Source organism: Passer montanus, unplaced genomic scaffold (assembly GCF_014805655.1).
Source record: "Passer montanus isolate IOZ18808 unplaced genomic scaffold, ASM1480565v1 scaffold37, whole genome shotgun sequence".
In the NCBI taxonomy this organism is placed as follows: domain Eukaryota; kingdom Metazoa; phylum Chordata; class Aves; order Passeriformes; family Passeridae; genus Passer; species Passer montanus.
Window position 1 is genome coordinate 6,914,175 of NW_024368485.1, and position 576,716 is coordinate 7,490,890.

The 576,716-nt window shown below is 44.8% G+C and overlaps 6 protein-coding genes and 4 long non-coding RNA genes across 26 annotated transcripts; 4 read left to right on the top strand and 6 right to left on the bottom strand.

Moving 5' to 3' along the window:
* Positions 1–1,801: 1,801 nt before the first annotated feature.
* Positions 1,802–35,821, bottom strand: XPO1 (exportin 1). Of its 5 annotated transcripts, none has more exons than XM_039716922.1 (26): positions 35,698–35,821; positions 35,088–35,143; positions 31,428–31,559; positions 27,715–27,816; positions 23,846–23,918; positions 16,610–16,671; positions 16,488–16,532; positions 16,222–16,403; positions 15,705–15,753; positions 15,493–15,612; positions 15,260–15,388; positions 14,526–14,684; positions 12,644–12,841; positions 11,859–11,997; positions 10,396–10,577; positions 9,443–9,599; positions 9,176–9,339; positions 8,438–8,572; positions 7,387–7,570; positions 6,162–6,268; positions 5,612–5,806; positions 5,023–5,191; positions 4,133–4,267; positions 3,879–4,038; positions 3,704–3,800; positions 2,706–2,852 (listed from the first exon to the last, which is right to left on the bottom strand). In XM_039716922.1, exons 3-26 carry the CDS (start codon positions 31,551–31,553, stop codon positions 2,706–2,708), a joined length of 3,216 nt encoding a protein of 1,071 aa, XP_039572856.1. In that variant the 5' UTR covers positions 31,554–31,559; positions 35,088–35,143; positions 35,698–35,821. The 5 variants fall into 5 exon arrangements, with proteins under 5 accessions (XP_039572861.1, XP_039572856.1, XP_039572857.1 ...); XM_039716923.1 differs by having other exon boundaries at positions 35,683–35,816; XM_039716924.1 differs by lacking the exons at positions 35,088–35,143; positions 35,698–35,821 and adding an exon at positions 34,459–34,588.
* A 2,216-nt stretch (positions 35,822–38,037) lies between these two features.
* LOC120505992 lies at positions 38,038–50,050 on the top strand. Its single transcript, XR_005628394.1, has 5 exons — positions 38,038–38,135; positions 38,590–38,722; positions 40,320–40,495; positions 49,453–49,577; positions 49,938–50,050. It is a non-coding gene; the product is annotated as an uncharacterized LOC120505992 (long non-coding RNA).
* Positions 50,051–52,077: 2,027 nt separating this feature from the next.
* On the top strand, positions 52,078–93,259 carry LOC120505991. 4 transcript variants are annotated; one of them, XR_005628391.1, is made up of 13 exons: positions 52,078–52,199; positions 52,308–52,358; positions 53,612–53,680; positions 70,467–70,617; positions 71,319–71,440; positions 76,503–76,639; positions 80,253–80,371; positions 80,784–80,874; positions 89,495–89,555; positions 89,920–90,152; positions 90,578–90,695; positions 91,613–91,715; positions 93,129–93,259. It is a non-coding gene; the product is annotated as an uncharacterized LOC120505991 (long non-coding RNA). The 4 variants fall into 4 exon arrangements; XR_005628390.1 differs by having other exon boundaries at positions 80,253–80,874; XR_005628392.1 differs by lacking the exon at positions 80,253–80,371.
* Positions 63,967–68,318, top strand: LOC120505994. Its single transcript, XR_005628395.1, has 3 exons — positions 63,967–64,534; positions 65,403–65,517; positions 68,183–68,318. It is a non-coding gene; the product is annotated as an uncharacterized LOC120505994 (long non-coding RNA).
* FAM161A (FAM161 centrosomal protein A) lies at positions 92,331–101,186 on the bottom strand. The gene is made up of 6 exons (XM_039717028.1): positions 100,746–101,186; positions 99,490–99,737; positions 97,870–99,048; positions 95,185–95,284; positions 94,603–94,754; positions 92,331–94,020 (listed from the first exon to the last, which is right to left on the bottom strand). The coding sequence occupies exons 1-6, from the start codon at positions 100,863–100,865 to the stop codon at positions 93,432–93,434; spliced, it is 2,388 nt and encodes a 795-aa protein (XP_039572962.1). The 5' UTR covers positions 100,866–101,186; the 3' UTR covers positions 92,331–93,431.
* Positions 101,187–102,725: 1,539 nt separating this feature from the next.
* On the bottom strand, positions 102,726–108,727 carry CCT4 (chaperonin containing TCP1 subunit 4). The gene is made up of 14 exons (XM_039717120.1): positions 108,522–108,727; positions 108,058–108,110; positions 107,728–107,817; positions 107,068–107,176; positions 106,307–106,449; positions 105,918–106,039; positions 105,697–105,829; positions 105,221–105,360; positions 104,938–105,034; positions 104,530–104,640; positions 104,147–104,277; positions 103,819–104,053; positions 103,221–103,334; positions 102,726–102,938 (listed from the first exon to the last, which is right to left on the bottom strand). The coding sequence occupies exons 1-14, from the start codon at positions 108,637–108,639 to the stop codon at positions 102,921–102,923; spliced, it is 1,614 nt and encodes a 537-aa protein (XP_039573054.1). The 5' UTR covers positions 108,640–108,727; the 3' UTR covers positions 102,726–102,920.
* Positions 108,728–115,926: 7,199 nt separating this feature from the next.
* On the bottom strand, positions 115,927–125,245 carry LRRN4 (leucine rich repeat neuronal 4). Its single transcript, XM_039717129.1, has 5 exons — positions 124,986–125,245; positions 122,824–123,540; positions 121,436–121,640; positions 120,214–120,351; positions 115,927–119,113 (listed from the first exon to the last, which is right to left on the bottom strand). Exons 2-5 carry the CDS (start codon positions 123,500–123,502, stop codon positions 117,280–117,282), a joined length of 2,856 nt encoding a protein of 951 aa, XP_039573063.1. The 5' UTR covers positions 123,503–123,540; positions 124,986–125,245; the 3' UTR covers positions 115,927–117,279.
* Positions 125,246–130,342: 5,097 nt separating this feature from the next.
* On the bottom strand, positions 130,343–149,916 carry FERMT1 (FERM domain containing kindlin 1). 5 transcript variants are annotated; one of them, XM_039717162.1, is made up of 16 exons: positions 149,824–149,916; positions 146,695–146,842; positions 146,038–146,211; positions 144,325–144,558; positions 142,742–142,888; positions 141,979–142,192; positions 141,431–141,533; positions 140,147–140,254; positions 139,159–139,290; positions 138,971–139,020; positions 136,771–136,895; positions 135,622–135,728; positions 134,827–135,048; positions 134,037–134,161; positions 132,088–132,229; positions 130,343–130,983 (listed from the first exon to the last, which is right to left on the bottom strand). In XM_039717162.1, exons 2-16 carry the CDS (start codon positions 146,795–146,797, stop codon positions 130,810–130,812), a joined length of 2,160 nt encoding a protein of 719 aa, XP_039573096.1. In that variant the 5' UTR covers positions 146,798–146,842; positions 149,824–149,916; the 3' UTR covers positions 130,343–130,809. The 5 variants fall into 5 exon arrangements, with proteins under 5 accessions (XP_039573096.1, XP_039573099.1, XP_039573097.1 ...); XM_039717165.1 differs by having other exon boundaries at positions 130,810–130,983; positions 146,711–146,842; XM_039717163.1 differs by lacking the exon at positions 149,824–149,916 and adding an exon at positions 149,267–149,817 and having other exon boundaries at positions 130,810–130,983.
* A 735-nt stretch (positions 149,917–150,651) lies between these two features.
* BMP2 (bone morphogenetic protein 2) lies at positions 150,652–416,710 on the top strand. Of its 6 annotated transcripts, none has more exons than XM_039717154.1 (5): positions 150,652–151,339; positions 237,513–237,618; positions 331,333–331,758; positions 332,555–332,913; positions 335,103–336,307. In XM_039717154.1, the coding sequence occupies exons 4-5, from the start codon at positions 332,562–332,564 to the stop codon at positions 335,948–335,950; spliced, it is 1,200 nt and encodes a 399-aa protein (XP_039573088.1). In that variant the 5' UTR covers positions 150,652–151,339; positions 237,513–237,618; positions 331,333–331,758; positions 332,555–332,561; the 3' UTR covers positions 335,951–336,307. The 6 variants fall into 6 exon arrangements, with proteins under 6 accessions (XP_039573088.1, XP_039573087.1, XP_039573092.1 ...); XM_039717158.1 differs by lacking the exons at positions 150,652–151,339; positions 237,513–237,618 and adding exons at positions 395,366–395,495; positions 416,619–416,710 and having other exon boundaries at positions 331,293–331,758; positions 335,103–335,343; XM_039717153.1 differs by lacking the exons at positions 150,652–151,339; positions 237,513–237,618 and adding an exon at positions 330,614–331,160.
* On the bottom strand, positions 331,287–332,543 carry LOC120506050. Its single transcript, XR_005628416.1, has 2 exons — positions 332,381–332,543; positions 331,287–331,839 (listed from the first exon to the last, which is right to left on the bottom strand). It is a non-coding gene; the product is annotated as an uncharacterized LOC120506050 (long non-coding RNA).
* Positions 416,711–576,716: the final 160,006 nt, after the last annotated feature.

Genomic DNA, 576,716 nt, shown 5'->3' on the forward strand with positions numbered 1-576,716 from the left:
AATAGTTGTATTCATCAATGTACCTGGAGTACACAGAACTGGTTTGTTTTTCGGGTTCTTTTTTTAGTAAAATCTGTATAGAAATATGCACAAAACATTGGTTTACATATAATTACAAGTTATGGAGATGTTTATATGATGGTTCATGCTTTTTATCCATATATTTTGATTTACAGAGTGTGCATTAGAACTTTCTTAGATGTACATTGTCTTTTTTTTTTTCACATTCAGGATAACTGCACTAGAAATATGCACACACACAAGTCAAATCTTTAATGGTATCCAGAACTCTACAGAAGCTGCATTTTTATAGCAGCTGCAGAGATCAGGGAAAGGCACCAATTATCTTAAGAGAACAAGACAAGACCACAGTTAAATTTTTAGATCTAAAAGGGAAGCAAAACCTAAGATTAGAATGTTGTTACTAGAGAACTCTTAAGGTATCAAAATAACCAAACAACTCTTCTTTGAATCAACAGAAAAAATACATTTTGGACTGGTTTGCGAGTTTAGGTCACATTTAAATCTTCAGTGAACAAGCAGCCTTGAAGGGAAGGAAGAGCACAAACACACGTGTGTATTTCTGCTCTGAATGCAGAGTCAGAACAATTCAGAGCTCTGACTCCCGGGCTGTGCTCTGCCAGCACCTGCTGCTGGGTTCATTTCCATTTTAATGCCCTTCTCTCGCTTCTCTGCACAGCTTTTGCTGAGCTGCAGCTCTGCTGCCTGCTCACCAGCCATTGCATGTCCTTTCCAGACGTGTCCCTGACAGGACTCAACTGCTGCACTGCAAACTGCCCAGTCAAGGCACTATTGCCTTGAGGGTTCTGCTGATGGGAAGACATGACAAAGCTGGAAGTGGGAGCTTTAAGGAGAGTAAGAAGTGGGTTCTGTGACTCTGGCAGTACTTTGGGAGGCTGTAGGCAGTCCCAGCCATGGGGGTTTCAGGAGGTCTCCAGGCAGGGCCAGCTCAGTGCCACTGCCCAAGGCCCTTCCTGTGGGACGGGCTGAGCTGAGCACACAAAAGGAACAGGAGATGCTCCCAGACACAGGGGCAGAGCCCAGCCTGGAGACATCCCGGGCACAGCTACATCCTGCAGGAACACCACTAACTCATGCACAGGAACACACAGCACTAAGCTACCAACCACAGCACCCCGAGGGGCACACGACAGCCCCACGCCTGCCTGGCTCCTGTGACAGCTCTGACAACGGCCACACTTCATCCCAGTCACAGCCTGGAGACAGACTGGACACCCAATCCAGGGAGAAACCTGGGCAGAGCTCCACACTGACTGCTAGAGGACAGAGACAAGACACCACAGAGATGGGGAAGCCAAGACTGTACACAACCTTAGTGTTCATACTGCTTCATAGATCTGTGAAAATCATTTAACTACAAAACTTTAGGTAGAAAAATAACCGTAGATCTTGTCTACACATGTTATTAACACGGACTATTATTAACTGTTTAGTCAAGATACAGTGCAATACCTCTTTGAAATAAATTGCAAAGAGTCCAGAGAGAGAAAGAGCAAGAGTACCTCATTCCTGGCATTTTATAGTAACGTGGTATGGAATAGTTATCCACGGAGGTAAGTCAGAACAGCTACTGTACTTCCAAATGGAACCCAACTTAGTTCGTGGTAACTTCAAGCACAACCAAAGTCCTTGAGATGAGGCAAGCCAGAAGCAAGAGTTATCTAGACCTCAAGGAACTTTTCCTACGCCTTCAAATACAAATCTTAAATATGATCACAGCATTTTCATCCAATAAAAGAATAAGCCAAAGAAAGAAAAATAAATGTAAACCAAGTTTATTTTGCTCTTAAGTAGTGTTCTTTAAGCACTACAGCATGGTAAACAATGTAAATTAGTATAAGTCATCTCAAAAGCCAGTTTTTTTTTTTTTATTTTATGAGTTGTTAAAAAGATGCAGCCTATTCTAACAGGATAAATATTTTAACCATTTCACTTCGAGTTAATGAAGGCTCACAAATGAGCAACACTCCTCATTGAGGAAAACAAAAAGCTGTTGTCGACAAAGCGACAGCACACACACAAAAACAAAAGAACTGTGTAAAAATAACTAACTGTACTGTGTTCCCATACTCTTTAGAAGTTGCTTTACAATGGGATGATATGCACATGATCTTGCTGCAAACTTGCCATACAACTTGCAAATACACGTAGCCTATAGCCTTACCACTCAGTCCAGAAAGCTGCTAACTGATCAGAACAAACGCAGCACTAGGATCCTCTGCTTAACAATTAATTCAGTCTGCTTTACTCTTTACTTTTTCTCCTAGACTGCAGGACAGACTAGAAAGAAAATGACTCCGAATTAAAAATCGATACTCTTACAGGAAATTGTATTATTTTGCAATATAGTCTTTTACAAGTTACGCTTTGCCTATTTTCCCCTTAGCCACAAAATGGGCATGAAGTAATTACTTTGAAAATGCCTTAATTTTCAACTTCATGCAAATCTAAATAAAGATGACCAAACAAAAGCTTAAACAATGGAAGGATATTTCACAGAAAATTTCTTATACAAAAAACACATAAGAAAAAGGGCCACTAGGTGACATTTTAATTTACAAATTGGCATCATTTTGGTCAACAAATATCCAAGTGCTGTTTTCTTCTATCACAACAAAGTAGCTGTACAGAAAGAAAACTGCAAAACTTGTTTTATTTTTGTTTTAATCGCACATCTCCTCGGGAATCTCATGTGGATTAAGGATGCCAGGTACAGACATCTGAAGTTTATGCTTCTCCTCTTGAGCCTGCCGAAGGGCTGTTTCTCTCTCCTCCAAGAATAAGTCTGATGTGTCTTCACCTGCAAATTCCTGGGGTAATTCACATAAGAACATCAGTTTATTGTCAAGTGCTTCAGGCAGAGTAATAGCTTCCAAAATTACACAGGAAACATGTTCCCTTCCTGTCAAGAACATCAGTTTATTGTCAAGTGTAATAGCTTCAGGCAGAGTAATAGCTTCCAAAATTACACAGGAAACATGTTCCCTTCCTGTTCCCTGACAGGTGACTTGCGTGCTTTTCTGTCCCTAAGGTCACAACTAATATAAAGCAAAATTTAAAGATGTTCACCGTGTGTTACAGAATGGGATGCAGAGCCCAGCATCTGGAGTCTATCACCATTAAAGCAGAATCATTACAATTCTGAAATACCTGACAATTGCAGTCTCAAAACAAATTAACAAACTATTTCCTACAATCTTATCATTCTAACATCCTTAGAAAAAAAATAAAGGCATAGCATTAGTGTAGTGAATTTCAAAACTGGTCCCAATTCCAAGCAGAATGAAAAAAATCTGGTTTAAAACACCCCTATTTCCCATTAGATTAGTTCTGCAGTTGTTTCAACTTCAATTTGTTTTCAATTTCACACCTATTTCCCACCAGATTTAGTTTTGCAGTTGTCCTAAGACACAAGGATTGTGTGCACAATGTAGAACACAAGCAATGATGTTCAAACCCAATTTGTGAACTGAAATCCCAGTGAAATCATGAACACGACCCAGTCACAAGCCATTGGCCAGAGTTCTCACTGCATTTTAAAAAGATGCAAAATAACTTCTATTTCTCAAACAAGCACTGACTCCACACTGTCCAAAAGCTTTCCAACCCTATCCTGCTGAAAATTATTTTTAATTTCTTCAGAAAAGCATGCCCAACACACCTTGATTTGGACCAGGAAATCCCTTAGGTGCTCCTTGAAGGCAGGAATATCCTGGTTTAAACTGAAGAGTCCCGTTACGAACAGCTTGACCTGGGCACTGAGAGCAAACACATCAGTTAGAATTGCAAAAAGCAAAAACCCACTGAGCAACAGGAATGAATCATGGCAGACTTACTCTTGCAGGTGAGGAAATGCAGATTTGAGGAGATTAGCCACATACTCCTGAATAAACATTTGGTTGTTCACTGGATTTCCAGGGTTCAAAGGAGTACTTATCTTTCCCTCTTCTACCAAGTTGAACATGTAGGCCAGGATTGACGCATGCATTGTCAAACCTGCAAAGGCAGATCTCAGCACAGGATGGGTGCTTTTTTGTGGTGCTCAGGGGCTGCTGGGCAGCACCTGCCCCAGCCACAGCCCCGTGCTCACCTGCAGTGTGCGAGGTGTCTGTGACCACGGAGAAGATGTGCTGCAGGATGTCACAGAAATAGGTCTGGTAGAAGCTCTGGGCAGCCGTCTCCTCCTGCGCTACGTTCTGCAGCAGGGTGTAAAGGATCTGCAGTCCTGCAAACAGGCATTCAGAAAGTGACCAAGGGAACAGAATTCCAGCAGTGGCAGATGCTGGCCTTTCCAAAACAACAGGAATAGCCCAAGGAATCCTGATGGGCAGCAGGATGCACAGCATGGCACACGTGATGGCTTTGTGAGGCACTGCCCAGGCTGGCACCAGAGGGCTCTGCCTCCCAGACATGGCACACCCCTTCACATTCATTATCATCTCATCATAATATCATTATAATCTCATCATCTCATTATCATCTCATTATCATAAAGAGCCAATCACACCATTTGATGAGCAAAACCCTCTACCCAGACAAGTGTTGGCTATTTGAACAAGGAAAGATGTCTTAATGTTTCGATTTAAATGGAAACTTTAATTACTTAGGATGTTTTTCAGTTGAATTTCACCTTCTCCCCATCCCCAAATGGCCAAAAGAATCACTGGTTCCACAATTTTTTGTGGCATCATTTTAAGATGCTGCATCTGTTCAGCCATTTCAGAAGAGTGCCAATGCTCAGGTGGCAAAGAAAGCAAGAAGAAACTGTAACAGTGCTCTCTGCCAGCTACAGGAATGAATCAACAACCAAACATCTCAGCCCATCCATGGCTGACACCTTGGAGCTGAGACAGAGGAATTCTATCCCTGTGCAAATGCAGAAACATGTGAACAATATGTTAAGCTTGATTAAAGAAAAAGAAGAAAAAGAACAGCATTCTATCAGAAAACTTCTGATCTATATTAAACACTTCCATTTACCTGTATCTGCAACATTTCTCATTGTGTGTTTGAAAGCCCAAATAATAGAATCCAGGACAAGTTTGAACTGTGCAGGTGGAATGGCCAGGAAGGCTGGGAAGCAGTGAGAATTTACAGCCTGAAGTAGCAAGAAGAAGTTTGTTCTATGTTCAGGATATTCTTCAAAGTCCTAGAAGGGAAAGGGGAGAAAAGCCAAATCTCCTTAAGTTCCATCATAGCATCTTCCATTAAACAGAGCAAGGCACTATGTACTGTACACTTAGTGAGGAAATACTGGACTGATGGTTTCTTACACTTTAAATATTTATCAATTTTAGCAGTTTGTCCAACACTGACATTTGACTTCTGCCTGCTGCAGTGCAGCACTCCAAGGCCCGAGAAAAATGACTAATGGCTTAAATCAAGCGAAATATAAAGCAATTTAAGATATCTAACTAGACAGCTCAACCATAAAACAAGTACACTCATCTGAGCAGAAATTTTGTCAAGTGCCACAAACCACGACTGGAAAAAACCCCTAAATCCCAAGATCCCACACGATGCAGTGATTACAGGGAGATGTCTGCTCTCGTGTTTCAAACGTGAATACCTTGTTGATCATGTTTAACGTGCACTCAAAAACAGCATCGAAGATCTGAGGTATTTCAGCAGTGATGTGTCCCCCCAGCTTGTTGACAATGATGGCCATGGTACTGAGCACCTCGGGCTCGCGAGCGGCCGGCACGTTCCGCTGGTAGTCGATGAGAACTGCATCCAACAACGGAGGAACAAAGTTTTCAGCTACCTGGTTGGAAGAGTAAGCCAGGTTATAGCACAGCAGCTACCGGGCAGAGTCTCCAGCACAGTTAGCAGCCAAGTTAGTTGCTCCTTCAGTTACAGGTGATACTTTTCCTGGGGAAGCTGAAGTTCCCATCCTCTGTCTCCATCTTAAATCTCCTTGTTTCCCTTTAAGATTACTCTCAGCTAAAATTAACTGAAGTATCTCAAGCATTGCTCAGGCTTACCTCCTTTAATTCCACTTCCTCCTTTATATTTTACACACCTCCTGAAGCAATTTCCTGTGACCAACAACTGAACACAAACCAGAGCTCTTCCCAATTCTGCCTTAGGAGTTATTTGTACAAAATCCATCCACTTACCATCTGCGGATCATTGGACCTGCTCACCCAGCCAGAAATTAATTTTAAAGTTTCCCTTTTTACAGTCCTCATACTTCTAATCAAGGGCTGCTTTGTTACCATTTCACCTGGAAAATTTTAAAGCTTCAGTTAATTGTGTGAGGTGCCAAAAAACGCCAAAAAAACTCAAATCAAACAAGCAAACAAAAAAAACCAAAACAAACCCCCCAGAAATAAAAACAAACAACCTAGGAAAAAAAAACACCAAAAAAACCCAATACATCAAATAAAAACCCCACCAAATTGACTTGATATTAACAGCAAATACTTGACTGTTATATCTGAATGACAAGGACTATTAAAGACTTCCTTTGCTTTTAATCTTTGCCAGTTGTAAAAACATTCTTGGGAGTCAACTGCAATCAGAGCAGTTGCTGCTCTAGGAGCTCACCAGGCCCTCAGCCCCCAGCAACTGCTTCCCCAACTTCAGTGTGCCTGGCAATGATGAATTCTGGCCATTAGATCAGCTGAATGAAAAGTTATTGATTTCTGTGCCAGTTCTACTCGGAATTCCGAGAAGCCATTCAAGGTAAACCAGCTGTGCAGTTACCAAGCTGCATTTAACATCCCAGTTTCCAGGTACATCTTGTGCACTGGCCAGAAAACTGGGCACAGCACAGAATTCAGCAAGTGACTCATTTCATCCTGTAATGACTACAGAAGCACATTCTGCTGAGATGCCACAGGCCCTAAGTTAGCTGGTAAAAATAAGGGAGGTAATTGAGAATTCCTTCTGTGATTGCAAGCCTGGTTTACCACGACTTTCAGGCATCTTCACTCATTACATTCCTGCAAGACAGCCTTGTAGCTGCACACTCTCATCCCAAAAGCCTGCTGACATTTTCTGAAGCAATGAACGAGATCCTCTTTACAGACAGTCCTTGAACACTCAAAACCAGAGCAAGGTAAAGGAACAAAGGCTACACTGCATCTCAGTTCTGAGGGAGCATCCCTGGTGTTCTGCATTCTCCTAAACTTCATCACTTACAGATGTTTCTTCCTCCCTCTAAAGCTGGGAGTTCTTTATTTGAATACAACATCTGTTAACAAGCAAAGATTTAAGTGGGCACTTCCAGTCCTTCTCCACTCTCCCAAACAGTAAAATTAACCCAAGTGGGATGTACTCTGGAACCCAAGGGCAGACACTGCTAAACCCCATTTTCAGGAAGAACATTCCATTTCTTACCATTAGCCTGAATAGCTGCAGAAATATTTTCACTTAGGCACTTGTACACATTCAGCATATCTAAATAAATTCTTCCAAGCTGAATCACAAAGGGGTGGCCAACTGCTTTACATGCTCGTACATTGGTTTTCAGAATGCTACCAAGCTGCTTCACTGTTTCAGGATCCTTTAGAATGTCAACGTTCTGTGAAAAAAAAATAAAGAGTTCATCTTCATTAGTGAATACAACCACCCTTTGGCTTTCAATATAAAAGCCTAAATTTAAACAACTGATTTTATACACTGCCTTAAAGAACAGATCACTCCAATTTATGGACTTTTTACAGAGATCCTGCAGTTTATTTCATGGCGTTTGCCACTACCTCCAACAGAGTCAGGATAAAACTTCATTTCATTCTGCTTTTCTGCAGAATTATTTTGGTGCAGTGCATTACTCTAGTTAGAGAAAAATGGAAAACTAAGGAGATCAAGAAGTTGAAAACAGATAGAAGGGGTCCAATGGAAATGCAGTATGTTCTTGGGAGAAGTCAGGGTAGGAAGAGTAATTCAAGCTTGCTTAAGGTTCAGGCCCTTAATTAGATTAACTGCAAATGGATTGTCTCTTGTGAAGTGCAAGACTGTTGTTTTTTAATGTGTAGAGATAAAAGTATTTTCAGAAGACTGAAAGAAATAGAAGATAAAGTAAGAAAATATGTACTTTAAGAGACTAGTGAGAGCAGAAAGGAAAAACAGTGAACAGCATTTTTAGCATTTTAACTTTTCTTTTACCCAAAAGCCAAGTGAAAGTGAGGCATTAGAAAAAACTACTGAAATAATTCTGTACAGTGACAGATTGTACTTTAAATCAGATTTAAATAGGCATTTATTTTGTCATTTAAGTCTCCTCTCAAAACAACACCTTCATTGCCACACCAATCTCTGTCTCAGCCACCATATAATGAAGTCCAGCCCAACTCTGTGCCCTTAATGTGAAAAATACAACCAGGAGAGGGCAAACGTTTAGCAGGGCTTTTGACCTGAACACAGGAGACACTAAAATGGAAGAGCTCACCTTTGTTGCCTGCTGAATGATGCTGTCCCACACCTGGTTGGGCAGCAACATGTACTTTTCTATCAGATGCTCCTGCACACTCTGGTCTGTCTGTGCCCCGATCATGTATCCAACTGCTTCATAAAATGTGTGCACCTGAGGGGAACAGCCACACACAAGCACCAAGGTTAAAAAGCACCAAGGAAAAACTCAGTTCTACCAGACACGTTTGAACTGTGTGCACTGGCTCCCAACAATCCTGGGAGTATGTTTTTCCAGGTGTCAGATCCACTCTGCCTGAAGTTTCTTTCACTACATTGGTGCAGGTGCACACTGCTCTCATTTCATGAGCCATGCCCTTCCCAGACAGATTTCCCCTTCCTTTTTTGGAAAGCACTGGATTTTGCATTTGCCCTTTTTGGATTGCTCCTCTCTCTCTCCTTCCCAAATACAAGAGCTGCAAGAATATACTGTTATAGTAAGATATTGCTCTTTCCCAAAGCACAATCACCAAATTACACGCAGTGACTTCTTGAAGACATTCCAGAAATCAGAATTCCAACTAAATGCACTTTAATTCTCCTTCCAAACATTAAGACATCTCAGCAATGCATCTTGATCATGGTGTTCATACCCTGACACTATTCCTAATAAAAACTAAAGAATATAATTCAACCCTTACAAAACACCCCTACATTTCAACAGGAAGGAAATGTGCATTAATCTTCAGGAATTACCCACAACTCCAACGGAACCCACCTGTTGTGGCTGAAGGTCACAGATGATTGTGTTAATGTTGTTCAGGATTTCATCAATAAATGGCATGACCTCTCCCACCTGAACCTGGACAAAGTGTCGGCGGCATTTTTGTGCTATTTTTATGAAGGTATCACAAGCCATGTCCTGGACACCATCGTGGGTTTCTAAACGAAATTCAGGCAGTTATTGATTTGTATTTTTTCCTCTCCATGTACAGGCATTTCTTAAAATAATTAAAACAGCAAATTTTAAAAAGCAGATAATTACCATGCATAAATTCAAACAGCTTGTTGACTACTGTCTTCAAAAATTTCCAGTGAGCTCTCAAAAAGCGTGGGTATTGACCTACTATATACATTATATTTGATGCAATAATGGCTTTATTGTCCTTTCCTCGCTTTTGTTCGCAGAGTCCCAGGAGATCCTAAAACACAACAGACTCTTAAGTTTCCTCCTCAAGTTTGTCTAGTTCCATCAAAAGCATTACAAGCATAACATCCTATAAGCAGCTATATTAAAGGTGGTTGCCCACAATACAGCTCAAAATGCAAATGAAGAAATAAAAACCCAAACGAGTGCATTAAGATCGGGGCGATGCAACCATTTAAGTTTTATCCAAACCCTGATCACTGTGTTTGAAACTAAGGAAGTCCATTTTAAATTATAACTAAGGAATCCTGCAGGGGGAGTTCAACAAGCCTCACAGTACTCAATACTGGCTGAGTAGCTGACAGATAAAAATACAGACTCCACATCAAATAGAAATTAAACTACATCTTCTGTATGACTGAAAACGAAATATTCTGTAAGCATCTTTGTATGAGTTTTTAAAGTCTGTTACTCTCATAAAAACATTATCCACATTATCCAAGCTTTGAGTTTGATCAATGACTACACAGATACAGCAAAAGAGCAAGGTGTTAGGCTAGTTACAGTCATGGGCTACTTTGCACTCTGCTGTATTTCATAAGCAATCCCTTTCCATCTCTTGTGCATCCCCAAGGAACACGTTTCATCATAAATTAAATTTTATCTGATGAAAAGACCACTTGGATCAATGCATTGTTCATCACTAACTTATCCATCACCCCTAAACTCAGGATGGAAGACTTCCCACTCATTTGTTCTTCTCCACCAGGGAGCTTCCTAAGATCCCAGAGCAGTATTTCTGCAAGCTTGGTTTCCCCAGCACAACCTGCAGTCAGCTGTGCCCCACATACCTTAATCACTGTGACCAGGAACCTCTTCTCATCCTCCTCGTGCATGGCGCCGCTGATGGAGCCGATGGCCCAGCACAGCGTGTTCAGGTTCTTCCAGGACCACTCTGTTCCATTCACCTGATTGTGAAGCTTTTCAGTCATAATTCTTTCCGTGTCTGCATAGTCCAGATGTGTGAGATAAACTGAAAGACATCAACGTGGAACCCTCTAAAGCAGCAGCCTGGAGCTCAACTCCAGAAGCACTTACACAAAAACCCACTGAAGCTCTCAGGTGAAAGTGTCCTGTCTCCTTCCTGAAGCTATGACAGCACGAGGCAGAAATTCAAATTATTTTAAAAATGGACAATAAATTTCATTGAGAATTTAAGTTCTAAGCAAAACATCACATGCAGGTGATGTGAAAAGTCTAAATCAAGGCATGTCCCACGTGGTACCAAGGCAAATTTTTATCAAAAGGCATCTGTACTGATGGGCTGTAGGGAATATGGGATTGGCTGCCTATGGGGGACATTATACAGTGTGTAAGCCCACACATTTTCTTCAGCTCTGTTTTTACTGCTGGTTGCAATAAGCCATGATTAAAGTGGAGCTGTGCTCCTGAACAGGTCTAGGTGGAAGATTCAGGTATCACAACTCAGTCACTTGCATCAGCCCCTAATAGGATTAGTGCCTCCAATATAAAACTCTAAATCCCAGCAAGTCAAGAGCAATTTATGGCCAGGTTCAGAAATAGATTTTTACTGTACCACAGAATACAGCTTCCACCACATTCTCCTCCCATTTTTTTTTTTCCTTCTCCCAGTGAATCTTACAGGTAACACAACATAAGCAATACAAACCTGACCTGCATTTTCATAGAAATACTCTTGTATCTGGCAAAACAACTTAGGCTCAGGATATACATTATTGTTCCATGAAACAAAAATGGTTTTCACATTTCACACACAAATGTATTAAAACAATTTAACACTGGCTATAGCTACATCCCCAGCAGACAGGTGAGAATAAAAATACCCACTACACCCAGATTCACTTTGCATCTCACAAGCTTTCCAACACACACATTCCTAGTGCATCAACCTTATGCTCAACACTCAGTGTTCCCATCTGCATTTGAGAAAATAAATTTAATATTGAACAATGTCCTGAGTATCTGACAGCTCTACTCCCTTTGCTCCCTCAAGTTATGATGTGGACTCTCAATGTTGTTTCCTGCCTCAAAAAACTCATTATCACTGCAATACCTAAGGACAAAAATTAAGAAGTGTATTACTACTCCATCAGGTTATAAACACTACAAGCCTCAAGCAGGAAACTTCAGAGCAGCCAGTGCCTCCTCCCTTTCCAGCCTGTGTAGCACTCCTTGCTGATAACCATTTCACCCACACAATACCTCAGATGCTCAGATAACATGATGCAGCTGCACAAACCCACAGCACACCAACTGCAGCCAGTTCACTTACCCAACGTTTCTCTCATGTTTTTATACAAGTTTATGGAATCCGTGTCCTTCATGAATTCCCGGACTACCTCCCCTTGATCATTCTCCACAACCAGGACTTCCTCAGGCTTGGCCATGCGGCTGACCATGAGCAACCGAACCTGGGGGAAGTCAGAACTCCATCAAACTGCAGCCACCAACACCCTCCCAGCTGCACAAGGGTGTCCAGAGCACTCTGCCCAGGCAGCCTCAGCCACGCACAGGTTACATCCACCTAAACAGAAATGTCAGCTAACAAGGATCAGCTAACAAATGTCAGCTTCTTCTATTGAAGATAGATCCTGTTGACTTCTCTCCCGCCAATCAACAAGCAGAGTACTTTAAGAAACCCCAACCTATGTAGTATTTATGCTACAATAGTAAGTTCAAAATGCTTATGTCATATTAGCGGTCTTTTAAAGACCACTTTTCCCAAACACATGTTTTCTTCCAACTCTAACACCCCAGCCTTTTTGTTTACAGAAACTGCTTAATACAGATTTATGTTAAAAAAAAGCTGAAATCACATTAATTATCTTATTATATACTGATGTCATCATTGACTCTTTAACTAAAAGGCTGAAATATGACATTAATTATTATATCCTGGTGTCAAAGTATTTTCACATTGATTCTGTAGCTAGAGTTGAATCAACTATCGGTAACACTAAGGTGAATTTTCTTATGTCACGCCTTACACGAAGTGAAATCTCTAACTCACACACAGGATCTGAATCTGCAGGGAGCCTTCCCTTGAGCAGGGATTACCTTGGACAACACAGGCAAATACAGCTGTCTCCTTGGAGGAACATCGAAGTGTTGGCTCCCCGAAAGCAGCGGCGAAGCCGACGTGGAGAACGGGCTTTCCCTGTAGAGCTCAGCAGCTAAATGGTTCCAATATTCCAGACAGATCTTGAAGATTTCAGTTTCTTCAACTTCTGATACCAACAACATGTAATGAAGAGCCTGGAAAAGAGTGGTTTGAACACCCAATGAGTGAGTATATCTGCAGATCAAACCACATGGCTTCAAGTTCAGTTATCCAAATCCTGACAAAATGCCAAATGAATCTGAGAGTTTGGAACAAGAGGCATTAACATTGCAATGACATTACTTACAGGTCAGAGTTGGGACTGGCAGAACAACTCCTGTCACTTACTGTTATTTCCAAAGTCTGTGTTGTTTTTAAATCTGAAATAGCCTAAAGACATCTTAGAAATGCCATCACCAAACCAGCCTGTTTGTAAATTATCAAACCCACAGCCTCTGGAGCTTCTGCAAGGCATTTTCAGAACCTCAGAAAAGCCTCACCAGCTGGTGTCAGTGATTGCTATTCTCTGGACTATTGCTGCTACTTTGTTCTGGATCCTTTGACCCTGGAATACTGCTCCTTTGCTTTCAGAGAAGTCTTCATCTACCAGAACATTTTCAACTTCTTTCCTGACAGAACAGCCAGAGCAGGCTGAGCAGGGAAAGCCACTGATGCAATTCTGACAAGCTCAGATACCAACCAGAGAAATTTAAACTTCACAGACAAACCCTTTTTGCCTAAGCTTATTATGCAGTCCCTGGTGAAAGATATCAAAGCAATTGCCCATTAGTGAACAAACAATGAAATTATAAAATCTGAAGGTATTTTCATAGCTTAAACACTTCAACATTAAGCACTTTGAAAGGTAAAGACCTGATACAGCATCTCCACCTACAGTGTCAAGAGGGACTCAGGACAGCCATACATTAGTCTTTACACATCAATTTCTCTTGGTAATATCATTCAAAATAATGATGTAGATTACTCTGCTAGTCCACAGAGATCCAGTGAATCCATGGAATGATTTCAGCTGCTGCATCCAAAGTGCAGGAATTAACAGGTTAGAATGACACACAGCTTTTTAAAGTAAACCTGTACTTAGGTTCTATTACACCAGAGCTTACAGAAGTTTTATTTGCAACCATTTTAGGCAGGCATAAGAACTTTGTTAAACATTTCAAGCCTGAAAGTCTTCAGAATCCACTTTTGTAAATGTCTTTTTACACAGGTCTTCCCAGTACAGCCTCAGTGTAAGCAGAAACTTGAGCCTTGAGCTGTGGTAGGGCTCTGCCACTGGCACAAGTTTTTTATTGTACAGAAAGTCTCATCCCTGAAGACTACTTAAAGCTTTCCAGTTGGGAAATGGAAAAAAAAAAAAAAAAGGCAAACTAGGCAAGAAGCTGCATCAGGATGGAGGAACTGGCCTAGAGCATGTGCTGGATCCTAGAGAGCAGCTCTGGGTGCTCAGTGAAGACACAGACTGATGAAGTCATAGCAATGCAGCTTCTTCATGTGAGAGTTAAACAGAACATGTAAACCCATGGAACAACAATATATTCATTTACTTTGAAGCACTATTTGACACTTCCACGCAGGAGCAAGTAAGAACAGGGTGAGAGAGTTAAGTTTTCAGACATTGCACTGGTAAAGGATGACTGAAAACAGAATGTCATGGAAGCATACTAGGAAACAAACCTTTTGAGGGGGTTTGTATTTGTGAGCTTTTTTTTTCTCTTACCAACTTTAATTACTGTGATCTAGAAATTCCATTAATACCCATCCTTTGAGCAGGAGAACACACCTGCTACATTTCTAAAGCAGATAAACCAAGCTCCTTACCTCCATTAGTGTTTCCCTCAGATTTAACCTTTTTTCTATAAGTAGGCCATGCTCCTTGAGGAACGTGCAGAGGAACAAACTGAGATTCTGAATGAAGTTCTGCTCATCATCTTTTCCATTGGAGTATGCAAGTCGGATATTGGTATTTAAAGGAAGCATCTAACAAAAAGAAAGCATCAAGAATTTCTCTTTTTATACACAACAACAAATATGTTGCCCTTTGTTTTTTATAAAGAACCTTCAAGATGGACCAACATTGCCAAGAGAGGAAAAGACTGTTACAAAAACCCCCTTCACCCATCCACTTATGATATAAATACACTGAGGAAGGGACTCAGGTACCTGAATCTGAACTGCTCAGAGGGGAATCATCAAATGATATAAATTTGATGTATGGCTTTTAGTGAGAAATGCTTCTATCTGTGCCAAAAATTAAAAAGAATCTTGCAGAAGTTAGGTCAGTTTAGGTCTTGAGACACATAGTTCACATTTCCCCATGAGACAGTCCAAGGGCTCAAAATATCTCTCAAATTAATCAAATCAATAGAGCAGAAATACAGCTGCAATCAAGCTCACAAAAACACACTTGGCATCTTCTGATCAAGCCACAAATACCACCAAAGAACAATACTTTTCCCATCAAGAGCTCTATAATGAACATAAACCTGTCAACTTTCTACAGAAATGGATTTTGTGACACGAAATTCAACAGCAGATTTCTGATAAACATTTACCTGTTTTAACTGCATCATGGTCAGTGTAAAAAGTGTTACAAACTGTTCTTCATACTGGCTTACACTGACACCTGCAATCTCTGTGAGGCACTTCAAAGAGACATTTCGAAACATGGGAACATTTAAGAACTGTTGAGGGAAGGAAAAAAAATAAAGAGCATTACAGAAGTGTTGTACAGCTTTTCTGCAGCTTGTATTTAGATTTAAAAGCTATCATTTTTTTGCAGGAATACCTTGTATATTAGTGTGCTGATTAACTTGGTCTCAAATATATATCCCAGAGGAATCCAGTTCAGAAATCGTAGCAAAGTTTCCAAAGTTGCATGGACTAAGGGAGCGTTTTGGGAGTTCTCCTGTAAATGACAATGTAGAGTTTATGGCATTGTGACACTCTCAGGGACAAAGGAGAGAATTTTGAAAACATCATTAAAGACATGTGACTTACCATCACAAACTGACACAGTTGAAATATCTGAGAGAATTCATTGCACATGCTGTAAAATAAAATAATTGAAAACTAAGCATTTCTACAATTCATAAATCAAAATATCTGTGCCCACAGGACAGGTCCTTAAGACCTACACCCATGGAGGCATTCTAAAGCCACCTGGCTTATCCCCATTTTCATGGTCATAATACATATTTGAGGTAGCTTGAAGCCTGTGCCTGCAAATTCTAAGGAAAGAAGGAAATACAATCAATCAATGCTGAATGCTGTGTTAAAAACGTAAGAACCATCAGTCAACAGATGCTACCTGCAGCAAGGTACAAATCCCTGTGTGTACAAAATGAAACTGGGGATCCCCTAGGAGTAGTGCTTCAAAGAAAAATCAGTAACCCTCTTGGGCTCAGAAATGGAATTACACAGCTGTATGTGTTCACACAAAGGCTCCAAGTGAGAGCAACAAGCAGCAAGCACAAAGTCTACTCTGCTCATGAAGATTTTAAACAGATATACTTGCCTGTCTTTCAAATGCTTAGCTTTTACTTGAGTAATCTGGCCACTGGAGAAATCAAACACTTCCTCACTGAGCAGCTTCAGGATGACCATGTTGTTCTGGCAGAGGCTCTCACTGGTCCTGCTGGCCCCCACGATGTCGCTGATGAACGTGGGCCAGTGCTTCGGCCACTCCTGCTTCAGGATCTGCCAAGGCAGCAGCCCCCGTGAGACACACAGCAAAGGCACACACCCCACTACAGGCTTTAAAGTGTCATGAGTCTGGCTTACCTGAACAAGAATCATATTCAGTTTGCCAATATACACTTTCTCTTTCTGGAAAAGAGAAGAGAGGAGTCAGGTTTTGCATAACGCTCCCCTCCCTCATCCTCCCCTGAGGATTCCTCACTTACTTCTACACACGTTGGGTCAGATGAGGTCTTGATAATTAGGCCAACAACGTATTTTTTAATACCTGCAGAAGAGGAAGGGATTTATTTTCAGCTATGCCAGATCTCGCAGATGTAGCAACAAGTATTTCTGAATTCAGATTCTTCATGCTTTTAAACCAGAAACACCTCTAACAGGCCAGGTAAGCCTGAGTCAGTGAGCAACCTTCTTGTGTGCTACATGGGAAAAATGCACCTTTATCAACCCTGACAGGGGATGTTTTACATGTACAAGATGGCTTTACACCAAAACTATTTCAATGAAGCAAAAGACTAAGGATCAGGGTGTCCTTGCAGTAATTTGTACCAGATCAAAGTCACACTTCCTAAGTGTGACTCCAGTTTTAAAGCCAGGTTTGCTGAAGGGCACAGAAGGCTTTGACACATCACCTGCACTGCACACAGAAGTTCAGAGCTGCTCCAGTCTACTTAGGTGATCCATTTTAAAAACAGGAATTCCTATGCACAGCATTTTAAAGTCAGAGCTTAGCAAAGCTCCTCCTGTGAAATCTTACAAGAACAGAACTCAAACCTTCATTCACTAATACAGCACAATTTGAGTGTGAACCACTGGGCTTTTATAGCACATCTGGATGCTGTGAGTCCACAAACTCAGTAAATTCTGCTTTATTGCTTTTTCATTTTTAACTTTACATTGGCAATCAGACAATCAGGGACACACATTGTTCATTTTGTTCTGTTTCTTCTACTAATGTTTTTTAAATTATTTTAGAGTTTTCAGCTCCACCCTAAAACCCCAATGCCCCAAAGTTTTCTCTTGCCAGTTAACCCTCAGCTCACTCCTAATTCCCAAATCCATGAGCACCATGACTTTCCAAGTGACAATATCCACTCTGTACAAAACCACCCAAATCCCAGGAAAAGGCAGGCACAGAGGGCCTGGAGTCACAACCCAGGTGAACATTCCAGAGCTCAGCTCTGACACCATGCTTCAAAGCAGGCAAGTGTTTTCTTGTTGTAAGGAAGTTTCAGAATTGCTGGATGCTTTGCTATTCAAATTCATGAACCCAAAAGTCTTGTTTCAATAATTTCTTCAAGACAAGTCAGCTGACTCACACAGACAACATGCATATGTTGAAGACTTCAGAAGTTGTCACTTTCAGGAGAAGAATGTCTTCTTTTGAAGACATAATCCACATCCTCTGTTCTAAGTTTCAAAGCTTGTCTAAGACTTGACCAAATTTAGTAGGTTTTTTTTTTCATTTCAGTCTTAAGCAAGATTAGAAGGGACAATTTATTAACTGCATCCTCGTGAAATCTGGAAAAACTAGATCCAGACTTTGAGCCATTAGATACACACTAGACAGGAGCTGTTCTACTGGAAGTTCAAATTGCAAGTGGAACTATTCATCATCATCATCAGCTGGGATCAATCCCCACTGCTCCAGGAGAATGCTCATTACTAAAGTACCACTGTCAGGCACTGGGTAAAAGTTACCAAAAAGCATCACAGGCCTGATGTTTTAAACCTAAAACACACTCTCTGCTGAAGCATTACAGTAATTCACAAATGAGATATGAAACCCCCCCCAACAGAATGGAAATAGGTTTGCAGTGCCAGAACCTAAACTGTTATAACCATCTGCCAAACCACTAAGGGAAGCCTACTGTTGCAACTCTTTGCATTTCAAAAAGGAATTTTAAAGTTAATATTGCATTTGGAGTTCCAACTGCAAATCCATGGCATTTTCCATCTTGCTGCATCAATGGCATTGTGCTGCTCACTAACTCAAATATTGTGCTGCCATTCATGTGGCCTTGAGACCAGCAGAGGAGAACAGCTGCTCTGCTTCACAGGTTCTCTATTTAAAAAATTTAAATAAAAATAAAAATGGTGACCACAGCTCAAAAGACAGCCTAGAAAGTTTTCTCCCTTCACACATTCACGCTGCTGGCTCCTGAGATCATCCATCCAGTGAACAAAGTCATATTCTTAATCCCCTAAAAGCAGCAGCTATCCAATTCTCTAATGCTCCTTTTGGCACAGATGTCATTTTAGACTTTTTCAACTTCAAGTGCTATGGTTTCTGCTCCATATTTAATAGCTCATTTATTTATCATTCCATAGGAAAGATAATTTTGAGCAGAACAAATATATGTCAAATTTATATTCTGACAAAAATCAACCCTAAGGCTCCTTACCATTTTTCAGCAGAACATATCCAAGAAATTGTTCAGGGGCAGCAATCCATGGGATAAGCTAAAAGCACTGTGTTTGGGGAACCTCAAAGGAAGTGTTGTGCTAGAAAGGAAAGCACAGCACATGCACAAACCCCACAGCCCCTGCCTAGCAGGTCTCCTTCCATCACAGAAGCAGCTGAACAAGTCTTGAAGAGGCCAACACCACAACTGCCAAGCCAGTGCAGGAAAACAGACCTTCCAATAAAGCAAAACAAAAGCCACACCAACCACAACAGCCAGGACACACAAAATGTTCTGCAAAGATTATCTGACCTTGCAACTGCACTGACATCAGGACACCAAAGGGAGCAGACCCTGCTCCAGGCCTGGACCAGCCCCTCTGCTGGAATTTTCTAGAAAGCCAAGCCTGAGAAGTGCTTTTGTACAAAGCCCCATAAAAGGGATGCTAGAGCAAGGGCATGAACTCGAGGCCTTGTAGAACATTCCTGGATATCCATTAGATACTGTCATCCTTCTGTGAAAGCTGCTCCTCGACACAGAGGCAAACAGGCAGTAAAACTGAAACCCTTCCTGGAGGGAAAGTTGTTTTCCCAAGTGACCCAAGCCATGCAAGCTTCCAGTGGAACTGGGACAGCGAGGAGCGTCACGTTATCCAACGTGAGTAATTTCTGCAGCCTGAACTTGAGGAAATCTCCTCCAGTTTAACCTTTGGAAGTGCTCTAGGAAGCCATGACCTCTCCTGCACTCTCTGGACCCTGAGCAGAGCTCCTGTCACAGCCCAGTACAGCAGGTAAATAACCATGGACACAGCCAGCAAACACACACCTGCAACAAACCCTCTGTCCTCAAGGCACACAAGCACAGCCTTCTGTGCAATCACAGCACAGGCATTAACAACAGTAACAAAAATTATTCTAGCTGGTGCTGCAGATGCAAGCTCACTCTAATTTACTACGATTAATAAAGTCTCTGCTTGTATTAAAGAATAATAGGCACAAATGAATCAGGTGGGCAATGTAACTCAGCAAATTAACATTATTCTGCAATCAAAATTAGAATTTCAAATGCTATAGCTGAGCTGTCCCCTCTGGGGATGTTTGTATGCATACACACTTACACTGAATTGTTTAGTCCCAAAATGTAGTCTAAATACCATCTTATTTTTAGTGTTGAGAAACAATGCTCTCCCATACAGTCCCACAATCACCTTTACCCCTTAGTGGTGAACTGAATCAATCCACAATCTGTTTGCTTTTTAACAGAAAAGGCACAGAGTTTCTCTTCACACACACACAGAAGTGCCATGTAGCTCATCCCCTCTTCCTTACAGAGAACCACAGAAACATCTTCCTCATGAAGCAGGCCAGGAATGTCCATTAAAATATCTGATCACTGCACAGAAAAACCTCCTCTACTGCAGCTTCCACTGCACCAAAAGCTTTACACTCAACTCCAGGACCTTCCAGGAAAACACTGAACGGCACCTCTGAACACTTTTTCATTTCAGGACGAGAAAAGTTGCACAAGCAATTTGTGTTTCATAATGAAGAAGTGCTTTGTCCATTCCAGCTCCAAACACTCCAGACAAGCTCGCTCTGTCCAGGGGAACAGTATTTCATTTCACAGTGCAGGATTAATGAAACATATCACTGCACTGAAGAGCAAAAAGCCTTTCTTTTCCAGGCAGGTTTTCACACTGCCAGAGAAAATCCTTTTGAGACCACAGCACTTTAATCAAATGCCATCCTCTCTGAGTGTTATTAAACAATCAACTCTAAAGGATATCGGAGTTTAAAGCAATTTAGTAGCACACCTCAATAAACTGAGAACTCAACTTGAGAGTGATGGCACAACACCCTGGCCAGCAGCCAGGTTCAGCAGTGCCTGGGATGTTCTGGAATCCATCACCCACCCCAGGCAGGCTTCAATGAAAACCACATGACATCATTTGTGTACGTGGAAGAGCCATTCCAAGCACCCTCCCAGGACTAAATAAATCACCCAGACAAGGCTAACCACTGCTGGGGGCTATGACCAAACATGTCTCAAGGCTGAACACACAGGCCAGGCATCTGATTCAACTGAATTTTACCCCTTCTGTGCCTCATAAACTCCACTTTTGTCTACAGAGCCAACCAGTTCCCTCTGCTAACTCCAAAAGCAAACCAAAAATAAAGAAAAATCACATCACTATTTTAAAATTGTAAATTGATTGTTTTGCCTGATTCTTGTTTCAGAATTATGGAAAGAGAAAAATGAACTTTTCAAAAGTGCTCACAAAAAACACCACCTGAGGAACAGAAAACTATTTTATAAAACTTAAAAAGCCAGCAGGGCCAGAAAAGCTCAAACCCAAAAGCCATTTTAAAACAAAAGAAAAACTTCAGAACAGCTTCAAGTCTTAAGAAGACAGCTGAGGAAAACATTTTCCTCCTTGCATTTGAAATTCAAGGCTGGAAGTTAAAACCCCCCAGCACACAGAAACAGTAACAAACCTCTGGCTAACCTCACAGACCAGCAAGTCATTCTGATGTACAACTTGTTAAAAAAAAAACTGTAAAAAAAGTTCCAGTTCATTCTCTGTAATTAGCAACATTGCTTTATTTCCACCTACAAGTTTCAGGGAAGTCATTTCAAAAGCTTTTTTTATTCACTGACCATTTAATTCAGATCTGCTCTTGACTGTAACTCTTAAGCACTTCTGTTGCTACAAAGGGGGAACAGTGGCTCTCTCATAAATGCATTTAATTTCCTCTTCACCAACAGTGAGATTTGTCAGCTGTATTTACTACACAGACCCAGCAGACATGCAGAAGACATGTTTTATAAATTATGATATCAAGGTAAAACTGATTTGAAAGCTGCACGATTTGCTTTGTCACCAAGCATTCCATTGTGCACTGAGTTTCAGTTTCCTGCACACACATTCCACCAGTTCCACTTCAAACAGGAAAATCCTGTCAGCCAAAGAATGGCTGGAGTCAAGGAAACCTCAATTTAACCAGCAGTGCTATCTCCCAGGTAATCAAGCCACCTGAATGAGCTCTGGAGCAGCTCTTTTGTACCAGCCAGTATCATCAGCCAAATAAAAAAAAATTAAAAAACAACTACCACAGACCAGATCAAACTGGATTAGAGATGAAACAGCTTCTGCCTCCCACACCACTGAGGCCGAGCTGGATAAACTGCCATGGTACAGAAAATACATTTGGTTCCTCTTCTACCACACAAGTAAAAGCACTAACCTAGTTTCCCTAGAACAGGATAAAAGTCAATTTCACAATTTTAGTTTGCCTCTGTCAAAGGGAAAACGTTTTCAAAGCTGAACAAACAACAAACTTTTGTTGTTATAAAGGATTTTTTCATTTCCTCCAGAGTTTTCATAACTATGTAAGTCAGAAAAAGTAAGAATAGGATACCTCAATATGATTACACAACTACAGACAGTAACTTTATTTTGCCTTGTAACATATGGAGTTACTGCATCTTCTTAGGTGGCAGGAACCACTCCAACAGCACTGTCACTGTTAGAGATAAAATGACCCAAAGCACAGCCAGCAGCAACCTCATCCCATCACCACTGTTTCTCAGCTCTCCTATGCATTAAGAGCATGAATTTTAAGACTCTGAATTCCTGAATTACATCCTGTATTTGTCACCTGCTCAGTTCCAAACTATCACATTAGGTCCATCCCTGTGACATCTGTTCTACACCTCCCTCCAGCAGTGGGCAATCCTCCTAAGCTCCTTTTCCTCCTGCTCTGCTCCCACAGCCAAAAACTGCAGGAGAACAACTTCAAAGTGCTGAAACTAAGTGCTCATAGTCAGGGATGTAACAAAATATGACTGAGCTGAGATGCTGCAGTAATTAAAAGCACAAAGAACAGTTAACTTCAGCTAAGGTGCTCTTTTAGTTTCTCAAAAGGGCAGAGCTGTGTCTGAGCCTTAGCTGAAGCTGTTCCTAGAAACCTCCAACAGCAGAAAGAATGGAAACTTCACTTTCAGTTTTACTTTCAAAGACAGCTACCCTTTGCCAGCCTATGGTTGGAAGGGAAGGGGGAAAGTTGAGAAGAAGAATAAGCACAAAAGTGTAAAAGTCCCTCTCTGTGCAGTTTTCATCAACATTTCAAATTCTGTTTTAATTAATATCGTTTCAGAACCTAAGAACTGGCCGTAAAAATTTAAAACATGGTTAATAAAAGCTCTCAGCAGAACACAGAAATCTGGAACTTTTAATTAGCTCCAAGACCAGCTTTTAGTAAAAAGTATAGGAGAGTGACACCATTTAATGTCAAGAATTTGAAGTGGTTGCACTTAATGTTTTGAAGTCCAAGTTGTGATGACTTGACAGCACCAACCCTGCAGCCACGGGGGTACCTCCACCTACTGCAGCCAATGTCTGAAAGTCAGCAACACTGCAAGCTACAGGGAAAGGGAAAACCCAAAAACCAAACACAGAACTGATTTACAGCCTTCCAGCTTCCTTGCACTGATGGGAGACTGGGGCTCACCCTACACTGCACCAATGACAGCAATCTCCCTGCTTATACACTTCATGAAACCCCACTGCACAGCACCTCCCTGCCTACAGAATGAGACACCATCCACAGGTAAGACAGTGCATTTATTTAGTGTTTCCATTTTGAAATCATTGTAACTGCTGACAATTTCAAAATAATAACACAAACCTACACAAGGTAACAAGTGGGCCACAGAGTCTCCTTGGGGCCTGTATGCACAGCTTTGAGAGGGGGAAGAAATCAAAACCTCCCGTGCCAAGCACAGGGAATGAAAACCTCTACCTCAATGCCAGGGGCTCAGCTCAGATGTTTCAGAACTATCAGTGACACCTTTTCCACAAATTTAGAGAGTTTCAGCTGCTCACCAACCCACTGAGATCACTATCAGAGAAGTGAAAGATGTGGTTTCATCATTCAAGATACCATAACACATGACATAATGTTACTTAAGAGACTGACAGTCTAAATCTCAGTTAATACACAAAGTTCTGAGGAAAAGACAAAAATCCCCCCCTACCTTCACACTGGTTCCTTGGAAGAATCTTCCATCTTGTTTTTATCACATTTTCCAAGATTTGCAGTCCATAATACTGAAATTGGAGAAGAGCAAAATGTGAGTACATTACTGTAGGACTAACTAACTTGCAGGACTCTCATTCAATCAGACATTCACACTTAACATCTAAGACTTCAAGATTCTTAAACTAACAATTTTATTAAATATATGTCTATTCACCCATTTACTGAGGTTTCATGCATGGTATTTGCTTGTTTTATTCTTGGCTATACTAAGTCCTGCTGTTTGATCATGCTCACACCAGGAGGGGGGAAAAACAATAATGAAAAGCCCTCTGGCAGACAATTTTGGCTATCTGGAAAAGTAGCAGCCAGATATGAATTTGTATCACAAATGACTGCTCCTAAGTTTGAGTATTAACACAACCAGGCTCCTAAAATATTTAGCAGCTTGGATGGTGTCTCAAGCTTCCTACTGTTCCTCTAAGAGCTGAAAAAAAAAATCTTGTCTTAGCATCACATGTCCTGACACTGGCACTTTCTAGAGAAAGTATTTCCCAAACTTCACTGGTGTGTTACTTTAGGAACAGCAAGACAACCCACAGGTTTATTTAATTTTAATCCCCACCCCAATATGGCAGCTATTTCTAATATTTAAAGATGAACTTTTGTGCTCAGTCAAAGAACAATAAAAACGTGAATTAGCTCTTGGAAATCATTTTACCTTTCAGGAATTCCTTCCTATTTTCTTACCAGAAACCATTAATGTTGCAAATGGCCATTCCCTCTGCCCATTTGTCCCTACTGCCAACTCACAGTAACAGGGAAAGAAGTTTGTCATGGTACAACCAAAAAACTTTCATATGTAAAACCCCATTAGCATGAATAGACAGGAGAGAAAAGGGGATGAGGAGTTTTGCATTTACTTTATCTACAGTGGATTAGGAAGAAAAAAAAATAAAAAATAAAAATCAATGCCTGAAAGGTAAACTCAAGTTTTCACAGTTCCAAGTTTGGCTGAGAATAAGAGTTCCTCTTTAAAATGGTTAGTTGTTACACAAAGTAGGATCATTAGCATTTCCACCAAAGGGATCATCCAGACTTCAGTTTAATTAAAAATACACAATGTAGACTGTCCCAAGCTACATTGCACTGAAAGAGCAGTTTTGCTGTTCTCATCTTAACATAACCTCCATCTCTTTGCTTCCCTATGTGACCCCAGTCCCCAGGAGATTCCAGGTACACATCCTGCATCTGCAAAATATTCTGTCCCCTTGCAAAGCCTTGGGCACCAAGAGAAATTATGAATCACAGAAAGTTGGCAGGGTATTTTTATTGCTTCCATGGTCAACAGCAAAAGCTTATCAACTAGATTTAAACCTGTAGATTTATTTAAGTATGTGACATAAAAGGTAAATGAAATCAAGGGAATTTTCATGTAGGAAAACATGCAAAAATATTCTTAAATGCTTCATGGGAATTGATTTCAGCCACTGCTATAAATTTACAGACACCATCTGCAAGTGATCCAGGCTCATGTACAAAACATACTTACAAAAGCTCCTAACAATGGATGAGTATTTATATCAGACAGTGCTAACTTTCCTAAAGCACATCTAAACCCCAGTGAAATTTCTGTGTTCTACAGGCACGTACATTAATTTCTCAGGTATTAACTAATTAGAAATGTTCATCTTCTCCTAAACCTTTTTCCACAAGTGAACTTACTTAGCTTTTACACCAGAATTGCAAGTCTACTTTCATGTTAAATAAACACTAGATGACCAAATGAAACTTCAATGGAAAATCTAACTGACTAAGGACAGAGCTCATCATCAGTGGGTTTTTCCCTCACTGAGAACTTCCTGGAGTCAACGAAAAGGATAGACACCCCTAGCAATCTGCCACACCTATCACTCATTACCTGCTCAAACATCTCATTTGGGTTCATGGACCATAAGCTGTTCGTGCTGCAAAGGTTTCTACTCCTTCTTTTGTGCCTTCAGTTCTGCCCTCTGCAGTGTCTTGCTCACTTCTTCCTCAGCCCTAAAAATGCTCCTTTTCCCCCCCACTGCAGTAAAATCACTGTCCAACCCTCACCTGCACATCCTTCTTGCCACACCTCACTGGAAGGGCTCCAGCAGCCCCAACATCCTGCAAGGGCCCTCCAGGGGTCTTTCACTTTGTTTCATTTGATTTGATGGTTCTAATTACTCTTATTTCTCTGACAATGAGGAACACCACTCCCAAAATAGTCACTGATACCAATTACAAAGTCCTGCCTTGTAATCAACTACTGCAACAGCACATGTGAACACATCTCATCTCTGTGTAAGACAGAAGCTTTTCAGAAACTAATTTGCTCTTGGTTTGCTAACTGTCTACCACTAATTCACTGCCCAGTTATGAAGATGAGGGACAGGCAACAGCAAAAGACTTAAAAAAAAATATAGCATGAAATGATCCCTGTGGTAGAAATTTCTATGGCACCCTTATTACTTATTTTATGCACCGAATCCCTTTCCCTCCCACCTCCCAAGAAACAAAAAACAATTGATGAACAGAATTCAGTTAAAGGGAATCAAAAGGGTAGACCTTGTGGAGGCCTGCCGTCAAAGCCTAGCTGTGTCAGTTGCACAGGAAGACACCCCTTTTCTTCCTATTACAAGCAATCAACATAATGGAACATTATGATTAATATCAGGTAGTGTTAACAGCTTTAATTAAAGAAAAAATATGATTGCATAAAAGCCAAATGTCATAGTGCATAAATTTAGCACCAAATCATTTGCAATTTATGTAAATGGAAGAATTCTTTACCTGTTGCTTTCTTTCTGTTCCTCTAATCATCTCATTTTTCACAAGACAAATTTGAGTTTTTAAAAATACTGTTGATAAATCAACTTAAACATTAGTAATGTCTGTCAGTATAAAAAGCAAAGTTTACCAGGCAAGCAAACAGGCAAACACTGTTACTTAAAGGTGCTTAAAGGTATTACTTTGAGGAAGTTCTTTAAACTGCTTTCCCCTCAACTTCAGAGAGCAATGAAAAAATAGGAACTGCTTCATGAATACCACATGATTTCAGAAACCATCCAAACACATTTTTTTTCTGTTTGAACACAGTATGTATCCAGCAGAAAAACATGCATGTCAGTTATTTGAGATAATAATCATCAAGCTTAAGACAGTGAAAACACATTTTGCTCATCTTTTTGGCTCAAACTTCACAAGTCTTAGGTACAGCATTTCAAATTGCAGAAAAAGCCCTGAGCGCTGCCCATTTTAGCCTCTACCATGATGGATGGATTTCCAACAGCAGTAAAAAGCAAATGTGCTCTGCATAGTAGCAAAGAACTGATGTACTGCAAACTTTGGGGTGCTTAACCTTTATAGATTGCTCAAAACCTTGGCCTAATGAGGTTTGTTTTGTCTTTTAAGACACCTAGGGACAAATTTTCTCCTCAGTTACGTGCATGTGGCTTTCATTATGATCACACACAGCCAAGCACTTACCCAAGGAGAAAATGTGGCTCTAGGAGACTTTTCATGACTCAGATTTATATAGACACAACACCAATCTTGGGAACTGGCATAATGCTTGTATGTGCCTTGAAAAAAATTCTGTGTATCCAATTTAGCTTATTCTCAAAAACAAAAAAAAAAGGGGGGGAGGGATAAACTCTTGGCAATATAAAAGGAGGTTTGAATATTTTTTTCATTTACAGTTCTTGCTTAAAGCAATCTTTGCAACGAGACAAAAAATATGGTTTGAATTAAGAAAGTCTAGGGCTAAAAATGAGATACCTTCCTCAAAGTTTATGAATGGAAGAAAGAGAAAACCAAATAAATAAAAGTTAATTTGCTTACTTTGGTATTCATGTTCTGAGAGAACTCCAAAATAGTATCAACTCTTGTCCACGCATCAGGATGTTCTTTTAAGTGAGTCAACACTTCTTGTGCCATTCTTTGCTGAAAGAAAATTTGATTTGGAAAAAGTGTTTAGTATAAAATTATTTAAGAAGTTATTAACTGTCACTGAAGACATCAGTATGTAATACTCCAATTAGAGTTATGCAGAACTCAACCAGCACAAGTCCCTGAAGCCTCGTTCTGTGACAGCTGAAGTTCAGTAACACCAAGCTCCAAAAGGCCATTGATGCAGGACAGTCATTTCTCATTTCCACTCTTCCATCCTGAATGATTCACCCAGACCAGCAGCAAACATGCAAGTACATGATGGGGAAAACCTACTAGGGAATGAAGTTCTCTCCCCTTCCACAAAGCCTTCTAGACAAAATTTTGTTCTAGGGCACCCAAACTTTTTAGTTCCAGTGGAAACATTTATACAAAGTGCCAGGTTTCAGGAACACTGTTTTGTGCTGGAGAACTGTTGGGTTTATTTTGAAGAACCACAGAGCAGAGCATTAGAGGTCTCCAATCCCTACTTCTGAGGGATCCTTGGTGTACCTAGCAACCTACAAAACCATAATAAAAACCTGCTGGCAGGAGGAAGGGAGCTGGTCAGCTAATGGTTCACTCTTCCTTGGGACTGACATTATCAATTACTGTCCTAGATGCTGTGGTTTCCTGAAACCCTCATCTGAAGCAATTACACATTGAAATAGCTGAATTCATTTTAGCTATCCTTTCCAAAAGCCTGCATGTACTCAAGAATTTTTAGGGAGCCAAAGTCAGCCATTTCCAGAAGTGCCAGGTACTGACAAATCCTGCTGCAAGTTGTACCCCCTGCAAGCACCAGGCACTGCCTCACCAACAAGGTGGACATTTTACAACACAATTAACACAACTTAGTTCATTCTTCCACTGCACTGCAGAGCCTATTGGAAAGAGTTACAGAGCAGTTAAAGCTTTGATTTAGGAGTAACTTCAACAACTCACTACAGCCTTGCAGCTTTCTAGTCTCATCCAAGTGCATACTTGAGCTAATCAGCAACTGGTGTAAAAAAACTTGCATTTTCACCAACTTAGAAACCCAATCAAGACCCCAGATCTATGTATATATAAAATACAACAAACTGACAAATTTGGCATGTGACTTACAAAATAAAATGGGAGGTCTCAATAGAAAAGGGCAAGGAGGTCTGAACTATCTGTACAACACCCCTACTTGATATAATTGAGCACAGTGGAGCAACTGGACCAGCAAGTGCCTGCAGATCTGATATGGACAAGTACCACATAAAGATTCTGTTTAAGACCACAACCAGTACAGCACTATTGTTACAGTGTGACATCAGAGTTAAAAAAAAAACACAAACAGAAAATCCAGCACTTTTAATACACTTTAGTTTTAAAAGGGAAGGAATAGCTGTATGTCACTCTGCAAGTGCGTTTTTATATTGGCCTCCTGTTTGCTTCTAATACTGGTGACATATCCCGGGATCAAATTTCATCACCAACAAAACACAGTCCATATCCTTCTCCCAGTGCTGAGAGCTTGCTCTCATACCCACTAACCCCTTTTCTGGACATCAAACCCTGTCGTTTCATAAGCAGTATAAATTTAGTAATAATGGTTAACCAAGAACAAAGCTTTATCGTGTTGCTGGTACCAAAAAGGAATTTGCAAATAATCTTTCTGGACTATTTTGCAAATTATCTTCTGTGAAGATCTAACAAATCAACGGAATTAAGAAGCTAGGATGAGCCCAGGTAAACATCTATGAGTTGCATGAAATCTCCTTAGTCATGTGTTGCACTGGGGGACATTCTTTCTTTTCAGAGAACTATACCCAAAAAAGCTGAGAGAAAAAAATTCAAATCTCCAGGACAAAAAATAGCTTCTTTCTTGCCTAATACAGATCAGCAGGTAACAGTTTTGCAAGCAGAGATAAGAACTAAGCAGAAGGAGGAGGCAGGTGAATCTGAAAGCAAGTTCAGCACAGGCCATTCAGGTTGCATTCTAAACCTGTTTTACCCTGACATTACCCTGACCCATTCCAGGAAAACCACTGGTAATCTCTCAATTTTAATATTCAGTTTCCTCAACTCCTATTATTCCTTTCACCCTTTAGTAAAGGACTTGAGCTGTCAGACTCCACTGAGAACCATTTTTTCCTGCAATTTTTTTTAACTCATTGGAAGAGGGGAAAGCACAGACTCCCTGAAATGTCTCCAGTTTGGAAAGGTATTAAAATAGCTGATCAAAGTTTCACTGAGGTGACACATGTAGAGTACATGTATTTAAACAAGTTTATATCATAATTTACTTTTGCCAGTTAAATACCACCTCTTGAATTTTTGCATCTTATTGCACTGACTTTCTGAATACTGGAGAGTCTTGCCAGCTGTTTAAGTGAAGCAACTTCTCACAATGCCAGAACAATGGCAATTTGATCATTGTATTTAATGTTAATCCTTTCTTTTTCCCTACAAACCCTCCCAAATTTTCAACTTTTTTCAAATCAAACAACATTATAAGCATCACCTGTTTTGCAGGGCAGTAAAAGAGCACAAAGAAAGTGCTACAGATGTCCATACTTCTAAGGCAAAAGCTACAAGGAGTTTTCTGTCATTCTTAGGCACTTAAAAAAACACAAGTAACTATTTGAATTTAGGACACTCAAAATACAAATATTTCAAAAAACAACAAGGTATTTCAAAACCTATTGGAGTTCACAATAGTAATCTTTACAAAAGCTTTTTCTTTTCTTTCCCCCAAAGAGATACACAAAGCAAGTATATGCAAGTATATCATTGTTTATTCTAACAGCTGGAAAGAATAGAAAAGCATCAGCTACTTTGTCCCATTTAATTCACTTATTGTTGTGCAAGACTATCTTAGTAAGAGATGCCTGACACTGAAACTCCCAATTTGTTGAGCCTGAACAATTAAAATCTGCCAGGAGAGGAACTATGCCAACACCCTTTGTAGCAATACTTGCTCTGAACATTTAAGTCTCGTTTCCAAAGAAGTTCAAAAAACAGATTAAAAAAAAAAAGCAATACAAGATTCACTTTCAAGGCAAACACACAAATGCACACTCCTTCCATTTCAACTTAATATTTCACAATCTGCACTAAGTCCAAAGGAAAAATTGCAAGAAGAACCTGTGCAAACTGTAATGGAAAATAAAGCCCAGACACAAGAAAGGAACAAACTCTTCTATTAAATACGCATGACATGCTTCTTTATAAATACAAACACAATAATAGCATCACCAACATTTTTCTTTTGAATACAATTCTTCACTGAAGCAAATATTACATTTATGGTTTCACAATCCTGTCCATGATAACAAGTAACAGGTAGCTCAGGCCTCCCTGAAGAACTAAGTCAGAAAAGGTGAGCTGCACCAAGTGACCTTCCCAAACCATATTTCCTAATAATTCTCAACATCAGAAGGCAAGCTAGAAATGAACACACACCAAATCAACATTTCTCCAAGAGTCAGTTCAATGGGAATTCACATTTCATGTGACTGCCAGTAATATTCCAGTCACTAGCTCAGTAAATTCACTAATATTACTAATTGTTCCTGAAGTGAATTGATTTTGCTCAGCTGATTTGCTGGAAGGTTAAACATGGTCAATAAATGTATGTTCCAAGTCCACCTTACCTGTGCACCTTCTCCATGGTACAAGCAGTTCACCACATTGTCCAAGAGATTGATATCCAGTTTCTGGTTAAAATCCAGCAGCTGACGAGCTGCATGGTCTGCTAACATTGTCATAATTGCTGGCATAGATTACTGCAAAATAAATTTTAAAAACTTGATCAATTAGTAAGAAATTATTATCAGATGCAGCTGCAAAGCAAGTGATTCAACTTAGCTCATTTATCTCATTGAAACAAGATGCTTATGTTAGCAGTAGTAGATAACACTGCTTTGATTGTGGGGCACATACCAGGACAAACTTTTCTTTTTCCCCTGAACAATTCACCCATCACCACTCCAGCTTAACAGGTCTTCAACAGGTAGAACACACAATGAGAGTGTGAGCAGAGAATGGGCTGTGTTACCAGCACCCTGGGGCTTATTTCACAGCAGCTATCATGTCTGCTGGTCGAAAAGCCTCGTGTCACTACAACCAAAACCCAGACTGGCAATCTCAGCCAGTATCGAGTTCCCAAGGCCAACAAGCACATTCAGAAGATTCAGTTCCAAAAGCTTTTAAACACTTGGGTATGGAGGTGAAACGTGATCCACGCACACAGCAAGAAATTAGCCACAGGGCATTTTTCAAATAGTTGGGGGAAAAAAAGAAAACCACCTTACAAGTTAACCACATCCAAGTGAAAAAATTACCACTGAAAGTAAGTTGACTGAAGGCACTTTGAGATCATGTAGTAGAGGACTGTTAAATCAGCAGGTTACTCTGTGTGCCATGTGGGATCACTCCAAACTGAAATGGAATTCTACTGGAGGTTTCAGGTCCCCTAAAGCCAGGGACACAGGCATTAACTCTTTGTCCTAGATAGTGCAGCCTTGATATTATGCAAAGGGAGTCAGGTGGGGTGTGTGAGATTCTTTACCAGCCAGAGACTGGTGCAAGATAAAGACATTTGTGAAAAGCAGGAAAACAAGCCAGAAGCCACGGAATTTTTGATGGCAAGTTACACTCCACCTTTTTCACACCACCCTGCCTCCCCCACGCTGAAACACCTAATCAAGTTTATTGCTCTGTTCTCACAAAAAATGGCAACTCTTAACACATATTCCCACCCTGCCAAGTACAGCACCTCTGTGCCCCTCACCCTCCTTTCCAAACCCTGTAAAGCTACGGGTCTCCCACAAAACTGCTCACTTCACAGACGGCCAGAAGGCTGGGAAGTGCAAGATCCATCAAAAAGTTACAGCAGAGCCATCTGCATACTCAGAAAGATACAACCTGAAACTCTTCCAGGAACACACCCCATCAAGTCGGATGTGCTCTCACTAAATAGCTCCATGTGTAAGGAAGAATTTGTTTTATGCTTTATGTATTCAAGTCATGCTCAAAAGTAAGGAGCAAGACAAACCTGTGCCTCAACCCTAGTAATTACTAATTAAGTGAAAGTTTTACTGCAGCATCCAGACAAGGAAAATCTTTTGTTTGGCAATGTGCATTTGAAAGTAGTGTCAAGGAATTTCTGTTACTTCTATATATAAAAATAGCTTCAAACCCAAATATTCCAATTGCATTTTCAACTAGAAAAATTAGTTTAATCAGTATTACTACACTAATGCAACCATTTTAAGGGCTTCATCTCAACATCCAGTCAAATCTTTTTACAACATGTTCTTGTAAAACCAGGAGAAAATAAACATCAAGTAGGGAACCAAATAAATTAAAATTTACACTCCACGTCTATTCTTCCCTCCTTCAACTCCTAATGTTTTCAAAATTGTGATGTTAAGCGAGAAGCACAGCAGCAGAAAAGGCTGGCCTCATTCTTCATGTCACCCTTTTGGCTCGGGAGGACGCAGCAAATGTCACCTGGCACACGAGGGGCAGCGAGCAGCACCGCTGGAAGGAAGCTGCACCCACCAAGAGGCTCAGAGCAGTTAATGCTCCCGGGCACGCCCCTTTTTGTCCCCATCTGGCCTCCACGGCCGGGCCGGGAAAGCGGCTCCCAACTACAACAAACGTGGTGCACCAGCCGCTCCCCAGGCAGGGCCATTCCCTGCAGACCTGAGCCTCTTTCCGTGGCTCTCAGGAGGAGCAGCGTGACCGAGAGAAGTTATTCAACACATGGAAGCAGAAAGGAAATGTTTTGAATAGGGCCCTTCGCCACTCCCAGCATTATCTTGGAAATGACCTACCTACCTCGGCAGCCGAAACACAGAAATGGCGGCCCCGTGGCCAGCAGCACCTGCGAGCAGCTCCATCTCCCCCTCCTAACCCTGCACCCACACGAAGCTCATAATCTCTGATTTGCTGTACTCCTACACTTCTCCCTCCCCCACCATGCCTCAACTCGGGAGCGGATTTGAGCCTCGGCTCCAAGAACCACCACTGATCAGTCCCTCAATAAACGGAAACAAAAGAAAAAAAAAGTTAAAAAATAAATAAATAAAAACCAAACGAGAGAAAAAAATCTGAACCACAACACAGCAAGAATGTGACATCTACCGAAGGTCAAAAGAACTGCATTTCCAGCACTGTTTACACAGTTATCCCAACTCTCGATGACCCTGGACCTTTAACACAACAGTTAGCCTGTTGTGGCAGACCCGATTCATTTTGGCATGGAGTAACAGCAGGCACTTAGTAGTAAGAAACGCTGAGCATTTACCATGAATCCTACAGCACCTTTAACCCAGATATTTAAAGCTCAATGGGGACTAAAAAAATAGCAAACCCACCCTGGAAGAGAGTCACCGTGCCCCATTTGCAAGCACGCAATGCAAATGAAGTGCCTCCCTCTTCCAAGGAATTAGCTGCATCACTTGTAAATCCCACCCAGGAGGGGCGAGCGCCTCTGAAACGCAGCGCACCACAAACGCGTCGGCATCACACCGCACACGCCAGCAATGGCAACGAAACCGCCCCTTCCCTTCGCTCCCTCACACACGCACACGTGAAGGAGAAGGCCGAGACGGATCGAGCGGCATCCGCCCGACACCTCGGAGCGCTGCTTTTCGGCTGGAAATAACTCACACCCACCCGGCACGGCGGCCCTTCCGCGGCGGCTGCCGCAGCGCCCCGGCTCCCGGGCGGGCAGCGCCCCGGCTCCCGCTCCGGCTCGGCCCCGGCTCCCGGCGGGGAGCGGGCCCGGGCGGTGGGTCGGGCGGGCCGGGGCCCTGCGGAGCGCGGTGGCCCCGCAGCCCCTCCCTCCTCCTCCTCCTCCTCCTCCCCTGGGCTCCAGCCCTGCGCTCTATACAGGGCTCCCCACGTGATCCAGGCGGACGTTTCAATACTGCTGCACAGACACACACGCACACACACACAAAAAAAAATATTTCTGGAAACTTCCACTCCTAATAATTTGCAGATTATGTCGCCGGGTTTGCCCGTGCCCGATCCCAGCCTGCCCGGCCCCCTCCCAACGAGGAGCATCCCCCGCAGCATCCGCGGCTGCGCTCGGCCGGGCCAGGGATGCTCGCACCCCGAACCCCATCCGAGCGCACCCCCGCCCCTCAGGGCTTCTCCACGGGCTCCATCACATCCCTCCCAGCACAGGCCAGGCTCTGGGGCCCCCTGCACGGGGGCATCCCCCCGTTCTGCCCCCCAAAATACCCCCCCTCTGCCCCCTCCGCCTTGCCCATCGCGACCCCCCCACAACCCTGGCTTACCTAGGGGTTTCTCACAGCCTCTTCCTTCAGAAAGTAGGGGCGAGCGAGCCAAGTTTCTAACCACCACGCGCCACGAGGAAAAAAAAAAAAAAAAAAAAAGAAAATAAAAAAAGACCACCAAAAATAACCCCCTCCCAAAAAAAGAAGAAGGGAAGAAAAAAAAAAAAAAAAGACCACGGAAGGAGGGGGGAAAAAAATCAGCACGGAAGGAGGGAAAAAAACCAGCAGGGCAGGAGGTGGGGGGAAAGGCGAGCGCTCCCTCCTCGGCGGTGGGTCGGGGTTAGTGGCGCCACTCCTCCCCTCGCAGCGTGCCCGGCCTGGCTGCACCAGGCGCCCGCAGCGGCCCCCGGGGCTCCGCGCTCGGCTCCGCGCCTTCCCCTCAGCCCCGGGAAAGCGGCCGGCGCGGCGCTCCGGCCTCGCTGGTGCGGGGGGATCTAGCCGGCTGCGCCTCCCGCGCCGCCCAGGCCCGGCCCCGCCGGCTCTCGCTGCCCCTGCGGCTGCCGCCCTCCCCGCCCGGCGCTCAGTTCGCCCCCATTCCCGCCGCCCCCCCCGCGGCTCGCACTAAACTTCGCCCCCTCAGCTACGGGTCCCCTACGAGCAGGTCACACACGCGGCGGCGGCGACGGGGACTGAGCGCGGCGCGTCTCCCCCTCCTAATGCCACAGGCTCGGAACCGGCTCAAACCGGTTCAGACTGGGAGATTCCATCTCGGTTTAGTTTTCAGCCCATGGCGCCGCGGAGCGTTTGGAAACCTCGGGGGCCCCGCCCATCCGCCGCGCCCATTGGCCCCGCGATGTGCCGCCGCGAAGGCGGCCGCCGCGCCGATTGGTCTGGCGGGCTGTCAATCCGCTGCGCGCCTCGGATGGGCGGGGGGAGCGAGCGGCGGCGGGGGGGGGCGAGCAGAGGGGACCCGCCCCCTCTCCAGCAGCGCTTTGCGCGCTAAGGGGGGGGGCCGCCTCTCCCCGATAGGCCGAGCCGCGCTGTCACTCAGAGAGGCCCCGCCTCCCTGTCCGCAAAGCGCGGGCGCAGGGCTGGCCGCGCTCTCATTGGCCGGTGGCGGCGGCGGCGTGACGCGCGCGCCTGAGCGCGGCTTTCGGGGCTGCGGCGGGAGGGGGCGGGAAAGGCGCGGCCGTTGGGCGCCCCCGGGCGCGCGCCTGAGGCGCCATGGCGCGAGCGCCCCGTGAGGGGCCGGTCCCCGTGAGGGGAAGGGGTCTGGGGTCTCTGCCCCGTGAGGTGGAGGGGTCTGGGGTCTCTGCCCCGTGAGGGGAAGGGGTCTGAGGTCTCTGCCCCCTGAGGGGAAGGGACTCGGGCATGCTGGCCCGTGAGGGAAGGAGGTTCGTGCAGTTGGCCCCTGAGGGGAAGGGGTTCCAGCTCTGTCCTGTTCGCGCTGAGGCGCTGTTTCTGAGGGAGATGGGGCAGCCGCTGTGTGGAAATGGCGGGCAGTACCCCACGGGTCCCTCTCCGGGAGGGAGTGGGGCAGATCTCGGCTGCAGAACGGGCCCCGTCAGCAGCAGCAGCCCTCGGTGGGTGCTTGCCGTCCCTTACCGCAGCGGTGCTGTGCTCTCCAGCAGAGCCTGTGCAAACTGATTCAGGTGTGTGTCCCCTCCTTTACGATGTGTGTCCGGTTCCTGCAGCTGCCCTCCGAAGCGTGCTTCAGGCAAGGCTAGCTTTAGGTTTATCCAAGTCTGGGCTGTGTGAGGCATGGAAGGTAACCAGGGGTGAGCTTGGGGCTTTCCTGTGGCGGCACAAGCTCAGCACGCTGTGGTTGCTCCTCTCATCGCTGCCTGAAGGAGCAGAGAACGTGCTCGCCAACCTCCACGTGGAAAAGCTGCCACTGAATGTACCTACAGATGCATTCCTTCAGTCTTGCCTCCTCATTTGAAAAAGCCATAGCTGTAGAAACTTATGACTCACTTCTATGAGGAGGCTTCTATTAGGAAGTATTTAAATGCCCTTCTAGGAACAAACTTTCTTTTTCATCACTTCAATTCGAGCAGTTACTTTGTTTTTGGGATGGCATTACACTGGTCAGTGAAACTTGTTGTAGGAGTGATACTTCTGATTTGTGGAATGCCCTCTGGGTGATTTCCAGAGGAAACTTTCTCTGTAGCTTTGTTGATGTGGTGTTTACCTGTGCTATGGCTGGGAGTATGGCAGGGATTCTTAAGCACTTTTGCTTTAAAGCTTTAAAAGGAAAAATAGAGTTTTGAGGTATGTAGACTGCTGGGGAGCAGTGGCTAAATTACCACTGGTGTGAAGTTTGTATCTAGCAGGCAGGAGCTGTGCTGTTCTAATAAGTCATGAGAAGGACACTTTATGTTTTTGAAGCCTTTGTTGGCTTTCTAACTTTACAGATTGTGTGCTCAGCCACATGGCTGCTGGATGGGGCTCAAAACCTGTATTTTTTTTCCATAGGGTCTTTTTAATCCATACCTTCTGTGGAATGCAGCAGTTTAAAGTTAGGCATCTGTAGTCATCCCCAAAAGATTGCCAGTGCAATGAAAACCATAACACACTCGAATAAATAAATACAATTACACATACTTACTCTGTTCTGATTGCCTGACCAGCTCTAGAGGTGCTGTGGGGATTCCAGTTCCTCAGTCTTCATTTTGTGGGGTGTGTTATGTGATTTCTTTACTTTGTCTCTGGGGCAGCTGGGGAAATCTTGTATTCATGTACACGGTTGTGTTTTGGGCAGAATCCCCGTGGATGCAAGGTGGTGTGGTGCCAAATCAGACCCTGTGTGATGTAATACTGCACTTAATTCTTCCTCTGTTAAGTTTCTTGGGAAAACTTCTGCAGGATTTAAGGCTTGGAGAGCTGGAATGTGAATGGTCTCTTTTCCTTTTTATCGTGCCTAAAAGGAGCTGCATCCTGTTAACATCTGAGTGAGGGTGGTAACAGTGCTTTGTTTAATTCAGCTTGTTGGTGTTGCTCTGGGGGATTGGCCTCTGCAGAGTGACTGTAATTGAAGATAGCACTGGAGCTGCTGGGATTGAATTTGGAAGTGATTCCAGTAGAATGGCCGGGCACGGCGAGCTGCTGGTGGGTTAAAAGCAGGGCTGTAACTCTAGCACGTAGAATAAACAGTTCCTATGTGTGTTTTGATGTTCTAGCTAGCTCTGGTGTTCAAAACAAACTGATGTAAGAGACCAAAAAGTCAGATTCTTTTAACTCCTTCTGCTTGTGCAGCAGGGTCACTTCTGCTTTTTTTTTTTTTTAGTGTGTGCATGTATGTAAGAGAGAAGTCTAAATCCTTAAATCAGATTCTTAAATGAATATTAACTACTTTAGGAGGAGATGCAGCTTCACCATTTCATCAGGTGCTGGTAGTGCCCAGATTGCAATGTGGTTTTAATAAATTGCAGGAGTAACAAACACAGCAGGGGTTGGCTCTGCTGAAGTTTGTTTGCTAAATCCTGTGCTTGAGTAGGGGAGGGTTCCTGCCTCATCGCTGTTATGTCAAATAACACATTAATTTTTTTTTATTTTTTTTTAGAAATAGCCTTCCTATCTTCCTGCAAGCTGTGCCCTGGGAAAGCTGAACTCTTCCCACCTCCCTTCTGCAAGGAGCCAGGTGAAGGCTGCCTCAGGAACTCGGGCAGGCAGTAAAAAGCAGCTGTTTCAGCAGGGTGGGTGCCTCTGCTCACAGCTTTTCTCCCACACATGCTATCAGGAGCTGTTGTAAGCTTGTGCTTGCTGTTTTGTTGCCACTGTTCCCTGTTTGATGACTCCTTTATTAGATGTTCAGTCTGGTATTTCAGCCTTGCTGCAATCCATAGAAAAATTTGCTTGGGTTTCAGGTCAGCAGTGTGGCCTGGTAGTGACAAAAGCTAACTGCACACTAGGCTGGATCAAAAGGAGCACAACCAGGACATCCAGTGAAGTGATTCTTTCTCTCTGCTGGTCACTCAGCAGCTGCATCTGGCACACCATGCCTGGAGTTTGCTCCATCACTGCAAGAAAATGTGGAAAACCCGGTGCAGGTCCAACAGAGCCCATCTTCAAGGCAGAGAAGGGGCTGAGGGAGCTGGGCTTCTTCAGCCTGGAAAAAAAGGGTGAGGGGAGACCCAGTAGCACAAAGCAAAGCAGGGAGTGGGTGCCATGTGAGCAGAATTAAGTAACTGAGCTTTTGTGGTCTATTTGTTCTTCACAGGGGCCCCACAATTTGGGAGAGTTAATGAATTTTGAATTGTCTAGTCCCTGTTCAGGGGTGAAGGGATGGGCCACCAGGTCTGAGAGTGTCACAGAATAAAGGCTATGTGGGTAGGCAAGCAGTGCTTATTAACTTTCACCCTGGAGTTAGAGGGCTCTTCCTTTTACCTTTTATGCAGGTTTTTTTTACTCTCTAAAGCTTTTTTTTGTTTGTTTTTGGACACTCTTCCTGTGAATTTGCTTTAGCAGGTCATCTTCAGCTGTGGTCAATTTGGTTTGTCAGAAACAGAATGGTTTTCTTGGGTGGTGTGTCATCATTAGAGGTTGTGCATCTGGGAAAGCTGAGGGAGGAGGCATAAAAATAAGAGAAAAATATCATGCTGGTATCATAATTACTGGACTGGTGAAGTAGGACTTGTAAGTGGAAAGAGCAGGGAAGAGGATAAAATAGAGCTGGGGAAATAAGGCAAAGAGAAGGCAGGTGTTGGGTGAGGCTGCAGTGAAAGGAATGAGGCATTCAGAGGAAATTGCCAGCTGTAAATTTTCAGGGATGTCTGGGCAGCACACAACTGAAACAATCCGTGAATGTCGGGTGTCTTTGTAAACAGCTCCAGCCTCCTCATCCTTCAGGAAAGGCGCTTTCCCCATCCCTGCCTTTATGGGGGGCGTGTCCTGACTGCGGAGCTCTCACTTTACCGCGCTGTGCCCATTGCCAGAGCTTGCTTCCCAAAGCAGGGGAAGATCCCTTGTAGTTTCCACTTTCTCCTGCAGCTGTCCCACTTGGTTCTGGGATTATTGACGTGATAGGACCAGGAAATGTGTTTGGCTAATGAAAGGAATGCAGAGAATTTGTTCTGTCCTTCCACTCTTGCCTCGCGTCATTCTAGAAATGGCAGAACTAATCCTGCCTGAGCATCCCTCTTCTCACTGAACATCTGCTGCCATTTTTGTTTTGTTTTTATTTTTGGGAGAGCTTCTAATGTATTTTTTTTATTCTTTAATTACTTTTGTTTGACTCCACCTTTACCATGTCTTTGGCAAACAAATTTTGCATTTAATTTCATTTATTCTTAGGTGGAAGAAAGCAACTGTCTGCTTTGATGAATGTCCCAGATCAATGATTTCAGAGAAGCTGGATGTAAGAAGACTATTAACAGCATTTGCAGATGATCATAAGTCAGGTGTTACAAACACAAGTATGAAGAAATAATACAACATAACCTAAAAGTCTTGGAAACAGGAAATTGAATGTAAGTGAGTGGAGAGGAGAAATAAAAACTTGTGTGTCCTTGGGGGGAAAAAATAGGAAGTTCAGTCCAAGGGAAAACTTGGAAAATAGAGCTGAGGGAGAAAGTGGAGAGCAAATTAAACATTCCCTTGCTTGGTGACAGGGCAAAGGAAAGGACAGCACAATTTGGGAGTATCTGTGGGCATTGCTTGGGACAGCAGCAGGGTAGTGGCCTCAAGTCATTGCAGGAGCACTCATAGAATATTTTAACTGAACCTGGGTATCTCATTATCAATGTGTTTTAAACAGATGGGCACAATTTCAGAGAGGGCTGGTGATTAACACTTGAGAGAGTAAAGGTATGAAATGTGTAAAACATGAGCAAGGAAAAGCCAGATAGGGATTTATTCATCAATAAACTTCCTAAAGTTGTGAACTGTTAGTCAGTTGATGAATATTTTGAGATAATTAAAATAGCTCTCAGGTTTAGGCATTAAACTTTAAACTGTAAAATAACTTTTCACTGCATGTACAAATCCATGAAAAACAGATTCTAAGAAGGAACTGGAAAAAAAAACACTGGGAAAAACCATTCTATATTCTCCAGTATAGATGGGAATAAATTCTCCATCTGCAGACTTTTAAAAATGCCATCTTTTGGTGTCTCACTGATAACTGAAGTCTTCTGTTAGCCAAACCTTGCTTGCCATATTCATGTGAATTGTGCTGGTGCTGAAATGAGGTCAGAAGGCAAAGGTAAGAGATTTCCCCCTTCCTCTAGAAAAGTTTCAATAAGTGAGTTTAGAAAATTTTTACTGGAAAAAGTCTTTAATGTGGGACTCAATGTAAACAAGTGAGCACAGTGAGATATAAATACTCCTTTTGCATTATGGAGCTATAAAATAATACTCATAACTTAAGAGAAATCAGCTGCTCTTCAAGAGCTGTTTAACTGCAATAAGCTTGGCACAAATTCTGTCAGGCTCAGCTCTAGGAACAATTCTAGAGAGTGCAGCTGTGAAGCAGTTTCTGTGGTGCTGTGACTGTCAGGAAGATGGTGTGAAGTTTGCTGTGTGTCCCAGCAGAGCTGTTCTGCTGACTCAGGGACTGCCATAAAGCCATGGTAATAAAGTCTTGTAAGGAGGCAAACCCCAAGATGTCACCCTTTTGTTAAACCAGATCTGTTCATCTCTGAAACGTTCATTAGTGCTGGGGTTTTTTGCTTTTTTGTGTTTTTTTTTTTTAATACCTGCTTTTGATACAATTTCATAGCTTTATATTTTGGTCTAAGCCATTGCAACTTTTAAAGGGTTTGGGTTTTTATAGGAACATTAATAGGATTTGTGTTCCAAAATAGCAATCAAACAGTAACATTGAGGAATCTGAGGTAAAATATTCCATAGTGTCAGTGCTCCAAATGCCATTGGCAGAGACTATTGATTCTCCCCAATAAACTTTACACAGTGTTAAATCTAACAGTTGTCTCTGGGCAATTGTTTGTTGCTTAGGTCCACTTTGTATTTCAAATGGAACTGCTGATTTCATTGTGATAATGTCTTTATTTGGGACATTACTTGATCTTTCAGCTTTTGAAGCAATAATCTTCTCTCTCTAAGAAGTACCATAACTCCAGATGGCAACTGAGGAATAGCTCAACTAAAGATTTTTAGATTATTGTTTTGTCTTTAGTAAAGTCTTGATATTTACAAGATTGGTGGAGCCCTGTCCTCTCTATGGTTTAGTAGGCATGAGAACTTTCAGTCATTAATCCGACTTAAACTGAACAAAACCCACTTTATATCCACAGGTGACAGTAATGCCCCTCCTGGAGCAGCAGTGAGCCTCCTGTGGCTGGGATCGTGGCTCACAGGATGTGAGTGCCAGGGTATTAATGGCAGTGTGGTAGGTGTCACTTCCATGATAATCAGTGGCTTTGGGGGCTGCCAAATTCATAAACACATCAGGATAAAATGCAGGTTATAGCTCCAAGTGAGACTGTTTTATAACTGATTTCTCTCAGGCCAGTCTCAGCTTTATAACTGAGGGTAAATTCCAAGCTGTCCCTCAGCAGTTGCAGGTGTTTTTAATGCACTGCCTTTACCTTCCATGCTGTCACATGTACAGCTTGGCTATCCCTTCCCAGTGCTATAGTGAACAGCCTTGAGATTAAAAAGTATTACTCAAGTGATGAACATGGGGCTGTAATTCCAAAACAAGCTCCCTTAGCTTGCTCATTTTGGAAATCAGCAGCTTCTTTATGTTGGGCAAATAAAGAGGTAGAAGGATGGAAGGAGTAGAAACCAAATCACTATTTAGGTTTTTCTTGGAGAGGTGATACTAAGAAACAGTTTGGAGGAAAATGCAGTTTTCATTTTTGGGCAAATAACACTGTTGAAGAAAAAGCTGTCACATTCTTCTAAATCTTTTTGAAGATTTGTAGCTTTTTGAATGTACATAGTATGTACACAACCATCTCCCAGTTCCTTAGGATTCTTGGTTATTATTTTTTTCATATTTTCACAGTGAACTCCTTGATTTTAGGTATGAGGTTTTTTCTGTTTAAGCTTTACTTGTTTTTCACTCATTTCAGTCCATAAATTATTGTTCAGCCTTTGGCAAGCTGTATTTTTAAACTGCTGCTCTCTTCTGTCATACCTGTGACTAAACTTAGTCTTTGATCACATTCCTTTGTGGCTGGTCTTTTCCACCGTGAAGGAAAAATTAGAACTAAAAAAAACCCATATTTCTATCCTTAGAATCATTTTTCCCCTGTGAGCATCCTTTGGAGAATGAGATTTGAAGGGAGCATCCCTGCAAGCGCTGTGTTCAGGCAGCAATAAGCAACTTTGTAGGTGGGTTAGAGAAACTTGGCATCCCGGGCTGAAAAGGACAGGGCTGCCACAGAGCTGCCACACATCCCTGGTGTCACAGAGGTCACCCCACTTCTGAGGGGCACATCAGCAACACCTTCCCTGGCAAATGCCAGCTTCACTTCCCCTGCTAGGAAGGATTTGGTCCAAACACCTCCAAGTTACTGCCCAAAATGTGAAAGATGCTGGTGCAGGTGAGCAATTTGTCTGAGTGGAGGGCCAGGCTTTTGTCATTCCCTCTTTCCTTCCAGGACTGCAGCAAAGATGCTGCACGTGTTTTCTTCCTGGGGAATTAGACTTCAACCATTTGGGAAATGCAGGTCTTGAGAGCTGCCTGCACAGAGAAATGGGTAATTAGAAGCATGTGTTGTGCTGTGAGTGTTCCAGGGAGCTGTCTGGGCCAGGGTGGAGGGCTGGATTAGCACAGTGTGACAGTGCTGTGCAGATGCAAACCTGGGCTGCCTTTAACCATTCAAACCTCGTTACAGACTTAGTTGAAAACAGGGAGTATTTTTTTTATAGGGCCTCCAGTTTGGTGACTTTTTTCCCCTGGCAGGATCTTAGATGAAGATCTATATTTACATATAATTTTTTGACCAGCCTGTTGCCTAAGTTATTTTTGAAAACTGACTTTATAAAAAGTGAAACTAAATATTGGCATTTGACTCCAGCTGTAGGAAAGAAATGCTATAATTTAGTTAGGTGTCACCTAATATCAAATTAGCTTTAAACCCAAATCTAATATGTCCTAGTCTGTAGATGGGAAAGGACTTTGGGTTGATTACAAGATGCCTGCTAGATACAACCCACAAAGCTGAAAAAGGTTTCTAGGACAACGTACATGAAATAAAATGGCACTTTTCATCTGCCAAGCCCTTCATTCTTGCTCTGTTTAAAATTGGTATTGTGGGGAGGTAGCAAATTACTTTGTGATGTGTTTCAGCCAAACAATCTCGTGGTTATGGCTGAGTAGTGGAGAACTTTCATACTGCCTTTTTTTTTGGTGGAGTTCTCTGAGTTTGATGAAATACCCTACAAAATCTTTGGTTAAAAATAGAGATGCTACCTCCTCTTACAGAGGAGGGCTTTGTGCTTAATGCTTTCCCTCATGAAAATAATCAGCAGGTAATGCTAATATTTTTAATATTAGATTCTTATACAGAGGGGAGAAAGGCATTCTGCTTGTGATACTCTAAAGATCACTCAAGTATGATCAATAATCCATTAGCAGGAATCTCTGTTCCATTTAACACCACTAACAAGTTTTTCCATCCCTTCCAATTGGAAAGCAGGACAGAGAAGTAATCTGGAAGGTTGAACTGTGGAGGAAGTCAAAATAGCACCAAAAATAGTTTAATATGAAGGTGCTTAGCAGAAACCACATCTTAATCAGCCTTATTTGTAATACAACATGTCTTGTAAGGCTGCCTGTGTCTGCTGTGCAGCTCAGAGGCACAGTGAGGGCATTTCTTCAGGAGATAGTGGAGTATCATGGCCATGAATGCAACAAAACTGCTTTACAGAGATTTATTACACCTCACTCCTGAAAGCATGGAGTGCATCCAGCCTGGAGGAGCAAGTCATGACAAAGGATGATACAAGTGCTTCAGAGCATTTAGCTGTGAGTGACTGGCAGGATGGCCAGCCCTGATGATTTCAGATATTAACTTGGTGAATTGGTGACCATGAGTTTTATCTGGTGTTGGTTTGGGATTATCACTTTACTATCATCTGGAACAGCAATTTAAGGTCAAATCCTATTTTTCCATGCATCAAGAATTCCACTGTGTTCTTATCCATAGGAAGAAGTGTAGGAAAAGGAAATCTTCCTATGGATATTACTGTTTAGCACAATCTAAAATATATTTAATGGCTTTTGCTTTTTTTTTTCAGACTGAGAAATCAAGTTTGAAAGCAAACCAACAATAGAGGCATTCATGGTTTGTTTTTTAAAAGCCACACATTGTCCTATCTTATTCAAAGCAGAATTTTTCTATTAACCAAGTTCTCTGAATCTGTTTCCCAAAGTTATGTAATAAAAACAATTGTCAGATCTATTATGATAGTCTAGACAAGACACAAAAGGGAACTCTGGGGCAAGCATGGAGATTTTCTCATGGAAACAGATAACAGAAGACTAAAATCTATTCTTCATCTCTTTTAGATAAGTAGTCCAATCTAACCTTTCAGAATAGTTCAGTTGTTTCCTTAGCAGGGGGAAATGGCTGCAGTAGATTGTTCTAGAAGAAAATGTGCCATTGTCAGCCCTCCTCTGCTGGGTGGGTGATAAGGGCCTGTGTTGTCTCCCAAGTAGCCCAGGAGCAAGGCTCTTCCTCTCCTGTGTGGATCCTTGTGTATGTCAGAGAGATTAATGGCTTGTCAGAGGAGCACAACCCAAGCCATGGAGTTGAGCTGGAATGAAATGGTTCTGTTTTCTGAAATCCTCAATGGAACAGATTTTCCAAGTGGGAAACAAAGGCTTCTCCTCAGCTGTGCTGCCTGTAGTGGGGATCAGGGAGCAACACTGCAAGAGGGGCCTGGGTTTGTTTGCACCTTCCCACCCTGATCCTGCACCTCCCTCTGCCTCCTGGCCCCGGGTGGAATGAGGTGCAGGGCTGCCAGACCTGCAGAAGGATCTGTTCAGATCTCACTGCAGATCAGCAGTAATTTGTGAGCTGGAGCCCGAGATACAAACCGGGTCTCAAGGGGGAAGGGAGTTTGTTCATGTGTGCTGGTATTTGGGTCACAAGCCTGATGGAAGGGGACAACACAACCCACAGAGCTTGGGAATGGGAGCTGGGAAATGTTACAGCAGCAGGATCATCCCTTGTGGCTTCTGGTAATTAGGTAAAATTTGCTGATTAACGAGGCCATGGTTTCACATATGCTTAAAGCCAGCACTGAAATCTCACCTGACAAATGTGATTAGTTTTAACCTGGATATGCAGCACTGTGGCTGAGGAAAACGTTCTTTCCAGTAGGGATGAGTATGGAGCTAGGATTAAGTGGGAAGAGGGGTGCAGGACACATATTTCTGGAATTTGGGAATACAAAAATAAATTAAGGGGAAAATAAGGCAATGGAATGTATCCTCTTATTTTTGAAACTTTTTATCCTTTCAGTCTTTCACTCAGATCTTCTGCTGTGCCTTTTTATGTTAGGTGAGGACATGCCCAAGCCAAAGGCCACCTGATCTCAGGTAGTGATATGGTGTTTGCTCTCCTTCCTTCACACTGAGCCAATTGTATGAAACACAAGGCAGTATGAAGTCCCCTCAAAAATATACAGCTAAAAAGCCAAGTTACATTCAAATACACATAAATTAATTTCAGATGCACAGGGAGGTTTTAAACTAAAAATCTAATATTATGATGTCAAAGCCTTTGAATTCAAGGGATGTAATTTATTCTTTTCTACAATGCATGGTCTAGTGTATTTTACTTTGGGCAGCACTGTTTAGAAGTTCATTAGTATTTGCAAGTAATTAGCAGCCTGGCTTGATGGCAAAAAGATTCAACTAAAGGTACATATTGCTGGCGTATGGGATAGACACATAACCCATACAAATGGTGTGCATGGAGTGCTATTTTTTGAGTAATTACTACAGCTGTTACACTGACAAAGCCAGTAGGAAATGGCTTTTGGATATAGAATATAAAATGTATCTCAAGGGATGTGAGGGAGACATGATGGGTTGAAAATGTGATCTTAATACAGTAGAAACTATAAAGGAGACAGTTCTGCACTGGATTTAGCAATTTTCCCCAAATTTTTATCTCTTGTGACCTTGATCTTTTTGTCAGTTCCACCAATCTTGTGGGTGGAGTGCAAGTTGGTAGTTTGGAATATTTTTTTCCCTAATAGGAGGAAGGAACAGTGAGAGCAAGGGAAAAGAGCTCAATTGTTGCACTGCTGCCTCAGGTAGGGGTTGCAGAAACTTTTCCAGGAGCTGGGCAGGGCTGGTGGCACTCCCAAGCTCTGGGTGCAGCCCAGATCAGCAGAAATGACACAAATGTGTGGTGGTGGGGCAGGCTGGGGGTCAGGAACCCGGGGAGTCCCCTGGAGCTGGGCACAGCAGGACTGAGCCAGACCTCAGGGAAGAACCAAGGACTTCAGCCTGAGCTGAAGTGTGGCAGTGGCCAGGGTGTGGGATGGGGGTCTCGGGAGGCTCTTCAGGGCAGGGATGCACTCAGGATCCAAACAGACTCTGAGCTTCTCCAGGTAGCTTTTATTGGCAGGATTGTTTTTCCTATAGGGGGAAAAAAGCCTACTTTGCACTTGGATTAAACTTTAGCCACTTTAATTTTCACCCCAGCAGAGCTCCCTGTTTCAGAGAGATGAAGCAGTGCCAAGTGCTCTCACCAAGAACATCTGAACAGCATATTCTTGTAGAAAGTTTACCCTTCCTATTAATTGAGGTTAATTGTAGCTTTACAATTGCTACCCACAAGAGGAAAAGAAGAGTGTTTCTACATCTGAGCTATAATTTGGATTTTTTTTCTGTAACTGAGGGTACCATAAGTTTTGGGTCCTGGTAGTTGAAGGCACAGTGCACACTCAGAGCCAAAGACTGATGACATCCCCCCCAGAAAATTTACAGAGTCAGAAAATAATGTAGGAAAAAAGTCTCACAACATCCCCACAAAGTGAGAGCTGAGAAGTCTCTGGGTTCTGGTTTACTCATGCTTGCAGAAGAAATATTTTTGACCTGAAACTGTGAAGTCAAACACATTTGCTACCAGACCACTGCAACAACAGGTGAGATGGTGGCCTTGAAAGGCATCCAAAATCAGTGTGTTTCAGGAAGGAGCTGGCAAGGCTCCAGAGAAATAGGTTTTATTCTGCTTTTGGGGTGGTTGGTTTTTTCTCTACAGATTGTACCCTGCATTTATCAATTGAGTTATTTTGCATTTATTTTCATTGTTCTGAGACAATAAATTCTCAGTGGCAAGAGTTGCTAAAATACTGTAAGTATGGCATTTATTTCCCCTCCTTGACTGGGGAAAAGCTCTTTAGTTTGTAATCACTCTTTGAATGGTAGTCTGTGACCCAGGGAAGCTAATTTCAGCAGCAATAAAAGCTGTGTCTTTTGTGCCTCCAGAAAATAAAATTTTAAGGACCTTGGAAAATTTTTGGACCTTGACCAATCTGCAAATTCAATATGCCTATTTCTGTCTCCCAGTGTTGGGAGAAGGAACCTCTAAAGTCTTCTCAGAGACCTAGAATAGCTTTTATTTTTTAACTAACTCCCCTTTGCAGTGTAGTTCATATTTCTTTTGTTAATAAAGAGAATTTTACTGAAGTTTTTGGAGGATAGTAGTTACATGACTTGTACTGGAAGAAAACTTCCCAGTAAATCTTAATGTATGACATTTGTGTCCTGGAGGGGGCTGCTCAGCCAGGTTTGCAATTAAACAGCCAACAGGAGTATTTTACTGCTGAGCTGAGAGAAATCATCAGCTCCATCATCTTGCGTCTAAAACACTTGTGAATGTAATAATTATTTTTGTCAGCCAGTCCTTTGTGCTTTCCATCTCAGCAACACTCATTGTCAAACAGCAATTTCACTTGTTAATCTTCCTCCTGTCTCCTGCTGAGGTTGTCTTTTTGGCCTGTTTCAGATCCAGCATGTTCCTTCTTCTTTTGACAATGGGATTTGAGTTTTGTGCAAACCTTTTCCCAATTGCCTCCTTGTGGCGTTAGAAAAACAAAAAAAAAAAATCTGATTTGTTTTACCAATATGCCCTTGGATTATTACTGATGCAAAATTCCAGCTTGCACTTTGAAGTAAGGGGTTAGGGATGTTGATGTTTAATGATTTGCTTCTCTGTCAGCAGTGTTAGGATCTTGGTCTGTGAAATTCCAAGTCTGCCCTGTAAATCTGGGGTTATAATGCCAGTGCAGGCCTAGCAAAGCTGTTCCTGTACTGGAAGTGCTTTCAGGTTATCCATGCTCCAATCCCATTCTGTGTTTCTATGGACATCCTCATGAGATGCAAAGGTACTCTTGGTGCAGCCATCAGAGAAATGGGCACTGCTACCACTTCCCTTGCCTCCTGAAGATGCCCAGTTTGGCTGGTTCAGTTTTGCTCAGCTTTCTGTCCCCTCAGGAAATCACCACTGACAGGATGCCTGGTTAGAAGTGAAACCTCAGCCCTGTGTGACCCTCGTGCTGCTTTGGAGAGGAGCAGTGACAGTTTGCTGAGTCTGGAAACACATTTCTCTTATCTCCAGGGTAAGCACAGTGACTGTTGCCAGCTTCCACCATGAGGGACTATCAGTGCTGTTCCGTCTTGGTTACAGACATGACTAATCCCTCTTACTAATTTTTCTTTTTTTCCCCAGAACTGCTAATTAAGCTTTTTCTGTGATTCTTCTCTAATATGTTCAAGTCAAATGGAGGTGGGTGACTATAAACAACTCTACTAGCAGGTGTGCTCAGTGCAGCTCATTTCAGCAAAAATGTCTTACAGAAATTGTGAGAGAGGTGGAGAGGCAGCACAGAGCTTCAGGCAGGAGGGCATTCACATGTCCTGGGGACAGATGGATATTTGTCTTGGCTTCCTGTTCACTCTATCTCTGATTCCCTCCTCAGTGCTTTGTGAGGTGATCAGAACTGTGAAGACTTCTATTGCTGCCTTCCTCAGCAAACCAGCCCTTCAGAGCAGGAGCAATTCCATTCCATGAGTCTGTACCTTCTCCATGGTGAGTTTTAAGGTGATGTGCAGTGAGAAGGGCACAAGGAGCTCAAAATCTTTGTGTACAAAGGGTACAACTGATATTTGCCACCACCAGATTCTCTAGAGTCTCACTTCTCTAGCAGCAAACGTGGTCAACAATCTCAAGAGATGTTTTTCCCCTTTCACTCCCAGACAGAATCACAGAATGGGTTGGGTTGGAAAGGGCTTTAAAGCCCATCTTGTTCCAGCCCCTTGCCTTGGGCAGGGACATCTTCTCCTGGATACCCTTGTGGTTATATATATATATATATCCTGAGCTGCTCAGGAATTAAGGCACCTTCTCCTGGATACCCTTGTGGATACCTGAGCTGCTCAGGAATTAAGGCAGACAGCCCAGCTGTCCATAGCAGCAATAAAACTGGGGTATTTACCCTGCAAAATGATGCTGTCACAGCATTGCTTTGGGAACAAGACACTAATTTTCATTAAGTCATGCAGCTGTGCTAATGAGGGTTCTTTACAGTGGTGGGCATGTCTGTTATTTCTGGGTTTATCTGTAAAATTGTTGCCATCCAAACCTTCTCTTGTCAAATGCCCTTGACTGAATTCTCCCAAATTTAATCAGCTGGGCCTTACCCCTTAATCTGGGGTCAGCAGGCTTTGGTGTGGAGCAGCTCTCCCACTCCTGGCTGCACATTCCCTGCTGTCCCCTTGGCCCACATCTGAGCACGTGGCACAGCCTGGGCTGGGCAAGCAGAGAACAAACCTGCCAGACCCAAATCTGCCTTCCAGAACAACCTGTTGAGCTGATCTGCACAACCACTGGGTCCCATCAGGGGTGGGAGAAGCAAACACTGCCTGCTGCTCTGCCTGCCTGCAGTTGTGCTGGATTGGAGGGAAAATTAAGATGTTCTTACTATGAACATTTTGGTCCAGGAGCTCCTGGCTTAATGCAGAAAAACGTTGCTTGGATATTCCAGCCCATTAGACCTGGCTGCTTCTTTATTTTTCATAATTATTTGATACATTACTTTCTATTAAAATAATTAAACCATGGATCTTCACGTTATTTACAGTTTTTCTCATGTTATTAAGCTGTAATTTGACCAAGAGATATGAGCATAATTTACCATATGATTGCATAGCTTTTAATGTGTGCTTCTGCAGTGAATAGCAGCTATTAAGCTAAGTGGTTTGCCCTGTAAAATGACATGATGTCATAATATTTCTCTGAAAATACAAAATTAAGTATCATTAAATCCTATAATTAGGTAGCTATAGGTTATATTTGCAACTTGAAAAATGGAGTCAGGCAGCCTGATTCTTCTTGCTGTAGTATTCCAGGAATTTTGTCAAAACTGTACAGGAGCAAGTGTTGTCCTTTACAGAGCATGAGCTGCTTCCCCAGCCCTGTATTTCAGTGTAATTCCCTTTTTGTTCTCTTTCCAGGAACTGGGGTTTCCCAACATATTTGTAACAACAAAGCAGCTGTTCTGGGAGTGTGTATATTGTTTTTTTTAAATAATAAATGCGATTTTTGTGTCTACTTTACTTGTTCTTTAATTTCATAGATGATAGTGTATGATTGATCATAAACTATTCATTTTTTTTGCTTTGGACAGATATTTAGTCCTTTTTTTTCCTTGTCAAATTTTCATAAAGTTTTTGACAGGTTTGTTGTTTCTTTTAAATCTTCATTTAATTCTAAAAAAAATAGTTGCTTTTTTATAAATTTAACCTGATTTGTATTACTTCTATACTTCTAATTTTTCTTTTTTTCTGAGTCATAGGCTATTTTAGCGACTGCTGTAATTGATAATTGTAATGTTAATTGATGTCTAGTATTTCTCCTGGTTATCTATATTCACTTTTACCTCTGAAAGCATACAATACATCTAATATAATTTTTATTCAGTGCTATATATATATTCTAAGTGTTTTTAGAACACTATTATTTGACGATTACAGCTGTAATGTCAGAGGGATGTGTCCCAGCGCTGTCCTGAAGCTGCTCCAGGTGCCCTGGTGGCGGTGGCAGTGAAATAAATGCTTTGTGCCATCTACTGGTGCCGCTGGGAGCTGCGGCAGCTCCGGGCCGGGGAGGACTCGAGCCTGCAGTGCGGGGAAGGCAGTGCCTCGCGGGAGAGAACCAGAATGCTGTTTATTTTTTAATGTCTGTAAGTGCTAACTAGTGTTAAACACTCACGCATTAACCCCTTTCCCACTCCTGCCTTCCCTACATCTTTATCCCTATTTTTAGACTCTAAAAACATTTTGTTTTACAGGTAGGTCAAGTCGTGTTTTAACAGAGTGGAACATCCAGGCTGATGGTGAATGTGAGCACGGTTTGTCTAGACCTGTTACTATTTCTATAATAATTCCTAATTACAGTGTATGTCGTGATCACTTCTAATTAAATATAACTCCCCCAAACACATTCTCCCTATGGGTTTTCTCTGATGCTTGTTCCCTTGTTGAGCCTGGAGTTATAAAGCTGCTGGGATGGGAGACTCCAGCCTAACTCAGTGCAGGGTTAAATAAGGCCTTTTAGCTGAACCCTCTTTGTATCCTACAGCCTCATAATGGGCTATTGTATTTTCTGGGTTTCTGTAAGGCTCGGATGTCACACTCGATTCTCGCTTGTTTCAGTATCATCAGTGTTATGGCTGGTGTGTTTAATGCATTTGCTGTACATTCTGATCACAAATATTATTTGTTCTTTCTCTGCTGGTTTTTACTACTTTATCTCTCAAGGGCTTAAAGAGCAGATCCACAAATGCTCCAGTGTCCTTTTAGTTATGGTTGTTCTAGGCAAAGGGAGCAACTCCAAGAAATTATTACACAAAAAAAAAAAAAACCAACCAAAAAATCCAAAACCAAAACAACAAAACACCCCACCAAAGAACCCCAAACAAACAAAAAAAAAACCCACAAAAAACCAAGAAATAACAACAACAAAAACCCACAAAAAAGAAAACAAAACAAAAAATCCAAACCCTTTACAATTTAGACTACTATATGCTTTGGTATCACGTTTAAGGATCCAGACACTTCACTTTCTTCCACACTCAACAACTCATTCCCAGATGAAGGAGACACACCTGGCCTAGAAATGAGGATTCTCTGGGTCTGCTTCAAGTAAAACCCAGTTTATCCTGTCCAGGAGGGAGGTATTTTCCTTATTTACAAAGGGCTTTTAGATTTTTTTTTGGTTAAAAATACTGTATAAGCAGCTATTAAAATATTTTTGTGTTGGTTTTGATACATGTAGTTAGTGATCTAATTGTGTATACTTTAAAAACTTGTCTGGGTGGGATATTACAATTCTTGAATGTTGAGTTATCTAAATGCATATGTGTGTATAAAAACATGTTACCTGCCACAAGTACAGGTACAAAAATCAATACAGTAAATTAGTTTGATTTTAGGTTGTACTTCAAAGTGCAAATATCAATTTAAGCAAAACGAGTATTGCTTTCAGCAAAGCAGAATTTTATCCAAGTGTGAACAGGTGGATTAAATAATATAGGAAAAATGCTCAGCCTTTTAATATTTCAATTTAATATTTCAATTTTTTCTTCACTTGCAGGTAAATGCCCCAAAGAATCATCTTTGCTTTTTTTGTGACTGACTCTTATGCCTGGGAAAACGAGCTGCAGTAAGTGCACAGTTAACATGAATTTTCATGGAGAGGAAAAATAGTTAATTATTGCAACAGTACAGCTACTATGATCAGAGCAGTGACTCATGCAAGTCAAGCATATAATTGTCCATGTAATTTGTTTGAAGTCAGCTGGGTTCCAACATTCTTGTTCCTGTGTATAGCTGTTAATTTCTTTATTTTCCCTTCAAAATCTGCTGGAATTTGCTGCAAAATTGTTTTGTTTTTAATATATGTGTTGTTGTTAGAAAGATGTCAAGTTGTGTCTGACAGCCTGAGAGGGGCAAAACTGCTGCAGCTCCGTGTCCCCAGCTCCTATCAGGAGCAAGGCTGAAAATGTTTCCCATAAGACACTGGCACATCTCACATATTCATTTTTTAAACCAGAAGAAGCTCCTGGGTTTTGTGTTCCTCCTTATTCCCTTTTTAATGGCTGTTGTTACTCTCTTACACTCTGTCATCTGCAAAAGGCTGTGAATTTGGGTTAGATTCACTCCAGTGGGGAGTGTTGTAGACTGGAATTTAAATCTAACCTACTTTGTATTGGTGGCAGAAAAGAACACACTTTTACTCTGGGCAAGCTGGAAACTGCTGCTTAGGATTGAAGCAAACTTTTACCTTCTTTAATGTACTAGACTCACTTTGTTTGCAGCCTCTTGGAATCAGGAGAAAATGGCTGTGGATGATCTAATATTTGCAGGTTTATACAAACATATTTTAGTAGCTCCTACTGTATCCCAGTGAATTAAAAGCAATGTTTTTTTAACAAATTTATACAAATGGGGAGTACTTTTCACTAATAATTTTGTTTCTCCTAAATTCCAAATGTATTTTCTGTTCCTCTGCATTTCGGTCTTGCTGTCATGGGTAGAACTGGCAGAAGTCCCACAGCTTCCATATACCATGTGTGCCTATATCTGTGAGGTTTTTATACAAATCCCATGCTTTATGGGCTTGTGTCCATGCAGAGCACAGTTGTCTTGCTTTCGTTCCCAACACAGGTGAGTTAAAATTAAGACAAGGTGATAGTAAATATTTCCTTGTGACAGGAACTGGCAGGTTCTGTTGAATTCCAGCAGCAGGGCCCCAAGTTCCACCGTTGCCCTAAAATCACCTGCAGAAGGATTCGTGGCTCTTAGCAGGCTTTCATCCTGCTGAGACAAGAAAAGAAGTAACAGTCACCAATTGCTGACCTAAATTAGTCAGCACAAAGGGTTTTTTGTCCTAAATTAGTCAGCACAAAGGTTTTTTTTGTCTTCAGAGGACATTGTGATGGAGAGGAGCTGAGATGCTGCAGGAGGATATGAAGAGCCAATTGGGATGACTCTTAACACCTTCTGTCATTTAGTCACGAGGTTAAAAGATAAGGAAAACCTCCTTTGGGAGGAGAGATGATTGGATAATGCTGGTATAGAACAGAAATTGCTGTCAGTGGTGGAAATATGCCTTTAGAACAGAATCAATACTTCTGGGCATTATGGGAATGATTGAATTTAGTGATACAGAGTTCATCAATTACTGTGGATCATTAACAAGGAAAGTTGTTCTGGATGCAAGGGTTCCACCAGAGACAAAACTCTGGGTTTTGGCAGGTGTTGTTCATCCTAAAGGAACTCTGTTGGAGAGAAGGGATGGTAGAGCCTTGGATTGCAGGAGGTCTGGTGCTGTTCCCCCTGAGTGAAACATTCATGGTTGTAACTAAAATATAATGGAATTAATCTCTCAGGGTTATGTTTTTTGTCTGAGAACACAGTGAAGGGAGCCCACTGGTCATGGTAAAATGTTAAAGTTTAATCTTTTACTTTCCTACTGTCAATAAAACTAAACAAAAGCTGAATCTATAGGGCCTAACAAGCTTGGGACAGCCTCTTGGATCTTTGCATCAAACCCTCCTCTCTGTCTGTGTCTTCCCTGATATTCTGCACATTAGGAGCAATCTCCTCCAGCCCTTTACCATGAAACTTGCACTTTATTTTTTGCTGCTTTCTGTACTGACTGTACAGCCCTGCTTTTTTAGCACCAGTACAGGAGTGATGCAAGCTCCTCCTTTGACCTCATATGGCTTCTGTTCCTGCTTACCCAGCCAGGTCTTTCACATGCCTCCTGTGGCACTGCCACCCCTTTCCATGTTCCAGGACAGCAGGGAACAGACAGCTGGCCTTGAAAGCCCAGCAAACTCAGAGTCAGGCTTCTCTCTGCTCCTAGAGTTTATAACCTTCAAGGAGCTCAGCACAGGGTCCAGCCCTTTGTGCTTCTGAGGAAGGTTTGTTATGTTGGAAGGTGGCAGAAGGAAAGGTAAAGGATCACAAAGGAGAGAGCATTTTTTCAAGGCAGACACCCAATTCTCTTGTTTTGGACTTGAGAGCTGTGAAAAACACATTCATTCTCCTACAAAAATTTAAAAAGTTGAATAAAACACAATGGGAGACAAGGACCATAGAGCAAAGGAGCCAAACCCTCTGTGTGGTACAATCAGTGCCAGGCAGGGGCTGCTGTCCCTGGGGGTCTGGCAGGACAGGGAGCAGGAGCTGGATTTCTCACAGGTCAAAAGAGAAAGCTTGGTGGTAGGAAGAACAGGAAAGGGAGAAGGATGTGTATCCTTCCTCTTCGAGTTGTCTTTTAAAAAACATGTGAGGTTATTTAAAAAAGCTGTGTGGAGGTAAGACATTGCTATTCCTTTATATTTAGAGCCCAAATTTGCAAAATCAGCTTCAGATTCCACATGTGTCAGGTCAGAGATGTGATGAAAAGATGCCAGTTCTCAGTGTTCTCTGTGTTTATGACAAAATACCAGCCTAAGAGCCTGATTCTCTTTGCTTTAGAGTGAATGCAACACAAACTTCTCTACAAATCGGGTCAGGGTCTCTTTCACTTGCAGCAGGAGCCGTGTAGCAAACCACCTCACTCCTGCTTTCCTCTCCTACTCAAATTTTCACTTTGTCCCAGCGATTTCACTCCTGATTTTCCCCTGGCTGCTGGAATGTGCAGGGCCCAAAGCGAGGGGCAGCGCTGGGAAAGGTCAGGGCAGCCTGGGGCACAGCGAGGAGCCGGCTGGGCAGTGGAAAGTTACAGCCCTGAGCTGCTGCAGAAGCTGCCCTGCTCCTGGGGAAATGTGATACCTGCTCGGCAGAGCCTGTGCAAAAGGCTCAGCGCTCCTCTTCCACGTGCTCCTCTGCTTTGAGGGGAAGAGAGAGTTTAGGGTGATCTATCATGTGCATTTATTAGAGGAAATTTGCTTTAATCCCCCCAATCTAAATCTCATACTTGTAGTGCCAGGGACTGCAAATATTTGTGTTCTATCAGTATTTCTTCACTGAAAACTACCGTGATCTCAGGCATGATAATTCTGCATGAAAATGATAGCAAATATGACTCAGTATGAGCCAAGTGATGGACAAAAATAGGACAACTCTTACCAAATGCTGTTCTGTCTTTACTCCTTCCGTGTGTATTGTATCAGAGCACACTAACACAGCTGGCAATAGTATTTGCTAGTAGCTGTTTGTGTTTCCAGTGGAAATCAGTGGTAAATCCCAGTGTAAAACTGTCTTTCATCCACAAGAAAGAGCTGTTTGTCCAAATTTCATTTGCTTGGTGTAACGTGGAATTTGTCTTTCTGCTTTTGGTAGGAACTCATTCAATGCAGTTTAATTTAATTTTGCATCACATTCTAGTAACTGCTATAAAAAAGATCTGGGTGAGGGTTCATGACAACAGTCCAGCTATTTGGCACAGGTTTTCTGTAAACAAATCAGTGAATTGTTTAACCAGTGTGAAGTAAGAATTCCCCAATGCCTTGTGAATGAATGTGCTGCATTTACAAAGAGATTTCATTAACTACTGTGAACCTCCAAAAGAAAAGGAAGGCCAGGAAGAAAACCTCGTGAAATGCACGTTGCAATTGTAGCTGGAGCTGTGGGTCATGCAGCATGTTTGGGGTCTGGTTATTTGGAAAGGATGGTTTTTCCTTACTGTGAACTGACTGTTCTGCTTATATTTCAGTAATGCCTCAAGTCTGATAGGACAGGGAACTGATCAGAACTTGCTGGTCTTGGGAACACTGTGAGACCTAAGCCAGCAGTAATCTGGGCTGTCATGGACCTGAAAGTGGCTTGGCCATTCTATTTAGAGACACACCAAAATATAGACATATTTTATAGTGCTTGAGATACCAGCATGTCTCTAGAAACTTTTATCAAAAAAGATAAGAGTTAGAGCAATTCGAAGTTTATCAGACAAGGCACGTTGTCAGTTCAGGGTGACTTTAAATTACAGGACAACTTGTGTGGTTGTAAGTCCTTGGAAGTGCATCACTCACTGATGACTAAACTCTGGCACTGCACAATTCAGAATGAGGTGGTGTATCACTAGAGATGTGATTTACAATGCTGGTCAGAACAAGCTGATAGCAGCCACGGAAAAGGAGCTATATAGATAAGCTTTGGCAATGTACCCCACGAGTGTTTTGCAAACTGCTGAGCGTTTAGCACCTGCTTGCTACTGTTTTGCACATCCCTTCACTGTGAGAGGCCACGTGTTAACACTGACTCTAGTAAAGAATTACTCGACTCAGTAATCACAAGCTTATGCAATAACTGCAACATTTCGGATGTTGCTTTGAATTTTTTTGCCCAAATGTTGCTTTGATGCTTCTAATGTGCTGTTCACACAGGCTGTCAGGCAGGCCGGTTTAAATGGCTGCCCAGCTTTGTGGTAGTGGGAGGGAGAGAACCTCTAGACAGGAATCCAGCTCCAAAACTCTTATCCAGGGTCTCCACTACCCATTAAATCCTCAGCCTTAGGTTTTCCTCACCAACTGCTCCATGGATGGCCATGGTGATAAGGTCCATGGATGACCACCAAGTGACCATATGGAAAAAGGGCTGAGACCCAACTTCTAGCCCTGTTCCTGACCACTTGACTGACCATTGACAGCTTTTCCTGAGCTCTGTTCCCATGTCAGTGAAAGAAAGAAAGGCAATGTTCTGATCTGGATCTGTGTTCCCATTCAGTTAAATATCTCATCATGCTCTTTTCCATGAAGACTGAGGTAAAGATGGCATTTGTCACTTCATTGTGACATCTCAGTATGTTCAGAAAAGTGTCTTTTCTGAGAAATTTGCAGGACAAAAAAAGTTCAAGCACGAATTCTGCACTCGGGAAGCTTCCTTCTGTGTGGAATTCCTGTTCTCTAATAGGCCATCCAGTTACCTCACGTAGAAAGAGAACTTTTGCTCAGCAACCAGATGGCTAAAACACAAAGATTCTCCTTGTTCTTGACAGCCTTCCCTTTTGTGGGCTACGTAGCCAAATTTTCCTTCCATTTGAAAACCCAGTTCTCAGTTCTGCCTGCACCTGGCAGCAGCATCACAACTTTTGTGTGATATTAACTTAATAAAGGAAGATATGTCAGACTTGCAGCATACAGCACTTAGAGGTCACACTGAGATATTAATGTCATTAAGAAAGATAAGCAGGTGATGATCTTTCTTTGCTCTTCAGAATGTCTTGGGAAGGCTCTGAAAAGGCAAAAACCTTTCTTTTTTTTAAAGCTCAAACAGTTCTAGATGCCTTGAAGACAATAAATAAGCAGCAGGTAAGCGAGCATTGCTTTTCCTGCTCTAACAGACTCCCCCTGAGCTGCCAGGGATGTTTGTGACCTCTGGCATGACTCTTCCAGTGGGGCTGCAGAGCCAACACGAGCCCAGGCTGCTGTCAGGGTGCCTTGGACACTATCAGTGTCCATGGAGCTGTTCAGTGTGAGCTGGCAGGGTGGCAGTGCCTTGCAGGGCTTGTTGAGCATTCCTGGAGGCTGCAGATCAGCTCCAGCACTGACAGAGCCCACTGCAGTTCACAGCCCTGCTTTGGCTATGGCTTGTGCTTCAAGTCCATCCCTGGCCAGTGAGTGGCCACAGATGAAAGGAATGGCACACTGGTACAGATGGGTGCTCTGTGACCTGCTTGGGAGAGCAGAAGGGATCTAGCATCAGGCTCAGCTGGAGACTCTAAAAAATGGGCTGAATTTATCCCCGTAGGCAGCCAGTGGTCTGGGAAAAGAGATCTTGCTTAAGGCAACAGATTGTTTCAAAGTAAAAAACACCAAACCCAAGGTGTATGGATTTGGATGGAAGACTTTGTCTTTTAAACTGGACCCCAACACCAAGAAAACACAAATTTTTATTTGTACTGTTTTAGGAGTGGTAACTTTTTTTTTTCCATTTGACTCCAAAATGAGTATCTTAACTTCAGTGGGTTTAAACCAAACAATTGGAATATGTGTACTTGGAGCCAATTCTATAGTTCTAGGAAAGCCAAAGTTGGTTTGTACAGTTTGAGCTTCCTGTAGGAATAAAAAATATTAGTCCCCTGGTAGCATAGCAGTGTATGGCTGTATTGAAATTAGATTTATTGTCCCTTGAGCTTGCTGTGTCCCGTGGTGTTCTAAATACCCTCACATTAACAGTGGGCTGGCTGCAGGGCAGTGAAGGAAAAAGAGGAATGTTCTGCATTGATAAGCTGACACCACACCCCCATGGATGAGATAGTGATTAAAAGGATCCTGGTTAACTCTGCATGGCCCTGTGCTGGGCAGTGAAGGAGCAAAGCCTGGGGTCTCTCTCCTTCTTACCTGGTGCTGCCAGCTGAAACTTTTCTGTTTATTTTAGTATTGGATCCCCACATGACTGTGGAGTTTGATATTTAACTGTATCATGTGTCCCCTTCTAGCAAACTCTGAAATGACTGAATAAAATAGAGTCACAGAGGGCTAATGGGAATTTTGATTTTTGTTGTTTGGCTTTTTTTTGTTGTTGTTGTTAGAGAGCACCATAAAATCTTCTGCAAATTCTGAAGAAACAAAAAAAAAGTGCTGCAGGTGAGGCTTCACTGCCACCTCTCTTTTCAGCACAGGGCTGGTGTTCTGCAGCTCTGGGCCTTGAGTGACATCCTGGGAGGAAAAGCTCTCCTGGCTGGGGGGCTGCTCCCTGCATTTGAACTGAGAGCTGCCTGACCCACCCAGGTAACTTTTTATTGAGATTACTCTTGGTTCTGGCACTGTGAGCTTCCCTTTCCCCTGAGCTGGCTGTAACACAGGCACCAATGACTACTGTAACCTATTAACTTCATTTTGGGGTGAAAAGCTAAAGAAAGCCTCAGTCTGAGCTCATGTATGACATGTTCTTGAGCCTGAGATTAGTGATGGGTGCATTTTGAAAGCAGTGGATTGAGGGCCCAAATGATGAATTGCAGCATTTTTGGGCCCTGACTGAAAATATATCCCAGCAATTTCAAGGGAAAACAGCTCCCACACCAAGGAGTGCAACTGCAGGAGACCCACTAGTGTGTATGTAGTTGGATCCAAGTAAAATTGAATCCAAAGTGGCAGTGGCCCAGGATGAAACTTGATGCTAATTGTACATAAATAGCAGAGGGACTGTCATATGACAGGCTATAATCAATAAAACATTCCTGTTGGGACCAATCTGCATGTCAGGTGTCCTTTCTGGAATGGAGTGCTGGCACTGCTGTGTACCCTGATTTAAGAGTTGTTCAGGATTTACTCCTCACAAAGTTAATTTCTGTTTCTTTTCACTCAAAAGATCTGGACCAAGCAAATGCAACATTCTGTGGTGTAGCTGCTAGGTACTGTATCCATAGTTCTGAGAAAATGATGTGTGTAAAGTGCATTCTTGGGGTAAAATTGACCTTTTCCTCCTAATAAGAAATTTAGGCTCTTTTGTTTCACCTCATTAGTAAACAGAGCTCTGCCTTGGTAGATTGTATTCATGGGGTTTTTTTCTTTGCACAATGTCACATGTCTGGAATTGTTCTAAGACACAAGTGTGGTTAGTAGATAAGATTTTTTAATTGATTTTTTTTTTTCACAAGACAGTTTGGTGCTCTTTGTGATCACATCACAAATACCACATTGAAAATTTGTTTGCTGATTTTTTTGTGAATCCTAATTTCTAAAAATTTGCAGCTACAATTGCTTGTGGCTCTGATACTCTAATAATTTCTGAAACTTGATATGTAGGGAATTTTTTCCTTACTAAAATTATGCAGAATTGTATTAAAATGATAATGGGGGAAAAGTGATGGCTGCTAAGGAAACTGTAGAACCAGGGTTAAGAGGGAAGGTCTCTTAATGGCTAAAGAGTGTGATTTCATTCAAATGAAAAGGAGGAACTCACAATAGAAGTGTCAAGAAGATGGGCACCTGAACTGGAGCCATGAAATACTCTGATATTCTGATAGAGAACACTTTGTGCTTGTGTTTGGGTGAAAGTTCCACTGACTAAAGTCAGTGTGGTCAGATTGACTTTTAAATAAATACCATCTTCCTTTTTGCAGGATCTCATACAGAACTTTGTTACAGGAGTTTCCTACAACACAGTGAAAATCTTATTGTCTAAATGCTTGGAGGGCAGAGAATTGCATGAAAATTGGTACATTATGAAAGGAAGTTGCAGGAATTTTCCTCCAACTTGATACGTTTTGAATCTACTAAAAGGAATTAATTTTAGTCCTCTACACCAAAGAATGAAAAATGCCTGCTGATGAGATGAGCCCTGTTAAGAGCTGCCCCTCCATGTGACAATTCCTGCTGTGCCCCTCTTTGGAGGCTTTTGGCATCCTGCAGGTTTGGGGCTGGCTGCACCCAGGCAGCTCCAGCTGACAGCTCCCCTTGCAGCCACTCCTTCAGCTCTGAGGACACAGTGAGGCAGTGCAGGAGTTTTTGTGGTGCTCTCTCCAATATCCAGTGTTTTCCTCTCCTCCCTGTGCTTGTTTCCCCTGTTCCACGAGGGCTGGGTGAGGCTCTTTTGGAACAGAGCACTGGTGAAGGTCCCTGGGACTTGAGCCCCTCTCAGAAGGGTACAAATAAGGCTTGAAGGGTGCTCTGATTTGGGCCTGGCAGGAATTTATCTGGGGTTGGAGGGATCCTTGGGGATTATCCAGCTAAATATTTAGTTACTGAAGAAAACCTTCTGTTCTCATTTATACCACCATTTATCATTTTTGCTGCTGAGTCACTTATTTAAGACTAAATTTATGATACCTTTTATTAGACCCAGTTTCCATTTAGAATCCTGAAGTATCAAAAGCATAGAATGTATCCTACGTCCAAAAAAGCAAGAAAATATTTTATTTTATTTTAATATTGTAATATTATTAATTTTATAGTATTATTTGTTTTAATATTATATTATTTGATTTTGGTTTTTATTATTATTTTATTCCAGGCAATGCTGGAATCTCTTCCCTGGCCCTCTGAGGAACATCTCAAAGCACAGTGCCCCACCTCAGGCATCATTCACAACTTCCTTCTCATCCAACCAAAGAATCCCTGAGCTGTATTTCCTCATTTCCCCTCTCTTAATAGTCTATTTTCCTTCCCCACCTTCTCACGTTGCTGTCCTGGCATCCTCTTGCCTGTGATATTTATATAGTTCTTAGCTGGAAATGGATTTCTTCTGGACCTCGAGTGGTCTGGGAATTGCATTACACCCCAAGGTGACTTTCCCTGCAGTTACAGCTCTGCTCCCTGTGCTGGCAGGCACCAAAGTCCTGCCTCTACCCTGCTCTTGTCATGTGATGCCTTTTTCCTCTTAAACGAGGGATTTCCTTGAAACAATTGTTATTTTTAGCCTCACATCACCTGACAGTTTCTCATGTTGCATTTTGATTCAGCTCTTTCATCCAAAAAGGTGAAGAAACTGTCACTATTTTACCACAAAACTGTTGGTGTTTGCTGTTTAGGAGTCCTGAGCTCCTGGGATTGTCACAGACCTCTTGGGATGAAATTCTAATATAATTCTGAAAGAGGAATATAGATTAAATTAGTGAAATTTGCCTTTAAAAGTTTTCCCTTTCATGTGATAATCTGATTAGAACTGAGGCACTGTTCCATATTTTATTACCCACAGAAGAGAGGTTTGTGCCAGGTTCTTGCCTCATGTTTGATTCAGATGTTTGTGAACTGTTGGTAACTGGCAAAACATCTCAGTAGGGTTATTTGCATGGAGCTTTCTGAGCATTAATAATACTTCCCTAGAAGAAAGTAAACCTTTTTTTAAAGGCTCAGAGCCTTTATTTCCTTTGGATAAACATAGAACTTTTCACATCACTTCCAAAGTGCAGCAAGACCATTTCTCTTGTGATTTTTTTCTTTTTTTCTTTATGGATTGCCATGAATAACAATGGAGTTATGACTCTGCAGCTCAGTGTCAATCCACTGCATAAACTCACCTGTGCTTTTGGAGAGGGCAGGGTGGTGGCTGAATCATGACTTTCTTTTCTTTCTAGGAATGATTAGCTCATTTTATACATTTCAAATAATATTTCCAAGCTGGTTTAAAGACAGCATTGGTGTTTGTACCTTAGATAAATGACAGACATTTGACTGTGCAACCCAAGCATAATATTTGAAGAGAGGGGGATCAAAACTACATCAGCTTCAACTTGAAATGATTTCTGTCAGTACTCACTTCTTCACTGTGTTGCATTTTTTATTAACCTGTTTTGTCTCCTTAAATTTCTTTGGATAATAGAACACAGTGAAGAGCATTTCAGTGGAGTTACTGGAGGTGATGGGCCTGACTCACCATGACTGAAACTTGGAAAGAATTATGATCTCTCTAAAAGTTAGTCGCACCAGAACTGTCCAAATCTTATCTGGGCACCTAGGAGAGATGAGAGTCCCTCTGCTCAGGAGAATGGGATGCAATAGTGGTAGCACCCCATGGAGCATGAAGGAATTGCACAAGATGCAGACAGAGGTGTTGTGTGTGTTTCATTGCAGGCACTGGGAACTTCTCAAGGCAAGAACAGGCTGTTTGGAAAGTTGGTATGGTATGGATCCTACTGGGAATAATAATAATAATTAGAAAAAAAGGATTTCTTGGTTTTTAGCATGAGGCAAACTTCTTGTCAAAGGTGCTGACCAACTGAGTTGAAATATGTTTGTATTTGGTGTGGGATCTGAAAGTGTTGAACCTTCTAAAAGCTTTCATGCTGCTGAATTCACCCTGCAGGGAAAGTCACTGGAAGGCTGGGACCTGTTGCTCAACACAGAAAGAAGCAGAGCACAATAAAATTTTGAGCCTCTTCCCCTTAGGCCTCAAGGCTCCAAATCCTGTGGAAGGCTGGGCTTTGCTGAATGATGGGGGTGATGATGGTGCATTCCCTGCTCAGGAAGCAGCTGCTAGGGCTGGCACTGGGATGGGGCTGGGAAGTGGAGATGATTCCAGAGCCCTGAGGATCTTCTGGCTCCTTTCCTGCCTCACAAGGCCTTTGGAGAAGCTCCTTTTCTGCAGCAGTGAGGATGGCATGTGGGTGGAGCTGGGCTTTCAGGAATGCTCTGGAGCACATGGGATGCTGGGCATTGTTTTCTCTCATGGAAACAGTTATGATTTCTCTCTCCCTTCTCCTCCCTGTAGTGGGATGCTGGGCATTGTTTTCCCTCTTGCCTCCTTCTCTCATGGAAACAGTTATGATTTCTCTCTCCCTTCTCCTCCCTGTAGAACTGGAGCATGTGTTCCACTGGGCACTTTCAAAGCAGGTTAAGGGGTTGTCTGGTGCTTAAACATCAAAATAATGTCGTGACCTAGTGGGTAAAAGTGGGTTTGGGGCCAATGGTGTGATTCCAGGCAGTTCTTGTGGAATGGATCTGCCATCAGCCCCTTGGACCTTCCTCCTCTGGTAAATGATCTGTTTTCAGGTGATGCCACCCAGCTGTAAATGTTGCTGCTTGTTCACATTACCCTGCAATTCCTTCATTTTGGTTTTCTGCTTGAGTGGGACTGCAGCAGAGTTCTGACACAATCTCAGCCAGGGTAAGAAAAAAGTATTTTCAGATGTCACCAACCACCACATTGGTTCATGCATATCTTAGCTCCCAGTCCTCAAGTGCTGGTATTTTTGACACAATAAAGGGGGTTTATTTGCTGTTCATCTATACACAAGTTTGTGGAGAGAAAATGGGGCATTTTTGTGCACATCAACTGTAAGTCCTTTATTTTAGTTCTTGTCTGACAACAGAGAAAAGGATGCAAGAGAATAAAGGTCAGTAGAGGGGGAAAAATACTGATGGCTTGAGGTGGTCATTATACACAGATATGACTGTGTTATACCTGCTTAATGCTTTACTTTCTCTGTGATTCTGAGCCTGCAAACCTGATGGGAAATTTATTTTCACATTGACAACTGGAGCACATGTTGTTTAGACATTTTATATACTCATTTTACAGCATGAGCAGTAGGTTCCCTCCAGCTTGCTTTACTAGTACTGGTTTTTGCATGGCTGGAGTTTTCTTGTAACAGATAATCCCTTCTGGGATGAGTAATGGCACAGAATATTGGAGTGGTTTTCTTCCTGAGCAGTCAAGGACAAAGCAAAACAAAAGAAATGTGAGCAGTCACACCCAGTGTTGCATTTTTGTGATCATTATGTACAGGGCACTGCTCTTGAGAACACACTTGGAGTCAGTGTGGGATTTTCAGCCTCAGTACTTTCCATGTGGCCAGAACTGGATTGAAGGTTTTTAGGATTTGCCATTTGTGATATCTCTTAAACACCAGTTCAAGGGAGATACACAAGAAGTTCCACTGGTGTTCTGTGTGCACATCTTTGAAGGATCACTTGGACATTGCCTATCGAGGTGCTGAGCATCCTTTTTTTCTCCAAAAAAACCCCCAACAAACCAACTTTCATTATTGCTTTGCAATAAATAACTTTTCATATCGCTCCTTTAAAAAATCCCTTTTTCCTCCTGTTTAATTTTGTCAAAGGCCCAATTACAAGTGGTGTTCAGTGCTCACATTTTGAGATGTATTTAGGCACAGAAAGACCTTGGAGAGTTTTCAGGAGTGTTTAATATTTGGAATGTTTTCTCACATCCCAGTCTCTTCTGTGCTGCTCAGAAAACAACTCCTGTTGAGAGAAAAGAGCAGCTGAATTCCAGTGACTTTCTCCTGTTTAGCTGGAGAGAGTGAGGCTGTCAGGACTTGTTCTCAGTGTCAGCTCAGTAATTCAGTGTTTGTTTCCCTGCTCTCTGGGATCCTGAGGAGGAAGTACATAATATGGTGTAATTTGAGTACCACTCTCTAGTCCTGCTCCTTCTGACCAGAAAACTGCTTTAGATCACAGAGGAGCTCTCAAATGCATTTATGCTCCTGTGCAGGGCCACTCCCTGTGTTTATTTAACAGCACTTCGAGTTGCTGAGCACCAAAATAAATTATTTGCAGAAAACCCCTGACATTTGTCTGTGATAAATGTGAACCTGAAGATTTCCCCTGAGCTATGTCTAGCATGAACTTTATTCATGTTTATGCAATTGAAATTTTGGACAGATTTTTGAGGATGTAACGTTTCCCATTACATGAGAAAAACTTAAGGTTTTGATTTACAGTTTGTTTGCTGCTTCATCATTTCGGTATCCTACATTTACAAGTGTTTAGCAAGAAGTTAAACACTTTAAATCAAAGATTGTTCATAGAAGTTAATAAAATAGAGGCAGAACCTTTCTCTCACCCTGTCCGCGGGTGTGTCTGGCAATTTGCACATTTATCAGATTCATTTCCATCAAGATAATTAGTTGCAGAGGTTTGATGAATTGTAGTGTGACCAGAGATGGTAAATATTTGGTAAATATTACCAAATTTGTGAGGGTTTTCATTATTATTAGGCTAAAGCCACTAAGAGTTAATTTGAATGTTCCAGAACTTTGGCGATTTGATTTTTTTTTTCCCCAAACCATGTATCTGGCATTTACTTGTCCTTTTATACTGACAAAGTTTATAAACAATAATGCAGCTGTATAAAAATGAGTCACTATGGGTTTTTAGCCTCCAACTCTTTTAAATCGATGCTAGAATAAATTTGGCAGTAGATCACAGGTTTGTTCAGAAGATGAGGCTGACAATTACCTACAGAATGGTCTGTTTAGCACTATCCTTAATTTGTGGGTGTGATTTCTATGGTCAATAGATACCAATTCTCTGATTGTGTCAGCACAGCTGAAAGGTGCAGGCAGGAATGGTTGGTCAAAGGTAATAAAAGTTTCATGGCATTTTATTGGGGGGACTTCTGGAGAGTTGCTCTGCTTCTCCCAGAGTAACCACAGGAAAACACCAGAAGTTTTGAGAAATTCCAGAATTCAGGTTTGAATAAATAATTGCTCAACTATTAGCCCACAAATATTTTGCTACTTGTCAAACTTGCTAATTAGCAGTTTGCCACTCTACAAAGCAGTTTGCCACACTCTGAAATACTGGGAAGGGACTGAGCTTTAAGGCTTCATTGTGCTGGGGTGGCCAAGCCAAGCCTTTGTGCAGAGCTGCCACCTTCGGTGGGGTTAGGAGCTCACAGAGGTTTGAAACTTTAAGGTTGGACCAGCTGCTGTCAGGTTGGGTGATGCCTCACTGGGTGTTCTGGGTGTGAAAAGCGACTCTGAGCTTTCAGAAGTCTCTTGAATGTTTGTGCTGTTCAAACTTTTCAGAAAAAAAAGCCTCATTAAGGAGCTGGTACTCTGTGTTAGAGAGGAAGTTTTGCATCAAGAGTGGTGGCCAGGACAAACAGCAGCTGTGAGCAGTCCCTTTTAACCTCATTGCCCTGTCACTCCTCAGTGGGCATTACTAAAGGTGAGCTTTGACAATTGGAACACCACTTGTTTCTAAACTGAAGAATTCAATCTTACCCTAATGTGATTCCCCTGGCTTTTTTATGCCACACCACCCTCTGACCCTTGCTGGGGGAGGCTCCTTCTGGAAGAGCAGGCATCTGTGTAAGTTACAGAAATCTGATATAAGAAAATACCTCAAATATATTCTTTGATCTTTAAATAGAGAAATTTACCTAGGTGTCGTAACTGTAGTTGATCAGCAAAAGAATTTATTTTGCTGTGCCTTGGCAGAGTTGCTTCAGTGGCCTTGCACATCTTGCAGGCACTGCACTCACCTGTGCTTGCAGCAGTGGCAGTCACTGCAGCCTGTGAACACTGCATGGGGAATTCCCTCCAGTGCAGGCATTTGGAGAAGATCCCTCTCCCCTGCAAGCAGAGCAGATCCCATTGGTATCCTGGAGGGAAGGACTGCTCCAGAACAACTTGTCTCTGTTTCAGTGACAGCTTTGAGTTCAGCCAGAGACAAGCAGGGATTCAGCTCTTTACTAACATACAATTTATATGGTTTGGTTTGTTTTTTTTCCCCCCCACAGGGGTGATTTTCAGTGGTAGCACAGGTGGGTTGGGGTTCCCCTGAGTTCTTTAGGGACATTTATCAGTACAAACCCATCAACTGTTCTGCTGTGACATTGCCTGTATCTACAGCCATGTGGAATCCAAGAGCTTTGTTTGCAGCCTTGGATTCCAGATAATTCTGTGGTTTCCAGCAACTTCAGATAGCCTAGAAGGATATCTAGGATCATTTGGGTAAGAGGTAAAAAAAAAAATTACAAATCAGCCATAAACTGAAAATGGCACCTAGTTGTCATTTAGAAATGATTCTTGAATATTTGTGGTCATGGGCACTGAATTGTCTCAGTGAAATATGTTTTCATCTTCTGCTAATTTACTTATTCAGTTTTAAAGCAGTAAGAATCTAAACCCATGAGAAGTTACTATAACAACCCAGTAGCTACAGTGACATCTTGTTAAAATAACCATGTTAGCAGTGGTCCTAGTGGTGAAGGACTCCTTATCTTACTGGAATGACATTTTTGCAAAGAACCCTGCATTATTTGGAGCATGTTAACTCTGTTCCAGATGTTTTACCTCCCCCTGATAATCAGAAGTTGTGACATGAAAGAAATGCAGAAATAACTGCATCTCTGCCTCTTTTTTGTTGATCTCATGAAGGTGTCAGCCACACGTGACCATATTGCCTGTGAAAGCAAGGGAGCAGAAGTAAATGCCTCAATTAATCATTGCAGGAAAAAATCCAGACCTGTAAGCATTGTGCCCAAGTGAGGAAGTGAGGATTAAACCTCAGGAGCAGCCAATGCTTTAAACATTTCCATGAAAAGGTCATGTCCACGTGGCCTGGAGCCAATGTCACTTATCCTGGCTTTTGTATTCCCTGTCAGTCACAAAGGGGAACACACACATGCTGGAAGAAGGTAATTGTTGCAGATTAAAGCCTCATATGAAATGAAAGAGCCATCAAAATTCTTTATAGTTGCTTGGCATGAGTTCTGATAATGCAGAGTTCTCTTTTATTATGATTTCCAAATGCAGCCATCAGGCACAGACTAAACAAAAGTCCCCCAAGACAATGGGAGCAGCCTGTGAGTGGAGTGTGTGGAAGTGCTGTGCACAGCTGGGGCTGGCAGGTGAAACACAGGCACACAAGTGCTTGCTCAAATAGGAAAATTTAGATTTCTTTTACTTTCCTCCCCACCCTGTGTAACTCTATCTCGTATTTTAGCTGCAGATACGATTTTTCATTTTTGTTCTGCCATATTTTAGATCTATCTACTAGCCTTTATTTTACAGAGAAACATATTTTTCTCTTGTTGGGACAATAAAAAAGGCCAAATTTCCTGGTCCTGCATTGCTACTTATAAAGGAAACTGAAAAAATAGTAGTCATTAAACTTATTTCTTGTGAAACTCACATGCAACACCTATTTTTGGTACATTTTATGTGATGTTAAGACATTTATAAAAGACACATTGATTATTTTCTTCAGGGTTGTGCTTGAATAAGTTACACACCAAGGAGGAATATAGGACTTTTTCTTGCAGTCATTAGACATTGTGCAGCTTTATTGCTTGTTCCATTCGAGTTTTGCACAGGTGTTGACCCCTCTGTTCCTGGTTGAAGTCAGTGAGTGCTCTGAGTGCACACAAAAAATGCAACCCAGGGAGGCTTCCACCTGCCCAGTCCTCAAGGAAATGTCAGCAGCCACTGATGGCAAGAGGCTTCCTAATTCAGAGGTGATTGTTTTTGCTTTGATGCTTTTTAGTGCCTTTGTTGGTATATTCTGATCAGCATGATCCCAAAATAAAACTAATTCAGGCTGACAGATGCTGTCACACGTTCAGTGTGAATGGAGTTCACGGAGATTTTGCAGTTTTAAGTTACTTAATACTAAAAAAACAACTGCTAAAACACTACCAGCAACTTTTAAGTGATTAAAAGCTAAATGTTATGCTCAGTTTTGTAAATGCAAGATTTTAAAGCTCAGCAAAACTTTTAAATACCAATTAGAAAAATATCTTTTAAAGGATTTTTAAAGAAATTACAAAAATGTCAACTGAAGTCAATTTTTCTGCTTGAATTTCTGCCAGAATCATTCAAATTTTTGTCATTTCTTTTTTTTTTCTGAGCACTTTTTGATTTAGACAGCTGTGGAATTTCCTGTTTTGTTTTTGTTTTGCTACTGGAGCTAAAGCAGCCAACAGCCAAGGTCGTTGTAGAAAACCAGACTTTCAGTGGAATTGAACAAATGCATGCCCTCCCCACGTCTGCAGCTTCTGTTCTTCTGTTCCTTTTGTGGTGATTTAGTCTTTCCAGTCTGCATGTTCACTCATCTTCATTGTCTGCAGCTTCTGTTCTCTGACCAATTTCCTTTTGTGGTGATTTAGTCTTTCCAGTCTGCATGTTCACTCATCTTCATGTTTCTTCTTGTCCACAGCGAGCCCTGTTTCCCTTTGCAGGGCCTGTTCCAGTGGGGGATGTGTATTTTTAATTATCTGCTGTCCTTATGTGAAGAGATTTGTCCCTGCACTGTATGAATGTACTCCTGCTTGTTCCTTGGTGAGTACCCATGCACAGCAATCTTATCAAAGTTGTAATTTACTTTCTCCAAACATTTGCAGCTATCACTGCTACATCTGTAACAGAAATTCCTTGGTAAGAACACTTGAAACTAGTCCAGAGTTGCTTTAATTTTTGAATTGTGTCTGTGCACAGATCAGTTTCAGATTTTAAAGAGCTTTTTCTGTAGCTACTGAGATTCATTTTTCCTGACACTTTTCCATAGCCATTACCCTCATCAGTAGGATATAAGAACAACGATGATGATGATAACAATAGCAACTTATTTATTCATCCTTAAAATACAGTTCTTTCTGTTTTTAAGAGGTTATTCAAAAGATAAGAAGAGCATCCAGAGAAAATGTTTGTTAGTAATATAGTTTCAATAGACACCCATTGCACAAACTTCCTTTGTCTGGGGCTGCTTGGCCAGCAGGATCACTTATCCCAGTTTTAGGGGAGCTACAAAGCTTTTTGTGGGAATCAGACCTCTCCCTCTTACATAACACCAAGGTTTTGTAAGAATTGTAAAAAGCTGGTTAAAAACTGCACCAAAAAAAGTCCTCAGAGTTCTGGTTGTAACTGCTCAGAAGGTGTTGCACTGCATTCTTGGGCTTTATCAATTGCTTGTAAACATCCTTAAGCACTTGGTGCTGAGGAATCAAAGTCTTTTTCTCTTAGTGCTATTTTTAAACACAAAAAGACCTCTCTGCTAGGTGGCAAAAGGATTTTAAGCTTCTACTGGCTGTGTTAGAAGAAAGAACTTCCCTTAAGCCACTGGTTGCTGCCTGTATATTAATGCTTAGCAGGTTATTTCAATAGCATGCAAATTAAATTAATTTTCTATATTTGTTGCTGTTGAATTTACAGTGATAGATGTGAGTTTTTTGTAAGTTCTTGGGCTCATTTCTGTCCATAGCTGAGTAGAATTGCAGATTACACAAGCTTTTCTAGTTGCCAACAAAATGATGAATCAAGTTCACAGCACGAGTAGCCCATGAAGCAGAGCAGGAACTGCAGGAGAATGATCTTGACACCTGCAGGTTGGAGAGAATCTGGTTTTTAATAAAAAGGAGTACAACCCCTTTGAACTCCTGTGCCTGTAAATAAATCCCCCACCCCAGCAGGGGTGTCTGGGACAGTGAGGGCTGGGCAGCAGACCCCATATCTCAGCTGGGGTCAGCAGAGTCAAATAAGGGAATGGGAGACAGGGAGAAATGTCTGATACTCCAGGCATGCTGCCTGCCAACAGAAAGCAGAGCTGCCCTGAAAGAGGATTTAGCAATTTGCTCTGCTGGTTTGAGAGCCAGTGTTCTGCAGCACTGGAGGTTGGAGTGGTTCATGCCTTCATCGGGATGGTTTGGGTGGAAAGGGTTCCCCCTGTACCCACTGCAGACATGCAATGGGAGTTTTGCTGTAATGACTCTAATGAGCCCAAGATTTGATTGCACATCTTCTAATCCCACATTTCTGGGCTGATTCATGGCTCCATTTATTCCTCTTTGACCTTCTGGAGCCTGGAGGAGGCAGATTTGGCTTTTTGCCATATTTGTCAACATTAGTAAAATCAGCATCTCTAAAACTTCTTGAATTCTGGGTAGTTTAACAGAATATTTTAAGCACAAGGAATCTGAAAAACACTCATGTGCCTAAATCATTCTGTCTTTTAAAAATGTGTATTTTGAGAGAATTTTGGTGTAGAGTGTTTAGTTTGAAAGATGCCACTAAGAACTTCTTAGTGCTTGGTACAGTTTGAGGAAAAAAGATTGGGAAAACAGATTGCAAACCTGAAAACTGCGGGAAAAATTGTATAGTGAGGCTGTAGTTAATATTTGTTTGTAAATAGGCATTGTCTTATTTCCAAAATCTGCCTTAAAATTTTTGCCTTGCAACATTATTGTAGCTGATAATGAATGGAGCTGAGCTTGACTTAGGTTCGGTGCTTTATTGGGCTGGAATAGATGAGATGCCTGTTCCTAAAATGTTAGAGCAAGAAGCTGTCTGAGGTCTTTGAAAATAAAGCTGTAGGGAGAAATTAGAAGCAAAATATGTGTGAATAACTTATAATCACTGTCAATGCTTGGCAAAACAATTTTTTTTCTTTCTAGTGATCTTTAATAGCATTTATACTCTATTCCAAGGTACTGCTTTGTAATTTGAAAATGCCAACTTTGTTGTTTTATGGTAAAAACCTTTCACTCTTCAGTGAGAGATAATTTCCCCTCTCCCAGCTTTCTTTTTTCAACCGGGAGCCTTGTGCAGCTCCTTGCTGTCTGTGAGCCTTTTGTAACCAATTCCAAAGCACACTCAAATCTTGTCAGCAGCGGAGCTCTTTGGAAGGCACCCCAGGACAGACAAAAGATGCTCATGCAGGAGTGCATAAGGTCATTTAATCAGCGTGCTGCCTTCTGAAGGGATGGGTGACCCTCTGAGGGCTGGGCTGAGCTGTGACTGCTTCACAGCGAGATGAAATTTCACTTTACAACTCCTTATGGGTAGTGGATCTTTAACTTCCCTCCCTGCCCGGGGTGTCCTGTCCAAACCTCGGGTCTGCTCCCCACTGCTCCTGCCATTGAGCAGAAAAAGCCAAGGGATGTGTGGAAGTACCTGCAGAGCAGGGAAATCTGTAGGCTGACCTGGGCTGGGTTTGAAATAGGTTCAACACAATCAACCAACTACCACCTTAACATGCTGCATTCAATAGCACAGAAAAATTGCAGAGACTAGAAAATGAAAAACTCATCTCCAGATCATCAGCATCAGGCAAGAGAGGAAAAAAATCCAAATTAAACAGTAGCATGTTTCTCATCCAGAAAATTTTGTCTAGAAATACCACGAGCTGACTTTTTGAATCATCACACCAAGTACAGGGCTATGTCTGCATGTAAGGCTCTGTCTGGGCAAACTCCACATTTCAGTAAACTCCGTGTTAAATTGGGTGGTGTTTGTTCTGAGTTCTTTTCCACATATTGAACTTGTGCTGTCTTTAAATTACAGACTTTTACTGTATCTTTATTTATATAATATTTATAAATATTATATAAACAAATATATTTATTTATAGAATATTATATTTGTTTTTATAGTATTATATAAATAACAATAATATTATGCTTCATAGTATTTATTTTATTTATATTTATTACTATATTCTTTACTGTATCTTTAACTGGGAATTCTGTGACAGTAATAAATGGGTGAAAGTGGGAAGTTTGAGGACAACCTGCAACTAAAGAGGCACAGACACCTTCTGGCCCTCTTCAGGAAGCTCAGTTTTGTCTGGTACAATTTGGCTTTTTGAAACGTTTTTCTGGTACTTGTAGACTGAAAGGGATTTTGGTTACCATATCTGGAAAGCACTGGGATGAAAATTACCCTGGCAAGTCCTTCGAAGACCTTTGCAAGCAAAGTTTTCCTTTGTCATATCATCAGAAAATGCTGTGTAAGAGAATGTTTGCACCTGCTGTGTCTCCCGTAGCTGTCCTGAGCTCAGCACTGGATTTTGTGTTCCTATTTTTAAAAGCCGTCTTGCTAAATAGGTTCAGAGAATGTTCCCTCTGAAGGGAAGGGAACAGCAGAGCGCCGTCGGTGAACTTGGCACGCCTTGTATCAGCTGAGAGAGTGAAAGGAGGCAGATAAGAGAGCTGAATAAATCAGCAGGGCTCTGTGTGCACCATACTGACTTGCAGCTCCGAGGAAAAACTCTTTTTAAGTCTTTCATGTAGCGTGAATCACCTGAGGGAGGGCTGGAATCCTCTCTGAAGGAATTTATCTTACCTGCTGCTTAAGATGGAACAGATAAACTTAAGGAAAATGCCTGGCTTGGCTGGCAAGCGTTGGAGTGAGTGTCTGCAGAAAGAGATGGCAAAGCAGGGGGACTGCAGCCAGCCTTGTGCCTGCTGCCTGCCAGCCTCGCAGTCCCTTTATAGAAACCAGCAGCCCTCCCTGGAAAAAGAGCCAAGGAGTTGTTACAGCTTTCAGGAAGGCAGGGAAAACAACGGGAAGGGAAAGCCACCCAGAGCTCCTGTTTGGACAAACTGTGTGTGATCAGGCTGAGTGTGTTTGGGGGAAGAAGTGGGGAAAAGTAAAATTACAGCTGAGTGCTGCCACCCCCTCCCCAGTCTTTTTTTAATATGTGTTCAGCAGCGATTCACTGCAGGGCTTGTCTGTGCTTAAACTTGCCTGCTTTAATTAAACTGATCATTTAAATTGATGTTAATACCTGAGTGTGTGCAAGCATTCAGTATTTTGTATGAGTTCTGTGTGCCTCTGTAAACTACAAAGCAGATTTAACCTGTTTGATGAATATTCCCAAATGTATTTGGAGAGTCTAAATTACCAGCAACCAGTTTTTCCCAATCTTTCACTTTGTGTGTGTGTAAATGTTCTGTTTTGGGAAGTGTGTTGTGCTGACAGTTCATTTGGGATTATTCATGCTGCAGAGATTCATTCTGAAACTCTAAGTAATAGGAAGTCTTTCTGTGTCTTGATCTTTGAGCCTTGTCTTGATTTATGGTGACTTCTGGGAACTGGGCAAAGATACTGGACTGGACTTCCAGGGAAAGGCAATTGCTTGCTTACTTTTGTCTGACATTTTGTAGTCTGTGTGCATATGAAGGATCTAGAATCTGTCATTGATTTCTCCTCCAGCATGAGACTGGCAGAACTGCAGCTTGCTGCTTGGCAAAATGCTGATCATGGTGCCAGAGCACACAGCCATCCCATTTATATATGGATTGAAAAATGGAAGTGGGAGCTGCATTAAATGAAGTGGCTTTTAAGGGAGAAAAGCAATAATGAATCTAAATAAATGATACAGAACCTCTCTAAAAGGATCATAAAAATATAAGAAAGTAGTAGTGTGGGCTGTTTCAGTGGTGTGATTTAAGAGTGAGAATCCATACAAGATGAAATATTTAGAGAGATGGAAACTTGCAGTGGCAATGAATATTATCAGGTGAGAGCAAATGTGGGGAATGTGAAAAAGTTCTCACCACTTGTATTTGTAACAACATGGGGGAGTTTTATGCCTGTTTGTACTGACACACGTTCCTGTATCCAGTGTGAACTACCAGAAGTACATAAAAGTACTTTATCAAGTCCAGCTGCAGGGTGGCAGATGCACAGCAACAGAGAAGGAGAAAAGGAGCAGTGGTAGCAAGTTCTGGGTGGCATGAGTGGAATCATTCCAACGTGCAGGTGAGAAACATCTTCATCTCTATTAATTTCACTGGAGGCTGTTATTTGCTTTTGTTTGTTGTACATTTAATGAGCATTTCAGGAGGGAAATTGAGAGGAAGGCAGCTGGGAAAACTATTTTGTTTTTTAATATGAACTAACCTAAGTTGTAGTCTGGGTTAGTCTGCCACCACCATCCAAAATTATCATTTTTCTTATGACTGAAGAAAATCCTCAGTAGGGCTGTGCTCCACAGGAGGGGTCTCATCCAGTGAAAAAATCTCTGGAGAAGATCTCCACGTTTTACATCCACACGAGGTGACTCGACCATGCAGGACTGGGAGCAGACCTCAGCCTGGATCGTGGAATGCACAAAGCAGCTGTTTTGCCTATAAATAAACCAAGAGCCTCTTCTCCAGCGAGGCTTTTTTCCCAGATATGCCGTGGAAATGAGCTGCCACTTTAACTGTTGGTGTTTAGAGTTAAGGTATGTGGTAGTGGCAGCATTCACATTCTGAAGTGTGAAAGTCACGCTGGCATCAGGTTTCAGCCTTGTCGTGGTGGAACCGCTGTGCTGCAGGAGTTAAATCTGTCAGCCTTCCTCTCCCTAACCCCCGAGTGCCGAGGTTTGTGTCTTAGCTGGAAAGCAAAACTCCGCTGCACTTAGCCAAAAACATCTCCATGCACCAGTGATAACTTTGTTTTCATCTCTTTGTAAATGCCTACATATTTTTAATATTTTAACAGAGAATTTTACTGGGGGAATATCTACTTAATCTCCTGGGCTGCTTGGGTTTTTTAAATTTTTTTTTTTTTTTTTTAATCCTTGGATTTGTGGTTTGGTTTTGGTTTGTTTTGTGTGGCTTTTTTCCTCTCGTGTTTCATGTGGATCCAGGCAGAAGCAGCAGTGGGAATCGCACGGATCTTGCGGGCTGGCTCAGTGCCTGGGGACAGAGCCACTGGCTGTCACCAGGAGCTCAGGTTCTCGCACCAATTTCCAATTTACTGCCTGTGAATCAGCCCTTTGGTTACCCCAGAGCAGCAGCGCTCCCCGCTCTCCCATCACCTGTCCCGGGCAGGGAGCAGCCCACCCCTGCTGATCCTGCAGGTGCGAGACCAGCAGCGTTTTTCTGGGAATAAAGCTCCGCATGGACACAGCTCCGGCTCCGCTGGGCCGAGCAAGCCGGGGCGGGAGGAGAGGCAGGCAAGGCAAAGGATGGAGCTCGGTCCCTCTGGGGAGAGCAGCAGCTCCCGCTCCGGCTCCTGAGGGAAGGAGCAGCGCTGGGACGGGCAGCCCTGCAGCGCTCTCGGCCGGGCTCCCGCTGCCTTCCCTTCCCTCCCCGGGGCCGGCCGGGCTCCCCCTGCCCTGCCTTCCCTTCCCTTCCCGGGGCCGGCCGGGCTCCCCCTGCCTTCCCTTCCCTTCCCTCCCCGGGGCCGGCCGGGCTCCCCCTGCCTTCCCTTCCCTTCCCTCCCCGGGGCCGGCCGGGCTCCCCCTGCCCTGCCTTCCCTTCCCTTCCCGGGGCGGGGCGGGCTCCCCCTGCCCTGCCTTCCCTTCCCTTCCCTCCCCGGGGCCGGCCGGGCTCCCCCTGCCTTCCCTTCCCTTCCCTCCCCGGGGCCGGCCGGGCTCCCCCTGCCTTCCCTTCCCTCCCCGGGGCCGGCTCGGGGCCACGGCTGCAGCTCCTGGCAGAGCAGCTCCCAGCGCTCGGCTGGGAGGGACGGGAGAAGCTGGCATCCTTGTCCTGAGGGGCAGCTGGACACCAAGGGCAGCACAGCGCCTTTTAAAGGGGCTATCTGCCAGTTTTGGGCACAAGGCACAGATCTTCCTCAGAGGAGCTCTGTACCCCTTCACCCTCTTTCTCTCTCTCTTCACCCCTCTTCTCAACAGGATAGCCAATTAAAAAAAAAAAAGTTTTATTTAATAGGTCTTAGCTTCTTGTATTTTCTTTGTGGCTTCTGAGATTTTGCACTCACTTGGAGAAAAATTTGAGGGGTTGGCAGTAGGTGATCTTTGAGGTTCCTTCCACCCCAAAGCATTTTGTGGTTATATTTCTGTGATTTGTCTATCCAAACTGGTAATCCAGTTCTTCCTTCACTGCCTTAAGAAAACCAACAGAACAAAAAAAATCCACAGCTGTTGTTTTTCTCTATTAAAAACCCCCAAACAACAACCAAACAAAAATAAAAACAACCCCTCAAACTACACTAAAATACTTAACCATAGTGGCTGTCACACAGGCAGGTCTAGCCAGGTATTAGTTCTAAATTTTATTATATTAACCCAAAGGAGGTTCTTTAAGCTTTTCTTCTCTGTTTAGCCACACAGATCTCAGATCTGAGCTGAGCTTACATGCTGGCAGCCCTGTCTTCAGATGAGAAATTTGTTAATAGAATATTCGGTCTTTATTTCTCTGACAAAAGAACCCCCCTTCTCTGCCATAACCACTTGTGTCAGAGGTGTTAATGTTAATGACAGCACTTTTCTGATTACAGTTCTGCATTGGTTAAAAGGGTCTTTCAAATAAGTCTGATCTCCAACAAGGAGAGGATGCAATGGGCCAGATTTCTGCCAGCACATTTTGCTGGGGACAGGGCATTTCTTCCTTCTCTGTGTCCAGCCAGGCCCCTCTCCAGGCCAGGTTTGCTGGGCTGGCAGCTGTGCCTTTTCTTGTTGGGCAGGCAGGGGACATTGAATGTTCTCCCTGCTGGTCCCTGTGCCCAGGGAAACAGGCAGGGCCCAGCCTGGGGCTCAGGGCAGAAAGGATGCTCTGTTGGTAAGGTAATGGGGTCTGCAGCCTCCAGGGAAACCTGTAATGGGGTCTGCAGCCTCCAGGGAAACCTGTAATGGGGTCTGCAGCCTCCAGGGAAACCTGCCAAAGCCTTTCTCTAGTAGCTGTGGGGATTAGCCAAAAATCGATAATCAAGGCAGTCACCAGGGGAAGGGAAAATACATCTTCAAGGGAAGCCAAATTCTGTGAATGCTCCATGAGAGCAATCATGGCAGGATTTAGGGTAATTGTGAGGCAAACCAGATTGAGGAAAATTGTTTTAAAAGAGACCCCGAGCTGGCAATAGGGACCACATGTTCTTTCTTATCTCTGCAGAAGTGGCCATCTCTTTTAGCATAGTGACCCATGTGAGTGCCTGCCACAGACTTGATTTTTAGCATCTACAAACACACTTGCAGTGAAAATAATAAATTGCCCCAAATGAATATGTTCCATCAGTTTTTGTGGCTTTGGCCTTGTTTCACCTCTACCAGACTGTGAAGTGTGTTGTTGTAATCTGCAACGTGCAGGAACATTGGGATAGATTTCCTGAAGTCAGGGAACTCTCCTTTTATGGCAGGATGATTTTGGCTCATCTGTTGTTCCATGTTCTTCCTCCCAGGTGGGCTGGAGTGATGATGTCTTCTCTTTAAACACCAATTTGTCTGTGTTTGTCTATGTTTTAACACTTTGTCCTTGCAGAAAAGCAGAGATTGCTCTGAGCACTGAAATCTCCCTTTGGCTGCAGTGCTGTTGCAGTCAGGAATATCAGCTATGGAAGGGAGCTCCTTAATTATGCCTTTTAACACTGCCTTAATAATTGGATCTGGATAGGCCTTCAGAAACACTGACTTTTGTTTCATTTCCAGGGACAGATTTGTACTCAAGTTGCTTCATTGCAGTGTCCAGGAGCATCAGCCTTCAGGCTGCCATGTGTTTAGATTTCACCATGAAAATGATAAGAAATACATCTACCTCCTCATAACAGGTGACCTGTGAGGCATTTTTGTGGCTTTTAAAATGTTTGCTTCCACACAATAAGAGTGAGTTTATAGAAAGTTAGGCTCGGTGTTTTGGCAGACATCTACATGCTGTTAAAAACCCTGTCAATTCATCTCAGAAGTGGCAAGGAATTGTGGTTTATTGTATTTTGTCACGACTTTGTTCTGGCAACTGTATCAAATCCAAAAGAATTGGCAGCCAGCGGTGAAGAGCAGCTGCTGCCATCCAGCTCTGAGTCCTCCCAGGCCTGTGCCATTAGCCCTCCTCCTTCCCTTTGCCTTTCCTCCCTCTCTCCAGTGTTCATTTCAAAGGTTATTAAATGAAATCAATTTCAGCCTTCCTTTAGCCTAATGCTTTCCAATTTTTCTCTTCCCTGGCTCATGTGTCTCATCCTACAGGGATATTCTTGTCTCCATTTTAACCAGCTCCTTGTTTGTAGTGCTTTCCTGAAGTCCAGACTGATGAGAAAAGTGATTCTTCTAAATACAGGTAATAAAATAAATCTAATCAAAGGCGCATGCCTGGTTAGCTGAGAATTGGCCTTTTACAAATTAGTGTTACATTGTATTGAATTGAGACTCAATATTCATTTGCCTGGGACACTTACCTACTTACCTACATTGTTGTTCTGTTTTTTTAGGGTGCAAGCTTGAGAGATTTAGGAATTTTTATTCAAGGAAATTCCAAGCTTTCTACTTCTGCCTGTAGTAATTCTTTATGTTATACTATAAATATTAGGTGCATTAATTTCCTTCTTAATTGTGGAACTCTACCTCATGTATCCTTAATTTATTCAGATTCCTTAATTTCACATAGGCCTAAATTACACCTGGATATTGGCAGCCAGACAGAAAATTACTGATACAGTTTTAACACCTCAGTGTTTGACAGAGGATATTGCTGGCCCAAAGGATGTAATTTTTAATTATATTAAAAGAAAATTGAAAACGCTTGTTTGTTTACTCAAAGCCATAAGGAGACCTGAGGGTAAGGTGTGAATCTGGGCTCTGCCATTTCCCTAATTGCAGCAGTTTTAATAAAACATTAAAGCATTGATTAAGAGGTACTGTTTCTATTGAAAGGGACTGCTCTTAATTCCTTTTCTTTTTCCCTGGGGCAATTAGTCACACTGTAGTTCTTTTCTGAAGTAGAAGGTAAAAACACTGATAAGATCAGTTTGAAATCGAGGCTAGGTCATTATTTATGTATATGATAGTGTGCCTATAAGGCTTATTTTTAATAAGAATGTAGCTTTTTCTGCCTTAACCACTTAGATTTTCAACTCCTGGGAACTATTTTTGCCCTGTAACTCTGAGCACAACCTCGGGCTCAGTGGCCATGAGGTGCTTCTGCCCTGTGCTGTGATTAATCCTGGTGATTTTATCATATGCAAACCTCTTCCATGCAGCAAGGAGAACTTGGATTAAGGTTCCAGAAACCTTTCATGTGGCATCTTTTCTGGACAGAAGTGAGCAGGAGCCTGTCCTGCTCAGGGTGCTGTCAGGAGCAGTCCCGTGGAAGTACAGGATCATTTAGGATCTCTTAATTAAGGAAGAAGAACTTGGTGCTTGGGTAATGATCCTGACAAAAGACGCTCCTTTACTGAGGTGCTCCACTCCTTGGGCTGCCTAAGGCTTTTCTAGGAAGTGCTGTAGAAATAATAAGATCACTTCTACCTCTCCACATACTGCAGCATTTTCAGCTCCAGATGATTTTCCTTGTGTACTAATCCTGGCCTTTCTGGTGTGACCATTACTGCTGACATTGGGCTGTTTTCATGTTTTTCATCCCTTGGAAGGGATGTGAAAAGAGTGCAGGTGTCTCACTCTGTATTCCCTGAAATGATGTTGAGCAGCCTTTGTATCAAATCTTGCATCTCTGTTTTTTCAGCTCCCCTGGCACCTTCTTTTTATCACTTCTGAGTGCAAAGGTGGGTCAGTAAAGTGAGGTGCATCAAAAATCAAACTATGGAGACCTTCCTATTTCAAGGCAGTGCTTGGCAAGCATAATGTTTTGGGGATTTTTTTTCTGTGTTCCTGGCAATGTTTTTATGGCAAATGGTGAAAACTCATGGGTTTGTGATGGACAGGTGGCTTTTCCAGGTGACTTCACCCAATTCCCAACTGAAACTTATTCATGAAAGAAGTCTTAGTGACTTTACCAATAGAAAATCACCTCTGTGGAGAGCATAAATTATGGTTCCATGAGACATATTGGATTTTGTTGTTATTGTTCTGATGAAAACCTGTATTGATCTTCTGCTATTTCTGTTTTAACTGAAGAAAAGCTGTGCACTTTATGCTCAGAAATATCCAAGAGGAAAAAAAGGGATTACTTGGAAATTCAAATGAAAGGTAATAAAGCCAAAGCTTTTGCCATTACATTAATTGTAATTGAATTGTGGTTGGAAAATCTGCCTTTAGTTTTCCTAGAAACAGCAAGCAGGGGCACGTGCTGACATGCAGCTTGTGCTGCATCTGAAGAGTGAAATTCTGTTCATTTCAAACTGCTGTTCCTAACTTTAAATGGTGCAAAATGGGATTGAAAACAGCTCTGTAACACCAAAGTAAACTTGAGGCTGTTTGTTACTCGTGAGGAACAAGACTACATTAAAAATTCACCTTCATTCTTCTGATGCTTATTTTGATTTTGTTTTGCTTCTGGGGCCCATGTTCATCTGTTACAAAAATCCTAATGTTTCCTTCATCTTCTCCTCAAAAATTAAGAGTTATATTTCCTTTTCAGCTTTCATACCTGCTATCTGTTGATGTATAAAACAAAAAATCATTGTTTCTTCTGTTACTCTGTGAATGCTTCTCAGAGAAACAGGTTTACTGCATAAGTGAAGAGCTGGAAAATTGTGTGTTTAGAAGTTTAACTTTTGATAGTATTAGAGAGAGTAAGCTGGAAAAAAAATCCAAATTAGTTACCCACATCAAAAATCCCACTTTTTAATTATTTTTGAGATGAGGTGAAGGATTAAGAGAATATAGTATTGATAGTATGAATTATATCTGCTAGGTATCTTTTATTTTTTAATACTCTTAGAATTAAACATGGCAGCTTGCCAACATTTTCACTTCTTGATGGCATCAGTGGTAAAAAAAGGCTCATAGTTCATTATTTATTTGACCTGCTGAGAAAACTGATTACTTGGAATAATACCACTGAGTTTGTCTCGTGCTGTGAATCCCATCTTAATGAAATATCTGTTCAAGGAATAGGTGAAGTGAAATTTAGGTGTTCCTTCTTGGAATATTTGTGAGCTTTTACATCCTCAAGAAAATATTTTCTCCATCACACCAAGTCTTTCTGCACAGTTGGTGCCACCTTTGGACTTCTCAAAAAAGGGAATAACAAGTAAACAGCATAAAGCTGAAGCATTTTGATGCCCACTGTGTGTTCCTCTTCAGCACAGTGCTGTGCCTTTCCCTGCACCTCCTTCAGTGTGGCAGCCAGGAGAGGGGAGCTCAGTGCCACAGGCTCAGGTCTGCCCACCTTTCATGGGATTTACTTTGGAACAGCCCTTTAGTCCTTGGCACCAGCTTCCCCCTAGTGGTTGGGATGCACCTCTTGGTGGGCTTGATCCCAAAGAAATCCAGTTTGTGTTTTGCCATGGTACTCTGCATGTGCAAGGCCTGTGTGCCCAGCAGCCTCGGTGAGTATTGGCAATGTGGATGGATATTTTTGCTTGAGGATCTGTCCTGTCCTGCTGCCCCACAGAGGGTCAGAAAGGGAAGCCTGAATCCTGTTTTCCTGTTTAATGGATTCTGAGTAGTCACTGCATCCACCACCTTAAACTTTGTATACCAGCCCCCTGCTCATTATAGAGGAAAATCCTAACTCTTTTCCATGTCTCCTCTTTCCCCCATAGCTGTCAGAACCATTCTTGAGAAGGAATCAGCAGAAGAAAGGAACATTTAAAGTCCTAAAACACTCTAGATGCCTGGCAGTGAGACAATATCAATTATACATGTAGCTGTGTGTTTAGAAACTCAATAAAACTCTGCCATTTCTCAGTGATCCAGAAGAACAGCTTGTTCTGTAAAAGGCATTTTCTAACTATAGACAGGTATCAATTCCTTTATTGACTGGATTGATTCCTTCCTCTGCTAATGCATCTGCTGTCCTGATAAGGTGACTCTGACCTGGAACTTCCCTTCTTTGGTGGAAGGGGTGAAGAAAGGAGGTGTTTGTTCCCAGTGCTGTCAGTGTGCAGCCCCTGCTCATCAGTGCTTTGCAACATCAGTGTGAGAACAGCTGGCCATCCCCAGAGTGCCCTCTCTTCTCGTCACTTCAGCAGCACACCACTCTGTTCTGATTTCTTCCATCACCCAGATACATTAAGAGAAGGAAAGCAGTCACTCTTGGGTACTCCCTGGTGTTATTTTTGTCTCTGAGCACAAATGCCATTTGTTCAAAAGCTGATGAGATTTATGTCTTGATGGGGATCCCCGTGCTGAAATGAACTCCAGGCTCCCCTGCCTGGGAAGCATTTGCCAGAGCTGCTGATGTGATTGAGCAGCTGGGAGGAACTCCAGTGCAGGTGAATTCCAACCTCTGGAATTCCTTAAGGGAGTGGTTGGAGTGAGTGTGAAGTCAGTCTTGGGTTTAGTAAACTTAGTTTTAAGGTTTCTTTAATTTTAAAGGATTCCAGAGGTTTGAAGACGCTAGTAAATCATCCCAGCAGGAAGACCAAGCATCACAGTCTTCAGAGCATTCCCTTGGCCAGAATATTCCCCTACAGCTCTGGGGAAGAGGGAAGTTGGGAAGGAATCCTAAAGCAGAGACCAGAAGTGAAGAGCTACAGTCTCCAGCAGCCTCAGCTGAGAGGTACAGAGAGCCCTGAGCATGAAACTTTGCTGCAGAGCTGGAGAAAGATGGATCTGTTCTTTCTCCCACACAGCTGGGGAAGGCTGAGTGCTGTGGCTGCCAGCAGCCTGCTGCCTCAGAATGGAATCAGCACTTGGGCAGGGGAAACACAGAGGGGATTTCATTAACATTCATGGACTGGCTGAGCAAGAGCTCTGCATGCTGACAAGATAATGTACAGCTTTAATATAGCAAATTTCTACTGCTGGTGGGGACTGCCCAGCTGTAACATTTATTTTCACTGTTTGAGTCCTGAGGAAGATGTGGGTGAGATGCTGTTCCCTGTTTCCATCAAAGCACCCACTTCTCTGACAAGGACCACACTTCCCACCTCACTTTTTCAAATGGTTGCTCAGACTCCTGATGCTGAGCAGAAAACAACATTTAAGCTGTTTTTCAAAATGAACATTTATCAGGGGGTGTCCTTCCCCCTTCCCAGGGTAGAGTATTAATTAAATTGGAGGACTCAAGAGCCTGTCTGGAAGGGATTCTGGATGCAGAGGAGGTGCAAACCCAGAGGACCAACATGAAATGCAGGCAGCTGTTCTTCTAAAATGGAAGAGTTAAAAATCCAAACTCAAAAGGACAAAGAAAAGGAAAAAAGGAGAAATCTTGATTCTGGAAAATGAGAAGCTGCTTATCAGGAAATGTGGATGTGTGATGCCATGGTGGGGCAGTTTTCTCTCCAGTTCCTGTGCTTCCTCTGAGCTGGTTTGACTTTAGAAATATATAAAAGAAAGGTGACTTGTTGTTTGTGTCATGTACTGGAAAAGATGGAGTTGGAAGAGATGGCAGATTTTGCACCACTAATGTTGCAGGGGTAGAGGCATTCCCTTACTGTCTGTTGATATTGAAAACAGCCTGGAATGGCTTTTTAGCTTTTGTCTGGGAAAAATAACAGGAATATCAAAGTATAATATTAGTTAGGAAAGAAGCAAGCAGCCTCAACATGAATTTTGTGTTTGCTGTGGTGTGAAGAGAAGCACTGTATTGGTGGTGGCAGTGAAGATGCATTCTGGGGATGCAGGTAAGCTATCCATGTTCTCCAGGGATGGTAGTTTAGGGCTAAGGGGAATGGATAGATTAAAAAAAACCCCAATCTCTTAGAGATCAGATCCTGAGAACTGAGTCGTGATTCCTGCAAAGCCAATGGTGGGGATCTCCCTGGGAATAAAGGCTTGGAAATGTGCTGTTCAGTGCTTTCCTGGCACACATCCCTCCTTTATGAAGCTGGGATCCAGGCCTGGCCAGCAGCTGGTCACTGGGCCAAGTTTATCCAGAGAGCTGAGAAACTGCAACAAGCCACCCTCACTATCCTGACTGCAGAGTTTCCAGTGCTCTGGAGCACTGGGATGTGGTTGGAATTGTGCTCCAGGAAAAATTTACCCCTGGATCAGCTCTGTTAACCTCCAACAAATCACTCGAAACCTGCAGTGCTGGCCCAGGCATTCAGTGCAAACAAAGCACGAGCTGCTGTAGCACATTTGTGCCAGGGTTTCCTGATTCCAAGTGCAGTCAGATATGGCCTAAAATGAACCATTGTTGTAACAATGACAAGAGAGGCTGGGGTGAAAATCATGTTATTTCCTTTGGAAAGAAAGAGTTCTATTTTTAACTATTTCCCCCTTAATCTTACTATTTTGTTCTACCAGTGTTTATAGCAGAGAGTACAATACTTCTTGCTGTGATTGTTCTTTGTGTGGCTGGGATATAAGTAGATGTTCTGCAGCAAATTCTCTGTCTGGGATACAGAGTCCAAAGAGATTGTGCTGCAGGAAGTTCTAAAAAAAACCCCAAACCCTTACACAATCCCCCACTCACTCCCTCCAAAAAGCCATAACCCAAACAAATAAAAACCCTGAAAGACTGTCATAGTTCCAAAATAACCACAAAAAATGTGTGCTGGGCTTAAAACAGAAGTCTGGGGGAAATGATTGTCAGATCCCTGGGTGCATTTGAGAACTGATTTATGTACATGAAACAGAAAATAAGAAACACACACTTGGGCTGTGCTTGTGTGTTCTCACTGAGGCAAATGAGCAGCTCCTCTCATTCTTTGCTTCTTTATTAGCAGTCATCTGATCTTCCCTCCCCTTCTGCATCCACTAATCCTCACCAAAATGGCTGGAAAGAACTCCTCTTGTGCTTTGGGGTGTTTTCCTGAGATTATTTCTACTACTCAGGGGAGTTACTGGATGCTCAGAAGGAGTTTTTGGTTTGGACCTTACAAACCTTGGACCCTGTTCAACAGTAAGTAGCCAGGAGAGAGGAGAGGGACTGCTCCCTGTCACCTGAAACAAACTTTTAATTCATTTCAAACAGTTCTTTGAGAGCAGACATTGGTACAGGATAAAAAAAATCACAGGTACTTTATCAAGATGCCCTTCTGCCTCAGCCCTTTGCTGTCATTTATGTATCCACAGCCATCTATGCACAAATTACAGATAATTTATCAGGCTGTGATCTTTTCCATCATTTTGCAGGATGCTGCCTGAAGGAAAGAGCAGAGCTGGAGGCTTGTGTTGAGTGGGTGATGTATGAAAGGGGCTTGTGGCAGTGAGTTAGATGGAGCACAGCCCACAAAGGAAAGGGAAGCAGATTTTCAGCATCTCTGTGCCATTGTTTGGACAATGTGTTTTACTGAGGTTTTGATAAAACTGGTATTTAAAGGAAAATCCCCAATCTAACCCCATCATGGAAACTACCTGATGATTTGTGTAAGTGGACAAATTGGGAAGTGCAGCTTCTTTGGATAATTTTGTACTTTGATCTGAGAATCCTTCAGGCATCTCATCTAGACTAGGCTCTTTTATCCTAATATTTAGCCCTTCCAGAATTTCTTTTGCCTGAGGAGTTCAAAGCTTTTTACAAACTTTGTGTAGAGTTTTCTTTGTCAAGACACAGGACTGGAAAGCAGGCAGAGTGCTGGAAGGCCCTGCATGTTCCCCTCTTGGTTTCCCTGCCCCCTCAGCTCCCAGCAGCAGCAGGGAATGGGAATTCTTTTGGGATGTGGCAACTCTGACTCAAAAAGAGGAGTTCTATTCCACAGAACCATCTTCCAGGGTGAATTTTCTTTTCATTTGGTGTTAAATCAAGTGCAGTCACAGGTAAGCAGTGCAGAGTTCAGCTGGGTGTCCTCAGATGGGATTTTGGGATTTTCCACAATTTGGAATTGCTGGCTCTGGGTGAGGGTGGGAGGGCAGAGAGCTGAGCTGGGTGTGGTGCTGCCTGTGAGGTGTCTGACAGAGAATTGACTGTTGTATAAACCTGAACAGCTTTTTCCCAGTCACCCTTCACACAAAGTTGAATATTACCCAGGAGTTGTGTGGCTGGCTGGAAACTGAGGGCTTTTCTGGGCACCACTGAGCTGCCTTTCAGTGGGAAAGGGAGGAGAGGGAGCTGTGGGAACAGGAGGGGCTCCGTGCCAGTTCTCAGGGTCAGGAACAAGCTGGAGCAGGCAAACAGGTGCCCAGGCAGCTCCACCAGCAGAGCTCAACTCAGCCTTGCCAGGCCTGAATTAAATCAGCATTCACAGAGCACAGGAGAAGGGAGGTTTTCTCAGGGATAAACTGTGAGTCTGCTCAACAAGCAAGGGATGCAGGAGCTCTCAGTGCCCTGGGAAGTCTCACAGCTCTGCAGTATCACAGATTTTAGGAACCCATTGGTAGGTGTGTGTGAGGAGTGGATCTTTTGCATGGCACCATGAGCAGCCCCTGTGTGTCAGTCAGATGAACTGCAGCACTTTGGGCTGGAATTCTGCTGTGAAATGTCTGCAGTCCCATTTTTGGTTAGAAAACTCAGAGTTCAAAGATATCCTAATGCTTCCATGTTCTCTAGGGATGGCAGTTTGCAGGCCACAATTCTGGTCTGGGGCTAAGGGGAATTGATAGATTTAAAAAACCCAATCTCCAACAGGTCAGATCCTGAGCACTGTGAAGAGGACCCAAGATCCTGAGAACTGTGAAAAGAACCTCAAAGTGGTCCTCTCCAAGTGCTGCTGGCTCCCACTCAGCTGTTTGTGTGGCTGATCTGAGAGCTCATTGCTGGAGGAGCTGGGATGGTGCCCTTGGCAATTCCAGCACCTTGGGGCTAAAGGTGTTACAGGATGGAGCTCCCCAGGGCTTAATCACAATGACACACACCAAAAGCTGATTTTTGATTTTTTTAACTTTTATACTTACTGCAAGACATATACTTTGTGTGTCTTTCATACTTTGTGTGTCTTTCACCCATCTAGAAAAGTGTGGGATGGCATGGAAGGCACATTACAAAGTGCAGCAAGCTCACCTGAGAAGCAGGTACAGCTACAAGTGTGGAAAGCTGTCTGAAATAATCTGAATAACGTGGTTTGTGCTCATTATCCTGGCAAGCAGAATTTCCTGCCTGTGTTGGTAGCCTGCTTGCTACAGTTAATCAGCAACCTGCCTAATCTCACTAACCTTCTTTTTGTAACCTGCCTAACTATGGTGTAATCTGCTTATGGCACTGAGCCCTGACTATTAGTAGCAAGTTTGGAGCTGTGCAGGTGCAAATATTTTTATTTTCAGTCCTGTTGACAGCTGGCTTCCATGGTGTTTGTGCTCATGAAATTCAGCCTGGGGGTAATGATGAGAAAATAAAGGTATTTCTGACCTGCTAACTTCTGCCTCCTCTGTGCCACAGCCCCTGAGCTGTGGGGGATTGTCCCAGGGCTAATCCTGGGATGCAGCTCCTGGGACACGGATCATGGCTGGCCACAGCTGCTGGGGGACATCTGCTGGCCCTGTCACCTGCTGCCCTTCAGCCTGGGACACTCTTCATCCATCACACCCTGGCCTGGGACCCCTGGTTTCTGTCTCAGCTGACTGCTCTTGTTTTAGCAGACAGGAGAAACGGGAATTTGTCTGATACTGTTTGTAAGTCTTAGTTCATTCCTCAAATTCCTGCAATTCCTATTGAAGAAAGAAGCAATTTTGAGTTTTGCTGGAGTATGCAAGGGTTTTTGTTTGTTTGTTTTCCTAAAGCCAAGTAATTACCAAAAGAGATGTAAAACTGTAATTCCACTGAAGGCTGAGGAGGACAGACACCAAACTATTTTAAATTTTATCTCATTTTATCTAATTTCTCTGATTTCATTAGTTTAATGTTTGTAAGCCAGCAGCTGCAGTATCTTTAACAATATTCCTGGACAAATATATTCTGTTATAAACTCATGTTTGACTTCAGCTTGGGGCCAATGGGGCAGACACACTGTTAGAAATAATTTTTAATAATATATTTTGATCTTTGGAGTGCCTATTATCTGCCAAGCTCAGGCAAATGTTTTGCTTGCTGCCATTAGAAGCCTTGAGGATTCCACATGAGACCAGAATGAATTCCAAACCAGGGATGGCTTGAAACATTTCCTTCAAGAATTTGAATTCTTTTGTTATTCTCTTCATCTGGAGCTGCTGTAAAAGGTAATGATGTAATAATTTTTTTCTCAGAGGAAAAGGGAACATAACCTGCTTGGTGTTGTGATAACTCTGGATAGGAGAGGATGGTTTCTGGAGGAAGCAATATTATAAATACAAAAAGTGCTTCAAAAAGCACAATATCCCAAACTTCTGGCTTCTTATGTCAGAATATAAATATAATTATTATACAGAAACACTATTCTTGCACTTCAAAATGATTTCATACTACAGTTCACATGCAAAGTTACCCCCTTCTTCCCATGTGGTGTTTTAAATCCTTTTTTTCAGATACACCTTCCTCATTTTCTTTGCAAATTTTTGAACATGTTCCTACTTCTGTGCTGTGGCCATTAATTAAAATATTAAAGACAGAATATTCAATAATCTGTGAGAAACTTTCCTATTCCTCTCCCTCCTGCTAGGTGGCTTCCCTGAAAGCATAACTCATCAGCATTTCTCCTCTAATGAGCTTTGTGCCTTAAAATGCTTCTATTCCATCACCTTCAGATTTTGATTTTCATCATGTTGAAGTTGTTGGGGTTTTTTCTTTGAATAGTTTTGGGGTTTTTTTCCAGTGCTCTCATCTTATTAGTTATTTTGGATTCTCTACATTCAAATCATCCTCTTTGGGGGAAATAAAAAAGAAAAAAAGAGGTGAAATCATGACTTGGTTTTTAGGCCAGACTATTTTTCATCTCCTGACAGGTGTACAAGGCTCTTCTTTGTTTAAACTATTTTTTACGGCTGTACTTTGCTTCATGAGGTTTAATTCACCCTGACCTGTGTGTCTCCATTTCTCTTCTGTCATCTCTGGTTTTTCTTTGCTTTTTAATTCCTTATTGGAATGTTTATCCCTTTATGTTTCTAATGCAATTTCTGAACAGCTTTTGTGACTTAAATCTCATTATCCTCCCTGACAGAGTCTGAAAACTCTGCTGCTCCAAGTGATTTCCATAAGTGGCTCCTTTAATACCTCAAGGTTTGCTCACCCATTCATGAGGATCTTTCTTTGCCTGCAAAAAGGTTGGTTTCTTTCAGATGTTTTGCTGGCACTTTATATCCTAGAAATGCTTCCTGGAAATCTTGGGAAACCATAATCAGTTGGATCTCCTTAGTCCACACTATTCTGTTTTTCCTTTCCAGAAATGCTAACAAAAGCTGAGGCACAACCTCCAAAAGCTGTCCTAACTCTTCCTGGTGATATCTTATTTATCACACTTATTAATTCTGTTATTATTAAGGTTTATATTTAAAATATTTAAAAGCTCAGTGACAAACTCAATCTAAATTTTACACAGGTTCCCAACTCCTTCTAAAACCTTAAAAAAGCATTGGCTTTGCTACTTTCTCTACATTCAGAATTTTAGAGTATTTTTAATCCCTATCTTATTACAATAATTATATATTTGTTCCTTTAGAACACTTAGGTGAGTGCTGTCAAATCTTAGAAACAGATTTGACTTTTTTTCCTTTTGAAATCACTTCAAATAATCTGAAAAAAAAACCTCATAATTTAGAGCTGCTCTGCCTTCTTTCAGAAAAGGATTTGATTTCCATCATTTGTGATTGGTAATTGTAGAACTCCTCAGAGTTACAGAATTCTGAAAACCACAAGCAAACTTCCTTGTGAAGCAAGGATTAATAATTTCACAGATACTTTATTCAAGTTTTAAAAAAGCTTCAAATTCACATTAGTTATGTTCACACTTGGAAAATAAATAAAAGTAAGAATGCTTAAAAAACTTCCAAACACACAGAAACAGTGTAACAAAATAAGGAGGAGAAAATAATGACAGATTTTTTAGCAAGAAAGTCAGCAATAGTAGGGGAAGGTAGTACTGAGGTAAGAAAAAATCCAAATCCCAAATATTTTTTTGGAGAGTTTTTTGTGGAGTAGCTGAAGTCCTGAGCAGCCAGTGTGTAAGAAGAGGTATTAAAGCACTCCCTTGCATGGTTTCATACAGCTGGAGTTACCTGAGGTAAAAAGATGCCCTTTTCCAGGGACAAAATGGCAATTGCTGCTCCACAATCTGCCCTGGCTTTGCCAGCCCACGGGAAGAGCTGGACTGGAGCCTCAGCAGCTGCACAGCACCCTGTAATTCATTATTTATTATTAATGAACAGTGAGGCTGCAGCTCACTTTAGGAACAGAGGTGCACCAACGTCACAAGAGAGTGCAACAAAGAACAGTAATACAAAAGTAAATTGTTTTCTTGGGGAGAAATAGCAGCTTGAGCTTTCTTACTGGAAAACAAACAGAATTCCTGCACTGGCAGGTCTCCTAAACTGAGAGGTACAAATTCACAGAATTTTGCATGTGTAGCAAAGCACCAAGTTCTTCTCTGGTGTCTGATATAATTTTTAACAATATATCTTGATCTTTGGAGTGCCTATTATCTGCCAAGCTCAGGCAAATGTTTTACTTGCTGCCATTAGAGAAGCCTTGAGGATTCTACATGAGACCAGATGAATTCCAAACCAGGGATGCCTTTAAACATTTCCTTCAAGAATTTGAACATTTTCTTCAAGAGTTTTGTTATTCTCTTCATCTGGAGCTGCTGTAAAAGGTAATGATGTAATAATTTCTTCCTGAAAGGAAAAGAGAACATAATCTGCTTGGTGTTGTGATATCTCTGGACAGGAGGGGATGGTTTCTGGAGGAAGCAATATTGTAAAAACAAAAAATGCTTCAAAAAGCACAGCCAGCAGTGGAAGAGGTTCCTGAGCCCCAGCCCTTCCTCAGTGCCCTTCCTCTTCACTGGCCTTCTCCTCAGAATCATCACTCTCATACTCCTCATCCTCATACTGGAAAGCACCCTCAGCTTCAGGGTCAGACTGGGCTTCCTCTTCACGGGACCCATCTGACCTGGCTCTGCACTCATCCTCCTCTTCCTCCTCCTGGGAATGGCCACGGGATGGGCCTGCCTTGGCTTCCTCCTCCTCTTCCTCCTCCTGGGAATGGTCCAGAGCTGGGCCTGCCTTGGCTTCCTCCTCCTCTTCCTCCTCCTGGGAATGGCCATGGGATGGGCCTGCCTTGGCTTCCTCCTCCTCTTCCTCCTCCTGGGAATGGTCCAGAGATGAGCCTGCTTTTGCTTCCTCTCCCTCCTCCTCCTGGTCACTGTGCCAGCTGGATTGAGGCTCAAGGGCACCAGGGCTGGCTCTGGCCTCACCCCCACCCTCCAGGTCACTGCACTGCTCATCTGGGGTGGAGGTTTTGGCACCTTTTCCCTCCTCTTCCTCCTCCTCCTCCCAGGACTGCTCAGACTGGGGACTGCCACCAGCTGCTTCCTCAAACAAATCCATCTTTTTCATTTTAACCTTGGTGATTCTGAAAAGACAAATTGCATGTGGGGTTTTATTCTCTGGGAAGATGCTTTCCACTTTGTGACCCAGGACAAAGCCTGGTAGCCTTGGCTGGGTGGAACTGGGGAAGGAGAAGGGAAGGGGGGACACAAGAGTCTCTTTTTATGCTAGAAAGTAACTCAGCTGTACTACTTGTATATATTTTTTTAATTTCTGTTTCCAATTAAATCATAACACCCAACAGATACTAAAAACTATTTTTAATAAGGTTCACTTTAAAAATCTAAAATTTAAAGGTAGTGACTTACAGCAACCTGCCAGAATTTTGGATGAAAGGAACAAACAAGGAATGTTTTTATTTTTTCCTTTGAAGTGAATTACATAACATAACCAGTTTGGTTAAGAAGCTCTCCTCTGTTTTACAAAATAATATTTAATTCAGGAAAACCAATCAAAAATACATACTAATGCTAACATACCACATAGTCAAATAGTTCCCTGGAAAATACTGCAAATCATTAAAAAACCCCTTAAATCTACACAAGGAAAGATTTCTAATTATTAGATACATAGTGAGTAAAAAGAAAAAGCCTTCAGTCATCTGTACCTTGCTCTGCCAGCATTGGGGGTGACACCTCCAGCAGTGGGGAACTGCAGTGATTTGGCTGCTCCTCCTTTCTGTGAAACAAACTCTGGGCAGATCCCCAGTGCTCTCAGTCTGTTTGAATAATACTTTTCTGCAGCTATTCTGGCATTTTTCTGTAGAAAAATCACAATGGTTAAATGTTATCTAATGCATTAAATGCCTGGCTTTTGATACTTTTATTTATATCAATCCTCTGATTCATTAATTGCTGCTGACAACTGGACATGATTATTCACTGCAGGTAAGAATAGCAAACACTTGAAAATTTTATCCCAGATTTTACTCTTCTGTACCAGCAATGCTTGGTTGTGGTCAGAGTTATTAATGTTGGAACTGAACCAGACACATTTACAACAATTCTCTGCTCTCTGTGCAAGCACACCTCAAAAATCACTGATATTTACATGGAGATGGGGCAGCAGAGATTGAATGGAGAAACACTGCCCTGAAAAGTGCTTTTGAAGTATCTTCTAAAAATGTCAGACCACAAATTTCTTATTCAGTATCAGTCAAGATTAATTAGTAGTTCAGAAACAAGGCAACCTGAGTGACTCTTTCAAAAAGAAGTGGCATTTGTTTTACTCTTTCTTCCATTTCTTGCAATTCTTGCAAATATTCCTGCCTTCTCTGCTTCTCGTTGTTCCTAAGGGGAGCAGAGTACAAGAGACATCATTATTAATTTATAGTACAAGGGGTCATTTTCTACAGCAGTTAAATTGCTCATAACAAATTAAATGTTGTCATACTTCAGGATACATTAGAGGTACTGAACAATTCATCTCTGAAGGAGCCACCCTGGCTAAGCAGAGGCAGGTCCTGGCTACTGGACTGAAACAGAGGCTGAGTTTGGATTCTTGGGTTCTTTTGGTAAAAAAAAAAATTGGATATTTAGGTTTTTTACATGCTGATTTCATACACATCTTCCAGTTGTTCTAAGCAAAACTAAACAGAACACACCCCAGGAAATTAAGAGCATTAAATAAAAATCAGTACTTTTCAGGTCTGAAGGAGAGAATCTTGCTGCTTTAGCAGCTGATCACCCGAGAGAGGTGGCTAGTCTGGATCATGGAACACTTGTTGCCTGAGCTGGTTTGTCAAGGGCCCAGTCAATAGAGCAGGACAATGAAACTGTGAATTCATGACTGAAATGATCCCTGGGATCACAGGGAGCCCTGGATAATCCAGGTGCAATGGGCTGTGACCCTTGCTCAGAGGGGGACAGTGCCTCTGACCTGGCCACATCTGCCACTGCAGGTCAGGCACTTGAGGGCAAGGATGAGATCAAGGGGGGCCTTTTACACCTCTGCTTCCTCCAGCCCCTCTCCCTGACCACCTCTGAACTCCTCACCATGCTGGGAAGTGCACTTCCATTCCCTGCTCTGGATGTCTGTCTGTCTGCCCCTGACAGACAGAGTGACACATTCCAGCCGGGCTGAAATGAGCAATATCGGGTTCAACACCTGCACCAGAAAGTTGCAACAGCAGCATTTTACACCCAGCATTTTACTCTCCTGACATCTGATTGAGCTGAACCCTGTAGTGTGAGATTTGCTGTTGAACAAACCCAAATCACATCCACAATCACCTACCGTGCCTCTTAATTCTCTGTCCCAGAGTCAGCAGCTCCTGTGCTTGAGGACACATGGATTATCAAGCTCCTGTTATTAGCAGTATGCCAGGTTACTGGAAATTAGGATTTGTGCTTGCTGCCCCAGAATCCTGCCCAGGCATGAAGCAACAGGGGCAGAGCAATCAGTGCCTCTCACCATCCCCACATCATTGACACCTTAAATTGCCAATAGTGCAGCAGTACCCCGTGCCAGGCCAGACCACAAACCTCACTAAAGACTTGTTCACACAGGATTTATTTTTCTCAGGATTAGAAAAGCAGAAAGGGTTAAATTAGCCCCAGACACGAGGCCAAGCAGCAGCCATGGGGTTAGAGCTGTGTCAGAGCTGGAGCCATCTGGAGTGGCAGCTTACAGCACTCCAAGAAGGCTCTCGTGTTCTTCTCTGTGCATACACAAAGAGTCTTTGCACTGCATCTCTACTCCAGGGAACCTGGGATCCCATCCTCCTGAGCTCCAGCAGCTTCCTCACTCACTGCTGTTACACTGGGAAGTTAAAATAGTCCTGCTTTTATTTCCCTCTTCAGTGGGCACCTGCTGGGACAAAAGTGAATTGTGAAATGTTTGCTGCTGCACCAAAGTTGTACCAACACCAGTGCACATCCAGGTCTGCAATGATATTCTGTATCCACACTGTCCCCTCTCCTGACTTTTACAACCTTTTCCTCTTTAGTTGATACATCAATGGGGAAAACACAGGACTCTCCTGTTACTGAATCTATAATAATCTAATGTGGAATATATATTTCTATATGCTATATATTTCTATACTCTGAGTTCAATACAGGTTGGCAACAATTTCCCAGCTGAAATGCTAAATTTGGCCATTTTTCACCAGCTGCTTGCACCATGTTTAATTTACCACTGTAAGTATCTAAACTCAGACTATGCTATTTTTTACACACTGTATGTTTAACATACAGGGCAATCCCAAACCTCTCCTTGTCATTGCTGAAAGAGGTGTTTGGGATTCAGGGGAATGCTACAAAATACCTGAATGTTTTTAATCTGGGTTTAGACATCTGAGCTAGGCTCTGATGTGGGTCATTGGCCTCAGCCCGAGCCATCACCATTTTCTGGAATTTTTTTGTCCTTTGTTTCTGCTTGTTTCTGTTCCTTTTTTGTTGTTCTTCCAGCTTTCTTTTTTCCTCAAGGGAATTCCTGGTGGGGAAAATAAACTAAGGCTAATTAATTTTAAACCTAGAGCAAGACTTCAAAGGAATCTTTGGCAAAGATGATTCCAAAGAGAACAACAGGGTGAAAACAGGGTTGCTATGAGAGGACACAATGTGTGTGCCATTTCAAGGGATTCAGGATATCCTGGGAAACCAGAGTCATTTGTCTTCTTCTGACACAAATGCAATAGTGTTCCTTTAACAATAATAAATACTAATTAAATCCTATATTTAAATATTTTGAGATTTATATTATAAACCCTTATATTAACAAATTAAATCCTATATTCACTGCATGGAAGAATTAACTACAGATGTAGAAACACCAAAAATAACACCAAATAAAATACCAAATATATACTACTACTAATAAAAAAAATCTACTTTTCAAGCATACATAAAGTAGAGCATCACCAAGCAGTCACCTTAGGGCTTGCAGCCGTCGTCTGGTGGATTCTGTGGTTTTGGGAGCTTTGGGTTTTCCTTCTCCCAGGAGAGGTGGCTTTACCCCTGACTGCCCCATCTGAGGCTTCCTTCTCGGAGAGGCAAACGGCCACCGTGTTTCCTTCAATTTCTCCTCATCCTCTTGCATGTCCTTCAAGATCTTGTCCTTGTTTGAGGGAATGTATGAAGTACAAAGGTCAAAAGGCTCACACACTGTGAGGGGTCTCACTTTTTTTTGTTGCAGGAGGCGTTTCTGGAATTTCTCATGAAGGAGTTCAAAATCGGGAACGCTCGATTTGATCTTGAGTTTGTGCTCCATTTGCTTTGGTTCAGTGCTCTTGTGTTTCTTCTTTTTGTTGGTCCCTTTTGAGGCCAGTCTGCTGTTGGGTACAGATGAATTCTGTAGCAGCTCCTCAGCTCTCATCCTGATCCTGATTTCCCTGCAGAGCTCCTCCTCCTTTACCTTGTCATGGAAATCTGGACTATAAACACATCTGGGGACTGGTTTCGCCCTGAACACTTTGGTTTTATTTTCAGGTGGGGAAAGGTCTTTCAACTGCATTTTCCTGGCTTCATGCCTTTGCCTCTCCCGCTCAATGAATTTAAAGGGCTTTTGGGTGGCCAGGAGCTTGAGCTTGCTCCTGTCCCTCACAGACCTCCTGCGCTCCTCGTTCCGCTGCACGATGTCCTGGTAGAGCGGCAGGAACACGGTGGCGGGCACGGGGTTGGCTCGGAACTTTTTCTGACACTCTGCTTCCTCCTCCAGCTGCTTCTTCAGCAAGTGGTTTTCCAGCTCAATCTGTGACTTGGATTTGACGTTCTGCTCTTTCTTCTGAGCTTCTCTGATGGTCATCTGGAAGGGCTTGGGCACGGTGACTCTGGGGGACCACGCTTTCACTTTGGCTTTCCTGCAGGCTGGCGAGCTGGGCAGGCTGTGCTTGGCACGGGACATGTAGTCTTCCAGGCAGAAGCCATCCCACATTTTTTCAATCTGCTGTTTAGCAAACGAGGATGATCCAGCTTCGCTGCCATTCTCCTCAAACACTAATTCTTCATCAGACACGTCCGATACGCTGGAGCCCAAGGGATTGCTTAAGTCTGAGTCTGAAAAGGATTTGTGCAGGTTAAGAGGCTGATGGGAACTCTTGTCCCAAGTTGGCCTTGAAAATAAAGGAGGGGGAAAAAGAAACACTTGGTTTGAGCCAGTCCAACGTTGATGCAAAACTGGTGACTTCCACTCTAAGGAATTATCACTAGAAACAAAAATGAGTGGCTGAGGGGGGAGAGAAGGGAAAAGAGCAGCACACTCAAAGCAGACCTGGTTTTAGTGCTGATCACCAAGTCTGCACGCCCTGACTTGGGAAAGGCCCTGTGCTTTCCTGAATGTGCTGCCCAAGCCCTGCTGCACACCCACCTCTAAACCTCACAGACCCTCAGCAAGGGAAGGAGCGTTTCTATCACCAAAGCTGACTTTTCTCTGATTATCTGGTTAGGAGAGGTGGGGAGTGGAACACTTTCCAGCCCAGAAACACACCCTGCTGTTTTACAGCTGCCTGCAAAGCATCTGGGAATCTTCAGCTAAAAAATGTCCCCAGACTTACCTGGAGCACTTTGGAGAGGTGTCACTTCTCTTATCCAAGGCTTGTACTCCTTTTAAACACAGTTTGTTCTGATACATACTTTCCAGTTTTGCCATGGTCTCCATGTGGGCATTCTTCAGCTCTTCCAGCTTCAAGTAATACTCCTGATTTGAATTGTACATTTTGGAAAAGTCTATCCACCTGTCACAGTCTCTCTTCGGAGGGGAGGCCTGCTCTCTCTTGGTACTGGAATCCAAGTCGAAGCCATCCTAGAAAAGATGTTCATAATTTTTTTTCTGCTAGAAGGAAGGGGAACAAGGTTCTTAATATTGCTTTATCCTGATCAAGTCTAAGGAATGGTAAAGTAACACAAATAGAGATACCTGTATATAAATGTTAATGTAGAAGTACATAGAATAATCTTATTGCGTATTAATTTTTATCCTAAGGGTCCTATTTAAAGCCTGTAAAAATTCCTAAGTCTGCCTTGTAATCAATATGTTTATAACAGGAAATATGATCAAAAGGATTTACCAAAAGAAAAAAACCAACTATTTTGTAAAGTGTAATTTTTCCTTGATTACTACGCAGCTCTAAAATGCCTTTATTTACAAGCAAACAGAACCTTCTCTGTGTCCTCATTCCATAACCACTCTAAAAATAAGTCATTAGAGATGTGGTGCATAAATATTTATGCCATTTCCATAACTTACTGTGAAATGACAGGGATTCTGCACAGCTTATATTTCCAATACTTGCATTTCCAATACTGTTTATCAGTTTGCAGCTGTGTGCAGTTGATACTCTTTAAGCATTTTTAAAGTTTACACTAGTCAGAGACGTTATTAAAACAACACAAAAGCTTCATTTTGTTATAGGCAGTGTGCTTTAAAAAGTTATGGGCTAATTTCTTCATTAAAAAAAAAATTAGAGTACTAATTTTACACACAGGGCTATTTTAATAAGCTTTGACACTCCAACAAGAACAAGAACAACAAAATCCTGTCTACGGGTTGTCAGGTTTTCACTGCAAAAATCACTAAGCGTTGGAGAATTCCCTACTGCAGTGGGAATTTCGGGATCGAAGCAGCGAGTTGACAGCGCCCACAGCGAGCCTCCCGGAGCGCTGGGTACGGCCCCGGCCGGGCCGGCCGCTCCTCCACCTGCTCCGCTCCACAAGCGCATTAAGGGCTCGGCCGGGCCGCCTGCCCGCTGTCCCCCGCCCGTGTGTGCGTGTCCCCGGGAGCCCTCCGAGCAGGCTCGGGCAGCCGCGGTACCTGCGCGGCGGCGGGCGGCGGGCCCCGCTCGTAGAGCGCGGCGGGCGCCCGTGTGCGCGGGTCGAGCGGCGTGCGGAGGCAGGAGGCGGCCAGCCGGGCGGCCCGGTGCGGGTCCTCCATGCCGAGAGCAGCCGGGAGGCGGCTCGGCTCCGCTCCACTCCGCTCCGTTCCGCTCCGCCTCGCGGAGGCGGCCCCGGGGCGGAGCGCGCTGTTAACGCCCGGCCCGAGCGCTGCCGCCGCCGCCGCCACGGGCGGGGCCGGGCCGGGCTCCGCCCGCTCGCCGCCGCTGCCCGTGCGGATTGCCAGGCGGCTTCTGGCAGGGTTTTAGTGGGAGCCGCCAATTCTCGCTGGCGACCCCGCGTTTTTCGCGCCCTCAAGTTATTAAAGAAGGTTTTTCCATCTTGAAGTGTGTACTTCAGGTAAGCAGTATCAGGCTTAAAGCAGGCTAAGCAGGAGCATTCTGTCCTAGCAATATTCTATCCTAAACCAGGCTAAGCAGGAGCATTCTGTCCTAGCAATATTCTATCCTAAACCAGGATAAACAGGAATATTTTGTCCTAGCAATATTCTATCCTTAACCAGGCTAAGCAGGAGCATTCTCTCCTAGGAATCCTAAATCAGAAGCAGGAATATTCTCTCCTAAACCAGGAGAAGCAGGAGCATTCTCTCCTAGGAATATTCTATCCTAAACCAGGAGAAGCAGGAGCATTCTGTCCTAGCAATATTCTATCCTAAATCAGGAGAAGCAGGAATATTCTCTCCTAAACCAAGAGAATCCTAAACCAGGAGAAGCAGGAATATTCTGTCCTAGGAATATTCTCTCCTAAACCAAGAGAAGCAGGCACATTCTGTCCTAGGAATATTCTATCCTAAACCAGGAGAAGCAGGAATATTCTGTCCTAGGAATATTCTCTCCTAAACCAAGAGAAGCAGGCGCATTCTGTCCTAGGAATATTCTATCCTAAACCAGGAGAAGCAGGAGCATTCTCTTCTAGGACTATTCTATCCTAAACCAGGAACATTCTGCCCTAGGACTGTTCTATCCTCTATCAGGACAAGCAGGAACATTCTTCCTCTACAAAGAGGAATTAATGCTGGATGGACCTGTTTAATGTAGTGAAATTACAAATACTTTTTGTGATGGAATCACACACTTGCTGTAATTCTTGTCAAGAATTTTAATTGTGATAATGGGGGATGAAAGCTTTAAGCATAGTACCTAAACTAAGATCATTGTTGGATGTGTGCCTGTGAGGTAAGGCACTATTTGTAATTTTAAACAGACAATTAATAATTAATGCAGAGCATTAATACCTAAATTGATTGTTTAATTTATTAATTAGTAGTTGAATTATTCTAGTTGTTCTACTTGGCAAGTAACAACAGCAGATCAACAGCATGGTGGAAATTCACTCAAAAGCTCCAGCTCCAACCAATCATGAATGGAAATGAGAGAAGAAATGGAACAGTCTCCTTTAAAGAGGAGGAATCGGGTTGTTTCAGTATAGCAATGATGGAGATGAAAGGGTTAATTCAATATGTCAGGCTAAGAATTAGAAGTTGGAAAGCTAATTTGCATTATTATAGAACAGTGTACTTTTAACTTCCCAGCCAGCTTTGGGAAAGGCAATTATTCTGGAGGCAGGGGAGGGAACCATGTGAAGAACACCCTCTGCAGGGCTCTGGATCATGGGATGGCAGCAGAATCACTGCAGAGCCCAGGAGAGCAAGGAGGGGAGGTGCTCCCACTGCAAAGATCCTCCTCCAGGCAGCACTGAGGGCAGAACCACCACTGCCTTAGGGAAACCTTTGGGAGAGGCAGCTCGAAGCTAGCTAAGTGTTACCAGCACTGCAAGGATGTTTTTAGAATATATCACAAGAGATGATCTGTCACCTTAAACGTTTCAGCCCTAAAGAGGAGCAGAGAAAAGCAAATGTAACCAAATGTAACAAACTCCAACAAAATGACACAGCAAAGAGTCAGGTAGACTACTGTGTGTTTATTGACAGAACAGCATTTTCTTTCTGAAAACCAACTGTTACTTAAGTTAAACCTGATCAAAGTACATCAGTCTTGCAGTTTAAGCCAATTCACACAGGTGCTTTTGGTGAGGAGTCCACACTCCAGCTGCAGGGCAGGAGCTCGAGACCATGGTCCCCACTTCTCTGCTCAGCTTATCCTCGAGTGTTCACCTGCAGGGAGGACACACAGTCAGGCAGAAGAAAGAACAGGATACATCACAATTCCTCCTATGACAATGATCCTGGCCTTTTAGGAACTCTAATTCCTTGATTTATGGTGCAGTATTTGTAACTCATTAGCTGCAGTTATTAAAAGGCTGAATGGTCTTAACCAGCACACAAACTGAGAATACTCTACACAGTAACTGCATTTTGAAGCCCAGCAGGTGAATGACAATGTGCTGGTGCTTGTGGAGGAAGGATAACCCAAGCCATGATGCCAGCACCACTCACCACATCATCAATCTTGAGAATGCTGCGCACGGTTTCTGTGGCCAGGGTCAGTGCACTCAAAGACACCAGCAGAGGCTGCACCACCAGCTCCTCCAGGATGTTGGAAATGCCACCCTAGGGGAACAAGGAGCCTTCACTTTGTACAAGACACACTACAGTCACATTTAGCACTTTTTCTTTTAGCAGAATCCTGAGGGCAATCAACTCCTGGACTGTCACAGGGCTTTCACCTGCAACAGGGGCATTACAGCACACATCTTCTCTCCCCAAGCACCTGACACATCCAGTCAAAATGAGCCAACAACAAAAAAAGCTGTGGTGCTACTCCCAAATTATGACCACCTTCCACTGCAGATCCTACTGATGGATCATTCTAAATGGATCTTTTGTTATAGCTGAAAGGCTTTTGTGGAGACATGAGATGATTCCTGTGTGTATAAAGCATTTAGTATCTGCTATTATCAATGCTCAGGGTGAGCTCCTGAGAGGACAAGCTGTAATTTCCCTCGGCTAATTTCAGCTTGCCCTCTCCCTAGTCCAGCCCTTAGGAGGTTAAGCATTTCCCCTGTAACACCCAGCTATTCCAACCCATCCTTACCTTCCTGACGTTAATGCCGGCTGTTTTCTCTCCTTGGGCATGTCTGTTTCGGAGCTCTGTCACCGTGGAGATGGGGTTGAGCCCCGCGTTCTCAGCCAAGGTGGAGGGAATGACCTCGAGGGCGTCCCCGTAGGCACGGACGCAGTAGGAGTCCATCCCCTTCAGCGTCCGCGCGTACTCGTTCAGCCGCAGCGCCAGCTCGATCTCCGGGGCTCCGCCGCCAGCAATCAGAGCCCTGAGGCACAGGGATGCCCATCAAACCTCACCTCACACCAGAGCACACACAAGCAGCTTTGGCAGTTACTAATTAACCCGACTGAGACGTTACCTTTTCTTCACTAAGCACCTTATGACACACAGGGCATCGTGAATGGAGCGCTCGGCTTCCTCCAGCACCAGTTTGTTGGATCCGCGGACCACGATGCTCACGGTTTTCCCAGGGTTTGTGCAGCCTGTAATCTAAAACATAAAACCAGATACTGACACTGGGGGAGAAGTAAAAACTTGGGACTAAAAGACACTGCCATTGGCACTTTCAAATTCTGTAACAGCACTTATGTCTGGCCAAGCAACACCACTGCACCACCGAAGTCAGTGGCTCCTCAGGTGCTTAAATGTAATAAATTCCACAGTAAAAAACATCAAAGCCACCAGTTCTTAAAATAACTGACAGATGTTAAGTAGTTATTAAACATTTTGTCCCTCACTCACCTTTATTAGTTTCCCAGAACCGTTCAAGTTGACCTCCTCTGCCAGCTCAGCAGAGCCCAGCATGTCAGGGGTGAACTGGTCAATGTGAGCCACAGGCTTAGTTCCAATTGTCTGAAAAAATAATGGGAAAAAAAATTAATCCAGAGGCTGACTGCAGAGTCAGCAAGTACACTGCATGTTGTTCTTCTGCACATGACAGTAAAAAGCAGAAGGGACTGTAGCTTTTACATCTGTCCTGAATCCTTCTACAGAAGTGTGGCTGCTCAGCAGAGCAGAAATGATTTTTAGAGCAATGTCTGCTCTTCCATTATAGTCAAAACATGAAACTTGTGAAAATGTCACAATAAACTGGCCTAGTTTTGGGGTATACTTTAAAACACTGCTTCTCCTTTATATGACCCACCTTACCTTACATATAAACTCAATGTCCTCTCTTTCAATGTCTTTAACCACCATGATCTTAACTTTGTTCAGAAAATGGAGCGCCAGGTCACTGAGAGCATCCCTGAAAATGAGAGGGAAGGAGTCAGGTCCCAGGGCTCAAATTCTTCAGAGTACAAAGTAAGGATACCATCAAACTCAAAACACAGACAGTGCTGCTGCTTTCTAAAGGCACAGCCACATTACTCTGCCAGGTGTGTTTGGCTTCAGTTTTCCACACAATTCCAACGGTGCCTGGGCATTAAGGTACCTCAGGATGGACTTCTGAATGAGCAGCACATTGCAGCCAGCCTTCTTGATCTGCTTCACCAGGTTCAGGATGTAGGCTCTCTCCTCACGCAGCACTCTGTCCATTTGAGCATAATCAGAAACAACGATCTGGTTGTCCATCTGTTTTAAATTAAGAAAGAGAAAAGCAGGTATCAAGATGTACCAGGTTCTTTAATGGAACGTGCTGTAATGCTAAACAAATAAACATAACAGAAAAATAGTACTAGAGACAGTTCAGGTAACACTGAATTTAAGTTTAAGCAATTTTTAACGTAATTTAAACATAATTTATAAACAATTTTTTATACCAACTGTAATTTTTTAGGACGCGCCAGTCCTTCACTCTAGTTGTGGCACAGAGTTGACACCACAGCATCTTAAAAAAAATTTGTTATTCCATTTGCTTGTCCCAAGTCCTAGAGAATGAGGATTTGTTCTAGCCACAGTCTGACTTACGTCTGTCTTTGGAGCAGACAAGCAGAACTGAATGAGGCCAATTTTGGCTTTTTCCACTCTGGTTACACCAGTGTTTGCCACCTTCTGAGTCAGGACGAGTCCCTCGACCAGTTCACAGTCATCAATTGTGCCCCTGGAAACAAACACAACCCATGACTGCAGCACCCTGGGAAACTGAGGTCACAGAGACAAAATCTGTCTAATTACAAGTTGTTTCTTACCCCAACTTCTTAACAATTTTAATATCTCTGAGGTCCACACTATTGGCTGTAGTTGGGTCAATCACCTTCATCACTGCATCCACACTCATTGGAGAAAGTAAACTGGAATACTGACACACAACCTAAGGGATTCAACAGCACAGAAACCATGGTGAGAGGCTTCACACTGATGAACAGCAGTTTCACAACATTGTTTCAATATTTGATGCCAGAATTTTGAAGCAAAGATGTCTTAAGGAATCTCCTTCATGGCTGCTCCATGGCATGGACAGAGCAGCAATTCTGGGGCAAAACCCCACACTTAGGGATGTACAGAAAATGGAACTGCTCTGCCTTAGACCTGACATCTGCAGGGCCTGGCTGGGCTGGAGCTGCCAGTGCAGCTGTACCTTGGAGTTGAGGGAGGTGGTGGCACTGTTGAGCAGGGTCTCCCTGTCACTGAGCTCCACGGGCTGGGCCATGTTGGTCAGCACCTCGATCCCTTTATCCAGAGCCTTCTGGAATGACTCCGAAATGATGGTGGGGTGAATTCCTGTCAGAGCACAAAACATGCCTGTTGGACACTCCACCCTTTCAAACACAGGTCTTTCTGCTTTTCTTCACCAGCTCTTTCCATTTTAGAACTCAAGATGCTCAGAATAAACTGAAGGCATTTCAGCAGAATGCTCTTCAATGTGTATGACCTCCCTTATCATTTCCTGCTGCTAAACCTGAGGGAAAAGCTGCAACATTCCAAGTGCTTTGTCCTCACAGACAAGTCCCCTGCAATCCCTGACATCCCACAAACACTTTTTTCAATTTCCCTTGGCATTCCTAAAGCTGCTGCTGTTCAGCTGATGCCTGAGGCTGACACTGGTTAAATTTCAGATTGTCAAAACTGCTTTCTCACAGTCCTGCACAAAACTCCCCAATTTCCCTGGAGTGTGGGATACACCTTTTATCCTTCCAACTGATCACAGCTACTTTAAGCTTTGTCCCACAAAAATGGAAAAAAAAAGGGCACAATGACTGCAGCACCTGCAGTTCCTGCATGTGCTTTATCCTTCCTTTATCACAGCTACTTTAAGCTCCATCACAAAAAAATGGCAAAAAAAAAGGGCACAATGACTGCAGCACCTGCAGTTCCTGCATGTGAAATGAATTCATTTACCTTTCTGAAGGAGTCTGGAACAGGCATCCAAGAGAGCTCCAGCAATGACCACAACAGAGGTCGTGCCATCCCCAGCTTCAATGTCTTGTGCTTTTGACAGCTCTACCAACTAAGGGAGAGATTATGGCAAAAAATAAATATACAGAGAGCTGTTCACCCATACCCAGACCCTTCTTTGGCCAAAATACAGCCAGGGTACAGCAAGTCACTTCCAGAAGCAGAGCTTTTTCCCCCAAATTTAAAGCTGAACACACCCATTCAGCAGGTTTGCCTTTTCCTTCCCTGGAGGAGAGTCACAGCAAGCTCATCTCCATCTCCAACCACAACCAAATCCATGAACACTGAACACCTCAAAGGTCATACCTTCACTCATTCCCTTCTGTCCTCATGGTTTGGGACATGAGTTCTTCCTTCTCAAACGACACATGAAGGTTTGGGCTACACTTTCTTAACATTCTTTCTCAAAATTTCATTTTCCTTGTGTTCTAAAACATGTCCAGAGAGACTGTGCATAAGGCACATGGGTAACAAATAATGTTTTATTTGCACATGGCACAACCTAAATTAATGCTCCTGCAGCACAAGGCACAAAATCTCCTGCTCTGTCCCTATCCTGGGTAATGCTGCTCAAATCCTCAAAATGGAAAAGCAAGCACTCACCATTTTGGCTGCAGGGTGCAGGACCTGCATTTGTTTCAGGATGGTGGCACCATCGTTAGTGATTGTCACATCTCCCTTGGCATCCTGAATCTGGGAAGAAAGGGCAGGAACACAGCTCTGATCAGCAGCTGCCAGCCTCTCCTTTGAGATTCAAAACATTCTTAAACATCGTTTTCAAAACCGAGATGTCCATTCAGTTCCCACTTTCCCTTAAACACGTGGAACATGGGAAAGAATCGAGACAAAAGGAGGCGTCCTCTAAAGGAGATATTGACTTTACAGTGCCTCCAGTAAGCTTAATATGCTGAGAATTAAAAACATAAAGTTTACCATTTTATCCATTCCCTTTGGTCCAAGGCTCGTTCTAATTGCATCGGCAACAGCTGGGAAGAGAAGAAAACGATTCCAGGCTGATTTCAAGAACTGCAAACACCCCACCATCCAAACGCCTTTTCTAAAGAGAAAATTCCTGCCCCTTTTAAGTTCCCAGGCAGGCTAAAGGATCCCAGCGAGCGGAACGATGGGATCCTTTAACTATCCCAAAACACGGCACTCTCAGGCCTGATTTCCACATTTTTTTCTTTTTTTCGCCATTATTATCTGACCGCCTGACGCAGCCATTTTAGCTCTGGGCAATCACAAAGGAACAGAACGCAGCATCGGCTCCCAGGCAGGGCACCGCGGAACTCCCGCTCGCAGCCCGGGCACCCATCGCCCCCCGCCCCCACCGCGGCCCACGCGGGCCCGGCCCGGCTCCCCCGGCCCCGGGGCGCCTCCCCCCGCGGCCGCCGCACCTTTGCCGGCGGCGATGTTGCTGAAGCGGATCTGGGCGGGCTTGTCGCGGTCCTGGTAGGCGCCCTTGGCCCGGCCGCTGGCCGCGGCGGGGGCTCTGCCGGCCGCGCTCTCGGGCATGGCGGCGCCGGGCGGGACGGCGGCGGAGCGGGCCCGAGGCTTCCAGAACGGGGCCTTCCGCCGCGCGGCACGCCGGGCTGCCCAACGCGCGCCTGCGCGCCGCCCCACGGCCCAGAGAACCGCCCCCTTCCACCCGCCTGACGGCGAACGCCGCGGACGCCTATAGAGGAGTGGCGCGCCGGCTGGGGGGGCTTTGGGGAGGTTTTCCCGCCGGGCTTGTCTCGCGCTGCGCTCGCGGCCGCTAGGGGGCGCCAGGGCGTGGCCGGGTCCCGCCCTCAGCCCTGAGGGAGCCGGGAGCTGAGGGAGGGATGGAGCGGGATGGGAATGCCGCCCTCAGCCCTGAGGGAGCCGGGAGCTGAGAGAGGGATGGAGAGGGATGGGAATGCCGCCCTCAGCCCTGAGGGAGGGATGGAGCGGGATGGGAGTGCCGCCCTCAGCCCTGAGGGAGCCGGGAGCTGAGGGAGGGATGGAGCGGGATGGGGAATGCCGCCCTGAGGGGGAGGGATGGAGCGGGATGGGAACGCCGCCCTCAGCCCAGAAGGAGCCGGGAGCTGAGGGAGGGATGGATGGAGCGGGATGGGGCTCACAGCCCTGGGAATGCCGCCATCCTCCCTCAAGGAGCCGGGAACTGCGGGATGGAGCTCACAGCCCAAGGGATCCCGCTGTCACCCCTGCGGGAGCCCGGAGCCGAGGGAGGGGTGGTTTGACCCATCGCCCGGCAGCCCCAGCCTTTCCCTTTTATAAATCTCGGTGCAGCATCTTGCAGCTTTTCCCTCCCAAGCTCAGGACCTGCTGTGCCATGCCACCTGTCCTGGGCAGGATTTGAAGATCTGTTTTTTACAGAACCCGTTGCCAAAAAAGGGGTTTAAGCAGCAGTTTTGTCGCAGGTGAGCTTAGACAGGATTGACTTGCAGGAAAAGAACAGATACAAAGTATGTTTTTTGTAACAGCCTGAACTTCCCATGTATCTGAGAGGCTCAGCTTGTATCACCATGGTAGAGCAGTAGCCTTTATCCTCACTAAAAATAAGGTTAGATTTGAAAAATAGCTTATACCTATTAGGATGAGCTTAACCACTGTATTGCTATAAGAAGCTCCTGTTTTTTTTCTCTTTTTTATTTTATATTTCTGAATAGCTATTTATTTTCTCCACCCTTAACAGAATATAAATGCAATGTAGTTTAGATGCAAAGCACATACTCAAACCCACAAAGTGAATTCTTCCTGCATTGTGTTCACAGTAAAACACAGCAGCTCAAAAGAGAGCTCTGACTGAAAGGAAAATGCCCACATAATTCCTAAACCCTATAATTTTTATGGCATATCTCTGGCTGGGTGTGAAAAGCCAGGGTTAAAAGTGCTCCTGTGTAAAGGAAATGATCCAAGGAATGTTCCCCTGCACCAGCAAGGTGTAAGAAACAGGTGGAGAATGGGAACTCTTGAGCTTGTTTTCCATTGTCCAGCACCTGCACTTCTATCAGGAGCTCGTTGCAAGTGAAACACATCCTCATGGTGAGCAGCTTTCCGTGCCTGCCACAGCTTTGCAGGGTGAGACATCCAAACCCAGCATCTGGGCAGCTGTCAAAATGGAGAAATAGGGAAAACATGACTCTATCGTCTTTCAACCATTTTAGCAGTTGTTTTTTATTTTATTCCTTTGCTGGATTTATGCACCTTTGAAACAGATGACTGAGAAGAGGGTTTGGAAGTGGATGATCTTTGCCTTTTTTTATTCAATTTTCAGCAGGCAGAGAGGAAACCAGTTTTTTTATAAAGGTAGAGAAATGCACACCTAGGTCATATACAGGGAAAAGTAATAGTCTGGATATATCTGGATTTATATCACCTCTAAAATGATCCAAACACACCTGAAGTGACCAAAATCACTGTGAACTCTGACCCTGCTCTTCCATTACACCGAGCAAGGATGGCAGCAGTACCAAATCCTGGATATTTAGCACTAATGCAATGTTACAGCTGGATAATGGGATGTTACAGCTGGACACAGCTTAATAAAGAGCCAAGCTTTTAAAGGAGCTGTTGGGGAAGGTTTGGGTTGTGGTTGGTCACTTCCTTGTTACCTCAGGTTAGGGATCATCTAGGGTTTGTTGTGGTGTCCCAGGAAGTTCCTGGTTTCTCCTGGGTGTGTGTAGTCAGTGGCATGGCTACATCTTTGTGTGAATTTGGGTGGTGGCAGATGTCATTTCTCTGCTGCTCAGCTGGGCTTTGGGTTTGGTTTTGCCTCAGCAGGCCACAAAGGCCCTGAGAGGAAAACTGAGGGATTGTGTGCTGCCAGCAGCAGTTGCCACGTGCTGCTCCGTGGTGCCCTAGGCTGGGAGCAAGGAAGTTCCAGGATTTGGAAGGAACTTTGGAAGGTTGGAGCTGGTGCTGTCCCAGCCACCCAGTTACACACGGCTCTGTGCTTGGCAAAAGCAGCTCCTGCAGGGCTGGGACTCCCTGGAGCCAGTGTGCTCCATGCTGGGTGGAGCCTGGCCTTTGGGTGGGTGTGTAGCAAGCTGCCGAGCTAAGTTTAGACTGCTGTGGTCAGTGGGTGCCTCACTAACAATTTTGGTCTGGCAGGGTTCCTTCCCTGGGGCTGGGCTCAGGGCGGATGAAAGGGTTCATCAGCCCTCAGGGAGATCCTGGATTACACTGGGTTTAGGAGGAGTGGTCAGGCTGATTTAAGGGGGGGTGTTATCCACTTTTGTCATCCTCATCTGCCTCGTTCTGTGTCCAGTGTGAACTCCCTGGCCGTGGTTGGGTTTTATCCGAGGCCCTTGCAGGTGGCACCAGCTGGGGACTGACCAGCCTAAACTCTGTGGTTTAGGATTTGCCATGTCAGGGTGGAGGCTGAGCTTTCAGCCAGGGCACCCAAGGACCAAATGTGTCATCAGGTCACTTTAAAGCCAGCACTCCCTGAAGCCTTTTGGATTTGTCTTAAGAGCTGGGTTTAGACTTGGAGTTACCTGCACTTGACATTGTGCACCTTACCCTCTTATCATAACTTCTGACCTTTTCCAGCATCTCCAAGAAGCAATGGGAGAACACAAATCCGACAATAAACACCCCAACACAAGATCCTGAGGTTGTAATGGAGTTTTTTAGCTTAGTTCTTGGGGGAAAAAAAAAAAAAAAAATGTTTGTGTGCTTAGTACTCTGTTCTTCAAATAGAGCCTGGACCTAATTTTGACTATAGAAACTGCATTTTCTGGCTTGGTGTGAATAGGCAGCTTCACGAAGAAGAGAGACTTTTAGTTAGAGCTGCACTGAGGACAGAGCTCAGTGCTCTGGGATGTTTGTTGCTGAACAATGTCCCTGAAATGGAGGTTAATCTTCCAGGGGGTCTTTTTTGCTTCTCCCTGGAGATAACTCACTGAGAATCCTCGAGGCAGCAGTGATGACAGCAGGAGGAGTTATTGCCACAAGCAGGGTGACATCATTTCACCCCATGGCCTTAGATAAGTTAAGTACTATTCCTTAATCAGGCTCTGATAAGCTGAGTAGCTTATAAACATTGAAAAAATGCAATACTCAAGTCTTCCCAGCATGAAGTTTTTTGCACAAGTAAATTTTAGTTTTTCAGAGAAGAAGAAAGTCTTTACCTAGAGAATATTTTTTTCTTCTTCTATCTTAAGTTTGATGCCAGAAATTTTGGCTTGTGGTGCGTGAGGCTGAGCCCTGCAGGAGCTGCCAGTCCTGCCTGCATGGGATGGCTGCATGGCTACTTCCACCTCCTGGAGAAGACAATGCATGAGGATTCTGGATTTTATGGATTTTCTTGGATTCTTTAACTTGATTTCTTCTGGTTTTCTTTGTTTCCTTCCTGCTCTGGAATATGTATGGTGAAGAGATTTTGTCCTTTTCATCCTACTCCCTCCATTTCTTGTTAATATTTTCTGAGGGTTTTTTCTCCCTTATGTTCCTTTTAAAAAATCTAATTTGACACCCATAGATGAAAAGGCTGCTCACACAGTTTTTTCAGTGGGGGATATAGGAAAAATGAGGACACACACAGTGTGGGGCTGTGTCAGGAAATGCGTGCAGTGCCATACAAGTATGACCTTATTACATGTACTTGTAGGTAACCCAGCACAGGAGGGTGAGGGTTCTGCAGCAGCACAAAATACAGGGCTGCACTGTGCTTTGATCACTCCATCAATAGTGATTTTGTTCTGCTAAGACATCAGTGTAAACATTGCTATGTATTTTTCCTCTAAGTGCAATGATTGTGATCTGATCTCTACTTCTAAATCTACAACAGTTTTAAAAAAATTTACTGCACTTGTAGACTGATTTTCCAGTTTTTCCAGTAGTTCTCTCCTTGCTCTTACAAAAAAAAAAAAAAAAAAAAGGGCTACAAAAGGCATGAGAGGCAGGGACAGACAAACTGCTGAATAAGTTTGTGAGACTGGGACTGTTGCTGCTGTTAATTCTCAGCACTGCTTTCCCTTCCCACAGGAGTAGGTGAGGACACAAGTTTGTGGGACTGGGACTGTTGCTGCTGTTAATTCTCAGCACTGCTTTCCCTTCCCACAGGAGTAGGTGAGGACACACAGGAGCACACGGGTACTGTAAGTCAGTGACCCTTGGTGTGCAGCTCCTTGGTGAAAGAATGAGTATTCCCTTGTGGGAATACCTGGGGAGATGATTCCCCCCTCTCCCTCTAGATGCCAGCAGAGCACTGGCCCTGCTGCGAGGCACTGCCTCCTGGGTGTGTTTCAGAAGAACGGTGTTAATTTGAATGCTGCTTGATTACTTTTTAGAGAGGTTGGGATTAACGGATTGTCTGTTCAGAACAAACTCTGCATCCTTTGGAGAGCTGATGAAAAGGAAAAGCACCGGAGTTTAAACATGTTGTTTTATGAATCTGTTTCTGCAAATACAAAACATGTTCTCACCTGTGATGTATCTCTCTGTGTTTCACAGGTAAAGAACAAATCAGAGGCTTCTGGCAAGCAACATCCTTGTTTGTAACTCCACACAAACCTGTTGTTCCCCAGAGATCCCTGGGGAGGAGCATAGCTGTTCCTGGGCCATGCTTGCTGGTGGAGCATCGTGGCTGAACTTGTGCATCCTTCCAGGACCAGGCTGATGGAGCCTGGGATGTGGTGTGAGCTCCCTGCCTTGGGCTGTGTCACCTCCCAGCCGGCCCGTTTAATGCCTGTCACCCCTCTGGCCTGGGACAATTGAAAAGTGGGATCCCTTCTGGTCCTGATATGGATCAGGCTGAAGCACCTCGTCCTGCTGCTCTGGGCTTTCCCACATGCCTGCTTACAGGCTCTCAGGGACTGCTTCTCTAATGGCATTTGTCGCACCAAAAGCAAGGTGTCCCTCACAGCCAGCAAGAGTTCTGGCCCTTAAAGAGCCTTTTTTGCCTGTATGGAGTGCATCTTGCTTCTCTAATGGCATTTGTTGCACCAAAAGCAAGGTGTCCCTCCCTGCTCCCTCACAGCCAGCAAGAGTTCTGGCCCTTAAAGAGCCTTTTTTGCCTGTATGGAGTGCATCAGCTCCAGTTCCCAGAGTGTTTCTGCTGGGAAAGACTGTGAGACTCAGTGACTGATTTGCAAGTGCTGTTAGAGATGGAGCATCGTGCACTTCTGCTGTGACACAGGACACTTGGCTGTTGTGGACTTTCTTTGCTTGGACTTGGTTTTTGGAAAGAAGACTACACAAGTGAATGGAGAGAGATCTTGATAAGACTTTTCTGACAAAGAAAAGACACAGAAAAAGCTACACAAGCTGTTCAAAAACTATTTCGATGCTCTCTGCACTTGCCCCAAGTGATCTTCCTCTCAGAGAAACAGAACAAGTGGAACTGCGCAACAGTAAGTGAAGTTTCAGCTATATTTTTTATATATTGGCTTTTGATAGCTATTAAAAATTGTTTCAGAGATGTTTGGGTATTCCAGTCACGCTGCCAAAGGTTGATGTCTTGAAGCTGGCAGTACAAAGAGGATTTGTTGTTGGGTGCAATCAGGAAAAGGGGGAGGAACGAGCGGGCGGAGCAAAGCTGGGAGCTCCCTAACGCGGCTTTATCGGGAGTTTCCGAGCAGCCCCCGGGTTGTTTTGCTCCCCTCACTGCCTCAGTCCCGAGCTGCTCTCTGAGAGCTCCCTCCACTCTAACTAAGCAAAGAGCTCAGTTGGTCATCACTAAAACGAGTCCTGGTGAAAATACAAAGTGGTAGTAGCAAAAAAATAAAAATAAAAATCTGCATTTGAAGAACTGATACTTCTCACAGGTGTTGATAAATACAAATGCCATGTTTTTAACCCTGCTGTTACATCTCATACATTTCCCCTTCCACTTGTGGAAGGGTTGAGTTAGTGGGCAAGAGAGAGGCACTGCCCCTGGCTGAGCATCTGTGCTTCTGGATGGTTCATCAGCTCGGATGGAATGGGGCTGTTTAAACTGGAACCAGTGTGGATTGTGGGAGCAGGGCTTGTATATTTGTGTGGCTCCCAGAAAGGGCCCTTTAAAAGAATGGGAGGGTCTGATGTGTTCCCTTGGCTGTGAAATTCAGGAGGGGCTGGCTGGAGGAATCAATTGTGCTGAACTTCCTAGTTTATCAGTGATTATGAGCTGCAGTGTGCTACAGGGTGGTGAGATATGTCCTCCCAATACCTCACTTTAAATTATGTCCTCTTGCTTTGGACTGATTCATATTTAAGTTGAAGCAATCTTTATTTTTCAGTTGCAGTATCTTTTTTTCCTGCCCTTCTCTGGAGCTAATCTTTGAGACAATATAAATTGCTATTCACAAATCTCTTCTTTTGCTTTGTTTCTGGTAAAACCAAACATCCCTGCCGAGGTCTCCTAGAGCTATGCTATATAAACACAAGGGGATGGATGATCTCTGCCCCAGTTTGGGATAATGAGTCCTTTGGCTCACTGGCTGACTTCAAATGACAATCACATGTACCTGTTCACTAAATCCCTGAGAAAACACAGGAAAAGCCAGGCCAGAAATAAGTATAAAAACCTAGGTTCAAACAGAAAACTCTGAACTACCAGAATGTGAAAATAAGAGATTTTCAAAGTGAGAGGTCACACCATCCTGTCTTCTTCATTTGCATTTCACTTCTATTATGATTTTGAGTCATGGGGCTCAGCCAAACTCGGGACACACATGGCAGGAATCTGTCTGTCCAGTGATGGGGTCATTCCCAGTGCAGTCCTGGGGAGAGGACACATTCCCAGGAAAGGACTGCAAGTGGTGACAAGGAGCAAGCCTCCTTCTGCCACATACAAAATGAAAGCTCTTGGGACATCAGAGAACACAAACCTAACATGATAAAAACGTTTCTTTACTACATGTTGAAAGTTCATTTCAAAACAACAAATGGAGTTAATTTTTCAGGCTAAACATTGTGGATGGTAAAGACAACACCAAGATCCATGTCTTTAATAAAAAACCAGAACGTAGCTCTGTGGCTTTTATTTCAGTAATACTGAAAGCATTAAAAACCCCAAGAGAATGGAACAGAGACTCTTTCACACACTACAGCACCTTCCCCTCAGAGTTCAGGGGGTTTTATGCACTGAGTCTGTACAGCAGCAGAAACAGGCAGCTCCTGGAACTGAAGCCTATGGGGAAACATCACATTGGGACACCTCTTTGGATTCCAATGGCAAGCTCAAAGTTGGGATTGTCAGCATTTCTTACTATTATTGTACAGAAATTGGCACCCAAGAGTTCACTTGAAAGGTGTCTGCGGAACTGTCTGCTAGTGCAGGGGATTTGGGTTTTTCAGGCCTCAGCAGCACGTGCATTAAATTGCTTCATTACTTGGCTTTTTGCCTCTGTATGAGGTAAATCATCAGCTGCTAAATCTGTAGATGGGACGGAACATCCTCTCTGCTTAAAATCCACTGGGAATCAAATGTTAACGTGCTCCCCTCCCCGCTTCTGTGTGTCACTGCTGTACTGCAACCCCCCACTGCCTGTGAGCTTGTTTTGGGGAAGCACTTGGGAGGCTCACTTGTGGACAGCCTCATAAAAAGTCAGAACAAACAATTACCCCTGCCCTAAGGATCCTGCACAATCTGTGACTATAATTAAATTTCATGTTTCTTTTCCCTGAACTGAAGTTAGGTTGATCATCTGCATCCACTGCATTTACTTAGAGGAGTTAGATCTGCACAGCACCTTGTCACTGAGCCCACTCACTCCTTTCAGCTGTACTCTATGGATAATACCTTTAAAAAATGGAACCCCCAGCTTTGCTCTGTGAATAAAAGCAGAGTACATCTTGCTAAGCTTAATGCACCTTGGATTGCAGCTCCCATCTGACTGTGATCATGGGAGGTACTGGAGGCAGACAGCTGGCCAGGCAGCCTCTCACTGTGTGAAATTTATGCTACTCTATTTGTAGGTGATTACAAAAACAGCTTTTCAAGGTTAGTGTCCAGGCTTGCTGCTGCTTAGCACAGGAACAGGAGTCCAAAGACTTTTTCTGGTTGACTACCTTCATTATTAGTTTTTCTCTTTTTTTTTTTGTAGTTTTCTCTCCCTTAGAAACATCAGGGTTATGGAATCTGATGGTTCACAGTTTTGCTGAAGGACACTTTCAGAGTCTCACAAAAACACACCAAGGTGATGGAGATAGTGAACTTTGAATGCGTAGAACAATCACCCAGAGCTAATTAGTGGTTTGTAGTTTTAAGGGATAATCAAATGCTGGGTTCTTGTAGGAGACTAAGTGTGTGCCATACTGCTCACTCTGAGGCTTTTTACATGCCTTACACAGACATACAGACAAAATAATTGTGGTAATGAGAAAGAGTCCACTTGCTGCAGACAGACCAGCAAAAACATACTTGTAGCTGGGCTTTGTTGTAAAGCTGGTGCACGAATTACCTGGAATTTCCTGGCCTGTTGTCTGGCTTGACCCTGCTTTGTTGGAGGCAGTCACACAGATATGGTAAGTGGTGAATGGCAGCAGGTTGTACAGAGTGTACTGCCTGGCCGTGGGGTAGATGTTGTCCATGACAAAGTGCCTGTCCTCGTTGTCTTGGGCACGAAGCATCAGCTCATAGCTGTGAACAACTGAGTATGGGGCACACCAGCGTATCTGTGCAGAGCTGTCAGTGATTTCAATCACCTCTCTGAGCCTGGGTGGGTCTGGAATCTCATCTTCCCTCGATGTGCCAGGGCATGAACACTGGGATATGTTCTGGAGTTCCCTGCACGGCTTCTGCAGGTGCCTGCAGGGATTGTAGTCACAGGCGACCTGGGCCGTTTGCACCGGGGCTCCCTCCTTCGGGTGTTCTTCGTAGTCGTAGTCATCCGTGTAGTGTGGTGATGGTGTGCTGGGCACAGGCTCTGAGTGGGCACTGCTCCTTGTGGAGCCCAGCTGTGGGGGGCTCGTTCTGGGGGCACCTTCCCTGGCATGGGTGGCAACGGAGTGAGTGTGGTGGTTGGTGGTGTGGGGGACTCCTGTTCCTCTGGTGGAATAATCACTGGTGGTCTGGTTTAATGGCCCTTCCCGGGGCAATGTCGTGCTGGTTGTTCTGAGCCCTCTCTGTAGCTGTTCTGTTCCAGCTGGACTTGTGGAGCTGTGGTCTGGGGACTGAGCAAAGAGCTCTTGGAGAAAAACTGGGAAGGAGGTTACAGATGCCAAGGAAGGGGGACTGCTTGTGGATTCAGTAACTGCCTCTTCCTCATGGGAGGAACTGTTGGCATTTGTTAGGATGGGCTCCGTTGGGTTGGATGCTGCCGTGCTCCTTGCATCCCTCTGGATTAGGGAGCTGGTATAGGTGTCTTTGGTTAGCATTGGATGGGATGTTGCTGTGCTCCTTGCATCCCTGTGGATCAGGGAGCTGGTATAGGTTTCTTTAGTTGGCATTGAGTTGGATGTTGCCGTGCTCATCACATCCCTGTGGATTAGGGAGCTGGTATAGGTGTCTTTAGTTGGCATTGAGTTGGATGCTGCTGTGCTCATCACATCCCTGTGGATTAGGGAGTTGGTATAGGTTTCTTTAGTTGGCATTGAGTTGGATGTTGCCGTGCTCATCACATCCCTGTGGATTAGGGAGCTGGTATAGGTGTCTTTAGTTGGCATTGAGTTGGATGCTGCTGTGCTCATCACATCCCTGTGGATTAGGGAGTTGGTATAGGTTTCTTTAGTTGGCATTGAGTTGGATGTTGCCGTGCTCATCACATCCCTGTGGATTAGGGAGCTGGTATGGGTGCCTTTGGTTAGCGTTGGCTTGGATGATGCAGTGCTCCTTGCATCCCTCTGGATTAGGGAGCTGGTGTGAGTCACATCTGTGGTCAGCAGAGCTGAGTCTGTTGCTACAGCAGAGGCATCATCACTGGTGAAGTTGAAAGCACCACGATGGGGAAGGGCTGTGTTTGAGTCGGGCTGTGTAATGTTGCTCTCTGACTGGCATTTATCGTACAGCTCCAGCAGTGAAAAAGATGTCGAAGGTCTGCCTGGATCTTCCTGGGTTGTGCAAAAAGTCTCCCAAGCCCTGCAGAGGGAAAACAGAATCGTCAAGATCTAGAAGAACATTGCAGGTTTCTGTAGGCTGCCTGGATTGGAATTGGTGACCTGGTGTCAAAACATCTTTATGTTAGTGAGAATGTGAAACCTAGACCAAAGCTAGATTGCCTTAACAGTCCAGGCAGCTTTCCACAGCACTGACTGTGGAATTTAGCTTTTAGTTTGGGCTCTTTAGATTTGTAAGGTGCAGGGATATCTTATGCCCGAGGGGAAGTGTCCTTTGATACAACAAAGGCTGTGAACTTAAACAAAGGGCATCGGGATTCAGCTTGTCTTAGAGGGTCAGACTTGACTGCAGCAGTAACAGGGGAACACATGCAGCCAGCTGGAACAGGATTCCCCGGATTCTTAATCCATCTGCTTTAGGCAGCTGGAGGTGGGCTGACCCGGGACTTTTAAATGACTAAGATCGAATTCTTTATTTACTCAAGACACTGAAATTCTGGTAAAGAATGCAACTGCTAAACCAATCCCGATGAAAAACTGTGTAATTTCAACAATCTACTTCCCTGCTCTCTGCGAGATTTGATGACAAATCTTCTTGGTGGCCTTTGAAAAGAAAGAGAGACCATTTATATACAAATATTTCCTTTAACTGCAGCTTACTGTAATTAGTTTGTAAAACTGTAGGGGAGCATGAAAACAATAGGTGAGAAATGGTGCTATTTGCGAGGGGGTTTGTCCACTGCCGGTGGTGATGTAAGCTTTGCAAGTTGCAGGGTGAGGAGAAAATAATTTGTTAAAGATCTTTCAAAGTTTCCCAGTTGCTGTTCCTGGCGCTGGCACATCAAGACAGCTCATTTTCTATCTTCAGCTAATATGGAAATATATGAAATATGGTCCAAAACAGTAAGAAAGTATTCTCACCTTAAAGCAGAATCTACAGCTAATAACACTTTGTGCTTTGTCCCTGAAAGGGACATTATTTTGCACTTCTACCTCTTGTGGAAGGGAAGAACACACAAGGAATTTGAATAACTCAGTGAATGGTGGTGAATGTCTGGTCCCCAGACAAGTTGCACACTGAAGTGTCTGAAGAGCATGGTTTGATCTCTTGAGCTCACTTACTTTTGCAGAACGACTTTCTCGGGCTTGGACAGCAGCCAGGAGAGCTGGCAGCTGCACAGCAGAGGATTCCCGTACAAGCTGATGGTGATGCCATCCGATGAACTGGTGTTCCAAGGATTAAAGGAACTCAGGTTACAGCTACAAGAAGACAAATGCAATAATTAAAAAACTGAGCTACCTTCCAACGACTGGAGTGTGCTTAGTATCCCTTACCTGTAGTGTGTGTAGGGCACAAAGCAATATTCCCAGGTCCTGTGGCAGTAACCAGTTAGTAAACCCACCATCCTGCACTCTGCATGCTCAGAGGATGCTCTCTTCTTTCTAGGACTTGAATTCCTTAAAGTTTGGGCATGATTTGGAGCACTTTGAACTGGTATTTCTGCAAGTGTTGGAAAGTGCTGTGTATATTCAGTAGGGCAATCAAGGGGGATGGAATCCATAGGATTTTTGCTTTGTATGGGTTTATTTTCCTGAAACTGGTTTCTAGGTACAGCCAGTGCTCTAGTGTTTGTTTTCTGATATGCTTATATCTGGGTGGCTATTATAAAAATGTTTCAAAGTGCTCTCCAGATTTTTTCCTTTATGCTGACTCCTCTGTGTGCACTTCACCTGCTCTTATTTTGATAAATCAGTTTCACACTTTTGTCCCTCTTAGTATTTCAGGTATGTGATGTGCCAAGAGGTGCTACCCCTAGAATGAGGACTATAACATTGCTTTTAATAATGATGAACAAGGAACTATATTAAACTCTCACACTAAAAGTGGAAAGGACAGGATTTTTGTCTGCTTCAGAGATGCAGGTTTTGGGGAACTGTCAGCACTCATCCCTGCAGAGCAGGGAACCCTCAGAGACCTGCTTCTCCTCAGGTGGGATATTGCCCTTGGAAGCCTGGTCTTGATCACAAGCTGGGTTCAGTGGATCTGTGCTGATCTAAACAGCGCTGGGTGAATTCATCCATGGGACATGGAGATAAGGCAGAGGAGTGGGAACACAATGGATGCAACCTCAGGCAAACAATTAATTGTGCTATGAGTCCCTTGCTGCTTCTTTGGGCTGTATCAGCTCTATCAGACCAGGTCACAGATTTTACATAGCAAGGACAGCAAGACCACACCTCCTTCCTAAATCAGATAAGAAACTGTTCAATTCAGCTCCCAGGCACCACAGGCTGTGAGGCAAAGGTGGCATTATGTGAGGAAGGACAAAAAAACCCAACTCACTTCTCAAATGAGAGATGGCTCAGATGAGGAGCACTGTCAAACATCTCTGTCTGCACGAACCCCAGGGAATGGGAGTCCTGACAGTGCAGCTCTCGGAGAGCAGGCAGAGACTCGAAGAAGTTGCTGTGGAGGCTTCTTAACCGTGGCATGTTTGTCAGGTGAAGTGAACTGAGGTTGGCCAAATCTCTGGCCCACTCTGGTTGAACTGAAACAGAAAAATATTTACACCCATTACCTGAAAGAAATCCCGTGGATTTCTGCCTAGAAAAAGGGTTTGAATTCCTAGATATAAAGTATCTTCTTTATGTTATAGATATAAAGTATACCTTCTGCAGTTATTCTCTTTGGGAAGGGAACAGAACAAAAGTCAATACATCAGCATGTAAACACTCATGCAGCTGCATTTTTGTAATAGTCCTCGCAGGTCAGGCTGTCAGAGGGCAGGGGAAAAGAGGGGAAAAGAGGACAACAAAGCTGATAAGAGATATGGAGTAGATTTCTTGTTGGGTGAGATTAAATGAACAAGGATTTCTCTGCTCAGGAAAGTGGTCTACAAGGTCCTGACTGGCGCAAGAAAGGCAAATCACTTCTTTCTCCTAGCACGGGGAGAAAGAACCAAGAGGCATGAAACTGAAATAATAGGACTTGTACAAAAAGGGCCTTTCTGTCCCATGACTCAATAGGGTAACTCACTACCACAAGACGGATTAGGCAAATTTATGGAGGAAATTTGGTGGTGCAGCTGTTTAATCTGAGTTGAACTGAAGCCTCCAGCTTGAGGAGGCCCTGGCCTTGCCCCAGGCTGAGAGCAGCTGGGCAAGGCATCTCACATCTGTGTGTCCCAGCACCTCAGGTATAAACTGAGGCTGGCAGGGGAGGCCGGCAAGAGGGAAACAGCCTCTTGTGCATGGCTTGGGGCAGGGATTGTCTCCTCCCTCAGTATTCGGCGGCCGGGGATGGCACAAAAAGCCTCTCTCTGTGCTACTTCAGTGCAGCTCTAAAAGCTGAGTGTAGCTGTGGGGACAAAGAAAGATTTCAACAGTCTGTCTGGAAAGAGAAACTAATTTCCTCCTGTGCTTCCCAAAACTAATCCCCGGGCTGACAGGGAGATGACTGTCAGTAGCAGACAGTGGGATTAGGATGGAGGTGGGTGACTACACTGGGACTACACGTCCTGTCTCATGGTGTTTGGTCTCTGCCCTTCCTCTGGGAGGCTGCTTTTCGTGAGAGTGCCTTGCACGCCTGGACCAGCTGTTTGCAGCTTTCAGTGTGGGGTGTTCCCCCTGCACTCCAGGCTCAGCCAGCATGGCAGCCATCGTCCCAGCAAGGCATCTGTTCCCCCGGTCTGACCAAGCCCTGTCTTTACAGTGGGAAATCCAGAAACTTACTTTTCTCAAAAAAGGTCCCGCTCAGATCAAGCACATTGATGGAGCTTCCAGGCCTGTCCATGGCCTCGTTGGGATCTGTGCTGATGGCAAAAGCAGAGTCCCTAATTCCTCTGCTGTCATCCTGCCCGAGCAGTGTTGCAGAGAGGTTCAGGACATGCAGCTGAGGGTAGCAGGAAAAAGCCAGGGGCTGGATTTCAATCAGGGGATTTCCAGCCAAGGACAGCCACCTGAGGTTAGGCAGGGCAGAGCCGTGGCAGGATGGCACAGATGACAGCTTATTAAAGCTCAGGTCCAGTTTGAGGAGACTGCTGAGGGCTGCAGATCCCCACCTCACTGACCAGAGGTGGTTGTGCCTCAGCGAGAGCACACGCAGCTGTGGGAGGTTCGCTATCTCTGTGCCATTCACCTCTTCCAAGAGGTTATTGCTGAGATCCAGGGTCTGCAGGGCCTCCGGGAGGCAGACTGGGAAAGCTGTCAGGCTGCTGTTGGTCAGCTGCAGGGTGATCCAGGTCCTGTTCCTCTGATCCTCACAGGACATGCTGGTGAGATTAACATTCTCCCAAGAGTCCTCCTGAGCCAGCTGGAAAAAGGTGGTGACATCCCTGGATGCTGCTCTGCTCACCGGGCCATGTGCTGTGGTCCCCAGCAGCAGAGGGAGGATGAGCAAGGGTGACAACATCCTTCTCAGAGGTGCTCGTAGTTTGCAAGATCTGTTTCCTTTGTGTATCAGGGAGGGGAAAACAAAACAACATTTAGAGCTAAATTAAAATCCCTCCAGTCATCTAAAAACTATTTAAAAGATAAACAGTTTATAAGCCCTTTCCTATTATTTCCAGATAGTGATAAGTGATAATTAATAGCTCTTCTGTAATTAAGCCTAAGTAAACATGAATCCTTGGGGACAGAAGTATCATGCAGTCTTAGACTAAGTGTGCCTACAGTCGTTCATGCAGCAAGCATGAACAAAGTTGTGTCCCACACCAGGACCCTCAGGGCCAGCAGGTTGTCCTGCAGTGTCCAGTTTGGCCAGCCCAGTGGGAAGAGTTTTCCAAACAACCGGGTCCAGTGTACCTGTGGCAGGGGACTGTTTTCTGTGAGGTTGTGTAAAGCAAATTAAGAGATCCGAGGACAGAGGAGAGTTGCCAAACTTTACAGCTCAGGACCTCAAACTGGACGGAGTTGTGTTGGAATGGGCAGGGGAAAGTGCCTTTCCTAGGAAAGACTTTCCTTTCCTTAGCAGGAGCTGGAACAGAAAAACCAGGGACTTGTGTGGGCTCCTCCAGGGCAATTCTGTCCCATTCTGAGGACAGTCCCAGTGGGGACCCCACAGGGGGTTTTGGGCTCCTGAGCAACTGGCAGTGCCCCCAGCCTGTGTGCCAGGCACAGGGGCTGGGCCCTGCTTCACATGAGAGCCACAGACAGGCTCTGCACGGCCCAGCCGCTGGGAAAGGATGCACTGAAAATGCAGCTCCCGAACCACATTTCAGTGGAAGTGGTCAGAAAGAAACTGAGTATGCTCCTGGATCGGGGCCCCAAAGGCCTGAGAGCCAAGAAACATGTTATTTAGTGCTACAGCTCCGCCGTGCTCCCTCCTCCTCCCGCCCCTGCTCTGGTCTTTGTAAAAAAAAAGTCCTTAGTGACTTATGCGAAGTCCCCACAGGTAAGGTGTGTCAGAGGAAAGGATTAACCCCAGCCCCAAACTCGTGCTTTTCTTGTTGAGCTGTCTTTTGTGCTTCCCAGCAACAAAATTATGATTCCTCGCCCAGAAATATATTACAGTGTAGGGTGGTAAAGGAAGCCCCACATCTTATGGAATATCTCAGACTTATTCCAAAGTTTAATTGCTCCTTGCTCTTCCCTGAATGACGCCAGGTCTTGCCCAGACCGTTATCCTTTGCTGCCGCCCTAGGTTTGAAGTAGGGACCAGCAAAATAGTATACACCGGAGCACCAAAATAATGTGTTGTGTTTGCCTGAGTCCTGTTCGTCAGGCGGAACCGTGCAAGATCCGAGCAGCCCCAGGGCTTCCCGGTCACCGGACCCGCTGGATCTCCCGCTCCGCAGCACATTGGCAGGGAGAGGATGGGAAGAATTGGGCTGCTGTATTCCAATCTTAGATTTAATCTTAATCTTTGCCTCTAAACCGCATCCGCTTGCACGTACCTGTCCAAAAGTGCCGGTGCCTCGTGCCTGCGCTCGGAGCGGCTCCGGCTGCTCGGCCTTGGTTTTATACGCTCGGGGTGACTCAGCCGGCGTGTGCTGCCTCTCTCTGTTCCCAGCTTTCCCTGCTCCCGGCTCTGCCCACAAGCTCAGGCGAGGTTTGTTCCAGGCTCGCTCCCCCGCGTGCAGCTTTGAGAGGGGGCGGCTCCGGGCAGCTTTCCCCGCTCCTTGGCCCTAGCAGGAGGTGGGTGGGAGGGCTCTTATTTCCCAACACTCGGGCAGGGCTGCTCCTGTCTGTCTTTGTCTAAGCAGAGGGGGGTAAGGGGAAAAGATCAGTGTCAATAGTCCCGACTCTCACGTCTTCCACCAACGGGGGGAGGGAGAGGAATTGTTGTGCTCCTTTGTTGGCAGGTCAGGATGATGTAAAGCTGAGGCTCTGCCTGCTGACATGAGCTTTGGTCTCTCTTTAGGCGCCAATGAGGGGCTTCAAGTGTTTAAATTTCTAAGACTCTTGCTCTTGAGGAGTAAATCCTGCGAAAGTTCACGCAGGACAAATTACTTTTTTAAGGAGGCCCTTAGGATATGTCAGAAGTGAACTCTCACCTGCTCCTCTCGCAGAGAGGAATTCTCTCTGCCGGTGGAGAGGGCAGGGCGTAGGGCATCTCACTGCCCGTGCGACGGCCTTTGGGAGGCCTCTGCTGGCCCCGCTGTGCGTGGGCTGTGTTCTCCGTTTGCATCTGTGTACCACATGGCTTGGGACAGTTCCCTTCCTGCTACTTCTCTCATCATTGCTGGATAAGTTAAACTGACAACATAAACCATCTCCCACTGAGGGACCTGCCCCGAGCTGGGTTTTTCAGCATTCCCACAATTCAAACAGTAATTAGGTCGAGAGCAGAGAATAAAGTCAGGGAAACAGAAAGGGATGAGTTGATGGAGATTGTTCCAAAGTAAAAGAAAAAGAGTGGTTCTGTTGCTACTGTAGGACAACTAATTGTTAAAATTTCCAAGGAGAACAGTAGTCAGTGCTTTTCCTTTATCGGGGCAACAAAACAGATCCCTGACATGAAGGCAACACCGACCTGTAAACTTCGGTGCTAAAGTGCAGATAAAGGTCTTGCTTGCCCGAAAGCGTTGAGTCTGCAAGTACACATTAGGGAAACCTTATCTACTGACCGTGTGGGCCACTGTGTGCGTGGGGAGAGAGCCTTGAAAAACACCAGAACATCCACAGAACAGAGATAGGGGCTTCCAGTAGGACTCCCTGGAGCCACTGCCGTTCCCTTGGAGGCTGGCCGAGGCGCACACGTTGTTCCCCTGCGGAATGGCTCTAGGGCAAGACAGATGTTTTCCTAAATGAGGGGCTAATCCCGCACTGACCCGGGGCAGGCGGAGCGGGGCGGCCCGGCCCGGCACGTGCGCGCCCGCAGGTACCTGCAGGGCTCTGCTCTCGGTTCAAAGGGCAAACTGGGGCAGGTCCCAAAAATCTGAGGAATTCGGGATAAGGGGTGGAAACCCTGCCTTCCCTCAGCGCCGGCGCTCCTCTTTGGGAAGCTTTGCCTGGCTTTGTCCTGGGCTATTAAATACTCGTGTTTGCTGCCCTTAGCTCAGTATTTACAGACTGTGAATTTTCATTGCTTGTTTTAGGGTTGTTATCATATTGATTTTAATATCTTGCAAAAAATACTCCAGGAAACTCTGTGAGCCAAAAGCTGCCTTGGTTTTAATGAGTTCATCCTTACTGATTTAATTTTGGCGACTGAGTCGAGCAGACTGTCAGACTGGGAAAGTGGCTGCTCCTCTTTGGGAAGGTGGAAGGGAGGTGGAGGTTTTCTTTGCCCAGAGGCCCTTGATTTCTGAGTGATACAGGGAACCTGTTGCAAGAGGCAGAGCGCCCTCGGCAAATGAACTTTGGTTATTTTTATTTTCCATCTTTGTGTCTGCTTTTTTTGTTGGCCAGTTTTTGTGGCAGGTATTGTATTTTCCCATTGTATTACATGGTATTTCTTTGCTTAGCTGCAAATTCATCTGAAATATTTCTGCTATGGTGCTACATCTCACTGCCCAGGTACTGGTGGAGGTTTCCCAGAGCAGGCAGCAGCCTTCGTTCACAAGTTTCTTTGAAATATCTGCTAACAGCAGGAAGAGATTTCCCCTTTGTGATTCCCTTTGGCTTGTTCTCATGTCGCCTTTTATTCTTTTTTTCCGCTTTTCTGAGAGTTTCGGTGACAACCTGAGGGAGCAGTTAGCAAAGGCAGGCGTTCCTGTCAGCCTTTTCACACGCGCGCTGCAAAGAGCTGAAGCAGACGCCCCCTCCCCAGGGGCGATTCAGGGCTGCACAAAGCCCCTCTGCCCGCAGGAATTCTCGGGCTGAGCCCTGCATTCCTTAGTGACACCAAGATAAGCAGAGCGCGAGAAGGTGAGGATGGTACCAGGCTGTAAAGTTTAAGAGGTGAATGTTTTTTACTGGCCGTGATCCAAGTGATGGTTAAGAATGAAAATATCTTGAAAAAAAAAAATCTGAAGAAAGGCTTTTAAAGCCAACAAAACTGTTTCACAGGTCTGTCCATAGATCAAGCACAAGCAAGACGTTTTCCTACAGAGAAAGGGGAGAGAATGGAAGAACAAGATTATTTAGCCTGAGGTTTCAGAAAACGATGGGGTGTGTGTGTCTCCCAACCCAGGCTGAAGGCAGTGGTGAAATCCCTTCTGGAATTTGATGTAAGAGCAGCAGGATCCTCTGACATCGGCAATGCTTCACCCTGACCTGGCTTGGGTTTAATTAAGCACCGTGTAGAGAATAGGGTTGCAGCTGAGCTGAGGTGTAAATTTCCTAAAGGTTTGTTTTCATCTAATAACATTCCTGTCCAGGATTTAATCTCTGTATTGCAACACTCCAGGGCAGACGCCCCTGTCCTGCTTGCACTCATTCTGGGAAACCTCTCCCACATCTGGCACTGTGCAATTAATAACGTGGTTTCTGCAGCCCCCTGAGCCCGTGGTCTTAACCCTGTGTATAAATAGGTGTGATGAGCTCATGAGAGCCAAGGGTGATCAGCTTATTGCACAAATTGGGGAGGGTGTGGAACTCCACATTGTGCATTGAGGGAATGTCCGGAGCCTGGCGGGACGTGCTGGGTGACATGGGGTGGGATGAAAGATGACTCCAGGCTGTGGCTGCTGCAGGTGTCAGGCAGGGCAGGTTGGGCAGGCCTCCTCTCAGGTGCTGCCCACCATATCCAGCCTGGAATTGTGGAAGTGCAGGAATGCCCTGGGTCCTGCTTTCCCACTCCAGCCTCTCCAGGAAGGAGTCTTCCCACTGAAACCTCTCCTCTTTGTGGGAAGAGGAGCTGCAGTCACATTCAGCACTCAAAGCAGCTGCAGTTTCCTTTCCCACCTATTCCCCACCTATTGTGGAAAAGCCTTGGAAAGTGAGTGGGGCAAGGAAAAGATAGAGCTGAATGACCCAAGGAAATACGGAGAGAGGGCATCAGCAGGGCATCACTCTCTTAAACCTAAAATGGCAAAGGATAGGGCTTACAGCCAGCCGGGATGAGCTGGCAGAGCCCCTCCTTGCAAAGCAGCAGTGAAGGATTTCGTCGAAAGGCAGTGACACATTGGGTAAGATTGAAGGAGGGGCAGGAAAGAAAATGGAAATATTTGCTAGTTTCTCTGAAATCCCAGCAGACAGCTTGAACTGCAAGTGAACGTGCTTGTTTAGCTACGAAATGAGCAACACGCTGCTAATGAGAGCTATGCTCAGATTTCCCCTGTCTCTGCATTCCTGCGCTCAGGTCACGTAGGCAAGTGGCAGCCACAGGGCCTCCGTGCAGCACTCTGGGACAAGCTCTGCTCCGAGAGTGGAAGCATGGCTCTGCTTCCCAGGGAGCAGCCCACAGGAGTCTGGCAGTGCTGCTTGCCAAATGAGGGGCTGCATGGTCAGGATCCTCACTGCAAAGCCTAAGTGGACAGTGATCTGGAAGGCAGCTGTCTATGGAAGAGGTGCTGGCACTAATTATGAGCATTTAACTCTTCCATGGCACCCTTAGGCAGGCTTTAAATATGGCCGGTGTTTGGCCCTGGGGAGGAAAATACTTGGCTTGTGTCAAGCAGGTGACAAGTGGGTAAATTCTCTTCTGAAGGAAAACTGGCTGGTCCCTCAGCCCATGCAAGAAGTGCTGAGGAGGGAGAAGAACAGAGGGCTGGGAAGTACACTGTAATTTTTTTCTTTTTTCAAAATGTTAAGCCATGGTTTAAACTGCACAAACTCTGAGTGATTCCACTGACGTCCATTGACAGGGGCTGGGGAAAAGCAGAGCACATGGCATGAAAATCAGGGCTCTCAGTTTCCAGTGATGTTTATGGTGAGTGATTCCACTGATGTCCATTGACGGGCTGGGGAAAAGCAGAGCACATGGCATGAAAATCAGGGCTCTCAGTTTCCAGTGATGTTTATGAATTTATGCCGATTTTTGCAGCATCCCTTTATGATATGACAACACCTGCCCATTGTATTTCTTTAGATATGTGAAACAAGTTTTGGTTTGTCCAGCAGTTTCGTGAATTCTCCCGGTTTCACCCTGTCCTTGCTTTACAGGGTAGTATCAAATTTCATTCACTTCGGTGGATGTGTGCGGCTCCTTCCAGCAGGCAGAGCTGCTGGCTTCAGATCTGCTTCCTCAGAGACATCCACAGCTCCTCTGGGAAACCTGTGCCAAGGCCTTTCCACCCTCACATGGAAGAATTTCTCCCCAAATCTGATCCAGCCCTGCCCTCTGGCAGAGGGAAGCCATTTCCCCTTGTCCCATCACTGTGTGTCCTTGACAAAAGTCCCTCTCCAGCTCTCTTGCAGCCCTTCCAGGGGCTCTAAATCTCCCCAGAGCCTTCTCCTCTCCAGGCTGAGCACCCCCATCTCTGAGCCTGTCTCCAGAGCAGAGGGGCTCCAGCCCTCTGGGCACCACTCTCTGCATTTTGCAGCACACATGTGAAATCATTTCTACAGGCTTTTCAGATCCTCACATGAACGGCTTAGTTCAGTGAGATGTCAGTGAAACACAGTAACAGGGACAGAAATAGAAACACACTCAGAGACCTCTTCAGTAGTTTTAGATAGTTCCTAAAGCACATTTTTCAACCAGGTAAGTAACAATGTTCCTCAAAAGATGAACCTTTTGGATCCAGTTTTGCCAAGAGGAATGCTCTGTGTCTTCTCTGGCTTTCAGGGAACCACTTCAGTGGATGAAGGTGGACATGGGTTCCACATTTTTGAGCAACTGAGTAACCACTACAGGAGTTTCAATAGCTTAGTCTGCAGGACTTTGGAATGTTTTGTGTTCTCAGGGCAAGTGTTAGACAAACCATGGAGCTTTAAAATACATATTTATTCAGCTTTAGTTCTGATAAATGCTGGGCTCTTTAACAATGGCCAGTTTAACAATAGAAGTTGCCTGGCTGTAACAGAAGAAAATTCACTGTACCATATCCTCAAGTTACTTTTTCTGGATGCTTAAACATTGCTGCAATTAAAAATACTAGATAAAAAAGTTGTCCAGTGGCTAGACACTGTTTATTTAAAAATACTGAGCTGTACAAAAGGAAGTCAAAGATAATTAAATTTTCTCAAGTATTGATGATGGAGTTGCTGTACAGTATCCAGCAACTTCAGCTTCAGTATTTAACAAAAACTGTAAACAATTCCAGTCATAGTACAAGACAGACACATACACTAATTAGTAACCAGCAACTAACAAAACAGATATTTTTGTTTAATCTCTGGTAGTCCTAGCTCTAAAAAGAAGCAGGCAGTGGGAAGAGAGCTTACTTCATCTCATTCCTGACCTCCAGTTAATTTGTGGAACAGTTCTTCATCCAGCGTTTCATTGTGGTCCTTGGAACGCGTTGACAAGAAGATGTAGCCCCCAATATACTCATGGATGATTTTGCAGTCTGCACTCAGGCACGTGAAAGCAATGGACACATTCTGGTCAAACTCGATGGCAACCTAAGGACAACAGATGTGGCAAAATCAGACAGATAAGCTGAAAAAAGAGAAGTGTGGGAACACCGCTGGATCACAAATGCTGTGATAAAACATTACCTGCCTCTGCTAGCCAAGAGTTCTGGGTCTGCCGGATGCTCAGGGTGTTTGGCTGACTGGTTTTGGATTTGCTGCTACATCAGGGCCCTCTTGTGGTGAAATACTTTTGCTTGCTCAAGCAGGCAACAAAATCTTAAAGCTTTTTCCCAATGGCATATAAAGTGAACACTGGGAGGAGCGGGAATGGCACTCCTGACTCTTTGTCTAACGAATAATGTTTAATCTGTCCATTGTTATGTGCTGACCTTAAATCTGCCTTTGGGGTCCCGGTTTTGGTTTCCAGCTGCTGTTAGCTCTAAAATGCAGCTAACTCAGCTTAGTTGATCACTGTGGATTCTGCCTTTTTTGAGAGGGATTTAATGTAAACCTGACTCAGAATTACAGGCTCTGGTGCAGAGAGTACTGCAGGAGAGCAGTAGGGAGTGTATCTGATCTCTCCTGGTTCCTGCAAAACTCCATAGGCAGGAACAGTTTCCAGGCTGCTTCAATTTACATCAGGTCACACCAGTTCCACCCAGAAACCTACAATTTATACAGCTGGATTCAAGCTTTGAAGCCCCAAATAATGGACCACACATGGACACAGAGTTACAGGGCTTGCAGTCTCAGTTTGGGATTCCAAGGACAAACAGGGCTCCTGTATCCTCAGTCTGTAATAGAGACTGAACCACCACAATGTAGAGGAAGATACATGAGAGTTAAAATGATATTTTTACTGACAGAGCAGTAAACGCAACATGTTGGAATTCACCTTGGAGTCTCTATTTCATCCCATCAAAATCAAGAGCAACTTGTCAAGAACAAGCTTGGTAGGAACCTTTAAAACTGGTGACCTTTTAGTTTCTGATTTTTCACTACAGACTCCACTAAGAAAAACTGCAGACAGCTTATTTAATAACATGTCACAACACGTTCAAAATCTTCTCAGTGAGGTTTGAAAATATTTTCTGAAAGCATCCTTGAGTGTGTGAAATGCAAGGGCAGAAGGCAGAGCTGTTCCAGGTTTACCTGGCGGATTTCCCAGTTCACATTCCACTGCTTCATGTTGGAGAACCTCCACGTGGTGATGGGATCTCCTGTGGCCATGTCTATCCGTATCAGCCTGTTGTAGGACACCCCAAGCACATCATCCTTCTTGCTTCCTTTAAACCTGAAAAGAACCCAAAGCCTTTGAGCAATGATTTCTGGCTAGAGAAACATTTCAGCTGCTCTCCCCTGGAAGTGCAAAAAACGTGGGAAAAGTCATAACAGCCTGGGATTGAGGAGAGCTTGGACCCAGCTCTAAAACAGGATTTGTTATAAAGCAAAATTGTAGGCTGGTGAACCATGGTGTAAGATGGAAAATAAGGAAGGTAGATCTGGCTGAAATATTTTTATTTCATAGTTTCCTGCTAAAAAAATACTGTTCTTCACAAATGCATGAACTGGATTATATTTTTACTGGAAAAAATGCCAACAATAATTTTTGTTGCTTAATTTCTCTAATGTTGAAACATGTTCCTCTAGTTATATTAACCTAAATGATATAATCAAAACAACTGATATATACATGTTTTTGAGTATATCACATTACAAAATTACTGAGGCATTTTAACATTTCAACTTGCATCTGATTAGAGATGAAAAATAAATACAAAAGCATCAAAAACTCTGGGGGACAATATTTTTTGAGTTGGGAATAGGTAGGAACAGATTACTCTGGTAAAGAAACAACCTTCCTCTCTCTACCTTCATGCTGAAAGCTGGAAGAAACCTCATCTGCCTGCTGTGAGTATTTTCAGTATTTCTGATCCTGTTTGTGAACCTTCTCTCTTTAGATGCAGCCATACCTTAGGGACAAAATGTGACCTGGACACAATTTGTGCTTTGCTTAATGCCCCACTGAGATACTGCCCAGCAGTTTGCAGCAATTCACCACTACAAAATGCAGTTTAGGTGTTGGGTTTGTTTGTGCTTTTACCAGGATTAATGGTGACAGATGGGGCAAAAAAACCCCCTGTACCTGTGGCAGTAAATTCAACAGGGTCAGGGACCATTTTTGGGCACGGAATTCAGGGAGAATTCTGGCTCCAAACAAGCAGTGCTCTCTCAAGTGACTCCCAGGCCCAGTCTGGAACCTGGGACATCCAAGGACCAGCACAATCTCACAGTTCACATGAGGCTACTGGATTTTGGGAAGTCACAGTTCAATAATGCAGATCAGACTGTACCACAGATGATTCCTAGCCAGCCCTGGAAGGGTGTTAAACATAAATTAAGGAAGGTGCCTCTAAGTATGGTTGTGCCAGTAATTTTCAGCTTTTTGGTGTTTTGTCAGGAGAAAAGGCTGCAGGTCAGACCTCTGCTGTGTCCAAGGAAGCTGCTGTGAACACAATGGGACCTTTGTGCTCACTGCTCTTCCAGATTAGCCTTAAAAAGGGATAATTTGCTGTTTTCTTAATGAAGTACAAAATAAATTAGCATTAGCATTGCAATGAACAAGGGTCAGAGTGAGCACATCCTGCAAACCTGAGCACACCAATTAGACATGCATTTTATACATTTTGGAGAGTTTATGACAGTGAGAGTTTAATGCTAGTGAGAGGTTACTTCAGGCTGAACCCAAGAAGTCTGTACCAAGGCAGATGTAATGCAGAGTCTCACTGCAGGAATGGAGCTACTGGGTGCTACTCCTGTAGAAAAAAAACAGCAGGATGGAACTCACAAAAATTAAAAGAAGGCTGTGGGAGGAAAACCAGAAAATGCTCTTGGAACAGGGTGTCAGAGAACTGTCAAATCACTGAGCATGAACTCTTAGAGCAGCTTGATGTGAGTGAGAGTGCACTTACCTTACAATGTAGTAGGATAAACCAAACTCAGGGAGGGACTGCCAGGCTTGGATAAAACGCAGCTTGGGTCCTGCAAATCACTGAGCATGAACTCTTAGAGCAGCTTGATGTGAGTGAGAGTGCACTTACCTTACAATGTAGTAGGATAAACCAAACTCAGGGAGGGACTGCCAGGCTTGGATAAAACGCAGCTTGGCCTCCACCAGGGACATCTGGGATACATTTTGGTGGGCTTCCAGAATACGGGCAGTCAGCTGGGAAACACAGGAAGAAAGTTGTCAGCTGACTGGAGAACAAAAATCCTGCTGCTTTCACTAAATCAGAAATCATGAGGTGTGATGCTGTGTTCAAACAGTTTGCTGTCACTGTTTGTGCAGATGCAGCACAGAGGGCACCTGGGGACACATCCCAAGTGCAAAGGGCAGAATGCACAGCAAGGTCTCAGGTCTGGGTTGGTGAGGCACTGCCCTGGCTCCATCCACTGCTCTGGGGACCCTCCTCAGGATGGGCAGGCTGAGCTCTTGCACAGCAAAGCAGGACAAAGAAGTAGGTAGAGAGCAAGGAAAGGCTTGAAGGGCAAGAGGACACGAAGACCCTGTTGATTCAGATGGGAACAGTGGCTTGCAGTCCTTAAAATGCTTCCTTTGTTACTCTGGAGAGACTTTCAGGAACAGTGTTATCAGGAGCAGAACATCATGGATGACTTAAGCCAGGATATAGATGCAGGAGAGGTGCTTGGAGGTGCCAAAACACCTGTCCCTGTGTTCAGTTTGAAGAAAAGGCCTCTTGTCAAGGGACAAATGGCTCCCTATTGCAGGGAGTTGTACTGCATGGCTTCCAAATGCTGCTTTGATCCAGCCTCATCCCTGAGCAACCCCTGGAACTGCCCACGCCCAGCCAGCAGCCATACTCAGGATACCTGCTTGGACTTGAATTTTTTGGTATAGCGCGGTGAGACGAAGCACTCGGGTTTCATATCTACATTCTCTGGCTCAGAGGCAGCCTGGGAACACATGGTCCAGTTCTTCATCTGGAGGAAGGAAAGGATCTTCTGGACCTCGGGCTGGTAGGAGCTGTCGGCCATTGTTCTGCCCTTGGAGGCCAAAACACAAGCGGCCATCCACCGAGCGTACTGATCCTCCTGAAACACAGACAATTATTTCTTACTCTTCTTCCTTCCTGACTGGACTAGTTCCAGCTGCACCTGGGTTTTACATTTTCTAAGAAATCCAATACCCTGAAATAGATTCTCTTGGAAATTTTATTGCATGACTGGTTTTCACCTACTGAACATTTTTTACACAATTTGATCTGATACGTTTCAATAAACTGAAAACTAATGTAGATCCTTATCATGGTCTCCTCATCTGGGGGATGGGGAGAGTTCTAATTAAGAAAAAAGAAAACAAAATTCAAACTTCAATTCTCTGACAATATTGGAACAAAATACTGTAACTTTTTTTTTTTTTTTTTGATAGTTTGTTCTGTCTTTTTTCCTATTAGCTTTACTTGGCAACTGATGGTAAGCACAAGGTGACTTACTGTCCTTATTATGTATTTAACAATTATGTATTTGTTAGGCCACAACACCATTCTTAAACTTTCTAAAGATTTAGACAATAAACTCTCTGCAGCATCCTCATTTTTCTATACAAATTCTGGAGCAGGACAATCTGCCATAAGTTTTGAATTCAAATTCTCTCTTATTACTCACATTATCACATCTTAGATATACTTCATTCATGCCATCCGCAACAGGAATTAGTAATTTGATTCCAAACTTCTTTGCTGCAACATTTACATCTGGTACAACTTCACATCCTAGATCACAGGGAATCAGAAGGAAATTAATTTCTTTAATTACTACATCAGTAACTTTAATTGCTGTTTTAACGCTAAGGAACAGCACTTTGTGGCTGTTTTTCTTTGAGACTAAGGGCCAGGACTTTTGAAGCTTAGGCCCTAATGAAAGGTTTTGTTGCAGCTCACTGCCTGGTCTGGCTTGCCAGGGTGATGAATGCTCTGGGCTCAGGGAGCACGTGAGTCAGCGTGGAAGTGAAAGGATGGGAGTGCTCCCAAAACCTCAGCCTGATCTTAGGAAACACTCAGCACTCGAGATGGAGAGAGGAACTGGAGGGAGAAGCTACTTGGTGAGGTTCCAGCCACCCTGGCTCTTTTTCCAGGCATTCTCTGACCTACTGAGGATATGCAGACTGGGATGCAGAGCCATTTGCTCACAGGGGTCAATCTTGTATTTCAAAGGTTTCTTCTAGGATGGGTACTGGGCACCACTGGTTCCCTGATGCTGACCAGAGGTGTCCCTGCAGGAGCAGAGGTAGATGGAGGCTACACAGGGTGCACAGCCAGGGCTCCTCCTCCAGCAGCTGCCTGTAGCCATGGCAATCCCCCTGCACACACCAACAAGGCCCAGAGAAGGCCCTGGAGCTGTCCCTGCACAGCAGAATGCAGGGACAGCCTCTGGCATGCCCATGGCACCATCCCTAATCCTCTGCTGCCACTGTGTGTTTGCCAAGGACACAGGGGAACACTCCCTTTAATGTAGAGTGAAAGCATTTGGAAATAAAGCATCCCACAAGTCACATTCCCTACCTGACTCAGCTTGAAGAATTCAGCAGTACAGGGGATTCTACAAATAGGCTCTGATCATCCAGTTTGGGTTAAACTGTTGAATCCTTTCTGTTTAAGCCTCTTCTGCAGGTGCATTCTGCCCGCTTAGGAGTCTCAGGAAATGAAAAAGCTTCCAGACTAAATGCTGCTGTGCTTTCCTTCCTGACTCTAGCAGGGATTTGTTTTATTCAGTTCACAGATGCAAAAGCAAAATCAAAGAAAGGAGAATTCCTACCTTTTAGGTTTAGTTTCTCAATAGGTTCTCCCTGTGCAGATTCCTTGTTTTTAAAATAAGATATTGAAGTGTCTCTGAACACAAACCAATATGTCTTGATAGCTTTAAGTGCCAGCTTCTTGGGCCTGCCAGAAAAAAGAAATCTCATTTGTTTATTTCAACACAAACAAATTGCTGAGTCCCTCACAAATATTACAGAGCCTCTGAAATTGCATACCCATGGCTTTGGTTGGGGATGACACCTCTGTGTCAGGGAGGGGGTGGGAAATGCCTGGATCCAGTCCAGGTTATCCAGGTATGGACATGGTTTTTACCCCAGATTTCAGCTGAATCCCATCTATGATTTTTTCTCATTTATTTCTTCCATTACTGATCAAAGCCATTCCCTTCTAACAGACTAATTTGCCCCATGAATTCAGTAACACAAATGACCCCTGATAATTAACATGATTTTGCATCAGTTGTTCACAGTGCCTTATCTTGAATATCTGCACCCATAAAACCAACTCGTATTCATTGGAAGGAAGCAGAGATCAGCTTTTCTGCCTTAATCTGAATCATATCTAACACAACAAAATTCTATTTCTTCACTGAGTTTACAGAAGCTTTGTAGCCCTCCAGGAGAGAAAACCAGAGGTATTAGCATTTGAGTAGAGAAAATTTGAGTGGAGAAATACTTCACAGCTAGTGACAAAGGTCATCAATGAAGTGAAAAAGAAGAAAAAAAGAAAAAAAAATTCCAGTATTTCCCTTTAAATCTCAGAGGATGGTACAAAGATTATAGAACTAGCTGGAAAACAGTGATGTACTATATATGCTCTTCCTATACATATCTCCAGACCCTGTCTAAAAATCTTAGTTTAGAATCCTTTCTAGAAATGAAATTTTTATGTTTAAATTAAAAAACCTTGGATTTTCAAAACTACAAAATAATTTGGCTTTTAGTTTTCCAGTACAGCGACATTCTTCAAAAATAAGGGACTAGAAATTTTTTTAGACAGATAAAATTATTTTTCTGTCCCTGAAAAAGTTGCTGAAAACTTTTTAGAAAGCTTTTTCTTGTTATTTTTGAAAAAAATGTTGCAATTCTCCACAATACTGACCCCACGTGAAAGTAGCATTTACTGTGGTGCATACTGTGAATAAATAGGAATAAAAGTTCACCACAGGAACAGTAAACAGTGGGACATCACAGGTTTGCATTCAGCTTTACAATTAATCACATAATTATAGCCACAAAGTGTTGCTGTTTAAAGAAAAGTTTAATACCCTTCCTGGATTCTACAATGCCTTAGGCTTGCTAAGTGATTTATCATTTATATAGGAACTTTTTTGTGATGACAAATAACAGCTGAATGCTTATAAAAGCAAACTGTTCTACTGCTGGGGAAAAACAACTAACCCATTGTTAAAAGCCTTAATTCCCTTTAATCTTAAGCCACCTTCATAATAAGAATGTCAAATAAAATTCCAAATTGGAAATTAATAATTAACAATTGTTAGCAGTTACCAACAGTTAAAATTTTTCAGGTGCAGTTTTCAGTTCCCATACCATCTGTCAACGGATGAATCTGATAAATACTTGTACAACAGAACACTTTATCTTTCTAAAACACAAAGACTGTTTTGTGATAAAAGGCATTACAGACTAGAGGTCTCTACAGACATTTAAATCACCCATAAAAAAAGAGACTGCAACGGGATCACAGAAACCCATTTTGGTATTAGAAAAAACAGACTCCATGTTTGGTAAGAAAGGGGTAATTTGGATGTTCCTTTTGTTAAAAACTACATTTCCTGGGGTTACTTTCAGAAATTCTTCTCAGGGAGAACTGCAAGTTTCTTCTGGTTTCCTACTGGCAGAAAAAAAAGTAAATAGGATTGAAAAGAAAACTTAGGCTCTTTTGTTTAGAGATGATGACTGATGAGCACTAGGAAATACAGACAGCAGGGTCTTTAATAAGTACAAACACAGCTACCCAGCATCCCAGGAGTGGGAGAGATTTGCCAAGGAACATTGTCAGAAGCAGGAAGAGAAAGACTGGAAGAGAATATTATTAGGCTGGTTAGACCTATCTGGGGTATTTCTCAATTTATAACTGTCAGATGTACTGTGAGATTAGAATGAAAAACTCAAGAGATCTCTCGTAAGGTTAAGCTTTTGGTTTTGTATGTTTTATTGTTAATTTTAACAACTCACCTAACTAGTTTGAGATTATCAGCAAGTTTCGGGATGTCTGTGATGTCCTCCTAATAAGGAATAATTAGGAATAATTTTAGTACAATGAACTCTGTAATCAACTGTTAAAAAAATCAAGAACCAGGAAGGCTCATGAAAGTCAACAGATCGGCACAGCAAAGGGAATTCTGGGATCCCACAGGACATACCAAAATGTTACTTTTATTTCCACCTTCCAGTGTCACTTCCAGATTGGAAAGGGCGGCTTCTACTTCATCCACTTCCGATTCACAGGTGGAATCTTGTGTGTCTGATGATAATGATAACTTGCTTACATGGTACTAAAATAAAACATCAGCATCCAACAGTCAATACATCAATTAACAACACACAATCACAGTGTTTGAAAACACATCATTTGGTCTCCTGGGTCCTGGACAACTGTGTGAAGTTCTGCAGGAATCAGGGGGTTTTCCCAAGGAAACAGCCATGTCCATTGTGACTCCTGTGCAATAGCTGATGATGATCTCCTATTTTAATTATGAGTATTTGTATTCCTTTGCTGAATAATTGCCCCTGTTCTGGGAGGCTGTTACACTTGGATCCCTCACCTGCCATCCATACAAGGTGGATACTTGGAAGCAAGGTGCTGTGGTGCTCTGCAGTGACAGGCTGTGAATTCTTGTTAGCTCCATTTACAGTTAAAAGGAAGGAATTTATTATTAAAGCAAGTTTGTGCTTTATTACCTACGGTCAGAGACTAAGCCATGCTCAGTCATGTTACATTTCCAAGTACTCCACAGTGTCCCTATCCTCACATTGTGCTGTGGCTTTTTTCCTGTCTGTTGGGAAATGTTCACAGGGCTACACATGGTGTATTACAGGAATTTTCAGGAAGAAGAGGTGAAGGGATAGTAGCTGCTATGGGAAGCCACACTTTATACTAATACTGACAGCAACATTATATTCTGAGCGCAGATAATGTCAGTAAATGTTTCCATAGTTGTGTGAATAATGGTGTTAGTGCTGCTACTGAATTCAGTTGCTTTAGCTGACGGACACTGCTGATTGCTTCTCACCCCGAGAGCAGACCCCCAGCCCAAGCAGAGCTCCTGGCCTGGGCTCTGTCCTAGCCTTGTCCTAAGCTGTGCCTGCCTCTTGAGGGAACAGGTTTTGCAAGTGGGCTCAAGTACGTGCCTGCAGCGCGGCGAAGATGAGCATCTCCTCCTCGGTGCAGTCGATCTCCTCCAGCAGGATGGCCCAGCGGGCCTGCTCGTAGATCTGGTTGATGCGCACCGCGTCGTACTGGGGGAAAGCAACAGCGCCCACTGGGGACCTGAGCACAGCCCCCAGCCTGCTGCAGCTGGGCTCAGCCACAGCGCTTCCTCCTCCACCTCTGCCCCCTCATGCCTTGTGCCAGCTCGGGTGGTTGTGTGCACGGTCCCAGGGCTGGCTGAGCCTACACAAAACCAACCAGGAGCCCCTGGCGGAGGCAGAAGGTGAGACCCAACCTCCCCCTTTGAGGCAGGAAGCCTTGGACTGGTGTAACCAAGATGTGAAACCACACTGGGGAAAATCACATGGCATGGCTGACTCGAATGTGACCTGCAGAACTCTCTTGTTCCTCACTTCCTTTCTTCCACTCTTGGCTTTTTCACTTCTGGTTATGTCTGCCTTTGCACTGGCTTGAGATTTGCCAGATCTGCTTTAATTCAGTATCCGGTTTTTCAATAGTTAGTGTTTCTTATTATCGACTTGGTTAATAAGCAGAAGTGACTCACAGAAATGTTCAAGCCCCAGAGCTGCAGAAATGTAGGTGATGGGAGGGTAAACCTTGGAGTGTGACCTCCCCAGCAGAGGTGAGATATTAGGTTGCCTGAAGCTCTTTTGGGTCATTTCATCCCATGGCTCCAGGGCTGGCTGGGGCAGAGAAGGCAAATGTTTGGGCTGCTGAAGTTGAGACATGCACTTGGATTTTAGTGCAGGTGCTATTTCACCCAAAAACATGTCATGTAAACTGGAAAGTGCCCTGATTTCTTCTGAGGGCTTCAGCCCAGAAAAACTGTGAAATTCAATGAGCACAGTGCAGTATTAATGTAATTTTAAAGCCAAATTTCAAAAACAGGACTCCTTACATCATTTAGGATACTGCTAGTCTAGTCTTCCCCTTAATTTTTCCTGTTAAAAGAAATGCAGAAAGTAAAGCAGCCCCTCTGGAAATAGGGATACTGTTTCTGGTGCTCTTCAAATCCCATCTTTAAATTTAAGATCTCATTTCATGTGAGGAATGGTGATTCAGTGTCCAGAGGGTAAAAGTGCAGCTGTAGCTGAGGGAGAGAAGCTGAATTTGATCTCTCTGAAGGGCTTCTTACAAATCCTAGCTAAAATTCTACACAGAGCTGTATATATTCTATATTGCTGTACAGCTCCTTAACATGAAAGCAGGCAAACAACGAATAGCAATAAAAACAAGGATCTTACTTTTGGATTCAAATCAAAGAAAGTGTAATATTTAAAGCGTAGAAGAAGTTGATCTTCCTCCTGAACACCTTGTTCCATAAGTGATCGAGATGAATCCAGCCAGCTGTGGAAGAAAACAACCCATCTGTACAGGAGAAACCATCACACCTGCAGAGCTCCAGTGCAATTGTGAAACTAAAGTGGGAACACCTCTAATTCCTCTAAATCTAGGGGAAATTCAGGTAACTCAAGAAGGTGGAGCATTCATATAGACTTCCAACTTCCATTTTCTGTGTACATACAACAAGCAATGTTTATTTGTGCAGAACTCAGCCACCTATTTTTAATGCAAAATTACTGAACTTATCCACATGTCTCTTTCCACTGTCTACTTAAAGCCTTTGGAGATTCCCACGCAAACTGTCCTTTAGCTGTGCCCACTGTGCTTTAGCTGTGCCCACTGTGCTCAACTGAATTTGCCTTCATCTAACAAGAGACTTTAGCCCAGAGCCTGCACAAGGACATCATTGCTGATTTTAAACCCAAAGGATCTCAGAGAGGCACCTTACCCTGCATTGAGCTTGGCTTTGTCAGCCAAAGTCCGTGGCTGGTACATCTCTGCCAGCATCTCTGGGGAACACGTGGGATGACTGAGGGCCAGGATGCTGCAGCTCTGCTCAGCTGAGGAACCATCACTGAACCAAGTAATTGTGGAAGCAGCTGGTGACCCACTGACAGGATCATAAATGGGTGTCATGGTCTTACTGTATAAACCTGGATTGGCTGCAAGTTAAGAGCATCATGTTATTGCCATGAAAAATGGTCCCGTCCACTGCTTTCCATCATAAAAACCAAACCCTTTTCTCTCAAGACAGTCTCCTATCTCTGCTGTTTCCAGCTGGTCTTGTCCTTGCACAGGTGAGCAACCTCAGGGACAGAAATGCTCTTTGTTGCTCTGTGAGGTCTTAGTTGTGTTGGGCATGGGAAATGCATGTTTTCAAGCCTTTATTCCTCATTTTCCTTGCAGGCTGCCAAATTTAATGAATATTTTAAGTGTTGTCCCCCTTTTTCAAAGGGCAGCAGCAACATCTTATGTGCAGTGCCACAACCTGTTTTCTAGTGTGGCCTTTCTTATGTTCATGGAAATGAACACATTTCTAGAGACAAGAGGGAAATACTGACACATTGGATATTTTCTGAAGCCACTGATTTCAGGCCCACTGTGTCTCCAAGACCATCCTACATGAAACTGGCCTCCTTTGTGTAACAAAGAATTTCTTCCTCCTTTTGACTTCCAGGCAGAACAATAAAATCACATTGATATTTCATTACCTGGTAATCCAGAACTCACTGGAGAGTTGCACAGGTTTAAAATATCTTCTGTAGGTGGTTCTTTACTGTTCTTGTCTTTTTTCTTTTTCTTTTTGAGTGTGCCTTCTGATTGCTTCAACAAAGAGAGTTCTTCTGACCGCCTGATATCTACAAAGGCAGTTTGGGAAGTGAAGCAAGATGATTACACCCAAAAGAGCACCCATGGTTGGTAACAGCATTTCAGGAAGCTTCATGTTGCAATCTGGGCTTTATTTTTAGCAGGTTGAAAGTAGAAGCTGTGGAAAATCCACTAATTCTATAATAAGGCCAAAGGCTTTGGGCTGTAAGAATGAGTTTGGACAGGATTTAAATCTCCTTTTGTAGGAAGTGTAACTGCATTTTAGAATGCCAGGAAAAAAGCTCTTTCTCCCTAACAGCTCTGCAGTCACCTATAAGCATAATAACCTCTGTGAAATATCTAAATTATGAACAAGCAATTGTAATTGAGGCTCACACCTTTTATTATTCAGTGTCTTTCTCATACAGGATTCTGTCTTGGTTCTCACTGTTCTCTAATGCACTACTAATCCAGACAGGTATTTCCAGTCACAAACCTGGCACTTCATTTCTGAAAAACACTTTTAGCCTGGGGTAAGCAAAGACATTTTTGACAGTATTCACTCACTCAAAGTTACAGTGCTTCTGTACTGACTCAATGTGGAGGGAAAATGTAGGAATATTTAATTTGGCCAAATGCCAGTTGGACAATTATGGCATCATTATATCAGAGCTGTTAGGTATAATAAAGACACTGCACCTTTCACAATCTACTGCTAGGAGATGAAATCGAAAGTGGTTCAATAAGAGGCAGTAATTCCTTCTGAAGAGGAGTGTGTTAATGGACTAAGCTTTGAAGATCTAAATTAAGATGAGGAATTTAATCCCTATTTTACCCTAAACCAAAGGGATTTTGAAGATTGCTTATAGACTCAACTGGTTCCCATTGACTACAGGCACACAGCTGGCATGCTCCAAACGTTCTGCCTGGAAATGCTCTGTTATAGGGAAGAGTGGGGGACTCAGTGCTGTGAGACATTCATGGGCTGGGCTGGGGTTCTTAGGTGTGCCCTGACCTGAACAGATCTGGGCATACAGAAGTCTTGAACATTTAAAACATGCTACATCTGAAGTGAACACATAGAGGCAGAGTTGGATATTATTAGTGAAAATAGGTGATAAATCAGTTGACACCAGTAAAATTGCCTGTGGTGAGGGCTGGTGTAGGACATTGATAATCTCATGCTCTTAGTCAATGGCACAGAATAATCAGGACCAAGTCCTGCTCCAGGAGGACAAAGATTCCCAGAAAACTGCCAGCTTTGACTATCCAGTACTCCCGCAGCTCGTGGGACACATTCCTGACAGTGCTCAGTTATCACAGAGACTAAGGACCACTGACATGCACTGCATACTGAAACCACCAAAAACCTGTCTCAGATTTCTCTTTGAGCTAAACAGTTTTGTGAGCAAGGACTTCACATCAAAACAAAGTCACCCAATAAATGCTCCAGCTTAGTTGCCAGAGGAGATTTATCTTTACTTACTGAGCATTTTGCAGATGTCACTGACAGCCCTGAACACCATGGAAGAGAAGCTGACTTTCAGTCTCACAGTCTTCATGTTTGGCAAGCGAAGCCGCAGCATTTTGTGCTGGGTAGTAAAGATCAGCTTAGCATCTGCTTGCACCCCACATTTATCCAGTGTCCAGTGGGTTTTCAGAAGCCAGCAGTTTTTTTGTTCCCACCAAAAAGCATAGTCTGACCAATCTTGTGCTATTTCTAGGAAAATACAAAATGGTTACTAACAAACTGTGGAGCAAATGTACAAAACACTTGGTTTGGAAACAGGTCTCTGCAACACACAAATGTTTTAGATTAAAGCAGCAGCAACAGGTCCCAGCCTAGACCCTGTTAGCTGATTTCTTGTAGCAGTCACTGGGAACCAAGTTTGTTTTCCCTGAAGATCTGACCTAGGTGCTGACTGTGGCACTGCCTTAGTCTTGTGGACATCCACAAGGGAAGAACATCTCCTGAATCTGGTGCTACATATGGTGCAGTGCTGCTGGGATAAGGACTAACAACCAAGGGTTCCAGTTCAGAACTTGTCAGTGCAAGCTGAAAATCCTCCTACAAAATCTCCTGTCACCCAGACGGGCACAAGCTCTTCCACAGCCTCCTGGCAGCAGCACTGAGCAGCTTATCTCTGTGTTAAGAACCAGCTTCAAGTGCATGTAAGTCTTGGTTACTCACAGCTGAGTAGCAGCACATGCACAAGGAAAGAGATAAAAGTATTGCTGCTTTCAGTTCCATGGGAATTCCAAGATTAGATAACTTCCCAGGTGTCAATATGTAGTGGCAGGTAAAACTTCTGCATGATCTTGGCCAAGCTGTTTCAGTCTTTGCATCAATCCTTGATCCTCATCAGCTCCATGAGGCAGAGGCTATTCCTCAGCATGTCCATAACACAGCAGAGCCCTCTCCTATTTTGGAGTCCCCTGGTAAGAGCTGTGTCTCAAGAAAGCTGCTGACACAAGTCAGTTACATATTTGCTTTAAATATTAATCCAGAAAGCTTTTCACACCAGCTGAGTATTTTAAAAAAAACAGTGAAAAATTATCCTTCTGACTCAGTGGAAACTCTGGCTAATATCAGTTCCGGCTGAACCACGTGTCTAAGTGTGCAGAGAGGGTGACAGAAGTGATCTTAGATTCCCCATCTGTGCTCCCCTGCTGTTCCTGTACACAGGGGATTTTACTTTTCACTTTCTAACTTTGACTCGGCTAGTCTTGGCTTTTCCCAGCTCTTCCCAACTGTATTTATGCAATAGACAACATGGCTCAGACTTAGGCTAGAATGCCACAACAGCACAGAGACAGGAATTCTGAAGTGCCTTTCAACAACTGATCCTCTCTGACAGCCACGGGTGGATAACAGGCACCACCTACCTCTGCTGCCCCCCAAACCACACACCTGTACCATCCTTCTGGAAAGGCAGCTGAGTCGTTAGCCTGGTTTAATTATTTTCATCTACTGAAAGGCAACCCCAAAGTTTTGTTGGCACTATGGTAACACAGAGGGTGGAACACAGGAAGGGGTTCTGACCACAAAAACCCCTGGGTCTGAGAGCTCCACACTCTGTGTGACACAGAAGTGTGACACTGTGTGACACATTGCAAAACACACAGAAGCCTTTCTGCAGAGAGGGAAAGATGCACATATTATTTAGCAACACTGTAAATGAAACAGGTCTTTACTCACTGATTTTTTCTACTAATTTCAGCATCAGTCCTCCAACATGAAGGTCCCCTGTGACCTGTAGTGGAATTTCCTTTGCTACACCTTCATGTTGATGATCAACTGTCAGCAAGAGGTCCCAGGTGTGCGACCCATATTCAGTTGAGGAAACCATCTTGGGAAAGGTCTGTGTAAGCTCTGCAAAACCAAACCAACCAAACAAACAGGATGTTTCTCCTCCATTCTGAAACAAACACATTTCTCCACAGCCTCAACATCATTCCATGCTGCCAGGATTTCACAGCAGCCTTGGATGGATAACACTTCAGAAGTGTTATCTCGTTACCTCTGAACTAGACTCTGCTCCTGCAACTGATCTTGCAAGATAGGAATGTGGGATTTTTTGGTTTTGTTCTGTTTTGCCACACCCCCAACCCAGATGCCTCCATTTGAGTAGATAAAGCTCAGTTTTAGCTGGGTTTGCCCACCATCCAGTGCCAATCTACCAGCCTGGACACTGCAAAGCCTGCAGTTGTGGGATCTGCTTTGGCAATCTGTCCAGTGAACAAAGGCATTTTGTTGATTTGAACACTTAGGGCTCTAATTTTTACTGCAAATCAAAGGTTACACTTGCAGTTCTGCCAGCTTGCTCCCACAGGACCAAATCCAGAGTAGTTTTACCTATTTGGGTACATACAAGGGGAGACAACTTTAGTGGCTCTCTGCCAGCATTATCCAGACACAGATCTGCAGTTCCTGCTGACTTGCACAGGGATGTAGGCATGTGTCCTTCTCAGCAGGGTGAATCGTCTGAGTTCCCACCAGGCTCCTGCCAGGACAGGTGAACAGTAATCATGCCAAGCCAAACTAGAGGAGACGCTCCAAGTAGAAGCTTTGGTTATCATCAGCTGGCTTCTGCTGAAGAAAGAGCTTGTAGGCATAAGGTAACTGATGCTGCAGGCAGGATTTGTGATATTTAATCAGTGAGACAGCTCTCTGTCCTGACAAAGGCCTTTGCACTTGAGGCATAGGCACTAAAATGGATGAATTCAATTTATTGCAAACTTTCAACAGCACACGAGAACCCAGCTCACAGACTCTAGCTGAAGGGGCCCTACTCAGACTGCTTTTAACACAGAAAGTAACTAAGACAGAAGGGGTGCAACAATGTTACAGAGTGTTGTAGATCTTCTTAAAAACAAGAACTTAGTAATTTAAAACCTGATGCCAACCCCACTGATATAAAATTTGTCATCAAAGGGATAACAGAGATAAAGTGGTAATGACAAAGTCGAATAATAAGGAATGTGATTCCAAACATAAAGGCAATGAAAATGTATGTGTTAAAGATTAGATGGATTTCCCCTTAAACAAATGACATTATAAATGAATAATCTGACCAGCTCAAAGCCATCATTTTAGAGGGAAATCACCTTACCAGCGAGTTTCACTGAATCATGCCAAGCCAAACTAGAGGAGACGCTCCAAGTAGAAGCTTTGGTTATCATCAGCTGGCTTCTGCTGAAGAAAGAGCTTGTAGGCATAAGGTAACTGATGCTGCAGGCAGGATTTGTGATATTTAATCAGTGAGACAGCTCTCTGTCCTGACAAAGGCCTTTGCACTTGAGGCATAGGCACTAAAATGGATGAATTCAATTTATTGCAAACTTTCAACAGCACACGAGAACCCAGCTCACAGACTCTAGCTGAAGGGGCCCTACTCAGACTGCTTTTAACACAGAAAATAACTAACCCAGAAGAGATGTAACAATGTTACAGTGTTGTAGATCTTCTTAAAAACAAGAACTTAGTGATTTAAAACCTGATGTCAACCCCACTGATATAAAACTTGCCATCAAAGGGCTAACAGAGATGAAGTGGTAATGACAAAGTCGAATAATAAGGAATGTGATTCCAAACATACAGGCAATGAAAGTGTATATGTTAAAGATTAGATGGATTTCCCCTTAAACAAATGACATTATAAATGAATAATCTGACCAGCTCAAAGCCATCATTTTAGAAGGAAATCACCTTACCAGCGAGTTTCACTGAGATGGGGCTGGGAGTCCACCCTGAAGTTCCAAAATTACAGACACACACAGAGAGCCCGAAGTCAGAAAACTGCAGCTTCATAACTGTGTGACTCCAAGAGGCCAACTCACACTGTGGAGCAAGCCCTGCTGTTAACTGGGTTCTTGCATGTGCCAGCCTACACCTTTACACTAAACAGTTACTAAACCAACAAGAGTTGGTACTTGTCCAAGAAGTTTGCTTGGCTTGCCTTGGTAAATAAAGGCATTGTATTGGACACTGGGAACACTGCCTTTCCTGCCTCTGGGATAAAGGATTTTGAATTTGTGCTGCTGTGTGCACATGGATTTAAGAGCTTAGGTACGCACTAGACTGGGGGCACCCATGGAGGGGAAGGGCTGTGGCTCTCCTGAAGCATCCAAGACCCAGCTCCCGAGCTGGTCTCCCAGGCAGGTGTCATTGCAATGTATTCATAGCAAGACAAAAGTCCTGACTTTATGAGCTGGTCTCCCAGGCAGGTGAGGCACAAGTGCAGTACAAGGTGCACAGCACAGCTGTCATTGCAATGCATTCATAGCAAGACAAAAGTCCTGACTTTAGAAAAGTCAAAATGCCCCTAGCCGTGCTCCTAAGCATCAATAAACAACTTCAAAAGTAATCCATGGCCAAAGGATGACAATGATGGGATTTTATTTCAGGAGCACAGGGGTGCAGTCCAGCAGATGAACTCTACTTTTGCCTACCCTTGTTCCACTACAAACCTTGTTACACTATAAACCATTAGTTACAGAAAGGCAGCAGTCTCATCTGCCCTCTTGGGCCAGCAAAAACATTTAGGAACTCATCTGAATTTTTTTTGGACGTCTTTAAATTAGGTTTTTCTTCCCAATCTAATTGTGCACACAAATGCCTGTGCTGACACGGGTGAAAATGAGCAGCCCAAGGGGTGGGTGAAACCCCTTCTTTCACTGCTTGGACAGCCATGGCCTCAGTGCACTAGTCCTGGCACTCATCATTCCCTAAAGCCGCGCACCTCCCCACTTCCTCTTCAGACCAGGAGGTTTCAGTTTGAAGATAAGGCAACACAAACACTTGTAAATCTACTGGAGTACGCAGCACAAACAAAGCCTGGTCTGAAAACGGGGCAAGCAAAGCGACCAGGACAACGAACCCCTCAGTATTAAACCCCAGCCAAACCCAAACCGTCAGGGCTCCACACCTCACAGCCTTCAGGTCAAGCCTGGATCTGCTCGGGAACGCGCCCCAGCTCCTGGGCTCCACGTGGGAGCTGCAAGGCCTGGCACGGGTGGATCAAACAGGCCAGAAACGTGTCCTCAGGCTACTGCTGTCTCCACTCGGGATTTCTGCGGCGCATTGTGGCCAGCGCAGCTATGGAAAAGCAGCAGTGCCTCTACAGACCGAGCACTCCGCAGATTTTAGCCCTTACAGCCCTAAAGTTCAAACGCTGAGCGGGAATGGAGCAAGATGCGAATCGCGCTGGAGCCAGGCGCTAACGAGGCGGGGTTAAGGCCAGGAGGGGTCCCGTGGATCTCCCGGCGCAGCTCGCAGGGTGCCTGAGGGCCCCGGCCCGCAGCGGCAGCGCCGCTTGCACTTTGAGGAAGTGCCGGGCGGCCTCGGCCCCGCGGAAGGGGCTGTGAAAGCAACGAGCCCTGGCTGTGGGCACTCCCGGCCCGCCGCAGGTGCCGCGGCGCAGCGCGGAGCCGCCCGCCGGGGCCCCGTGCCGGGGTCGCTCCGGCAGCGCCCCGCGCTCCTCACCTGCCGTCCCCGCCGGCAGCGCTCCCCTCGCTCCCGCGCCCTTCGCCGCCACCTGGCCTCCGAGAGACGGCGAGGGGAGGAGCGGCATCCCCGGGGGGACGGCCCTTCCTCCCTTCCCTTCCCGCCCGCGGTGGGACAGGGCGGCTCGGAGCGCTGTCCGACCCGGCGGTGCTCGGGGTCAGCCGCTCGCACCACCTCATCCATGAGCCCAGGCCATGGAGCAGCTGCAGGGGCTGCTCTTACAGGTTTGAGGCTACCCGGAGAAAATCGGTTCAGAGGGTGCAATAGCAAAGAACAGAAAGGTGTGTTTGTGAGGTGGGGATGTGTTAGAAGACGAACAGCATAAAAGTGGGTTGAACTGATAGGAAAGGGGCAAAAGCTTCTCCATGGGCCAGATTTCCACAGAAAGTCTTTCTTGCCTTATACACGGTGGTACAGTGATAAGGTAAAGCACAGTGGAAAAACTGTATCAATGACAGAAAAGAGAAACAGAGAATAAAGGAAAAAAGTCTTTCAGATTAAACTCATATCTTGGAAAAAGACTGCAAAGATACAAAGAATGAATCTTTGACACATCATGGGAACCAAATACTCTCATGAAAACTATGCAGTTGTGAAGTCGTCAAACCACAGATAATATCACAGGATATTTGCTCCCCTAGGCTTGCTCCCTGAGCTGCTCTGCTCGTGCTCATCTCTTTAGATTGTCTATGCATGCACTTGTCATATCAGACATCCTTGGAGACAGGACCTTGAGAGCTCATGAAGACTTTCAGGGCCTTCTGTCACCTGAGGGCACACAGAGGCCTTTAATACCCCAGCCAGAGCCAGCTGGGACCAGTTTCAGGAATTCTACTTAAGCTCTGGCTGAGGAATATTTTATCCTTGAGGTCACGTGGAGTAACTCTGCTTTTGCTGCTCCTTAGCACTGGCTTGACTCAGTGGCTTTTTAGATCTTTGTAGGACAGTTTGGTGAGCTACCTGCTTATTATTATTTAAATAAAGGTACCTGTGAAAATGAGCAAATAACTTCATATGGACTATGGAGTAATATAAAATTCAGGTGTGAATTGGTTGGTGAACAACCAAGCCTGCTGCTCAGCCCAGAAACACGTTCTTGGGTTTTGTTCTCTAAACAAATAAAGCAAAATCACACACTCTTGATCAAATTGGAAAAAAAATGGTGCTTGGGAGATAATCAATAAAAGTGAAGATGATTGCCAGGCCAGTCAATAAACACTGACTTTTACCTCCAGGCTGGTGCCAATCCTGACCTCTTCCAAGTCTAAGCACGATTTCCCTTCCCGGTTGCCTGTGAACAACCAAGAGACTGTAGATTTGATGTCAGCCTAGCCCTACTGTGCCAGGAGGGCTGGGGCTCTTGTTCCATCTGAACTGCTCTGGGACTGCTGGAAAAATCTGTCACCTATCTGCCAGATCCCTTGGAGAGGAAAATGCACTTGCTGGATGAAGAAAACATGATCTGGAAAAAAGCCAGAAGACTAAAGAGGTTGGGGTAAGTTCTCTGTGAATCTAACATAAAGTGTTGCAAGGAAATAGGGGGTTTTTCAGTCATACTGATCATACCCTCAGCATCTGGGGCAGTGATGGTTTACATCTGAGGAGTTGCAAATTAGGGAATGTTTTGGAGGCAGCATTTTCGTTTTCAGTCATCTTTCAAGAGGCTGAGGAAACCAGATTTGGAGACCTGTAATAATCTCATCCTTTGAGAGGTGAGTGGGGAAAACTGTAACTGAGTAATAACTTTTCTCTTCCAGAGTTCCTGTGGAGAAGGACAGGAAATGAATCCTCCATTTGCAGCTTCTTAACAGTTTATATGCTAAAAGCCTCCTTTAGTCAGGAATGAGATTTACTGAATATAGGTAGTGTTAATTTATTCCCGGAGTTACTCAGCTAAGGCTGAATGTGATCTGTTTAGAGTTTGATTCCTTTTCCAAAGAGTCTACAAACACCTCTAGCTGAGAGTCTCTTGGTAGATAAATGTAAGGTTTTGGGAGCATGAGAAAGTAACATAACAAAGACAGAATAATAAATACTCAATTTTTGGTAAAATGTGTATTTCTCTTTCCAATATACTTTTAATAGCTTTTCTTAGGCCAGTGTGATAAATTATCACCAAATAACGATTTAATCATGTAAGACTGGCTCTATTGCTGTGTCAATGCTCTTGTTAGAAAATACAATGTCTGGAGAAAGTTTTCTCTTTTTTCATAGACCTCTTTATTTCTGTTATTATTTTTCCTTAACTAAAGGGAAAAAATGCTCAGTATTTAATTTTGGGTACTATTGGGCTCACCCCAGTTTGTGGATTCATCATTTTCCAAATTCCCATTCTTCTCCAACTTGCCTTACTCAGATTCTCTGCATTTTCCATGGAATAGCTGTAATGCTTCCTCCTCCTCCCAAAGCAGCATTTCCCACTGGGGGTTTGCCAGGCTGTGACAAAAGCAGATCCAGAGCAGAACCATGGGGGGATGGGGAACAGCAGCAACTTGGTGCAAGTGCTGCATTTCCCCCAAGTCTCTTTAGGCACTCATTAACTTCAGCTTTCCCAAGGAATTACCTGTGGGAGTGCCAAGAGTTTGAGGGCACTTGGTGAGTTCTCAGTGTAGGAAAAGTTCCATAAAGAAGTTTGTAAAATATTTAAATGCTCCTGCTAGTACCTGGCACTTGTAAATTTACTGAAGCCTTGAAGAATCTACTGTTGCTGAACTGAGTATCTGGGCTTAGATTGCAGGTGAGGACTAAAGCTGAGCAGACAATGTCAGTGTCATGTTCTCCTATAGCTGGTCACTGGAGATCTTTCTTTACATGCAGGCATCAAAACCAGAGAGGGGAGATGTAAAAGAGTGGTGCCCTCTCTCCCCATGAAAATCTTGTTATTTTGTGATGTGATTTCTGAAATCTGTGCTTGGCAGGCAGATGATTTTTGTTGTGCTAAATATAAGTATATTCCACTTGCTGTAGGCAAAGAAGTGAAGTGTGTATCTCTGTGTACCCCCATTACTGACAAATTAATCAATGCAAATCCTGGCATGAGCACCAGGCACTGCTGACATAGCTGGTGAGAAAAGCTGATCTGTACCACACAGGGTGTTTGTGTTGAAAATCTGCTCTCTGATAAATGTGGGAGGTGGCAATGCCTTATCTTTTGGTATCTCTTGGCTGTGCTGCTGGTTGGTGGCACCAACAGCCATGGTCTAAATATCTGAAGCTTTGGAAAAATTCAGTTCCTGTAAGAGAAAAATCGAAGCCATGTAAGTGGTACCTGGGTTAAGAGGAACAACAAAAACCCCTCAGTCTCTTGGGTTAGGAGTGTTGGAGCTGCTGTTGCAGAGCTGAACTGGGGTCTGAGGCTGATGCATTGGGGTGCCCCTTGGTACAGAGCAGACAGCACTGACCCATAATGAGTCGAGCTCACAAAGGGTGTCTGTCCCCCAGCCTCTGGGTGTTGGGCCTTCTGGGGGTTTTTACAGTCTGCTTTCTGTCTCTGGCTGACTCGAGCTTGAAAAGCACCACATAGTGAAACACTTCCCTGCCTGGTGCAGAGTGAGTCACTAACATTGCTACCAAAACCCCCTTCCTAGGGGGAACTGAGAAGGGTGAGAGGAAGGGATCAGAGCACACCCAGGAGGGAACTGCCCAAAAAGAACCCTGTCAGTGAGCATGTTCCCCAGACAGCTGACTGGTGACACAGACCTCTCTCATGCTGCTTTCAGCTGAAGCAATGAAGCTGTGCAAAGCTAGAGGTGAAAACAGAACTGTTTTTCATGACCAAGGATGAACTCATCCTACTATTCAGCCTTTTAACCTTCATTCCGTCTGGTGGTTGCAAAACAGAGTAAAAAAAAAAAGTGGTTTAGACTGTCTTTTAGGCTTTTAAAAAAGTGTGGCTTCGTTGTCAAACCTGTTATGTGGTGTAAGACTTTCAGAAATTCTTGGTGCTACCTTTTCTGTGCTCCTGTAAGTCAGGGCTACAGGGAGATGGTACCAAGTTAAGCTTGAAAATTTTCCTCTTAAATATGTATCTGTGTGGTTAATGAAAGGAAATACATTTTCCTTTTCTACCCTCGGAGCCCAAGCACCTGCTGTGGGGTTGTAAAATTTATGAGTTAAAAGTTGTTAATGCCTGACTGTGTACATAAAAGGTAAAGGCTACAAGAGACAGCATTACATCAAATAGTGGCCAGTGGGTTGAGTCTGCATTCCTGTTGTGGGGTGTTTCTTGTGGACTCTGTCATGTCTGATGGGAATGTCTTACAGTTGTATCTCAGCTGTGGGACCAAGTGAAGAAAGAGTCCCAAAGGCTAACACAGGATTTGGTACTATCCTCTCCAAAACAGGAATGAGAGAGGCTGGGTTCAAAATAATTGTCTGATTACGTGCTGTTATTGAAACTATTTTCTTTAGGATACCGGTTCTCAGTTGGAGTGACACTCTGAGATATTATCTGATGCTGGATTGAGGCTATTTGGATGGGAGCTTTTAAGATAAATAGACTCACCTTTGTTTGACCTCCTCAGTTAAAAATTGCTCATTTTAATAGTACCCTAAATCATTCTTCATCCTTTTCAGATGCTTTAAATATAACAGCTGTACTTACACGATCTAAACGAAACTGAAAGTTCTGTGTCTTTGCAGATGAACTAAAGATAGTCTTTTGCCCTGAGGAGCTGAAACTGAAATGGGGGCCAGGATGGAATGTAAAAGTGGCCTCACTCCATTCCCAGAAAAGCAGAATGGCTGGAGATTGCAGAGAGGCTCTGTTGTAGCTCAGCTGTTTCTGAGCCACAGGTGGCAGAGACAGAGCTGTACAGGTGTCCCCTGCTCCAGCCCCCAGCCAAGTGCTGCTCCCGCAGGGCACAGTGTGGGAATACAGCCCTGAGTGTGACCAGGACTCTGGGATCTGTGCTGGTTTCACTGAGCTGCTCCTGCCATCTCCTGACCTTTGGGCCACAGCCCTGGGGAGAGCGGAGCTGCTGCTGCCACAATTCTCCCTCTGCTACACCAGAGTGCCCTGGGGCTGGATTAAACGTGCTGGGGTGGGCTGGGTTTGAGGGAAGAGCTCTTCCCTGCTCCCTACAACTAACTCGGTGTGGAGGAGAAGGCAGCACTGTCTGAGTTGTGCAATGGATCAGCAAGCTTGGGATGCTGCTGTGAAAGGGGCTTGTGCAACTTTCCTGAATGAATAATGCCTGATGAAAGCAATGCAAATGCTGTGTTGCTAAACTTGGGTTTCCATCCAAATGTGCAAACATACTTTTTATTTTTTTTTAATGCTAGACCCAGCCTTTTAAATACAGAAGCTTTAAATAAGACTTCCCTGTGTCTATTCCTGCACCTAAATCAGCATTTTTCAGAGGCTGAGCAGCACCTGGAGTTCCCCTAAGGCATGTGACTTGTGAAAGCTGTAGTGTAATTAACACTCTGAAAAATCATGTTGCAGATTCATGTGCCTAAGGGTACGGTTTTTTCCCATTTTTTCTTTTGCTCTCCCCCACCCCTTCCAGTCTCTGGCTGGATTAAAACTCTTTCAGTTTTATTGTTACTCTTGTGTTAATTCCTGTCTCTTAGGGCTTCCTCTCCAAAAGCCAGGCTGGACTTTGAGAACAGTGAGGAAAACCTCACAATATGGATTCAGGTGTGTTCCAAACCCATCAACAAATATTTTATTGATTATTTAAAAACTAATCTAAGGAAGAGAAGAGTCTTGTCAGGGTGCAGATCCTTACAAATTGGTGATGTTTCCAATCCTTGAAGTACTGCTTTAAATATTTCTTCAAAAAGGAGCAGTCTCTGAAGATGCCTGACACAGCAGTTGTTATAACAGTGGTGTTATTTCACCTCTTCTTTTCTGGCCCTGACACAATGTTGTGTTTCTTGCCTGTGCTTGCTGAAGGACCAGTCATCATTTTACTTGCTGTGACAGAAGAAAACCCTGATTTCTTTGTTAGACCAAGCAAGAGTTGGATACTTGCATACTATCCTTTAACTGCTTTTCTTCAAAGCTGGGCTGTGTTTATTGTTGCTTTGCAGTTAGAGCTGAGCACTGATAAAAGAGAAACTCCCTAAAGGCAAACTTCTCCCTTGTCCTGACACACTATACACAAATCTCATGGGGTTCAGCTTTTTCCTCTGTACCTGTGGCTGAACCACATCCTGTCACTCACTCATGCAGGTCTGTCTGAGGACTAAGAAATCAAACATTGCAAGATGTGGTCACCTGAAATACCAAGGGAGCTCCGAGTGCCCCAGGTCAGGGGTGGAAATCATTGCCGTGGGGGGCTTTTCCAGAAGCCGAGCTGTGCCAGGCATCCAGAGGCACGGGCTGTGCTGCGGGTGGCACCAGACTGACCAGCAGAGCGCTGCCCTCACCTTCGCAGCTCTTACATCTCCTCGGCTGACGGGCACCTGGAGCTGCTGTTGCTGTGACATCTCCAGAGCAACGCAACAACAACAAATGATAATAACCAGGAAGGGCAGCGGGGGGGAACAGTTGAGCAAGAGCCGTGAGAAGCGCTGGTGTCCCGTGAGACAGTGGAGCTTTACCGATCCTGCCCGTGAGTGACCAGCAGGTGCCACTGCAGCCCCGGGAACAGCGGGCACCGCGGCACGGGGGACACCTGGTGGCCTTCTCGGTCCGCCAGCTGATGGGAGCTTGTGCTGTGCCTCTGATACTGCTGGGGTGTGAAGGGCACGCTTGGGGTACAGCCCCCTACAGACACATCTGCATCGTTAGCTCTGAGGGCAGGGGACACTCTTCCCATGTGCGAAGGGCACGCTTGGGGTACAGCCCCTTGCAGACACATCTGCATCGTTAGCTCTGAGGGCAGGGGACACTCTTCCCATGCAGGACTCTGAAATGGTTGTTCTTCCTGTCTGCCTTATGATAAACTGAGATCCATCCCGGTGTTTCTGCCCCTGCATGAAGGTGTGCAATTAATATTTCCTCTCAGGTTACTCTTTTGGGCCCAGCAAGCACTGGAGGTTTCTCTCACAACCAGTGTGCTTGGCATCATATTCAGGATTTCATCAACACTGGCTATTGCATGTTCACAAAATAGTGTGTGATCTGCTTTCTTTAGTATAAAGATGATATCTGGGAGAAAAAAATCTTCCATTGAAATATTACTTAATAAAAACCCGAGATAATGATATTTTTTATATACAAGTGTTTTTTTGTTGTTGTTGTTCATCAGGTGGTTTTTTTTTGTTTTTCCCAAGAAAAGCAAATAGCAGCAGCCATACAGTTTCTTCTGTAGTTCTACCTTTTAGATAGTTAAAAAAAAATTTAACCCCCTGACTGAAGTCTGTCCGGAGCATTATCTATTTAAAAGGTATTTCTTGTTACTCACATGACATCTATCCACATCAGAGAATTTGAAGTGCTGGGAGAAGATTCTGGGGTTAGAACTGGTGAAGCTGAGCTATACGGATATTTAGGAGAGTTTGAGGATGTGGTGGTGTCAGGTCTACCTTATTTGAGATTTAGTGTGGAATTTGTTAATGGCAAGAGCAGTTGGCTGGAGTATTAATCTCTCTTTGTGCTTTTACAAGCCTGCTGGTGCTATTCCTGCCAGTTTCCCTGACATGGAAGTCTCCCCCTTCCTGTCACGTCTCACCATCTCTATCAGGCAGGTGTGTGCAGGGTTTCTGTGGGAGGGAGCACCTGTAACCTCAAGGGGCACCCACCAGCGAGTTCTCCCTTCCTAAGAATTCCTCTTAACTCCTCTTGACGTGAGCCCTTGTTCCTAAGGGTAAAAGGATATATTCTGGATTGATGTCTTGAGAAGGCTGACCTAGAACAGAGGCTAGACATAGTTAAAGAATAAAGTAGGGATGTATTAAAAGGATCTCCTCCATGGATCAACCCTGGGCAGCACCAGAGCCCAGCCAGGGCTGCACCCAGGATAAACCCAAATGGTCCCAAAATGCACCCAGGATGAACCCAAATGGTCCCAAGGCATAGTTAAAGAATAAAGTAGGGATTAATTAAAAGGATCTCCTCCATGGATCAACCCTGGGCAGCACCAGAGCCCAGCCAGGGCTGCACCCAGGATGAACCCAAATGGTCCCAAAATGCACGAGCGCTGCCGGGGTCTCTCCCTGGGCTCAGCTCTGCTCCATGTGCACATTGCAGTTCAGTGTCCAGTTCCAGCTGCAGCCCCTGCAGTCCCATCCTGCTTGTTTTTCTCTCTGCAGCCCACGGGGTTTGTGCTCCTGGGCTGAGATTTGGATCATTTGTCCTTGGTGCCCAGCTGGAGCAGGAATTGTTTTGCCTCCCTGCTCTGTGCAGAGAGCTCACCAACCTTTAATATGAAGCTCAGACACACACAAAAGCAGCACAGAATCTGAAAAATATAAAAGCTAAACCTGAGGCATCAGGATCACTTTGGAAAAAGACGTCAACTTCTGGATATGAATGCTCCTGTTTAAGGTGTTCCTTTGTGCTTGGCCTGGTGTGACTCTTGCTGAACCTTCATGGATCAAACCATGAGTGCTGTTACCTCGGCTGACACTGCAAAGGTGGGATATTGTTTTGCCTAAAGAGTACTGCAGTTCAAGCAGTGCAGATCCCTCATGATTTGATACAGATAGCTGCTTATTCTTACAAATGACTTCTGTCTCGCTTCATTATTTTGTCACTTTGGCTTTTTATTTGAAATTTAAGCCCTTCAATGCAATCAAGTTCTATTGTCAGTCTTTACTGTGCAGCTGAAAGGAAGGGAGACATCCCTTGATGAAGTGGATGGTGACATTCAGGAGTGACTACATGAATAGAAGAAAGAAATAAAAATACAAAATGATCTGGAGAATTGGATCAAGAGTTGTGGTAGTCTTTCAAGGATTTGATTAAACTGGATTGGAGTCATGGTCTTCTTTTCTCCAAAAGAAAGCACATAAGTGCAGTTAATAAGGGAAGAGTAATGCAGTTTAAATGGAGCTTCTTTTTTCATAGATGGATCTTGAAAAATCCTTTGTCTCTGTATGTGGGTTCTTCTAAACTGATTACACTAATGTGGTTGTTTCTGTAATTTAATTATCTCTGTACTCAATGAGAACAAGTTAATTAAAAGTATCTTCTTTTGTTGGCCGAGATGTATTAGTTTTTCCTATGTGGAACTTCATGGCTTTTGTTTGCTCCTCGTGTCACAGGCTGGTTTTTTTCAGTGCAGCTGTGCTCTCTACTGCATAACTCAATATAGTTGGCTTTGTAGCCCCTCCTTTTTGTGGGCTGGACAAAATTACCTCCAGGGATTTGCAAATGTAGGTCAGTAGTGTAAAAACACAAGTCCCACTCCTATATTAAAGTTTGCTCCCGAGTGGGAAATCAGGTTAGCTTCAGCAGGTTGGATTGCAGGCACTTTGATGTTGGAAGGCTGAACGTGTGTGCAGGGAAATTGTTGGGCTTCCAAACCTGGTCCCGGTAGCCTGGGTTTGGAAATCGTGTTTTGTTTATAACCAGAAAAGTTTTTATTTTAGAAAGCTCTCGGGAGATGAGCTTAACCCTGGGCTAATGTCAGGACTGAGCAGGGCTGGGCATGGTTTGTGTTTGGGTTGGCGGCAGGCAGTGCTGCAGAGCTGAGTGACTCAGTAGCTGACACACTTCCTCCTGGGCATGAATGCCACAGCACGTTGGTAGGAGGTGCTGCATGCTCCATGAGTCATTAAACCCAAAGCACTGAATTTTTCCTGCTCATGAAACATCACTTGGTCAGAGCACGGCTTCTGCCTTCTGACTAACTGCTCCTCGTGTGCTCTTTGCTTTCCTGCTAGAGTGCTGCACATCCATGATGTTGGTTCAGAGTATCTGGTCCCCCTTAGTGTTGGGGAGATCCTTGCACTTCCACAGCTCTGAAGCCAGAAGGACAAATACAACCTCATCTAGTGCAGGTGTCCCTGCCCATGCAGGGAGCTGGAAATGGATCATGTTTAGAGTCCCTTCCAACCCAAACCATGCTGTGATTCTATGAGACAACCAGAAATATAAACTGGGCAATTGCTTTTGATTGTCAGCGCATGCAGGGCCAGGGATCTTGTGCAGTCTGGAAATTTTTTTAATCTCCTTCCTCAAATAAGTCCTTGGAGTGAAATCCACCAACCTGAAACACAAATACTTCATGTCCATTTCAGGAGGTGGGAGGAGCTTTCCCTTACCTGCAGCAGGATCCAGAGGAGCCTTGAGCTTCGCAGGTTCCCAAGGACCTCCTATACTGTGATAGCCACAGACGTGACTCCTTTACCAGGTAATGGTTCATCCATTACCTGGAGCGAGCTCCTCCTCGTGTCTCTGCCATCACAGGAGTGAAACATTTGCACTGTACCTGGCAGAGGAGCCACATGCCAAGGCCACTCTGACTTGATGATATTGGAGCAGCTCTGTGCTAGAAACTTTTTTATGGACAATGGCTCTAAACTTGACTAGAGGTGTAAATGGTAAGGTCACACCCTGGAGCAGAGAGCTCTCCTTTCTGACCCCTACAGAGCTTCAGGACTTCAGTGTTAGGAATTGCAGGTTCTGAACTGATGAAGATGAAAGAGGGAAAATGCAGAAAGGAAAAGTGGGCAGTTGTTCTCTCTGAGCCCTGGACAGCTTTTGAGATCTGCATCCACTGTAATTTTCCATCTTAAATGGGTTATTAGTGGCTTTTGGAGATGTCTTTTCTAGCAAGTTTCATGTGTTAATCATGAGGATTTGTAAACTAAAATTTTTAATCTTGTGCATTATACCCTGCCAGCTCTGACTTATGTTTGATCTGGAAATTTTTTGGAACTACCCAAGTATGAAGGAAATGTCTTTACTTTAGATGAGAGTAGAGGAGGTGCTGCATTTCTAGGTGAATATCCCACAATCTTTACAAATATCTTATTTGTAAAAATTGTATTTGGATAATATGTTTTTAAAGTTACTTTGACAAGAGCCACAGTTCTGTGTTTATTGGGATTTTGGCTCATTGGGTGGATAGTAGTTTAGTTTGGTATACAAGGGTCTCAGTTAGGTTTCCAGCACAGAGATAAATGGGAACTTCTATTTCAAATATATTTTTCCAAGGTTGATTTCAGAAGCAAATCTTAGAAGGAAGTGCCTACATAGAAAATGTAAATCATAAAGCTGTAATTATATTAACCCTCCCCTGGAATTTCTCTGGAAATTAAGGTAGCTGTCATCCCAGTATTTGGAATCTTCTGGTCTATTGTCATTCATAGCCTGTTTTGAGATGTTATTCAGTAGCCATCCAGTACATACCTGCTTTATCAGATTTTTTAAAGGCTCTGTTATATTTCTTGGAGGGGAGCAGTGAATAAGTCTTTGACAGCAACAGAAGTATTGTCTTAACCCACTCACTACCTCAATACCTGGAAAACTCAAAGTCTCCGATTCAGGGTTGCTTTTAAGTGGATACCTGCAATAATATTTACAGCTCACACGCTGATTCCATGCTGTGCTTGTTCTGCCCTCCCTTCAAGGACCTGATCCAAAACCAATTTTGAAATGAGCAGAAAGTCTTCTATTGATGTTGTGCTTGAGAGCAGATCCTGAAGAAACTGCAGAGGAAGCGATAACATGGTGGTGGGTCATGTGTCTTGTGTCTGCAGTGCTGGGGAGCTGATGTCATGTTTATTAGAAGGCAAGATCAGAGTTCACAGGCTCAGGAAATGTCTGCAGAGTTTAGGAATGGTTTGTAACTTCTATCCCAATGACAGGTTTATTTGGCACTTTTTGATAAGTGGCCTGTTTGAAATTTCCTCTCCAAGTAAGCAATTTGTAATTCCCACTTGAAAGGGCTACTGTGGGGGATGGTGATGGGGCCATATTTGAAAACCACTTATGGTTACTAACATCCTGGCATCTGTCATCCAGGAGTCCTGTGCCTTTATTGTTTTGATCTGTCCAAAATGACTTCTTTATATAGAAACTGGAAAGCTCTCTTTGTGTCCTGAGTGCCGATAAAAATATTTATGGTCCCTTCAAACATATAAATAGAATTGGAGACTAAGCTAAAGGATCATTAGAAATAGTTCCACTGTTTTCCCATCATGAAATTTGCTCACTTCTTTGGGTCACCTTGTCTCATTCAACCTTACAGTGCATTTTTCTCCATCCTTTGTCAAAATACCATCATTGTGACACTCAAATTCTGCCAGTTCTGAGCCATTGCACTGATTCCCAATCCTCATTTCCCAATCCCAGCCCCTGCTTCCATAAGCAGCAATGCAGATTTTTTGCAGGTGTTGCAGGTTTCTGCCACTGACGGCTTCTACTGACTCCCAAAGAAAGCTGGAAGGACTCTCCTTGTACTGGTGATGTAGCTGCAGTTCTTAAAGGATGTTAACTACTGGAAACACTTAAATAATTGGGATTGTTCAGCCTGGAGAAGAGGAGCTTCAGGGTGACCTAACAGTGGCCTTCCAATACCTGAAGGGAGCCAACAAGAAACATGGAGAGAGACCATTTACAAGGACATTTAGTGACAGGACAAGTGGGAATGGCTTCAAACAGAATAGGTTTAGGTTGGATATTATTATAAGGTTCTTGTCTGTGAGAGTGGTGAGGTTTGGATTGGTTGGATTCTCCATCCCTGGAAGTGTTCAAGGCCAGGCAGCAAACATAAACTTGGTTTTCAACTACTGATTTTTATTTTAAGAATTAGAACAGGTATTCAGGGAATGTCGCTGAAACAGAAGCTCTTCAGAATCAGGAGTTAAGGACATGGAGGAACCCGGCTCCACTGTGTTTAAAGAGGATTAGCAGGAGTTCTGTTGTTACTAGAGTTCCTGAGATGCCCAAGTTTCCTGGAACAGGAATACTCTGAAAATCTACTCTTTAGTACATGGGCAACACTTGGAAATAAATCCCAGACTACCATGTTATTTGTGTGCTCTTGAAATTGTCTCAGCTCCTTTTTTAGGGTAAGGTCTAGTTGGGAAAATGATGCCTTCCCTGTTCTGATGCCTTCAAAATCCAAATAGATGGAAAAGACCAGATTTGTATGGGGACACCCTGAGGAAAAGCAGTAAGGTTGGAAGGACAATCTGAATCCCTTTTCCAAGCTGCTGCACTGTTTGCTTGGGTTTGGAGTCACATAAGCCAGTCTTGACTAACATTCAAATTTATTTCTTGTTGCCAGAGGTTTTTGCATCAAATATCCCCTGACCTCTGTCCTTATTGGAGGCAAACAAGACAAGACCGTCCAAAAGCCATCTTGTCTCAGTCTTGATTTTGCTCTTTCTTGGCTTCCTGTGCAGACTGTTCAATGCCTGCTGGTGATGATGTCCCAGGAAGGTGCTGCAGCTCAGCGTTACAAGCTGAGGCTGGTTCCTGCCAGCAGAGGACATTGTTGTTCAATAAATTTCTCCAAGAGCCTCTTTTGGGATTTGCTGCAGCTCTTTACCCTGGTGTTTTAAAGGATTTTGATATACTTGGACAATTTATTACACTTGCAAAGCTTATTTTGGTTGAGGCCTGAAAGCTTTGGAGACTTTAGAATACAAATTGCAACTTTACTATCACCCAGGTCCTGGAAGGAGAGACCTTTTTGTCATGCCAGTTTTTAGCTAGGAATGCACTGCTCATGGAAGCACTGCTGACTGGCACCAGCACTGCAGACATTGTGTGTTTTGGATAAATGATCAGCAGGAGGAATTGAAATCTAGGAATACATCGTGGATCTGTTATTAGTGAAAGTTTTACCTGCACGTGAAGTATAAGAAAGCATCAGGCAGAATCTGAAGTTAAGGAGGCTGATGCTGCTGCAGAGGGTTTAGTGGGAAAAATTGGGTTTGTTCAGCCATTTCTTGATATCAGCTGCAGAGATGGGAGCTGGGGAATTGTTAATATCACCTTGTTAATATAAAGGTCCAACAAGAGAAATGGGAGCTCCCACAGAGCAGGGCAGCCTTAAGCCATGTGCAGAAGAGAGAAGGGGCTCCGAGGTGCTGCTGAACCTGGAAAGGAGTCCTTGCTTGTGTGCCATGGCTGTTCTCAGAGCTGGGAGCTTACATCTGCTCAGGTGTCTTCTCTAGTCCCAAAATTTAGAGGACTCTTGATGGGCCCAAATATCTTGTGTGCCAAAACCAACCAACCCAACCCTAAACATCCTCCCGTCTCCCACACTTCGATGGTAAAAATAGAGATTTAACAATTTTTTATTTCATCTGAAATTTCACCTAGTTTTGCAACATAATTTGCAGAATAAAAATAATGTGGAAGCCAATATTTGCTGCTTTATAAATGTTTCCAATCTTCACTGTAGCAGAAAATCCTTTCGTTCACTGTTAAGTTTTAAAATGAAGGCGGGAGGGAAGGTTTCAAACTGACTTTAGCTGAAATATTTTCTGGCTTCAGAAAGAACAGGGAGGATTCACCTCTTTGGTAGCAAGCCAGTGAACACCCTTTTTGTCCTGCTTCTCCTTCAGTGCTTCTGATGCCTGCCACCAGCCATGGCTCTGTTTCTGATGAGCACTTGAATGAAAATGCTCTGGTGCTACTGCCAGCTCCTCACTGTGGTGTGCTATCCCAGGCATGCAAACAGAGCAATGCTGTTTCCTTCCCTCCTGTGTTAGGGAAGACATTCTGCCTCAGCTCTGTTTAAAAGGCAGGACAGGGATGTGTTTGACAGGCCTTGCTCTATCAGCTTCAGTTGCACCATATTTATATTAGCTGAGGATGTGGCTTTGGGTTCTGATTGCAGTTGTTGGTTGAGTCAGGAAACCCAAGTTTCTCCACTGTGATGGCTTTTTTTTTTCGTTTGTTTACATGGAATCTGAGTGTTGGAGATGGGTCTTTAAACAGAAAAAATATGATGGTTAAAAAGAAAAAATGTGAATCTCCTTTCACAGGTGAAAAGAAAATCACAGGCTTCCAAGGAAAGATGTGGCAAGCTTCATCTTTGCAGCTTCCTTTTCTCACTTTCTACTGCAGAAGTCCAAGAGGGCTGCAAAACCTCAGGTTCCACAAAATGTGACTGTCTCTAATTATACGGTTAAAGGATTAATATTGCACACAGTAATAGGAAGGGTGAGGAGGAAGTACTACCTCCTTTTCAATAAAAATAGCAAACTCCAAATTTATAGTAGGAAACACAAAAGTCCCAAGAGTCTCAGCCTCCCCTGAAGTAATTTCTTCCACTTCTGGGTAGTGAGCTTCCTATTTATTCAGCAACACTGCACCATCTGTGGCACAGAGAAAGCCAGGCTCATACGTGTGGCCTCCTCCACTGCTTTTTTAGCTTTGATTTAACACTTGCACAGACCTGGTGGTGGCTAAGAGAGAAAAAGGCACTCAGGACTACTGGCACCAAAGATTTGGGAGCTGTCCTGCTGGCTTTGGGGAGGGAGCCACTGGCTTTGGGACCTCACTGGGCCAGGCAGCAGGGCTGCTCTGGCACCTCTGTCTTGGGCAGAGCCCTGGTTACAGTCAGTAGGTCTCAGCTGATAGGGATGGGATTTGAGAGTTTGAATTGATGTTATAGGTCAGTGATTGAGAAGAATTAAAACCCCCAAGGTTTATTTGCTTGATGAATTTTATCATGTCACAGAGACTGAGTCAGTGCATGGTGAAGAGGGGAGAATGCAAGAATGCAAGTTTTTGAAATCTCAGTGCCCTTGAGTTTTCCTGGCTGAGTTGTTTAATGAGTGGCCAGAGCCACAGAAGGGCTCTTGCTTCCAGCCCCAACTGGAAGTGGCAAGTTACAGATGAGACCTTTCTTTGAGATGGAATTGGTGTGTTCTCCCTGTTCACTGGGAAAGGATAGGAGACACATTGGTGCCTGGTTGTGCTTAAGGGACTGGCTTATACATGACTGATGGGCACTTAGGCCCTTGACTGAGCACATGCCAACCACATCAGCTTTGGAAGCATAAAATTAGCTGGAATGGGGATGGAAGAGGAGGCAGGAAAAGTATTTGTCCCTTCCATGTTCCTAAAGTTTTATCCCAGGGTTCTGACCCCTCATTTAAACATTCATTTTCTTAATAATTTTATGTAGCTTTGTCTTGCAGGTCTGCCCAGAGACTCACACATCTGGCCCCTCTGTCCTGCCCTCCATCTCCCTACAGTGTGTACATTTTAAGCATCTCAGCTTTCCTCTGAATTCCCCAGCTGCCCCTGCTCCCCACATCCACATCTGGCATTTGTTAGTGGCAATTTATGGCATCACAGCTCTGCAGCCATCCACAAATGCAGACCTGTGCTATGGCTTTGTCCTGTTGTGTGACTTGCCTTGTAGGATGCCTCCCTCAAGATCTGAGGTGGTGGATCCTGATGCAGAAAGAACAAAGTCTCCTTCTTGTCCTTAGCCTGATTTTTATTTGTGGAATGAGATAAACCAGCCAAATGGAAGTTTGAGAATAACATTCTCAATGCTTTTGAATTCTTTCTATAAATTAACTTTAATAAGAGAGAATTTTTGAAGTTGTGTCCTAAAAATAGCAAAAGGAAAAACTTTGGGTGGGCTTTAATTGAAGTGATTTGCCCTCAGAAGGGAAGGACAATTAGTAGCACCATCAGCTCAGTGAAGGCCATGGACCAGCACTGTTGAGAATTGAGCTGGGTTTTGTTTCCAGTTCATCCAATGCTTCTAAACCCAAGTTTAACTTTAATCCTGTTAGTGATGCTGTGTGATGGTCATGTAGAAGTTAAGAAGTTGTTCAGATGATGGCCCAGCCCTGCGTTAAGCACAGGTGACATTTCCTGCTCTTGTGTGACCACGGTGCATTGGAGCACTCAGTGCTGGGGTTAAGTGCTCATGCAGACAAGTAACTCTGCATGTTCTGCAGAGGTAAGACAGACCAAGGTGCCTTTGTGCAAATCCAAGCATCTTCAGATGAAGATCAGCCCCTTCATGTGACCTGCTTTGGGAAGTGACTCAGAGTAGCTTCATTTCTAGTATGGCTAAATTCCAGTCTTCTGGAGCAGCCTCTTCTGATTGTCTTTTCCTTTTAATTATGCCACCGGGTGAAGGTATTTGCTCTTGTCCTTCAGAACTGTTTGGGTATTAGTGCACATGTGGAGTTCAAACTGGACGTCTGTGTCTAACGTGGATGTGTGTGGATGGATGTGTCAGGTTTTAGAAAATTATTGGAAGCAGCTGTGGGTGGAAGAGAAACAAAGCCGTGGGTCTGTGAGCCAAACAATTAACATAGGAGTGGAGTACTGTAGTTACATCAGTCTTTCTTTAAAAAGCCAGGGTTTCTCCCCAATTCCCAAACGTCCATTATTAATTCTCTTGGCATGTAGCATAGCAAAATGAGTGCATTTATGAACTTGACTACTTCTTTTAACAAGTTCCAATAACTGCTTCCTAAACCTTGTGTTTTTATATCAATTACATACAGTAAGCATTGAAATCAACCAAAGAGAACTGCTGAGGCCAAGAAGGGTTATTTATGTTAAATGAGGATTGCCAACTGCCAAAAGTAAAATGTGGATATAATTTTATAACACCATTTTATAATTAAAGTCATAAGTGAGGTTTCCTGCTATTGTTTAAAAATGTGTCACGATAAATTTAAATCAAGGATGAAGGCACAGAAGGGGCTACTAAAGAACATATCAATACAACAAAGATGGTACAGCGAACATGTCTGTTGCAAAAGAAAAACATGTGCTAACAATTTCAGTGAAATAATTATATTTATTGCATATAGATTCTGTTTTAGGAACTATAACCACTTAGAAACTGTTTTCATTCATGTCAGATGGAGGTTAATTTGTTGTTACTGTATGTCTATAGATAGATTTTACTGTCAGAGAAATTTAATATGTTGGTTTAATGATAAGGCAGCCTTCTAGCTGGACCAGATTTTTTTAAAAGGCCAAGAAATCCAGAAAAAGTTAATAGTCTTGGCTAATATTTATGTGTCCATAGCACTTTTGAGTTAATGTTGCATCAATAAAGAAAATAAAACCCTGGCAAGTAAGTACCCACTAGTCAGAAAAATATTTAAGCACACACTGAACTTCAACAATTTTGGTGGAATGTTGATTTTAATAGAATGAAGCACATATCTAAGAACTTGTATAGGGATTCTTTCTTCAGTTGTAGCCTGAACTTGAAGGAGAAATAACTTCAAATTGTCAAAGTGAACAGGAATAACAACAGCCCTGTTTTTTTCATTTATACATTGTATGAGTATATAACTGCTCCTGTACTGTCAGAGATCTTCCAAAGATTTTAGGGCTGACCCCTTGCAGCCCCTTTTCCCAGCAAGAAGGGGTTTAATTCCCATGCATTGGTAAGAGTTAATCCTTAGAACATTCCTGGCTTTGGTAAGTCATGTTCATGGAATAGGTAAGTAATTTCCAATGGATCATTTCATCCCTCGCTTTGCTAATAGAACCCATGTGTTTCATATCAGCACCGAGGGGACATTCATCAGTGCACACCACTCCTGCCAGACATATTCTGTGCACAGTCCCTGCTTACAGCTCAAATGTCAATATGTGGAAAAAGATGAATAATAAAATGCAATAGATAGCATTTGTTACACATGCCATTTGTAAGTTCCTTGTAAAATAGATCCCAGGGAAGGAGCTGATGGTAATACAACGTTGAAGTTATGAAGCTCTCAGAGGAAAGAAATGCCAGAGTCCAGCAGTTCATCGTAATTCTGCTGCCTTCTGCACATGCATTATTGTCATACAGGCCTTACCTAGAGGACCACAGCTTATTTCTGCACTGACACAATGTGTTTTCCAAACTGGAAAAAATTTGGAAGCTGCACTATGCAGGAGCTATTGATGTCCTCAGGAATTCTACCTCATGCCTAGAAAATCTCAAGATGTGTTTTTAAATTGCTCATGACTGTGCTGCAATGCAGGCAACTCTATAACTGGAGCACAAGAAGTCACCATAGCCACTGGTCTAATAAAGGCTGAAAAATGTTCTTGTTGGTGACACTAATTCTGTCTTAATTCATCACTCACTTGAGGCAGAATTCTTTAAAGCCTTCCCTCATCGCTGGGGGAAGAAGTGGTGCTAGGAAGAGACTGTGAGACAAGGAGGAATGAAATGGGATGTCAGGGGCAAGAGGACATGCTGGGGGCTGGAAGGCATAACTGCAACCAAGAAAATAATTACCTGGAAGCACTCTGACAGGTCTAGAAATCTGTGACAAGTGATTTCACAGTCTATACAAGTCTCTACAGTCTCACAGTCTCTACAAATATTACTCAACTTTTAAACATCTTTTTGACTGCTCAGCTGAATTTCTTTTGTTTTTATAATGTAGTCCTTCACTCTTGTCCTGTCCTTGGGGGAGGAAGAGAACAAATGACTGACTTCTCTCTGACCCCCCGTTTACTATCCTGCAGCATGTCTCCTTTTCCCTCTCTCTACTTTCTAAATCTTCAGATTTTTTTTTGAGCCAGCTATCTTGTAAAGGTGAAATTTCTGTTTGTTCTGTTGCATGTATCTGCGTTTCTTGCTCTCTCTTTTGTATCATAGAGGTTATACTCAGGTCTACAGACTGAACTAAATGTTCCCAAACTCTTCCCTATCTCTTAAAAATCAGCTCTCTGCTCTCCTGGAGTTCCATCTGTGTTTCCAGTGAGCACTCTACAGATAGCCAGGAATGCCTCAGTGTCCTTCATTCTCTTTGTAAGTGCTCTGAAGTTATCATGTGTGGCTGATCTGGATATATTTAACTATTCCAAATATTTTTTACCATGTTTCCTTTCCATAGTCTGGACTGTGCACTTACTCTGCTGCTGTTAAGTTCAGCTTTAAGTATCTGATCTCAATTAACCTCCTTTAAAATCTGAAGCAGGAAAGGCCATGTTTAAGCCTTCTAGATGTTATCGATAGTCAGGAAAAGCATCACAGATGCCCTCTCCTATTAAGCAGTTTACTATCAATAGCCTGAGAAGGCAAACATGGAAATGTCTTGGAACATTTAGAGGAAAAGATTCTGCTACTGTGGTGTTGGGGGGGTTATGCTGCCAGAAAGCTCAAATATTTGTGGATTACTCCATGTGAGAGCAGATGACTGAGCTGAAATCACAGCCTCCTGCCTTTAACAGCAGCAGGAAGCATTTTGTTGTGCTACTTCCCTGGGTGCTCTCTAATGACAGAAAAATTACACTTTTCTGTCTGGTGAAATAAAGTCAGAATCCTTGGTAGCTGGACAGAAATCAGGCTGGACAGAGCTGCTTAACATGGTTTGCATTACACATGAGCTGCAGATGCTGCCTTGAGGAGAGTATGCACATGGAATATTTTGTCTAATTAACTCCAGTCTGTGTCACTGAGAGGTTTCTAATCTTTGTCCTCAAAGTTAACATGTTAAAAACTACAGGAGGCTTCTCCCTTTCATGTATCTTTTCTTAAATAGATAGAGAAGGATTTTGAGAAACAAGAAAATGCAAATGACAATGTTTGAACTGAAGTAAAGGAGTGTAAGGTCAGTCCAGTGCTGACTAGTGAAGAGGAACTGGAGTTTGGTAGTTCTGCTGCTTCTGTAACTGAGGGGATAAATGCAATTACTGTTTGGAGCTGCAGCAAATTTGTATTTGCATTCTGAATATCAGACCTTTAGGAGGCTTGCTGCTAAACAGGCCTCTGCAGCCTCTGCTGTGGAGAATCTACGTGTGAATCTTTCAGTGAAATTAGAAATAAAACCAATTGTTTTCATTGCTCAGAGAGAGCTGCCAAATGCTAGTGCATTTTCTGGATTTCAAATGAGCTGTGCTTATGCTTGGCACCCCTCTAGGATGGAGCTGGCACAGTGGACAAGCCTCCACCTTCATCCAAGTGCCTGCTTTGGCCAGTGGCCAATTGTGTGTTTGAACAGCACTGGTGAGAACCATTGGGAATTTTACCCTTCTTGGTAAGCTACATGAAGTATTCATGTTTCCCATCCTTGCTATAGCTAAGCACTGGGAAGTCTTTAAAGCTTCTATCTTTCCATGACTTCCATGAGGAAGTCTCAGTTGCTTGGAAAATGGGGAGATAGTTTCTCTGTGCCCTAACTTGTGCAGGGACACTGTGACAGAGCAAAAACCTGATCCTGGATTTCAGCAGCTCAAGTGTTTTCTGTAGCTTTTAATCTTTATTTAAGCAGCGAGCTTAGAAGCTGCCTCAGGAGCATTTCAGAGGATGCTTGGCAATGGCAACCTCTGTGTCCAGAAGTTTTATCCTGGACCCAAGTGCATTGTTGTCAGTACTGATGAAGCATTTTACAATGAAGCCCTGTTTAAAAAGAGAAAACCAAACTAGCCCCTGTTTGTTGGAGGAGATCAGTGTTGCTCTGGACAACCCTTCGGTGTCCCTTGGAGCTCTGGTCTGCAAGCTGGTGTAACTTCTGCTCCCCTGGGCCTGCTGGATATTCTGATCTGGTTGTCACAGCTTTCCTCAGCAGCTTGTACAATGCTCCCATGGGTCTTGTGCATCGTGAGGTTGGTGGTAAAATTGTGATGTGGAGCTAGAATTAAGGAAAGCATTCTGAAAAAGCCCTAAAAACTTGCCTGGTTTCATGGTTCATTAGAAACTTTAAACTCTTGCCACGCATGCTGAAAGATTTGCTTAAGTCAATGAAGTCTTTCGAGTGAAACTCATCAGGCAAAATTGGTGGTTCCTCTGAGAATCCAGAAGAGCATTACCAGTTTCAAGCAGCTTTTGCTCTGAGATTTCTTTGATTCACTTGGAGCTGACACAGTAGAGCTGTGGAGCAACATGAGAGAAAATACTTAAATGATCTACAAAGCAAAACCACAGAATTTTGTGGAGTTATCATTAGAGCTGTGTTGAAAACTAGATGGTTTTTTGAAAGGAGCAGGGAAATATGACACTAAGGTCTGCAAAGCTGCCTTACTTTGATTGCCACAGAAAGAAGCTCAAAGCCTGGAAACTTCACCAACTGCTAAGTCTCATCAGAGAACTCGGAGCAGCCATTATTCCTGCAGCTGCATGTGCAACCTCCCAGTCTTGAGCCAGATCCTATGTGAAGAAATGCACAACTGGAGCAGTCCTTGTCTTGGAAGGCTGAATGGGCACACAGGAGGTTTTCCAAGAGCTTTGTTACCCAAAATTTATTGAAAGTCTTTTGTACCTTTAATCTGCTTTGAAAATCTTAGCTGTGGAAAGCTGATAACATCTGATATCTAAAAATGAGAGTAGTTGAGAAAATGTGGGATTAAAATGGACTTTATCTACAAACAGACCTGAGGCATTTTCTTTGGATCCTCCCTTACAAGCTGTGCCTGCAGTACTCCTAGTGCTGCAATTTCAAATATTTCAGTGACCACCTTCTGAGGGTTTTCCATAGATTCTAATCCTGGTACTTCTGTATTACTTTCATTTTACTGTTTCAGTGTCCCTGTGTTCCTGTTGGGCAGGTTTACCTGACCAGGTGTCCTTACTGAATGACACTTGAAGATTCCCAAGTGCTGTTCTTTTCCTTGTTTCTTTTCCAGTTGAGAGCTTCCATCAAACCAGAGATGACTGCAGATACAGGAGAATAGGAATGTGAGGCAACTGAATTACAACACCTCTAATACTGGAGTGGCTTTTTCAAATGGGTGTACTACTGACTGCCTTTTTTTCCTTATCCAGAAGAAAATGACCTTTTCTGTGGAGAAACCCCATCTTTCAGCTTGCTGTATCCCAATAGATGCATGTGGAAGGTGTTTTACTCTGGAAATGATTCTTACTCACAAGAATGGTGGGACGTTGGTTCAACTGGTTTCCATTTCTCTCAGAATTGTCTGGTCTCACCCCTTTCCTTCAGTGCTTGAAACCAAGACAAGCTTGTGAAAACAGCTCCTGCTGTTTTCCATCTTTGTAGGGGAAATCAGACAAGGGGAACCACAACTCTTAGGATTCCATGTAGAATTTGGATCCCACAGGATTTAATTCTCATCTGGCCAGTTCCTCCCCTGAATTAATCCCCACCAGCCAGGGAAGTCAATGGAAGCACACCTGGGCTCCAGGTACCCTACTCCATGCTCAGAGTGCTCAGCTTCCAGCATCACCAGGCATGGCAGAAGCACAACCTCCACATATAAATCCCTTCCTGATATCACCAGAGCAAGGGGACCACAGCCTGAAATCCAAATTAAATGAACCTAATTTCCTCTGAGATGTTAACGTGCCGCACTGATTTCAAGTTAATCAAAACAGATGTTTTCAAAATGCATCAAACAGGATGTAGAAAATTTGGCTATTTAATGCAGATTCAAAGCAAATTCCTTATAACCACCACGGAAACCATGGCTGTTTGCTCAGGCCTGTGGAGCAAGGCTCTGTTTTTAAGCCACTTGCTGCCTCTGCACACTGTTGTCTCCATTCTGTGCACTCATTTAAAGCTTGGTTATACAGAGCCACTAAAGATAGTTGGCCAAACCTTGTTCTTGGGTAATTAATGGATCCTGCCAGTTCCTTAAATAGAGGCAGATCTTGTTCCTGCGTAGGAAGAAGACAGTTTGATGTGTATTTTGTCATCTCTTCTGGAAGATTTGCTCTGAAATTCAGGCATTTTGCACAAAAGAATGATACAAACAGAATTCAACTGAGGAGTTCATTTTCAGATTCTTTGTATCTGTATTTGCTCAGACCTGATTGTAACCCTTACAATTCAATACTAGCAAGAAGCAAAAAAGAGTTGTCTTATTCCTTTTGAGGTAAACCAAATATTTTTTGGTCCACAGCATCCATTTGTGTGGCTACCTGATATTAAAGGAGGTGACGTCCAGTTAATGCAGCAACATTTTTGTTGGGAATAAGTCAGTCTGAATCTCCCTCTTAAAATCTTTCCTACATGTACCAATGGATCAAGGAAATAAAAAAATTAAGTAGAAGAAAGAGTCTTGATACTTCAGTGTATATTACACCTGGTCTGCAGTTTTGAATTTGTCTTGATTTTTATTGCAACTTAATGATTCTGGCATGACCTAATGGAGTAGAATTTGATCTCTATCAGCATTTTTAAAAAGAACCAAAGGGGATTTCTAATTTTGAGAATGGAGAGTCCACAGCCTCTTTGGATAACCTATCCCAGAGTTTGACCACTCTCACAATAAAAAAAAAAACAAACCAACAAACAAACAACCAAAGAAACCCCACCAAAGCATTTTTCCTATGGTCAGATGAAGTTTCTTGTGTTTCAGTTTGTGCCTGTTCTCTCTTGTGCTGTCACTGGGCTCCAGTGAGGACACTCTGGCTCCTCCTAAAGGTATTTATTCCAGGTGATGGGATCTCCCTGAACCCTCTTTTCTAGGCTGAGCAGTCCCAGCTCTCCTTGTCTCTCCTCATGGGAAAGAGGCTCCAGACCCTTAATCATCCTTGTGGCACTCCACTGGACTCACAGCAGTAAATCTGTGGGGTTTTTGTGTACTGGGGAGCCCAGAACTGGGGGGAAGTGTTCCTGATGATTCTTTTTTGCTGATTTCCTTCCATTACACTGAATATATTTTGTACCAAGTCTTTTCTTGTACAGATCCCACACTCTTCACTTGCTGTTGTAAGCTGCATCACATTGAGACACCATCAAAAGCTCTGCACTGCTGAAGCAGGCTTTTCTTTTTTTTCTGATTAAAAAAAAAAGTTCATATAAGACAGGCCAAATTATAGGAGTTTTTGGAAGAACAGGCTAGGAAATGTGATAGGTTTTTTTATTGCTGTATTCTACCAAAAACGTTGCTCAAAGTAATGTGGCCGTATTCAATGTTTATTAAGATCTGTGGGGATTTTGTTATTTTGAGCTAAAATAAATGGAGATAAGTAGTTAGACATTGGATGAAATCCCTTTATTCTGTATAGAAGGACTTTGGCATTTGGTACAAGAGGGATTCAGGTCAGGTTTTTATAGAGATACAACTTATTCAAACATAACTGGCAAATTTTTTAAAACAGCTGTTAAAATCCTCTCTGGTGGCTTGAGCCCTTCTTTGGTGGCCGGTGTATTGTAAATGTCACAGGCTTTCCAGACCCCTCAGGACTAGGTAATTTGTGCTGTCTTATGCTCCAGATGATTGAGAACCCTAAAATTCATGTCGGTGAGACTGAGGAACTCGGTGTCTCTGAGCTTTCTCAAACGTCTGTAGTTTGACACCTTGTGCAAGACCCTGGGTAGAAAGGAGCTCAAGTCCTGCTGATGTCACTGCAGTGTCTCACCTGAATCCCTCTGAGGATGTGGACTGAAGTGTCCCAGGAGCTGGATGTAGGGGCTTTGTCCTGCTGTGCATGGCAAGTTATGTTCCTGAGCATTACACTCCACGTTGCCCTTCCTCCTTGGCTGGCTCTTCCTGCACGTGAATGATAGAAGAGTTTAGGTTGGAGGGATCTCTGGAGGTCGTCTGGTCCAACCTTTAACCTCATCTTTGTGGAGGAAGGAAAATCACTTGTTTAAACTTTCAGCCATAACCACTTGCAGTTGTTTAGCTCTCTGTGCCTCCAGGCACCCGTATTTAAATGTTTAATGTGCACACTTGCTGTATCAGTTCCTTAATGGCAAATTAAGGACTAAATGAATGGATTCCAAACCAAACACAAACCAGACCAGACACACATCCAAGCAAGCATCTACACTGCCTGTATAATCCAGACCACATTTATGAATAAATGGGTATGTTCTTTTTGGTGATTTTGATAATATGTTGTACTGAGTAGCAAATTCTAATTACTGCTCTTTGATACTCTGTAGCTGAGGGAGAAAAGCAACCTTCCCCTTGTATTTTTGCATGTTTTGTTTTCTGGTTTATAACTCATAATCCAAGAGCAGTATCTGTTTTTCTTTGTGGAATCATCTATGTTTTGTGAATTTGTGGTTAGGAAAATTGAGACGTACTCAGGGAACAGTCATATATTTGACTGGGCAGTTGAATAGAAGCACACAGGGAAGGACTGGATTTCTTCTTATTTTTTTAATAAATTTTGTGAGCCTAGTGAAGGTTTATGTAATACTGACTGATTAGCAGACTGAAGACTGGGAAATTGTACTCTGTCTTGTGTAGCAGGGAGACCTATAATTATGTTAAAAGGTTAAATTATGAAAAAAATTCAAATATTAAAAAAATTAATGAACCAAAATTTTATACAATGCATCTTTGCAATATATTTGGAGTATCTTTGAAACTTGCTGTTGCTGGTCTGTGGTGAATGAGGAGGCATTGGGTTCATATCAGCTTTGCTGCTTAAAAAGAATACTAAGGATGCTTGTAATTAAAACTTAGTGCTCTTTGAAGGGCATAAGTGGAATAAGTGGAACTCTGCCACCATACTTCGTGGCAAAGTTCTGAGGCAGAATTGGCTCTTGCATCTCTTTGTGACAGTGTTCTTGCACCTTCGGATGATGAATCTGCTGTGGGTCGTGTTCAGTTCTGGGTGAGCTGGGGGCTTTTCCAGGGTGGCACTTTTTGTCTCCGAGGTTTTTCCAAATCTGAGGTTACAGCCCGCAGAAAAGCAGTAGGTGGCACTACAGACTCTCTGTTCTTTAGGGAACTTTCCACAGTGACTCCTCCTCGCCAGCTCACCCTGAACAAGTGTCCGTGTTTCCAAAAATAACAGGGCTGTTTCCAAGTTTGCTTGAAATATATGCACGGCTGGTTAGCCATTCATAATCACGTCTTTGCAAACACTGCGGATATTCCACAGAAGAGTAGCACGTCAGAAAGGGGAGTTTTGCAGGAATTCCCAATATTGTGGAAAGGAGTCCCTGAAAGGTTCTTTCTGGCAGCAGGGGTGCTGGCTCTGCCTACGCCAGGGACCGAGCTGAAGTTGTCTTGTTCCCTTCCAACCCCTCAGAAACGAGGAGAGTGTAGGTGGGGAATGGCTGTTGTGAATGGAGGGATTTTGCTAATTCTGTGTGTGAAATCAGAATTGGGCCCTTGAGCTCATGTGCCATCACTGCCACCTTGACCTGCATTTCTGTTTTATTTTACCAGGAGTGCAAGGTTTGGTTATGCAACAAGTGCCTAAACCAGAGCAAGTGAATGAGTGAAACCACTTCCATGGGTTCTTCAGGATGAATGATGGAGAACACCAAGCAGTTTAGGCCAAGTTGGATGGTTCTTGGAGCAACCTGGCCTAGTGGGAAGTGTCCCTGCCCATGGCAGGGGGCTGGAATGAGATGATCTTTAAAATCCCTTCCACCCCAACTATTCTATAATTCTATGTCATTCCTTGTACTACACATGGGAGATTGCTGCAGGCCTGGCCTGAAGTGCCTCAGGTAGAAGCAATAAAAGGCTCCCAAGTTGATGAAGAGGTTTTAGCAACGTTTTGGAGTAATTATCCTTTTCCCAGAGAGTTGTGAGGGTAGCTGAGTACATCTCAGGTGCCCCAAGCACCTCCTGGGTGTCCCTGCTGCCCTCACTGGCTCAAAGCTGTGGGCAGGAGCTCGGTGTCAGCGTGTCTGGCTCCTGTGGGGCTGAAGCTCAGGAATGAGCCATGTCCTGCTCATGGCAGAGAACAAACTTGAACCAAAGTCACTGCACGTTCTTGCTCTGCCTGCACCAGTGCCTTTGCTCAGGTCCTGCAGACTGGAACACTTCCTGTGCTGAAAACTTACGTCCAAACATGTCGTGGTTTGGATTTCCTGCTGCTGAGATCTGTCTGCTGGAGCCTCCTACATGACAAGTTTATGCTAAATCTTCCTGTGACTTTGAACTTTGTCCCCTCTTCCTTGTTCCCTTCCCCACCAACCCGTCCCATCTGCCCCTCATATCTTGACTCTTGCTCCCCAATTCACAAGCCCCATATTCCATCTGTTATTTGGGGAAGTGTACAAGCACCTGCTTTTGGCAGGGGATTAAAAGCAGCTGGTAATAAAGGAATTAATGGGACATGTGAACATGCTTCAAGCTTCAGCACCTGAAGATACTTTCCAGTCATGCTTCCCATGTGTTGGTGATGGCTGTTTCCTTTCCATGGACAGGGAGCTGCCACAGCAGGGCTCTGAACTACCTGATACCTGAAGTGGGATAAATAACACAGGTGATCACTTTAGCTGCCCATACTGCTGCAAATGTGATTGCTATTTTTAATTTGATTTTTCTTCCAGCCTTTGTTCTTGAAGACATAGACTGTTTTCTTTGCTATCCAAGAACTCATGGTGTGAAGGAAGAACAATACAGATGGGAGAAGCACAGGAAAACTACAGCCCAAGACAGAGCAATGTTTATGATTTTTTTTTTTTTTCGTTTTCCCTGCAGAAAAAGCAAGTATTTGATTCTGTTTCTTTTTATTTAAACTCTGTCTTGAGCGATCAGCCTAAGAAAGCCTGAATCAATTAGGAAACAAAGAAATGTTGTCCAAAGGCTGTGTAATGAATTTCAGTTTGAAGAGACCCAGGACAAATGAATTGCTTTGAGCCCAGATCTACATGGGGCACAGCCCCTGCCTCCCAGGGGCCTCTCTTGGCTCCCTGCCCCTCTGGATCATCTGTGGGCAGCCCGGGGCTCCAGCTCTGCCTCATCCTTGGAGGAGCCTCCCCTCCTCTCCATGACTGCCAGGGAGCCCAGGGAGGGCAGCTTCAATAAGGTGCTAAACTGTGCTAGTTGAAATGTTTCTACCTCTTTCCTCTCTGCTGAGAACAGATACTTTAAATATTGTTCAGTTTTTTTTTTTTTAATAAATTGGAGACTTTAAGCTTATTTCCCCCTATTTTCTAAGCCTGTCCTGCAGACTAGAGGCTGCTTGTCCTGTTTCCTTCAGCACATCAGTCATGCTGGTGATGCTAATAAAAGAGGAGATAACCCGGATTGTCTCTGGCTCTCCAGCAGAACATGTCCCACTGTTGTGGGAATTCTTGCTGGTAGAGAGGTGAGATTTAGGTGCAAAATCAGCCAAATACTCACTAAGCAGGAGACAAAAGTCAGCTACCCCCAGTGGTGCTTTGGCAGGGGATTAAATTCCTGCAGCTGGATTCTGCACATGTGGGTTAAAGCAGCTCTCCAAAGGCCAGTGCATCCTGCAGTGTGTGTACCATCCCCTCCAGTGTGCTTTTCCTGCTAGGCTCTCGTGTAAATACAGCTGCTGTCACAGGTCAGTGCTGCCTGCCACATCTTTGTTACTGTAAAACTCCACTTGGCCAGCACCAGGGTAATGGTCTCTTTCACCCTCCTGTGTGCATGTTCCCTTTCTCTTCCCCTCTCAAAAAGAAAAAAAAAAAAAAAAAAGGGATTTGGGTGGTCTTAAGCCTATATTCATATAATTCTAAAGAGCAAGAGTCAGACTAACCAGGAGGCCCTGGGAATCTTTTTAATTGACAGCTGTGCTGTCACAAAGGCATTGCCTTCCTTGAACTTACAACTTCAGGCACTTTAAATAGAGATTTCAGGAACTTCTTGAAATTGTTCATTATTTCTTGACTTCTGTCATGAAAATGCTTATTTAGCAGGGGCAGTGGGTGCTCTAAAACCACTGCACAGCTGCCTTTTCCTGGTGGTTGCTGTGTCGAGGTAGTGGATGATCCAGGAGCATCTCTGATTCACTGAAATGAATTTGAGAAGTGTGGAAAAGAAGGCGCAGTGTGACAGTGTTGGGTCAGTGATGCTGGGGCAGGGCAGGCTCTGGACATAACGTGGTAATTAGTTTACTTTCTCAACTATCAGCTTGGCTGAGGTTGAACTCTGGGGTCAGTTAAGCCAGGGGGAAAAAAAAATCCTTTCTAATGCTCTGCTTTTAAAAATACACCAAAGCTTTTGCACCTCTCTGAAGACCAAATGAAACTGAAGGCTTTGGGGTTTTTTAGAAAGTTTATATAAAAACTTCTACATTCCATGTATGAGAACTTTGTTCAGTGCATGTATTGGAAAAAACCCCACATTGTAGGGGATTATCCCTAGGAAAAACATTGAAAGCCTAGGAAATTGGAGATAATGATGTCCTGAAAAAAACCCTCTTGACATGGTAATATGAGCAACTGCAGAATCTAAATAATCAGAACTCTCCATAGGAGGTGACCCTTGATTATGACTTCTGGAGCCATTGAGCACCTTTAGTTCTAAGCAAGCCAGTGAAGATTGTGGATGTGCAGCACCCTGGAACTGAGGCTCAGAAAGTCTTGTTTGCTCTCCTGGGGTCACTGCTTCTTTCCCAGGAGAGATTTTAGTACAGCAACTCAGCAGGGAAATCCTGGGGTTATGATGAGGGTCTCTCTTAACCTCTTTGGATTCATGTCTGTGTAGAGGTTAGGAGAGTTAAAGCTTGCCAGGCTGTGGGGAAGGGATTTCATCACACTCCAGGGCAGTTCCCAGTGGGATTTGGTAGTTTCTGACCCAGGACATGGATGGTTGGCACTGCAGAATTTCATAGGACATCACTTTCTGTGGACAGGCAGCGTGCCTGGATCTTGGACCAGGGTATAACTATCAGAGCTTGCATTCATAAACAACTTTTCACATTGCTCAGCTCTAAGAAATTTTAGAGAAATGACTGGGAGATGATGTTCAAAAGTCTCCCTCATCTGTGAGGGGCTCTTCTGCAAATCTGTGCCCACACTGAGCAGAGCTCAGCACGGCAGGTTTCACAATCCTGTCTTTATTTGCTGGGCAATGAGCACGGAATTTTCTTTTCATTACTGCATCATTCATGACCTGGCCTGGTGGCTCCAAGAATCACAGAACCTTATCCTGCACTCACGTTAGCACGAACGGCTTAAATCAACATTTCTGCTGGGGGAAATTGTTGTTTGGGAAGCAGGGAGCATCCAGTGTTTCTGTTGGGATGTTTTTCCTGCTGATCTCCCCAGGGATTCAGATACCTGCCTAAATACAGGTCCCTAACACTGGCAGTGCTGTTTTGTTGGGGTGGGCAGTGAGCTCAGGTCACTGCATCCTGGGGTGCAGCAGCAGCCTCATGTCGTGCTGGAGATTCCTGCAGCAGAGCTCCTGTCTGCAGACACACTGTACCTCGTTCACAAAAGGTGAGGCTTCATTCAAACCAGGGTTTAGGCTCGATTTTTAGTGGGAATGAGGTTCCTAAATATACAAGAAGCTGGGCCTTATTCTTGTCTCAAACATGGGAGGCTGTAAGAGAAACAACATGCATAGTGCAGTAATTTGTAAGAGTGTTTATTATTATTTTATGTTGTTCTTATACAAAGATGAACAGCATTTGCAAGTGTATTCTTGTGGAGATATCAGCATGCAGAAGGCATTCTATTTTGGGATACTGAGATGATAAAGATGCTTCGGATGTCTAGTGAGGTGTCAGTGTGTCACACTGGCAACTGCTGTTTGCAAGAGGAGGATAATAAAGATAACTGTCTTTTGGGTAAATCTGTCTTGGAATTTGCCTGATAAAGCTATATCACTGCACTCACATCAGGCAGTAACATTGATAGTGGTAAAATTTGATTTTCAAACACCAGCCTTTGTCTACCAGCAACACAGTAAGGAAAATGGATCATTTTGATCATTCTAAATGCAATTTGTTCAGTTCCTTTCAAGCATATAATCCTGATACAATGCAGGGATTTTTGTTTGGGCATTTTTCAATTCAAACAGAACAAAAGCACAGACCACTTGGAGGTTGAATTATCACTTGCAGCTGCACTGATAAAAGAGCAAACACTAAATGCCTCTGCAGTTCTGAATGCTTTAGAAGCACCCAAGTTTCTCTAAAGCAGCTGCTTTCCTCACTGTTATCAGGTTTCTCATTGAAAGCAGTGTCTGCTCCTTCCTGGGGCATTCCTGCATCTGTCTTATGCACGTAACACAGGCACAGCTCAGCAGTGGGAGAAGATCAGTTTTGCAGCCTGGTGTCTGTTCCCAGAGAGATGTCAGGTTATTATCATCAGGCTCCAGCCTCTGGCTGAAGTGCATTCAAATCAAATTGTGGGCTGTGATTTGGGGTGTTGTCTGGGGCTATGGGCTTTGTGTCTTCCTTCTGAATAGGAAATACAGAATATCTGCACATAATAATATCTCATCTTCTGCAAGAAGAGCAAATTGCATGTGGAAAATAAGGAAGTTCCTTGCTTTCAGTGATGCTTGGAATCTGTGTCATAGCTGCATTTCTGGGATCTACACAGAGTCTTGGCCTGACATTCATCAGGTTTTTTAGTATTTCCCTGTTGCCACTGCAGAGATGGGGATAATTCTCTAAAAAAGGCTGTGTGAACTCAACCTCCTGGACTCCCTGTAGCAAAGATCTTGATGTTCAGAGAGAGTCAGGAGAGAGAGGACTCCTCAGCAATGTGGGATGCTGTGTTTTCCCAGAAGAAGCAGTAGGATCTGTGCCTCTGTTCCTCTCCATTCATTTTCACCTCGCCGCTGACAGTCACTATCTGCAGCCTGGAGGTAAGCCAACACCAGTGCCACTTTGTGAGTCAAGTGTCAGGACATGGCATGGGCTGATAGGGCCTGAAATCTTCCTGGGCCCTTAGAGATAACAAAGCCAGGTGCTCTTGAGAGCTGAAGTTCAATTCCCATCACCTTCCCTCCGGGCTGCAATCTCCAAAGGCCAAGCGGTGAGGCAGCGCGTGTTGACAGCCCAGAGGAGGGGTTTGCTCTGGACACTGACTTTCTGAGGAGTGGGAGAAGGTTGGCTGTATTCACACACTTGCTGGATACTATTCTTACATGTGTAGCTGCTTTGAAGAGCCACTTTGGGGGTATTTGGGCACTGTAAGAGAGTTGTCAGTGAGACCCAGAGCCAGGCTCCCTCTGGGTGGAAATCAGAGCTGGCAGGAGGGGCTGCCCAGCCCTGGGCTGGGGCACATGCTGTGGCTTCAAACACAAGCACACCACCATGGAGGGCTTAATTAGCCCTCTCATTAGCTCAATTTAGGCCTCTCATTAACACATCCACTTGGCAAAACAGGGTTGGTTCCTCATGCCTTTGCATCAGTCATTGACAAAAAGTTAAGGTGGAATTGCCAATATTATTTTCACAGATAGGTAAAACAAATAGTCACTCCTCTGGTTTATTTGCTGAAAAATCAGACTCAGTTCAACAGAAACTGTTTGCAGTAAAACTTGGCAAACCATTTTGGCCAATTGGAAAAAAAAATGAGTGAAGTGAGAGATGTCACTTCAGTGCCTTTTGCATGGAAGGTTTAGGCTTTGTTTTGAAATGGAGTTCCAAGATCAGGTTCAATAAAACTTACTAAAAAAATTTCTAAAAGTAAAGAAGTGCCCTCAAATGGAAAAAACCCAAACCACTTGCCATTTGTGAATGTAATGAAACATTTCTTTCAGTCTGAAAAGCATTTCCCCCCATGTTTACCTTTTGACAAGCAAACAGAAACATTTTGGTTTTTGAGTGATCCTAAGTAATTAGAATGAGTAACCTGGAGAAATACTCCTTAGATCATCCCTGCTCCAGGCTCTGGGACATCATGGATATGTGCTGATGCTAACAGAGGAGGTTTGGAGGGGATTTCACTTTGTGCTGAAGAAGCAAATTTGTGTCATCCAAACCAGCTCGGTGCCACCAGCCTGGTGCTGTAAATCACCCTCAGGACTGCAGGCAGTGCTGGGACAGTGACTGAGGGGTGCCTTTTCTTCATGTCCCATTTGTTTGTATTTTGCATGAGGGAGGGAGTGTGTCCTCAGCATTTTTATCAGATATTGCCACAAAGTGGGATAAATGAGGGGAAATGGAAGAAAGGAACGTTTACAGCCCATCACCACAACAGAAATTTGCTGCAGTGAAATTGAGGCCCAAGAGACACATATAAAAATAACTCAGGATATGTTTAGTTAAAATAAGACTAAATCTCAGCATTTTGGCCAAGCCAAGTGGAAGAATCAGATACTAACTGGACATCTGCAGCCAGAAATATTTTGGAAGTGGACCTGTTAAATGATCAAATGCATGCTATGTGTGGAACCTTGTTTAAATCTAAATGTTAATACCACTCAGAAGATTTACAGAAACTGTTTGATTCTTAATACCTCTTCTAAAGATATATCTCTACAGCCCAAGTGTGTTTATTGCCCAATAATAAACAGTGTCGACAGGAAACTCATACAGAGTAAACACGATCCTTATGTTTTACTGCTCTGTTTTCATGGGAGGTCAATGCCCTGCTACAACTTTCTTCTCAAATTCTTAGCAGTTCAGTTTAGATGTTTCTTCAGGGATATGTGTCATCAAAGAGTAAAAAAAGCTTAATTTCATCTACATTTTTTCAGTCTGCAAAATATTTAACTGGTAAAAATGGCTGTAGAAACACCTTACATAAAGCCTTATTATTATTATTATTATTATTATTATTATTATTATTATTATTATTATTATCATCTCTAATTTGATTCCAGCGATAGCAGTAATTCTTGTACAAACTATTTTCTTCTCATATATTAAGCATTATGCTGACTAAAGTTAGGCAGAACTAGTTCAAGAGAGTTAGATAAATTTAAATGTTGGCAGTATATCTTGTTCACATCTCCCACTGAAAATGTTTCTGATGAAAGACAACTTTCTTACTAGATCATAAACATCACTTTTCTTGCTTTTTCATTAAAAATAGAGATGTTAATCTTTTGGACTTCAGATATTTTTGTTATACCTTTTTATCCTTTATTAGTCCTGGATGCAATAGAACAAGGGTGTTAAAAAGTTGCAAAGGATGAAAGAATGTCTAGGAAAATTAAAAAAAAAGACAACAAAAATACCCCAAACAAAGTAAGAAAAAGCTGAAAAAGTAACCTGGAAAAGATCCAATCAGCACCAGTGATAAGACATGAATTTGAACAATAAGGAACTAACAAAGAAGTAACATCCTTCCATGTTTTTAAAGATGCTAAATATTTTATATAAACTTATAATTTTTATAGGAAATGTTGTTTTGGGAGCATTTTAAACAAAAATGAATTCTATTATGGGATGAAAATTGCTTAAAAATTGCGAGCCTCTGTCTGGATTTCTGTACATCATGGATTTCCAGCATCTTTTAGTCAGGGCTTGGAAGATCATTGTTCAGCCAGGGAGCCTGGCCCTTTTGTATAAGTTTATTATTAGCCAAAACATTTTTCTTTCCAATTTTTAATTGCAGCATAATAAATTTTGTAGAGTCTGTGAATTCTGGTAATGACATAAGATCATTTCCACCCCATGTCCATCTGGAAATTTTTGAACCCTGATGAACAGCAATAAAAGTTGTAGAAATCTCCTTATAGGATCTGCGACTCAGGACCTTCATTTCTGTTTCATTTTCTTGTGTCTCTGAGCTTTCATGGATGATTCCAGGAACAGAAGATTCCTGACTGTTTTTTTTAGAAGATGAGATAGATGAATGTGTATCAAAATAATGATATTTATAGATTTCCATCTCCTCAGCTTTGCAGAATTTAAATTTCCGCAGATTGTCTTAGCTGGACACCAGCAGAGCCTGTTACAAGATTCTTGTAGAGAAGAAAAGCCTAAATCATGGAATAAGTGTGGTTTGGGTTGGAAGGGACTTCAAAGATCAGCCAGTTCCCCTGCCCTGCTGTGGACAGGGACACCAGGGACACCTGCTCAGAGCTCCATCCAACCTGCCTTGAACACTTCCAGGGATGAGGCATCAAAGAGAATCTCAGGAGCTTGGCTTAGAAAGATCCCAGTGTAAATTCCCATCAGGAGGAGGCTCTTGCCTTTTGACTGAGCTGTGTTTAAGTTGTAGCACCCTTGTGCCAGCCTGGGGACACAGGGTTTCACTGTGGCTGTGCTGTGACCCAGCTGGAGCACAACTTCCAGCTTGGTTTGATGGGAGAGAGCTCAGGTCCTGTGCCCTGAGCCTGATTGATGGCAACCAAAGCACAGCAAAGGAAAATGTCTGAGAGATTTCTTTCAGGAAGATACTTGCTGATCAGCATTCAAGTTTTAGCATACACCCACCCAAATTAGTTGGAAACAACAAAGAAACTTCCTTTCAGTCACCTCTGTAATTAATTAGGTTCCTTTCATACCTACCCAAATTAGTTGGAAACAATCACCTCTGTAATTAATTAGGTTCCTTTCAACTGCAGGCTGGTGAGCTTAGGGAAACATTGAGATTACAGAGCTTGAGAATTAATTTTTTTTCTGGTGTTCTCTGCTGAATTTTCTTTGAGTTTAGAGCTGATGGTCTCTCTTTCCACTACCAAAACTGTTAACTGATTGCTGAGGAACAAATTGTGGGGAGCTGAGCAAGATGAGAGGACCAGGAAACAACCAGACAGGAGATCTGGGCTTTCCTGTGCTGAACTTGTTCCTTTGCTGAAGCTGCCCCATGACCATGATTGCTGTATGGCTGAGACCATTGCTGCAAGCGCCAGCTGAGACTCTTTAGAGCTTAAACCAGCTCTGTGAACCCCAAACTCAGTGAGGGAGTGGAAAAGTGCTCCTCTCCTGAGTGACTGGGAGCTCGTGCAGCCTCTCATGTGAGTGTTCCAGGATTGTACTCAGGCTGTGCTTGTGATAGATATTTTTCCAGACATGAGCCAGTGGGTGTGAATTCTTACCTGGATTCACCCATTGAACTGCTGTAGTGCTGCTGTTAAAACTTTTTGGCTGCATGGGGTTTTAGAAACATTTTCTTTTGCCTGTTTCTGAAGGTGGGTTGTCTATGAATTTTTGTCCTTCTCTTTGTTTGCTCACTTGTCAATAAATGAAGCACTAAGCCATTACAGCTCCTAAATGTTAAAAGCCAGAGTAAATTTTATTCTAATCTGTATAAAGCTGTAACTTTCCCAAGTGGGGGAAGGTCACCAGCAGGCAGAAGGTGCACAGCTCTGGGGTCATGGGATGTGTTACATATTTGTATTGTAATCAGCAGCTCCTGTGTGAGCTGAGGGGGAGCGTAGTTCCTTTAGTCCCTCTGAGATAATGAAATAAGGATTTATGTTTAGAAAGACTTGTTTTTTGTGTACTCCCATGTACCTGTTAAACTCAGGAAACCAAAATGATCAGAGAAGACAAAGGTAAAACCCTCTTTCAGCAATGTCAACAGAGCTCCAGCACAGTTTTCCCAGCTGCCCTCTGAACCTGAGCTTGGAGGGCTGTGGCCAGAGAGCAGGGCCAGCTCTGCTGCTGCTTTGTGCAGTTTAACCAGGAGAAGCAGGGGGGAAGAGAAGACAGCTTGCCTGAAGTCACAGAGCCAGGCGTGGCCTGGTGCACACTGCAGTGTTCACTCCCCCATCTCATGGGCTCTCATGAGCACCAAGGCTGAGCTCAGCTCTCAGTTTTTCTCTCCTGCATTGAGAAGGTGGCTTTGGAGGTGCTTGTCAGAGCAGCATTGACCCCTGCTGGTCTCCTGTTGGGTTTTTTCCTAAAGAATGATCAATTATCCCTGTGGATCCATAGGAGTAGGTAGCTTGATCTACAAAACCTTGTACTGAGAGTCTTCCTGAGTCGCTGAATCCCAGTGAAAAAAACTCCTCAGAAGACCAGTTCTGTGTCCTTTGTCATTGTCTCCCTATGGAGCAAACACAAACACTTTGCTGCTCTTGTTTTTTTTTCCAATTAGTAGTTTCATTCCACAGCTCTGCATCTTTCAACCTCTTTCCTGTCCTGTGAGAGACTCTGGAGATGAAATCTCTCTGCCTGATCCTGTCTTTCTAGAGATCATTGGCAGGAGCATTTCCAGGACTCCTCTTGCTCCTTCTACCACCAGGGCAGTGCTTTTCAGGGTCCTCTGAGTGCTTTTTCATCCTGACATCCCTTGGGCATGAGCCAGGCATCTCCTGGCTTTCTGCTGCCAGGCAAGGAGTGTCAGCAGAGGTGGTCTTCCCTTTGAAGAAATACAGAGTTCCTTGTTGTGCATTATGGGTGTCATAGAAGGATATTAAGTGCTGGCCATGGAATTTACCTACCCCACCAGATTATTTCCAGCAGGGAGCACCAGCAATGTGTGGCATCACATGGAAGGTGAGCCCGTGCACTGGGCTTTAGGGGTTTGCAAAAGAAAAATAAAGCTGTTTAAGTTTACTGTGCAGTCAGTATCACCTTTACCTTGATTATTTTAGGTTTTACATAATTGTAAAATTTTTGAATAGCTTACACAATTATGAGCTGGTTACCTTTAATATATTTTCTGTTCTTTTGCATTAGAGTGGATAAACATCACTACCTCTCATGGGTACATATTTTTTTCCCCACATGAAATGCTAAAAGCATTTTTACAAAAAAGGGGCCTGGGAACACTTAGAGGCATTTATTATTCCAATCTGTTTTTAACCAAGTAATGCCCTTCTGAAAAAAACCCAACAAACTCCTCTTAACTTTTTGAAAGAACTTTATTTTTTACATTGTGTACTGAATTTATGCTGGGAAAAGTGGTGACAGCTTCTGGACATCCAAGCATGCAATTATCTGATTCCTTGAGCTATCTAAGGTGAGTGCAGTTTCCAACATCTTTTGAAATAAATGGTTTCTACTTAAGGGTGAGCTGGTTCAAATTTAATGTATTTTGCAAAGAATTTGTGTTCTGGCAACTTTGTGCTGGTGGTCAGTGAGTTTATCAATACAAAAGTTTTGTGACAGAGTTAAATGCATTGAAGGCGTGCTCACTGGCATTGTGGAGTATTTTCAGAAGAGGTGAAGCTGAAAACCCCCTCATCATTGTGTGCGGAGCACAGAGCCTTGTGCTGGAGCTCCGAGTGCTGAGGTCAGTCCCAGCCTTGTTAAAGTCAGTGCCAACTTACTGTTTTAATTCCCATTGCCTTCAACTGAGACAGAATTTCACCCTTTAGTTTTATAATTCCTTTAGGGTTTCTCTGGGGAGGGGAAGCAGGAAAACATGGCTTAATGCTAGTGAAAGGAGCCTGGGCTGGTGTGTAGGGCTGAGCACAGGGTGGAAGCTCAAAATGGGCTGTGAGGGTAGGGCACGGGGTCAAGTTACTTCTGATGGGCCCTCTGCTGAAGGTTATCACAGGGCATGGCTTGAGGAAGACAGGACAGCCAAGGGTGGCGGGGGCATATGCAGAACACGAGGTTTTTGGTGGAGGTGATAAGAAGAAAATAAGGGGTTATCAAACAGAAAGTGGCAGAGAACCCATAATGGTCTAAACAGGAACAGAAACTTGGAGTGGCTGTAACACTGCATAGAGCTGTGGTCTGTTGGAGAGTTATTTTAGAAGTGCCAGGAAAACATCCAGCAAGTACAGATGGAGCTATAGCACAGAGGTGGGGAAGACCAGCTGGTGGCTTGGTGCTGCTGGGAGGTGTGCAGGCCATGCTGTGCACCCACTCTGCCTGGCATTTACAAGTACCTGGGCTGAAATTCCCAAAATGCAGAATTATGTGCAAATCCTTTATGCCCTCTGTGACTTCCTTCCCCTTGCCAGGTAGTGCAATCTCAGTATGAAGCCTTTTTATTCTCTGAAATTCAAGACTGGTCTATGCAAACATATAAATGGGATTAATGAATGCAGCTCATTACCGGCTCTTGATTGAGACCACACATGATGGTAATCAATCACTCTGGAGTGCTAATGGCTTTGGGTGCCTGACCCCTAACCCAGGCTTTGATGGCCATCTTGTCGGGGACACTGAGCAGAGCGCTCTGGACAGCGTCCCCAGCTCGGTGAAGGCACGCGGTGGCTGGGGCAGGGCTGCAAGCTCCCAGCAACAAACCCCTGCCACACTCAGCTCCTCTGCCCTGGGGATGGAGCACCAGACGGGCTGTGCCAGGAGATTTGGATGAGGAGCTCCTGTGAAGAAAGAGATAAGAATTGTGTAAGGGAAGGGTGTCAGGGGAAAAGTCCAGCTGAATTTCCCTTGGCTGCGGGGTCTGGTGGAGGTGTTGGTGAATCCCTTCAGCTGGCACTTCCCTGGTGTCACCCTGAGGAAGGGTGGGCCACAAATCCCCTGGGGACTGGTGTGCATGTCCTGGGACACCTCGGTGGTGCAAGGTTTGGTGGGGGTGCTGAGAGGGGCCACAGCTCTGTCCAGGGTTGCTGAAGGGTCAGCCTGGCTGCTGGGCAGTGCCTGCTCACACTGTCTCCATCTTCAGTTGACTTCTAGGAGCATGGCTTGCATTTCTATGTTGTCCTGGCTCTGTGTGTCGTACTTAGTTACATCAAGACTGAGAAATACCTGTTCCCTCTAGGTCTGATAAATCCTTGTGGCTGATTTCAATTGGCTGTAATAAAAATCAAATTATTCCATCTGCTTTGTTGTCTCAGGCAATGATCTAAGATTATCTCAGTAAGATAATTTCGACAGCAGCTGATCTGAAGCAGAATAACACTGGACTCTGAGAAATAGGAAAAAGAACTTGGAGAAAGATTTGCCATGGAAATCCACGGAGAAAGATTTGCCATGGAAAGCTGCGGTGAACCCTCTCATTCAGGGAATGAGGTTGTAGCTGTACAGTGGCTACTCCAGGGGACTCTGGCCTTGGTTCTCAGCTGAGATTCTGTGTTTTCTGCTGAACTTGGTTCTCAGCTGAGATTCTGTGTTTCCTGCGGAACCCTAATCCTGACTTCTGTGCTGGTCAATTCTGCAGTAGCTGAGGGTGAGGCAGATTTCTCCTACTCCCTCCTCATGGCCCCTAAAATATAGAGCCTTTTGTTTTGACTGAAAATTAAAAATTCAAGTGGTTTATTTTTGAATAGTGACATAACTTAAAGCCAACTGGTCCTGGAATGGCTGAAACAAGTCAGGTTCCCAGAGCATTTGTATTCATGCTGAAAGTGTGGTTTGGAGGGTCCTCTGAATGCAGGTCTGCAGTCCATAGTGCAGATCCCAAATCCAACTGCCCTGTGATTGCCAGGGGCTGGATATGTTGGTTCCTTTGTTAAAATACTGCTAGGAATGGTTGTACCCAGCCCAGACTATGAACCACTGGTCTGGAAGAATTAGGAACTAGGTTTTGATAGCCTTGCTCGTGTTCACTAGTACAAAATAATTTTGGGGGATGGAGGTTGTGACTATAACAGAGAGAGGCAAGAGTGTGACTGATGGAAGAATTGCTCTGTCTGAATATTGGCAACTCTCCCTTTGGTCTCTCCTGTAATATTTTGCATTTTGGCTCAGTTTTAGCCCATGAAGAAATGTCCAAAAGGGGATGCCAAGGCTGTGTGTTCAAGGCAGTAAGGATTGTGTTATCCTGATTAGGGCAGAGCAGGAACTGATGTGTCTGCATATAATTATGGAACAGTACAGAGCGTGCAGTGCAGAAAGGGCTATTCCCAAAACAACTCCATTAGTTATATCTCATGGATTTGGTGCCTTTGATATTGCTTTGGCTATCTCTTACTGGGGGTTTCCTTCAGCAACAGGGCTGGATGTTCAGTTTTGACAAGCGGCCAGACGTTTTCAGTTCTCTCAGAGAGGTCACTGAGAGTTGGGCTGGCTATCTGACTGCAAATCTCATGGCTCTGGGTCTTCTCAGGAGATTTCTTATCCTCTGGGTTTTCCCTTGGCTGGTTGGAACTGTTAACAGCTGCCCTTGTTTCACTGCTTGTGGAGCTGCAGCAGAAGCAGAGGCGTGTGCACTGCAGAACTGTCATTGTGGAGCCTGATCCACAGGGGAGTTCAGTGAGGAAAGCACTGCAGTTTTATCATGTACCAGGCACTTTGCTAGGAGTGGCAAAAGGTGCTTCAATGTAAGAAATCTTCAATATCTGTTTGTGAAGCTTGATCTATTAATTAACACAGCAAAAGGTTGTACACAGTCTGCTGGTCAAAGAGAAAAGAGTTAAAATATGTGAGTCAAGCAAAGAAAATACCCCAAACTCAAACCTCAGACCTGCTTGAGAGTCTTGTCCTAAAATAAAATCAGCTGGCAAAAGACTTGAAATCAAATGAAGAGGAAATCCAGCAGCTTATGGTTATGATGTGGAAATATCATTTCCACTCTGCACTGGGGCTTTGTCAAGTAGGTATTGTGGATTAATCAGCCAGGAATGTAACACAGAGTATTTGAAGGGCAGAAAGTCAAGGCACGGGCTGCAAGTTGAGCTTTATGTGTGGATTTCTCTTTTTTAATTGCAAAGAGGACAAAAGAGGTAAAAAGCATTAAACCAGTAAAATTTTTAGCAATATCTTGTTTTACACTCAGAATGGGAAGGGAAGGTGGGAATTAGGGAAGGCTTCACTGCAAACACCTGTTCAAATAACAAAGATAAAGAAGATTTTTATTGTATTTTATGTTCTATTTTATATTTTTGATTCTATTTTATATTCTTCTGCCCCTTGGTTTTCTGTGGAGACTGCACTGTTTTATACTTCCAGAGTTCATTGAAAAGGGGATAATGGAACCAGGCAAGAATTTCTTTGTGACTGCCAAAACCTGAAGAATATTCCCAGCCTCTGGCTTGGGTGACAGATTTCAGTGGAAACAGGATTTTTCAGAAAAAAATTAGATTTAGTTATGATAATAGTTTTACAAATATATGATACTTTTGCAAAATTGTTCTTCTATTAAAAAAAAAATCATTCCAGTCAGGTAGATCTTGTAATCTAACAATTTAAGGGGGCTTGTGTTTCAAAATTGCCTCTTTAAAACACTGCAATATTGAAATAAATCTGAAATTCCTTCAGATTGAGTTAATGTTTCTTTGGACCCAAACTAAGTCATTACAAGGTTCTACTTTGGTGGAAGTTTTTGAAAGACACTTGGATAGATCCAAAGCAATGCAAAGTCAGCATCAGTCATTACATAGTTCAGCTTCTGATGCTGCTCCTGGTCTTTTTGACACAACAGAAATCCTGGATCTCACATAAGGTGATGGAAGTCCCTGAGATTATTCTGCCACAACATACAACATTTTGAATAAGTGGCACATCTTTCCTCTTGCCAACAGACAAAGCCAGAAAGCAGAAAGAAGACATTGGGGATGTCTTTGTTTTATTTCCCAGGATGAATGAGTCTTTCTCTGTCTCCATGGCTCTGCTGTATTTTCTGATCCTGACAAACATTTCCTATTCACAAAGCTCACTGCTCACAATGCCCAAAGTGTCACGATTGTGTTTGTCCCCTCCCTGTGTTTATGTTCTTAGCTGGGGACCAGCCAGCAGAGACTTAAATTTGTAGTTACAACCCTTATGGGAGAGCAAATTCATAACCCCTTTTGCCTCAGTCCAGTGGTGCCTGGAGGGTCTGCTGAGGTCTCCTGGAAGCAGGGATTCCACAGGGAGCAATCATGGATGCTTGCAATTTCTGCCTTACTTGTCTTGCCAGTAAATGTCATTAAGGCTTTTTTATGAAACAAGTTTAATTAATTCCCCTGAATTTAATGGCCACGTTGCAGTAGTCTGTCACCCATTTACAGCATTAGTTTCTGAATGTACACAGCCCTTTTAAAAGATGAGAGCTGGCTTTGCTACATCAAGTTGTCATTACATTTAACTAGGTCTTTAATTATAACCAGATGGATGAATTATTTTAATCGCTGCTATATATCTTAACAGTAGTTTGTACATTGACACAAAGTTGAGAACATCAAACAGAAATTAACTGCTAGAGCAGGAAAGCTGCCAACCTCTAAGGGAAGCAGTTGATCAGAACCTGTCATCTTAAAAGGCTCAAAGAATGCAAAACAAACAGTCAGGATTAGTATACTAAATATGGCTTATCAGCCCTGCTCTCTTCTCTGATAATCCATCTATATCATTTATTTTAATACTTTGCTGTGCATATCTCAGGTCTGTAATTAGACAGCTCCAGGTATTCTCTTCTTCCTGCCTTTGAAATCCTTTGCTTTGAGGCTCTTCAGAGAAAACGACACAATTATTACACAGCTATTTGATGCACAGAACAAAAGGATTTCCTCCTAGAACTGTCCCTTTGTGTGTAACAATCAACTGGAGCTCCTACTGGCACCTCCAGGGATTCCTGCCTTCCAGAGCAGCCTCAGGGAAACTGAGGAAAGAGCTTCCAGTTTGGGAGTGGGAAAGCTTTTCATGCTGTGTGTATAAGAAAAACTTTCTTGCAGTGACTCCTGCACTGAGGGCACAGTGTTAAAACCTGAGCTTCCTTACTGGGAATGCAGGAGAATATCCCTCATCCGGCTGGGAAAAGGCTTAGATATTTTTTCCTGTCATTACCCTCTATTTTCTGCCTCTCAGCTGATGCTGCTGTCTGCCAGTCGCTAAATCTGGGGTGTGGGACCAGAAATAAAGACTGGGAATGGTGTTTGCCTGGATTTGGTACTGGAGCAGACAGCAGGGATGTGCTGTGGTCCATGATCCTTGCACTGGTGCCAGTTCCTGGGACAGAGCTCTCTGATGCTGCACTTCTGCACCTCCCCTCTCACAGTGGGGAAGGAATTAGGAAGGGGCTTCAGGAGGTCTCAGTACTGTCACTTTGTGAATGAACCATCCAAAGGGAGTAGAATTTAACTGACACCAAGTGATTTTGTTAGAAACACCCAGGGTGATTTTGTCTGTTTGATGTCTGATTATAGAGCAATTACTTTCTAGTTATGGTGTTGATTTGAATGAGATTATTGTGCTCTTGATCAAATGCGAGTGCTGTGATAAAACCCACTGCATTTGTTTGTTTTCTTGCCAAGTAATGATGATGTATGAAGTAGGATTATATTGTCTTTTAAGAATGTTTTGTATTTATCAGTAATGGGCTAACTATGGCCTTTATTGTTTAAAATAGTGAGCAGGTAGCTGTGAAAAACAGTCAAGTTAAAATATTCCAATTTCATTTTCTCCTGACTTTGAATTATCTTACTCTGATAAATAAAACAATAATTTATACTTTATAATATATCAATATATCAATATCAAGCAATATTTTATCTGTAAAAAAGCCCTCAATGTGTGATATCCTTTTCATTCAGTTAGAATCTTTCTCTCCAGCCAGAGCCAGAACAACCCTTGCTGCAGGGTCCTCCCACAAATATTTTCCCCCTATAAACTTAGGAAGTTCAGAAAATGTTTGTACTCAGGAACTTCTTCACCTGCCTGACAACAGACTTGCTCTAAGACCCTGGATGAATCTGTGACAGTCAGTTCCATGGGGAATGCTGTAAATACCTTTGGGATCTGCTGGTCAGACTCAGTGCCTAACTTCCCTGAGTGGATAAGTTTGTGAGTGTAAGTTTTGCAGACAGAAGTCATAGTTCTATCTAAGATAGGCAAAATGCTCTTTTAACTTCGCCTCCTTGTTGTTTCCAAACTCTCCCAATGGCAGGGATGGCTGCAGAGGTGTTTGGAAGGTACTGAGGGTGATGCTCATTGTGCAGGTCGCTGTGACAAACGTGACAGAGCTGGCCTGGCCACAGCAGCAGCACATCCTGGGCATGCTGAGAGCAGGGCTGGAACACCCAGGCAGAATGACCAGCATGAACACAGCAAGTGTCATGTAGTTATCTAAAAATTCATCTCTCTAATGGATAGGTTAGAAAAGCCCAGAGCTGAGCATGCAGGAACTTGCATCTTTGACAAGAAGCTCTTGAAAGCTGAGAGCTGCTCGCCACCTGAACGCTTGTCTTTCCAAAGGTATTGCAAATGTTTTCTTTCACTCACTTCTCCTTTTTCTGTTTGGCAGTCAGTCCACATTTGGAAGCAGAGCAGGCTCAGAATTCATTGTTTGATACCCAAACACTGCAGTAAATGTCATCCAGCAAGTGGGTATCTGAAAAGGAAAGGAAATATTAATGAGCTTTTACCTTCTGCCTCCCAGAAACCAGCAGGAGAGATGAGCAGAAATTGGAATTTTCACTCAGAGTTGCATCTCAGTATTTACTTTGACATTTACTTTCACAGAATCAAAGACTAATGCCAGCTGGGAGCAGCTTCTGCATCCCACCAGGTCCACCCCTGTACTGAGGAGAACAACTTTCACCATTAGGCTTTTTTAGTTCCTAGTCAGAGTAGAGAGTCAAAGTTCATGTACCTTTAAATCTGATGGTTTATGTTTCTGAAAGGAAAGGGAATAAAAAGGTCAGACAAAAACCCCTTTGATCCAGGAATGATGAAATATTCTTGATCAAAGTAGAATATTGTTGACATTCTTAAATTGAGACACTTCATTAGAATCTGTTTGACAATAAAATGCATCTGCCTGCAGTCCCCTGGCCCCTTATCAGAGCTGCAGTGCCAGCTGCTGATGCTTCGTTTTCCCCTGTGTGCCATGCTTCCTGAGTTATGCTTCTGAAGGTGTTCCTTCCCCTCTCATGGCTTGCAATCATAGCTATGCTATTTTTCCAAAATTAAATGTGTGCTCTTGCTAGTGTCTAGTGCTACTTTGATCTTTCACAACTCTTCTGAATTTGCACAGGAGCTCCACAGCCTCCTTCCTGTGTGTGTTCTGGCAATTCTGGGGAATTGAGATTTGCCTAAAGACATCATTATTGTTTTAGATGGATGTTTCTGTTCAAAGCCAGAGATTTTCATAACCCATCCCTACCCCTTCTGTTAGATAATTGTGGTGGAGGGGAAGAGAGCTGAGGACTGAGCCCTTTATGGCCATGAGAAGGTGGATGTTTAAGTGCTCTTTACCCACATGCATCTCCAACAGCTGGGAGTGCCTGGCTTAGCTTCTGCCAGGGAGAAATGGGGAAATGCTTCAGGTGCAGGGATTTTCCTGGTCAGACTTTGAAGCTACTTTCATTAGTGATGGCATTGATGCACTGTTAGAAAAAAGCAGCTTGAAATTCCCTATTTTCACAGGCATTTACCCTTGTGACGAGTGTTTGTGGAATCACTCACAGGGCAAAAGGAAAGGCCTGTCCTTCGTGCTGTGCTTGTGGACAACTGCCAGTGTGTTATGGTAGCCCAAAGGGCAGGCTCTGTGCTCAGTCACCTCCAGGGCAGCCTGAGCATTTACACCTCCAGGCCTCAGTGTGCCTGTTGGATGATGGTGATGATGATGATGGCTTCCTTATGCCTCTGGTGCTGTTCCCCATTTAGCCATTCCTGGAACTGGCTGGATTTGCACACTCCCAAGATCCATTAAGGCAGTGGGACAAAGGAGCTCCTGCGAGCTGGGCCAAAAAAAGAAAGCAAAAGAAAACCTCCATTCATGGGATGAAGGATGATGAAAGGCAGAGAGGAAAGATGACACAAAGCTGACAGCTGTGGCACACGTCTCCTCTCTTAGCCAGGAAAGCTGACAAGTAGATTGCTCAGGACAGGCACTTACAGGTTACCCTGTCAGCTACTTGAATGCCTTGTCTTTTATCTGCCACCTTCCTAGGAAAGAACAGAGAGAGCCTGTGCCCATCTGATGAGCTGGTTCATACTGGCACATCATCAGCTTTAGCAACACATGAACACAATATAACCCAAAGCTCCACTTGGGTTACTGAAAGCTTTCCCCTCTCTTTCCTTGTGTCCGTGCCTGCGAGGAGACACGTACCTGCCCAAGCAGCTGAGTGCCCTTGAAAAGTACTATTCATAGAAGTAAAATTCTTCCCCCTGTCAGAATCTGTCTATTATTTTGTCTCACAAAGCCTCACTCCATCGGTCACTGCACAGCAGTGTGACTTGATTTGTGCACAGGAGCTCCTGCAATGCCCAGAGCTTGTTCTGTCTGATGTGGCTTCAGTCCTTTTGCCTTGTTTTTGTCTCCAATGAAGACAAGAACAATGAGGAATGTGACTTTTTTCCCTACAGTTTGCTGAGTTTCATGTAAAAGAAAGGATTTTTGTGTCTAGTCTCAGAATAAGGGAGAAAAATGTGAACCTTCCTTCTGCCTGTACCTGGTGCAGCAGTGTGGGGTCAGGGAAGCGAGTGACCTTCCCATAAAATGCATCCTGGTGAAAACCATCAATGCAGCTGAGCAGAACTTGCCCAAATGCCATGAATCCCAGCATTTCCTAACTTCAGTTGTTGATGTTGCCATCCCCATGTTGACTTAAGATGGGGTATATGCTGGGTGTAACTTAAACATCCTAACATCTAATTTCAAACTGTAATTGTTTTTTGTAACTCAGCCACACTAATATTTCCCCAGGAAGAGCATCACTTTCTTTGCACAATTTTGGTTTATTTCTGACCATGACCATGTGGAGTATTTGACCTGGCAGGCCATTCTCTATCCTTATTTAGAGAAGTGACTTGGTGCTACCTCTGAAAAATCCAGCCAGAGGCCAATGTAAAACTTGGAAATAATCAGCCTTAACAGCTGCAGCTCTTTCAGCCATACCCTAAGCAAGGATGTGCCAGGTCACATTACCTATTGTTACCTTTCCAATTAAAGACTTGCTCCACTTCCTATTAATGTCTGCAGTAAAGATCTCACTGCTTGTCTTGCAAGCAAGTAGAGTTTGAAGAGTCTGCTCAAGAAAGAGAACTTCAGTACAATTTATTTTGAGTACAGGCAAGATTTGGTGATGCATGAGCCCCGAGAGTTTTGCCTGAGTGCAATCGAGCAAGGCAGACAGTGACTGCCACTGTAAGTAGCATGTTAAAGTGCTGCCTAGAACCAAATCAGGATGTTTATCTGAATCACAGAACTAAGACAGGCCTCTGATGACTCTCAGGATTCTAAGAAGTTAACAAAAATTAATGCCAAGCAGAGAGTCTTTCAGGGAATGTAGTAAATTCCCTCACACATCATCCTCTCCTTTTCCTCTCCAGAACTGTGCAGTCTGTGTTTATAGAAGGCTAAACATGCTGTGTGGTACAAGAACTTAAAGATTAATTAGTAAACAATTATGATACACTTTGAAGAGGAGGAGGGTTGACTGTGATTATGCTAGAGATACATTTGTGGGCCATGGGCCATTCAGAGTACTGCCAGTAATTAAAGCTATGCTCAGTAACTCTTAATTAGCTTGGATAAATGTATATATCTGCGGTATCATCAAGCAAGTTTCTTGAGCATACAGGTTTTGTTGTTATAGATTAAGGTGATTGCATACAATGTGTTTTGTGGTTCATGAAATGAATTTAGCTGCCTACAATCCTCAGTCGCTATAAATCAGTGTCAGTGCAGGCCAGGGAGCTGTGCTGATTCACCCAAGGGAAAGCTGCCTTCACTGGGCTTCCCTGGATCTCCTGAGCTTTTGCTGTCAGTACTGGAGTGTGGTTGGCCCAAGACTGTGTCCCTTTCCCAGGAAGGAAAATACACTTATTTCCCCTGGGGTCCCAGTCCTGTGTGCTTTCCAGCTGCCACTCACACTGATGGCAAGTAACATTTCCTCATTCAAATGCTCCAAAGCCAAACAGATAGTCTGTGCCTCAGGAAATCCTGGTTCCAACTCTCTCCCTTTTATTGCCCTGCTTGAGCAGCTCATTCACAGCCCAAGAAAATGGATTTGTATTTGGAATGCTTAAATTGGTTGGGAGTGCTGATAAATAGTGACACCAAAGCTGTGCTCCTTGAAGGAAACAGCAGAGTAGAGCAGAGAAAGGGCAGTTCTATCAGAAACTCAAGGCTGCTGCTGGCAGGAGCACACCTTGGAGGAGCCTGGCTGTGCTGGCTGATCTCTGTGGAGTGGGTGCATCTGTTTAAGGAGAGAAAAGCAAGACCTGTTTGTTAAAGCATTTGGAGGGAAAATGTGAATCCCTGCCAAGGGGCAAGAATTTGGATGACCTTGGCCACAGGGAGAATATATTGTTCCCATTCAACAGGGAACAGGAACAAGGAGCTCTGCTCACTCCAATGTCAGGAAAAAAGAAAAAGTGTGTGTTCAGTACATTGGAGAAATATCCAGAAATAGTTCACCTTAGTGAAAATATTACTTCTGGAATAGTACCAAGGTCAGCAAGACCCTGACTTATCAATTCTGTTAATGTTCACATAAATTCAAGCTGTCAAACACTAACTTGTCCAGCTGAGATGTTATGAAATCCATGTCTCCTTTCTCTGTATTTCTTTCCTTTTTGCACACTTCCATCCTTCTTCCATTGCAATTTAGAGGTTCAGCCTATGGCAAGGCAGGATTGCAAGGCTTTAGGTTTTCTAGGCCTTAAATGAAGTAGAAAAGGGAGATTCTGCAACATCTTAAAATAATTCCAATTCCCACAGCATCCTTTCAGTGCAGCCATGTCTGTGAACAGGATATCAGTGTCTTACACAGATCTGTTGGATAAGCACTGCTGTAGTGACTGTCCTGGGCAGGGCTCAGCACACGGGTTGTGATTCTCTCTCTGAGTTTTGTTCTGAGAGGGGCTGAACACCTTGCCTCTGGATTAGCAAAGCAAGGTAACTCTGGTTTAAAATGTGGTCTGTGCTGTGGATAACCTTGCACACAAAAAAAAATCTTCACAGGCTCAAAGAAAGTGAATTTGGTCAGAACAGATGGGGAGAAACAGAGCCAGGACAACTTGGTGGCTTTTTCCAAAGTACTGGTTTGTACCTGTGTTAAGAACATCTCCAGTCCAGCAACATTTCACTCCTTGTGCCTGACAAATGCCTCTGATGCCACCAAGGTGAGTGGCCAATGTGTCCCCTGTGCCTGTTTAAGCACGGTGGCACTGGTGCAGGTCTTTGGAACTTGGCCCCTTGGTCTCAGTGCCAGCTCCACTGCAGAGGAGTCTTCAGCTCCCCCTTTGCAGAGACAGAACAGGGACTTCCCTGCAGGAGGGGATCTGCCATGGCTAAAAATCCCTATGAAAACATAAAGCACAAAGCAAACAGGTCTGTCCTTTTCTTAAAAGTTCAAGAACTTTTTTGTCATTTATGGAAGAGACAATAAACAACTCACACTTTCCTTTGTTTCCCTGTCTCTGTTTCTTGCTGCTTTGGAACAATAACTACATCTATCTCAAAGACTGATAAGGAATGAGAACCCGGGGGTACTGGTGACATTTCACAGGATGAAGTTAAGAGATAGCTGACCTAATGTGACAAGTGTCTTTTTTCAAGTCTTTGCTAATAGCAGTAACCACTTAGACTCCTTAGGTGTGTGTCAAATGCCAAGGGCAGTCAACTGAATCATGTCAAAAGGCTGCCTCTCGTGAGTGAATGGTCTCATATCAGCACAAAGCCCTGTAAATCCACCAGGTGGACTTTAATCATTTTGCTTTCAATGGATTTGGTTAGCAAGAAGTGTTTGAGAGGCTAATATTTCACCCTCTGTGGCTGGAGCATTTCAGTTCTGCTCAGTGATGCTGACTGTCCCTGTAGCTGTACAGCTTGGCTTGGTGTTCCCTTGTCTGGCCTTGAGAACTTGGGGGATCTCCTGTTGGATTTCACTGGACTTTAATAATTCTTTACCAACCCTGAATTTTGAAGCACTTTGTAGCTGAATTCTGTTTAGAAGAGTCTGTGAGAAGTAACCTCAAGGCAGACCAGCCAAGTCTGTGCCTGAGCATGATGCTCCAGTATTGTATGGTCATCCTTTTATTCTCTGTGCTCACATTCAATTAGACAACCCTAGATCAGACTTCCATTTTTCTTGGTGCTTTACAAGCATGTTACTAGGTGAATCCAAAGAGATTCTAGTCCATTTGTGTTAATAATAAGTACATATGACAGGTGTTATCTTAGAAAGAAATAAACCAACATAAAAAAATTGTAAAGTAATGTTTCAGTTTGCTGTGCAGGATTATGCTTAAAAATTAATACAGAAAACAATAGTGAAAAGCTGAAAATATCTTAAAAAATTTTACAATCTAAAGATTAATTTGTCTCAGCTAGTAATATAATTTATGGAAAAGAATTTCTTTACTGCTTTTTCCCCTCTCCTGTCCCAGTCTCAGTCTTTTACCTACTGCCCTCCAGTCCTTGCAACTTCCCTGGAAGAGGAATGATGCTGTGTAACTTTGATAATGTCTAAAGCAGGAAAACCCCGAGTTGTTTTTGGCTGCTCCCCAGTAGAAAGAGTCACCAGCTGTGGCAAGAAAAGGCAGAGTGAGCCCCTCTGCCTGAGCAGAGGTGCACCTCCTTTTATCCTGAGCCTTCCTCAAGAGTGGCACACACTCTGTGTCCGTGCTCCTCCCAGAGCTGGTGCTGCACCCCTGGCCCCAGGCAGCCCAGAGCTGGCAGCAGTGCTGGGAGCTCCTTGGTCAGCTTGCTGCAGCAGAAATTGCTGTTCCCAGCTTCTGGTCCTGCCTCTCTGCTGAGCTGCTGATCCCACTGCAGAGGGGACAGCAGCTCTTGTGAGCCGTGCCCAATCTGCCTCAATCCACACGACCCAGCTCAGGCTGGTTTTGTTAGTCTGGTTCATTTGGAGTGCAGTGGGTTAGGAATTGCTCCTGTGGGCTGTGCCCTTTGGGGACATGCTGGTGGACACTGAAGAGACAATGCCCATCCTCTGCTCTTCTCCAAGCCCACATCTCTTCACTCCCTCCCACAGCCTGGGGCCACAAACACTGGCAGCATCAGCTGCTCCATAGCCTCTGGAGCAGAAGGGAGCTTGAAGGGAGGGATTTGACAACTCATTTGGGTTTCTCTTGTTACAGTGAGTGGCACCCATACCTGAGGAGCACGTTGCAGGAAGGCCTGAAAGGCTCATTTGGAGCACTCACAGGTGGCACAGTGGGGCTGTGTCCCCAGCCAGAGGAAGCTGGAAGCTGGATGTGTCTGTGACAGGTGGCAGTGCAGGGAGGAGCAGGCCCAGAGGAGCCTGGAAATGGAGACAGTCTCATGCAATGTAAGGGGACGAGTCAAGAGTTTGTCCATGAGAACAGTTTCCTTATTATTTGCTGACCTTCATGCAAATATTTGGGATTTTGGGCGCTCATGAGCCAAACTGTTGTCAATGTAGGCTTTTTAAATTATCATCACTTTTCCTTCTTTCTTTTTTCTTTTTCTCAAAGATTCATCATTAGAAAAACTTAACTACATGAACAGGAAAAAGCCCCAATCCCTTCCTTTGACAAATTGGAAATCTCCAAAGGCTTATAAGCCAGTATGAAAGATTGACTTAATGGAGCAGTATATTTTTGATACAGCAAGGAGCCTCCCAATCCTCTGATTAGACCGATATAGATTTTCTAGAGATTAGAAAAATCTGAAATGCATTAAAAAAAAAATCCAGTGTGACAAAACAGTTTTGACAGCATAAATGAAACCTAAAGCAATGTAAAATGTAATTACTGCAGCTATCCCTGTGACCCGTCAGCATACACTGCCTGGCTCTGCCCTCAGGAGAGCTGGGATTATTTTCCACCTATTTATTTTTCTGCATGTTTGGCAAGGATATTTTTAGTTTAATCATTTGCTTTTCTTTGGTGCCCCATTTCTGGTTCCTCTGTGTTCTACCGTGGGTTTTTCTGAAAAGATTAAAAAAATAAATAAATAAAGGATTGGAAGGTTATGAGGAGGGTACAGGAAGCTCAAAGACAAACCGGAATCAATCCCTTACTGCCTTAGCACTGCTTTGTGGTGGGGCTGTGTGAGTGCTTTATTTAACTTGCAGAGGTCCAGGAGAAGTGCTGGGGTTTATTTACATTCCACTGGAATGGAGGGGCCCTGCTGGCATTAGGAATCACAGTGCTGGGCATCTGTGCACTGACAGCTCCTGCTTTGGAGAAACCAAGTGACCGTGAGACAGGAGAGGAGGAAAAAGGCTTGGAAGTCCCACAGACTCACAGAAACTCGAGGAGTGCTGGCCTGGCTTTACCCTGCAAACTGCTGCCCAGCACGAGGGTCCTGGATCAGCCACCACAGCTCCACCTGCCAGAGCTCTCTTCTGAAAAGCTTCCTCTTCACTCACTTGGTTTTTTGCTGAAGGTAACACGGTGGATCTGCTGAATATTTTACTTTGTGTGTCGCATCTATACCTGGTTTTGAACTGGCAACCTTGGGCAATCAGTTTTTGGTTCTTGAGCCCCTGTTTTCCTAGCCATTGCCACAGCAGGGAATAATGATTAAATCAGCCAGCAGACAGCTCCAGATGAGAAAAAAATAAAAAAAACAAAAAACCCCCCCAAAAAACAAACAAACAAACAACAAAAACAAAAACAAAAACAAAAACAAAAAAAACCAAAAAAACCCACAAAAAAAACACCAAAAAAACCCCAAAAAAACAAAAAAAACCCCCAAAAAACCCCCCCAAAACAAAAAAAACTCCCAAACACCTTTTAAAAAAACCCCACAGGGGCAGTCATTGGTGTTTTGGGGAGGGATGATGGTTGGCACTGTTATCTGGCTCTTGGGCAGCAGCTGTCTGAGGTATTTGTGAGGTTTCCATTCCCATGGCTGTGCTCACAGTGTGCTCGCCCCACGGTCCTGCTCGCAGGGCTGCTCCTCTCGCAGGGCTCCCTCTCAAGCCTTCAGAAAGCCTCCAGTTGCTCCTGGGATTTTCTCTGGAATCTGAAGCACAGTTTCCCCACATGTTCCTGACCTCTGCAAAGCTGGCAGCCCTGCAGTTTTCCTGGGCCTCGCTGCCATTTCCACCCCCACACCAGCAGAACTTTTCATTCAAGCTGCATGGTACTTTGGGAGTGGCACAGGCAAAATTTGGTGATTGTAATGTATGCTGTGATAATTTTAATGAGTTGCTTCTTCTGTCCTTTGCTCACTGGTGGAAATTAACTCCTGGTGGAAATTTTGCAGGAAAGGGCACTCTCTGTGTGGGTCCATGGCTTGGACAATGGGTTTCCTGTACAGATGGCAGTAGGTTTATGGTCATTTCTGTAAATATATTATTATAACAACCACATCAGGAATTTAATTGATAATCCAATGATAAGAGACTCCACAGTAACTGGCAACACAAGCTGTGTTTTACGTTTATGCCTTTTCATACAGTCAGATGGTTTTATTGCCCTGGAATTTAATGCATTTTAGATTTGCTAATCTCTCAAAAATCTATACATCAGTTTAGTCAAAGGATTAAGGTTTCTTTAGTAAATCAAAAATATACTGCTCAATTAAGTCAATCTTTCACATCAGCTTATAAGCCTTTGGAGATTTTTAACCTGTAAAAGGAGATTTTTCAAGTAGGATTTACACTTCTGCAACAATGTAGGAAAACAGGAAGAAATACCAAATAAATAGACATTACAATTAAGTAATGTCTGTGGAAACAGGCATTTTTTTTCATCAAAATATCTAATATTGGAAATGTTGATGTTCCAGGTGAGGCACAATGAATTCATAGGGACTCAAGAATTTTATCCCTAAACTTTTACTAAATAGATACAGGTCAGTGAGATCTGAGACCAAATTAACTCCAAACTTGTTATATCTCTGCAGAAATTTTCATTATCTATGATGTTATATCTGACACTCTATGAATCATCAGAAATGATGCCAAGAGGGGAGAAAAAACCCCTCACAACTTTTGAGACATGCAGAAATCTTCCGGCTTCAGGGCACAAACTCGGTCTCTGAGGAACAGGAACTGGGCAGAGATTTTCTGTCATTGGTATTGGTGGTGACCTGTAATTCCCCCAGTGGTCGTGTGAGGATCCACAGGAGCTCATGGTTGTCAGTATATTTATTTCCCCAAACCTCTCAGCTGTAGGACAAGTTTAATTTATTGATTTACAGGCAGAGAACTGAGGCACAGTGTCCCATACGTTTGTGGGCACGCACACACCCAAAGCTATTGGGCAGGAGTCACAGAGAACATGCTAAAGGGGAGACTCAACAGAGATTTTCCGAGCAGCACTGCACCTTTTCTGTGGCTATAGGCTGCTCCTGAATGCACAGGGGCTGAAGCCAGAGGGGACAATTGCACAGTCCCCCAGGGCAGTGGCTCCTGTGTTCCTTGGCCGAGGTGTGTGCCAGCACACACCTGCATTGCTTTGCTGTGGTTGTGCTGCAGAACAGATAATGCCTCTTAGAAACTCCTGCAAACTCCTGCAAGCTGCCTTTGAGCCAAGTGATTTATTTCACACAGGCCTGGGAAGGAGAACAAAGAGCTGAGCCCAGGTCCCTCATTGTCCTCTGTGCCAGCGCAGCGCCGAGCTCGCTGGGCATGAGGAGCAGCTAAGTTTCACTGCAGTGCCTTAGGAAAATTAATTTGCTGTGCAGCCCCTGTCTAAAAATTATTCTAGGAGTTGCAACAGCAAAGGCAGTTGTTAAGGCTGAGTTTTAATCCCCACTCTCTGCTAATAACTTTTTGCTAATAACTTTCTCAAATTCTTTTTGCTCAGAAATTTTCCGTGCTTGGTGTTACCCCTAAGGTGAAATTTTTGGAAACTCTGAGAGGATTTTGAGTTATGACAGTGTGAATAAAATACATTTTTCCTCCTGTTTTAATGAAACTTTTGCATTCTGAAAAGCCTCTGAAGCAAAAAGCTTTGGATTTGTTTTGTAGCCCTGAGTAAGGAAAGAAAGCAACATAATTGATGTCTGCAGAATATCCTGGGTCACAGAACTGCAAGGCTTGTGCTGACTGTGTGTGGTCACAGCAAATTTAAAGATGAAGGATGACATTCTCAGAAGTATCTAATGGTTTAGGCCCATTTCAAAAGCAACATTGACATTTAGGAGATTAAATGTCATAGAATCTCATAGGATCGAGACACCTGCCTTCCTCTTGAAAGTAAAAACCTGTTTCAGTAGAGCTGGGCAAGGAGTGTTTCTCTTTTCATGAAGCCTGGGATTATTTGATCCCCAGGTTGGACCAGGAACCTACCAACACATGGAGCTCCCATGATGTGCCACAGAGGAGCCCGTGGGGGAACACTGGGAATGTGTAATGAGGGATTTCCCCTCTCTGAAGGATGGGAAACCTCAGCTACAACTCCTGGGGGGTCTGTGTGCTTTGGGGGCTGTAGGGTTGAGGACACTCAGTTGGAAATGTTCTGTATCCTTACAAAAAACTCCAATCTACATCTCTCAGTCAAAGGTTTGACCACTAATCTTAAATGAGACAAGTGAATAAAACAAAACCAATTTTAAGCAGACCTGTATGTGGGAAAGTGTTGCAACCAATCTCTGGCTCTGTGTGTACTGATAAATGTGGTTTGGTTTTCATTTCAGTGCCATCTCAAGAGCTTCAGCTGAAGTATTTAAAACATATAAATGTGGCACTCAGGGCCTTGGTTTAGTGGTGAGCTTGGCAATGCTGGGTTTACAGTTGATCTTAAAGGTCTTTTCCCACCTAAAGGATTTTATGGTTCTTTAAACTCAACATAACTTGTCTATTAAAGCTCTAAGGTACCTCCAACAAGAGAAGCACAAAAGTGATGCCTCAGTGCCTCCTATGGCTTTTCCATTGCTGTTGGCCAGAGCTGGAAAGTCTTTTCCATGCTACAGGAATAGATTTGTGGCTCAGTAAATTTCCTTGCCTGCATCTTCTGTTTTCTTTCGCTATCATGTTGTCTCTTTGTGTAAGTGCCTTTCTAGTAAAGGTCTGCTGGGTGAAGTTCTTAGAGGAGCTGAATTTCCACCAAGGGATTTGGCTCTCAAATGCAAGATCCCTTGGTCTGTTAATGATGCCTGGGTGAAGGCTGCTGGAGTTAAAAATGTTCATTTACTGGTGCCTCCATCAGAGCTGCATTGGGTGTAGGTTCCTAAAGCACTGTGCCTTCACAATAAATGAAAGAAATCATTGAGATGTTGCAGCTCTTAGAAATCCCTCTCTGCTTTAAAGAACTGGAAAATCAGTGCTGGGATAATGTGAAAGCTGAGGAGTCCAAGTTCAGAGCAGGAGTGTCTGAAATACAAGGTTTGTGTCACTGACTGAGCCGTGTGCACATGCACAGGGTGAGACCAGAAGGCATTTCCAGTTCAGCTTGCCTTGTTAAATAGAATATGGAATTGTTTATTATTTAATCTATGCTTTGCAGTATACAGGATGTGTAATGGGGCTGAATTAATACTGTGAGTGCAAAGGTCATTTTTTGAATTATTTTATCACTTCTTGCTCTTTTTTTGCTGGATTTAGTGACAACTTTTACATTTTCATAATCTACAGAGGAATGGAATGGCTTGAATGTGTGCTGGAGTGCCCACCTTGGGACCAGCAGGAAGTGATTCTCCTCTTGAATCCCTCAAAACTCCCACATGAATTACCTGGACAAGCCTTTAACTGTATCCAAGTGTTTCTTTTCTCTCTTATTTGGACTGATTTTTTGAATGTTTTTTTAACCAATGCCATTATTGTTTCCTTCTCAGCAGATCTGTTCCTGTAAAATTTTAATACAGAGCACTATTCTTTCCTTGCATTTCCATCATACATTTCTGTATGTCCTGTTTGGGCTTGGAAATCCAAGAGTTTTAAATTTTCTTAGGACAATTTCCCCCAATAGCTTTGCAATGAATCTGGTCTGTATCACAAGTGCCATGTGCTAAGCAGCTAAACTGCATTATGAGTTGGGGGAATAATTATCAGCCTGGGATTATGGCATTATTAGCACCTTAATACTGATAACTCTCAGCAGTTCACAAGATCATCAAATGTTTTCTTTTTAATACTGTCACAGATTTTCCAGCCAGTGCTGGAGATAACTTGACAGCCCCATAGAGTTTGATGTATGTGTCTGGAGAGGGGGAAGAAAAAGAAAAGTTGAGACCCTGCAGTCAAACCAATGTCTTTAATGGCTTCCCTAGATTAAAATAATCCCTATGGGAAATCCACTATGACAACAGTTCTTATACAGATTTTCTGATTTTCCAGTCACTGCTTCTGTGCCACAACCATTCTTTGAAACTGTTTATGTTAGTGAAAGGCCACATTCTCAGAGCCTTTTTTCCCCCCTTTTTAAAGAATGTGTTTTAACTCCATTAAGAAGAGCTTGAAGTCCTCACTTTCTTCCTTGGGCATTAATGTGCCTATTAGTCCTGCATCTTCTGGATGTTTGACAGCGTGAAGAAATGTAGGGGTCAGTTCTGACTCTCGTATTGAAGGTCATCCCAGGGTTTGCACTTCAGTACAGTATTTATAACACGGTGAGTTCAGCCCCTGGGGGCATTGAAGAATTAGGCTGTGTGACAGAAGGCCAGGCAGTGACAGTGCTAAAGCATGTTGCTGGTGTTAATTGCAAATCCAAAGGAGAAAACAGATTTGCAGCCCCAGAGCCAGGCACACTTATTCCTATTTAGATGTAGCTGCAGTACAAATGTAGCCCTGAACAGGCTCTTTTCAAAAACATGACCTGAGGCCAGAGTCTTAACATGGGGAACTTTTTAGAGAACCCAAGCTCATTCAGCACTTTCTTGTTGGAGGAAAAAGTTGTAATTTTTGATAATAACAGGAATTAAAACTACTGAGGAAGTTTCTATCTGCTGGGCGGGAGACATGAGAGAGCACAAAGGACTGGAGTTTCTGTGGGTGTCCACTGAGAGCCAAGATCACCTGTTTGCACATTGTTGTACTTAACCTTTGTACCTCTGCTTCAGGTTCTGTGCTCAGCCAGAGAGCTGGGAACATAAAAGAGGTCAGATTATTATTACACTAAAATTCTGTGGGAACACATTGCTGTGGGCACAGGTCAGAGTCTGTCAAATTAAAAACAAAGCTTGGACTTTTCCTGCTCACCACCATTTGTATGGGGCTTTTGACTGCTAGGTAGATATTTAAAAAGCAGCTTCTCCTGATCCCAGTGCCATTTTTTGGTGGTAGGAATCAGGCTGATCCCTTTGTGTTCCAGCCCTGAGTGTCTGTGCAACGAGGAGCTCTGCAGCACTCTGCAGTATTTCTGGGAGCCCATTGTTATTGCAGCACCCTCCACTGGTTCCTCTGCCTCCTTTGCCTCTCTGAAAGATTAATCCTTGTGTGTATCATGTAAAAAGCAGCCACTTATTCCCAGTTTAGAGGGGTGCCCCAGGCACCATGCAAATATCAGTGTTATATTGGGATCAGCTAGAAAAATGCAATAAAACCTATTTTGCTAAAAGTAATAATGACTCAAGACCCAAATTTGTGATCAAAGACTGCATAGTGTGAGATATGCTAGATATTTAGTAAATATAAGTTAGTTCAGGAAGGAGCTAAGGAAGGGAGAGGTGGTGGTGAATGGTGCAGTGGACAATGGCAGAATAGAATCATAGAATGGTTTGGTTTGGAAGGAACCTCAAAGATCATCTTGTTCCAACCCTCTGCCATGAGCAGGGATACCTCCCACCATCCCAGCTTGCTCCAAGCCCCATCCAAGCTGGTCTTGAACACTTCCAAGGATGGGGAACCCACAACTTATCTGGACAACCTGAAATTTGAGTGTCTCTTAGTCCTGGGTCACTCCTGTAGCCAAATGCCTCTCTGGGTTAGCAATTTCTTCTGCTGTGGTGATGGTTAAGTGAAATCAAACCATCTTCAAGGGGTTAAGCTGCAGTTTGTTGTGAGGCTTTGGAAAGAGAAAGTCACAGTTAGCACAATCAGGGTCAGCCCTGGGTGTGGTGACCTTTCTGCTCTGACCACCACCCAGCTGAAAGTTCAACTGCATTGACACAATCTCAGGGGTGTTTACATGAGAGGCTATAAAAACAGTGTTGCTCCAGTGAATTTTCACACTTCCATTTGTTTTAAGAGTTAGAAAAAAATAAATCAACATTTCATAAATTCTTTTTCTCACAGACAAGTCTGCCTGAATGAAACAAGCAGTCCCACAACTTTATTTTAAGCTGCTTTTCCTGTTTCCCACACATTGCAGTCAGCAACTTTTGCCCAGGGCAGGATGACCATTGATTAATATGGAATACCCAAGTCCTGCCCGTAGTGGTTGGGATGCTCCAGCAAATAGGATGTTTGTTCCACTTGCAGGCCAAGGAAAAAGGAACTTCTGGAATGATCTGGATAAAAAATAACTGTTTCTTTTGGCAGTCTCGCTTGGACAGTCCTTGAGCTGTTGTGTAGTTGTTCTATTTACACCAGGAAAATCCAAGCAAACAGGCTGCCCTGGGCTATCAGGATGCCTTAAGTTTCCAACATATTTTTCCTGCATATCAAAAGTTTGGATCTTTGCCGTGAAGTCATTTTGCAGAGTCGTGAGTGGAAAGCACTCCAGTTGTGGTCAGTCTGTTTTCTAACCTCTCCAGCTCCTGCTTTTCCAGGAATGGTCAGCACAGCCTCCTATCAAATAAATACCTCTAAATCTGTCCTTTCTTGATTTAATTCTCTACAAACAACTGTCCCTCCTGGGCTGTTTTTAGTGCTTGCAACACTGTTGTGTTCATTTAATCCTTGCCCCCTGTACAAATAGACAGCAAAGACACCACGATGGCAGCCATGGGAGATGTGGGAGAAAACATGTTAATTGTTTTTTAAATGTTGGAATATGTCAACAGGCACTCTTGGTATCATATATGGGGATATTGTATTTCCAGGAATCATCTCCAAGCTTTACTTACCAGGGAAATTGGAAAGAAGTTGCTCATGTTTCCCATAAACAGCTTTCTGGTGCTCCAGATGAATGTTTGTTCATTCTGTTTACATCATGGGGGGGAAAAATGAAAGTCTGAGATGTAAATGCACAGATTTCCATCCCTCTTGCTCCATTCAGGCCTGGGCAGCTGCATGGGAGAGCCCAGAGCAGTGCTTTGGACCTGTGCCTGGCTCTTCCCAGCTCTGCTGTCCAGCCAGGGATGACCTTGGCTGAGCTGTGCCTCCATTTCCACGTGTGTGAAAAGTCGGTCTGTCACAGTCTTGTTGGTTTTTCGTTTCTTCTTTTGAAACTATTTTGACCCCTGCTGCTGAAAAGAGCCAGACCCTCCTCTCCATGATTTACCCAGGTGCATGGGATAAAAGCAGGCTGCCTGGGAGGAACAGGCTCCCTTCTTTGGAGAGCACGGTGTTGCTGGAGGTGCATGACTGTCTGAAGTGTTTACATCCTGGGCTTCTAAAGTAATATCTGTAGGCCATCACTTTGGCTTGAAAATTGATTTTATTAGGTGAAAATGAAAATGAACTGAAGAAATGAACTGCGAGCCACATTGCTGGGCTTACAAAACACGTTACCCAGCCTGATGTGCCCGGATGCAATGAATACACTGAGACCACCTACTTTGAACACTCCTCTGATTTTCCAGTTTCTTTAAAGTCTAATAATACTGGCGATGCAGGATGAAAGCAATTGTGAAAAGTGAAAAAGTCCTTGTTTGCCTATCCTGTCATCTGGGCTCTGTTTCACTGAAGCTGAAAATGAAGGTAACTTGCCTTAATGCTGTAGGACAGCTTTTAGTCTAATTGAACCATGCATCGGCCAGAACCCAGCATTGAGCCTTCAGTCTCGGGTTAATCCTTTTTATTGGCTTGGGTGCAGGTTATCATCCCTTCTTATCAAACAAGGACCCCTTTCTTCTCGCTCAGGATCAGAACTAAAAGCCAGTTGAGAAAGAAATGACAAATTCAAAGCTTTGAGCCTGCCCCCCTTCCCCAAAACCCAGCCTGTGGAGCCACGAGGTGCTGTGCGACACACACACTTCAGCTGGGAGGCTCGGGTGCATTTTTGTTGCTAGGAGGCTCCCTCCCCTTTCAGCTGTGATTTTTTGGAGCTGCAGCTTCAAAGCGTGTGGACTTGGTTCAATTGTTTTGCCCAGCATTCTCTGAGCAGGATGTCAGATTAAATTTATGGGCAGTGCTTAGTGTTTGAACACCTGCTTCAGCCTCCTCTGCTGGCACAGCTCCGAGCAGAGGTATGTCAAAGTCACCAGGAGCCTGTGTGGAATGTGGGTCACTAATTATTTTTTTTTTAAGGAAAATAAAGAGGGCTTTGGGGAAAGAAAATGATAAACAGTTATTTTGTTTTAGGGAGCTGGTCAGGCTCCTGGGTCACAATTGTCCTTTCTGACATTAAATGCTGGTTAAACTAACATGAGAAAAAATCCCCCACATTTATTAGCAAACTATTGTACCATGATTACAGGCCAAATCACCAAAAAGCAAAGAAAAGGTTATACTCTGCATATTTTAAATACAAGCAAAGATTTTAAAATTAAATAGGAAATCCCTGACAAAAAATATCCTATGTATGCTTCCAATTCATCCTATACGGGGTTTTGAGACTGACTTCTCAAAGTTACTTATTCTGGCATGGTATTGTTTAAAATTAGTGTAAAACTACCCAAAAAATCCCACTTTTTTCCCCCTCCATAATCAGTGCCTTGCTCATTTGAAACAGATTCTACAGTGTGAGAAATATTTTAACAGGTTTTATGACAATGGGCAGGAGAAGAAATGACATTTATTAAAGATATAGCAGGGGATGAAATAAAAACAGATATTTATGAAGGCCTGAAACCTCAGTGCTTCTGCAGCTGGGTGTTTGTGCTTTCCTATGAAACATCTGGGGTGTGGGTCTCAGAAACAGGACCCCAAACTAACTGAACCACAGGTCTGATCCTGTTTGGCACTGCAATCCCCCCTTGTACAGCCCAAACTCCAGCAGCCAACAGCAACTGGAAGTGTGTGAGAAGTGCACAACCCAGCAAGTTTTTGATGCCCCTGGAAGAATCCAAGCCTTTTTTTTTTTGGGATGTTTAGACAAATTCTTCCCATCCTCTGCTGTTTTGTCTTCAAGATGCTTCCTCTGCAGGCCCCCAAAAGGAGAGGTTGCAACATCTTAAAAAACTTTCTTCTCCTCCATATTGTTCTTTGGGAAAAGTGGCTGGGATGGTTTTTTTTCATGCAAACCAGCCCAATGCCTGCTGGCCTGGGTATCCAAAATATAGTTTTATTGTTGTGGAAAGGCCTTAATGAGGAAGAAAAAAACCCTATTTAATAAAGTGCATCAAGTGCCCTTGGGAAAAATTAGCACACAATGACTTCTTGTGCCGCCAATTGAAACAGCAGATTGGAGTAGTGATAGGCTTTACAGGAAATATTAAAAAAGCACAGATGGCTCAAGTTTACATGTTTGCAGTGGAGCTGGAACAGCAGCTAAAGCCTTCCAGGATAGTATAATTCACTAGAAGGTCACAGACCCAGTGGTTAGGAGTGAACCTGAAGACTATTGTAAACACGCTGTTAGGATTTGTAGAGGTTTAATCCCGGCATTTTTTGTTCTTTTCTGCAGTATTAGAAGCAATTGGCTGCAGCATTAGTGAAAAGAGATACTTAAAGCATGGAAAAATGTGACATTCCATTGGTGAGCGTGGAACTGAGCCCTTGCAGGGAGCTGGAAGGTGGTTATGCAATTGCTACTGTTACTATGTAATTAGAGGCTCTTTGGCACTAATCTATGGTTCGGCTCACAATGTGATTAAAAAAAAAACACTGAAAAATGTAAGTAGAAACAAGCTGCTTCAGCAATCACAGGAGTATCTGCTGTGCCCCCAGAGCCCTTCTCCACAGCTAGGGAGGCTGGCAGGGAAGGATACCCTGGCAGCTGGGTTTATGGCCTTGCTCTGCCACCAGCCTCCTCAAATGCCTCAGTCAAGCCAGCTAGGATGGCTTCTTATTTAAGTAACTAATGAAATGTTCATCTATTAGAAAAACTATTTTATTTTCTAAGTTTGTGGCATCTCTGGTGGGATCTGGTGGAAATGTGAGCACAGCAGAGAGCAGGACACCTTGCAGAGATTCTTCAAACTCCCTGGGCAGACTTTTCATCCTCTAACTGTGGCAAATGTCACTTCTTTCATTCTTCCTCCTGTACATTCAGACTGTCAGATCTTCAGGATGCAAACTGTAACATTCCAAACTCAGAAAATGGATTTAAGAAGGCCTGTTTCAGGCTGCAGTGTGAAATGATAAACTGAGATCTCTGAACTCACTAACTGCCTTTAGTGACAGGTGTCCTTTAATGATGTGGTTTGTTCCCTGTGGAAATCAGCTTGGTCAATCAGCTTAATGACATTTTAATGTGGAACCGTGTCCTGCCTCCCCTGCAGTTTGAGCTATTTTGTGTCCTTAAAACGATCCCTAGCCCATAGAAACAGGACAAGCAGCTAATCTGGCCCAGACGCTGAGAGTAAATCTGAAGCAACAAAAAGCCCTGAACAAAAATATAACAAAATCTGGCTCATGTATTTCCCAGTTTTCAAAGCACTGGGGAAAACAGTTCAGTATTGTTATGCCCTTCCAACAGATGGACTGATTGAAGCATGAAGAGGTGAAGTAGTTTGCCAGAAAAGTGATGGAGTTTGGATTCAGAGATGGGTGTCTTATCTCCCAGTCCAGCCTTCTGTCCTTTGGAGCACAACCACTGGGCTGTGCTCTGTGCAGCCTTGGCATTTTCACAGATATGGTGGCTCACCTTGTGCAATTAAATGCCACTGATCCAAATGACATCATTCCAAGGGCTGTCAGCCCAGGAGCTGCTTTCTTATTGTTGTTTTTTTTCCCTTGCACATGTACATGCAAATGTGAAGGGCGTTATTTTCATTTAACAAGCTCCTGTGATATCGTTGCAATCGCTCGGTAGTTAAATCATGTTAAATTAAAACTGGCGGCTGCTGCTGCCTCATCACAATCAGCAGTACAATAGGTACCTTATTAACTGAGTATTTACTTTGCAGACATTTATCTGCCCCATCAGAAAGTTGACTTCACCTGGGAATGTTAAAATGGGTGAGTTGAAGCTGGAGCTCTCGGCTAATCTGGTGCTGATCTAGATGGCAATATCTTCATGTGAATTTTACCAAATGAAACCTGCATGACTCACCCCAGAAAAATCTCAACCAATAACATGAGCTCATTAAACACCAATCAATCACCACAGCAACTAAAACCATAACGTGGCAAGGACTACTTCAAAAAAAGGGAAATTTGGGTGAAAGTGCCCACCATAGCCAGAGTTTTAAGCTGAGTCCAGTGCTAGTGATGCTTAGGTGCCAGAGAAGATGGTGAGGACACAGCCCATGGCAAGAGTAGAGATTTTCTGCAAAAGCCATGTTTGTTTTGTTCACTACACAACATTTTCCAGCTCCTTGCAGCAGAACTTTCAGGGGCCACAAGCCTGGGAGCAGGCCTTGCAATTTAACATTTGGTGGTATTTTCAAATTCTCCACTGGAGATGGGGCATGCCTGGAATCCTGTGTCAGGGGCTGAGGTCCACATGAAGAGAGAAGTGATGTGCAACACATTGTTAGCTTCAGCCAGGTCAGAAGGAAGGAGCCCAATTCCAGGGCCCTTGAGGTCAGAGTCAAACACCCTCAGATTACTGCAGCAAGAGCAGGAGCCTGTGATGATGCTGAACACAGAAGGGAGACCTTTGGGTCGAGCTCAGAGCTGCTTTGGCCTCATGCAGCCTTTCTGTGCCTGCCCTCAGCTTGTTCTGGGAATTCTGCCAACCAAAATTCCCTGCTCACTGTGTGAGGAGGTTTTAAACATCTCAGTCTAATCTAGGGGTGTAGTTTGCCACCATTTCTAATGGTCTTCTATGAATGCAGGTTCAGGAGCCATTTTCAGCTGAGTAGCTTGCAGTTGAGTAGGATTTGCTCTCTGAACAATCCAGAGAGAATGATCAGGCAGGCACTGGAGAATGCCATGAGCCAAAGCCAGCAGCATCAGCTCTGGTGATTTTCATGGAATCACAGAGTGGTTTGAGTTGGAAGGAACCTTAAAGATCATCTTGTTCAACTGCCTGACATGGTCAGGGACACCTTCCACTGTCCCAGCTGCTCCAAGCCCTGTCCATCCTGGCCTTGAACACTTCCAGGGATAAGGAATCCACAGCTTCTCTGGGCAGCCTGTGCCAGGGACTCACCACTCTCACAGGGAAGAATTTCTTCCTAATAACCAATCTAAACCTACTCACATTTTGTCCACTACGTGGTTTTCAATATTCAGTGAAAATTGAGTTTGAGTTGATCTGCCTGGGATTTATTTGGTTTCTGTTTGTGGGTGTATGGGGGGCAGAAGCAGCTCGATGATCTGCTGAGATTCTCCTACTCACTTCCCTGTGGGAGCAGAAATGTGATGTCCCATGGGAGGCAGCTCCCCTCAGCAAGGTCTCCTTGTGTGTCCTCATTTCCCAGTTACTTACCAGTAAGGCTGATGTTCACAATATGCCTGATGCTGGAGAGCTTCTGCACTGGTGGATGCAATCCTCATGGCTGCAAGAGAAGGAACAGAGACAGGATTTATGTTCCAAAACTCACAGGGAATGACAGATCTATCAATTGCAATGGATCCAGATTGGATCATGCTGAGACGCCTGTTGAGTGGTTGTGAATCCATATATGTGACAATATCCCACTTTTGCAGAGCTGCAGTTAAATGACATGCACACACATCCACATTTTAATACACAGACACACTTATGTAGGCCCCAACCCTCTTTTCCTGGCAGCAGCAGCTTTAGTTTACAGAAAGAAGCTGAATAGACAGACCCTGTCCATCTCTAGGTCCATATGTTTACATGGGCCAGAGTTCCCTGTGATGTAAATCAGTGATAGCCATTAAATTCAGTGATGGATACGAGCTGAGACTGGACTGTTTCTATTTACAGCACAAGCCCTGCTGTGTTTTATGTTTTGATAAGAACCGAAAATAAATTACAGAGGGGAAAAAAGTCGAAGTTGCTCAGCAGACAGAACTTCTTAGGGAGAAAATGCCCGTGTTAAAGGGCTTTAATTCCTGACAAGAAAGTGTAACAGAGAAGCACTGGGATTTGGACCTGACCTCAGCAAATTCAAATGAGAAGTAGAATATTGTGAAATATAATGTTGGTTAGAGGGAGATAAAACAAACTGTCAGAGGGAAGAGTGGGTTCTCCATGTGAAGTGTTCCTTCTTCAGAAATGAATTACATTCTTTTGGAAAATACTCTCAAGCCAAATGTAAGTTAGTGGCATATACATAGAAAACTTGACCTATGTTAAACATGAGATCAGCACTAAGCATTCTAAATCATCCCTTCTGACCCCTAATCTGCCCATGAAATCCTACTGTTTACATAAATTCTGGCACAATTAGTTCTTGACTTCAGCTGTGACTTGGTGGTAAAATAATTATTAATAACAGAAATATGCTGTAATAAATTTGGAAAGTGAATTTTTTTCAATATGTAAGAATGAAAAAAAAATTATTGATGTTTGCTGTAGTTGTGAATTCAAAATGGTGTTGTTAGCTTGCTTTATACATTGGTGAGCAAGCACTCCAGAAATCAAGGACAATTTTGGAAGAGAAAGCAGAGAAATTAATTTGTGGCCACAACTTGAAACCAAGTTGTTTGGATTTAACAAGGATTTAACACAGTTTAAAAGAACCCCTCCCTAAATCCAAATTAAACTTTCAGTCACAGTTCTCAGCTTTTCCCCTTGCAGACAAGTCTGTGGTCATGATAGTCCTGCTTGTGCTTTCCAGAATCTCCACACCAAAGCTGTTTCCTCATCTCTTTCTGATGATGAGAGCTCTGTCCTTTATCTCCAGATGACTCTTACACTAAATGCACAATACATTAAATTGGATCCCTCTCAGCTTGGATGAAATTTATTACTTCAGGGCTTAACATTTCATCTTGGCTTATGATTAGGAGGATGAATGCTGATAGAATGTTGTCTTCATTCTCCAGGAATGCTGGAGAGGTAAATACAATGTCTTGCTGAGCACAGTTTGGACCACACCAGTTGCTGGTGCTACTTCGTTGTGAATCTTTTTAGAGAAAGAAATCTACTGCTGCAAGCACCTTGTTAAATTAGGGACAGAAGCATGGCAAAGGGATAGTGGCACAGGGTGGGAATAAATCCTGGCACTGAGTGGTCTGCACCTTTGGAGTTTACTGCAGCTTTGCTCCAGTGTGGAATTAGTGTTTGCAGGCATAGCTTGGGTGATTTAAGGTTTTTATATTGATGTTTCAAGTTTCAATTCTCTTTCTGTCACAAGCTTCCTGCATGAAATAAGAAATGTTAATCCTGCCCAGACCCTGTTAAAATTCAGGAGAAATTGGCTGTCATGTCTCTGGATGCTGGTACTTGGTTTGGCCAGAGGAGATGATCTCCCACCACGTGTGCAGTGCCTAAAGGATGAGAGGACAAAGAGAAGGACTCTCATGTGACCTGCCCTTACAGCTCTTTGTGCTTGTGGCTTTCACCAAGGAGAGGGGATCAGACTAAAATCCATGTGAACAAATGCATCATGTCAGAAAAGGAGAGAGCTTTGGCTTTCCCTTCTGTTCAGCTGAGCCAAACTCCATACTGGCTTCCGAGAAATCACATTGGGAACAGAATTGTTCCAGGGGTTACAAACAGGTGACACTCGTGGGCTGCCATGGCTGTGAACTTCTGAGCTCTTCCCAAAGCAGTTCAGTGCCTTCAGCTTTCAGCAGGAAATTCTGCTGCTTGTGTCTCCTGCAATGTTGAAACACCCCCTTGGATAATCAGTGATCAGCAAATATCATCTGTTGCTCTGCCCCCAGTTTGTCCTGCATTATATTGCCTTGCTGGAATTATATTTCACTACTTCCTTTAGAACAGGTCATATTAACTTGCCTCAAGAGACTGGAAAATTCAAGAATAAAATTCCTCTGAGACTGTTTAATGCAAAGGCACCATCTGTGGCTCACAAAATTCACCCCTTGGGAATGCACAGCTGGGGGAGTCTCAGGGTGAGCATCCCTGCCTGTGCACCCTGGCTGTGTGACTGCTCTCACAGACAGAACCAGGGGCTGGAGGGACCTGAGATGGCACTTGCTGCTCTGTTCCCATGTTGGTCTCTGCTTCACCTCCCCCTTCACTTTGAGGATCCAGCCCTGGTGCTCTGTTTCCCCGGGAATGCCTCTATCCAGGGAGTGATGATGGGGTTCCAGGCACTGATGATCTCCCCTTGCAGTCCTCACTGAGGTCCCCACAGGTGCTGTACAAGTCTCTGCAGCAACAGCCTTGGAGCCAAAGGGTGGGGTTTTCACCTTCATCTCAGGATTGGAGAGGAGTGCTTGCACCACCAAATCCCTAAGACACTCATAAATCTCTCTTTCCCAATAGACAAGGCAGATGTACAGTGGGAAAGGAAAACAAATGAAAAGAGGAGTGAAGGATTTGCCTGCTGTCACAAAGCAGCTCTTGGCACAGCCAAGCATGGGATTCAGGGATTTTTTTAGTCCTTCTCCTGCACAGTAGACATTTCCTCCACTCTACCACTGTCCTTTTATGGAAAAGCTCTGCTAAAACCAAATTATTTAAAAGCTTTAATCCAAATTCTGCTTCTCTCCAAGCACCAGGTGATGACTCAGAATAGTAAGCTGTCATTTCCATCCCTAAATCCTGCATGTTCTGGCAGTTCTGATATGAAAGACAATAGCTTGGGACAAGTAGTTACAGTGATTCCCACTCTTGACCACTTTTCTTCACTTTGGTGATCAGAGATGCTCTCTTTAACCCTGGCTCAGCCTCTCAATACTCCCTGGTCTTTTTAACAGCATTTGGAGCTGCTGAAGTTGCTTTGAAGGCATGATTGAGTTAAGTCACCTATAAATCCTACTTGACACAGTATCTATTTCAAGGTAGGGAAGTATACACTTAACAAAGTCGTTCAGAATCATTAGCTGGTGCTGGGAGAGAGGAAGTATTTCAATCAAAGCTTACAAGCATTTTGTCTTACATTAGCTTTTGACAAGACCCCAAGGGCCCAACTTTTGTCTTTTTAGTGTCAGAGACATCACACAGGACTCAGAAGTCAGGATGAAAAATTCACTTTTAAGAGAGATTTCTCAGAAATCGTTGATGCAATTGAATAGATAGAATTGGAGACATTTAGTACAGGTAAGTAGGATGTGGAGCTCCAGGGAGGAAGTTATTACTCCATATACGTTGCCCATATGTAAAGTAGACAAAATGTAGTTTTATCAGGAGTTTGTAAGAGTTACAGTCATTGTGTCCTGGTGTTAAGGGTACTTAGAAGCCTGCAACATGTATTTTATTAATTCATGAAGAGTTGAAGGCCATTGGATACTGTGCTTTGACCTTCTAAACAGCAACAGGGAATCATTCTCCCGAGGTGATTGTGTGATGAAACCAGTAACTCCTCTTGAAAAGTGAGCATATTTTAAAAAGAACTGCGATTTGCAAAGATCTAATCATAGGGTTTGCCGGCCAATCACTGTGTCTAGGTGTGGGATTTTGGGGTCAGCACCTTTCTTTTGGTATGTTGCACCGTGCTGAGCCCTCTGGTGGTGCTCAGCAAAAACTCCCCACGGTGCAGAGGCTGTAGGAAGCAGCCAAACTCCTGGCCGGGGTAATGGCCTCGGGGCTGTTCAGGATGCAGCAGGAATGAATTGTCTCTCTGATAGAAGTGAGTAACCAGCCCTCCTGTGTGCCTGGAAGCACCTGGGTGTGCTGCTTCTGTCTGACTCAAACAATAGCTTGGGCACAGGAAAGCTGTGCTGAGGGAGGGGCGACGGACCCATTGCTCCCCTTCTCTTAATCTTCCTTGTTTGGTTCATTTTTAAAACATCTTTGAAGAACTTTGCAGTAATCACACAGCTGTCATGAAGCTGCTCTGAAGTTCCTTCTTAGCCCTGAGTATTCCATCTACTGTCAGAGTGTGAAGGGCCAAAGTAGGTTAACTCTCCTTCTTTTTGGTGGATTACAGCTAAAAAATCCTTTTGTGGTGCTGTCTGGGGATAGTTTCCTACACCTTTCTTATGGTGCAGGACCAGCTTAAGCATGACTGCTACAGATCAGTATGTACCAGTATCAATGTGTGAGCTGCAATGAAGTCTGAACATGCTGCTGCTGCTAGACTTGTTTGCCATGGAGAAAACTGGAAAGAAGGAAGTTGGAAGCAGAGAAACAATGGGCTGGGGAATGCTGATGATGGAGAAGAGATGATTAAAACTTACATCAATGTTTCTTGCATGCAACTTTATGTTGAGTTTGCAGATTTGGAAGTTTTGCTGATCAAATTGCACCCTCCTGTCAAACAAGGGCAGGAGATTTGTCTTGATCTTTGCTTTGGTACCCAGGGCACCAAGCAGTGGGGTCTGGTCCCTGCTCGTTCTCTGCAGTGCCCAGAGCTCCTCTCTCAATAAATTGATTTATTAACAGCTATCAGTAAAACCTTTCTCTCTCAGTGCCACATTTGATTGCAGTTACTAGGAATTTGGATTATGTGCCAGGCAAGCTGTTGATGTAAGACACCCCTGTGCACCTGTCCACTTAGAAGGTTGATCTTATATAGATCTTTACCTCAGGAAGTGGCTGCTGCTAATAATTTATTGGGTGCTGACAGCCTGTTCTTCCCTGTCCAAAATACCTCCTCTCTCCAAAGGCTGCCTACCGAGCGAGGCAGACAGTGCCCTATAAATCATGATCAAATAGAGCCATGCTGCAGTGATTCAATATGTGATTCATTTAAGGTTGGAGGGGAGGAGGAGAGATGGGAAAAGATGGGATAAAAGCACTTTTCCTGAAGAATGCAGAGCGTCGATCACAGATTATTTTCAATTAGATTTGCTGGCGTGAGGCTTATGCATGCAGGCAGGAACTGGTTGTCTTGTGAACTCTCTGCTTTATTCACAGGAGCAATGCTTAGATGTCCTTCTCAGGAGCTACTTAAAAAGCAGGGCTGTTTATCTGTAAAGGGAAAAATTATACATGTTGCTCTGCTTTTCAGCCCTAAGGTTATGTCTCTTCTCACCACGGTCTTGCTAAGCATTTGTTCTTGAATCAAAAGATACTTTCAATTGATGAAAGCAATTAAATGATTTGACAGTGGCTGTCTGTGTTAGGTCTGTCTTTAAGGATTTTGGTGTCTCAGAAATTCTACACTGAAGGTTTCTGATGTGTGTCAAAGAACTTGATTTAAACTCTGATTCTGGGGCAGGGTGTGTGTGTAATGACACAGGAGAGGAAGTCTGTCTTTCAGTTCTGCTGTCTGAAGAGGTGTTCAGAAGATTCCACAGCTTTTGTCAGAGTTGCTTTCTTGTGTGAATGACTTAAAGGTTCAAAGAGCTGCTTCCACAGACCTACGTCTGAGCGCCTGCCCTTCCTCAGGAGAGTCAGCCCAGCCTCTGCCCATGGCCACTGGGTGATCCCCCTGCAAGTACAGGAGTCCATGGGGAAGTGCAGGGTTCTGAGTTTGACCCCATGCTGTGTCCTGGGAATATTTTAATCCAAAGGTGTGCAGTTCTGGACAGATGTGGAAACAAGGTACAATGCATTCAAAGCCTGGGGCTGCTCTGCTGTGGAAAGCTCTGTTTCCCCACAGGGAAGGAGGCCTTTGCACACTGTGCTGCCATTATTTACTGGGGGTATAGTTGTTTAAGAGCATCAGCATGATTTGGGAGTTTCTCTTTGGGAGTTCTGACTAACCTAATATGATACTTGATATTGCTGCCCTTGCTCCTCTGATGGACATTGTTGTCCTCCCTGACACACCAGGACCTGACTTGGAATTGCCACTTTTTCCAGCCTGACATGTTCAAGTTTACCTTTAGTCTGCTGTCTTGGCTTATTTTTATGTGTCAGCCTGACATTTGAGGCTAATGGTACCTTTGCTCTCTGCCAGCTTCTGTCTGAGCCCCACACTCATCCCCCTGCTTGTCAGTGGGACACTGGGGATTGTCACATAGCCATGTCCCCATGGCAGCTGCTGGCCTGCTGATCATCCTGACTGATGGGAATGGCAGCACATCTGGATCCCACTGGGGCTCTGTGGGAGGCCTTGGCTCCCTCTCCCTTCTGTGCAATCACCAGGGAGCCAGGGAATGGATCTTGCACCTCCAGGGTATGGCCAAGCTACAGTTCTAGAGCCCAGAAATTCCCCTCTGCATTTGGGCCGTGCAGGTGATGTGTTCAGCCTGGATGGACAGACAGAGCCTGTCCACAGGCTCTGCCAGGGCCCTTCTGTACAGGTGCCAAGCAGGAAGCTGCATTGTGCTTTGGCTTGGATTGTGCTTGAGCTTTCAAAGGGAATCTTTCTACCACCACACAACAGTCCACGTCACAGAACAGTCCTGCCATAAAGCTGGAAACCTTGGCAGGCATCTGGTTCATGGGTTAGGCTTAGGGCTGGAGCAGATCTCAACACTTTCTTTTCCTAGATCCTCTTGGATCACTCCACAGTGTCTGTTGATGTCAGTGTAGGCTTAGGCTGGTCTTAAGGATGGCTTTGGGCTGCAGTAATCTGTAAAGCCTAAGCTTCTTTTTAAAACAGGGTCTGTTTTCAGAAGGACTGCAAAGCAATGTTGCCTGTCATAAACTGTGAGAAATCTTCACAAAATTAGATAGTAAAAAGATAAAAATCAAGAAGTTCCAAATTCTCCTTGCTAAATGGGGATACAGACCTGAATGACTCAGAAGGAGTGGGTTCAGCCCTCCCCTGTCTTGCACCACGTGTGGTATTTCACAGCAGCACATCCATGCTGGTTCTCAGGTTACCAAAGTGCAGTGGTAGCACCTGCCCCGGGCTTGGGGCATACAACAGGCACCTTCCTGCAGGGCCAGGGAATCTCAGCTGCTGTCAGGGGGGCTTTCCTCAGGGACAGCACATCAAAGCACTGCCTTGACCACAGGCAAGGGCTGGTTCCTCCATCCTTGAGAGGGCAGCAAGGCTTTAGGGAGGTCACCTGTCCCCTGAGCCTGCCACCCTTGCCCAGAACGAGGATCATCTCAGCCTGTCTTTCACAAACAGGTGAGTGCCAGCACCCCAAAGCCAGCCTGTGTCAGCCATCTCTGGGGTGGAGGGAGCTGAGGTTTTTCTGTCAGGGAACTGGCCAGGCTTCCCCGCAGCACTGTGGGGAACCTTGCAGAACACACTGCCTGCCTCTGTGGGTGGACTGGAATCCCCAGCGTGAATTGTTCAAACTCTTCCAGCAAAGGAGCAGGCTCCTTCAAATTCCAGGCACAAGAACAACTCTGAAATGGATGGTTTTCATCTCTGAGTCACTGGCACAAGGCAGCTTGGGTTCCTCTCCTTTGCCCACAAGTTTCCTGGTAGGGAGCTCCAGCAACCTGCCGAGGTGTGCAGCAAGCTGGGGAAAGGTCAGGCACTGCTCGTGCTCTGCACCTACACAGACAACGTGTAGCGACAGATCCCAGCTGGAGAGAGGAGCCTGCTGAATTCCCAGCACTCAGTGTGCTTGTCAATACACATCTATTCTCAGTAGACTTGGGCTTATGATCTAATTAGGATTTATTAGAAGGTAAATGATCTTCTTAACAGCAAATAGAGTTTAAACTGATGAGGGTTTTGTATAAACACACACGTGCACACACAGAGGTTTGTATAAGATTGTTACCCAAGCTCTTGCTGTAGAAGCCAATATGAATATTTTTTCTAGTGAATCAGACAAAGGAATGATTATTTTCCTTTTTATTAATTAAAATATATTTCTAGTCAAATTTATTTGAGTGTCACTGGTTATGAGTATCAAAATAATGGCTGTTAGAAAACCAGGCATTCTTTCTGCAGCCAGAGCCTCAAGATATGCTTCATGGGCCATTTCTTAGTCCTGTGAAGAACTGCTGAGGTGGTGAGGCTGCTGGAGCAGCCCATGTGGATCTCCAGGAGCACAAGGCTGTGTTTTTGAGCACTCCTGACATTAGTGCCACCTAAATGACTTTAAAAAATCATGAGGTATCCCTGGACAGGTTTGTGCAGTGAGGTCTCTGCAGGCACAGGAGCTGGGAGAGGTTTGGAAGCATCCCATGCTCTTACCCTCCTGCATAACCATTCCTGACTGTGATGTGTGTTTGCCCTTCAGCACTCCAGCGAGCAAGCTGGACCATTCCCTTTGCTTTACCAGCCCTTCCCATGGATCTCTTGCATGTGGGAACAGCAGGGGAGATGGTTTGGGATGGGAGAAGGGGTGGGTCAGTGAGGATGGCTGCTCACATGTGTTCTACATGAGAGAAATGCTTCTCCTAGGCAGGGAGGGAGGGAGGGAGGGAGGGAGGGAGGAAGGAAGGAAGGAAGGAAGGAAGGAAGGAAGGTGTGAGTGCCTGTGCTGCTGGAGCAGTCCCTGGCCAGGTTTTGGCTGCAGCCCCGGCCAGGCTGCCCCGGGTGGCTCCGGAGCAAGGCCTGGCAGCAGCCTCGTACCAGGGCTGTCCCCAGGGGCTGTTTGCATGCAGGCTCCCTGTTTGGAAGGGTGAGGGTGTTTACTGGCAGAGCCTCGTGCAGTTCCCTGCCAGCTGGCCTCCATGCCCAGGAATGTTCCCAGGCACACTTCATTTCCTTGGATAGATAGAAACTAATGTTACCAGCTATCATCTGTGCCCGAATCTCACAGCACGGGGCTGCACTGCCTGGGTGCTGCACACAAAGCTTTGCAGCAGTGCCTTCTGCTGCATGGGGTGTTTATGGCTTGTGTGGTGCATGTTTGAAACTGAGAGCCCCAGCACCATGAGCAGCTTTGTCCCAGACCCTCCTGCTGTAAGGGCTCCAAGCCATGCTGCTGTTGGGACTTCAGCAATGAACCCACCCTTTATGGCCATGACTTTGAGATCATCAGCAGTTCAGGTTGCCTTGCTGCATGTTCTTATTTACTTCTCATTAACATTAAGTTTACTTTGGAATTGTTGCTTTCCAAAGCAGGAATCCCAACCCAAATGAACTGAGTGGAAAATTCACACTGACTCTATACGGATAGGATTTTCCTGTAATTTCCTGTCATAGAATCACAAAATGGTTTGGATTGGAAGGGACATTAAAGATCATCTAATTCCAACTCCGTTGCCATGGGCAGGGACAACTTCCCCTATCCCAGGTTGCTCAGAGCTCCATCCAGCCTGGCCTTGGACACTTCCAGGGATGGGGCAGCCACAGCTTTTCTGGGCAACCTGTGCCAGGACCTCACCATTCGTGGAGGAAAGAATTTCTTCCTAATACCCAATCTAACCCTAGTCCCTTTCAGTTTCAGGCCATTCCCCTTGTCCTGTCATTTCAGATCCTTGTACAAAATCCTTCTCCATCTTTCCTGTAGGATCCCTTCAGGAACTGAAGGCCATGTCCTTTTCTTCTCCAGGCTGAACAATCCCAATTCTCTCAGGCTTGCCTTATAGGAGAGGGGCTCCACCCCACTAATCATCTTGGTAGCCTCCTCTCCAACAGAGGTGATATCCATCAGCTAACTCCCTGTGTTCCTGGTTATTTTAATTTAGATGCACTTCTTGTAGTCTTTCTAGTTATTTTCTTCCAATAGCTCTCATCCTTCTGGGTCCCACTGTATGATTTTTCTGCTCCTCCTTTGCTGTTTGCCTCTCCTCATGCCCAGTCCATCTCTTTCTGTAAAAAATCTTTGAACTTTTTTTGCTGTAGTTACTGAAGCTGTATTTGCAGAAGTTTAGGGCGGCAGAGATCACAAAAAATAACAGGTCTTGTGGAAAAATAGAATTTTTGCATGACAGCATCTCCTTTTGGATCAATAGCAGTGAATCATATGCCAGGGGGTCTAGATGGGTGTGATTTCTTCTTTAGTGATTTGGAGGAAAATAGAATGCATTTTAGGATTGTCATCTGTCTTCTATTCAAAGACCCTAAGGATGCTTCAAAGGCATGATTTGCAGTAAGCTGTTCGTCATAGCTGAGACAGTCACCATTTTGTGATGTGGGAGTGATGCTGATATTTTGTATATTCTTTATTAGGTGTCTGTAATTACCCCTTACTTTTGACCTCTGTCTCTAAGCCAAGGCAAACCAGACATTTTGGCTTATTGTAGTGCAATTGCTGGATTTAATTTTTCATTTTTGTAACCTGCACAGTGATGTCACCTGCAGATAATGTTGGGGCAGCTTCTTCCCTCAAATGTGGTGGGTTATTTTGGGTAGTTGGAAATAATCACCTAGTCTTGTGTTCTCAGAAGAACTGCTCAGCTTGGTACAGGTGACTGATGTACAAATAACAGACCTGGGGTGATTTTGCAGGAAATAAAGAAGCAGGGAGCCCTCCATGGTCTTTAATACTGCTATTTATATAAATGATAAGAGACTGTGGGTTTGAGGGCAAGGCTGCTGCCTGATTTCTCCCTGGCAGCAGAACATCTGAAATGCTTATGGTATTCAAATCTGTGATTGCTCCTTCTGAGCAAGTTTCACTTGGATCCAAAGTGGCAGTAGTTCAGAACTGTTACACTGACCTTCTTTTAAATCCAAATGTTCTATCTATCTATCTATCTATCTAATCTATCTATCATCTATCTATCTATCTATCTATCTATCTATCTATCTATCTATCTATCTTATCTATCTATGTAATCTATATATCTATTTTATCTATCTATATCTATCTATGTAATCTATATATCTATTTTATCTATATCTATCTATATCTATCTATCTATTCTATCTATGTAATCTATATATCTATTCTATCTATCTAATATATCTATATCTATCTATCTATCTATCTATCTAATCTGTATATACCCATTTGATCCAGTTTTCTGATTTGGTGGATACAGTTCCTCAGTAAAGACAGAAGCAGTTTCAAAGCATGCTGTGATGCACATCTCTTGTATCTCCTGAAGAGATGCATTTTATTCTCCTCTGGACCATCAGCTCCACAGCCAGATTAGCCACCTCTATGAGGAGAAAAGGCCAATGGCCCAAAGGAAAGTTTTAGGGTTTAATGGAACAGTAAAAAAACCAAATACTAAGTTTTTAATCAAAGAAATGAAAATGAAGAGCACACAGTAGTCAGTTCTTCACGATCCATGAATCCCTTTCTCTTGCCCTGCAGAAAGCACAGGTGTTCTGCAGTAGCTGGGCTGATCCTGTTGGCAGGTCTTTCATTCAATGTTATGGTGCAGGATCAGGGACTTGGGAAGGAAACTGGGAATACAAGAAGTAGGTGACATCTGCTGAGACGTAGATCCAGCAGATCCAGATCTGCTATCTGTACACAAAATCACTTGCAACTTTTCAAACCTCCATCTCTGATGGATTTCTTTGTCCTCACAGCCGCCCTTGGCCAGCTTTTCTAGTGACTCAACTGCTCCCTTTTTGCCCAGATTGTTTCACTGTAGATGCTGCTTTCCTTGAGTCAAAGTTGTTCTGTCTCTAGATCTTCTCCATGCCATGCATGGCCCTGCCCTACATGGTGAGGAGAGCATTCCCTCTGCCTCTCACTGTCAGCCACCACAGCCAAACCCTTCCTTCTGTCACCTGCTTGTGCTGCCCCGTCCCAGAATTCCTGCTCAGCACTGGAAGGCACACAAGGTAACCCCAGTGTGGTCCCACTTTGGAGACCACCCCAGCATGCTCTGGTGGTGACAGCAAACGGGACATGAGCTGTGGTGTCTCACAAGTATCAAACCAAACACTGGCTACGTATTTCTGTAGACGGCTTTTGGGATTCAGCATCAACATTTCTTCAAGGCAGAATCTGTCGGTTTCTGTGGGCAAATTCATCACCAAACACAACAGGATCATGAACACCAAAGGCTTTTAGAGAGAACTGTAATGTGAATAATTGTCATTGCAGCAGCACTTCCAAAATAATAATTTCCAAATGATTTTATAGTTTTGCTGCATAAGTCACACAGTACCCAGGTAGGCTGAAATCAAAGTATTTCAACCTTACTACATTTGAGCTAAGCCTTTATTGATGGAAATTTTCATGGAACACGTTTTCTCATGGAAATTTAATTTTCTCCATTTGAAGTTGTATTTCTTGCAGATGAAGTGAGTGTGCTTGTTCATTGTGAAGATAACAATACAGCCAATGAATTGCATATGCCTGAGTAAAGTCTAAACACACAAGCCTAACATGGAATATAAATCTAAATGTCTTGCACATGCTATGCAAATTCAAGAGTCTTCAATAGGGCCCTGTTTCAGCAAGGAGCTGATTCCAGAAAAGTTTGAAAAAGCAGTGGAATAACTTTAACATTATTAACCCACATAAAGACTCCTGAATATAGTACAAAATCACTCATGTTGATATTGGCTCCCCCCTGGAAAGAAAAAGAGATCAAAGGGTTTTTTTCCCCCCTGAAAATATTAGCCTTGAGTTTGTTTTCAGATCTTTAATGTAAAATTGCATTTACTTTCTATGTTTTCAGGACTGAGGCATTATTGTTACTCCAGTTCAGTAGGCTTTTTATAATCAGTTCTTATACTCACATTTATTTAGCTCTTTCTGAATGGCAAGGAGAAATTTTTCCCACAAAAATGGAGGGCCTTTTAAAAGGTGAAAATACCTTAAAGAACTGCACCTTTATGGTTATTCCCAGATTTGTTTATAAGGTTAGAGACCCATAAACTATTCAGAAGTAGTTCAGTGGGTAAGTTGAAGCTGGCTCAACATAAATTGCTGCATCCTGATACTTTGTTCATTTTCTGTTCTAGCATATTGTACTTTTTAGTGCATTGTAGTATTGGGTTACTCAAACAAGATGAGAATGATCATTTCAACAAGAGTGGGACTAAAGCTGGGGTTTTTTTGAAGAATATTGCACATTGTCTCTTATTGTTCTGATTTCAAAATGGTGCCTGTGTATTCTTGTCAAAACCCAGAGAATTATAATGCATCTTAATGGGATGTATTTGTTTAATATCTGCAGAGAAAAACCCAAAGTAAGCCTCTCTAATGCATCTTGAGTTTCTGCTTTATATTTTTGTCCGTCAGGGACCACCCTGACTGGGGTTTAGTGCTAAAACCCTACCAGTCAATGCACTGCTTCACTTCCAGGCAGAGCCTCACATGGGGTGAGAGGGTGTGAAAAAAACCTTTTCCACTCGAATTTTCCAATCTAGAATTTCTACCTCCTTCACCTCCCAGGAGTGACAATACCTTTGTCACAAACTGCTGGTACTGCACAAATCTGGGCACCCCAGATCCTGGGTGACACCAGCAATTCTGTTCACTCTGCTGAGAAGAAATGCTGTAAATTCTCCTGCTTCCCCAGGGTCTTGAGAGACAGCTGGAAAAACACTGCATGGGCCATTCTTCACAAGGCTTGAGAACTGAGGGGAAGCAGCTCTGTCCAACCTTTGGCTCTGTTTTCCTGAAGAAACTGAAGCTGATGTGGAGGGAACGGTGAGAGCCAGGATGGCTTCTCTCTGTCCTTCAAAGTTAGGACCTTCTCCTGCAGGCCTGGTGTTAGAGGGGAGGTCTTGCCTGAGTGAGGAATGCAGCCACAAATGAGTTCCTTACTCCAGGATGTTAATTGCTGTTGAGAATATTTACCAATGGGCTTATTTAATGAAGTGATTTGTTGATCCTAAGAAACTGCTTTATCTCATCAAGTCCAAAGCACAGGAAATCTAATGTGAAGGTTTGGTCCCAGCAAAGTATGCTTGGCTTGAAGAAAAGAATCACACTTTGGAAAAAAAGGAATAATAGAATGTTAAATTACTAATGGCTTTTGCAGCTTGTTTGCAGTTTGATCTTTCTATGCTGTAAAAATTATTTCAGTATTTAACTTCTGGGGCTTAATTTGTGCTTTTGCTTGGGTTATTTAAAAAAAAAAAATTCTTCTGCTTGGAAGAGTTTGTTTCCTACAACAGAAAAAGAGTATTACAATAGATGGTTTGCCTTTGGCTGCCAGAAGCCCCAGCTGTTGGTAGGAGGATATTCTGCACAAGTGTGTAAATAATGTTAAGACTGTCAAGCTTCCTTGAAACTGCATGAAAACACAGCTTACCTCTCCCAAACCTCCAGTCCAGGAGTGTGAGTCTCTGTGTGCTACCTTGGCTTTGATAGGTCTGCTCACACACTCCAGTCACATAAATGCTCATGTGCTTGGCTGGGTCAGAGCCGTGCAGCTCCTGTAATCCTGCTCCAGCAGTCTTTACTTGAAGCCTCTTGCCATTGCTGTGGATATGGACACGGGAAGTTGGAGCTCAGCATGTGGTGCCAAGGCCTGGGCAGCCTGTGCTGAGCCTTGGCCACACAGAGAGGCAGCTTGGTGCTGCCTCATCCAGGCAGCTTGGTGAGGTTGTGTTGGCACAAGCTGTGGGCACAGCTTCCAGGTGCCCACAGAGAGCTGGGACTACGTGAGGGTACTGGTGGGGTCACTTTGTACCCTGTCATGGGGGTGACAGACCTTAGCTGGCCCACAGAGGGGCAGAGGAAGGGTTCCACCTGCTGATGTGGAGCTGGTGTCTCCACGTGTTGGTCTCCTGTTCCAGACATCCCTGGATTTCTCCACATGTGAGCTCGTTAGGTGCATACCTCACTCTACAGAAGGGAATGTGATGTGTGAGATGATTTGCACAGGGTCAGCAATGGTAGAGCTGAAGATGAATCCAAATCTCTTGAAGCCACGCCAGTACCTCAGCCACAGGGCCACCATTCCTTTGGAGAATAATTTCCTTTGGCTCTAGCAGCTTTTGCAGTTGGCTGGCTTTGTAGAGCAGATCCAAGGCTCACTGAAGTCAGCGGAATCCACTTACTGATTTCCAGCAGGCTTTGGATCAGTCCCATTAGGTGCATTTTTCCCATACACTAGAAAGAACATGCTCCCAATACCTGTCCGGTTGTGTGTTAGGGAAGCTGCAGGGCTGGACCTCAGGGTTGTTTGTTTCACCTTGTAAGGACCCCTGGCAACTCTTTGAAAACACTGATAGAAACCAAGGTTATTGCTCCCATCTCCCCACTGGAAATTTCTGCTCCCTCAGAGCACAGCTACATAAACAGCTGGTTTGGCATTTAGCACAAGGAAAGGGATGGAAATGCCTGGCAGGGTGGTGGGAATGAGTTATTGGAGGTGATAGGGGTAGGGCCAGAACCTTGCAGCAGAGCTACTGGTGGTGGAAGAAGCTGTGCTGGATGCTGAATCCACTGTTTCTGTGGCTGCAGCCTCTTTGAGGCTCTTTGAAGAGATGGGAACTATCAGATAGTTGTGGAAGGGATCTCTTCAACTGCTAGTAAAATGTCATGATCAGTGTGATGGTTGATCACCCAGTTAACCAACAGCTGTAAGTGAAGATTTCCTTTAGTTCCCCAGGGTCAGCACTCTCCTCTGCCATTGCCCCAGACTGCAGAAATGTTGGGTGGGAATTCGCTGCTGTTTTTACATTCCCATATTCCCTCACCTGTGCTAATACCAATTTTTCTTAGCAGCCTTGTCTCTGCCCATGAGGAAGTCAATCCTGTTTGTTATGAGACCAGTGCCTTCTGTGGCATGGTTTCCTGAGGTTTCCTCTGTGAGGGAGGGGAAGACTGAGCAGAGCTGAACACAAACCTGATGTGCACCAAAACCTGAGTTGTATTTCTGCTGACTGTTCTCACCCAAAGACCATTGAAACAGTCCCTTAGAGGAGGCTGCCTACTGTGACTGCAGAACAGTCATTAGCTTTATTTAAAATTATATACATGGACTCAAACAAAAATGTGCTCCTGTCAGGTTTTCTGCCTGTTTGCTGGTCCTGCTGAGGACCCTGCTGAGCCTGGATTCATCCCAGTTTGCATTAGATTTTTAGTCAATTGTTCAAGCTGGAGACCTAATTCCTCTGTGGGCCTGGGAGCCCTCAGTAACCAGTGGAGAAAAAAATGGTTACTTCCCAAAAACCATTCAGAAATTTAGATGGGATCTAAGTACCTAAACATCTTCAGTCATTTACTGGATGTAAAGGGAGTTCAGGACAGGGAAACTCCTAGTTTAAGCAGTTTAGCAAAGTGCCTGAAGTTGGATGAAATGGATCTCTGTGCTGGTGACTAGTGATTTCTCATGGACCTCACTAGACTTTCATGGAGCTGCTTAACTACAGATATGTTGTTTAATAAGGAAAAGAGAAACCTGTGGGAAAACAGAGAATATCAATAATCACACATACTTACAAAGAATATCACTAATCACACATACTTACATCTGGCAATAAAGTTTTTGGAAAAAAAATCAGTACAGCAGCTTGTTGCCTTTGAAATGTAATGCTATTAAAATGTTCAACATGAAGTTTCTATTTTTAAAATAGCAGTTGAAAGAAATGCACGAGATTAATAAGAAGCTAAATTGAAACCATGTTGGTTCATAGGTAACACAGACAAACACGGAGTTAATGGGGAGGGCTGCGTGTGCACTCCAGTTTGGGCCACTGCTTGTTTGGTTTTTATTTTGTCTTTCTTAGGAAGCAGAAAGGGGTATAGAAATACCAGCCTGTTTAATCTCTTACTTCCTTTCTCCGGCTGTTGTTCAGTTGAGTTTATTAAGCCTTCTGAAACAGCAGCTTATGGCAAGTTAAGACATCATCTGGCAGCCCAATACATAGGGAGTCGCTGACATAAACTCTTCTCCAGCAGAAATGGACATCAGTCTGCCCACAGAAAGCCTTAAACACAAACAAGGGGATATGGAGCAATCGTGTTGGAAATTGAGGTTTGAGTTGAAGAGCTATTGGCCTGGAAGGGAGAAACCACCTGACACAGGTGTCCAGGAGAGCTGCAGATCTCTGTCTCTTGTTGGAGCAGATGCAGCTGAGAATAAACAATTCTTGTCCAGCTAAAAAGCTAAAAAGCTAAAAAGCTGGACAAGAGGAGAGAGGAGCTGCACCTCCAGGGAAGTGTGTACAAACGCATATGGGATTTTGTTCCAAGGTGACCACAGTCTCGTGTTAACCACAGCTGCCAGCCCAGAGGATTTGATGAACTCAAGTTCTTGATATTAGATAAGAAAAGGATATTGAGGAGGGAAGAAGACTGTTGGTAGGCTGGACCCTGGAGAAGAGCTTTGGTTTTGTTGGCACTGTTGTGACCATTTACAGGATGTCAAAATCTGTCCCACTGGCTGCAGTGGCTTTAGGATGATACTTGTCAGCAGCACAACAGTCCCACATGGCTTTTATTTTCTCCCAGATTATTAACTTTGTTTTAAAGGCTAAAGGAACTGTCTGGGTGGCAGTAACAGAAGAATGAGCACTGGAGGACCTTGTTAGTAGCCCAGAGGAGAATATGCAGATAGTGGCTTGGTTCAAGAATTGTTGGCAGCAGCAGTGAATGTTACCAGCGGGCACTGTTGGAGCTGTGTATGGAATAACCTGCTGTAAATAAACGGCACACAATGTCCAGAGAACATTTACATAAGGGAGACGTCTGTAAAATATTAAAGGAGTAAATGTAGGAAGGATCTAAGAACTCATTGGAACTGAATGACAAGATAAAGCCAGGAGAATTTCTGCCCCAAGGCACTCTTAGTCAGCTCCAGCAGCCTCCCTCCATGCCAATATGACCTCCAGATATGTTTCCCCAATCCAGGTTTCTGGCTATTCCTCTAAGGATGTTTGATTTTCAGTTGAACCCTGCATGTCTCATAACAAGCTCCAGGTCTGTTTTGTGGTCACGGTTCGTGTTCCATGAATCTTATTTCTTAGATAATGGAGATTGGGATAGGGTCAGTGATGGGAACCTTGGGGAAGGCCATAGATATATGGGGAGGGATCTGCTAGTGTTTAACAAGAGAACATTGAAATCTTTCCAGTTTACTCCTATGAAATCTTTCCCGTTTACTCCTATGACTGCTCTGATTTTACATATGAGCAAGTTACATAGGTTGTTAAGCTTCAATAACTTAAGCTCTGCAAAACGTATGCATGAATGACAAGAACACAGGGGCAAACTGCCCAATGGCAGCATTGCTAAATAATTTTTTTCCAGTCAGAACTATCCAGTATTAAAGAAAAATAAACAAAAACCTCAGAATTTTGAATGTTAGAAGAAGAAATCCCAATTTTTTCTCATTGAGCAGATACCCCATTTTCTCAGACACTGACCTATTTACTCAAGCAGTTTGGAGTCTCAAAGTTATTGTTTAGGTGTTATATGCTATTGGTAAAATTGGTTGGATAGTAGAACTCTCTCTATTAAAACAAAATTTGAAATTTCAGAATGAGTTTGCACACCCCATCGGGAGATCAGGCACTCAGTGAAGTTGGAGTGTGTTGGGCACTCACCGTGTACGAAATATTCTGGGAAGTTTTACTTTGGAAGCGTCAAAACATTTTGATTCTGAAATTTGAAAATACGACGTTTGATAGCAGTGATTTTCTATTATCATATCATAAAGTATAACAATGTAAGCTCACTGGGGTGTAACAGTCTGCACACATGGTATGTATTAACATTTGTTTTCATGTAACATATGTATGAGTTGAAACAATGAAATACAGTGATATGGTGAGAATAAAACATATGAGTTAAGATTAACTTGGAAAGTTAAAACATTCAGCTGTAAAACAATTTGGTTTCACAAAAAACAGTCTTTATTATGTAAAAACTACTACATCAAACTGCTCCTAGCTTTCAAGCCAGTTTCATTATTATAAGTGAAACCAGTGATGCCCAACAATTTCCATTGTGGCAGCGTTTAATGCTGTTAAACTTTTACCATGCGTGCTGAAATCATCCACGCTGAGGGCTGCTGCAGGCTGGGCTCCCCTGGAAATGATTGGCAGAAATGCTTTGGCAGTTTCTGAGGCTGAGCACAGGGATGAATATATGGTTTTGCTTACATTAAAACACTACAGCTGTTTCAGAGAAAGGTACTGAAAAGGGTACTGGGGTGGGTTTTTTGTTTCCCAAGCATCTGCCCTGGTTTGGCCAAGGTGTGAACTCATGTCATGTTCACACATTCTCTGTATAGCTCAGGAGCTCTCTCGGCTCAAGGAGGGATTGGGGCAACCAGGGACTCATGTCTGGTTTTTTATTTCACATTCACTGCTCAAATATGTAGGCAAGGTTTGGAAGGAACAGTAGCTTCAAGTACTTTGTGTTCTTGATTGATCTAATTAGGTAATTGTGCCTTTCTGCTAAGGGAAAACCAGCTAATCTGTAGAAAAGTCAGTTTGGCACATGGAACATCTGCTGTTCTTCCTCTTCTGCCTTCACCCTCAAGTCCACGTTTCAAGGCAGGCGCGGTGAGGCGATGCTCTCCTCCGTGCCAAAGCAGAGCCTGCAGTGCCAGAGATCTAATCAGGTGGTGACACCAAGGACTGGCAGGGATGCTTGTGAACATAGAAAAAGTAGTTCTCCTGGCTCTCCCAGACCTGTGGCTGGCCAGAAGCGAGGTTTCAATTATAAGCAGGGCTAAAGTACATTTGTGTTAATGAGAAATCCATCAGCCAAGGTGCAGATACTCCAAGAACACGTGTGATGGGATTATGTGCGTGTTCATTTGACATAGCTGCTCACTTGAATTTGGTTAATTAAGATGGATGATCCCTTTTGGCTGGAAAGTGGCATCACTGAACCCAAGTGTCTGCTAGAAGTGTGAGATGTTGTGATTCCCGGGCTGCCAGGTGTCAGCAGTCACCTCAGAACACCCGGCCGGGGTCTGTGAGGGAAGGGTGGGCGGCAAGGTGCAGGTTGTCACTGCTAACATGGAACGGGGTGGCTTGTCAGCCCTGCTGCGTGAAAACCTTCAGGACCCATTTTTGGGGGATTTCTCAGTGCTGGGTGCAATCTGGGTGCTTGGGCATCGGTCTCCTTGTGAGGAGAGGAGGGATTCTCCGAGGCTCTGAGGAGAGATGAGGGGCTCCTCCCTGAGGCTGTGAGGCGAGGAAGGGGCTGCCCAGGTTGTGAGCAGAGGAGTGGCATCCTCCCTGAGGCTGTGAGGAGAGGAAGGGGCTGCCCGAGCTGTGAGGGGGAGAACACACGGCCCGGGATGTGAGGGGGAGAACACACGGCCCGATCTGTGAGGGGGAGAACACACGGCCCGGGATGTGAGGGGGAGAACACACGGCCCGGGCTGTGAGGGGGAGAACACACGGCCCCAGCTGCGAGGGGAGGACGGGGCTGCCCCGGCTGTGAGGGAGAAGGGGTTCCCTGAGGCTGTGAGAAGAAGAGCTGGCTCCAGCAGCCCCACCCCAGAGCGCACCACTGAACTAACAATATTGGAAGAATTTGTAATGAATTCCTACATTGTTTTTGCAAATTATTGAACTCCTCTCTTTCAAAAAAGTAATGATATTTTGATTGGTTTATTTCTGTTGATAATTTTTTACTTAAATAGGCATCAATAGTCAAATACTCACTATGAGTTCTTTTTCCTGAAACCTAATTTCTTCCACCCAGATGTCTTGTGGGAATCTCAGTGCCGTCCAAGCATGAGCTGCTGTCTATCATTCAGCTTCCTGAAGGAAGGATAAGCTCAGCTGTCATTTGTTTTCACACATCAGGTCTAACTTTCTCCTTTGGGCCCCTACATTGTCCCAAGGGACCTGCCACTCCTGCCCAAGGCCCTCCATGCGGCGTGGAATGTAACCTGGTGTCCAGGGCAGGCTGCTAATTACAGCTTTAATTTTATTGTGCTTAGGAGGAGACAGATATCCAACCTTGCCTTACTTGTAAGTATGGATCTGAAGAAAGGCAGATAAGGTGTGCTGACAGATGGGACAGCCCGATGGCAAATTGCCCATCAGGTGAGTAAAACCTGTGACTGATAAGCCCCATGAAAGGGTGACTGTTACTAGAACAATACATATGGATAGGTAAAACTCTGTACCTACATATATATTACACACACACACACGTATATGCATTTGTTTCTATGTGGTGTTAAGAGCATCAGTTCCAAAAGGGTTTAGAAAATAAGAAAATGTGTGTTATATATTATTCCTGTGTATACATTTTCATACGTAATACATTCTTCGTTTTCTCTGGGGCCTTCTTAAAGAAGTTGCTAATGTATAAGCAGTGCAACTTAAAAGAAACCAATGGGAATCTAAATAGTGTCTTGCAATGTCTAATTTTGGTGATAAGTTAAAAACCCTTGCATTTAGTGACTCAGAAATGACCTATTATTTTACAAGAAATGAGCTATGATTTTACAATAAGAAAATAAAAGCAAGAGTCTGCCCTTAGCTGTAAATACTGCAAAAATTATTTTAATTTTGAAAGTGGTAAGCTGTGGTTTAGTTAGTTGCAAATTGCTGCAACTCCATAGCTTTGGAAGGGGGAGCAGCTGATTCATATCAGTTGAAAATCTCTCTTGGAGTTCTTGATGTTTTATTCAGAATTCTTGGATCACAGTACATTAGAAATCACTGAGGTGCATTTACCATAAATATTCAGCTTCTGTGGTGCGTTATTCCTTGAACAATCCGATTAATTTCAGAGGCTGAAAAAAGAGGATTGATTCTGGGAAATCCCTCTTTAGGAAAGAGAGAACGCTGCTCAGCCTTGGGCTGTGGTTCTGGGGACTATCAGCACAGCCTGCTGCCCAGCGTGGTGCTGAACTGAGTGCTGCAGCAGCAGCCCTGCTCCCTGTTCTGTGTGCTGTTGTTCACCAGCTCTGCTGGCTTCAGCGCAGCACCTCTTGGGATGGGCAGGAGCCTTTCCGCTGACTTCATCAGGCATTGGGTGTTCAGGGATCTTGGAGGAGATCAAATGGCAGCTGGTAATGCAGCCTGGCCTTCTTCCAGCTTTACTTATTGCCTGTGGTGCTTATACAACCTGTTTGGTACCTAATTTTCTCTCATTTCATAAAACACAGAATGACTCAGCCATGCTACGCCACTCAGTATTGTTTGTATATTTTCACTTATCTTTGCTTTCAAAGGAGCTAAATCCAACAGCCATCCAGTTACTGACCCTTGCTATATGAGTTGTGTCTCCAAAGGCTGCCTGTTACCTTTACATGACTAACCAAAATAATTATGAAAGTTCAAATCCTTGTTCATACTGTCTTAAAATGCTATTTTTTCAAAACTGGGACAGATGTTCAGTGCTGTTGGAAGAAAAACCTGCAAAGCCTGGAACAACGGTAAGGTTGATGGTAAGGTACTGATGATGTTTCAGAAACAGAGCTGGTTGAAATATTTCCAATTTTAAGATCTGTTGGTCTCTTCAAATATAAATTTTGAGCAAGGAAAAAAGTAATAAAGGAAATAACTACAAAAAATATTTCCATTAAGTAGTTGACACATTTCTGCACTTGTAAGATTTGAAGAGGGGAGGAACAGTGGATCAGAGCAACCAAGTGTCAAAGGCATGTAACTTTGGTATTGTAGATGCTGAGTGTGTTTCTGCACTGGTCACTGAAGAAGGCAAGACTTCCACCATCTGGAGTTTGGTAGCTCTCATCACACCAGGACTGTGCTCCCATTTTTCTCCATTTCCACCAGCAGTTTGTCCTGCTTGCTGAGTTTTTTCCTTCAGGTTATTTGAGGGAAACAGGTGTTTCCCAGGAAGGCTCAGTGCTCACAGCTCTAATCGCTGTCTCTGGCAAATGGATCCTTTGTGCTGTCTGGAGGATTAATAGAGGGTTAGGTGCTTAAAAAAATAAACAGTGAGTTCAAACAGTGGGAAGGAGCAAAGCTGCGTGTGGCTGATGGGCGAGGTGATGTCATTTGTTTAGCAGAGGTGATACAGTAGTCAGAGATGCCATGAGGGGAAGGCTCCTTTGAAGGAAGCAGGGAGTTGTGAGGGCAAACCACAGAGGAGTTGTTAGTGGCCAGTGGAAAAAGGTTGTTGGGTTTGGAGCCTCGGAGCTCAGGTGCAGCGCAGAGAATAGGGGCTCATTGTTAAGGCAGGGATCAGCACTCCCTTTTGTTCTGTGCCCTGCCCCCTCCTCCTCTGGCACTACAATGATAATATCTTGTCACTCTTAAGACATGCTGGCACAGATCGTGTTCACTGATGGATGTTCGCTCAATGGACGTACTAAAATAGTTTGTTTCTGTTGATGTATGTCTTTGTAGGCTCCTCTAATGGGAGTGTAAATAAATGAACCCTTCAGCAGGGATTTCTTTCACTGCAGTCAGTTTAACCTCTGAGTGCCTCGCTGCCAGGAGTAGCTCCAATGTTTACTGCCTTACACTACTGCTGCCTTTTTCTGGAGTTTCGTGTATTCCATTTGCTGCCCATTTGCTATATGTGGATGCAATTAATTTTTTATAATGAGTGTTTAATAAAACAAGACTGAGAAATGAGGATGAGCATTCAAGAAAGGAAAGGGCCTAATGTTCACTCAGACAGTTAAAAAGATTTCCAATTATTTTACCTGGGGGTGATGACAAGCTGTTGAGATTAATTTCTTTAAAGTTGTGTGCAAGACCTGGTTTGTATGAAGTTGTGGATCATAGAACTGGAATTTTGTTCCTGTTTCCACAAGTACATAAATACTACAGTTGTACTTCTCCTCAAGACAGTGGAACTCAAAGACATCTTCAGAAAACACCCAGAATGAGTGTATAGTAGTGATAAGCCAAAAATGGCTTTACAAAGAAGGTAGTCCCTAATGTACTATTCTCTGGAGATTTTTTTACCATAAGTGTGTGGGAATAGAGTTTGAAAGGAGGTCAGCATAGTTTTCACAGCTCAGTTCTAGAGTTTGAAGTGCTCATGCTTGGCACAGTTCTCCTAGCCTGGAAGTGTCATAATCCATTATCCTCCATTTAAAGAACTATTTAATGATCATTGACCAAACCTCATTTTCTTCAAGTCTCTATTTAAAAAGGCTTCTCCAGAGAAACTTGTACACCAGCAGCAAGAAGCTTCTGGTGAAGATTGAAATGGAAGGTAACAGGCTGACAGGGAAATTTCAGTTGTTACTTGGAAAAATTACAAAACTGGTTTCAGTTTTCTCTCCATTTCCATTATCAGTCGAATCAGTCATGGAAGCATATCCTAATATGCTTGTACAGAGACAGAATGTCACACGGCTACAGAAATTCTCACCAGGTGCAGAGATCTGACACGATCCATGTAACCTCCTAACAAGGTGTGTGTTGGGACAACATTCTGTCATATCATACATATGAAACAAAGACAATTAAAAGCAGCCTTCTCTCCCTTCAGTCTTTGGCATCTAGGAGAGGCAAATGCAAGATTTTGCCAGGAGGCCCACCTATTGACAGAGATCAGCCCTTCCTGAAATGCTTCTGCTAGTTCTTGTCTATTCTATCTAGAGTTTTCAATGCAAATGTACTTACTGAGGGAGAAAATCCTTTTTTTCAAATATGCAATTTATTTTTCAGCCTATATGTTTGCTGACCCTGCTAATAAAGTGCAATTTAAAAGCCGTATTCTAGAATGGGGAATATTGCCTCTCCACCCCTTCTCTTGTGTGTAAAATGTGAGGACTTTATTGGAAGGTTGGCCGTGAGGACCCTGGAACAGAGCATCCAGTATCTCCATATCATTCCTTCATTATTTATGGTTGCAGCGTAGTACATGCAGCACCAGATGTGAGTAAGAAGAAGGAGGGGTGCAAAAGAGAACTTCAAATGACTGTGATGAATAGTTGAAAGTGAACAGAGGGGCTTTTAAGGCTCCTTTAAAGAAAGCCTAATGCTCTGCTTCCCTAAGCAGCAGGCTACTGATGATGGAAAAGTCACAGACATACCTGCAGAGATTTGGGAAGCTCTTGTTTCAGTAGGTCTTTATGGCAGCTAAAAAAATAGAATTCCTGTGCTCCTGCCAACTAGGTTGGTGTGTCCAGCTCACTTTTCTCCTTTCCATTTTGCTCTGTAAGGACAACGTGCAATGACTTGGACAGTGCTGAACTCCAAACCATGTCTATGCTTATTTAGCCATCCCTCCCAAGACCAGGTCCTGCTTTGTGTCTGGTACTTTTACATACTTGAGCAGTGCCATCTCTGAAGACTGCTGTTTCTTGCTTGCATTTCTGGTTCTGATGCTGGCATAAAATGCCAGGCCCTGCAAACCCTGAATCTTCTTTGCCTTATTAAAACAAGTGGTGACATTTTCTTAGACATACACAACCTGCACTTCCCTAATGGCATCCTGGAAATCCATCATTAGTATAAATCAGGAATGAAGAGCCTTATGTCCTCTTCCTGCATCACCCTGCTTTATAACAAGCTTTCTAAAATATTCTGAATTCAGGCTAAAAATTACTGGCTTTTCCAACCAGCAAACTCCTTGATTAATTTTTTCGTTTCCTTTTTTGGTAACATGGTTTGAAAAATACAGCAAAAATGTCACAGATGCAAAGGTATTTTTAAAAGGAATTATTGAAGCTTTTAAGTGATTCTGTTGTCTGAGCACAGCTAAAATTATTTGGAGTGGAATCAAACAGCCTTTGTGCGGGATCACGTCTCCAAGGGGAATACAACATGTGGATGCCAACGTTCATCTGACACTGAGCTACTGCTTCATGCTGTCCCCCATGGGCTTTTTCCCTTGTGCCCCTTCCACTGCCTCCGTGGTGGTGGGTGTGCTTCAGGATGAGCCCTGAGCGGAGCTGAATCCTGGAGGTGAGGGGAAGGGGATCAGGGGCAGCCTGTGCGTGTTACAGGGAGTGGGCAGCAAGGGGTGTAAACACGGTGGGTACAGCCAGTGCTGCCTGAACCCAGCATTTCCTTGGTTTGTGCCGATTGCACTGACAGCATGCCCTCAAAGAGCTTTAGCTCCTAAGTTATCACCGTTCTTGTGAGGGTGAATTCATCACCAGAGCAGGCCACCCCTCTTTGCGCAGCCCTGTAGGAAAGGGTAAAGCAAATAAGCGCCGTGGTGCCAAAATCAGAGCGATGGCTGATGGAGCCCCGATGGGGAGAACAGCCAAACAGCCTGAATGGAATGTCAGTAAGCGTGGAAGTTAAAAATACACTTCTCAGACCTTGAGGACACTCTGGGGACTAAGAAGCTATATTGATACTAGACTTCAAAAGTTCCAAATAAACAGCAGGATTTTCTCAATGCACAGAAGTGCATACTTGTGATGTCAGAGCAATGTTATTTCTGCACTGCAAATCTCAAGGCACATGCCTTAAAAGCCAGTCCAGATAAGTTACAACTTATTTAATTTACATTTATAATTGTCTTATTTTATTTTCATGTATCTTAGAAACCTAGATTTAGATTCATACTGTGATTCCCAAATTTACGTCTTTCTGAAGAGAATGTCACCCTCCTTAGGGTAGAGAGCACATCTTGTGTGAGAGCAAATGATCTTTTGGAGGATTAACATTCGTTCTGTGCTAGATGACCTTGGACAATTGAAGTAGGAATGATTACACTGATTTGCTTTGGGAGATATTTATCCACAGATAACAGTGAACCTCTAAAGCCAGATGTTTTCTGAAAGCTCCTCATTCTAAGTGTTCCGAACACCAACATGTCCCTTGTCCCAGTGCAGGTGGCTTCCCAGTTCTCAAACTCTGGGCAGGCTTTGTCTTATTACTATAGAAAAAAGAGAAACTGTAGATGCCATTGCCTGCATGGAAATTGCTGGAAATAGCTGTAATTCTGGTTTTTTCCCTCTGTGTTACACCCAGGAGTTGCTTTTGTGGATGTATTTTAACTCACTTAGATTTGTCCAGGACAACTTGGAATTGGACAACTTGGACAACTTGGATTGTAGTGTAGGGAGAAAATATTTTATATTTGTGTCCTTTTGGTTGAATAGCACAGCTCAGATAGAACCAAAGGCATGACAAATACCATAAAAGAAAATCAAGTGTACAGATTCTTTAATGGTAGACAGAGCCTGGGGAATATTTTTCTGTGATATAAAATCCTTGAATTAATTTGTTCTAGGCTGACTTGATCAATGACTGTAGCCTATGTGTAGATCAGAGCGGTGAACTGTAACAATACTCTCAGGCAAAAACCTCAAGCACTGATCTAGAGGAAGCTGAAGAGCTTGTGTATTTATGATAAATGCCAGCCTCCTAACGGGGAGCCAAATGATGAGTTTTATGAGTTTGTGAGTGTGGCAGTTGGCTGCTGCTGGAAGATCAACCACACTCATGGCAGCAGAGTTTCGGCATAGGTTGATCTGAGTTAAAATAGCAATCTGCATGGCTTCATGGGAAAGCTTAATTCTGAGAACATGAAACTCCTGTTCTACACATGCAGGGAGCAGCATTCTCCTTGTGTGATTGTTTCAGTGTTACAGGGAACAGGCATGTCTAAGGGGGAAGGAGGAGAATTCCATTTCAGTACATTATATGTCAGAGGACACTTCACTCCCTAGAGCATGAAGAAAAATGCCCTCTATAACTGCATTTTTAATACAACCAAACTCTTTGCATGAGGACGAAGCTCAGAAATATTGCTGAGATTTCCGTGTGTGTCCCATGGTACAAACTCCCTTAGTTAATCTCATCTCTGTGTTCATTGGGATGTGGGGCTTTGGAATGCTCGGTAGCACTAACGGGAGCTGCTTTTAGAGCTGGATTTGAGCTGCATTATTGAGAGCCCCTTGGAGGGCTGGACACTGCAAAGCAGGACACTTGAAAGCCAGGTGCTGGGGAAAGGGAAAGAGCTGCATGAGCAAGAAATGAGATTATAAATTAGAGTTCAGCTCAGCACGTTTGGAGTCACACAAATAGCTTAGGGGTTTGAAAAAGAACACCCTCAAGGATTCAGAATTACAGCCAAAGAGGAGGGAAAACATAATGCTTTAGTACCGTGTGATTTATACACCAAATAAGTTTGAATTAGTCACCAATGTGAAGTGAGTTTGGAAAGATTAATAACCCTTACCCAGCACTTATTGTATGATGATCAGCCATAAATCTTCTTTGAGTGAAACGGGAAGTAGCCAAATCCTTTCTCCCTGCATATGGGCAGTGCTTGTGCCTTGTTCAAGGGCTGCCCTCTTTGAATTCTGCTTCTTCTCTTGGGGTGAGGCTATGGATTGCTCATGGCAACCTGGCCATTTCCAGTTGGCTCAGAAGATACGGGCCTGGAAAGGGATGGGATAAGCGTGTGGAAATGGGAACTCTCATTTGCCTGGGCTGAAGCAGTGTACAATTCACTCATTGGAATGGGTGCTTTTGCCCAGAGAGGGCATACAAAAAGTGTGAAAATGCTGTAGGTTGCAAACTCAACATTGTTGCTATTCATGGTCTGACTATTTTGGTCCTGAATAACTTTTAAGATTTTTTTCCTACTTGTTGTGGTTGTTTGAAGTGGAAAACTCCATTAAGGCTAAAATCCTGTTCTAGTTGATGCTTTGCCCATTTGTATTTGTGCCAAAACCAGCACGACTTTTGATTTCTTCTGGGCATCTGTCAGCTGGTGACCCACCACACCTTCTCTTGTGTGGCCTATATAAACCAGTGCTGACCGAAGCTTCAAAGAGTGACTTCCCTCTCTGTAAGACTCTACCTCACACTTACTTCCAATAAACTGCCATCCTCTCAATTTTCCACAAGCAACATGTAATTGAGCAGTAACCTCAGTCTATGAAAATCTGTGTGGCAGATGAAAAAAACTTCACTAGACCAGAGGCAGCTGGAGTGCAGTCATGGAGTGTAAAGAGCTCAGCTCCTGTAGAATCTCTTTCATGGATATTTAGAGTTTAGGACAAAAAAAACCCTGTTTGATGGAGGTGAAATTCTTATCAACCCAGGAAAGAGGGAGAGCTGTTTGAGGAAACAAATGTTGAGGAGGGCTGCTAGATCAGCCAAGTGTGAACCCCCTGCAATTCCATCTGAGCAGCCAGATTTGCTTAGGTTGTTGAGGGTGATGTGTACCAGAAAATGCAGAGTCCATAGGATACAGGGAATCCCCCACATGGCAGAACAAGCTGCTGCTGTGTCATAAAAAGATTTTTTTTTTTTCCTGTAGCCTGTATTATTACAATGAGTGTTTGGCATTGTTCGTTGCCTGAACTTACTCAGCTGATATTTAAAGTAGCTTTTTGCTGCAAACTTGCAGGACAAGATGTAATTGTTCTGCATAAAACATCCTGGTGGGCTGAAACACAAGACTGTGAGGGACACTCAGCACTTGTTCTACAAGTCCATCCTGAGAAATGTCCAAGCCTTCCCTTCCCTGAGAGTGCACCAAGGGGGTTGTTGAGCTTGCTGGGAAGCCAGGAGTGGGGATTAGTGATACCTGCTCTTTTCAGCTTACCTGAGCAGGCCTAAAGAGCTGAAGTAGTTCCTAAACCAAGAGTCACATGTGTGCTACCTCACCTATTGCCCAGAGTTGTTCCAGAGGACCTTGGAGCAAGCTGGAATACCCACATCAAAAATTAATGAGAATCCTCTTAGTTCAGTCTTACCTTTTCCAAGCTGACATGGAAGTACTTGCAAAGCTCTTCAGTGAATCTTTTCCTGGCAATACTTTTGGGAATAATGATTGTGGAATCAGAACCATAAAAGGCATTAAAATACTCTTCCTAAGCACACTTCCCCTGTGCACATCTGTGGAATGTGATTTTGAAATGCCTCAAATTCACCCTCACACAGAATCTGTCACTGTTCCCTGTGACCTTGATCAGGAGCATTTCTCTTAATGCCTGTTATGCTTCCAGATAAGCAGAGCACCTCCCATTGACCCAGGCAGGTCATTATCCTCTTTCCCTTTATCAGGAATCCTTCAGCCAATTAATCACACACTGCTCTGCAATCTTGAGGCTCAATTATGCCTGGACAAGTGTTGCTCAGCTGTTCCTCCTGCTGCAGATGTGACATATCCTGAGATTAGCTCTGATTCACAGAAGTCACTGATCCCCTATCAGGCACTAAGAAAAGCAGGGCCCTCTGGGAGGGGGTGACACCATCTTGGAAGCATTTTATCGCAGAGTAAGTGGAGATGTCTAAAAAATCCTGCTTGCCACCACCACATCACAGCAAGTCCTTCTCACTGGCTGTTGCCTCTCAGCCTGAGACAATTTACCAGTATTTTCTAGATGGAGATGTCAGCAGACTAATAAACTGTTAGTAGTGCACTGATGACAGACAGTAGCTAGTTCTCCTTGGGGATAGTAGATAGCTTAACTTGGAATCCCTGTGAGAAACCTATTTTCTCCTCTTTTGTGAAAACCTGTTTTATGCACACCAAATAACTTCTATTTAATTTTATTTTCCTATTGTTAACATTTGCTTGGGATGCTCCATCGTGAATGTGTGCAGTGAAATATTTTGGTGTTATTTTTGATTTGCCAAAAAATTCTGTTTTAGGTTTTTTTGTTTTAGTTGTTGGTTGTTTGGGGTTTTTTTCAGTAGCTGTGGCTCGTCACACTTAATTGTTCTTAGAGGGCCTGGGTCAGAATGCATTATGTAGCCCCCAGAAGTACTACGGGACACCCACTGAAACTCTCAGCAAGCTGTGCCTAATCTTGGCAGCATGATTCTGTGTTTGTGAGGTTGTTCTTTGTAACCATTTTCAGCTACACAGTAACTCAGGCAAACATTTGGTACAGATGCTTGCAATTCTATAAAATTGTGTTAGTCTCTTTAAAAAAAATGGCCTTCTGATTTCTATAAGCAGACCTTGTTAAAAAAATTCTGAGTTTTGAATATTTAGTTGTGGTTCCTCCTGTTTTTATTTTTCAAAAGCTCATTTTTGAACGAGATAAGCAGATGTTGAATATGAAGTTGTTTACTATGGAAAATCATAAACTGCAGAATAACTGCCCTTTATCACTTTCAGGCTTCAAATAACTTCTCTTAGGAACCCCTATGGAATGAAGGCATTTGCATTTCCCCTGTGGATGGTGCCACAGAGTCAGTGAGCAGACAGGACCTGCTGCTGCACCCTGCCCCTGCCTCGGGGCTCTGCACGCTGGTGTGAGTGCAGGACACTCAGGCAGCTTAAATAGGATTTGGGACTGTGGAAGAAAAACTGGGTTTAGCTGGGGCTGGGGCAGCTGTGAGCACACAGCAGGACTGTGTGAGCTCACAGGGCTGAGCTGGAAAACTTCTGTCTTGCAACAGCCAGGTATTCTGCCCCTGGTTTCCTGCAGACAGAGCCATTGCTGTGACCTCTCACTGGTATCTCAATTTGCAGTCTGGACCAAGCCTGTGTGTGGGTCAGATGTCACAGCAATATTGCACCAGATATTGCAGTCTTTTTTTGTAACAAGGTGACCAGCCATGGGAAGAGGGACTTGGACTTGCATTGCCCAAGGTTGGCACAGCTAAAATCCATTTTTAATGCCCTTTATGAGTCAGATTCTCACGTACAAGCTCTCACTGACTGGTCGGTTCAGCCTGTGTGTGAGTCCAACCGTGTCAAGACAATGAAAAAGGATTTTTACTTCCAAGAATGTCTTGCAATCTAAGTGTGGGGCTAAGTGTGTGTGAGTCTGATGTGATAGATTTGTTGCTGAAAAAATTATTTGCATGTTCTTATCAACAATACATAGAAAATGGAGACTGAGTAAACATGTATGTGTAAAATGGATAATTCACTTGAAACTTGTTGCATTTTAATTCTCAAAATTATGAGAGAATTATGGGCATGGCTGATTCTTCAATAATAAATACTGCACATCTATCTATTTTTTATGACATAGCTATTTGAATTATAGCACTTCTATTATTTTTGCTGTCCACACAGAGGAGAATATAAACTGCCTCTGTTTCTGCAGCTCACAGCTCTCCAACCCTCCCCCTCCCACATTTAAAGATTCATTAAAGGGAACCTTAAACTCAAGCACATCTCAAAAAAAACCAAATAGAGGTGGTCTCATCTTTAAGATGAAAAAGAGGATTAGAACTGGAGGAAACTGAAGTGATTTTGGTGTTTTATAAATAATCTTCCAATTTCCTATCACTTGCCTCTTCATCTCTTGTGGGGTTACTGCTGGATTTTGCTACACTTTTTTTTCCAGACTTTGTGCTTTCTGTGGTGATCAGCCACAGGAGTGGAAAAGAAGCTGGAAAGATGAAAGGAGCTGCAGACTCCTAAAGAAGGCATAGGAAATTTCTAGGGATGCAGGTAGGAGCAGAGTGTGGGGGGAAAGCTAATTTGCAATTTAGTCCCCATAGGAACCAGGCAGAGCTAAGGACAGAGCAGGTAGGATATCTGGCTTCTGATGAGGAAACTAAAGGACACAATTTTTATATCAAATCCTGAAATGTTCAACCTCTTTGGCTAGGAATTAAAATATTTAGCATGTAATCTGAAAGGGAGTTATGTAGTGTTGTTTCTCCAGTGCTGGATCTCCAGTGCTGCATTTGTTGCTCTACTTGGGGTCTTGGCATAATGAAGAAATGCTGAATAAAGTTTATTTCCTCTGTGGCCAGATTTTATCAGTGTAACAGCATGTCCTTTTATTTTATTACCATATGTTCTTAAAGGATCCCTTCCTGCTTAGAAATAGTTACACGTTTTTCTTGTTTTCAATGTATTTCACTAGTTTTAAAATGCAATTTTAAAATACAGCTTTACTTATAATCTTGGCTGTAAAAACACCAACACCATCTACCTTCACAGGTGGGGATGTGGAGGTGCAGAAATATCAAGAAAACCTCAGGACCATCCTGTAGATCAGGATGCAACCCCCATGTTCTCTGCATAACCCAAGAAGCATCACATTTTTTGGGGACACTTAAAATTTCATTGAATTGGGCAAGGAAAATATTTGTGTTCAGACTCTCCTTATCTAACAGGTGTGACTGGATGTGATTTAGCACAGGGTCTTTACTGAGTTAGGAAAAGAAAGACAAACCATGTGGTATCTGATAAGCAAACTGCAATAAGATGAAAATATTTAATTCAAATATAAAAACAAGACTGAGAGCCTGACCTTAGAATGAGTTATGGTGGCAAGACATTACTGTGAGGTGAGGTGAGGTGAGGTGAGATGAGATGAGATGAGATGAGATGAGATGAGATGAGATGAGATGAGATGAGATGAGATGGGCCCCTAAACTCAGAGTCCCTACTGGAGTGTCTGTCAGTTTAAGGAAAATTGAATCCTCTAAGTGGTCCACTAAATACCTGAACTGTTTTCTTCTGTGAAAACTTCTCACTCCTAAGTCCTGCTTCTCCTTCCTTTTTTTCCCTGGAAAAATGATGGGCTCTTGGTTGGTGATTGTATTTTGCCTTTCCCAAGTTCCATGTTTCTGGATGGGTGTAGTGTGGATTTCACGAGATTTTTGATTAAGGCCCAGATGCCAGCATGTGTGTAAGCACTGCTGTATGCTTTTCTCCTCCTCTCATTTATTACCTTGCAGCATCTGAATACAGAGGAAATTAGAGATTCAGATTTGTACTTCTCAAAGAAAAAAAAAAAAAAAGGAAAATAGTGAAGGAAAAAAGAAAAAGAAAGGGGGAAGGATCCCACCAAAATTGCTTTGTGATTCACTGTGGGGTCGTGACCCCGTCCCGCTGAGACTTCTGTTCCAAAGTAGTAACTTGGTAGCTGGAGTTTTTTAAAGTGGTTGTTGATTGGCTTAGCTGTAAGAAAATCACATTTCCCTGAAACTCTTAGGGATACTTTAAATGGGTGGATTATCCAGCTGCCTGATTAGAAATTTGGGTTATGTAAACACGCAGTGTTTAGATTTAGGCTTTTCAGTTGAAGTCCAGGCAGCTGTTTGCACTTAACTCCATCAAGAAGCCCAGTTAATCAAAGAGCAGGAAGGATTTTTTACCTTCTTAAACCTGTGTCATTATTTCTGCTGTCCAAACCCTTTGGAGTTGGGCTTGTTGCAATGTAGAACAAGGTCTTTTGGATGTTCTGCTGAGGAAACAGGAAAGAATGGATGGGGCTTGGGTTAGTGAGATGTGGTGCCTTGTGGATTTTCCCTTTTGCTGTGACATAATCATTTTTCCATTAGTTGAAGTCAAACTTGAGTCTTTGAGTCTTGGAGAGCTGCTCAGAAGAGAAGGTGGAGGCAGATCCACCTCAAGGCTCTGTCCTACACATGTAGCAAGTCCAACCATGAGGATCTATGGAACCTGTTTACACTGGATTTATTTTAGGGCATTCTTGACAATGTGAATAGGTAGCAGAATAAGCAACTAGCTTAACACTTCAGGATCCAAGCAATGAAAGAGTCTTTGTGTAGCAAAGAAACAGAGCTTTTCTTCTCCAGGAAAAGAAAAAAAAGGGAAATAAGAAAAAAAAATTCTAAAAAGTTTGGTTTGTTTTTCTGTGCTCTGTTTTATCCACTACCATTTTGGAAATCTAAAATTTTAGGAGAAGAAAACCCCTGAAAACTCTTTGTAAAGCAGCTTCTCTCAGTGTTTGTCTCTTTACATTCCTCTTCTGATTGTTGCAATTATAAGTTTATTAATTGTTGATTTCTATTTCTGATATTTTTCTTTATTTTCTACATCTAGGGGTAGCCAGTTGAAACAGGGAGCACTTTAATGTGCATCTATAGCTTCTGTACTTGTGATTAGCTGAAATTAATTTCTGATTACTTGATATAAGTAAGATTTGCTGCCTTTTCTGTGTGTTCACAGTTGCACTGTGTGCCACCAAAACCTAAATCTATAATATAGTACAAATTTTAAAGTACTAAACCAGGTTTGGAGTGAGAAGCAAAGCATATTAAAATATTTTATTTTTTTCTAAAAGCATCTTCTCCAAATCTTTGCCATTACCAGCCATTAAATACTTCTGAGCATTGCCAGTATCACCAGGGAGCTCTGGTGGTGCTGTTAACACAAGGGATGCTCCTGAAGCCGTCACAGACCCAGCTATGATATTTTATTTTTTCACCCAGAGAACTGCAGTTTCATAGGGCAGGCATTTCCCTGTCAGTTTATTGCACAATAAATCCAAGACCATAATTCCAGCCTGAAATACTAATCAGTGTCATATTGTAGTTATAGAAAATATATTCAAGAATGTTGTTGCTAAATATTGATTTGCTTTTAATCTATGAAACAAACCTTAATTTATATTTTATAGTGTACCTGTCTTTCCCTGTAATTACATCTAATGTCTGTGATGTTAACAAAAAAAAAGTGTGTCAAATAATCCTGAAGAAACCCTAATTTCTGTCACTGTGTGGTGCCTGAGGACACATCTATTGCTGTAAGAACTGGAATAAACCCCAACAAACCATAAGCATATGGAAATGCAATAGGCAGCAAAGGACTCTGGTGAAAAATTGGTTTGTCTGTGCTGACATTTCATTTCATCTGATACTGAGCTATTGATCAATATTTGCAGACAATTTAAACTGATCGGATGGTCCTGTCAGGAAGACCAGACAGTTCAATGATCCTTTATGTTTTCTTTCACTAGGGCCAAGACTATTTGGAAGGGCCTGGAGTGTCAGGACAAGAGGGAATGGATTCAAGAGAATAGGTTTAAATTGGATATTAGGAATAAAATGTTCCCTGTGAGGGTGAGGAGGCACCGGAACCAGAGAATCTGCGGCTGCCCCATCCCTGGAAGTGTTCAAGGCCAGGCTGGATGTGCCTTGGAGCAGCCTGGTCTGGTGGGAAGTGTCCCTGCCCATGGCAGGGGTCTTGGAACAAGATGATCTCTGATGTCCCCTTCCAACCCAAACCATTCTGTGACTCTGTGACACTGCCTGGTCTCTTGGAAATGCTTCCACCTTCTCCCCACCAGGCCACTTTGTGTCACCATTGCTCCACATACAAGACATGTCTGAAACAGCATTAATTTAGCAGCAGGCTAGGATGCACTTTCAGTTTGTTACAGACTTCAGCCTCCCAGAAATGAGAACTCAGAATTGTCCTTGCATGGCTCCTTTTTGTTGGGAACATCTCTCTCTGTAATTTACCAGCCAGGTGACTCTGGTTTCCAAATGCAGGAGATGCCTGCTCAGGTGGGTCCCCTGGGTCATTATTTCCTCTCAGACCGTGCTCCCCAGGCTTTAGCTGGAAGTGGCTGAGGAATGACCTCAGTGACATTCTCTCCTTTCCCTCCAACTTTTGGGACAGTTGCTTAGCAGCCACCCAGTGGGGAATGGTAGCAAGCCAGTCCTCCCTCTCTGCAGTCAGGCTGTGGCCAATAAGTAATGTCATGCTTGCCAAGATAAGGATAATAAAATCTCATGCTTGAGGGCATAAGACAATAATTGCAGAAGTCAAGCTGGAATCCTTCCCCAGATGTGATTGAGCTGTACAGAGCTAGCTCAGCCAACAGTGCTTGTGAGTCTCCCACAGAGCACCTTCTCTGCAGGGAAGGGCCCTTCACACAGTCTGTTCCTCATTTCTGCACCCTGCATCTTCCATGTAGCTGTTCTAGTGCTTACTTGTGCACAAAAGTAAAGTTGGAAAAGCTGGGGGTTGGTCAGAACCTCACCTTGATGCCAGCTGTGCTGTGGCTCTGTGCTGGTATCTATTTACCATGGACATGTTGGGTTTTCCTCCTTCCTTTGGGACACATGGCTACACTGAAGTAATTTCTGCAAAATTCCTGCTGTTGTGATGCAGCTGCAAGGGACAAAGTGTGAATTTAAACCAGCAGTGTTTCCACCTCTGTTCTAAGTTCTGCTTTACATCCAGGCTTGGTGGAAAAGAAATGTGTGCCAGAGAGAAAGTCTAGAGGTGTAAATCATCAGCTGGTATAGGTAGGCATCATTCCATTGACTTCAGTGCAGTGACACTGGCCTCTGCCAGCTCAGGAGTCTCTGTGGAGAAGCTGGAGAACAGCTACTGTGAGTCGTGTTCATTCATTTCATTTAGCTTAGGAAGTAATGGAGTATTTTCTTGAGCAACTTGAGTCCAGAGAAGAACTGGAGTGCCCACAGCCTCTGGTTGGGAGCATGGGCTCCCTGAGAGTGCCCTGGGAGCTGGGCAGAGGAAGTGCCCAGCCTGGCCTTTTGCAAAATGCCTGCTTCCATGGGCATTGGGAGAGAGGAGCCTACGGAGAAGAAGGTGTTTTAGTGGCCTTTAGGTAAAAGAAATGGATGTGAAATGGTGCTTCCCTTTTAGACATGACACTCTGAGGTCTGCTGAATGCTGTGTTTGCACAGTGAATCAGATTCATCACAGAATTACTGAGCAGCAGTGATGGACTAAAGGAGAAATAAAGGACTAAAGGAGAATCTCTAATTATGATTCAGTAGGAGAATGTACAGTGGTCGATGACCCACGTAACTCTTCTGTCTGTGTGTGTGGTGCAGCAGTGTAGTTCAGTGTCCTGAGCTCTAGTATGGAATGCCTATGTGTTAGATTGGATTGGGTTTTCCCAGTTCTCTTCCTGTAGTAAGAGAACAGCTGTGTGAACTCTGAATTTTCCTCTTCTGAAGGGAGAGGTGCTGCCATGCCCCATCTATGTGACAGACTGCAGTGGGAATTGGGAATCAGTTGCTAAAGAATCAGTTGGAGGTTCTCAACCCTGAGCAGCTGATCTTTCTCTCCTAAACATTGTTGTATTTTATTAGCTGGTTCACCTGCCACATTCATTGATTTTGCTCAATTTCTGGAATAAGTACCTGTATCAATTGTAAAATTATTTAGACCATTTAGACTAAAACAATTAGGCTTATGCAAAGATTATGCTTCTTTTTTTACACTACAAGTATTGAATCCTTATACAGTCCAATACTGAAACACAGGCAGGGAATATACTATTGTGAAAGTTTGGTCAGACAAGTGTGGCCCAGCATTTTCTTACAGGCATTATCTGTTTCTGCTAAATACCACTCTGGTGTTTCAAACCCAAGAAGTAAAGCACTGGGGTACTACAAGATGCTCAACTCCTGAAATCTCCCAGAGTTAAGGTGATTAGGTATTTTCATTATCCAGTTGTTCAACCTGCCTAGTCCTTCCAGGCTCCTCTCTTCAGTTGTAGAAAAAAGAAGCATGGCTCTGTTTTAAAGTAGTTCTTTTTCAGTCAATTCACCCGCACCAGCAAACCCAAGAAAGCTGATTCAGTGTCAAGTGTCCACCCCCTTTTGCCAAGGTACACAGTGCCATGTATTTACTCTGGGGGAGCCTGCTAATAGCAAATAATTCCATCCCCTCATTTTCCCCATGGCAAGGCTCAGAAGGTGACCTGCTGTCAGCAGAGGAGCCGTGGAGGGAGGTGGCCCTGGGTGCTCAGGGGATAAAGATGTGTGTGTTAGTGCAGGGCAGCAGCCAGCTCCTTGCACTGCTCGCTTACCTTGCGTTTTCAGCACCTCAGCTTGGCCCTGACTGCCTCCAATTCTGACAGCCAATTCCTGACCTTTCACTCTCTTATGATCACTGGTTTGTGCAAGAAACTCGGTCTCCTTTCTTGTCCAAAAATTTTAAGCAAATACTGTTGTTAGTATGATTGCCTCTGCAGTATTGGCTTCTAGGAACCAAGAAAAATCTCACATCACCACTGTGTACAATTACATCATCCCAACATCAGAGCTGCCAACTCTCACTCTTTGCTGGAGAGTCATTATTTCTGCTTTAAAGAGATGGAGTGACCTCATGAGCTCCTGAAGAAAGCCCACAGCTGCCTGCCTGCCATACTGACAGGATAAAGTGGTCAGATGGGACTTGGGTTGATTAATGCTTCAATACAGAAGCACCTGTGCTCATGGCAAGAGATCAGGTCCTCTCCACTGGAGCACATCCTGAATCTGAGCTACTCTTCTGTGTCCTTTTAAAGTGGTAGGCTGAGAATGGAAGAGAATAACTTGTTCACAGCTAATCTAAAGTGTGTTAGGATTTAAAAAAAAATAAAATCTGGCATCAGTTCAAGCTTCATTTTCAACTGAAACAAATCTAAATGTAATTGAAAACAAGAACATGCATAGAAATTACCAACCTGATTCTTATTTACTCTGCAGACTCTTTGCACCTCTCCAGCCATGTGAAAGGTCTTGGAGCATGGTTCAGTTATTTTTACACTCCTATGATGGGCCTGTTTATTGACATGGAGCTCAGAAATATTTATAGGAGTGCAGGATTTGCCATTCAGAGCAGTGGAAAGTCAGCACTGTGTGACTGCTGGGCACTGTGCTTTGACTTATTTAGGGTATCCAGCTGGACTGTTGAAGGGAAAATTGGGGTCTGGACAAGGGTTGGTCAGAAGTTCAATAATGAAATGTGAAGTGCCTCATCAGCAGGTCATTTCTGTGAATCAAGTGGGCTTTGGTTATTGGCTGGAAGCAAAGTGGCCTTTCAAGCCCAGGTAAAAGCAAATGGTCTCTGGGCTGTGTCCTGGGCCAGATGATCTCATCCCAACTGGCAGCATTTGACAGCCCCACCTTGTTTGGTGCTGTAGCTCTCACTGAGGAACCTAAAGCTGCTACAAGATAATGAAGTACCCTCGTGTCCTTATGGGAGAAGAGCTGCAGGTCAAGGTACTCAGCATCCCAAGTGGGACAGTGCATGGAAAACTTCCTTTGCTGTTGCCTGCTCTGTGCCCATTCTGGGGACAAACAGGTACCACAAGGCTCCTGGGTGACTGAATGCTTCTGCTGAAAGCTTTCAATTGGCTTAACCTTTACTAAAGGAATGGTAGAACGGGGACAAAGAGGTACCACAAGGCTCCTGGGTGCTTCTGCTGAAAGCTTTCAATTGGCTTAACCTTTACTAAAGGAATGGTAGAAAATGGAGAGGCAAAAGGAGAAAGTGAAGGAGTGGTCAGGGAGAAACACAGTCATCATGAAGTCAGCAGGAAAAGAAGGGATTGATTATGTAGCTGCAAGAGGGCCCTGCCAAGGTGGAGTGCAAGGGGAAGAACCCGGGCTGGTGACAGCCCTTTCTTGGTGCCTGTGTGTAAGGAAGGTGCTTTATGCACGGCGAGTTTCCTTCTCCTGCTGTGCCAGTCCTGCTCTGCAGCCAACACTGTGGTTCTGCCAGGGCCCAGGTTCCCTCAGTCAGTGCCTCCCACTGCCTGGGACACAAACAGTTCCTCAGCGTTCTGATTGTAACAATAACCTAGGCCTGCGTCTGCCATACATCTCTTTTTTCATGTTTTGTTAGTTGTCATGGACCTTCTTAACGCATGAACTCCAGGGCTTATAGGAGAATTTAACTTTCCAGTTTTAAATGAGTGTAGAGAAAACCTGGAAACCACCAGATGTTTTAAAACTTAGAATGAAATAAAAAGACACAAAGTCAATGTCTTAAAAAGTCCTGAGCACTATTTGAGGAATGTTGGAGAGGAAAAAAGATGGAGATGTTCAGATTATTGCCAACACAAAGTACTTGATGCTGTTATGCAACATCTAACACTGCAGAGCCTTGCTCAAATGTTTTTTCATATTTTCGCTTCATTTTTCTACGGCAGCACCAATATTTGAATTAATGCAGCATAGAGGAGGTCAAAAGCAAGAACAAGTTCATACCTTCTGGCCAAGACAAGAATGTTTTCAAGCTCTCCCCTCCCCAAAGGAGCCAAACCACTAGCAAATCACAGCTTCAAAAATGTTTGACTAATGCAACAGTTTTATGAATCAATATTAAAAATAGACCTCAAGAATTGGACTTAAAAAAAATTAATCCTGCTGCCCCAAATTTCCTGTCACTCTTGGATGTTATATTAAATTTTGATATGAAATGTATTTTCCTGAATTGGAATTTGTCCTTAAATTACTTATGAACAATGAACTCTTTCAAGAAAAATAACTGCTTCCTTATCACAAGAATTAATGCTGTGGTTTTACTAAGTGAGTTTCCGTAGCTTATCGAATCCTTTCGTTCCTCTTAGTTGGAGGGGAACTGAAAAATGTCTATCAGTTAATTCTCTTCAATTTCATCATTTTAAATCAGGTAATATTCCACATTTTACTTTGTTCAAAGTGGCTACAGGCCACTATTCATTCTTGTTCTCCCTTGTAATATCTTTAACCCAGAGAAACTCAATCTCTTTTTTTCACTCATTTTCCAGCTGCTTTGACTATGGAACCGTATTAACACCAGGCCATATGTACCTATGTTCTTTTGCAGCCAGTTTGGCTCTGCAGGATCCCAGCATGGTTGTGTTTGCCACTGAAGCACTGCCACCTGTGGGTGAATCCCATCCCTGATTCCCCACGGCAGGGGGAGCGGGAGGGGAAGGTTCTGAGACAGCGATAAAAATGTCTGTTCTGCACCATTTCAGAGCTCAGTCATCCTTACTTGGGAGTGTCACTTTAGTTTTGTGTGCAAAAGGGACATTTCAACCCTTTGGCCCTCAGGCTGATGTGCATTAGTGCTAATAAGGTTAGTTCAAGCTATAGCTAATGAAAGATTAGTGTAGCAGATGTCTAGATGGAGCCTGCCACCAGTGCCCTTGGTTTCTGGCATGCCTTGAAGGTCAGAGCTCGAGGGCCTTTTCATGGACACAGCACATTACACGTGTTCCTGGTGGTGCCTGGCAGCAGACAGAGCTTGGATCTGGGACCTTGTCACTAGAGCTCCAGGAAATTTCTGCAATACTGGTAAGAAGAGAAATGTTTCATGAGCACTTGATCCAAACCCAATGGCAATCAACAGAACTTTGCATCTTTCCTTTGGTGAGCTCTGGAAGTTCTCCGAAGCCCTACCTCCCAAATAACACTAAATTTCCTGAGTTCAAACCAGCCCTAGAGCTTAATCAAATAAACCATTTGACCCCATGAGAAGCCTGGGAGTGTGGTGTAAGATGCAGACCTGCCCTGCTTGGCACTGGTGGTGCTGAAGACATATCCCAGAGCTTGGTCCATGCTCACTGCTGGATGAAGTGTGAGTGGATTTCAAAGGCTCCACCTATCAGGATTCAGAGAGGAGCATGAGCAAGGGATGAGTGTGAAACAGGCAGAGCTTTGATAGACAGGAGACATCAGTGTATAGAGCTCAAGGAACAGCACTGCTCATGCTGAACCTTACTTTAAAGGCACGTAGTTTCATTTGTGAGGCCACAGTTTTCTGGTGATGGGCAGAATGGTTGATTAGAGGAATATGAAAATCTGATGATGAGGAGTCACCTAATTTTGAATATGTTTGTATTTAAATTCTGTGAAATCCTTGGGAGTGTCAATGACTACAAGAAAATCACCATGCAAAGTTTAGGTGAACTGCACAGTTTCTAGTTCAGGTAATCATTTAAACACAATTTTATTGCCTTCAAGAACTGCAAGAATATATCCAAAAGTGGTTGTTTCTTCTACTGGAGCTCCCAGCTATGAATCGTAGCAACTGTGTCATTATGTATTGTTCATTATTTCTGGGACCTTGAGAAATACAGGTATGTCATCAGAGTGAATATGTATAGTTCCATACAATAATATGTTCTTTGTACTTTCATTTATGCCCAAAGAAAAAAAAATCGTGGTTTTCCTTAATACTGTTGAAGTATGTGCCTGAATAAGATGTCATTTGTAAAGCTGAAAGCAGATATCTACAGTGAGTATTTAAGAAGAAAAATTGGATTTCCTAATTTGTATAAAAGGGAAACCCATTAAAAGGGTAGAAAGGATAATGCTCAGATTATTTTTCAAACAATGCACAAGTTGCATAATCCCATTATGAACAGTATACATTTCACAGCCCATCTGGCAGACAATAAACTTTGGGTCTCTGTGGGCCTGCACCACTGGGTATTGTACTGCCAAAAGAAAAGCTCTGCACATGTGGCATTGGGTGGAAAAGCAGTCACGGCATGTCTCACCCCCACATCCATTATGTTTGTTGGTTTTATGCTTTCTGCAAAATAATGTGTATTTAGTAACTGCTGAGCAGACCTATGTGAGTACTGAGTACCTGCTGCTGAAGTGGCAGGATCTTGCCATGCTGCACTGCCACAAAGGCACCTTGTAGAACATCAGGCTAATCAATTTTCTCTTCCTGGAGTTGTCTGAGCACTCCTAAAGAGATTTTGCTTGGAAGAGCCAGTCTGCAAGGGAAATGCAGAAGCTGGAATCATCAGAATATGGCTCCTTAAGTTGTGGAATATTTTAATGTCCTTAAAAACACACGTGCAGTGTTGCTGTTACATCTCAGTTTAACTGTGGGAAGTCTTGTGTATCACATTATTGAGCACTGCCATCTTTCAAGAGCTCAGGGCTGTAATCTTCTGGAAGTTCAGCATTAGTTCACATCACCTGAGGATGTGATACAAGGTAACTGTCCACACCTGCAGTTGCCTTTCCAAAACATCTGGATCATGTTGGAGACAGGCTTTGCTGCTACTTTCAGTGTGAGGAATGGAAGGTGTGGACCTCTCCAGGCTCCACTATAGGACAAGGTGTGCCATGTAGTCAGTGCTGGTACCTGTGAGTATCAGGCTTCATTTCAGACCTTTCTGGACCTCTAATGTGCCACCAGGTGCCAAGTTCCAACTTCAGTGTGAGCAAAGAGGAAGCATCTGCAAACATGTTATTTCCACATCTTGGAGAGCTGGAAAACCTGGGGCTTAGATGAAGAGTTCATGAAAGTAGCAGGCAAACTGAGTGTTGCCATGATGATGGGTTTTTTTCCCATATCTTGACTCATTCAAGTCCTGGGGCTGTGTGACAACCAGTAGAACAGACAGTGCCAAAAAGAAACACATTTCTACACTATGCTGCCTTAACGTTATGATTAACATTGCCTCTTGTGGCATCACTGCAGTAAGATCAGATTACTTGGTTTTACCAATTCCATACTTGTATTCATAGTGGAAAAAGTAAATTTGAAGTGGTTTAAAACCCCCTGTCTTTTGGTCCCTTCTGATTTCATTCTCTTTAAATATTTATGAGTGCTGCAGCACCACAGTAGCTGGGCCTTCATGATTGCAGCACCGTGGTACTCCTCTGAGGCAGGGAATTACCACTGCATTTTGTAACTGGAGAGTTAAGGCAGAGCAAGGTTCTCCGTGACCTGTTCAGGATTACTCAGGTACCCTGAGACAGAATCAAACCCAACATTTGCATGTCCCAACTCCTGTTTCACTCATTGCCTCGGCTGTCCTGAGGTGCCCTTCCTTTTCTACCCATCTGGGCAGTGCTAGGAGGGCTTCCTGTGGCAAACAAAAGCTAATGAAACTCAGTAGCTGCATGTGGGTATTATTTGCTTGAGGTGAGAGGAGAATTTTCCAAGTGTCTGAAACTGGCACACTGATGAAAACAAGCAAGATTATTTTATGACTAGGAAAGTATTTAAATCTTTGCTTTAGTGGAGGAGTTTCAAAGGATTGCCATGAAAGAGTAGGAAGCATGGTTTCCTGCTTCTGTAATTTTGTTGTTCTTTATAGTTGATTAGAAGTTGAAGAGAGATCTGAGAAGCTCGTTGGAGCTTCCTTTTTGTGGAGATCCTACATTGCTTGTAGGACATCCATTTTCAGCTGCGTTCTCAGCAATGTTGCTGTTGGGAAGCTGATAGGCTTTTGTGAGATTCAACTTTCTGAAAAACTCAAGTGTCACTTTGCAAGCTCTGCAATGTTCAAACTCTCTTTTATCATGGCACCTTTGATCTACAGCTTGTGCCTTCAGCACACAGTCAGGTTGGGCATTTAGTACTTGTATTTTATATTTTCTGTGTCCCATGCAAAACCCTGCACTGAGCTTGGCACTTTCATCAACACAGATGACAGCAGCAGAGCTGGGAGCAAGATTAGAATATGGGCTTTGGGTTGATTTGGGATAGTCACACTTTGGGTGGAAGCTAAGTCATTCCAGCCTGGCTTGTCCTTCTCTGTCTTTTTACAGCTCAAAGAAAGGCCAATTCCCCAGAGACTCCCTGGGTGAGAGCTGTGTGGTGACCTAGGATCATTAGGATACACTTGCTTTGTACTGTGGCTGCTCATGTCTAGACCCAACTGGCTCAGGTCCTGCTCTCCAGAGGTAGTGAGGATGTATCCTAAACTCCTGTCTTCAGCTTGAGTCTGTGCTCCTGGAGGTATCTCATATTTGAGAAAAGTCCATCTAATTTCAGCAAGTCAATAGGTGGGAAAAACATTCCATAGACACTTAAATGAAAAACAGAGGGGTTTTTACTGTTCGAGATCAGTGATGTCTTTGATTGTAAGCCTGAGCATTAGAAATCATAAGCAGCTACCAGAGTCCCATATTAAACACTGAGCAGCTGATGGTCTCCCTCAGATGTCATTGTGTCCCTGGGACATTAATTCTGCCTCTGGGTTGTGAAAAAGCTCCTCCCCTTTCCTCACTATTTGAATTGTTTTGTACAAAAATATGCAAAAGGCTGTTTTCTCTAGTTTGCTGATAAATCCATTTTTCTTCATGTCAAGAGACAGAAAATGAGGATGACAAATGCTGCCTCCCGGGAGCTCATATGCAAATGCCTTCCCATTTGATTTAGGGAGAGTTTCACATACAGAAAAGCTGCTGAGTGCACAGCTCAGGAAAGGTAGCAGCCTTTAAACAGAATTAAGGGAAGTGGCCTTAAAAGACATTATGTGGTCTTGTGACTGGAGAAAAGCAACTGATCTTTCTAAATTGTTCTTTTCATTCAAATCCACTGAAGAAATGGAGCGGCTCTTGCTGACATTTTTCTTTGAATCTAGTCCACATGAATGAGGGCAGCTTTATTGTGCAAGAGTGTCCTGGCTGTACTAATCACATATGCAAAATGAGTCCTTCTGCTTTGCATCTTGCAAAGGGCTGAGCCCTCAGGTTGTCTGGCCCCAGCTAGCAGGGGGAGTCCCACAGGAGCTGCTGGTCGGCTGGATGTCCTCGCTCTGCCACTCATCTGGCTTTGGGTGTTCTCCTGCAGTATTCCCCGAGAGTCAGCGTGGTTAGCAATGATTTCCACAAAAGGAAAATCCTCGGATCTAGAGCAGTGCCTTTCAACTTGCCACCCACGTTATCCTGGGGAAGAGTTTGAAGCTGACAAAACTCACAGAACTCCCTGGCGAGAAGATCTTTGCTCTGGGCTTGCTGCTGCCAGATGTTTCATGAGTGCCTTGCCTTGCTGCATCTGCTGCTCCTTGTGCACACAGACTGAGCTCTGCAGGGAGGGGTACAGTGCCCTGGTCCTGCCTAGTCCCCCTAGGGCCCACCATGGTATAAATCATTTTAGCTGTAACTGATGGGAATGATTCTGGGTGAGGATGCACAAACAACCAGCAGAATCCAGCTGGCTCCTTTACACACGTGTGTTCTCCAGAGCAGTAGAAATTAAGCAATTGAAGCTGCAGATGCTTATGAAGACTTTGATTACCCACAGGAAGCACTAGATCTATAGAATAAATCAGTGTGGTAATTTCTTTTCAGACTAAAAGGGATATTGAAGTCAGGAACAAACTTGCAGTTGTTGGGAATATTCTGTGAATGGGTAAGTGGTGTTGTTTTTGGCAGTAGTTACAGACATCTTAGGATGGTAACTGCAGGATCACTGATAATACTCCGGCAGCATTCCTGCTCATTACTAGCAGGGATTTGGATCACTGCTTTCTTTTCAGAAAGTGATTATTCCAAACAACAGAAGATTTTGAAAGATGTCACTTCAGCATGCTGTGTTTATCTCAGGAAATAGTATGTTTGATCAATCTACTTAAAACAGCAGCGAGTTGTTCAGCAACATGTGGTTCAAAGGTTGAGTGTGCCACCTTTTTTAATACAGCCTTTGAGATTTCACTGTGGCTGGTAGGAAAATGGGAAAGTGCAAGCAGGAGATGACTAAGGCAGCAGATAACTTAAAAAGGCCCTAGACTTCAGTTGGAAATGGTGCTGTTGGCAGGTACGTGTTTTACCTTAGAGGTGCTTTCAGCCCTGCCTGAGATCCACCTGGCATTACGTTCAAACTCCAACCATGTCGTTATGGTGGGGGATCTGATATGCAAGAACAATGTTTAAAAAGGCACCTTTCTTTTATTTTTTGAATTGACTTAGAGATGCAGGTATTTCAGTCTGATTGGCAAGATGTAGAGTCCTATGCAAAGGAGATCAGACTTTTTTTTTTTGAGAGGTGTTTTTTCAAAAGAATGAGACATTTACTTGAAGTTAAAATCTTTTGGAATAATGAATTGGTTTGGATGTTGGGGCTTTTAAAATATTTTTAAAAAGAATACTCAGTTATGCCAGCTACAAACATTACAATTGATTTGTTGAGAAGGGAGGAGGAGATGGGAGGGCATTTGAGTCCTATTTTTCATTTGGTTTTGGGACTGGCTTAACGGCTGAGTGTGCTGAAGGTGTTGCTTGAAGTATATAAAGAAAATTAATCTGGGCCAGAGGGAGCTATTCTTCATCTTGTTCTTCTGGTCAGGCACTTCTCAAATGCCTTTACTCACCTGGCAGAATGAGGACTGAGCTTGGATCATGGCCCTACTGTTAAAAACACAATCATCCAATGCATGGCTGCTGGCATGCTTTTTTCCTTTCAGGTTTGGTTTTTGTTGGGTGTTGGTGTTGTTGTTGTTGGGGTTTTTTGTTTGTTTGTTGGGGTTTTGTTCTGATTTTTTTTCTGGTTTTGTGTTTGTTTTGTTGTTTTGTGTAGTTTTTTTTTGTTAATATAATTTTCTTTTTCTTTGTTTACGTTTGGTTTTTTTTGGAGAAAGGAATCAGGTAGGCTTGGGTTTTTCTGTGGCTCATTCATGGTGCAGTGGAGGGGTTTGTGCCTGCAGAACAGCACTGACAGATTGGTACCTGCAATCGTTTGATGACCTTTTGCTTCCCTTTTGGCGTGTGTACGCTTGCAGAAAATTCAGTTTGAAATAAAATGCATCTCACTGCTAAGCATTTGAGTTATTTAGTAAACATTTTTCCACATGAGCCTAAGGGCAAGCCTGAACAATACAGTGCAAAACAGGGCCTTCTTTGTTTCTTATTAAAACATATTAAGCCGAGCTCTATTCTGGGCTTTACCACTTTTCCGTTTTACTTGATTAAAAAATCTTTGGAAGGAATCATGCCACATAATGCACTGTTCTGGCTCTCCCTTTGGACAGGCTGCACAGACAGTGTTCTTCTTCTGAAGGGATCAGGATTTTTAATGCTGTAGTCCACACAGTGCATCAGAGGAGAGCAAGCATCTTCTTCCACAGGTCAGCAAGGGAATCTGGACAAGCCTGTGCTTTGCTGTTGATTTTACTGTTGCCTGAGGTTCAGCGTCCTTCTGTGCGTCCTCCCAAAATGAGACATGCAAATGCACTGGCCCAGTCTGGTCATTTATCTTGTGGAGCTTTCCCAGCTCAGTCATCGCAGTGTTTTTGTACTGAAAACCCCCACACTTTCCACTGTCATGCCTGGGAACTGCAATCTGTAAGCATTCACTGTCAAAGGTTTTATGGTACAATTGAGTTTCCTGCCCTTCTTACAGCACCTTCATATTCCACTAGCTAATAATTCCTTCTGCCCAATCCTGTGAAGAGTATCACCTTGTTCTCTTAATTTCATGTTGCCAACATCCCCCACAAATACTAATTACTGTTTCTTAACTAGATGGTCACACTGAGTACATGTTCAATTAAACTTCAGGCATTTTTTCTTTTAGTTTGCGTTTAGTTATGCCCCAGAGATGGACATGACTCCAAGTGCTGCTGGCCAAGGTACATGATACAGTGACCTTTATCCACTTCTGCTTATCACATGGCTGTTACTGATGCATGTCTAGCATAAACATGGCGTGAGGAAAGGAACTGTACCCATAGTGAAGTAAAGGAAAAAGAAAAGATTAATAACCAGAAAATGTAAGGTGAAACACCAGAATATTTCTGTTTGGAAAAGCTGCCATAGGACCTGGATTTAGACTTCTTTCTTTAAGCTCCTTTAAACCTGGCTTCTATTTGGACTGATCCTCTGTGGTCTCCTCCCTTAAAGATGATAGATATATGACATTTGAAATGTAATTCACTTAAGGAGTTTGGCTTAGATGAACACCAAAGAACAAAATCCAGCTCCCATGGAACATTGCAAAGGCATGCAAAAATGTCTTTGTGCATGGCTGGAATACTTAAATATTTTGAGCAATCAGTTTCTTCAGGGAAAAAAAGGATCCTTTTCATGCAGAATGGGCACTTTTCAGAAGAATTGTGTTACGAAAAAACCCATTCTCCATCAAAACATCTGCGATTCATTTCCAGACCACTATTTATAATGATAGCTAATTTGATTCATATTTTCCTCTTTCTCTTCACAAGTTGTGTGTGAAAAGATGGTGATTTTCACATATGGCTTTACATTTCAGCTATGCTTGTCAAACAGTCTTTGCCTATAGATCATTAACTGCCAGTTTGTTGAAAAGATACAAGATCCAAAATTTAATTGGTGTTGAACTGCTGTGACATGGTATAGGTGGTGGGATTTTCAAAATAGCTGGTTAATCTACCTTTATTGCTACTGAAGTCAGAAATTATGTCTGGAAAGGAAGATGAGGCTGCCTTGGAGACAAAGGTACCATTTCTGCCAGCAAATATTAAAAGACTGGAGCTGTTCAGAGCAGTAGTAAATAGTAGGGCCTGGCTTTCAAAAGATCTCAACACCAAGCTCACTTCAGAAAAGCAGTGCTGAGTTGTGCCCTCCCTGGTGAGAATACTGGGTGGTGAAGAACGGTTGGGTGTGCTTGGCGTGTTTGAACATCTGGGCATTCCATTGCTGTACCAGCCAGGGCCTGGGGTGCATGCAAGAATGTGTCCTCCAGTGGGGATGGGGAACTGTTTCAAGCCAGTTTTTTGGTGCTCATTGCTGGCTGAGTTTACAGGACTGGGATTTTTAATAAGCAGCTCTAGAGCTCCAAGGTGCAAATTCAAATGAAAATGGATAGCCCATGTTCCTAATTCACTGAAGAACATTTTATGTGAGTGCAGTTGGGAGAAGTCAATATCTGTAAACTTCTGGCCCTAAGATATCACTGAAATTTGTACCCTGAATGACTTGGTAGAGAGTAAGTGCCACTGATTTTGGTGAGGGAGACGTTGGCATTTATGGAAGAGCACATACAGGGTTCTGGAGTTCTCTTGGGCATGCCCAGGCCAGCACATGCGTGGGGAGAGGGAAGGACAGGGCTTTCCCACACCACCTTCATGGGCAGAGCCAGGGAGGTGTTTACCTCTGGCCATGGCAGTGCCCTCATCCTGCTCCACGTTCAGCTGATGCTGGAGCTGGGATGAGGGTTCAAGGGATCAGTACCTCTGTCATGGAGGGCAGCTCTAAGCACAGGATCTGGGGAGCCTGCTCTGTGTCCCTTGTGTCACCCAGTGGGGGATCACCCTGCCAAGGCATAGCCTGTGCCTGCCCACATCGAGAGAGATCCTGGGGACTTTGCCAGTGAAAACCAGGGGCTGGCAAAGCCAGGATCTGGGAATGCCTGTCTGACTAGTAGAATTAGGACTGACTCCAGAAGGGGGTTTTTGCTCTTAACTTCCTCTTGAAAATGGGACTTTGACTCCTAAGTGAGTAAAGAGCTTTTAAAAAACATGAGCTTTAACCCTTTTGAAAATCCCAGCCTTGATCCCCACCACCAGTAATTTGCATTGGTATCAAGTGAATGAAATTAGCCAAGTATGTTTTCTGGTGTTACTTGGAAAGTCTGACTATCTCGTCCTTCTGTGTCTGAATTCTCTTTTACTCTTGTCTCCAAGCTATCTGGGGCAAATGGGGTTTAATCCTATGCAGACCTTTGGAGTTGGGGAGTTTTATTCCCTCTTTTTTCCCCTCTCTCTGTTTTTTTTTTTTTCTATCAGACCTGAGGCATTTGGCTCAAAGCCTGGAGTGAATAAAGAGAAATAAGGAGGAGAGGGGAGGAGTCTGAGTGAGGTGCGAAAACCTGAGAGAATGATGAGGCAAAGGACAGAAAGTTGGCTGCCAGGAGTAGTGACAATACACAGAGGGTGTGATGGCACAGGCTGAAGGTTGTGTTCTGTTGTGGCATTTGGTGGAGGAGAAGGAAAAGCCAGAGCATATTGGGCCACAGGTTCTGGTGAGATCTGACACATCCCTGCAAGTAATGTTCTTCCCTCTCTTCTTGCATTGTTATGAGCATGATGCAGGCTGACTTTACAAAGAGGTGGAAATTACTGAAGGGGAACGTAGGGAAAAAGGAATAGGCAAATGTGGGAAAAGAAGAAAGGATATGCTGCTAGGCTGAACAAGGAAAGGTAAAACAAACAGAAAGGTAGAGGGAAGTGTCACAACAGCAGAAAGTTTAAGTGGAATGTAATTTCCTTGATATTCCAGCCTTTCCCATCTGGAGGAAAACCCCAGCATTTGCAGAGAGAACTGATGAAATCCCTGATTGTGTGGCTGAGCCCTTTCCTTGCAAAGGGAGCTGTAACACAGGGACTTGAGACACTGATTCTTTTAATTTGGGATTTATACTTTAGGGTCTTTTTAAGGAGAAGGAGTAGATTCTCAGAGTTGCTTGTGGTCTAGAAGGGAAATAAATTGTGGCATAATTAGGGACAAAAAGAAAAGGTAAAGGCTTACCTGTGGTTTTTTGTCACCTGAACAAAAATAGGGCTGATATGTATTTCCATAGAAAAAAAATGCAGATGTGTCCTTAATTTGGATTTTTTAAACCTGAGTAGATAATTGACATTAAACCTGATAAACCAGAGCAATTTGAGAGCCATCACTGTTATTTTAACAGGAATTGTCCAGCCCCATTAAGAGCACAGGTCTGTAGCCTTGCCCTGTGCTAGGCAGCTGTAGCTGTGTCCATGTTGGCTCTGGTAAGAACCTCTGTGCAGTCACCATGGGAGGGTTTGGCTGTGCTGGCAGCTCTGAACTCTTGTGCTTGGCTGTGCTGCTCCAGGAGCAGAGGCCACTGGAGAGGTTGCTGGAGTTGTCCAGGATCAGACAGGGAATTTTGCACAGGCAGGGACAGCCCGGTGCATGGGATTGGATCAGCACAGATTTAATGTTGGGTTTCTGTTGAGAATATGCACAATTGTGAGCACTGAGCTTCATTCCTCAGTACTGATTTAAAACATACATTTCTACCAATATTCCTGCCAGGAAATTAATTGGGTAAAATATTTGTTGAAAGCAAATACAAAAAGGGGGCTGGCACAGGGCTGAAGCAAATGAATGTTAATTATTCAAATGAATATTAAATGTCTTTTGCAATAGTACATTCCTGCTTCTAATTATGGCTCTGGGTGAGTAGATGACTGCAAAGTCACTCCTGGAAGGTGTACATACAGCAATCAGTGTGATAGCAGCCTTGCAGCTCCAAGTGGGTGGATGACCTGAGCACTATGGTAATGACCTATGGAGCCTTCCCTACCTTGGAGACAAACTCCAGCTGAGCTTCCATCAGTAGTGGGGTGAGCACTGTTGCCTGTTCAGAAGCTCTGCAGCAAAGAGACCTCAGAGGCTGGGGTCTGTCAGGCACAGATCTGCCAGGCCCAGGAGCAGCCCAAGGCAGGAGGCCAGGCCTGAGCACTTGGAGTCCTTAGGCCAAAGGCTCCTGCAGGGGTACTGGTGTGGATGAGAAGAAGGTGACCACCCATTCCAAGCAGCTCCAGAGATCTCTTGGTTGCATTCACCCAAGGCCAGATGTGCCCTTTTAGGTAGCAGAAGCACACAGAAAATGCTGGGATAAAATAAAGAAGTGTTTTGAGATGCAATGGCCTGTGGTGCACAGGACCAGCCAGAGTGGTCTGAGGGCTGTGGCAGCCTGCCTGGGATGGGCTGACCTGCCTGTAGCTGCTGCAGAGGAGCTGTGCCGTTCCCAGCAGCTGGGCCCCAGTGCTGTGAACACAGGACCTGCCCAGCACTCAGAGCCAGCTGCATGGTGTGGGGGACAATTTGTCAGGAAAACAGCCTCCACCATATTTTTTTTCCTTTTCCTTGTTGTCTCTTGCTCCTTTGTTACTCATCTAAATGGCTTTTTGTTTTATGCTAGGTGACTTTGGTTTTGTCTTCCTCATACCATTATTTTTCTTCAGTCTCTTTGGCTTTCCCCTCCTTGTTTCCCTGCTTGTCCCTGCTCCCTTCATTCCCTTCCTCCACAGTTTATGCCAGTAGATGGTGGTATTCAGCAAGTTCTGGGAGTGCCAGTGTCGCTCCCTTTGTCACTACTGTCTATCCTGCTCGTGTGCCAGGGTTTGTCTGTGCCTGGGTGACTGTCACAGCAGTGATCTGCATGAACAAGAAGCACAAGTTCTGCTAAATTACTCTTTATTTTCCTGCTTGTTAAGTCAGTGAAAGAGCTGTCAGATTGACAAAGAGTCATAAATGTCACCAGGGTCATCAATTATTTGTTGTGATGTATGGGATTTGGGAGAACTTTGTGTACACATTTCTGTGGGGTTACTCACCCAGCTGGCAGAGGCTGTGTTGGTTTTGTAGCCTGCTGTTTGACAAAAAAATAGGGCAGGAAATTGTGGAAACATAGAATGGCTTGGATTGCAAGGGACCTCAAAGATCATCTAGGTCCACCCCCTTCTGCTGTCCCAGTTTGCTCAGAGCTCCATCCAGCCTGGCCTTGAACTCTTTCAGGGATGGGGCATCCACAGCTTCTCTGGTCAGCTTGGGCCAGACCTCATCACCCTCACAGGGAAACATTTCTCCCTAATATCTAATCTGGACCTACCCTCTTCCATCTGTAAGCCATTCACCCTTGTCTTGTCACTCCAGGTCCTTGTAAGAAGTCTGTCTCCATGCTTCTTGTAGGCTCCCTTCAGGTACTGGAAGGCCACAATTAGGTTGCCCCTAAGCCTTCTCTTTTCCAGGTGGGACAAACCCACTTCTCTCAGCTTTTCCTGATAGGAGAGATGCTCCATCTCTAATCATCTTGGTGGCCTGCTCTGGGCTGGCTCCAGCAGCTCCATGTCCTTCCTGTGCTGAGGGCTCCAGAGCTGGATGCAGCACTGCAGGTGGGCTCTCATCAGAGCAGAGGGGCAGAATCCCCTCCCTTGGCCTGGTGCTCAGGCTGCTTTGGATGCAGCTCAGAGGATGAGGGAGCTGATTTCTGGATAAGATTGTCACTGGTTGCAGGTCTTGGGTCTGGATGCCCAATACAGGACAGCTGGATTATAAAATTTCAGACCCTTTAAACCCTCTTGGGTCAGGCACCAAAGAATTTAAGTTCATGTTACTTCAGCAAGTGAGTTTTCAGCAAGCCTCACCTCTGCTTAGGGGCAGGATTTGCTGCAGGAGGTTGGCTGAGGGTTTGCCTCTCCTCATGGAAGGTTTAATGGGACTGTGCCTGCTTTGCACCCAGTGTGATGCCAGCAGGGAAGAGCCTTGTTCCAATATGGGAGGGGAAGCTGTGGGGGCTCCTCCACACCTGTGTCTGTTTTATTAGTTCATGTGATGTCCATATTCCTCCTTGGAAATTATTTTTATACCACAACCCTGGTGCTTACTTGCATGAGTGAAAGGCTGCAAAGAAGTTACAGAAACTGGATAGAAATTCTGTTAAGGATTAAAGCAAGGATTTTCAAATTTGGGGTGGGTGTAGAGTGCAAAATCCCTTATGAAAAAGGATGGGCAGCAGTACCAGCAGTATGTATGCTGTCAGTTCTTGTTCTGCTCTGTGATGCTTCTTGTAAGATCTAACCAGCACTGGCCAAAGCTTTTTTGGAAAAAGAAATGCTTTGAGTACAAAACTCTTCTTGCCTTGCTTCTAACATCCCTCTATAGTTCTCCTTTATGGTCTTTCCACCCCAAGTCCCTTTTGAGCATGCTTGAGTGGGAATAGTGTTTATTCTTTCTCTGAGCTTGGAATTTGAGCTCCCTTCCTATGGAGAGCTTGAGTCCAGTGGCAGATCTGAAACAAATTTGTTGTTTACTGTGGAGAGTATAATGAGTCAGTTAGGAGTAGCCAGAAAATAAGAACTAAAATGTTGAAGTGTGAAGCTTTGCTTAAGCTGGAAAATAATTTATTTGTTATAGGAACACCCCTGGAGAGGTCTGAAGCAGTGTGCTGGGTTGGGTGTCTCTTTTAAAAGATTTTCAGGTCTGTGGTATTCAAGAGTTGCCTAGAACTTGCTTCCTACAAGAAATTGTTTTAAACAGTTTTACCTGAGAAACAAATACTTTGCAGATCTAAAGCAAGAGTCACTTGACCTTAGAAACCTTAAACATAGCCCTGAGGAAGACCTTGAGTGTCACTGCAGGAGCTGCTGCGGTTGCAGTGCCCCAGCCTGTCACTGAGAACACCCTTATCTCGGTGGTGATGTACCTCAGCAAGGCATCTTGTCCCAGGAAGTGGCTCTCTTCCTTTTTCAGTTGCAGCACCCTATTGTTTCTTGTTCTAGCAAGGAGTGTTTCATAGCCAATGTGTCTCCTTCCCATTCTTTCTCTCCTTTGTCATTCCCTGGGGCTTAACCAGCCCAGTTGATAAACGTTCATCAGCATGCTGTGGATTACCTCATCTGAAGATAAGAACTCAATACACAATTACAATTCTATTTCCAAATAATAGTTGGCCAGGCTGTAATGCCTTTCCTCTTCCTAAGACAAGAATATTTGATCTGAGCTCCAGACTGAAGTCCAATGGATTTTGATTCATTATTATTTTTCCAGTACTTCTTTAATTTTCATCTCTTTTTTATGGATATATTCCAAAGATTGCTGTCCCACATCTGAAAATCTCTGAATGAAAAAGTGTGTTCTCCAAGATCCTGAGATGAATGATATCCATGTCTCCTAAATGTTAGCAATGTTACTAATGCTCCTTTGTCTCCACATGTATTAACAGGACTGCCTTAGAGATGCCTTTTCCATGCAGAAAAACACTATTCAAAAATCCCTTCCTCTACTATTTTTGATGTATGTTTTATCCAAATTTCTTTTGTGGGGAGGTTGCAATAAGAATCAAAAGCAAGAACTAGTATAAAGGGGAATTTCAACATCTGAAATAGTGTTTCTTTTTTAATTCAAAGATACTTTTTGATCCACAATCACAGTGTTTAGTTTGGGATTTTCATTGAAACTGAAATGAAAACTCCTGAATTTTGCTGACAGTTGAATTGTGTTGGTTGAAGATGCCAAATTCCTCCAACAGAAGTCTTGCCCAGTTCTAATCAGCAGCGCTGGAAGAAACTGTCTGATCCTGCAGAAGTCCCCTGCAATCATTGGAAATACATGACGAGCTCTGGACTTACTTCCCTCCATGTAACCGTGGCCCACATTGCTGCTGCTCTCCCACATCATCCTGCTGACACCAAACCCTCCTCAGTGTGGGGCTGAAATTGCCAGTGCATTACAATGTGTTCATAGCAGCAACATCTGCAGGCTTGGGGTTCATTTCTCAGGCCAGCTGAGAACATTTCACTAATCCTAAATGCAGCTCTTTGCAGGAGGGAGCTGTAGTGTGGCAGGACCCATTTCTAACCTGTTTGCTCACTGAAATGCTGCTCTCCACTCTGCTGGAGCCAGCTGGCCCATGGGGAAACATGTGATGGACACTGGTCCTCTGCCTTGTTCTCAGCCCTGGGTTCAGAGGGGCTGTCCATGCACACAATAACATGTTTCTGATGGGCTGTTAATTTTAGGATTCCTGGCTAATTGCCAGCTAGACACTTGGTTGACTTTACAGTGTGAAGTACAGCTCATGTCAGCCACTAGCACTGCCAGCTAGTCTTGCTAACCCAAGGCATTAAGAAGCCATGAGTCAAGCTTCTCAAATCACACTTCTGGTTGAAAATTATGAGATTTGCAAGTAACACCTTGTGGGGGGTTTATTTGACTGGGAATTGTTCATGTTTCTATACTTCATTATCTGCATTTGACTGTTTTGGGTTTTTTCCTAACAGCAGCTCTGATCATGCTCCTGATATTATATAGTGATATATAATTGTTATTGAATACTGGTCACACATACCAGTCTTTGTAGAAGGTCTTAAAAATAAAATTGGCAGAGAGCTTTCTGCCTCCCGGCCTATCAAATTTAACTCCCAAACTTGAGCACAACTCCCTGAAAATTTTAAAGACAAGCGTATGGGATAATTTCAAAGACACTTGATCCAGACATTTCCAGGTTATGGGGCTGACAATTCATTATCATTCTTAGGTTCACATGGCATGTGATGACATTTCCAAAAGGATGTCTGGTTAGTCCTGCTCTCATGTAATATTCCAAACTCTTGGAATTTGGGTTTTGGTGGGCACTGGGTGAGGAATATCATGTGGTGACATCCATAGGAGAGAACACCCTGTGGTATAATAGGCACTGTATAAAGGTATAATGTCCCTTCTTAAAGGGATTTTTGCTTTCCTCACAGGGTCTTTTTCCCAGCTTTTATCCACTTAGATATTCCAGAAGGTGTTCTGCATGAAAGGCAGTTTTTATAGTAGGGAGGTACTAATGCAGGGTGGAATGGAAGGCCACGTCATTATTTTCTCTTTTTGTTGCTGGCTATTTAAATAAAAGGAATTTCCTTTTCAGAAATTATCATTGTTTGATAGTTATGAAAACCTGAATAGTGCTGGGATGAGTCTCCTCTTCAGTCCTTGCTGTCTCCATTGTGCACCTCTGCACACACAAACCAAATGAAGCTGCAGGGTCTTTTCCAGCTTGAAGAAGGCAAAGGAGAAAGTACTTTATTCCTGTTGTCCGTGGCTTCTTGGTAAAATGCCAGTTTTTGAAGAGTCCCAGACTTGCTCTGGGAACTCCTCTGGTAACCAAAGATGTAGAGGTGGTTTCTCTTGTATTCCAGGACTCTCCAGGTGTGTGCAAAGTATAAAACAGGCACTGATGCTGACGAGATATTCCTGCCAGCTCCTGTCCTTTCATCTGCAGCTGGTAAGGAACCTCCTTTGAAAAGTTTTTTACTAGGAGAAAGTAAGTCTCTCCCAAGGATCAGGGAAAGGAAATGGCTCATAACATGGGAGATCTCACATCTCCATCTCTTTCATCCCTACCAGAAGCTCCACTTCAGCACCCAAAGTATCCTTTAATGCAGCATGCAGTGTCTTGTACAAGGCTTCCCCTGATAGTGCAAATGCAGGAGAAGCTTCAAGGTCTGTAGGCTGAAGTCAAGATTACAGTTAGGGGTGGATTTCATACCCCAAACCCTCTGTGCTTGTGCATAAGAGTCCCTGACATTTTGGTATGTTTGCAAATTTTTCTGGAGGAAAATACAGTAGGAGTGCTTTTTCTCAAGTTAACCCCTGATAAAATCTCTGCAATTAATTGCATGTCTAAAACAAAACATCGAATTATTTCTTTGGTCTTTCTTATTTGGATTTTACTTTTTCCTTTTATAAAAAAATAATTATCAGCAGGACATTACTGCATTTGAAAACACAGGAAATGTTTTTGTTTCTTTAAACCTTTTGGTAGAAAATTTTCCTCGCTTTCCTTCTAGTTGTGATCAGTGTCTCATCTGCACTTGTCAGGTGTTATCCAGATCTAATCAGAACAGGCATAAAGAGATGCTTGAAGCTGTCACAAAGGCAGATATATCTGAAAAGAATTCCCTGAACAAACTCCGTGCAGGTTGGCAGTGGGGGAAGGGAAAGTAAAACTGAATTTTAAGCTGTTTGGGAGAGGCACTGTCATTATGTGCTGTATGCATTAAATGCAAACACAGAACAGGTTCAGGTCTGTGGCTGCTGCTCCTAGGTGTGACAGCAGTACAAATGAAATAATAAGATCAGGTAATCTCAGCTGGTCATTAACCCTGCAGTAAATGCCTCTTTCATTTGCCAGGTAGGAGCACTCAGGGACCTCAGCTAAAATTGGCACCTTATTGTGCTAAGCACACACAGACACCTAATTAAAGGCAGTCCCTTTCAATGAAGTGTTTTTTGGTGTGGATGGGTAAGACAGATAAAGGGTGGGAGCACAACCAGCCCTGTTGCACAGACAGGGAGCTGAGCAGCTCTGGTGTCCCAGGGACCCTGCTGTGGGTTTGCTGTGCTGTCCTGGAGAATTGCTCTGGTCAGCAGGGTCTCACAGCCTGGCTCTGTGCTTCAGCCACAAGCCCAACCTTCCCCTGCAGAAGGATGCACGGAGTTTCTTGTTGCTTAAATAGAATCCCCAATTTACATGTTCCTTGTTCCTCTTTTAAAAAAAGCTTCCTGACCATTTTGGTTTCTCTCATCCTCTCGGTGTGTTAGTCATCATTTAAAATACACACAATGATTAAAATGAGTCTGATCATGTTCTAGTACAATATTTCAGGGTGGCTACTTGGTGTGACTTGCACTGAGGACATGAAATGCCAGAAGGACCAGTGCAATCAACAGCAAACCTCTGTGCCAGAGCGAGTGGGTGGGGTCATGTGCCGTATACAAGGGATTCATAAATGTTTACTATAATTTGCTGTCTGATTATATTTGACCTCTGTGGGTTGGCACATGTACTGATTTATTGCATCCATGCTATCTTAATTACTAAGGACACAGCTGAGAGCTTTTTGAAATTAAAAGTGACTTATTTTCCTCAATTACTTAAGTGCAGAGGCTCAGGCACATAGGCAGCTGTATTTTTCTACCAAGAGAATATATGATTTGTACAGCCAGTTACACTTGTTTGTGGTTCCCTGGACTCTGGGTATGTGCAGAGGCAGGCACTCAGAGCTGGCTCATAGGGATATGTTTACCAAGACTTAGCAAACTTTTCCTTCTCCCACTGCTGGTCCTGCTTACAAAATATTGCTCTTCCGAGTCTCAGCTGGAACTGGAAGGCAGAATGAGGAAAGTCTCTCAAAGGTTGCTCCCAGTGTTTTTCTAGCCCAGCTGGATGCAGGTATTATTGGAGACCTCATGAGAAGGATTATTCCAACAAAATTTTCACCCTGGCCTCATCAACTAAGGAATACAAACAACTTTCAAATAAGTATCCAAGCTTAAACTTGCTTAGCCAAAGTGAGACACTGAAGCTTTTGAGGCAACCCTGCTAACACACTCATTGTTGGACCATTTTGAATGTGTGACACCAAGCAGTTATGCAGCAGGTCAGCAGGGATTCATTGGATTTTTTTTCATAGTTCTCATGTTGAAATGCCTCTGAACAACCAGGTCAGACATTAGGAAATCTGGTTTTCTGTCAGCTGTAGCCCTGTCTTGGCTTTTGCAAATTTAGGGAAAGATAATGAGAAGCTGTTTGTGATTTTAAGTTCTCTGTCTGGAACTTGAGACTTCCTCAAAGTCTCCACCTTTCAGAGGCCCTCTCTGTGTAGCCTCTAAAACTGAAGAGTCCAAATTGTTCTCTCCTTTCTCTTAGTTACTGTTGCACTTCTGTGTGCAGAAAAGGTACATAATTATATCCAAGGATGTGAATTTGCAGAGTTCTGGACTTAGGGACTTACCAGATTTATTCTTATTTCACATTAGTTGTGCTCATACATAACTCAGCTGCTGCTGGTGGCATCTGTCTTCACATCAGGTAGCAGTGCAATGCAGTGATTTTCAGCATCTGATTCCAGGATCCCAAAAATCCTCTGCAGGATCCAAGAGAAGTAAAATATTGTTGTAAACTCTGAACTGCTATAAGAAAGATGGGAATTAATTTTCTTAAAATCTCCGTGATAGTTCCTCTCATGCTCATCCCAGGATTTAAAATACATAGTGCAAACAACAACTTCATACATTTCTCCCTTTAACAGATCACTTGTTGAGAAAGCAGCTGAAATAAATCCAGGCTATTCCAGTCCTAAGTCTGCCTTCTTTTCCAGAGTGTAAGGAGGAAAGGGGTAGACTGAATTATCACTGTGTGTGTGAGCTGCTGTGAATCCCACGGCTGCTGCAGGACAAACCAGGCTGCAGGCAGGCAGGACCCCTCAGTCCAGCCTTCCAGCCCCTGCTGCTCAGGCCCCTTGTGCTGCTCCTGGGAGTGCAGCACAGAGAGGGGCACAGTCCCTGCTCACCCCCTGTGCCCCTACAGTGCAGCTGGAGGTGTGATAGCAGAGCAGATAGCCAAATAACAACCAGCTTTAATCTTCCCTGGGTTTGGGGCAGGCTGGACAAGCCTGCCTGGGATGCCATGTGCATATTCAACAGCTGCTGCCTGAACAGGGTGTTCTCCACTGCTTAAGGAACCCAAAGGAGCAGGACTGGAGCTGGGCAGTGTGTTGCTGAGATGCCTTTGACTGCAAGGCTGCTGCAAATTGAGGTGTTGGAAGTTCTCTGTCCTGAACTACTGCGGAGATGCTCCCATTGCTGTCCAAATCTCAAGTCCCATTGCTCTCACTGCTGTGAGTCCTGAAGGACTTGCAGTTGGAATGTGCAGGGCAGCTCTCTGCACAGGCAAGTTGGATCTGACAGAAGAGTGACTTCTTAATGGTCATGCCAAAAGGCCAAAATGATCTGGAAACAGACCAAATTGCCAATCCAGATCCATAATAAAAAAATAAGTTGTTTTCCCTAGATCATGATATGTTTATAGGTCTGTGTAACAAAAGGATATTAAGACTCAATGATGGAGGAGAGAAAAGCAGGGGAAAGGCAAAAAAGGCTTGGAAACCTGAGACAACAAGGGAGAGAAAACTGAAGCTGTTAAGATGTAAACATGGATGACGCATCCTCAGGTACGCTGGCACGGGGAGCTGTGTCTGGGACTCTGCAGTACCAGAGGAGGAAGGGAAGTATAAGGAGCACAAAGCTTTCAAACAGGCCCCTGCAACAAGTCAGAACTAACCCCCAGAGTGAGATTGGAGGGAAATCAGCCTTGTAGAGACCTAGAGAGCCAGTTAGCAAGAAGTTGTGTAATTAAACCCTGAGTCCAATGGCAGCAGAGTCCTGCATGAAATCATGATTCTACTGAAATCAGTGGCAAAAATCCCAGTGATGTCAGTGCAGCACCTCCTGGCATTTCCCCATACCAATCTCTGCTGCTTTTGCCCATGAGCTCCAGGACTGTAAGTGGTGCCATGTCTGCATGAAGAGCGAAGGGCAGTTATAGGTAGATGTGCACCAAAAGCACTTTTTCAGAAATGTGGCTCTTTGGTTAGGTGTGTTTCTTTGAAAAGTCTTTGGGAAGTGCCACTGTCATATCAAAATATGCGAAGTCTTGAAGAACAGTAACTTTCCAGCTGAAGAAATGGAAAATGTCATTCATCCCAAGAACCTGATGGGACACCACAGACACCATCTTGAGCCCCAGTATTCAGGGACTGGCTGAAATACTGACTGATGTTCTACCTCCATGTCAAATTTCACAGCACAAACCCTCGTTCTGTTCAGTGAGCAAGGCAGAAGCTGAACTCAGAGGCCTCCTTGGACAAAACCCTGTTTGTCCAGCTGCTGCATAGGAAAAATCAGCTTCTTCCCAGGATAAGCCAGCATCTTGCCACCTCTCAGAAGGTGTATTGTCACCTCTCCAAGGGTAACAGCATGTCGGGCTGAGTCCCTGGGTGCAGGAATTGGACCGGGACCGACTGTGGCAGTCAGTAGAGGGGGGCAGAGAGCCGCACACGGAGCAGAGCCCGTGCTGGGCTTTGCAGCTTTGGGAGCAAATGCGTGAGAAGTGGCCTTTGTGCCGTGCCTTTACAGTGCACTGCAGTGCTGGTCAGCGAGCAGAGACCCTGCGTGCTCGGATGGATGGAGAATAATAGTTCAACAAAGGAGCATTCTTGGATAAATCTTGCTTAAAATGAAGGCTGGTTTTGCAAACCAAATTCAAAGCCATGACAGGCAAGACTTCATTTTATCTGCTGCTAAAAGGAAGATGCTTAAGGGCCTGTCTCCAAAGGGAAAATACATGCTCATTTAATTACATCTTTTCTGGTGAAGGGAGAGTTCATTATTATTACTATTTATTATTATTATTATTGTTAGACATATTAGAAAGAGCTGTGTGCTGTAATATCCTTCACTGCAACTACATTGATTAGCACTAACTGAGAATGTAGTATAATAGCAACACGAGGCACCCAGGACTCGTTTAGCCTGTCCTGGTTGTTCCTTAATTACGCATGTATAAAATAAGAGGTACAGCACCTGTGGAGATTCCCAGCACCTCCTGCTATGCTGAGGCAGGGGCTGCACTGCATGAGAGCGGTAACCAAATCCTGTGAGTGTGTTTACATTTTGAACTTACCAAATCTTCCCAAGTGGAATGCAGGGTCCGGTTTCAGCCAAGGAACTGTTAGCAGTGAGTGAGAGTTAATGGATCAATCTGCTGTCTCTTGTCAGTGCTTTTACTGTTGACTTCTGGAATGTGTTTGATGAAAAGAAAGCAACTTCTTGAGACAGAAGATACAGATGTAGCATGTTAAGGTTGGGACCTACACGAACAATAAAGCAATGTTATCAGCGCTTCGCTTTCCCCGTGCTGCTTGCCAAAACTGACAATGGAATAGCAGCAAAGCATTTCTTTTTTTAACTACCATAACTGTTTGTTAACCATTTGCTCTGATTCTCTTTGCAGACACAGTCAGATATTGTGCTGCTGTTAGAAGTGAAAAGTGCTGGATATTTTATCTGGGAACATGTTGCACAGCCCCTTGCTGCCTTTCCGTGGCCAGTGGAAGCTGAACTAAAATGGAATTTGTGGGACAGTTCAGCTGAACCTGTTGAACTTCTGTTCTAAACTTCTGAACAAAACTGTTGGCTTCCTGTGCTTTACGAGCTGCCCACCAGCAGAATGCCCATGCACCACGCCAGTCTTATGGGATGATTCCTGCATCCCAGTGAGTCAGGCTGTGACCCAAATTGCAGTGTGATTTTGGGGCAAGTGGGCTGCTCCCACCCAGCAGAATGGAGTGTTGTGTGGAGGGACCCAGGCTAGCTCCTGGGAATGCTGTGGTGAGTGCAGTCAGACTATTTTCCACTCTCCAACACCAGGGCTGGTGCTCCTCACCCAGAGCCAGGGTGTTGGGAGTCATCTCTGATGTGCCCGCTTGGCACTGTGGGTACCCCTGTGCTGTGCGACATAGCCACAGAGGCTAAAGCCCAGATCCATGGAGGTATTTAGGCTTTTAACTCTCACTGAAATGAGCAGGAGTTAAAAGCCTAAATACCTTTGGGGATTTGGGCCTAAGTGGCTTACAGAAAGCCTGTGGCACAGCAGAGGCTCTGAGATTTTGACTCAGAGGCCAGTGCCTCCGATATGAAATCATTCTTCCTCTCTACATCTGGTAGCAGTTTGCATTCACATTTCCCAGCTCAGGCCATCAAAAATATGCCCATGCTTAAGACAGGAGGTGAAGAATAATTTAGGTAATTGAAACTACAGCAGGAATGTGGTTCTGTCAGAGGGCTGTTGCCTGACCTGGAATTTAACCAGACAAGTAGGGATAGGGGAAACTGTGCGCCAGCTCCTGCCTTTCAGGTGCATGGAAGGCAGTCAGTTTCTCTGGAAGAAGGGCTATAAATAATTGAGCTTATGTGTCTGCTGAAAAGGAAGCCATATTGCTGGGAATGAAAGCAGGAGATGTGCCAAACACTTGCCTTGTTATCCACATGACTGTTTATCAGTTATAACTAGAGCTGAGCCAGTAATTCTTAATGGGTAATTCATATGATGAATATCTCCCCCTTACACTATGTGTGAATGGTGTATGAACCAGCCATTACTTTCAAATATTTATTTACTAGTCACAATTATTTGTTTAATACTGTGAATAATTCATGGTTTGTGTAATGTTTTCAGGCAGCTCTCTGAAAGTAGCCAATACCCAGGCTATTTTCATTGGACAGGGAAGTAAATGTCGCCTTTTTATGATTACGCCAGTGTTAACTGAGGATAACTTGAAGTCAAAAGGCTGGATCCCTCACTGATGTAATTTGGCATAGCTCCATTTTTTTTTCCATTGATTTCAAATGAGCAGTGTTAATTCACACCAACTTACTTGAAGGCCCTGAAAAGAAGAATTGTATGAAGGAAGAATGACTCCCACACCATATTGTCCCAGGACTGGCTAAATGTACTGCATTTCACAGTCACGTCTTTTCATTAACATTCTCATATGTATAAATTCAAAATTCACATTTAAAAATATCATTTTGTATTGATATTTCAGTTTCCTATTAGTGAGTAGCTTTGCAGTGAATTATGCTTGTGTGATTGCACACACAAAGTGATGCTTTTTGCAGAAATAGTTCAAGTTCAGTTTTTATTTGCAGGCCAGTGGGGAAATTGTTTTGAGGACAAATCTGTGGCTTGTGTTGAGGTTAACCTGAAAAACTTCCTTGTTCAGTGTTCAGGACTTTTCAGCTCCAGTATTACTTTTACCATTACAAAATCTTCCCTTATATAAGTCTCACTGACGTCAGTGGAGCTTTGCCACTTGTATTTGCCTTATCAGATTTCCAATCCTTAAAGCTATTTTAGAAGACATTTTTAACCACCGTCTCTGTGGTTCCCAGCTAATGATGGTAAAATAGAGCAAGGGGTTGTGTTGGATTGTGTCTCTCTGAGTCTTGCACCAGCTGCCCGTGGTCTCCAAGGGGTGTCTGCCAGAAGGATATGGAATACTTCTTGCCTTGTTTGTCTCCTGTATCTGGCCCTTTCTGTTCCAGTTCCCTCCATTACAAAAGCAAATTATATGTAGTGATACCACAAGAGAACCAGTTGGAATTAAAGGCTTGGTCCCTAAAAGCAGTTTTGTAGGTAGTTTCTGTTTCCAGATTTCCAGAGCAGCACACCGGGCTTGCACTCAACATTGCTGCAAATTTCCCAGCTAAATCTCTAAACACCTGTGGTTTTCTTTGGGATTTTTTTGTCTAGCTGTACAGAAAATATTGTAAATGCTGCCACTGAGATTGTCACCATGATGTAGCCACGGTCTTGGCTGCAGGATCCTTGTATTCACAGCAAAGAGATTGTTAACAGCACTTCACAGGGAGAAGTCCTGTGCTTTTCTTTCTTCACTATTTCCTCTCCACTGATGCTATAGCTCCTAGAACTGCAAAAGCATAGAGAAAAAAGTCACATTTCAGAAAGATCTGTTGCTTTTCTTGCTGGAGTAGCACAACTAATTTGAGTGTTAAAGAATCTACTCAGACTAAATGTCCAGGTGCACGTCATTGCTCACTACACGTAATTTACTAATGAGTGGATCCAGACAAACAAACTGAGGATCCAGCATGCCCTCTGGCTGCCTATAAAAATGAGGAAAGATAATGAAGTGGTGTGAATCAGGGCCTTTCTGCAGCAGCGAGGCATGAAAAAACTGGAACACAATAGCTTTTGCAGTTAGGTACCTAACACAATCTCAACAGTTCTGTACCCAAGCACAGGGGCAAGTCCACTTCACAAACCTTGGGAAACGTACACGGTTGGCTGTTTAATATTCTTCACGTTTCTGGATGTCTTCACTGTGAAATTTGTCTACGTTTGGGTTTTGCCCATGCAAAGGTAAGCGTGATTCTCAGAAATGCACAGCTCCTGACCTTTCTTTAATTACAAGCAAATGCAGGGGTTGATGGATATTGCCGTGCTGTTGGTCTCCTCTGTTGAGTGAACATTAGTGAACGGCCTTCTGAGAAACAGTGGGGTCTTTGTAGCACAGCCTGCAGCTCACCAGAACACACCTGACTACACCAAGCTCTTTTTAAGCAGAGCCCTGCACAGTGTCAAAGGAAAATGTTTTATTGTAAGTGTAGGGAAGAGCAGATGCACAGAAGAAAGGTCAAGGAAGAAGAGAACCAATTGACTGGCTAAAACAGAGCATCTTTGGGGATCCTTAGCAGAAAACCTCTTTGCCTTCCAACCACTGTGATGGTGCAGCTTCAGAGAGAAAGAACTTCTGTGACCTGAAAGATACGGTACCTTTTGTATCAAGTCCTTCCAGCCAGCTCCCAGGCAGCAGTTCTCCAGCCATGTTCTGTCATTACAGCTGTGTCCTGGGCTGTGATTCAGGGCTCAGCCCTGCAAACACTCGGTTTCCCTTTTGTGTTGGTTCTTGTATGACACCCTCTTCTGAGACACAGTCCTCAGAGCTGCAGGATTGTCAGATTTTCCCTGCTGGCACAGGCAGTGCGGGAGAGCTCTCCCAGGCCACACAGGGGAGCTGGCTGCCCGCATGGTGGTGCAGCCACACTGTGTGCCACTGGCTGGGGACACTGTCCACCCTGTAGAGCTGCAGCAGGGTCCTGCTGTTCTGGGCTATTTCATCAGGACAGACGTGTGCATGCCCCATATGGAGATGCCTCTAAGGAGGACATTGGCACTAGCATGTCGTTTGAGGTAACAGTGAGCTTCTGAAATGTCTCCCAGTGCCCTCCCCAAACTGCACATTTATGTCACAGAGCACTCATGGAGGACATTAGCAGGATTCCTCTGGGATGGCTCCAGGGCTGCACCCAGCCTGGAGCAGCTCATGCTGGTGGCTGCTGCCATTAGGCCTCAGCTCTGTGAAGGAAAGAGGGAATGGAATCCTGCCTGTGTGGATGTCAGGTTCTTGGCACCAGCTCTGAGTATCCATGTGCCTCTTGTTTTGCACCACTTACTGTTACAGAAGTGGTCAGAGATGCTGCAAGTGCCACCCAAGCACACTGACCTTCCTTCCCCTCCCCAGGGCCTTGCTGTTCATTTCTGACATGTATGTAAGACTTTGGGAAATCAGGTTTCCTTTGGTGGGACTCTCCATGTGCTTGCAGTGATTTCTTTATGCACACACCTTGGTGAATAGGGACTGGCAGGTCGGATGAGGCAGCTGCAAACTACGGGGTGTGTAAGGGGCAAAGGGTGAATTTCCTTCTCTCCCCTTGTGTAGTATCTGATCCCATCTCATGATAGTCCCCTTCCCATTACTTGCACTCACATAATTACCAGCCCTTGCTCTTTTGTGCTGCCTCTGGAGGCTGGCACTGTTGAAGCATGCAGTGCTTCCCTATGGACCCTCTGGGGCAAAGATAGGAAGAAACACTGAAATTAAATGTAGGTGGGGTTAGCAATGATAATTATGTTGGATCATAACTTCCACTGATCTAATTAATGCCACCTAAGTTGTGGCTTGTGCAACTGCTTTGATTTATTGGTGATATCCACAGTTGGCAGAGTGATGTTTTTGCAGAGGGCCCATGGCTCTGATACATGGAGTGATAGAAGCTGGATTTCATGAACATTGTGTGGTACAGCTACAGTCAGAAAGGTGCCTGTTCATGATGCTCTTTAGAGGCACTGGAAATTGGGGATCCAGATAGGATTAATCAAATAGGCTGTCTGGCCCAATTAACCTCCTTCCAGCCCAAATCCCTCACACTGCTCTTAAACCAGCGTTTTCCTACTGAATGTGGCAGAACAAGCTCTAGTTGTTTCCAGCATCAAGTGACAGTAAAAGATGACTCTCACCTAAGTTCCAGTTTATGTATTTGTTTTATTGCTCAGGATATGTCTGCATTTTACAGCTGAGTATGTCAGGAATTTAGTTACAAGTTGAAACCGCTTTATAATGCGTGGCTATAAAGATCAAAGGTTGCAAAACCAACCTTGGAGAGCCAGGTCCTGCTCTTCCAAGGCTCATCAATCATGGCTTAGTTCTGGCCCATCTCACATGATCTTACATCGTGTGCTGTCATTTGGACAAGTGTTTATCCATAGCATTAGGCCAGGGACTCCCACAACTCAGGCTCAGTATTGCCATCGGTCCCTGACAGCACTTTCCTGCTTTTTATTTACCTGCTATCTCTTTTTCCTCCTCTGATTCTTTTCTTTATCTCAAAGTTGATAATTTTAGGTATGTGTTTCTGCTAGTGGCACACTGGGAATTCTCAGTTGTTCCAGCTGGAAAAAAATCAAGATCAATATAAGATCAAGATAAAGATCTTCCCTGGTTCCCTCTGGCTATTTGCTGAAGGCCATTACATTTGTATTTACTGAACTTCAGTGACGTTCTGCCAGCCCATGAAGCCAAAATAAAGTAGGAGAAACCAAAATAAATGTTTTATCAGTGAGTCTGACCATAGTCTCCTATCAGACAGGTCACTAAGGGAAGAGTGAACCAGACTTTCTGCACCACTGCTGTCAATCTGACTACCCGGACAAGTCACATTAGTTTTGGTTTCCCATCTTTGCTTTTTTTCAGTTGTGAGCCCCTTGAGTAAGGGCCAGGCATTTTACATATTGGGGCACCCACAGTCTTAGGAGACTCCTTGCATTGTAGTAGAAAAAAATTATCTTTGTGCAATTTATCATCTCAGCTTTGCCTGGGAAAACTGGAATGCTTATTGTTTTTCTATGAAAGATTCTTTGGTGGGAGATATAGGAAAAACTGGTAGGCACTGGGATCACTGGCAATTCTGGGTTTTAGATCTTCCTAAGTTAATTTATCCCCAAGGTATGAATTCTGTCAAAAGCATTTAAAAATTTTTTTTTGTCTCAAATAAAATGTATTGTGCTATCTAAACCAGAATACTTAATTTATTATTTTTAAAAAATGTTTAGCAGCTTCTTAGATTAAAAAAATTCATAATTTCTCCAGTGATATCTCAATTAAATATTTCAATAAAATGAGCATCGGTGTATTAGATCTAACAGTATAACAGCTGTTAACTTTGGGTTTTAGTTTTGCTGCTTAGGTGATAGAGTCAGTGGGATAAAATGTACTTTAGAAATTTTGAGACCTGAAAGTTTTCCCTACTTCTGTTCCTGAATGAACTCCTTTGTGGAACCCCAAGGAGTCAATTGAGTACATAGTCAGTTGTCATTGAAGTTACAGGGTTAGAAATGAGAATCCATCCGAGTGTCTGTTCAAGTAACTCATTTGTTTCCTTCCTGAAGTGGCTGTTTCTGCAGTCCCAGCCCAGTTTTCTCACCCCACATTGCCCATTGCTCCCAAGGATCACTGGGAAGAATAATGAGGAATGTAATTTGCTTGTTATTGTGGCTGTCATTGTCATGGCTGGAAGGTCAGAGTCCCATTGACAGTGAAAAGCCAGATTTTAAGTAATTGCTGAGTCTAGGTATTTTTTTTTTTTTACTGTCTTGTCTTTGGATATGTGAGAAAATCTTAAAGGATTGAGTCTTAATTTTTGAAGGTGCCTGAGAAAAGAGTCTCAGGCAGAACTGCTTCCTGTTCTACTTTGTGCCTTTGACGGTGCAAGAAAGTTGCATCAAAAGGAAAGCAGAAAAAACCAAAAAAACCCCAAACCAAAACAGGGAAGCACAGTTGTATTATCATTGTGAAGAAGCATTTTTATGCAAATGCATGTAACAGTTAAAATAAAACTCATGTTATGTTGCCTTTGACTTTTGTAACTGCTGGGGTGTGACAGGATTCAAACTTTTCATGGCATGCCAAAAAATATTTCTTAACATAAAGGTACTTTGCCTAGCTAATGTAATTATGTCCATTACTCACAGGGATTCCATCTTGTCCTGGACTTTGTCTTATTCCCATATTTACTGCTAGGAGGAGATGGGGGTTGATATCAGCGTTCTGGTGTTTCTTGCTGCTGCTGCTCACCCCTGGAGAGCCTGCCAGAGGTTTCATGGGGAAGGAGGACAAGAATCTGGCTTGCTCGAGGGTTGGGAATGACAGGAGTTCCTGGTAGAGCTGGAGGCAGAGGGAGGATTTGGGCTGGTGGCTGCTGCAGACCTGAGGCAGAGGCTGGGTGAATCATGCTGGATGGGTCCCCTATGGGCCCATGAGCTGTATTTCCAGCTGGAAAGGTCCCTGGGGATGAACTGAGTCAACACTGACTTAGGCTGGGGGTCTGGCTTTTGTAGGTTTGTGCAGGTCCTCAGGAATAAAGTCATGGCAGGGTCTGGAACTGGTGGGGGAACAAGCCTACGTTTGGCAGCAGTGGGACCCTCTGCTTGGGTTTCCAACTAAGGCTGCTTGGGATTGCAGTTTGAATTTGGCTGCTTTTGTCAAGGATTGGGTTGTGTAGCATTGGATGGGAATTTCAAAGACATGGAGCAGAAAGTCCTTTAACCTGCAAGAGGGCAAATTTGCTCCCTGTTGATGCCCGTCACTTCTGAGGGAGCCATTTTTCCATCCTCTGGAGGCAGACCCCAGAAGTTTGTGTCACACATCCCCCATGTTCTGGGGGTATGGGCAGCTGCAGAGACCCAGAGCCTCGAGTTGATTTGATCTGTACCTGCCTCCCTAACTACGCCTGGCTTCCTCTGACCCAAATTACCTAACTCAGCTGGAATTTCCTTCCTCATATTCCTGCCCTTACATCTCTGCACTCACCTGCTGTATTTAGCTGGCTGCAGTGGGGAGGTGGGGAAGCCGTGCGCTAACGCTGAGCCCACCTCTGCCCTTCTCCCCGCCTGGCTTGGAGACACACTGTGTAAATGGAATTTTTAACATCAAAAGTTTCAATTACAGCAGGAAATGTCAGGCCGACAGAGTGCGACTGTTCCAGCTTTCCCATAAGGAATACTCCCACCCCTACTATTTACCCATATGGAAAAAACAACCTCCGATGGTATTTTTTTAAGTTCTCAGGTAAACGGAGCTGAATGGTATCATCACATACACGGCAGGCTTTCTGCAGGAGATGAAAAAGTGTAAATCACAGCACAGGGTCCAGAGCCTTTTACAGTGCCTTTTTCATGGAAGAAAATCCCAGGATACAGGCTAAATGGGATGGGGGCTGTTCAAGAGACAGCTTAGCCCCCAGCAAGTCTGGGAAAGGGGGGCAATATGGAAACGTTGCTCTTGGATCAGGAGATCCTACAGAAGGCAGCAAACACTATGCTGGAGAAGGTGGGTTATGGGAGAGCCTTCCAGGAGACACAGAGGGTCAGTGCAATGTCCAGCAGAGCTGTGCACCTTCCAGACGAGCCTGGCTCTGCCTCCTTGGTGCTGGCTCAGGAATAAGGTCTCCTATTGATCTTTTCTTCTAGGGGCTGAACCAGTCTAATTCTCTCAGCTGCTCCTTTGTCACCGTGAGCTCCAAGTCCCGATCACCTTGGTTGCTTTCTCCTTAATCCATCAAGAAAATGTATCTGCAACATGTTTTGTAGGTCACCAGATTCAGCTTTTATTGGAAGAAATGTAGAATTTTTTGTGTGGCCTCAGAGATCCCCAGTGGTGGGGCCTTGCTCCATAGCACAGAAATGCACTGCAGAGATGGGTGATACAGCCTCCTCACTCCCTGCACTCCTGTAGGGACTCCATCATTTGCCTCCAGCAGGAACAGATCATGCTTTTAATGACAGCATTCAACCCGTGGGATCATCTTGGACATACTGGTTCCTGGAATCGCAACTGGGCCTTCCAAAAAAGCCTGGAGAGCTTCAGTGGTCAAATTAAATCAGTGAATGTAGTGAGGAATTTGGCACTTAACTCACCTGGCTCTTCAGGATGATTCAGTATATCCCAAAAGCAGGCTCAGTCAGACTATTGTCCAGCAGAAAAGTTGTTGCTGTTGACTGTTCAGAAGTGTTTAGGATTTCCAAATGGCTCAGCAAACTGCTCCCCAATGGGAAGTGTCTATCTTCATGTGTGCTGAGTGCTACTCATCCACAGGAGGGAGGTTTTTGGAAGGTGGGTTGGCAATGTCCTGTGAAACCTCCTTGTGTTTCTCTGCAGGACAGCACAAATCAGCACAGTGCAAAGTGTTCTGCAGACATGGGGCTACAGTGCTCCTGGTCAGGGCAAGTGGGAACACAAGAATTTAATTTGGTAGAAAATGGTGAGGTTTAAATGTGCTTTGATTTGATAGGAGTATGAAATGTTTCTTGAAATGAAAATAAAACTGATGGGAGAAGATTTTACAAAACAGCCTTTAGTTTGTTGGTTAAAGAATTCACCCAGGCAGAGGGACCTGAGCACTGAACTTGCTGCCCTTGATCAAAGAGAGCAGGAATTTTTCCTGACATCTTGTGAGTGAGCCTGGGTGGTACTGAAGAGAGCTCTGTGCTCAGCAGGACTCAGGGATTTTTGGGATGGGTTGCAGCACTACTTGGGGAGATGAAAAGGGAACAGAGCTACGTGGCAGGAAGCAGATCCAGCCATGGGTTCATCCATGGGTACCATCCTTGGCAACTCAGCTCAGCTCTGGCCCACGTGACACTGGGACGACCCTCTAATGAACAGAGGAGCAGGAAGAAGGATGTGAGATAGAGTGGGAGAAGGCATTCTCTGAAATCTTTATCTCCAAATACAAGTTTAATAGATGTCAAGGGTGCTTGTTTGTCTTTTCTTTTTTGAAGAAGCTTATTAGCTATGGGAAAAAATTGTAGAGCTGTTCCCCATGATGTAAATCTGTAGAGATTTAAATTAATGGGAGAAATTTGCAGCTTGTGTAAACAGGCATGGCTCTGTGGAGTCACAAGAAATTATACTAGCTGAGGATACAGCCCATCATTTTTAATAGTTTTGTTCTTCCACATAAGAGAAGGCAAGGAAATGGGGGATGTAACGGAAAAAATGAAGGAAAAAACACAGCACGGGATTAACAAAGCCTTGGCCATCACTTTTCTCAGCCTCTGCATGGAAAACATCTGCATGTTACAGAGCACTTTGATGTCTGCCTTACAAATCCGGGCTCTCCCCCCCTGGGAATGGCACATTCACAGGGCACTGCCTCCCTGATGGTGGCTGCCCTCGCTGGGAACAGGTGAGCTGAGCATTGCCAAGAGCAGCTGAGCATGCACCACCTGCTGATCCCAGCGAGCTCCTTCTGCTGGTCTGTACACAGCAAATATGGGAAGGGTCACAGTCATTGTTCCTTTGGAGATAGTAAAGTTTAGAAGCTGCCTCTAATGACTGATGTATAGTAGTAGAGTGTGGTCTTTCCATGGAAAGTTGATGGCTACTACATAAGCCTTGTGTAGGTAAAATAAGTCACATCTTTCTCTCAGGAGCTAATGAAGGGTGTTTGGTCATGCATTAGAACTGTGCAGCTTTCTAATTTCAGAGCTCTGCTGGGTGAGCCACTGTGGGAGCAGGACTGTGGGAGACCAGCAGAGCTATTTGCAGATCCCTGTTGGGCTTTATGTCTCTCCCTGTAGGAACCTGGCTGACCAGTTCTGTGCCAAGCCTGCAGGCTGGAGCAGCACCTCCTGTGCATGTGGTGGTCTTCGTGCTCTCGTTGCTTTTGGAGGTGCAGGAACAGCAGCAGGTTCCCTGTCCTAGGCTCAGTCATAAAATGCAGCTCAGAACAAGGCAAAACAGGAGGGCAGGAGCTAAAGGATGCACACCAGGCCAGCTGTGTGTGCAAAACAACTGCACTTTCCTCAGCCACTCAGCATCTGAGCGCTCACCTGGAATTCCTCAGGATGTAGGTGGACAGGGAAAGCTGATGAGAAGCTAAATGGCCTTTGCAGCTGCCTGGGAGTGATACTGATCTCATCCTAAGGGAGGCATCTGCTGCAGGCCAGGTGATTTTCTTCCCAGAAGTGCCTACTCACTCCATTAACTCTGGTGGGAGGTGAATGTGGCTGAGCAGGTGTAGATACCAGATTGTTGGGATTTGGGTTAGAAAAATACCCCATCCTTTGCTGCAAGGCAAGTGGTGGTGAGGCTGGCTCCTAGGGAACAACCGCAGGTCAGTGAGTGAAGGGTCAGTCACACAAACCTGCCTGAAGGCCTCTGACCTCCCTGCAGCCCAGCAAGAAACAGAGCGGTGCCTTTGGAAAACTGGCCCTGGAATAATCAGTTATCTTTCACCAGCTGCCAAGCCAGGCAAGGTGTGACTTTTTTTCTAGGTTATCTTTGGAGATAGTTGTGTTGGAAAAAACAAAGACAGCATTTTGTGTGGCAGGAAGTGGCCAGCACTGGGCAACTTGTGAAAAGTCCTGTTTTCTGAGCCTGGCCAAGCCCATTCTCTCAGTGGAGGCAAACGCAGTGATGACATCAGTGATGATGTGCATTAGATGTCAGTAAAGCAAATGAGCACTTTGGATGGACTTGCCCTTGAAAAAGAACGTTCCCTTTTGATCTGATCCACAGATCCTTTGCCCTCAGTGTGTGGGTCTGTGCACCTCACTTCTTCCACATGCTGACATCACTGAAACTCCACACTGGGACAGCAGCAATACACGTGGTAACGAGATTATCACAGAGATAAGGGCTCTGGAATCATTGTGGAGGAAAATTCCCCATCCTGCTCCTAGCCCACTGTTTAATTTTGTGTTACATAGCAGGGGAGGATGGTTCTGTGATTGATCCTCCACTGAGATCACTGAGTTCTCTCTATGGCAGTACTTGCCATACTTGCCATACCAATATGAGTCATTTAGGGAGTTCAATTAGTAACTTGTGAAACAAATTAGTGTGATATTAAAGGCCTGATACAGTGATGTACTTCTGAAGTGATCTGTTGAAGGACTTGCAATGCAAACTATTGTTTCTGATAATCATAAAGCAAACTGATTCATTCAAAAGAAAATATTCATATTCTGGGGTTACCATCCTCTGCCAGGAATGTGGCACTGGAGGAGGACTAGCATTGCACAGTGCCAGTGAGCAAAGGAGAAGGGGTTTTTTATGGAAATGGCAATAGCTTGTAGGTTGCAATTAGGGATCTAGGAGTCAAGGTCACTCTTCCTGTGTACCTGTGAAATCCTGAACAAATCTTAAGGCAGTATCCAGACTGCAGTTGGGCCAGAGGATGCCAGAGCTCATCACTGCAGTTGGGTTGGCTTTAAATTCCAGATTTTGGGTGCCAGGTGCACTTATGCCATCACACAAGGGAATGCCCATGTTGTTCAGTGGACATACCCTCTGCTCTTGGTGAACAGTCCCACCAGGAGCCCTCCTGAGCCTGAGTTTGGAGAGGGACAATGAATATACAGGAGGGGAGAAGAGAGGTGCAGGTGATTCCCCAGTACACGTGCCCAAAGCTTTCCTTCCTCCAGGCTGCCTGACTTAGTTATGGGTGCAATCTGGTGTGCATTCCAGTTGGAGACAGACCTCCAAAAAGGTCCTGTGCTCAGCTCTTCCTCAGTGCAATGCTGAGACTTAGGGCCCAAGCAGCAGCCAGGCTAGCAGCCAGAAATATGGACAAAAGGCAGGCAAGTCACAGGGCTGGGCACACTGGATCTCACTCGCTACAGTGATGTGGAAATAGCCTTGGATTATATTTTAAAACTATTTAGCCCTGACCCACATTGCAGTGAAGTCAATGTGATGTTGTCAGTGACTAAAATGGGCTCTGGAACAGGCCTGCAATGTTACCAGTGCCTTCAAATACTTCCTTCACCTGTAGGATGAAAGTCCTTCTCCCGAGTCAATGGGCCTCCTTACTTCTTCCTCCCCTCTCAGTTTCCATGGGCCCCTAGCATGGGAAACAGCCTTATTCATCTTTGTATTTCCATGTCTCTGAATCAGGCAGGTTCTGGGTATATTCCACATAGAAGCCTGTTATCTTTTCAAATGGCAAAAAAGAGGGGATTTTTCCATAGTCACATAGTTTTTCCACAGAAATGTATTCATGAGAGTTAAACTTGCCCAAACTATGTTAATGTATGTGGTTGGCTTCTGTGCCAATTTTCATTGTGAATAAGACGCAAAATAAAAGGGCTCTTGTGTCTCCCTTTCCTCCTCCTTGAATCCCTCCCATAATTTTTGAGTTCATAAGCCCATTTTGTATGTGAATCAGATCAGGAAAGGAAAGGCAGGGGGATTACTTTTCCTTTTAAACGGTGCCTTTCCTCTAAGCTACTGATAGACACATGGAAGTTATGACTGAAACAAGGGCTTGATACAATGGGGCTGGATCTTAGAGTCGGTGTAAATTGGGATAACTCCATTTATCCTGAGCAAAACTTCCTGGTTTACACCAAAGGAGGACACAGCCTTAGCTCTTGAGCTCTGTTCATTGCTGCCTTGTTATTCCAAGGCATTTCCATCTGACAAGAGCAATGGTGTCTCTTTTTAATGCAGATGTCTGACTTGAGCTTGACAATCTCCTTCCCGAGCGTGCCTGGTGGGTCAGCACAGCACACACAACACACGAGCTGCGTTCAGGCAGCTCTGTAGCCAGATGGCTATGAAACATTCATAATACAAGCTGTAGCTATTATGAGCCATTTCTCTTTGGTGCATGTCCTGACAAGCTGCTGTTATTAAGTTTCAGTGTATTTCTGTTAATGTTACCTACCTATTTTCATTCCTGTGTGCTGTCACACGGAGCTGGTTGGCGTGGTCTTGGGAACTGGGCTTCAAGGCTCCTCCCTGTGAAAGTTGCCAGCTCATTTATTTGTTTCTTTCCAGTGGTTCAAGCTGGTGCGTTATTCAGAAACTTCTGAAAGAGCGGGGTTGGGTAAACCTCTGATTCAGTTCGTTTGAAAGCACCCTTGAAGTCCTCCTCCACATCTTGCCCTCCTGTGCCTCTGAAATAGGCTTGACGAGGCTAATTTGGAGCCCGTTCCTGAGAAATCATCGGTGCTGCTGTTGCAGAGGTCCCTCAACTTGAAGGTCCCTGTCCTCACTTGCAGAGCTGGGATACTTCTAGTCTGGGCCCTGGCTCTCCCTGGTTTCCTTTTTACATGGCAGTAGTCAAGTTGCATTCAAAAAATGTGTAATCTTGAGATTGGCTTCAGATTTTAGTACACACAGACGGGTGAATGTTGCCTTCTGGTTTTTGCATTAGAGGCACTCAGCTCTTATTCACAGAGGATAAAAACTGACTTTAAATAAGAGATGAGGTCCTTAGGCATGAAAATTATTTTAATGGAAAGTCACTGTGTGTAGTAGTACTCACTATAAAATTGTGGGAGTTGGCCATTCTGGAGAAATCAGGCAACATCTGGTATTTGAAGGAATTATTCACAATACAAGGAGAGCCTTTTGCTCCTGTGCAGCTGAATATGTAGCAGGCAGATCTAAATTACAATTTGTGAATGTTTTGCTACAGTGGTGTGTGCAGGACCCTGACAGGGTGGGTGAGGCAAAAATAAGGTCTCTGACAGATCTTGGTGTCTCTCATTTCAGCTGCTGCTTTCTGGGGAGGAAGGGAGAGGAGTGAATGCAGTTGTTTTGTAATGGGTGGCCTGAGAAATTTCCAGCACAGTTCTGAACTGCTCAGGTGGACCCGTGTTCTTCTTTCCCAGCCTGTGAGGGGAGACAAAATGTCTGGCAGACAACAAATAAATTGTTTCAGAAACTCTCTCCAAGTGCTTTTCACCATGGTGCTTGGCTACCCAGTCCTGCAGACTTCCTTCCCTTGGCCTTGGCTCTAATCCCCAGCGCTCCCATCCTTCCCTGGGAGGGGCCCTTCTTTCCCATCTCTCATGGTGATACCAAGGTCAGCCAGGTGTTCACCTACAGAAACCAATGTCTGAGGCTGTGCTGCAGACCCTGAGCTGCACCAGGGAAGGGGCCTGGGTTACCTGCTCACCCATCCACCTCCACATGTTCAGGAACTGTGGCAAGGCTTTGTGTACTGTGTGTGTCCCAGCTGCAAAGGGAGAGGGCTTTCCTTTGCAGTTGTGTGTAAATTATTGTGGAAATGGAGAGTAATAATGCTCTCATTTTGAGAATTGTCACGAATGCTTGGTTTTGAGGCCAATCATTCAGCTCCTGTTATCTCTAGGAATCAAGATGTTTATCTGTCTAAATGATTGCAGTGTGTCTCAGGTATTTGAAGGTGGTTCTTCCTATTTGTGGAGGAAAAAAAATTAAAATAATCAATCTTTGTTTCCCAAATTATCAAAAGCTTGTTAGCCTCCAGGAGATCTTTTTATCTGCAAGGAATAAAGCAGATATGTCCATACCCTCAACCAGTATAAATCAGTTAATGCCCTTTGCCCATTATTTTTTTTTTCTCATGCAATATCTCTCAAGAGGGATTTAGGCAATGTTTAAGCATCTTCTTGTTTTCATGTGTCTGGTGTAAGGTTTAACAGAACTACCATTACCCTGGCTTTTGGAGGGCTTGCATCTGCTACCACCAGGTCTCCATGGCCTGCAGATTGGAGGAGGAAGGATGTAACTCATTTGCCAAGGAAGACAATTTCTTTGAAGGGTCAGTGGAGAAGTGTGAGCTCGAAAGGTGAAGGAGAAGGTGGTGGAGCTGAGTTCAGATGACCCCAGATGCCAACATCGTGCACACATGTGCCCCTCAGGTCACTGCGAGGCTGGGGCAGCTTTATCTGATGTTTAGGCAGAGCTTCACCTAAGGCAGTGGGTGCCCTGGAGGGCTGCTGGAGCTTTAAGACTTCCCAGTTTTCCAGCTGAATTCACTGGCACTCTGGCCAACTGGAATATGTCACCAAAAAAATCTGGTTGCTACAAGAAATCAGAATTTTTATTCCTCCCAAAATGAAGCCCAGAACATCTACTTGCAGTTGGTTAGATTGACTGGGACATAGAGTTGGAAATGAAAATGTTGATAGGGACAGAGACCCCTCTGCCCAGAGGGAAGCCTGCCTGCCTCAGTCCTGACCCCCCTGACAGCTCCCAGCCCCACTGAGTACCCTGTGTGCCCCACTTCCTAAAGGCCAGGGCAAATCCTCATGGATCCACAAGAAGTTTCCTTCTGCATGGGGCTATCAAATCAAAGCATGCTGACCCTTCTGGCCAAGAAGGTCAAGTTGCTGCAATTCTCCCCCACACTTCTTCCTTTTTTATTTTAAGGGTGTGGTATATTTTGTAAGTTTTGTGTTTATCAAGAAGTTGATTGTGTAAATAAAATTGTGGCCTTGTGTGCCAAATAGCTGGGCTATGGTTTCCTGGAGGAGAGCCAAGGCGGTGTGTGGGAGCGTGCCAGTGTTGATAGTTCCTTTGCTGAGGAATACGGCGTGTGTGCAGCATGGAGGGAGGACACTTCAGCCTGCCTCTGCTTAACCCTTCCCTGGGCCCCTCTCCAGGCCTGCCTTGGGCTTCCCCAGCAGGGCTGCACAAACACTGGGAGCATTCACCACGGCCCAGGCTCTCCTGGAATTGCCTGGAGCCTGGCCAGCTCAACAGGGACTTTGCGAGGCTCAGGATCCCACCCAGATTCCACGGTGTTCCCTTCAGCACAGGCTCCAACACACAGACCTCAAAGGGGCCTCTGAGAGAGGCCAGGTCAGGCACGTGCCTGGGGATGCCAGGGCAGGGACAAGGCCTTGGGCTAAATGAGAATCAACTCCCCGACTGTAATGACTTTATTCCCTATTTACTACCAAGTGCTATCCAAAGTTTATCCTATTTCTATCCCGCAGAGGCAGCCAGAAGTTTTCTCCAGTGGCTGTTCAAATAGGAGCGGAAGCACCAAACAGTGTCAGAGTATTTTCAGCAGGGGATGGTGCTTCATGCCACTGGAGGCAATGGGAAGATTGCTAGGAGGCTTTGGGAACACCAGAATTGTGCTCTGGTTGCTTCTTTTGTTACTTTTTCCCTACAAATCACGCAGTCCCCATCTTAGAGCAGCTCTTATCTCCTTCCTCTCATCCTTAGGTCATTACATTCTGGACGTGTTTAATACAAATGAATGCAGAAAATGCAACTTCTTGGTTTCCACCAAAAGGGAATTAGTGAGTCGGCTCTTTCTGCAGACAAAGCGAAAGTCCCAAGGATGCAGGAAAGGACTTCACTTTGCCAAGCAGCAGGGAGTGAGTTAGCTGTGTTACAGTGGGGAGGGGGTGGGGAGCCTCCGCGCGGGGAATTCTTGCGACTCAGACAAAAATAGTGACTTCCATTATTTACCTACCTAAGCCGGAAACCTGCTTGCATTTCAGGCATTTATTGTAATTCCTCACATAGCTGGGGATGATAAGCCCTGCTAACTAGTCATTGCATGCTGCCTGAAAATGATAGTTAATGTACACCGGCTACCCAAACAACCTTCTTCTTTAACCCTTTCAAACTTGCTGGCTTTGGGGGTTTGTGTTTTCTCAGATAATATTGCTGCTAATCAGCCTGGCCTCAACCCCCAGTCTTCATAAAATTCTGTTTAATGGGACACTTTGATCGCAGCCTAATCTATATGGGAGACTTCTCAGGGCAGTTCACACATCTAAGATACAGTGACAGTTATGTTTCAAATTTCAAAGGAATCAAAGGGAGCCATTTGGCTGACTTCCACTAAATGTCACCAAGATTTGGATGCATAACTCCCTGAGTAGGCTGGATACTGTGGTTTTAGCCTATTAGTGATGCTGAGCTGTAGCCTGTTCCAGAAAAGGAATTATTTTCTTTGTGCACTCTTTGGTGTCATCTAGGCCCAAACGCCAAGGTGGAAGGTGTCTTCTCTCAGGGGAGACACGGGGAAGAAACATCCACCCAAGGCTTGGAGTTTCATCACGGGGAGCTTGCCTGTAACCATCTGTGCTTGTGCATATATCCATGTGTTCCTGCAGCCATCCCTCCTCACTGCAGCTGGCATGGATGTCCCAGGTGCAGGGGTGTGCCTGGCTGTCCCCAGTGTCCCATGCCAGGGGTCTGTCCCGTTGGCAGTGTGCCTGGCTGTCCCCAGTGTCCCATGCCAGGGGTCTGTCCCGTTGGCAGTGTGCCTGGCTGTCCCCAGTGCCCCATGCCAGGGGTCTGTCCCGTTGGCAGTGTGCCTGGCTGTCCCCAGTGCCCCATGCCAGGGCTGAGCCCTGTTGGCAGTGTGCCTGGCTGTCCCCAGTGTCCCATGCCAGGGGTCTGTCCCGTTGGCAGTGTGCCTGGCTGTCCCCAGTGCCCCATGCCAGGGGTCTGTCCCGTTGGCAGTGTGCCTGGCTGTCCCCAGTGCCCCATGCCAGGGGTCTGTCCCGTTGGCAGTGAGCAGTGTGGGCTGCCCAGGCACTGCACAGCACTGAGCCCTAGACCTGAGATCACCACTCAAGTGCCCGATGGAAACATCTCCTAATCTCAGTTTGTGGGGGAAGGGAGAGGAAGCGTTTGCAGCAGGACTCGTGCCCAGAGCTGTTTGTGGCAGCATGGGACATCACATGGCTCCCAGCAGGCCATTGTTCCAGGGATTTGGCAGCCTCAGAGATACAAGGTGCATGTTGATGTTTGGTACCAATGTTATATAAAAGCTGCTTGCACAAGCCCAGCAGCTGATTTTACAAGATGTGGGGAAAGATGCATAATTTTCCAAGGGCAGGATTTAGCCCTAACTGCAATATCTTCCCAGCCATGATACAATAACAATACTTAGCAGGCATGTAGTTCTTAACATCATCAAAGTGATGTACAAGCAGCAACTAATTAATCCTCATAACACCCCTGTGAGGCAAGTATTACCATCCCATTTCACAGGTGGGGATGATGTGACTTTGGAAGGTCAAGTGACTTGTCCAGAGCTAAACAGTCTGCAATGGAGCTCATTAGCTCCTGGCTGACAGCCACTGCTCCATGTTCTCGCCCAACCTATTATTGTATTTTATTATGCAAATCCTCATGGAAATTAGAAGCCCAAAGCAACCCACAGATCTAAACATGGTACCTTGGATTTAAATGCTGGGTCCATTTTGTTTGAAATCAGTTCTGGAGGCCTTACAGTAATTTCACTGGATTTTGGATGGCAATATCAAAAACTGGAAGCAACTGTCATGCCTGAATTTCTCCAAGGATAACAGAGGTTGTGACGATGTGTGTTAATGTTGAGCTTTACCATTGTTTGCAGAAGCCACCAAATGGTGCCAAGCTGGACAGGGTGTCACTGAGAGCAGTAAAATGACAAAGTCCAGCCTGGGTTCCTGCAGGTGTATTGCAAGCAGTGAATGGACACTGCTGTGCCTAGTCCCTGCAAGACTCTGTGGGCACACGGTTAAAGCTGGCAGAAGGGATGGCCCGGGCAAACCAGGCAGCTGCAGTCACCTGGGGTCTCCTTCAGACCTCAGGGCGTCACAGTGCTGGCAAGCTCTGCTCAAAGGCTGGTGTTGTCCATGCAAACTGGCACTATTTGGATGATTCAGAATGTAAACCAAGCCCTGTTTGGCTTGCACAACTGCGGTTCTTCCGGAAATTGCCAGGGAATTTGTGTGTGCAAGGAAAGGAAAAGATATTCAGCATGTAACATTGGATCAGGACTGGTTCTTGGCTCCACATTTTATAGACCGACCAGTGTGGTGCTAGATTTCATGAGGGTGTCATCATGCCACTGAAAGTTATTTACACCAAGTCACCCTCCAGGAACTGGGTCACAACTCTTTTTCTTTCATAAATCTTGGCAGGGATCTCAAGGTTTACTAGAAGCTGAAGAGAGGATGTCTATGTGCAACGCCAAAACCAACTGAGATGTAAAGGGAACTGGGCCCTGTGCCACTGATCAGTGCGTGGCATGTCAGGCTTTGAAGGTGATGGGATGGGACTTTGCTGCTGTGCAGCTCCACTGGTTGCCTTTTGCACTCTGAACAGGTGTAAATGACTCCCCAGAGGCAAGGCACGGCGGAATCGGGGCCAGATCTTCAGCTGGTGTCAATCAGTGCCTCGGCTTCAATGGGGCGGCATCAATTCGCCTAAGGAAAGGGTGTAATGTGGGAAACAGAGATAAAGGAACTCATGTTCTAGCACCCTATATCCTATATAATTGCTTCAATGAGAGCACAGCCCAGAACGGGTTTGCCAGATGCCGGGGTGGTGCAGAGTCCAAGCCGTGTTTCACGGGCAGGTTCAGACACCCAAAGGCTCCGGCCAGGCCGGGCACAGCTGCCACTCGGTGGTACCAGGGCAGGGCAGGACGAGGCTGCAGGACCTGGGCACAGAACTCTTGTCCCTGGCCTCATCCCTGGTGCTGGGCTGTGCTCGGCCCTGCCTCCGTGTCTCTCTGACCACGGGAGCTGGAGGGGAGCCAGCGCAGGTCTGGGAGCGGGAGCAACAAGCGTACCTTTGTTTTGTGGGCAGATGAATAGAGAGATAAGAGGGAGTTAATGGATGGCAGCCCCTTCCCCCTCCGATGTCAGTCCTATCACTCACCTCCTCCCAGCACAACGAGGCCTCGGGGACAGAGAAAGAGCGCAAAGATTCAAACGAACCCGTTGCTTTGGAACTCCTCAGCGAAAGGGGCTGATAAGAGAGGGCTGAGATCAGGAATCAGATTTCAGGGGTAACAAATGAATAACCAGAAAACGGAAGGATGCCGAAAGGGTTATCAAAAGAGAGCGAGATGGTGAGCACGTCCCAACAGCTTCTCTTTCAAAAAAAGAAAAAGAGGAAAGGTGTTTCTCTTGTAGCAGCTACAGACACAAGGAGCTGTTCAGACCACTCTGCGCCCACCAAGACCCTGGAAAGACAGAAGCCTGTCCCAGAGCTCTAGTGGAGCTTTGCAAACTGTTAGCCAAGTACAGTTTCCATATATCCAGTATAGCTGGCAGATTCCAGGAGCTGTAAGCCCTCCTGTTTTGTGCTCTGGCTGGGAAGCAATCAGCACTGGAAAGACTCGGGGAGTAGACAGGGCTTATGCAGCAGGCTCTGGCTCAGGCTGGACAATGTGGTTTCAATTTAGGAACTCTCAAAGCCTCCATAGAAGCAGTCTGAATATAAAAGTCCATATTCTTGCAGTGCAGAAGTCTTGGGAATATTGTCCCCACCTCTGGAGAGGACAATGATTCAGCAAAAGAGCCTTCACAGAAGCTCTGCAAAGGTAAAGTTCAAAGCTCTGCAGATGTCACAAAGTTGTTGCAGTCACTGTGTGATCCAAGTCATGTATTTCCCCTGCCAAGTCATGGACTGTTCATATAGTCAGAAATGCAGTTGGAGAGAGGCATCAGGGAGCTCTTCCTCTTTTCTTAGAGGGTAAGGAATGGGATGTCCCTTGCTGTCTTTTACCCCAGCGGAGGCTGCAGAGAGATGTTTAACTTGGAGGAGGAAGGCAGAGCTATGGCTGGTCTAGCAAGTGCAAAATTAACAGGCTTCTGCCCATCAGTGGGAAGATCTGTGTAGAGCTCTGAAAGAGACTGAAAACTGGCAAGGAGGATCCTGGTGCCTTTTCCCTCCTACCTGGAGTGGGGTGAACTGGGCTGGTATTGATTCTGTGTTTAAAAAGAAAGATAAGGAAAGGGAGACAGAAATATCTGCCTTTGAGAATCTGTTTTGCCATTCCCAGCTGATGAGCCTGAATACTCACTCACTCAGGTAGTAGTTAATACAAGATTCTGGATAATAATAATTTGGGGGCTCTGAAAAGCCAGCAGGTGGGAGCCAGATAAACCAGCTGTGAAGATAAACCTTGTCAACTCCTCGTGTGAGCCCAGCCATCTCTGGCAGGGCCATGGCCTTGGAGTCCTGTCTACAGCTGCTCTTGGGGCTGGAGAGCACCACACATCAGTGCCATCATCAGCCTCCAAGGGGGTCCTGTAGCACCCACCTGAGTGCTGGACAGGCTGTGATTGCAGCTCCTTCTTTGGAGCTTCTGGATTTGGAGCCCACATCAATCCCCTGGTTTTGCACCTCTGGGCAGACTTGGGGCCATTGCAATGTCAGGAGTTTTAAAGGTTGTACTTGGGATCACAGCACTGGAGAAGAGTCGGAATATTTGACAGTTTTCCTGGAACCTAGTCTGAAGAACCATTTTTAGGCCTGGTTTACAGTAAAAATTACCTTTTTTTTTGTTGTTGTTGTTAGGGAAATGTTCTTGGAGTTTTTTTATCACTGTTTATGCTGGGACAAGACCTCATGTGAATGCAGTTATTTTGGTGTCAAAGTGCTTTGTACATACAGCTCTTCTTCTCAAAGAGAGCTGTAGTGCTTTTCCTGTTCTAATATACTCTACAGTGCTCTACCTTTGTATGTAGATGAGATGTTAATGGCAGAGACTTCATTGCAGCGTGGTGAGGGTGAGCAGGAAGGTAATTAGAGCCTTGCTTTTTATTGTCCTTATATAATGCTGCTGTGGGTATTTTCCATCCCAGCTGTGGCTCCCAGCCTGCTCAGTCTTCCCTTCCCTTCCATTGTGATGTGGATTTTGGATCCCACAGATTCAGGGATATGTGGCAAGATACCACAGCATATGTGTTCATTTTCTGCAGAGGCAGACCTGTGCCTGCAGATTTTGTCTGCACATGGAGCTGGGGATACTCCTCAGGCTTCTAATCAGTTTTCTAGAGCCAAGACCCAAAAAATGGATTCTTAGAGCCATCAGATTTTCAAGGATATTTGAAATCTGAAATTTGATTTCTTCCCAAATCTCGTGAACAGTGTTTGCACTTATGATAAATTAGATCTGTGTTGTAGCATCAGAAATCACTCAATAAATTTCAACTGTCCTGTGCAAGCACCTGCCCCCTGCAGAACACAACCAGGGTGAGTGTGACCCTTCTCTGGAAGAGCTGGGGTCAGTGTGCTGCTCTTGGGCTCTGGGGTGTTGCTGGCTGGGTGGCAGTGCTGGCTGAGCCTTGTGGGAGGGCTCAGCCACGTGGGAACCTTCCCTCAGCGTGATGGGAACGGTGTTCCTGGAAATCCCAAACTAACACAGCCATTCCTCAGCTCCTGCCAGGTGAGATTTCCAAGCAGGGAGATCCAGGGTGGAAAAAGGAACTACAACAGCATTTCTTAGGCTGTGCGTTATTCCTCCCCAGCAGTTCTTGACAAATTCTGCAAAATTACTTCATAAAACCTTTCCCTGAGGTGAGAGTATTCTTGCACCCTGGAGAAGCAGAAATCTCTGCAAGAGCTCAGTAGGCATTTCACACCTGATGGAGTACTAACAGAAATATTTAAGGAATATGAAAAAAACACCCCAACATTCTTTAGGGTTTCATCCCATGTCCAGCAAAGATACCATCAGGGATCTTACACCTGAACAATCCTTATGATTGCACATTTAGATCTTCCATGATTCCTTGGGGAGATAAGGAGAGATAATAGCACACATCCCATGGAGTAACTGGTAGGGCTATCAAACCTCTGTCTCACCACCTTTGGGATGCTGAGTCACAAATCCTTTTGTTGAAGGCCTGTAGAAGGCCTGGCATGCTGGGACCTGTTAGCACCACAATGACAGGATTATTAGTATTGCTCCTATTAACACCGCTACTGCTACTAATATGTTAATGAGTCTTATGTTAATAGATTAAGAATGAATTATGTACTGAGGTAATGTATGTTACACTTGATTTCAAGTGAAGGTCATTTGCAAATGTCATGCATGCCTTGCTGAGGGGCTGTATTTCCCTGCTTAGGAGCTCCAGAGGTAGAGAAACATTTGGCATTGCTCCTGTTTTCCTAGAAGTTTTCCACAGAGCTGCTGTTTGTAAAATGGTACTGCTTATTTTACTCTTGTTTTTGTTAATGAAATAACAAAGACCTCAATTCTATATTTTTGAGGCCCACATTTTCCCATTCCTTTTCAAAGGAACTGGGAATATAATGAGGCCAGTCCTCAAATATGCTCTTTGAGATGGTGGGTGAGGGACAACAGAGTATTCCTCTTTCTGACTCCTGCAATTCCAGAGAAAATTCCCAGAGATGCTCCTGTAGCACAATAATATCCATAGGGTACCTCCCATGGCCTGCACAATGTACTTGTTGTGCACAGGAGTGTTCCTCAGAGTCCTCACAAGGATTGTGAGGACTTGATTTACATTGCTGGTTTGAAATGTGATGCTCTGATGGGGTTTTTGGAGGAACTGTGTTCCCTTCCAGGGAAATATGGAGGGAGGAAGGAGGGAAGGAGGGAAGGAGGGAAGGAAGGAGGGAAGGAAGGAAGGAAGGAAGGAAGGAAGGAAGGAAGGAAGGAAGGAAGGAAGGAAGGAAGGAAGGAAGGAAGGAAGGAAGGAAGGAAATGATAGAAGTTGCGATAGTATTACGTTACCAATTGGATAAACTGACAAAACAGCCTACTGTGACTCAGGGAGTTTAATTTTGTACATTTTGGCAACTTCTTAAAGCAGAAAATGAGAGCAGTACTGTCAACAGGGCTTTTGATACTCCTCAGTGTTTATGCTAGAGATGAAAGTGCATTCTGAGTGAGGGTGGAAGGCAGCAGGCCAGATCCCAGCTCTGGCGACAAGAGGTGATCAACACGGCGGATCTGCCCCCCGCAGCAGCAGGGAGCAAACGCTTCTCCTGTTGCTCAGAGTGCTGGGACATTTCCAGGTTTTTCCATTCCTCCTGCAAGGCACAGGATCTGTGAAGGGATTTGTTTCTCCTGATTACTGCAATAATGCAGTGGATGGCCGAGTCACTGCTCTAGCACATGGAGAACCAGGGTCATGTTCCTGCTCCTTCTGGGTCACTGCTCTGCAGAACTGCTCTGGCTGTTACCTGCAAATGTTGCATGACTTACATGCAGTGTGAAGTGACTCCTACAACAACATTCTAGAACGGCCTCTTGCCTGGGGGTTAAGATATCCCTCTCGGATTTAGGAGATCCAAGTTCAACTCCCTGATCTGTATCAGGCCTTCAAAAGTGCATCTTCTGGCTGCCAAAACCGTTGGCTGCTCTGGCCAGGTTTGTTTTGCCCAGAAAATTCCTCCTGGACCAGAGAAACCTTTTCCCAGTTAAAGTTTTGCTAAGCTAATATGCGTAAGTAACCAGAAAAATATGTTGGGGGTGACAAGAAGCTATCAAAAGCAACTCTCGGAACAAATAAGGGTTCAGACAGGTTTGCCAGCAAACCAAATCAGTCTGTGTGCCATTGTGTTCTTTTGCTGAGATTTCATGGAAAGAGCTATAAATTGTGCTTCTGATTAGCCAGCAAGAAAGGTATCTGTCAGGCAAGTTCTGCCACCCTTACTCATGTGCAGATTTCATTTCACTGGTTGTCTCAAGAGTTTTGCTGGACCATCCCTGTCAGGCTGCTCTGCCCTGCTCCTCTCTGCCTCCAGCAGTGCTATTAAGGGAAGGAGGGAGTTGTGAATTCCCTCCTGTGCAGTCTTTGGTGAGGTACAACTTCCTTCCTTGCTCACAGCTAATGAGAAAGGCTTCACCCTTCTCCAGCCCTTCTGGCCTGTTTATTTATAGAGGCCAGTATCCAGACACTATGGGGAATGCTGCAAACCAGACTTGGACCTGGGATGTAGCTGGTCCAGCTCAGCTGCACAGTAGAGTTTTTGTTGGGTGGAGGCATCTCAGTGTCCTGCCTGGGACATAATATCTCACCTCTAAATAAATGCTCTGCCCTGCAGGGAAAGGTGATTCTCAACAGGAGTGAGGCTGGTGGAACCAGGCTTATAAAAATATCTGAGCAGGGGAAGAAAATAACTGCTGTTTTCCAAGAAGATGCGTTTTTCTATTTTAATTTTTTAAGGCTGTGATAAAATTAATGTTGTCTATGATGTAAAGCTGAAGGGTTGACCAGAACTTCCCTTGTGGTCTAGCTCCTTTTTTTATTGATTGATTTTAAGTCCTCTAAATTTGTCAGGCTCACAAGTGCATGGTGACTTCAGTTATAAGAAAATGTTTGTGTCTTTAAGGAAAAATACAGCAATCCCTCCTCCCCCTTGCCCTTCTCAACCTTGCAAGGAAACCAGCACTTGACCAGAATATTTTTCTTCTCTTGGTGGAAAATGTTGATTAAATACTCAGAAAAAAATAGCAATTAAAACCCCCAGACTCCTAAATCTCAAAAATCTTTAATGGGAAACTGCTGATTATGGAATAGTTGCATAGTTTTGGCTGAGAATGCATATTGGCATTTTTTTGGTAGAAGTTCAAAACTCTAAGAGAAATGTCTTGAAAAAAATCACGTTTCTATTGATAAAAAGAGATCTTTTATCAAATATTTCTATTCAAGTTGTTCTGCTGTTGAGCTTTGAGCAAACCATGGCTGTGTCACTGAAAGGCACATGGGGGACTTTCCATGCTCATTTTTTCATCCTGAGCCAGGAATTGTTTCAGTTGAGTTTTTGGTCATTCTTCACACCAGAGAAGACACCAGGGTTTGGGCTGGGATCATCGGAGTGGTCAAGCCCAGTCTTGTCACACTGCACTGCTGCTGTCAGCCCCTCAGGGTCTGGCACCGAGAGCTCTCTGCATTTTTGGGGCACATCTTCGCTTAGCTGGTTTTACTGGGGTTAAAATTCCTGCAGTTATTAATCCCCACTGGCGTACACTGCTTTCCTGCTGACTCGAGTTTGTTCCAAAAGCAAGTGTTGTGTGAGGAGCACAAAACATGAAGTGACCAGGGCAGATGACCAGGTTATGGGAAGCTGGTGACAAGAACAGCTGAACTCTGTGTAGTGAGGTCACAAAGGACTCACTTCTTGAAGAGCACAGAATTACTCATCTTCCTTCAAAATCTGTGCCTGCTCCTGTAGCTGGCTTTGGAATGGAGAAATGTATGGAATCTGGATACTTGAAGGGAAATCAAGGAGGAGAAAACAAGCAATATGAACAGGGGAGAGCTTTGCACTTGCATGTAAATCCTGCACTGTTCTCTTGCTCCTGGGAATGCTGGCTGCTTCTCTAGTGCATTCCATGGTCCCCAGGGTTTTCTGTGTTGAGAGTCTGATCCCTCTCCCCTCTGACTGGGCCTTGCTTCTGGCTGAAGATTGAGAGAAGAGATGGATATTGGCAATCTGCAAGAGAAGAGGTGGAGCCACGTTTTGACGTCATTTGAGTTCATTGACACCCTTTAGGATGTGGACTTCTCTGCTTTGTTTTCCCTCAAGGAAAAGAGATACAGAGAAATTAGAGGAGCTCTGGAGTGTGATTGCACTGTCAGTCAGCAGCAGAATCAGCCATGCAGGTTGCCTGTGGGGGTATTTCCTCATGTTGGCTCAGTCTGGCTGTTGTTGAAGTCAGTTTTTCCAGTGATCTCTGTTATGGGAGCTGAGGTTGGCCATTCCTCATCCACATCCAGTTGGCGAGGGGCCCTTACACTGGTCAGGAGTGCAGCTCCAGAGTAAACCAGGTTCTCACAAGGTAGTTTTCAGTGGCACTATGGGAAACAGGGAACAGAAGGGAATGAGATTTCTTTCCACAGACCTTTGTCTTAAAGGGTATTTTGGGGTGTGGGTTCACCTCTCCTTGGGTCTCTTGCCAGCAGGTGGGAACTTTTTCAAGTTGTCCCTTTTCTGAGAAGGGCTGAATCGTCCGCCCTAAAGCATCCCTTCATGCAATTAAAACCAGCAGGACTGCTTCTCCAGCACTGGGGCCTCCGATACTGGGAGGGGAAGCGGTGGCTCTTCTTTGAAGTCCCACCTACGTGAACATCAGTGGCAGGACTTCAAAGGGAGCTGCTATTTCCTGTTGGAGCTCAGCCCTGGTGCTCAGCACTGCTAACAAAGCAGTCGGACTGGTTGCAAAGGCACTGATCCAGCAGAGAACTTAAGCACATGCTTAAGTCCCTCAGGACTTATCCACATCATCTGCTGGGTTGGGACTCACCTCCACTGGAGACTGGACTGATGGTCAGGGTTGTGGCTCCCAGGTTGGATTTGCAAGGGGAAGAGCGAGGGGAAAGCCTGTCACAAGTGGGTGACAGGACATGGAGCTGGAACACTGGGCTCACCATTCGTTACCTTGGGGCAGCTGGGCAGCAGCAGGAGGGGGAAACACCGCAGGCCATGGTATGGAACTTAGCAAAAAGCCAGAGACAGACAGCAGGCCACAGTGGCAATCAGCAAATGCTTGTAAATCACGGATTCAGAGCCAGCCCAAATCAGCATTGTTGAGTTCAGGTGAGAATCCAGCCCAATAATTAGAGTTGTAAAGGTGGCAGTCTGTTTGCAAGCAGGTAGGAAATGCTAAAGGCACAATCATTCAGCCCTACCTCGTACTGGTAATATTTTATTTTTGTGTAGTTCCTCTGCTGTCTGTGGAGCTGCTTGCAGGCTAACGGATGGCAGCATGGAGATGTAATTTTATAACAAGCATTATTTAGGTAATTCATGTAATTTGTACCAATTTATTCTCTCAGTTTTTGTCCTGAGGCTACAGACAGATCTTGTGGCCATGATCTGCAGCTGATACACAGGTACCACCCTGCCCTTGCCCTGTTCTCAGCATCACATCATCCCCTCTTTAGCAGTGCAGCATAAGAGCTTTTCCCTCATCACAACCTACATGGACCCTCATGGTCGCCTCATGTGTAGCAATTTAAAGATGTCTGGGAGATGTTCCTTGCTGGGAGCATGGATAGAAGCTCAATTGAAAGGCTGCTGCTCTTTGCAGGAGAGATGTATTGGACTGAACACAGTAGGCTGTGGGAATAAACAGGTCAAAAAGCCTGAGAAACCCCAGTAGGTCCCAGGTCCTGCTCCCTCAGGTTGTCCTGTTCCTAGGGTGGCACAGCCTGCCAAACCCGATCGTGGGCTGCAGTTTTCCTCCACCTTGCTCTTCTCCCTATGGGGGAACTCATTCCCTGGTTGTTAATCCCCCATCCCAAGTGAGTAAATTGAAAACACTGCATTTCCTGGGGATTATTCTCTGAGACAAACTAGAAACACCTTCATTTGCATTATGAAATATCTGTGCCACCAGTTTGGGGTGTCATCAGCAGACATCTGCCCATTCATCCATGTTCCAGAAGAAACTTCCCATGTATGCTCACAGTGTGGATGTGCCCTGAGTTGTTTTCAGTGCTGATGAAGCAGCAAGGCCCAGCTCTGTGCTGAGCTGCTCAGGGATGTGCCCACGGCCCTGTGGCACTGCCAGGACCAGGTCAGGCCCCCATGGCTCAGGATGCCACTACAGTGCTGAGGTTGCTGCATGGCAGCTCCTTGGCACGCTCCTCATGGATCAGGCAGGGCTCTCACTGTGATTTTGTGTGAGGGTGCCGTGCCCTCCTTTGGGTGGCAGGTTGGATGGGGCAGTGGTTGGTTCTGCTCACTCCTGACTGCTCTGCTAGAGGCTTTGTTCCTGAAACTGAGTCTGGTCACTTCACCTGAGTGAAGAGTGAAACTGGTGACCTCAAAGACTTGTAAAAGTTAAAACCCAGCATTCCTGCTCCTGGAAAATCCACAAGAAGCAGCTGATGTTACTTTTTGGGAAGGAGGCCTTGTGTTGTGACTGAGGCGAGGGACTCAAACAAAAAACCTGTTTGCCACAGGTGTCTCAGGTGACCTTGCAAAGTTCACTTGGTCTCTTTTTCCTTTGGTCTCCCACCTGTAAATTGGGCTAATAACCCCTTGCCCTGGCTGCTAGCCAGGTAAGGGTGTGTGTCATTGCATGTTGTATAGGTACCAGATGTGCTCTTGAGCAGGATTCTCCTCCAAAAAGAAGAAACAGCAACCAATTGAGACAGGATGGCTTTTTGGAAAGGCTTTTTGCAAAGCCTCCTTGGATTCAAAGAAGGTGCATTTTTTAATCTTCTTCATTTGTGTGGTTTCTACCCATGAGTTAGTACTAAAAGGGTTTTATCCGATTCAGGGTGTACATGCAAATATTTCTATTTGAATAATACTGGAGAATAAATTTAGAAATGTTTGAAGAGGGTATGAATGCCTCAATCTGCTAGGTGGAAAAATTACTACTTCTTGTGGGTAACCCAACCTGTTTAAGTTGCTAAAAACATACCTGACTTTAAAAAAAAAGAGAGAGAGAAGAAGGAATCGCTGAAAAGAGAGCTTTTTAAAAAAACAACTCTCTTCAGATTTCTAGTTTAATATTTCAGTATGCAACAGTATTTTCATTACTGCAGCTTTTTTGGGTAGAGGTGGGGGAAATTAGAATATATTAAAGAACTCTGGAAACCACTTTCTATTTGTAAAACATGTTGTGTGTGTATCATAACACCTACAGTACTTGTAGCTCTGCCAGACTGTGCATCGACTGCCAGAATTCTCCTCGCTAAATGACATTATACTACTTTGTGGGTATTGAAAACAAATATTTTGAGGGGCAGGAGCATTCTCATCCATAAAACATTCATTGCACTTGCAATATTCAGTCACAGCCTTTTATTTGAAGGGTGCTGCGTTTTTCAGCAGCTTGCCATGAGTGGAAGGATAGGTCTGAGGAACGTTTTGCTCTCCAGCTGCTCTTTGGTGTGTATTTTTTGCAATCTAGCAGCCCCTAGGGGCTCTGGAGGAGATGAGGGCTTTGGGATGCTGGGCACCGTGTGGACATGTAGTGAAGGACAGTAGTGGGAATGAGAAGTTTGGTGGTGGTTTTCAGAAAGCAGCCCCAGAGCAGCTCTTCTCACTCCAGGTGGTTTCAGGAGGGATGGGAGATGGTCCAGATGGAGCAGGGAGTGAGGTCAGGCCCGTGCAGCATGGGGCACTGCAAGGGGCACTGCTGGCACCGGGCCTGTGCCACTGCTGGAAATGGGAGAGCAATGGGAGACTGGCAGCTGTCACTGCTGCTGGATGGGTGGGTGGTGCAGAGGCTGCAGGAGATGCAGGGACACTGCTGATATCTGACTGAGGTGCCCAGATAACCCAGTTACCCACACCTTCAGCATTCTGAGGGTGGCACAGGGCTGATTCCTTGGAACATGAGATGAACCCTGACACATCCCTCTTGTAAAAACCTGCAGAAGAGGAGCGAGGAAATAGAAAACCAGGGTAGGGCCTCCTTGGTTCAGCTGCTGGAGCAGCCTCCACTGGGCTTTTGGTGCTGCTCATGAAGCCAAGCTGCCTTAGACTGCTCTCAGTCACTCCAGGTGATGCCCCAGCCACAGCCTGGTGCTTCCTGTGCCAGAGCCCAGGAGGAGCAGGGAGCATTGCCTAATGCCCTCCCGTGCCCTGGTGGCATCAGCACATTGCAAGCTGCACTTGCCAAGCTCTAAAGTGGAGACATTTGCTGACATTTTATATTATGTTTTAGTGGCACTCCTGTGTTTGTTTGGCATAAAAGCCAAGATTAAAATGCAAGCTAATTAGTAGCTACTAACTAATATCTCCTTGATTTTTAATCATCATAGACAGATGCGATCAGTTTTCACAGGTATAAAGAGGAGCAGTGTCCTGCTAAAAACTGTAGCGTGCTTTAATCCACAGCTGAGCAGTTTGCTGTGACTGGATAGACCTGTTGGTTTTGAGAATTTGTTATTAGAGATGGATGATTAAAATAGAAAGGAAATGGAAAGATGTTTTAGAGCCAGTTAGGAAAAAATCTTCAGGAATGGACTTACCCGTTTTTTGGTTTTCTTTTTTTTTTTTTTCCCTGTCCTTCTAGAAATGGCACTGAGACAGACAGAGCCACTCCAGAGGCTTCAGGGCACATTAAAGGGTAATAAGAAGGGCATGGGGTGAGAAAAAGGTTCCTGCTGGGTTAAAGAGAGACACCTGATAGCTCATCTGGGAGCAGGGAGTCAGGTTTAATAATGTCCTTGCTAAACACAGTTAATAATTGAGGTCAGGGCCTGGCTGAGGGCAATAAGGGGATAGTGTCCCATGTGTGGAGTGATGGGGTAAGGACAAGCTGTTCAGAGCACACAAGCCATGCTGACTGCAGGCACACAGCAGAGCCAGCCCGCGTCACCTGGGACCCTGATGGCAGCAGGTAGCTCACACAGCACTGCTTTTTGTGTGCCTGTGGTTTTTATTTTTTTTTTTTTTCAAATGCCTGATAATTGCATTGCTTGAAGAGTAGGGGGACAGCATGGAAGAGATCGTGCTGCCTCGGCAGAGCCAAAATGTGCACTGATCAGCTTGAGAGATCTGGGTAAGACAGCAGGCTTCTCTTGCTCCATCTTGCTGCTGTGGTAATGTATAGCTGGAATTAGGAGCTAAAGGGCTAGAAATGTTTCCACCAGAAGGATCAAGTTTAGGTCTCTGAGGGTCATTATACATGCTGTACATCAGAGTCCCTTCCAGAACCCAGGACAGTCATCCTCAGAGGGCTCTGCTGAAGGCAGGATTAGCTTTTCCTTGTTGTACAGGTGAGGAATCAAACTATCAAATACCTGAGAGACTTGGCTACAGCTGTGCAGGGAGTCTCTGCCAAAGCAGAGTTAGTTCTCACTCCGAGCACTGGTGCTGGCCACTTCCCTTAGGGCACAACTTATTTAATGTTCTGCCCACTTCTCATGGCCTGTATTTGTGGCCCTGATCCTGCCATGAGGTGCAGATGGAAGGATGTCCATTGCTTTTGGTGGGGCCGTGCACTGTGTGCTGCAAGCCTGGGGCTTTTAGCAACAGGATTTGAGCTGCAGCTCTCTGGGCTGAGGCACGTGCCATTCCTGGCACAGCAGGGAAAAGGAAGCTCAACCCATCACAGTTTCTTCCACCTCATGGCAGAGCTGGAGGGAGGATGGGAAAAAAGCCACTCTCTGATTACAGCTCATGTATGTGCTTTGGCAGAGAGAACACAGCGTAATTGTGGGCCAGAATTTTGCCATTAAGTGGTAAATCCTTGAAAACTGTAATTCTGCAGACTTCAGGCCAGGGAAAAGCCTGTTTCCTCGGTGTGCTGTGGAGGGTTCTGCTCCAGACACTTGCCCAGATTCTGTGCAGCACGGCCCCCCGTGCACTTGGTCAGCCAGCACTTTATTGCCATTCCCATTACACAGGAGGGACACTACCTCTGCCTGCCTGGAAAGGCTGGGAAAAGCCCTTTTCCTACTCACTACATTGCCCAGCACAGCATCCAGACATTGCTTAGCACAGGCAGGGTCCTGTGACCTGCAGGGGCTGCTGTGCCAGCAATTAATAATAAATCACGAGTATCGTACAAGTTCTCTGACAGACCCTTCCTTCCTTCCACGGGCTTGTACTACAGGCATGGGGTAAGAAAAACAAAAAAGGAAAGGAACAGCTCACAAATGGCCAGATTGCATTAGTTTGGCAGTCCTTGCTTGAAAAAGGCTTGGTAGCACATGAAAAATTAATCAGTATGTGAAGGTTTGGAACATAAGCACGAGATCTAGTAGACTGATGAAGGACTGAAAATAGTGCATGAATAAGTCATTCATAGCTTATCATCCCAGTAATCATTTCCTCAGTGATAACAACTTTTTAGAAAGCATTAAGCTGAACATGGCACGGACTTAAAATTTAAGATAAATCCGGGTGACATTTTGGCTGTCTGTGAGGTGGAGTGACAGAGGGGGGATGGCAGGAAACCAACCTTTTCTGTGAGCTCTTTGTGCAGGGACATGTGCTGGGCAAGTCCCCAGGGGCAGCAGCGCCCATAGGAGTATCTTTTAAGGGATTCAGCTTCAAACAATTCCTCTCACATCCAAATGCTGCACTCACCCTGTGCCAGTAAAGTCCTTGATATAGGATTGTTGCCATAACTTGTTGCAAGCTGGACCTTCCCTGTCCCTGCTCCCGAGATTGGGCCCTAACTCCAAAAAATAGTATGTGGTCTGCAGAAAAATATTCTACTGTGAGGCATAAGTTAATCTTAATTGCTGCATTTCCTCACTTTTTAGGCTTGGCTTTGTCGCTGCCATAATGTTCTTTTAATGTTGTTATTGTTTCTTACACACATGAAGTGTTTTACAAATGATGGATGGCCGAGTCTCTCTGATGTTTGGTTGCAACAGCCCAGTTCCGTGTGCTGCTCAAACGTCAGCCAAAGGAGACATTAGGGCTCTGTGTGTGCAGCTAAGATGGATTTGGGGCTGCTGATCCTCTGGCTGGGTGTTGTCTGTCCTCACAGGCATTACTGGCCCAGATTGTGCTGCTGTAGCCCGGCTGCGACTCCGGCATTACTCCTCTGTTCCCAGGGGAGAATCCATCCCTGCTAGTGGTGGCGGGTGCTCCCCAAATCACAGAGTCCCAATTGTCCTCACTGTGCAATTCGTTTGCCACATGTTTAAAAATGAATGTAGCTATGTGAATAGGAGGAAAAGTTCAGGCAGAGGAATAATTTATAATTCCCAATAATATTGCTTCTAGCTACTGCTCTATAGTGCCAGTTCCTGCCCACTGTGGTTTGAGCAGCTAACAGCTATAAAAGTTTGTTGACCTGAGAGGTTTAGTATCAACCATAGGTACAGTCAAAGTCAATATGGAGGCTGAAAATCTAGTGCTAATAGAAAAATAGAAGTCAATATTTAGAATGTGAGTCAGGTACTTAAAATAGGAAAGCGAAACAGATGAAGGCTGTAGCTGCAAGAGTGCTGGAGGTGAAATGTTTAGATCCAAGGACCACTGCTGATTACTATCTTCTCCTCTAACAAGGTTGCTTATTCTGCTTCCAAAATTCATTTCCAGTGGCCAGGCCACCTCCCTGACCTATATTCCTCAGACTGCCATTACGTCAGAGCCTGCCTATTTGGGGCTATAAGTGAAATCCTCTGTCTTCTAGGTGAAATCCACAGGTAATTATATGTGGGGCAAATATGGGCTGGGGCACGGAGAGGCCAGGAGAAGAGTTTGGCTTAGCTCTGTTTATACTGGAAAATCCCCTTTCTAAGGCTGTACTGTTAAGTCTTGGAGGGGAGGGGGCACAGGGAACTCCCCCCTCAGGTGGTAGCTGCTGGGAACAGGGATTTCACAGTGCAGCTCTTCCAGCAGAGCATCAGGTGGAAAAGCAAGCAGCCCTCAGTGGGGTTTTCACATTGGAGAGGGGCACGAGGAACTGAGAGCTCCTACCCACAAATGAAAATGCTGTGGCCTTATTTACACCATGAGGGGAGCAATGCCCGAGCACACCGGTGATGAATTTCTGTGCCCTGCAGTGAGGCAGTGTTTTAATTTCTACATCCTTTCCACTGTTTGCCTGCAGTGGACCCTGTCTCCTACAGATGTGAATCTGTCCAACCCCTTTAGAGCCCCTTTATTCCAGCTAGAGATGCATCCACATCTCCTGGTTTCTAAAGAAATTGCCACATTCCAGGTTCTCCCATTGCACTTCCTTTTCAGAGAGAGCCTTGGTAGCCAAGAAGGTGTCCCAGGATTCACAGTGACATTCTTTTGCTACTGTGAGAGGACCCATCGTGTCCTCCTCTGACATATGTGAAGACATTCCTTTGTTTGGCTTTGATGTCACAACATTGTTTTCACAGACTTGTCCTGATCTTGTTGTGACAAGGTCAAGTCCCATTCAATTCAAGAGGAAAGTGCCAGTACGAGGGTGAAAACCCTGGTATTAATTAAGCTCTGAGCAGTAACTTCAGGCAGATGCTGCTGCCTCTATTTCTTGCATGTACAGTGCTCCAGCCAACACCACTGGTTCATGGGGCAATCCCAGTTTTGGTTTCAAAAAAGGTATATATTTTAAAAATTATTGCTGGAAAGCAAAGAACCAGGTTCCAATTTTGATCTGTGCTCCAGTAACACCAGAAGTCACATGGAGATCAGCCTGACAAATCGTGTCATGGTACCACAGGGTGGACTGGCAAAATCTGCTATTGCAGCTATTTTCTTGTGAAAAGTAAAGTTTGTTTCTGCTGAACTATCTGAGGTATCTATATAAATTTGAGCTTTTTATTTTTACATTCAAAACGTCCAAATATTTAAGCTGGAACAGTTTGATTGTAATAGAGTTCCTGTTTCATGTTGCCCCATCTGAGTATTGTGAACCACACCAGGTTTTAATTTAATGTAATTGCAGACATCTATAATTTGCAAGTATTATTGTAATATCAATAATGTTTGTTATTTTTCTGACCAAGTGCTCAGGCAGTATGGCATGTCAGCACATCCTAAAATGTATAAACTGGGTTATGCAATGCCTGGTAGCTATTTAACTGAGTATTTCAGGTGCAGAAACTGAGGCCATTGCACAGAATGATTTGCCCAGTGTTCTTAATGCAACATGTTGTGCACTAAATATGTAACTGGATCCCAGCCTGATGGGATGGCTCTGAAGTGGAGAAGTCCAACCACCTCCTACTCCCTTTTACTGCAGCCATACTTTTGCTAAGGGAGAATCAAACAGATTTCTGTTCATCTCACCTCAGGGACCAATATCAAAGTGGATATGGCACCTTTCAGCCCAGCTGGAGAGTTCTCAGAGATAAGCTGTCCATACAGATACATTTTCTGGACATAGGGGTTTCTCTTAAGGCTTGCAGAAATCCAAGGTTTCTGATTCTCCAGAAACCTAAAGAAACTTTCTTTCCTTTTGAACTTCAGGTGAAGCAGCAGCTCTTGCCTTTGGCAGCTGCTCAGTTTCCCTTCTGCAGCAATCCCACTGAGGCTGCAGTTCAGAGCCTTTCTGCCTCTGGGGGAAAGGCCAATGCCCTCGTGGTGCCCTGGCTGCCCTTGGCTCCTGGCTCCATCCTTTCACCAGCGCTGCCCCTGGGGGTTTGTGGCTGCACTAGGGGCTGGGTGATGAGCTCACTGCTGATCCCACTGTGGAGCTCAGGGAACTTCCACTCTTCCTGCTGGGGCACAGGGCAGGGGATGCCCACCTGGGAGTCACACACATCATCTGCTGCTTCCAGGTATTGCAGCAACTCAGGCAGAGCTCTTTCCAAGTATTTGCTTGGCCTTTGGAAGGGCATAAGTCAATCAGATGCAGGATATTTCAAATGAAACTTTTTTGAGGCTCCTTGAGCCATTGTGTCTGGTGGAACTTTGTTTCCATGGAGAGCCTTTTGACTGGGAGCAGTTTTCATCATCAAGCCTCTGGGGTAGGCCCAGATTTCAGAACAGATGAGCCATGAGCCAGCTATAAACAAAACAGCAAACAAGGTTTTGTTTGCAGACCATTGTACAAAGCCCTGGGTATTGGTCAAAGGCTTTGAAGGTCTAGTTTTAAATGTAGTTTTGTCAAACATCCTTGTTACAGCATATAGACTTCCTATCATTTAGAGGGACAGAATGTCCTAAACTAACCTAAAATTGTTTTACTCTGCATAAACATGTCATGATTTTTAAAGAAGTAGGCTCTTTTATGGACAGAAACTTGGAATGTCTTCCCTCAGACAGTACAAAGATTTTCTTTGTGAACTCTGATGAGTCAGGAAATATTGCATCTTAGACTTATCACTCTTGCAAGACTGAATATTGCATATTCTATTGCTCAGGAGGTTGTAATTTTGCAGAGGTGTTACCCATTGAGGAACAAAACTTGAATCACTGTCACTTAAGCTTATGTCTAAAGAGATGTCCCCCAGGAAGTCCCAAGGAGGAATATTGACAAGTGTTTCCTTACTTTGTTTGCCAAAGAGAGGATGGAAAATATCTTGACAAGTGGACATGAATAACTTTGCAAGACTGCTCTAAAAATGAGTTGCAAGACCGAGCAACAATCCCTGTATTGAACCCATGACTGGTGAGAGCAGCAGAAGAATCCTTCTTCCCTGTTATCCCAACACAAAGAGCAGGTGCCTGGACAGGTTCAAACACCAGCTCTGTTTCCCAGACCTTCCTACAAAACTCATCATGCACAGAGAGAAGAGAAGAAGTTAAAAAGTAAAATAAAATATCAAAAACTACAAAACTCATCATGCACAGAGAGAAGAGAAGAAGTTAAAAAGTAAAATAAAATATCTCTAAGAAGCTGTTTGGCACCCAGAAGAATAACATAAGTGAGAGGGCAAGAGCCCTGCACCCTTGCAAGTGCCCTGGGAAAGCTGGAGCAAACAAACTGCTGGCTCCTGGGCCAAGCTGCTGCAGGTACATTTGACCCTCTTGCCCAAGCTGTATTTCATTAGTGTATCTCAAGGAGGATGGGCTGTTAAATGATTCAAGCTGGATAAGATTTGCTGCAATGGAAAACTTGTGTGCCTCTGTGCCTCTCTGCTTGAAAAACCCTTTGCAAAAATAGATTAGCAAGCAATCACTGTGAACTGGACTGTTAACCTAAGAGTAGAAAATACAATGGGGTTTGAAACTGCATTTTAATTTGTCATGCTGCTGAATAATTTATTGTACATCTCACCATATATTGAAATGAAAACCTGAAGTATGACATACAGTAAATAATTCAGACTGGCTCTTTCATCAAGTGTGAGCTAGGTTATTGATACTTCATTTTAGCGAGATAGACATCCATGTCAGCTCCTGCTGGGCTCTCTAATTTTGCTTGCGTTGGTACCAGTGAAAAATTTAGGGCTAGAAAGGCAGTCAGAGGGCTGGGCAGAGTTGGGGTTGTTCAGCCCTTCACTTAAAGTGGGCTTATAAGACATATGGGGACAGATTGTTTTAGTAGGACCCATAGTGATAAGGTAATGGTTTTAAACTAAAGGATGGTAGATGTACGTTAGGTATAAGGAAGAATTTTTTTTTAATGATGAGGGGGTGAAACACTGGCACAGGTTGCCCAGAGGGGTAGTAGATGTTCCATCCCTGGACAGAGTCAAGGTGAGGCTGATGAGGCTCTGAGCAACCTGATGCAATTGAAGTTGTCCCTGCTCATTGCAGGGGGGCTGGACTGAACGACCTTCACAGCTCCCTTCCAACCCCAATTATGCTGTGATTCTGTGAAATCCTCCTTTAGGCAGTCCACCAACTCCCTATGTACTCCTTCAATTCTCCCAAGAAAATGAATAAAGAAAACTTCCTGTAGCCTGAGAAGCAAGGACAAACGAGCTGATCTGAGGGTGCAGCCTCCCAAATACTTTAGGAGCAGGCACAGGAACTTGAGGAGCAAGCTGGGGGTGTTGACCCCAACCCCTGACCTCCAGCACCCACCTTAGGCTGGGGCAGCAGCAGCCAGGGCAGCAGCCTGTGGGGTTGGCAGCTTGGTGGCACGTGCTTGCAAGTTGGCAAACACAAACAGATGGTTACAGCACAACTGTTTGTGTTATTTGAGATCGAAATCTTAACAGCTAATTAGTATCTCATTAGGGTTCTATTTACATAGCTAATGAAGGTAATTTATGAGGAAAGAAAACATTTGAGACTCCCCAGCACAGTCAGTTGACTTGAACTGTGGTGGAGCAGACAGCCAAGTGCATTTAGAGCCTCCTTTTTTCTGGATAAAAAGGGACAACAAAATGACATTAATCCATGAGAAAATGTCATTTAAACCTCCCTGTGCCTCAATTCCCACTAATGAGGGGCAATGGATTCTCCATTCTCCATCCACTATTTAGGGTACTGACTTCTTCTAAGCAGACAAAGGCAAAATGCATGGTTTGCCTTTGTTTGTTTGTGTATTTGAATCAATCTCAAAAAAAGAAGAGGGGTCATCACACCCCTCACATGGTCAAAATATGTGCAGTGGTCCTGTTCAGCCTGTTTCAAAGGGGGTCCCTCTTGGTTATTGAAGGTAATTGAGGGTTTACTGCAGAGCAGTCTGAATTTGTCATTCCCAAGTTCAGGGAAATATTTGCTAAATGGGTTTCTCTAGTGAAAAATTAGTTTCTGTACATCTTTAAGGAAGTAGAAGTTCCCAGAGCAGTGCTTTGGGTGGCTGTGCTTACCTGCCTTGGCACTCCAGTGCTCCTCTGCTTTCTTGGCAGAACTGCTTGTAAAAGACAATCTTTTATAAGTCAGAGAAAGGAGACACTTGTTCCTCATCAAAACCAAATATTGACATTTCCTGCCTGCTAAACCTTTTGTCCTTGAACCATTGTTAAGGAAAAATATTTACAAAGTTAGGAGACAGTTTAAAGCTAGAGCCCACATGGGGACCATGGGAGACTGTCTTTGAGGAAAAGATCCTGGTGTTTTGTCATGTTCAATCTGGGATGAGTCCCAGAAATACCAAGGTACTGTAACAACTGTTTTTAGGAAGGAGGAGGTCTTCAGCTAGGTTCAGTAGCCACAGTTCCAGCTGAGCTTTACAGGTTCACTGGATTTTGGCTTCCTATTCCTCTCCAGGACTTCAGATGGAAACACTAAAAAGCTGCAAACAAAGCAAAAACTGTTCTGTGTCACACTATTCCATATTCAGACCCAAAAGAAGCTATACAAAAATGTAAATCTGTAATTATGATCTGATTGTAATTAGGAGCAAATTACACTCTAGACATTAAATCACTGTTAGAGGCTGTAGTGAACTTTTTTTTTTTTTGGGTGGCACGGGAGATTAAATATCTAATGATGACATTTGGGCAATAAAATCAGAATAACTCATCTTCTCTTTCTCACCAATAACTCCTTGATCACTCATGGTCCTCCTGAGAATCTCTGTGGTGAGATTCTGAAATTTGCTTTGCTGGCTTTGCCACTTATGGCATGGTGGAAGCTCTGGATTCTTGTGCTGCTGCTGATCCAGTTGGTGCAGATCGCATGGGCAGATTCCCAGGGAGACTGGGTCACCCAGGAAATCAGCTTGGGAAAATCACTCCTCTTTTTTCATACATCCTTGGTGCTCCTCCCCCCATTCCTGTGTGTGCATCTCTCTTACAATAAAAGAAAAAAGAGAATGAAAAAAATACAAAAAACTATGAAGGCTTAAATATACTTGAGCTTTTATTGCCCCTTTTTTTTTATCCAGAAAAGCTTATGTTCACTCAAAATGGCAATTACTTGAATCTAATTGGAACCATTTTATGTAGCTCCAAACTCATTGCTTGATCTCAATAATAAATGAACTTAAAAAATATTTTTGTTACTAAAAGAATTGTAGTTGTGCAGGCCAGATCATCAGTCACGATTTCCTTTTGTGGGCCTAATGTGAACCTCATTTGATTTTGAACAAAAGGTTAGCTGAAACATCAGCTACTTCAGCTATGGCAGGGAAGGGAACGTGGCTCCTAGAGATTTTTAAATGCTGGTTTACAAGGTAAAGATTTGAACTGACATTTACCTGTTAAATGAATTTACATTGTATTTAAAGGAAAGGATATATTTGTAATGTGGAAATTCCAGCCTTGATCAGGAGCCCACCGAGCAAAGCGCTGTGCATGTGCTCCAAGAAGGTTTTACTTTTCAGGCAAACCAGCTCTTTGAACCTGTTTGGGGCAGCAGAGAGGGAGCAGGATGGGAAGGAGGGATCTGCTGGGAGGGACTGGAAGGAGGGATCTGCTGGGAGGGATGGTGGGAAGGAGGGATCTGCTGGGAGGGACTGGAAGGAGGGATCTGCTGGGAGGGAGGGTGGGAAGGAGGGATCTTCTGGGAGGGATGGTGGCAGCCTGGGCATTGATCAGCTGTGTTGTTTGGGACTGTTCATGGCACCAGGCCGGCTTCAGAAAGTTCCTGTGCTGAACAGAGGGCAGATGCAGCAAGAAGGGAAGGGTCCTTCACCTCTGGAATAAATTAGCCATGGGAAATGCCAAGCCTGGATCCAAACAAGGGGTTATCAAACTGCAGCGTGGATGGGAGAAGTGGCTTTGCTGTGGTTGTGCAGAAACCCTGATACCTTCTGCCCAATTTATGGCTTGATAGTGAAGGAATAAAACCAAGTTGAGGTTTGATTGAATAATTGTCGCTAGGACAGATTGCTTTTGGGACCATTTGTGGGTCTGGTGAACTGAATAAAAACATCTTCACATTCATCACTTTTAAAAGGAAAACAAAACAGATAAAAACCTGCCCAAAGAGGTATTGGTCACTCATTCTCACCTGGCAGCAGCACTTTCTGCCAAATGTCCCTGCTCCTCTCCCTGGAGCTGCTTCCTCCCTTCCACCTGCCAGCAGAGCAGCATGTACAGTTGCTCCCTAACCCAGAGAAAACAGTCAGAGTCAGCTTAAATGTCTGGAGAAGTTTCATCCGAACTTGGAGAGACCTGAGGTAGGGAATGGCTGGGTGTGAGAAGTGGAGGAGGCCCTCAGTGGGGATGTGGGAGGAAAAGGTGATCCCTTTCCCTGCTCCCTGCAACCAAGACAGGGTTTATGGCTGTAGGTGTCACCTCGATGCAGAGAATGCCAGTCAAAGCTGGCTGCCAGTTGGGACCAGCCTGTGGCTCAAACAATGCAGAGCTGTGCTGTGCTGCTTGCCACGGGTGTGCCAGTGCAGAGCTCCAGTGCTCCTGGCCAAACCTCTGCACAGATTGTGAAAACACCCTCAGCCCCTCTGTGGGAATGGCTGAGCACTGGGGCTTTGGGAATCCTCTCACCTCATACCCCTCAGCCCCTGTGGGTGTTCAGGAGCCCTCTCACCTGCCCACAGCTCTGGCTCCCTGGGATCCCACCTCAGCCTGCCCCAGAGCTGCTCTCTGCACCACCACAGCTCTGCTTTCAAGTGGTTTCCCCTCTGGGCACCTTTTATCAACAGCTCCTGTGCAGATAAAAGTGTGCTCAGCTCTGGGTGAAATCCCCAGCAGGTGACTGAGGTGGTGACAGCCTTCACCCAGCTCCTGCATCCTCTGGGCAGGCAGAGGTGGGCATGGCCTCAGGAGCACCTCCTTGTCCACCCTGCAGTGCCTGGGGGCACTGGGGTCATGGGGCGGTCAGGACACCCCAGGTGCCTTTGGGCCAGCAGGAAGCTCTCTGCCAGGTGGTTTCTTACTGTCCAAGCTCCCTGGGACCATCCCCAAGCAGCCATCCTGCTGAGGAAGGCAGCAGTGAAGCAGGCTTTTCCATGCCAGCTGGCCTCCGTGCCCAGGAATGTTCCCAGGCACTCTGCATTTACTAGTAGAGATGTAGCCTCAGAGGAAGAGATACAAACAGAGCTGTGGGTTTACTTTGCTCCCGTGGAATTTGGCCCTGGGCTTTGGAAGAAGAGGGTTTTGCTTTGAAAATGCAGTGGGCTCACGAGGAGCATGGAGCTGTGGGAAGAGAAGGAAGCAGGCACAAGGTACACTGAGACTGGGCAGTGACATGACAGATCACTTTGCTATTGCTGCAGCTGCATTTCTGTTTAACGTGGTGTAATGATGTTCTCCACACAGGTGAAGGAAAAGTTGCAGTTTCACTAACCTGGGAAGAAACTGGAGGCACTGTGCCCCCTGCATGCCCATTCTGGCTGGAAGCCCTTGCCTTCCTCAGCACAGCAGGGTGGCTGCACTCCTCCAAGCTGCGGGTGCCAAGCTCCACGTGCCCATGGCTTGGCAAGGGTGAGACAGAGATTCTCTCCCTTGGAAGGCACCTTAAAGATCATCCAGCTCCAGCCCCTGCCATGGACAGGGACACGTCCCACTAACCAGGCTGATCCAAGCCCCATCCAGCCTGGCCTTGAACACTTCCCACAGGTGACTTGGGGTTTTCTTTTCCCCCTTAAGATGGGATTTGTTGCTGTGGTTTCTTCTACTCTTAGGATGGGAAATATTAAAATAAGAGAAAAGCTCTAGAGACTCCTCATTCAGGGGAGTTATGTATCTTTTTCTGGTTTTATGACATTGTTTATATCACAGTAATGGTATTAGAAATGCTTTTATCAGTAGCAGGACTATTTAGGAGGAGCAGTTATTCCCCTCTTGAAGAACATTGGAAAATACTATTTCTCTGAACCCAGTGGTGATAGTCCTGCTAACCTGCTGCTCTGCTTAAAAATGTTAAAAGTTCAAAAGCTTAAAAATTTAAGTGATGTTCATGTGGCAGCTCAGGAGCCTCCTTTCCACATGGGGTTTTGGGAAAGCCACAGAGCTAATGACATTCAGTTGGGATAGCAGTGATTTCACTTCATCTTAAGAGGAATAAAACTTTGTTTTATCACATAAGTAGATATTCCTTTGGAGAGTTCATAGAAAAGCTTTTTCATAGTTTTAGAGCTGGAAAATTGAGCTTGTTTTATCAGAATGTGTCCAATATTGTAAATGAATGAAGGGAAGAAAGGAAAAAATAATATTGACATATTATTTCAGTAGTGTATTTTTTTAATCTATCACAGTTCCTCAAAATTAATGTCTGACATTTTAGAAGTTGCTTAGGGGGGAAAAAAGATATACAAAACAGTCTACTTTTTATTAAGTTTATTTTGTAAGGAAACTATTTTCCCACCAGCTGCAGAAATGAATGTCACATGAGATTGCACAACTTGGATTTTCAATTTTCCACTGGTATGGAGAGAGCAGCCCTGATTTTCCAAGGATTTATTCACAAACTTGAGCTTCAGGTCCTCAGGATTCTTCCTAGGCTGTGAGAGCATCTGAACCAGGACTTATAGTTTGTTTAAAATGATTTAAGGTATTAATTTGGGGCTTGTGGTGATCTTACTTCTTTCCTGCTTCAAGTGCTGGCTGCTCTTTCTGGCAAAGAGGGGCAGGAAGAATTTTGGGGCAGCTCCTTTTTTGAAATCCATTGGCTGTCAGGGCTTATGCAGAAGTTTGGGATGTACAAAGGGAAGCAGAAAGCAAGGGAGGCAGTCTGAGGTATGGAGCAAATGAGGTTTATTCCATGCTTGCCCAGCTGGTTTGTTTGTTTAGTATTTTGGTTGATTTGAAAGGAGTTTATTCCACAGCTGACTAAAGGAATGTATGCAATATTTAGTGCACCCACCTGAAGTGGATGTGAATGTTTACTGAGCCTCTGCCTGAATACTGGAGAGGAAACAGAAAATGTAAGGAAGGGCAAATCTACAGTAACACAACACCCAGGCTGCCAAAGTCCAGGGAGAGAAAGCAGAATTGATGGGAATCATGGAATTAGTAACTGGACAATGCTGCACATCGTGGATGTTCTATGGCACTGCTTTTCCAGGCTAATCCTGAACAGACTGATGGGTGTGCTTACTTTAATGAGCACATGAAGTGAGGGGAGATAGGTCACTGCAAATACCAGAAAAAAGCAGGAAGCCATGGTGTGCTGAGGGAGGGCAGTTACAGTGTTAAGGAATATAAACAGTGCTGAGCAGACTGGCTGCACAGCACCCATCCTGCAGTGGGGCCTGGGAAACAGCAAAGGGAGGAGGTGATGGCACAGCAAATGAGGAATTCAGTGTGTCCCTCTCCTAGGGAACCAGTCTGTACCTGGGTACCCTGACCTTTATTATCCTGACCAAGGCTGTAAAAAACCCTCTCTCTTCTGTGTAAATAGACTCTTACCACAGCAGAGCTTTTCTCTGCAGTTGGATGGGATTATCATATTCCTGCTAGGATTTATGGGTTGCAGTAAGAGCTGTGGACAAGGCACTGCAGGAATTTGTCAGGAAACTATTGGGTAATAGGGTCAGTATCAGGCTTTTAAAAAGTGTCTTCATGAGCTGAGTACTGAACATCTCACTTGAAGTTTAGGAATTTTAACCCAAAGACTGTGTCTAACCTGCTAAATGCCTTGTTGAAAATGTGAGTGTGACCTCCACAGGTCTTTGGGCCCCTATGTACCTCTGAGGGAAAATAGCCTTTTTCTGGTCTCTGCCCCTCTTTCCTTCTGTAAAATGGAGACAGAGGGTATTCCTCCCCTTGGAAAGGAGTGTGGAGGCTGGATACAGGGAGATGACTCTGACTATGACTCCATAACTCCAGTGTTCTGAGGATAAACAGTACCTTGAAACAGTTGAATGTGTGCTGCTAACAATTAGTCCCTGCAATCTGGAATGTGCTGGAGCGGACATGAGCCTGGGAACAAAGGATGCTGTTCTCCTAAGGCCCTCCCAGCCAGCAGATTCTGCAGCACACAAGCAAACAGGCTCCCAGATAGAAGTTCCAGGGTGATGTCTGAATGGGGACCTGTGCCCATCAGAGCCCCTCTGGAGGCTGGGAACAAGGGATGGGATTGAGAGCAGCTCGCCAGGGGCTTTGCTGCCAGCGTGAGGCAGGTGCAGCTGCTGGGCACTTGTGCCCAGCACATGCCACCGAGCAGGCACAAATCCTCACTATTGCTCTCTGTACTTCTGCCCGCTCCTGAGAGGATATTCAAAAATTGCAATGATAATGACCTGAGCAAACATGACTTTACAGCGGAAAATAAAATTGCAAGCATTCACTATCAAGGCAAAGAAGTGTTAGAGAACAAGAATGCCCGATGATGCAATGGTTTTCATCCTGCAACTGAGCACAGAAAACCTTTTCATATGCCCTAAATCTGCAGCTACAATAAAGCCTTCATACACACAAGCTGCTTAAACAGAACGTCACGCTTGCCTTTATTTTATTTTAATTGCAAAACATTATCCAGTTTCACTGCTAAAATATGCACTTCTTAAGACAATATGCGTAACTTTATTTTATCCTCCATTTTGCTTGACGTCATCTCTGTAGTGATGAAATTATAAGCTCTTGAAGTGGACCATCTATGACGCAGCCATTTCCCTTTCTTGTGGGAGAACACCCTCACCTCATTGTCTTCCTAACAAGACTTATATAATTAAAAAATCCCGCTTTGCTCCAAATCTTCTGACCAGAAGAGTTGGCATCCCTGTCTCTTCATTGCTTAAACATGTAAGCCCATACCACCAAAACAAGTAAGAACTTTGCCACTGTCTTTGAGGCAAGATTTAGGATCCCAGATATTTGAGATTATTATTAACCTAATATTTAACCCCAAACAATTGCAGTGACTAACCCCCTTAGTGCCTTCACTTGAAGGTCTTGCAGGAACTTACAAGCGAGGGTCAGCATGATCATCCCATTTCCACAGTGGGGAAACCAAGGCACTGTGGAAAGTAAAAGGACACTCCTTTTGCTGGGAAGAGAGCTGGCATCTTCTGAATCAGCTCAGGGCCTGCTGAATTGCCCTTGTCTGTGACTGTTCCCACTGCATGGAATTAAACCTGCATCAGTGGTGCCACTGCCTCAGAATCTGTCCAGTGATGATTGTTCTCCGGCGTACCGAGGTGTTGCGGCATTTTCACCTCTTCATGATAAAAGCCACAGGTCAAATGCTGGGGTTTGAAATCTGGAACTTTGCAGCATCAAAGGAAAAACAAAAACACTTAAAAAAAAGAGGTTATTATATTAGCCTCCCCTTTTCCTCTTCCACCAGTAATTTTATTACAAATTGTAGGAATTTATCTTGCAGTTTCAAAGCTGCACAGCCACGTGAACTGATTGCTGCAGCCTGTATTTGCAGATGTAACAGAGCTGGGAGCAACTGCTATCGTTCACTAGGAGTGGAGACATACTGGAAATTGAGAAAATCCTGGGTCTGCATTGTATTTCCTGATAAATTCCAATTTCCCTGCCACTATGACGGAAAGCAAGCTGAGATTTGATGAATGAAATTGAGACTCACTGTGAAACAGAGCAACAGCTTTGAAGAGCTGCCAGATTTCAGCAAAGGTGAATAAAAAAGAAATAGACATTTCTGAATAAGCTGCCTTTCCTCTCTTCACAAACAAATCACCTTCTTGTAAATTATCTTCTCAGGTGAGAATCCATCCTTCACAGAACAGGAGACAGGCAGAGCCAGTTGATAGATGTTAAAAGACAAACCACCAAAAGGCAAACGTGTCTTTGGAAAACAGTATTAAGTAATATTTTAAAGAATGGCCACACATCATATTCACACAAATGCCAACAGGAAGCACAGCTCAGGAAAAGAAAAGCTTTCAGATAATCTCTACCCATTGCGAAGGCAAAACCTCACCATCACTAACACATCTTAACTCATTTTTGGTGTCACCCTGCTCACATTTGATGCTGTACTGTGTACATGTTTCATACTTCAGCACAGACTTTTATCAAGAGGTTTATTCACTGAAACGTGCAAAAACCATTAAAAAAAGAGCAGCTCTCTACCATTAACATTTCATATCTCACATACTTATCATATCCAGGGGACAGTGGTCTAAACCGGGAATCTCAAAAATGTTCCGTGTTGGTCACATGGGGCTGCTGGTGCCAGTAGTAAAATGTTGAGTATCACTGTGCACGGAGTGATGCAAGTGTTTCTGCAGGCTTGTGTCTCTAACCAGACCAGAATTTAGGCTATTTTGTTAAGGATTGCAAGCTGTGGTCACAGACCCCAGGGAGCCTTTCTCATCTAGGTCCTCCAGCTGAGGTCTCCTGCCCACAGCCACCAGCAGAGCTGGTTGCAGTGTAACCAAGTTGGGGAAAAAGACACTACATTGTGGCAGTGTATAAATGTGATTTTGTACTTGTAAGAAAAATTCTGAGGGAAGAAAATATTTTCTTCTTTCCTGTCTACCCTGAAAAAAGGACTCTCTCCTTGTTGTAAGACGTGTCCTTATTTGGATACTTTTCCACCTTTTTACAAAGAAAACCCAACAACACGTGAAGTTGATCTCTATCAGCTGTGTTTGGGTTCCAGCAAGGAACACCTGGATCTGAAACATTAGCAGCAGGTGCCACTAATTGAGTACTTACTGGCTAAACACCTGCACACCCCCCCCCCAAAAAAAAAAAAGACAAAAGACAAAAAAGGAGTGCATGTGGTAAAGAAGAAATAAATGAATTTGTGGAGTTTGTGGGGGAGAAGTGAAATTTCACAAAGGAGATTAACAAATATGCACAGTCAGCTTTACTAACACTGATCTTTTCAGTGTAAATGGTGGTTTGTCTCTCTGGCAGGGCTTGGGCTGAAGAACAGGATTGCTCTTGAAATAACTCTGTAAAATGCAGTGACACCGCAGGAGCCCACCTGGATGGGGCTGGATATTTAGCTGATGTCAGACCCAACTCATTTTCACAGAGCTTGTGAGGAATTTCAGCTGCAGGAAATGCAGTGGTTTAGCTTTAGTTTCTTTATCTCAAGTGTGCTGCTGCACAGCTCTAGGGGTGGGAAGGGGACAAGGGCTGGTTTGTGGAGCTGGAGTCTGGGTGGGCACATCCAGGCGTGTTTGCCTCCCGTTCATTAGACCTAAATCCACCTGTCTCCAGTTCTCTCTGTAATCGTGAAGATGCTTCTCAGCTGGGGAGCTCAGCTGTGCTGGGGCTGGGGCAGCATTTAGTCAGTCTTTGTGCTGAGACACAGACCACAACTAAACCTTCAGGGATAACGCTTTTTAATTTTTCCTTCATATTCCTGGATCCTGCCTCAGTGGAGCTGGATCTGCCTTGGTGAGAAACCTTTCTGTGGGGAAGGTGGGGGGCTATGGCTGGGTTCTGGTGTGGCTGGGTGCCAGTGCACTCAGAATGTGTTATTGGTGTTTCCCTGTTGTTTTTGGGCCCTCAAAGAAACAGATGAGAAGGCAGAGTTGCTGCCCCAGCAGCTCCAGATCAAAATAGATTGAGACATGACAAAGTATAAAGGCAAGGTGTTTTATGGCCAAGAGAAGTGTCTGAGAGCTTATCTAGACTTAAAATCAGAGAGGGGCAAACGTACAAGACCCTGTTGTTATCAGATCAGAGTGTATGCAGGCCTTCAGAGCAACCACAAAGATGTTTCTCCCTTCTAAGGCTCCTTATCCTACTGCAGAGAGCTCCTGGAGATAACGCTGTGCTGGGCATACACGAGAGCCCGTGCTCCAGGCACAGGCACTCAGTGTTGAGGCAAGAAATGACTTTTTCCTGGCATGACCCACTAAGATTGAACTGGAATGGCAATTAGAAGCTGAAGTGCTCATTTAATGTCAGTGGTGTGTAAACTACATTGCCATTGTTATTTTAGTGCTGATTTACATAATTGGCATACCCTGAAGTCATACTGCAGGAACTTTCAGTTCATGCTAAAGACTTGCAGGAAGTCATAAAATTAAACATTATCTGCACTGGAATGCAAGGGAGAAAGAACTCAACTTTTGAGGGATTTCACCTTGCTCGGTGTCCCCTCTCCCACTGTGTGCACGGCATGAGTGAAAATCAGGTTAGTGAGTGCTGGGAGCTGCTGCCGTGAAGGAGCTTTAGCAGCTCTTTAATTACTCTGGTGCAGCTCTGGGTGGTTTGTTTTGCTGCCATGTACCTCCCTGGGTGAGCTGCTCATCCTGGGGGGATGTTCATGGAAATTGAGGGAGTCACGATAGGGAAGCCAAGGGAAGTAGGTCCACAGGAGGAATTATTCCAGCCCAAAAGTGCTAATTCCTGTCTCAAAGCAGTGTTCTTCCTACACTAAGAAGGAGTAAGATGGAGGGAAAAGGCCGCTCCCAAAGGAGGAGCTGGTAATGGAGCTGTCTCAGTTGTTATTGCTTTCAGTCCTCCTCCGCAGTAATTCAAGGTGTCACAGGCTGGCCGTGCCTTTTGCAAATGAAGCCCCTGAGAGATATTGGGAAGAGGAGGTGGAGCACAGAGCACTTGCCTTGCCGGGAAGGCAGCAGGACCCCGGCTAATGATGGTGTGCTGATGGCTTTGGCTTTGATGAGGACCCTAAATTGCTAGGTATTGCATACCTATGCAAGGCCTGGCCCTACCGCAGAGCCCGGGCAGACAAACAAGAGATGGGGCAAAGGACACAGCCCTGCTCGCGAGTTGCTCGTTGTGTCAGGAGATTTTCAGCGTCAGGAGAGGGATCAAGGGATGCAGTTGGATTGGGAGCCCAGTCGCGCTGGGCACGGAGCCGCCTTCTCGCCCCGTGCCACCGCTGTCCCGCCGCACGGGCGATGCCACAGCCGCGGAGGCTGCAGCCGGGAGCAGCGCAGCGGGCACGGGCGGGCCCCGGCCCCGCGGGGAGCGCGGCTCGGCCCGGGGCAGGTGCGGGGCCGCGGGCGGGCGGTTCGAGCTGCGCCTGCCGCTCCGGGCCGGGCGATCCGCCGCCGTTCCACCACTGGAGGGCAGCCACATCTTAAAAAAAACCACCCAGCCCAACCCCTCCGCCCGCACGGGGCTGAGCCCGCATCGGATGCGCCGCGGCAGCGCTGCGGGAGGAGACTTCTCCCGAGTCCGGGCGCTTCTCTTTCGGAGAGGAGAGCGAGGAAACCCCCGGATTTCCAGCCCTCGCCCCTGGCTCGGGCAGCGAGCTCCACGCTCTGGTGGGGGGAGAAAAATAAATAAGTACATATATGTATTTTAAAAGTAACTCTAAAGCACCGGGATTCTCCCGGTACCTTACGTGACCTTCGCACCTTACCACCCCGGCAGTCCGGGGCACGGCGTTAATCCGATTTGCGGCGGCGGAGCGCTCGGGCTGTACAATGGGTCATTGTTCGGCCCGGTCCCGCTCCGCCACGGCCGCGCGGAGCGGGACGCGGCACCGGGCCGGGGGTGTTCCCGCAGCGGATCGGCCGCCGGTCCCACAGTTTAACGGGACAGCCGCCCGCCCCATCCCTGCCCCGGCGGCACTGCGACCCGGGCGCGGGCGGCAGCCGCGGCGAGGGAGGGAGCGGGCGAGGGAGGAGGGAGGGAAGGAGCGAGGGAGGGAGGCGGCGTCTCCTTTAAAAGCCGTGCGGGGCCGCAGCCCGCTCCCACAGGGCGGCTGTGATTGGCGCGGGCCCCCGAGCCTCCGGGGTCGTGACATCGCCGCGCAACAAAAAGCCCCGGCGGCGGCGGCGGGCGGCCACCCCCGGCCATGGTGCGGTGCGGGGCCGGCGGGGAGCCCGGCGCGCTGCCCTAGCGCGGCCGCTCCACGCGGGACGGCGGCGGGCGGCTCCCCACCCCTTTTTTTTTTTTTTTTTTTTTTTTTTCCCCTCCCCCCCCCTTTCTTTTATTTACCCTCCTCCCTCCTTTTTCCTTTCTTTTTTAAGGGAGCGGAGACAAGTCAAGCTTCATCTTGATGTTGCTGCGGGAGTCTCGGTAAATGTCTATCTGTCTGATGAGCGTGATGCAAAGGACATTTTTGAAAAGGAGCCTTTTAACTCCGTAGACACGTAGGGACCCATTCACGGGCAGGCACACACACGCGAGGAGGAGGAAGAAGAAGAAGCAACTTCACGATCGCTGCTTTTAAAAGGGAGAAGCTTTTTCCCTGGCTGGGACTTGCCTTCTGCCTCCTCAACCAGCTGCTAAAAAGTATGTTTCCGAGGCGGACTGCACTTCAGGGAACTTCTGTTTTCTGCTCGGCAGCTGTAGAGGAGCAGCAGCGAAGTTTGGAGTAACACCAAGTGATGCGGGAAAAACACCCCGAGAGCAGAACACCCTCCTGCAGACACAACCCCTGCTGCTGCACACAGGTATAGCTCCGGTGCTCGCAGATCCGCTGAAAGCCTTCTCCGCAGGATGACTCCGTGGGCCACGGCGGAGGTGCTAGCGCTCTGGAAGAGAGAGGGGGGACGGGACACTAATCATAACTATTATTACTGTTATAATAATCCAGCCCAAAGTTTCACGGGGGAGAATGTCATCCTGTGGGTTTGGCTAAGGACGTAGCAGGATATGTACTTTTCCTCCTTCCCCTTCTTCCACTCCACTAAGGGAAAACAGCTCTCCTTTTCCCTCCGCTGAGGGAAGCCGCTGCCCCGCTGCGGGGGAAGCGGAGTCGGCCCCGAGCCCCCGCGGCTCGGCTCAGCGGGGTGTGTGGGGGGAAGCCCGGGGGTCGGGACAGAGCGCAGAGGGGAGCTGGCTTTGCTGGGCAGCCTCCCCTCCCCTTCCCTTCCCGGTGAGCGGTGCCGGCCGCGGCGGCGGGAGGCCCGGCCCGGCGCACACCTGCGCCCCGGCCCCGGCGGTGCCCCCGGCCGCGTCCCCTCCTCCCCTTCACCTCCGCGCTCCTTTGTTGCGGAGCGCCCCGCTCCTCTCCCCCGTCCCGCCTCGCTCCCTTTGATCTCCTGCCACGGGGATTTCGGTGCCGCCGCGCACCTGAAGCGGCCCCTCGGGGGGCTCCGCCGGCTGGTCCGCGGCGGGGGCTCGGCCGGCCATGGCCCGGCGCCGGGCTGGGTCCCACCTGCGGACCGTCCCCGTCCGCACCCCCCTCCCCCGGCGCGGTGTCCGCGCTGACTGGCTCCCATCGCCTCCTCCTCCTCCTCCGCGCAGGTTGATCATGGTTGCCGTGACCCGCTCGCTCCTGGCGCTGCTGCTCTGCCAGGCGCTGCTGGGCGGCGCGGCCGGGCTCATGCCGGAGGTGGGTCGGCGGCGCTTCAGCGAGCCGGGCCGCGCCGCCTCGGCCGCGCAGCGCCCCGAGGACCTGCTCAGCGAGTTCGAGCTGCGCCTGCTCCACATGTTCGGGCTGAAGCGGCGGCCCAGCCCCGGCAAGGACGTCGTCATCCCGCCCTACATGCTGGACCTCTACCGCCTGCACGCGGGGCAGCAGCTGGGGCAGCCGGCGGCGCTGGGCTTCCCGCTGGAGCGGGCGGCCAGCCGCGCCAACACCGTCCGCAGCTTCCACCACGAAGGTACGGGCGGGCGGGGGCTCCGCGGGCTGCGGGAGCGGAGGGGAGGGCCGGGCCGGGCCGGAGGAGGAGCGGGGGGCGGATTCCTCCCGCCGGTACCGCGGGCTTCGCGCACTGCACCTCCCGGCCGGGTGCGGGCCCGACGGGCTCTGCCGCGGAGCTCTTGCTCTGCCCACTCCCTTCTCCCCGCTGTCCGTCCGCCGGGGCGCTCCCGGTTTATTGGCTTTTCTCGCTAAACCGGCGCGACTCCGCGTTAAGCGTTCCCACAGATCGCCGCTCTCCTGCGAGGGAGAACGCAGGGAAGGCTCCCTAACGCGCGGCTGAGCCGGGCCGCTGCGGAGGTTTCTAATCCCCGTCTAATCCCCGTGAGAGATCAGTGAAACAATCAGTCCGACATCCTCGGGGGCTGCCGTCGAGGAGCGCTGCAGCCCGGGCTAACCAAAGCCCCGTGGCCGTGCTTGGCTCTCACCTGCGAGGCCTCAGCCTGCAGCCCCCAGGCAGCGGCTCCGGGGGCATTTCCCGGCTCCCGTGGCCGGAGCAGCGGCTGTGGCGTTCCCCGGGCCCGTGGGGCGCGTGTCGCTCACGTGCTTTTTTTTGGGAAGCTTTCCCCAGGTTGTAATTGCTCCTGGCTGCGGCTCTCCGGTGCTGCCATGCAGTGGCCCCGCTGCTGAAGTAATGAAAAGTCATTTCCCCCCTGCTTTTAGAGTGAAACTGTGTCGAGGAAAGACATTAATTAGTTTTTAAGTTTCTAAAAGGCGGCGGCCTCTGAGAAGTGGATGTGCTGTTTAGTGGAGAGCCTTATCGTGAGGAAGATGAACGGTGAAATCCAACCTCTCCTCATCCACCTTTCCCTACATGGGAAGTAAAAATCTGGCAGTTAATGGGGAAAAGCCAGCACGTGGGTCGTTGGTGTTAAACCCAAGGATTGTGGGCAAGGGGCTGAGTGAGAGAGGAGTCGAAAGGGCAAAGTTGATAAGTTTTAGGCAAATGTAAAAATCTGCAGTCTGAAGTCGTCATACGATTACAGCAAAAGCGGATTTTGTTAGAAGATTGGTGTTATAATTTTTTAAAAATTTGGAAGAAAATCTGTGTGGCTCCCATTTTTTCACTGAGTTCTCATTGCATTAGTGATTTCTTGAGAGCAGAACACTTGTGACCATTCAAAAATATTTGCATATTATCAAATACTGGTCTGGTCCTGAAATACCATAAGGCTGAGATTTACCTTATGCAAAAATTTGTATTGGATTCAAAGGAGAATGGTTACACCACTAAGAGTTGCTAATAGCAGTTATGGCTCCCCCTTAGAAAGTGATTTTCCCCCCCTTCAGTATGTTTAGCAGCAAAGTTAAAAACCATGAGAGAGTTTTATTTTGGGAAATACTTCTTAATATCTGTAGCAGCAATGTACTTGGCAACCCTAGGTATATTGTACTCCTTCTGAAGCTCCATTCTGTTGTTACTCAAAGGTGGGAATGGCCTGGAGTTTAGTGATTCCTTGGATATTTGGTTTTGGTGGTTTTACAAACTTCTTGTTTGGAGGTGACTTTGTTTCATTACCTCTTTTCCATCCACCCTTATTTCAGCAGTTGAATCTTCCTGCTGCTCTTTATGGCCCTTTTGGGTAAATATTGGGGCATGCTTCATAAAATACTGTTATGGGTGCTGATGCATGATTTGTGTGGGATTAAACACACAAAAATCTATACATCAAGATTTTTAGGTCACCTAAATTGCAGACTAATGTTTTCCAGCATGGACTTTAAAGGATTGATGTTAGAACTGTATTAGAAAAAAATCGGAAATGCAACAGTTACCCAAAGTCCTCCACCAGTTTTAATGATTCCCCAGTGCTTGAGTTTTTATTCATGTCCTTGAAGTCCAAATTAATGCTGTGTGGTTCTTGCTTCTAATGATAACTACCTGGAAGGCAAAGGCCACCAGGATCCAATCCAATGTGTAAAATGAATGAAGCATTTTGAACTTCATGCTATACATGCTTGCACAAACAAAAAACCAAGGGACGCAGAATTTTCTGCCTGAAAGTCTTTCAGGTCTTGTGTGTCACATGTGGTAGCTGTCGTTTGAAAGCTGCCATCAGCAGACAGTCTTAAGGGGTTTAATTGTTTGTCTCAGTTTCTGATTTCTTTTCCTTTTTTCTCTTTCTTTTTATTTTCCCTGTTTAATCAAAGTAGAAGTTTTGGAAGAACTGCCAGAAACGAGTGGGAAAACAGCACGGCGTTTCTTCTTTAATTTAACTTCCATCCCTCATGAGGAGTCTATCACCTCAGCCGAACTCCAGATTTTTCGGAAACAGGTGCACGGAGCCTTTGAGAACAACAGCAGCTACCATCACCGTATTAATATTTATGAAATTATAAAGCCAGCCACAGCCACCTCTAAGGACCCTGTCACAAGACTTTTGGACACCAGGTTGGTGCATCATAATGCAAGTAAATGGGAAAGTTTTGATGTAACGCCAGCTGTTTTGAGGTGGATTGCACATGGACAACCTAATCATGGGTTTGTGGTAGAGGTGGTTCACTTGGACAAAGAGAACAGTGCCTCCAAGAGGCACGTTAGGATTAGCAGGTCTTTACATCAGGATGAAGATAGCTGGTCTCAGCTCAGGCCATTGTTAGTGACGTTTGGGCATGATGGCAAGGGACACCCGCTCCATAAAAGAGAAAAGCGTCAAGCGAAACACAAACAGCGTAAACGCCACAAATACAGTTGCAAAAGGCACCCGTTGTATGTGGACTTCAATGATGTGGGGTGGAATGACTGGATTGTTGCCCCGCCGGGGTATAGTGCCTTTTACTGCCATGGGGAATGTCCTTTTCCACTGGCAGATCATCTAAACTCAACAAACCATGCCATTGTTCAGACTTTGGTCAATTCAGTGAATTCCAAAATCCCCAAGGCTTGCTGTGTGCCGACAGAACTGAGTGCTATTTCCATGCTCTACCTTGATGAAAATGAAAAAGTTGTATTAAAGAACTATCAAGATATGGTTGTGGAGGGTTGTGGGTGCCGCTAACACAGCAAATATATTAGACAAATGCAAAAAAAAAAAATAGCTGACACTTTAATATTTCCCAATGAAGACTTTATTTATGTAATGAAATGGAAAGAAAAAAAACACAACTATTTTGAAAATATATTTATGTCTACGAAAAAGTTGGGAAAACAAATATTTTAATCAGAGAAATATTCCTTTAAAGATTTTAAATGTATTTTAGTTGTACATTTTATATGGGTTTAACCCCAGCACATGAAGTATAATGGTCAGATTCTTATTTTGTATTTATTTACTATTATAACCACTTTTTAGAAGAATAGCTAATTTGTATTTATATGTAATCAAAAAAGAAAAAAATATAGGGTTTGTACATAATTTTCCAAAATTGTAGCTGTTTCAATTGTGTGTATTTAAGTTGAAAAGAATACATGGAAGGTTACTATGGCAAAGTGCATAGCACATTTGCTTTCTGCTGTGCTACTGTTAAGGTCACAAGTTCAAGTCCAGAAAAAAGTGGATAATCCACTCTGCTGACTTTCAAGATTATATTGTACAATTCTCAGGAATGCTGCAGGGTGGGCTGTCCAGTCCATGAGAACTGGCATCCTCTTTAGGTGGAACATTTGGATAAGAACCAGACGTTGCTGATCTAGTATAAATACTGCTATTCCCAACTAATTTGCAGTGTGAATATAAGGGCCAATAGGAATCCTATGGGAGGTGGGGGTGGGGGAAGACTGAATCCTTTCTAGACCTACAGAAAAGTGAATGTTTGATGTTTCCTTTAAAAGTCCTTCCTTTAAAAGTCCTGGCCAAATATGAAATAATAAAAACTAAAATGTCATCTTTTTTTTTGTGATTATCTATGCTAAAGAGGAATACTTACCTAATTTGTACTGGCCCTTGTCTTTAACAGTTGGAAAAGCCTTGCATACTTCCTCACCTCAGATGAGAGCTCACTTCTGTGGAGTGTTACAATGAAATTAATCTGCAATTTTTGCCCTGAATGCAGCAAGCTGTTGTCATATGCAGCCTCCTCTCTAACCTCAGCTGATGGTTTTGCTGTTTGGCAGATTAGCCTCTCTTCATTTCCAGGGTTTTTTGTTTGAAACCTTTTTTTTTTTCCCCAAATGTTTAAATCTATTTCGGATAATAAACCATAGAATTCTGATATTTCTTTCTGAGAAGTCCAGTCTGTAAGAAAAAATGGTTCACTTGTGCAGTCATCACAACTTGTGCTTGATCATCTTGCTGGTGTTTAAATCCTTTGTGTAAGGGGCAAAGTGTGATTTGCAGTAGGCAAACAGAGCATTGAAGCTGATGCTGATTGTGCCTGCTGTGTGTTGCACAGCTGCGTGTAAGGGGCAAGGTGTGATTTGCAGTAGGCAAACAGCATTGAAGCTGATGCTGATTGTGCCTGCTGTGTGTTGCACAGCTGGTGTGGCAGGCACAGCCTGGGGCTGATGTGTGAAAGCTGTGCTGGAGCAGGAGAGCAGGAGAGGAGCTGAAAGGGCCTTCTTGGTCACCTCCTCAGCTCTGTGGTGGCTCCAGTTCTGATTTGGTGAGCTGTGGCTACACTCCTGAAGCCATGTGTGCAGTGGGCCCTGTGGGAACCTCTCTAAGTCAGCAAATTTCTGATTTGGGCCTCCTGATGTTTTGTTAATGAACCCCTCTGTTTTTGTCCTGGTCCTCCCCAGACTCCTCCTTTTGTTACCAGGATCATCTGGGTTGCAGCAATGGTACTAACTGGATGGGTTGATCAGAAAGGCTGACTTGATGGTGTCCTACAGGTCCTCTTGTAGAACAATCCTTTACTGCTGTTCATCACAAAAAGCAGAGGGTACAGAGGATAGGGGAGGAAAAACTAATTACCTGTTGGCTGCTTCAGGTTTTTTTCTTGTGAACTTAAAAATCTTGGGCTGTAAGGCTCTGTGGTGTGATAAAACATTGTATTTCTTTGTACCAGCAGTGTTTTTAGCAGTTGTCAGAACAATCCACAATCCTGCAGTTGGGCTCTCTAATTTTGAGAGGTAGCTGCTGTTGGTCATGCTGATACTGCGTAGTAGCTGTGGGCTGGCTGAGTGGATCTCCAAGTGCTTTTTCAAAACACTGGTGTTGTTTTGGTGGCTGATGTTTTTAGGGATGAAGCATCACGTGTGCAGGAGTTTGGTTTGCTTTTTGTCTCTTGCCAGCTCTCCTGGTTCTGATGAGTTGGTGGCTGTTGCTTTGGCAGGGTTGGCAGGGCTGCAGTGGAGGCTCAGCAAGGATTTGGTGTTTGATGTGTGGTTGTGCAGTCAAGTCAGAGCTGTGTTACTGTACTGTAAAACTAAGCTTGAGAAAGCTGACAAGTGCTGAAAATTTAATGCTGAGCATGAAAGGTGTGATCCCAACCCTGTGAAATTGTAAAGAACCCACAGCACTTCTAACCAGACCCTCAGCTCTGGTGCTGTAAAGCTGAAGTCTCACAGCTCCTTCAAGTGTGACCAGACTGAGGGAAGCTCTTTACAGAGTGGTGACTGCTTTACTTCTCCTGTAAGGCATGAGAACTCACTGATGCTCGTTTTGTTGCCAAGAAATTGGCTCCAGCACTTGTCTATGCATGAGCAGGAGCTGGCTCATGGCACGGTGCCGCATTCCTTGCACAGGCAAACCCCTGGTGCTTGACAAGGAATTGCATCCTTAGTCAAGTACACCAGGAGGCCAATGTAGCATTGCAAACCTATTAAAACCCACCCTTGTAGGCATTTCTGTAGCTGCTTAGTGTTAGCCACAGAATCCTCAGTTCCATACTGATTTTGAGGAGGAAATATGCAGGTGTCAAGCTCAGAAAGACAATAAATTTCTGCAGAACTGGTTTTGTAATGTCCCTTTAAAACCTTCACGTTGCTCTCTAGGTTGGAGACCTGAGAGTGCTGCACTAAAGACTTTGTTTAGGACTTAAAGTAAAAGAAACACAGCAAACTTTCACAGATGAGTGGTAGGAAATTTTCCTAGAGATCAGCTGGGTTCCTGAAGTCTTTTAGATAGAACTGATGATCAGACAGCCTTTCTGCAAGGTTTGGGCTTTCTGGCATCTTTTGAAAGTCTGGTAATGACTGCTAAATAATGCTAAATACTAAAGGTATGCTGTTAGCACAGCACACTAGTACTTTAGTTCTTTAGTACTTATTAGTATTACAGTGCTCTACAAGGAGAAAAGAGCTTTTTTCCTCTTAAGAGGAGAAAAAGCAAAATATTTTGAAGGCAAAGCTGCCTTTGTTGCCCTATAGCTCCTAAACATTTTGCTTCTAGGCACTTATATGATCTATATAGGCAGAGATTGTGATAGATAATGTCACCCTTTGTGCATTTCAGATAAGCATCTCTCTAAACACAAATGTGATCAGCATGTCTCCTTGTCCTTTTGAGACTCAGTAGCAGCTTTGTCGAGTGGCTTGATAATTTTTGCGCAAAATTCAGTTGGACTTCTGAGGTCAGCAGCATGTAGAGGAGGATCTTCAGTTGAGGTAAGCTCTCCCGAGAGCATTGGCCATTGCCAGCGAGCAGGGGCTGCTCCGCTGGGCTCAGCACAGCCAGGGTTTGGGGGCCACATCCCTGCTCCCCCCCAGGCAGGTGAGGCTCACAGCCCACCCCCGAGCTCAGACAGGAGCATGATTTGTTGTACCTCGGCTGTGCAGGAGGAGCCCATCCACACTGTGCTTGTATCAGACCCGCTTTGCTGCACTATGAGAAGAGGATAATTATTGAGCTACTCCATGGAATGGTTGTTCCTCAGTTGTTGTTTTTGGGGAGGGGGTTTATGGATTTCAGGAGGCAGCTAATTGCCATATGGCAGCTTGATGTTAATGTTTTATGAAGATCAGGAAACAAAAGTTTATGAAACAAAAGCTTTTGTATAGTAACTGCAGAGTTTCAAGAACTGTTTTATACTTCCTGACAGTGCAGGTCTGGCTTAATGGTTTGTTTTTATTGCTTAAGAGTGTAAACCTTTCTTTAGCCGATGTGTGGAAATTATATCCTCATCCCGCATTACGCATTTCTCATTGCTCATTACTCATTGCTGCTTTCATTGCTGCCATCTGTAATCAGAGCTTTACTGTTTCAACTGCATGCAAAATGCTCCTGTCCTTTGCACAGTAAGATACTTCTCCTTAGCGTTCACCCACCCTTTCAAAAAAAAGAAAAAGTTGGGGGGAGTGGAGGTCAAAGGGAGGAAAAAAAAGGGGGCAGAAAAACCTTCTCTGTCTATATTGTTTTCCTCTGTTTTGGGTGGAGTCTGTGTTAGATTCTGGTTGCTAGATGGTTTCTGTAGTAACAAGCAGAGTAAAATCCAAGCCTGAAAAGGCACTTTTAAAGGTGCCATATCTTGCCTGAAGTATTATTTATCTAATTATGGATATGGAATGTTTAGTTTCTCCTTTATATCAAGGCAAGCCCTTTTGGGAGGGCAGACTGCTGCTATGAGAACTTGATATGTGATCTTAAAACAGGAGAACCACAAATCTTGTTCCCAGTTGACTTAAGCTGCTGAAAATAATAACAAAAAAGCCAAAGGCATTAAATGCATTTTTCAAGATTGCTACAGGCACAGACCACTTTGTTTTTTAGTTACATAGGAAGGGAACAAGAAGCTGGGTTCAGAAGGACACTTGGATTGTACATGTTAGTGCAGTAAGGAGGACGCTGGATACAAGCAACAGTGGTTTGTTTTGTTAGACTACTGTGTACAAGGAAAAAAATCCCAGCTCCTTCAGAATATGACTGTGCTGTACTCCAAATTTTTTTTTGTTTATTACTCCAAAAATATTTTTGGAGGTGTGTGAGAAAGCAGGCACACACATGGTTACTGCTTTTGCCTTGCTTAGGCACAAAAAGAATTCTAAAAGTATTTTAGGATTACTACTTTCCTGTCTCTCCAGTACTAATCCTTCTGTACCTGTACTCCTGAGAGCCTTGCCTGCAACAAACAGTAATGGCTTCCTAAGGTGGAGTTTCCTTTTTTTGTAATTTCATCACCTGTCAGTGCTCTCCAGGGTTTAGCAGCCTTCTGTCCATGAGCCCTGTGAAATGGTAACACAGAAAAGCAGCTGCTCTGGGTTTGTCCTGGTTCTGTGTCCTTTGCAGAGAGGACTTTGTCCCAGCCTTCAGCAGGAACCTGACTTTGGGATGGCTCTGAAGGTGTGCCCCTGGGCACAGCAGGGACTGGGGGTGGAACTTGCCAGAAAGACGAGGGCCAGAGCTTCTTTCCATGTGTTTCACAGTGCTGTGAAGGCACTCAGCTGGAAAACCTGCCTGGCCTTGTGTTGCCCACCCCAGAGGACCAGAGGCTGGGCTCTTGTGCCTCCCCAGGGGCAGGGAATTCACAGTGGGCAGCCTGGTTCTTGGCTCAGGAGAGGTGGGTTTGCCCTCACAGTTCATTCTTGCAGGGCCTTCTGCAAAATATGCTTGGCTGCCTCCACAGAAATTAGTCCAGAGCCTGTGGGTGGGGTCTGCAGTGGAAGGGAGCAGATCAGTAGGGTTAGTTTGAAAAAAGGCGGGGATTCCATCAGGGAGGTAGGGAAATGTTAAAAGCTTCGAAGGGGATTTCAGGTAGAGAGAGCAGAGCAGCAAATTGATAACGTTATGAAAGTTCAGGTTCCCACAACAGCTGGACTGAGGAAGATTTACAATTTAATGAGGCTGATAATCCCATTAGAGATTAAATTAAGAAGGTTTTTCTGGGAGATCACCAAGAAAATTATGGGTATTGTAGTGTAGCTTGGCTTGTAATGCCAAGGCTGACATGTACTTCTTGCACTGCAGGACACTGTTTCATTCAGTGTGTCTCATTAAAACAAAGCCTCCAACTCCAGCAGTGTTTCACTGCAAACAGAAGCAAATTATTATTATTATTTTTTATTGCTACTACTGCTGCTATTATTACAATCATTATCATCTTCCTGGAAACAATATGCAGATTAAAAGATGGAAATATCAACCAGATCTGCAAATCAGCAGAGCCCTACTGAGCTGGTTCTCAGACAATCCAGTTGTTTTTATTAGGGCAAGTCCTCGGGAGGCAGGGTGACCACGTATAAAAAAGAATGTATTTAAGGTAACGATTGACATAACTCCTGTAGCTTGGAACTTGCACAAACCACTTTTTATGGCATCCTGCACACCCTAGTGATGGGAAAGTGTTGTATGGAGTAATGACTCTGTAACCACAGACTTCAAAAGTATAGAATGTCTGCGGCTGATGGAAATAGCTGTTTCCACATCAATAATCTACTCCCAGGCGTATTGAAGCTTAATTGCAAGGCCAGTGGTGATGGGAGGAGGAAGGGAGAAGGGCTATCTGCCCGTGGCTGCCTCTGCTTTACAGCCACAAACAGTGATTCAGCCCATGGTAAACTTGAATCTTGCATTTTTTCTCAGGATTTATTGATAACTTCGTGTGGGACTTCACAGACCAAGGGAGTTATTGATGCCTTAGGAGTTAGGAAGAGAGTCGGGGTTTGTGTATTTCTTGTAAGCATCACTCTGGCTTGTTGTGTGAAATTATTCTATTTTAAGGATGGTTCAATAACCATTTTTTCTCCTGCTTGTATCTTCTCTCTTCCTTTGAATGAAAAAGCCTTTTACTTAAAAGCAATCCCTCACTTTGAGTCCAGCTTTTTTTTTTGTCTATTTTCATGAAGAATCCTGGTTTTTTAGTAGACATCATAATGATAGAATGAAGGCAGTTTTGATGTCACAGTCTTGTTGCTGTTGGACCAAGTCCTAATGCACATGAAGTATTTTTTCTTAGCCCTGGCACTGTAAATGAAAGGTGGGCCTAATAGCTTTAAGTGAAAAAAGGAGTGGTTTTGTTCTGCAAAACACTGGTGTTATTGTTAATCTTTTATTCCTGTTGTTCAAATGACAAATATGATGTCGTTTTACTGCTTGCAGTGTTCAGACTTACAGCGGGATTACTTTGAATCTTCCCTTGCTGGAATCTCATGAGGACACCATGGAGCCTGAGATTCTTAAAAAGAAAATTTCCCCACATTCTCTGGGGAGAGGCCTCAAGAATGGCACCTTGAGACTCAAAGATCAGAAGGGAATGGAATTGAAATTCTCCTTTGCTTAACCACTAGTACTTTTAAAGTCCAACATTTTCAGTTGTTTAGGATTAGCAGTAACCCAAGTCCTCTAGATGTTATTACTGAGGGGAGGATCAAAGACTAATTGATTCATATTTCCTGGTCTGGTGATTTTTTTTTTCCTTTTGTGTTATTTTTTTTGTTTTAGAAATAGTTAATGGTTAACTGCTTCTTGACGTGTTGGGCAAAGAAGTCTCCCAGGTTTGTAGATGAAAAGATTTCCATCTTTGAAAGCATAACCCAAATGTACCCTAGAGGGCAGAGTCATTTAGAGAGAGCTCCTGCACACCTGCTGGGTTACTGGTGCGTGCCCACTGCCAGCTCCTCGGAGAGGGGCACCAAGCCCTGGGAAAGGGGTGCTGGCTGGAGCCTTCTGCCTTCTGTGAGCAACAGAAATGGCCTGTGGCTCTCCTGTGTGCAGGTTCTGAGAAAAAGACCCCAACCAACAAAAATGCATTTTAAAAATGGAGTATTTTGCAAAGATCCCCCTATAACCCAGCAGGCCATGCTGCTGGCACGTGGCTGTTGCAGCTTGGGCCTGCTGGAGGGTCTGAGCCTTTTTTTGAGGGTTGCATTTAATTTTCAAATAGAAGCAGCTTCATTTTTGTTTCATAGCAAAGAAAATAATCAGTGTTGCCCTTTTTTTGAGCCCTGAGCCGCTCAGGGGTTACTGCCTGCTTTTCCATCTCAGTGATGAGCAGAGTTTGTCAGGCCTTTCTCCCTGAGCCCGAGCGGCTGGGGAGGATCTGGGAAGGTCTTTGCAGCTCCTCTCAATGGGAGTACTTCCTTCAGGGTTTCAGGCTCCATTCCTCTCCTCTTTACCTCATGCATCTTGTGGGGAGGGGAGGGGAAAAAAAGAAGGTCAAGTACTGGGACACTTTGAAGAGTGTGCCTTTACCAAGCTTTGGCTTTTCTCTCTTCCTGGAACTCTCATTACATGATCCTGGTTTTCTGAGCCAATTGTTAGCCCAAGGCCAAATCCTTAACCTTGGGCTAGATAACAAAAGCACAGCTGAGGTGATCTTGACTCCTTTAAAAAGGCTGTCTGCTCTTTGATGCACTCAGAATGAGACGCATAATTCATGTGAGCTCCTAAGGTTGTTCTCAGCATGGGAAATTAGCAACCTCCACGATAAAAAGTCAGCATGGTAGGGATGTGTGTGTGTACGTGTTTTATGTTGATCTGTCTTCCACTGCATTCCACATCCTGGAGGGTGTTGGTGTGTCTAGGGAGAAGCCCAGATCAAATCCTATCTGGGAAGTTCTGCTTTGTGTCTGCATCTGTTCACAGCAAGGCCTGAGGACTTTGTGCCAACGATAGGAATCAGCGTTTGGAAAATGCAGCTTTCTGACTTGCAGCTCTAAATGCATTTGGGATGTGTGCTCAGGAGAAATTGGGATCAAGGTTTTTAATGGGTGTCAAAACTGGTTTGTGAAGTACAGCCCTCACCAAGGACCCCAGGGGCAAGAGTGTGGTGTCATTCAGTGCAACGTCTGGCAGTGCTGCACAGAAACTCTCCTTTACAGTGTGGAGCTCTCTCCAGCAGGTCCTTTGTGAGTTTTTCCTTTGGACAAGACTCCCCCACCATTATCCTGTTTTGCTGAAGCCTCTGTGCTGCTCTGAATAACTTTGGGGATTTATTTTGTGCTGTAGTCTGATGGCAAGAAACAGCATCACTGCTGCTGTAGTGTCAAGTGGCCAGGTCACAAAAAGTAGTGGAATTTAGAGGCTGGCTGACAGCAATGGGGAAGGGCTGTTGTGGGTAAAACTTAACAGAAAATGCTGCTAGTCAAATACAACATCAGGAAAAAGAGTTTAGCAGCGGGGCCTCCAGACCAAGGACAGGAGAGACAGCAAGCACTCAGCTGTGGAGCTGGAAAAGTCCCTTGCTGTCCCTGTGTGCTAATTCTCAAAAAGCTCTTCCTGCCTCCTAAGTGTTTAGTAATGATATGTACCTTAAAGAATTTGGAGATGCCTACATGCACTGCTGTTTATCCTGTAGGGTAGAGATAGATAGCTCCATTATATGGCATAATGACAGGTTTCATCCCTTGGTAACCAGTTTGCATGAGGACCAGGTCTGGCCAGTATTAAATTGGAAAGCAAAGATGGCTTTGTGATTAAGGTGCTGCAGTGGGACGCTGGAAATCTGGGTTCAAGTTGTGGGTCAGCCATAAACTCCCAGTGTGACCTTGAGCAATATAATTATTCTGAGACTTCAAAGGTATCTAAACAATTTGGACACCCATTTTCCAGTCATTTTAATTAACTGGGATGCTTTGAAATGCTCAGCTTTAATCTCTCTGTGCCTAGGATTCTCATTTGGAGAGGCAGGATAATGATATTTCCCTGCTCCTGAGGAGGAAGTGTGCAGTGAGGACTGGGAAGTGTGCAGCTGCTCTGGAGCTTGCAGGCCTGGGACATGTTGAGGGGTTTAAATCCAGGTGTGGGTGCTTTGTGCAGGACAAACAGCCCATTCCATGTGGAATTGAGGGACAGTTACCAGTTATACATTACCTTTGTTTTGGTTCATGGGGGATAAATACCACTGCAAGCAAAATATTCATAGAGAGCAGCAGCTCATTTCTTCAGGATTTCACTCTGCTCCATAACAACATGCTGTTTCTTTAGTATCCTTTAAACTTTTACAAGACAAAATGAGTAGTTATTAACATTTCCATTTCTGGACCCCATAACAAGCCCTGCTCCCCTTTTCCATCACCTACAGCTCTGTCCCTTTGCCCACTGTTATGTGGCTGTGTAATGAAAAACCTGCAATGCACTCGGGCAGAGGGAAGGGTTAAAAGAGCCAAGGGAGTCTTTAATTCCTTCATTTTCTGACTTTTGTGGGTTTAATACACAATCTTAACATTCCATTAGTAAGTGGTTGCATTTTTTTCTTTTTAACCAAAGAGATTAAAGGTTCCTTCAGATTTTGCATTTTTTCACTACTCTTTAGTCGTGTCAGTTTTGTGTGCTGGGAAGGCAGGAGGTGAAAATCTGTCCTCAGTGGCCACTGGTGCTGCTCCCAGAGCTCAGTGATGGATGCCTGCGAGTCCATAGGGACTGATGTTCCCTAAAGAATGGCTACCAGGGTAGGCAAATATTTCCAAGCCCCTGGATCTTGGTTCCTCACTGACCATCACCCAGTGAGTAAAGGGCTTGTAAACTGTTTGCAAAACCCTGAAGTGTTTCATGCTGTCAGACCATCTGATCCTGCTCACTAGGAAATGAATCAATGTGTCAGTGGTAAACAGATGTTGAAATAAGGTTTCCTATTTAAATGTGAAGGAAGGAGACTGCTGATGCTTCCCCTGAATCAGCTGCATGGGTGACTTTGGTGTGAATCAAATCAGAGACCTTTTCACTCCTCTGTCCATTGGCTCTTTATTGCTCCTCTGTGGGCAAGAAAATCAGAGTCTCCCACTTGGTGTTAGAGCTGTGCTAGGCTGGCAAGGAGCACCTTGTCACTTAGCATAACTAACCCTCAAATCTGCCTGCCAGGGTATGTTTTACCCTTGAAATCTGGGGTTCAAAGAAACTGTGAACCAGAGTTTAATTAACAAGTTGTGGGGTAGGTGAGCAACTATTTCTGTGTTTTATTCTGAATTCTGTGTTCTGAGCATCCTGGACATTGAATGGTAAATTTTGCTTTAAAACTTCACTGAAAAAAGATAGTGAAAATTCTGGTTGCAATTGTCAATGAAAACTGACAACTAAGAGTTGTAAAGATTTGGGGTGATAACTGCTATTTCCAAAGATTTTTCTATTTCTTGGATTTAGTTTTTTACTGAAAGTGAGCTGATGAGAAATACTGTCAAATTATTACTTCATATATGTGCAAGCAAAAATCACCACTAAATATTTAGCAGAATAAGAACTGCTTTGGGATTGGTCAACTAAACATTTTCAGGTAGCCTCACCTCCTAGAACATGGTTATTTTATTTATCTTTGTTTGGTAGGTGCACAGTTTAGAAACAAAAGTAAACAAAGCAGGAACATATTAGGGCTAGATATGTACCAAAAGTCAATATTACCTTGGATAAAGAAAACTTCCTTTGTATTTTCCTGGGAAAAATAACACAATTAATTGACTGAAAAACAGAGAACTAAATATGGCAATGACTTTTCTTTTAGTGGCCTGATTCAGCAAAACTTTCCTGTTCTTATTGCCTATTTTGTGCTCTTGGCCCGTGAGAAACTTTTGGACAGAACTTAATTTAGTACATGGTTACAAACTCTGATATCTGCCTGATTTTATCAAAGTTCATGAACCTTTTGAGCAGCGACCCCCCTCATGCCCCTAGGGTTCTGGAGAGGGATTTATGGTTTCATGTGCAAAACAGTGTGAAACTTGGCACTTTCACATGGCCTGAACTCCAGGAGCTCTAAGTGAGCTCAAACCAGCTCAAGAGGCAAAGTAAAGCTTTATTGAAACTCTCTGGAACTTGGACCAAATTCCATTTTACAAAATCTGGTTCTTAATGTGCTGTCATTGCCTTATCACTGCCATGGTGGAATTCCATCCCGTGTGGCTGCTGGGAGATGAATTCAGGAGCATTTCTCAGGGGCTGCAGGGAGGAGGGTGGCAGGGTGTGTTGGGGCAGGATGCCCAGAGCCAGGGTTGCTGACCCCGAGATGTGACTGGCTCAGGATCAGTGTAGGTCCTGAGCTCCTCCTGCTGAGGAGCCAGGCCAGCAGGGCTGTCTGACAGGTGAGTGAGTCACTGCCAAATCACTCTTTACATCACCAGCCTTCCTCAGGGCTGTGCAAGCTGCATGCTCCAGCCCATACCAAAGCCAGGTTTGCCCCATGCTCACTCTCCTTTGACTGAGGCTGGGTGATTACGAGGGGGAATTCAGCTAAAGGTCAAAAAACCTAATTGTCCCCTGATTTATAAACCACAAAGGTGCAGCCAGTATCCAGGTTCATTACGACAGAGCATCAGGTTCCTAAAGTTATGCATCTGCAGTTTGGCAGACCCTGTCATTTGTAAAAGAACTGAAGTCCCTGGCAGTCGTTGGAACTGACTGATGCTGGGGATTGAGCCCACGAGGTACAGAAATATTTCTTCTTTTACTCACTTCCTGGCCTTGCCCTCTGGACTGTCTGGCTTTGGAGCTTTCATCACTCAGGTAGGTCATGTAATGCCTCTTCTCACCAGGCCCTGAGATGAGCCAGTGTTGCTCACCTGAACAGGCTGTCAGTGAGCATTCCTGTGTTGTACTGCTGGTATTTCTACACTGGTTAAAGTACTCCAGGGACGCTCCACTGGTGGATTTGTCAAAATGGACCTTCAAAGGGGCTGTGATGGTTGCATTTACATGGTGTGGATCCCAGCTGTGATCCTACAGCGTGCTCTGATGACAGGCACTTTGGCTATGAAGTCCCAATAGGAATATTGGGATATATATATATATATAATAGTCCCAATTGGAATATTAGGAATATGGCCTATGAAGTCCCAATAGGAATATTCTGCTGTCAGCTCATGCACAAGGCTGGTTATCAAGAAGTGGGTTTGTTTCTCTGACCGTAGGCTAAACCCTTTCAGAACATGAAACTCCCCACATCTGCTGGAAGGAGCAGTGTGGTGGGGATAAGGAATTTGGGAGATGTATGGAATGCATGAGGGAAACATTTTGGTGCTGGTGCTGGACAAAGGTGACTGGTGGAAGCTGGACCTGCTGCTCCTGAATAAGGAAGAACTGTTTTGGGAACACTTGGCTGCAGTGTCATGAGATGCCTGGTTAAAAACCTGAGGGAAGTGAGAAAAGCAAGTAATATAGTAATGACTCAAAATTTCAAGCATGTGGACTTTGGCTTGTTCAAGGAGCTGGTAAGCAGAATCTCCTGGGAGTCTGCCCTGGAGGGCAGAGAGACCCATGAAAGTTGCTTGATCTTCAAGGACAGCCTCCACAAAGCAGCAGAACAGTCCATCCTGATGTTCAGGATGCTGAGCAGGTATAGCAGGAGGCCAGCGTGACTGAACGGGGAACTCCTGACTGATTTCACATGCAAAAAGGAGCAGTATGGAGGCGAAAGCAGAGACAAGCAACCAAAGGGGAACACAGAAATATTGCCTGGGCGTGTAGGAGCAGAGTTGGGAAAGTTGAAGCTCAGCTGGAGCTGGAACTGATGAGGCTTTTGGGGTGTAAGCAGGTTATTTCTACATGCAACACAAGGGAGGCCAAGGAAGATGTGGGCCCTCTGCTGAATGAGGCAGCTGATGAAAATCGTGGGAAGAAGTTCAAGTGTTCAATGTTTTGTCTTGGTTTTCATGAGCAAGACCTACTTTCAGTTCTCTACACATAGTGGCAGAGCTCGAGGCAGGAGGTGGAACACACATTAAGGAATTAAAGATCTCGTAGGTAAATGAGGCACTGTGGGCTCATGGGGTCAGTCAGGATGATCAGAGGCTGCTGAGGGGCTGAGACTGTTCAACATCTTTGGTGGGCCCTGATGAGACACAGGGCATCCTTAGGGAGTCTGCAGGGGACATCAGGACAGGACAAGTGGTTGGTGAGCTGGCCAGAGGAACCATCAGAGGAGTGAGCTGGGAAGTGAATGCCAGGCCCTCTACCTGGCACAGAAACCCCTTATGCAGGTGTGGGGGTAACATCTCTTCACCTGGGGAGCTGGGAGTCCTGCTGGACCCCACATCCAACGTGTCATTGCTTGGCTCCTGCAGGAATAAGAGCCAGTTCTTGCTGGATTCCTGGCCTGGCCATTCCCCTGTGCTGCAGCTCACTGGAATGCCACTGGAGCATTGCATCCAGTTTGGGACTCTGCTGGAAGCACAGACAAGCTGGGGAGATGCAGGGAGCTGGGCTGGTGACAGCAGGAGAGGTGGGAGAGCCCTGACTGACCCAGCACTCTGCCATGCCCACGGCTGCAGAGGAGATGCAGCCAGGCTCTGCTCAGCTGTGCACAGCAGGAGGAGAGGAGAGTGCCATGGGTTGGAGCAAAGAGAAATCTGACTGCATGGAAGGACACAATTCTTCACTGCACTATTTTAGCACTTGCACCATGAGAAATTGTAAAATTTCCACTTTGGAAAGCGGAAAATTTGGAATTTTCACTTCCTGAACTTGGCTAGCAAAGGTCCTGAACAACCTGATGGAAGCTGGACTGGCTCTGTAGCAGGAGGTTGAAAGAGAAGAGCTTCAGAGGCTCATTGGTATTTCTGGTTTTCTGACAGAGAGAAAAACACTGAGCAAGAGCAATAGATGAAATGTGAATATGGTGAGTTCTTGTTTCTGTGTACACCATGTTACTTCTACTTTGTGCTCTATTTAACAAGCAGAGAAAGAGAAAATGTTTTGTTCTTTTTTTTCCTTCTCCCCAAAATCATCAAAAACGTGTAGGCAGATGTGCTGAAGTGTACAGGTCTGGGTGTCACATACTTGTTGAAATTGCTGTCTAATATCTCTGAAATAATGTAAGTTATAGCTGATCATTTATTTTTGGCAGGTGTTTTTTTTCTCACAAATAGCAGTTTTGGATGAATCCTAGCAATGGGTTAAAAAGGATCTCAGTATGTAGGACCTGAACTTTCAGAACAAAAATAATTCAGTTTAAAATAGGAAATAATTTCAGTAGAAAAATATTTATTTTTTTTTTCCTCACAAAATTATTGTAGTGTGGGCAGGAAGATAATACAAGGATATCTCTGACCAGCTAAAGTATTTTAGAAAGCAAAGTATTTGGCAGCCACTGGCACCTGCTGAAAACACAAGCCCATGCTGGAAAATCAGGCTTCTGCTGAAATATGTACTGAGTGTATTTTTGTGTTTTAAATGTGACTTCCCATGCTGGTATTTGCAGGTGCATTGTACTAAAGCGAACACAATCATTTTGTTAATTGCAGTTCAAGCTCATTAGGGAACTATAAAGGCAGAAGAATGAATGTAACCGTGCATTAAATGGTAAATGATTTTGGGGTGGGAAGCAGTCAGGTGTGTTGCCCTAGGCTACGATTTTCCCCAAATTAACATACATAGCAAAGGAAGAAAGAATGAGGCGGGTGGGAAGAAAGAAAGGCCACAGGTCACCAGAGCAAAGCTCCCAAACTGCAGTGGTGCTGCAGGGAAGTGCCAGCTGCACCAGTGTGCCGGGACTGCCTCCGCCAGCACGGCCTTGGCACTGGGTTTGCTGCATCCCAGCCAGAAGTGGTGAAACCCAAAGCACCTCAGCACTGTGAGACCGAGCTCTGGCAGCACGGTGCCACCTGGCGTGGGCAGCGTCCATGGCTGGTGCTGCAAGCCCCTCTTGAAGCAGTGTGTGCTCCAGCAAACAGCCAAACATCTCCCTCAGAGTTCGTGGAAGGTTTGCAAACCTGAAAATGTGTTTATTGCAAAGCTGGGTTGCTTCCCTCTCCCTGCCGGACTCTCGAGGCAGCAGGGATCCGTGGAATTGCAGATGCTTGGACAAGCTGCCTCAGAATAATAATCACTGAAATGAAAACCTTGGCCAGCACTTGAGATCTGACAGCAGCCCTGAGTGTCTCAGGGGCTGGGCTCTACATGGACACGGCTCCAAGAGTAGTTCCTTTGGCTGGCCCTGACTGGGATCTTCTGGAAAATCAGGCTCATTTCTACTGCCTCTTGTTTTCTGCTTTACCTTTGCTTGAAGTGGGAATGGTTGTTTTGAACAAGGAGGAAGGTGCTCGGAGATCTGAATGCAGAACTGAGTGAGCATTTTCCCCTGGAATGATTTCTACTCATACTGATAGGGGCTGGTTTATGCAGTAACCCCCCCCACCTTTTTTTTTTCTTCTTCACTCTTGTCTGTTTCCCAAAACCATCTCTATTTTATGCTGCTCTAGTGCTTTGTTTAAGCAGTCTCCAAAGGAAGAAATTTTGTGACTTTCACAATATATCTGTAATAGTGGAATGGTAATTGAGGTGCAAATGACCTGAAGTTTTTTCTTAAAGCTTTCAGAGAAAAAGCTGTTTTCTGTCTAGTCCTAAAAAATTCCTTTGATAGAAAAGGGAGAGAGAAATACCATGATTTATTAATGCTTCTGTCTGGTAAAACAATACACTCCTTAGCCAGTATTTAATCATATTGGGTTCAATTTCTTTGTTCTTTAGTTGTTTCCCAAAGAGAAAACAGACTTCTGTGGACAGTCTTTGCTCCAAGCTTAAACATAGCTATGAAAAGCAATTAGTCCAAATTAGCAAAAGTGTGTATAATAGTCACTAATTTTATAATTATTCACAAAAATAATTGCACTCTAAAGCCCCAAAAGCGTACATAACAGACAGGAGGATTAGTATTTTTTTCTCCTCCCTCTCATGTAGCTGGTGCTGTGTAGGGTCAGGGAAGGCTTCTGCAGTGGACTTGGTTGAATCTTTTCCAGCAAATGCTCTGTTCTTTGAAGTCCCAGCCTCGGCAGCTGCAGCCAGCTTGACTGTCCAACATGAGACCAGTAAAACCAGATTTTGCTGGTAGACCCAGTCTCCGTGGTGGCTTCCTTTTGAAGAACCAAATATGGACAGTTAATTTGCTTTTGGAGGCACATTGTATGCAACGAGATGGATATTTGTTCCTAACAGCTTAAACACAGAGGTGTGTTCTCCTGTCTGCTGGGTCTGTTCCCAATTCATTCGCTTGCAGCTTTTCTTAGCACATTTCTTATTTGCCTATTATGTGTAGTAGGTCTGCAAAGACAATGTAGGCAACTTTGTGAGTCTAAAATGAAAGTTCTCAGCTTGAGGTAGACAGATGATGAGCTTCTCAGCCCAGTGAGGCAAAAGAATAAAAACCTTCTTGCCTGACAGCTGATCAAAAGTCATCATATTAAAAAAGCAACCATGCCCATGGCTAGACTGGTACAAAAGTCACCTGTATTAGTGGCATATGGACAAATATAGGAGAAATACTTTGTAAATATTATAGAAAGGAATTTCAGCCATAGTGGTGCTTTCTGTTATTATGATAGGTGGATCTGAAATCTAAAACTTCCCAGGCATTTGCTGTAAATCAGGACAAACTCTTCTCTTCACAATGTAGGAGTTTCAGCGGCAGAATTTCTGTTGTGTGTGTGTGGCATGTGGCTGAAGTGGGACTGACACCAGCTTTTTGGGAAAAGGAAAAAAGGTTTTCTTGCCTTGAAACGGGGAGATACCCACAGTTTGAGCAGCTCTAGCACCACCGTGCTGTTGAGATTGGGCAGCAGAGTGGCTTTCACTTTGCTTTGCTGCCAAACTCGGCACTTAATGAACATTTCAAACCTCTCCCCTTGCACGTGGCCGGCTGTGTCTGGGGGGAAGCCCTGGCACCCCCGGGCTTGGCAGAGCGGGCTGGGGCTGCTCCCTGCTCTGGGGTGGCTGCTGGGCCCCAGCCCCCAGCCGGGATGGTCTGGGGAGGTGGAGGGAGGAACTGCTGTGTAATTGCAGCTGGATTTCAGGAGGGAATAGCCTCGGGAACGCCCGCATGGCTGGGGGGATCTCTGTGCTCGCAGAGCTGCTCTGCCCTCCGTGCATAGATAACACAGGGAATGGAGCACGAGACTTCTGTCTGCTGGGGAGGTGGTACACACAAGCTTGGATTCAGCATCTTTCCTTCCAGAATCCTAACGTGGTGCTGGCATTTTTCCCTTCCAAAGGCCCCGGACAGAGCTCCTCAGCTCCCTTGGCTGCACAGCAAAAGGCACTGTGCTGTCCTCCACACAGCTCAGGTCCTCCTCAGCTTCAGCTACTGGAGCCTCTTCAGCAGCTCCAAGGGTCCCAGCCCTGATGGAATTTGCTTCCAGCTGTTCAGTGAAATTTTTTTGTAGCTTTATTTTGATTTTTTTTTTAAGTCAAGGACATTGCACACATGTGTGCAAACTGTATTTAAAAAACATTGAGGATATACCAAAATTATCTTGCAACTTTAATTCTCTTCCCAGCTCTACTCCCATTTCTGTGCTGTGATACAGCCTTTAATTAGACCACTACAATTACAGACCTGCTTGGGAATGAATCAGGGTTGTGTGGTAAAAGACACCATTGTCCAAGGATCTCTACCCCATTTCTGGCAGGAGTGGAAAGATGAATGGTGAGTGAGGTGGGGGTTTGTGGAAAGAGGAAAAAGTATTAAAGGCTGTTCAGATGTTCACTGGGGAATTAGCACTTTCAGTGCTTCTGCCAGAGTGATTCCAGGCAAGTTACTTAAACCAAACTCTTCATGGGTGGTCACTAATTTAAATGTTCCTCATATTCTGGATATCTGACTTGAGACTTAGGGTACTGACCTGAAAACCTGGGCACTTGCAGGAGAAGCTCAGGAGAGCTGCAGCGTAGAAAACACTATTGCAGAGCTCTGAAAAAAGAGAAATCTTTGGCATGCCTGATTGCACTGTCTCCATAGCCATGGCCGCTTCAGCTCCCCTTCTCCTTCCTTGCTTCCCAGCATGTGAAATTGGGAAAAGCTCATCCTTTAGGCTGAGAAACGGCAAAGATTAATTCCTGTCTGTGCCAAAGGTGAATTCCTCTCTGTGCCATGCAGAGGGCCGTGGCACACCGAGGCACTGCTGCTGTGCCTCTGGGCTGAGCCCGGCGTGCCCGAGGGGCTCTGGGCTCTCACACCCGGGCCAAACGGCTTTGGGGGCAGAGCAGCCCCTTTGTGTCCCCTGCCGGGAAAAGGGACTGGGCCCTGCCACCGCGCACATGCATGAGGACAGGGAAAAGGGTCCATTTACCGGCATTCTGCCTTTTTCTCACTTTTGAGTGCTCGGCTTTGCAGGAACATTAAGTCGTCTTTATCTGTCTGAGTAGCAAACATCCCCATACACCCCCCAGCAAAAAAATACTTTCCTAATGGTCCTTTGAGGCTGCCTTACTGCCTTGTTATTAGGAAGAAAACTTGGAGGCACAAATGTTGATCTTCTGCTGCACAGCAGTTTATGGCTGGATAAAAGGATTCTGAAAATAGGTCTGATTTAAATAAAACAAACTCTCTCCACTTGAATTTTTCATGTGTGAACGCTTCAGAGAGCGCCTCTGTAGACGTCACTGCAGCGCATGCCATTGCGTGCCAAATTCGAAGTTCCAGGCTCTTTGAAATTAGGCATCTGTTATCTCTTGCCTGAGGTTTACTTAAGGAAAACAAGAATTCAAAACATGAATGCGAGCAATCTTTACAAAAATACCGATGTTTACAGTTTGACCTTTACTTTCTAGTGTTTAACTAAGGGCTAAGTATTTGGACTTATGCTTTGGCTTATAAATGTTTATCGCCTAATAGGGATGACACCAGAGTTCTTGCAAAAATCAGTTCCTTGGAATAATGTGACTAAGTTCCACAGTAAGGGGAAGAAAGGGAAATAGTTGGGACTTTCTGGGCAGGTGTCCTTGCCCTGCCAGCAGCCTCTTTTTCAGGGGTGCCAGCACAGTTCCCGTTCCCTAGCCCTGTGCTGCTCCTGTCTCCAGGTAAAATCCAGGGCCCTGCAAAGCTGGTGGCAGTGCTGGGTAGGGGAAGAGCTGCAGTGGTGTGAGCCAAGGGACAAATCCATCCCACAGTATAAGCCTCGTGAAAGCTGTCTTGCAATAGTGGTGCTGTTCCTGCAGCTGTGCAGGAAAACCTGCTGGGTTTTGTCCTGGTGTTCTGCAGAATTATGTAGGAGGCTGTAACAGGTGGAATTTCTGATCAATGTTTTTAAGAAGCTGAAAGAAGGAAAGGGGATGGGGTAGATATGATGTAGGAAGGGCCACAAGGAGCTATCGTGTAGCTCTATGTTTTCACTTTTTCTCCCTTAGCACACAGTCTCCTGCTTTTCCAGGTTCCCGAGCGCCTGAATTGTTGCCATTCTCTGTAGGGGATGCTGGGCTGCCCCTTAGCTAGAAGGTGCTACTTTTCACTGTGCCTTTTCCACAGGTGCAGGAAGTCAGTAGGAATTCAGTTCAGGAAAGCCATTCCTGTGTCTCTTTTTCTCTGCTGTTGTAAACATGCAGGGATGATGTTTGGGTTCTTCTGCTGTCAGTGAGGACAGCTCTGGCTCAGTCTTTCATGGGTTTATTTTATCAATTCTGTTTATTGATGAGCTTGTTGCTTGATTTCTTTCCCTTCTTGTACCATTTTTTTTCACTTGGCTGAAGAGCCAACTCCTCTTCCCTCTCTTTGCATGTACTATTCCTTTTCTTTTCCCCCAAATTTGGCAAGTGAATCAAATGTGAAGCGGGTTGACAAGCTTCCTGCCAGTGTCTCCAGCATTGGATATGACTCATTAACCCAACCTTGAGGAGTTGTGGAAGTCCAATAAAACCTATTCAAGATCTTGTTTTGGAAGGCGTGCAGGAACAGGGAGCAAGAGGTCCTTAACCATGCCATACCTTCCCTTCCTCTCCAGGAACAGGGCTGCTAAGTTTTGTTTCCTGCCTGCCTTTGAAGATGTTTTTTAGTCTATTAAGTAATGCAGATATTCTGATGCTGGTGGCTTTGCAGGCCTGGTGGCAAGGAAGGCAGTGCCACCTCTGCCCTGTCCTTGTCCCTGTGTAACCTTGCCCTGCAGGGTAAGAACAATGTGTGTGAAACACAAGCTTTGGAATCCACAGGGCATTTTTTACCTGTCGAATAGACAGAGATGCAAACACAATTTGTGGGGCTGCACATTTGTCCCATTTCCTGATAAAGGCAAAGTTCCTCATTAGCTCATATGAACTTGAGAGCAGCAAAAAGAAACTCCTCAAAGTTATCACACTAGACTCTAATCTCAGTTCCAAGAGATGAGTGACTCCAGTGGTTTTGGGAAGGCTGTTCCTAATGGCTAATGGGTCACTTAGAGCAGGATGTAGCCACCTCGGTGTATAAGTGTTTAATCCTGGTTCGTGTATTGGCAGATAATGGCAATGCTAATCTGGTCTGAGCGCCGGAGGTGACCAATGGATGTGGCAGCTGGAATCATCTGGCCACAGGAAAAGCAGAGATTCTCACATTTAAGGCAGGCTGTTAGACTGGACATGCATGCTTATTTAAATTATTTACTCTTGGTTAGCAAAGAATTTTTTTTTCTCCCCTCGGTTTGGAACAATTTGTCTCCCAGATTGGGTGGCCAGAATTTGGATTCAGATTTTACTGAGAGAGCTGCTTGACATGATCCACCTCGCTCTGTATCTGCTATTTCAGGGTGCTTCAGCTATTTTCCCTCTGCTTTCAACATTGTGGTTTCTAAGTACTCTGCCTTTCAATGGCCAGTGGCAGATAAATTCCTTTTTCTCTCCTACAAACTGAGAGATGGAGCAAAGGGAAAGTGCAGCCACTGGAATACCAGTGTTTCCATCACAGTTATGTATCCTCTGTTAGGACAGCTTCCAAGTCCAGTGAGTATTTATGTGGAACAGTTGAATTTAGTAGCTCAACATCTGAATAGGGCCATTGTATTTTTTCATGCAACTTTCCAGTACTTCTTTCCACTTTAGCCACTTTTCCAGCCAGGCCATTGTGCAGTGTTATCTCTGAAACCACTGTCAGATAACACTGGACAATCAGTGGTACAGAACAGACATTGGGTGGTTAATTATCCACTCCTCTATCAGTACAGTTGGGACAAGGGAGCTTGTCCTAATGGGGTGACTGCTAGGAAGTTGGCTGCTTTCCTCAATCTGCAAATGCTGGTTTGATGCTGCCAGCTGCATGTTTTGGTTCAGATTTTCGTACGTGGACACTGATTTCACTGCTGCTCTCATGTGCCTTGTGTGTGTCTCTCAGGTTTGTAGGGATTGCCTGGTGACCTGGATGGCAGCCTCTCACCATGCAGTAGTAAAACAAAAGGGAAGGAGAAAATCCTCCTTAATCTACTAAAACACCCTGAAACACACACACAACCCCCCCACTCCATTAGAACATTTGGGCTGATTGCCAGTGGAGGGTGCAATGCAGAGCAAACATTTCCTCTCAGCTTTCTAAGCTGTGTGCTGGGCAAAGCAAACATGCCAAGGGCAGAGTGCAGGCCCTGCCAGCCAAGGTCAGGGCTGTGTGACTGGTGCCAAGCTGTGGGTTTAAAATCCCACCTGTGACAGGAACAACACGTGATTTTACTGATATATGGTTTTTCTGGGCTTTTACCGTACCTGCATTGTATTGGCATCTCTGCAGTGAGAGACAATCGGGTCTCTTAAAGGAGGGACCTGCCCTGTGTTTTTGTCCTTCTGTGACCTTCCCTTAGGTTTTGGGTGAAAGACAACCTGTGTGGTACCTATTTCCAGAAGTGAGTGGGGAACAAGCCTCATCAAACACTCTTTTATCCCCAAGCTTTCAGTTTTTAACCTAAGCTTTATTAAACAGAATTATAAGCAATTTTAAGTGTCACTGCCAACACAGAAAAAGATCACATTTAAACCTGAGATCTGTTGTTAAGTTTCAAAACTTTAAGGAGTCCATGCCTGACATCACGCCCCTCTTTCTCTCACGTTTGTGGTTTGCTGTGGAGCTCTGCTGTTTGGTGGCCGGGCTGTGACAGTGAGCCCGTGGCTCCCCAGGCGGGTGGGCGCTGCTCTCCGCCGGGGTGCCAGGCGCTGTCTCCCAGCACCTTTCCTGTGGCTGCCCTTTGGAAAAGCTGCTTGCTCTGCTGGGACCTCTCCACCCATCCTCTCAGGTACGGGGAGGCAGCCAAAACCCAGCTCAAAAGAGCAAAGCGTAACCTGTTCAAAGGAGAACAGAAAGGAGCATTTTTTCAAACAGCTTAATGAAGCACTTGTTAAGGACTGCCAGGGACAGATTTCCATTCTACACAGGATATTCATTAGGAAAGTAAACACCCTCCAGCACCATTTGTAGGAACAAAGCAGCTTGCATTTTCTAACGAGGTGTTAATTTAATGAAGGAGGGGACTGGCAGAGGAGCAGGAGGCGGCTACGAGCGACGGACACCTTTTCCTGGGAGGAGGGGGCGGCTGTGCCCTCCTGCTCTGCGGGGCGGTGGAGGAAGGGGGGGGGCGAGCTCCCCACACAGCCGGGGCTCGGCTCCCCACACTGGCAGGGTTCAGTTCCCCACAGGGCCGGGGCTCGGCTCCCCACACTGCCAGCGCTCGGCTCCCCTCACGGCCGGGGCTCAGCTCCCCACACGGGCAGGGTTCAGTTCCCCACACGGCCGGGGCTCAGCTCCCCACACAGCCGGGGCTCGGCTCCCCACACTGGCAGGGTTCAGTTCCCCTCACGGCCGGGGCCGAGCTCCCCACACTGGCAGGGCTCAGCTCCCCACACGGGCAGGGCTCAGCTCCCTTCACGGCCGGGGCCGAGCTCCCTGCGCGGGGCCGAGCTGGGAGCGTGTGGAGCTCCCCAGAGCCGCGAGTCTCAGCTGAGCAACCCCTCAAGGCGATGATTTCAAGGCAACCTTGTGGGCACTTTTTTCCCAGGTACAAAGATTGATGGGATGTATCTGCAGGGGTAGCTTCCCCTTGGCTGCCCTTGGGCAGGAGCCCAGAAAGCCATTTGAGTGGTGGCCATGATCCTGCTCCGGGTCCTGCTCCAGGGCCTGCAGTCTTGAGACTTCCCAAGTCTGCTCTCAGGGTCCCCGATGCTTATTGTGACCTCAGGGCAGGGTAAAGTAGCAGGTCCTCAGGTGCCAAAAGAGCCAGATATTTATTAGTTTCACAAGGAAAAAAAAAAATCCCGTAGAAAGGTTTCACATTTTCTCCTCTTCAAATGAAATGAAAAAAAATCTAACTAATTTCCTTTCTGTGGGGAATTGTCCTTCTGAAGCTGATCCCACACGCAGACACTCGTGAAATGTCACAGCTTCTTGCAAAATAGAAGCATGGCAGATGAGCCACCTGTGCTCTGGTTAGGGTATCCATGGATTGTGGCTCACTGGCCAGACAGAGCTGGTGCAGGGCTGCGCTGTGTTCAGCAGTGGTCATCCTGAGCGAGGCACAGCTCCGGGGTCACTCGCAGAAAGGGGTGGAGTGTCCCAGCCGGCTTTTCTGGAGAGGTGAGAAGCACAGGAACGCTTCGCCCCGCTGCACTGGGGGATGGAGGTAAGGTGTGTGCTCCCAGGATGAGCCAGGTGTCACCGAGGGAGGGCTGGCAGCTGGGGGCCAGTTTTTCTGCATCTCATGCCAGGACTTTAGCCTCAAGCTTATCCCTTATTTTCATACATGTGTGTAATTCCCACCAGGGAATTTCTACCAGAGCATCCAACCAGCAGAGTCACTCCCTGTGGGGACAGGGCCAAGGCAACCTGCCCTCCCAGCTCTGGGAGAATGGGAATGCCTGTGGAGCTTGGCTGGGGACGAGGTTTAGGAGTTGGAGGGAGAGCATGTGACATGAGGCCAAGTCTCATTTAAGGTCCTATCCTGGTGTTTGAGCAGGGCATGCAGCACGTGGGAGAAGAGAGCAGAAATCAGGCCACAGGAGCAATTCTGGCCATGAACCCATACGGTCACTGGGAACACTGGCACGAATGAGGTCATTTCTCATGTTTATATTTCTGCATGCACTGTACAATCCCTGTTCCTCCTCCTCGTGTCACTGAGATGTGAAGGGAATTTCCTGCGCACGCACGGCATTGTTGTTGCAGGGCTTTTGTGAGCATAAACCACTTCAAGCGGCGAGGAGGAACAATGCTCCGTTCTGGCAGCAGAAACACAAAGTTGGGAAAACTCCCACTCCCTCCAATCATTTTCCTGCTGGCTGCTGGATGAGTATTTTATGTGAAGATTAGGAGAAGCGGCCGCATTTAGCGGGGCTGACTCGCTGGGCTCTCTCAGGAGGCTGAGGTGGCTCCCAGCGCTGGAATCAGCCTGGCCCAGCTGGGGAGGGCCTGGGGACAGCCCGCCTGGAGCCCTCCTTTCCCCATGCGGTGCAGGTTTTCTGTCAGACCTAAAAGCAAAAAGCACATTGGGAGGGGGAGTGTGTGCCTTGCAGTCTCCCACCTTTCAGTGTGGTTCACTCACCACAGTGGAACAAGTGGAAAATGAGTGTCTGCTTAGGCTTTGGGATGCTGTGAAGTAGGGATATGGGTATTTCTTTGCCTACTGAATTAAAAGTGCTGGTTTACACTGGGAGTGAAGGGTGGTGGGACATGTTCAGTCACGGGGTCCTTGTCAGTGGGCCAGCTTTGGAGTGATGTAAAATGGCTCAATATTCCACCAGAGTCCAATTAAAAGCAGATGTGCAAATGAAGGTCATCTCCTGCACACCCTTCATCCTCTGCCCAGCTCTGACGTGGTGGCTTAGGGCAGCAGAGCTTTCCTGAGGTCGGCCAGTAAAGCCATTCCAGAGCTGTCTCCCAAGCCCCAGGCTGGAGGGGAGCTGTGGAAATGCAGGGCTGAGGCCTGGGGAGAGAGAGCCATCCCTGAGAGCATCCCTGAGGCTGCTGCAATGGGCACAGCTCCCCTTGCCCTCCCCTCCCTTGCAGCACATCCTGAACCCAACTTTGCTGCTGTCCCCCCTGGGCAGGGCAGCTGCCACCAGTGAGGGGACAGGCATGGGGCAGGGCCACAGACCTGAGAGGAATGGTGGTGCCCAGACACTGCAGTAACACCTCTCTTCCAAAATTACACCAGGAAGAGGCTTCAGAGTGCAAAAAAACAACAGAGAAAGGAAAAAAACCTGAACTAAAAGCCGAGCCTCGTGTAAACCCCAGGGCTGGAGGAATAAAAGTGCCAGAAAACATTTCTATTGGGCTCCCTTGATATCAACACAGATGAAATGGATCCCCATACTTCCCTCCAAACCGCAGGCTCTAAAGTGGATTCCAAATCCCATCCCCACTTTAATTTAAGGGCCTCCCAATTAGAGTGCTGGATGCCTTTCAAAGCTCGGTATAAATTGGAGCTGATGCATCCAGCAGCAGAGCCTTGTCTCCTCTGGGGGCAGCCACCGGCCGGAGGTGCCCCGAGCTCTGCCAGGGACATCCGTGGTGTCCTTGTGGCCCGAGGAGGGCAGCCCATCCCCCTGCCTCAGGACAGGCTCCTGCTCCAGCCTTTGGGGTTAGGAATCCCTCAGTGCTGCTGCCAGGGGCTGCAAGTGGCAGGGCTGGGGGAGTGAGATGTTCTCTGGTGCACTGACTGAAGTGGAAGAATCTCAGAGAGGGAAAAAAATCCTTCTAGGTTGATTTGAAATGTTTTTGCTGTTCTTCCTCTTTCCGCATTCCCCAAACAAGCAATCAAAAGAAAAAAAAAAAAGAAACCAAGAAAAACTCATTATAGAACATGGCACAAACTCAAATAGTTTTGGTCATGCTGTATTTTCACAGTTGATTTTAAAGACATGTTGTTGTTGTTGTTGTTGCCTAGAACAAAGATCCACCTGTATTTTCATAAGAAATAATACAGTCCTAGGTGGTGGAATCTTTCAGTGGGAGAAGGAAGACCAGAGTTTTTTCATTCCTGTGTGAACCCCAAATGTTTCCTGCCATCCCACTTGCATCCCCTCTCCCATCCGCCTGTGCTCCAGGGGCTGCTCCCTCTCCTGGAGCTGGTGGGTGATGGTTGTCCCCAGGACTGAGCTGTCCCATGAGGGGGCACAGGGACATGTCCCTGTGGAGAGCAGGGGAGGGGAGCTGTGGGCACAGCCACCTTCCTGCCAGTGCTGGACAGGACCAGGGAATGACTCCTTGTTCCAGGGCTCCCACAGGGTGGCTGGAAAGGGCCTCCTTAAGGGGGCAGGTGATGCTGGGTGGCTGCCGTGGTCCTGCATTTCTCCTGTTGCTCCCCAGTTCTGTCATTTCCCACCTCATTCTCCATCCTGTGCAGCTGCTGGATGTCAGATCTGAACAGAATCTAGCGCCTGTCCCAGTCTGCTTGGAGATCAGGAGCTGCCACTCGGAGTACCTTGGATTTCCAAAGAAATGAACCAAACCAGGCAGAGATAGATCATTTTATTAAGCTGCATATTGATGGAAGTGTGATTGTTGTCCTAATTTTAAATGTCTGCCACCGGGCTGCTGAGCCCAAACTCAGTCTCACTGGGCCAGCTCATTGCACTGGCACGAAGTGGCTTCAATGAGTGGATTAATTTAATAATCAATGATTAAATGAGGAAAGGGTAGGGAAGTCATTTACTTGGGCTTTTCCACATCAGTTTAGGTCTGGACTTCCTGAGGAGCTGGAGCTGCAGGAGTCCTGAGCCTTGGTCTGTCACTCAGCAGATTCCTCACTTTTTGGACCAGCCGATGGGTGCCAAATACAGGATTTGATTTTTTTTCCATCTCTTTAAAGTCATTTTTCATGGTCAAATGCCCTATTTGGCATAGTTCAAATTAGGACACTCTGTTTTTGGCAGAGGAGTGGAGCACTTGCAGGATGGCTAATTTGCTGCTGCCACTAATGCCAACTGCTTCAAACTGTAGGGCCCGACTGAAGTATAAGTTCTTTTTTTCTTATACACAGGAATGTCCCACTTTTATCAGTCTTCCCTTGAAACATGAGAATTCTTCTTTAAAAAAACAACAGGCAGGGAAAAAATAATTGCAAAACCCAAAGGATAAATTTGTGTCTGTTTTAATGTAAAAACGACAACGTCACCATTAAACTGTCAAATTATCCTCTGTTTAATTTCTATATAAAATTTAAAACTTTCTGCAGACAGCCAATAAACCTGAAGGTGATAGGACTTGTTTCTGCTTCCATTGAAGTTGGTGGCAAACCTCCCATTTATTTTGGTGTGTAGGATCAAACCCCCAGCACATAAATAATCCGGCACTGAAGGTGCTCTGTGATTCTTCTGTCCATGTCTCTCCCTTCCTCTCTGAAAACTTCTGAGCCTGGGCCCAACATTGATCTCATGCACAGGCTGGGAGCATCTTCATTTCTTTTTTTTTTTTTTCCCTTCTTTTCTTTGTGGGTTTTGATCTCTCCCTTTGAAATGGAAGCAGATTCCCTGCAGGGTGCTCTGTGATCATTTGCTGGGTGTAGTCGCATGCTTTCACTTCTAGCTGTAGGTGAAATGGCTCATGTGCAAGGATATTAACTCTCTGCTAGGCAGGAGCAATGTGCTGCATTCCTTCTGTTTTCTTGGATGCTTAACAGAGGAGGCAGCTTCCCCCCAGCCCCGTGAAGCCTCGGTGTGTGCCTGGAGCCGTGCAGAGCTGGGGGAGTGCAAGATGTGTGAGAGGAGATGTTTTAGGGAAAGGCAGGCCTTGCACAGACCCGTGTGTGCAGTTAGCGGGATGGCTGAGCTAAATAGAAGATGTCACCTCTTCCTGGACATTCCTGCCCAGTCTGATGCTTGCTGTCATTTATGATCTACTGCTGTAGGAGAAAATGTCATTTTCCCTTGGTTTCACTGGAATGAAGCAGTTGGAGTGGGAAGTTGAGGAGCGAAATTGCAGTGATGGGATAAGGGTTGGAGAAAAAAGAAAGTCTGTTTTAACAGGAGAGGTCTGGTTAGGCCCAGCCCAGAGAAGTATGGAAGAATGTGCTTGTGATTTGCTTCCAACTAAATTTTTAAGCCTACACTTAACTATAAGCATGAGCATCTCATTGCTGAAGGTTAAGCATGTGCTGGAATACTCATCTGGAGGTAAGCCCTGGCTGGCAGGGCTGGAAGAAACAGAGATCACATATTCAACCTCCGAAGCAAGAGCCTAATCCTACCCAGTCAGCTCTTCTGAGGGAGTTTCCAGGAAGGCAAAGAGGTTGCAGGAGGTGGATCTGCATCTCTGATCTTACAAATTTCCTGGCAGGTGCAAAAGCGACTGCTCTGAACAATACCAGAGGTGTTTGCAGGATTGGCCTTAGGCTTTGTCTGCAGTAGCAGATGAGGTTAGCAGGCTATTTAAACAAACAGCCCCACCTCCCTCCAAAAAATTTAGGAAGATTTCAGCCCCTGTGGTTGTGGTGTGATTTAAAAAAAAGATTTAAGCTCTGAAACTGTTCCTATAGCTCTAGGAAAAAAAAATATCAGTCTTTCCTCTTTTGCTTCAGTCAGTTTTGTAAACTCATATCCTGAAGTCACATCTGTATTACAGAGTCAGGCTGGGCATCTCTTCTTACACCCTCGTGTCTTGGATTTTCTTATTATTTTTTTAAGAAAACCCCAGGTAATGCTAAGCACTCCTTCTTTAAATCATGTTTACTTATTAAGTGGGAATTTTAACAGGAAATTTTCCAAATAATTGTGCTTAAAGAATGTGTGCATGTATGTGTAATGGGGTAAACTATGCTCTTTACTCCTGCAAAAATACATGTGCACACACATGCACAAAATAACAAGGAAGAAAGGGAAAGGAAAAGCATTTGCTTAGGGATATGGAATGCAAAACTGGTTTTATTTTACGCCCTTGGAGAGCGTTACAACATCAATGAATGTGGTGCCATCTCTTACCCTCTGTGAAATACAGGGCTGTGTTTATAGCAAGCAGAGAGAGACGAGCACAAAAGGAGAGAGCACCAGGCAGGGGGGGTGCAGTGCTGCAGGGGCTGGGGTGGCCACGCTCTGCCAGGGGCACAGGGAGGGGCTTTGGGCACTCCAGGCTCCATCCAAACTGGGCTGAAGGTCCTGTTTTCATTGCTTCTGGCAAAGGCACTGTTGATGAAGCCCCTGGATTTCTTCTATCTAGTGGAGCTGTGAGGGAGGTGATTGAAGTGTTTCCAGGTGTTCCTGGCTCCAGAGAATGCTCAGGAGGGTTCTGGTGGTTTGTGCTCTGCACTCGGGGTCTGTCCTGCAGCACCAGAGCCCTGGGACAGCCTGGCCACCCCTCAGGGACAGCAGGATCTCTCCCATCACCAGAGGCTTTGCTGCCAAAGTGCCTGGTGGCTCTAGGAACTCCCTCTGCAGCCTCTGGTGTAGCTGGATTGCACTGCAGAAAAGGTCTGGTTCCCAAATCCCAGTGAGGGCTTTGGAGGCCAGGCTGGGTTTGTCCCAGGATGAAACAATGAGGTGGAATAACATGGATGATCATCCCATGGCATGGATACACTGGTGAGGCACTGGCTGGTGGGGGGCTCCTACACGACAGGGTTGCAGCAAAGACCTTGCCCTTGGATTTTCAGGGAGCTGATGATCCACAGAAAAAGGTAACAACGTGCTGGAAACAATAGAAGTTATCTGCAAGTATGTTCAGGAAGGCCTGGGGCTTTCAGATGCAAATACAGAAATATATTTAACATCTTGACTTCTATTCTTTTGTCATAATACAAAGTGGAAAGACAATGTTTAGTAAATGTTTACATCTTACAAAGGGGAGTTTTGCAAATTGCATTGTAGCTCTTTGGGAGGAACCAGGAAAGAGGGCAGGATGTTAACAACATAAAAAAGAATGGCAATAAAACCCACCCCTAATATTAATTGTCTAAGAGGAAATGCATCTATCTCTCATCAGGACATTGCAGACTCTGCTTTGCATTGCTGGAAGCCTGAGAACACTAATAGTTTTTTGGCATGGAGAAGCAAGTTCTTGCATAGTTGAAACATAACTCATTTACAGTTGTTTTGATGGATGCTCGAAGCAGCATGGAGAACCCCCAGGTCCCTTCGGCTCGCGAGCAGCACGCCTCAGATGTAGATCTGGCTCAGCTCCCTGGCGTGGGAACTGGAGGGGACTGCTCTGATTAAACACCTCCATTCTGTTTTGGTCCCGAGGTTGGCTGTGTTATGCAATGAAAATCTCCCCACAGTTTTCCCTGTGAATTAGTACCACACCTGAAAGGATCCTGGAAGGATTGTTTGCAGCAGCAGGATGGCACAGAGCCACCACAGCTGTTCTGCAGCGAGGTGCCAAGGGCTCACACTCCCTGAGGGTCTGGCCCCGGGCAGGGCAGAGGTCAACCCAGAGCTGGCAGGTCCAATGAACAGGGATGCCTGAGTGCTGCGAGGCAACCTTGGGAGGGAGGAAGAGCCCAGCCCCATGCTCTTCCTCCTTGAAGGAGCAGCTGAGGGTCACCAAGCCCTGGGGTCAGTGCAGCAAGGCCACAGGACACGGGTGATGGGGGAAAGCAAGGGCTGACCTGGAAGAATGGGCCCCCAAATGCTGTGTGTGTATTTGTGCACAGGTCTGGGTATGGAGAGAGCTGGAACAACAGGTTTGTGGCTGCAGTGAAATCCCTCATGGCTGGCCAATGCCAGACAGGATGTAAAACCTCAGCTGGTGATGTTGTTTACTCAGATGTGAGTTTTTGCCCCACGTTTCAGCTCCTCCCACTGCTGTCCAAAGAAGAGTTGGAAGAAGAAGATTAGCACCATCACACAAACTCCTGTGGAAAGTGACTCGTGCCCAGCCCCCAGCCCATTTCTCATGGTGCCCAGAATGCAAAAGCCTGAAGCAAAGTGATCCCCATGGGCAGTTTCTCTAAGTGCTGAAAACTGTTGTATTTACACTGAATTATATTAATTCCATTCTAAATCAAGTCCTGTGAAGCTGCAGTGAATGACAATTCGTTCATTGGCAGGAAAAGGAGTGGGGTTATGAAATGTGACTGTCAAGGATTCCTGCATGTAACTCAGGTGTGCCTTTGCATGGGAAGGATGCAAAGATTTCTGCATGAAGACTGGAAATCCACTTGTGGAGGTACTGAGGAGCTGATGCCAAACACTTCAGGGCCAAATTTTTTCTTTCACACAGGCTATGTAAATGCCTGTGCACCTCTCTCCTTCCAGGTGAACCAGAGACCTGCTCTTGTGCTGCTGTTATTTTCACAGCATATTCACTCCTGTTCTACATGTACCATCCCTAGGAAACTGGGCAGAAGCACATTCCAGTAGTTTAGTAATACCTATTTTTTTTTAGCTCAGTTTTCCTGCATCTTTTTCTATTCCTTCCTTTCCTTTCCCTCCCCTGCCTTCCCTTCAACCTCCGAGCATCCACTCTCCCTATCAGCTCATGGCTGCCCGACTCTGCCATTCCCGGGGCTGCTCATCCCTCCTGACAGCCGGCAGGGGAACTGCGGGAGCCTCTTCCTGCTCCACCCTCGCAGGAGCTTTTGGAGCCCTGCAGGGAGCTGCAGGCTCTCTGCTGGCTGACTTGTAAGGGCAGGAGAACTGCTCCAAACTCCGCCTGGTAGTGAGGAAGGTGCAGGGTCTGCTTTGCAGGAGAAAATTCTGGAGGGAAGGAAACCTCGGAGCAGTCAGGGCTGTGCACGGGGCTTGGGCTGAAAGCCCTGGACCCTGTCAGTAATTAACGTAATTAATAAAAGAAACAAAATTCTAATTGTCCAGGGTGAATATTAGCTAAGATGCTCATAATCATATAAAACCTCCTCTAGGACCTTCTGTGAACACAAGTGAGCTCAGAGAGCTTTTTACAGTGAGAATCTCCCATAGCAATGCTATCTCCTAACAAAGTGGGAATGATCTGCAGGACTTTTAGCTTTTTACACCCAGGAGATTTTCTTAAGGATCCTTTTCACAGATACTGACCACGACTGGTCTTAGACTTGCTCATGTTGGGCTGTTGATAATGCAGCAGCTGGGAAAAATAAAAGAAAGAGGACATTTAGGATATCTGACTTCCAACGTGATTAGTACTGGGAATTTTTTATTTGTTTTTATTGCATGAGGACAAAATTTGCACAATCTCCCAAATTGGCTTAAAGGCTTAAAGAAGCATTTTTAAAAGCAATTGAATGTTTAGGCTTTGGCCTAACATTCCTCCCTCTCATTTTCTGTGGGAGAATATCAAGTCAAATGTTCAGAAGCATCACAGTTCTTCAGCCAAACTCCTTGTGGGTACTTCATACGTTTCCCTTCCCTGTTTCTAATTTGGTTTATACCCCAAAGCCAACTGGTTTTTGCTTTTCGTTCTGTGGGTGGGAAAGCTTGTGAGAAGGTATTAACAGCTATGCATCCCAGGCAAGCAATTTCTTCTCTGAACTTTCCTGGATGCGTGGAGGAAATTCTTCTCCAAATCAACAGCATGTTTTCAGGCCTTTGTTGTTGTTGTTGTTTTGTCAGGCAGATCTGCATCAGGAAACCTGAGCACCTGGAGAAGGTTCAAGTGCAGACTGAGCTTCAGGTCTGAGCTTGGACTCGACAGATATTCATAACAACTACAAATCTTTCATCAGCAGAGCTCTCCCGTGTGTTTGTAATGCCTGAAATATTGTTTATTGCTCAGGGTCTGCTGTTCTGGCTGTTCCTCTCTGTGGCACACATACAGGAGAAGTGATTCCTGCCACTTCAGCAGCTTTCACCTCTGCTTTGTCTCTGGGTCCCAGCTGGGGTTGGTGCCCTGGACGCTGCAGCCTCCAGCCTGGGTCAGCTCTGCCTGTCAGGTGCAGCCTCCAAAGCCTCCCTTGTGGGGGGCACCAGCTGGGAGCTGCTCCTGCCAGCAGCAGGCACGTGAGGCACAACATGAGATGGTCACAGGCAGGCTGCAGGGTGCTGGGGGAAGCCACGCTCTGCCCAGGGCTCCTGACCTCCTCCAAGCCATCCCACTTTCCTGGCCATGATAACTGGCTGCTCACAGGCCCTTGCTGTGATCCCACCTCTCCCCACTTGATCCACGAGGGAGAGCTACACTTCAAAGCCCTTCTGTCTCCTTCTTTGCTGTTGACTGTGTTTTGGAAAAGGTTTTTGTTTTTCCTGCAGCTGTTAGAGGGGAGCCAGTCCCTGGGTTCTGAGCCTCCCTTCTCACTTCTTCACTTACCAGGAGTGACAGCCACCTCCCAAGGAACATCTCCTTTCCAGAGACAGAGGACAGCTGAGTCTCTGTGTGACCTCGGGGGAAAGGCTGACTGTCAAAAAGAGAGGCAAAAAGTGTGAGGATATGATTTTGTCTTGGAGTGAACAGTCATTGAGGAATCTCCTGGGCCAAGGTTTACCCAAGCTTTCTTTCCCTAAGCCAGCTGGTTTCTGTCACCCTCAGAAGCCCCCCAGAGACATCCCCTGAGAGCTTATTTGGCTTCACTGGCCACAGGTTTGGGACAGTGTAGTAATTCCTGGTGCAATTCCCTAGCTGGGGGGGGAATGTGTGCTCCAAACACATCAGGGACCACATAAAATAGATCATTGTTCTTTAATCAAATTGTACTTAGTGCTAATACCACAGTTTCTTCCTCCAAGAAAAGACTGGTGATCAAAACTTTAACTACACTTCCAAATTAAGTTTGTTAAAATGCTGCCTCCAGTGTGTGTGGGGGAAGCCCACACCAACATTCATTTAAAAGTTCAATTCAGTGCTGAGGGTTTAGGTCTAATAATGAATTTAGCAAGGTACTAGTTAGGCTTTGATGCTAATTATTTTAAGTATCATAGGTTCTGATTCACAAGACAGTAATCACAGGTCGTTATTACTAACATTATTAGGTTAAGTTAAAAATTAGCTTTTAGGCTTAGAGCCTCATGTACTAATGCACTCTGAAATGAAACACCTGTGTGATGCCTTAACAGACAATTGAGGGAAATTAGGCTCCTTAATTAAATGAGCTGCAACCAGGTCTGTTGTTTCACTGATGAAAAATGGTATGTGCACCTTTACACAGAGGTTTTCCATTGCTGAAATGGGACACTGGTTGGAAAAAAATGACCACAGGTTTTGCAGAAGAGCTGTGACTTTGCTTTGAGGCATTGGGGTCAGTGCCCCACACGCTCCCAGGAATAAGTTGAACCAAAAGTAATTTTGTTGGCTGGACTCCTCAGCATATAGGGGCTTTGTGTCTTGAGGAAAACACACACACAAATCCAGTTTCCTGACTCAGCTTTGATGGCAGGAGGTGGTACAGCAGATCCTTTCTGTTTGGGTGCCTCTGCCACATCCAGCCTGGCGTTCCCAGGGGGATGAAGTTCCAGCAGGATTGGTTTTTACCTCTGACAGGGCTGTGGCAGCTGGGATGGATCCCTCACCTCTGGTGCTTGGGGCCCCCCATCTCCTCTGCCAGCTCAGGGCAGGTGATGGCCCTGCTGGTGTCTCTCCAGCACTCCCAAGACCTGGAGACAGCAGGGAAAGGTGACTCCAAGAGGCACTTCCCTCTGGCTTTGTGCTCCACTGGTGCTTTGCAATTGACAATCCCTCTCCAGGTGCACTGAAAGGTACTCGTTTTAATAATGTTTTAAATGGGAAGGTTATTTCCATATGGACTGTTCTACTTCCTTTAGCTTAGGTTATCTGTGGTACAGAAACTTGTTTCATTGGGAAGGGCCCAATATTTGCATTTCAATGGGACCCTCTAGGTATAAAATCCATTGAAAAGTATCTGCAGGCGTGTTTGTGTGGGATTTTGGTCCCTTTGCATCTCGCAAGGAATTGACAGATATTAAATTCAGAGAGGGAAGGAAGTGGGATAATGTCCTCATCTCCAAGTGTAAAGTTTCTTTACAAGGAACTACAGAAAGCATAGATAATTCAATTTGCCCAAGAGCATAGCCCGAAATAGGGCACAGATTCCAGCCTCTAATCCTTCCCTGCAGCTATAGGATCATCTTCCTCCTCTTGATCCTACAGAAATCCCAGGAGCTGCTTGCTCTGCTGTGCAGGAAGGCAGGACAGGGCACTGCACCACGGGAATGGATTAGGATTATGAGGGGCAGCACCTGGAGTGCGGGGGGCCAGGGAGAAGCAAATGCAGCAGTCACCAAACCAGTCTGGCTGCCACAGCCCAAGGGAACACGCTCCTCCCAGCCAGCATCAGCCCACGGGGAGTTCAGCACAGGCAGGACAGGCCAGCAGGGCTCCAGTTCACCTCCTGCCCTTCACTGGGCTTTGGGGTTTCCTGCCTGTTCTTACTGGGCTGGGGGTCTTCTGTTTTTCCACGCACATCAGGGCCTCCTGCCAGACAAAACTGAGCCTGGTTCTGCAGCATGTGTTTTGCTACATGTCCATTACATCCATTTTTCTTCTCCACCTGCCCAAAATAGGGCAGGGGTTGGCTTTCTCTTTTTGGAATGAGCCTAAGAAAAACACCTGAAAATGGAATCTCCTCCTTCCAAAAATTGTATCCAACTGAAAAGCTATCTGCATCACCAATAGGCACTCATATTTACAAAACCAGTCTGGATTGTACTGATAAACCTCTCAGAACCAGGGCAAAAAAATGGGGACTATTCCATTGAAATTGTTACAGGGAAATGCACAAGAACACCTAGAGAATACAGAATGTCAGGAGCTGAAGATTCCCTGTTGCATTTTGTGTCTTGAAATACTGGCAGATCCTGATTTATTGAGTTCTGAAAAGAAAAACAATGAGTGGATGACTCAGGTGAGTCTCAAAGCACTTCAATGTGCTGAGCATGCCACAACTTTTTGGTTTTTGTTTTCTGGAGACAGAGGGAGGGAGATGGAGGAAGAGTTGGAGAACCTGGCACTGGGAGATGGCTCTTGGACTCTCATTCCACTGCTTTTGTTTTTGCTGCTGGGTGATCCGTTGGTTGCCAGCAGTGTATGTGGCTATAAACAGAATTCACTGCATCACCCAGGAATTGTGGGTGGTGGGGAGCTCTGCCCATGGGGCTGTGGATTGAGTGTGTTGTGCTGGAGGACAGGGTGTTCCTGTGAAGAGAGCCCTCGATTTAGGAATGTGCTCCTCACAAAGGTATGCCAAAGCCCTGGGGCTCCCTGCATCCAGGGTGTGATGTAAGATACAGCTCTTTGTTGGGACTCTCTTCTCCTGACATCCTTGCAAACCAGCAGATGTGTGGATATCTCCCAGCAGTTACTCCTGGAAGGAAACATTACTGGATTCCTAAGGGGTAAACAGTGCTCAGAGCTCAGTTCAGAAGTGTTGTCTCTGTTTTCCCCATCTCTGAACACGCTGCTAACTATTTTTAGGGCAAAACACTCATGTCTTACAAGCAGTGGCCAGTTTCCTGTATGGATCCCAGACCTACAGAGGTGTCCTCTCTGAAATCCAGAGGCATGAGGAATCTGCCAAGAGTTAGAGTTTCACTCCAGACCCAAAGCTCAGCTCAGACTTGATGAAGGAGCTGCCACAGGGAGATGGGAATGGATGGCTTGGAAGAGCACGAGGCCAGCAGTGGGGCTGGTGCTGGGCTCCATGCACAGCCCTGCTCCAAAGGCCAGCTCCTGGCCCTTCAGCTCCTTGCAGCCAGAAGAGAAGACAGTGGATCAAGGTGATGGCCTCTCCTGAGGAAGGCAAGCAGCTGTGACCTGCCAGGACAAGGTGAGCACACCCTGCACCTCCCTGTGCTCCACTTGCCTTTCCTGGTGTCGCTCGCCCTGCCATGCACAGGAATCTTCTGTTACTTGTTCATCAGGCATGGAGGTGCTTTCTCCTGTAGCTTCTTTGGGCTGTCTGTGAGCTCCCTGTCTGTGATGAGGGAGATACCAAAGCCACCAGCCAAAGTTGTGCACAACTCCTTATTCCCTGCCTCCCTCCTTTGGCTCATTTGCATTGCAGGACAACTGCTGCTTATCCGTCTGTGAATTGTATTTTCCATCCTGCAATTTTCATTCAAGCTTAGGATGAAAGCAGCTGCTGTTGTGTACATAATAACAAGGATCTTCAAGTATTTATTCCTAGACTTTTTAAGAGTCTTTCTCATCATTCAGGCTGAAATTTTTACCCTGAAGTAGTCTAGTTTCTGACAGGTTGTTTGAAGGGATAAGGTCTTTAGTCCTAGATGGAATTGAGGGAGGAGAAGAAGAAGAGAAGGGATAGAGACAGACAGACAGACAGACAGAAGCAGATGCTTTCTCCTTTTCTTATCCCTATATTTCTGTGCACCAGCCTAGTGTCTGACATTTCTGTTAATGTGGGAATCCAGGGTCCAAGCAATGACCGTGCTTGGTTGAGATCACTTGCTTGCCATTGGGTTTCCACCTCTTCCAGGCAAACGCCCTGTTTTGAGGGAAGAGAAGCTCCTTGTGGCCTCTAAAATTCACAGCACAACTAACGTTGAATGCTCAGAAATCCTCCTAGCTGGAGTTTACTAGATAATGCTATTTATACCAGCTTTTCCCTTCTGCTTTAACTGAGAGAGGATCAAAGCACTAGGAGCAGAGAGCTGTCAGTACAGAGGCTGGGAATTCTGTATTCCCACCTCAGATTTTGATTCAGTTTGGGGATCGTGTGGAATTCCTCTGAGGCCAAGTGGGTTGGGATGTCAAATAAAGAAAACAATTTCCCTGTTTCATGTGATGTGGTTGTGTCACAATGCCTTTACCTGACCAGGCTGTGCTCCACCTCAGCTGCACTTCCACTGGACTTGAGCTCAGCCTCAGTTCTTGTAAGGAACACAAAGTCCAGCCAATGCTTTTGTATTTCAGGTTCCACCAAGAGCACTTCCAGTAGCTCTGCTAGTGAATATTAAATCTTACTTACTGCCAATAAAGCACTGAGGATCTGTGCTTCAAGGGTACCTTGATGTGATGACCTCAAAGCAAGTCAATACAGGGTTGCCCCATGCTATGGATGGAAACACTGAATGCATGCAGAAATAAATCCTAACTTCACTGTGCCATGATGGATGGTCCCCTGTCCTGAGGGCCCAGAGCCTGGCAGTGATGGAGGTGTGAGAGATCCAAACTAAAACTGGTGTGGCATCTTCAGCAAACCATCTTTGTTGCTCTGGTGAGTCCAAGTCAAACACTTCATTTGAGAGTTCCAATATAGAAAAGAGACCCCAAGCAAACTTTTCCTGAAATTAGTCCCAGAACAAAGTCAGCTTCCCTTGCAGGCTGTGAGCAGCGGGCTCCATGTGCAGTGCTGCAAACCTGACATATATCAGAAGGTGTTGGCAGCACTCAGCTAGAATCAGGGTGAAGGGCTGTACTCACTTGATTTTGGCAGGATCTCATGGCTTATTAGGCCATGTACAGCCCTTGCACACAGGTCCCAGCAGCAGGCAGAGGTGGAAATCCAGCCTGGAGGCACCCCAGTGCTGGGGGCTTGGCCCACAAGTCTCTGGGAGAAGAAGGGTTACAGACAACTTTGGTTTGGGGTCCCCACACTGCAGTGGGCTTTTGCTGTGGGGGCACTTCAGCCATTTCTGATTAGGTTGAGTGCTCTTGTCCTGTCCCATGTCCCTGAGTGGTTGCATGCACAGGGACAGATGGCTGGAGAAGAAGGGTGAGAGGCAGGGCTGTGAACATGTAGGGTCAGCACCCAATTTTTGGTGCAGTTCATGTAAACTCTGCAGGATTATGCAAGAAAAGCCTTCCCTCCCATGTCCAATGCTTTGTCCTGAGCACTGGTGGCAGTGGGACTTACAACTTGGAGCATATTTGCAAGTATTTAAATGCACAGTTGTGACAGAGGAAGGGGAAAATGGCTTCTCTCCAGCCACCTCAGGTGAGGAATCTTTTCTGCAACTTGCCATGTAATGCTTCTTTAAGGCTCACACCTCCTGAACGTGTCTCTCTCTCTAAGGGATTGAATTCCCTCCATGTTGACAGAGTTTCTTGCAGTGCATGATGGAAAATGTAGGCAGTTCAAAGGGCACAGTCCCTAAAGCTGAGCAGATCCTGCCACTTGTCCAGCTGGGCAAACATCTGCATGTGACCAGAGGCTTCTGAGTTAATCTCACCCTCTTGCAGTTCTGGGTTATCCTTTCATGTGAGTCATAGTTTGTATCTATACAAAGAGAAGCTTTAAACTGCCTCAAGTGAGGTATTTTTCCAGTGCTTTAGCACTAATTAATCATTAAAGTGCCAAGATCAAAGAGTGGGGAGCTACAATGTTGGTATGTTCTTATGATCACATTGCGGCCAGTTCCTCATAAATCCTGGTATTTTGTGAGTTTCAAATCAAATCTTCCATGGAGAATGATTTGGCAACAAGATGGTGGGCTGCTTTCCTTTGCACCTTTCAGACGTGAAGGGAGCTTTGACTCCCTGAGGAATGCAGGGTCAGCCCCACAACAAAAACACCAACCATTATTCTGGACATCTTGGCACCCAAACAAGCCGGTGATTTAGGCACGATTATTAAAACCCAGTCTGATGGAGAGTCCCTGTGCTGAAGATCTGATAGCTCACTCAGAGAAGCAGTGAAATGGTGGGAGCCTGGAGCCTGTCCCAGGGGTAACTTACCGCAGTTAAGGGTGTAAACCTCACTGTGAGCCAGCAAGACTTACTGCTGAAGTGCTTAAGTTACTTCTGAAAGTGAAGCTTTTCAAATAATGCTGCTGCTTTTGAAAAAAGCGTAGCCTAAGGGCATGACTGCAGCGGAGCATGAGCCTCAGTGCTCAGTGGCTGCTGCCTGCTCCCCGGGACAGGCAGCCCTGGCACCTGGGCACGCTCCAGCTGCAGGCAGAGGCGTGGGCATGGCTGTGCCTCGGCTTGCTCTGGTCCCTGCTCCTTGCCAGGGCCGGCACGGGGTCCTGCCTCTGCAGTAACCACAGGGCTCACTTTCCCTCTTTGGTGGGGTTAACTGGTGTGAAGTCTGCAGCACCAAATGCTTGGGATCCGGGGAAAACCGGCTCTAGTGCCCATGGCTCGTTACAGATTGAGAGAGGAGCACAGGGAGTGCAAACAGGTCCTGCTGCTGGTGCCCACCCGTGCCTGGGAGCACCCGGGTCCAGCTGCTCTGGAGGAGAGGCAGAGGGTTGTTTTGCTTCTCTGGGGACTGAGCAGACCAAAGGGCTTGGTGCTTTGTGTCTGGAGCAGGGAGCAGCAAACCAGAGGTGAGGCTGGGACTGCAGGAGGGGCAAGGCAAGACAAGCACAAGCCAGCAGCACAAGTAACAAAGCATCTGTAATATTAATGACCAGTAATGGCTGTCCTAGAAGCAGATGATGGAATGGAGCAATAGCATTTCTGAAATGTCTTTTTTTCCATACTATGGGATGCTTGCAAAAGCCACTATTCTTCCTCTAAAAGAAAAATAATTCTTTTTTGCTCCCTTTCATTCTTTCTCTTGTGGGACGCCTGGGACTTGACAGCATGGGCTCTTGTCCAACATTTGTTCTGACCTAGATTTTAATCTCTTCTTTTTTCCCCTTACCTTCTTCTTAGCTGGCTACTACCTCTAGAAGACGTACATATAATCTATAAAACATTTGTGTTTCCCAATTGTTTTAATTTCTACTTTCAGGAGATACTCAAGACAGCGACAAAATGTTTTAAATTGCTGTGACCATAAATGTTTTGGGCTGCCAGGGCCACCTTAATAAGTATAAATGTCAGGGGATGTGCAGAGCTTTATTTTGTAACCCACTGGTTGTGACAGATCAAAAGCAAAGACAAAAGGAGGGAACAAACACCCTGGGAACACTGGTACCTGTCAGTGATGCAGGGCAGGCTGCTGGAAGAGCAAAGGTGCAGTGCAAAGTCAGACGTGGAGGTCCTGATAACCTGTGCAGTTTATTGAGAAAAAAATTTGGTGGGAAGAGTGTTTGTGTGGTGGGAGGCTGGAAACACTGCTCTTCAGAGGGAAAGGCAGAGCTGGGGGCTAGAACCACCTGGTTGGCACATCTTGGTGCTGCCAAGGAGCACAGCCCTCCCCAGCAAGGAGGGGAAGGCTGAGGGAGAGCTGAGCCTTCCCAAGGCATGGAGCTCTGCCCTGCTCCTCACCTGGCCCTTCTGCAGCCAGGCAGGCCCACGGGGACAGGTGCTGGGGAGGATTTCCCAGTGTGTGCCATGCTCGTGGCAGCCCTGGTCAAACCAGAGGGCAGCCCTCAGCAGCAGCACTCGGGGTTTGTCCCTCTGCCTCCCCTCCAAACCCACGTGTGTGCCCACCCTGCATTCTGTGGTGGCTAATTGAGGAGGATGAGGTGATGGAGCAGCCCCACCACCCCTCTGCTTTAGGTGCGCACCACCCAGCGCAATTCATCCGCTAATCCTGGTTGATGAGCCAGAAAGAATGTTTCAAGAATGTTTCATCCCTCGGTAATTTTGTTAACCTCTCCTGGCAACAAAAAAAAGGGCAGGTAATGAAGTGGTTTGAAAGAGTGTAAAACCTAGAGAGCGTTTGGGAGGGGCTCGGAGGCGGACCCAGGAACTTCTCCACATGGCTCCTCACTTCTTCTGGGACATGGAAAAAAACCCAAACAACCTTGTGGGATACTAATTCAGTCCTTGGTTTCTTTCTTGTATCAATTCCGCTAACTGTGCCTTAAATTTGGGCCAGATGCACGATGGTTTTATGATGTGGTACTGTGGGGAAGTCTGGGCTGGATCTAACAGGGGCTCTGCTAACGGGGCTGCTCCTTCAGGGAGCCTGGGATGTTCCAGCTGTCCCCAGAGGAATGCCTTCGGCAGGAATGAAGGTGGGGGTACCAGGTGGGTGAGGTGACTGGGGCTCTGTCAGTGTGGTGAGAGGAGCAGAACACTTTCTGACACACGGGGTTTGCAGGGCCTTCCCTTGTTGGGGCACAAACGGCCAGGTTTTGTTCAGGCTCATTCCTGAGTCAGCACGGTGCTGCTGCAGGGCCATTCACACAGTGCCAGGGCACACGCTGCTCCTTGTCCAAAAGGACACAACAGAGCAAGAGGGATGCTGCTCATCCCGGGCCTCATCCCCCTGCAGGGATGAGCAGCACAGCTCACGAGTCCAGCCCAGCGCTCAGCACCACCCCACAATCAAAACCTCATCACGAGACTGTCCTGCTCCTTTCTGATCATGTCACATCCCAAAAGCTTTGTGGAGGATCAACCAAATCTCCTGTGTTTTCATTTGCTAAGCTCAGTCAAGTGATACAAAGCCCAGAGTGCTTTTTCTGCCAATCTGAATTTGCAGTGATTAAATTGCATTCTTGTGAGGGTTAATTTTCATGGACAGATATGAATAATTATCTGTTAATATGCTTAAGAATCATAAGGAATATTTGGTAGTCTTTACAGCTACTTAACTAACTGAAATTGGCATAATTCTTTTGAATTTAGGCTCTGTAATTCAGTGTTGTCTCTTTTTTTGTTCTCTCCTAATAATCTGATTCCTCTCTTCACATCTTTTCTCCTCTTTACCCACCATTTTTTTTTTCAGCTCAAATTGTTTTGTCATCACCTGTTCTTAAATCTGGCAGATGATGCAGAGATTGAGAATGTTGAGATGACTGAAAACAAGGACTTTGTGCATGTGTTTGTAGGTATAATTTAAAAACAAAATTCAAAAATACCCTCCTAAGGCAGTGAGTTCCTCACGGTATAAAACTTCCTACCCTTGTTGCTACTGTGCAATGTGAGTGAGCAAAGCCACCTCCACACCAGCCTGTTGCACCACATGTGCTTCATGTAATAAATAAATGCATGTTTATTTATTATATATTTAAAAAGCAAATTATTGGGGTTTGTACAGGACTAAATGACCAAATTCTACAGCTAGTGCAATGCAGGGTGGCAAATTGGGATACAACAATTTATGTACTGTGGACAAACCATTCCAGTGGAACATGGAGTTTGTCCATTTTTTTTCTGTGCTTTTGATAAATGCAAATAACCTGAAAAGTTCTTGATACAAGACAGAACCACAGCAATTTCACTAAATTTACAAAAAATTAAGAGAAATACAGGGAAATAAGGGAAATATCCTCAAAGAGCAACACAAACCAAGTAACTTGTGACTCAGGACTGAATTAAGTTCCAAGTGAGACACAAGATCTCCTTATTAGACAAATCTATTTCTGCCTAGGATTCATCCAGGGAAAAAGTTCTTTTGCAGCAGAGACACTTTAAAATACAATTTACCCTGTTTTTATCTGTCCTGAGGCCCTGGTAGCTGAGCAGCTGTGGAGCTGATGAACTCAGATTTAAGCACGCACAGGGGCATCAGCCATGGCTGTGTTCATGTGCCTGAGGTGGCACCAGGTGAGACCATTACCCACAGCAATTCCTCCTCCCAAGTGCTGGTCCTCGAGTCCCTCAAGGAGGCCACCAGTAACTCCTTGTCCCTGAGAGGCTGACCCCACCCCTCCCTGTGGGATGTGATGATTCCAGCAGGGTCTCACTGGAGCCCTGCCCACACAGACCTCTGTGCCCTGGCAGATGGGAGATGCTTCCCAGCTGCTTTCAAAGCCTGCCTCAGGAAGATGTGGAGAGGGTGTATGATCATTTCCCTGGCCATTGCAGGTGCAAAGAATGCAGTAACAATATTTGTTCTGGAGCCAAATTGCTCTCAGACAGCCTCTGATGTTTATTCAGTTGAGGAGAATTACCCAGCTCTTGGGCTGTGCAAGTCACTGGGTAAGAATTCCCAGACAGGGTATTTTTCTTCCTTTTATTTTACTCCCTTTTGAAACTTGTGTCTAGACAAGTGACAGGCAAATGTCAATGCTTTGGTTGCATAGTTGAATTGTACCTGAATATTTCCTCCCTCTGGAGGAAAATCCATCCTCCTGAATGCACTGGACTGCCCCAGTTCCTGGAAACTGGGCTGAGAGCCTCAGGAGAACAGCCTGTCTTGGGAGCTTCTCCTCTCCTCCTGGTGTTGGGAGTTCAAAGACCTTGAAGCCATAGAGCTTTTGCAAATACTTTGCTCTTTGGATTCCAGATTCTGTTGCAAACAAGAAACAACCAGTAAGCACAAAATGGTAAAAAAAATTAAATACATATGTATATTACTGGCCAGCCCTCCAAACCTTAACCTAACAGAAAGCTGTTCTTAGTTTGAATTAAAAATGCAGCTTGATAACAGGAGAAGTGTTTGAATCCCCTTTTAAGCTCATTTAGACTTGGAGCTTACTGCCAGTAGCAGGCTGCCCTGGTGCCTGTGGCACAGAGCACTGCAGACATGGCACATTCCCATGGAATGGGCCATGCAGGACATTTTACTGGAAAAGCTCAAGGTCCCAGGCTCTTTGCTGAGCTGGACAGATGCAGTTTGACAAATCCATTTGATTCCAGTAGGATTTCACATGGGTTACGTTTCACATGGGCTGATGGCAACATTTGCAGTACTGGATCAATATCTTCCTGCTCTAAAATAATGACAGAGCCAGGGCTGTTTACTGGGAACTGTTAATTAGGGTGAGTGAAGGCAGCCAGGAGTCTGTTAGATTGTCTGTCCATCCATTTGGTTACTTATTTGTCCAGCCAGAACTGCAGCTGCTCCTACTCCCTGGACAACAGACAGCCAAGTGTTTTGGGAAAGTCTGTCTCATTTACACTATGTCATAATTTCAAAATTATTTTGGATGTGGGTTTTGCTTTAGTAAGTCCTGCTAGGAACATGCTCCACCTCAGCTGGGGCACTTCCCTTAGGTTTTCTGCCATGGAGGTAGGAAGGGGGTGGGAAAGGTCTGGTTCAAAAGGCAGAGCTATGGTGTGGCTCTGCTCTCTCCACCACACACTGGCTCAGTGCTCACACGCAGCAAATACCTGAGCTGAGCCAAAGCACCTCACTCAGTGTGGGAGTGGAGGTTCACTGCCATAAATCAGGTAGGAAAAGGGAAAACCACTGATTTCTGCCATGCAGCAGTTCATTCCTGTTCTTATTCTCCAGCTAGCAATTTATAAAAAAACTATTGCAAGGCTTGACTCTTCTCTCCAGAGCCAGCAACATCCCCTGTGCCAGGTGGAGCAATAATTCAAAATAGGGCAGACCTAGGAGAGAGTTAGATGGAGTTGGGAAGCAAATTCCAGAACTCCAGCTCCACTGCACCTGGTTCCTTACTGCTAAAGGCTGAGTAAGGAGAAACTCAATATTGCTGCTCTGCAGCAGCACTGGAAGATTGTAATTTCCATTCCATTCAAATTTTAACATGAAAAAAGTATTTATGTGGCTTGATAAGTTCCACGCATCCTTCCCACCTGTTTCCATTTTAATGCAAAAATAGAAACTCTTTAGTTCATATCTTGTTTCCAAGTTGGCAGAAGTCCCTGGGTCGCTCAGTAGTCTATAACTTAGAGTGTGATGTAGCTCTGTGTCTCTGTCTAAAGAATGAAAGAAGAACTCTTTAGGCAAAGGGGTGCAGAGGTGCAAGACTGGTAAGAGATGCCATAGATGGGCTTAGGCTGGAATTAGAGCCTGGTTCCCAGCTACTGTTTGGAAAGCACATCAGAAAATCTGTTTTTCAGGGAAGAAAATATTATATAAAAATAGGTTTCTGCCTAAGAAATGAATGCTTAGCCCAAAAGAATGCAGGTAACCACAAAGACCCTCCCAAAAAACCTGTCCAGTGTTACTGATCCAAGGGAAGCCACTGAGCCACCCCAGCCTGAGGAGCTGCTTCACATACAGCTTGTCAACATGGAGAAAAGTTCCTTTTTAAACTGTGGGGGATGTCGAGAATAAAAGACTTTAGTGAATAATCCTGCATAAGGAGCAAGCATTTAAACAAAGAGGCACTGTGGAATTTACAGACAAATGCATGAATTGGTCTGTTGTAAAATGGATGGCATTTTACTCAAGGGTGCAGTAGACACTTCCAGCCTTTCAAATTTCCATCAGGTGTTAGAGGCTAAGTGCTAAAGAAGATAAAAAAGAGAGATGCTAATCAGTGATGGGATTGGATCTGTCCTGAGAGTTTGGATAGGTTCAGGATGGACATCAGGAGGAATTTCTTCAGTGGCAAGGTTGGTAAACTTTGTAATGGGCTGCCCAGGGAGGTGGTGGAGTCAGGGTCCTTTCAACTGTTCAAGAAATGCCTGGATGTGGCACTCAGTGCCACTGTCTGGTTGGCAGGTGGTGATCAAGGTTGGCTCAAGGATCTCAGAGTTCTTCTTGAAGCTCAGTGATTGTGTGACAGGATGTGTGATAACTGATGCATTATCCCATCCCCAGCACACCTGGACTGGCTTCAGTGCTGAGATCCCTGTCCTGCAGCTGGTGAAAGGCACAGCAGCAGAATGAGGAGGTTCAGCTGGGCAGTCTGGGAGTCCCTGCACCTCCATCACTCCCCAGCCAGCCACGTTAGACCTCCCTTTCTGTGCACAGAAAGAACAGCTCCAGCATGCCAGGGTGCTGATGTCACATCTGCAGTCCCTACTGCACTGCAGGAACACTGATTGCTTTTATGCTTTGGAGTCAACGAGAAGGGGGAAAAAAAAGTCAAAAAGAACTCATTCTGCCTCAGCTCTTTGGCAGAAGAGCAATTATTTCAGTTCACACCCCCCACCAGTGCTCTGCTGGGTTACAGCAGTGGTGTTGCCTGCCATGAAACACCACAGCTGTGCTCTGCTCCGCCTGAGACAGGAATGAAATGTTCTCTCCTCCTCTTCTGTTTGCAACATGGGCAACAGAATTTTGGATTACATTACCTGAGTGGTCAACTTCCAAATTATTTGTGCAGACGTAGTGCAGCAGTGCAAAGAATCCCACCCAAAAAACCTGTGGTGTTACTTCAAATATGTATCTGAGCATTTCCAGGCTTGCAGCTCTCCTGTGTAGGTGTCTAGTGATTCCCACTGATTACATAACCATATGTTTAATTTTGCTCTTAAAAAAAAATAGAGATACAACACATTTTTGTGACATGTTAGATCAGCTAAAATAACACATATAATAACCCTGATTGAATTTTATGCCACCATTCCCTGATTCAGGATTAGGCCCCAGTGCAGAAAAGTGGAAATGTATGGAAGTGGTTGGGACTGTAAATGCAGTCCCTCTACACAGTGATCTCATTTGGTACAGAAATAATATTTTTCCACAACCTGGATGTACACACATGGTCCAGTCCTGCACAGTACAGGAAAAGTTCCCACTGAATTAAGAAGAGGAAAATCAGGTTGAAGATTTGGGATTGCAATTGAGGTCACTACAGCAGGATCAGTGTGGTTGGAAATATGCAGATATTGCAGTTTTTCTTTGGAAAAAGTTGTGGTCCAAACATGGTGCTCAACTCTGAGGAGTCACAGCAAGAACTGTACAATTCCTGCAGTGAATCTCAGCTGCCCTCCCACTGAGGCTCTCTGCAAGCACCAGGTCATGTTTGTGATACAGTTCTGCAGTGGATTACCTGCATGTCCAGCAAACAGGTTCTCCAGGTGCAAAGTGTGCATGGAGCAACAGCCAGAGAGGTAACACTCAGAAACTCCTGATAACTCCATGTGGCACCACAGCAGAGCCAGGGCAGGGGCTCAGCGCTCAGGGATGCTTCCCAAGCAGGGCTTTCAAGGATGAGGCACAAGCTGAGTCTCAGGTGAAGTTTGTCACAAGTTTGGCCCTTCCTGCCAAACCCTGGGGCAGCAGACTGACAGGGAAGTGAGAATGACATGGGGTAACAGAGCAGAGGTGACATTTAGTGACACAAGGAAATGGCCTGGCAACGCTAACTGCCCTGTGGGGTTTCACACTGCCATGAGGGCTGAGCCTCCAGCAGAACTGGCAAAGGGAAAAATCTCTTCAGCTGAGTGTGCAAGCAGGGCAGTTTCAGGCCAACTTGCTTCCAGTGTAGCTGACAATTCCATGACAGGAGGGCAGCTGAGAGCAGCACTGGGCATTTTCCAGGCACACCAAGCCAAGCCACTTCTCAGCTCTCCTGCAATAGGGCATTCAGGACACATTCTGTGGGTTGGGCTGGTGACCTTCAGGAATTCAGTGCCAAAGGTGTGCAGTTCACCTGTAAACAGGAGTGATTCTGTACCTGGCAACAAAAGGCACTGGTGTAGTTGAGTCTTTCTTACCAACCTGTGTTCCATGGTCTGCAGAGCCAACAGGGACAGACTGTGAGTTACTAAACATAATAAACCAACAAATGACATATCCCTGCCTGGGGAGTGAAATACTTGACACAGCAGATGGGCCTTCTTATCACTGATTTCTCTGCTTACCCACTCAATATTGATAACACGCTCAGAGGAGTTCAGAGAGTTGTGCCAATAAACATAAATGCCTAAAAACTGTCTGCAACAAGGCTTCATGATAAGAGATGGTAAAAGAAAGTTCTTTCCTGCAGCTATAAGGAGTTAAAAGCTCCTTTTTGGAGGATGGGTATAAATCTCTGAACCTTCACAGTCACTGGAGGTCACTGGTGGGTCCCCTCAAGGCCTTGGCTGGTGTCTGCACACCAGCAACACATCTTTGTGTGAGAGAGGCTTCATGCATTACTTAGAACTGAGTTGTTGTTGAAATACTAATTAGATAGTGTTCATACATATTCATAAATAATAAATAGCCTGGTAAAAAGGATGGACAGAGACAAGAGAAATTTTGCAGATGATGCAAATGTGGCCACAGAGCACAGCTGAAAGGGCTCACGATGCCGAGTGGCTGGGCAGTGAAATGGCTGATGCTGGGCAGTGCCAACAAAGGCAGGGCACGTGCACAACCCTCACCCTCACTGCACTTCCACACAGATGAGCCCTAAAAATAATATTGGGCAAAGAGAGCTGGGAGGCCTCTGCAAATATCATTTAAAGTCCATCAGAAGAGACAAAAATCATGTTAGGAATGAGCTGGCAAAGAGCCAGGAACAAATCAGAAAACATCATTACAGCACTCCTCAGTGAAACTGCATCTCCATGGCAGAGTTTTCTGGCCATGGAACTCCAGAAGAGTTGGGCTGAACTGGAAAGCACAGGAAGGAAAACACTCAGGATGAGGAGAGATGGGCAACAGCTTAGCAACAGCTTCCACAAAGATGGAAAAAGGAGCCTTCAAGGTGGAAAGGAGTGACAGAAGCAGGAGGTTCAGTGAGGGTCTGTCAGATCATGACTGACACAGAAAAAAGCAAATAGGAACTGGCTGTTCGCTGGTTCTCCTAAGAATTAGAGGGACCTGGTGGTGCTGTCACACAAGAAGGTTTAAACCAACAGAAGGAAGTACTTTTTCATACAAAGCATAATTAAATTGTGGAACTCATTGCCACAGGATGTTGCGGAGGCCAAAAGTTATAAATGGCTTGAGAAAAGGATCAAAAACATTTGAGGAGGATGGATCCATGGGTGGCTGTTAAAACACACTGGTCTGGAGGCAGCCTCTGCCTCGGGAAGTCCATAAACCGCGGATTGCCTGCAGCGAGGAGGGTACAGCAGGGGAGGGATGGATCCTGCACTGCCTGCTTCACCTCCTGCCCATGCTGGGACAGGGGATCCTGGGAGGTGCCATACTGGCCCATGTGGCTTTTGCTGTGACACTGGTCAGGTCCCAGCTCTGCTGTCTCATTTTACCTTAATTAAAAACAAAAACCCAAAAGGAACCAAAACACAACCTAAAACAGAAGAGGGGGAAGAGGCAGCCCCAGTCCTCCACTCGCTGTTAGTAGGCAGCCTGGTAGTTGTTTTATTTTCTTTAGAGTGGACTTTGTGTTGCAAGTGGCAGGAAGCCATGAACCACAAAAATAAAATAATTCTAACCCTAGTGCTAAGTAAGGAAAACAAAGATGGCTCAGCAATTAGCAGCATTATATATGTTAGTACTAAGTAACAACAGATGTCAGGACTTGAGCCCTTTGCATTCCTCGCAATCCTTCGGAAACCAAAGCCTTTTGACGTTGCTATACATTATTGCAGTTATTTTGGGGCTGGGAGAACAGCAAAGGCTCTTTGAATGCTGAAATATGTAGGTTGCTGGGACTGGTTGGGTCTTACCTGCATGTCCCTCCCCATCCTGTGTCCCTCTGCTGCCTTCCCGCGCTGGTGTGTGCTGTGAACCCTGCTCTGTAAAGACATGCGCTGGCCATGAGTCATTAGCAAGCATGCGAAGCTAATTGGCAAAATACTCATAAAAGATTTTGAAGGTGGGTTAATTACAATTCATTACACTGTAAACCGTCCCCAGGCTATTGTTAAAAAATGCAGGAGTTTCAAGGTCCAGTATTTTATGATTCATTTTGCCATGCAGTGAAAAACAGACTCTATATCAAACTACATTCATTATAGTTAAGACCACAAAATCTTTATTGGTTTTCCCAACATTCCCTCCTTGTTATATGCATTCATATGGACTGCACATTTCTAGCAATTGGCAAGAAGGCATGAAATAAAATTTATTATATTTTCTTACCTTCTTCTTGGTGCGACCTTAAAAACTGCCTGTTCTCCTCGCTTTACCTCTTCCCAACTCAATCTGAGCTGATAGGATGGGGCACTGAAAATAAACAGAGCAGTGACTGAGAACAGCTTTGCCACACTGATGACTTAGTGTGACAAACCTGAATGCAGCTCGTGCACAAAGGAACCTCAGCTCCAAAAGGATACTGGTAATGAAATGGAAATAGTTTCTCCTTCTACTATAATAGATAATTAAAAAAAAAATCAGAATAGACACATTTTTACCAGTCACTGGTATTTCCAGATGGAGGCTCTTGTAGCTAAACCCAGGATGAACCTTCACAGAGACAGAGGTACCACTTTACTTACATGAGTGATACTCCCCACATGCTCTGTTGGACCTTTGTCTCCTCAGAGCCAAATTCTCCAGCTTATAAAAAAGATAACAGAGCCTTTGACTGTCTTTGCAGATGCCAGGACTGTCACATACTAGTGAGTAACTTGGTATAATTCTCAATACTGCTGTGTTGAGAAAAATTTAATAGAGGACCCAGCTGTGACCCCTGTGGGAGCAAAGCCCAGTGCTGCTCCTCAGTGCCACCTTTGTGCCCTTCTCCAGGGTGCTCCTTATCTCCTCGTGCTGGCTGGCACTTGGGCTCTCCTTTCAGGATTAAATGGTGCCATTCAGCCAGGCTTTGCTGAGCTCTGCTTCTGCAAATCCAGGGGACTCTCTCTCTTGGGCTGGCCCTGCCTGTGTGTGACTGCCCCAGTCCTGCTCTGCAGGTACAAATATGTCTCTCAGAGAGTCTTTGGGGGCATTCCTGACTCGGCCAAGCTAATTTTAACACATAAACATATCATTATTGCAATGTAAATGATGGAGGTAGCCAGGGACTATGGCTCTCCCCCATGAAAAACGTTGATGACATGGATGGATTTGGTTCTTTCAGTTAATATTTTACTTTTAGACTTTTTTGAGGTGATGGGGAGAGGGGGAACACTGAAGAAATCTCTCACTCAGGCAATCATCGAATTGCTGGTCTTCGTTTTTTCTTGTTGAAACCTCTAAATCTTTCAATGAAACTGGACGTTTTTGGAGGCAAAGTTTTTCATTCAATTGAAAAATGCCTTCTCCATTACGAAAGAATATTAATAGCAAAAACCAACCCAAACCCTTCCAGCTTGAAATTGGCCCCATGGGAATATCAGTTTGTTCTGGTAAGACTCCGTAATGGATTTATTGCAGCGTGCAATGTTTTTGTTTGCATTAACGTAGTGTGAAGTGATAAATATCTTGGGTTGGTTCCTTTGTCTGAGGTTCCTCTAGGAAACTAAATTTTCTTAAAAGACAGTCAGAACTGCCATATTTATTAGGACCAGGACTCTGGTTCCCAGCAGAGACCTGCAGAGAAGAGAGAAAACTGACCTGAGCATTGTGATACTTGGCCTGGGTGTTTTGCCAGGCTCCACATCTGCTCTGTCACCCTGGGGCTGATCCCTTCCGGATGATGCCGCTGGAAGCTGTGACATCGGGAATGGAGCTCGAGGGGTCACCTGCAGGATTTACAGTGGGGGCATTTTGCTACTGGGAGATCCCCACATGGATGTGCCTCTTGCTTCTCCTCCTGAAATGGTCTGCTGGGGACCAAGAACCGGGCAAATCTCAGTCCTTGGCATTGGATTTCCCAGCGCAGCAGCCAGAGCTCAGCTGGGGTTTCAAAGCAAAGAACTTGGAAATCAGAGTTTCTGTGACAGTGATATTTATGGGTACTCTGACTAATCTCTGTGCCTGGGACCTAACAACTATATCCAAAACCATGAGCAAATACTCTTTTGCCTTGTTTTGTTTTGGTAAGAATTATAGCTGTTCCTGTTGCCTTCTCACCTGGGAGCAGCTCCTGGAGCAGCTTCACTTCGTGACATTTACAATGTCAGTGCTGTCACTGGGCAGATGGACCCGTGACTGAAATGGAAACAAAGGAGGAACAAATGAGTGACCAAACTTTTCCAAACTCTCCCAGATATTTGTTTCTAGTGGTGAAGATATTTTGCAAGTGGCAGGTGTCAGTATTAAGTACTGAATTCTTCATTCTCCCTTCGGCCTCATTATAAACGTGGTATTTGTTTTTAAACTAGGCTGACCTTTTTCATCACTCCTTTTAGGGTCATACCTCTGTAAGGCTCACAGATGCTGAATTTGGGCAGGACCTTTCAGCCACAATATCATCTATAATATATAATATATAGTACATGAAGCTCCAAAATTTCAGAAGCTTCATTAAGAATACTGTGCAGAAATTGGGATTTTTGCCATTGGCTTGACTGGCTCCAAAATTATGCCCTTGCTGCTCCTTGGAAGTCATCTTTGATTTGGAAATGATCTTGACAAGTGCTGTGATCCATTGCTCTCCAAGGAGATTCCTGCTCCTTCATTGTTTCGACAAGGCTGTAAATAAGAGAAGAGCTTTACTCATCCAGTGCTCCTCCGGTCCCAGCTCAACTCAGAGCACTCAGCAATGGGCAACAGCAAAATGTTAACCAAATTCCTTCAAATCTCAAAGCAAATGTTGACCAGAGCTTCTTCAATGCTGCAGAAAACTCTCCATGGGAAACTGTCAACATTTCTATTTAATATATTGTCTCAACATTTGGCATCTGTGAATCAGCTGGTGAAGTGTTCAGGAAAAGTAATATTTTTTAGATATTAGGAATATATTTATACACATAAAATGTAAACATCCTTCTATCTCAAATAGACACACCAGCTAGATAAGGTTTTTCCTTGCCAACTATGTGTGTGTATGTGATATTTATATATGATAAGAAGAAAGTTTTCAGTCAGCTCCAGCTGGGAGCCACCTTGAAGGCGGAGCTGGTTTTCACTTGTTTGTTTAACAAAGTGCATTTTGGCAAATGGGCTCTCCTCACCAGGAGCTGGACACCCTAAAATCTGCTCTGGGATGTTCTACCTTTGGGATTGGCCATCCCTGTAGGTGCTTCCAGTCACTGCCAGCACTTAAGGTCTCTGGACCTTTCCATGCAGGTGTTTAGGGAGAGAGCTGGGCCCTCCTGGCCATCTGTGGCAAAAATCCCATTGACCTCAGCAAACCTGGGTTTCACTCCCAGTCCCTGGAAGATTTTTACAGATATGCAAACAAACAGTGTCCATCTCCCTTAATTAAAGCCTCCCCCTTTTGCACTGTCCATGGTATTAACCTCCAGTTCCTTCAATCCCTGCTCTCATTCCAGGCCCAGTGGAAGGACCCCCTCCTTTGCTTCCACTGAAATTCGTCCAGGCTGGTGGAAGTACCTCACTGAAGGTCCCTCCTGTGAAGTGCTTCCTCCAGTAAATTCAAAGGGATAAACATCTCACAATTGGCTTTTATAACCTCACAAAGAGAAAAGTCTGGCTCAAAGCTGCTGACTTTTTCTCTAGCAGAGAGAGCTGCTCAGGGATGTGCAGCACTTCCCCTCAGCGAGCCGAACCCTGCAACTCAGAGCAGGGAAAGCGTCAGAAATGGTTGCACACATGAGGCAGCACTGTCAGCTGTGTGTGACAGCACAGCCACCATGTCTGGAGCCAACAGCCTGCCAGCAGAGATGCCATCTCTGCCTTCTTTGACAGCCTTGATGGGATCACTGCCGTGAAGGCACCTGGAGCCCTTCAGTGAATGCAGGTGCCCTGTGTGACCCTTCCCACTGAGAAGATGGAGCAGCAGCACTGGATGTGCTCACCATGTTTACATCTTGAGGAGCACCTCCAGCAGGGCTCTCTTACAGCCCTTCTGTGCAATGTCTGACAGAAGGCCTTGCTCAGCTCAGCCAGTGCTACACGGAGGCAAACAGCAGTGCTTGGCAGGCCACAGATTTCCAGCTAGAAATCTAACACCAAATAGTTCTCATTCTCTCCTGCTCTTGACACTTGGCCTTACTCAGGACTGTTTTGTTTTGGTTTGTTTTTCTAAAGAAGGTACAAGACCAGATCCTGAGGGGCCTCTATCTCCGATTCCCACTATGGTTTACATTTCACTCACTGGCAGACTCAGAAGTGTCCCAGGGTTTCCCCTTCGGATTTTAAACCAGCAGAAAGCATGACAGCATGACCTCTCTCTGGTCCTGGAGCTGCAGCTGTAATCAGAAGCTTTATGATGAAGTTCAGCTGGAAAAGCAAAGGAGAAGTGAAAAAAAAACAAAACAACAAAATGCAAACCAAAACAGAGGAATGCCATCAAAGTCTTTCAAAGTCAGAAATTCATTTTACCTTTGTCAATGGCTGTGGTTTTCAGGGATAAAGATCAAAGTGCTGACCGTGGGCAGAGCTCTGACGAGCTCAGCCTGTGGAAGCCTGGCATTAGTGCCACAGTTAGGCTGTGTCTAGACGGGCACGGGGTGCTCGTGCCAGCTTTGGCAAACTCGGCACCCCAGTGCTTGCATCAGAGCTGGAGCATGAAGAGTGAGGCATCCAAACTGCAGAGGGGAGAGAGCAATCAGACTGCAGCAGAGTGGAACTGGACAAAGGAAGTTTAGGGGAAAAAAGGGACAATCGACCAAAAAAACCCCAAAAACCCCACCCCCAGAAAGACAGCTGAGATGCACCCCATCTTCCAGGTTTTTGCCTTGTGATTAATGTACACAGAAAGCTTAGATAACTGGGGGAAAGTAATGCCAAATTTTTATCAATACAGATGAGCTGGCTTCATATTTCTCCAGCCCTTTCATGTGGAAATGAGAGTGCATTTGATGGGGCCAAGCCCATGTTTGAAATAGCTCAGCTGGGATGTGCTTGCGGTGAGGGTTCAGGTGCCTGTGCAGAGAATCCCACAGCTGGACCCTTCCTGGGGGCAGAGAGTACCTCCAGCTTCCTGCCTTTTCCTCTCCCTCCTGGGGAGGACAGAAGGTTCCTGCTCCATGGGATAAACAGAGAGGAAGCCTGAGCTGATGGACTGTGCAAGGGACAAGGTGGGTTTGGTTGCTGAGTTCCTCCACACTCCCTTGCACAGAGCCTTACAGATCCCACACTGCCGTGTGCCAAAGGAGGAGGTGGGTAAATGGGGCAGGACACACACAGCTTCAGCAGCTCAGCCTATTGCACCTGCCCGTGGCACCCTGTGCCTGGCTGAGCCCAGGCTGTGCTGGCCCGAGGATGGCACACAGGCTGGCACAGGGATGAGCTCTGGAAGCACTGTGTGCTGCTGGACAGCCCCACCACCATCTCAGAGCTCCCCAGGGCCTTTAAACCAAACACTGCTCCTCACGGGTACTCTGGCTTCCACCAGCCACAACAAGTTCAAAAGAAACTGCAGATTGATGTGGGCAAACATGATCTCCAGTGGATGGAGACAGAGCAGAGCAGGTATTTTCATAAAGCAGCTGGTTTCAGCTGTGCTTCACACCGGGAATGTGCTGCCCATTGTCAGGAAGAGGGGTGGGACTTGCTGGAAACAATGAGCTCAGAGACCGCTCATTGCTATTCTCAGTCCTGCTCCTGACTCACCTGCATGGCCTCGGGTGAGTTACTCCAGATTTGTGCCTTACTTTAGCCAGTGGTAGTGGCAGAGATAGTAACAGTCTCACAGAGTGCTGGGAGAATTAGTTAATTAATATTTGGAAAACAGTTTGTGCCTTGACGTCTTTGTGCCTTTGCTTACCCATCAGTAACATCAGAGATAATAACTGTCTCATGGAGAGGTACAAGGATTAATTAATTATTTGAAAAGCAGTGTGAGATTCTTGGATGAAAGGTTCTATGTGAGTAAAACATATCATTAAAAACATCTCCTGGTCCTCTGTGAAGTAAAAATAAAGCTGTAGCTTCTTAGTCATTCAAATAATTATACCATAAATACTGTTTATTTTAATCTTCTCTTTAAAAAAATAATCTAATCTAGGCAGTGATACCAACCAAATAATGAAAAATGTTTCAAATTCAGGAGACCTATCAATTTGAAGAGCTTGATTCTTAATTGCTTTTTGATGTCTATCAATGGAAAGTGAGAGCAGTTGTATTTACTGATGGAAGGATGCCCACAGCTCCTCTGCCTGCACTCTCTCCTGGGCACAGCAGCTGTAGCTATGCAGGGTTTCTCACACTCTCCTATTTGACTTGCTAACCAACAGGGAGGTGCAGAACAGCCCATCTTACAGACGTGTGCCAAAGGCAGCTTCCCCCAAAACCAGGGGTGCACTGAAGCAGGGCTGCAGGAACAACTTCTCCTCCCAGGAGTGTGGCAAGGGGACAAGTGGACCAGGAAAAGGCACCATCAGCCCTCGATCCACTCAGTCCTTTGCACCCTGGGCAGCTCACACTGCTTGTCTCTCCTAAAACTCAGCACTGAGTGGGTCCTGCACAGGTCCACGGGGAGAGAGACCCCCTGCAGTACTGACCACCACTGCACAGGAACAGCAGGACAAGGGATGGGGGTCTGTATTTTAAATCATCTTTTCTTTAGAGAGACATGCTGAGTGTGAAAACCCCTCTGGGGACTTCTGTATATTTGGGGATAAAACACATGCATTTGGCCCTTGCATCTCTGTTTGTCTCTAGTTTTTTGCCTGTTTTTGTTTTACAAAGTACATAGGTGAAGCGGAGGCTTGAAGGATCAAGTTTTTAATTGAAAGGAGCCTCTTTTAAGGTGTAACTACTGCTGGGAACCTGCTGTGCTGGTCACCCCAACCACCACACCACAGAGCCTCCCCCAAGCTCAGAGGGCCTTGTCTCACCCTTTCCATGGCCTCCCACTCCTCTCTGCCCATGGAAGATTTTGCAGCAATCACCAGTAGCCTGTGTGGGAATGTCAGGAGGAAGAAAGGATGTAATTGCCTTCCTGAGCCCCAGCACTTTCATTAGTTAAATGTCCTCCCATCTTTCCACCTAGTCCAGCTTCTACTGAATTTTCATCAGGCCAGAAGAGGCCTTTGGGGCCATTTGAAAGCAGCCATCAGATAAAAGCAGGCAGGGAGCAGACACGGGCAGACTGGTCCCGCAGGAAGGAGAGAGAGGAGGGACCCGGTGACTCAGAGCTTTTCACTCCCAGCTGCCAGCTTGAGACGCTGCTCCAGCCAAGCATAAAAGCACATGGTTATCTCTCAGCTCATGAATAATCCCACTGATTTAAGCCATAAACCCAGCATCCAGGCCTTCATTGTCTGACTACACTCACCAAGAGTGGATAAACAGGAGTACAGGTCTGGATATTCCTCTTGATGTAGAGGAATGGCAGCAAACAGTAGTTTCCCTGGTTTAGGTTTCTAAGGGAACAAGTAATGGGGATGAAGAAGTGGCTTGGTCCCTGATGGAGATCTCTCCATGCTGGACATGAGTGAGCTCAGCACCTCCCTCACAGTCGTGTTGGATGTGTGTGTGTGTGTGTGGTGCTGTTTGGTGGCATTGACCTCAGTGGTGATTCCCCAGGCACGAGGCCCAGGTGATGTGATCCCAGTCCCCAGGCTTTGCTGGAGGTGGAAGTGGCATTTGCACATAGGATGACACCCAGTGTCTTCTCCCAGCTGGGGTTACTGAGTTCCTCATCTCCGTGCTCACACAGAACTGGGAAATGTCCTAATTGTGAAGGAATCTCACTCACAATCAGAGATGGCCCTCAAAACTCAAAAAGCCAGTTCAGGGTACAGTTCACTCCCCCACGGCTCCTTCTGGCTTTGTCTCTCTAGCACAGGGCTGAGAGATCAAGGGAAACAAGAAGGAAGTTCCGTTCCTGTTGCTGAAGGCAGAGTGAGTGAAGCAAATTATGGTGGTGTTGCTACCAGATGGTCGAGCATTGCTCCTTTCTATCAGGCAAAGTAATAGTTACACAAAATAGAGAAGACCAGCGATACCAGAGCTTTTGGGAAACACATCCCATAGCTGACTGAAAAGTGTGTTTTACCTTTATCTGTTGACACAGGATTTTAGCTGGATGTCTGCTGTTCAGCCCTTTCCCAGAGGGGAAAGGTGACAACTCTGAGAAAGACTCTGAAACCAATGAAAATGGGGTCATTCTGTTAGCAATTCAAAGGGCAGGGTGTGGGGTTATGCAGACTGGGACAGGAGCTGGTGGTTTGAATAAAATGTTCAATAAACCTGGGCAAAGCCCAGTTTGCTTCTGTTTATGAGAAGCTTTCAGTTTGGTCCTTTGCAGCCCTGTGATCTCTCAGCTGGAGATGTGTGAGCTGAATGGACCAATCCCCATTGCCTAATATGTCCAAATATTCTTCCTGGTCTCCATCCATCTGCTGCCTCATGTCATTATGGCATGCTGACATGAAAACAGAAGGTGTGAATGGAAAGCTACTTCTGCTGGCTTTAGCTCACGACAGCTCAGATATGGGTGCAATGCTCCCCTGGACACTGTGAGGCTCAGCATGTGCTGGAACACATTTCTGGGGCTCAGGCTTCCAGGGGGGCTCCAAGAGAGAAAAACAGCCCAGGCTTCCCTTATGGCTTCCCAATAACTGACATTCAAGAGCCATGGGTGGCTCTTGTCCTCACTCACAGCTCTGGGGTTTTAGCTCCTGGCTGGTTTCTGAACCAGTTCCCTCTGAGAAAAGAAGTTCTTTAAGAATCAGAGGCCAATACTGCATCAAATTCATCCACTTGCATTTGGTTGCAGATTCCCCTAGCACAGATGCTGGAGTTTATAATCTACATTTAATTTCCCCTTCTTTCATTTCCCCCCTAGGAATACAAGGGGAAACAAAACCAGGAAAGGACAGAAAGGATGGAGGAGCCCCACTTGTGCCTGGCAGCTGGGGACTTGGCAGTCTGACTCCTGCTCCAAGCCCTTCCTTCAGAGTTCTGCCTGACCTCAGGTAAACTGCACCACAGCTTCCCCATTGCTCAGAAATAGTTAAATACACCCCTCATTCCAGAGCATTTACAAACCAACAGGTGGGAAGCATCACCTTGGAGCCAAGCACCTGTAAAATTGCTTGCTAAGGTATGTGCTCCCAAATTCAAGGCATGGAAAACCCAAGCGTTTCATAACAAAACGTGGAAAACCCCCTACAAATATTCCAACACTCCCTTTCAGGCCACACCCCAAAGCAAGTGAGACTAAAATGGACAAATCCTCCCCTGGCAGGGGGCCAGAGCACCCTGTGCCCAGTCTCAGCAGTAGGGATGAGGCCATGCAGAGTCGCAGTGGGAAGAGGCTGGCGGGGCCCAGGCCCTGCATGGCCTGTCCCTTTGCTGGTGGCAGCAGTGCCAGCTCATGGGTAGCGTCTCGGTGTCTGGCCAAAGCGCATGGCAGACGGCTGTCTGAACCTGGCACCTGGGAAAGTGGGGATAACATCAGGGAACAACAAAAACTCCTGACGTAGCTGCTGCTCCATCTCACCCCGCTCTGGGAGATGCCTCCTTGCCGTGGACTGACTCAGTGCCTGCTCCTGTGGTCCTCAGCTCTCCAGGGAGCTGCTGCTGCTCCAGGCTGGGGGCTCCTGGCATGTGGCATCCCATGTGTTGTGTCCCACCTGCTGCCACAGGCAGCACAGGGAGCAGTGGCTGTTTGCAGCCTGTTTGGGCTGCTTTGCCCCCCTGGGTGGGGGTGAATGCAGCTCCCCAGAGGGTCAGGATGGAGCAACAGCCCCTGCCCAGGAGGATTCACTGGCTCCTTTGAAAAATCTCCCCAGATGTTCACGGCATCTTAGGTTACCACAAAGTATCTGCCTGGATCTGGGCTTTGATTCTCCACTCTGTACCTTTATTCCAGGCTGGCTGGGGCAGTGCCTTTCCCTCAGAGACCACAACTGACAGTTCTCCTCTCAGGGAGAGGGAGGAATGGGGCAGTGGTTGCATTTTGGGGGTGGGGAGAGGGAAAGGCTGTTTGAGGCCATGGGGCAGCTGCAGAGCTGATGAGGATGATCAGGAATCACCTTTTTCCTTCTCTGGGTGGGATGGTGAGGTGGATGTCTCACCTCTGCCAGCTGTAACAAACATGGGGGGCTGAGCTCCAGCAGTAGATGTGTCACCTCCCCATCTGCTCTGCTTGTGAGAGTGGCTTCATCCTGCAAAATAAGCACAGACAGAGAAGCTGAAATTGCCAAGTGGGAATTCAGTTTGTATTAACTTGAGAGCTGGCCAAAGAAGGAGAAAACATCCATCTCAGGAGGGTTTTCAAGATTTGGACACTTGGCTTCACATTTTGGTATGTTCAAACATGATCTGTCAACTCCCATCAGGGGAAACAAGAGGAAGAACAAACAAGTCAATCTGCTAAAGTCAGGGCTGCCATGGTTAGAAATTTCACGAAGCACATGGCTAAAAATAGGTTAGTCTGAACCCATGATGTGAACACAACTCCACACTCCACAACTGGATATTGTGGGGTTCCTTTCTCTCTTGTTGTGCTATATCCTGGAATATTAGGAAGTGAAATGCAAAAACAGCTCTTAAAAGTAATAATAATCCTCCTACCAAAATTAAAGCTCAGCTGTGCAACTTCCACATTCCTCAGCCATGTATTTGTGTTTGAGAAAATTCATGGTAAAGATTTTACTTACCTGAGCTTTGGGTGTCTCCATTATTAGTAGGCCACAAACGAATTGAGTGGATGATGCAAAAATGAGTGCCAATAAAATATTTACACCAATTCTTCATCCTGTGTGAAACTTCTTTTATATATATGTATATATGTAATATTATAAATAATAGGACTTATGCTCATATTTTGTACTCAGGATGTAAACACTGGTCCCAACAGCAGTGGCAAATGAACCACTCACATTTTCTGATTGCATAATTTGCCTAGAGGATGGATACATAATTACACTATAATTAAGTATAATAAACAGAGAAAATGATTTGAGAAGGAAAAATTATCACAGCCTCAACCACATCAGCCAGAAGCTCTCTTCTAATTAAGTTATTTTATTAAACAAAATGTTTTTAAGGTGGGTCTGCTTTGAAATTGTACATTATAGCCCATGTAATGCAATTTACTTTATAAGTAAAGCACAGCTTGTGTATGGACAGATGATGCCTGATAGGAGTCATGAAACACAGAGCACTGGGTCCAGCCCAGCCAGGTGCTGAGTCCCTCACAGCCCTGTCCAGGGAGGAGACCCTGGCTGCTGCTCTGGGAAATTGCAGCCTTTCATGTGCACTCCCTCACGGGCTCTTGGTATGTTACTTGTTTGTTTGGGTTTCTTTCTGATTTAAGGAGAGATGAGAGCACCAGGTAATTCTGATGCTGTCATCCTGTAATGATACAGTGGAGGCAAAGGACAAGAGAAGAGGCAGCTCAAGCTGGCCCAGGTAACTGTTGGTGTTTGGTTTGGGCCTTGAAGCACTATTCCCTCTCAAAAGCTTTTCCCCTGCTGGTGAGGCTCAGCACGTGATGAGATGAGAAGATGAAGTTGGCTTTAATGCTGCTGTGGCAGAAGAAATCCAAATCACTGGATCCTGAGCTGCAGGACTTAGGAGGATCCCCTGATCTGCTCCTGTACATGGCAAAGACCACCACACACCTCCAGCTCATTCCTCTTACAACTACAGCTTATTTTTTCAAACACTTGCCCCTGGCTACTCAGGGACTACAGCAGCCTTGGGGCATTACTCTGCAGGAAGCTGCTGCTCCTGTTCCCCACCACCACAAAAAACAAAAACCATTCACCTTCCAGTTTCAGCCAGAAGATGTCTGGATACATCTGCCTCATTTCCCTTCCTCTTGTGAGATTGTGATCAAGCCTCTCTTCAAGCCTCTCTCCTGTAAGCTCATTGCCACCTGATACTGATCTCTGCTGGTTTCCTGGCTCTTTAAGGCTCCTCCAGCCTTGCAATGTTCTTTGGGAAGATCTCTGCGTATCAGCAACCTGATTTCTTAGCTATTCCCTCCCTTCTTCAAGGTTTACTTGCAATCATTTAGGTTTGCTTTCATGCCATTGCAAGAAACAGAGTAGCTTCAGTAGCACATCCTGTTGGTACCTGCTTGGGGTGAGGTTTAAGAATGGATTTGCATCCCAACATAGGAGAAATTCCTTGGACAAGGCCAGGTTGGATGAGGTCCTGAGCAACCTGATCTAGTGGGTGACATCTCTGGTCATGGCAGGGCTGGGGTTGGAACCAGATGATATTTAAGGTCTCTTCCAACCCAACCCATTCTATTCTATGATTCCAAGGACAATCAGAGAAAGAAGTAACAGTGTCCTAAAATATCAGTAGTGCACAACAGCACAAGGTTTTTCAATTCCAACTGTTGAACATCATGTTATGAGGACATCTCCACATGCCCAGTGAAGATCTGTCTCCAGCTCTGCCTACTGCTCACCAGGGTAACAGAGCAGTGTGGTGGTCAGGAGGAATCTTCTCTTGTTTGGAGTTTTCCACTCTCAAGTGTTTGCAGAGCTTTGAACCACAAAGTGCTGTGGGTTATTGATGGATTGCTGACGTGTGTGGCTACAGGATGCCCTGGGGTCTGTATCCTCCTCATGCCCACTTCAGCTCTCTCCCCATCTCAAGCACTCTCGGGTGAGTGGTGACCTGGTTTCAACGAGGAGCTGCCATGACAAGTCACGTGGCAGTCACAGACGTTGCAAACTCAAGCCAAAGAGTCATTCTCAGATGCTTGGCAAACGCCAGACCACAGAAACTCAACGTGTCGTAAGATTCCACTTGGTCCCATAATGATGGGTGGGAAAAAGGAGAAGGATTATCCGTAGACCTCAAAGTGTTTTACAAAGGGAGACAAATGCTGCTATTCCCATTTATTGGATAGGGCAATGGCAAGCTGAGACTTGCATGAAGTCACCCAATTAATCAGCCAGAAAACTGCCACTGAAACCCATGTTCTGGTCTAAACAGGTTCTCAGACTGCCCTCATCACTGGAATATCTGAGTACCCTCCAGTAGCTCATGAGGAGAATTTGGGCATGTCCATGCTGGCCGGGGCAAACAGCTGCCTGTCCATCCAGCCCCCTTCCCAGGCAGCTGGACAGCAGCCATCTCCAGGTGGAATGTAGCCACAGTCACACCAGCCCGGATGCATGAACCCCACCACAAGGCACCCCCGCCCTCACTCAGCTCTGTGGCTTCCAGGGTGCAGCTCCGTTGTGGGGCACAGACAAAGCAGATGTGAGACTAGCTCTGGGAGCAGACAGATATTTCCTTATTCTAAATCCAGTTTCATCATCTCTAGTGCCCTTCAGAATATTTCCTCGTGCTTTAGTTCCCACTGAGACATGGAGACAGAGCACAAATGTGTTGGTTATCTGGTCACGGCTCATTGGAGGAGAGATCTGGAAGATGACACCTAAATGGGGATATAGGGATGCACTGCCACAAAAAAAGAAAACATCCCAAGTATATGTAGCAAGCCAGGAGAAAGGAAAGAGAAAGGAGGGCATCTCTAAACTCAAGATCTATTTGTCATGAGCAGGAGTACTAAAAAATAGGTAACTTAATGACCTGAAGGAAGACTAGGTGTTATTACAGGACATTATACTGGCAAAGTTCCTGTTACACCACAACAATAACTCTTTCCAGACTTTTCTTCCTTTCCAAAGCATGAGGAAACACCAGTGCATTTAGCCTCAATTCCCTGGCAGGCAGCGTCACTTCCTTGTGAGGGCTGACACAGCCATGGGAAGGCTGTTCTTTGCAGCAGCTACAAAAGCCCTGTGTGACCCAGCAGGTCTGATGCAGAGCTGAAGAAATGAGGCCTCCTCCATCCCAAGGTGCCCTGAGAGCTCATCCTGGACTACTCATGCTCCTGGGTTTAGAAATCCTTTGAGGGTTGCTGAGTTCCCACAAACCACTCCCAGCTCTGGAAGTCCAGCTCTGCTCACCTTGACTTTGTTTTCTTCCTTGTGCACTGTCTGCCAGCACTGGGCCACTGGGCAAGGTGGGCTTTGCTCTGACACTCTCCCCTGTTTCTGGATCCAATCCCTGCTCTCAGGGATCCAGTGGCTTCACTAACTCATCCCCTTCTCCTGGGTAAAGCAGGGCAGCACGTGGCTCTCTGCAGCTTTGCAAAGCCCTGAGTGAGCACACAGCTTGTGCCCGTGCAGAGGGCACAGGGCTGCTGGAACAACAGACTTGGTTCCCAAGGCCACAGTCATGCAGGAAGCTGGTGGCAGAGCTGCAAATAAAATCCAGACATTCTGCCTTTTGGGGCTGTGTCTTCACACCAGCACTGCTCTTCCTCTGGGCATCTGGGCTTGCTGTCTGATAGGCTCAGCAAGTCTCCTTAAAGGGAAAGAACCACACTTTCATTCTTTAGACCCCATGGATTCTTGCCATTACTGCCATGCATGGACAGATTTCCCTCCCTTTGTGATCTTTACCACTTCCTCACCATATGGAAAAGGCCTGATCCTGATGAAAATAATCATGGTTCCAGAAGAACCACCCAGACAATGTTGATTTACCTCCACAAAGGATGTGGCCCAGTGCTTTTGGCCAGACTTTCCTGCAGGCAGCCAGTCCCATCTCTGCCTCCTCCACCCAGAAGGCTGGGGAAGTCAAGGGACAATAACTCTGCTCAGCTTCACCTGGCCCACCCAGGGAACAGCTATTTCTGTACAGACACAGAAAACCCAAGCCTTGTCCCTTTAATCTAACATCTCATCCATGTTGCTAAACCTAATTCGAAAAAAAAACCCCAACCTGAAAATAGCATTAAAGGAAGCAGAGGATTTGAACTGCACTATATTTTTAAGATAGTCTTTTTGGAAAACATTGCATTTAAAAAATGCCCCTTTTACCATGAAGATTCTGAAACTATAGAGCCATCCCAAGCTCCTGTAAGGTAAGGCTTGTAATTGGGAACTGAGTAATGGAGTAAACACAGCTAGCTTTGCACTAAGAGGCAATGTGTCTGTCTCACATTGCCCCCACTCCAGAGGGGTTTGGGGCTATTTATGCAGGAAATGAAAGGTAAGAGCAATGATGATGGTGGCAGCTCACCCTCCATGCCTGACAGAGGGATGGTATCTCAGGATACAAATCTCCCTGGGGCTCTGGAGGAAAATCTGCTTTGGAGGAAGAAAATCCACTTTTGGGAATTGAAGGTCCCCTGTCTCCCACACCTGCAGGACTGCTGATTTAAGGTGTGAGCCTGCAGCCTGACGTGTTTGGGAGGGAGGGCGGCTGTTGAGCTGCAGTGGGCAGAGCTGAACACTGCACCCTCCTCTTCAGGGAAATGACACCAACTCAAGACTATCCTAACAATAAGATCTCATTCCTCCATATTCAGTTGGCATAATCCTATTAAAGGCATGGCAAAACCAGTGAAACACAGAAGTTTCTGTGGTGGTTTAAGGCAGGCACAAATATCTATGTAGGAGCCTTTCAGGTCCTTTGCATTCCCAGAGCAAGGACCAGATCTGACTTTCAATTATTTAATTTTCTTCCAATTTGCTGGTGTGAAATCTGACAGTCAGGCAGAGGTGTCTGCCTTGTCTTTAGTGTGGATCTCCTGCTGCACTCCCCTCTGCCTGCCCTCAATAGGGGAAAGTAAAATTGCTGTCCATTACCACAGCACCTCAGGGCTGTAAATTCTCAGGAGTTTCCTCCTGGAGATCTGGAATACTTTGACCCAGTTTCGAGACTGGGCATAAAGCATGTATCCATAAGGGGAGCTCACACCCTTGGAGCATCTGCAGAAACATATGGCAGGTTCACATCCCACTCAGCAGTTTCCTGGGCTGAACACACGGAGTGCAGGCTTTGTGAGAACCAGCAGCTGCTGAGCCCTGGGTTTCTGTCTCTCTTCCCTGAACCACAATCTTTCCTTGGCTCTCTGAGAGATACCACTGCCCTCCTAATCTGGAGCTTCTTGCACAGAGTCTTTCTCAATCCTTGCTCCTCCATGGCCTTTTTCACAGGTGAAGCTCCTCTCTGGCTGCCCTGAAAATCTTTCCTCACCTTCCCATTGCAAACAGAGGTGTTGTGTTATCTCTGCTTAATCCCAAATGGTGAAAAGAACCATTTCTAGGATCACTAACTTCAGATATCTTTGGATTGTGCTGGGCTGCTAATCTGCAGAGCTCATTGCAAATTTTTCCAGCTAAATCTTTTGTTTAATGAAAGATGTTTTGCCACAGGAACCGTTTTCCTTAAATATACTTCTTTGAAGCAGAACTTCTGAAACTTTTGGCTGTTGTTTCTGACAACGATGTCATTTTTCCTGTCTTATCAACATTTTCTGTGCAAACATACCCACCTATCAGCATGTTTTCCATGTCAGCAACCAAACTTGAGTCCAACATTCCTTCTGCTACTGCCAAGAAAGCAACAAATCCCACAGAATGGATTTAAACAAATCATGTAGGGATTTGGGAAGACTTTCTGTGTCATTCTGTGCCTATGCCACTCACGAGACACATCAGTTTAAACTCTTAGAAACTCCCAGAGATGGAGATCTCTGCATCACCTGTTCCAGCATCTCCTGCTCTTTAAGGAAACAGATTTCCTAAACTCTCACCTGCTCTTGTCCTTCCCCATGCAAATAGGCCTATGACCACTGCACTCTTTTACCAGACCCTTTCAGCTACTGCCTTCTCAAGTGAAGCCTCTCGCAGCTGTCCTCTGTCTTTTCTAGACTAAACAAATCCAATTTAAAGAATAATTCCTTACAGGTGGTGTTTTGTGAAATCTCTCATCAGTCCTGTTGCCCTCCTCCAGATTTCCTCTGGAGTTTACATCTTTATTTGAAGTCTGGAGTGTGGGTCTGAGGCCTGGGCCTCTCCAGGACCACGAGGACCTCCATACACAGGGTGCTCTTAATATCCCTTCCAACACCAAGTATCTTTCTGGCCACAGCATCACATGGCAGACTTAGACTGGAGCTTGTCCTCCACCAGCTCCCCTGGCATAGTGCCAGGACCTTGACCTGATTCCTTATGTGTATTTTTATTATGAACTTCCTTTTTTCACCTAAGGTTATTTCTGAAGTGTATTCATGAACATTTAAGAACATTTAAGATCAATCCTCCTCCCAAAGTCAGGGTCTTCCAGGCTGTTGTGTTGGTTTAACCTACTGCTCCACCATGCAGACAGTTAACAGAGGTTTAAATGAACCATGAGCAGCACAGGCTGCTGTGGATGGTCCTCTCACAGTGATACTGAATCATGCTTGCCTAATCCTCAAGGGCGTTATTCCAGCTGATGGCTGAAAAATAGCAATTATGCTGATAGGTATCATTTCTGATACCAAGAGCAGTCCAGAGGAGACTGAAGCCAAGAGTGATACCAGTGAATAACAGGTGAATCCCTGTTCATCCCCTGCACTGAGAAACAGGCTTGAGCACCAAGCCCTGAAACTACACTCTCTCTTTTTTTTCACAGCAGCAAAGCTGGATTATTCATGGCTTTGAAAGCAGGATGGGCACATCAGTATGCCCCTAAAGCCAAGATGATGAGCTAACCAACTTTGTATTGTTAGAAGAGTCCCCACCTACACTTTCACACAAAGGGCCGATTAGCTCATGCAAAACTCTGGGAGGATGCCATCTTTCATCGCTACCAGAAGATGTTTAATAGATGTTAAGCTGCCAACAACTAAGTGTTTGTGTGTGTGTACACACAGTCCAGGAGCTGCACACCGTGCCAGGGCAGGGCCATGTGCTGGGCACAGAGTCCACAGTGCCTGGGGTCCCTCCACCACTCCTGCAGTGTCCATGAACACTCCATGGTCCGAGCCACTGATGGAAATACTGAGTGTCTGAGTGCACTAAAACACACAGCAATAATGATGTGAGGCATCACTGCCCATGGCACAGAACTTCTCTCAAAACCACTGAGTGTACATTGCTGCCAGCATCACCTCTATGAGAAGTGCTGCATGGCCCAAAAGGAATGTGAGCAAGTGGGAGGAATGGGAGAAAAAATCCTTTGAGGTAACACATTCCCCTGTTCCTGCAGTGGTGAGCCATGCTGTTCAAAGGAACAGGTTCAGTGAGGCTGCACACAGCCCCTTGTTTGTGAACCACCAAAAAGCTATTGCCCACTTTCAATGGCCACCAGGAGTTCTCAGTGGCCAGTTCTCAGTCCAGCCAGCTAGAACCATCTCTTTACATTGTGCATTTTATAACACAGAAGGACACAAATTAGAATCAAAGGAAGAAATCCTCTGCAGCATGAGAAAACAAGAAAGTCAGTGATACATTTGTCATGTTCCAATGGCATACCTTATCCTCAGCTAACATAGGAAGTAATGTCTTCTCACTGTCTTTTTCTGCACTCTTCATCCATGGTCCTTGCTGAAGACTTGTAGGATGTCAGGAATGGCCTATGCTTTCCATTAGCTTAACAGCTACCTGGAAAACAAAGTGACCAAAAAAGTCATGCATAGAAATGTGCTTGTGACAAAGATATAACAATGGATGTCTCCCTGACATATTTTCTGTTTACAGCATGACAGCAGTAGCAGACACAGGAGTGCATCACAACAATGTTTGCTTGCAAATACGAGAGCTTCCTTACCTCTTGCTTATACAGAGAGACAGCAGTTATTGTACAGAGAGGATCTTTCCACCTGGACCACCTGCATTCTAAGCAGTGGATGCTGAGGGCATGGCACCTGCATCTCCTCCTCCCAGGGATGTTGGGCAAATCAAGCCCCTAGGGAACTGCCTGTGAACTCATGCCCCACAGCTCGTGGGGAGGAATTATCCCAGAATAACTTCGGTCTGTTTCTGACAAAGAGTAACTGGCTGGATCCCAGATGGTTACATCCCTGTAGAACCTTGCAGCAGTTATGGTTCTGGGGACTGGGTTCCAGAGCAGCCCATTCAGCCAGGGGGATCTCCCAGTTCTGACCCCAACACGATTCCCCTTTCAGACTGACCAGGACCTCTCCATCACCGTGTGCTCACAGCAGATGCGTCAAGTGAGGCAGAGAGGGAATTTGTAGAAGCAGGCAGCTCCCTCTGCTTCCTCAGGCCAGTGCTTGCACTTAACACAGAGCATTTTTACTCTGTGGAAGTCTTTGCACAAATGACTTTGTCCTAATCACCGCACTGCCTCCGTTATCGCCCGCACAAACATTCCCTTCGGATCAACATACCGGCTGGGCCAGGAATCACACAATTGATGTTTTGCTTTCCACTGCCTTATCTAAATCCAGTTACTGCTCAAAATGAGACTAAGTCAACAGACTTAATTGAATGAAAAGGCTGTGAGACAACCTGGAGATTTGTGGCTGTCTGTGTCCGTGCAGGAGTTAATCACTGCACAAACACTTTGCCACAAGCGGAGCCGCGCTGAGCGGGGTCGGTTTCTCCTCAGCCTGGAAGCTCACGACATGCCGGGGTTGTGGGAGGGATTGTTGGGGCTGGCAGGAGGATTTGGACAGCACCACAAACAATGTACCACCATGGAGAAAAGCTGGGGATGGACAATGGAGCAGCCCATCAGCAAACACTTCTGCTTGCTGCCTAGATTAGGAGATAACAGAGATCCCAGAGTAATGGCCAAAAAGAATTGCTCCCCTGTAATCTCTGCTGTCCAGATATCTGAAACAGCCCTGGGAAACCCCTGGGAGCAGCTGGTTTCCTGATGTCCTTAGCTCCTTACGGGGAGGCAGCTGCCAGACCCAGGATGTCCCCAGTGGTCAGCTCTTGCCGGCATCACAGGATTTTCCAGGCTGTACAGCCATGGCATTCCTTCTGCAAATCAGGAGAGAAAGGTGTAAATGAAACATGTGGAAACAGCCACACTGAGACAGATCCTGCTCCACCCCACCTCTCCTTCTGTCTTTAACAGAGACCATGAACAGGCTCTATGGAAAGACCACTAAACCTGGCCATAGCCAGGATCTAGTCCCCACTGTGACACGAGTGCTACACAAAGCTTCTCCAGGGTTGCAGGAGGAAAAGGACACAGCCTCACCCTGCAGTTACAGCCTGCCCTGGCAAAATCTGTGCCTCTCCTTTTCCTACCACCTGCTTGGCTCAGAGGCCCCATGATGGCATCCAGAGCTGCTGCTGTTCAGGGAGGCTGCAGTGGGAATGTTCGTGTTCACGGCAATGGTTCATCTTGGCCACTGCCTGAAGGGAGGCTGAGGCTGCAAACCTCCTAAAATAGACATTAAATATCTTCTAATACAACATGACTCACTACTTTCCTGGCTGGGAGGACTCTCGGGTGATGGAGAACCTGAATCAGGTTCTTCAGTAGGCAGTGACAGCCTGAGGTGACGACAGGCCAAGGTGATGATGATGACAACATCTCAAGGTGACTTTGCTATGAGCCATGTAGAGACAGAGCCATTTTAGCTGGGGGGCTGAACATGGATTTTGGCTGGAAAAGCTCATCCCTGCTACAGAGAGACACCATGCCTTGCACAGGCCACCCACTTGTCACCACACGCTGGCTTGGGGCCAGGACATTTGGCTGTGAAGCTGCAGCCCTGTTGGTACCCCTTAAAAAAAGGAGGGCACTGACCCAGCCAGATCCTTCTTCCACCAGGAGTTCTTGCCCTCTGGCATGCCACTCGAGCAGACAGCACAACTTTTCCAGCAAAGCCAGAAAGGATGGGAAAGCTGATGAGCTTTGTGTTCAGGTGCATGTGGCCAGAGTGCTATGCAATGTCAAAAGAAACTGCTGCAGAATGCCCAGGATTTGGGATACAACAATAACATACAGCACTGTATTTCATTCTTTTAACAAGTGCTGAATATGCAAAGGCTCCTTTCCCAGCTTCTGTCTTCATCTTGGAAGCTGGGGAAGAGCTGTGTGTATAATTATTTTCAGATGCCATCCACTTCTATTGATTATCTGAGTAGGATGCACAAATAATGGCAGCTAATGCCAGAGCAGAGGTCAAGTGAAGCTCACTCTCTTTTGGGAAAAGCTGAAAGAAACCCACCACGTGAGTTTTTTTCAATGGGTCATTGAAAACAGCCTAGGATACATTCCCTACAGTCATTCTCAAAGTTCAAGGGCAGGGGAAAAAAGAGCAGAAAAAAAAAAAAAGAAGCTGTCTCTGTGCTCACTAAACTTCTAATATCTGAAAATGCTTAAAAAAACACTGACACTTTTTTCATACACTCATGGAAAAACACACTAAGCTTTTGACTCGATGGTTTTGTTTTTCCAGCGAGTCCCTTCCAGGCTCCACGCGCCCTCTCACAGTCACGTCTGCTGGGTGAGCTGGGAGCTGACAGCCTCGAGAGGAGCTCTCTGTGATTCTGCCACATCGGGTTTCAAGTATCAGCTTGCTGGAAGTGCGGCAGAGAGGGAGGAGGGAGGGAGGGAAGTGGTGAGAGCCTTGCCAGCACACCTGCACAAGCTTTGGGCTCTCCTGGACACTCTGTGTGCTAATGATGTATAACCTGCAGAGCCTGGCAACTCGCTCGCTGAAGACTCTACCAGACAGGCTGTGCATGCCTCTGATTCCTAATTTCTTAAAACAAGTAAGAAACTGCCCCCCACTCCCAGCCCCATGCTGTAGGTAAATGCCCAGGATGGAAACTGAGGTGCTCAGCTGGGCAGAGCTTCTACCAAGGCAAGGAACAAATGACAATTTAATTATGGTGCTTTAGGTCTGTGTAATTCCTCTTACAAAGCAAAAGGGAGGAAAAAAGCTGAAAGAGAGACAGAGTTCATTTTAGCTCCAATGTTCTGCTAATTTTTCTTTTCACTATTAGAGATGCATCTGGATCCTATTTCTAACCCACTCTCAAATTTTCTTGAATTAAAATCCCAGATCACTGCTGTGTTTTCAAGTTGAAGTGTGCATAGTAGCCAAGGTTTATATTGCAATTTCTGGAGTTATGGAATGATGAGCTCCAAAAGTGGAAAGTGTGTTGTATGCCTGAATCCTGAGGAAAAAAACCTGGTTGGCATCAGTGTTATTTGGAATTGGAGCCTATTTGTAGAATAAATAGCCCTGAAGTTCAAACACGGCTACATTTTACATGTGGTTTTGCCCACTGGAGCTGGTCTGTGTGCAAGAGCAAAGGCTGCTGTGCTGGAGATGTAGGAATGGGAAGTGCTATTTAATTAGAAAGCCTGGATATTTTCCAGCTTTCCCCCAACATTTAAAAGTTCCCCCATTAGTTTGGGGCTTATTTTGATGAGAAATTCACTTTCTGACTAAAGCAGCACTTTCTCTATTGCTCCCCGAATCCCATTCCAGCACCCTGCTTGTGTCTAAATCCAACAGCCTTGTTAGACTGGAAAACACCACAGCTCTCATGGAGTTACGAATCCCCATACTCTCTGGGCTTTCACCTCTGCCATGACAATTCCCAGCCTCTGCCAGGTGAAGCCAGCCAGCCAATATTTATGGAAAATGAACAGACTAATCATTTCCAATAGCGGGCCACAATTATTAATTGCATCAGTTTACACTGACATCCAAATGGACAGACACAAGCCAAAAAATTGGAGTAATGGCTCCACCCATCTACCACCCAAATGTAAACAAGCCAGCATGGTTGAAAAGAGGACTGGAAGTCAGGGCTGGGGCGTTCTCCTTCTGCTGTGTTATGGTGGGATAGCCAAACTTCCACTCCACCTTCCTGCCAGGCCATTCACCCAGCCCTAAACTGACCTTACCTCACTCAGGAAGTTCAGTGGCTTCTCTTGATATCAGATTCTTTTTAAACAGGGCTAGAAATGCTCTACTGACAATAAGAGCAAGAGATTCTATTTTGGAGATTGGGTGTTGCAGGGTCATGATTTAAACCTGTTAGGTACCTAAAATACAGTTCAGCCCAAGCCACGGTTGGTCCTGGTATTGTGTGTACATGTGTGGGCAGGGAAATAGCTGCAGAGGGGAAGGAAGTCCTGAAAAGAGCCCTGAACTTACCCTTAAAACAGTCTTCCTTGCCCCTCTCCAAGTTGGCCTCAATTCAACTGAATTAAAGTATTCCCCAAATTACATTTCCAGTAAATTCACAACCCTGAACAAAACAGCACCTGCTGTTTGTTGAGGCATCTTTGCATGCCACGGTTGATCCATTGCTCCTGGTTACCATCACCTGGAGGAAAAGGATCCTGCTCAGCTTCCAGCTCCCACTCCTAACCATGAGAGCAGCTTGGCCTCAGCACAGCCTGGATGCCACGAGCCTGCTCAGATGGGCTGGCTCAGGAGGAGCTCTCGTGGAGCCCAGGGCATTCACACCAGTGAGGGTCTGGCCCGCGAACACTCGCACCTGCAGGGTGAGGACACACAAAGGCCCGTGCTCCAAAGCGTGGTGAGCTCCAGCCTCCTAAGCCCCATGAAATCCCACTTCCTCTCCACTCGTGCTAAATGTAAAAACAGAAACAAAGGCACACACCTAAATAAACAGAAAAGCAGAGAGCAGAAGGGGAGGGAGGCCCTGCTGCAGGCCAACTAGTACAGAGAGATGTTTTCTATTTGCGGTCCTCTGTGTCAGACCTTGCCATGTCACGTGGACCAGAATGTGAGTGGGAGACTTGTTGGACACATTGGCTTTACAAATGTCTCACAATTGCAGAAACACCTGCTTTACATTATTTTTTTTGCTGGTCCACAACAAAATTCCTCCCTGGTCAACAGTTTTCAGCAGACCTCCTTTCCTTCTTCTCTGTGGATGGCTCAAATCACTGGTTTCCAAATCCTGGGCCACCACGAGATCACATGGGAACCTGCTTCAGTAGGAGGGTGCATCAGAAGGCAGAAAGGCCAGTTCTGCTCTGAGTTATGCCAAAGTGTTGGCCACAGGACCAGAGCTGCGTGAGGCTGCTCAGGGCTGGGGGAGCAGCAGAGGGGTGACCCAGCCCAAAGGGACTGGTCTGTCAGACCCATCAGTTTGCAGCATGAACCCCCCTGGCCACACCTCTGCAACTCACACCACTGCAGCCACCACGAGTTATTGCTCTTGGTCTCCACTGCTTCCTGGAGAGCTGGAATGGGTCTGAGGCAGCGTCCAATGAAACCAAAGGGAGCCTTTCCATTAACTCAATGGGCTCTGGATCAGGCCCAACATCTGTTTGGCCCTCTCTGTACACAGCACAGCCAATTTATTCTTTATCCATTCCCGGGCCTCTTTCTCCAATAGCATCCATATTTTTCCTACTTATGGTTGTCATTAACCCCACTAAGCACCACCCCAAGAAGGAGACTGCCCCTTTGGCAACTAACCCCCTGGTGTGGCACAGTGGTGCCCTTACCATTTCAGCAAGGCTCTCCTCTCTCCTTGTTCAGGTTTCCAGCACATCCCTTTGAGCTGCCAAGCTCTTTCTACCCTCCCCTTCCCATCAAGTAATGGGCTGGTTGTGCCTTTTCTTCTGTTGAAAACCTGATCAAGAATCAGTGCTGCAACCAAACAACAAGGTCCAAAAGCCTGTAAGAGCCCTGAAGAGCACTGCCAGCAGGGACAGGCTCTTTGAGCAGATGTTTCCACCTTGGCTGATGACAGCCCAGGCAATGGGTTCCCTAGAGAGCTGGAGTCTGAGGGAGAGCAGCCAGCACTCAGGTCCTCTGTCATGTATTGGAGTCCAGGGCTACAGTAAGAGACAATTACTCAGACTGGCGGTATCAGACCACAGAATGTCTTATGTTGGGCAGGGACCATGAAGTTCATTGAGTCCAACTCCCCACCTCCTCACAGGACTATTTAAAATTAAACCATACAGCTACAAGCCTGATCCAGACACTCCTTGAACTCTGACAGGCTTGGTGTGGTTACAACTTCCCTGGGGTTCTTTCCCCACCATCCCCATATCTCCTCAAGTGTGAATTTGTGTTGTGCCAGTTCACAGCACTTCAGTTTCCATCTGTTCCCACCCAATTTGTGACTTGCACTGCAGAGACAATTATGGGACTGGGCACAAGTCTTCTCTTGGGCCCACAGTGACAGACACGGTCCATGAGACACCATCCATTCACTGAGCAATATAGCAAAAAAGGATTAATTTTTGTGACTTTGCTCAGCCCTTGGATTCCAGGACCTTGTTTTCAACCAGCACACATGGATTCCCATGCTGTGACATGCATGTCATTGCTAAGCAGAGCAACAGCCTTTGCTCACAAGCCAAGCTGCTTCTTACAGCAGGAAAACAAGTCCCCAGTGCTAAGTCTAGAGAGATTCCAGGCATGGAGCTATGGATTCATTTTGGGCACTGCCATTGCCTAAGTGAGAACCCCATGCAAAAATGCCTCCCCAGCATACCCCTGAAATCACATGGGTTTGGAAATGGGAGCGTGTTGCCTGAGGCCAGCTGTGGGGACTGGCAGGCTGCTGGCACTGTGCAGAGGCACATCTGCATGTCAGGCAGTTACTCATTCCTGCATACTTCCCTGATAAAATCTGGATTGCCTAAAGCTGGTATTTTCACTCCAGTTTCCTTATCAAGGTATTTACCACCTCCTGTCTGTGTCTTGCAGACTGAGGGTGTTAAATGCTCCCTTATTCTCTCCCTGTGCGGGGTGCTGGAGCATGTAGGAGCTGGAGCTGCCATCCAGGATGGGATTTCTAACCCCACCAGGGCAGGCAGTGTGTGCCTGCTGGCCTGGGCTCTGTGAGATCTCACCCTCTTTGTACCGGGGATGTTGCTCTGTTGATCCTCATGCTGCCTTCCTGCAGCTGGTGGGTTCTTTCCTGTGTTCTGGGGCATTTGCTGTGGTGTTTCCTGGTAGTCCTCAATCACATTTTAGAAGCTGTTTTGTCCTCTGTCGGGTTCTCTCCTGGTGTAGCTGTTGTACAGCTGTAGGAAGAGAAGGAGAGTTTGGGATAAAGTTATCTCAGGAACAGGAGAAGTGTATATGGCACCTCAATAACGCACATAACATCTTTTTCTCTCTAAAGCAAAAAGCAGGGCTCTGTCTCTTAATATCAATACTGAGATAGGCCCCTGATCACAAAGGTAAGGTGTTCTTGGAATTTTGAGCAGTCCCTTTCCAAGAACACCCCACTCCTCTTTCACTGCTGATATCAATCACCTGTTTTAGCCAATGGGTCACACAAGCCCCTCTTCCTTAGGAAGAGCATCACCCTGAACCCTTCACAGGGAGTCCTTGAGGGCTCTGCTGTTCCCCCTGAGCTTCATAAAAGGGGAAAAGAGAGTCATGTTCTGAAACACAGTACCCTGAAAAAATATTCATTTCCTTGAGGAAAAACACTACTGGATTACTCACTGGGGAAACCTAAGAAACAGATCTGTTTCAGTTTGGTTTCACAAACATGGGAAATATTTCATCAGTTCAAGAACAACATTTGTGGAGATTGATCAGCTGGGTTCACACTGCCTTGAGGGAGATGTAGTTTATTTTGGGATGCTGATTCTACAGACAAGGCTGTCCTCGGCCCCTCCCATGAGCATTATGCTATAGGCATACAGCTTGTGCCAATCAGACTTAAAAGAATGAAACTTGGTTTCAGAAATGCCACCAAGTAATTTTAGCTCAAGAAAACCCCCAATGTGGAGCTTTATAGACTTCATATAGAAAGATTTTTCTTCTGGCATTTTTGCTCCATTTCTGAATTGGTGTTTGGGATACAGAAAAAAAATCAGAACTATCACACGGGGTAGATTTCTAATTTGAAACTTCTGTCTTGATAAAGGCTGGCTGAAGCAAGTGAGACCTCTTCAGGTGTTACTGCACAGCTGTTGCCAGCTTGAGCAAACCTGTTTAAACCCACCACTACACCTGCCCACACATGAAGGGCTCTTGGGATGCTGGACAATGCTTAACGGGAGCCAGGGAACAGACCTCTGCTTCAGTGCAGAACCCCTGTGCTGGCAGATGCCAGACATGGATCTGAGCTGGTTGTCTGGCTTGGCAGTGCCCAGCCTGGTGAGAGCCCTCTGCACCAGATGGGCACCTTCTGCAAGCCCTGTCACTGGCAGCAGTGCAGAGGAGCCAGGCAGGGTTCACACGTTGGTTCTTCCCCTCCCTGCGGTGTTTGGACAAGCCAACACTGACATCAGAGACTGGACTGCTATCAGTGGTGGCGTTAATTGGGTGCCAATTGCAATGAGACAGGATGACAGCGACACTGCTTGGGACTGTATCCTGTATCCAAGCTCTAACTTCCTTTGCATTCTCCCTCCCCTGGTATTAAGTTTAGCTAGGCTAAAACCAGCTCGAGACATGGCCACTCTTGCTGCAGTTTCTCCTCAGACTCTCTCATCAGGAGCTGCAATATTTTGGAGGTGTCGTGCACCTGCTGCAGCCCCTGCCCAGGTGCCCAGAGCGTGGGGAGCAGCAGCCCAGAGATCCCTGGAGGCAGAAGGACAGGAAAGCAGAGGCTTTTGCCCTGCCCTGCAACCTCCAGAGACAGTGCATGAGAATAAAACACAGGGAACCATGTAGTGTGAGAGAGTAACTCAAAAATTACGCCTGTAGTGAAGAAACCACATAATATATTCAAGATGTCAGAGGTTAGCCATGGTGCATGTGAATCATGCTGCAAATACCTCACCTTTAACTCTGCCGTCGTAATTAGATTACAAAGTTTTTATTACGGTTTTAAATTCTGCCTTTATAGGTTGCTGTCCAGCTGTGCACTTAAATCTGGTTTTATCACACTTTCTGAGCTCATCACATTTAATTCTGCCCCTACAATGCTGGATTAACTTTAAGGGTCGCTGAAGTCAGAAGTCACTCACCCTTGCCCTGCTAATGGATTCACAGCAGCCCCGCACGGCCCGGGCAGTGACGTGTACAGTACCCAAATTTATCATCGGGCCCGAGGGGAAGGCAAAGGGCTGCTTGTTTATTTACTCCTCTGCTGGGTTCGCTGTCGGGACATTTGCAGAGATTGCTGCATGGAGGAGGTGTTGTGTTGTTTACCTCCTGCAGGAGCCTGCCCAGCACTGCTCCGAGAGCTCAGAGGGAGGGAGGGTATCCAGGCCTGCCTGGGAGAAGGGGACGGCTCATGGACCTGCACCACCTGAGGAGATGGTCAGCTCTCTCCATCCAGAACTCACACCCTGCTGCCCCACTCGCTCCTGCCACAACCCCCAGCCCTGCTATGTTGTGGGTCCCATATCTGATATTTAGCAGTCCCAGAAGACTGAAAAAAAAATTGTATTTTTATTCTAAGGACAACTTCTTTGTTGTTACCCATCATCAAGAAAGCAGGACAGGGCACAAATTAAACTCTTCATCTAAACAACTTCCACTCCCAGGTTGTTACCTCAATCTGTTTTTATTCTCTGACAAGCAAAGATCAGAGAGGTTGGTATTAGATACCACCAAAATAAGATGATTCATTGCCTTGAAAAAAATCATCTTGCAAACAAGCAAATAAAGGAGAAATATTCTATTAAAAGAAACCCTCAAATCATCAAGAAATAAGGTGCTGAAGGTCCAAGTGATTTACATGAAGTCACAGGGAGTCTGAAGGATCTAGGAAATCACACTTGCTCCAGTGGAAAGGACATTTCTCTCTTTCTTGCTGTGGAACACTTTATTAGGGCAGACCTGAGCCCAAGATGGACAGCATGGAATTTAGTGGAAAGTGGAGGGCAAACTGTCACTGAGTTTGCCATGACAATTTTTGACCTTTGCCTTTCAATGACTAGACACATTTTTGGAATCAAGGTTAATAATCTTCAGTAATATACAACCTTCTCCCTAGGAATGTGTGGTGATTAGGGCAAAGAATTTCACATGGTCACAAAATATCTATCTCAGAGTCCTGGGCTTATAAAATACTCTATTTCCTCCATTAATTGTGTCCACGTGGAGCTGTAACTAAGTAGCTGAAACAAATAAAACCAAAGTAATATTGTTTCCTTTTAAAATATTTCACTTAATTTGTGGAAGAGGTTTGGGCTCATTAAAAGTAGGCCATCTCCCACGAGGGCTTTTTCCTTTTCTGCCCCTGGCCCACGCTCAGTGACATGTAGAGCAGCACGTTGCTCCTTGGCACAGCCCTGGCTGGAGCCGCTCTCCCAGCAGCTCCTGGGCAGGCAGAGCACGCTTGGCCAAGCAGCTCCTCATGTGCCATTGCCCTGAGAGGAACAGCCCTGACTGAAATTTCCTCCTTCCCCCTCCAGCTCATTAGGGAACTCTGCTCCTTGCTCCCATGACTGTCCCAATCCCTCTGTTTCTTCTGGGGAAATGACAAGGTTGACCTCATCTAGAGGTGCAAGCAAAGCCCAGTCCTGAGCTAGAGTCTGTCTGAAGGCACCGTGCAGCCACTTGGTGCTTCTGGTGATCTCAGACTGTCCCTGCTCCTCCAGAGCAAGCTGTGAGTCAGCTGCATCAGGGTGACACCAGGAACCGCTGTCACGTCACCAGACTGTGACAGCTCCTTCCCCTGGGCTGATGTTGGTCACAAAATGGGCACAAAGCACACAAGACAGAAGTACAGAGCAAGGATGCCAGGCTGCCAGCAAAACCTCCAGAAGACAACAAATGATTCTACATTCCTTCCCTGGGGAACATCACTTTTCCTCCTTCACTGGGGTATCTTTTCCAAGTGCATCCTCAACCACAGTTAGAGTTTGTGAGAGACACTACTCTGTCTAAGCAAAACTGGAAGATCTGGTGATTCCACAGTCCCTTGTGACCTCTCCTGCTGCTGTGTGCTCTGACCTGGAAAGTGCTTGTGCTGCAGTGGGACCGGGGCAATGCCCCAAGGCTGGGGAGGGAAGGATGTGACCAAAGGGGGCCAAACAAGCCCATGCTTGCTGAAGGTAGAGAAAGCTCAGGGCAGAAGCTGAGGCCGTCATCTCTGCACTGGCACCTTGCACAAAGTGCCCTGTTGGCACCAGACACCCCTCCCTTGTCCCCCACTACTGATGTGGCTCCAAATGTTCATCGGGTGTCTGGGACAGATGTTATGGCATGCACACTTCAGCTCTGTTTTATGAGGACATTCCCATAAAATTAGAACCTATGATCCCTCTCCCAGTTTCTCCTCTCCTGTGGGCTCAGTCGCACTGGAGAAGAACTTATGCCAGTGTTACCAGGCAACAACCAAACTATTCATGAGGGCATCCCAGTCAAAAGGAGTTCAGAGGCTCCCCCAGTGCTGAGTTCTTCTCACTGGTTTTGTTGTCCTTCTAAGGGGGAAGCCACATCTGGAAAATTACTGATGTCCTGCTGTTCACTATGGACACCACTGGGAACTGGCATATGGTCCTGTAAAGTGTGATTAGATCAACAAGGTAAACTCTCATTATGACCTCTCTCAAGGTCTTTAAAAACATGTTTCCCTAACTGCTATGATTATATCCAAATTCTTTCATTTTGGTAATAACAACATCATCCACATTTTCCTCTCTCCCTCCTCTTTTTTCTGATCATAATTTTGTTACTCACAACAGAAAAATCACTCCACAACTCTCTCCCTGTGGACTTGATCTCTGGGTATGAACACTCTCCTCCCACCAGAAATCAGTATAAACACAAACATCTCCTCTGCTCTGGATGAGCTGAACCTGAGGCATGGAGCTTTTCTGGACCATATGAAAAAATCAGTGTTATCAGACTCTCATTAGCATCATCATCATCAGTGTTATTACTGCCTGTGTTAGAGGCCCCCTTAGAGAGGAGAGTCAAGACCAGGGCCCAGTGAGGGTTCAGGTGCTGTACAAACACACCATGAGGGCAGGCTGTGCCCTCCACACCCTCAGGGCCCAGCTCAATTAGCCCCCTGTCACTGCCACTCCTCTGCTGCCTCTCTGCACAATTTGAATTCTTCCTTCTGCACCCCTGTGATCACCAGCATGGCTGCACCAAATTTCTCTTCTCAACACCCAGCAAAGCCCAGAATTGCCATCACTCAGCTCCACCAACACTCCCAGCAAATGACTGGGATGGCAGTGAGGTTTTGCCCAAAATCTTATCCCCACCATAAAAGCCATGGGAGAGCTGGAGTGGGAAGGAGATTTCAGCCCCAAGTATGTTTATTCCAGAGTGTAACATTCTGCTCCAGGCAGGAAGGCACCAGTCCCAGGTGACTTCAAAAGAGCTAATTCAGGATCACCTCTGAGCCCAGAGGGAGAGCTGGACCTGCCAATTCTGCAAGGAGCAGTTTAGGAACTGCAGCACCTGGGAAAAGGCATCTGACCACAGCAGGAGAACTCAGCCTAAGTCGTTCTGGCATTCACTGAGGGACAATGTGCAAAACTCACATACCTGGCTGGCAGCTGTGCTTTGCTTCTATCAGAGCTCTAAAGAATCATGTGATGGTGTTAAATATTTAAAACCTTGTGATTGCAACAGAAAATCCCACTCGGATGAATCACGGGAACAAAGAGGTAAAAATATCCAGGAGCAGTTCCCTGTGCAGTGGGACTGTGGTGCAGCTCACATCTGTCTCTACAGGCATTTCTGGATCATGTTCTCCGGGTGTGTTAAACGGAGACATGAATGAACACTTGGTTTGAAGGCCTGAACCATTTGACTTTGATAAGATTTTATCTTGATGAACACAGAATTGATTGACGTCTCGTATTTCTTGGGTTTAATGAGCTCATAACTGCACTTTAATTGGTTTAATTACCAGAGCATAATATTGCAGGTATGTAATGCAGACCTGTAATACTGAGTTATACAATATATTATATTTGCTGTACATCACAAATTACAACATGCAATGTAACACAGTTTTTCATGAGAATTATTACCAGGATTATCAGTAGTGAATATTCAGCGACATGAATAGAAATTTCCTTTAAGTAATGTCTTCAGGATTTGCCCTCCTTGTATAAGCTTCTAAGAACAACGTTCATCTGAGGAAAATGTGAAGGCTGTGAAATATGAAATTATTTCTAGGCTAGGGTGGGATTTGGCTTCAGAAAGCTCAGGGTCTAAGTTCCTCCAAGATGTTTAGACACCTCACTCCCATTTCAAATTTCCATGTTTGCGTCAGAAATACAGTTTTTCCTCTAGCTTTTTCCAAGGCTGGCTCAAGGCTCACAGCATTTTCTCAATCTACTTATTGGCCCATTTTGGAAATTACTGTTAACAGTTCCCTAGTGTTTTCCTGCTATAATTGTTTGGATCTCTGGGTGACACAATTAGCAGCTGGGAGAAGCACTGGAGTGTGGAACTGCATCTTTAATTATCTTTCCATTGTGAGGAAGGATGCCATGTGCCCAGGCACTTGTTACACCTGACAAGGACAATGTATTCACAATGGGTGTTTATACAGGCTAATTCCTTACAAAAATACCTTGACAGAAAGTGCTCCCCCTGCCTCAAGTTCCCTATCGCAATTGCTAATTAATATTATTGTGCAGAAAACGATCCTATCAACTAAAGCCTCTTCTGTCATAACTGCTGCTCCCTGCCCAGCTATGCCTAATTAAACTGCTGCTGACTCACTCAGCAGGAAGGATGTTCAGCAGACCTGGTCTCACTGCTCTTTTACAGAGTCTGCTCAGCTCAGCCTCCCTGAAGCTGCCCTGGCTGCCTCTACTCGACTCCTGCTGCTGACTCAGGCTCTAAAGCCACACTCAGGTTCCTGGTAAAGTTCTGGGTTTAACTGCTCAGTAGAGCTGGCCATACACCTACATTCAAAGCCAAGCACCATCTGATTCCCTTTTCCAGTCACACTGGTTAAAATATAGATGTGAGGGCAAAATTATTCTGCACTGCACACAGCAACTGCAGCTGTCACGAATTTTCTGTGTATTTTTCAGACTAAAATGATGTTTACATTGGTAGCATAAATAAGAGCCGAGCCTTCAAAGTGAATCAGAGTGGAACTGCTCTGCAGTTCTCTGGCAGTTGTGCTGGGACTGGGGTGAAAGGCTGCCATCAGTCCCAGAAGAGTCAGGTTCAGTGATTTGGGCTTGTCTCTAGGTGTGTGAGGATAAAACCAGGAGTCTAATGGGATTGACAAAAGGACATTACTCACCCCTCAGGAGGCTGCCTCCTCTGCCAAAGAGCTCCTGCGTGGCCCAGCTCAAATTGCAAACCTGCATGTTCTCCTGTTTCTCATCTGCTACAGACAGATAATTACAGAGGTGCTAAGAGGATAAACGTAGTAAAGTCTGGAAGGAGAAAAGAGCAGGAGGAGAGATGGGCATGAGCAGCTGCTCTTGGGCACGCCTGGGCTCTGCAGTGACACAGACAGGGCTTCTGGCCAGCAGGAGCACCAGTCATAATCATAACATCCCCGTGGCCAGGGGGGCTGGCTGGGGGCTCTGGGGTACAGGCTTGTCCCCACCAGCTTTGCTTTAACTCAGCTACTGATGCAGGACTCAGCCTTTTCTCCTGGGGAGCACCTCTGCAGTGCAAGTTACAGATAAGTTCTAGGGGAATGTAACAAAATCCTGGGGAGGCATGGCAAAGTGAGAAGCCCACGTGCCTGTGCCTTTGGGCAGGTAAAGCATCCAGACTGCTCCTTCTGCAGCTAACCAATAACAACAAAAGAGACAGAAAAAGGGAGACGAATTAGGCTTAAAAATTGAATGCAACTTTCAGTGTATGAAATGAATCAGTGAATCAAACAGGCTAAAGGAATAAGAAAGATAAAAAAATTAAGACTTTTTTACCCCCATGAAATCAAGGGGTTCCTGTGAAGAGCAGGAGAGGAAATAGTTATTCCCCAAGAAATGCACCGTGCTGCTGTGAAGTGAAGCAGGTGGGCAGCACACTGTGCCTGGGCACCTTCAGCACTGACCAGGATTAGGCACTGCAGAAAATGTTCCCAAAGCACCCCGGCACCCCCTGCCCATGAGGAGCACCCTAACCCAGAATCCTCCCTCTGTGCAATGCCCTTCTCCCTCCTGCATTTGGGGAAAGGCTGGAAGGAGGCCAGGACTGAGCACAGTGCCTGTACATCCCAGCCATGAATCCTTTACGGAGTCAGGGGCTCCCATGGGGGCTGAAGGTGTGCAGCACCACATTGGACAGCACTACTGCCACTAATAATGATGGTAATAACAAAGGGCAGGGAAGAAATAATACTGAAGCTTCCTACCAGCCTTGAGCTCTGTGTGTGCTAGGATAGCAAGGATCCCAAAAGGCACTTGGATCCTGCCTTGTCTGAAGCAGTAGTAAATAGAAATGGTTGGTGAAGCTTCAGAACAACCATATATGTATGTGGTTAACAGGCTAAATAAAAGGAATACACATCTTTTTCTTTGAAATATGCCAAAAGGGAATCACTTAGCAAAAAAAGATTGCTTTTTTTGACTGCACTTTGCTTTGGAAGGAAGACATCCAGAAGAAAAACAAAAATACCAAGAGCGCTGCAATTGTGCCATTTCAAAATTTACAGCATGAAGCTTTTGGCTTTTTCACCTCCAGGTTTTCATGCAGATTGTTTTATACAAGACCATGGAAAGCAGGAATGGAGACAACTGACCTCGGCTCACTTTTCAAGAGGGAAGGCAGAAGAAGAATTTTTCTTCTGGGGTTATTCTTGAACTCAAGTCGGGCTTCAAAATTCCTTCTTGTCAGGGATTCCATTTGGAGTGTTGCTCATATGTCTCTCTCTGTGTCACCACAGCAGCCACCCACGACATCTCCTGGTGTGCCAATTCTCACAGAGCCCACGGCCACAGCTGTGGAAAGGGAGGCAAGGAGCAAGGAGGTGACTTTTAGAACTTAGCAGAGAGCATCACTGGCAGCAGTAGGTGATGAGCTGTATACTGTGACTGCAATCTGCAGCTCTGCCAAAAAAATCCCCCTTCCTGCTGCACTTTGAGCCAGGCTGGTAATGACAAGGAGTCTTTTGTTGCCATTTGAGGAGCTGGCTGTTGGTCCAAGCTCTCACACTCTCATTAAGGAGGCAGCAAGGCGGGGCAGAGGCCCATCCCAGCAGGAACACGTGTCCTAGGCTGGCCCATCTGCAAAGTAATTCTGTGTCAGCCAGGCCAAAAGCTGGGGCTGGGACCAGGCAGGGCTAAGTTCCCTCAGCATGGTGGCCAGAGCAAGCCTGGTGACTGTTACAGGGAAGGAAATGGAAATGGTCTGGGGAGCTGTGGCACAGAGAGTGACATCTGTGGCAATGGGCTCATCAGCTGAAGGATTTGGTGTAATACACATTGCAACAAGGTTGTATTCTCAGAAATCCAGAAAATCAAATTCAATCAGACAGGCTTATGATTTAGTTTGATTGCTTCCAAACTCATCTTTAATCTAAGTTCTTTTCATGGTGATCACCACAGGGCTTGCTTGAATCTCAGGGCCTAATCCTCCTGGTGCAAGCTGGAGTGAATCCATTTAACTGAGGGAGCTTTGCCAGTTCACATCAGACTGTGGCTATATTTAAGCGTAAGTCATTTAGAAATATGCAAATACTTATTTGCAGCTATACTTTATGAATAAAGCAAATAAATCTGAAACCTACCAGAATACAGAGCATCCCAGTTAATTTTCTTCTTGAAGGGACAAATATGATTAATGAATCATTTACACTGGGATGCAGGAAACCCATCAAATGGCATCAAGGTCTCCCACGTCCATCTTTTGCCAAGAAGGGATATGCAGAAGATTGGTCACTGTGCTTAGAAGGGTGGCATTCCAGTGTGCCACCTGGAGAGAAACTGTGGGGGAGCAAAGGAGACACTTCTCACCTGCAGCCTTGAGAACCTTCCACATCCCAGCCCTGTTGCTCCACCTTCACCATCCCTCATTCCCACTGGCTCCTTCCAGGGCACCCACAGACTGAGGGGTGCAATCCCTTGCAATAATCGGGGCCCTTTCAGATTTTCCCAGATGAGGATTTGGCCGTGGGATTCAGACCAGCCCTGGTCTGACAGTCTCACAAAAGAACTCAGATGAAAGTTCTATCTGGAAGGAACAAATCCTTGAACAAATACTGGGTCCTTCCTCACACTTCCAAACTGGTGAGCTCAGCTTCCAGAACCCCAGACAATTCTGAGTGTCAGGGAAGGAGTCCAGCCATGATTTGTCTCTCTGCTCTGATGGGCTGGCTCTGAATAGGTCCCTCATTCAAGAGTGAGCACAGACTGGGAATTCCTTGTGATTCTTTATCTCTAGGGACAATTCCACTTCCCACATCCTAATTTCTAGCCATGGAGGATTGCTTCAACCTCAGCCCCACGGACCTGTATCCACAGGAACATTCCCCAGTCATGGGAACAGTCACAATGTAATGAATGAATGTGTTTCCCCAGGAAGGGGAGACTGTTCTTAACTTTAAGAAGAAAAAGGGTGATTACCTGCATTGAACATAGTTCAGCGAGTTGGAAGAAGTAGCAGCAGCTCCCTGAAAGAGAAGGAAAAGGGAAATAAATTTTCAGACTCAGGGATCAGCAGCCCTTTCAGTGTCTTTTGGCAGAAGCCTCTAAAATCCTCAGTGCAATGGTCTCCAAACAGACTAAAACCTCCAGGTGATATCTGAACATCAAGAAAACAAAGAGTGTTACCTAATGAAGTCCTAAGTAAGAGAAATACTGATTTTGTTCTATGTTTTTGTTGTTATTTTGGGTTTTTTAACATCCTTTGCACTTGATAATTGTTTCCCGTAGCGAAAGCGGTCACGTAATATAAGGTGGAGGCAAAAGAGCTACATTAAAAGCCATAATTACTGCTGTTTCACAATTAGTACTTCTATTTGAAGATGTTTTGAGTAAGATTTATGGTATGTTCTCTAATTTTTAATTTATAATTATGAGGAAGGAACTTAGCCTTGAGTATTTCTTCTCTAAAAAGTTTAAAATAACATAGAGCACAGTTTTGGTCTGTAGGGACGGATACAAAAACAGGAAAAAACATGTAGGAAGAAAAGGATATGGTTTTTTTGTGTGTGTATAAGCAAGGTTTAAATAGAATAATTAAATTTACCATAATCAATAAAATGTGTGAGTCGAGTTTATTGAAGTGGCTATTTCCCATTGCATAATTTCCCTGGGGAACTTTCATTTTTAATTCAAAAATAAAAAAATAATAATTAAAAAAACAAACCCCTGAGCACTTACTGTAAATATGCCAGCATATGTGTGAGGTTAAGTAAAGCACGAGCCTACACCCAGGAATCAAAGAGGGGCTTACCACTGCTTTGACACTAATTGTAAAAGCTGAACATTTTCTAGAACCATAATCAAATCTTAACTGCCATGGGGGACTCGTTCAGCAGCTCACAGTAATTCTAATAAGATGCAGAACCTTTCACCTTCAGGTCACCAGTTCAAACCCACTTTGGGTTGGGTAGTAAACAGAAGGCAAATCCCGAGCCCTGTGAAGTGCCACAGCATCCAGAGTAGATGCCAGAGCAGCTTTTGGGCAGGAGCAGGGAAGAGTTCTCCTGTGTCATCCATGATTTCCCTGGGATTGATGCTCCCACCTCCTTGCAGGGCTCATCTCACCTCCCCAGGCCCAGAGCCTCCCTCCTGGAAGGGGAATGGGGAACTCTTCCTGCTCCTTTTCCTCCATTTCAGCTGGAGTCACCCCAGGTGCCCCAACGCTCCTACCCTGGAACTGTCGTGGAGTTTTCCAACACTTCTGTAATGCCCCTCCCAAAACAGCAATCACAGTTTCATCTCTGTCCCACTTCCACAATTCCTCTTCATTCATGGGTTCATTCCCTTGAGCACCTCAAGGCAAACAGATGCGTGGGTGCATTTCTCTGCACAGAGAAAAGCAAGGCACAACTTCCAAGGACATCTTCTGGGAATCACAGCAAGGAACCTCACAGAAAGAAAAAACAATTCTTATCTCAGTTGCTGCTCCTCTTGTGCTCATGTGGAATGTGTTCTGGAGATTGCTTTAGGGAGGTGACCATTGCATCCACGTGTGTGTGCTGGGACTGTCGGGAGACAGTCACGAGATTTTGTTCAGTTGAGTGCTTGTGCAGTCTCAGTTTAGATGTAGCATAATATAGTGCAATATAGAATAGAATAATATAGTATAATAAAGTCATTAATTAGCCTTCTGCTATGAATGGAGTCAGGATCATTCTTCCCAGACAAGGGGTTGCCTGCTTTTACAATACAGACGGATCAAGCAGGCAGCTGGAGCTACCAGACCTTCCCCTGCTGACCTGGGCCAACAACAAACAGCTCTGCCAACCCCAGCAGCTCTTGAAACCAAAAGCTGAGCCTTCACCTCAGCATTTCCAGGTAGAACTCCTTGAGTTGCTCTGAGCTGCTCCTATGGGAAGTGCCCGCTCCAGCTGAGGCCCTGGCAGTGCCTGAAGTCCTGTGACAAGCACCCCACTGTAGCCCTGCTGCACCGAGGCCTGGTGGGTCCTGGTGTCCTTAAAGAAGCCCTGGACGTTGGTGCTCCCAGCTGTGTGAGTGTCAAACAGCAGCCACGTGGCCCAAGCAGCCTGCAGACAGATGTTCCTGCAGCACGGATGGCAGCTGTCCCTCAGACATAACTCGGAGGTGGCTGCTTTATGGCCTGTGGATGTAAGATGCAACCCCAGCTCCCAGGCTGCCTTGGTGTGTGCAGGTCTGTGCACGTGTGTGAGGGAATAGAATAATCTGAGGCCTTAATTGTGTCTCGTGTTACTACAGCAGAGAGCTTGAGGAGCTCTAAGGAACAATCCATTCATTGTCCTCTGCACATCTGGGCTAATGTTTCCTCCTTGGATTAGGCTGTACCAGCGTGTTCCCTCGCTGCTCACCACAAGCCAGCAGTGCCAATTTCCCTCCGTGGCAGCCCCAGTGACAGCTGTTTACTTGGAAGCTCATGAATTTGATATATGGGTGCTAGCCACAAATTAATGGAATACTTTCCAGATGCAACATCTTTAAATACTCAAACAATAAGCCAAAAGCACTAAGCTGTCTTGGCCATTTTTTTTTCTCTCAGCGCTGGATGTCTCTCAGAGAAGATGTAAACACAATTCCTTGTGCCACTGGCCAGAATGCTTCAGATGTTTGAAAGCCCAACAGCAGCATGAGGTGCTGGCTGGGAGATGGCTGATGGTCTTTATCACCCAAAGCCAAACAGAAAATGGCCAAGAAAGAGCAAAATGAAGCAAAAGGAATCCTCGAGGCTGAGCCACAGGAGGTCATCTCGCTAGCCTGCTCTGGTGAGGGGCTGCATGTGCTGGCCTGGACCCTGAGCTCAGGGGACCTGCACAAGCTCCCAGGGGTGGCTTCCCAAAACATCTCCAGAGCCTCCTCTGGAACAGTTCAAAGCAACAATAGCATTCTGCTGAGGAAGTTTAGTGGGCAGTGCACCAGGACCACCAAAATGCCTTGAACCTCTGCTGGCCAGGTGTGACCTAGAAATCCTTCTGGGCAGAGGAGTGGAGACCCAGCTCAGACAGGACAGCCCAGGTGTGCCTTTCTGCCCAGCCCAACTTTCCAAAACAGCGTCCCTCTGTGACCTCAGTCTGCATCCACAGCCACCCTAGCGCCAGGGGCTGGGACAAACACAGCTTTGAGGGCAGAGCTCAGCATCCAGCAGACTTGCTTTGGCAGTGGTGTAGCTTTGACTGTCATCTTTTGTGCTGGAAGCTGACAAGAGGGCACGCTGAAGCTGCTGGAGCAGGGGAGAGGCTGGAAGTGGCCTGGGATGATGGATACCCTGCAGAGCTGCGCCGGGAAGCACAACGCACTTCTTGGCCAACTTACATCACTTTTTCTTCCCTCCTTGCATTTGCTTTGGCGTTTTCTTCTTTGCATTTACTTATTTCCTTCCACTGAAGTTTAACATGATCTGGACAGTTGAGCTACCAGGATATGGATTTTCTATCCAGTAATTAAAGGGAGGAACTTTCTGACATATTTTATCTACTTAAAAATACCAACAAACATGGGCTGCGTGGCCTTAGATTGGAGGAGGGCAGGGGAGAGTGCCAAGAAACCCTGTCTGAACCTGAAACCAGTTCAAGCCTGAAATGCTGCCTGTTTGAAGTTTTCTCCTTTATTCCCTCCAATGCTATTATTAATTAGAGAATGAATAGCCATTACAGTTATCAGCAACTTCATGGAACTGAAAAATTCAAGTTCATTATCTTTTGGGAAGAAAATAAACATCATTTTACAAGGTTTTTAAAGCAACAACAGTAATAACAAACTATTCCAAACTCCAGTCCACAGGCAGAATGGACATCTGCTAGAAAAAAAATGATTATTTCCCCACCCACCACCCTCAAATTTAGGGATTTGTGGAATATGGGCCTTGCCTAAAGTTGCTTGGCAGAAATCCCCATCTTAAGTTCTTATTTAATGAAATCATGTGGTAGTAAATCAAACACAGAAACAGGAATAAGTAAATCCACCACATCCTTTGAAAAAAGTATGGTTTGACTCCGTCAGCTCAAGTTGCCTGGCCAAGGAATTATCTGTATTTGTCAACCAAAAAGCAACCACCCAACAGTGACCCACCTTTTGTGCTCACCTCTGAGTGCCACGTGAAAGGTGGCAAGTCAGTGTCGAGCACCAGGAGGGGAAGCAGGCAGAGAAAGGGAGAACAGCACCAACATCGTGTTATAAAACCCAGCAGGCTGTCATGATTTAGTACCTACAAAAGCCAACACAAATCTTTGCCCAGATCCTCTCTGTGGTTTTCTCCATGCTCTCGGTGCACTCATGAGCTTCAGAGCCTGAGAGAGCTGCTGGGTGGACTTTGTCACCTGAGAAATTCATCATTGGTCCTACAGAAACCCTGTCTGTTGAACTGACAATATTTGTAATGACTGATCCCTGCTAAATTACATCTCCATTCTCTTGCCTCTCTTCCTGCCATCTTGCCTCTCTTCCCCCAGAATACAGTTGAATTTTGGTGCCCAAAAACTCTGAACGTAAGGTCAGTGAAATTTTCAACTTTTTTTGAAGGAAACTTAGATGTCACCTGGAAAGTCATGACAAAAAATTACAGTTTTCTTGTCAACGTTTGCCTTAGGGGTATGAAAACATGGATCTCATTCACTGATATGTCCAAGAAAGCAGTTGCAGAAGAGAGATCATCAAACAATACGTACAAAGAGAATGATCTTGTTGGAAGCAGTTGAAAAGTGCATTGTACCAGCTGCTGCTAGGTGCCCATTCTGATCCCAATCCACTGGGATTGCTGTTTTACTCACGGCTGCCACTTGGAATTAACTTGGTCACTCAGCCACGTGTGGAACCCCTCATCTCTCCAGCTCTTAAAGCAACTTCAACGACAAAATACACAAATTTGGTATCCTACCTCATCCTCATCTCCTGACGTTGCCAACTTCTAATTTAAGGGTTTTATTTTTATAACTTGGACATACTAAGATCATGGTGTCATGCCTGTCGTGTGTCCTGGATCCATAATTGTTTTGGAGTTGTGATTCATGACTGTGAAATCCACGTGAAAGGAGCTTCCCAGAAATCCCAGGATTTCTCAGAATCCCTCACTCAAGGCCATTTAAGAAGATATGACTCTGTAATTAACATCTTCTGAGGAAGTTAAAAAATATAAACAGCTCAAACGTGGCATTTTTACAACCTTAATAAACCCAAAGGCAGCATTTACCAGGTACACACTTTAAGGACAATAAAAAGGTCACTATGGAGGACTTCATTTGAGCTTTAGTTTCTTTAGTTTGTATTTGAACTATTTTTTGTTTGGGCTGAAATCTTCCCTGTACTAAATTCACAGCCCTGTTCTAAACAAACAAACAAAAAAAAACCCCAAGAAAACCCAAAAACCCCCCAAACAACAAAAAAAAAAACCACCCAAAACAAACCCCCCAGACATTCTGAAATTAGAAAATATTCAAAATATTCAAATATTTTGAATTCAAAATAATTGAATTCAAATTTCAAAATATTCAAAATATTTCCATTCTTACACTAGGGCATGTGCTTGTTTATTTAAATTTTAAATTGCTTGTTTCCACATGCTTTTTCTTTCACTAAAATTCCAAACACTCAGGGCTGAACAAGTGATGCTTTTTAATTATAATTTTTTTTCTCCTTTATTCCATTTAGTGAAAAACCCCAAATTGAGGGAAATCATTTGCTCCTGCACTCCCCACCTTACAGAGGTGACCACGAGCTCCTGTGCCCTGTCACACACGATGCTCTGGGATTAGGAGTCAGGCTCCACAGGCTCCACTAGCCCCATTCCAGAGGAGGGGAATTTGGAAGGAGCCTCCCGAGCTGAGTGACCTCCTCCTCCCGTGGCAGCAGGAACTGGTGCAGCCAGCGGGGTGGAGGTGGGTCCCCTGTAACCCTACTCGAGCTCCTGAGCACCACGAGCATTTCATTTTATGGCTCCTGCAGAATACTGGGGGATACTAATTTTACAGGTGCATTCTAGCAAACTGCAGTCCCTAATATCAGAATGCCATTAAAAATAATGCACTCCTTATGCCCAGGCAGTTAATTTAATATTAAATCAATAAAACATTTACTAGAGCTGGTCAGGGGCCGGGTTGCTGACAGCAGACTCAGCTCACAGCAACAAACGTCTCCTCACCCTTTGCAGACAGCTGCTGGCTTATTGTGGAAGAAGTCTTTGGTCCTGACAAATAGCCTCCCTAAGCCCTAATGAGTGCAGAAATTCAAAACATTTGTGGGACATTTACTAGCAGGAAAATACACCAGCCTTTTGGGAGGTTTGGATCGACAGCAGCAATCAGCTGTGGGCCGAGCTCCGTCCAGCATGTGCAGGGAACACAAAATGACTTTCTTGGCTACAGGGAAAGGGATTGGAGCTCTTTCCACTTGGTTTCATCTCTGGGATGTGGAGACCAGCGTGGAAGCTTTTCCCCATGATGAATTTTCACTGTGGAGTCATTTTACACTCCGCCAGGTTCCAACAAAGTCCTGAGATGGCAGAGATCAGAGGGATGGGATCCATCACATCCCATCTCATGTTGAACATGAGTGAATCGCCTGGCACAGCCACCTTTCCCTCCCTGTGGTCACTTCCAAATTAATTCAAGCACAAAAGACAGGATCTTGCCAGCATGCCTGACAGGCAGTGTGGTACAGTGACATTAAGAGATAAAATTAGGGAACTGTTTTGTTCTTTTTTGGCTGGTTTGGCCTTCAGCTTATTTTCATAAAAGAATAGAGGCCAACTTTCTACCAAGAATCTGAGAAGCAAAGCAGAACTTCTAGAGCAACTGCAAGTGACACATTAAATAAATAACAACAACAACAACAAAAAGATTAAAAAAGGGAAAAACCCAAAAAGTACCAAAATGGAGAGAACTGACCAAGCTCCCAGGGAGCAGCAATCTGGCACTTCTCTCTGAAGAATGAGCAGATATCTTCTACCCAAGTGGTTTTGTGTGGAGAGTGCAATTACTTGAAAAATCCCTGCAGAAGCTGATTCCCATCGTTGCTCTCAGAAAGCTGGATCTGCCCGGAGCCGACAGAGCTTCAAGGACCTACAGCCAAGATCCTTCACTCAGGAAAGCAGGTTTGGGACACTCATTTCCAAGAGAGTGGCAGGAAGCACTGCTTTAGGCACGTGCCCCAAACCCACTGCCTTGTCTCCAGCACTGAGGACACAGGTTCTGGGATGCTGGTGGAGCCACCTGGCCCAGGCAGGTGCCTGCCTGGAGGCCGAGGTGCTTCCTGTGCCTTCCTGAACCCTGAAGGCCTGGGATGAGCAGGGCATGCCCAGCTCTGCCTTGTCCTGACCCCGCTGAAGCTGTCTGTGAGGGGTGGCCCTGCCGCGCTCACGGGAACCCTTCAGCCGTAACCCACAGAGCCAAGCCTGGCCAGAATCAATGCTCAGCTCAGTCCCTGGGAGCTTCCCTTGGACATCAGCATTCCAGCACATCTAATAGGATGAAAACAAATTTCATGCCATGAAAGCAGAAAACTGGGTGAGGTCTGGGAGCATAGTTAGGATGTGGTTTCCATAAGCTCTCAGTGCTGGCTTAACTGCTCCGATTGCAGTCCAGGGGTAAGAGAGTCCCACTGACTTCAACAGCAGAAGAATTAGGGCAGAACCAAGTGGTTTTGGAAAATCCCACCCTTAGATTTATATAACGTAGTAAATAAGAATCACATGCCAGCCTTCAGAGAGGAAACTGGTCCGTTAAAATGCATATCATTATTTCAGCCACCATTTTTAATTAGAGGATTTGTGGCACTGATAGATGCGGCCGATGGTGGCTGGGGAACGGCCTCTGCCTGGGGAGAGCCAAATTTCACTGGGGAGACTCACAAGGATGTCACAAGGCAGCTGGAAGCAATGTGTTGATGATTTCTTTCATTAAAAAAAATGTTTTTTTAAAAAATCCAAACATATTGGTACAGGGAAAGAACTTTCCATTGAAAGGAAAACAAAATCTCCTACACTCAACTAACAGCCCATTTCTATGTTCTTGTGTTCTTCCTGCTTTATGACAGAAACATCTCTGGAAACCAAACAAACATCTTAATTCCACCTTGCCTTTGGAATGACCTCTACAAAAATTGTGCTGGAAAAGGTAGGGTAAAGCTTTTTTCACCAGTAGCCTCTGACTGGAAGGTGCCAGTGTCCCCAGTGGGACAGAGGCAGCAGGGGGACATGGTGTGATGCAGAGCTGAAGGGGCAGGACTCACTGCTCCAATCTGAACACGTTATTCACCTGCCCATATTGCAGGAGAAAAGGAAGATAGGACAAAAATGTTATTTAAAGGCTGAAAACCCCAAGCTGTTCCTGAAGCAGGGCTTTGCAGCACATCACCATCTCCTCAGGAGGTTGCAGTAGGAAGCAGAGAGTGAGGTGGTTTCCAAAGGGTCTGCATCCCTGTGGCCAGGGCTGGGGGTCACACAGAGACAGACACAGAGCCTCAGGTGTTTGTCCCCAGGTGTGTGGGGACCTGGCATGCCCTCGATGTGACTGTGAGCCAGGAATGACTCCCAAAGAGGACATGGGGAAGCTCAAAGAGAGGAAGAGGACAGCCAGGACACGATGGCATCCTGGCTGTGCAAGAGGAGATGCTCCTGGCTGTATTCACCAGCACCAGCAGGGCAGAAAGCAGGGCCAGTGCACTGTTTCAAGGATTTGCCATCACCAGGGACAGAGGGAAATGGCCACTGACCTGCCCCTTTCTTACCCAAGTACTCCAGCTGAATGTGGGACCTCCCCATGTGTCTTGAGTGCAAAGAGCTGTCACCTAAATCCCAACGCTGTCAGCAGAGCACTTATCAAGCTGATGGATCAGGCTGGGATAGAAACAGCGCCTTTGGAGCACTGCAGTTAAATCGCCCCAACACCCCCAACTGCCTGCTGGGTCTCTCTCTGCCCTGCCCCAAATACACTGATTGTGTTTTGCTGCTGCCCAGGGCTCACTGCTGCAGGCTCCTGTCTCCTGAACCCTGAGCCACACCCTCCACACAGGGTCCTTGTTCCCAGGAATGTTCCATGGCTCAGGCTCAGCTGGTGCCAGCTCTGCACAGCCAGCTCTGGTCTCTGCTCGCAGCCCTGCAGAGCCACTGGTGGGAAAGGAGTCACCACGAGCAAGGCATTAGCAGAGCTGGCTGCAGACTGGAGCCCAGGGGATGGTGCCACCCTGCCCAGGGCTAGGCTCCTCACTCACCCCCAGAGGTTTCTCAGCCCTGGCCTGAGGAGCCCAGCTGAGGCTCCTGGCACCCAGGACCCGACCAGGATCTTCATCTGCCACATGAGATGCCAGCCCAGAGGCTTTGGGGGAAAGGATGCTTTTATCAAACGTTTTTGCCAGAGCAGACACAGGGATCTCTTGGCTGGGCCCTCCACTCTTTCCCCAGCTTTATTTGCACAGATGTTTTTGCCAAGGCTTGTCATCAGCCTGGGGAAGGGGCAGTTGAAAAAAAATAAAAATAATAAAAATGACCGAACAAGTTGAAGAAATTGCAAACAGTAAATCTGGTGCTCACTAGGCTGAGCCCAATAAGTTGCTGAGGTTGTACTTTTCAGATTCAGTTTTAGGCTCTTGTAAATTTTCAGTTATTTTTAACCCACCTTTCTGAGTGAGCCTAGGAATGAGAAAGTAATTGTTTCATCAACTCGGGCTATATAAATCTCCTTGGGGTTTATTATTTGCTGTTTCATTTTACTGGCACAAGAGCTCCTAGGAAAGTACAATAACCCACTCCTTGATTTACAGCTTGGAAGCAGGCGCACGCTGAAAACCCGAGCACGCAGCACCTGAGGAAAAGTGCTCCGAGTTAATTGAAAAGCTTCAGGAAACTGGAATTCCTCGCAGTGATACTGTCACATGCGTCAGCCACCAGATGTAACTCCAATTTTCTGCTTTCATAATAAGAATCCAATTGATATCCCCAGAAATAAAAACCTGCAGCAGAATAACAGTACATTTATCACGGGCAGGTTTAAACCCTACAGGAGAACTGCCCTCAGCCCAGGGGTTAGGAAGTGCTGGGGGTGCTTTTTCTTGTAAAAAGCTTTTTTGTGCATATACCTGTGCATACAGACACACAGCTACCTGGATCTCCAAAGGCAGCCCAGGATGAGAAAAAGGGTGTTGCCTCTGCAGAGGAAACCCAGGGAATGGCATTTTTTGGGCCAGATTTGGAGGTTTCCAGCTTAGGCAGGTTTCACACTACCTTCAGTAGCAGGGTTTGCATTTTGTTGGGATGGGGTTTGTTGTGCAGTGTTTAAACTGCAAAACCACCCACCTTCCTGACCTGAGATTTCCCTGGGATGCCAAGACATAGCACCCCTGAGAACAGAACCACTTTGGTCCCCATCCTTAAGAACAGCTCTGCTGAGAGCTGCCCTCAGCTGAGAGGCTCGGGGCTGTCACACGGCCCCAGTGGGATTCAGCTGTCCACGACAAGCTGGCAGGCACTTGTCCAAAGGAAACATTCCCATGGACATTTTGCATACATTGGGGTGACAACACCCCTTTGGTTGTTTTCTGACCGCTTCTAGGCAATGTCTGACTTGACTCAGACCAGGTTTAAGATCTTTGTTTTCAAAAGGACAGCTCTGCCTCTGGATGAAGCACAAGTGCCCCTTTGCCCACTGCACAGCTGAAATGTGCTACTTCACACAGAAACCACAAAATGCAATGAAATTAGTGACCCTACTGCAGTTTAAACTCTTCTGTGTAATTCCACAGTTGATAATCTTAATATATTGCACCCACACGTGTGCACAAAAGTACATGTGTAATATATATGTGTGTCATAAATACATAAAAAACCACTACAATAATATTGTCACCTAAGCAGCACGTTTGCAATGCCAGTCCCTTCCACATCAGAGCAGGTTGTTCTGCTGCTTCCACCTCCTCCCTGCATTTTCTCCAAGACTGTTGCAAGCTGAAGTTTTTTCCAAAAACTCTAAATTGCCAAAATTGTAGCAGTTTAATTACATCAGCTAACTTTTGTCCTGTCACCTTATTTAACAGTCTCACCTTCGTTAGCAGCACACATGTTGTGCTCAGGAGTAATTCAGGTCAAATATAAGAGGCCAAATGACTTCTCAGGTTTGTCAGACTCTGACACGGGCTGATTTCTCCCAGCAAACCTGCTCCAAAACCACTTATGGATAATGCCACTGGCACAAAACACTGCCTTGGAAATTAGGCTCCACTCAGCCCTGCCAGAGGAAGACAGGACAGGCTGCAAGCCTCCCTCCTGCTCTTGAGGGCTTGGTGGGAAACATCCCCCTCCTGCTGGCTGTGGGCAGCTGGGAATGTCCCTTCTTACAGCTCCTGGATAACTGAATCCAACTTCATGTTGGGAGAAGATGCTTTTCAGTACTTCATGCAAAGTGTCCATCTCCCATCTGAGAGCTCTATTTTAATTTTTAATCAATTCCCAGATCTCATTAATGCCTGTTTTTTCATGAGCTCTGGAAGGAGGTATCTGCTAGCAATGACAGACCCCTAGGAGCAGACAAACAAGGCAATCCACGGAGGAGTGGAGAGCACCCATAATGCTCTGCCCTCTCCAAGAAGAGCCATTCCAAGGAGTCAGACCAAAGTACTCTCATATTAACCTGCCTCTGAAGTTTACCTAAACTTCCTGATCACTTAGACTTTCAATTTATTTTTAGGGAACTATTTCCAGTAAGTGGTTCAAGATGGATTACAGTTTAACTGGAAGCTTGGGAATAAAAAGATAGTCACAGAAAAGCTGGGTTCAATTCTTGCCTCTGCCACAGACTTCCTGTATAAATCTGGACACGCTGCTCCGGGGGGGAATTCACCCACCTAACTCAAACCATCGAGTTTCAATGGCTCCATTAAAGAGCTCAGGCTTCCATTAGAGCCAGAGCAGTGAGATGGGCTGGGGGCATCCAGAGCACTCCCAGGAGAGCTGCACTCCCCAGCTGACAGGGAGCAGGCTCCCAGTAAATCTCCTCTGCCTCCTGTCGTGCTCGGGGCTCAGTTTCTCACCCGAGAAATAGATTCTGGATTAGTGGCAGGAAGAAAGTTGTACCCAAACTGAGCTCAGGACAGATGTGGCAGATGCACCAGGTAAAGTCTGGATTTAAAATTTTTCGTTGCTGTCTGCAATTTATCAAATTTCAGATATTTAAAAAAAAGTTATAAAATGAAAATATTTCAGGTATATTTTTATAAATTTGTGTACACCCCCCCACCCTTTTTTTTTTCTCTCTCCCAGTGCTTATTCCTGGGATCTTGAGAAACACAGCATCATTGCAAAAGTACTTCTCATGGCATTGGTGAAAATACTGTCATAAAATCTGGAGCTTTGTGAATAGGCCCCCCCAAACCAAACATCTTTCCTGTCAGAGTTTTTGAAATGAAAGAAAGTTGGCTGTGTATGCTACTGAAGTAAATTCAAATTCTTCTATTCTTGTTCTTCCCCAGACATGTTGTAAGGACTTTTTTTGTTCACCTTTAGTTCAGACTGACTGTGACCACTGCTCCCTCCATCTCTAGAATGAAATGATTATGAAATTGTTTGAGAACACTGAAATACCTAAGAAAGGAGAGCAACACCACGGACCAGCATCCAATATTGGGTAAGGAATTTTCAAACGTGAGGCTTCACGTGGATCAGGTTCAGCTCTTAACAATAAACATGTTGAACATTCCTGGGGCACTTTTTTTTCCTAGGGATTGGTTTTGTTTTGGATTTTTTTTTAGGACTGTAAGTAAACCCTCCGTTCCCAAAATGTCCCATTTGGGATTGATGCTATATCAGTATCTGAAAATTGTGCTACTGAGCAGCTACTCAGAATCCTGCTGGTGATAAATTAAACCAGAGGAAATGGATCATTTCTACTATCAGGGTCACTGTTGTCAGCTCCTAACAGGGCAATTGACTTGTCAAGTTGTCTCTGAGAGCCCGAGCTCAGATTTCATTGCCTTTCACATTTTTTTTCCGCATTGTATACAAGGGGTCTCTGAGCTTGTCTTTCACCCGGCACTCGGGGAAATTCCAGGCACCAATCCTGCTCATAAATTGCAGAGGAACAGTCTCAGCATGAGACTCTCCTACCGGAGCAGCTCTGTGGAAACACTAAGTACAAGAAAGGATCCAGTAGGGATGGGCATGGGAACAGATGGGGATTTGCTTGTGTGTCATTATCAGACACGAGCAAGAAGTTAAATGGTGAAAGGTCACTTGGAAAAGCCACAGGACACCTCCAGCAGCACGAGGAGAAGAAAAAGAAGGCTGTGACATGGATGCTCACTGTATTGTTATGAATAACAACCAAATCAACCTGCTAGAGAGCCACCAATAACATTTCCTAGTTACGTTTTTCTAACTTGTGTAACAAACTTATAAATAGCTGTGGTAGTTAGAGAACAAAACAAGACCAGCTCAGTGTAACATGAATTCAGCAGGAAAGAAATCCTCTGCTTCAACCACATTCCAAGCTAGAGAAATCGGTACAGCAGGAGAAGCATCTTGTTTTAGGATCCCAGAGAGTAATGAGAGAAAGCAGAGGCAAAGCCATTTCATTTGCCATAATGTTTGGGTCATGCTGCTACCCAAATTAGAGTTTCAGTTTTCCAATAATGCTCTGGAGTAATGCAGAAACTCAAGTGATTACTTAAGGGAAATGTCACTATTATAAAAAATGCTCTTGTTCCAAACCCAAAATTGGTCAGTGGTCAACTAAAAAAATTTCTTTTGTTATTAGATTTCTTTTGGTGGTTGCAACGCTGCTGCTGCAACTAAATTGAAAGGGTTCTATTATGATGATTAACATCCTTGGTCTTATTAATGACTAAATAAATAGTTCAACTGCTTTTTTTCTCCCCAGAACTAAGCCACATCAATTTTTCCATGGAAGACCTCAGTTTCAATGCAAATCATTCCTGGAGGAAAAATGTTCTGCCGAAAAACAGTGACCAACTCTTATAATTATGGTTGAAAATCCAAACACACCCAGAGGTAACAGAAACCCTTGTTGTCTTTGGGATGTCTGAGTTTCTCTGGCATCTTCACATACAGCCACGGCACCTCAGAGGGAGGAGGTGAAGCAAGAATATGTGTAGGGGGCTTCTCTGCTTGGCCCTGTGGGAATTCCCCTTCCCTCCAGCCCCAAAAGCTGCTTTGCCTCCCAGTTCCATGCTCTTACCAGCTCACCCCCAGTTTACCCTCCTGTCATTTCCTCTTGCCCTCTTCCCGCCATATCACGTTTCCAGTTCAGAATCTGTAGATCCACAATTGTTTAAAAAGCAGCTCAAACTTCCAACTTATAAACATCGCTTCCTCTGTCTCCTGAATTTATTTGAATAGCTGATATTTGAGCCCAGGGGATTGTTTTAACTAACACTGTATAGTCAGAAGGAATCACTTTCCTCCAGGCTACCTCTGGGTCAACAGCATAAGGCAAGACCCCCTCACATTTCATTACCCAGGGATCAGATCCCCTTTCCCAATCCATCACTCTGAAGCTCATTCCTCCTGTTCCTCTCAGATTTGCCTGCATGATTCATGCGGTGCCAAATCAACAGTATATTTGCTTTTTTCTCAGTTCATTGTTTTTATTTGCTTACATGTTCCCTGTCATAGTTCAAGTCATAAATCAAGGCTGGTTTATTTTTTACAAACCCGTTGAAAGTTTGAGCCAGTTTCCAGTGTTATGAAAGACTCCCAATACTACACGTCCTCTAACAGGTGGAAAATGTCTGTGGAGGCTGTTTGGATGGGAACCATTTTCTAACTTAAAGACAAAGTAGTGTTTATTTACGGCTTAATCTCATTCCAAAACAAAGTAACGGTTCCCCTGCACCAAATTATCTCCTTGTGATGCTATCCCACTCCCATATGGCTTTATTATTTAAATAAAAAATGGAATATTGAAACAACTTCTGGCTATTAAACTCATATAACTGATGACAGTGAAACACTTTTCCTGAGGTATTTTAACAGACCATTTTCCCTTAAGACAAGCACTAAGTGTCTGTCCTAACTAAATTTGGCACTAAAAAAGCAACATCCGCAAACATCCCAAACACAGTCTCCCCCTCCAATGCTTCTATTTAACCTTTACTTCTTTAGGCTCAGATCAGGAGCTGTTGATTTCCCAGGTTATCAGTGGAACACAAACACCCTTTCCTGGTGATCTAGACACGGAGGAAAAGAGCCTGCAAAGAGCCCCCGAGGTGAGTTTGGGCTCCCCCAGGCTCACCCACCCCAGCAGGCAGAGCAGAAGAAGGTGCAGCCTGCCTCATCCCACTGCTCTGGAGGGCAGTTGGCTGCTGTGAGGGACAGCTCCATCCCCACCGTGGCAATTCTGTGTGCTGTGGGAGTTTAAGAAATAATTCAGAAGAATTGAAATATTTCTGTAATGTTTCCTTCAGATTTGAACACACAACCATTTCCCAATATTTTTATTACAGTGAGAATTAATGCTGCATACACCACGTTGTTTTCAGACAGAAAAGCCATAATATTTATCTAATAGAAGAATTGAAATGTTTCATTTCTGTAATGTTTCCTTCAGATCTGAACACACAACCCAATATTTTTATTACAGTGAGAATTAATGCTGCATACACCACGTTGTTTTCAGACAGAAAAGCCATAATATTTATCTAAAAAATGCAAGAAAATATTGTTTGACAATTATGAGCTTTGCTACCTTGCTTTTCCTTCAGATGAAGAATTGACTAAAACTGATCTTTTTCTTGTAAGATACCTCAGATTTGACACATCAGCATTTTCCAACCACAGCACACTTTGAAAAAAAACTCACCCAGCTTGGACAGTCCTTGTTAACTTGTACATTCTCTTTGCTCCTTTCCAGCTCTGAGATCACTGGGGATGGATCCAGTACGAGGTTTCCACAGGCCAAGTATCCCTTTGTCCCACACACAAGCTGCCATCTCACAGAAAAACCACTTCCAAATCTCCTACTTGGTGGAGTAAGCACCCTGTCCTTCAAGTCTTTGCAAAAATCCTGAATTAATCTGCTGTAAAGCCATCAGAATGAGCTTCTTCTTGCTAAGCACTGATTCTGGTTTTAATCAATATCAGCTCCGAGTTCAGATCAGGTGTTTGTGAAGCCATGTAAGTTTATACCATTGGATAAAAATGATGAGAATCATCTAGGACAATTAAGAAAGCAGACAAGATTCCAGAAGCATATTTCTCCCCCAAAAAGCAGCACACACATTTTGTGGTGAGTTTTCACAGGCTCATCTGCCCAGCTGAAGATGGCATTGCACTAATCCTTGCCAGAGGGATGGGCAGAGGCAATGTTTGGAGTGGAGGGCAGACACTCTGAGATGGAGATGGGGATTTCAGTGATGAGAACAAACACCAACGGCCCCGGATTCCCTGCCACAGGCTGCTGAACTCCCATCTGAGATGGAGATGGGGATTTCAGTGATGAGAACAAACAGCAACGGCCCCGGATTCCCTGCCACAGGCTGCTGAACTCCCATCTGAGATGGAGACGGGGATTTTAGTGATGAGAACAAACACCAACGGCCCCGGATTCCCTGCCACAGGCTGCTGAACTCCCATCTGGAAGCAAGACCAGGGAGGTGATTTCTGCATGGGGCTCCACAGTCAAACAACACCTAACAAAATCCTGTAGGCCAGAAATATGGATTGTCCAGCTAAGTACTTCCTAATGTTTTAAAAATGTATCATTTGCTCCTTCTTTCTGTTTGCCAGAGCAAGAAGGTAACTCTGCCCACAAACCTTAATTACATGAGCTGTAACGGCTGGAAGAAATAATCCCATTTTCAGGCACACAAACATTTTCTGTGTGTGCCCAAAACTGTTCCAGCTGTACCTAACAAAGAAGATTACCTGTACCTGAGAGCCTTGTCTGCCTTATATCCACAGACAGTCCGGGCTCCTGCAGCACCACTGCTTTAACTGTGCTTTTCAACATTCCTGGCACAGCGAGACTTTAAGCTTGGGTTTTACCTCTGGAAGTAACAACATACTGGAGGCAATTAAAAATATTAAAAAAAAAAAAAGGTGCTTGGCTTCTATTTGTCCCTTTCAAAACCTCCCCCACTGAAACTAAAATGATATAAATCCAATTAGGAAGGGAACTAAAAAGGTTTAGATTTTTATACACTGCTCTAAAAGACTGGATTAGCTGCTGCAGCCCCAGTGGCACACGGCAGGACGCCGCGGGTGGACATGGACCCGGCCTGCAGAATTCCTGCTTGCTCCATGAAAACAAGGAGCACAGACCCATTATTATTAATCTCCTCCAGCTTCTGGGCAATGTCTGAATTGTCCCTCAATTCCTAAAAAAGTGATTTATGGGTTATAGGGAGGGAAAAAAGCAGGGGTTTTGCAAATAGCCCCTCCTTTTCATTCCATTTGAGGGCATTAATTGCTCATTGTCTGTAATTAGAAACAAAGTGCATTCCTACTCGGATCACATGCAGACAGCTGCCCTGATGTGACTCCGTGTACAATAAACCTCCAGCGAGGTCCTGCAGACTTCCTTGCATTAAAGGTTCGAAAGACATGGAATTATGTCTAAAGGACACCTCTGGATGAAGAGATCATTCACGTCGCTGCTTTGAGAATATTCCTCCACTTTGGAAATGTGCACGTTAAGATAATGTCCTAAGATATCACAAGCATTCCCAACATGTCCCCCCTTCTAGTTTAAAGTCAGAGTCTTAGGTAGGATTTTGCCTTTCCTACATTGAGGAAGGCCTCAGAAAATTCCCTTAGAAAGGAAGGGAAGAAAGAAAAATAACGAGACATAAATGACTGTTTCTAAGCTGCAGAGTTTTCCATTTCTCCGGGTTTATCTCTGTTCCTAAGCCTGGCAAATGCAAAAAGGTGAAATGCAACCACATGATTTTATTGGCTTGACAGCCAATTTCCCGGGCTATAACTTGCCTTTAGGAAATGTGGCTGAGAAAGCCAGTCCATTAACTGCCCTGCTGCTGTAAGCAAGCAGGAGAGTGATGGTTTCCACAGACAGCAGGGAAGGGGAACGATTCCCCACTCCACACCTTGCTCCAGTTTTAAGAGACTCCCATTGGACTAAACATCTTTTACAGTGGGAACTATTTATAAAGCCACAGCTAAACCAAACTTCTCCTGTAGTTTCTGAGGAAGCCAAATAAGAACCAGTTGTTTGAGTCAACCTTTCTGGAGAAAAGTAGGTAAAGAGGAGGCTCCACAACGAGGGCTGATGAGAGGAACTGAATCCTTGGAAGGATCCTGGGCATACTTGGAAAGCCTCTTCATACAGGGGGAGTCACTCAGGAGTCTGCAAACCATCTTTGTTTGACACACAAGTCAAGCTTGAGGATTTTGCCTGAAGCAGCACAGGAAAAACACATCTCATTTATTCTGTGAGCAGATTTGTGGGACTGCAAAGCTCTGGTGTGAGCCAGTTTGGAAGAAGAAAGAGGTGCTTGGGTGGGTGCTGGGCACCCGAGGGCAGCAGGTGACAGAGAAAACTGAGACTCTGAAATCCTGACTCTGGACTGGTGACCCACATGTGCCACAGCCACAAGCCCAGAGAACATGAAATAGTTAAAATTCCAAGGGACAGTTGTGTTTATTTTAAAGCTCACAGCAGCCCTTTAAATGAAGAAATAAAAACCTTCCTCTCCAACTGCAGATAGACCTAAGCATGAAAGTGTTGTGGGGGAACTCATTATTAAAGTCCAGACCACACAGTACAGGCTGAAACAGCTGAGAAGGTATTTTTGTTTTCAATGCTAAATTCACTATATATTTGTTTCACTTACAGGAACACCACTCTTGCTAGGCACTGTACAGAAAAACAGCAACAGCCAGCCCCTCAACCATCCATACCTGCATGAAACACCTTCTGAAAACCAATCCCCCTTTACAAGAAAACCCATCCCAAATTAATTTATGTCCCATATCACATCCTGATTATTGCAGATTTAGCCAGAATATTTTTTGTTTAAAAAGTAAACAAAAACTGGCATGCTGCAAGAGAAGCGATTGCCTCAATAGAGAAGTGCCCATTTATGTCATCCCACAATTATTTTGAGCACTATAGTTGAGGTTAGTCCCTCCAAGGCATGTACAAATTGCAAATACACACAAATAATAAAGCTCATACTTTTGGAAAATGTGAAACCCTTTGTTTTGGAAAGGTTGTTCCTATTATTTGTGGCTTGCAACTGTCATCATTATTCAAGCCTTGTCTTCTTTCATGATTGTTCTGCAGCTACTGTGTGCTTGAGAACTTCCCCAAAATTAATATACTTCAAAGAACCAGACATTTTGTATATAGCTTAATTACAGCCTATATAATTAAGTTTTAAAATGATAAAAACTCTTCTGTGCCATAAGTGTACTCAGACTTCTGCTCACAGGCAAGCCACTACATATCATCCGACTGAGCAAAGGGCCAAGAAATTCCATTTCATTAATTGTTTCCTCCAAATCCAAAATGTAATTACATATTTTCCAGGGACCTTTGACATTTTCACACTGTGGCTTGGAATCTGATCATACCCTGAAGTAAACTGCCTGGCTGGTCACAGGCTTCACAAAAAATATGGTTAGAGAGGTAGACTTGGCCTTTTGCAGAATGCAGAGAGGAGGGAGCTGCACAGCTTGGGGTCAGGTTTTGTTCCCAGAACCTTGCAAGGAATGAGGAAGAGATAACGAGCTGAGCTGTTGCATCAAGTAATCACTTTCAGAGGACCAGAAAAGCTCTGGGACAGGGGAGAGTTTGTCTTTGCCACAGCCACGGCTGGCTCACACAGAAGGCAGAAGGGGTTTTTGAATTTTGCCTTTCCCTGAGTTTTGGCCCTGCTGTGTTTCTGGACTCTCTTTGTGAGCACCAAACCCAGCTCGGGTGAGCAGACAAGTCTGATCCATATGGATGCAATGCTCCAACACTTGATGCCTCCAAGAAACATCCCACCAGGTAAGTGCTGCAGGAACTGGCACCAAGAAGCAGGGCTGCCATCCTCATTCCAGGATCCGCCAGCTCTATCAGAAGGTGCAGTGATTTTATTAATGAAAACCTCCTACTAATGAAGAAGCCATGAATGAACTCACTGGCTAGAAGTCCCTGAGCCCCATCAGTGGGCCTGGCCCTGTGTTGGTGTCAGGTGGGTGTGCTGTACACACACATTAGTAAATAGTTGGTTCATCTACTTTCTTTCAGAGCACATCAGACCTCAGTGCAATCAGCCCTAAACTTCTGCAAATGCTAAATTCACATTAAAATGCCATTTTTAACATCACACCACATGGGGTTCTTTAATCTCAAAATGCTTTTCTTGTGTTTCTTTGGATGCCTCAGCTCCTAGACAAAACATATTTCTCCAAAACGGCGCTCTGTTTCCCCTCAGTTTCACAGACCCGAGAACAGCACCTTATTAGAAACAAAATCGATGGGTCTCCATGAATCATTACGTGGAGTTTGGAAAGGAAAAAAGAAATTTGGCAAGCCTTTAGTCAGTAAGATGTGCTTCTAAAACCTACTCTTTGAAAGGGCCAAGTTATTACATTGTGAAAAGTAGTTACTCAGCACGTGTGTAACTTTTCATAGGGATTTTTAGGCCAAATTTAAAGAGTGCTAATGATTTTGAATGCCAGACTTGAGACCCTACAGCAGCATGAGGTTTTAACAAAACTTGAACAACTGCCTTCCCTCCCCCAGGTCGTGCCTCTTTCAAGAGCTGGAGTTTTGGTGCCTTGCAGTACCCCACATCTCCAGGCATGGAAAGGCTTGGCCCTCATATCCCTTTCCTGAGAGAAAAGCTCCCACTCACGGCAGTGGGAAAGCTCCCAGCATCCACCAAAATATGCTGGCACCCTGGGAATGTCACTTCTGATTAGAAATGAGGGGAAACCACAACTGGAAGTGCCTTGTTCAGCAATGTGAGCAGCGACGGGGCACATCAGCTCCTTTCACACTGCCTGGTTCTGGTCCTGGGAGCAGTCTGGCTGTGGAAACTTGGAGCTAATTTATCCTGCTTCTCCATTCCTTCCCTGAGCTCACCTATCACTCCAGGGAAGCCTGGCAAAAGGTTCTCTGACAGAGGCTTGCACTGAATGCTTTGGAAGATGGCATAACCCGAGGCAGATGTGGGGTGAGGGCCAGCACCTACTACTTACTTATTCCTCTTGTTCATTTATTTTAATAAATAAATAAAAACACTTGTGAAGGCAGCAGAGAGATAACAGATAATTAATTAGATCACAGTTCTTGGAGCCTACTGAGCATCACAGACAGGTGCTGTTGTGGGCAGAGCAAGGGAGTTGAACCTGACTCCTCTACTCGCAGAGCTCTGGCTCAGGGGAGGCCTGCAAAGCCGGAGCCCTGCAGTGAAGGGGGCAGGCAAGAAATCGCGATTTTCTGAAGCCCAGTGCACACCCAGCCAGGCATCAGCTCCCAGCCCCTGAATTGCCTCCAGGTCCCCCATCCACCATCTGGTTCCCCAGGATGATGCAGCTGCACTGCAATCCGAACCCTTCTTTAACATTTCCCAAAGAAAGGGGAGACGAAAACAAAAAGATCATTTACTTCCTCTAATTGAGAAACAAGATAGGAAGACAGATAAGCCAAGGAAAATTGGCACAATTCCACGGACTTCAACTGATCCTAGAGAGCAGGGTGATGAGCGTGGCATAAAGAATGAGAGCTTGCTACTCTTCCTGCCCTGTGACAGCAATACCAGGCTGTCACCTTACACATCTCATCTGGGCACAGAAAACCTCTTCACAAGGGAGGTCAGCATCACCAAAATGAAGTCACCTCCATTTACCCAGAAGGAGCTGTCCCAGCACTTTTCCCCTTGTCATTCACAATCTGATTCTTTCCTTGCTAGGACAAAAATAATACAGTGCTAGTTGTTGCCAAATATCCACTTTTGAAACTCAGGCCCAGTCATTTTTAGCTAAGCAAACTTGGCACAAAATGAGTGTTGCCTATGGACAGAGTTTATAACGTGGGAAGTTTGCCAGGATCCTATTGCAGCCTACTTTGAGGTCTGGTGCTTCACCTTCTCACCCTACAACAAAGATTAAATAGTCTTCTAACAAGGGAAAAAAAAAAAAAACACCTGATACTATTTTCTTTTCCCTCCCTAGGAATTACAGTCCACAGGAGATGAATTTCAATAATGCCATGAGCAAAAAAATGGCTTTGCCTGAAGCCAGCAGAACCTCTCCAGGCTGGGATTATTTATGTGCAACACACATGTAAACACACATGCACACACAGCCAGCTTTAACAGGAGCCTGGAGAAGAACTCTGCTCTCACTGGGTTAAGGGCACAAAGAAAAATAAGCTGTTAAAAATAAAAGATAAATAACTGCTGTGAAATAAAGCCACAGGAACTTCTCTTTGGAATGATACTGGACAGCCCTGGGGTGCTGTACAGGAAGGAGTGAAACACACCAGAGCTCACAGGTCAGCCCATCGGGGCAGAATGGATCCCAAAAACATCTCCTGAGGAGCAGACCTGACAAATTCCTCTGGGCATCGTTTGGACCCCTTTGCTGACAAGGGAGATGGAAGATGCAGCACCATCTCGTCCCACCTCTTCTCTCTTGCAGCATCAGTAAGTCTTCAACAAATTGCCTGCTTTCCTCTCTGCAGGGGGAAACTGAAAAGGACCCAAACCAGCTGTGACATCCCACCAGGAAGAGTTTCCACTCCATTAGAGCCTGTGCACAGCTCTCACCTCAATAACCTCAGGAAAGCATCTGGCATTTTCTGGGTGTGCCACAGGAGACAGAAAAAGAGCAGGATGGGGATGTTCCCTGGACCAACTCTGCTTCACCTCTCCGAAAGAACAGCTGAGACAAGAGGAGAGGGTGTGGGTGGGAGGGAGCCACGGAAAGATTGATGCAAATTCATTTTTAAAAGCCAAACAGATGAAAATAATTTTCACAGCCCCACAGCTGTTCTGTGGATTTTTTCAGACCAAGCCTGAGCAAAACACAGTGCAGATAACAAAACCTGGGGCAGATGTGGGCTGTGGAATCAAGGGCCCTCTGCTCCTGCTGGCAGAGTGTGCTGTGGGGCAGATGAGCCTTTCTCCCCACCTGACACAGCCCCTGTCGTGCTGCCCTTTGCCCATGTCTCTCCCCTTCCCACCTGCTCCCCAGGTGTGCTGGAGAGGATGGGCAGCCCCTCTGCAGGCCCCTGTCAGCACCTCTCAGCACAGGACACGTGGGGGAAGAGGAGCCAAGGCAGGGACAGACACCAGGCCTTCAGGGCCAGCTCACAGACTGACAGACAGACTCCCAGCTGCACCAACCCTGTTCTTTTCCTACAAACCAGCCCTGGCAGCAGCCAGCCAGCGCCTTCTGCAGCCTCCACTGCACTCTGGAGCAAGAGCTCACTCTGGCTTCTAAAGGCTACAAACATCTCTCTGTTTTGGAGCCAGACAACACATGTTCAGGAGCTCACTGTTGTGCTGCACGTCCTGGTAGGAGGCAGGAGGCCTTTTCCAGCCCAGGGAAAGCAGGAGGGCCCCGGGCACAGCAGCTCCTGGGAGCTCCTTCTGGCCAGACACAAGGCCCAGTACAAAGGGATGGAGCTGCTCTGCATTGCTCCCAAGGATTTCCCCTGAAGCCAGACTGAGCCTGTCCCTCATCCTCGCTGGGCTCTGGGAATAGCCTCAAAGAAATCATGGGGAATAGAAAAAACTATGATGCTTTCAGGAGTCCAAGCTGGCACCTTTGCCTGCTTAGAGGTTCCTGAGTGGAACTGCAAACCTTGCTCTGAATGTTTTCTCTGGGACTGTTTCATTAAATGAAAGTGTTCAAAACTGCTTTTATAAAAATTGCTGAGGCTCTGAAAGCAATACCTGGAGCAGCCAGGAGCAGGGTGACTGGAAAGCAACCCCTGAAGGCCACACCAAGTGGGACTGAGCACAGCTGCTGAGCCTTGAGGCAGGCTCAGGGCACCTGGGCCCAGCAGCTGCCCTCCCTCAGCAGATTTAACCCCAAAACACACCTGAAGCCCTTGGGACAGGGAACAAGAGGCCTGGAAGGGCATCCTGTCCTCAGGGTGCTCCCCCAGCCCAGGGCTATCACATTGCACGTTGTTTATACATAATGGCACAATATAAAGTCCATTTGGAACCTGGGCTCACTCGCTGCTATTAAAGAATCCATCAGTGAATTTCATTTTTTATTGGTTCACTTACAAAACTCACAGCGGTGTGTTGTGTTTATTTTTCCAGAGCACCAATAAAAATCTTTTTGATTAAAAAAAAAAAAAGAAGAGAAGGAAAGAGAGAAAGAAAGAAAGAAAAAGAAAGAAAGAAATGAAAAGCTGACCTGGTATAACCCAGGCGAGCACTGAAGCTCAGCAGTGCTGGATAAAATGAGCTGAGAGGCAGCAGAGCCAATTGCTGAGCAAATGCTCGACTGTGGCTGGAACCAGCAAGGATTGAAACCTGTTTATGGCTGAATTTTTACTTTATAAAAATAAGCACAATCAAACCCTGCTATATTAAACCAGGTTCTGTCATGACTGAGGGGAGGGCAGAGCAGATGCAGAGCCCCAAACACACAGGCCCAGTCCTGATGGATGCACACAGTGTGGTAAATACTCCAGGTATTTGTGGTGCTCCATTGCCATCCTGCTCCAGGAACAGCAAATAATCTCTGCTTGGTGTTTCCTTAGGCCTTTTGCTCTTTCTTTTCTCATTTCCAGGCATGACTATATCTGAAACCCTTCAGCTTGTGTGATCTGCAGGCTACTTGGCCTTTGTTCAATGCTGCTGCTGCTGCCTGCAGCCGAACTGGAAACTGCCTGTGAGCTGAGAGCCACCATTAAATCCTCAATGACAATGACCCCAGCTACGTTAAAGTCACCCAGGCACCTGACTGTGCCTGAGTGGGTACAGAAAAACTGTGGATATGGCCTAGGCAGGGCCACCAAGCCCTGCACGGGCAGGTGACAGCCTGGCTGTGCTGCACTTATGGCCCAGGTTTCCAAAATGATGTCTATGAAGAGCAAATCTAATATGAAGTTATTTGGTCCTAGTACTTTAACTTGCAGGGATATGAACTAGTTGTCACCCTACATAACTGCAAATATATTCTAACTATGTTATGAAAATGTAAGGACTAAAATTTGTATCTTTAAGGCAGATATATCTAAACGTAGTTTCCTAAACACATAATATCAATTTTATATTTTAATTGGTTATTTTTCCCTTTAAAATTAGGTTAATTCTGCCCTTTCTCACCTATTACTTCTCAAGATATAAATTTGTGCGCTTTTTAAAAGCAAGGCATTAAAGGAAACAACTTGCTTAAAACAGACATGATTTTCCCCCACTTATTTAAGAGACTATTCAAAATACCAGCTAAAATCTGTATATGGCTCACATATCTGACAAAAAGGCAAGTAAAGAGAAAAGTGAAGTATTTTAATGTTTCATTTCTCTTCTTATTTTTTTAACCCACCTTAGAAACAGTAAGAAAAGAAATCCTATTTTATTCACAAGTTTATCAGCTATTTGACCTGTTGCACCTTATGGGATGTTAATGAACTGCTCGCTATTCATTTTTAATTACTAATTCTTGCCTGGCCAACACAGGAAGCAGCCTCACAGTACCACGGGCTCGGGGTTTGGGTGGGAATTCCACAGACATTAATGAACAAAGGCACAGATGCACAACTGGAACAGCTGGCCAGGACTGGAAAGAATATTTGCACTCACTCACTTTGTCATCTCTGGTTATCTTTACAGGTGCTCTTTAGAGGACCACAAATCTTGCTGAAAATCAGCTCATGTTGCTAAACCCCTCAGAGGCTCCCCAAAGTCCTCACTCTGGGGCTTGTGCACCTTGGAAAACAAATCAGGGCAGTTGTCAGCACCTGCCTGGTGGACACTGGCAGTGCCTTTATCCCATCAAATAATCCACAGAAGGATTATTTAAGGAGCATCCACTCTGGGCAGTGCTGGGATGTGCAGTCACTTGCCAGCTCCTCCTCCTGCCAGCCAAGGGCTTGGCCTGCAGGTAAGGGGCTGTCAACTGAGTGGGAAGTTTGTCCCATCCAAATCTCCGAACTCTTGGAAAAGCCAGACTGTGTAAGAGCTGGAGCCTGTGTTTTCTTGCCTCCTTCTTGTGGGTGGAGAACAAACGAGCCCACACAAACAACACAGTTCAGGAAGCCTGTGGGGATTAAAACATGATACACCATATTTCAGCAGGGATTTGGACAGGCTGGCAGGGGGAGGAATTCCTCATGGAAGGAGGAATGCTCCCTCAGCATCTCTAAATTACCTCGGTGCTTCTCTTGCTTTCTTTTTCACCAGGAGCTCTCACTTGGACAGAAGTCATTTGCCACTGGGATGTGTGTGGAGAGAGCAGCAAAATCAAACCCCTATTTTTACAGAGGCCTTTTCCTTTCCACCCCGTGGGCAGAGCAAATCTTACAGACACAAGAAAACCATTATGCTGAGGCTGCTCCCAGGACAGGAAAAGCCCTCTCCCACCCTCATCAACATTGTACAAAGTATCTCAGGCTTGCAAGTGCCACAGGACAGGCTTGACAGACATGAGTGCTGACCTGGAATATCGGCGAGCCCTGGAAAACAGCCGGCTCTGAGCGCGGCCATCAGCGTGACTGCCAAGGAAAGCACCAGCAGCCGGCACTTCATGAACCAACATGTGATTTGCAGAAACACTTACACGGCTTAAAAAGTCTAAATCCTGCTTTCAAAGGAGCTTACTCACCACAAAGTGATTTCAGTATCTTGGTACATTCAGGGCTGGCCCTTGGAAGTGCAACTTTCCGTGGAAACGAGTCATTGGTGATGAATTTCACAGAGGGAAATTTCTGCTGCACAGACACTGCAGGAGTGCTAAAGCTCCTGTGTGTGAATGTCCTCCACTCTGGGCAGAGCGGGCTGGAGCAGCAGCAGCTGAGCCTGGTAACAATTACAGAGGTAGGAAACGTGGAGATCCCAAATGAGATGGGGATAATGGGATGGAGTGGTCACATCAGGACGGGTAACTAACTGCATGTGCACAAAACAATCAACACACAAATTCTTTGCCCATGAAGACACCAAAAAATCACCACTCCCAATGCTGAACTTGCACACAAAACTCAGGAAAAAAAAATAGGACATTCACATAACACAAGAAAATTATTGATTCAACAAAGAGTAGAGAGATACTTTAAAATTGGTTAAACAAGATCAGACATTTCTTGCATTTTGTTTAAGCCATTCAACAGCTTTAGACCTGCCCTGGGAGACTTGTTCTAATAGGGAATCCACACCATGTTTTAAGGCAATATTTTCAGAAAGGCTTTTGCCACAGTTAAAACTCCAGCCATGTGCAAGAGACCCTTTCATGAGCCCCTACCATCTTCCAACTCCTTGCTATTGTAACTCAGAGAAATTAACCACTGAAATCCTCCACCAGGAATGGGAAGAGCTGCTATGCCAACAACCCAGCACAAATCAGCATAAAAAAGTCACCCTGGCAAGAAAAGATAACAAACCCCAATCAGTTCAATAAGTAACAGGGATGAAGAAGAATTTGTGTCCTTTTCCTAAAGGACTTAACATATTAGCCATGGGCATGGGCAAGTAGAAAAATGGAAAAGCAAACCCAAAATGTTTGAATTCTGAAGTTCAAAACAGCTCTGAATGGGAAAGTGGCATGGAAAGTCACTAAAAACCACAAATCAAGCTGCAGGCCAAGCCCCTGGCCATTTAAAAGCCTTAGATCAGTGCTGGAGTGGCATTATTTGAATTTAATGGGCACACAGTAAAGGGCTGTTTAATTAAGCATTGAAAACTTGACATGACTGTTTAAAATACCCTTCAATCTGCCATTAGCTTTAATGTATATTAATAGCTGGAGCTTGCTGGAAATGCTCCACTGGGAGAAATTTTGGAGTGAGGAAAGCTCCAAAAATTCCTCCATGAAAATTTCCGCTTTGTTAACTCTAAAAATCATGGAAAAACACCTTAAAGCAAAATATTTCATTTTGAATCAGCTCAGTAGTAATGGAAAAACCCCACATCAGCATGTTCATCTCTAATGCCACACTGCCTGATGCAAATCTAAGTTTTGATCACTAAAACCTTGGGCTTTTTTTCTCTTTTTTATGCTTGCACTACCCAGAACACCAAAATCCTACTGCCAGGAGCTGTTTGAAGGATGTCTGGAGCAATGTGCCTCTTGTCTGATGGTTGCTCCTCCTCATCACTCCTACCTGAACAAATCCCCACCGAAAGAAGCCCAAAAACCCCCAGAGAACTCTAAGAGGTGGCAAGGAACAACTCCAAACACCAATGGAGAGATACTGTGAGAGAAGCAGAACAGCTGAAGGTGTCTTTTTTCCATTTACAATAGAAATAGTGGGTCTGAAAGTCAGTTAAGACAACACTGATGGTCTGCCTAAGGACACCCATGGCACAGGTTTGTGCACATGAGCACTGTGGTTTCCCAGGCCAAGGAAAAGTACTGTTTCCACGATGTGAGAGCATTGTCTTCACCCATAACACCAGCTGAGCAGGCTGGTGAACTCATTCCTGCTTACCAACACCTTCTTATTTGGTTTTCCACTGTGACATTAGATCATGCAGGAAAAGTTCACCAAATACTACTGCAAAAAGAGATGAACTCACACAAGATTTTGTTGGTCATTGAGAAAAAAAAGTGCCTTCTGTCAAACTACTGGAAATTAATTAACCTTGAATACTCAAATACATAAACATTTCTGCAAAAACACTTTGGGATTAAAAAATTATTTACTGTGCCCTCCAGGGAAATGTACCTTGTCAATCCCTTGTCACTAAATCACTTGCTAGCAGTTACAGTGTGAGGTAAATCACTGTTTAACCCTGATGAGTTTAAAGCCTAATGAATTGTCCCATTCATTCTGGAGGTTACATCTGCTCCCCAGCTCTCTTTTAAGAACCTGGTGCTGAAAAGAGGTGATGTAATTTTGCTGTTTACTAAACAGGTGTCAGTAATCCTACCCAGTGATGCCAGGCCACTTGCTTGGAATTCATTTTAAGACAACAGTTTGAGCTGGTGCTTTGGGATCCTAAAAAGGCTCTTCCCTGGGGAGCTCCAGCCTCCCAGTGATCCATCTCAGACAGGGAGGTGTGCCTAATGCCACCACGGACAGCAGGAAGGACCAGGGACACGTCATGAACTGACGGGGTTAGTTCTGCACACCCTGCTAACCAGGCACCTGCCCAGCTCTTGCTCTGCTCAGGTGACAGTGTCCCAGCAGTGGCCCTGCGTGGTCCCCTCCCTCTGAAGCCCCAGGGCCACAGGGAGGGACATGCTGCACCCCTGGAGCACAGCACGAGGGCTCGAGGTGACAGAGGAGGTGCCAGAGTGGCACTGCTGCCCTGGCATCAGCTGTCCCAAGGCTCCCTGGATAATTCCCGAGTTCCCTCCCACGGCACCCAGAGGCTGAGGGTGGCCCTGTGCCCCTGTTCCAGCAAGGGTGACACAGCACAGGGCTGGGCTGCAGGGACAGCCCATCTGGAGCCTTGGGGAGCTGCCCATCTCCAGCAGCCTGAGGAACAGGTGGGCACAGCACTGCTGCCCACTGGGTTCCCCCCTGCCACGCTGCTGAGGGGCTCTGCACATGGCTCTGCAGGAAGGAAAGGATGTCTTGGGCAGCCAGGGCTGGGCTCCAGAAATGCCTTAATTTCATTGAGAAATGGTATTTGGTGTTAACAACGTGGTATTTTAATTGTTTAATGTTCACTTACTCACGCAGCATTGGGCTGTTGGGGCTTTCCAAGGATTTTGGCTGTGTAATACTGCTCCCTTGGCAGGAGGGGAATTTGAGGGGAAAAAAAAACTAAAAAAAAGCAAGAATGCTGGATTTGGGTGAACAGTGATGCTTGGCCCCCATGCAACATGAGGTTCCATCTAGCTTATTACCTCCATAAATGGAATAATCCTAATTAGGCTATCAAATATTTCTGGGTTTAGACAGAAAATGTCTGGTCTAACCAAATGAAACCTTTCACAGAAAATGCAAAAAGGAAACTTTTACAGCACAAAAGGTTTTAACTGAAAACTTTCCCATTTTAACCCCACACTGAAAGTATTCCAGGTTAGACTAAAAATGTTTAGTCTTTAATAACCATGCTAAATATTCCATGAGAAAAAAAAAAGTGTTGCTTATTAATGTGTCTATGAAGCAAGCTGTGCTCCTCACTGCTGGGAACACACTCCTCTGACCATATAATTTTGGGCTCTAATTTAGCATTCATATGCCTGGAGTTTTAATGGGAGATTGCTTAGTTTCATCAGACCAGTAAAACAGCATCACAAAACTCAACACAGGCATTTGTGCAGATATAAAATCATCCCAATTTGTTCAGCTGAACTTGTAAATCACAGGCAATGAATGTGAAGGGACATTTGAGCTCAAGACCAAGCAAACTTGCTACTCATTATCCAAGCTCCACGTGGATGGTAACGTGGGCTTTGCTTTGAGGGCTCTCAAACTCATCCCATTGAATCCCACACTTCAGACCCAAGGAGCTCATAAGCCTGGAAGTTTGTGTCTGTTTTTTCCAGCTGCATTTGACAAAACACATCAGCAAAGAGCACATCTTGCTGCAGAAAGTGAGCACTGATTTCATTTTGCTTTGTAGAACCAGGTTCCTGACAATTTTTTTTTATCGTGGCAATGGATGTAGAACAGTCAATTGCAGTGGTTTTTTTGTTTGCTTAAATAGAACATTTTCTGCTCTGCACAAACTAATTTTCCAGGCCTGAGCCTATGTGTTTTTTAGATTTTTTCCCCTTTCAGCTTCTTTCCTGGGTATTTAGCTCTTCCTTCCTTAATGGGAATTTAATAAGACCCAGCTGACAAGTGCTCAGTGAAATGACCAAGCAGCACCTGAAGGAGATGGGATGTAAGATCCATATAAAATGCCTGAGTACCATCATTGTTATTTAAAGGATAACCAAATGAATTCATAATGATGGGACACTCATTTCAAAGTGTTTCCATAGCTGTTACACAGCAGGAAAAATACGGAAGTTAGCTCATTTTCTCCAATCCTAAATAACCTTATAAACTCACCAAAGAAATTAATTAGCCAATATTTCTTGAAAATTCATAACAAAGTTTCCATTTTTCCATCAGATAATTCCTTAGTGCATTCTGGTTTTTAACTTCCTTCGAGTCTGGATCATTTTGATGTGTGAACAGACATTTTGTGTTTCCATGGGTTATTTCCACAGGTTCAAATATCTTCTGTAATTGACATTTTCCTGCTTACAGAAGTTGTCAAACTTGAAAGTAGCAGTTGATTGATAAAACATGGGGTTTGTCTGTAACTTAAATTCATTGTTGGGGCTTGCTGCTCAAGCTCTGAATAACTTCTCTCTTGAAAGTGACCTGCACTGAAAGTTTTTGGGAGTTTTAGGTTTGGGTTTTAGGGTTTTTTTAACCATCTATGTTTTAAGCTACTTTTATAAAATAGAAAGTAGCAGCTGCTTTTCTCCTTTTCCTACAGGTAAATCTATTCAACAATTTCCTTCCACTTTAGAATTACTACTCTCTAAATAAAGGAGTGTAACTAGACTTTTAAATAAAGTCTTCCAAAGTCAACTTCATAATCATTCAGTAGCATTTATCCTTTCCAACCCTGACCATAAAGGAAAAGGGAAAAAAGCAGAAAGCACTGAGGAAAGCTCTGACATTTAGAGCATCACAGAGGACAGCAGCTGCACAGGCCACAAAGCAGCACCACAGATATTATTTAATACTTAAAAACTCCACAACAATGTTAATTAATATTTAAAAACCCACACACAATGACGACGGAGGGAACATTTCTTCTCATCATGAGAAAGGCACAAAAGCACAATCCAGAGCTGAGTAGGGTCTTTTTGTTGGCTTGGGCCTTGTGTGTAATAAAGACACAAATAAATCACTATGGTGCTGAAGTGTTGGTACAGATAGGGATGGCTTTGCCTCTACACAAGTCATCACCAATAGTCTTTTTTTCTTTTCTTGAATTCCTTTTTTCTTTTTTTAACCATACAGCACTCGGCATGGGCAGCAGCTTTTCACCATTTCCACCTGGATGCCACTGAATTATAACACCATAAGGGCACCTCACCCATCTCCTCTGGAGCAGGGTCACACCACCCTTCTGCTGAGCCCAATTCTTCCTGCGTGTCACAGACTCACAGAATGGTTTGGACCTTTGAGACCACCTGGTCCCACCCCCTGCCATGGGCAGGGACACCTTCCCCCATCCCAGTTTGCTCAGAGCTCCCTCCAGCCTGGCCTTGAACACCTCCAGGCACGGAGCAACCACAGCTTCTCTGCACCCTGTGCCAGGGCCTCAGCACATTCACCATAAAGAAATTCTAATATCTCATCTAAACACACTCGATTCCAATTTGAAGCTGTTCCCCATCTTGTGCTGTCACTCCAGGCCCTTTTCAAAAGTCTCTCTCCATCTCTCTTGCTGGCTGCTTCAGGTACTGCAAGGCCATACATAAAAGCTATCCAAAGCCTTCTCTTTTCCAGGCTGAACAATCCCAATTCTCTCAGCCTTCCCTCTTAGCAGAGGTGCTCCATCCCACAATCAACTTGCTGTCCCTGCTCTGGGCTCCCACAGGTCCCTGTCCCTCCTGTGCTGGGCACAGCACTCAGCAGTGCCATGCCCTGGTTTCATTCCCTCCGGCAGTGAGTGACATAAGGTTTGATAAATCACAGAGTGTGAGGGAGCTGGAGAGGCTGAGCTCTGCCCAGGCACAGCTCTCCCACAGAGATCACCCCCAAAATCTCTGCTCCCAACACAAGCCCTCTGCTCAGAGATGGCTCATGGACACCATGCCAGTCTGGGCTTTAATTTGGCCCCACTGTAACCAGTGCAGTCTCAGAATTCAATTCCATTGTCCTGGATAGGGATGGATTAAAGCAAGAAGCAATGTGGGTTTTTTTTGGAGTCCCAGCCCAGACACACTAGTTTCACATGCCTTTGGCACAAAACTGTTATTGCTTTCTGAAGCAGTTGTTGTTTCAGTGACATGACTTCCTGCAGGGGCGTTTTAATTATGGTTGGTGTATCACCCAGCTTCGTTATGTACTGCTTTGAAGTTGTCCTTTGTATCTGACAGCGAGAGGATGGAAAACAAACATGACTGTTTATTCCCTTCCCCTTGCCCTGCATTGGCTTGGTGCAGCCTTTGTTTTGGATTACACAAACATGGAGCAGATGGAAAGGGAGATCCCAAATACGAGGCCAGACAAAGTGCATGTACCTTTGAGCTGACAGGTGTTTTCTCTTGATCTGCTCTTCTGGAGAGTCAAGCAGAAATATAAACCCCCCAAACGGCAGGTCAGGCCCTGAAGACAGAAAATTGCTGAAAATTGTTAAATTATTATTTCCAGCTGAAAAAAACCCTAAAAAACCAAACCAAAAATCACAGTTCCTGAACTAAGCACATCAGCGTTGTACTGGGAGATGCTCCACTAGAGCAGAGAGGTGAGATCTGCAAGCATTTTCAGATAATTGCATGAAGTGATATCCCAGCCACCCACAAAAGAGAGGCAAGGAATGCTTCCTGCTTGGATTGCCAAGGCAGGGAGGGAGGATTCCACGTTAGCCAGATGGCAGCAGAGTATGCACAACCTCCAGTGGCTGCCAGAGCTCACCCCAGCCTCTGTCTCCTGCATGTTGCTCATGAATTTAGGTACCCAGGGCTGGGTGATGACCCTCAACTCACCATCTTCAAACACAGTGCACCTCCACATCCATCCATACACACATATATATATGTGTGTGTGTGTATATATATATTTAATCATCCACATCCATCCATACACACATATATATGTGTGTGTGTGTATATATATATTTAATCAATTCAATTTTTTTTTTTTTTTCAAAAAATCAATTCAGAAAAAAAGATGGTTTCTAAAAGCTGCCGTGCCAGGAACCACAAAAAGCATTTCACACCATCTGCTGCAAAGCACATGCCCAATGAAGCTGCCAACTGGGATGTTCAGTTTGGAAGAACCCTCTTTCCTCCTTATCTTAAGTGAATTTCAACTGCTTCAAAGACAGATAGGAGGGATCTTGTAGGTTCATCAAAATCTTCCTCCTCTCTATCAAAGACACCAAGAGAAGGCACCACAAGAATAGCTTCTAGCAGGGTCAATTATTATTAATGGTTTCTTCATTAACAGAGCAACTTCATTCCCATTCTGCCTCTCCCACGGAGGACAGAAGTTCTCATCTTTCAAAAGGAATCTGAGCAAGCCGTGTGGAGATTTCGCCATTTGTGGCTTGGGAAAGTGGAGATGAAAGACTTCTAAGACCTTTAACTTGGGTTTGTTTTCTGCTCTGGGATGATGATGACATTACTCACCACGTGTATCATCTTCCAGGCCCAGGAGACCATCCTGGGGAGACCCAGTGGGCTACAGAAATCACTTCTTATTTTAGGGCTTTTGGTCCCCCTGTGGTTTCCACCACCCCACAGCCAAAATCCCACCCTGAGAGTTTGGAAGTTGGATACTTAAGATGATGTTTACATTGAAATTCCAAAGAAGGGTCACAATGCTGCTTCAGGGCTACATGCAGTCAGAAATTCTCAGTTTCTATAACAAACTGGTTTTAAAAGGCTTTTTTTGTTTGGTTTTTGCCTTGAATGTTGAGCCATGCTGAAGAAATACCTTAAAATGAAGGTGCACCTACACCACTTTTGCAAGAGCTTGGTGATTGGAACTCTGCTCATGGGAAACAGAAGTCCAAACATACAGAAAAATCCTCCAGCCAGCTCTCCACTCCCCTTTCCCAACCCTGCACACCTGGTGTTTAACATACACAGAGGAGTCTCACCTTCTCCTACAGCCCAAAGCCTGGACTTGAGCAGTCAGGCTGAGCAGGACACAAACCTGGCACATCCTCGAGCTGCTGGTCCCTCTCCCTCATTATTTGCTGAGGCTTCTTTTCAGGTTCAAAGCCTTTCCATGGTGCCCCAGTGAATAAACCTCATTAAAGAGCAGGAGAAGAGTCAACTCCTGATGCTGAAACCCCTCGGCTCACTCACCACAGCCACACCAGCTGCCCACGCTCACAGCCACAACATGAAAAACCATCCTGAAATCCTATTGCTTCAGAAGCTTTGAACCCTGACAGATGTTCAGGGATGAAAGGGGAAATGGAGCTGCCGAGCTCCTTTCCTGCCATGACAGAAGTGTACACACAAGTCAACTGCTTCCTATGGCCAGCCCCACCCTCTGAAATTCTGAGAAAAAAAGGAAAAAAAAGCTCAGCTAATGAGAATTGCAGCACCATTCACACCACAGTAGTTAAGGTTGTATTTGTTATAAATCCCCTTTTCAAGGTTTCTGTCACTCCGCCACAAAAATCATTCTGGGTTGAAATTTAGCATCCAAGCTTTCTGCCCAAGGACAATATTTTTGACAGAATCTGGAAACAATTGGTTTGGCAAAGCGCAGCTGAAGTTTTAAAGAGTGCAAAAAAGAATAGTGGTTAGTGGTGTCAGATATTATTATTTTATGCTCTCATAACTTAAAAACAACTAATTTAGGTTCTGTGGTTGTTATTACTCCATAATTTCCTCTGAAATAGTTGGCTCATTCCTAATAACAAGCTCCTGCAAACTGCTAGCACTTCTCTAAATAGAAAAATAATAGTATTCTTAGGCCAAATCTAGGGCTGCCATAAATTAGCTCAGTGTCACTGCTGCCCATTTCTATCAGCTGAGGGCTTGGCCCCAGGTGTTAAGCAAAACTCCTTTTTGGTGTGTGCATGTGTCTGGTTGGTTCCATTAGCCCTGAGCTGGGCAGTTCCCAGGAATTCAGAAAGCAGATGGTTAGGTAATGTCTTCAGGACCCGACAGAAGGGATGGTGCTCTCATCAAAGGCTGTTGCTAAACACGGCTTGACTGCATGCTCTGCAATCAGCACCTCCACCTAGAGCACGTCAGGGTTTCTTGGGAAGCTCCAGCCAGGCTCCCTCATGCCCTGAGTCACTCGTGTCAGCCTCTCTGCCCTTGCTCCGGAGAGCCCAGGGCTCAGCTTCTCCTGAGCACATCTTCCACAGCACCCTGCGTGTCAGAGGCCACTGCTTCCCAAGGCCAGGGACTCAGGGGTGTTGCTGCTCACAGGTGGTTCTGCAGTGCCTTGGCAAGTCACCTACTTGCTTTTGAACTCAGGCAGCACTGGGGTTTTTTTCAATGGGCTACAGGAGGATTTGGGTATTTTCAGAGGCCCACCACAATAACCACCTGTGCTCTCTTCCTTGAACCCATGTAAATGATGTTTTCTTACCAAAAACCAGCACTCAGATAAATGAGTACTTCTAAAAGATACTTTGGTGCTGTCAAAGTTTCTCATTCACACATCTCACCAGGGAACTTGCAAATCTTTTGTGCATACACCATAGAAAAAGAGTGGGTTTTCTTCTTGTTAGGTAACCTGATAAATTTTATCTAGCCCTGAACCCTTAAAATTCACCTGTTCCTTCTGTGTTTCCCTCAAGTTTAATATCCACATTTAAAATAAGCACTGCTCAGAGGAACGGAGTCAAAGAGCAGCAACAGTAAAAATTAGCCAAGTACAAGGTACAGGACACTTGGGTCCTTATCCAAAATTCACACTACTTATGCAATTGAATCCTGATCTAAAATTCCCTGTTCTGCTAGATCCCCCCTGACAATCCAGAGCTGTGTACATAGTGATGGGATGCTGAAGTTGGCATACTCAGCATGAAAACCAGCCAGAGGTGGGCTGACTCCTCAGGTCAGTATAGGAGAATTTTAGGGCATCTGCCACCCATCAATTCCTCTATGTCTATAACCTCCTAAACTAAATGCCACAAGTTTACAAAGCAACTTTCCCCTTAAAGGCTTCTCATTTAGACATGAAAGAGCGCAACAAGGAGGCTCCAACCAATTACACGATTAAATAGTGCAATTTTTCTCCTTATCTTTGAAGCAGGAGGACAAGGCCCTCAAGCAGATGAGAGATGGCTCATGGGCAGCTGGAACTGCTGTCCACAGAGCGAGGAAAGGAGCACAGTGGGTGCTGGGCAGGGGTATCAGAACACCCATCACCAGTGCAGCAGGAGCAGCGTTGGTCACTGCAGACAAACCTGCTCACCTGACAAGAGTAGTAAATTGCATGGTGTCAGATGTCAAGAGACCTTCCCAAACACTGTTTGGAAAGTCCAGGCACTGTTTATGTTGGGCTGGGGGAAAAAGTACTCATTCCCCCTTGCAATGGGTTAAGCAGCTCTTACGCCTAAGATAAGCTACTTGTGCTAAAATGTCAACAACTGACCTAATTTATTTTAGATATGGAGCAAAAGTGGCCTCTGCTACTCAAGTTTCGGTGGACAGCTTAGGGGAGGATAAAAACCAGAAGAAAAGGGATTCCTTTTCACAAAAAGGCACTATACTATCCTGTCAGTGGATGAGGTTTTTCTGCTTGAGCTACTCCATCTTCCTAAACGATACCACAGAAGTCCTCTCAGTTTTGGAAGTGACAGTCTGAGAGCAGCATAGAAAGCAAGCCCTTCCTGAGAACTGGTTAAAAATTCAGGGATAAAAATAGCAGCTTTCTGCTTTGACACAGCAGCTATAGCTTGTTCCTGTCAAGGTGGTTTTAAAATAGTATTTCAGGTCACAGCCAGAGAAAGCCCCTCTCAGCTACCATTTCAGAACTCTGCTTGGCTTCCTCCTAATCCCTGTAGCAACAAGAGCAGGCTCCTAAAAATACCCAGGAAAAAAATACAGGAGCTCAATCAATCCATTACTTTCAGAGTAATATTTGTAGATTCCTCATTTCCCTCTGTGATACCATCACATTTCATCATGAAAGTCAGGTTAAGGTTTTACTTGGCATCTGCACCTCTTGTGGTGAAGGGAATAGAAATTTTGGGCTTCCAACAGCTGTGGAGAAGGGCTTTAAATATTACATCATTTATCAGTAGTGTTTCCAGAAAAAAGGAAACATTCCATGAAAACATAATTTACTTGTCTTAATAATGTAAGCAGGAATTAAAGTGGAGAAATCCCTTCTGGCAGGATTTTTGACAATTACCTTCATTTTTATCCTTGCTGACTGCACATGTCTACTTTGAAAATGAATACAGTTTCCACTTCAAAAGGAAAAAAACCCAAGAAAAGAGTGTGAGAGGGAGCCTGTGATGTAAAACTCATCGACTACTATATTTTCTGGGAAGCTTACCTGCTCTAAGGTCCTCATAGGAAGGCACCTTGGAGAATATTAGGGAAATGTTTGAGCACATTCAGTGGGAGCACACGTCAAGGTTAAGCTTGAAATAAAATGTGCTTTTAGGCAAAGAGAAGTGATGGATCCAAAACTGTACAGAACAGATACACATGAATGACTTTTTCCTAGTCAGAAGAACTGGAAATGGTTCAGGAGAAGAGGAAATGGTGACTTGTCAGTTCCCAGGTTATCATTGCTGCTGCTGTCAGTGGCAGGACCCAGTTTTCTCTGCTCCCATGAGATCCCTTCTGGGCCAGGCTCTGTGTGAGCACAGGAATCCAGAGGAAAATCACCAACAATTTCCTGCATCTGCAGTCAAAAGGCATTTTTGGATGGGAGGTTCCTTCTTGCACCAGGAGAACCAAAGGCCAGGGAGACTAAATCTCATTTTCTGGCCTAATGAGGACCAGGCTAAATACTGCAGGGAAAATGTCCACAAGTGGGTGGGATAAAACAGACCCCAGGCTGGATATAACTTCATTCAGCAGAAGCTCCTGGTGATTCCTGTGGAACTGACAGTGAACTTGGGACTGACCCTGGCTACCTTCACTGGATGCTCCTGCCCACTTCAACTTTTTTGGTAGGATGAGAACTTAGGGCCTGATTTCTCAAGTGTTTTCTAACTTCCATTAAATCCAAGGTGCTTATATGGTTTAACATTCGTAATTTGGTAATTTCTAACACTGCTTAGAATGAGAGATTTCCATGCATCATTTCCTTCCACATAAACTTGTTCACGAATGCAGTTCAAAAGGAGAAAAAAATATCTGCGAGTCATTCTGAAACCAACATACCCTACTGCTACTGCCATAAAGGTGGCTGGGGTAGAAAACCTGCCAGGTAACACCACCCCACCTAAATAAAACTATGATGTCTGCACAGTGTTTTCAATTAATTTTGAAAATGCAAATATTTTTTGCAGACCTGCATGTTAACTCTGTCACTCAGGGTAAGCTGGTGCAAACTCATCCCTGAAGCTATAATAAGGCATTAATTTTTGCCAGAATGATGCATTTAAAAAATCCTTGCTTGGCCACTGAGGGATGAGATTGCTTTACCAATTTCAAATTTGAAATAAGATAGATTTATGTTTTGCTGGTCTCTCCAGTGCATGTTTTCAAACCTTTCTGTGCAACCACAAGGAACAGAATCCAAATATAGAAGCACCATCAGGCAGACCAATTTATCAGGATCCTGTACTGATTTTTTCAGACACAGAGCTTGGCTTCCTACCCAAGGCACTGCCAAGCTCTAAAACAAGTTTCTGACAGTTTCTCAGAGGTGGTGGAGAAGAGAGGGTGCTTCTGACCCCAGCCCAGCAAGGCTGTGCTACCTCAAAGCCACATGGGTCCGAATGGGGAACAAGAGCTGCCCTGGGACAGAGAAGAGGAAGAACAGGGAGATGAAGGCATGTGAACCTCACCAAGCCTACAGTTTCCAATCAAGCTAAGAAGCTGTGCTGTACTATTTTAATCCCCTCTTGAAGTGGGGCTGCAAAATAGAAGACACTTTAACAGAGACAACTGATGTAACACAGGACTGGAGTCCCTGGGCTCCCTGTGAGCACCAGACACTGAGCCCAGCGCACAGCAGACATGGCACAGGCTGAGGAGCCACAGGCAGGAGGAGGTGGGCACTTCCACAGGCAGGAGGAGGTGGGCACTTCCACAGGCTGGAGTCCAGGTCCCTGCCCAGCCACAAGGACCTTTTCCCCAGTCTGGCTGGCTCTCCCTGTGTGAGCAGCCTCACCCAGCTCCCCAGTGGGACCCCAGAGCCCCAGCAGAGCCAGCACTGCTCCCCTCCCCTTGCAGGGAGGCTGCCATGGAACCCCACCGGCTCCTCCCAGGGCTCTGGGTGAGGAGCTCCAAGGGGTTTAACGAATGCACAATCCCTGCACAGAAGCTCTTTATGTGAAATCAATGAAGCACTGGCTGTTTCAAATCTCAAACAAAATACAGGGGAGTTTTGATTGTGGTTTAGAAAGAAAACTGGAGGGAAGGTGTTGGAAGGGGAGCAGATGTCACCCGAGGAGATCCGAGTGAGTGCTGGGATTAACACACTGCTGGTGATTCCTGCTGAATACTGACAGCTTTGTCACATGCAGTTTCACTGCATGATTTTAAACCCTAGGAACACCTTGTGTGCTTTAAAAAAAATGAAAGGCTAGTGTGAAGTGACCCATCTGACATGGTTTCATTGTCCAGTGCTGGGAGCAGAGTGATCAGCACAAGGAAAAGGATAGGTTTATGGGATGCTCAGCAGCATTTCAGACAGCAATGTGCATTTATAGGCTACTTGAGGAACTCCTTCCAACTGTTTTTACACACTCCCATTTTCCCCTATATGAATGATTTCTAGCAAATCACAACCTCCACTCTCCTCCCCTTTCTGAAGGGCTGGGATCCAGCTGGAAGCTGGTGCTCTGGGAAATAAAATGAGGAAAGGAGTAAGCTGGCAGCACGATGCCTTGGCAGCTGGCACTAGAGACAACACTCCCCTCTAATTCACAGCATCACAGAGTTCAGATTTCAAGGGAATGGCTGCCTCCTTTCCTGCCAAGGCACCTTGCAATGGCACAGCAGTGCCCTACCAGGATGCTCCAGCAGCCAAAAGCTGCACAGGACTTTGATGGACCTCAGCTGACAAAGGAATGGCTTTACAGTGCCGTGCAAAGCCTCCTCAGATAACTGCTATCTGCAACATAAACCACCATCAGCTAACAAGGACTAGCTGTTCCCAGCACAGCTGAGATTTTACTTGAGGTATTTACACTGCTCTTTGCCATAGATAAGGAATTATGATAAGAATTCAAGTGATTGTGTTGAAAAAAAAAAAAGGGAGAAAAAAAAAAGAGGGGAAAAAAAAGCACCCAACCAGGCAGTTTATAAACTCAAGAGGTTACTCAGGAAGGAACTGGGCAAAAAGGTAGTTTGGGTGTCCTAAAAGCAAGAGCTGGGACTTTTGAGTCTGGGCTCTCTCCCTTCCAATTGCTTGTGAGACTCTAGATAATCCATTTAACTCTGGACCATTGCATCTCACAATTCTGTGACTGGAAATCAGAGAACAGTAATATAAGAAATGCTTTTATAATCAGAAAGTCTCATTCTATTGACACAAGGCCATTTTACAGACGGAATTTCAAACGGATATCCTTCTTCTGATACTCAGGATAGGTTCTGGGATAATCTACTGCAGACAACCCTGCAGGGCTGAGGGGAATTGCTGAGGGTTTTGGGTTACTACCAAGGAATAGTGAGGACACCAGGTTTCCTCAGTCTTGTACCTCCAAGAGCATCCTCACTGTACACACAGTGCCCTGGAGGTGGCAATCCCTGTGCCATCAACCTCCCTGCTGTAAGACTCCCAGGGATCTCAGAAAAACAGGATATTCAGGAACACCTTAACGTTTTGTAAAATTGAAGACAGAAAAGTGGTCACTAGCATGGAGGCATTTAGGAGATCCTGAGGATCTATTCCTTCTTTCTGAAAAGGAGTAAAAAAACAAACCAAAACCACTCCAATCCTAAGCAGTCCCTTCACTCCAAGCAGTTGGCATGACTTGGTTTTTGCAAAAGGTGCAGATGGTTTCTTGCCCAGTACACTTAGAAAACACTATTTGAATATCGAATCAGAATGAAAACTTAGGAGAGATATTTAAACAAGGCAGCATTTCAAGTGGAACAGATACTCCAAACTCAACCAGCTGCAGCCAGGCCTGAACAGAACCCTGGGGCAGAGCTCTCTCTCCCCATCCCTCCTGGCTGAGGTCCATCACTGCTGTGGGGAGCCATCTGTTCCATGGAAAGGTGTGGAGCACATTCTGCTCTCTTCTGCTTCCACCTTACACAGCAAGGAAGTAATTTAGCTCCCAAGAGCTTGTCTGATCTTGGGAAGGTGCTAATTTTAAAATCATTCCTCCTCTTTGCAGGCCTTTGCAGCTCTGCTTTCATGGTGGAGATAGCATCAGCTCCACCAAGCCCCTGTGACACGTACGGGGACAACTTCTGGTTTTGTGAGAGATCCTGGCACTGCCTGGCACAAGGGGACCTTGCTGTTGGTTGGAGCACCTGCGAGCAGCTCTTGCTCAATGCCATGACACCTCTCAAACACAGATAATGCTGACTTCGCAGCGTGTTCCCACCCCATGGTTGCATCCTGATTTTAGGAAGATTTTGACATCACCCAGGGCTAAACTACCCAGTGTGCTATCAAATGGATCACTTTGGGCTTGAAGGAGGCTGCGATTTCAAGCCCTGCCTCTCTGATCCAAGTGCTTTGCAGTGAACAGTAGCAAAGCAAATACTCCTGTTTTTACTGCTAGTGCAAAGAAAATTCCACTTTTCAGGGGTTTGTGCACTGAGCAGTGCAGATCACATTTCTGTGACTCCACCCCACCTTTTTTCCCCCCCTTTTCTTTCTCACAATGACATTGGCATTTCTTTGGAGAGTATTTAATTGCAGAAGGGTTCAACAGACCCTCCCCACTCAGAGCCCTGTTTGGAAGTGTCAACCCCAACTTGGAGTTCAACCCTCAGTCAGCGGAGCAGTAAAGCTGGCAGGCTTAAGTACTACAGGAATGCTAACATGGCAGATCTGAGAGAGTTAATTTGGCCAGAATGCACTCTAGTAATGTTTATGTTTTAGATAAAGTGCCTACAATGTTGCAGCTTGCCCTTCTGACCCCATTTCCTCATTCGCGTGCAGCTCAGAGAAAGTGATACTTAATTCCAAATCTTTGCTTTTATTAGCTCCCAGAGAGGGATAGGATTTCATCCCAGCCTTATCTCTGTTATAAACATCCTGTTACCATTCATATCAGGGGGATATCTTTGGGAAAATGATTAAATACTTTTCTCCAGACACAAACAGCATCCCCTGATTGATTCTGCACAGTCCGGAGTGATTTTGCTCGTGTGTGTGTTGTCAAACATCACGAGCCTCAGTGTTCCAGAAGGGGTGAAATTTTACATGCAAGTGTGAAAACTCGTGGGGCTCTTCTAGGAAATCCTGGTATCTGTGCATTTAAGAGCTCAGTGCTGTATCTAGACCCAGCTTAGCCAGAGAGGTCCAATTCCTCTTTCAACCTTTTGCTAAGTGCACCTCTGATTGCATAAGTCACAAGCAAGCATGACATAAGTGCTGGTGCTCTTCCAGCTGCTTTCAGGATTGAATCAGCTTGGACACATTCTTGCAGTAGCACTAACAATATTTACTGTGCACTTCTAAGGTAATTTTCAATTAAGCAAACAAAACGATGAAGCACTGTGTACTCAAGGCAGCTGACCCCAGAAAAGCCCCTTCTCCCACCCCACGGGTGACCACCCCACATCACTGCTCCAGAGCAGCAGCTCTTCAGCCAAGGCATGTTCCCAAACTTGAAGCCCACAAAAGGGACTGGAAGAACAAGTCCCCCCAGGCTGTCCAGCAATACACACAGGTGGTACTTCTAGAACCTCTGTACCTCTCAAAGGACTCACAAACCAAGAAAGCCTTCCCCACAGAATCTCAGAAGGTCTGGGTGGGAAGGGACTTTAAAACTCATCTCATTCCAGATGAGACACCTTCCCCTATCCCAGGCTGCTCAGAGCCCCATCCAGCCTGGCCTGGGACACTTCCAGGGATGGGGCAGCAACAGCGTCTCTGGGCAACCTGTGCCAGGCCTCAGCACCCTCACAGCAAAGAATTTCTTCATAATATCCAATCTAACCCCACTTTCCATCAGTTTTAAGCCATTCCCCTTTGTCCTGTCATCACATGCCCTCACAAACAGCGCTGGGGAGGCTGAGGCTTGGAGGAGACTCTCTGATGTGCCTGCACAGAGCTTGTGGAAGATAAAGGGCCTGATAACATCCTGCACTTAGCAGATGGCGAGGCTGGAAGCTTTGGCACTGCAAGGACAGGGTTCCCTGGTGTCACAGCTGCATTCCTGTGTGCAGTTCATGGAGATGGCATGGAGGTGTGATGGGACAAGCCCATGTGCAGAGGCTCTCTCTGTGTGGCTGTGCCCAGGGCTGACACCCAGCTCCTTGGGACATTTTGCCAGTTTGGTGTCTAGCTCTGCACCCACCCTCCAGTTCCTGCACACAAGGGGCCTGGGCCAAGGCCATAAACCCCCATATGTCCAACATCAAATAAACCCTTGGATTCACTCAAGCAGAAGCACATTTTCAGTGTCACAAAGGGCGGCTAGGAAGCCAGTTCTCCATGATTTTCCACCAGAGCTGAGTGCCAAATTCTGCTCTTTTTGACCTAGAAAATAGACATCCTGCTCAACTAAACCCCTGGATTCCCAAACATGCTCAGCAGGCAGCACTGCTCCTCGGTGAGGAGCATGGTTCAGCTCCACATTCCCCAGCAAGCATCTGCAAACATTTCCATATGGCAGAGAGTGCCTGGAGCTGGGGCTCAACGCAGCTCCCCACCAAAATACATCCAAATTCTGAAAACAAACACAAACCTGGTCTACGTGACTTTTAAAGGGTGGACTGACTCTTAACGTATACATGGAATTTGGGGTAAAAGAGAAAAAGTGTTCCAATAGCTGGAATATAACCGGTTATAAAATTACAACTATTTTTCCTGAAAGTTCAAAAGGAACTTTTTTAATTTACATGGATAAAAGGAGACATATCTCATTTTGGAATTCTTTTTTAACAAGTTATCTAAGATACAAAGAAAAGAACACCACCAACAAAATATTTTTTCCATGTTCTGTAATTAGCTTCTAATTCCTTTTAGCTTTGGCGATTTGACTAAACCCAGTAATTTGGTAATTTAATGAAAACAAAATCCCAAAGTGAAAATTTTAAACAAAAACTGAATTTTACATGGAAAGTTAGTTCCTGCTTCTTTCTTTCTTTTCTGTCCAAGATTGAAAGATATGAACTAAAACGGAATATTTTTCAGAATTTCTTTCTCTCCTCTTGCTGGAGGCTGCAATAAATCAAGCAGACTTTCAATGTAACCTTTTGATTTTAACAGCCTTTGTACCTAATTAAATAATGCACCCTCCAGGGGACAAAAAGAGGGAACAGTCCCTCTGTTCTCCATCCCTTTCAGCCATTCCTTCTCAGAGAAGCAGAATGAGATGCCTTGTGCAACAGGGGATGATCACAACCAGGGGATCTGCACACCTTGAAACATCACCCATCACCTTGCTCAGGTGGGCAGGAGCACTGTGGGACCACAGCAGCACCAGCCCACCCCACAGCTCCCAGCACTGCACATCCAGATTCCTCTGCCACCTGGAAAGGGTCATTCTCAAGCAATCAAAAAAATCTTTCATGGATTGGAACCTCAAGGAACCTTTCCGAGGAAGATCCTCCACATGGGCACAAACAACAACGAAAACAGAGCCTTTTGGGATCACCACCAACATATCCAGTGTCCCCAGGAGGAGGAGAGGCAAAGTGGGTTCAGAAAGGTAGGAACAGGCTCAGAGGGGTGCAGAGGGCACCAGCTTCTCCCCCCACCAGGCACTCCTCCTGTCCCCAGGTGGGGTTAAGCTCCCCCAGCAAACACCATTCATTTCCCTACCTGGCCCTCAGCCAGAAGATTTTGCCTTCCAGTCATGTGAACTCTTCAATTTGAGATTCTTACAACTGAGCTTACATGAAACTGTTTCCTGAAACAAACTGTTCCCATTCCCTCTCCACCCCACAATTCCTGCTAGAGCAAAGCCAAGCCTGTTTATTGATCAGCCAGCCGTAAAGAAAGGACCAGAAATCCTGATGCATCCTTCAGAACCTGGGGAGATGCGCTCTGCTATCGGGCTTGCTCAGTTTAATTACACTCCCTTCAAACATTACACCCCTTCATGTGCATTTAAACAGGTCTTAACCTCTTGGGTACATTTTCTAATGACCTTTGTTTTAACCCAGAACATTCAGTGGTGCAAATGAGATGCTGTGAGCCATGTGTGAGTCATGAGTTTTGCTGAAGCGAGAATTTGATCCCTGATTCCAATAAAAAGCAGATCAGATCCTATATCCTTACTTCCAAAAGCCAGCCTGCCTGCTGTTTTTACCACGGCTGGATAGTAGAAACATGATATTACATTGTGGGATGTTGGGCAGAAGAAAATTGGACATGAAATGATTTCTTTCACTCGGGACCAGGACACCCCAGTAAGTAGAAAGCTTTGTGAAGGAAGGTGAATGGGCAGTGGAAGAGGAGAAGTGGTGATGGTTGGATACAGCACATCAGGGGGCCTGACTTATGGGATGAAGAGTCACCATGAAATCCAGACACCATGGGCATCATCCCTGCCTGCAGCACCATGACAGCAGGGGAGAAAAGAGCCAGGAGAATGTGAGGTCAGAGTAAAGCAATACAAATCTGGTTATGTCACAGGCAGATGGTGGAACCTCACCTGGAATAACATGGGAACATCTGCTCCTTCTTTCCTTGAGATGAAGCACATTGGAAGGAATTAAAGACAGGGAGGGGTATAAAGAAAGTGAAAAGGAGAAGAATGCAGTCAGAAGACTAGATAATGTTAAAAAAAAAAGTTCTTAAAAAACCCCCATCACCTCTGCTAAAAACAGTACTTTCCCAGGAATAGTTGTTTCTCACTTTTATATTACTTTTCGAGAAAAGAAAACCTCTGTCCTAGAACAGGACAGAGAAACTTTTGCTGAACTTTTCAATCAGAACTGAAGCCTGACTTTCTCAGTCCAAGCCAGGTCTCCAAAGCAGTTTCTAGATGCATTTCCTAGGCAAATCTTTCCTTTTCATTTATTTAACTGGGATTTAAACATGCATTTAAGCCTGGGATTTCCTGGGACTTGGTGACTAAATCTCCTCAGTCTCACCAGGAGAGCTGAGCCCTGCATTGGCTCAAGAAGCTCACATCCAGCCCATGGGAAGCATCATCCTGGGATTGGGAATGCACCATTAGGCTGGGTTTAGGCAATCCTGGGAGCCAGGAGGATGCAGGTTCTGCATTCCTATCAAACCCTTAGCTAAACTGAGAAGCCCAGTGTGCTCCAGGGTACAAATGTGGCACCTCTGGGACTGAAACAGCCACAATGACAGTGCCTGAATGTGGCAGAGAGGATTTGGGGATCTCCTGCCATTTGCAGAGCCCTGGAGCCAGCTTTGGCCAGCTGCTGCAAGGTTTGACCGACTCAAACGACAAAGGGATTGCTGGAGGTCATCCCCACCTCCACAGAGAGCCTCAGCCCAGCTTTCTGCACAGCAAACTGCCCTCCTTGCATGGTAATGCTGATCAGGTAATTCCAATCAGGAATATGCAAAGGTTTTCAAACACAGAGCTTACAGCCACTTCTTTAAAAAAAACAAAAACAAGCACCTTTTTCCAGTTTAATATTTGGTCTCTGATCCACCTCTTCCCTATATTTTCTCAATAAGAATGTTTGGGTGCTCAAGGAGCTGTCAGCTTGGGTTGGAAATGCTGAGACCTGACATTTCTAGATTAAATGTCAACCAGATGTTTGCACACTTCCCTATGAGCCCTTCAAGAAGCTTCAATTTGGTATTGTGTTTCATTATTAGGGAAAACCCGAGTTCCTACCTTCAGTTGGAGCTGAAAGGGATTGAATGCCTCAGGCAAAGAGAGAAGGCAGAAGAAATGACAGGTACCTGAGCAGTAGGAAACACTAATCCAAACTGCAATACACAACAACTGGTGTCTATCTTTTCTTTTTCTCAAATGTATTTGAAGCCTGACTGAAATAAACTGGCTTTGATTCCAGAAACTATTTTTACAGAATACTAACATTTTCCCTCAACCGCTGAAGCAAGGGAAACGTGGAATGGGACGTTGCCCTTCCCTTAATCCTTTCAGTCTCAGTGCCAGAGGTGGCACTGCTTCTGACAATGGAGAGCGGGATCCAGGGGAAGAACTGAAAGGAGATTTATTCTTGAAAAGAGAAGAGACAAGGAAGCATGATTGGAGCTGGAACTGTCTAAAGCCCCTACCTGAGATGCAGGATGACACTCATTTCTTTGTGCAACATCTCATCTGAGGCCAGAGAGATGCCTCAGTTCCTACTATGCAAAATGAGATTTACAGGAAGAACTTTTGCGTTTGTTGTGTCTTGTATGGTCTTCACAGCCACGACTCACCCTTACCATGCTCTGCACATGTACTGCAACAGGGCCTCAGGCTGAGATGGGAGCTCTAGGTGCCAATGTAGTCAATAAATAAGGACATAAATAACACAGTTACAACATGTGGCTGAGAACTGGCTCTCATCCCAGAAATTCAGGGTGAACTCTCCTCGTTTTGTTGGTTTAGTTTGATTCTAGTTTCTTGGACAAAGTAACAATTTCTTAAACTGCATTTTCAGTATTATTAAAGAAATCAACAGGGAGACCTGGACAATGACCCCACAAAATGGGCTTCATGAACATCTCCAAGAGGCAGCTGAGGGCTGCTGATGGAGCAGGCAGGATCAACACCCCCAAGCCAGATCCTTCACTTACAGCTGCATCCAAGTTCCAGAATCCACATTTTTTGGATCAAGCATATCTATAGAAACAAAGGCATTAACACATGCACACACCCTGCTAGAGTTAAGGTTTGTGGTAAAGGCCGAATTCTTCTTCTCCACATAAAACAAGCTCCAAAAGATGCTGTTAGAAGTAAGACCCCCAAAAAAACCCCTCTGGAGCAAACCTTCTGCAAGAAGGGAACACCTCCAGAGCCTCCCAACCCACCCTGCAGGAGCACAGTGCGAGGCATGCTGATCAGCTGGGAGCTGATTCCTAACCCCTGGAGGCACAGGCAAGGATTCCCACTGAACTGCAGTACTGAGAGCAAGGAACAATTCCACAGGACCCAGCAAATGGCTCCCAGCAGGACCACGATGAGAGCCTGCCCTTGCACACTCGTGCACAGGGGGCTGTGAAATAAAGGAGTGAAATCCTGGCTGTGATGAAGTCGGTGGCAAAACTCCCACAGACTTCAGTCCCAGGATTCCACCCATTGCATTTGTGAATGTCAGGGCAGCAGCTGAGTCCCAGACCCCATTCCAGCCTCCCAGGCCGGTGTGGAGCCACTTGTGAAGGTTCAGTGACCACTCCAGAGCACCAATGCATTCCCCAGCAGGCTCACAAGATGCTGCTGAGCCCGGGGGAGGTGAGCAGGCTGGAGGGCTCTCCATAAATATGTCACCCAAAATGGGGCAGAGAGGGAAATCTGATAACTTAGAACAACTCCTGTGTTACTCTGCTTGCTGGGGAGCAGCAGGGACACTGCTGAAGGCTTTTGAAAACAAAAATACTTCATCATTACAAAGGCTGGGGGACTCTCATTGTCCTGTGTGAAGTCTCTTTTGACAACACAATGGCATCTGAAGAGAACAGACAGAAGAGATGCTCAGCACAGAGATGTACTGAAGGGAATAACAAAGGGAAATGAAACCCAGGCAATCAATCCATCCACACTGTTACAGAACAATGCCATGGTACTGTCTTTGCAAGAATCCAAAGATTGGGAAAGTGCTAAAGTAAATTAATAATCGTCTGGCAAAACCACACAGGTTGATCCATGTCCTGCAGAAGTCAATGAGGGTGATTTCAGTGCCACAATCAGAGCATGTAGCTTTAATGTATTGGTGTGCACTCATTTAAAGCTAAAACACCTCCTAGGAAAAGGATTCTGTGTCACACACATATTCACTGCAAGGACTTGCTGGAAAACATCTGATAGAACCACTTTTAGGTGACAGTTTGCTCTGGGAAAAGTTGCCAATGGATCTGCTGGAGGGCAGCAGATGGAAAACACAGAGTTTGGATTTCCTAACAAGATAGGGGAGAAAAGTAAACCAAGAGTATAATTTTCTCCTAGACAAGCCAGTTCAGCAGCTGGCCACGTCACCTACAGACTAAATACTTCTGTGTTTATGATCCTATTCTAGGATTTGAAGTGAAAACTTAATGTTTGGTTCAGCTCTAACAGGAGAAGCATTGCCAGAGAGTAGATCAAATCCAGCATCTAAACTGCAACACCATACACCTCATAGTTCACATCCCTGAAGTGAAGAATGTTGAACTTATTCCCAGCAAGTCTTCCTCATTCCTAAATATGAAAATTTAACACCTACCAACTTCTTCAGACAACAGCAAGCCTTGAATGAGCCATGACCTGGTCTCTCATTGAAGAATCCAGACTCTGCTTCAAGAAAATAAATTCTTTCCAGTTACCAAAAATCACAGCTATTTAAATAGCACCAACTGCATAACCACAGATGTATCTTCAATACTTGGTACATACTTGAACAGGGATATGCTGCCTGATTCTGTTTACAAATAATTAAAAGCCCCACCTGTAAAATCTGCCTTGGTGGATTTACATTGCTCAAATGGTTTTCTCCAAACCCAACTTCTTTTGTAGTGTGGAGGCCTGAAGTCAAAGAAGTTCTGCATGTTTATAATCAACAACTCCCAAGACCTTATACCATCACCTCAGTCCAATACACACAGGCAAGAACATGCAGAATCAGGGCTCATCTTGCAAGGTGGGAGATGCTGGAATGCTAATAGATATGACCAGAAAAGACATTCCAGAGTGTTGAAATGATCCCTGAACACTGGAACGATCCTTTGCTCCCCAGAACAAGAAGTAGTTAATCCTGGAGGAAGGGATGATTGTTGAATTGAACCAACAACAACCTAGTACTGTCAGACCCAGGAAAAGCAAAGGTGAGAAACACATCACAGTTCCCTCCACCCCTGAGCTGGATTCTTTGCAGTGGTGCTTGTTAAAAGCACACTGTGTGTGTTAATCTTTCTCCTGAGCTTCTTGCATAAAAACAACAAACAACCCACAAAACCCCAGCACAAATCTCAAAGTACACATATCCATCCTGTCCCAACACAGGGATGGAGGCACCCAGCTAAGTGGGAACAGCACAGGAAATGCAGCTGTGTGGCTGCATGCAGCTTCCTCTGCACATTTTGGTTCAGACAAGTCATGACACAAGCCTTGTGTGACCACAAGTCCTCCTGGGTTGCAGAAATGGTGCTCGTAGTTGCAAAATAATTGTGCACACAACAACAAAAGTATGCACGTTTTGGAGCACCAGTTGAAAGAAAGAGATTTCCCTTGTGAAACTTATTCCTTTTGGTTAAGTGAGGGTGAGTTTGTCAGGAGGGAAAGAGAGGAAAAACACCTGAGGAGGCAATAGTTGAGCTGTTTTCAAAACTGATTTTTTTTAAAAGAGCAAAACAACCTCCACATGAGTATCCCTACAAATCACATTTTTTCAGCCTTTAAAAATGAGTTTAAGAAGAGCAGATGGTGAGGACACCTCCTGTTATTTGTGTGCAGTGCACAGACAGCCCAGTCCCCAGGCCTGTGTGAGCAGGGCCCAGGGTGATGCTGCAGGGCAAACCCAGGTAACACAAGACCTTAACTCCTCACCCCCTAGAGCAGCCAGGCAGGCAGGGAAGCAGCACTGTTTGCAGCTTATCAATGGAGAAATGAACCAGCATAAAGAATTAGCTGTGGTCAAAAGCAGAGCTCATGGCAGAGACATGGAGAAATGAACCAGGATAAAGAATAACTTAGCTGTGGTCAAAAGCAGAGCTCATGGCAGAGACAAGAGCAACACCCAGCCCCACTATTGCCCATCAAATTGTCTTCACCACAGAACACAAATGCTTTCTAGGCAGGGAAATAACTCAGAAGTCAGACCATTTTCCCCCATAAAATCCATCTCTTTACATTATTTGAGCACCTACAGCCAAGCATATTCCTCAGACAGGTAGCACATAATTCCTGTATTTAAGACGCAGAACTAGGCCTGTGTTGAAATACAGACAACTTCCTTCCAGCTGCTGAGGTAAAGCTCTTTCTGGAGACCCCAACACAGCCAGGCAAACTCCTTTCCACACCACAGTTTGCCACCAAAGCACCCCTTACTGTAAGATTGTACCTGCCAAGGATGTGTCACCCCCCTTTATCCTCCACAGCGCCTCAGAAGGGCACCCACACACCCAGAGCCCCACACCAAAGGGGTGGCACCCCCTCTCCAGCACTGTACCTCGAGCCCCACGGTCTGCTCCACGCTCTGGTGACAGCACAGGACAGGACTCCAGGAGCACGGAGCAGCAATGGCTGCAGGTCAGAGGGAAGGAGCAGCAATGGCTGCAGGAACTGCCCCAGGCGGGCTGTGAGGGCACAGCCTTCCCGCATTCCCTGCTCCGGGCCCATTAATTGCCCTAATGGGGAACACCTGGAGCAGGCACCGAGGCACAGCCCTGGCTGCTGATGGCTCGGTGCTGTGGGATGAGCTGCTCAGTAACCCCAGGTCTGGGAGCTGGGGCCGTTTGCCCTGCAGGGCTGAACCCTGGGCATTTGTCCCAAAGGCACAGCAGCACAGCTGGTGTGCTTTTCTTTTTCCTTTTCCTGGCCAAAGCTTTTCCTTCAGCCTGTTCAGTGTGCAGGTGAGTGCCCTGGGCCTGTGGCCACTGGGTGGGTGGCTCTTTGAATAGTGTGTGCAGGTGTTTCTCATGAGAGCCAGGGCACCACAGACCTGCCTCCTTCCCTCTGTGCTTTCCTAGGCATCCACCTGGATTTGGGCTTTGGAGGAGGCCTTGAATGTCTCAGAGAAACCCCTTTTTGAAATGCTGTTTTCATATAAATAAAAAAGTAAAAGCCTTCTAAAATTACCTCCCAATAAAGTACCAAAACATTAAAACAGCTAGCAGAATTAGCTAAAAGTGAAAAAAAAATACCATTATGTTCTGTATCTGACCTGAGTATACTTTAACCACCTAACAAGTGTCAATTTTAGACCAGTCTGCTTGAAAAACACTGATAATTTTTTCCTTTACATTTTTAGAAACAAAATTCCTTTTCCTCACATGTTAGTTACAGAGAAACCTAGACAACATGGCAAAATATGTATATATTAAAACATACCTTGTGTAGCTCCACAACAAAATTCAGCACCTCCTGCTGAGCTCCAGGAATCTTGTAAGATGTTATGGTGCACCCACTGACCTGTCAAAATACAAAATGCCCTCAGAACCTCCACCACTGACTATCTGTGCAGTAGATCACTGTACATCAGTTATTCTGGATATATTTTGCCTGTCCACTCTCTACTTGTTTGGAGCAGAGAGTAAGCAAAACGAGATGGTTTAGGCAGATGCTAACGTGCCTTGAGCTATCTTTAAAGTCTTTGGACAGTAAAATACTTTTTATTTATAGTGTAGTGCTTCTTTCTCAGTTCAGGCATAGTTCAGTCCCAGTCATATAAATAATACTCTGACCATTAGAATAGGAAAAAAACAGTGTATGGACCTACTTATTACACCAACCAGATAAGCCCTTTAAGGCCAGGGTAATTTATGGACTATGCTGGAACGTTTATGGGTTAATTAGGCAGCCCTACAATGATAATGAATTTTATGGACACTGAAAAAGCCCTGCAGATGAGCAGCCTGGCAAAGCACAGAATGTCCCACAGCTTTAAGACCATTCATCCAGCACTAGTAAAATATGGCTCTGTGAGAGCCGGGCTGTGCCTGCAGCCAAAGCAGCGCTGGAAACAGCTCCTGCCCCAGAGAGATGGGAGCTGGGAGCTCCTGCAGCCCCTCCGCAGCCACTGGTCTTGCCTGGCAAATATGAGACAGGAAAATATTACATTTGTTTGGATAACAAATCATTGCTACCAAAGCACAAAGGCCCAGCAAAGCAAGATTGATGCGTTCCTAATTTTCACGTCTTTCAGGAGCAAACTAGATCCTTCCTGAGATTAAAACCCACTACTTCAACCCTGGTTTTCTGGGGATTGAAATTAGTCAGGGAAGGTAATTGTATTTTCTCTCAGCAGAGATGGTTTTATCTGGCTCTGGAAAGGAAAGGAGTCCAGAAGCTGGTGGATTTTTGGGGACAACCTTCTCCAAACTCAAAAACTGTCCATGCCAACAATCTGAAAAACAATGGCAGCAGGAGCCTGCATGGAGGAGCACAGAGCTCCTGACAAAACTGAGCCCAAAAAGGGACGCATACAAGAGGTCCAGGTAATTACAGGTGACCAGGAATACAGTGGGTGACCAAACATGCAGCAGCTTGCCCAGAGAGGTTATGGAGTCTCCACCCATGCAGGTATTGAAACCCTGAGAGGCCCTGGGAGCCTGTCCCTGCTGAGAGCAGGGTGGGACAGGATAGTATCCAGGATTATGGCACTGGTGCTCAGAGGGTGCTGAGCAGAGCTGTGTGTGAATGCTGCCCCACTGGTGTGCCAAACACAGCTGAGTCAGAGCAGCTGGGGAGGTGCCCCCGTCCCTTTCGTGGCCAGAGCCCCCCCAGAAGGGTCAGTGCTCATGGCTTGTTGTCTGCCAGCTGCAGACACAGCTGGGAATGCCCTGCCCTGTGCACAACCATCCCGTGGTCAGAGCTCTCAGCTGCATGTGGGGAGCTCTCCCAGGACTCTTCATGTATCTTACAATAAACAATTTGGCATAAAACAAACCAAAACAAAACTAAACCCAAGCAAAACAATCTTGGGAATTGGCATGAGAAGCCAGAAACCCTACCTGCCAGCTGGGTGCCCTGAGTGCTGTTACAGACCTTTTCTTCCCAGGGTATTCTCCTTGGAGCTCTCTGAATCCCCAGTCTGAGCTGAACAGAGGCTCTGCACTGTGCCAGCCAAGCCTGTAACCCCAAGGCCATGCAATGCCATAAGCAGAAACAAGTGGGCATCTCAAAGACTCATCTGAAAGACTCTGCAACACACGTGTCAGCTTTCCTGTAGTTGTTTGTTCTGTTTGCCTGCTTTGCCTTACAGCACATCTCAGCATGAAAGCAAACAGCTCAGAGATCCCTAATCCCCTCACTGCTGCTCCTGTGTTGTTATCTCAGGGCAGAAGGTCTGGCTTTGCAGCCACACACTGCATGTCACACCTCAGTGTATTGATTCAGCAACAGCTTCCTCTGATTCATGGCTGCAACTGACATTACAAGTGGTTCCTGTACAAAATATATGTGGCATAGTCAGTAGAAATTAATTTAAAGCCACTAAGCCTGCCCTGTGAATAGTCCTGTGCTTCTAAGTTAAGCACACTCTGGGGTTTACAGGTATCTAAGCAGGGCTCAGCTCTGTGCTGACCAGTATTTCAGGAGGAGTTCCTAAAGGTGTTTGACCAACTGCAATTGTAAATTGAAGGTAAATAGGATTTTCAAAAGCTCCTCAAATAATACTTTTGTTACTCTCAGCAGGAGTTAGTACCCACATCAACACAGACCTGAGAGTGTTTTCCCCAGCTGAATGAGGAGACTTCAATCCTGACATGAACTGGGTTCAAAATCCCAAAGCCTTGCTCCTGGGAAGGATCTCAGGAGCCCTCTGGAAATGTCCCTCTGCCCAGTGAGGAAAGGGGGCCTTCAGCCTTAGCAGCACCGAGCAGGGAATATCCAAATATGTGACTTAGGGACTTGGAAGAGGCTTTCTTAAGAGAAAACACTCACTTTGACCTAAAATCTGGGCTCTTTGGGACAGGAACTTTGGGCTTGATAATTCATTTCAGTGCCTGCTGACATAGCTAATTAGAGATAGGAAAATCAGGAGGGAGCCACCTCCCCCAGCACAGACCTCTGTGGCTGAATTCACCTTCTAACCCAACTTCATGGCCAGCTAGAGATGCTTTTTGTAGGGGCTGATTCCTTTGTCCCATTTCTGTGCCCTGGGCATACCAGGGGGACTGGTTCCCATCTGAGCACCACCTCTGTAGGTGGATGAATTTAGGTGAGACAAATCCTCCTGAAGGGATGTCATATCCCATTGAAATCATGCAGGGTTAGCCACCCCGTGCTTTGGATATCCCTCCAGTTTCTGCTATTAATTTATATATTCATTAATACACATTAATTCACACACATATCAGTATATGACCTTTTGTCTTTTTGTGCATCTGGTCATGGTTTGGTTTATTAGGGCACCAAATAACATCATAATTTCTCATGGGAATACCTGAACAACTTGTAAATCCACATGTGTGAGTGCATTAGAACAGAATTCAACAAAAACCAGAAATCCAGTGAAACACAGTCAAAAGACATTCTTGGAGATTCTCTGTTTGCTTTAGGTTTCTGAAGCACTGAACACACTAATGGTTTTGACATTACTATTAGGACCTTTCAGGCTTTCCCCTCTTTTATTCTTTCTCTACTCGAAAATGGAGAGACATTGGAAGTATTATCATGTGTTTTGATCACCTTTCACATCTCATACTGTTTTCCAGTCAAAAAAAGTGGGAAAACAGGAAAAAATGAAATTAAAAATAGGAAGTTAGAATTGCAGCTAAACCATGGCAATGCCATAACAGCATAAGGAAGCAAAAATTTGGTTTACAGAAACCAAAATATATAAATCTTTCAGTCTAGTACTTCATTCTGATTTAGAAAAAAGAAACGTTTTCCCGTATTTCCTTCTCGGTCTGACTGGAGATGAAAACTTGTGGCATATTAATCCCTTCCTAAATTAGATATGCCCTCTGAAAACTATGGAATTGTGGGCTATAAATGGCCTAGCATTAATTGCAGTAATTTCCCCATGGCTAAAATGGATGTTGCAGGGCCTTTTATTCCCTTAAACTCTCTCCATCCTTTCTTTAAATAGCTACAGTGTGAATGTCACCTGACATTTCTGTTCCTTTGGGGAGCAGTTGCACCCCCTGACCCTTGGCTGTGTCTCCCAGAAGCTGCAGTCATTTTCAGTTAAGGGTAATTGGCAGCAGAATACACTTTGTTCTGCAGAGTGTTAAAAATGGGGGACTTTGTTTTGCCAACCTTCCTGAACTTCCTTTCAGTTCAACGAAGGAGTGCAACATTTGTATAAGAAAGAAATATTGTCTTCAATGGGAAATGTATTCCATGTGTGTTATAATTTATATTATGACAGATCTTTCTTAACGTACAATATTGTTATTCACTGGGTGGAAACTTTATCAACTTCTTTCTTTCTTTTGGAAAAAAATGAGTTCTTTGAGGTGACCATAATTTTTATTTGCGGAAATATGTGATAAATTTGAATAATAAATTTATATTAAACCTCCCATTTGTATTCGATTTCCTTCATAAATCTGGGTAAGATGTCAGCTGAGCTGTTCATGTATAAAATATTAGAACAAACATTGCCTGTCTAATTGAAAAATCTGTCTTCATCAAGGACCTGGAGCTGAGCTTAAGAATGAAAGATGGAGGCTTTATTTAATGCAGCTCTGCCCCGACTGTCATGAATGCTGTCTTTTTCCTCCCCTTCACCACCTCAACAGGAACAGCAAAGCTCTATTCCCCAGCTGCTCTTAAAGGCAGAGCACAAAGATATGCAGAGAAAGGAATGGTGGCTGGTGTCTGCGGAGTGCTTTACGGACTTACGCTGGCGAGCGTTAATCCTGCTGCACTCAGAGGATGGGAGCTGCATTCCCCACTGGATTGGCTGGCCCGGGCTCAAAATTTACAGCCAATGTAATAATCTTCCAGGGTCACCCGTGGGGTCACTCCCCTTATCACCAGAGGATGTAACGACAACAGTGGGGAGAGATAAAGGCGAGAGCAAAAAGGGAAATGAAAAAAGAGGCTGGGAGGGTTTCACAGACCAAGGAAAGGAAAAAAGGAGGAAAGAAAGGGGCAAAAAGAGAGCATATGTGTGTTTTCAGAACTGCTGGGATTTCCCTGGCTGATTTAAAGCTCAGAGAGTGACTGTGAAAACCTGCCAACCCCACCAGCATGCCCCGAGCCAGCCAGGCTTTCATGAGAGCCACTGCAAAGTCAGTCCTGGTTTGAAATGGAGACAGGAGGCTCTGTGGCCCTTGGAGTAGGTGAGGGTGAGAGCTGGAGGGTCTGGGAGGGACCCAGAGAGAGCAGCATCCCAGGGAGCCCGGCTGGAGGGTGGAGGGTGCCTGCTCTGCTCACAGGGGCATGGGGCTCGACCCTGCTGAGCTTCAGAGATGTGCAGCAGGGGTGAGCAGGACCCTCTCAGTTATTCCAGAAAAAAATGCCCAAGTGCCCAGTAATTAGCAATTAGTAATTAGCAATTCAAGGGTCTCTGAAGCTCTTTCAGAGTTCACTTGTAAGGATGTGTGTAAGATTTTTCTCTGTGCCCTCAGGAAGCACTGAGGTGAGTGAATGAGAAACAATTCTGATTTGTAGAGAGAGTCACCAAAGGAGATAAACCTCTGCTTTTGTCAAGCTGGATCCTTCCCAGGGCCCCACAAAGAGCTCAGCGAGGGTGGAGGCTGCAGTGCTAGGGACAGAGAGGAGCTGCAGCCAGATGTGGACTTGGTGGGCAGCAGACAGATTTGTGCAGCTCTTTGAGCTGGATCAGGTCAGAGATATGGCCCTGGCACCTCCTGCAGATGGGAGCAGCTGCTGGGCTGCTGTCCACAGCTCTGGAAACTGTGCTCAGTGTTTATCCCATCAGACACCTTCCCTACCACCTTGTTCAAAGCACTCAGCTCCTCTCAACCATGGATTTCATGGTTTTTTGGAAATTGTATTTCATTGTCTTTCAGCTGTGGCCCTGGGGCTCCCACCACAGAACCAAGGGTCTTTGCAGTGGCCTCGGAGCTGCTTTGTGTCCAGCCCTAAGCACAGGCACAACTTGAGTAACAAGGAGGAATTTGGAGATGAGAAAAAACAAAGAACTGCCAAGGAGGCCTAAGAAGATATAACTTGCACAAGAAGAAAAATCTCAATGTAAGTCACGGTCATGGGTCTATTCTGATGGACACTAAAGGTGGCATAACATCAATATTAACAAATAATCCTGTGGTCACTGAAAACTTCATCTTCCATCTTTTGGAAGGATATCCTGCACCAAAGGATTGAAGACATTTCTAAAAGTTCAATCTCTACTCATGACTCTTCAAGCACCTCCCGTACCTTTGTGCAGGGAGGAGGTGGGTGAAGAGCACCTATTTTAGCATTCCTTTAACTCAAGGATCTCCCAGCCCATGTAACTCCTGGTAAGAAGTATGAGTACCTAAGAAAGACAGAGAAAGGGATCTGGTGACTTCAACCAATGTAAAGAAAACCAGGGACTAACAAATTTGTCAAAAAACTATCAGTTTGTCAAAAGAAAATAAACAACATTTCTGCTGCACTCAGAAATGAAACCAGTATCAGTCTCAGCCTTCAAAGTACTGGAGATCATGTGTCTCTCCTTGGTAGCTGGAAATTCATCCAAGGCTTAAGACAATCTCATTTGTCTCTTCTTGCAGGTTTTTGGCCCTAATAATTTTTCATGTAGGCAGTGCTGCTACAGTGGAATTACACCCCAGAAACACCTTTCACCTTTCAGGGAGAAACTAGGGAGGGATAGGATGACTTGTGATAGAAATATTTTTTGTTCAGCCAAAAAGATAAGGAAAAAAATCCCATTAACCGCAAAACAAGTACTCGGTAAGAATCTAAGAAAATTGGAATGAATATTCTTCAACTCCTGAAAGAATCTGCAAATTAAAATGTCTCATTTTCTGGTTTTGATGAAACACAGAAACACTCCAAGGAAAGTAGAAACCTTCTGTGATTTGCTTGCTTTGGCAGAAATGAAATAGTTTCTGATAATAATTTTTATGAACACTGCTTTTACCAGCCTCTGCTCTCACCATTCCTTTATTAAAATCTAGGGAAGCCTCTTATTAAAAGACATGTAAAGGAATAAACTAAAAGCAAATGGCCTCTCTGTTAGCATGAAGTGACAGAGGAGATGGAGAGGAGGTGGCTTCCAACCAAAGTCAAAGGAAGACCCTGCCATGTCCCTGGGGACAACACTCAGGTGGCACAGGGAGTTCAGCCACAGAACCTCCTGCAGAGCTACAGTCAGCAGTATGAGCTTTTAACTAAGTCTCAAAAGGACCATAACAGACTGGGAGCAGACACCTGAAATGGCTACAACCGTGCTAGAAATGGCAACCAACCCTCGTGCCTCCCTGGAAGGAGGATCCGACACGAAAGGGTTCAGCATGGCACTGCTGCTCTCACACCTCAGCAGGAGGGTTTGCTCTCAGATCTCACAACTACCAACATACACTCTATGAACACCAGAGGTATGAATATGAATTCCAGAGGTAACAAGAGGAAGGCAAGAGGTTAGTGCTGGCTCTGGAGGTTCCTGACTCTGGGAGATCAGAGGCTGATGGGAGCAGCGTTCACCCTTCGCAGTTTCCATTCGATACTGTCATTTATGGAATGACCTGTCTATTAACCCTGCCCCACTCTCACTGCGCCAGCAGCAATTCAGGTGGAGCTCAATAACCTCTGTCATTGTCCTGGCCTGCCATGAGGTTTCTCAGCTCAATGCCACACTTGAATGACACTCTGTCATTATGCTATATTTAGGTAATGAAAGGTGTAATTAGCTTTGTTCTGCTGCAAGCTGATCTGACCCTGTATGCATTATAAAAGGTAATAAAATAGGTGCCCAGATATAAAACCCTGAATAAGCATATTATTCGGTGTAATTTCACGAGCCAAAAACTGATGAAAGAGCTGGGGTGAGGGAGCCTCAGCTGCTGCAGTGAGCAGCAGGCTCGCCGTGAGAAGCCACGCAGAAAGCACAGCCGAGGGATGTGGAGGCATCAACAGAGCCAATTCTGAACCAGTCCCCGCTGGTGCAGCTCTTCTATAATTGATGGCATTTTGTGATGATTGCTTTCCTATTACAGCGCTGTATCTTATCTCCCCTTTGTCAGGGGAGCAGCTTTATGTTATTGTTAGGGCCAGCATTATCCCGGGCCCATGGCCTTTGTGGGGCTGTCGGCTTGTCATTAATTGTCCTGCCTGACCTTTGTCTGGGACTTTGGCCATCTCCTTTATCATACCCCATCAGCCTGCGGGAGGAATGAATGGAACTGATCACATAAAAGTCCTGGCAGGAGAGATACTGGGCTTGAAGCTCTGGATGCCAAAAGAGTCACTCCTTGGGACATCACACATTTTCTTAGCATGAGTAATTCCAGCTGGGGAAAGGAGTTTTGTGGTATTTGCAAAAAAATGCTGGCGTGTTTGATAGGGGTGCTATCCATACCAGCAGGTCCTTGCTGATTTACCAGGTGAGCATCACCTCAGCTTTGGACTGTGCCTTAGCTTTTCAGGGAATATCCTGAATGCTTTGCTTGTTCCCAAAACAGTGGAAAATCATCCAATGGCCCATACCCTCCCACATCCAGGCCATGATCCTGGAGATGAGATACTCCTCCACCTTCCCTTGATTCCAGCTGCAGCAGGACCAAGGCTCCACAGTGAAATACACCAATGGAAAAATCCCTCTTCTGCTACACCAGAGGCTGACCTGGTACCTGTCAGTGGTTGGGAGCCACTGAGAGGCTTGAGCAAGGACAGAAAGCCAAGAAAATGTGGGCACCTGAGCCCCAGCTCCTGGCAGGGAGGCTGGTACTGCCCATCCATGGAGCTCTGGGGCTTTGCAGTGCCTCACACATGTCTGGAAGGGAATCCAGCATTTGGGTGTGTGGGTTCAGCCCCTCGTGCCCACGTCACCCATTGTTCTCTGGGATGTGGCTGCTCCTGAGTGTCCCAGCCACCATTCCCCACACATGGTGGGTGGCTGGGAGTTCCTAGCCCACTGTACACAAAACACACCTTGGAGGAGCCCACTCCAGGGTGCTGGACATCGTTTTCACATAATGGACATGATCAAAAGGCTGCTGGAGTCACGGGAAATGGACTCCACTCATCCCTCCCATGGACTCCAGTGGGCTTTAAAGCAGGGCCTGTGATCAGCAGCCTATGAAGTCTCCTCAGGAAAGCCTCCCTCCCACAATAAAGATGTTTCACCTGATGCAGATGTTTGTAAAACATTTCTCAAGCAATTAAAAACAGGTAATGCTGAAATTGCGTGGGAATAGACAAAGGGAAATGGTTCTGTTTGCTCTTTGCTAATGACCAGGACTATGGGTGTTTGCTCCCTGCTGGGAAGAAGGAGTTTCTCAGACACATTCCCTAGGTAAGGCAGGAGCTGACGGTGAATATGACTAAATATCAAAGGCCAATATTCCAGTTATTGCCCTCTGGTCTGGCTGGGACCATCAAGTGACTTGTGCACACCTATCTCTCCATCTCACTTTACCACCACTTGCTCTTTCCCTCTGCTGGGTCTTTAACCCCTAATTTGTTTGCCATGCATAAAGGAATAAATGTTTTCAATAGCTTGAATGTAGTTATCTTCTAAAAAAAGGCACTGACTCTCAGGGAAGCCTTTAGACCAGCATTAAAAATCTCCTCTAGCAACAATGGTTGACATTAAAAAGAGCCCTTAAAAATTCACAGTATTTGCTTCTTTTAATTTTTTTTCCCTTGTGTGTGGTATCTAATAAACTCTTCCAATTCTATTATTTCCCAATAGTACATTGTCTTTATAAGAATAAATCAAGTTTTCCTACCCTCATATCCAGTACCTACATTCTAGGATATAGGAAAAATCCATGAAGCAGCCAGGAGTATGAAGGAGGGTGTGGGGACACCAACTCAAATCCACCCTGGCCACCAAAGATTTCACCCAGGAATTACAGGCAGAAAGCCCTGTGTTTCTTGAGAGGTCAAAAGAGATTTCCCAGCAATCCTCTCGGATCTCACATCTTCTGAATTATCTCATCTGGAGCTTGTCTACCAAGTAAAATCAACACACCAGATACAAGCAGCCATACAGCTGTTTTTTCCCCCTTTTTTTCCTCACAAAGAGCCAGACAAAGCCACAGCAAGATCCTCCAAATCTGCAAGTCCCAGCCTGCCATGGGCCCAGCTGGACACAGCCTGGGAGCAGCCCAGGGCCAGCACCTCCCCAGATCCGCAGCGGGACACGGCAGCCGCCCACACTTTCACTCAGGTATGCCTCTGGTCTGGGGAGATGATGGATATTTTGTCCTGATGCTCCCCCTGGAAAAACAAACAAACACACACACACCTTCTGACAGCCCTGTAACCTGGCTACTAGCGGGGGGTGGGAAGCCCCACCCTGCCAGCAGAAATTACTCCTGTGTTCAGGCAGGCACAGGGAGCACCAGGGACCCTGCTCTGCCACAAACTTCCTCCTCATCCTTGGGAAAGACACTTAACTGCCACAATTTGGGTATTAATGGGCGTGAGATGCATGAATATTTTTCCATTTGCTCTTGGTAAAGTTGGGGTAATGGCTTGGCTCCACCTTGCAGGAGGGTGGTGAGAAAAAACCAATAAAGGTGGTAAGACAGTCCCAGCCCGCTGGGATGGGGGCCACACACATTCCTGAAATAGATTTCCTTGGGGTCAAGTTTCTCTCGAGGTGGTATTTTGAAAGCTAAACATGAAGGGGTAATGAATTACTGCTCAGGATAAAGCCAGTCTTCAGCTATTCATAGTTTGGATATGTCTCACAATGCCTTTATCAGGGCCAGCTCCTGTGCTTATTAAAAATCCCAGAAATGTCCTGTTCCACTGGCTTTCTCTGGCCTTAGGTGATATTGCTCCCTGAATACAATGAAAATGTGACACTCGAAAATAAATGTGTTCTTTCCAAGGAAATCTGGCTCGGATGCCTGATAAATTCCACCATTCACTCAGCTGCTGGAATTTGAAGAATCCCTCCCCATCCTTCAGCTGGTATTTTCTTAAAAGTAACTATCAGGCATTATCAAGCGTGGGGAATTCCCGAAGGCCCCAACATCCCAGCTGGATCAAAGCTGGGATGATAAGATCAGTGACTGAGTACATCCCCGTTCTGCGGAAGGTAGGTGGGCGGAAGGATAAATACAGCAGAGGCCGTGCCAGAAGCTAATGCAGAACAAACACCGAGCTACCCCAGATGCATTTTCATCTGGCTTTGTCTGTCACAGACCATCTTCCCACCTGCGGAGAGAGGAGCGCTTCAGGCGGATTTCAGCTGGCACCCGCTGGCTTTTAGCACCTCAGCTCCCCTGCCTGCCCAGAGCCCTGTCCCAGGCAGAGCAGGGCACTTCCTGAGCATGAGATGAGACCCTACCTACAGCCTAAGACAGCTCGTGTCTGAAGGAGATGCACTGAATGTGGTTTTCCAAAGCTCCTGCACAGTTTACATTCCTTTAAAGTTCCCACAAAGCTGAAGTGCCTTTAAAGTCCTCTAAAAGATACCAGGTCTCTGATGGTTTCTCACCAGAGGATAGCCAAGACTCATGTTTCATCTTAAATCAGGAGAGCTTTAGTGATTCCACGTTTCTGCAGCAGATGTTGAAATCTATCATGGAAAAGTGACACAAGAACACAAGATTCCTGCTTCCCAATCAAGGCCGTTTGGGTAAACTTTGCAAACATAAATAGATGCATATTAATATTTATACATTCATCCCAGTTACAGGCAATACCTGTGGATGGAGCAGCAGGCACTGCCTGTTTAGTTTTCCCTTTTACTTTGAGTTTTCCATAATGTTGACCAGGGAAAATAAAAAATGATGAATTCTGAACCCTCCCTGGGTTCCCTCTGCCAGACCCCCATCCCACCCACAAGGTGCAGTGTTACTGTCTGCACAGAGCAAAGAACTGCAGAGCCTATTCCCTCCATTCAGGTATTGGACAGATGCACTAAGGACACATTTTTACCAACCTGAGTTATAAGAAAATCAGAATAAAGGGGAAATCCTAACAGCATAAGAGCAGCACTAAGAGGAAATATTACAATACAAGAGCAGGTGCTGGTTTGGCAACAAATGCTGATATCACAAGGTGTTTGGAGAGAAGATGCTGCACATCCTCAACAACTCAGCGGCATTTCTCTTTCTACCTTTTAAATATTTTCATTAGGAATTAAATCACATTTGGTCATTGTTTTCATTTTACTTCCCTAACTTGCTGTAACTGTTGTGAGCTTGGTTGGTGTAGAATGGAAATGTCAGGGGAAGCATTTTTTTATTAGTGGCTTCTGGAGGAAATGTGCCAATAACTATGCTACCATTATTTGTTTCACCAGTCTGAATTCACATGAAGTGAGAGAGCTGAGGTCAGGACCAAGGATTGCTGACACCACCATCTGCTGGGAATGGAGATCTGTGCTAGGACTTTGCCTATTTTAGTTTTTATGGTTCTTTTAGTACTCATTTTAATGCCAGAGTTTCCATTTTTCACATCCTGATTGCTTTCAGGTGCATCAGTTTATATAATACTAGCAGAAGATGCATTTTTAAAATGTTTTTCAAAGGACCTGGAAAATAAATTTTTAGGATTTTCCTGCCTTGTGGGGTCACTCACAGTGTAGGCTCTGTAAGTGCTGCTGTTTGTTTGCTAATGTGACAAATTAATGGGTTTTTTTCAAAGGGGTTCACTGCTTCACAGGCAGCATGCACATCATCTCAAAAATGTGACATGCAAAGAGAAAAACAGCAGCACAGAACAATATTACCACACTGAAAGTCTGGGTGAAAATGCATTAAAAATTCTCTCTGATGGCAAAAGCATTCTGTTAGTTTTTGACTTTCTAGTTTGTACAGCAAACAAGGCAGCACTCCCTGAGCTCAAAGACAAATGTCTTTTTCCCAAGATCTTTTATCTTCTGCAAAAGGCTTTTTGAGGAGGAATGTGTGAGGAAGTGGCAATGGTGGACAGGTAACTATCAAAGATGACAGAAGCAGGATGTGGTGCTAGGAAGTGTTTCAAGGACCCAACCAGCAAGGCTGAGTCTCACTGCTTTCAGCAAGATTTGCAAGTGTGTAGTAAAGTTAAGCACACACTCAAATAGTAGTAGGTTGAATAAGGATGGACTTATGCACATATTCAAGCTCTTTGATGAAGTTTCTTATTAGTGGGTTTCATTTTATACAACTGAAAATGCCTGGGTGAGTTGCTGGGATGTTAATAGAGAGTGTCTTTGCTGACCAAGCTCAGACAGTGGGTGGAAAAAGTTGTGGAATGGTGTTGAAGAGCATTCCAGAGCAAAATTAGCTCTGCTTCACATTATATATATTTCAAAACATGGGCAAACTGTTAATAACAAGATGAGACATCAAGGCATGCATCAAGGATAACGAGTTAATCATTAAATTATTCCTGTCTGTTTACATTGTCAGACAAAGTAGCAGTCAAAACATTCAGAACGTTGCCTCAGCGCTAGAAAATCCACAGGGAAAATACCTTTTCAGCACTTAAAATAACAATTTTCAAGCTACTGAGTCATCAAAATTAGTTCTGCACTGTTAAACTTTAAAGGAATTCTGCAGATAAAGGAGTCCATGAAGTGACTCTGAGTCAATTGTGCGATGAAAACGATTTATGCTGGAAAACAAAAAGCCCCCCTCACTATTACTTTTGGTATTTTCTCATCTTCACCAACATCAAGCAATGTTGTTTCTGTGCTGGACTAAAGGTATTTAACAGACTAACACGGTGAGAGTGATCTCCTTAACAACCACCCTGATGTATGCAGAAGATTAGGATTTCCTCCCCATTCCCAGTACAATACCACTCCGGAGAGGACAATATTTTTCCTTCCCTCACTGGCATCAGTGATATCTCATTCTGTACCACGGGCTCCTCAGAAATGCTTGGAAATCGTGGGGAAGGGGTTGATTTTCTTGAGGTTCACCTGCTCATCTCAAAGAATGACATGGCTGACAAGGCACCAGCCTTTCAGCTCTCTGTGGTTTAGCAGCTCTGCTTCAGGATTCTTTAAGGGCACTGCAGAATTGCTCTGGACAGCTGTGATTCCTCCCAGTGGGACTGTTATGAAGTTATGGAAAAAGGGAAGATGCATATGAAAAGGAAGATACAGATCTAGAGTAATTTTCTGTGTTTATTTACAGAATGTCTGTACATAACTCCTACGGAGTTACTCCCACTTGAGGTGAGCATACTGTCCTCAGCCTGAAGATCTAAAATGTTTGGAGAAAACGATGAATTATTTTGATGCCTAATGTCCTCAGTCATTTCTTCAGTGAGACATTCTTTTAATGAGTCCCTAAAGATATTCTCACTTGTTTGCTGCCTCACTTAACTGTGTGTAGTGGGCACTACTGTCTGTCTCTTGATCTGGTTCCTGGTCACTGCTGGCCACAAGCCATGAACTGATCTCCAGCCCTCTCCCTGTCCCACCATCCCGGAGAGCCAAGCGTCCCACTGCAACACCACGGGCTGCAAACAACACACCCAAACACAGCCTCCTTTCCGGGAAACCACCCGGGACAGCACTACAAATGCCCAGGACAGAGATCCCTGGCCATTCCAGTTCCTGGAGGTGGGATCACCTGGAAGCCGGGCTGCTCAGTCACAGCTGAGCTCCCATCCCCTTGCAGCCCCACGGGTGGGCAGCACGGAGCTGAACCAGCAGCGTGTCCCGGCGGTGCCGAGCTCCCCCAGCTGCTCCCGAGGCTTCTCCCCGGCCGGAGGGCTGGATGTGCCCCCGGGGCCGCGCTGCTCCGCAGGGCAGGGCAGGGCAGGGCTGGGCAGGGCAGGGCAGGGCAGGGTAGGGCAGGGCAGGGCTGGGCAGGGCTGGGCAGAGCAGGGAAGGGAAGGGCAGGGCAGGGTGGGGCAGGGCAGGGCAGGGCAGGACAGGGCAGGGCAGGGCAGGGCAGGGCGGGGCAGGGCAGGGCGGGGCACTGCTCCCGGCCCCGCTGCACAATGCCAGCAGATAACCGGGCCGGCAGCCCCAGGCGGCCGCAGCTCCCAAGCCCTCAGCCTGCAGCTTTGTGATTATCAGCAATTACCTAACCGGGTTGGGTATTTCCACTCCTGCCCCTCTCTTGTTTGGTCACAAGACAGTTAATTAGAGAGATGAAGAGGTTTTCATTATATCCTCATTGCTGCCTTTCAAGGGGGAAGAATTGCAGAAATGCAACAAGCTCAATTTCCTCGCAGTCAAAGATTAATTTGAAAGCTGTCCAGTGAAAGTATATTTTTTCTGAAGTTATAAGACACTTGTAGCTACTGGGATAGTGGAGGCTGTAATATTCATAACAAATGAAGTGAAAAATCATTCAATGTTTTAAAAAAATATTCTCAGGAGGATACAGACCTTGTTGATACTACCTTCTTTAGCAAATTTTTCATGATTATTATTTCCTCATCAAAAACATTTTCTACATGGGGTATGCTCAGTTCTTAGGTATTTTCACACACTAGTGGTGTTTGTTGTTTTATTTGAGAAAAGTGAATTTTTGCATTGGGATGAAGAGCGATCTTTAGTTCTCTCAAAGTCATGTGGGTCAATATATTCCCAGTGGGAAACAATTCGACCATCACTTTGGACAACAAACACAACGTGTGAAAGAATCAATGGAAAACAACTAGAACTGTATGAATGTTTAGCAAAGCTTGGAAATATTTTATAAGCACATTTTTGCTTCATGGAAAGAGAAAACAAACACTGAAAGCTACCAGTTTTTAGACCTATTTTCTTCTAAAGGTTAGTTTGAGCAGCTCTAAAACTGTCACAGAACAGGACTTTAAACAAGATGGGGAAGATAAGTCCTGACCTTTGGATATCACGAACATTTATTCAAGTAAAGAATGATTCATGATGACTGCATGAATCCATGGAGGTGACTTGGTTTGCAGCAGTTTCCACCATGAGCATTTCAGTGAGCCCCACTGGCGAGCAAATTCCCACGCCATTGTACCACAACATTCCACAGACCACAGGGCATGCCATGGCCCAGGGGAAGAGCTCTGGGATATGGACTGCATTTTGGTTTGAAATATTATCAATCCCCAGAGTCCAGGAGCTGACTGCCCTGGCAGCACATTGCTGAGGTCCAGGCAGGATGGTAAAGAATGGCATTTCATGCCACTGACACACTGCTGCAGCCCTTGAACGTGAGCAGAACAGTGTAAGTAACTGAGTGAGCTTTGCAATCCAAAGGCAACAAGAGGCCCTAGAAATTTCAGTTTGATTTGATATTCACATCTTATGGAAATCTCCAATAAGGGAGTGGGAAGCAACTTCATGGCCACAAGAAGCACAGGGAGGCAGAAGCCAGGTACCAAGCACACAAACCAGCAATTCCCAGTTCACTTTCTTTTTTGGACCAATACATTCCTGTTTCTCTTTCTTCAGTGCAGCTCTTTCTGTGAAGCTGCAGCTGACAGGGCACTATTTTTGCAGAAATCATGTGAGTGGTGCCACTACTGTACTGCCCCTGGGCACAACTGCTGCAGAACATCCTCAGATTCACCTGTGCTGAGCCTAATTGCTGCTCATACAACAATTAATACTCATATGTTTGAGACAAACATACCTCCAAGAAATCTTGTGCATGACTCTAATTTCACATTTGTTTTGATGGTGTTTTGAAAGCTTAAGCCTCATTTTCATTCTTATCTGCTAGCACAGAAGAATGATATTATGTTTTCTACAGGCACATGTTTGTTACTGGTTCTGTGCAATTCCATGGCAGTGAAGGCAGGAAAAGCCCATGCCAAATGGATCTGGGATCTGACTGGGTCTCATGGGGAGATGACAGGGCTATTCCTGGTTATCCATTTCTGGACAGAAATGATTTGCTGTGCAGTGCCTGCAGGGACACCTTGTTTTATCTCCATCTTTGCACTGTTATGGGCAACTGATTGCAACTTCAATGTTTTGCTTCAGAAGAGCACGTGTCCTCTTGAGAGATGCTGTGAGATAGAGCTGGATTCCTAGGCTGGTACAAACAAGCAGATGTTCCTTTTGAACACACACAACTGCTCTCATAATCCTACAGGACCTCCAAGAGAGATTGAAGTGCTCATTTCTTTTGCCCCTGAAGCAGTGAGCGCTGCTCACCACTGACTTCTCCAAAGAGTCATGGGTGATCAAATCCCAGCCTGCTGAACAGCGCAAGGACCTGTTGCCTTTTTCACTCAATTGAGCTGATTTCATGTTCCAGGGCGCACGGGAAGCGATGGCACCTTCGGTGGGAAGGGGATTGCTGTTTCTGCAGCTCCTTGCTGTTGATGAGATATGACCTGACAAGGCTGATCTCCGATTTCCGGCTCTGCCGAGAGCCTCCCCAGCCCACCCTGGGGACAGGGACGGGGACAGTGCCCTGCTCTCCTCCCTCCACACCCCGCCCCACACGACCCATGTCCAGTGCCATGGGAATTACACGTTAGGAGTGGAAACACCACTCCAGCTGCCTCCCCGCAGAGGTTATTTACTTGCTTCAAATGTCAGCTGGGCTATTTTTTCCCCCCTCTCTCCCTCCCTCTCTCCTTCCCCTCCTCCTCCAAGATCCTCACCTAGCAAAGATGATGAAATGCCAAGAAGAAATGTCACTCCAGCAAGTAAGTTTGCTCTGGGGCATAAGTTGCACTTTGATAATAGCATTTGTTCTGTGGGTGGTCAAATTCCCCTCCGCCCCCCCTTTTTGGTCCCAACCATTATCTCACGCAAAGATAAGGTTCATTAGTAGCTCCTCTGAGCTGTGGACACTGCAGAGCTCATGAAGAAGCATGTTCATCAGTGATAGTGCTTGTTAGTGATTGCTGCTTTCATGCACCTTTTAGATTTATTTTGCTGCTTTCTCTAGGTGGGAAGGCCTTTAAAAACTTTCAAACCAGGCTCATTTTGAGGCACACATGTATGTGCAACCCATGCACACACATAAGTGTGCATGTGTTGTTTATGGGTGCAATTAAATCTAACTTTAGTTTGTGCTTGGGCTCACTGTTCTACTAAAAATAATATATTTCCAAACCTGAAAACTAATTCAGATTCATTTATACAGTTTATCCCAGGCTTGGTCTGAGATTCAGGACTATGTCTCTTTTGCAGCCCAAGTGACAGCATTGTCCTGCCGTTCTGGCAGCAGAAACAGATATTCCTGTTCCTGGTGGTTAGGAGGAGGCTCCCTAACTCTATAGTTCATGAAGATAACATCAAGAAAATGTAAAAATGTCTGGCATAATTTCTCTTAAAATGGATTCACACCTTAAAGTTTAACCCCTAAAAACATTTAGTTGCTTTATGTCAGCATAACATATTTCAGGAGGAAGAAAAAAGAAGAGATCCTGGAATGTGTCCTGCATCTACTCCAAGAGGACTGCACAGCTTTCCATGCACCAGCAGGGTCAAATGCCTGTAACTCTCCAGGTAGAGACTACATGAATGAGAAGATGAGCGAAAGGAGATAATATAAGCATATAAAATAAGGAGCAGTGCTGGGAAAGTAGACTGGAACTATTTTTCTTTTTTTTTCTTTCTGTATAGCATGAACAATGAGCTTACAATCTGAAAGGAATACTTTTCTATGGAACAGAAATCTAGGTAGTGCCATTCTTCACCCTGCATTGTCACCATGAATACAGTGCAAAGAATAATAAAACCCCACATCTATCTATAGGAAAACAATAAACACAATAGATACAAAGGGGAATATTACAGAAATATAATAGCCACAAATAGCAAGTAAACAAAAGCTTTTGAAGGCATAAAACCTTTGAATTTTCAGAGCATAGAATCTACATTTAATCTACTGCTTAGAGGATGGGTTTTTAGGTACCTGTTGCACATTTACCTCCTCAAAAATGGTTTCTCTTGGCTGCTGTCAGAGGCAGCTCCTGACCAACTGCATCCCTAGCTGTGCACACAACCCCAGGTCCCCAACCCAAGGGCACTGCAAAGAAATGAATGCAATCTCAAACTGCTGTCAGGTTTCCTCTCTCAAACTGCACTAATAAACTCATTAATGATAACGAGCAAAAGAATAATAATGGACAAGTATTCAAATTTGAAAAATATCCAAATTTTTACTTTTGTTTTCATGGGCTTTGCCACTAAGTTAAAGGACTCACTAATAGTGAGGTAAAATTTTATTCTCAGATTAATTTAATTCACTCTGCAAGATGTGGTGCGTTGCAAGGGCAGACATGAGGACTGAATTTGACTTTTGAGAGGCTTAAAATACTAACCAGACCCTGGAAACTGCTGTTATCTCAACATCAATTTCCAACCTGATTAGGGAGAGAAGTTTCATTTGGTGTCTGTGCCGATTCCCAACCTATGAGGTCATGCAGCACTGGCACCCAAAATCCATCCCCTTATCCTCTCAGCCTTTTACACAAGGAATGGCTCTTTGGGACTGGGAGCAGACTCAGGTTTGTATACCCATTTGCTCTTTCAAAAGCAAGATATGTCATGGTAAGCCTTCCATAGTTTAGCAAAGCCTCTGAGGATCAGGGTATGACCAGTGCACAGATGCCTGCACATATGCAAACACAGCTTGTTTATGATAGGCTTATCTAGCCAGGTTTTACACAGTGATGAAAATAAGGGAATCAAGTGAAAAATGACAGCTGGCAAAACTCTCACCTTGCCCTTTGCCTTTTTGCATGTACAAAGCTCTTTTTGCTTTACGGTCATGGAAAGGGTATGAGTGGAGTGAGCACAGGAAAGTCTGCTTGAGTTGTTTCCATCACTGGGAACAAACTTACCTTGTTCCCCAAAAGAGCAGCAGTTCTGTCCCCTTCCTTCTTGCTTTAACAACCAGCAGTAATACCACCCTATTTTATGCCATAATCCATCCTCTAAAGACAGAATCTGAGATAATCAGCAATTAAGGTGGTTTATTCTTGCTCTCTGTCAAATATCAGCTTCTCCACATGCCCACATGAAGGAACCTTTTGGAGCAAGCTCACAGGAAAGACATGGTGCAAGTGCTTCCAAAACAATGGGGCTCCTCCTTCCCTGAAATCCAAGTGGCATGAGTTCCTAAATACCCTGGGATGCTCTGCAGAGCCAAACATCCTGGCCCTTGTCCTCAGGTGTGAAGAAAACAGAGACCTGGCTGAGAAATTCATAGCTGATTCATGCCATGCCTTATATATATAAACCCCTTTTCCACAGAGCATCACAAAAGGAGACAGGAGAGCATGATCCATCCAGAGCTGTCACTGCAGTCCAAGCTGCAGATCCTGACACATACTCCTGTCTTGTTAAAGTGCTCTAATGTAAATGCTACAGATTTGGCAGTGGAAAGACGCTGTGGGGCAAGCTCTCATGGAAAAAAGATAAAATGAGAAAGATAATGATGCTAAACATGAGTGCATGCAATTATAAGTCCACGGTGTCTATGTCTTTCAAACACAAGCAGATATGGTTACCTCCTTTATTCCCCATGGTTAAAAGAAGCATTTGTGTCGTAGCAACTCTTGAAAAAATGAATGAGTTACTTGAGATTTTTTTCAGGCTACTGAGGGGATTTGTTTGCCACAGTGATCATTCAACTGACTGGGAGGTGAGGGACCTGGGCTGCCTTCCTGTGTTCCCAAACCCCTGCTTTGGGCAGGGAGGGCAGCCATGGCCATGGCCCTTTGGTCAGTCTGCTGGGCTTCAGGCTGGGTGACCAGCGGGCTCCCAGGGTGTGGATACAAAGCACAGCTTTCCCTGGGTACCTGTGCTCAGGCAGGGAGGGCTTTGCCATTATAGCACACACAGTAAAGCATTTCTACCCTAGACACGACCGCAGTTATTATTATTTTTACTACCTAGATTTGCAGTGGTGTGGCAAAGGGGGGTTGGAGAAAAGAGTGGTAATCCCAGTTCAGCAGAACACTGGAGTTCCTCCAGTCCCTCCACACACCATTCCCCATAAGCCACTCAGATCCCCTTCAGGAAATCACGTTTGTGCTGTTTTACCACCCAGAAGCTGAAGTAAGTTCTCACAGGTTTACATGCTGTTAAGTGCTGCCCAGAGAAACTTCCAGTCCAAGCTGGAAGGCCACAAATACCCTTTTATCCTTTGCAGCTATTGCACAGGTTGAGATTATTGAAAGAAAAGGCTGCAGTCACATTGTCAGATGCAAGGACAGAAAATTTTTCTCCAAGTTCCTGCTGTCACAGACTTTCACATCGCCCATTCCACCTCATTTTAGGCAACATGACTGTGCTGGTGTCCAGCTGGTGTGCAGGGACTATGAGCTCCTCAGGAGCACCCCTCCTACTGCATCCCTATGGAGAACTACTTGTGGGACAGTCCAGCCCTCCGTAACAAATATCCAAACCTGAACAGATCTGTGGAAGCCCCTGAAGTGCTGTCATGTGTCACAGCCAATGGTCTGCTTGCTCTGAGCTAGAAATGTCACCTCAGGGTGACATGCAGCCCCTTTCAAGCAATCAGTTAAAAGCGTAGCTGTGTCCTGGAATGAAAAGAGGAGGAAGGGAAAGGAAGCTTTAGTCTCCTGACAGTAGAATGTGGTTGCAGTGCAAGGAAAGAGCTCACAGGCTGTGTTTTTGCACAGTATTTTACAGGCTTTGGGGCCAGTTACAAGCTCACAGGTTCATGAACTCCCTCTTGGCCAGGGCCCAGGGCTGACACCAGCTGGGCACTTTTCAGCCTTTATAAAGTAAGTTACACTGCAGGAGGCTGTCACTCTTTGCACAAATGAGGAAAACCCAGGGTGAAGCCATACCACAAAATAATGTGCCAGCACACAGATAGTCACTGAGGTAACCCTGCAGAGCTGCTGCTGCCACAACCCCATCTCTGGGAGGAGGTGGCACACACTGGTGGGACACTCTGGAAGTGCTGGGGCTGGGCCTGCTGAAGGTGCTGCTCTTCCATTTAGCAAGCAGTGCTCACTTTTCAGGCCTGGGCTTGAGGAGAACCTCTGGTCCTCACTGTAAAGAAATTTGAGATGAAAGCTGCTAGTCATGTAAAGGGTAAGGTTATGAGTCAGCAGCTTCAACAGCTTCCCAAGGATATTGTTTTAACTATAATATCAAAAGACCAGCATGAAATCCAGGTCCTACCCCCAGATGTTCCCAGCAAGAGGAAGAACTCATATTTCCAAGGAGCTGCTAGGTGACAATTTCACCTGGACGTGCGAGATCAGCTTTCAGCAGCTCCTGTCTTGAAAGGAAGAGTGCTCTTATGGAGAGAGCAGAGGTCAGTACTTAGGGTATCTGGTCTCAGCCCATGACAAGAAGGTATGTGACCTCCGGCGTGAGTCTCAGCATCCCAGGACTCAGCTCCTCCCTCTCAGCTGAGAGCTAAAACAGCCTCTGCCATTTCACTCTAAATACCCTGTGAAAATGCTGTGGCACCCTATTACTCTCTAACTCTTAGGAGGAGGTGAAAATTGTGCTCTTGATTGCTGTTTTATGGAACGGGATATTCATTTACTCCTGCGTGGCCAAGGCAAAAGGGAAAGCGAGTTCAGTGCAATAAATGTGGTGAGGAACTGAATTTGAGCAGCGCTCTTTCCGTGCTTTGTGGGCTGCCTGACCTTCAGCTGAAACCACGACATTTTTCATAGTCCAACCAATACTTTAGGAAAAAAAAAAAAGCAAGCAGCAGAAGGTACCAGTTAGATGTGCCAGGTATGAGACGATATAAAAGCAAGGAAACTTTGAGGACACAGGAGAGCCTGTTGCCATCTCTGCTGTAGCAGTAATAATGCCCTGCATTTAGGCACTGTACCAGCTGTCAGGGTCAGGCAGCCACTGTAACTTATCCTCGGTGCTGCAGCGCTGCCACACAGCCCCACATAGGCCACTTCTGTTCATTTAGGGCTCTTTCATGTAGACATACTGAAGAGTCTTTCTTTCAGTACAAAAGAAAGATGAGGTGATGGTTAATGCCTGTGATGGTTAATGCTCAGGAGAACCCTGTGGGACAGAGAAGTGGGAATGGGCTGAGAAGTCTGCAGGGCTTTGCTGAGTCCTGCAAGGGGACTGGGCTGCACAGCTGAGCTGGACACCTCCTGTCTCCTGAGATTTCACCTCTGGTCCCTCTGACTTTGCTACCAAAACAGCTTTGCTCTGCTATCTGACCAGAGAGGAGGTCCCATTACACAGCTCATTACACATCAGTAGAGCCCCAGGCTTAGCCTCAACGCTAGAAAGGACAATCCTATAAAACAGTTTTGTCCAGAAATGGACTTTGACCCAAACATGACAAATTTTCATCCAGACATACCTTCCTAGAAAATGGGTCAGCAGCCAGAAAATTTGCCAATGGGAACAGTGATTTAGTATCATCAGCAGAGGTGAAGACCACAGGGAAACTCAGAAGCAGCAGGTAAATTGGATGAAAAAATTCACTGCTGACAAGTGTAGGTAATGCCTCCTACAAAGCACAAGGGAAAATTTGCATTTGGCACACATATGCCCTGTTTCTGCCTGTGGCCAGGGAGAACTTAGCCTAAAGAGCTGAAAGAAAATTCTCCATACATGGCACAGCAAGCCAAATAAATAAATAAAGTATTAAGAAGGAGAAAGATGTGACAGAAAACCAGACTGAACATATTCTAGTAATGGGGTCTCTTTAATGTGAGTTAATGGCTGCCTTCAACTGGGTCATTGGTCTGTAGCAAATAACAGCTCTGCACAAAGCCAGCGGGTGTCAGATGTCTCTTTTTTGTGTGTGAAAGGAGAAAGTCATTTATGTAGGGAGGTAGCTGGGAACAATAGGAGCCACCGTCCCTGCCAAGGGCTGATCCCAAGACAAATCTTTGGGCAGAGGTGGGATTACCCAGCTGCTCCTGAAAGGATGTGAGCACAGCTTGGCAAGGCCTAGGAGGAGGTGTGTGGCAGGGAAAGGAGCAAATGGTGAGCAGAGCAGCAGAGATCCCTGTGGCTCAGAAAGGATGGGCAGGACAGACTCCTGCCAGCGACAGGACTTTCCACTGTTTGCTCCTGTTGTGTTTGGGGCCCAGCAGGCATGAGCATTCTTTGCAAATAAACAGGCTGTGTCAAGGTGCATACCTGGCTTGTGTCATCCATGGCTCCTCCTAAAGGAAAACGTCCTACAAGGCCTTAAATAGTGATTTAACTCTCAGACCAAAGGGGAAGCTGTTCACTGTACTTGCCAACATACCCTTATTGCTGAGGAACAGCTGTAATGGGCTCAGAAGAGGGCGTAGAGAAGAAATGAAATGACAAACAACAGAAAGGTTTCAGCAGAGAGTTTGGAAAGTGTAGGTGCGTTTCATCTGCAAGTAGGGTGAGTAAGTGGGGATGTAACAGGAGCATTCCTCTAAAGAGTGGAAGGGGAAGGGAAGCATCTCATGTACAATTCACATCCCTTAACACCAGGCAAAAAAACCCTCAATGAAACTGAGAGAAATGGAAAAAAAGGAAATAAAATTAAAAAAAGTGCAATGTCTTCATATGCAGCTACCTGGAAGATGCATCGCTATAGAAAACCACAGTGACCACATACCTTGAGACCATCAAAACAGGACTCAAGGACTATAAGAATAAAGGCATGCAGATGACCAGCTTGTTTCGAAGCAGACAGAAGTCCCTATATTTCCAGACATAAACAAAGCAGTCTGACAGAAATAATACATAATTACCTGTAACTTTTTTTCCTACTATCCTGAAAACACCTGGAACTGATCCATAGGTTAAAGAAGATGCTGGGTGGAAGTACTGGACATTATAGACAATGATGAAGAAAGTATTATCTAGGATAAACTTTTGAACATGCAAACCAGGCTGTGACTTGCATTAGCATAGCAGAATGTCTCTGAACCCAGGGAACTTAAGGTAGAGGGACAACATTTCAGAGCTCTCTGAGCAAATACAGCCAGTCCTCTTGCACTAATGTACTCTGTTATTACAACTTGGGGCTGATCCTGAAGAACTCCTGACTTCCCATGGTGTTTTCATTAGTTCCAAATACAAATAGGATGGATCCCTGAGAGTGATACTTCTTAGCATGAGTGAAAGTGGCAGAACCAGATTCAACGCACAGAGAAGAAAATTATTGAGCCACGTTTAACTGCTCAGGACACCTCTCACAGTTTGGGGTGTCTTTGATTTATTCTCCCACACCCACATGCCAGGCCTCTGGAATTGGAGAGCTGCTAACTGCACCTGAGAAACAGCAATACCTGTAAAGGAAGAAACTAAACACACATTGCTTTTGTGCTCAGGGGAAGCATTAACTGGAAATCAGCTGAGTCAATACTTAAAAAAACTTGCTGTTGCCATGCAATAGATCTGTGCACACATCTCTATGTGTAGGAACGGAGCCCCACAGACCATGGGAGGCTCCATTCCTACACAGCACCAGCTGTTCCAGCCAGGAGGCCTTTTGGGTGCCCCCTCCTTGGCCAGACAGCACAAGAAAGCAGAGAGATCTGGGCACCAGCACATGCAGTTGTGCAAGAGCTTTGCTGTGACAATGACAGCAGGACACCATCCTTCCCTGTGCTTCTAATCCAAGCAGCAGAACCTACTACAAGGAGCACTGATGGAAGAGAAGGCTGCCTTTGGGTGACTCTTCAGCATGGGGCACAGCGTGCTCACCCTCACTGCAACCCTCTTGTCCAGCTACCTCAGACAGCCAGTCATACCCCACAACCCCCCAAACACAGGTGAGGATGAAGCCCTGGGCCTGGAGGGTGCTGTCTCCCTCAGTGCAGTGGGTGGGAGAGGTATGGCCCAGCAGGAGTGACTCCCCAGCAGGACCTGCTCTAAGGTAGGGCTGGCCTGCAGAGCAAACTGCCAGCAAAGCCTCATCCAGCAGGGAACTAATTTAGTCTCTTGTACAGTTGATGAATGAAGAATTTCCTCTTGGGACTAAATTACAGGCCTTGTCAGGGTTGCTCTTTCGTGATCTGTTATTTAGATGTAATTTTCCAACAGGGCTGGAACACATAGCCATGAGCTAGAATAGTATTTGCTGTGAACAGCTGCCACACACCGTCCTTCACTTCCCACACCCTTTCCACCCTCCCTGGTACCCCCCTCTTTCCCTCCCTCCTGACACACATGCAAGACCCACTAGGCACGGCTCACACTGCATCTGTTAGATCCTCATTGAGGCCCTTAATTAAACCACAAGAATGGCATTTGCCCACCTTCCCTGTGCCCCTGTTGTACAAAGAGTCACGTCTTGTTTGAACACGCTTAAAAACAGACAAGAAGGCTTTTTTCAGACTCTGATGATTACAACCCTGTGTCAATCTTTTCCCCTTTTGGCTTGAAGATAGACTTGTGATCCTCCTTTGGCTTTTTGAACTGCTGGAAGCTGTGTAAACACACAGCGTGTCAGTAAAGCTCTCCTGACCTAATGGCTGCTAAGTGCAAAGCAATTCCCTTCAAACTCCCCGATCTCACCTGTCTTGAGGTCATTAATGATGAGGTCTGAGAGCCAAGGCTGGAGCATTCTAGTTGGCCATTACCTAATGAAGAAATGGCTGGGTAGGACTATTTAAAAGAGTTTTCTAACAGCCCAGTAATTGTCTTGGGCTTTAATCCCAGGATGCTCTCTCCAGTTAGGAGGCTGACTATGATAATGGGGGCAGTAAATCTGAATGCTGAGGGACCATGTTACAATAGACCCTTCTGGAAGTCCCTCTGCTAGACGTGCAGCATAAATCCACAGAGCATGGAAGGAATCCAGGACTCTGTTTTATCCTTTTTGCACACCCTCACACCTTTCCTCCATGTGCTCAGAAGCAGCAAGCTGTCCAGCCTGCAGAACTGGAAGTCCTGTAGCAAGGAGCTGGGATCCATTTTGTGTAAGTGACGATGACCAAATAGCCTGAAATAATTTTCCAATGTAATGCTGGTGTGGAGCCTAAACAAATCAAGGAGGTGTGACAGCAAATGATAGAGTTTTAGAATAGAATAAAGGAGCTTGGAGCAGAAAAGAGTGAGGGATGAATTTGAACTCATAAACATGCAGGGTGGACAGAGTATCTTATTTTACAGCCTTCCTGGTGATCCCTGGCACTTTGACTCTCCCCAAACACAAGTCCCATGTGATCACCTTGGCACCTGCATGCCGGCTGTGCGTGGGCCCCACGGCCCGGTTCACATTCCGGGCGTGCACGCTGAGCAAAGAGCCCCGAGCACAAGCGCAAGGAGCTGCTGAGCAGAGACCCCCAGAGTGCGGGACCCGAGGCCTGCGGACAGGGCGGTTCTCCCCGGGGGAGCGGGTTTCCATCTCAGCGGCTCCCGCTCCTGAGCGCCGCTCCCGGCGGGGCCGCTCCCTCGGGAATGCCCGGGCGGACAGGCCATAGAAACGGCGCCATCTACTGACAGCGGCGGGCGCGGCCCGAGCGCTGCGGCGGCGGCGTGCGGGATGCGGGATGCGGGATGCGGGATGTGGGATGCGGGAAGTGGGATGTGGGATGCGGGATGTGGGATGTGGGATGCGGGATGCGGGATGTGGGAAGGGGGATGTGGGATGCGGGATGTGGGATGCGGGAAGTGGGATGTGGGATGCGGGATGTGGGGTGGGGGATGTGGGATGCGGGATGTGGGAAGGGGGATGTGGGATGCGGGATGTGGGAAGGGGGATGTGGGATGCGGGATGTGGGAAGGGGGATGTGGGATGCGGGATGTGGGAAGGGGGATGTGGGATGCGGGATGTGGGATGCGGGATGCGGGATGCAGGATGTGGGATGCGGGATGTGAGAAGTGGGATGCGGGATGTGGGATGCAGGATGCGGGATGCGGGAAGTGGGATGTGGGATGTGGGATGTGGGATGCAGGATGCGAGAAGTGAGATGTGGGATGCGGGATGCGGGATGCAGGATGTGGGATGCGGGATGTGAGAAGTGGGATGTGGGATGCGGGATGTGGGATGCGGGATGGGGGATGCTCCCCTGCCCTTCCCGGGGGAGTCCCCGCGGCGGCGGCGGCGGACGCTGGGGGATGGGGGATGCGGGATGCGGGAAGTGGGATGTGGGATGCGGGATGCGAGAAGTGGGATGTGGGATGTGGAATGTGGAATGCGGGATGCGGGATGCGGGATGTGGAATGAGGGATGTGGGATGCGGGATGCGGGAAGTGGGATGCGGGATGCGGGAAGTGGGATGCGGGATGCGGGAAGTGGGATGCGGGATGCGGGAAGTGGGATGCGGGATGCGGGAAGTGGGATGCGGGATGCGGGAAGTGGGATGCGGGATGCGGGAAGTGGGATGCGGGATGCGGGAAGTGGGATGCGGGATGCGGGAAGTGGGATGCGGGATGCGAGATGGCAGCGTATCCCACAGCTACGTATTCTGACAGCAGAGATGTTCTACAGTGCCTTTACATCACTCCCGAGCCTCAACAACACACGGTGTTATGGCAACCTCCCTGCTGGAGAGCACTGCAATCCTACTGCAAACCTACTCCTTTCCCTGCCCGTAAATCTCCTGCCAGCCCATTGATGCTTTCTTAGGTTTGTCTGTGATTTAAAAATACCTCCACAGTCCACGTGTTTGGCCTTGCAGAACATTTACCAGATCGCGGTGCAGGGTAAGGTCCTGTTTTCCAAACCAAAAGGACAGACCTGGCTCCCAAAGGCTATCAGTCTGTGCAGTTGGCTTGTGAGCAGGACCCTCCCTGTGTGAGCAATTTTTATGGACACACAGGTGGCTTTGCTCCATGTTTCTTGATGCATTAAATAATTAGTGATTTCCCTAAGCTATAGTTTAGACTCGTGTGTCATGCCTGATGACAGTGACTTGGTTTGCAGGATGGTTTTTGTTTGGTAGAGTGTGATAGCAGAGGGTTTAGCTCTGGGCCAGCTGTCCCAGCTACACCCATTTGTGCCCATCAGCAGCAAGCTGACCCAGTGTTCCCACTGCCAGAGCTCTGGATGCTCAGTTAACTGATACACAAGCTTTTAGCAGTGGAAAGTCTGCACAAAAGAGACTTTTCACTTCAAAAACATTCTAAGAGCACAAAATGAATTCCAAAGTTTTCTCCCAGCATCCACAGCTCCCCATGAGACAGCTCTGCCTCCTCTATAACCCCCAAAATATTTTCCACCAGTGAAGACCTAGGCAGGAAGTCTGCATTTCTACCTCACAAGGTCCCATGTTTTATGTTTTGTGCATACTCTGCCCTTTCTAAAACCAAGAGGAGCTCCCAGGGAAGGCTCAGAGAACAGCTTGGCAGGTTTGCATTGAGCCCTGTCACTCACAAAGCCCCAGCCATGCAGCTAGACTTCTTGTTTGGGAACAACACCTGCCTTTACGCAGCCTCCTCCCCGTGAAATTTGTATTTCCAGGATTTCCTTGTTCCCGGGTCCTCAGGAGCACACCTGCTCACTGTGAGGGATGCCTGGTTGCACTCCTTGAAATGAAATGCTCCAAGAAGTGGATGATGATGGGTTTTGTAAGTGCTGGCTCCTGTTGTGATCTTTGTACACAGGTGCCAAAGCAGATGGTGCAGGGCTGCTCACCCTGGGCAGGGGAAGGAGCAGCGACAGACACTGACAATCCCATCCCTGCCTGGGAAGGGATGTGACAGCTACAGACACTGACAATCCCATCCCTGCCTGCTGAGGAACAGAGGACCCATTCCATTTCTCATGCAGTTTCTTTATCACCACCTCCCTCTCTCATGTTACTTTCTCACAGCTCCTCTCCAGCATGAGATCATCACTATGAGGAGATGGGGAAAAAGCATTTTGGAAGAACCTCAGCCAGTGCTGGTGGATTGCTGTTGTTCTCCATTTCATGCTTGCACCTGAAGTTTCCAGTATCAACTTGTGGTGACCACAGCCAGGAGAGTCCGTGCATACCCTGAATCTCAGGATCAAAAAAAAAAATTCAACATAGAATTGTGGAATGGGTTGGGTCTCGAAGACCACCTGGATCCAACTGCCCTGCCACGGGCAGGGACACCTTCCACTACCCCAGGTTGCTCCAAGTCCTGTCCAAGCTGGCCTGGGACACTTCCAGGGATCCAGGGGCAGCCACAGCTTCTCTGGGCAGTCTGTGCCAGAGCCTCACCACCCTCACAGGGAAGAACTTCCTCTTAATGTGAAACTGCCCTCTGTGGGTTTGAAGCCACTGGTCCTTGTAAAAAGTCCCTGTCCAGCTGTTCTGCAGCCCCTTTGGGCATGGGAAGGCTGACCACTCATCACTGTCAGGAGCAATGCCAGCACTGAAATGTCCAGCAGGTACAACCCCTAAGCTTTCATGTATCATTAGAGATCACTTGGTCACTAATCTGGGGAAATAAACTCCTGAGATTGTTTTAAATCCTCCTGGCAGAAAACAGCCTGGTCTCTTCCCCGCCTCCAAAACAAAAGTGTGTGTTTTGACAAAGGTGAGAATGTTCTCTGAACCTCTGTGGCACCTCTCCCTGCTGCCACCTCTGGGTGCTGGGGGAGGAGGGGTGACTGTCCCCCTTGGCACAGAGGCACTGAGGGATGCCTGAACTCAGAGAATAACAGTGAGGAATTGCTCGAGCCTTTGCCTCCTCAGCCATGTCCCCACTTCCCAGGGCTCCACTATGAATTTCACAGAGTGCCTGGGGCTTCCCTACACCACCCGTAGGATGATCTCCTGCTTTTCCTCACACTTTTTTTCCCTCTGGTCTTAGTGAGATTTGAAGGTACTTGAGCAACTTGGAAACCAAAAGTCAGTGAAAAACTTGCCCAAAGCCAGGGCTGTTTTAGTGCAATTCCACCACTTTTTGGGCAGTCTCTGAGCCGACACATGCCTGCTAAGAGCCCTGGAAATCCTGCTCCAAGGGCTCGAGAGCAGCTTTGATTCTTTCCATTAATGGTCTCCTCGAGCTACGTCCTCCAGCTCCCTCCTCTCTTGTAGGCATAAACCCTGACATTCAGCATTTAGCACTGCTTTATTTACAGAGGGGGCTCGTTCCTGCTCTTCCCCCTCTCCCTCAGCTAATAAGTCTCTGGTGATTTTATCTCCATTTTTATCTGCTGCAAACCCCTGGGTCCTTGCTGCCTTTCCCCAGACAGCAGTGCTGCTATCAGTGCCAAATATTTCAAGCTGTCAGGACATTACTGAACCGAAATTCCTTGAAGCCACTGACTGGTAGCCTAAGGGTGAAGCATTTAACTATATTGCATTGGGGTTAACGACTCTGATGGCCCCTGCATTAGCTTATTACTGGTGGCCAGTTGCTGCTGGTGGCAGTGTGGGGACACCACAGAATCCATCCTGGAGCAGCTCCACCTTCCAGCTCCTGCCCCTCACCATGACTTGCCACCTCACTCTGGATTCCTTAGGATTTTCCTGAAAATGTGATCTGAGTTGCATTTTTTCATACTTCTCAGTTTGTCCCTAGTAGGAGAAGGGGTGGGGTCAGGTCTGTTTTTAGCATATTTTTCCTTTGGTTTTTAAAGTTTATTTAAACTGACTCACATTTAATTGTCCTAAGGTAAACAGATGAATCACCCAGGGGGGGATACACCTCCAAAGGTCAGGGTTCAAAGCAAGTTTTTTTACTTTCTTTCTTTTCCTTGGGCTTAAATAAGGAAAACTGGGTTGGTTGGAAAATAAAACTATTTTATTTGGGAGTTCAGCAGACAGTGACTCAGATTTTTTAGTTTCCTGAACTTTTTACTTTTATATAAGTAAGACCCTTGATAAACAGGTATTGGGCCCACACCTGTCATGGAAAGAGCAGCAGGAGTTCAGCACAGTGTGGTAACAGAAGCTCTCTTGTTCTGCCACTGGAATTAGCTGCTTGGCTACAGGGAGATTCTTGATAACTCCTAATTTGAGCCTTCAGACCAAGTGTGCTGCAGGGCCCCTTTTTTTCCCTTTTGGAAAGATCATAATCAGCCAATGAGAAAACATTATTTAAAGAAAAAAAGAAAAAAAAAAAAAACAACCCAAAAAAACAGAAGAAAAGAGCCACAAGTTAAAATTTGCTTCTGGAAAATGTAGTCCCTTGAAATCCCTCGACAACTTGCTCCTTGAATTTTTCTCTCCTATTCAAACCCATTCCCGGTAAAGGGTTGCTATTTCCGACCCCGCTTGTGTGTGTGGGATGTGTCTCCTGCTCTGTGTTGATAGTGTTGGCTGCAGAGCTGCTGGCTGGTGTGGGGTGAAGTTGTCAGAAAACAGACTGTACATTTGTATTTCCCAACATTTCCCCTTTGATCTGGGTTTGGGCTCGGAGCTATCTCAGGTCATGCTAACAGCACCTGTAGCCCTGCACGGAACACCTTGCTCAGCTGAGTTTTCATGTTGATCCCTTCCCTCCTGGCAGTAACTGAGAAAAAAAGACGCCAGAGAAGAGCTTTGGAAACACAAGGCTGTGGAAGTTACACCACAGGAAGAGTGCAGAGAAAAGAGATGCAGCTTTCCTTCACCAAGCCAGACAGCTTGAGGACCATCACATGATGTGGTCAGAGATTGCCAAGCAGAAAGGACAAATTGAGGATTTCTGAGCCCCCATCCAGCTCTAGGATGAGTAACAAGACTCTCTGGCTATGCTCACTGGATCCTGAGTCCATCATTTCCTGGCAGAACATGAGAGATACCTGCTTCCCTCTTGTTGTCTATCAAAAGAGACATTCCCAAAGCTCTCCGATTTTGGGAACTGAGGTGCACCACTCTGCCAGCATGGCAGCTGGATTCAGCAGGGTTCTCTTACAAGTTCCTGATTTGCAAGTGCTTTGAACTGCCCTGTCTGTAAAATATGGAGGGTAACAATACTTCCACACTAAATCCCTCTGAGATATTCAACTATCATGGTCATGCTTTGATTGGACACATTTCTCCATGAAAAAATGTAAGGAAATAGTAATTTGTTTCACTGCATTTATCTCGATAAATATGAGGGTTCTGAATTTGGAAACAAAAGGGAGAAAATCCACATTTCTAAATAACCCAAAATATTAATTTAAATGGAAAGATGCTCATCAGAAATTTGCATAACCAACAATGTATTTCACTATTTTTTTTTCACTTTTTAAATGACTAGCTCTTTCCTCTGGCTTGCTAGGAATCTTTGAATGTGAACTGATAGATGAGAGACTTACTGAAAAAGAAGAAGGAGTAACCCCAAGAGCAACTCCTGCTTCATTTTGGTGATATTTGGTGAATGAGAGATTAAAACAATGATTGGAAGAACCCATCCCTGCTTTTCATTACCATTTAGGTTGCAGTGTAACTAATAGGCAATATTCCAGCACTTAGTAACCAAAAGTTTTCCCCAATTGGACCTAAAAATGATATAGTGAACTTGAGGACTACCTCAATAAAACATTTAATTTGTCAGGTCTCTGAGCACCCACAAACACTGCATGAGTCCAGGAGACTGCACCTTTGGTGTGGTCCAGTCTGACCATTCCTCTGCTCTTTTGTCCCTCTTTGCTCACCCTGAGTGCCCGGAGCACTTTCAACAGTCCGATCTTAGAAAAGATTACTTTTAAAATTAGTTTATAAATGCAGAGATGAGGAATCTAGTTTAGCAAGCAAGGTTTGAAAAGGGGAGCAAGGTTTGAAAACGTAGTCCCCACACCCCCAGGGTTCATGTACCCATTGTCCCTGGCTTTCACAAAAGCCAGGTTTGGGCAGCTCCAGGTACCTACAGACAGTGACAGGGGTAGAAAACTCTCAGCAACAGTTGCTTGGAATGCTCTGCAGAGGCAAAGAGTATTTAGTACTGAATCCATAAACCTCTCTCTGGCTGTTATGTGAAGCCCAGCTGCTGCTTCCCTGGAAAAAAACCCCAACCATCTCCATATTTCATCCTCATGCCCTTTGGGGTTGCTCAAAGCAACCCCCAAAGCCACCATGTCTCACACCTGAAAGGAATCTTTTGGTTCCAGACCCACTAAACATCCCCCACAAAATCTGTTCCTGTTTGTTTTGCACTTGTTTGCTGTCTCAAACCATCTTAACCATGGGAGGCCCTGGCTTTCCTCACTCAGAAAGGCTTGGTGTTCACAGGAACACCTTCTCCTTGTCATGCTGCCATTCCCAGCCTCCAGAGGAAGCACAAGCTACGGCCAAGCTCTCTCAGCATTCTGGAAATCAAAGGGAACACTCACAACATGGGGCCTGCTTGTATTTACACGGAAGCTCCCGAAGCCTCCGCGGGCTTTTCCCTCTTGTTCTCACTCTTTTCTTTCCAGCAGTGGCTGTGCACTTGGGAGCAGCGAGCTGCTCTGTATATTTCTTTAGTTCTGCCTCCATTAGCAGCTTCCGTGCGCGCTCGCAGCCCCGAGCCCGGGGAGCTGGCAGCGAGGAGATCAAACAAACACAGCTGCTCCCGCGTCCCTCCCGCTCGCCGCTCCCAGCCATGGCGGCCGCCGTGCAGGTGGAAGCGGATGGCTTTGAGGTCGAGGTGTAAATACCCATAATTAGCCATGAATTACATTTAATACCCATGACAGGCTCTGGTGGGAAACAGGTGGGGCAGACAGCTCAAAGATGCACACTGGAAAATATTCTCCGTGCTCAACTTGATCTCAAGCCCGTGGAAGCGCATGGAAAGAATCCCCCAGGGCTGTGATGGGCTTTGGACCAGGGTTCTCTGCAAAACCCATAGGAAAAGCTGCATATACAGGGTGGATTGGCAATTTTAGCAGCCTCCCCCTTGGCAGGGAGAGTTAAAGGAGAAAGCACGGAGGAAATCAAAACAGAAAGAAGAAGAAGAACAGCAAATCAAAACACCACTGGAGGGTTAGGGGAAAGGCAGAGGAATGGTAATTTATATCTTCATTTCAAAGATACTCATATGCTCTATTCTGACACACCTTGCAGAGAGCAACAAAACAGCGTGGGCTGCCAGAAATAAATGTTATGGTGCTCACATTCTGAGTTCTTCTTTTCTCATTTTTTCTGGAGAGTTATTTCAGATATTTCTTTCAATCTGACCTTTGAGCTGCTTGGAAGATTTACTGAGTGCCTCAAGTGCAGTCATTTTTGCAAACCTGATGTGTAGCTTTAGCTATAGGAGAGTGTTCCAGTGATGTGCAAGTAGGTCAAGGCCAAAAGTGAACCAAGAAGGTAACCAAACAGGAATGCAAACTGAATGGAGCCCTTTATGAAAGGTGAAGGGTTCATTTTTTCCAGAATTATGAAATATTGAAAAGCTTGTGTCAGAGCCCCTCTACTCAAAACCTTTTGATAAGCAGGATGTTTTTAAAGCTACTCAAACTTCAGTGCATTTGTCCTTGCACCTCTAAAAATGTTGATTTTGGAAACTCACCTGTAAGTACAAATACAGGGTTGGAAAACATAACTTTACTGTAACACACAAAATCTACAGTAAACCTTGAATTTATGTTTGTGTGATATGGTTTTGGACTCACCAATGTTGTCATATCTGCCTGATTCTGGTGGGGTTTTTGTGCTACTCTGTCCCTTACCTTCTGCCTTTCCACGCTCCAATGGCACATGTGGGGGCAAATCCTCACTTGATGAAGGTTTATTTTCTGCTTTTGATACTACTGAAAATCTATCCAAATCTCCTTAGTGGAAACTGAACAGCAGCCACAGAGACCCACACTCACAGGTTTGCCTCAGCAATATTCCAGGCTGAGTTTACAATTTTTCTTTCCAACATGACTCATACCTGTGAATTTATTTCTCATTTTTCATGACCAGAGTGCCATGTTTTTCACTTAACAGTCAGGCAAATCCTTCCTGGAAGTTTGTGTTGATATTTTAAATCCCTTTGATTTCTTTCATTCTGACACTTAACAGTTACAGTGATTCAGTCAAGAAATAGAAGCAACACCCAGTGACCCAAACAACTCAAAATATATCACCAGCACCAGAGAGTCAAAAGAAACAAGAAGGGATACATGGAGTGAAACACTTTTTCCCCCTTCTCATTTCAAATGATCCAATCATTTCAAGGTGATGCCAAAAAATGGGAAAATGAAAGTCTACTCAGAAAAAGTTCTGAAACTAGAATAATTTGATGAAGTATTTATAACCAGTCCTCTCTGCTGTAGTGTTTTGCTTGTCCCTATGGAAAAACACCAAAGGGAAAACAAGTTAAAGCCATATCACACCCTCCTGCAACTGCTGCACTCCACAGATACCTGTCTCCAGTCATAAATGAAGACCCTTGTGTGTTCCAGCAAGTCCCACTCACTGAGAACATCTAATTCCCATTAAAAAGCTAATTTCAGACATATGTGGTTAAATGTGTTGCTTAACTGTGGTCAAGGTGCATCCATTTAATTCCATTTTAATATTGAGGCTTTTTCTGCTAAGTAGGTCAGTGCCACAGATGCCGAAGCCTCCCCTGGTTTGCAAAATATTCCCACCCATTTCTGTGGAGCCTGCAGCACCTACATCTGGACTGTGGCTCACAGTGAATGAAGAGCTCAGCGCAGCCCATGAATGCAGAGCTAAGCTGAGCCCTCAGACCCTGGCTGGAACCTGGTGTCATTTACACCTCCCATGAGACAAAACCCTCCTGGTTCAGCACTGCCAAAGGCTGAGCGCCCCAGCCTGCCTGCACCTGGAGCTGCTCTCCTTCGTGGCCGTGGGGTGAATCCCACTGGAGAGGCAGTGCTGGGCAGCTGCTCCACTGAGAAATTGCTCTGCAGGGAAACTGGCCTGGCCAGTGGCAGGGATGTGAAAACAAGCAGTTGCTGAAAGGCACCAACACTGCATTAACACCAAACAAAGAGCAGAAGATTTCCATGACCAACCTTCTCATGGCTTTTAGTCATACCCTGAGCCAGGGAACAGAGACACTTGGGATAATTAAAGCAAAAAGGTCTTTTTGAACCTTAAAAGATGTGAGTTTGGCTGAACTGGAATTTTAGACAAAGGTTCACATGGGTTTTTATTTCCCCCAAGCCAGTTTAGCCACCTTTCCTTTTGAGACAGGCTTAGATTTTAATCCTCAATACCTGTGAAGGTATTTATGCTAGGTTGTTTGTTTGTTTGTTTCCAATTAACTTTTAATTCATTTTTGGGTCTGGGTAGGATATTTATTTTTCAAAATGCTGGGTGTAACCATTTATATAAACAAATCTGCCACACTCATTTTTCTCCTTTTGATCTTGATTTCCATTACTTTTAGCCCCGTGTGGGATGGGAGACTTTCCTACATGTCCTGGTAACTCTGCATGAGTATAGATACCAGTGACCTCAATTCCCATTTAACAACAGATCAATTGATAAGCCTGAAAAGTTTAGCCACAATTAGTTTAAAATAATTTATTTTAAACCAGATGAGAACATCTGCAGAGCATGACCACTTTCATCTATCTGTGCCCATATTTTTAATTTCATTAGAAACTCCAAATTTTCAATGTTTCAGCCTAAATGGATCATGGCTTGAGAGTACATGGGGATTTTAGGGTTTTCATCAATCTTTACCTTGTAATTTTGAATGAAACACTGTCATTTTCTACAGGAGAATCACAGCAGTAACAGCAGTAACAAATAATATCTAATTTTTCAACCTGCTGTGTTCTGTGCATAACTGTCTAGCCCATCAGACATGGGCTAGAAATACAGAGGAAAAACCCATGAGCTGCCTGGTTTTTTGGAGTATCTCCATTACTTTATGCTGGGAGTCTGGTCCATTGATAATATCTCATTTTTCAACCTGCTGTGTTTTGTGCACAACTGTCTAGCCCATCAAACATGGGCTAGAAATACAGAGGAAAAACCCATGAGCTGCCTGGTTTTTTGGAGTATCTCCATTACTTTATGCTGGGAGTCTGGTCCATTGATCCTCATAACTGCACTACAAGTCTGCATTAAGGAACAGATTTAAGACTGAAAAACAAAAGAAAATTAACCAGGCAGGCTGGTTTCTTTAAATGACCACAAATTCAGTATCCCTGGGTACAGATTCTCCCTAGCTTTTATGCAAGCACACTGTCAGAAGGGCAAGGAATGAAAGCCAGGAAAAAAGTTGGTCCTTGTTTTGAGTGATTTCAGGTTTTCTCCATCTCAAACTGCTGGAGGTGAGACAAAAGGAGCAGGAGGTGGTGTAAAGCTTGACCTGAACTCAGCACAGGCAGCAGAGCTGTGGGTGCACGGTGAAAAGGAAGCCTGAAAAACCCTTCTGCCTTCTCACAGGGGTGTTTAAGAGCTCACAAAAGTCTCAGCCAGCCTTTACTCTAGGAAATTTAGGGACAGAAGAAAGTCCCATGAGGTCTGCAGTAAAAGTTGGGGGTGTGATCCTCTACTGGGATGAAGAGCAGGAAGAAATCCCTCTGTAACCTCGCAGCAAACTGCTCCATGGGCCACCTCCAACCCTCCGAGGAGGCCCTGCCTCAATGGCACATTTGAAACCCATTTATTTAGTGGATAAAATTGTACATGGGCTGTACAAAGTGATTGGAGATTTACACACACATGGAAGCCAGCAGAGATTAATTACTGCTCGGTCTGAACTTCATAAATGCAAGGCAGCACAGCAGCCCTAAGTTCCATTATTTCTCTCTATTTACTCACTAGCTGGCTTTTTAATACCAACTAACAGCCAAAAAGAAATTAAATGAAAAAAAAATAATATAAAAATATTGGAAATAGAGACACATACATTTTCAGCTACCCAGAGATCTCTTTTCTACCGTAAGCAGTCCCAGGCCACAGCAGAGCTGACTAATTCAGACGGAGCATTTTCTTCAGCTGAAGGATGACTTGCCCTGCCTAGAAGTAAATATTTGGTCTCCAAAGGTGAAGGGTGGCTGGCGGATTTGCCCAGCTCTGCTGTGATACAGATGACAAAGCCCTGACCCAGGAAACAAAGCTTCAGTGTAGTCAAACCAGAAGGGATGCTGAGTCCCTAAAAACTCTGCCTTTCTTTGAAAGTTAAAGTGGTATGTGTGTATCATTTCTCTAAAAGCACTGACACAGTGCTCCTCTACCCACGGGAAGGAAGAAGGCTCCATTCTGTGCCACAGTGAAGCAGATAGCTTTTACAAATGCACTCAAACCCAGGTCTAGTTCTCCCACAGACAGAAAACCAAAATAGCATCAGAGCTAAAGCCAGCACATATAACATTGTTCTCATCCAGATTTGTTGAGGTCCTTCATATCCAAGACCAAAACCAACAACTTTTCACACAGGCCTCAGTTTGCCCCTCATTCCCTGCTGGCTGGGCTTGCAGGCACAGTGCTGTGCCCCAGGCATGGAGTGCTGGGCTGGAACACATTTGGCACTCCATCATGGCCTGGTCATGCACACCAGTCCCCCTCCTTCCCTTCTGGAACACAAAAGGGACGACACACCGATGAGATGCAGTTCATGTCTACTCCACAGCCCCTCTGGAGTGCTGCAGCAGATGTCTTCTGGGACAAAGAATGAGATCCACAGATTCCAAGTCCTCAAATCCCTAGGCTTTAAAAGGACAATAGTTCCGGCTTGCGGCACTCAGGGAATTCAATAGTTGTGGTCAAGAAGGGAGGAGTGCAGTGTGCCTGTTTATTTGCTTTCTGGCTACTTGAATGGCTCTGCCATTTTCCCAGGGGTTGAAAGGACGATGCTATCATAAAGCTGACTGTGAAGGCATACAAATTTCATATGCACTGGGGAATGAAAGATTTGCTTCCAAACATTGGGTGCATTTCCAAACTCTCCACTCCTCCTGAGTGTGGTCAGGAAGCCTCGTAAGAGTCGACTCCACTTTAAATGGTCTGAATCCAGTTGGGCCACAAACGCCATGAGAAGAAAGTTTCTCATGCCACAATGAAGAATTTTTCCCATGTAGACAAGGCCTTAATTAATCTTTAAAGTGTTCCAGTTTTAATTTTAGGTCACAGTTGGGGCTGGTTCTTACCATGGCTCCTGTCCAGCAAAGCTCTTAAGCACATGCCTAATTCTAAGCATTTAAAGTAGCCTCGTTAACTTCTATGGGATTGCTCAAAACTATGCAGATGTTTAAACTTCTGCTGGATCGGGGCCTGCCTCCGAACTCGACTGTCCTGGAGTCACAACAACAACATGGTGTAAGAGAAACGCTCCCGAACCGACCTTCAAAGTCCTGTCTGAAGCCATACTGGAAGGGCCAGACAGCTGGCAGGCTTTGCAATAGTTTCTTCACCACAGTATAAATTACCTCTGATTTGCTTAATGACTGTTTGGAATCAGGATGTCTCAGCCCTGCTAATACAATGCCCCATGGGCAGTAATCCTTTTTTTTTTTTTTTGGAGAAGAGTCATAGGCAAAGCACATTTTCAGCAGAATAAACCACTTCACACAGCTGTAGGTGAGCTATGTGCTGTGTAAGTACCCTGGCCCCCATGAAGATCCCAAAGCAAATCAGTGTGTGCTTTTAAGGAGTGTGGTTTATTTCTCAGCAAAAAACAACATTTCTTAATGAGGATGTATCGGCCAAAACATTGATTAACTGTGGCTTTTAACAGCTTATTCAGAAGTATGAATTTAATCAGCCCTTGTCAAAGTAAGAAGAATTAGCATTAAGCTGGTTTATAGCTCAATTCTCCTGGCTGGAGGACAAAATGAAAGAAATAATTTTTAAAGGGAATTATTAGAAAGATGATTAAGTGATACTGTCATGTTTGCTTGGGATTCAAATACAAATTTTGTTTTAAAACTGAGAAATATGGAAAAGGCGACTGGAGAAATGCTGAAAACCCTGATTTGCATTGCTGTAACCCCCATTGTCTGACCTGGGCTGCATAAAATACCAGTTAATGTGAAGTTCAGATCGGATTCTCTTTGCTTAGAGGTCTGCCCAGTGATGTGCAAGAGATGCCAGATAGCTGATTTCAAAATCCACTTTTTCTCACCTGCACAAGCCTTCCTTTCCCGTTTCTGTAGCCGAACAAAGTTGCCTGTCCCAACATTCCTGCCCTGTGAAATATGAAACATCTACACCGATAAGGATCTGATCAAAACCAAAATCTAAACAAGGCCCATTTTTCAATTAGTGTTCTTTCTTGAAACAGATTTGGAGTTTTTAGCCAATTTTTAGCCACTAAGCTTTCTAAAGCAAAAAACAGATTTAAAAGGAAGTCTGAGAAACTGGAAAGCTCTGAGGAAGAGTCCTTTCCCATTCTGAAGTGCCATTCCTGAGGATCTGCTGAAGGGATGGCCATCTTCATTGAAGCTGATGGACATGACTGGCTCTCATTTTAGAGAACAACTTCCTGCCAGTTGCCCTCACTTCCAGCTGAGGCCCCAATACACAACAATTTGCTGCCACACTCCCTTCTCTTGGCTTCTCTGAATGCCCTTCCAAAGGTATCTGCTGTTAAACTGTGAAGCCTCCTGGTGTTCCTGGCACCTTCCTGAGGCTGCACGGCACCGGCAGAACTTTTCTGGATGAATCACAGCATGCCCAAGATGTGCACACAATAAAATTCAAGTGTATGCACCTTGGAATCTGGAATGGTTTTTCTGATGGGAATAGTATTTGTTCTTCTTCATGTCTTTCCCTTTAGCCTTGGATTAAATTGGGAAAAAATGTTTCAAGAAGCAGTGGCAGAAATGCTGCTAAGCGAGACTCTAAACAAAAACAAGTGCACTCAAACACAGCAGGCATCAGGTAACCACAAGTGGGAAAGAGAAATCCAGGGGAGTAGAGATGCTCCAAAATACTGCAGTTAAAATAGGACAGGATCTGGAGTCTAGGACTGCAGAGAGAAGAGGAAATACCTAAAGTATTTCTGGGAAAACAGCCACTGGAACCAAAGCGTTTCCACCTTCAGGGGCCCCCAGGGCTGGTGGAACACTCACACGGTGCTGAGCGGAACCTGGAGCTTTTCAGGACAACTGATAGTCTGAACCCTGGAAAAAGGAACTGGAAGAGAGACAGGTCCTGTCCTCGAATGATTTACAGTTATTACTATATATGCCTAATTGAGACAGCCACATGATCCCAGATGAAGGAAAAGCATCTGCAGATCTCCTTACCAGGACTAGAAAACCACCAGGGCTATTTATTTAATCCTTCTCATCTCCAATGAAATACAAATACGGTGACTTCCAAGAACACATGTGATCTGTCTTGGAGGACCAGTGAAGGTAACTAGTCTGATGGTTTGTCGGGATTCACCAGATGGCTCTGATGTGGCATTGGCCGCTTCCAGGCTCTCCAGCCTCAGGCAGAGGACAGGGATGCTGTCACCAAAAGGCCAGGGAGTTACGTGCTCTCCTCCCAGCAACACCAAGTAATGCAGAACGGCTTTGATGAGCAGATCCCCAGAAGAGCCCACATTGTGAAACGGGACACTGCGGGGCATCAGTGCAAAAGCTGAGGTAATGAAGGGATGTGGTGAAGCTCTGACAAAAGAAGCTGCACAGCTGCATCAGTGCTTGAGCTAATTATTCCTAATTAGGGTAGGCATGGAGCCACAGTGCAGCACGTTTGAAATGAAGCAAATGGTCCTGCACAGGCCCATGAGGTACCAGGTACATCTGGCTGGTTTTGGGTCAGGTGAAGTAGAGTAACCTTCTTTCAGCTGGTGCTGTGCAGCTTGCAGTTAATTGTATAGTGGGAGCTTGTCTGTACTAAGTGGTCAACAGGCAAAAAAGAAGGGGTTAAAAATCCCAGTCGGCAGCTGTGAACTACAGGACCACAATTCCACCCCCATCTGGGACCCTTACTGTCTATCAGGTCATGTGGAAGCCCTTGCTGGAATTACAGCCCCCTAATTCAACACTTGCCCAGCTTTACTCTGCAATTATCACATTACTGCTATTTTTATATTATCTGAGGATCAGCAGTTGGGAGCTATGCCCTTATACCCCCTGCAGCTGCTTCAAGCCTTGACAAAATCCACTGTTGCCTTTGCAATGGCTGCTACCTCTTCATCCTCCCCATTCTTCCAGGAGCAGTGGAAATGCACCCCCTGCCTAAAACCTACCCCAGTCTCCTTCCAGTGCTCTCACGTGTTAGTTTTCTCGCTCTTGAGTCCTCCACCAGGAATGGGGCTTGTCTTCTGGGAGCTTCCTGTTTATCTCAAACCAAGGGAGATACCAGAGTGGTAAATGGGTGTCCTGGATACATTTGCACAGTTTATCTCTTTCCACATGTAAATATTCATGAGGCAATTCCTAACCTCATGGAAGCTACTGATAAATATCCCCTTGCCACACTGTGAGATCCGAAGATGTGGTGCTCTCCTGGCAGCTCCTAGCCCAGGTATTTGAAGGCTAATCCATCCCCACAGGGCCATGACCACAAGGCAACACCCACAGCCAGAGGAATATTCTATAAGATCTTCAGCATTGGGTGTTATTGGCAGGGATGGTTGGAAGAGTGATTTATAACATGAAATACTGCATTTACCAGTTGCTTTTATGTATATGTATGTATATTTACATATATATATATATTTACACACATATATATTTACATATATACACACATATATATGGTATACAAAGTGATATTAGTTGGTTGAATCCACTTGACACTTTAATATTGCAATAAGGAGTCAACAATAATGTACCAAAACATGTAGCTAGTTAAGCAATTCCCATCATTACTTTTCATAGAATGGGAATTTGTAATGTCTGCTTCAGGTTTTCTCCCACAAGAGAAATATTTTCTGATTGTTGTGGGTTTCATTTGTTTTTTTGACTTCTGAAAAGTGGCCCATTTCAGCTGATTTTTAAAATTTAATCTAGGATCCCAGTAGCATGAAGACATGGTTTGGGTTTTGTGACATAAAAGCATCACTGAGGTCAAAAAGTTTTTCTTTTCCATTTTACAGAATTCATTTTCCTCCATTAAAAATGAAAATTTTATGTGAATAAATAATGCAGCCAGTATCTTTTAGAAATTATTGAAACAGTAGGATTAAATCACAGCAGAAAAGGCTTCACAGCTACCACCAAAGGATGTGTGAAGAACATAGCAGAAGTAAGAAAAGCTTTGTGGCTTCTTCCCTTGCATGGACGTGGCTCTCCAGTGCAGACTAATCCTGTAACTTTGGAGGAGGAATTTCCATGGCAATTTTCCATGGGAATCTTTATCTCCTCCGAGCTTCTACAGACACGTTGGCTGGTGCTTTAGGGTGCAAAGATGGGAGCAGGAAAAGATTGCTGCAGAAGAAGCACAGCACCATCAATGGTCCTAACTTCCCAAGGGTTCAGGTCCTGGCCTTTCAGTCTGGAGGGGTTTTCCTCTGCACAAGCCTCATCAACCCTGCAGGCACCAAGCAGCCACAGCAAGTGATTTCAGCAGCTCCTGGGAGTCTGGGCTGGGCACAGGGGCTCAGCTGCCTCAAAGGCCTCATTTCCCAGCTGTGCCATGCACCTGGCATTGCTGACAAGGAGGAATGACATTGTTCAGACACTAAGGATGAGTGTCTAAGACACTAAGGATAAGCTGGAGGGCACTGCTGCTGGCAAGGGCCTAGGGGAAGCTGCAGAGGAAAGCCCTGCAGTGGCATAAGGAGAGACAGGAGAGGCCCTGAAAGAATAAGAGATGCAGAGAATGACCCCAGCCCCGAGGGACTGTTTGAACTGGATAAACACATAGTTCTGCTCTGAAGAACAAGAAACAATCTATACCAATCATCACCATGCTGGCAATTCCTAAGCAAATGCATGATCACAGCCAAGAAGGTTTATCCTTGTCCTGCTCACTGCTTGTGTCTGAAGGTAAGTCTGTGTTCTAGCTCTGGTACCATTGGTTTAGTCACCTTCTGTAGCCAGATGATTACATCTACACTTCAGTTTTCCCAAAGCAACCGTTTTCCCCAAATGTTAAAATCTTATTTTAAGGGGTCTGATTGTCACTCCATAACCTTTCAGCACTTCCTAACAATTAAGACTGTTTTCCCTTGGGAAAATGCTCACTTGAAGTCTCTCCCTTTCCTCTAAGCTTCTGTGCTTCAATCCTGAGAGCCAGGGAGATGCCCAAGCTTTGGCATTTCCATTCCTGACGATCGCCTGGGCATGGTCACCACGACCTTTCACGAGGGATGTGCTTACATGGTCACTTTTCTGTATGAGAGCAGAAATGGACTTGGAGGAGGATCAGGGCTGGACCAGCAGCCAGACATGCAGGACTTGGTGGGTTTTTCATAACACCAAACACTGAGTAGTAGAAAAATGATAAAAACTCAAGCACCAGAATTATGAACTCTAAGACTGACACCTTTTACAACCACTCCCCACTTCTCTGCCTTCATTTGCTTAATTTATTTTAGTCAAGGGCATCATAATGCATGAAAAACTCAAAAATGTAATTGCAGTTAAATAATATGCAAGTAAAAGCATATTTCAACTGGGTATAAGCAGTCAGATTCCTGATCCAGGAGCCTTGTCCAGTCTGGTACAGAGGCAGTTTATTGCAGGAGGGATAATACCACCTATCTGTTTTTGTCTAGCTGATATTTGCAAAGCAACCAAGAAGTTTTTGGCTAAATGAATGAGAAATCTTTAAGTCGGCTATTTATCTTCAAAATCTCAATAATAAGATTATTGTAGTCATTTAACTGTGAATTTTCTGAGCAGCAGATTAACATCAGACTGAGGTGCTGGTGTTTCTACCTGGTTTAGTACCTATCTCATATTGCTGTAATATCTGCCCTATATTAGTGTAGTAGCCACACACTGCTGCTTCTTTATAAACGCGTCTGTCAGGTCACACAAACACGCTGGCAAAGGCTTTCATATTAATCTCTTCTATTACGTTCAGTGAGGATCTATAAAAATGAATTAAAAACCTCTTTTTTCCTACCCTTAGGAAGACTCTTGCTTCCTATCATTTTGCCATCAAGGTTACAATTAAAGACACTGGCTGCTGTGGCCTGTATACATAATTGCAATATATGATCAAGGATTGTAAGCACCAGGATAAATGCATTATCACGCTGTCTAATTATCGTGTTATCTGACTGACAGGAGGCTGTTTTATCTCTTTCTAGGGATGAAGGACATATCTGACAGACACCAGGACTTGGCTTTGATGTCAGATTTGTATACGAAAGAATCAAAGAGTCAAACCCTTTCCAAAACGGTTCCAGTGTGGTTTAATCCCGCCAGACAATCCCCTGCCTCTCTGCCAGAGCCTGCTTTGAAGTGGCACTGCAGAGCGCACGCTGCTGGAGCTTTTTCCCCAGAGCTGGAGCGCCCCACATGCCGAGCAGAAGGCCCGTGCCCCCCGTGTCCCACAGCCACCCCCTCGCTCCCCAGATCACAGGGGAGAGGGGATGTGGTGGGGCTGGGGAACGGGGGCTGGGGTGCCACCCCCAGCTCATGGCTGGGGCGCGCAGCCGCCGCTTCCTGCTCTGGGGCTGCTCTTCGTCAGCACAACCACCCCATGGCCTTGGTGCCAGCCCTGCCAGCACCCAGGCGAGGGCATGGCCAGCACCTCCTCTGCCACCGGGACCTCCCTGGCCCACTGAGAACGTGCAAACAAGTAACCACAGCGCTTGGCGGCACAGGCATAGAGAATTCCCATCCCTTCCCCATCCCTTCCCCCTTCCCACCCCTGCATGACCCGGCCGTGCACCACCAAAGCATTTCTCCATCGCATCAGTGATAACAGCCAGAGCTGTGAAATGTCAGAGGAATACAGAAGGCTGGGAATGGAGCAGCCTGGGAAGGGGCACCCATGGTGGGACAGGCAAGGCTGAAACAGCCTAAAAGGGAGGGAGGAGCACAGAAGTGTCAGCCTTAAAAGAATAGGTAAAGTGTCCCCTCCTGCACGTTCCCAGCGGGGTGAGACCTGGCATGCCACGTTGCTGCCCCTCCCCTGCAGAGCACATTGCTGCTCTGGGCTGCTTATCTCCCCAGCCACTGACTCCTGCTATACTTCAGGCACTCAAGTGCCCCAAGTCCATGCCATGGCACAAAGGTTAATTTTGTCCCCTTGCACATTCATTATGGCAGAATCTCTGATTGCATGATCCATTTTCTGTAAGTGGGTTTTTCCTGGGCTAACTGATTGCCATTTCAGCCTGCTGTGTCCAAACCAGCCAGCATCCCTGCACAGCAGCAACAGTCTCACAGACTGCTGGCCAACAAATCCTTTTAGAGGTGGTTTTCATCATTTGAGGAACTGCATAATTATGATAAGATAATGAACCAAATTTTTACTATATCCAGCTTTTTCTTGCCAAGAAAAAAAAAATCCAGGAACCTGGAAATAGTTTCTAATAATTTCTCTGGTATAGGAATAAGTAGATAGTTTAGTCATCACGTTTTTGGGGGGGTTTTATTTGGTTGATTTAATCCTCCTTAACACATTCTTCACACACCCTCTGTCCGTTTATCAGTCATGGCAGAGAAGAATGAATCTTGTGGAGTTCCAAAATATCTTAAGTCTGGAGCTCTTAACTTCACAAATGAAATATTTGTCCAGTATGGGGTTTGTTTGCACATATAAATTTCCAGGTTTTGAAAAGTAAAATGAACTGACTTTCCTTATGGCATCTCCAAGACCCCACCACTGCTACAATGCTCAAGCCTCCACCTCCCTGCATCAAACCCAGGCAGAGAAACCCTTTTCCAGAAGCAGGAGCAAGGAACTGTTTCAGCAGTGGGGGCACTTTCTCCGATGGAGAAGATAAATCCCCTCACACCCTCCTGGCAACCCTGCAGGATAGATATGATCTTTTTTCTGAGTTTCAGATCAGGTCTGTGCCTCCAAGGTCTTACAGAGCCTCTACTCCCCTGCTATTTTAAATAATGTAATTTTTTTTTAGCAATCTAACTTCTAATGCCTGCCTATATTTTTGGGGTTTTTTACATGGAGAGTATTATTTACTTGGTATTGCCATGCTTAATGTCCCTCTAAGAATTGTCTTTCTCCAGGGATGTAGGCAAAGGATTCTCATTTTTTACACAGATGTGACAAAGACCCAGAGAAGTTTTGGGTGTGTAATTCAGACCACCAGGGGCAAAGCAGCCAAGCACCCTTATGGACCCAAGCCAGCGTTTGTGATGCAGCAGCAGCAGCAGCAAAAACAGACATGGAAAGGTGAAGTTGCAGCAAAAATCCCTCATGGATCTGCTTACTGCAAGTGCTCTTAACCCAATACAATATTTCTCCTGCCTTATAGATAAAACCCAAATAACTCTGAAATTCCGATGCCATCAAAGTACAGCTTCCATTACTTTTAAATTGTGTTTGTAAAACCCCTTGGACATGAGAAACTCTAGTAAGGTTGCAAATGCTTTTACTGTCCCTTGCAGTTTTAGTAATAAAAATACATTTTGACAAAATAGTTACACTTGTTGAGTCTTCATGTAGGAAGCTCCATGGAAGTAAAAGGGGCAATAATCAACGCACATAAATAGATATACATAGAAAGCATGCATATCCACATACTCATATGAAGAGGGTAATTACTTGATTAACTCAAATTGTCTTTATTGTTGTATGATCTGCAAATGTGGTTGCTTTGTCCTGCCAGACACTCATTATCCCCTGTTTATTTACAAGATCTTTGTTTACCATGTGATAGGAATCTTTTGACCATTCTGACTGCCAGCCTTCTGGAAGCCCTGGCTGCAATGCAGCCATCAGAGATATTAATTTTAATTTCAATGAAAGGTGAATACTTATGACAGGATAACACTGAAGAACAAGTCCTTTAAGTAGCTCAACTGATGAACTCCCAAAAGCTTCAATGAAGGTTTTATGGGAAATCACATCACTCCATGAACTGTTGAACACTGGAACAATGCAAGGCCAAACTTCTTCCAAACATGAGAGAAACTGGAACAATTATCAGCCACAGCTCATATGAGAACTCAAGTACTCTTATACACACCCTGAGTATTTTACTCCATTAGGAGACCCTTTGGCTTCTGCTCAGCTATTTGCAGAATAAAATTCTACTTACTATGGGTAAGGTCAAAATCTCAAAAACCTCCTTACTGCTAGAGATGCCCCAAATTTTCTTAGACATTTTTCCCTCTTCTCTCTGAAATAGCTTTTCCATAGGAATGCTTTCCCTCTGTCGAAAGTCAGGCATAAATGTGTTTGGATTTTTTAACTACTAAAAAAGCAAGCACAAAATGAAATAAATCAGGTTTTAAGGAAGAAAAAAGAGAAAATCCACTGAAAACATCTAACAGAAAATAATTAGTTTCTGGAGGGGAACTGCTCTATTCAGTCTATTCAGCCTTACTGAGTGTGGAAATCGCCACTTAAATCATTTTAGTCATGGGCTCGAGAATGTTACACCAAGCATCTGGACCCATTGCTAAGCAAGTACTAACAAGACAGTTACCTAAATAAATCAACAGACAATCAGCTTCATCCTGAGCTCTCCCAGCTTGTTGGGAGATTGTTCAATTGGCATCAAAGACTACAGAAGTTCTTTATTTATTTTGACTAAGGTTGAGTTTTTCTCTATTTTTTTATTTTCTGCATGAGTTAAGGCATCTCTGCACTGCTGAAAAAGTACCTTCTCTGCCTTCAGCCTTTATCTGACTCCAGCAGCGTGGAAAAGGAGGGCAGAAAACAAACATTTCAGTAACCAAGCAGAGTGATTGAAGGGTTTCTGTGTCAGAGGTATCCCAACTGCTTATTTAAATCCCTTGAATAAGAGGGATTCATGAGTGACATCTAGAGGTAATTCCTTAAGATGACTGGGGCAACTGCTGGCTGAGGCTCAGGTACCTGCCCTGAGCACTGAGGGCTCACTTGCCAGCACAGGCAGCCCTTGGACACACCGTGGGAGTTCAACTCAATGCAGCAGCATAGACTTGAGCAAGTAGGCCAGGCCAAAAATTTTTTTAGTGGGGAATTATTTTCTGCAGAACTTCCCACCCAGTGTTTCAAAAGGAAAGTGGTGAAGCTTGAATGAAAACTTTCCATCCGAGTCAAATATGAAACCACTTTTCCCTGCAGAGCACTTAAGTATCTCTTTCCTCATTCTGCTCTGCTGGTGTAAGATCCCTGGCCAGATCTCATCTCTCTAACTACCACATGTTTCTTCTCTTTCCCACACAATATATGAGAAAAACCTCATAAATAAAGGGTAGGAAGGAGGGTTGAAACACCTGGGCTACAACCCACAAAGGATGGTGAGATAGCATACAAGAGATTATGTATAATATAAACAGGACTTCAGTCTAGTCACAAATTCCATATTTTCATTTTGTTTCATGGAAAATGGGGGTCAAAAATATTATGCCACCTCTAATTTGAAATTTCCAGGAACTTCTCCTTTAGGAGACCTCCAAGAGAGCTGGAGAGGGACATTTTACAATGACCTGCAGTCATTGGACGAGAGGGAATGGCTTTAAACTGAGAGAAGGCAGGTTTAGGTCAGATAACAAGAAGAAATTTTTGACTGTGACCATGGTAAGGCCCTAGCACAGGTTGCCCAGAGAAACTGTGGCTGTCCCATTCAAGGCCAGGTTGGATGGGAGTTGGAACAACCTGGTCTATGCAAGGTGTCCCTTCCCATGGCAGGGGTAGAACTGGATGGTCTTCAAGGTCCCTTCCCACACAAACCATTCTGTGATTTTCATCCTTATGGATGTTGGGACACAAGTGGTGCAGGCAGAGTTTCAAAGCAACTTCCATGCCTGGCTGGCTGCCCATGGAGGACCTGACCTCCTGCCATGGCAGCAAATGCGCCAAGCTGAGCTCCCCCAGGTGACATTGCCAGGCTGTCCCTCAGAGAACTCAGACCAGGCTGTCACAGAAGGGAGCAGCAGCCTGTCCTGGCAGATCCTTCCCCTTGGCTGCCCTGTGTCTATGTACAGCCATTGTCTTACAGCTTTTGTCCAGGCACAGGTTTCAGTAATATTAGGAAGGCTGACCTGTCCTGATTTCTTCTCATCATTTAGGATGAGAAGAAATACACACACAGCAGAACTTCATTCAGAAGTGTTGTTTCCCCTCTTGCAGTGAAAGGCAGGCTATGAGCACACATCCAGCCAAGGACAAGTAGGCAATGCAATATAAAAAATGGGACTGGTGACTGTGCTTGAGCTATGGCCACTTGGGACATCTCTAACTTGAAGGAGATAAGAGGGAAAGGTTCAAAGTGAAAGAAGCTACTACAAAGTGAGGGATACTGATGAAACACTAATGAACATCTTGCACAATGCTGCTGACATGAGTTGCTCGGCGCAGGAACAGAAAAGAGCCAAACAGATAATGGAGTCCCTGCCTCCAGACCTATGGATACACTCTGAGCATTACAGAATCGGCTGGGGTGTGCCTGATGGCTGGAATGCTCTGAAGAGCAGGTAGCTCTTCAGCAGTTAATCTTTCTTTTTCATCATCTGCATTCGTCTGGCATGTTTGGACACATGCACCTGGTTTCTGTGCCATCAGGGAGCTCAGCTGTAGTTCACCTCCATCACATACCTGAAAAATGGTAGGTCTCTTCTTGTTTGCTCAGTTTGGAAGGATTCAAGGTACCTAAAGAAAGCCTTTAATCTGTCATTTAAAATCTTATTGTGGTTTAATTCGTAAGGAGTAATGTTATTTTCATAGTGTGCCAAAAGCACTGTTGGCAACAGTGAAGCAATTATTTATGTGGGTTATCAGTTCACAGAGCTGATTAAGTAACCTGAAATATGATGATAATGGCTTCCAGTAATGGCTCCATATCAAAAGGATAATAAATATTATTTGCTGCTCTTTCTTATAAGAAATAGGATATATTTCAGCCCCGTTGAAACAAAAGCAAAACTCCTATTGTTCTTTGGAAGAGTCTCTCAATAGCTCTAATTTCACATCATGTCTACTTCAATATGCTCATTTTGTTGCATACAGTTATGAATGATAGATTGAATATTACAGATACATCTGGATAACTGATGTTAAGCCCTAGTCTGCTTTCAGAGCCCTGGAGTGACCTCTCCATGGCAGTGACTCAGTTTTATTCCACGGCAAGGCACAGAGAGCCAGCTGTATCTCTTTGCTTAGCATTATCCACATAACATCACACCCTAACTTGTAGACATATTTTAGAAAATATTCAAAAATTATTTCCTGCTGTATTTTACCAAAGAAAACTAGATCCAGATTTTCTTATGATGGGGTTTGGTGAACTGGAGTTGATAAATGAACCAGCCTTGCCACTAATAGCATTTCTTATGATGATTCGTAGTTTTGTCCATCACAAATTACTCTGACCTGCCTTAAACCCACCAAGTGCCCAGTTATGAAATCTCTGTTCTCAGTGAGGGACACTCATCAGCAGAGGCTTTTCTTATTCCTTTAATTATAGCATGAATAACACAGATCCTGTTCAGAATGGACACTGATGGGAAGATTTGGATCACTTGTCAATGGCTCGGTTGTTGCAGTATTAGATCAGGATGAGTAATTAGAAAAAAAATACAAATCTGGTTTAATTTAGAGCTACAGATATAAAGAAATATATTTATTCTAGAGCTTTCATGAATAGTTTGCAAAGACACTTTGGATATGAAACCTTTCTCAGAAGTATCTTTTCAAGGAAAAAAGGAAGTATAGGATCTTCTCTGGGCTAGGAAATCTGTAGAGGGGAGACTTGCAAAAGCAAGAGCTCCTCTTTTCCAAGGAGAGTTCTGAGCTGCTGTCAGCTGCTTTGAATGAGAGCCTGGAGGCTTTATGAACATTTCAGCTCATAACATAACATAATACCTACAGATCAAAACAGAGTTAAGTAAAAAAAAAAAAAAAAAAAAAAAAGAGGTGACTCTGTAAGTCCTGCATGAGGTATTTGATCTTCAATTATGTTAAAGAATAAGATCTGAATGAAGTCACAGTATTGCAAAGTGGGTTGTTTATTTATAATAAAAACATAATTTGCAAAGACATATATGTTGCCAGTACCTGTAGGCAACAGACTTTTTAGTTTTACCCCAAAGATCTATTCTGTACTTTTTAATCAAAAGGAATACTGTTCCTATTATTTTTAAAGATGCCCCACCCATTAATAATTTTTTCTACATCTGCCCATTGGATCAGTTTGGATCCTAGTTCTTGCCTCTTTGTGCTTAACTTCAGTTACTGTCTGCTGAATTTGGGCTGATGATGTTTGAAGGAGAACATAGGGCTGGGATATAAACCTGATTCACAGAACACAAAGCTGAAACCACTGAACAAAGCAGTAACTCATATCAAGAGCAAAACCTTGGTAATGATGATCTGTTTGACAATGTTTCAAATAAATGTCACTCTACAGGTCTACTGCAAGGATATTAAGATGACTTCATCATTTTATTTCAAATACTTATTTCCCTAACAGAAGGGAATTTGTTTTTATTGAAAACCTGTGATCTTTATTCAGCTTTCAAGAAGTGCTGAATGTTTCACATGAAGTTTCTTGGTGCATATTTTGGTATTCAAGTCAATGGTAAGCTGAATCAGAATTTGAATCTAAATGCAGTGCTGAATATGGGCTCAAGAGTATAAATGTTGGATATTTCACTACTAAAAATATTGATCTTTTTTGCCTTATAGGGATTTCTTATTTCAGCATCTAGAAATTGAAAGTACTCTAAGGAAGGGTTTAATTCATGACAGACAAATATGCAAGTGCTACTGAAACAAGATGGAATCCTTGTTTTTCATATTGGAAACTTGTAAGAATTAAGGATGCAGTTCACCCAGACAAAAGTACAGTAGGCATAAAAAGCACAGCAGTATGTTTCTGCAATGATTTCCACTCCAAAGATTGTACCTCCATTCATTACAAATAAGGATGGGCCAGAAGATCTCCAGGTCTGATGTAACCAGACCTTACCAACCAAGCAAGGACAGTGGGGTCAGAGAAGCAGCCACAGAACTGCTTGGCATGCTCTGGGGAGGAGTCAGAGCCCAGCAGACACGGGCCACCCTGGCACATCAAACCTGCCCAAATGCTGGCTAAAACTTACAGCTCCACACTCTGGCCCTGTACTCTATCTATAAAAACAGATCAAACCCTCTGCTTCTGGGGGGAAGGCACATTGCTGCCATGCTGGAAAAAATAAACTTGATGGCTATTTTTCAGAGAAAACCCCAGTCTGGGCAATCACTCCATGCTTTATTCTTTTGTTCAGTGCTTCTATTTCCATTGGTGGCTGCAAATTAATTGAAAGTGAAACAGTTCTCACACACTTTCCCCAAAGAGGGAATACAGACTTCACATTCTGAAGCCTTAACTGAAGGAAGGAGTGCAAAGATGTGCTTGGAGGAGTAACTTGAGGCATCCTGAAAAACCAGGCCAACGTTCAGCTCCAGTCTCCAGCCTCCTACTTCAGCACCTGGGGCTGTACTGGTTGGATTATCACATCAAGGATTGTTGTCAGAGTGTCACTGGGGCTGCATTTATGCACTGTGTCACACCAGTCAATGCAGTATGACTGCAAAAGAGATTTGAAATATCCCACCACGTGAACCTTATGCTGTGAAGCTACAGAAGAGGTCACTTTGCACTTGAAAACCTCTGTATAATCCACCAGGAAAATCTGGACCATAGTCCAGCATGTGGAGGAAAATATGGTGGATGCTGTCTGTGTTACCTATCAGTGTTTTAGAGCAGGTTACAATAAACCCTTGTGAGTACCACCACCACCTGTGGTGACCTAACTGAACTTTATTTGGGTCACCTAATCAATGGGAATTGGGAAGCTGCAGGTGACCGGCAGAGGAGGCTCCATTTAGAGAGCAGTAACCAGGAGGGGAACAGACCTGGAGCCTCCTTCCAGCTGCATTGTGCCAGTGCAGCTCCACAGACACCCATCCACTCAGCTACTCCCAAGTGATACCTGCCCAAACAGTTTCTGACAGGGGATTCTGACCCTTTATCCTCCAGTTACCACTAGTTACGTTTTGCCTAAACAAAAACATCGAGACACATCCCCTGGGCTCCATGACTGTCCACCCCAGCTTCTCCCATCTCCTTTCTTCACTGCTGTGTACCCACTCTACTCCCAGTCTCCTCTCCCTCCCTGTAATTCAGTGATTCATCTGTAGCCTCGGGGAAGGGCACCTGATTTCATTGCTTAACTGCTGTTAACAAGTTGCTGCACAAATCACCTGGCATTGCAGGATGAGGCTGCCAACAACTTTCTACTAGAGCTACAGGGAGCAGGTTTGCAATGCCAGCATTCTTATGAAAATCTTATTTCGTTCATGATGGGGTTATTTCAAGTGTATTGCAGCACTAGAAGATGGCAAATCAAGCTCGTTTTATGAAGAGCACCTCAAAAAGATAGGCCCCGTTCAGTTGTTGGTTTCCTTGCTAAATCTGGCAGCTGATGTGATTTCAATGTACATGATCTTCTGTGGCAGATTTTACTGCCCTGCCTGTAACACCTGGGAGCTCTTTCTCCCTCCCATGTCACTCCTGGCTTTACCAGCTCTCATCCCACGTGTTTTCACATCTCTGTAACCTTCACAGAAGGGGTAGAGAGGTCAGGTGGCCAATTAGTATAAAATACAGTGTCTGCCTTCCTCCCCTCCTTGTTCAGGGGTCTGTGAGTGACTGGACAGGGGAAGAGGGTATGGCGAGGGCTCCTCTGTAGCCCATTCTACCTCTCTCACAGTGAACTTGTTTGAACTTAATGTTCCAAATGCTACCTGTCTCAGTTCTAGAAGATACAGAAATTGCAGTGTCATGAAGGAAAGAGGAATCATGTTTGCAAAGTTACTTAGCTGAGGAGGAATACCAACATGGCACACCTGGAGCAGCACTGGAATGGAGAATACCAAAGTACAAACCACCCCTCAAGTTCAGCCCCAAAGTGGAAATGAACAGCTCTGCCAGCTAACATGTAATTTATTGCTAGGAAAATAAGGGATAGACACAGATATCTCCTTTCATGATGAACAGATCTGTACTGGATTGTGGCATCCTATGTTTTATGTGAGCAGGAGACTTGTCCTGATATAAATCACAGGGCACCAAAGTCAGCCAGCTGCAACTGCCCAGAAATAACCACACGCTGAAGGACAATTGCTTCAAAGACACTCCTTATCAACCCCAGACACATTTACTTTGGGATCCTGCTTAGTTTTAATCACTCTGACAGGTTTGGCTTGTAAAATCATTCTGCCTGCTTATCTGTACATAAGTAAAATCCATGTGGACATCCACCCCCAAGGACCTAAAGCTGCAAATGGCACATAAATAACTTCAGCTGCACGACTGCTCTCCTTGGGTAAACAGCAGGGAGGAAGAAGAGGTACTTAGAATATTGACATAAGAATGAAATTGTCCATGACTAACCTGAGGATGAAAATAAGGGAAGACTATTCAACTGCCAGCTGAAGAAGGCAATGGAGTAACTTTCCAGCAGGAGGGATGGCAGGTGAAAAGTCGGGAAGCTTTACATGAATGCTTGGCCATTTTATGAGGGGAGTTTTGAGCCTTGCCTGTCCCACCACAGGGCTGGAATCAGTGACCCATGAGGACTCTCTGGGCCCAGGCTTTGTACGTGACTGAAGTTACTCAGAAGCGTAAATGTTTATAGGATGAGCTGGGCGCTTGCGTCAGCACAGCTGGCAAAGTTCCATGGGTGCTTCATCCATCCCACTGAACGCCATAAACATGGCAGGATAACTTCCTAGCAGAAATGTACACACACACACGCACTACAGGTATATAAAAGTTGATATTTTTTGTGTAACAGTTTAAAAACGAAAACTAGCTATATGTATTTGAATGCATATTGTAAATGAGCCATATTTCTGCTGCACATTATATATGTATTTATGCACACATGCTGATGAGAAAGCCAAGTAACTTTCACCGTACTCTGACATCAATTAGATTAATATTCTTGTTAGAGGAAACTGAAGGAATGTGTTGAACACAGATGATTTCTTCAGATGTCCACATGGTACTCAGGAACTTTTTAATGTATTAACTGAGTTTGATGTGGGCACTGTGCCCCACAACTTCCAACAGGGCTTATGCCCCAGGTCAGGAAGGGTATGGACTGTCACAGTATCAATCACCAAGAAGAAAATAGGATTTACCCCTAGGGCAGCTTAAGGTCCCTACGTGACTTCACTCCTGTATGGCTTGGGTCCCTTGATAGTGCTACCTGTAGCATTTACAATATTAAAAAGACAACATTAAAAGAAGACCTGAATGGACAAAAGCGTGCAACCAAAAATCAGAATAGTCCCAGTGTAAGCCTGAACGGCAATCTGTACAATAATATTTATTATGGATATAAAGAACTTCACCCCCAGTTCTGACAATCACCAGGGCACTTGGACCTGCCAGCACTTTAGAGCCTGAGAAAAGGCTTCCTCTCCCTACAGACTATTTCACACACAACAGTTTTTTTTCCCAGTGTAAGCCTGAATTATCTGTACAATAATATTTATTATGGATATAAAGAACTTCACCCCCAGTTCTGACAATCACCAGGGCACTTGGACCTGCCAGCACTTTAGAGCCTGAGAAAAGGCTTCCTCTCCCTACAGACTATTTCACACACAACATTTTTTTAGTCACATGAGAAAGCACCCTTTGGTGAGAAAATCATGGAAAAGGTACTTTGGATCTTGCTGAAGCCTTGCTGAGTACAGAGTTGGTTTGTATCAGGACATTAGAACTTAGAAACCATGCAAAATGCAACATTTAGATATAATGCAATGTATTTATAGCTAATTTTGCAGTAACACAAAGGCTGTGCTTATAACAAAAGGAATTGAGTAACAGAGTAAATTTTTTATGCTAATAATTGACTTCTAATAGAAATTCATTGGTATTTCAATAATAAAGAGTAAGACACCCTGGTTCATCATCAGTCATAACAGCTCAAAATGGATATAAAACACTTTCACATAACAACTTTCCATTCTCCCTGTCTTTGTGTCAAGATAACACTGACTCACTGTCAAGGACAATCAGACTCAAAATCTTTTGGGCTTGGTGATTAAGGATAGAAGGGGATTTCCCCAACTTTGTTATTTCTAAATACAAAGATCAATTCACTTGTTTATTTGCATTTGCATCTGATCTTTTGATCACTGGCAATGCTAATGATACAACTGTGAGAGCCGGCAAGTGAGAGATGCATTTTCCAGACTTCATTCTTACTAGGTTAGAAATTACCTTAAAAAAAATACTAAGATGTTACTGTAAAAGAACTAACTTGGAGAGAGGCCTCTTGGCCTGGGTGTTTCCTGCAGAATAATTCTGACTCCTGCTGTGGGAGAAACTCCTACTTGTCCTGCCCCAAGGGCGAAAGATACTGCCAGGGAATTACAGCAATTAACCTCCAGGTCCCTGTCAAGCTCCAACCATCCCGATGAGTTATTAGTCCCTTAGGACTCAAAAGACCTCAGGGAGACTGAAAGCTCTGCTCCTTCTGCAGATGACCCAACCCATAACTGCAAGGAACAGGCAGAGACAGCAGCTTTGCCAAAGCCTGGAAACCGTGGGGCACCAGTGAGGCCACGGCGTGGGCGGCTCGGGAGGCTCCCCTGCCCTGCCTGGAGGAGGGCAGTCCCTGCCCAGGCGCTGGCAGAGCCGTGGGTGATGCCAAGCCGCCTCTCCGCAGCTGCCGAGGCTGCGGGAGCGCTCCGGCCCTTTGGGCACGGCACGCCGGCCGAGCTGAGCGCAGCGGGCTGTGCCAGGCAGCCCTGGCAGGAGGCTGGCCTGAGCACACACACGTGGAGAGCAGCTCGGGCTGTCCCCAGGGCAGGCAGGGCAGGGCTGGGCTCCACTGACTCTGGGCAGTCCCCACGGAGGTGCAGCTGACCCGGGCTTTGTGCATCCCTGTGCTCCATGTTGGTAGCACAGGGGTCTGGCCGAGCACATGGAATTGCTGGGAGCCTCTGGGAAAGCAGACTGGACCTCAGCTACTGCCGCATAGGCGCAGAAGTGGAACCAGTTTCATGCTCATCTGAGCTGGAATCTGCCCAGTGGAGAGCAGGCTGAGCTCTCAGCTCAGAAGAAGGCAATTAATGAAAAAAATTAGAAGAAGGAAATACCCTAGCTGTTCTCATTGTGTGGGAGCAAGCAAGCCCAACCACTGTGTCACGTTCACGGCAGTGCAGTTGGGTCTGAGCAGAAAAACACTGTTCCCATTCTCAGAACTGGCACCTGCTGTCCTCTACTCTGTGCCCAGGCAGTGACTGATGCCTTGACAGCCATCCCAGGGCACTTCTGTACCATGCTTTTCATGGCCCTCTGATGACAACAATGCATTACATTTTCTACAGGTAAAGGCTGTTTTACATTTTCTCTGCTCTTCATAAAGTATCCATTCCAGTGCTTCATACTACAACCCATTGATGAAGACAAAAAATATGGTAATTTGAAGTTGACCCTTTACCTGAGCAGATCTCTACCATGCCCATGTTATACATGGTGGCAGCAAAGTCAGAATTAATATTTGGAAAATAAAGGCAACATCACAGTGAACACCAGCAAATTAAATCCTTCTGCACACATTTACACAGACACACACACAAGAAAGGTAGCGCCTCAGGGAGCATCTGTGTCCCTGCTGCCATTCAGCCTCAGTGTGAGCAGGATTTTTTTCCATTCTCCCAAGAATTTGTAAACTTTCCCAACCAATTCTAAATGAAGAAGAAGTAGCATATATAACAACTGAAGGAAAGTCTGAGCAAAACTGCCTGTAACCACTTAAGATTCAAATACGCCAGAAGTTCCTAAGTCATCTGATCCTAATTTCTGAAGAATTTAAATAGGACTTGTGCTATGCTATATGCCAGAAACTATAAATACAATGCTTTCTCTTATCAATCTCTTCTCCTGCTTTGGGCAGCTTGATAGCATTAGCTCAATATCTGCAGCACTCCCCCTTCCTTCCCCAAACAGGGCGCGAGGAACCTGTGAGAGTTCCCTGCTGATTTATGTCCAAAGCCGGAGGTGAAACTGCTGGATTAGAAAATCGCACTGCATGGGAACTAGAAGCCAGCCCACACAGGCTTTACAGGAAGAAATTATAGGAAAAGGCAAACACAAGAGCAAACTTCGAGCAGGGATAAATTAGCAAATGGCAAAGTTCAGCGGGAGGGAAGGTTGCATGCTAGGCTGTGTGTTTACAGCGCTCGCTGCAGTGCGTGCACAAGCTCCAGGGGTGTGCTCCTGCCCAGAGCAGCTGGGATCCCCGCTCGCCCTGCCAGCACCAGGCTGAAGACAGGAATTTCAGATAATGTAGCAAGGATGGAGCATCTAGAGCTATAAAAACACTCAAAACAATCTGCTGGGCAAAATAGGTGAGCACGGGAGCTGAAGATTTGTCTTTAGCCAAAGTTTAGTCCCATAGTTCAGAAATGTGCTACTGGTTTTCTTTTTGAGCTGAAATCTCAAGTCCATTGATTTATTAAATTGAAATATTCCTGCTCCTACCAGTCTGGACTCCAGAGTGCTTTGTCTCCTGTGGTAGGTATCACATGAACCAGCTGGGCTCAAAGGAGCCAGTGAACCACACAGACAGGAAAGAATAAGTTGATCAGATTTTCAAGGTGCCTTAAGACACAGCACATCCCTAAATACCTATTGCTAAATACAGTTTAATGTTAACAGGATTAAAAGTTAATTGTTTTTCAGTCATGCCAACAACTAAACATGTTTTCATTTTAGGAATGTCAATATTTCATCCCTGCTACAAGAAGAGAATTTCAGCTAAAAAAAGGTCACAGAATTCCGGTTCCACTCAAATTTTGTCTGTGACAAGGATATTAAATAGCAGACTTAATTTCATTTTTATCTTCTCAAATAGAATTTTCAAAATTCAATGTAAGCAAGTGGTTGTATTATCCAACAATTAGATGGATAAAATAAGATGCAATGAAGCATTTTATAATGACATTGTAAGAGAATCAGAAGCAAATATTTGCAGCTATAGGAATTCATAGCTATGCTATCTTTGGTCTAGAACAGATTTGTGAGCTTTGGTTGTTGAACAAAAACACAGTATTTTTTTCAATTAGAGAAAATGTTAAAATAAATTAACATTCATAGTCTCAAATGTTTCTTAGTTTTCTTTGTGATTACTTTACACTTCTAAAAACCTCTTAAAGTTTAAGTCATTTTCATATAAAAGTAATTTCAAAATATCACATTATATATCATATTTTGATTATAGTGAAGCAAAGCATTGTGTTTTTTACCTGCAGGAAAGACTGACATCTGAAAAAAATTCACTTTGTCAGACTTATAAATTTTAAAAAAACCCACAACTGTCACAAATATTTTGGCACTCTTTCAGTAACTGCTGTGGCAGGAGGAACTAACATGAGAATCTAGTTCACGAGACTTCCAGTCCAAGCTCTACTGATCAGGTACTTTTTAATCCATCTCAGTTAAATAGCTAAATCAAATAGGCCAAGATTTACCATATCCACTAATCTACTCCCTCTCAAAACATATCCTTTTATAGTTTATTTATTTAAGACTACTGGCACTTTCTCTAGACTCCAATGTACTTAAGATGTTGGTATTCCTGAGAACACCTCGGAGATGCTGTTTTTTTAATGAGTCTTGTCTCTTAACTTACTGAAAATTCACATAAATTCATTATCTTTTCTTGTTTAAAAGCAAAACTTAAAAATCAACCTTTCTCTTCCACTTTATTTGACATTTTTTATCACCAAACACTCCCACCGAATCCTATTTGCCATATTGTGTAATTCAGAAATTATGTGGAAAACTCAGATGAGCAAAATCTGACACATGGGCAAAAAAAAAAAAAAAGACTGGTTCATAGAGATGTAACTTCAACCCAGAAGTGTTTGTGTCACCACAAAGCAGAAAAGCAGAGTGGTGAGAAGGGCTAAGCACTCTGGAATATTTCCTAAATCCAATATGGTAGCAAGCAGCCCTGTTGCTGTCAATTCTGCATCCCCATCTGGTGTCCTGTAATGGTTTTAATGAAAGCTCTTACACATGGTGCTCAAAAAAAGCCATGTGTGTTCTGGGGTGAATTAAAAGATGTAAATGCAGTGTAATATGCCAAAGGATATAACAGTGTCAGTATAAGAGCTGGCTGTGTCAGCCAGCAACAGGTTCCAGCTGGGGCAGCCTCACGGAACAAAGACAGCCCTGGGCCTCATTCTGCTCAGTGCTCCTGAAGTCCCAAATGGGGTGAAAGAGGAGGAAAGCTGGAGCAGATGTGGGATACCCAGCTGAGAGCACAGGGACACTCCCACAGCAACCTCGCTGTCAGGTTGAGTGTGGCCAGCTCTGACTGGAGCCATCCACCTCGGCTGGCTCTTACAGGGATGGAGTGCACAGGCACAGAGAGCCCTGGAGCAGGACTGAGCCCTGGAACAGCCTTTCCCCTCTGCTGCTGCTGAACACAACCTGAATTAGCTGTTTTACACAGCCAGGGATGGAGCAGCAGCTCAGCTCTGGACTCTGCAGCTGAGGAAGGACTGCATTTCCAGAAGTGCTCCAGTAAACATTAATGGTTTGAGAAGCCCATGGAAACCCAACAGTACTCCTCTTCCTAATATCCTTCCAACCTCTTCCCACTAAATAAGATTCATGGGTGAAAAGGGATTAACTCTAGAGATTACTCATTGCACAAGGAATATTTGTCCTGCAACAGCACTGGCTGGAGGAATTGGGGCTTTGCAGCATCTCTGAGGTGTTCTCACCAACATGCCTAATGACCATGTCTATTCCCCACGATCATTCTCCTCTTAATCAGACCACCTAGACACATGCTGACAAATACATTCTTCAAGATGTCTCTTCCACAGGAAAACCCGGGAAAATCTATCCCAATTGGGATATCTTATCCTGTAGACTTCTGTTCCACAGGGAAAACCTAGAAAAACCTATCCCAATTTTCAGAGCCCTGTAAAGATGAGACTGATTCTGCACATCATATGAGCTTACAGTAATCACAAATCCATGAGAAATAGCCTAGGTAACACTCCACCTTTTGGATTGGTTGGTTTGTTTGTTTTTGGGAAAAAAAAACCAAACAAACAATTTCATTTTTGTTCTCTTAGAGTATTTACCACAGAAAATTCCTGATCTGTGACTAGAGCTTGCGGGTGTTAACACAAATTACATAACATTCCCCAAATCTGAATTAATTCATAGACTTACCAGAGGCTCTCTTGCAATGATTTTCTCTTGAAACTTGATTGAGATGATGGATGAAAACTCTTATCTTTTGATTACAGCCTTGATGGTCTGATAAAGACTATAAAACTGCAACCATTAAGTTTCTCGTCCCTGAATTCCCCCTGAGCAGTCTCCTGAGATCACCTGGAACAGATAAACAGAGATGTGAAGAGCATGCAATGGAACTGATCCAGAACTGATACTGATAATATTACTTGGCTTTACATTTATGCTAATATCAATTAAGCAAGCTTTATTAATACTTGCTGTCATTTCTGGGAGCTGCCTTACAAAGCAAGCTATACTAGAAGCTTTCACTTTGCACTTATGAAGAAAATCAAGGACTTTCCACACTCATGCTCTGTATGGTGTGGCAGAAGAGGCAGCCTTCAGAGAGAGGGTAAGCAGGCAAACTAGCCAAGAGCAGCAATGGCAGAAATGCTGCCCAGTCACATTCACAGGAAGGGCCATATTCCATAGACTCTCCTCGTCATACTCAAAAACACTGATCAGCAATTTCAGCTGTGTATTTTCAACCAGCCCTCCCAAACCTTCATGGAATAGCTATAGGAGGGATTTCCCCCTTGTTTGTAACCAAGCTGCACACCAGCAAAGTTCAGGAGCCATTGTTAACTTTTCTCTTTCCTTTTGCTTGTCTGCAGAAAGTTGCTAAATCCCAAAATTCATCATCATCCCTTCAAGTGTTTCTCTGCTCAGCCTGCAGCACCAGCATCCTTACAACATTATTCTTGGAATACAATGTCCTTCTGCTGCTATGATCAAACCTTGCTATCAAATAGTTTTCCCTTTTCTTCAGACATTCCAATTTCACTTCCCCTACGTTTTCCAAAGAACTGCTTTAATGTGATTGGGTTATAAGGATGATACAGCACCAGGATAGAGCAGTAGGGATAATTCATAAGAATCACAGGACAGTTTGGATTGGAGAGGACCTTAAAGACCATTCAGTTCCAACCCCCCTGCCATGGTCAGGGACACCTTCCTCTAAACCAGGTTGTTCCAAGCCCTGTCCAGTCTGCCCTTGAAAGCCAAGTCGAGAACTCACTATTAGTTGGTCCTACTGGAAGTTTTCTTTTGAAGAGTGGTTATCATTTACTAGCTATGGAAATTGGGTACTGATCTAAATCATGATTACATTCACAGCAACAGAAAAATAAAACAACAAAAAATACATAGCATTTCTACAGCTCCCATCACCTTAGTGTAAGCACCTTTGAATTTTTGGCCTAGTGTGGTGCAGACATCCTCATCTAATGTAAAACACTGAGACTTGAAGAAGATGAGTGACTTTCCCAGGAGATGCCATAAATTCCGGAACAGTACAGGGATTTCAAAATGTATATTACATCCCTACTTGCTGAATGTGGAGAAATGGAAACGAGTCTAAGTCTCTAAATTCCAGTTTTGCTGAATATTCACACTCCTCCGCTTTACCCAAAAGCACAAGCACACACAAACCTGGTACAGTTCAGGTGTAGGTACTCCAAGCTTTTACTACTCTGCTTCCTAACAGAAATTTAACCTCACCTTAAATGTTTTCACACATCACTTCTCCAGCATGACTGTAATTTATCACCTATATCACAATATGAGCAGCAAGCACCAAGACCAGCTATACTGCCAAAGTTCTGGTTTCACCTGAAATCAGCCTTCCTGAGCTCACGCTCACTGCGTCCTCGTGACTCTGCATGAACTTCAAAGAGCACCTCGAAGACCACACAGCTCTTCCTGCAAACAAGCCAGCAGGACAAGAACAACCCCTACCAATAATGTCGTAGAGGCGAGACCACACAGAAGATTCCTGCAGTGCCCTTTGGGCTTAAAGATGTAGGGGGTCTGAACTCCCCCCGCTGAGGCCGACCCGCGGCAGCTCCAAGAATCCCCCGTGCGCGGCATGCGGTGAGCTCCGTGCCCACATGGATGGGTGGAGAGCTGCAGATGAGCTCTGTCGATCTGATACCTCCGCTGGGTCTGCCCCAGCTTGCAGCATGCCCTCCTCAAAGCTGAACGGAGCCCAGAGAGAGTTCACACCCCAGTACCTGACAGGTTGCCAGCTACAGCAGTCTCGTAGCCACTGGGAAAGCTTTGGGACCAGGTGCTGCTTCACAGCAGCCTTGGGGGGTTCTGCCCTAGACAACCCCCATGGCAAGAAACATCATCACCCCTTGGATGAGTGAAAATTATAGGACGCACAAACCATCATAACATCCATCTTTGGAAGATGCTGAAGATGCCCACAAGTGAGAGATGGAGGGAAAATGTCTGGTTTAAAAGCCCTACAGTTTTCAGGTCACCAAGCAGCGTAGTGACTCAATATTTAGGGAGCTGTGAACAGCTGAGCTATGAAGCTTCATTAGCAAGAATTTGTGGAATCATGAAAAAAACTGATGGGAAGGGAGAGGATCCAGACAGGTGCCTTGTGACAGTGATACATGGATGACATATTTCTGAACATTGTCCTCAGCAGGTCCTGCCTCTGACCCACAGCAGGTGACAACTTGCTGTGGTAGCAGAGGCACCAAGCATGGTGCCTGAGGGCAGCAGACTGTGAAGTGCTGAGGAGATTGGGCTGAATAAAGGAATAGGGAATTCACCGTGCTTCTCTTTGCAAACTGCCACCTGGTGACTTGCAGTTCTCTCAAAGTGAGCAGTTGCTAATTGCATTTCTGTGATTGGTAATAGCTAAAAGCAGTTACTTTCTGAAAGTTCACCACAGCCACCATGTCTGGACTGTGGTCAGTGAAATTCAGCCAGGGGCTGGGATGGTGAGTTTTGGTCCATCACACAAGCTATAGGCATAACTTTTCCCAGTACGGTCTGATTTTTGTCAAGGAAGCTTGTGGTTTGAGCTAATCTTATTTCCTGGGTTCATAGAAAATTTTTCTTTGTTTGACACTGGAATTTTACCCAGAGTGAAAGGAGAAAGGTGGGAGGGCAGAGAGAGGGTTAACATTCCTGAGGGGAAAGACTGGACATGGTGGGACAGCTCTGTTGAGGAGGTCAGGAAGAAGTACTGGTTGTTTCACTTCAGGAATCAGAGGAGCATCCTCAGACACAAAGATGCCTTGAAGAAAATGCAGTCCTGGATTAGTTGTATGCTTTTTCCCCTGTACCTCCCGTGACACAACACAATATTTTCTTGCTGCCTACTTGTTTCCCCTTCACTTTTCCCAGAGCACAGAAGATACCAATATTTTTACTATTTGTCCTCATGTAGTATTCACTTGTTACACAAAACACTGAATTTGGTGATGTTGAAATTGCATTTTTCCCCCAATTATTTCCAAGGCTGGCTAGGACTTTGCATAACCCTTGAATGAAACATAAAGGTTACTGACCTAACTGCAGCCTTCTAGTACCTGAAGGGAGTTTACAAGAAAGATAGAGAGAAACTTTTTACAAGGGCTTGGAGTGACAGGACAAGGAGGAATGGCTTCACACTGAAAGAGGGCAGGTTTACATAGGATATTATGAATAAATTCTTTACTGTGAGGGTGGTGAGGCCCTGGCACAGGATGCCCAGAGAATCTGTGGCTGCCCCATCCCTGTAAAACCCAGGAAGTGTTCAAGGCCAGGTTGGACTAGACTTGGAGCAACCTGGGCTAATAGAAGGTGTCCCTGTCCATGGAAAGGGGATTGGAACTGAATGATCTTTAAGGTCCTTCCAATTCAAACCATTCTGTGATTCCATGATTCACCTGCTCAAATACTTCCTGGTAAGGAACCCAAAATAAATCACAACTCTTGCTAAAGCAAATTTCTCTGAAAACGTGTTTTTTCAAGTTGCATATTTACAGAGAATGCTGGCATTCATCTCTAGATCAAAGCCAGCTATCCTCACAAGGACACAGAGTCATGCTCATTTATTCCAGCTACAAGGTACAAACCTTCAGTTTTCCATGAGGATGGTAGTGCTTTGAAAAGAAAATAGGAACCCCCCTGAATCTTCTGTGGTGCACAAGCATGAGCTGCAGTTTGCAAGTGAGTCCTTTGCCACTGAATTTCCTCCTTTGCACAGAAGCCAAACAGGACAGCCCCTGAGCCAGATCCCTGCCAAGACTCTGATTAAAAACTCACTCTCTGCACCTGTCTATTTATTTTACCACTCTGCACCTGCAGACTGGTTTCAAGAGCCTTATTATTGCTCACTTGTCTCTGGCCTCATTCTGACACAGACAAAATGCCACATTTCCCCTCTAATGACCATCCCAACAGCCCCAGCTCTGAGCAGCCTCTAATAATTTCTCCATTTTTTTCCTGCTCACCAAATATGTAATAATGAACAGTCATACAGCTTGCTGAAAGTAGAGTGAATGCAATTTCTAGAAATGGAAATCTGCTTTTAAAAAATTAAATCAAAGTAGGTAAAAGATATAAAAGGAGAAAAAAAAAAAGAGGAGAAATAAGAGACAAGAGTATAATTGAAGACAGTGAGTGACCTTTTCAGGTTCTCAGAGCTTCTATCTAGAAATTTATTAATTCTGCACCTGGAGAGGCCTGCACAGCCCTTGTATTGTGTCTCAGTCCCTAATTTCTGTTCTGTATAAACAAGTAGAGGGACCCAGCACTGACTCATCTCGTTGCTGCTGGTGCTGCCACTGGCCAGACTGCAGCCTTGGCTCAAGCCAGTCTGGGAACAAACTGCTGGAACTCCAGGCTTCTCTTTGAACCACTTTTTTTCCAGACCTCCTTGTAAGTTCTCCCTGACTGCCTTATCTATTTCCCCACAAGATGTATCTGGATCTTGATTGCTTTTGTTAACTAGAAAAAGAGTAAAATTCCTCTTCTCCTTATGGTGTCCTGGGCAGAGGACAAGCCATGCAAGGAGAACTCTTCCAGGCTGTTCTACTGCCAAGGCAATACATGGGAATAGCTCTTGTAGGAGGCACCATAAATCTGTTTTATGGTACAGGTGACAAGCAAGCAGTGACCACAGCAAAGCCACCCTGCCTAGACCTGGTGAGCCTGAAGTGCTTCTTCACACGGAAAATGGATGCTTTGTTTCCTACAGTATCAGTTATGCTTGTAAAAAACTTCTTACAATACCTCCTCTATCCATGTATGTGTTAGGATGTGAAGTTCCAACCTTTCAGATACCATTTCACAGTGTTGCTGCAGCATGGGAATGTGGAGTTGACCAACAAACAGGTATTTTAAAGAGATTCCAGTATGAAATTTTAATGGGGAAATCAAATAGTGAGTGTTTGGTTTTGTCAAGACAGGTTTACCTTTAATCTAGAGGACATTCAGAGAGGATATTATACCATGTGCACTTCCAAAGGCACAGCAAGGGCAGAATATTACCAAATTCTCACTGGTTGTCCAGCCTAAGGGTAGCAAACCACCACCAGGAGAGAGCCAGCTGTGCCATACAAATAGAGGATTTATTTAGACCTGTTGGTCCAGGCAGATGTGAAGGCAAAAGCTCCAGCCTCATTAGTGCAAGCTCCTATGTTATAAACCAGGACCAAAATGGGAGAGGAAAACTCAGATCTTGGATCTGTCCCATCAAAGAGAGAACAAAGTTTACCCAGTGAGTCACAAGTCACAAACCAAGTGTGTATTAATCTTCCCCCTGACACATTTCTTCCATCCATCAGATCTAGCATTGTGCTGCTCTAACAGTGAGGATACATCATGTCATTCATGACACATGATGATTCCCAGATGTTCAGAGAGCTCTGCTACCCAGTGGAACAAATGGGTGTTTACAGTAAAATAAGCACCAAGTTTAGCAAAACTGAAGATGAAGTTACAAGTTAATTAGTGCAAGAGGGCCTAAGCCCCATGATATATGGCACTCATATTTCTTCAGTAGATCCAGAGGAACAAATTGAGAAAAGAGTCCAACAATTGAATAGCAGAAAATCAAAACCAAAAAACCCACCCAGAAAGTCACCCTGAGAGAAGCCAGAATAAATAACACCACTGCCGAGCTCTGATGTAGCTCTTCTGGTGGAGTTCCTGGTGATGAATAAAAGGAGCTCTGAGTCAGGTGCTTGTAAATACAGTCATATGTAACACCAAATCAATAAGAAAGAGTTGTGAGAAGAAAAAGGGTCTAAAAAAATCTCAGAGAGTCTGTGAACCTCTCTTGAACTGACTATAAGAACTCCTGATTCAGGCAAGAGAATCACAAGTGTCTTTGAAGGTTATTTGCCCTTAAATGTCTCTAGTGGCATATTGAGGAGCAGCTGGAGAAGGTGTACACCTACCTGAGGCTGTGGGAGGAGAGATGAACTCGAGCCTGGCTGACTTAAACAGGGGCAAAACACAGAAAACACAGCTTTCCACTGGACTGCCTCGGTGCTGATGTTTCCAGTCTAACATAAGGAGTGAAGAATGGCAAAATCTCAAACCAGAGACTGCTAAACTCCAGTGGGATCAAAAATAACTCCCTGTTAAAGGCTGTCCTCCTAAAAAGTTTAATGTTCCCAAAAGTCATTACAGCTCTCCAGGTCTCCTGCTAAATCTTCCTTCCTGTCCCAGATATTTCAGTCAGTACTGAACAGAGCCATGCAAAAAGAATCCAACCCACCCATTCTCTGGCAAAGCCAGGAGACAGGAGCAGCCCATGGAGCCCATGGCACTGCCAGCAGAGGGGATCCTGCTGACCCCAGAACAGCTCTCTGGAGACAGAGTTCATACAGTGACAGAGGGCCAAATGCCAGCACTGTGCCTGGACACCTTCCTGATTCTCTGCTAGAGAACAAATTAATTTTCCATATAGCACTAAATAGGCCAACTTTTAATCTGGCTTGCAGTCCTGAAAACAACCTGCAAAAAACAGGTGGGAGCCTCCATTCATGCAAGCCAAAAGACAGATAAAAATAGACTTGAATTGCCATTGAAAATATGGTAAAACAATCCTGTTCCTTCTGCTAAAGCAAACCCTGGGAGTAAGTGAATTAGCAGGTCCCCATGAGCTGACACTGTGAGCAAGGCATCGCTGCTCATTAATTAAGATGAACATGAGAGCAATCAATTGCCTGTACCTCTTGAAGGCATCAGTCAGAGCCCAAAGCTGAGTGTGCACCTTGCCTGTCCCTGCTGGAACTCTGACTGTTCCTCCCTCAATGTCTGGAGCAGCATTTGCCATTCCCCCACAAGCAAACGCCTTTCCTCTCCTGCCATCTCCGTGTCCCCAGCCAGCCCGGTGCTAAATCCCAGTGACACCTCCTCACTTTGAAGTTGGCCACAAGCGACGAGTTAGAGATGTAAAAGCCAGGGCATTTGCAGAAAGTGTTCTTGCACAGCCAAGATGTCCTTCCAGAGAGATTAGAGCCGAAGGCCATAATTAACACATCCCTGGTGCTGTTATGACAGCGGAGCCCTGATCACCCACACTGACACTCAGCTTGCCAGAGTTATCCCAAAGGAAGGATCCTCAGCACCATCTAATTATCCCAAAATTCAGCCTGTTGCTCAAGAGGGCTGTTTCTGAGGATAAGCTGCTTAAAATACCCCGTGTACCCAGGCATGGAAACACAGACTTCCCCTCAGTCCAAACACAACCAGTTTAATCAAGTCAGACTGTGACCTGTCCCAAGCAGAAGGGAGATAGAATAGTTTTTGTTTAAACAAGGGGGGGGGAAAAAGCAGCCAAATCCTTGTCTCATTTATGGTAATGTAAATCCAGAATAACTGGATAAATATAACCAAAGTTAAAGCTTTTATAAACAGGTATAAATCAGATCAGCTTAAACACATGCAAGTTTTTAAGACTCTTTGGCATCTTTTAAACCTCAGTTTCTGGTTAGATGCTCAGTCAGGCTGAGTCCAGCCTTTCAGCTGCCTGTTATTTATGGGACTGTTCACAAAGCCGAGTGGTCACCCCACAGGACATGTTTAACCTCCATTTGCACGACACTTAGCAGATGTGTAAACTGAAAGGCTGGCAGAAATTTGAGTGTGCACAACTGGGGGACAGTACTGTCCCTCAGAAATATAAAGTATCAAATAGAGGCATTAAAAAGCCAAAATTAAAAATCAAGATGTCCACCCAAGGAGATCATGATTTTTCATTTCATATTGAGATCAAACATTCAGCATTTTTTCCCCCTAGAATCAAAAGTTCAGAGCTTAGGGTTTTTTTCTTTTTTAGTTTGAACTGTTGAAACATTTTGACTGAAAATAAACATTTTGACATTTCCAAGTCAGAATGTATACATGTGGTTTGTCAACAAAATTAGGTTAGAAATCGCAAAGGAAGAGGTTTTCATGTGAGGTTTATATTGTACTTCCTGCTTTTTGAAGAAACAGTGCAATCATGTCCAGGTCAAAAAGTTAAGAGGTGCTCAAAAATGCTAACAATGAATTGCCCACTCTCCTTTAATCTCAGATCAGTTTTGAACTCAGTTTGGATTATCCCTGATTTTATTCAAGATAATTCATCTGCTTTTCCAGCTGCTTAGAGAGACCTGGGCTACCAACGACTTGCATACACAGTCTAGGATTAGAAGTGTAGAAAGGCACAAAAATATAATTATTACATTTGTATGTGTTTTCTTGAACCAGAAGTTGTGTTTTGCACCTTTTAAGGGTGAATGCTGGATCCTATTTCAGATTTCTCTTCTGCATTTAGCCTGCTTGGACACAGCTGAGAGATTTGAAACATCAAATCAATTTGGAGCTGTGTGAATTCCTTCCAGATATGACTTTTCTTGGATGTGTAAAGACTCAGCACTCAGGGAGCACCTGAATGACAACTCTGCTGCCATAGGGACTGGCACAGCAAAGGATCTGAATGAGCAAACTACTGGCCATGCAATTATTTTTACAATTTCTTTCTTTTAATTGCAATGCAGACAATAAGAGTTCAGGCAACAGAACATTTTAAATCTGTGCCCTTAATGCAGAACAAAACTACATGGCCAGAAGAATTACATTTGTCTTGCTTTTATTTTAAACTCCTGTATCTTAATTCTGGCAAGAAGTTGAAATGTCCAGAATAATTCTCTTTTCTCAATATCTCTGGATTGCCTTCAAGCAAGGTAGCTGGAAAGACTGCAATCCAATAATTTCCATTGACCCCTATATCTTACTAGTCAAAACCTACATGAGTTACAGAAATTGTTGATGCTCTTGCAACAGGTGTTGATCTGAAAAATACAAATGTAATTTATGACTTTGGAAAATGTAAATCAGAGATTTTTTTTTTAGAGAGATGTTTGGGTGTATATATAAAAACCCAGTAAGGAACCAAGACTATTTTTTTCTTCCATATACCTACCTTTAATTAATTACTATGTGTTTTATGGTAATATATATCCCACTTATATAATTAATTGGTACTTTAGAAAGGGGGTCTTATCTTAAAGATACTCAAGCACCCACAAAAAGGAAAGGGGAAAGGGAAGGAAAGGAAAGGAAAGGAAAGGAAAGGAAAGGAAAGGAAAGGAAAGGAAAGGAAAGGAAAGGAAAGGAAAGGAAAGGAAAGGAAAGGAAAGGAAAGGAAAGGAAAGGAAAGGAAAGGAAAGGAAAGGAAAGGAAAGGAAAGGAAAGGAAACCTAAGTTGATACCAGGTCTAAATTATTAGAGAAAACACCTGAACTATATTGCAAAAATATTGAATATAGAATATCTTGTGGCACCCTGTCTATCCAAACTGAAAGGTTCTGAGTCTCAGGGAGCAGCTGCTACTGAGCATCACATCCTAACATCCAGCAGCATGGCCAAGCAACAGTGAAAATATGCAAAATCAGGAAGCAAGTTTGAAAATGTAAGCAGCTGTTTTTCTTGTTAGGCATAAATTTCATGCCATTGGATTCTCAATTCATTTTCTATCAAGAGAACAATTGAGATCCAAATATTTGATGTAACATTCAAGTATTTTGCAACATAAGCAGTCCAGGCTTCTCTAATTTTTGCCTTTTACAAAACACTCATAATATTTTACTCCTGTCAAGGGCTTAAATTTTCTTGATGGAAAGAGATGATGTGGGAGGACAAATGGCTGAGATGCAGTGCTTAATCTATTTGAAAAAAGCATCTCTCTTACATCAAGGATTCTTTGCTAAAATAACAATGAATCAAGTTAACTCCATGGACACAACATCAAGCTTCCCTTGCACCAGAATTATGACTTTTAGACAATGGTAGACTTAAAATACTTTCTAGCCAAGCACTAGACTGACATCTATGAGAATTTAAATAGTTGCACAAAACCAAAAAGAAGGATAAATCATTTTAGAGGAGAGGATAGTCCATCCCATATCGTCAAAGCTTTTGGTACAGAAATAGCCACAGGAAGTGGCAATGAATGCAACAGATAAATATAATGTACACAACACCTTTTAATTTGTCCCAGTGAATCCAAAGAAGTGTAACTTTAAAGGTTTAGGAGTTCAGGAAGTACACATGTTGGATAAATAAAGTCTTCAAGTAAAGCAGAGGATTGCACTAATCCCAACAACCTCTGAATCTCAACTTGCTTAAACTCACATTCACTTCTGGGTTTGGTCTTGGGAATGGGACCTGCTACACAGTGGTTCATTTTCTTGGGGAAACAAAATGAATGAGTGGTATTAGAATCACCCAAGAGGCTTAGGTGCAGGGCACTAACAATATTAAACATGTGGATGAGTGGAACAGCCTAACAGATTCCAGAAAAGGAGAAAACTCTGCTGCAGAAACATGCATTGCCTTTCAATTGTCACAAGGAACACCAATCCCATAGAGCTGAAGCTCCCCACCATCAGGGAGCAGGAATGTTATTGCAAGGGAGCAGCAGCCACCAAGCAGGAGACAAGAGTCTTCAGGAGTTTGGGCTTGTCCAGGAGTGGGACTTTTGATTTATTTCCTGCAACATTGCACATTCCAGAGTCAGGAATACAACAAAGATCTGAGCTGTGGGTTCCTAGACAGGGTTCTAATTATCCTGCCACGTGAGACCTGCATGGCATCACATTGTTTCCCCCAGAGCTCATCACTGCCTCCTCACATCGTCCACACACTGCAGGGGAAGGAAAGAAAGTGCCTGCCTGGAAGGGGAGAGGTGGGGTAGAGCAGAAGGTCCAGGAGCTGGGTACTTACGATCCAGCTATTCTGTCTCCAGGAGAAGCTTGTAGTAGCAGCCAGGGCCCTGAATGTAAAAACCGGATACGTGTAATATTTCTAAGATTATTCTAGCATCCCATATTCTCATCCGAGCTGGAAGTGCCCTGACTTCATTTTCCCACAGATAGGAGAAATAAAGGTTTATGTCACATAAAGCTCGGAGCCTTTTGCTGAGCAGATGGATGGCCAGCTTCCTGCTCTCTTAGGTAAGCAATAGAGGAAATTATACTGTAATTCAGAGAGCTTCGAAATAAAATGGCTTTTGGCAATGCTTAGACTTGTGCTAATATCACAGCAGTTATTTCTGTCAGCTTCAGAGTACTGTGCTGTGGCCAATTAACGGAAAAAAAGATGAGAGTCAGTTAATTGCTCTGGGATTTTCTCTCTGAATGTTCAGGCTAGATTAAGGAAAAGGCCTTGCCCTTGCCTGTATAGCCTCTTATTTCCAATTGGTGTTACAGCAGCACTGGCCTCGCTGCTCCTATTAAAGGTCAGTCAATGTTTCCACTATAAACCTCCTTTACTGCGGGTTTCACACAAGTGTGTGAGTTTCATTTACTCTGGACTGAATCACAGTTGTTCTTGACCTGGAAGTGGAGGTGTTTTGATCTGTTCTTTAAATCTGTATGCTCATTTCAGTATTAACCTGGGACATCTTCAAAAAAAGGTCATTTCTAACACACATTCTTATTCTAAAAGATTCCAAGCATAGATGATCCCCTTGGATAACTGATTCCTTCAAAACACCGGCCAGTGGTTTCCTGATTTAGTCCCAAAGCAATATTGGCAGCTCATTGCATGTTATCTGAGAAACTATGGTTATCAAGCTTTACTATTCAATAGAGGGTGGGTCACTTCTGAAAAAGGAAAATCTGAAAGGAAGGTATTACTATTTGGAACAATTTCAGTTTCCAAACAAAAAGTTGTATTTCAAAATGGGCTGTGCACACAACCAGCAATTGAACACAGCACAATCCCCAGGACAGAGTATGAAAATTATTTTTGCCATTAGGCAGGAAACCAAAATACACTGTATTGTCCAAACTTCTGTAGAAATTAAGTACTCCATGGGATATCTCTAGGGCAACGGATTGTCCCTTTGCAAAATGAATAATCACCAAGGAATTATTTGTAAAGTCCCCTCATTATACACCCACACGCATCTTTCCCACTGAAGCAATAGCTCCTGCTGTCTATCTTCTGCCTCCCTCTATTGGAAAGAGGCCTCCTCCACAGGCAGGAGAGCCAAGTGCCAGCTCTGGTGGGTTATTCCCTCTTCTGCCTTAGCTGGGGCACAAAGGACAAGTGCAGGCCCCTCCCCGGGGCTGAAGCTGATCCCTTGTTCCCTCTTCCCCTTGAGGCAGAAGAGCCAGGGAGACTTTTCTCCCTCTGGAAAGGAGTTGCCATCCAAGAGGAGGAGGCTTACCAGAAAATCCAGGTTTGGTGTCACATACCTGTCATTGAGGTGTGCAAGAAAGGATGGACAGTGGGGACACCTAAGAATTTGGAAATAGTTTTGTATTCCATGTTACAGTATAAAAACTATCACAATTTTCAACAGGAAAAATCAAAGCACCTCCCAGTCAGTCATGTTTTTATTCTCAAGGAATTATTCGGTGGAAATTCTCCAACTTGTAAGCTTTCACTCTGAACAAAGCAAAAGCAAAATTCTTTTTCCATGGTTATTTGCATTCTTTGCCCATCCCTACTTTCAGCTTTGAGTCTCTCCACACGCACCCAGGTTTGCTCATCCACGCCCGCACACCTGGTTCTCCGTTAGGACTGCCTTGGCCTGGCCCCAAGAGCAGTGGATTTCAAAGCCAACACCCAATTCTCATGCAGAGGACAATCCCACACCTATGGCTATGCTTTCAAACTACCTAAATGCACACAGGGCATCTGCAGAACTCAGTAGCAGAGGTGTAAATTTAGACTGTTACAACAATCTTGATGGAAATCTGATTAAATTCTTACTGCATCAGGAGCAGGGTTTGGTTTAGCCCAGGCTGTTTGGAGGAGGTCAAGCTGAAGGCAGAACTCCCTGTGAGGATTTTAGAGGCAGAATGGCCACGCAGGGAGTTCTGCCATCAGGCTGCACACTTTCCCAAGTCAGGTGAGAACAGCCTGTGGATCTGTGTATCTCTCTGTAGTTACAAGTAAATTGCATTTCCACACTCTTCTTAGACTTAAGGATTAGAAACCTGATACTTCAAAACAAAGCCGAATGAGCTGATGCCTCACAGGCTTCCATGAGCTGGCAGCAGAGCTGCAGTTCAAGGCATCCTAAACTTTAACATGGAACAAACTCTTTACACTCCAAGCATGGTGAGACCCTGTCATAGGTTGCCCCTGTTGAATCTGTGGATGCCCCATCCCTGGAGTGTTTAAGGCCAGCTGGTCTAGAGGAAGGTGTCCTTGTCCACAGCAGAGGGCTGGAACAAGACAATCTTTAAGGTCCCTTCCAACACAAGCCTTTCTATGATTCTATGTTCTGAACATGGACACAAGCACATGGATCTGCCTGGATTGCAGGCAGCATTAACACGGTGATACCACGTACCAATACGATTGGAACACGTTCAAATGATGGGCTGAGCTCATTCACCTCTGGCAGCATCAATTCACGTAGCCATGCCTTCCTATCAATCAGTATTTTGCAGGCCTGACACCAAAGGCAGCTTTTGCAGTGCAGCCAGCTGCCATGGAATACCTGGGGAGGACACAAGTGCATCGGAAGAAACAGGACTTTGAGCAGTGCAACTTGTGTGTCTCCACCTTCATCAGTGCTCTGCTGGGACAGCAGGGAGGCAGCTCACGCAGAGTGGGAAGGATGAGTAAAGGAAACCATGCTGGAAGAGATTCACTAGAGAAAATCTCTCAACCCAAAAGGCCCACTCAGGGTATCCCTGAGGAGAATGAGGTCCTCTGTCTGGCACAATAAACCATGATCTCTATTCAAGGAAAGAAGAATTCATACTTTTAGGCTTGTCAGTAAAGTGGGCTCAGTCCAAAACAGAGGAACAGCTTAATAGTAAGTTGGATCTGCAATTATTGACTTTTAAGTGAAGATTGGCTCCCAGTTCCCAGACTGAAGTCAAGACTTTCTACCCTTTCCATGTTGACTGACCCTCCTACCACTTACCTCACCTAAAAGCACATGACTCTTACAGGTTGTTTTAAGGTGTGGGAATATTTCATCCTGCGTTTGTCAAGGGCTTCTCCAGCCCAGTATTCTGCATCTCTGCATTTACAGTATGGAAAGCCCTCTCCCTCTGAGCCCATGTTGTACACAAGATGAGAAAGCCTCCCCTAACATCCTAACAAAACATGCTTGAACAGAGCCAGCAAGATTTCACTATAAGCTATTTCTGTAGGTTAATTCTATTGCATAACTTAAACGATTGACAATCAGCCATAGAAGAACAAAAGATGTGTTGAACAAGAGAGGGGATCTTCTTAAGTCACATGACACTACTACTGGCTGTTTTCAGCTCATATTTTCAGTGTCAGAGCATCACAGAAACCCTGGAGAAGACAGAGGTGGTCCATTACTGTCTCAGCTGAGCAGAATCCTTGTGTGCAGCTGCTGAGTGACTGATGCCACTGCCTTTTTTACATTCCTGAAGGGCCTGAAATGTGTTCAAGCTCCACTTATTTACTAACTTTTCAAATTGTAATAGGCTGTGCTTTTATTCACTCAAATTGCCTTGATTTTCTTTTCTTTTTCCTCTTTTTTTTTTCCAGATGGAAACTATCTGGAAAGAAACCATTTGGTAATAGAGAAACCAGCAACTTGTGGGACGAGTTCAGGACTGCTTGGGAAGAAGAGACCCAGGGAGCACACGTTATTTATCTTGCATTACTCCACTTTTTCCCAAATATGTTTTTATATAACATGACAGGTTATCACTTCTTGCCTTTGGCTACAGATGGGTAGGACTGCAAACAATCAAATGCAAATCAAGAACAGTCTACAGCAGACACACCATTGTATTGTCATGGCATCACTCCTACTCACTCCATTAGTCAAAGCACTCCCTCGGTTTGGTGATTTGGATGGAGTAGCTGGGTGGAGATGGAGTGTGTGGGTGGATGGCCCTTCTCCAGCAGAGCGAACGCTCTCCTCGGGGGGACGTCTTACGACAAGGAATTCCTCATGACATCATGGGCTGCTTGACGCGCGAGTGATGTGCTCGAGCTGGAATGGCTCCCACTGAGTTTTATAACACAGCCAAAATAGGATGAGCAAATCCTACAAGGATAATCAATTCAGGGGTGTGGCTGTACTTAGACCAGGATTTTTCCTTCTTTCCTTTCCCAATAGTAAGATGTGTTTCAGAAATGCAGCTTCTAACCCCAAGAAAGCCGGATGCACACACTGACTGTGATTAGCACAGTTTTCCTTTTGTTTGGTTTATATACAAAATATCAACTCAAATGTTTTTCCTTTCAGGATCAATTAAAAGAAATCTCCTTCACACAACCTCATAAAATAACCCAACAGTCCTCAAGAAGGGATCAAGTGCTTTTCACACTTTAAGTCAGCCGTGCTTTAGATTTAGATCTATCTTTACTATTTAGAAAAGGGCTGACATTTTCTTACCAGAGAAAAAAAGAACGGCAAATTTGGGCTAGATGAACTAAGGAATTGTTTGTCCTGTCTAATTCACCAAAAACCCAGGAGACATTTACTCAAGTGCTTCACATCTCAAAAATGTTCACACAGTGTACAGACCGAGCTGGCATCGTTGACAGAGGACATCTCATCAAAACTAACACATTGTATAAATCACACAGTGGGCAGCACCACGGGCATGAGAAATATCCTTTTTGAGCTGTTTTTGGTTAACAGAGCAAAGCAAGCCCTGGTCAGGACTGCAAAACACAACAGGACAAGGCAGACCAGGGATATCTGATCTTCTCTAACTCCTGGGTAGAGCTTTAGGGCAGGAGCTTTTAACTCCAATTTTCTGTGCTTTACTTGGCTTGGAACAACTGACAAGGGCAATTCCTATACACTTTTGTTGTTTCAGCTAAAACAATTGGGAAAAGACAGGTGAGTATGGCTACACACATCTAAGTGGGTAAAAAATATATCCTGGCATGGCATTACAAGAACAATGTGATGAGGTCCAACAAGCTGTAGCACACAGGACCTGATATTAAAAAAACAATCAGCTTGCCTCAAAAAATTAAATTTTTGTCTTCTAGAAAAATTGCAATTAAGATAGAACAGACAGCTTTCTTGAGATGTCATAACCTGGTAGCAGCAAAATAAAATTCCCAAATAAACCTGAGCTATTATTACAAGGGAAATATTGTACAGTAATTATAATTTAGTGAGAAACTAAATTGAAACTGTAATTGACAGAATTAGGGGAACATGTACTGTGGCCACATCTCTGCTTTGGATCTGCTCACAGGGAGCTTGGTGAGATGGAAGAAGGAAAGATTTGGCTGCTGGCAAAAAGAATTTCTCCCCTGCACTATGAAACAGTCTGTAAGCCCAAACATAAACTCTCAGTAAGAGTTTCCAATAATAGGCAAAAGTACAACACAATTATCTGTGTTACACAACGGCTGAAAGTCTCATTTGTAATGAGCCCACAGGTTCCCCAGGAGGTGAATCTCTGCAGTAGTTCAGGACCTCTCCCTGAGCACAAGCAGGGCAGGTTTGACCCGGCTGTCCCCCATGTCCCAGGACAGCATCCTCCCAGGTTGTATCCTACTTCTCCTTGACACCACACTACACAAACACACCCTCCCAGGCCCCAGCACACCTTTGCCATTATTTGTAATGTTTTTCACTGCAGAGCACATGTGCATTCTTCCAAACATGTGTAAGAGCTCCAGGGCCCGGGGGAGCTGCAGCCCCCGTGGTGTGCAGCAGGAACACAGCCAGCCCGCCTGAAAAGAGAATCGCCCTGAGCAATGCTTATTCTTAGATTAGCTGCACACAACAGGGAGATCTTCCTATCTGAAAAGTGCATATTTGGAGTGGTACACCTCCTGCCAAGGCTTTCCCAAGCGGCTCCCAGGTGCACCAAGGCTAGCAGAGGTATTAGACAGAAGGTGAAAACAAACTCTGGCATGGGAGAGAGGGAACATGCTAAATTCTCCTCTTAATCCCTGATATTTAAGGGATCGCTTTAAACCCTGCAGCACGAGCTTTGTGATGCGTGACAGCATGTGTTCTTTATTTGGGTTATTCCTATTATTCCTATCAGTGTTTGCTATTGTCTTTTCTGCAACGGGAGCTCAACAGCGATGAAAGCAGCACAGGTGACTGGCAGTATTCCACCCTCTTCTCCCCTCACAGTCCCATTCCTCACTCTAATTTAATCAGGTGGTTTTAGCCTGGCACATCATGCTTTACTCTCTGAGGCACGCTACACCTAAGGCTCACCTACACACTGTGTCACTGGCATCTTAAATCACCATTCTGGCTCCAGGGTAGCTCTAGGAGTATCAGCATGTACTGACTATCCCTCATTAAAATTCAGCAGCGCTGGAGCAGATGAATTGTGCAACCCCATTGTTCCTGCTGTGTGGTTGCAGGCATTCACATAATCTTATTATGACTTTTGGGTGGTTCGCATGCATATTTACACTTTAATTTTCTGTGCTGTAGGTTCAAAGAGGAGCGTGTGAAATAGCAATATATGGCTCTTGGAACTGGGAAAAGATTAAGAGTCTCCTAAAATAAATAGAAAGTGATATAACATTGCCACGGTGTAGAATTTACACTGGAGCAAGGAAAAAATTCTGCAAACTGTTCTGGGAAAATTAGTATTTTTGTTTTGGAAAAAAACATTGTCTTTGAAAATCTTCATGTTAAGAAAAGGTTCTAATACTGTAAGCTTCAGTAATGCCCTGGAGCCCTTTCCACGGAGAAGATACTCACCATGCTTGCCACCAGATAAATCCAAAATGGAATTGCAGTGCCCTCCTTGGGGATCTTCCCTGCATTTCATTAGGGACCTACACTCCTCAAGTATCAGCAATTGGCAAAATGAACAAACTTGGAAGGAAGTACCTAGGGCTATTTTGCCTTAAGGAACCCATCAGAAAGAGGTGAAGGGGAAACACTTCCCCGTTTGTTGTGAAACCCTTTTCCAAAAGGATTTACACTGACAACCCAGGGACACCTCAAAATAGTTGAAACTTTGCATAATGCTTACAAAACAATACAGACAAGCAAGCCTTGGAAGATTACAAGGAAGTGTGGCTGCTGATGGTTCCCAGAAAAATGCTTTCATCACACAAATACAGTTGAGGGAGAGATAAAGGAAAAAGACTCAAGGAACCTTGACCTGACAGGGTAAGAAATCCCTCTATACATAACTGTGCTGAGTTAGCACAGTGGCAACATCAGCCCTAGCAGCTGGCAAAGACATTAACAACCCCTGTAAGGAAGAGTGCTTGGATTTGGATCCTCAGTGTTATTCGCCACCTTCCCCCTTCAGAAAGTGTGGCCATGGCATCCTCAAGGTTTCATAACATGGACTGAGTTGTGCCTTCCTCCATTTCCCCTGAAGAATCCCAAATGAAATGTGTGCACCTCAGTGTTAGCTCAGGAGGAAGATGCTCTGAGCTCTCCTCTTTTCATAGCACACGTACACTATTCCCATGTGCTTTTATTGACACAACTGTATTTACATTTCTATTTGATGTGTACAATGCACATCAGGATTTAATGGCACAGGCAGGACAAGAGTCCAAAAATTCCAACCTATTTCTCAACTACAAGACTTTACTCACCCCAGCCCTTGGCTTCTCTACAAGGACCACCAACAGAGGCAACAGCTGAAGACAACTGCAGTAGTTTTCTTTGGAATATGAACACGAGGAATTCAGCTGACACTGGAGGGATTCTGGACGGTGGGTTATACACCTGCCAGGAAGAAGCAGCTATTTAGAAGGCTGTCTCTGGGTTTTTCTCTTCATTCCCTTACCAATAAAAGAAAAGCAGCCCATCACATAAGGTGGTGCATGCTCCACAGGGCTTCTTTCCTCTCCCTCCTTCCACGTCCTCCCTTCTGGTAAGGCAGGAGAAGTAGAGAGCAGCAGGAGCAGCCATGAAGTTTCTCCTTTCTGTGGTTTGGTGCTGCAGTGTGTGATCTCTGCTTTCTTTAGTCACCAGCTGGCAGGTACAGCCTCTGAGGCTGCAGTGGAAGTTCAATAGACAGTCTAAAAGGGGTGGCTGGCACCGATGACTTAAACAGAAAACCTTGTGTTTACTGGTCCAGGATCAAGCAAGCTGTGCTGGCCTAAACCTCTCCTATATATATATATTAACATACTTCATTACATAAAGTCTTTAACCATAGTGAGTGAAACATTACCAATGGGAAATCCATAAAAGTTGGAATCCACAGAATGGAATGTTTTGATTTATTTTTGCCTACCCTCTCCCAGGAGACAATCAAAGAGTACACAATATTTTAGCTTTCCTCGAATTAATTATTTGTAAGCTTTTCCCCATCAGGCTTCCCTCTTGGTGTAGAATAACATACCTCCCCTCAGGAAAAAAAAATCTTTAAATTCCAGAGGAAACATCTTAGAACCTTTTATGTGGCCCAAAATAAATAGTCCATAATCCAGTAAAATCTTTTTTAAGAATAATGGACAAGGAAATGGCTAGAAAAATAATTTCTGAAAATCCAACAGCAGAACAAAACAGGAAAATGTCTGGGGTTTGCATCTGTATTTTACCAACACCCACTTTCTAGTCCACTGTTTTCTTGCCATATGAATATTGGGCTTTACTTCATCACATTAATTAAATTGCTCAGGTGTTAGAGGGTACTTTCAGAAATAAATATCTGGAGGCTGTTTATAGGTACAGAAGTATGACAAGGATGCTCTAAGTAGAGAAATGCTAAATAAAATCACTTCTGAGGGAAACAGAAACTTGTTCATCGTGTTTTTAAAATTTTTGAGCCTTTTCTACATCATTTAAAGCTGTGCAAATCACTAGTGTTCACAGTGCACAAAGAAATTCTTTCCTGTCTTTGTATAAATAGTACATATATAAGCATTAGCTTTATAAGGGAATCCTTTTGTACCAGGACTTCGGAATTTTGAAGTTGTGACAGATAAGCAGGCAATTTGAATGTGCTTAATACTGGAAAAATACTGGATGTTTTTTGCTTCAGAATTTGTAACTTCTCAGTACACTTTTTCTCATATAAAAGTCTATATTTTCTTTGATATTTTGTGATGGTTTTTTATCATATGGGTTAAAAAAGGTATTTTGAAAGCCAATTTGAAAAAAAAAACCCAAATCCAGTATCAACAGTCATTTCTTTCTGAAGCATTTAGAGTTCACTTAGCTTTTTCCTAAGACAAATGCAATAATTTTCTTTCACATTCTATAACATCCAGATCAGAGTGGGATCCTAGTGCTCCTAGCGGGATGTGCAGCGTAGCACGCAGGACATGCAGAACTCCTCACTGGAAGCTGAAGCTCATGTTGCTCAAGTAGGAAACACTTTTTTTTAACAAATGCGAGTAACTTCTCCTGGGTGTTGTAATTCTATCATCACTTGGAATCTGAAATCAAGATTGGATGCCTTTCTAAAAGATGCACTCATGGCTCAGTCCCAGATTCATGTCTTTGATAGTTCCTGTACTTGGTAGGAAATAATATAAAAATAGCAAGGTCAAATTCTTTGGCTTGTTTTACACCACAGGTCAAAGTGGACAACCGCAACTCCCAGAGGAACTTTGAATTCACTGCCATCATCAACAACAGTAGTAATTACCATGTGCCTGGAATATTTGATTTAAATCCTGATGGGAAGCAGTGGAGAAGGGCATGAATTATCATCAGAGCACAAGCTGTTTGAATCCTAACTCACTTCACAAGTGAGATTTTAGGAATTCTCCTGGCTCTGGTCCTTTACTGTGGTGCAATCAACTCCAGTGTTAGTATTGCAGATAAGAGTTTCTCATTAAACAGACATCAGGGATCTACCATCTATTATACACGTGGCAGGGAATACATCTTTTTTCAGCTAAACCTAGCAGGTTAGGTTCAGCTATTCAGAAGTCTTTAGAAGAACAAAGACCATCACAACAGGTCACATGGACAGGGATACTGGAGACAAAGCTGACACTTCCAGGTAGTTGTCCCTAACACGTACATTTCTGGCCAGTTCTCCACTGCAAACTAAAGCAGAGGACAGAGGTCTGTGATACAAGGGGTACAAGCAGTGATCAGCTCTGACACTTAATCATTCAGCACTCCTGAAAGCTGGCTTGTTACCCCTGCTGGGAGAGGGCTCCACACTCAGCACAAACCCAGTTCCCAGTACTGCTCAAGGTGGGTCAATCACCCCGAGTGACATTAGCTCAGAGTAACTGCACTGACAGGTTGGCTTTAATCACTGCAGGAGCTCCTTGTTCATACTAAAATGAGTAAGGCTTTGGCTCTGATTTATTGCTATTCTCTAGAGAGGATGAAGATTTTTTAATAATGCCTTAAGTAGTGGATAGGGGCTGAGTCCTCTCTTTTTCCATAGATCGATTTTGGTTTTATCATGTGGAAAAGGTGGGCCAGTCAAAAGATGCTTCAAAGCCAGTGCTTAAAAATAAGTTATCACACTGCCCACCTCTGCCATGGAAGGCGGTGTAAATATCTGGGATCTTGCTAAATTTGCAGAAAAAATCATGTCCATCATCCAGACTTCTTCAAAAGCTGACTGAGGAGACAGCTGAGGGCTTTGCAATGCCATCTCTCTCATGCCAACACCTCTTGCACCAAGCAGAAGGCAAGAGTGCTCCCTGTGGATATCAAAGAAGATGCACATGTGCATCTTGCTTTGCATATTTCCTGTCCTGGGTTTACAGAAAGAATAAAAACCCAGCCAAGCCATTGCCCCATAAAATTTGTTGGCTACAGAGGCTGCTGTACATAGCAGGAGATGCTCTGAGTCAGCTGTGGGTGCAGAAAAGCCTCCCCTGCTTCCAGCCTTTGCATGAAGAGGGATGGACACATCGTGGTGACAGTCTGTCCCTGCAGGGCAACCTGCTCTGCATCTCTGGCATGCTGCTCTGGTTTTGCAGGAGTCCTTTGAAATTTGATGAGTTTTTGTTCAGCACTTTTTTTTTTTCAATTAAAACCCTTCTTTCTTCTAATAAACATCAGACATGAAAATACCTAAGATTGACAGTTCTTCTTTACCCTGAAAATAAAAATGTGGAGTCTGGAATTTTGGTAGTTTTGATTTTTTTCAGAGTGTCTGTTTTCCTCAAACTGTACACAGGACCAGAAAACAATAAATTGAGTGGCAAGGCAAAGAGGAGAGAGGAGGGAAGTAAAAACAGTTGAGAAAGCCTTTCAAACTTCTCCAGTCCTGGTTGCTGGGAATTGTGACAGACGAGCTTTTTAGAGCAAGCACACGTTTCCCAGGTGGATCCCACAGTTCCATCCCAACTGTGTCTCCTCCAATCCTTGCCAGCCCTTGGCTTCCCTCCCCAACCCAGCTGGCCAGTTCTTCCCTGTCCATGTTCCTCCTTTTAAGAAAGGACTTTATTTATTGAGTAAAACCTCATGCTTTAAAATCTAATTTTTCACATTAAGGACTGTTTGCATAAGCACACAAATGGTTTCTCCCTCACATACAAGCCCTAAAAGCCTTGGAATTGCCCAGAGTCCTCTGATAGCCCTTTTCTAACTGAACAAACTGAGACGTGTCTCCTATGTTCACAACAGCTTTTAAACCTCTTAATCTCAGGACTAAGAGTTTCACAAGGGTAAATCCTCTTGGCTCTGGAAAAACATCTCAGGGCTACACACATTTTTGGCAACACAGAAGTCGCTCTAATAGCCAGCTGCAGTTCTGAACCTGCCATCTGAGGGGAGGATAAAGACTTGGGTGTTGTTTAGTCTGGAGGAGAGGAAACTAAGGAATGCATGTGACAAAATGTCTTCCAATGTGTAGGGACTTCTAAGAAGAGAGGAATGATTAATTGTTCTTCATAGCCAGCAGAAAGAGGAGGAATCAGCATAAGCTCTAGCAAAGACAACTTAGGTCAGGTATTAGAAAAACATTTCAGCTATGGTGGTGAAATACTGGAACAAGCAACTTAGGAGTGTGGAATCTCCTTCACTGAAATTATGCAGACAAAATTTAGATAAATACCACTTTACAGGCAACCCAGAAATGTGGAATTTCCTTTCCTGGAGTTTTGAAGAAAAAGTTAAGACACATGTCTGGTAGGCATGGCTTAGCTACACTTGATCTGTTTCATCCAGCTCAACAACCTCCAAGGCTCCTTCCAGTCACTCCATGATTTACAGGGCAGTGGTAAATTCTCATAAGATGGGTCCACCCACACCTCAACTGCACGAGACATTGAACACACACACATTTTGTGGAGTAGCTCCAAGGGGCTAAACGTTAAAAAAGGAAATGGAAAACAAAATTGCTCAAGTCCTGGTGCATATAACAAATCAGCAGCAGACAGACAGGTATCATCTCAGGAATCTCAGAACTCCCAGTGCAGTCACCCAGTCATTTGGTCATTTCCCAGCTAGATGTAAAAGACCATCCCACATCAAAACCTGTATTAGCCCTGATATCTTCTTCCTCTCATTTTCCCTTTGCTTAATGAAAGGAAGCACAGCTACTTGATGGCTGGAGAGCAATTAGCTGCATCCTGTTCAGCGTGGCTGAAGTTGTATATTTGCATTTTAATATTTTTCCTATTACAGACCTCCCTGTGCTCCCATAAAAAACACAGCCTCTAATCCCCTATTAACTGTATTTAGCAAACCTCAAGTGTTTCCTCCATTTGCAATCTGGCTGGGCTTCAGCCCTGAAGCAAATTTCAGGTGGCTGTGGTCTAAACATTAACTCTGGTCTGGAGCGATTTGAATTACAAACCAAACAGACTGTAAATGGAATCCTAAAGTGCAGTCAGAGCTCAGTCTGGGAACCTGGCTTTGTTCTCCTGAGCCTGCAAACCTCCTCCTGCACTGCTCCTAGGGCACTCCAAAAATGGGTCGTTACTCACAGAGAGGAAGTGCAGGTGTTACATTAAAGGACTGCAAAGGGAGCCATTTGGTACCAACAATATAGATTTATTACTCATAAATTTTTAAAATTTCCTTGTGTTTTGTGATTAAAAACACATCATACTTTGATTTCCTAACCACCTCCTGTGTTTTGCTTCCAAATTTTTGACAGCCAGTTAATTATGAAGTTTTCAACTTATTTGCCAAAGTCTACCGCACGCGCATTTGCTGCATTGCAGTTAAAAGGATTCAGCCACAAATATCCCCCTTTTCTGCAGCTGCAGCAGCCATGACATGATGCATTCTTTAATTATTCACATCTTCCAACAACACAGAAGCATCATCTGTTATGCAGGAGGCTTCAGCTTCTATCCTCATAAAAAAACCCTAAAAAAACCCAAAGACCGAATTAAGCCTTAGTGCTTGCTCAGACTGAAGGCTTAAAGGAAAAACTACAGGAAGTGGAAAAGGCCTGTGATTTTATCCACACAGCTGGCATTTTGTAGACTGCTTTTAACAGGATGCAAGAAGTGATCAGGTAGACCTTTAAAGGACTAGACCCAAGGAAAGGTTTGAATAACAACTAGAGTTAGAATTATTGGCAAAAAATCAGCTCTTGTGCTCTTTTGCAAGAAGGAAGCTGCTGATGTGATACGGTAGAGTTGGGCACATTGGATGAGTGGATGTCTAGGACTCAGGAATGCATCCTAATAGTCATGATAGGTTTGGGTTTATACTGCAGGCTGAAATCAATGGGACTTTTCACGTACTGGAAATCAGGCCCGTGCTTCAACAGCTTCCTCAAGCAGAGGCTGATGGCACAAAAGGACAAGCATGTGCTGACACAAACTGCTGAACAACACTCTCCATCACAGACAGAGACAGCATGAATTTACCAGCAGACTCAAGCTGCTGTTGAGGTATTTTCTCTGTAATAGGTTTATGTTACACTAGTCAGTCTGTCTTTTTACAGAACAGGAAATATTTTCTTCAGAAAACAGGAAAGGCTATAACCACCCTTTTTGAAAGATCTTTCTCTCTTCCTATCTCAGCTGTAGCCGTATGCTGGCTGCTTTTGGACAACCACTCATTTTTTAAAGGTATTCTACAGCATTTAAGTAACTCTGCATTCGAAAATTGCTAACCTTGAAGGACTTTCCATAGCTGCATGAGGAATGCCTTAGAGAGATTGCTCCACAGACACTGCTTGTGGCCAAAGTCACAGAAAGGAGTTTGATTTCTTTCAAGACAGACACAGCTGAAATAAAGCCTGTGTTCTCAAGCAGTCCACACTGTAAGCATGTCTAGTAAATAAATAAACAAATACATCCTATCTGAACTACTTTGTGCCATTAGCCTCCTCCTGTATAACACAGGTAATGGCTGGCCTGCTCTTGTGGGCATGGGAGCAGAGCTTCCACCCAAAGCTTTGCTCTGTGCCTTCAGAACAGTCCCACTCATCAGCTACAACAACAGAAGACTCCAAAATTGTTCTTGCTAAATTTGACTAAAGACAGTTTTTCTTTCCCTATTTGAGGTAAGGCTTGGATTAGTTAAATGTTCAAGTTCTTATACAAACTAACACCCTGATGTGGTGGAAGGACAACATATGGGAATATGGCCAGACATCACACAGGACAGATGCAAGTATTTATGAATATTCATTTCAGTTCCAAGCACTTCTTGCCCTCAATACTCTTAATCCCCTTGTTTTGTTGCTGTGAGCTGGCTCCTTGGTATATTTTAATTGTGGGAATACACACAAAACACCTGTTTCCATGCCCAACGTGACTGAGCTAAGGTCTGTGTCTATGAAAAAGCTAGTGGTTATTTTCCATTCCTTGCTCATTATTCCCTCCATGTCAGATGCTTAAATTTGGCTTTGCATAGCTGGGAATTTCTGCATGCATCACAGAAAATGGGAACACATGCCATGTGCATTTTCTATCCCAAAACACCATCCAACAGTAAAGTACTGCTTGAAACATCCAGAGACAGCAAACCAAGTCACGGGAGCTGCCCTGTGTCTTCAAGACTTTTCCATGTCTCCAGGCAGATGATTCCAGGGTGGAGAACAGCCTTTGCCTCACAGCTCTGCAAACTCGGACAGGCCTGTCACCTCTCCAGCCTGTCTTGGTGAAGAGCCCACAGACCTAACTTACTCCTGGGAAATCAATGGGCAAGCTCAGGGCAGTGAAGCTGAGCACACCTGAAAACCTTTCCATTCAACACACAAGAAATGATCAATGCTGGTGAAATACATAAATGTGGCTTCTCTCCTTGAGAAAATATTCTACAACAGAAAAATTTGTTGGTTCAGTCTCATGAACTACCTCTGGTAAGAGCTGCCTGGAGGCTGTGGCCCAGAAGGAGAATTTAGATTTTCCATAAAGCAGAGGGAAGAAAAAAAGCTGACTGTTCTATGCCCTTGTTTCTGTGCCCCAGTGGTGAAGGTTTGCTGAGGCAGCCAGGCTGAATGCCCTGGCTCTGTTGGGCAGCTGAGACTTGGGGTTTTTGGAAAGGCCACATGGAGGAGGTCAGATCTTCTGGAAAATGCCAGTGTCCAGCAGAGCCGGGCAACTTGGCACCATGGAAAACAAAGGTACAAGGACATTTCCACAGCTGTGCCCCCAGCAAGGGCCTGGCACAACCCAGCTCTGCACTTCCACAAAAACCTTGGCCTGGTTATGTTTTTGACCTCCTCTAAGAAGCTAAAGCCTTTCTGGCCTCTGCTCTAAGCAAAAATTGTTTCAGAAGAAGGAAACAGAATTCAAAGTGGTGCTGTCAGACTCTTGATTAAATCTACGTGTGTCAGTCATACCCCTTTTCACTTTCCTGCCCCCACTGCCCCTCTGGTTACTGGAACCAGCACATTCTTCACTTCCATGCTGAATCCCACCACCAAGTAGCTGTGGAGCAGTGGAAACACTTCTGTGCAGCTTGCCCGGTGAGTCTGCTTCAGCCTGGCTCTGCTGTTGTACAGCCAAGGCATGCGGCGATATTCAGAGGCACAACACTGCTTTTTTTTCTCCCTCCCTGTGGTTTCTGTGCTACAATTAATCTAATTTCTAGTGACCTGGCAAGAGAATGCTTTCCATGTAATTTGGCAACGACAGGTCGATGCGAAGCATTAGCTTCTACATGCCAAGAACTGGATTTTCCCAGCACGGCTCCAGGTGCGAACAACGGGATGCAACGCGACCACCAACACCAAAGACTCAGCAGTGAAAAGGTGTATTTTTAAACCATGGAAATAACAAGTTAAAGTAGGGCTTTGTTCTAGATTATTCCAGCTGGTTTAGGTCTTGGCATTGCAGCTAATCTCTAGACCCATGCTGATTTTGCTATAATTTAAAATGTTTTATAATTATTTCATAATCCATTATCCAAGTACAATTATTTTTAGCTTTGTCCTGGGTATGGAAGAGGACAAGTTTCAGTCAGAGGCCCCAGCTGCAACAAAAGACCCAGGGTACCAGGCACAGGGCAAGATACAGCCCTTTCCTCCAGCACCATGCCGAGAAATTGCCTCTGTGCCCTCCACTTATAAAACACCATAAACTTATCACCTGAGTATAAACAGAAAAAAATCTCAGCCCAGACATTTAGTTTAGTTCTTTTGCTTGATATATTAAGATATAAAAAGTATTTGAACACATTCCCTAAATGTTTAATTCTTTATTCCTGGGACATGCACTTGAGAGGTTATGTTTTATAGTCATGTCTGAATATAATAGACTCCAAACCTGATTTCTTTCTACAGCTGTGCAAAGCTTAGGGATTCCAGGTCACAGCAAACTGTATAAATATTTCCTTCAGGCTCAGTCCTCTGTGCTTTTGAATCCCCAATTTCTCTTCACATTTCAGGTTCAACAAAAAACTGAAACTAATAGCAAGCCCTTGATCACACAGAATTAAAACTGGTAAAGCCGAATTTTTGCATTGTTTACCTGCACAACCACTAAAGCAAAACTCCAAATTCACCTAAATATGTCTGGGCAACTTAACAAAGCAGTTCAGTGGTCACGACCAACATGAGTATTTTGACAAGTTTTACATAGTTTGGATTCCAATGTGATAATTGTTACAAAACTCTTGGGTTATTTTTTTCCTCAGACTTGAAGAGAAGAACTCAACTTTTTCATTTCCCAGCCACCCAAAAGAGCTGAGCTGATGCAGGCTGTCAGCTATAACAATGCCTTATAATGGGGATGTCCAATGAGGCAAAGGAATAATCAAGTCCCAGAGGCTTTTCCCAAAATCTCCCTCTGCCATAGTGATAGCACCAGTTTCAACACAGCATCAGCACATCCTATGGTCCAGCATAAATTCCATTGTCATTGAACATTCTATTTATTGTCACTATTACTTACCTTTGACCATTTTTGCTGACCAAAACTTACTTTTATGGAGAAAAAGGAAAAATGAAAACTACCTGAGGACATAATAGACTCATTAAGTTCTTCTCCTACCCCCTCCATTTTCCTTGCACCCTCACACTCCTTTCCAGCCATATGATACATCCAAAGTATTATACAGGTGTCTACTTACATCTACTCAGAATTTCCAACTGACAGGTCTATATTCCAGCTGGAAAATCCTTTGAGTCTCAGTCATTTTTTCAAGAAAAACAAAAACCCTATAGGGAAATGAAAACAAAATCCTGTTGGTTATGATCAGCTGGCTGCTCAGTGGAAAGACAGGCATGGAGCACTGGAAAGAGATAACACTAGAGCCATTCAGATGCTAACAGGCATCAGGGGAGCTCTGCAGGCTGTCCCAATCCTCTCCACAGCTACAGCTCAAGCTGCCTCTTATTAAAGGTTCAGTGGGAAGACACAAAAGCCTGAACAGGCATGGAGCACTGGAAAGAGATAACACTAGAGCCATTCAGATGCTAACAGGCATCAGGGGAGCTCTGCAGGCTGTCCCAATCCTCTCCACAGCTACAGCTCAAGCTGCCTCTTATTAAAGGCTTTGACTGGCTGTCCCTGAGATTTGGCCATAGATTTTATTGGCCTGCTCCTGCCGTCCATGAAGCTGATGGAAACTCTGCTTTTAAAGTGCTCTGCAAAAGGACACAAAGCTCTGCAAAGACATGCATGAAAGCACTTCCAAAGTGGGCATCAAGGCTGGAGGAGGAAGGTACAGCTTCAGCCTCCTCATGGCCCTCAGGGCTTTGTGAAGGATCCTGAGAGCAGCAGAACAGCCTCAGTCACTGACTGCAGGAGAGGCTGAAAATGGGGCACAGGGAGTTCAGATGGGCAAAGGGAAAGGGTTCAGCTTGGCAAGGAAGAGCAACCACACAGAGCTGGTATTACTGCCCTGAAATACTCCATATCATCTTCACAATCACAGAATAGCAGGAGTTAGAAGGGACCTGTGGAGATCACCCAGCCCAGCGTCCCCTCCAAGGCAGGGGCACCTGGGGCAGGTGACACAGGAACGTGTCCAGGTGGGTTTGGGATGTCTCCAGAGAGACCCCACAGCTCCTCTGGGCAGCTGTTCCAGGGCTCTGCCACCACCAATGTAAAGAATTTCCTCCTCATGCTAAGGTGGAACCTCCTGTGTTTCAGTCCTGCTACTGCTCCTCATCCTGTCACTGAGCACAGCTGAAAAGAGTCTGGCACCTTCCTTGGCAGCTCTTTGAGATAGTTATGTGCATTCATGTGATCCCATCTCAGTCCTCTTCACTCCAGACCAAACACACCCAGTCTCTCCTCAAAACAGAGATGCTCCAGACCCCTCATCATCTTTTTGACCCTGTGGTGGATCCCCTCCAGAAGCTCCTTGTCTTTCTTGAATGTGCCCTATGCAGATCCTCAATTTGCACTCCTACTTTGATTGCAAAGGTATTTCCTGATAACTCTTTTCCACAAAGGCCCTCCACAGAACATACACTTTCCATAACACTACAGCTGGTTGATTTAGGGTTATGGCCTCCTAATTTTAAGCAGAACCATTACATTGGTATTCTGCAGTGTGGACAACTCTATTGGCAAAGGGATCTTCCCTCCTCACAGGAAAGAGCTATTTATGAAAAAAATATTTTCAGATGGAATAAATGAGCCTGGATTGAGAGGGTGTCTGCTATCTGTAGCAAAAGAAGAGTACAGTACCTGTGTTTGAATGAGACCTACAGTTTTACACTCTTTTTGTTAAAAACAAGAAAATGGCTTGTTTGTTATGTTGTTTTCTGGGAGGATTTTTTATGTATACTTAATTAATTTCAGTCTTTCGATTAAAGACTACAATTTGTTTTAAAGAACTGAACTTGGTAGGTTTTACAGGATGCTGTCATCTGGGCAACAGATCTAGGGCTTTGGATATTTACCAGATTATGAAGCATTAAAATCTGCCTCAGTGTTGTAGCCACCCTGCCACAGACACCAAAAATGTGACTAGCATGGCAAGAGAGGTGTGTGGAAGAAAAGTGGAAGTGGTATGTGGATTTAAAAGGTTTTGGCACCACTTTCAAGGTCTGCAACAAATTTATAAAATTTGTTTTATTACCTACATTAATGGTGTTGCTGAGTGAACTACTGATTTATTTAGGTCCTCTGCAACAGATTTTCAAAAGTAAGTTCAGCTATGAAATACAATAATGCCTCAATAAATTAATTACTTGTGTCAGAAATGAGGGAGGAAGCAAGGAAGCTGTCATGGGACAGGTGCTGATGTTTAAAAAATAAGATTAATTGCTACAAAACACTACCAAATGGAAAATAAACTTTTAATTCATCTGGGAACTGGACACACAAAACCCTGTCAAATGAGCACCATGACCTAAAAATTAAGGAACCCAAACAATAACAATAATAATTACTTTTTAATTCCAGGTGAACATTGATAGAGTAGGATGCAAGAACTGCAGCACAGAGACTCTCAGAACTCTTGATTCAGGAGACCACCCTGATGCCCAAGCAGAAGTTCCAAAAGGCTGGTAAGTCAGGACACCCCCCTGGGCCACTGGCTCCATTTCAATGAGCCTTGTGGACCAGGTTTGGGGTTCTGGGGAGGGAAGCTACACAGACAGGAGCTGTTCATGGACCACTTGTTTCAGATGAGAGTTCTTGGCCAGCTTCATTTTCTAGTGTGGACCTGGCAAATGTGCGATGAGAGACACGAAGATGGTATCCTGTTCAGATGTGTGGAATAAGGGATAAGAAGGCAGCTGTGTAGATAAACTAAGCACATAAAGTTATTTAAGTGCTATAAGAAGGAGGCAAGGCTTCTTCTTGGGTTTTCAGGAGTGTTTAGTTTTCTAAATCCTTCAGATTTTCATGAGAGCTGCAACTCAAAATCACTTCTGAGATGTGCAGAGTCATGTGTGCTTTACAAAAGCTCTGGTCCGCAGTGATTGCCCTAAGTCATACCAGGAATGAATCCAGCTCTTCCAAAGCCCAGCATAATACTTAAAACCAGTTTACTTTTTGCTAAGACTGCATCCCTCCCTCCTTGAATTCAGCATGAAAATGTTTTAAAGCTCTGAAGCCCGTTGCAGCTTCCTGCTGGGAACACTCCTGATGCTTCCCAGTTCAACACCAGCAAAGGGAATGTCAACTGTTTACCCACATCAGGACTGGGACACAGACTTCTTAGTCCCAATAAACTTCTCAGATAAAATTCCTATTATCCTGCTTCAACTCACTGAAGCTTTGCCTTGACCTGTGCTGGTGCCACGATTTCACAATTCCTGTTTTACCCCAAAAACAAAGGCTATATCTCCAAGATTTATTATTTTTTTAAACAGGCAGTAGAACAGCAGCAGCCACCACAAAGTTGGATATTTCACAGCCCACGGAAGGGGTCTGGCAGTAGCAGCTGGTGTTAACTGCAGAACTGCAGAGGGGCTACTTAACAGGAGCTACTTAGCCTGGCACTTCATGCACAGAGCTATTTCTGCCACAGACGCTGGAAAAATGTATTTGCCAACTAAAATAATCCAGGAAGGTCCCTTATGCCCAAGCAGAGCTAAGGAAAACAGCATCTAACATCTTCCACAGAGAATCACAAAACCAGAAAATATTCCTGACATCTGGTACACTCAGGATGAAATTCCCGCCCTGTGGAAGTCAACACCAAAATGCCCATTGAGTCAAAAAGGGCCAGGATTTCATTTTCAGATTCCACAAATAGTCTTAGGCTCCTCTGGCTCAGGATGAAGGACCAGGACGGCCAAGTAAGCAGCACAATCCGTTCCTGAGTAAGAAGAATAGGCCAAATTCAACAATACTGCAAGCCTCACTTACATCAGGCCTGGACCAAACCCAACGCCTTGTCTTGTTCTGCGGCGTTAAGCAACAGCTGCTCTTGGATTTGTGATCCTCATTCACAGCGCTGCTACCGCAAATCCAGAGCAGGAAGCACAATCTTCCTCGATGGCTCTTATTCCAGGGGCAAGGAGTCACTGGGATGCCACTCAAGAGGGCATTTCAGGCTTGGAAGACAAGAGAACTGCCCAGAAAACTTGTACTATGGAAAAATCCTGGTCAAGATATTACTTTTCCAGAAACGAGTGCCAGGAGGTTTTGTGGAAGCTGTGTTTCCTCCTGGGAATTGAAAGTATTGCCTCTGCTGTCATCATTCTCTGGTGCTCTGCCTAAGGAGGTGCTTCTGCCAATGACATCCCAAAGCGCGCTGTTCCCAAACCGTGGTCTGGGTCACGGATCCCCAGGGTGCTGATTCACCTATGTGCCACTGTCACCCTGCATGGCACCGCCCTGGGTGACAGTGACATCCCAAAGCGCGCTGTTCCCAAACCGTGGTCTGGGTCACGGATCCCCAGGGTGCTGACTCGCCCCCTGTGCCACTGTCACCCTGCATGGCACCGTGCTGGGTCATGCACATGCCTGTCTCCCTTCCTGAGCAGTCCCCTCAGGCACGTGCCTGACAGGGCTCCCTACACCAAGCAACCAAGAATTGCAACAGTCCCCGGCTGTTTTATCTTCCCAGCATCCTAAAGCACAGGAAAACCCGCTCCACACCAAAGCTGCTTCAAGAGATAGAATTCATCCAATCCTGCCAACACATCCACCCGCATTACAGGGGAATCTCCAGGAGCCACACAACTAAAATTCTGCAGCTGGAGAATCCCAGGATCTGCTCAGTTCAATGTGTACATGACCTAAAACAAACCAGTCCATGGGGTTAGTTCAGATTTTGTGGGTATGGCTGGGTATAGACTCTCACTTGAGCTCCCTAACACAACCAGAAGTGAAGCAGAAATAGTTTTGGCCATACCAGTGATGGAATGTCAGCTGGATACCATAGAACTACATTAGAGTGTCAGATACAGTTAAAATTATAGCAAATTAAGAAAAGGTTGGGAAGAATTAGACATAAAAGTTAATGAAATGACCAGGAAAGTTTAAAGTCTTCCTCTTGCAAAAGAACTATTATTTAAATTCTTGGGTAACATTTATTCTGCAGAGCAGCGCACAGAAACAATGGGCTCATTAAAAAAATCAGGCACTCTTTGATTATATTTAGATAACATAATACTCCTGAAATAACTCTCACATTAACAGAAAACCTCCTGGCTCTGGTAGTGTTATTTTAACCTACATCACACAAAAGATGCTGAAGAATTTTTCTAATATGAGATAAAAGCAAACAAGTTAAAAATATTTGGCTTTGGCTCTTTCTGCCTTTTCCTTAGGGATCAGCCAAGATTATCTGTGTGCTGGACAAAGGGATGCCAGCACTGATGCTTACTACACTGATATTTTTCCATAATACTTGGAATGTCCACAAGAAGGATAGGCTTGTGAAATGTAACTTTATTTCCCAGCTTGGCAGCAGTGTCCCTGTGTCAGACACAGATTGTCCTCCCCATTCTGCTTCCATCCCAAGGCTCTGATTAATGGTCCTGTTCTCTCTATGATCCATTTTAACTGCACCTTTGGGAAGTGGGACTGGATGTCACTGAGTGCCCTATGGGAACCTCATTGTCAGACAAAGCTTCTGACTCCTGCTGGAAAATGAGTCACAACGAGCACAAACAACAAGCATCAAAGGAAAACATTAGAGGCATCCCAAATTTGGCTACACAAGTCCAGCTTTGTTTCTAAAAAGCAGGAATGTGTGCTCTCCTTTGGAAGCTTCAACCAGGTGCAGTGTGGTCAGGTTGGTATCACAAAGAGTGCCCACAGAATTATCTTTGTAATGACCTGCTGGTGCTAAGGGGGAGAAACACAATGAGCAGCTCAGCAGAGACCAGCCATGCCTGATTCCCCAGCACCTTCACTACCCACACTGGGTATTTACTGGGTCATTTCTCCATGTGGCTGAAGCCAGAGGCTTGGGCAGACTGAACTGAGCTGCAGCTGGTGTTATGGCAGCACAACATCATGGCAAAATAGCCCAGCAAAGCCCAAATCCAGGCCATTACTAGGGAGAGGAAAGTCCAGGATTTTCCTCTCCTTAATAAGCTCCCTTACCTGGGACAGTTCCTGTAACAAACAGTTACAGAGGTCCCTTTCAGTCCCTTCGGACCGTCACCTGCTCCAGCTCACACCGCAGCTGTGAGACCTCCTTGAGCGGTCTCTGTCATCAGCCACACCATGAACATCCCCACCAAAGACATCCTGCTCCTCCCGTGCTCCACAGAGCCGTATCACAGATACTCCAAAGCTCCCAGGAGGTCTGGAGAGCACACACACCAGTACGAGCCTGAGGGCACGCAGGAGGCTCTGCCTGCAGCCTCCCAGCTGGCTTTGAGGTTTTGCTGTGCTTCAGATAAGCATTAACCATTCAGGTGCTTATAATAATTAGAACTGAACCTCCAAAACCTGTTGAGGTTCACCCATCTCCTGCCAACAGAAACCTGCCAACAACAGCAGCGAGCACACAGGACCTGACTTGCTGCAAACATTGGTTAACACTTCCTTTCTTAGCCACTGAGGAAACCAACTTCTGGGAAAATCTCCTCTTTGGAATCATTCATTCATGCAGTCCTGCAATACTGTTGTTCAGGTTCTAATCAAACCCTTTTATTTTATCTTAATTAACAGAGCTAAACTAGAAACTCCAGCTACCTGTACCCTCAAAGAGAAGTGTTCAGAAAGGCAAAAGTTAAAGAAAATTAGTACATGCTCTTATTGCATTTAATTTTAACAGAAAAACCAAGCAGAGTTTTTAAAAATACATTAAGCTTCATTTCAAAATACACTGTTTGCTAAACATATATAATTCTGTTTCTGCCAACTGGTCTCATAAGGATAAATCACACATGCCTTTCTGGTTACCCTGGAAAAAACCCAACATGAAACACTTCTGAATCTGTGGGTGGTTTCTCACCAGAGAGGGAGAGACACCAGTGCTCACAGACCAGGAATAGTTGCCCTCTTGCAAGCGTGGTGGGGTCTGTTTTTCCAGCCTCGGCCTTTGGGTCTGAGAGTTACCGAGGATTTTCCACCCCGACTTTTGATTCAAACCAAGTCCAGATGGCACCACTCAGAGTCAGCACTATCTGGAGACTTTTCAGTGGCTGGTAGAGCTAAAAAGGTTTTGAGGTTAGGAGGGGTCAATCTGATGCCCTGAACCAGAGGAGCTCTCCCCACCATTCCTGCACCAAACCATGCCAGACAGCCAAGCCACAGAGAGCTCTGAAAGCACATCCAAACCTGTCTGCAAGAGCAGCAGGCAGCTGGAGCAGACAGAGGCACATTACCAGATCCAGTAAACTACACTTGCACTGTCTGGCATCAGTATTACAGAACAGCTCTGCTGGGCAGGTGAGGGTCAGCCCCTTTCTTCTTGACTTCCTAAAGCTCAAGTGCACATAAAGGAGACCAAAGAAAAATATTAGAATAAAATGTTGAAACTGTTTATTAAAAAAACAGAAATAAATCTTAAAATATATATGCTTCAATTTTATTTCCCTATGTTTTTTTCTTTTCTCAGCTAAAGCAAATTCTGTTCTTATCATTTCCCACGTTTTCAGCTCTGTTCTTCTGGGACTTTATTTCAAACAGCTCTGAGGTTTTGGACAGTCTGACAGTGCTGAAAGACTCAAAATTTCTTTTGTGCTTTGTGTTTGCAAGATTTGGTAAGCTTTGAAAATTACAGGACGATAAAAGCAAAAATGGGTTGTGAGACCACCTTCCATATGGAAACAGGAATATCAGAGTCACCTAAACAGGCACAGGCATTTACAATACCAAGGAATCTTTCCTTCAGCATAACCAAAATCCATCAGGAAAGGGGAAGGAGAGATTATTTCCTTTCCCTGTTGTAAGCCCCTTAGCTCAAGCGCTTGCAAACCATGGAATATTGTACTGATTTATTCCCAAATGGTTTCAGAAGTCACAGAGATGACCAGGAAAGCCAGACAGATTGTTTCCCCGGGTGCTGTGCTCCCCCAGCCTGGCTAAATAAAGGAATTCCAATCCAGTTGTTACGGTAATGGCTGTAGGCAGAGAACCAGAAAATGGTAGCCAGTGGTTGGCCCAAGGCTCCCCAGAAGCACCAGCTCCTGTGCTCTGTGCCAGAATGCAGAGATGAGGAGCTGCAGATCTGCAGTGTGAGCACCAAACTGCCCAGCTCACAGATGTGCTCGCTACTAACTCCAACATCCACCTCTAAACCTGCCCTCAGGCACATCCTACCCAAAACACTCTTCCAACACTTCATTCCTCCTGTTGCTATGGGCCACTATTTTCCACAAGAGAGCCAATCTTTTTAACTGGGCTCTATCCCATCTCCGGGTTCTGTGCCCTCAAATCAGCCTGGTGCTCAAGCAGGTGCTGAACTTTCAAGGCAAAGATCATCTTTCTGAAGGCATCCATCCAATATTCAACATTTATACGAAGAAATTTAAGCACATTCCAAGTACCACGTGAAATCATAGCCTGAGAGGTAGGACACACATCCAGCCACAGCTCCCTTTAGCTGCAGTCATGTGGCTACAAATCAGAGAGCACTAGATCATCCTCCTCAGTTATTTCACTATTAGTAGCACTATTCCACTATGCAAAGAGATTTAATTCCATCACAATTTATATTCTCAGAGAAACAGATCCCTCCAACATGAAATTAAGGAAATTCAGGATATTTACTTATCAAAAAACTATAAAAAACTTACTTTTGGCATGAAGCATTTCCCTCCTTAACATAGCAAAAGGTTTAAGAACACACTTGATTTTCAGCACATGCAAAGTCCTCATGACACAACTGCTGAAATCAAGACCTTTGCTTAAATGCATTTATAAATTAGTATCAGGATAAAAATTCATTCTGAGTGAAAATTTGACTGAGACAGTTGTTGGGGGTAGTTAGGATATTTCCTTTTCTTTCCTTCTCTCATGGGATTTGTCCCATCTGTCTCTAAGAGATGATAACAACCGGTGCTTAAGAGAAACACAGGAAATGGCCAAGGTGTGGGAAGGGTGCAGCTGGTCCTCTCTTACCTGAGGGGTTTTCTCTTTGGAATGGCAGAGGTAGCCGAGATTTTGGCAGGGTGGTGAGGAACTGGGCTCACTCCTCTCACTCTCTTGCTGTTGGCACCAGAGGAGAACGGTTGAGCTGCTGTTTACTGCAGGGAGTTCACTGCCACCGCCAGAGCCCAGCCTTGTCCTGCTTCTTCCTTACACGAGTGAGGTTCTGCTCCTAGGAGCAGCTCTGGCACTGGGACCTTGTTAACACCTGACCTCACTGGAAGGGACCCTCACATCTCAGGGGAAGAGCCGGGACCCCGAGTCCCTCCCCTCTCTGAGGGAGCCTCTCTGGGCCGTGCTCGGGAGCTGGGCCACCACTGCCCGGCCGTGCTGTTCCTCTGCCCTGCTCTGAGGGGTTTTCACTGCACTGTAACCCCACACATGGCTCCTGCTGGAGCTGCAGAGTTTCTGCTGCATTTCCTGTGCCCTCCCAGCCCCGCTCCGCGGTCCCCTCAGCCCCGGCGCTGCCCGGCCCGGCCGCCATCGCCGCGTGAGGGAGACGCGGCCCAGCCACAGCGCCCCCTGCTGGAGCGGGGAGCCACCGCCCGCCCGGCCGGCGGCCAGCAGCGCCCCCTGGTGGCCGCGCCCGGGGCTGCAGCAAGGGAAAGCGGCCGGGAGTGTCGGTCTGTCTGTCTGTGTGTCT

What these genes read in the sequence shown, in the direction of transcription:
- LRRN4 (XM_039717129.1), bottom strand. Translation starts at nt 123,502, where the DNA reads ATGTTGTCACCCTTGCTCATCCTCCCTCTGCTGCTGGGGACCACAGCA. An exon ending in AGCCATCTCTCATTTGAGAA is followed by an intron (nt 120,352 to 121,435) that starts GTGAGTTGGGTT and finishes GTCTTCTTGTAG; the next exon opens with CTGTAACCTGAGTTCCTTTA. An exon ending in GAGAAAGTCGTTCTGCAAAA is followed by an intron (nt 119,114 to 120,213) that starts GTAAGTGAGCTC and finishes TTCCCTCTGCAG; the next exon opens with GGCTTGGGAGACTTTTTGCA.
- FAM161A (XM_039717028.1), bottom strand. Translation starts at nt 100,865, where the DNA reads ATGGAGGACCCGCACCGGGCCGCCCGGCTGGCCGCCTCCTGCCTCCGC. An exon ending in CGCCGCCCGCCGCCGCGCAG is followed by an intron (nt 99,738 to 100,745) that starts GTACCGCGGCTG and finishes CATCTTTTCTAG; the next exon opens with GATGGCTTCGACTTGGATTC. An exon ending in TTTTTGAAAGAGTCACTCAG is followed by an intron (nt 94,755 to 95,184) that starts GTTGCCTTGTTT and finishes ATTTTTCTACAG; the next exon opens with AAAAATGCCAGAATAGCTGC.
- XPO1 (XM_039716927.1), bottom strand. Translation starts at nt 31,553, where the DNA reads ATGCCAGCAATTATGACAATGTTAGCAGACCATGCAGCTCGTCAGCTG. An exon ending in ATTTGCCTGTGTTGTCCAAG is followed by an intron (nt 11,998 to 12,643) that starts GTAATCCCTGCT and finishes GACTTCCCCCAG; the next exon opens with GTTCGGTTGCTCATGGTCAG. An exon ending in TCATTCAGCAGGCAACAAAG is followed by an intron (nt 7,571 to 8,437) that starts GTGAGCTCTTCC and finishes TTTTTTTCACAG; the next exon opens with AACGTTGACATTCTAAAGGA.
- CCT4 (XM_039717120.1), bottom strand. Translation starts at nt 108,639, where the DNA reads ATGCCCGAGAGCGCGGCCGGCAGAGCCCCCGCCGCGGCCAGCGGCCGG. An exon ending in CAACATCGCCGCCGGCAAAG is followed by an intron (nt 108,111 to 108,521) that starts GTGCGGCGGCCG and finishes TTCTCTTCCCAG; the next exon opens with CTGTTGCCGATGCAATTAGA. An exon ending in CCACCTCCCTCAACTCCAAG is followed by an intron (nt 106,040 to 106,306) that starts GTACAGCTGCAC and finishes TGAATCCCTTAG; the next exon opens with GTTGTGTGTCAGTATTCCAG.
- FERMT1 (XM_039717162.1), bottom strand. Translation starts at nt 146,797, where the DNA reads ATGCCTACATCCCTGTGCAAGTCAGCAGGAACTGCAGATCTGTGTCTG. An exon ending in AGTGAGTTCTGGATTACCAG is followed by an intron (nt 142,193 to 142,741) that starts GTAATGAAATAT and finishes CTTAACTTGCAG; the next exon opens with CCAATCCAGGTTTATACAGT. An exon ending in TATATCTAAGATGTGATAAT is followed by an intron (nt 135,049 to 135,621) that starts GTGAGTAATAAG and finishes TCTGTGTTTCAG; the next exon opens with GAGGATCAGTACGCTCGGTG.
- BMP2 (XM_039717154.1), top strand. Translation starts at nt 332,562, where the DNA reads ATGGTTGCCGTGACCCGCTCGCTCCTGGCGCTGCTGCTCTGCCAGGCG. An exon ending in CCGCAGCTTCCACCACGAAG is followed by an intron (nt 332,914 to 335,102) that starts GTACGGGCGGGC and finishes GTTTAATCAAAG; the next exon opens with TAGAAGTTTTGGAAGAACTG.